We start from the raw sequence: 416681 nt of genomic DNA, 5'->3' as shown, positions 1-416681 counted from the left end.
GAATGTCCTAAAAGGTTTTAAACTGTATCCTACTGGTATTTGGAAATGCTTCCCTTTTGCAGACTACATCGCTTAAAGCTAAAGCTTACAAAACACATGAGGGCTTAAAATAATAGTTACTTCAGCAGGATAAGGGTGACAAAATGTCATTGCTGGCAACTAAAAAGTCCTTGTGGTTAAAGCCCTGCAGTGGAAACTATGTGCAATCGATGACCAGGTGAATCACCTAAAAGGGGGTTGTTTCCTGTTCTGCTTGCAAAGCCAGCTGTGCAGAACATGAGAATGATCCTTCTTTTAGCACTAGTGGCTACTCTGCCTCGAGGTAAGCTACCGAATACAATAATCTAATTTTAATTTGCAATTCTTAAATGGATTATACCAGTGCTTCCAAAATTTGTTTAGAACCATGACCCACTTGTTAGAGTCATAAACTTTGTGACCCACATAGCTTTACGGACATGAGGTGCCGGCAATTTTTTAAATGTAATAGTAGACATACTTTCAAAAGGCTACAAATTACCAAAATAACATACTTTTTACAATTGTTTGCATCACTCTATATCAGCAATTGCTTGTAAATGTCAGACCCTTGTCCACAGCCTTCTATATGTCTATATCGGATTGTGGCCAGGATATCGATCTGCCCATAGGATTCTGAAAAATCTTTATGTTGATACCATTGATTTTAGCAAAATTGAAAAAAAACCTTTGCAGCAGAGTATGGAGGTAAGACCTCATATCCATTTCTGTGTTGAAACGAGACCCGATTCTTGACTCTTTCACTTTATATTCATACATGTTGCAGTTTTCTATAGCATAAACATTGCCCAAGGACATTGAAGTGCTTTACATGAGCACCAGATTACATTACATAAGATCAGAGTAAATTTATTTTAAGCAAGTAAGCTGAGCCCCAAGGCCAGGACTTGAACCTGGCTCTGCCTGGAACCACATCCATATTTCTCAATTTATGTGTAAAGGCCATACACAAGTGGTATGATGTTCATGATCAGGTATAGTGAGCACATTCCCTGTTGAAATGGCTTTGTGAAGTAAAATAACAGCATAAAAATAGAATGGATGGTTCACCCGGAATCTGGAGAATACTTGCAAGGGGTTGTTTTGAAACTGGAATTTGGGACTTAGCACCTTTGGAGCTAGAACAATTTTCAGAGTGGTGCTGACAACAATGTTATATTACTGAAGTCATAGGGATTGTGAAACATCCTAGCTTCACACAAAGTGTAGCAAATGTTTTCAGCAGGAGAGTGGTTAGTATGTAGTTGGTTGTGCATCTTGGAGTACACTCTTGGAAAAATATATAACTAAAGCATTGTGTAGTAGTGCACTGTTATTTACAGACATCACAGTTTCTATGAAAATGTTCACTAAATGCGCATAGACATACAGCACACAAATTATAATGTGTGGACATTGGGTTTCAGTAAAGTTTTATAATTTGCACATCACCAACTAGAAGTGTCTTGATTTGTTTTGAGCTTGTGAAAATGTTTGTTTCCAATTAATTTCAGAAATACAAAAAAATGCTTATTTCTGCTTTTTTTAACTGCAGATTTATTCTGAAATATGTGTGCAATTGGTATTTAAATGTTGTTTTGTTGCAAAACAATGACATCTTACTGTCCTTCCTTTCACACTCTGTGTGCCCAAGCAAAAGTGTCACATAGTTCACTTTGAAAACTCATCTTACTTTGCAGTCAGAGAAAGAAAAGTAAACACCATTCTCCATATTAAAAGAATAAGAAGAAATTTCTCAGAAGCTATAGTCTGACATTTGACCTCTGTCTTTGAAGGGCAGCAAATATGACAAGGTATATTTTAAATGTAAAGGCATCATTATTTATATCTCTTTCACAACCGCCAGAAACGCTGGATGACTTAAGGAAGAAACAAGACTTGGAGCTCGATCAGACAATAGCTATCAATCTCCTTTTCGACGCAGAGCACCATTGCCGGATTTCACACAGTTCTAAAATAAGTCAAGGATACTGCTAAGTAGCAACTCAGTATTACTTAATTTATTGTTCTCAGAAGGACTGAGCCTGCACTTTCTGGATTAAAACCAATAAATGCCATTTGCACAGAGACCTTAACAGTTAACACCACACTCCTAGGCCCAGGCTTACTAAGGCTTTATGTAGTGAAAAACGGATTCACTGACATTTTGCTATTCAGCACGAAAGGTATTTTGTGCTGCACAGGTGCCTTTTTCTCACTGCAAAATATGCTTTACTCCGCGTTGCTTTATTGCAAGGAGAGTTACAGGGGGTACTTCGACTATCATCGAAAACACTCACAGGTTCTGATGCAATGCACAATCTACTAACAAAGCAAGACCGACTTTGCATCAAAACCTAATGCCTCCTTGAAGCAGCTGTTAATAAGGGAATATTTTTCATTTATAACATTGCACATCACATCCAATGCACGAGGTCCCTCCGAAATGTGCCTAGGCATAGAAATTTGTACTGTGAGGATATGCTTCCAGTACAAATCCTCTGCACGATTGTGCACACTCACCTGTGCGCCATGGAGCGAGACTGTGTGCCACACAAGGAAGCCTAATTAGAGATCCAGTGCAGGGAATAACGGCAGAATCAGGTAAATATTAGTAGATAAGGCAACACAAAAATTGCTCTTCTTGAGCATGATAAAATTTGTAATTCTTCCCAACAGAGTCTCTAGCAGTAGAACGTCTATTCAAAAGTGAATACATTATTGAGAATCTGTATTTTAAGCATTATAAAATGTTCAATTCATATCTCTTTACCAAGCTTCAAACAAAGAGATCGGAAAATACGTAGTATAAGTGTGTTGGTTACAGTGCTCTGTAATGCTGATTTTCACAGAAGTGTAAGTGAGACAAGTATGGCTCACATCGGTTAATTCTTGCAATTTTATGAATTTGTTTCTATGACTGTGGACACCGCTGCTCTTTGTATTCGAAGTGCTAATTTTTAAAGTGATCCTAGGATCTTTAAAAAGAGCTGATCATTTTTACCTTATTGGACTGAGCTCTGACCTTTTATCTCAAGCATTTTATATTGCGCTTGCTAGCACAGTCTTGCAGCTAGGTCCTGGTATAAGTTACAGCTGCTCCTACTACCCACCTTAAAAATTGTCTTCATTTGATGGTTCTCTAAACATTGAAAATGTTAGTCAGCTCTCCCTGCCTATGCGTTGGTAGTTGCATACTAGTAACTGTAGCAGGTGGGTCAACCTGCTTTGCAATGTTTAAAGCTTGATTGAGTTGACATCTGCACATTTCTTAAGCGTATTTTAAGTAGTATATCAGCTGATTTTAAGAAATACTCTCAAGTTCATTTTTCACTAGTGCAAGGCCTACCTCTCCATAGGAAAACTTTGGGTTACATTGAATAAGTGATATTTTTTGATTGGGAGAAGGTAGAAAAGTCCCATTTGGTGTCTGAAGAATTGAAATTTGCAACCCTCTTTACTGGTATAGTCGGAGTTTAAGTCACAATTCTGAAAAGGCCACTTTAAGAATACTAGGATTTTCTTGTCCTTACCATTTGGTACGTGCAGCCTGTTTTCTGGGTCACATGACTAGGTGTAGTTGGCAGGTGGTCTTTGTGTTTTTCTCCCAGACAGCATCACAATAGAGGTTCTTGTGTGTTGGCAGAATGGGCCATTTCTGGCAGGATGTGTAGAAGAGCTGTCATCTACCACACTTGCACTTGAAAGGTACTGGCTCAGGTTACAAAGGACTTCAAACTAGCCTTTTGTGTCTTCTCCTCCTTCAAAGTGGACACCAGGTACAAAAACGGGACCCTTAGACCTACTCTTCAGTACACTCCTGAACCTGTGAATACTACAGAATAAGGATGTTCTGCTGCCCTGCTGCTTGAGATAAATAAAACAAGTGGTTCTGTTGGAAAGATACAATTACTTTGATCAATGCATATAATATAATTTGGAATTTCAATTCCGAGTAGTCGACACATGATTTTTCAAAAGGAGAAAAAAGGAAACCACACCACAAGGGCAAAGAAATTGGTCAGAGATCGAATTATTTTCTAAATTGTTATTTACAACAAATAATAAATATGGCTGTCAAAAAATTGCAGCGATACATTAGTGACTATAGTGAAGGACAAGTGAAATGTAGTTATTTGTGTGGTCAACAGTGCTATACAAGTATGACAGACATGAGTGAATGAGTGAATATGCATGCAGCTCTCCTTCGAGAGGCGATGCATTCGGCAGCTAATAAACATCAAACTGCTTTTCAGTAACGTAACGTTTTCTCCTATGGTTTGTGACTGAAAAGCTAACACATAACCCGTTTCTTTGCCATAAGCATGTTTTGGAGCACCACTGAGCTGCATGGCTTTTAGAAGGTTCGTCAAAACAGCACGGGTGGCATTGACATATTTAATTGTGATTGGTAATAACGTTTCTTTATTGTTAAAGAATCTTCAAGTTGTGTCATTGCTTTCAAGGCCAGGTCTCAAAACTGTCTTCTCCAAAATCAAAACAATGTACATTTACATAGGTACAAAGCAACAAAACAGAGTAATGATGCACCAGAAATACAGAAAAGTATTATAGGAGGATTGATAAGAATAAAACAAAGAAATTCCCTTTATCCAATGGTCAAGTGAAAAACATTAATTGTGTAAACCACAGAACAAGCTAACCAGATATGATGAATCAGTGACTTTAATTACAACATCATTAATATTCCATGTGAAAATTTCCAAGTTGCTAAAATAGGGAACAGACCTAAGTAAAATCAAACAAATCATACAGTATAGAAAAGGACCTCTTGTAAACATATGCTTTTTTATTATTAAAAATGGAATCAATCAATTCACAAAATTCACTTACATCGATTTACATAGTCTTATCAATTAAATTAATTTTGCAAGATTTTAAACACATAAATTAAAAACAATCTGTTAACAAATACACTCAAAATGGTATTATAAAAACAGTTAACATGGCATTTCGGTGATAACAAGTATGTTGCCACCTTCTTCAGGTCAAGAAAATCAATATCAAACTATGTTAACACCAAAAAAGCATTCATTGTTTACATTACAATATGTGCAAGCTGGAGATATAAAGTTCATGTGATTCATAACATCTATTGTTTAGCTAGTTTGTATGAATACATAGTCTGTGTTTATCTGTGTATAAGGTATAGGACTCATTTAACAGCCTCAAAATAGAATAAAAAAATTGTATAACGACATACTTGTCAGAATATGTCTGTGACTGTTATAATTCGTCTTATCATATGTCAAGGCGTAATTAGATCCAGCATCTGGTATCTTAAATCGCTGTTCTTCAATCAACTGCTTAATACTCTAGAACAAATACAATAATTAGTTGTATTTGTCTTAAAGACTTCTCTCAGGCGTATTTTATAGTAGCAAGAATGTGATTCAAAACCCACCTGTCCGAGACTCGTACACTCAAGATGTTGGTTTTCCTATTTTTTTAAATACATTTTTTTCCAATATCACTGAAATTAAATAAGCTGTGGATATTAAAACGTATGAGAGCTGTTGAAACCCAAGGTTCCCTATTTTTACTCACAGTTCACTTATTTCTGAATTCTCACCTTGGTTTTTTAAATCGCAAGCAATCGATTTTCAATTTATCGAGAGCACAAGTTTGACAGATATCTATGTCAGCTTTTTATATTCCCAAGAAGGAAATGGAAAGACTATGAGTATAAGTTTCAGGCTTTAGGTGGATTCGAATGCAACTGCCTAATGGGTTTCAGCTTACCTGGCAGGCCATGTACTTCTGGATGGAAATACCTTTTTTACATCTAATCATCGATCCATGTACGATGGAACGAAACGAGTTGTATTGATGAACTCTAATAAATGAAAATGTATAGATAAAAAATCGATAAATAGGCTGGCACCCATAATCAAAATTTCTAATTAATGGCAGAACCAAGGCTTATGGCTCATAAGGAAGTTTTTCTTTTTGGTCACAAACATTCTGTACACCACTGTAGATATAAAGTGTATCCACTTCCACATCTAACGATATTATTAATATGTGTAGTGTAGCTCCACTTTAATCCTAAAGATTTTCATATGTTCTCTGCTGGAAGGGCATATATTTTTCAAGTTAAATTTATCAACGTTGTATTACACATCGAATAACTAAGATGTGTTGTTATAATTTAGAAAAGTCGATACAGGTTTGAGAACTTAAGTTATAATTAGACCCCACCTAATCTCGGGCCCATTATAAAGAAATATATAAAGCTCATTCTGAGTAATGTTACAGTATTACAAGGTCTCGAAAACACTCAGTTTCTAAAACGAGCAACCATCCATATCGCAATCCCTTGACCAACTCAATCGAAAATGCCGAGCCTTTCAAATGACCTGATATACCTGCTATCACCTGAAGTTGAAAGTTGATATTCGCATGTGGTGTGTGGTCGGGGAAAGGTGCTGGCCATCTTGTTGTGTGCATTTCCTAAAGGTAAAAAGCCAGCTTAACTGGTTATACTATATTTCATAAATAAGAGTAAAGCGACCCCTTATGTTTTTCCTTTTAATGTATACACAGTTAGTTTGTGACAACAGATCGCGCACCATAGTGTGTACATCTAAAATGTATACATTTTAGATTTGGAAGTACTAGAAAAACATGGTGACCATCTTTAAGCTAACGAGATCTTTGTTCTGAGTCAGCCATCTTATAATATCATGAAAATTGTGTGAAGAAGATTTTTTAAAGTTTGTATCGCAATACTTTATGAGGCTCTCAGATAAGGTCATATAATGAATTTACCAATGAAATATATATTTTACCAACATAAAGTTACACTGCATAGGGCTGATGTATATTTAGCAGGAAAGCTTTTTTGGAATTTATAGACCTGAAAACAAGACTATGGGGCCGATTATGATGGCGGACGGACCTGAGTCCGTCTGCCACCATAGAGTAGGAGGGACCGTCTGCAGGGGCAGCGGCGGTCCCTCCGTGCAAATTAGGATGTGACCGCCACCCTGGCGGTCACATCCAGCATTTTTAACATTGCGGCGGGTGCTGCTTGAAGCAGCACCCGCCGCAATGTTAAAAATTTAAGTTGTGCATTTGCATGCACAAAGTGGCAGGCACCGCGCGGTGCCTGCTGCTTGGTTCACGCAAATGCAGGGGGGTACCATAGGTACCCCCCATGTGCATCCCCCACCCCCTTCACCCAGGGGGCCCGCAACGGGCCCCCGAAGTGAAGGTCCGTATGCTTTTCCACGGCGGAAAAGCCGCCGCGGAAAAGCATACATCTTACACCATGCTAATATGGCTGGCGGTGTCTGATAGACACTGCCAGCCATGTTAAAGCTTTTCCGCCGCGGTCGGAAGGCGACCGTGGCGGAAAAGCTGCGGACAGATTTCTAGACCCACCGCCATCCTAATATGGCGGTGGGTCTTGTGAGGCTACGTTGAGGATTTTCCGCATCCTCCGGGCCGGCGGTGGCATCCACCGGCCCAGAGGATGTGGAAAATCCTCCATCATAATCTGCCCCTATATGTTATTAATGATCACTATGTCTGAAACACAGTTTACAAAAACTACATGAGGGCACAGTTACTACGTGACCGTCTTATATGCTCCTTTACCACTCTTCATTACTATTCAGACCACATTTATAGGTGTTAAATGTTGACATGTAGAATTGTTCCCTTCTCTTCCAGTTGACTGTTTGGTCTCCACCTCTTATGTTTATCTGTACTGTCTCGATACACCATTTCAGATCTTCTATTCTGTTTAATTTCTGTCCAATGTCCTCTAGAGGGGCGTTTTTGCGTTTTGTGCGAATGGCTGATCTGTGTTCATTTAATCTTATTCTAATTTCTCTAGATGTTTCTCCTATATAGCCCTTATTACAAGAACACAGGATTAAGTAAATGACATTTTTGGTACAACAGTTTACCAGATTTCTCTGGTAGTGTGTTATACTGTTATGTGTCACTTTTATACCCTTAATTATACTGACACAGTTGTTGCAACTACCACAAGGGAAATTACCCTTTGGGCATGAACCATCGTTTGTAGTTGTTCATTGTCTACATTGGCCCTATATGTATGTACTAGACAATTTCGTATTGTTTTGTTTCTTCTGTATGAGAACATAGGTTTCGGTAAAGGTGCTGTATTGTTGTTATTAAGTAAATGCCAGTTTCTATTAATGAGATTTTTTAATTTTATTACTCATATTTCTGAAGTTGGTAACACATACAATTTGTTTTTATTTTTCACTGTTCTTAACTTTTGGTTCAAAAAGACATTCTCTATTGTAGTATTTGGCTAGTTTATACGGTCTCTTGACTAACTTCTTTGGGTAACCTCTATCAGTAAACTTACGGATAAGTATTTTGGCATGATACTCAAAGTCTCTTATATTTGTACAATTTCGCCGGATCCAAAGGAGTTGTCCAAAGGGAATATTGTTTTTCTGACTTGAGGGATTATTACTCTCAAAGTGTAACATCATGTTTTGATCTGTCGGTTTTGTAAATAGTTTAACTGATAGAGTGCCATTATTGTCCTTAATCTTAATATCTAGAAAGTCAAATGTTGTATTACTGTAAGATGAAGTAAATTTAAAATTTACTTTGTGAGAAGTTGGCCTGGCATATGTTGTCCACTAGTTATAGTGGGCACCTTGCACCAGTCCAAACAACCCTTATTGATGATAGGTTTAAGACAACCTTTATTGAAAGCTATCCCAGTGGTAGCTATGGAGAGCGGCCTTCAGGCTAAGTCTTGAAGGAGTGTAAAGCAGCTTGTTTTACCAGATTATAACCTCTTGAATGACCAAATGAAAGGGGAACAACACAAGGTCTATATAAAATATATGTATTTATTACTAAACACTCTCTACTAACCTCTTTATGAGATTAGAGAACTAGGTACCCAATATCAACACGATAGAACTTCAGTAAATAGCACAATATACAATGGGCCCCAGGGGGAGAACAAACCATATATTAAGAAAATGGTATAAGAACCACAACTTGACTAGACACAGTGTCTAGAGCACGTAGAATCACTGGGACCTCAAGGAACCACCCACGGTAGTGACACATGCAGTGTGAGAACACAGCCGCGAGCTCGTCCAATCCTATGGGAAAGTCGCGGTTGGAAAATTAAAGATTAAGGACACTTAAGAGAGGACTTGGAGCAAACCCAGTTAGACTTAGAAGGTTCTAAGGCCAGCACCCATGTGAGCACCGGAGTACTTGTGTTACCTCACCCAGGGAAGCCGGGAGCATAGGTGCCAAATGGTGTCGGTAATCGTTGCTGTTTTCAATGGCGAGTTGCTGCAAAGTGCTGCTGCCGTGGAAAGGAAAAGTGTCCGGTGTGATTCAAGCCCGGATCGGAGATGTGAAGAACCTGAAAGCAGAGGCTACAGAGTCTGGGTCACTTCAGGGTGACCAGGGGTGCGGTAGACCAATGCCGACCAATGTCAGGTGTTTCAGGTGCGATAAGGTGAAGTTTGACTCCGCTGCCACAGGGACCAAGAGATATTGACGACAATCAGGGTCTACAGGCGAGCTGTCCTATTAAGAATGTCGAGTGTTGGGGGGGGTCGGTGTCCGGATCGGAGCCCAACAAGCCTTGGCAACAGCAACTCACAGGGTGAGACTAAAACGGCTTAGTGATGGACCAGCAAGGTCCAGGTGACTCCCCAAGCAATGGAGAGTCAGGGCACATCTGGAACAACCAGGTAAGCCCATTCAGAGTTACAGTACCCTTCTCAGGGACCCACATGTTGACAGACAAGGGATTGCGAAGGGACCTCAAGAGGAATCATTAAATACCAGCCAACGGGTCAGTGTAGGCCAGTAATCTTTGGTGGAATCACTGCTCAGGGTCAGGACTACAAGTAGCCCAATGCACAGCCTCAGGGATGGCCAAGAAGCATAAGCAGCTGCAAATGGTCACGGTGCCCAGGGATTCGGGTAACACGGTCCCCATGAGGGCTTTGAATCTCAGGTTTGCTGAGAGCACAGATCGGCCTCGGGGAAGCTTGGAAACCCACCTCCTGTGTTGCAAAGTCTTCAGAGTCCTTGCGTAGTTGTAAACCGGACGGATGCATCTTTGGTGCCTGCCTTGCAGGGGAGTAAGTCCTTTACTCCAAGGGAGATTCTTCGGTCATCCAACGAAGTGTAGATAGTTGAAGTTCTAGTATTCTGTAGCAGAGTTTCGTCCAGGTAAAATCTAAAGTCCTGTAGTCAGGGGTTCCTACTTTGTACCCAAGGAAGGGGTGGGACAAACTCTGGGGACCCACCTATGGGAGGGTCAGGACAGAGGGGTGGATACACGTACAGCCTCTGTCCAGTTTCGTGCCAGAGCAGGGGCTGGTAGCCCCTGCAATTGGTTTGAGCTGGACTATGCACAGGGACACCAAATGTGCCCCCAGTGCAGACATCAAAGCACTCTTGAAGTGCACCACCGAGCCCCAATACACTAATGTCTGTCTGGGAGGTGGTTACACCTCCCTGTGACAGGAAACCTATTGTCCAGCCTCCCCTGCCGGAGGCCGGAGTTTCTTCCAGCAGCAGGAGGCAAGACTTGTGTCTGTGGCTGCAGCAACCATTTTGTGATGCCAGGGTTCTGTTAAGCGGGTACCGGGTATACAGGTGTATTCATGTTTCTCCCTCTTGGAGGGTGGAATCATACCTCCGCCACCAGGACTGGCGGGGAGGTATGATTCCAAGGTGTTTGACACCACACCAAACACGACATGCTTCCTTGCAGCCATTCCAAAGTTAGCTTTTACCGCGGGGTTATAATGTACTTAAGAGTATATGGTCTGGCTGCATCACAGAACAATCCCGGATAACAGATTCCGAAGGCTGCAGAGGGGCCCTGCTCATGCATGGACACCCTCTAACATAAAACCCAGCACCCTGCCTTCAGGATTGATAAGGCCTGCCATAGGGGTGACTGATAGGTTTATATGTGTAGTGATGCAAGGTAGATATAGGGAACCTATATCTAAGTAAGGGGTGCATACACCACCTTACACAGGCTGCTGTAGCAGACCGGTGGTGTCCTTTTGAGTGGTCTCTCAAGGGTGGCATTATACATGCTACAGCCCCTGAGAGGCCTCCGGGGTACCTATGCCCTGGGTATATAAGATACCATATACTAGGGACTTAATAGGGTACCCCAGAATCAAATCTGTGGTGTACTTAAAGTACATGCAATCATTTTAGAGAGGAAGCAGCTAGGCTGGGACCCTGGATAGGAGGGTCCCAGCCAGACTAAAGTCGAAAAACAGTGAAACATCAGCAAAAAGTGGGGGTAACTATAAGAAGCAGAGCCTACTTTCCTACACAACCCCCCTATGTAAGGACATTAAACGAACCTTGACCAGTTGAGTCTTCATGTTCTAAGTGGAAAAATCTGGAGAGCTCATCTGCATTGGCATGGTTACTCCCAGGTCTATGTTCCACTGTATAGTCTATACCCTGTAGGGAAATGCACAACCTTAAAATTTTGGGGTTTGTCACCCTTAATCTGTTTTAGCCATAAGAGGGGCTTATGGTCTGTCTGAACAGTGAAGTGAGTGCCAAACAAGTATGGCTTCAGCTTCTTCAGAGCCCAAACCACAGCAAAGGCTTCCCTCTCAATAGCTGACCAACGTTTCTGCTAATAAAATCTACTGGCTGATCTTGACCTTCATCATTCAATTTCAATTGTGATAATACAGCCCATACCCCCAACTTAGATGCATCTGTTTGGACAATGAATTCTTTGGAGTAGTTCAGGTCATCAAATGCCTTTTGACAGCAAATTGTCCTCTGAACTTTCTATGGCATTCTTTTAGAAGTTAAGCCATTCAAAGGGGTCACCACTGATCCATAACCTTTGACAGTACCCAGTCAGGCCCAAGAAAACTCTCTCCTGAGTCTGGGTGGTTAGAGCAACCCAGTCCATGATGGTATGCATTTTGCTCTTCAATGGTGGAACCTGCCCTCTGCCCACAAGGTGGCCCAGGTACACAACCTGACTTTCCCCGATCTGGCACTTGGTGGCCTTGACTAGGTGATCCTCCCAGGTGGCGCTAAAGACAGCAATATCATCTAGATATGCTGCACTATACTCTTCCAGGCCTGTAAGGACTTTGTTCACCAACCTTTGAAAAGTGGCAGGTGCATTCTTTAAACCAAAAGGCATCACCACAAACTGGTAGTGCCCACTAGGGGTAGAAAATGCAGTTTTTGGCTTTGCGTCATCAGCTAATCTGATCTGCCAGTAGCCAGCTGTCAAGTTAAATGTGCTCCGAAACTTGGCTGAGGCCAAAGTATCTATAAGCTCATCTGCCCTTGGAATTGGATGAGCGTCCGTCCTAGCGTCTGTCCTAGTGACTGCATTGAGACCCCTGTAGTCAACACAAAAACTAATTTTTCTCTTCTCACCCTTGGTGTGAGGTTTGGGGACTAAGACGACTGGACTAGCCCAAGGGCTATCTGAGAGTTCAATAACTCCCAATTCTAACATCTACTGGACCTCAGTCCTGATACAGTCCCTGACAAGATCAGACTGCCTGTAAATATTATTTTTAACAGGCAGACTGTCTCCAGTGTCCACTTCATGAGTGGATAACTCTCTTCCTCCTGTGGGGGCTCCTGGGAGTTCCTAGGTCCACCAGATAGGTAACCTCTCCCTTCTGCTCAATTATAGTATGAGGGTGACTCCCTGTGTCCTGGAGGGCTGCTGGGGCCACAGGCGCCAACACCCATTCTTTCTGCCCTGGCTGGTAAACAGTCAGCACAGCCCTTTGGTCATGCCAGGCTTTCTGTAATTCCTGGCTGGCCTCAAGGTTTTTAGTTGCCTTCTTCATGTACTCAGCCATCCGGGAGCAGAGACCAAGTACATAGTCCACAATATCCTTTTTAGGATGTTTGAGAGGTAACTCCCATCCCTCCTTCACTAGACACGATGGACCCCTATCTGGATGCCGAAACAGAAGTTCAAATGGGCTGTAACCAACCCCCTTCTGTGGAACGTCTCTGTAAGCAAAGAGAAGGCAGGGCAAAAGTATGTCCCATCTGCGCCTAAGCTTTTACGGGAGACCTTTAATCATGCCCTTGAGGGTTTTGTTGAATCTCTCAACTAAACCATTGCATTGTCGGTGATAAGGGGCGGTACAATTACAATTTACTCCACACTCCTTGACCATAGCAGTTAAGTAACTAGACATGAAATTTGCACCTCTGTCTGATACTACCTTCTTAGGAAAACCTACCCTGGAAAAGATTCCCAGGAGGGCCCTTGCCACCACAGGAGCTGTGTTGGTCCTAAGTGGGATTGCCTCTGGATACCTAGTGGCATGGTCCACCACCAGTATAAATCTGTGCCCAGATGCAGTTTGGGGATCCATGGGACCAACAATGTCAATCCCTACCCTTTCAAAGGGAACTCCCACCACATTTAGTGGTTTCAGGGTGGCTTTGTTGTACCACCTGCCTTAACACTGGCTTGGTCAATCAATCAATCAAAGAACTTGTAAAGCGCACTACTGCTCAAAGAGCCAGGTTTTGAGGAGCCTTCTGAAGGTGAGCAGATGTTGGGTCTACCGCAGATGGGTGGGGAGGCTGTTCCAGGTCTTGGCGGCGAGGAAGGAGAAGGATCTGCTGCCGGAGGTTGTTCATTGGAGGTGCGGGATGGCGGCAAGGGAGAGGCTGGCGGAGCGGAGCTGGCAGGCGGGGGTGTAGAAGTTGAGTCTGTTGTTAATATAGGCTGGTCCGGTGTTGTGGAGTGCTTTGTGTGCGTGGGTGAGGAGCTTGAAGGTGATCCTCTTGTTGATGGGTAGCCAGTGTAGGTCTCTCAGGTGGGAGGGGGTGTGGCTGCGGCGAGGGATGTTGAGGATCAGCCGGGCGGAGGCATTTTGGATGCATTGTAGTCGTCGCAGGTGCTTGGCCGGGATTCCTGCGTAGAGTGCGTTGCCGTAGTCCAGCCTGCTGCTGATGAGGGCTTGGGTCACCATTCTTCTGGTTTAGGTCTGGATCCACTTGTAGATCCTGCGAACTTTGCAAAGGGTGTTGTAGCAGGAGGAGGAGATGGCATTGACCTGTTTTGACATGGAGAGGGAGGAGTCGAGGATAAATCCTAGGTTGCGTGCGTGGTCCGTGTGTGTTGGAGCTGTTCCCAGAGTGGCCGGCCACCAGGAGTCGTCCAACCCAGCGGGGTTGGGGCCGAGAATGAGGACTTCTGTCTTGTCTGAGTTCAGCTTCAGGCGGCTGTTTCTCATCCACTCGGCGACGGCCTTCATTCCCTCATGGAGGTTGGTTTTGGCGGTGTGTGGGTCCTTGGTGAGGGAGAGGATGAGCTGGGTGTCGTCGGTGTATGAGATGATGTTCAGGTTGTGCTGGCGGGCCACTTGTGCGAGGGGGGCCATGTAGACTTTGAACAGGGTCGGGCGGAGGGATGAGCCCAGGGGTACGCCGCAGATGATGTCATTGGCTTCGGAGCGGAAGGGTGGGATGCGGACTCGCTGGGTTCTGCCGGAGAGGAAGGATGTGGTCTAGTCCAGGGCCTTCTCCTGGACTCTGGCTTCTTGGATGCGTGTTCTTAGTGTGCGGTGGCAGACCGTGTCGAAGGCAGCTGACAGGTCCAGGAGAATGAAGGCAGAAGTATCGCCGTTGTCTAGTTGGCACCTGATGTCATCTGTGGCGGCGATGAGGGCTTTCTCGGTGCTGTGGTTTCATCTGAATCCGGACTGGGATGGGTCTAGGATGTTGTTGTCCTCGAGGTGGCGGGTCAGCTGTATGTTGGCGATTTTCTCAATGACCTTCGCCGGGAAGGGGAGCAGGGAGATGGGCCGGAAGTTCTTGAGGTCTTTGGGGTCCGCCTTGGGCTTCTTGAGGTAGGCGGTGATTCGGCGTGCTTCCAGCTATCCGGGAATGTCGCTGTGTCGAAGGAAATGTTGATGACCTTCTGTAGTTGGGGTGCGATGGTTGCATCTGCTTTGTTGAATACGTGGTGTGGGCAGGGGTCTGACAGTGATCCTGAGTGGATGGAGTTCCTGACCTTGCGTGTCTCGTTGTCGTTGACACAGGACCAGGAGGTCAGCTGGTTAGTGCAGGTGGTGTTTGGGGTGGGGTCTGCCGTAGTTGGGGTGGTCGAGGTGTTGAAGCTGTTGTGGATGTCAGCGATCTTGCGATGGAAGAAGGTGGCCATTGAGTCGCATAGGTCTTGCGAGGGCGGGATGCCTTTGGTGTTGGCGCTGGGGTTGGAGAGTTCCTTCACTATGTTGAAAAGCTCTTTACTGTTGTGTGCATTGTTGTCCAGGCGGGCTTTGAAGGAGGATCTCTTGGCTGTTCTGATGAGGTGGTGATGTCTGCGGATGGCGTCCTTGTGGGCTGCGTGGCTGTCTGGTGTGCTGTCATGGAGCCATTTCTTCTCCAACTTCCGGCATTTACGTTTGGAGGACTGGAGTTCTTCGGTGAACCAGGCGGCTTTCTTGCTGGAGTGGTTGATGGAGGGTTTCTTGGGCGGGGCGAGGGTGTTGGCACAGTCGATCCACTGTCTGAAGTTCCGGGCGGCGGCGTCTGTGTCGGTGGGGGCGGTGGGTGGGTTCTGGGCAAGGGTGGAGGTCAGCTGGTCTTCGGTGACTTTGCTCCAGCAGCGGCGAGGGAGTTGTTGGGTGTGGTGGTTGGTTTCTTGAAGGTGAAGTGGATGCATCTGTGGTCGGTCCAGTGGAGTTCAGTGGTGTGGCTGAAAGCGATGTGGGTGCTTGTGGAGAAGACAGGGTCGAGCGTGTGCCGGCGGCGTGGGTGGGTTCAGTGACGAGTTGTCAGAGGCCGAGGTTGGCGAGGTTGGCGATCAGGGTGGCGGAGTTGGTGTCGTTGTTGTTCTCGAGGTGGAAGTTCAGGTCCCCGAGGAGGATATAGTCCGTGGAGGTGAGTGCGTGGGTGCTAGCGAGGTCGGCGATTGAGTCACTGAAGAGGGCCTGGGGTCCGGGAGGTCTGTAGACGAGTGTTCCTCTGAGGGTGGTGTTGGGGTCGGTGTGGATCCCGAAGTGAAGGTGTTCGGCGGAGTTGAGGTAGTTGTCTGCGAGGGTGTGGACCTGGAGGGTGGACTTGTGGACAATGGCTATTCCTCCTCAGATTCCGTTTGTGCGGTCTCTGCGGGAGATCTTATAGCCGTCCGGGATGGCTATGACGATGTCAGGTGCCGAGGAGTTGTTCCACCAGGTTTCGGTTAGGAAGGCTACGTCTGGGGCAGAGGTGTCGAGCAGGTCCCAGAGTTCGATGGCGTGTTTGCGTGCAGAGCGGGTGTAGAGGAGAATGCAGCGTAGGTGGTTGGGTACGGTCCTAGGAGGTTTAGTGGTTCTGTCACATGTGAAGTTGCCGGTGTGGCAGGAGAAGGGTCCGTGGGTGCGTTTCGGGGCGGCCTGAAAGCAGTGGTCATCTTGGCCGGTGTTGAGAACGTGGATGGTGTTGGCTTCGTATTGGAGTCTGGCGTCGTGGCGTGCGCGGGGTCCAGGGGTTCTGGTGCTGGGCGCGGTCCAGGCGCAGATGGGAGCAGACGAGCTTGCCTTTGGTGCGCCTTTGGCGCTCCTTAGGCACGCGGCCGCCATTTAAGGCGGGGAGGGAGGGAGGAGCAGCTGGGAGGCGGGGCGGTGAGGGGGCGTGGCCGCAGGGGGCAGCGGCGGGAAAGACCAGGGTACGGCAATAAGAGAAGGGTGTGGGGGGAGATGAGCTGGTCAGAACGTCAAAACGGTGCAGAAAATACAGAGAGCACAAAAAAACAAGGGAGATAAAAAACACAGAAGAAGTACAATCGCAGATGGTCAAGGCGGTGAGCAGTGGCAGAGAGGACACAGCGGGCGCGAACTCGCGCACAAGCAGGAGCGGACAGGTAGCTGGTGGAACTGTTCGGCAGCAGGGGGGGTGACCTAGCCTGCAAGCAGGGTCAGGGGTCACTCCCGCTGTCGGGCAGCGGCCGCCATTTAAGGCGGGGCGGAAGGGAGGAGGAGCTGGGAGTGACAAAACTCCTTTGTGTCTTCAGACATGTGAGGCCAATGAAAGGAAGGGACAATTCTGTCCCAAGTCTTGTTTTGGCCTAGGTGACCTGCTAAAGGGATGTTGTGTGCTAGTGTCAATAGGAAGCTCCTAATCTTCAGAGGTATACCTAACCTCCTGGCTGCACCAGGCTTGGGGTCTCTACTCTCTGATTAAAGGAGTCCATCATCCCAGTAGATCCTATGGAACCACTAGCACTCCCACCAGCCTCAGCAACAGCGTGTTGTCTCAGGGGTTCAAGAGAAGGGAAGGTCAGTTACTCCTGGTGCAGATCTGCCCTGGATGGGTCCCCTGTCTCCAAGAACTCAACCTGATCAGGCTCAAGCGCCTCTGTGACAGTTCCTTCTTCAGGACTGAGATCATCTCCCTCTAGAGACCGATCTGTACTCTGAGTAAGGGGGGAAGACACTGCATTCCCCCTACTGTTCCTTTTCTTGGAAGGTGCCTGGTCCATTTTTCCAGGACCCAGGACCTTTTGAGTGGATGACATGTTTGCCTGTGCCCTAGTCATAGCAAACACATCTGCAGGGATGCCCAGCATTTCTGCATGGGCCCTGAGCTCCACTTCAGCCCAAGCTGAAGTTTCTAAATCATTGCCCAACAAGCATTGAACAGGGAGGTCTGCACTTACCGCAACCTTCTTAGGGCCAGTTGCCCCTCCCCAGGGGAAATTAACAACTGCCAACAAATGGTCTGTCCTGACATTGCTAGCATTGGTCACGTAGTACATCTCCCCAAGTATGATTTGCTCAGGAGCCACACGATCTGTTGTCACCATTGTGACACTTGCTCCTGTGTCCCTGAATGCCAAAGCCTCTTCAAAGGCTGCTGTCTGTATTTGCCCAGATTACTGGGACTGAAAAAGGAGGACATATCCATGCCTCCATCACAGATCAGTACAGCCTGAGTTGGAACTCTGACTAGGCCAGAGTCCATCTCAGAACCCAGGGTTAACCCTACTAAACCATTATTCTGAGTACCACCACTTGGAGCTGAACTAAGGGGAACAGTTGACTTAGGGGCAATGGTGGCTGGAGTTGAGTCTTTGGACTTGGTATAATCCCTTGACAGTGGGTTCTCTGTTTGCAGATTTTACACCATGGTGTCTTTTGGCCTTTTCCCTTGTTGGATTGTGACTCCCCACCAGAAGTAGATTTTTGGGGCTCTTGAATAGACTTCTGGTCTTTACCCTATTTCCCACCCTCATCAGAGTTTTAGGAATCTTGCTTCTTGGAGTCACCTTGGTTCTGAACCTTCTGCCTCACTCTGGTTCTGACCCATTTGTCTACCTTATGACCCAATTCTTGGGAATTCTTGGGGAGAGGTCAGATCAGAGTCCACCAGGTATTGATGCAATAGCTGATTTTGACAATTATTAAGGATCTGCTCCCACATAATTAAGTTGTACAATCCTTTACATTTACACACCTTACTGCCAAGTAACCAACCCTCCAGAGTCTTAGTAGCACAATCTACAAAGTCAACCCAGTCTTGAGCCTGTGCCCTTTGGGTGTCTCTGAACTTGATCCTGCATTGCCCAGTAGTCCAAACCCATCAATCATTGCACTCTTCAAGACACTGTAATTAACAGCATCCTCTTCTCTTACAGTGAGGAGCTTGACTCTGCCTTTGTCTGCAAAGGAGAGCCACAAGATTGCTGCCCACTGCTCCCGAGGGACCCTCTGTACTTTGCATGCCCTCTCAAGTGCAGTTATCTATTTGTGGATGTCATCCCCACTCTGGTAGGGAGGGACAATTTTGTTTAGGTTCCTATGGTCATGAGGGACACTGTAGCTGCCACCATGGGGCTCCAGACCCTCTTTTCTAGAAGCTCTCTGGAGCTCCAGGGATTCCCTGTCTAAGGCCAGCTGCTCTCTCTTGATCATAAGCTTAGCTTCTTCAAACTTGAGCAGTCTGCACCTCTTATCATAAGAGGACTCTTTCCTGTAGGAGGCTGAGGACCTATGAGAGACAGATGTCCCTACAGATGTACCAGAATGATTAGACTCCTGAGAAGGAGATCTAGACCTTCTAGGTACACTGCTAACTCTTCCTGGAGGAGTAAAGAGTGGGCCACTGGGGCTCTCTTCTTCATCCACAGGGAGAATCTGATTGTCCAGATTAGAATCATTCTGATCCTCCTGGTCAGCATCAACGTCTAGGTCTTGGAAGTGTTTACCTCCTTGCCTGTCCTCTTCTGCTCCCCCACCCAACCTGCCTGCCTCAACAGGGTCTTTCTGAGGCCATATAAAAGCAATACCTCTGTGAGGCATTGGGCCCTAGGGTTTTTCCCTGTCTTCATTTTCTTGGATGCATGCATGTTCATAAATTCTGGAAATGGGACATGGTAAACATAGTTAATCTGCAGCCACTGGCTTCAGCCATTTGAAGACATACTAGTGTGGTGGGGTGTCTGCACCTACTTGCTCTCGTGGGACCACTAAACTCTCTCTTGAGTTGGAGAAAGTGTGTGCTAGACCCTTGACTTACCCAACTCTAAGTTCAGTAGAACTTACTTTATTCTAGACTTGTTTTATATGTCCCTAGTGGTTTTCAGTTAGTCACTCAAATGAGATTATCTGGTAAAGCAATAGCAAGCTTGAATCCCACCGCTGCAACTAATGTGAGAAGTTGGCGTGGCATATGCTGTCCACTAGTTATAGTGGGCACCATGCACCATTCCAAACCACCCTTATTGATGATAGGTTTTAGATAACCTTTATTGAAAGCTATCCTAGTGGTAGCTATAGAGAGCAGCCTTCAGGCTAAGTCTTGAAGGAGCGTAACACAGCTTGGTTTACTAGATTATGACCCCTTGAATGACCAAATGAAAGGGGAATCACACAAGATATATATAAAATATATGTATTTATTACTAAACACTCTTTACTAACCTCTTTAAGAGATTAGAGAACAAGGTACAGAATATCAACACAAAAGAACTTCAATAAATAGCACAATATACAGTGGGCCCCAGGGGGAGACCAAACCATATATTAAGAAAGAGGTATAAGAACCACGACTTGACTAGACACAGCGCCTAGAGCACGTAGAATGGCTGGGACCCCAAGGAACCCCCCAAGGTAGTGACACAGGGGACCCACGGGGGACGCGTGCAGTCTAAGAACACAGACAGGAGCTCCACACAGGTGCCAAATGGTGCCGGGAATCGTCGCTGTTTTCAATGGCGAGTTGCTGCAAAGTGCTGCTGACGTGGAAAGGAAAAGTGTCTGGTGCGATCCAAGCCTGGATCGGAGATGTGAAGAACCTGAAAGCAGAGGGGACAGAGTCTGGGTCACTTCATGGTGACCAGTGGCATGGTAGACCAATGCCCACCAATGTCAGGTGTTTCAGGTGCGATGAGGTGAAGCTTGACTCCATTGCCATGGGTACCAGGAGATGTTGATGAGGACCAGAGTCAGCGGGCAAGCTGTCCCACTAAGGATGTCGTGGGACAGCTGGGGGGTCGGTGTCCGGATGAGAGCCCAACAAGCCTTGGCAACAGAACCCACGCCGTGAGAGTAAAACGGCTTCGGGATGTACCAGCAAGGTCCAGGTGACTCCACAAGCAATGGAGAGTCAGGGCACTTCTGGAGCAACCAGGTAAGCCTGTTCAGAGTTACAGTACCCTTCTCAGGGACCCACAAGTCGACGGACAAGAGATTGTGAAGGGACCTCGAGAGGAATCACTAAATACCAGCCCAGGGGTCACGATTGGAGTGTAGGCTGGTAATCTTTGGTGGAATCACTGCTCGGGGTCTGGACTACAAATAGCCCAATGCACAGCCTGAGGGATGGCCAAGAAGCATATGCAACTGCAAATGGTCACGGTGTCCAGGGGTTCGGGTTGCACGGTCCCCACAAGGGCTTTGGATCTCAGGTTTGCTGAGAGCACGGATCGGCCTCAGGGAAGTTTGGAAACCCACCACCTGTGTTGCAAAGTCTTCATAGAATAGACTAGACAACGTGCTTATACTATAGACACTACAGATATGATCCACAAAGTGGAACATATACCTTTTAATGATGAGGATCAGTGGCTAGTCACACTAGACATAGAGGCCCTCTATACGAATATACAACAATATGATACTATCAGTATGGTTAATGGTCTTTTCTCAGACGATGGGGAAGAGTTATCACCTCGCTCAACATTTATTGTTGAATGTATAGAAATTATTCTTAAGAACAATACATTTTTGTTCAAAAATAAATTCTATCACCAAATCAATGGGACCAGCATGGGAGCCACATGTGCTCCTAGCCTAGCATGCCTTTATGTCTCCTCATTTGAGGAAAAGCATATTTTTTATGAACTTGCCCCTTTCTATGAAAATATAAGCCACTGGTCCTGTTACATAGACGATGTGTTTTTCATTTGGCCGGGAACCAGAGAAGATCTGGAGGCATTTATTCAATGACTCAATCTAGGTGATGTAAATTTTAAATTGACTTCATCTTACAGTAATAAAACATGTGACTTTCTAGATATTAAGATTAAGGACAATAATGGCCCTTTGTCAGTTGAACTATTTACAAAACCGACATATCGAAATATGAGTTTCTCAAGAATTTATTTTCAACTATTTGGATTTCGTTTCCTTTGTTAAAGCCCCATATGTCCGAGCCATAGTCTGCAATAGAAATGCATTTTGCTCTGTATACATTTTACAGTGCTTGTATTGGTTTTGCCCCTAACCTGCGTGCAAAGCCTAGGACCGCGGATGTAGATCTGGCCAATGCATTTCTCGTTGCGTTCATTTGCGGGACCCATTTACCTCTATCATCAAAACTAACGCCTAGGTAAGGGAATATAGTAACCCTACTAATCATGTTACCCTCACAATGGAGAGTTTGAACCCTTTTAGGCCTAGAGCCGATTATCATTGAGTGTGATTTTGAGAAATTTACACTTAAATCCAGAAATCTCATAAATACTGCAAAGGAAGTTAAAAGACACTGAAGACCAACCGCAGTTCTCACTAATAGGGCAGCATTGTCTGCATATAGGAGGGCTGGAATCAGCTGTTCCACCACACGCGTGATGTCTTTGCTGGCTTCCCCTACAACTAGATCCAAGTTGTTGACATAAAGGGTAAAAAGTAGAGGTGCCAAGATGCATCCCTGTTTCACACCATTTACGATGCGTATTCCCTGGGTGTAGTCCCCCTACGGTCGTACCTCACTGTCGCTGTCAACTCCCTATGCAAATCGGCAAGGAAATGAACAATGTTTCCGTTTACACCTAGGGGTCCATTAGGATGGCGGACGGATCGTCACCGCCACGCAGGCGGTGGCGATCCATCCGCCATCCCTGCCCGTCCGCCATCTTTCTTCCCCCCGCCATATTACAATGGCGGGGGGGACCGTGGCGGAGGGGAAGACCGTCCGCGGTGATCAGCTTGCGACCGCGGCGGAAAAGGCCTGATATGGTGGCGGTGTCATGGTGGCGATGTCTATCAGACACCGCCAGACATATTAGGATGGCCGGTGAGGAATGCCTACGTCTTTGCTTTGGGGGCCAGTTGAAGGGGGGGTGGGGGTTACACATGGGGGGTACATATGGTACTCCCCTGCATTTCAATGTACACCATGACAGGCACCGCGCAGTGCCTGTCATGTTGTGCATTGAAATGCACAACGTGCATTTTTTGCATTGCGGCGGCCGGTGCTTCAAGCACCGTCCGCCGCAATGTAAAAAAGGCGGGATGCACCCGCCACTGTGGCGGATGCATCCTAATTGGGGGCACGGTTCCTCCGCCCTTGTGGCGGATGGTACCGGACCTCTGACAGGATGGCGGACCTTCCTAATGGACCTCCTAGTTTGATTAGTATGGCCCATTTGGTTTTGGTTCATAGTTGTTGAAAGTAGTTGGCAGACTCTACTGCTCCCTGCACTACATTATGTGCCATTTCTATGTCTGCCTGCTGCATGTGATGCAGCGCTACTCCGGAAATAATTTCTAAAACCATGACACCTTTCTCTGAAGTACAAAATCAATACATATACTCGACAGTGGGGCCCATAACACTGCGAGTCACTCACAAAACACACCCTACTTCATGGATCGGTGAGATTCAAAGGAGAGCTGCTGTATCATAGTGGAGTGTCTAAACTGTATCTGAATATTTATAAACTATTTACACCTGCAGTTTAAATGAGTTTACCATGGTTTTCATTAAAAAACATTTATTTAGACACGCCACCACTGTGGTCGACGAATCTGCTAGTAAAAAATTAGGCGTAGGAAAACTCAAGACCAGCTTAATTCTCCATTTATCTAATTTTTATTAAAAGCACATTTTAACATGTCTAAAAGTTTATTCACTTTATGTATTCCTTTATTCAAAAAGAACATTGAAAGGAAAATAAGAATTTTATATCAAAACAGTTAATTTCATTTATTTTTAGAAAATTCGGAAATAGACATTTTATTTAGATTTCAGAAATGCAAGTATTAGCAAAAGACAGATAGTTCCCAAAATTCATCCTTTCTCCTAACTTCCCTGACTAATAACCTCACCTAAAGTTCAGATTTCATTCAAAGAAATAGAAAAATTATTCAAAGTCTTACATCTCAGGAAAAATCAGCATACAGACAGCATCTAGGGAGGAAACCGAAAAGATGTTTTTTCCACACTAAAACCAGCACTTTTTTATACCTTTTTCACTAGCTCTATCTAAAAAGTAACTTTCAGCCTAAATTCAAGTTCTGATTGGACAATTTGGGGTGGATGAGCATCACTTTATCATTACAATATTTGTTTTTCCTCAGTCAGCTAGATTTTTAAAAGAGTCTTTGTTTTGGACAATGTCCGGCCTAGTCCTGTTCTCAACTAGCAACTTTACGAGATCTTCTCACGTTCAGAACCATTGTGCACATCCTTTTTGGCAGCCATCTAGACTTCCAGGCCACATCGTCCTTGAACTGCATATACTCCAGGCACAAGCAGCTCGCATTCGAACTCAGACTTGGGCTTGCGCATGCTCAGTTCATCTTCTATTCGCAGTTTAATAAGTCAGCCATATTTTCACTAGGCCTCACAGGCCAGAAGGGGAACTATCATCGAAACAAACACAAACAAACGTTAATTTTAGAAATTTTAACCCTTCTGTTTACCTCCCCCATACTAAGGTTTTCCCTATTAGTAGTTACCTAGCGAATAAGCAACATTCAGGTATAATATGCTCACCTGCTTCTACATTTTGCCACAAAATACATAAACAAAAAGCACATTTATGCCGCATTTAATTATTTCAAAGCTGCTTATTAGTTTAGGACACGACAAAATCACATAATTAGTTAATTATGATTGCAACATAAGCAAAATTAGTTCCCACGTGTATTTGTGTAGGTGCATTTCTTATTCTAAGTTGGTTAATTACACACATCACTCAATTAGTTCAAGTTATGGTTATGGAAGTGTGATTTTGCATGGGGTACACAAAATTTTGATTCTCCACCATGCTCCAGATATTTATCACCAAATATCTCCCAAAATGTAGCACGTTTTTATCAAAACATGTTTCAAATTCTTCAGATTAGTATATATTTATACTTTAGTATCTTTTTCTCTAGTCTCTTTAAAGACCTTTTCTCGAAATTCCTCCATTTCTATATCACCTTTTTCTCTTTCTCGTTTTTCTTGGATTATCTTCTTTAATGACTTTCTAACATTCCTTCTTTTTCTGTATATGCAACATAACCTTATCATTAAAATCACTAATACTGTCACTCGTACTGGAATTAGTATTTTGCCTGTAATTGAACTACCTATTTCTTGAAACCAATGTTTAACTGCTGTAAAACTTTTACCAAGTCGTTCAAGAATACCATCAACCTCCAGTGGTTCAATTTCTCTATGCAACTCTGTAATATTTGTAATATTCTTTTTTAATGTTTTGACTTTTGTCTGGAATGTAGGTGCAGCAATGCTGTACCTTCAAAATTCCACAAACTCCTCCTTCTTTTGCTAATATTATATCAAGAGCAAGATGATTTTGCAATACCATAGTCCTCATAGCAATCATTTCGGTGTTTACCATTAAGAATCCACCTGCTGTGTCTGTTGACAAACGATCTACTATCATTGACAATCTTCGAATTCGATTTGCATCGAAAGATATTCCCACTGCTGGTATCAGTGCTCCAAAAACACCACCTATTATTTCTATAACACTCTCTATTTTTCTACGACTTAAAGGTTTACCTATCTCATGGATGCCATTAGTACCTCTATCTACATGAAAAATGTTAGGAAAGACCAAGCCCACGTAGCAAGTCCCGTACCAGTGGTCAGGTAATCTATAATAAGCCTTGTTTCCACAAATGAAATAAATACCAGGAAAAACTGGATCTCTTGCCCCTTTAAATCCCCAACCCCCTAGAATTCTATAAGTATCTTTACATTGACTTGCTCCCACAAAATAATTGTCATACACAGTGTTGTCTCTCCTAATACAGAATTTCCTAACAATGAAGTGTTTATATTCATTTCTACATTCACATTTCTTTCATCAAGATTCTCGTCATTAAATATCCAATATTTGGATTTCTCATGCTTTACTTTTTCTTTATGTTTATAAGCAATTCGCCTTTTCTCAACCATATCTAAAAGTGCATTTTCTACCACTCTTATTTTACATGTAAAATTATTTTTAAAAGCGTAATCATGGCTCAATTCATCTATTTGTAAAAAGAATTCTCCCATAACTGTGGCAGGCTTTTTCTTATTCAATGCATTATCAAATTTTAATTTTGTAAAAACTTTATCCGAATTAGAATAATGATATTCTAATTTACCTGTCTGATAAAACAGACTTGCAATCACACTACACGTGACTCCATATGTAAGTGGAAGGTGGTGATATGTCACCCCCTCGGAAACAGATGCAAGCAACTTTACACACACATAACAGTCGCTAGCATCCATTGTCCTGACATATTCAGACAATAATCTTGAAAACGTATTTTTAGTGAAATCACTAATAGAACTATCCTGATGTATTTCCGGCCTATATACATGCTGCTTGTTAGACTTTGATTCCACATTTTGTTCACTTGAACTCACATTATGTTTTAACTTCACTAAGTTATCCTGAAAAGGAATGACAATAGCCAAAATTATCCATATCAATATTAGTAATCCAGTATATATTAGAAATGATCTACACCATTTTCTAAAGATAGAACATTTTGTTGTATGCTCATTGTTAACCATTTTTTTCTTACACAGCGAGTTTTTCTAACAGGTTTTCTTCGACCTTGTGTCACCTACAAGCGTTTATTTTTCGAACAAGTTTTCTTCGACCTTGTGTCACCTATTTTATTTCAGGTTTTACTTTTACCATATCTTTTTAATCAATTACCACTTTTCTTTGTATTCAGTTCTTTACTCACTTTTCTCATTTGTCTTTGTGCAATTCAGATTCTCTTGACTGCTGTTTACTTCTTCAATTGGAGGCAGTATTATATAGGTCCATTCAGGTGATTTGTACTTCTGATTTGGTCTTCTCACTCTTTTTGGCCTTTGGACAACTTATATTCTTTTTCCCAATGATTCTCTTTGGTTATTTCATTGACATGTTCCTCTGGCTTTCTTTCTTTATTAACCAGTTTAAATCTTAGTCCATCATTTCCTTTAGGCCAATTATCTCCTTTACAAAATCTTTTTGTCTTAGGCTCTGTGGTGTTATGTTCCACTCTCCAAGCCCTTTTTCTTGGACTCTTTCTCAATGAAGTTTCATCTGCACTGTCGTCAGTCTCACTTTCAGTGTCTTCGACAGTTTCGTTTATAACAAACTTCACAATGTCTTTCTCTTTTTCAGAGTCAGTTTTCTCTTTTGACAGTTCTTTCACTCCGTTAGGAACATCTCCATAGCTGGTACTTGGAAGCTCATCCTTATCGTGAGTTTTTCCTTCTTTTCCAGTGTCAGGATTTTCGTTCCTGCTTTCAGAGCTTCCAGACTGTTCTTCAGAATTTTCTTGATCACCAGTTTTATCTTTGCTTTGCTCAGTAGGTGCAATTCTCGATCTTCAGATTTATCTTCAGAATTCGGTACTTCAACAATTTCTCCTTCACCTTCAGACGCAGAGCTAGCATCTGATACTTCCAGATATCGACGTTCCTGTCGATCTTCAGTATCTGGACTTCTCTCTGGTTCACCTTCAGAGTCAGAATCAGTTGTGCTTTCACCTTCTTCGTTTGGATTTTCAGGCTCTGGCACACGGATAGTATGGCTTGCGTGTACCCATCTCTTTACTCCAGCACATTTAACTGCAGTGGTGCTAACCAATATGACCTGTCTTGGTCTCTGCCAACGAGGCACAAAACAGTTTCTTCTGCAGTGTACTTTTATGCGAACCCAGTCTCCAGGAACTAGGCCATGAACTGGACTTTTCTCTTTCGTGTTTGATTCAGTTCCCACCTGATGGAACACAGAAGTCACCACGTCAGACAGGTTTTTGCAATAATCCAGTATGATGTCATCATTTATTGTCAACAACTTATCAGCTGGTACAAATGCCTGTCTCATCACCCTGCCCATTAAAATCTCATGTGCACTCAATCCAGTTTTTCTGTCAGGAATGCTTCTTAATGTCATCAAAACAAGTGGCAAGGCATCTGGCCACTTTAGTCCTGTTGCCAGGCACATTTTAGCAATCCTGTTATTAATCGTTCCATTTAACTATTCAACTACTCCTGAAGCCTCAGGTCTATAAGCACAATGCAGTTTCTGGCGAATGTCCAGTGCTTCACATACCATTTGCATGAGTTCATTTTGGAAATGTGGGCCACGATCAGTCTCGATCGTCACTGGGAAACCGAACCTAGGGATGATTTCACGTAGAAATAACTTTGCAACAGTTAGCCCATCAATCCTCCTTGTGGGGAAAGCCTCTACCCATCCGGAGAACAAACAGATGATCACCAAACATATCTGAGTCTGTTACAAGGCGGAAACTCAATGAAATCCAATTGCATTCATGTAAATGGACCTCCCTCCCGGTCTATGGTACCCAAACATACAATTGTTCTTCTGTTTGGATTAAACTGTTGACATACAAGGCATCTCTGACATAAGCTTTCAGCAATCATTCTAAACTTTGGATTGTACCACGTCTGTCTGAATAGACGAAGCATGGCATCTCTCCCAAAATGAGATTGACCATGGTACATTCGGGCCATATTTGAGATCAGGCTATCGGGCATTACTGGTCTTTCATCTTTGTAAACCCAGATTTCATCTTCCTCTCTTTGTCTGCATCCTGCTTTTAACCAGATACTTTTCTCTTCCTCATCAGCTTCTTTCTGCATTTGCCTCACTTTCGGCCAAGTTTCAACTACAGTTGTTAGCATTAAAGGACTTGAAACATGCTCTTTTTCCCTGTCCCGATTGATGGATGCAAGATTTTTAGCGCAGTATTTGGCAATTGAGTCTACATACCTTTTACCTCTAGTGATGTAGTCATCCCCCTTTTTATGTGCTGTACACTTCACCACAGCTATTTTGTCAGGCAGTTGAATTGCATCAATCAACATTCTCACAAATTCTGCATTACGTATGGGGGATCCTGCAGAAGTCAAATAACCTCTTTGGGACCACAGGTTTCCGTAGTCATGGACAACCCCAAATCCATACTGACTATCAGTCACTATGGTAACCTTGATCTCCTTTCCCAGTTCACATGCTTGAATCAAAGCAATCAATTCTGCTATTTGAGCAGAACGAATTCCTTTCATACAAGAAGCTTCCAGTACATCTGCTACTGTACAAACGGCATATGCTGAACTTAAAACACCCTCATCTGTTCTCAGACACGAACCATCAACAAACATCACATAGTTGGATTCAGGCAATGGCTCATCTCTGATGTCTGGTCTTGGTTTTGTACAGTATTCAAGAACATCTAGGCATTTTGTGATCAACCTCATTTCTCACTTCGGTTTCCATAGTATCAGACAATAATGTGGAAGGATTCACATTTACGCATCTTGAGATTGTCACATTTTCTGCTCCCAGAATTGTTTTTTCATATTTTGTCAGCCTATTGTTGGTCAGGTACTGTGTTTTTGTTCTAGTGAGGAGAATCTCCACAGATTGAGGTACATACACCCTCACAGGAAATCTCATCACTATTCCTTCACTTTGTTCTAGACTGATGCTTGTATCTGCTACTACTTTCAGACAACCTGGCAATGCTTTTGCAACAGGGTCCAAAACAGCTGAAAAATACACAATAGGCTTTCTCAGTTTACCATGTCTCTGAATCAATACTGACAATGCACATCCTTCTCGTTCACTGCAATACAATTCGAACTCTTTTTCATAGTCAGGCATCCCTGAAGCTGGTGCTTCACATAATCTCGTTTTTAACTGTTCAAATGCTTCCACCTCAGTTTTGGTCAGAACTATAGGGTCTCTGATATCTGCTCTGGTTAATCTCTGCAATGGCTTTGCAATCAGTGAGAATCCACTAATCCATTGTCTACAGTAACCTTCCATTCCCAGAAACATTCTCACTTGTCTTTGAGTTTTTGGTGGCTGCATTCCTTGTAACATTTTAATTCTTTCTGCAATGACTTGTCTTATTCCCTTGGCAATCTCATGACCTAAGTATTGCACTTCTTTCTGACAAAATTGTAATTTTGATGGAGACACTTTATGTCCCTCTTCTGCCATATGATTTAGCAATGCAACGGTATCTGTTACACATGCATGTTTTGTCTATGATGCCACTAGGAGATCATCGATATATTGAACCAATAAAGGCTCTCCAGGCATGCTCAAACTTTCTAATGATTTCTTTAGCAGCTGATTAAAGATAGATGGACTTTCAGTATACCCTTGAGGAATTCGGCACCATGCCAAAATACGATCTCCGAATCTGAACGCAAATATTAGCTGGCTTTCTGGGTGCAATGGAACTGTAAAGAATGCATTACACAAATCGATTACAGTGTACCATTCTGCATCATGGGTAAAATCGGACAACATGGGACAACTATTTTATTAAACTTTCTCAAATCCTGTACAAGTCTGAAGGTTCCATTTGGCTTTTTCAATCCCATTATCGGTGAATTACAAGGACTACTCTCTATTTCTCTCAGTATGCCTTGTTCAATCATCTTCTCCTGTGAAATCCCACACTTTCTCTTTCACTACCTCTTTTAATTTATCAGGTATCTTTTCTCGATCAAACACAGGGAACAATTTGTTTTGCTCTGCCTCAAGCATAAGCATTGTCATTTTATACAGGTTATCTTCATCTTGGGTTTGCAGTTCTATGCTCTCTGGTGAACAGTATATGGCACAGTTCATTTTACACAGAATGTCTCGTCCTAACAAATTTACGGGGCTACTATCACACACCACAAATCGATGCATGTCTTTGAAATGTCCAATTTCTACTTCAACTGGTTGTGTCAAAGAAGTTTTAATCTGCCTATTAGCTACGCCTACAACCTGGATGCGGTCTCCCTAGAGAGGAAGATTTTGGACTTCCACTGACCTAACAGTAGAACGGGTAGCACCAGTGTCCACTAGGAAAGTTATTTCTACATCATTCACTTTTCCTTTTACAAATGGACCAGACAGATCTACCTCAAGAGTGGCTCCAAGCACACACTCTTCTTCCCCTCCCAGGCACCGTCAGAAACTTTCATCCGACTCACTCCCACCTTCCTCTTGTAACCAATACTGGGGATTCACATTCACTCTGGGCGATCTATTTACCTGCTCGCCTTCGCTGAATCCTGACTCTGCACTGTATCTCTGATGGTTTACACTGTGTGGAAGTGTCGGTTGTGGCAACTGACTTTGCTGATTAACTATCTGCCGCTGTTGCGGTTGCTGTTGATTTACCTCATGCTGCACCTGTGGATTCAATGATGTATTTTCTGGATTAACTCTTAGGGGATACTTACACTCTTTTTTCCAATAGCCTATTCTGCCGCAATTATGACAAGGTAACTTTTTCTTGAGCTCTTCTATATTTCCTACTAATTTCGTTTTGTTGAAATTTCTTTTCAATTTTCCCTGACTTGCATCAGTATTCTTATTTTCCAATTGTGCCACTTGGTGTTCTGCTACCTTCACTTGTGCCCACATAGCTTTTTCTTTTAATTTCTTTTGTGTGGTATCGATCTCTTCACTACAATATTTAGCTTTTTTTAAAACATCATCTACAGTGCTCGACTGCCATCCTATCATACTATGCCTAATCATGTCTCCAATTTCTGGTCCTAATCCATACACAAATCGATATATAAAATGACTCATGTCCTTTTTGCTCAACTCTTCGTATCCACTGTATTGTTTAAATACCAACAGCAATCTTTCGTAAAATGCATGTATAGATTCTTTCGGTCCCTGTGTAGTTCTGTCTATTTTTACCCAATCTGTTACTTTTGGTGGGATTTTATTTTTCAAAAACACAATCATTTGTTCATATTTCCTCATCACTTCAGGTGACGGGGCACCTGTTACTTTCTCTCGAGGATATTCTTCCTTTGGCCAATTCACAGTTATTTTACATTCAGTTACATAAATCTGCTGGCACAACTATGTCAAATAATCCATCCAGATCAACCCATAGCACTTTTGAAACTTTCACAAATCGATCTACCTGTCGATACCATTCTACTGGTTTTTCTCTCAATCTGGGGAAATCATTTTAAATGATAATATATCCTGTCTACTCCAAGGAACATGCATATATCCTCCTCCAGGTATTTCTCTCATAGGGAACTCATTTGCGACTGTCTCCTTTTCTCTGACTGGAAACGCTAATGTGGATTTATCACTAGCCTCCTTTTTCTTCTTTGCCCATTTCACTCTCCATTTATTCACATCTCCCCATCTCCGTAACAGCACAATTAATTATTTTATTTGAGTTAACCTTCCAGCAGTATTCATGTTTTCAATGTCTTTTTCTGAAAAATCCATTATATAGGATTTCTGTAATGTTTTATTCTTTGCAAATTCTACTTCAAATTCGTTTGCCAATCCTTCTAATTGATCATGTACAGACTTTGCTTTCCATGTTATGCTTTTACACATGAACATGAGTTCATCATCTTGGTACGTTTTTAATCTATCTGTTCCAATTGTTCCAATAATTAATTCTTCCATATCAACTTTTAATCTCGCTACATCCAGTACTTTAGGTTCATGCTCTTTTTAATTTCAGAGTTTTAATCCAATCACTTAATTCATGCTCTGATGGTCCTACAGCTGTTTGCGTTGAATCTATTTTCTCTATGCTCTTTTCAGGTGTAGCAGAGTCAGACTCTGCTCTGGTTGCATATTTATAGTGTAAACTCTGATTGAAAGCTAAGTCAGGCGGATTTACATTATTTGTTTGTCTGATTTATGACAAATCTGGATAAATATTTTCTTTCACTTTTTGCAAACTATGTTGTAAAGGGATTGTCAAACTTGGTTCTTGTATTCTTTGGTTTTCAAACACTGGAATTATAGGTCCTATTGTTACTGGGACTGTTACTGCTTCTATGTTTTTCGTAAGCTCTTGTATCTTTTCTGTCAATGCATTTGTAGTCCGTATATATTCAGCAGTACTTGCTTGTTCTTCAACTCGTTTTTCTACCCTATTTACACTTTCTCGTTCATTAATTTGCTTTGGAGTACCGGCAAGTCTTGGTTCTGTTATTGAAGTACTCGATTATATCTCACTTCTACTTTTTCTGGTACATCTCTAAAATTAGAAAATTGCCTTGGAGTTTCATTAATTCTTTCATCAACGGGTGGAGCATTAGGTGTAGTCCATAAAGAACCTGGTTGATATGGTGGTGGTCTCCTATTTAATATTTGTTCTAGCACAGCATCCTCTGATTCACTGTCACCATAACCTTCTTTCCCTGTTTTTACATTTTTCCTCTTTTCTGTGCATTTCTGCCCATCATAATCATCCACTAATCTGACTGGATACATGCCATCACACATGTCAGCATTTCTCCATCTACGCATTCTACTCTCATGTGTCTCGCCCCATAAATTACGAAATCTACCTCTTGGTCTGATATGTCCTTTCAACCTTTTGCTTTCCAATTCATGCATCTCATCTTCCCAAACAACTAAAGCTTCAAACTGAGTCGGTCTAGGTCTTGGGTCAAGTTTCATCTTTTCTCTCAAATTTCTCAAAATTGGCACATCAAAAGATCCTCCTTCCGGGAAAGCTAACACACCATCATTTCTGGTATACCTTACCCAATTCTCTAACCAAACACACGCATGTTAACCATATTTTGACACCATAGAGGAAGCAGGCGTTTTCGGCAGAGGAAACAATTTTCCCTCTCTTGTGACTATCGCCTTGTCCTTTACCAACACATTCTTCAATTTCTTAAACCATGAAGGTTTCTTCTTTTCCTCTTCGCAATAGTGATCCATTTTTCTGTAATTTCCCTGTCTTTCAAAAGATTGCGTACTAATCTGTTGCTGTTCCGTAACACCAACCTATCACAGCGCGGTTCACACTAGCGTACCAATTAGAACAAGATACTTCTCTTTAGTGCTTAACCAATAGTTTCGCTGCTTTTCGTGATGCACCAATCAGCTCTTTGCCCTGTTTTGGTCACGAGGACCAATCCCAGCGTGACCCTTTTGACGTCACCAGCGCTCCGGCTTCTGCAGTGCCGACTGACCCCTCCTTTGCAAGATTTTTTCAAGAAGCTGTATTTACATGATATTCAACTGAATCAGTTAGTAACTTACACAAAACAACTCCATTCGTCTGTTTCGCTAAAAAAAGTGATAGAATTTTCTCAATCACACAAGTATTCTGTATTTCCAGAAGACAGCACTTACCTCTCCTCTACCACAGAATTTTACATTCGCTGATAAAGTAGCACCACTTCCTCTACTTTACCCTTCTCTCAAGTTCGGGTTAAGCTCTATTACTCTCCCAGCAGTAAGTTTTAAATCAGGATAACCAATGATCCCTGTACTTGAAAGCCAAGATTTTATAGACTGCCCTCGCTATACATTTTTCCTTTCATACGGAAAGTTCCTAAACCAGTGATGTGCGACACTACTTGTGATATACGACGATACCATCGCAGTATACGACGATACTACTTTTTAAAACAGACTATGCGATGTGTGAATTTATTGCCACACTTCCTCTGCCTGCAGACAGAGTGACCAGCTTCACGCAATACTCGGAAGCCTTTTCAGGACTACATGTAACGTAATACAAACTCAACAGATGTTAGTCATAATTCTGTACATCAAAAACCCTTATATAACGCTTTATACATAATCCTAGCTAAATCTATAGCAACAAATGCTCTACTACCAAGCTAATTACTGATGCAGCGCTACTCCGGAAATAATTTCTAAAACCATGACACCTTTCCCTGAAGTACAAAATCAATACATATACTCGACAGTGGGGCCCATAACACTGCGAGTCACTCACAAAACACTTAGGGCCAGATGTAGGAGCCTAAATACCGGTCGGTAACGGCCGATTTCGGCCGTTACCGACCGGTATTTAAGAATTGGCATGTAGGGGCCTTCATTTTACAGAATCGGTAAAAATACCGATTCGGTAAATCCAAATGTAGGTGGGACTCTTCTGAGTCCCAAAGGCCTTTCACATTCGGTATTTTACCACCCAATTCAATTGGGTGGTGAAATACCCAATCCAGGTGTGCATGCACATGTGTGCATGCACACCTATGCCATGTGACAGACAGACATGCCCTTAGGGCATGTCTGTGTGCCACATGACACACATGCCTGTATTTGGGGTGCAAGAGGGTGTCAAAGTGACACCCCCTGCACCCTTGCAGAATTCGGTATTTACCGATTCGGTAACTACCGAATCGGTATTTCCCATTGATTCCTATGGGCTTCACAGCCCATAGGAATCAATAGGAAATAGCGATTCGGTATTTACCGAATCGGTAAATACCGAATATTAACGATTCGGTATTTCAACATCTGGAAATACCTACATCTCCCCCCTTCATATTTACCGATTCATAAATACCGAATCGGTAAAATTCGGTATTTATGAATTGGTAAATAACATTTACCTACATCTAGCCCTTAGACCCTACTTCATGGCTCGGTGAGATTCAAAGGAGAGCTGCTGTATCATAGTGGAGTATCTAAACTATAACTGAATATTTATACTATTTACACCTGCAGTTTAAATTAGTTTACCATGATTTTCATTAACAAAACATTTATTTAGACACGCCACCACTGTGGTCGACGAATCTGCTAGATTTTTAAAAGAGTCTTTGTTTTGGGCAATGTCCGGCCTAGTCCTGTTCTCAACTAGCAACTTCACGAGATCTTCTCACGTTCAGAACCATTGTGCTCATCCTTTTTGGCAGCCATCTAGACTTCCAGGCCACATTGTCCTTGAACTGCATTCACTCCAGGCACAAGCAGCTCGCATTCGAACTCTTACTTGGGCTTGCGCATGCTCAGTTCATCTTCTATTCGCAGTTTAATAAGTCAGCAATATTTTCACGAGGCCTCACAGGCCAGAATGGGAACTGTCATAGAAACAAACACAAACAAACGTTAATTTTAGAAATTTTAACCCTTCTGTTTACCTCCCCCCTTACTAAGGTTTTCCCTATTAGTAGTTACCTAGCGAATAAGCAACATTCAGGCGTAATATGCTCACCTGTTTCCACGTTTTGCCTTAAAATACGTAAACAAAAAGCACATTTATGCTGCATTTCATTATTTCAAAGCTGCTTATTAGTTTAGGACACAACAAAATCACATAATTAGTTAATTATGATTGCAACATAAGCAAAATTAGTTCCCACGTGTATTTGTGTAGGTGCATTTCTTATTCTAAGTTGGTTAATTACACACATCACTCAATTAGTTTAAGTTATGGTTATGGAAGTGTGATTTAGCAAGGGGTACACAAAATTTTGATTCTCCACCTTGCTCCATCACATGCTACGTAAATGCTATACCTGGAGCCCAGTCAAGATAGTGGCTAAATTACGTCATAGCATGAACTACAAATTATTAGCTTTGGAGGTTGCGTTAGACTTGGAATCTTTTGGCGTGTTTCCCCTGACTTTTTGCTTTCGGACCTCCCGTTTTTTACTCTGTTTTTGCTGGTGTAATTATTCTGCACACTTTCCTCACTGCTGATCAGTGGTAAAGCTCCTGTTGTAAAATGTGTTATGGATTGGTGTTTCCATTATTGGCCGATTTTATTTATGTGTCAGTCCCTAGTAAAGTGCACTGCGAGTGCTAGGGCCTATAAATCAAATTCTGTTGGTGGGCTGCAGCACTGGATTATGCCACCCACGCAAACAGACTATAAAGTGTAACTCTGGCCTGCCATTGAATAGGTTGTGCGCAGCCTGGGGCTTCCATGTCGACTTAGCAAGTGCACACACTTGCAAGTCCTTAAACCTTCCCTTTTCTACATGTGAGTCGCCCCTAAGGTAGGCCCAAGGTACCCCCGTGGGCAGGGTGCATTGTAGGTGAAAGGTAGGACAAGCCCTGGTATGTGTGACATGTCCTGGTAGTGAATTACAGCCTACTTTGTTTTTCACTATTTCAAGGCTACCTGTTCCCCAAAGGCCAGAGTGGCCAGTTTGATTATAACATCCTATCATCCTAACTGACTCAGGGAACATGGCAGAAATTCGAGTTTAGTATGCCTGAACTCAGATTGATAAAATGCATCTTTTAGTAAAGTTGGTTTTAACATTATGCATTTGAAACTACCACTGGGGATTTTCTGACCTAACCATCCAGCCTGGCTCTGCTAGCTTGTGTATTGTCTGTCTGGTCTGTGAGTGACAGGGGCTGGAGGAGACTCCAGGAGACAGGGTGAGCCAGCAGAGGGCTGAATAGACATATCTACACATAGATGGGTGGGAGGAGTAGCACCTGGTTCTGAATACGGGCTGGGCTTGCCTTCCAAATGCTGGCTCCACCTCCTGTGGCCCGTCTGAGGACCCTAGACCCACACTGACAAAGGAAGAAGGTGCACACTGTTTTGCATTGTGGGCCCTGGCCAGTAAATCGATGGAATTAAATGGCAAATTATTTTGCTGTTTCGTCGATTTCCGAGCGGCGTTTGACACAGTAGACCGAAATAGCCTATGGGAGGTACTGGAAAACTATGGAATGCCACAGGGTATATTGAACATCTTGAAATAATTACATAGTGGTAATTGGGCCCAGGTTATTAGAGATATAAAGGGCTCCCTAACCCAAAAAATTCCAGTAAAGAATGGTTTGAGACAAGGGTGCGTTTTGGCACCCTTGCTTTTCTCAATCTTCTTGGCAGACCTCCCAGCGACTCTGGAAGTTGAAAAAAGTGCGAGTCCTCGTATGAATAATAATAAAGTGTCATGTCTCTTGTACGCCGATGATCTTGTGATCTTGGATCAAACAGAAATGGGCCTACAAAGGAAACTAAATGTGTTCAATAAGTACTGTGAAAAAAAGCTCTTAACAGTGAATATGGAAAAAACAAAGATCCTATGTTTTGGAAAGAGGGTAAACAATTTGAATTGTTTTTAGGACAGGATAAACTAGACATAGTACATGAATATAAATATTTAGGCCTCTGGTTTAATGGCGCATTAAAGTGGAATACCCACTTGGAGGCACAGAAGGCAAAGGCCTACTCGTCGGTCTGTGGGCTGAAAAAATGTAATAAAGATTATGGCGATATGTCACACAGACCGCTTCTGAAGGCTTTTGAAGCTATGATCCCCCCTCAAGTGCTTTAAGGAGCAGAGGTACTTTTTCTGAGCGGTAAAAGAGGGTGGGACCGGGAAGAAGGAAAAATTGTGAAAATGTTGTTGTCCTTACCAAATAGCTCCATGATACAAGCAATTAGAATGGAGGTGGGTTTAACATCATGGGAAGTAAAGTCCCAATTGTCTCTAATAAGATTTTGGAACCGACTGGAGCCTGGTGGTGATGAGAAGGTTTCAATTTGGTGTAGAGAGGAAATTCGAGTAAGCAGCTTACGCTGGGCGCGAGATGTGAAAAAAACTCTCCAGACGGTAGCTGCGAACTTGAAACTGAGCCTTTCCCCTTCACTATTGAAAATAGTGTGCACTAAAAAGATGCTTAGAGACCAAGGGCTTGAATACTCTAGATCAAAAGATATGGACTATCTGAGGCAAAAAAAATCAGTGAATTGGGTAAAAAATTATTGGGAAAAGGAGTTCCGGTTCCCATACCTGGATTTACTGCCTAGTAGATGGCTAAGACATGAAATTTTGAAGGTTCGGGTGGGACTAAATCCATGGAAGATTGAAAGAAAGATAAGAATGGCCCTGATCCATCCGGATGGAATTTGCAAATGTGGTCTAGGAGTAAGAAATGATATTTTACATATATTGTGTGATTGTACGTGTATTCTAGAAATTCGGAAAAAAAAATTACGTCCAATTTTTTTAAAATATGAGGTGTCCTCACGGGCTGATGCTATTGACCTCCTCACAGAAATGTCATCTTTGGATACTACAATTGCGTTGGGGAGATTTCTGAAAGCAACACGAGAATATGTAACGGAGGCAACAAAGGAGATGGGGAGAGTTTGAAAATAATAGAGCATCCCAATTTTATGTGTATGGTTTTTACAAGTGTGGTAATTGTATAAAATGAATTGTGGTTTTAAATATTTTATGCTTATGGTTTTATAAGTGTTGTAAATGTGTAAAATGAATTGTGGTTTTAAAATGTCTTATCACGATATGCGATCCATTGTTCTATATATGGTTTATAGACTATGGTCTAAATACATTTTGTGTGTCACAAAGAAGGTGCACACTGGCAGAATGCACCCCAAACTGGTTTGAACTAGGTTCATGCCCCTCTGCCTTCAAAGGACTAAGGAATTGATGGTATAAATATTGAGGCCCAGACCCCAAGACTTTAGAACTCACTGGAATCAAGGAACCTGCCAAGAAGAAGAGCTGGAAGAGCTGCCAGGAGGAGTACTGCCCCTTTGCTGTGTTGCTGCTTTGTTGGGTTGGCCTGCTGCTTCTGCCTTGGGCAGTGAAAGGACTTGACTGAACTTTCTCTACTTGTGCTACGTACCTCCAAGGGCCTGAAACCGAGCTGGCCTCCCGTTAAGAAGTCATAGGGACTGCAAAATACTTCACCAACCTCTGGGTACCGCTCTTTGATCCGCTGTTTCAGTTGCCACAGAGAAGAAGGAACCGCAACCGACTCCGTCATCTGACTCCGTCGCTGGCCTTGTGTCCTGAAGGCACTGCAGGCCACACCGTCTCACCCTGCACCTCATGCCTTGGTCTCACTGATGTCGTCTGCACGATCGTCACCGAGCCGCTTCCTGCTCCGCATCAAGAGGCACCGCAGCTCACACAGCCTCGCTTCACTTCGCTGGCCTGGTCTCAACGACACAGTCGCCACTGGCTCGACACCCGAGACTGCCTCGTCCTGCACATGTGTCTGTCTCTGCCAGCACGAATTCCCGCCAACCGGCTCTGTTGCTTACACCGCAACCTGCTAGCACAGCATCGAGCACTGTCTTGCCCTACACCGCACGCCTTGGTCTCACCAATGCAGTCTGCACAATTGTCACCGAGCCGCTGCCTGCACCGCATCGAGAAGACACAGCGCCGTGCACCGATTCCACTTTGCACCGTAACCGCGACTGACGCCACGACCGGCTCTGTCACCTGCACCGCAACCTGCCAGCCTGCGTCGAGCATCGTCTCGCCCTGCACTAAAAGCCTTAGTCTCACGGACGCCGTCTGGTCGATCTTCACAGAGCCGCTGCTCGCACCGCATTGAGAGGACAACGCACCGTGCAACGCTGCCACTTTGCATCGCAACCGTAACAGATGCCAAGACCAACTCGCACCGCCGTGTGAGCCGCACAAGAAAGGTACTGTTAACGAGTCTGTTCACGCTGTTGCTGGCCCGTACCGACGTGGTCAGCTGGAACAGTTTTCAGCATTGCAGTAGGCTCGGACCGAGCTACCGACTCGTACAAACTGTGTTTTTAACGTATTTTTGCAATTTAACGACATCTTGCAAATTAACTATTTTTAAAGTACTGTATTGTGAATTTTTATCGTATTTGGTCTTGTCTTGAGTATATAAAAATATTGGATATTTTTCTAAATTGGTGTGGTGTCCTTTTGTAGTGCTTACACTGTATTACTTTTGGTTTTGTGCAAATGTTTTACACACTGCCTCTAAGATAAGCCTGACTGCTCGTGCCAAGCTACCAAGGGGGTGAGCAGGGGTTATTTTAGAGTGTAACTCCCATATCCTGACTAGGCAGAATGGTTCCTACTTGGACAAAGGTTCAAGCCCTTGCCAACTAGAGACCCCATTTCTAACATTGGTTGGCAGCGGTGAGGATGGGACTTGTGTTTGCACTTGACTTACAGTGATTGGTGTGCACTACTACCATATCGCAGACCACTACGTACCACATACTGTTCTTTTTTCTTTTTGGCCTATTTTTGATCTTGTCAGTTTGAACTTGCTACTTCAACATGCCTGAATCTAGAGCATCATCAATTGCATCAATGGAAGTTGCCTTTGAGGAGGATAGGTTAGAATCCTACAACGTAAAGGAAATGAAAACCATTTGCAAGAACCTGAAAGTCCAGGTCAGAGGCCTCACCATGAAGGAGGAGCTACAAAAGGCGCTGAGGGCCTGGGTAGCAGCCAGACATGCCAGTGGGCAATCTCGTGATCTTGGTGGAGAGGTAGAGGAGCCTGTTTCTAGGGTGGATGTGCTTTTGGGAGGGGGGAACCCTCCAGGCAAGGCAGCTGTAGCTTGTTCCCAGAGGAGCTGAAGGACAGTCATGAAGCAAGGAAGTTTGCGTTCGAGAAACTCAGAATAGAAAGTGAGAGGCAAGGCAAAAGAATAGCCATGGAGGAAAGGAAGATGATATTGGATCATGAGAGAATTATCAAGGAGCTGGAGCTAAAGAGTAGAACCGGCTCAGATGGTGGTAGAAACTCTTCAGCACACACAGACAGGAGTGTACACATCCCCAAAAATGTAGGTAAAGAGTACAAAAAGGGGGATGACATACAAAGGTGGTTTCAAGGGTACAAGTCGTCTATTCTTATGAATGGGGTCCCTGAAAGGAACTGGGGGGCAGGGTTGTGGCCTCTCTTTGCAAAAGAAGCTAGGGATACTTTGGGTAAGGGGCAGGACCTCACCTGACATGAAAGATGCTCTCCTCACTAGGTATGGACTTACTCCTGAAAAGTACAGGGATCAGTTTAGGTCCAGTAAAAAGTCTGAGGCCAACACTTGGTTGGAATGTGTAGATATGTTTTGTAGGTCACTGGATGGCTGGGTGAAGGGCAGTAATGTAACAGATTTTCAGGCACTCTACAATTTGATTCCATGGGAGCACTTGTTGGCAATCCAAGGAAGGTGGGGATCCCGCAGAAATGACCCTCGTCTCACTAGGGGACGGTGAGATAGTCCGAGGAAACCAGGTGCCCCCTAACAGAAAGAAATATAGCACCTATGTTACCATCAATGGGAAAAGGGTAGAGGCTCTCAGAGATACTGGAGCCATTGTGACCTCCGTCCGGTGTCACCTGGTCTCTGAGAAGCAGGTAGTCCCAGGGGCATTCCACCATGTAGTTGCTGTAGACAACTCTGAGCGCCAGGGTATGGTGGCGCAGGTTCCCTTTGAGTGGGGGGGTCTCAGATCCCTTGAGGGTGGTTGTGAGCCCTACCATGCCTGTAGATTGTCTTCGAGGTAACGATCTGGAGCAGTCCTCATGGAAGGATGTTGAGCTCAGGTCTCACTTGGAGATGCTTGGGTTGCCAGAGTGGGCATGTGTGTCTACTCAGTCAATGGCAGCCAGAAAGGGTGATCAAAAGGACTTGGAGCCTGAAACAGTGGCCCAAGTCCCTGACAAAAAAAAGGGAAGGGGGTGCGGGAAACCAGCCCCTGAAGTTCCCACAGACCAGGAGGAGGTGGACCTCAGGTGAGTCGCCCCAGTCCGTACAGGGGAGCAGGTAGCCAAACTGGGAGACATCTCTGGGCTTGCCCATTGGCAGCAAGAAGGGGGTCCCACCAGGGAGGAATTCTGCAAGGATCAGAACGAGTGCCCTACTCTGGAGGGTCTGCAGGCTGCAGACCAGGCAGCTGGTGATCAGTCCGGGTCACATCTGATCTACTGGGAGAATGGTCTCCTTTACAGTGAGCCTAAGGTTGGTGAGCCTGGGTCAGCCCGTGTGCTGGTGGTACCCCAGCGCTTCAGGACCTTCCTACTGGGTCTGGCTCATGACGTACCTTTGGCAGGACATTTGGGGCGGACAAGACCTTTGACAGGCTTGTCACCCACTTCTTTTAGCCCCAAATGTGAAGGCAGTCAGATGGACACTACAGGTCTTGCCAAACTTGCCAGGCAAGTGGCAAGAGTGGGAGGAAGGTCAAAGCTCCTCTCCAACCTTTTCCTGTTCTTGGAACACCCTTTGAAAGGGTAGGGATGGGCATTGTGGGGCCACTGGATCCCAAGACAGCCATGGGCAACAGGTACATCCTGGTCTTGGTAGACCATGCTACCCGGTACCCGGAGGCAATCCCTCTCAGGATAACGACGCCACCAGTGGTAGGCCGGGCATTAGTGGGGATCTTTTCCCGCGTGGGATTCCCCAGTGAGGTAGTGTCTGACAGGAGAACCAATTTCATATCCAAGTATATGACATCCCTGTGGAAGGAGTGTGGTGTAACCTACACCTTCACCACTCCTTACCACCCCCAAGGAAACAGTCTGGTGGAGAGATTCAACCAGACCTTAAAAGGCATGATCAAGGGTCTAACAGAACCTATGAGGCGTAAGTGGGATGTCCTTTTGCCATGCCTTCTCTTTGCATACAGGAAGGTGCCTCAGAAGTCTCTTGGGTTCAGTTCATTTGAGCTCCTGTATTGCAACCCTGTCAGATGACCAATGAGTTTGGTGTAGGAAGGCTGGGAGGCAGCTCCCAGGAAAACTCCCCAGGATGTATTTAGCTACATGCTGGCCTTCAGAAACCAAACTGCCCACTTCAGGAAACTCGCTCAGGCGAACGTAGAAGCAAGCCAGGAAGAAATGAAGAAGTGGTATGACCAGAATGCTGGTCGAATTTCAACCTGGGCAAAACATGTGGGTAATGGCCCTAGTGGAACCTTGTGCCTTGCAGGACAAGTGGACTGGACCATTTGAGGTGGTGGAGCGAAATAGTGACGTCATCTATCTAGTGGATTTGTGGGCTCCAAGTAACCCTTTGAGGGTCCTCCACATGAACCGCCTCAAGTGCCACTTCGAAAGGTCCGAAGTGAGTATGCTCTTGGCGACAGATGATGGGGTGGAAGAGGAGAGTGAGCCTCTCCCTGACCTCCTGTCTACCAAGGAGCACGATGGATCAGTGGAGGGTGTGATCCTCTCCCCTACACTGACTCCAGAGCAGCAGGGGGACTGTCGCCAGTTGTTGGGACAGTTCGCCCCACTGTTCTCTCTGACCCCAGGTGTTACTCACTGGGGGCCGCAGCCCGTACAGCCTCGCTTCACTTAGCTGGCCTGGTCTCACCCACACGGTCACCGCTGGCTCGACACCAGTGACTGCCTCGTCCCGCACAGCTGTCTGGTTTCACCAGCATCAATTCCTGCCAACTGGTTCTGTCGCTTGCATCGCAACCTGCCAGCACCGCATCGAGCACCGTCTCTCCCTGCACCACACGCCTTGGTCTCACCGACGCCGTCTGCACTATCGTCACCGAGCCGCTGCCTGCACCTCATCGAGAGGACAACGCACCCTGCACCACTTCCACTTTGCACCGTAACTGCGATGTACCCCACGACTGGCTCTGTCACCTGCACCGCAACCTGCCAGCTTTGAGTCGTGCACCGTCTCGCCCTGCACCGTAAGACTTGGTCTTACCAACGCTGTCTGGACGATCATCACCGAGCCGCTGCTCGCACCGCATTGAGAGGACACCGCACCATGCACCGCTTCCACTTTGCATCGCAACCGTGACGGATGCCAAGACCGACTCGCACCGCCATGTGAGCCACACTGAGAGGTACTGTTAACGACTCTGTTCACACTGTTGCTGGCCTGTGCCGACGTGGTCAGCTGGAACTGCGAGACTCTGTTGTTTTCAGCATCGCGATAATCTCGGACTGAGCTACCGAATCTTATGAACTGTGTTTTCAATGTATTTTTGCAATTTAAGGACATCTTGCGAGCTAACTATTTTTGAAGTACTGTACTGTAGATTTTTTTTATCATATTTAGTCTTGTCTTGAGTATATACAAATATTGGATATTTTTCTAAACTGGTGTGGTGTCCTTTTGTAGTGCTTACACTGTATTACTGTTCATTTTGTGCAAATGCTTTATATACTGCCTCTAAGATAAGCCTGACTGCTCGCGCCAAGCTACCAAGGGGGTGAGCAGGGGTTTTAGGAGTGTAACTCCCTTATCCCCCCCTTTCTTACAGGTTCTGACCAGGCATGTCCAAATGGCTAAATTGTCTGGCTACTCTTCGTTAAAAAAAATAGTAACTGCCCTAAGCATACTTTTGATACATTTGTTACTGATTTTTTTCCCTTGTTTAGTCTAGCCTCTTTAAATCTATGGGTAAGATTGGTTTGGGGAAACTGACTCAAAGATGCTTAATTACGGCCTTTTCTACAGGGTATTCTCATCAGCACTGAGCCAGGCTTGTACATTTTCCTGTCAGAAATTGGTCATTTATGTTATTGGGATTTTGCTGCATTATGATTTGCCTTATCAGCTGTGGGACCACTTTTTGTTTGAGTAAGCCTGTTAATTGGCTAGGTAAACTGCTCAGAGTTACTTTTACTTCATCAAATGTATTAATCACTTATACATTTATTTAAAACCTTTAAATAATGAGAGAAAATGCAAGTAGCAAATATACCAAGCATTTGCAATACAATAGGTCTCCCATTTGCAAGAGTTTGAGTTACTGGCATTGTACATGACAATGCTATTTATTAATGGGTTTTGAAAACCTGCAAGAGGTGAGTAAACACACACTTTGTACTTCTAGTTTTTGCCTATGAGAAGCAAGGCTGGCAATAACTGTGTTTTTTACTGCCAGCTTGCTTCTTGTAAGAGAGGTCTATAAGTACAAAGTGCGTTTTTACGAAACAGTTGCAGGTTTTCAAAACACAAATAAAAGGCATTATCATTTACAATGCTTATAGCTCAAACGTTTGCAAATGCTAGTCCTATTGCATTGCAAATGATTGTTCAATTTGCTAGCATCATTTCTCCTTTACATGAATCACTAGAATCCTCCAAAAACTGCTACCATTACCACTTCTTTGGTCCTTCGATGGATCTTGCATTGAGGTATAAGGGACTAGAATGTTAGGGGAATGAACAATTATTTTACGAGGACCTGGAATAGATAATTGTTACCTCAATCTAATGATTCAACATACCTTATCACTTTTATCAGCCATCAATATAGATTCCTAGAGACAAACAGTACCACCAAAAGAACGAGACAGAATCGATAAAGGTAACTTTAGAAAAAACATTTAGCTAATGCCTCCCTCAAGAATGAATAAGGCCAGAAAATACATTTACAGATTAGGTTTAATAACAAAGTAAATGCAAAAAAAGCCACACAGAACATGGAATTACAGGTTCAGTGATGCTCATACCAAACAAACAATGTTGTTTTTCGGATTCTGTCCTCAAGTAAATCAGTTTGTATCCAATATGTAGCACCAATTGCCACAACAGGAGTCAGATAATCTCCCAGCCGAAAAGGTATATCCCTGCACATGCTTGCCAGCTGGCAATAGCACAGGATAAGGTCTCAGTTTGCTTAGGGTTCAGTTTGTTAAAATCTATACCACCAAGAACAAGCGGAAAGAAAACTCACGATAAGCAACATGCGTGTATCAAAGTAGAAAACCAACAGCATGCTAGTCAGGGAATACAAGAAAGTCAGACAGCTAGCCCTCAACTCCTCTGTAATTTAGGCAATTATACGCCAATACGTCCAGGCTCACACCCATTAAAGTATCGATTCTATTGGTTCACAGGCTCTTTTGGTCGCTCACGATGGGCTGTTATGTGATGATCAGTAAAATATACAAATCTGCAAGAATTAAGTAATCCTTTTCTCACGTTTTCTTTCGGATTATTATATTCCATTTAGTTAGTGTCTAGTGACATCCTGGGAAGTAGGCGGTACCGTTAGTCGTATGTCCATTCCCAGGCACTTTTCACTGGGATGTTACAAAGTGTGTTAAAGATTCAATCAAGTGTGCTACAAATGAGAACTGAGTCCATTGAAAACTAGAACACAAATGGAAACTTCACCGAAAGTTCTCAAAAGGCTTGGATGACAGCTTTCACATGATTTAACTTTGACTAGGGTAAGAAAAACCTTGAAGGCCTAAACAGTGAACAGCTGAGTTGCGAAAATATTAATTCTATTAAATACCATGCATTTCTAAATGCTTCAGTTTGTCGAGTTAATCAAATACATGGTTCACATGAAATTAAAGTCAAAGTCAAGATTGAGCAGTACTAAAAAAAAGATTTCTTTCAAGTGGTATATCAGTATTATTTCGGTATGTTGCCATGTGGGCTCATTTCAACAGGTTACTTTTAAAATACATATTAATTTTTTTTGTGTCACGGAAAATACTTCTATAAATCTATGTTAGCTTTCTTGTTAAATGCATTCTTTTCATTTGGTTAATGTCAATACGCATTTTCAATTTCAGTAACATGAAATACATTCATTTCAACACACATTAATATTTTGTCAATTTAACTCTATAGGTTACAGTTTGGTTTTCACCTTTTTCTCATAAACACGTAAATGCTTTCGTATAACTTTGTTGTTTCTTAGCATAGTTTCTCATTACTATATAATCATTATTCCAACATTCTGCATGCTTTTAAGATGCTGTATCTAAAACAACACTGTGCAGATTGAATTTCACTCATTTAGGTAAACATATTCAATGCTTTGTCTCACCCATTTGAAAAGTGTTGTAAATCATTTTCTCAGGTAGGAATTGATGAAGATGAATGCATGATAACATTTACCCTCCATCAAGTCCCCTTTGATGGCGAATCAAGCCATCGCACAACTTATCTTATCATAATCTGATGTTTAACTGATGTCACATTAAAATGCAGTTGTCTTTATTTTTTTTACTCTAGACTGTTCTAGATTATTTATTTCATCATAGTATCCGCATTGTCTTTCCTCTAGTTCAATTTCTGGTACCCTGTTTCCTTTATTGAATTTCATTTGCTTGCAGTAATGATAAATCATTATTATTATTATTAAGCCAATAGCGATTGTTAGTAGAGGCATTAGTATTTTCCCCTCTAAGCTTCCTCCCAATGCTGCAAACCATTTGCCCACCATGGAGGATCCCTTCCCAACTGAATCCCATGCACCATCAGCTTTTAGTTCTGTTAATTCTTTCACTAAGTTAGCAATGTTGCTAATATATCTCCGCAAATCTTTACTTTTGTCAGGGAAATATGTACAACACTGTTGAACCTTTAACATACAACAGACTCTGCCCTCCTTTGCAAGAAGTACATCTACAGCAAGTCTGTTTTGCAAAACCATAGATTGGATAGCAACCAATTCAGTAGCTATAACAAGAAAACCTCCAGCAATATCAGTTGATAGTCGATCAACCACGGTTGAAAGTTTCCGACTTTTGTTTGCATTTGAAATTAATTCCACTAAGGGTATAATGGCACCAAAAATATCCCCTATTATTTCAGCAGCACTCATTCCCCTTCTCAAACAAGTCTGTCTCCTTTCATTGGTTCCATTGTTTTGTCCCACATGATACATTTTTAGAAAATCAATATCCATATAGCTGCATCCATACCATTGTTTTGGTAGCTTTTACTAGGTATTTTACTGACAAACATAATATACTCCTGGAAATACAGGGTCCGCTCCTCCTAAATATTTGCTCCACCCTCCTATAAACTGGAATGTATGATCACATTCACGGGAACCACCGAATTTATTATTGTGGTCTATTTTTCGTTTCAATATGTTGTTCATGTCTATAGGGGGCTGTTTCTCTCTACGTTTTGCAGTTCTTGTGTCCAGATCATAGAACAGAAACCCTTCTGCTCCCCGCTTATTCCCTCTTCGAGGGGCCTCCCATCGTCCTGTGTAACGGCCAATGCCATTTTATGGAGCTGAGTCAATTTATTGGATCCCATGACGGCATTAACTTAGTGGGCATTAGTTACTAGCTTTGCACAGTAAGATTCCAATGCCTCTCATCATGCTGCCTTTCCGCCCCCTCACCTTTCCGTTAAAAGAACCAGGATCTTTGTCTTTTTTCTTCCACTACCTTATTCTCTTCTCTGTGATCCTTCCCTCTCTAGGATTCTACTTCACAATGGAGATAAGTCCAGGTCCCAATGGTACCAATGACTTCATCATCAATTATCCAACTGACCTCTCTAAAAATGTGGCAAAAAAACAAAACACTGCATACTCAAAGCTAGACCAGAAATTCTATTCTCAGACCCCTACTTCTGCACCAACAAAGGTACCCCTGTGAATGACCTCATCTTCTATACCAGAAAACTGGCATGCTGGCAATCAGTGTTCTATTCCTTGCTCCGAATAACAGAATCTAAGAAAACCCCCATTGTTAGTTTAAGATGCCTTAAACTAACAACATCTCCCTTGTCCTCCCTCAAAGCCTCCTCCACTATCACCCTCTACAATAATGGTATAAGCCTAATCCAAGCTTCTAATATCAATCTAGCAAAGATGGCCAATTTATACCCCACTCTTAAAAATGCTGTGTATGGCAACTCCTTTGACTCCTATACAACTTCTACGTCTCCGATGGGCTTAACTAGTAGTCCCCCCTTAACAGTTGCAAATACCCCATTCTCCCCTAACTCCTCATCTCTTATAGATGACCCTAGCACAACCTTGTCCCCGGGGGAATTATGTCAACCCATTAGAGCTCCCTCTCAGGTGGCCAGCGGATCTATGGGCTCAATCTCATCACCGTCCATCAGTCCATCATAGGGTCTCTATTTAGTTATTTATTTATAGAGCGCCAGAATTGACCCCCGAAGGGGTATCTCTGCGCTGTAGACGAGCCAGGTAAGAAGGCCTAACAACTATGGGTCGGAGGTGAAGCTGTTTCCTAAAAAGGAGGTGTTCTGTGCATTGTTTGTTTGTGCAGGAAGCTTGTTCCAGTGGCATGGGCCCAGATAGGATAGGGCCTTCCCACCTTGCCTGGCTCGTTTGATTCTAGGTACTGTGAGCAGATGTTTCGCTTGTGAGCGGAGAGACCGCTGAGGGACATAGGGAGTACATTTATCTGCCAGATAACTAGGGTCAGGGTTGAACAAGGCCTTCTGAATGATGCAGCATACCTTAAACTGTACACGCTTCCGTATCGGAAGCCAATGGAGCTGATCAAGCAAAGGCTGAGAGGCCATCCTTGGTGGCGCGTTCAGAATCAGATGAGCTGCCGTATTCTGGACGACCTGTAGTCTGTCCAGAGGGGCCTCATTGGCAGACAGCAGAAGGCTATTGCAATAATCCAGGCAACTTGATATGAGTGCCTGGGTTAGCATCTTCCTAGAGGAGTCAGGGAGCAGAGGGAGGATACGGCGCAATAGGCCCAACACGTGAAAGCACGAGCCAGCTGTGTGGGTGGCATGCTCTTTCATGGTGAGGGTCTGTTCAAGGCGAACACCTACGTTTTTCACACAGATTTTTGATGCAGGAGGGGAACCTAGATCTGAAGGCCACCAATTAGTCGTGCCTCCCCAAAAAGCATTATTTCAGTTTGCCCCACATTGCACTGAAGGAAATTAGTCCTCATCCACTGAGAGATATTTCTCATTCCCAGGGAGATGGCAGCCTGTACTGAAGGAGTAAATTTAGCAAATGGAAAGAGCAGTTGGGTATCGTCCGCATAAGAAACAGGGATAAACCCGCTGTTCCTCAACAGATTGGCCAAGGGAGCCACATAGATATTAAACAAAGTGGGGCTCAAACAAGAGCCCTGAGGGACTCCCTTGGACAACTCTGTTGCAGCTGAACGATAAGATCCAAGATTGACCGCCTGGGAGCGAGAAGATAGAAAACTCGTCAACCACTGGAGGGCCGAATCTCTGAGTGCAGCCTCCTCCAATCTCCTGAGCAGGATCCCATGGGAAACCGTGTCTAACGCGGCGGACAGATCCAACAGCACCAGAATCGTAGAATGGCCTCTATCTAGGGTCATCCCGATGTTATCGGTTACCTCTAGTGGGGCTGATTTTGTGCTGTATTGTGGGCGAAAGCCTGATTGAGAAGAATCCAGGCTGCCCGTCCGTTCGACATGGTTGGAGATATGGGTATTTATATGCTTCTCCAGAAGCTTGCCCAGGAAGGGGAGGAGAGAGATAGGGCAGAGATTAGGCATAACCTGTGCTGCCTTCCATTCCAGTGGGACCAAGCCTTCTCGCATGGAGAGATTGAGGAGATGAGCAATGGAGGGGGATAGGTGGCTAGCAAGGGAAATGGTAATTTTTGCCGGCATAAAATCTTGAGGTGATCCAGATTTTACTGAGAGGATTAGTGACTCAGTCTCTTCTTGCATCACCGGGGCAAAGCTTCCTAGCAGTTGAGTGGTTACCTGTCCAGATTCTACAGGAATCATAATGGTGGCAGAATGCTCTCCTGATTGAGCAAATTTATCATATATGGATTAATTTTTTTTTTTTTTAAGTTGTCAATGTCATTGCACAATTTTTGTGACGGGACCATCGGGTTCTCGCACACCTTAGGGTCCGTGAAGGACTTTAGGATGCGGTATAGCACCTTGGGGTCATTGTTGGCCTGGACTAATTGTAGGGCTATGTGGTCTTTACGTGCCGCCCTAATTTTCCCATAGTACTCAGCTAGGGCCACATAAAACCGAGCTGTATCCTCCTCCTCATGAGTGAGACGCCACAGCTTTTCATACTTCCTACAGATACGTTTTTGCATACGAAGTAGGGGGGAACACCAGGCGTTCTGAGGGAGGAATTTCAGGGGGGCTAGTTGGTCCACTGCACTAGAGACAGCTAGGTTATACTTGGCTAGCGCCTCTTCAGTGCCGTCCGACTCTAATATCCGCGGCTCTGCAAAGATAGCTTTAAAACCTTCCGGGGTGACTCTCTTCCACTGTCTAAAAAAGCCAGGAGAGTCCTTAGTAGTTTGATTCTTCTTCCTAACTGCCTGGATACAGAACTAAATTGACGCATGGTCAGACCAGGGGAGGAGCTGAATGGGCTTACAAAAGACATTGGGACAGTTGGAAAAAACAATGTCCAAAGTATGACCTGCTATGTGTGTGGGGCCCTCGTTGAGCTTGAGTAACATAAGAGTGACTAACACCGTTACAAGTGTCCCTGCTTCCACATTAGAGCTACATTCACTATGTATATTAAAGTCGCCTAGTAGCAAAAAATTGCTACCCACGATTACATGCGGGGCGATAAGCTCAACGAGATGGAGAGGAAAACTATTTAGCGGGGCTCGAGGTCGGTATACCAGAGCTCCCTTTAAACTTGTATGGGACGAAAGGTCAAAAAGAAAGACCAGCACTTCCATAGTTGGGTCACTGTGTTGTTCCAGTACAGTAGTTATGATTTTATCCCTGTGCACAATGGCAACTCCACCACCTATTTTATTTTGTCTGTCCATGCGAATGAATCTGTATCCCTCTGGCACAGCAAGGGCTATGGAGGGGACCGAATGGGGTTTCAGCCAGGTTTCGGTTAGGAACCCAAAGTCAGGCTGTACCGAGGAGAGGAGATCCCAAACCTCGGCGGAGTGTTTAGGGAGGGATCGCACATTGCACAGTAAACCTCGCCACCCCGACTGCAAGTTGGTGGGGGTAGTCCTAAAATTAACTGTGGGGGTGTGAGATAGAGGGTTATTCTCACCAGTAGTGGTAAAAGTCCTACAGTCAGTAGTGGCCTGAAAGCCACAAGTCCGACATGAAAAAGGACCCTCACACAAGGGCCACAGACCCAACCCACCAGCAGAGCAGGGGGAGGACCCTGTGCTTACTATTTCCTCAGAGGAATATGTCCACCTCGTAAGGGGACTCTAGTCTGAAGAAAAAAGGCCAGGATTCCTGGCTCCTGGTGACTCCCGAGCGCGGACGGGCGCAGACGGGCTTGCCTTTGGCGCGCCGCCAGCACGCGCGCTGCGCGCATCCGCTGCGCGTCGTGGCTGTCATCCTGTTTTATAGAGGGGGTAGCCACTAGAGCGCTAACCTCCCTCTCGGACCGGAAGAGCTCCCTCCCTCCCTCCACTCAAACGAGCTAGTCTCGCGGTGGACCGGGGAGCGGGATACAAGAGAACAGAATGCGGGTGAGTGCACACAATAAAACCAAATAACAGGCAATTCAATTTTAAAACAAGCAATAAGCTTCTCACACTCTCACCATTATTAGTGAAGGCTTAGCTTTCAGCGCACATCTGCTCGCATCGTGGCTGTCTTCCTGTTTTATAGAGGGGGTAGCCACTAGAGCGCTAACCTCCCTCTCCTACCGGAAGAGCTCCCTGACTCCCTCCACTCAAACGAGCTAGTCTCGCGGTGGACCGGGGAGCGGGATACAAGAGAACAGAATGTGGGTGGGTGCAGAAAATAAAACCAAATAACAGGCAATTCAATTTTAAAACAAGCAATAAGCTTCTCACACTCTCACAATTATTAGTGAAGGCTTAGCTTTCATCCCGCGTCTCTATCAAGCTGAGAGTTTCCCTCAAGACATACAGTTTCCTCGACTACTTGATGAGGCCCCTTTCCCCATCCCTATGACCTTGCCACAGACTATGCCACATTCTGGACAACGAGCCCCCACACAGGCATCAGCTGACTTACACAGATGCTCCCTATCACTGATCGTTTCTCCCTCACACCCTCCACCCCTAGACCAACACTCAGACCTAGCTGCGCCCCTTGATATGATTTCTAGTCAGTTGCTCCTTCTGACTTCTGAGCTACACGACTTGAAATCCCTCTCAAATGATTTTTTTTCCCAGTGATCAGTTCTCTCTTCACCTCTTTGAATTGGCCCAGAGCGTCCACCAGGGACTGTGACCACACAGATCAGTCGCTAGCCCCCGCCCTTTTGAAATCTTTCCCCCTACCCAATGCCTCCACCAGCCCCAGAGGATGTGGGACACTCCCGGCATCCACTGATTGCCTGGACAGTCAGAATCCTAATTCTTTTTGTTTCAAATCTAACATGGTCCAGCCGAGACAAATACATTCCATCCTTTCCCACCCAAACAGAGAACCACCGTGCAATCCTAGAGGCAGCAAGTCAGACAACCTCACCCGTGTGAACATTTCCCAGACTCCTTCTCCCACTTATCCACTATGACTTAAATGTGTACTACTTAATTGTAGATCAGCCAGTAAATACGCCTCTGATATCTTCGACCTCATCCAACACAATGATTTAGACATGATCATCCTCATCGAAACTTGGTTAAATCCTGCTTCCACCCTTATCTTAGACCTCCTAGTACCCCCCACTCATGACATAATTAGGCTAGACAGAGTTCTGAAGTTGGGCGGTGGCCCAGCCTGTATCCACAGGAACACACTTGAGATTTCTCTACTGGAGTCCTCTGCGCCTTCCTCCAGCGAATACTTGTGTCTCAGCATCTTGTTGTGGGGCTGAGCCTTGCATTCACACAGTGTTAAGTTGACATGAGCTTATTAGAAGTTTAAACGCCATTTTTCCTTTCTGCTGCCTTTGCACACGGCACACACTTTATTAAATGCTTATAGTTTAGCAGAGTGTTTTGCTTCACACGAGAATAACATGTTTTCCTATATTAGCAGCCTTGCTTGGTAAGTTTAGTCTGAACAGTGAGTGCCGAGGCCTTCAAGGTTATTTCAACACAGTGGTTGTTGTTCGGACTGATCAGCGCACGTTCTAGATATGACATATATGCAGCTGTTGCCACCTCTGAGATTGGTGCGTTTAATAATGCACTGCATAGGCATGATCACACACACTTGGAGAACATTCGTATGCTGGGAGCTTGTGCAGAATTTGATGTGATCCACTTCTGCTAAATACCAGAGGTATGGGGCAGCCTATGTAATCCCAAAGAGACCTTCTGTAGATATAAAATTACCTACTAGCAAGGGAGGGTGAAATATAGGTATATTTTAAACCTGTTTCCATTTAGCATTATAACATGCTTTCTCCCTTTGTATTTTATGGAATAGTAACTATGCTGATAATCTTGGGCCAGATGTAGGTAAATCGATTTTACCGATTCTAAAATACCGAATTTTACCGAATCGGTATTTTAGAATCGGAAAATGGGATGTAGGTAAAAAATCGGTAAAAAATACCGATTCCGTAAAATTCGGTATCGGACAATCGGAATTTACCGATTCGGTATTTACCGAATCTGTAAATACCGATTCGGTATTCCCCATTCATTCCTATGGGCCAAAAGTCCCATAGGAATAAATAGGGAATACCAATTCGGTATTTACCGAATCGGTAAATACCGATTCGGTAAATTCCGAATCGGAAAGCTAACAAAAGTGAAACTCAAGTAGGCAGCCAATCAAGTGCCACCACCCTCCCCCTCCCTACCAGGAAGTGGCTACACAGGCAGCTGCAACTAATTAGAAGCTTCTGGAAAGGCAGTTGGAGCTGAGCAGAGTGCAGGAGCAACAGAAAGGGTTTGGAGCACTTTTAAAAGTGAAAAATGACAAGCAGCCAAGAAAAAGAGCATGCTAGTATCATGGGAGAGATAGGAAAGGGCATCAGTGAGATGGTACAGGTCAACAAGGAGATGGTACAGGTCAACAAGGAGATGGCAGCAGGGATGCGGGGAATCAACAACTCGGTGCAGCTACTATGCACCAAAATAGACAATGATTTTGCTGCAAGGCACAGGGATAGGCGTCGTGCACATGTCCAAAATACAGCCATCAACCGCCTGGCCACTGCCACATCCCTGTTATGCAGGAGAAGCTCCAACATGCAGGAGGCCATGACACAAAACACAAATGAGGTCACATGGGGCATGGGCAGGATGACCAGTGCCCTTGAGGCGCTGTTGAATGCACAAACTGCACACACAGCTGCTCTGGATGTGCCTATAAGTGAGGAGAGTACGAGCAGGAGCAGCATTGGAAGCACCCCTGTAACTGAAACCAGGAGGAGCAGGCGCCATGCTGAGGCCACAGTCCAGCAAGACAGTGAGCAGGTTGAACAACCTACTAGTGTTACTAGGAAGCGAGCAAGGAAATAACTTTCACAGTTCATGGTGAACTTAACCAGAACTGTGAGCATTGCAGTTAAATGCTTTCTGTTGCACTTTTGTGCTTTACAAAACCAACGTCATTACAAAATTAAACTAGTGTTGTAGCATACTACGCCTGTCTTTGTCTCCTTACTTACTTAAAAATAGTTGCGTGTGACCTATTCCCGTCTGTGTCTGCCATCATTTGATGTTGATCCTCCAGATGTGTGTGGTTCAGGGACTACTTCCTCGTCGTCATGGTCCTCATAATCTGAGATGTCCACTTCTGTGCCCTTCTTGACCGCCAGGTTCTGCAGCATTGCACAGGCTGCAATCATTTTGCAGCAGGTGATTGGTGTGTATTGGCGGGCCACTGCACTTTTATGGAGGCAGCGAAACCTGCTCTTCCACATGCCAAAGGTGCGCTCCACAATGTTTCTAGTTGTTTTGTGTGCCCTGTTGTATCTCCTCTGACTTGGTGTTGTTGGGTTGAGGTAGAGTGTGAGGATGAAGGACCGGAGGGCATATGCACTGTCCCCTATTAGTAATAAGAAATTGACATTAATCACATGCTCACACACATCCACCAGTAATACGATTCAAGTGAATTCCACACAGTGTCTCACCTAGCAAGTATCCTTCGCCGAATTCCCCCACAGTCAGGCGTTCATAGATCCCACTGTTTTGGAAGATGTAGGAGTCGTGGGTACTCCCTGGGAATTTGTCTAGTATGTCAGTGATCACGTATTTTGCATCACAGATCACCTGTACATTTATGGTGTGGGTGGATTTACGGTTCCGATAAATGTACTCTGTGGCAGCAGGTGGGCATATTGGTATGTGGGTACCATCAATGCAGCCAATGATGTTAGGGAACTGCGCCATCTGATAGAAGTCTGTCTTCGTCATTAGCAGTTCTGAATGCGTAGCAGGGAAGCTAATGTAGTGCTGCATTCTCTGCAACATGGCATCAAGGAATTTTTTTAAGAAACGGGACAGACAGCTCTGGGACACCCCACCTACCGCAGCAACCACACTCTGGTAGCTTCCAGATGCAAGCAGGTGTAGGCTGCACAGCACCTGCACATGGGGTGGAATGGCGTGCGCCCTTGGGGTAGGATGGTCCAATAGTGGGTGTAGGTCCCTGATGAGGTCTAGGATTGTTTGTGGGGCCAGCCTGTACCTCTGTAGGATCTCAGGCTCAGTGAGCTGGAATAGTGTGATCCTCCGCCTATACACCTGCTCCTCCCTCCTCCAGACCCTCTCTCCTTCTGCCTGGAGCCGTAGCCGCCTCGCAATGACATAGAATGCCGCCATTTTGGTGTAAGTGGTGCATTCTGGGTCCTTTTTTATAGCCTGCACCTGGTTACCACCTGCTTCCAATCCATGGTAAATACTGACTCTTAAATACCGAATTTCATGCAAATTCGGTATTTAAAAGGGGACCTACATCTCGAAATTCATTTTTACCATTTTTTATTTACCGAATCGGTAAATTTTCCGATTCGGTAACTTTTCCGATTCGGACACTTTACCGATTCGGTAAATATACCGAATCGTTAAAGTTTCCGAATTGGTAAATTTACCGATTCTGTAAATTTACCGATTCGGTATATTTACAGATTCGGTAAGGTTACCGAATCGGTAACTTTACCGATTCGGAAACTTTACCGATTCAGCTACTTTTTGGTCCCCTACATTCCAAATGCCCAATACCGGTCGGTAATGGCCGAAATTACCGAATTTCGGCCGTTACGACCGGTATTGGGCCACCTACATCTAGCCCCTTGTTTCTTATAATATGTTAGCTTGTATTAGCTAAGATACTGCGCATGAAAACACGGCATTAGAAATAAATATTTCAAACTTGCACGTGTCTTCATTTACTCCCTGTTTTGGACTGGTATGTTAGTATAACGAAAGAGTGTTCATGTGTTCCACATTGCCTGAGGTAATCTAAGTTCCATGTTCTGGAATGTCTAATCATTGGTGTTATGGGAGAGCCAATTAGACACTGATGCTAGTCTGGTAGGGGATGTTGGGTACTAAGGTGAGTTTTGGCACACCCTAATTCACTGAGGTTCCAAGTCTCTATGCACAGTTCTGTGTAGGAGCAGAATCCCTGTTACATGGCGCCCAACGTTAGTGGTCGTTATGCATGGCGCTTGAGTAGTACTTATATCAGTCATTAACCCCTTCACTATTGTTTCCGGTTAACAGTGGTGACGGATAAACCTACCTATAGTTACATAGGTCTTTCAAGCTTGAATCTATCAAAATGGTTTCCTTTTGAACTACTACCCAGTTGTGCTAGATTGTTTTACATTGTACCTTTAATTCTCTGTGTCGCTATGGCTAACGTTGACATACCGCATAGTCGCATTGCGGTGCGCAATCATTTGCAGGCTTATAACGTTGGTTTGGAGGGCATAGCAGTTATTTTAGTGGTGAGTGCTGAGGTTGCATACAGTTTGAGATTTCCTACTCATGGGTGACATTTACCGCTGTGGAGGCAGCTACTCAGGTATTTGAGACTTATACTCACACAGCCGTGCCCTTGGAATATGTTCCTTATAGGACACAGGAGATTCCGATTTCTGCATGGCAGCACCGTGTTTGGTTTAATTGCGCCGGTCCCCACAGTGTAACGGTGATTAGGTTAGGTCATTTGTCCATTCCAGGCGCTTCTTGGCCTGTTTTGGCTGGATTTACCCAGCATCCTCGTGCGGGGCTCGTCCCTGTTGCCGAATTACGGACCCTATATAACTCTGCGATCAGTGTTATCAGGGCCCTAGTTCAATATATCCCCCGCAATTTCCAGGGTGGGGCCCCTGGTGTTGCGGTGCCTCCAGCTGGACCGAGCGGAATGAAGCTTAGTCCCGTGATGGTTAATGCGGTTATGGGCAAGAGTCCCCAGGATACGGATGATATGCCTTTTTGGCTTGCTGAGAAATTTGACCAGCTGGAGGCAGTTTTTCCTAATTCGACTCCCGTTGAAAAACACCGGATTCTTACAATTAGTTTACCCACGGACTTGGTACCGGAAGCTGGTGACTGTGATTCATGGGGTAGAATTTTTAGGGCAGTGTACACGAGGTGCTTCGGCACTCCATCAATGGCTGTCCTTCCAATGGTCATTAAGCGTGTTCAGGATGAACACGGACCTGAGGCTGCGGTTGAATTGGGAATGAGACTCATTGGCACATTTGATGTAGTTTCCTATCTGGTCCTTTCTAATATAAAGGGAGATGCGGTGAACTTTCAAGTGGCTAATGCCTTGCGCGATGTCCCCGATGTCGACAAACCCTGACAGTTACCGAGAATTATCACGGCGGCATATAAGACCATTGGCCGTAATAGTTTAGGTGTCAAGCCCTTTTCTGTCAAAGATAAAAAACAACCTCAGGGTTCGACGTCTGAGAAAGACGTTCAGCCCAAAGCTTCAAAGCAAAATTGGAACAAAAATAAGAAACAGCGAAAACAACAACAGAAACAGGAGTCCTGTCTCGCGTCACACGTGCCTGCGTCTACTGAGCGCACTTATGATTTGCGTGACCGCTCTACGATTAAGTCACCTGATCGATTTCAGGTTCCTGATCAACGATATCCTCGTTCTTTACAGGACACATCGGCCTCATTGTCCAGTGGTGGAAGAAGCGGCAGAGGTCGGAGTGGCCAGCAGAGTCAAGACCAACCCCGCCCGAAAGACGGAAAAGCCAAGCAGGACGATTCTTCACGGAAAAGACCCCAGTTTCAGAAAAAGAAAGTTGCCGCTTTGACAGTGAGATATGCCACAGATAGTGAGAACGCAGCTTCGGAATCTGACATGGGCGCTGACGTTGTTGGACAGCACGGTGGAGATAACCATTGTACGAGAAGTCCTGCGTCCACTACTGAAGGTGACAGCGACTGACCAATATGTTGTTGTGGAGACAGCTGATACTAGAGTAGCTCCCTCTGATAGGTTTTTTGAAATTGCCCTTTTAATTGAAGGTGGCATACAACGTACCATAAAAGGGGTATTTTGGGAGAATCTTACAACTATCTATGACATTTTGTTAGCGGAGGTTGACTGCTTCCCACCTTTTGTTCTCGCAGCTCCGAGAGTGGAGGAGGTAATCCTCCCTAGTTTCGCGCACAGAGTGTCTAAGGAGCATGCGCTGAATTTTGCAGAAGAGTGGGCTAAGGCCCTGCGCCGGCTTTGTACCATACTCCCTGTGGTTGGGATACATTTTCCCCACACCACAAGATTCCCTTATGGTCTATGCCAGAGCCTCAACCTCAATATCCTATACGGCGTGAAGCAAAGACTTCCGTGGCAGAAATCCTTCAACAATTGCAATATCAAGGAGTAATTGAAACTTGTGTGTCACCGATGAATAACCCACTTTTTACTGTGACCAAGCCTGACGGTTCGTACCGTTTGATATTGGATTACTGGCATTTAAACTCACATTGCCGTACCTGTGCAGTACAGAATACGCACGGCTGAAACGGTTTAAAACCACACTTGACAGTTCCAATGTTTTTTTTGCCCACGTCTGGTCTAAGTTCCCAATGGGCCAGTTTTACCAGTGGCGGTAAACAGCGCCAATTTAAAGGCCTGGCCATGGGCTATGAGACTAGTCCAGGCGTGTTTGCTGCCCGTATTGTCTCTCTTTTGGAGGGAGTTGACCCGATGCGTGTTCGTATGTGGATGATATTTATCTCACAGACGACGAAATATGGGCGCATCTGTGTCGCGTCGACTGCATAATTTGTTGTTTTGCGGACTTCGGTTACAAATTCAACTTTGCAAAGTCTCCCATTGCAGAGTACACAATGTTGTTCCTGGGCTATGAGCTGAAGAAATGCACACAGCTGCGTGCTCCGACAAAACTGAAGAAATTACAATCCTTGCTGGTATTTTTGAATTTCGGGTGTACATACATTCCTGGATATACCCAGCGTATCAAGCCACCTTATGCTTTGATACAACCTACTTTTACTAAATCGTGCTGGCTGCCTGAACATTCAGCTATTTTGCAATCTTTGCAGGCTGATCTGTTAGAATCTAAATTCTTACTGACTCGTGATAACCACACCAACCTTGGGGCGTTTCACATACCTTACTTTTAACTAAGGTGACACAGTACCTATTGCTTACAAGTCACACTTGTACACGTCGGCTGAAATGCGGTTTTCCACTGTAGAAAATGTTTTGACAGCAGTGCAAATGGCGATTCTAAAGGAACATGCTCTGTCGCAGGGAAAACGCATGTTGGTTGTTACCCGTATCCTACCTTAGAGGCAGTGACGAAAGCCAGTGTACCTAATTCTAAAGCTTTGCACCCAGGGTGGATACAATGGGCATCATCTTTGGCGTCTCCGGATGTCACGTTCATTTTTGACGCCTCCTTACAGTCGCAGGAGTTTTTGCAGTATGAGTTTGTTCATCCTGCCCCGTTGACTATGCGGCCTTTGGAGGATTTCCATTGTATCATTTACACTGATGGTTCAGTGCAAGTTGCGCATGGGTCTAAGCACGCATACGTTTCAGCTTGCGCCATTGTGGTTGGTACCATGGTGAATGATGAATTCTAGTCCGATGTCATACATACGCAGACTCTAGGGGACTGTACCGCCCAATTGGCAGAGCTCCGTGCTCTACTGCTTGCATTGGAGTACGCTGATCCAGGTGTGACTACTCTTATTGTGAGTGACTCTTATTACTGTGTACAGTCTTACAATGAAAACCTGTTCTTTTGGATCCAGAATGACTTTTGTGATTCCAAGGGTAGCACAACAAAACATAAATTGATCTGGGTCAGAGTGGCTGAACTTAAAGAACAGCTGCCACTCATGTATGTAATTCATACTCTTGGCGTGTGGGAGTTCACGCTGTTGGCAATAGTTTGGCCGATGAGGCCGCAAAGTCAGCAGTTTCGAAATATTTTGTTGCAGCAGTTACACATTCCAAAAGTAAGATGATGACATCTTGGCATCTGTTGCCGCTACTGAGAAGGGAAGTAAATATCCTAAGGGGTTTCCTTCAAAGTATTCTTATAATTTAAGTCCTGATAAAGTTCCGTATGTAAAAATACCTGACATTGGTGAAATATTGATTCCCAACGCGGACCGCAGGTCCACACTAATTACAGCTGCCCACGAGGGTGTTGCGTCTGCGCATGCAGGCATTTCCGCTACTGTTTCTCAGTTACAACAACGTTTCTGGTGGCGTGGGCTGTACAAACAGACGCGTGATTATGTCCTTCCATGTGACATTTGCCAGCAGATCAAACCTTCAACTGTTACGCGTCCGCCCCAGACATAGTTGTACATTTCTTATAAACCACTTGTTTGTGTTTATTTAGATCACTGCGGTCCTTTTTCCTCTGATACTGTGTATATCTTAGTTGCAGTTGATTCTTGCCCATGCTTTGTGTGGGTGTGGCCACACCGCAGTGCTGATTCGCGAATTGTCATAAGAGACTTGCGTATCTTTGTTTGGATTTTACCCTCTGGCACCTTCCATTCGGATCAGGGTCCAGCGTTCGCCTCTAAGGCGTACAAGGATGCCATGACTTTGTTGGGGGTCCAAGTCAAGTTTTCGTCTCCATACCGACCTGAGGGTAATAATGGTGTGGAACAAAAGAACCGAGATTTAAAGCAGTCTATGATGGCTAGGGTTATAGGTACTGGCAGGAACTGGCAGGCCAATCTCAATAGCGTACAACGTGCACGTAATAATCTCCCTAGAAGGTCTCTGGGTGGGGGGACCCCATACGAAATGCTCTTTGGTATCAAAATGTTCATCCCGGACATTGAAGGTCTAGACCAGGCGGCGATAGCTGCCCCATTTGCCGTAGATGAACATTGTCATGTTTTACAGAATCTACAAGAGACGAGAGACAGTCTTGCAAAGGAACACATTTGCCCTCCACATCTGATGCTGCGTTGCAGATTCCGGTAGTTGGCTGGCTACCCCGAGTTGGAGAGCTGGTTCCAGAGAAGATCGAAAACAAGAAAGAATTTGGTCCCTCATATCTGGCTCCAGTTCCTGTACTTGGCGTGCAGGGCACAAGAACAGTCATTTTACCACCACTTCCAGGTCGTAAGGAAAAAAGGTACATCTCGATTGACAAACTACACAGAGTGGCCGATTCTTCTTAGTATGACACCAGCGGTCTCCTGTCCATCTTTTTTGAGACATTCAGTTTTGGCCCCGGCTCCTGATACCAGGCCTGACCTTGCCCTCGAGATGCCTGCAGTTTCCAGTTCTTTATTGAGTTCTCCACCAGTTGCTCATCTTGATGAGACTGAATATACTTACCCCATCGACTTATCGATGCCTGATTTGCAAACTTGTTTGGCTACAGAGTCTAGATTTTCATTTGACACTGACTCTAACACATCGAAGACCCCTTCAAAAAATTCTGTTTTTGCTACATGGTTTAAAAAACATTTTTTGATTCCTCCTTGGACCTACATTTGGTTGGTGCTTTTTTCGATTTACTTGTTCATGTCAATTGGATTTGTGGTGTATTTTTTCCTTCTTGTCAACGGACACTATGTTGAAGAAAGAACATGTATTCGACACATTAATGGAACATTGCCACCCTATTCCTCATCGCACAGATTGAAGAGGGACCTGGCTTTTGTTAACATTACTGCTTGGCCCGTCTTAGATGGGATAGTGTGGGATGCTATTAGTTCTCAAATCCACGGACCCACGGAGGTTATAAATGTCCCACATGTCCTAAGGGTTTCTATGGGTGATGTGATTAAACAAAATATACGTTCTGATGATTGGGATGTTCACGCCGTAGAAGCCTTGTTTTCTGATTTGAAATATTATGCTGCCTTTGATGCTGAGGATTTGTATTTAGATTTCGCAAATTATGGTGATTTGTTATGTGATCAACACTTTGGCTATCACTACCGACATAAGGCTAATACCAGGCGGAATATGGTGAATTATACACAATGGGAACATTGTCCCGCTCCTTTTGAGGGCAGCTCCAATTCTCTTTTAAAGAGGTTCACCTATTTTACAGATTTTAATCAGTCAAATCCCAGTGCATTCTATTTAAAAATGACCGGGAAGTCCACTTCCAAGGTTAGACGTACCCACATGAAATTATTATATTCTAAGTCCTTTCTAGACCAATTGGCTGTTGGGGGCTATGAACTGTGGCAGGATACTATTGATCTTAAATCTGTTTGGGGTTCTAAAAGTTGGCAAGTGCAAGGCACTGAGGCTTTGCATTGTGCATGTCTCATCCCGAACCATATGTTGTTTTTGAATTCTACGATTTCACAAATGACTTGCTATGGATTGGCTACAACTAAAAAATTAAATGCTCCTTCTTTTCCTGAATTAGAGGAATATTCCGGTTGGAATAATATTACCAATTTTTCAACTAGAGAATTACAGACGCTGCTATTGAATTCTACCTTTAACATATCCAGCTTGGTTCCTAAGGGTTGGTTGCTGTGGCACAAAAGTGCAGATTCTTGTCAACATCGTTTTCTGGGTTTAGCTCAAGGCTACACACAGGTTAGGGTGGATCCCCGTTTTGAAAGTGGCCATTCTGTAACTACCTATTCTGTAGGCAAATTATGTCAGAGTTGGCTCAAACCTTCCACTTTAGCATCAGTTAAGCTGCATTTATCTAAGTTGTCTGACGATGTTGATCTGAATGATTTTGTCAAAGGCCCGGCTTCCGGCAGATCTAAGAGATGGAGATATGCTATGTATAACGAAGTTTGGAAACTGTCCCAGATTGAGGCTGCTTCTCGCATTAGAGCAATAGATCAAGCGAATTTAGAAAAAGTGCCTGCAGTTGTAGATAACAGCATTAACACGCTTTCTTCCCGGATTTACACATTAGATAATATAGTTTCATCTGTTGTTGATATTGTGCAAGAAGATGTGTCTGTTTTGTACCATGGTCAAAATCAATTGCGTTCTATTATGTAATTTGCCTGGATTTAGCAGATGTTGAAGTCAGGAAAAGTGCCCTGGCACTATATGAATACATGGTTTTTGTTTGACCCTTTTTATTTAACTGAAAAGCAATGTTTTATGTCTATGAAAGATGCAACTTTTTCTATGTTACGCATTGAAAAGTTGGAACCTTTGCCGTTTTCTGTGGCTGAGACAAATTCTGCTGTGTGGCTAGCCCATGGGTTAATCACTTTACCTTTCCCTCTTTTCAAATTCGAGGCCTGCATGAAGTACTACGCAATTGGTAGATATGAACCTCTGGGCACTGCTTATTTTCGTGAAGCTTGGTCACTACCATTTACCTATAGGTGCCTTAGGGAGGGAAAAGAGGTTTATTTAAATGGAGAGGATTGCACTACAACACCAGATCTCTCATTAAAGTGTAGGAATATTCAATTGCATGGCTCTTGTAATCAGAATGAGCCAAATTTAGCCTGTATTTTAAAAGGTACACCGGCACCTGCTATCATACCCACACTCACATTACTGGCAAACGGTAGTTATTTACTTTTAAATGATGAGGATTGTTGTGGGATGGTAGCCGGCATTCCTTACGTGGTTACAGTCAGTGAACGTGTAGTCTGCTGTAAAAACATAATGTTTCCTCCTCCGCATTGGAAGCTCGATGTTTCCATCTGGCCGTCGATTCTGACCTTGAAAGCAGAGTTCAAAAAGATGAGTCGCATAAGAGCTCTATTGTCTCAGAAGGAAGTCGCCCTCACATCTGCTCGTGAAACATTTGTCCTTCACATGGCAAACACCCGCACCGAAGTGCATGCTTTATTAAATATGGATTTGCCCTTGCATTTCGGTGAATTCATTCACACTATCTTTAATGTGTTCTCCACCACAGGGCTGGCTCACTTTTTTAAAAATTGTTAGCAGTGGCCTTGTGACTTCTTTTCAAACTATATTTGGTCATTCGATTTTGGTTGCAGGCGTACTTCTGTTGTTTTGTTTGTTTCAGAATGGATGCACGTCATGTGTTGCGAGAAGATCTGTCACAGCTGCTGCTGCTTTGCAACCGAATGCTTGAATATTATGGAGCGCTGCCTCTTGCTACGTTGAGTGCAGCTTATGGATTATTGTTTCGATTTTCCTTTTTCACATGCATCCAGCCTGTCTTTCATTGCTTGAATTGCGATTTCGACTGGGCCCTGAATTTGTGTCTCTGCAATACGGTGTCTTCCATGATCTTATGATCAACTGATGAGACCCTTAGTTGCTCATGAATTGCTTTGTTCTGGCGGAGGGATTATGGCCTTTGCAGAGATGCATGGAGTCCTGAGACGTTTGCAATGTGTTACGCAGCGGCGCATGATTTCTTGGCATGCAGTTCCATTGAAGAAGACCCGAGTTGTCCTCTGATAGTGCTAGAGGCTCCAGTTATTGAGGAACATGTATGTTCCTTCCCTTTGCTAAATTTGATGGCTGAAATGTTTTCAGATGAGAACAGTAACTTCCTATGGGAGGCTGTTGCGAAATACTTTGCATATACATTGCTGGATTGAGATGTGTTATCACTTCTCTCTCTTCCATGACCGAGGTCACATGTTGGACATCGGATGTTTTTATTTTTTTTCTTATCTTCATTTTTTTACACCCAGGCCTATTGACAGCCCTATGCCCGTGGATAAAATTGCTTGATTTGAAGTACTTTTTTTGGAGTTTGCTTCCGTTTTTTCACTTGTGGCAATTTGAATTTGGTTCTGACTATTGTTCTTAAACTCTGCTTTCCAAAATTGCCCCCTTCTTATCCGTGCTCAGATCAAGGAAGGGTGTCATGGGGCTGAGCCTTGCAGTCACACAGTGTTAAGTTGACATGAGCTTATTAGAAGTTTAAACGCCATTTTTCCTTTCTGCTGCCTTTGCACACGGCACACACTTTATTAAATGTTTAGAGTTTAGTAGAGTGTTTTGCTTCGCACAAGAATAACATGTTTTTCTATATTAGCAGCCTTGCTTGGCAAGCTTAGTCTGAACAGTGAGTGGCGAGGCCTTCAAGATTATTTCAACACAGTGGTTGTTGTTCGGACTGATCAGCGCACGTTCTAGACATAACATATATGCAGCTGTGGCCACCTTTGAGATTGGCGCATTTATTAATGCACTGCGTAGGCATGATCACACACACTTGGAGAACATTAGTATGCTGAGAGCTTGTGCAGAATTTGATGCGATCCACTTCTGCTAAATACCAGAGGTATGGGGCTGCCTATGTAATAGAGAACAAAACAAGGAGTACCACCCAAGTGGAATTGTCAGTTCCTAATGGGGTGCAGGCTGATGCAAAAGGGGGAGAGCTCTCCTTTTGTTAAAAATCCCCTCACTCACCACCTAGTGGTGACATGCTTCATCATCGGGGTCCACCCTAATGACCTAGCGTCATCAGGGTGTGCTGCAACACCTGATTACAGTGGAGCTGGTTGTGAGTGAGGATGCGTGAAGGAAAAAGGTAAGTGTGTTAAAAATTGTCCTGGTTTAACTTAGGAAAATAAAGTTTTAATTTACAAGCACCTGGACAATGTTAAAATCAAAAGTGCGAGATAAAGTGAGGGTAATTATGAGCCCATGTATCTCTATGTGTTGTGAGGTCTACATGTTTCAACCATAATGGTGTAGGTTCACCAGGTTTTCTTCAGGACCGATGCCCTGAGAGTGGATGGTATGTGTCCCCTAAAAGGCGCACCCTGTCCTACTCTCTGGGACCACAATAAGTGACAAAAAATATATGTCTGTGGTATAGGCTTAAACCCTGGTGGGTAAGCGTGAAAAATCAAAATACCTGTAAAGGAAATTAAGGACTATTGTCAGATAATTGGTCTTGTACAAGCCTGTAACGTAGTGCAGTGTCTCACATTCGTGTCTGCATGCTGATGATCCCATTAGGACAGGTACCTTTTGCTGGTATTAAGGTACTGCTTCTCAGTGGGGTGATGTGGAAGTGCCTGGGCCATATTATAAGCGGTAAAATGCTAGCCACATCTTGCACACATAGCTGATTCTACGTGCGTCAATATCTATTAAATACACGCGCCTATCATACAGTTTATGTGGCGTGATAAAGTCTCGCATACGTATTGTGCGGGCAAAATTATTTTTAGCGTGCATGAACTGCCATACTCAACATGCTTCATTCATTCCGGACTCACATACAAAAAAACATTTAGGACACACAAGGGTTAGGTATTAAGCTTACTCGTATTAGGGTATTAGGATACCTCATAGGGCGGGGAGAGTTTATCCTCGTTGAAAGAACGTATTCTGAAACAGAGGTGGGTAGAACGTTTCTTGAATAACGTGCGATTAGAAAATATGGCTGAGAAAAAACGGGACCAGGCGCAAAGGTCTGTGCGGCCCATGGGTCCCGAAGCAAAGGTTACTTACAGTTTTGTAGCGAGGTGACTGGCCGTATACCTACTGCGGTCCTCCGCCCTGTTACAGTTAGACCGGGGCTCGGGGGCCGGAATGTAAGCAATCTGCTTCCGCATTGGGCGGGGTTGTCTGCCGGTCACGTGGGGCGGCGCTGGAAGCGTCAGTGTCGGAACTACATGGACGGTGGCTGCAGATGCCCAATCACGCCCTGTAATGGAGGGGTTCGATTCCCGCTGTGGGAGTCGGCAGAGGGAAAGAATAAAATTTGATTGAAGTGGTAGCTAATTTATACTTATTGCCAGGTTCAAAATTGTAGAACTCTGGTGCATAGGACAGGGGTGGAGAGCCACATTAAAGGGTGAAAAGGCCAATTAAAGTAATTAAAGTGGTGGTTGGATAGCGCTACTTCAAGGTTCAAAAAATGTAGAGCCATGGAGAAGAGGCTATTCTAATATTAAGGGGTGGTAATCGGTCACAGCAGAAGGAGTCACTACCGGTTGGCGATGATCTGATGGAACACCACTTGGTGTTCCATGGTCAAGGGTTCTTAATACGGGCAAATAGTCTCAGACTGTGCTAAGCATTTGGGACTGGATGGGCGGAGCTGGTTCTCGGTGAGGAAGCCTGTCTGGACCTGTGAGTGATAAAAAGGGTTAGTTTCTCAAGTCATTTCAGCACCGAATGCCACGGTATGTTATCATTAAGCCCTGTTCTGTGGGTCAACAATCTGTAGACCCAACGTTGTTCTTTTTCATAAAGAAGCCGTTGAGTATTGGGTCCAGATGAGACTTGTTCAATGATGGTCCATCTCATGTCGTTGGGTGTGTGGTGAGCCTCGAGAAAATGGTCAATGAGTTTCGTCGCATTTTTCTTACATCGTATGGTGCTGCGGTGCTCACAGATACGTTGCTTTACTTTCCGAGGTGTCATGCCGACGTAAGATTTCCTGCAGGCACATTTGATCAGGTACACTACATTGGCACTATTACAGTTCGTGTGTGCACGTTGTTCCCACACTTTGCCTTCCTCTAAGTTCAATGTCTTTGTGTTATCTGTCAGGTGACAGACACTGCAGTCTCCGCATTTAAAGTGTCCTGTTACTGGAGGTAGGTTCCATGCTGTGGTAATACTCGGGTTCTGGTTGACAGGATTCACTTTTGGTCTGGTGGTAACTAAGCTGTTTTTCAAACTAGGTGCCTTTTTGTAAGAAAACAGTGGCTTGTCCCATTTGAATGCACCTGTGTTAACTATTGACCAGTGTCTATTGATACATTTGCTCACTTGGTTAGATATGGTGTTATATGTTGTGACACAGGTAAGCGGTACTTGGTCCATCTCCACAGTTTTTTCTTCAAGGAGCCCCTCTCTAGGTTGGTTCCTAGCCCTCTTTTGGCATTTTTCGATGATCTTGGTAGGGTACCCACGTTGCTTGAGTTTGCTGGTTAGGTCTCGGGCTTGAGCCTTGTAATCAGATAAGTTGCTGCAGTTTCTCCGGAGTCTTAAATATTGCCCATAGGGTAGATTTTCCCTAAGAGGGCGAGGGTGTAAACTCTCATATCTGAGGAGATTGTTTTTGGCAGTTAGTTTGAAGTGGGTTTTAGATGTTAGGCCGTTTCCGTCTTTAGAAATTTCTAGGTCCAAGAACACAATGTGTTGTTTATCATAACAGTGGGTGAATTTCAAATGTGGGTCGCAGGAGTTAACCCATCTGATGAACTCCTTGAGTGTTTCCTCTGGTCCTTGCCAGATGGCTAGGACGTCGTCAATGTAGCGTCGCCAGAATTTAATGTGGTCAATGAAGGGGTTAGTCTCAGCTCGGATGAATTTCTCTTCAAAGTCATGGACGTATAGTCCAGCCACGCTTGGGGCAAAAACACTGCCCATGGAGGTCCCACCGATTTGGAGAAACAAAGATCCTTCATATTCAAAGAAGTTCCTTTTTAATGCTAGAGTGGCGCATTGAAGAATGAAAGATGCTGGTGTCTGATGCTCCCAATTGTTATTCACTAGGATTGTTTTAAGTACATTGATGGTGGCATCCTGTGGTATGCTGGTGTACAGACTTTCTATGTCTAGGCTGAGTAAGATGGTTTCCTCGTCAACTCTAATCTCCCTGAGGAGTACCAGCAGGTCTTTCGTGTCCTTCAGATATGTAGGTGTGGACTGTACAATGGTTTTTAAGAAGAAATCACAGTACCTCGAAAGTGGTTCTAAAAGAGACCCAATCCCTGACACAATTGGCCTGCCAGGGGGAGGAATTTTTCCATTGTGCATTTTGGGCACAATGTAGAAGTATGGAATTTTTCCTTCCGTTTTGCTAAGGTAGTCGGCTTCCTGTTTTGAGATGTTGCCTGTTGCTTCAGCTGTCTCCACTAGCTGGAGGATTTCTGCTTTTAGATCTTCTGTGGGATCTCTGGATAACGGTTGGTAGTTCCTCACATCCTCAAGCAGTCTCCTGCATTCTGTGTTGTAGTCAATTTTATTCATAATGACCAGGCCTCCTCCTTTGTCTGCTGGCTTGATTGTGATGGTGTTGTCTGTTTTCAGATTCAGGATGGCATTTTGTTCTGCTCTGCTATTGTTTTGAAACTGTTTGTTTTCTCTCATCTGTTCAATGTCATTGAATACTGCCTGTTCAAATGTGTTAATCTCAACAGGGATAGTATGAGGAGGGGGTATGAATGTGGACTTTGTTCTTAATCCTGTTTCATTCGGTTTCCCTTCTGTATCCTGGCTGGGGTGTTTCTCAAAGAAAGCTTTCAATTTCAATTTTCGAAAGAAGGTGGACAGCTCGCAATGTAGCTTGAACTTATTGAGTCGTGTTGTAGGCACAAAACCCAAACCTTTGTTAAGGACTTTGGTTTCAATGTCAGTTAGGGCTCTTGATGATAGATTGGTCACTAGCTCCTCATGTTGCTGGGGCCCGCTTTGTTCGTTCCCGCTCTGCTCCTGGTGTTGTTGCCCACTGGGTCTTCCTCCTCCCAGTGGACATTGTTCCCGGGTTTTTTTCTTCCCCTTCCGCGCCTGCCTCTATTCGAAAAAGGAGGACGGAATTGATGTGGTTGGAAGAATTGGGGTTGGAATGGTGGTTGCCATCCATACATCGGGAATGCTTGTTCTGGTATAAAAGGTGTAGGGAATGGAGGTTGGCCGTATTGTGGCCATTGATATTGTCCTCTGAATCCACCTCGTTGTCTTTGTTTTTGGTTGCTGTTTGCCGAACCTCCGCTGTTGTTTGAGCTGTTGGAGCTATTGCTAGATGCATCTGAATCAGGGTCTGGACCTGGTGTTGCTTTATAGTCTGCTTCCGAGTAGGGGTATGCCTTGACGAAAGAAAAACGTTTTAGGTCTTTTTGGAATTTCTGGACCTTTTGCTGGGTGAGATTCTCCCTGTATTCGTTGATCTCTTTATTAAGATCATCTAGTTTCTTTTTGTATCCCGTTATGGTCGCCTTGATTTGGGCTTCCGTGACTTGTATATCTATCTGTATTTTTTCAGACAGACGTAATGCGGTTTTGAGGATCAGCATGATCCAATCATGTGTACAATGCCATGCTATGCGTGCCCAGTCCCTTCTGAACTCATGGTCATCTAGAAAGATGCTTGGAGCATTGGTGACCAGCAGTCCTTTTGGTGCCATTTGGTTGGTTACATATTCCTTCAATATTGTGCCATGGAGTATTGTTCTAATACGATTTCTTTTCATCTCTGTCAGTTTATCCCAATCCGATGTCTGGGAAATTGTGTTGCTTATATTGGCGTCTGCAAAAACTGCAAGGTTGCCCATGATGGAGTCTATTTCTTCCGTCGAGTAAGTGAGGCCTTGGTTGTCTGCCATGCTTAATCAGTGTGCCCTGGAATTGGGTGAGCTGTGAGACAGGCTGGGCTGCTAAGTGTCAGCTCTCACAGCTGTGCGCTGCCAGGACATGAAAAACAAAGGGGAGAGCAAGGTATTTAGTTCACAAAGTGAACGGGGGAATACTCCTATACCCCTGGGTATATCAATAGAGAACAAAACAAGGAGTACCACCCAAGTGGAATTGTCAGTTCCTAATGGGGTGCAGGCTGATGCAAAAGGGGGAGAGCTCTCCTTTTGTTAAAAAAAAAACAACAAAAAAAAAACCCTCACTCATCACCTAGTGGTGACACCATCGGGGGTCCACCCTAATGACCTAGCGTCATCAGGGTGTGCTGCAACACCTGATTACAGTGGAGCTGGTTGTGAGTGAGGATGCGTGAAGGAAAAAGGTAAGTGTGTTAAAAATTGTCCTGGTTTAACTTAGGAAAATAAAGTTTTAATTTACAAGCAACTGGACAATGTTAAAATCAAAAGTGCGAGATAAAGTGAGGGTAATTATGAGCCCATGTATCTCTATGTGTTGTGAGGTCTACATGTTTCAACCATAATGGTGTAGGTTCACCAGGTTTTCTTCAGGACCGATGCCCTGAGAGTGGATGGTATGCGTCCCCTAAAAGGCGCACCCTGTCCTACTCTCTGGGACCACAATAAGTGACAAAAAATATATGTCTGTGGTATAGGCTTAAACCCTGGTGGGTAAGCGTGAAAAATCAAAATACCTGTAAAGGAAATTAAGGACTATTGTCAGATAATTGGTCTTGTACAAGCCTGTAACGTAGAGCAGTGTCTCACATTCGTGTCTGCATGCTGATGATCCCATTAGGACAGGTACCTTTTGCTGGTATTAAGGTACTGCTTCTCAGTGGGGTGATGTGGAAGTGCCTGGGCCATATTATAAGCGGTAAAATGCTAGCCACATCTTGCACACATAGCTGATTCCGGAATGAGTGAAGCATGTTGAGTATGGCAGTTCATGCACGCTAAAAATAATTTTGCCCGCACAATACGTATGCGAGACTTTATCACGCCACATAAACTGTATGATAGGCGCGTGTATTTAATAGATATTGACGCACGTAGAATCAGCTATGTGTGCAAGATGTGGCTAGCACCATTATGGTTGAAACATGTAGACCTCACAACACATAGAGATACATGGGCTCATAATTACCCTCACTTTATCTCGCACTTTTGATTTTAACATTGTCCAGTTGCTTGTAAATTAAAACTTTATTTTCCTAAGTTAAACCAGGACAATTTTTAACACACTTACCTTTTTCCTTCACGCATCCTCACTCACAACCAGCTCCACTGTAATCAGGTGTTGCAGCACACCCTGATGACGCTAGGTCATTAGGGTGGACCCCGATGATGAAGCATGTCACCACTAGGTGGTGAGTGAGGGGTTTTTAACAAAAGGAGAGCTCTCCCCCTTTTGCATCAGCCTGCACCCCATTAGGAACTGACAATTCCACTTGGGTGGTACTCCTTGTTTTGTTCTCTATTGATATACCCAGGGGTATAGGAGTATTCCCCCGTTCACATTGTGAACTAAATACCTTGCTCTCCCCTTTGTTTTTCATTGCGCTGCCTATGTAATCCCAAAGAGACCTTCTGTAGATATGTAGATATAAAATACCCTACTAGCAAGGGAGGGTGAAATATGTTTCCATTTAGCATTATAACATGCTTTCTCCCTTTGTATTTTATGGAATAGTAACTATGCTGATAATCTCGTTGCTTATAATATGTCAGCTTGTATTAGCTAAGATACTGCGCATTTGAACACTGAATTAGAAATAAATATTTCAAACTTGCACGTGTCTTCATTTACTCCCTGTTTTGGACTGGTATGTTAGTATAACGAAAGAGTGTTCATGTGTTCCACATTGCCTGAGGTAATCTACGTTCCATGTTATAGGTTGTCTAATCATTGGTGTTTTGGAAGAGCCAATGAGACACTGATGCTAGTCTGTTAGGGGATTTTGGGTACTAAGGTGAGTTTTGGCACACCCTAATTCACTGAGGTTCCAAGTCTCTATGCACAGTTCTGTGTAGGAGCAGAATCCCTGCTACAATCTCTAGTATGAACCTACCGGTTTGCAAACTTCATACCTATTATTACCCTCCGGGTGATAATCTCCCCTTCATTGACCATCTAATGGAAATCATCACTAGTAATGTCGACTCAGTGTTGGACCAAATCTTCCTTGGTGATTTCAACCTTCACTGGTCTATCCCAATGACTCTGCTGTCTCCTGCTTGAAATCTGTCTTAACTGATCAAAATCTGACTCAGCATTCTCACTAACCAACTCACTCTAAAGGAGAAATTCTAGACCTCATCATCTCTAAAGAAGAGGCCATCACCCTAGATTCCATTACCCCTTGTGACTGGTCCGACCATCATAGCATCCTCTTTTACATTAACAGGGAGGTATTGATGAGGAACGGGCAACCTATAAAATCGAAGATATGGAAAAGGGACCTCAGATCAATTAATTATGATGATCTAGCTGCCCAATGTAAGCCTGCCCTCTCCGCCCAAGTTAATTTGGTTGAGGTGCAATCACTCATCGACACCTACAATTCGACAATTTCCAGCATCATGGATGACATTGCTCCACTCAAACACAAATATGCCTCAACTAAAATATCCAAACCGTGGTATAATGACAAATTAAACACTGAACGACGCAACCTCAGGGCAGCTGAACGGTCTTGGCGATCCAATCCCTCTTCGGACCAACTTAAACTCCTTAGAGATGTCAGGAGCATCCACAATAAACAAATCAGGAGTGCCATGGCTGACTACTTCAGACACGAACTGGATTAAGCGGCAAACTCTTTAAATTGGTCAAACCACTCTGATCTTGATGGCTGCCCACCTTCATGCGATGATCTTGCCGCTTTCTTCTCTGAGAAATCAAGATTCATCCCTGCTGACTTCGCCTCTAAGAGGGCTCTATTGCCTCCCTCAGGTGCCGTCTCCCCTCTTGACCCCTTTGATAAGAACAAACTGATCACCAAGAAAACTAAGAACAATGCGTCATAGGGTACCTTCACCCCTTTTAGTGAAAATGACATCCACAAGATTCTTCAGAATATCAACCCCTCCAACCACTTCAGTGACCCGTTGCCCTAACTTCAAAGAAATCAAGAATGCACTCATCCCCACCTGGTCAAGGATATTCAACGCTTCTCTTTCACAAGGCACGATCCCAGTTGCCTAAAAGCAGCTCAGGTTTCACCTATTCTAAAAACCTAACGCTGACAAATCTGATCTCAACAATTTTCGCCCCATTTTCAACATCCCCTCCCTAGCAAAACTTTCAGAAAAATGTGTACAATCTCAACTTTGTGCTCACATAGAGAACTATCAACTTCTAGACCAACATCAATCCGGCTTCAGGAAGGGACACAGCACTGAATCGACACTCACCCACGTTATGGATGACATTTTGAAAATGCTTGACAAAAACGAATCCTGCCTCTTCATTCTGTTTGACCTTTCCTCCGCTTTCGATACGGTTATTCATGACATCCTCCTGTCCATCCTGTATAATAGAATGGGTTTTCTGATCCGGTGTTACAATGGTTCTCGTCTTTTCTTCATCACAGATCACAAAGAGTCAAGGCAAACCACTCCCTCTCCCAACCTTCTCCTGTACTTATGGGGGCCCCCAAGGGTCCGCCTTATCCCCCATCCTATTCAACCTTTTCCTGGAACCTTTCGCAAACTCATTAAACTCCATGAACATTCTCTTCCTTCTAACTTCTGTTAGCTAAACGCTGTGTTGCTAATAAATGGGGCAGGAAACGTCCCCCTAGGTTCAAAGACTGGCTTACGGATATGTCCTATTGTAGAGTAACCATGGAGGTTTATGTGGAGGAATTACCACAGGCATGAAGACCTCGGGATTTCTGGGAACCCCTGACGCAATATCTCCAGACTATACGGGTGGGTGGTTGATGTATGGTAAGGGTGAGACTGTAGACCATATGATACTTGTGCAGGCTTACTGATGAGCGGAGAAAAGATGCAATATTTCAACTTGTGTCTAGATATGTATCAAATTGTATTTGTATGTTTACGGGCTTTAGGACTTTGGGGGGAGCTGTTGGAGGCTCGAGATGTGATGAAAAGTAAGCTAGCTTCCCTATGTACAAAGCACAGATGTATAACGATGTATATAAAAGTGATGTAAATGTACACCGCAAATAGTTGCATATACTGAAAAATGTGCTTTGTTGATGTTGACCGGAAACAATAAACACATTTTTTTTAAAAACATTCTCTTCCACATACATGTATGCGGACGACACGCAACTCTATTTGAAAATCTCATCCTTGGATAACATCATCACCCTCAACACTACTCTAACGTTTACTCAAAACTGGTTAACGGAGAACCATCTCCTGCTTAACCCTTCCAAAACAGAATTCCTGCTCATCTCCCCCCGAACCACATCCCCAAAATAGACCTATGGCTGAGTCACCTCACTGCTTTCAATTGCACTCCTCTCATCATAGTCTCAGCCAAATCCCTTGAATATGAAAAATCATATCAGCAACGTATGTAAGGGAGAAAACCATTTGTTGAGGTCACTCAGAAATATCAAACCTTTCCTTCCACTAAAGGATTTCAAGCAGGTAGTCCAAGCGCTTGTCTTGCCAAGGCTTGACTACGGCAGCACTAGCCTCTGTGGCCTTCCCAAATACTCCCTGGTTCCACTAAGGTCAACTCTGAATGCAGAGGCTAGACTGGTCACAGGCACCAAAAGATACGATCATATATCCCCAGTCCTAAAATCTCTCAATTGGCTACCCTATGAAGCTCGAATTCAGTTAAAGATTGCTTTTCTGGCTCATAAAGCCCTTCACTCCAATACTCCCAGATACCTTGTGCAAAACCTTGAACCATCCTGCGGTTCTAGAGCCTCAAGAACTGCCACTACCTTCCTCCTGAAACCACTTATCCTGAACAAAAAGAAATTGTCACCGAGCCTTCTCCAGCCCTGCACCAAAGATTTGGAACTCTCTTCCACCGGAAGTACGCAGAATCTCTTCAACGAAGGCTTACAAATTGGAAGCTAAACGATTCCTTATGAACAAATTTGTACCCTAGGAAGGAAACGTTCACCTGCTCAGATGTTGATACTGTTTTTATGTTTTTCCTCCCATTCATATTGTAAAGCGCTCTGTTATCCTTCGGGATCTTGTTCACGCTATATAAAACTTTATAAATAAAATAAAATAAATATGCATAGTTTATTTATTTATTTTATTTATAAAGGGTTATGTAGCGTGAACATTCCCCCTATGTTGCCAATCCAGAACCATGTGTCTCCCCGAAACCGGTCCTAGGATGCTTGTTTCCAGTCCAGGGAGGACCTGGCTTGGCAGTTCGGGCTGGACTGTTCCCATGGGGCACAGGGTCAAGACTCATTTGCATATGCTGCGTTCAAACTGGAATGGCATGGTGAGCAAAAAAACGATGGATTTAGGCCCAGAACTCTGTACTGGGGTGAATGTATGACATTGTTCTGCATTCTGTCCATCAACTGTTGTTTTTGCATTTGTCACCCCGAGTGGGACAGGTATGCTCAGACGTGAGTCCCGTGCTCTCCATGGTACTGGAATCAAGCTATACTGGCCGATGAGGGCTGAAAGCCCGAAACCGGTCCTAGGATGCTTTTTTCGAGTCCAGGGAGGACCTGACTTGGCAGTTCGGGCTGGACTGTTCCTATGGGGCACAGGGTCAAGACTGATTTGCAAATGGCTGGGTTCAAACTGGAATGGCATAGTGAGCAAAAAACTAAGGATTTAGGCCCAGATCTCTGTACTGGGGTGAATGTATGACATTGTTCTGCATTCTGTCCATCAACTGTTGTTTTTTCATTTGTCTCCCCTTTCTTCATGTCACCCTTCTGGTGTGCCCATGCTGGTATCCTTGTTTGCGATTCTGTTTTGTTTTTTATTTCTCCACGCCGATCTTCTACATAATTAATAAAATCCTTCTGGACACTATGCAAAGCACAAGTCAAAATTGTGTTGATGTGCATATACCATATCTATAGTTAATATGGGTTAAAAAAATTCTCCCATTATTTCAGCATTTCGTGCATCTGGCACAACATTTAAATTTTACTTGAGAGACACCTCAGAGAAAAACAACTTGTAATTTGAATAGTAATATTGAAACTGTCCTTTACAATAGAATAAACTTGTTAGTACACTACAAGAAATAACATATGTTAATGGAAGGTGATGATAGGTTACACCGTCTGATACAGAAGAAGATAATTGCATAAACAGATCAATCAATCCATCAATCATAGTACTTGTAAAGCGTGTTACACACCCGTGGGGGTCTCAAGGCGCAGAGGGGGTGGGGGGGGTTTGCTGCTACTGCTCGAAGAGCCAGGTCTTGATGAGTCTTCTAAAGGTAAACAGGTCTTGGGTTTGCTGCAGATGGGTCAGGAGGGTGTCCCTGGTCTTGGCGGCGAGGTAGGAGAAAGATCTGCAGCCGGAGGACTTTCGTTGGATGCGGGGGACAGTGGCGAGGGCGAGGCTGGTGGAGCGGAGCTGGCGGGTGGGTGTGTAGAAGCTGAGTCTGTTGTTCAGGTAGGCTCGTCTGGCGTTGTGGAGTGCTTTGTGTTTGTGGGTGAGGAGCTTGAATGTGATCCTTTTGTCAATGGGGAATCAGTGTAGGTCTCTCAGGTGGGGGTGATGTGGCTGCGGCGGGGTACGTTGATGATTAGTCGGGAAGAGGCGTTTTGGATACGTTGGAGTCGGCGCAGGTGTTTGGCCGGGATACCTGCGTAGAGTGCATTGCCGTAGTCTAGTCTGCTGCTGACGAGGGCCTGTGTCACCTTTCTTCTTGTTTCGTTCGGGATCCACTTGTAGATCCTGCAAAGCATTTGGAGGGTGTTGTAGCAAAAGGAGGAGACGGCGTTGACCTGTTTAGACATGGAGAGGGAGGAGTCGAGGATGAATCCTAGGTTGCGTGCGTTGTCAGTCCGTATCAGTGCTGTTCCCAGCGCGGTTGGCCACCACGTGTCATCCCAGGCGGAGGGGGTGGGTCCGAGGATGAGAATCTCTGTCTTGTCCGAGTTCAGTTTCAGACGGCTGCTCCTCATTCATTCGGCGACGGCCTTCATTCCCTCGTGGAGGTTGGTTTTGGCGGTGTGCGGGTCCTTGGTGAGGGAGAGGATGAGCTGGGTGTCGTCAGCGTAGGAGATGATGTTGAGGTCATGCTGGCTGGCCACTTGAGCGAGGGGGGCCATGTAGATGTTGAACAGCGTCGGGCTGAGGGAGGAACCCTGGGGGATGCCGTAGATGATGTTGGTGGCTTCGGAACGGAAGGGTGGTAGGCAGACTCTCTGGGTTCTACCGGAGAGGGAGGACGTGGTCCAGTCGAGGGCCTTGTCTTGGATTCCAGCTTCTTGGAGGCGTGTTTTTAGAGTTCGGTGGCAGACCGTGTCGAAGGCGACTGATAGGTCCAGGAGGATGAAGGCAGAGGTTTCCCCGTTGTCTAGTTGGCACTTGATGTCGTCTGTGGCGGCGATGAGGGCTGTCTCAGTGCTGTGGTTTCATCTGAATCTGGACTGGGATGGGTCCAGGACGTTGTTATCTTTGAGGTGGCGGGCCAGTTGTATGTTGACAATTTTCTCGATGACCTTCGCCGGGAACGGGAGCAGGGAGATGGGCCGGAAGTTCTTGAGGTCCTTGGGGTCCGCCTTGGGCTTCTTGAGGAAGGCGTTGATTTCGGCGTGCTTCCAGTTTTCTGGGAAAAGGAGATGTTGATGACCTTCCGTAGTTGGGGTGCAATGGCTGTGTCGGCTTTGTTGAACACGTGGTGGGGGCAAGGGTCTGACGGAGATCCAGAGTGGATGGAATTCATGACCATGCGAGTCTCGTCGTCGACGACGTTGGTCCAGGAGGTCAGGTGGTTGATGCGGGTGGTGTTCGCCGGGGTGGGGTCTGGTCAATGTTGGGGGGGGGGTCGTGGCGTTGAAGCTGTCGTGGATGTCAGCGATCTTCCGGTGGAAAAAAGTGGCCAGTGAATTGCACAGTTCTTGTGAGGGTGGGATGTCGTTGGTGTTGGCGCTGGGGTTGGAGAGTTCTTTCACGATGCTGAAAGCTCTTTGCTGTCGTGTGCGTTGTTGTCCAGACGGTCTTTGAATGAAGATCTCTTGGCTAGTCTGATGAGGTGGTGATGTCTGCGGGTGGCGTCCATGAGGGCTGCTTGGTTGTCTGGTGTGCGTTCGTGGAGCCATTTCTTCTCGAGTTTCCGGCAAGTGCGTTTGGAGGTCTAGAGCTCGTCGGTGAACGAGGTGGCTTTCTTGCTGCCGTGGTTGATGGAGGGTTTCTTGAGCGGGGCGAGGGTATTGAGGCAGTTGACGATCCACTGTCTGAGGTTGTGGGCGGCGGTGTCTGCGACGGTGGGGTCGGTTGGTGTGTTCTGGGCGAGGGTGGTGGTCAGCCGATCTTCGGTGACTTTGCGCGTCCGCTGCGCACCTGCACAGCAGCCGCCATAAGAGGGGAGGTGGGAGGGAGGAGCAGCTGGGAGGAGGGTGGAAATCAGCCAATGGGGCCCGGGGGGCGGGGCCACAGAGGACGCAGTGGCGGGAGAACCAGGAAGGGAGCGGAAGGCAAGGGAGCGGGGCCACAGGGGGCGGCGGTGGCGGGAGAGGGACGGCGAAAAACGGCAGAGAAGAAGGAACAGAACAGTAAAGGAACCAGTCACAACAGTAATACCAGTTACAATCAGGCACAAACCAATGATACAGTGGGTGACAGCGCCAGCCCAGGGGCTTGAACACGGATCACAGGAGGGCTCAGCAGCAGGCGGGGACAAGCGCAGTCAGGTGGAGCTGCACGGTGTGGGGGAGCGACCGGCCACAACCAGGGTCAAGGGTCACACAGATCATAATCTCTTGCATCCATAGTATACACATATTCATACATTAATGTATAAACACATTTAGTGAGAAATTGTTAATAGACTGATCATGGTGTAAAGTAGAATCAGTTAATTCATTAGTTACAACCACATCATTCTTTTCTTCTATTGGTTTAGGATTTGAAGTTGGGTTAATATTAGGCTCCACATAAGCATATTGAGGTAGGTTTAATATTCTCAGGAAGAACACAAATATTATGATAAATATAGTTAGCAAGCACATATGTGTTTACGCTTCAACGAAGACTGCTTTGGGCTTTCCAACTCCTGGTTAGGGAAACTCATTGTTTTACTTTTTTCTTAATGAATGCTTTGTAACGTGAGGTTTGCAGAAATGTTTTTATCGGTGCCTTTGAACAATGTTCCCTTTCTCTTGTCTTCGCCTTGACTCAGTTCACAATTTTGGCATTTTGCAGTGTACTCTGTCTCTTAAGATGATTTCACGACCTTTCTCTCTTTTTCCTTTTCCAAAACAGTTCCTTCAAGGTGGTTTTTGTGAGTTGCAGTCTTTGAAGCAGATAGCGTAATATGCTCTTTCCCAGTCGTTTATGGCTGCTAGATAGGTGAACTCAGTGCATTGTTGGCTCATCATCTGTGTCACTTTGCTCATATTGGCTCGAGACTTCAATCACAGTTGGAGGTATTATACCTTCAGTCAATATATGTCTCAGCCTTTCACTTTTCCCGGGCCATCGGTCTCCTGTTAGCACTTGCTTTCCGCTTTCACTGTTCACATTAACCGAGTCAAATCTTCACCTAGTTCGATCCCCTTCTGGTGGTCAACCAACTGTTACTAACTCGGACCAACACTCTTTGACTCTCGTCTGAACCAGTGTATCAAGACCCAGTAGCTAGCACTCCTCTACTCTGTGACTGACCTGAGTTGGATGTCTTTCTGAAACCACTGTCTCATCCACTACAGGTCCTGCATTTTCAAGGGGACATGGGACTCAGCGAGTGTAGGCAGTGTGCACCCAATTAGGCAGACCACCACATTTAACAGCAGTTGTGGTCACAAGTATTACTTGATATGACCCACGGCCAACGAGGTTCCAAGCATTTTTTTTACACGTGCTTCTTCACTAGTACCCAGTCACCTGCGCACAAGTCATGGCACTGCTAATGTTGTGCTGAGGTTGTAGCTTCTCTAACCTGGTGAGACACAGAACGTACCACATCAGCCAGTGCTTTACAGTAATCAAGTACCAAATCATCAGTGATATTCACGAGCTGATTTTCTGGGACTGCAGGCTGTCTCATAGCCCTCCCCATTATTATCTCATGCGGGACAGTCCTGTTCTTCTGTCTGAGATGCTTTTCAAGCTCATCAACACCAAAGGTAAAGCATCAGGCCATTTCAGAGATGTAGACGCACACACTTTTGCCAACCGGGACTTTAATGTTCTGTTCACCTGTTCGACCACTCATGACGTTTCAGGTTGATAGGCACAGTGCAGCTTCTGTTTAATCTGAAGTGCTGCACTAAGCAGTTGTATCACTTTCTTATTGAAATGATACCCTCTATCTGATTCCAAACAGGACTCAAAGAAGCAGTTTAGCTACTGTTAGGCTGCCATTATGTCTCGTAGAGTATGCTTCCACCCAGCGAGAAAATAGACACACAATCAGTAAGACATACTTTAAATCCATTGCAAGATGGCTTTTCCATGAAATCGATCGGCATCCTGCTGAAAGGACCCCATGATTTCCCTATATGACTCATACTGACCAACGGTTTCCTTCATGCATATTGTTGTTAGCATTCCACTCTAGCTCTGGTGATTTCTCTGCATTGGCTGACTTTGCATCATATCAACTGTCTGAGACTGCATCGCCTTTCCTGGTACTGACTGCCTAATCATCTGGTTTGCTGTATTGAACTTACACTTGCGCTTCCAATGCCTGCACTTGCCGCAAATGTGACATAGACCAGTCTTTTTCAATTTGTCTATAGGAGTCCCCCTTCCTCTTCCTTGAGGCACCAAACTCTGCGGTGAACTTCCTGCTACACTTTGCATTCTGGTAGTCATTTGATCATTTCACTGGATCATTCCTGAAAAATCTGTGTAAAAACTTGTGCAACCCTTTTTTGCTGCCTTCATCTGAACCAACATCAACTTCTCTTTCAACTTCTTATGCCGAGAATCTCTGTCATCTCTACAATACCTCGCATACCGGAGAATTTTGTCAATTGGTTTGCTCTGCCAACAAATCAAATGATGCTGTATCATTGCACTTATTTCGGGCCTTAAGCCATACACAAATCGATACACAAATTGTACCATGTCCTTCTCTGACACACTCTCGATTCCACTAAAGTGTTTTGATGCCTGTAGAAGCCGTTCATAATAAGCATGCACAGTCTCATTTAATTCTTGAGTCGTCCTGTTCATTTTCACCCAATCAGTATCTTTCAGCAAAATTTTCCCTTTCAAATAGGTAATGACCTGACTGTATTTTCTCATTACGTCTGGTGACGGTGCACCAGTTTTCAAATCTCTGGCAGGCTCTGTTCTGGCCAGTTATCTGCGATCTTACACTCAGTCCAGAAAACGGTCGGGTCTAATATGTCAAATGAGGTATCCAAATCCTTTAATAAAACCATTGAAACTTTCACAAATCTCTCGACCTGCTTATACCCTTCGACACGCTTGTCTCTCAACTTTAGAAAAGCATTTGTCAATGACAAAATGTCTGACCTAGTCCAATGGACTTATTTCTCCCGATGCATTTCGGGCTATTAGAGCCCTTCGTCAGGGGATAAAATATGCAAAAAGTCATACAGCAATGATGACATAAGGGAACCACCCATACAATGTTTAAAGTGTATATAATTAACGTAACGATACAGGAGTATTTAACAATGAAGGGGTGCATAAATCACCATGAGGGACGACAACTTTGTCAGCTGATACCTCTTAGCATAACTAATCTACCAGAACGTGGTCTGATATATGCAAATGAAAAACGCAGTGAACAATAAAAGGAAAAGTGATCACGGAAGTGTGAGGAAGACCCTAGGAGTGACAGCCTTTACCCCAATAACCCAGAGGTAGAATCCGTATGGGTACCTTACCGTCCTCATGAAGATGACAATGACATAACAATCGTGAACCGCATAGTAACGGAGGCTCTCCCCCCCACAGTACAGAAAGAATGACCCGGAAACAGTTTACCCGGTAAAAGGCGGGACCAGCTGAGGTGACCAATCGGGAATGCCCAGAGGAGGTCACTAGCGGCAGAAAAAGCCGGAAACTGACTTGGTCGGGCTTCAGCTGTAAGGAAGCTGGTGGAGTCGGAATACAAAGCAGACGCCGGAGGAACCAAGAAGACCCCAGAGGAAGCTGTTGGTTGCAGAGAAATCGAGTAGGAAAACACGGAGGAAGACCCAGAAGCTATGGATACCTGGACAGAAGACTGGTGGATCCCGGAGGACACGCACGAGCCGCCACAACTCAGGAGAGTTGGGGCAGACAGCGGTGCGTGACGGGGAGAGGGAGTGTCAGGGAGAGGGGTAGGAGCATAATTGGTCTCTAGGAAGGCGTAAAACACCCTCTTGTCTCACCTTAGCCCTCATAACTCTTTCAATGCTACACCCTCCTTCACTTACCTCCCTTGTTAGGGATATTACCGTGCAGTCATTAACGGCCATCTCACTTAGGATCAGTGATCGACTGAACCGCCTTTCTTTTCGTTAAATATTTCCCCCTCCACTTTGTTTTTCCCTTGTTTGCACTTGGACTTCACTCTTATTAACCAGAACTATCATGTGGTGTGGTGACAGGTTAGATGGTACGTGTAGGACATGTGCAGTGACAGCTGTTTTTCTCCTTTGTATTTGAGCAAGTGCCAGAACTCAGAGGATCAACCAGGCCAACAGAGAAGCTCCAGAAGTACCTGTGACATCCAGGAGTCCCAATCAAGAAGGAATCCACGGAGTGCAACCTAAAGACCTGTGCTGAAACAAAAGGAATACCAAATCTTTTCTTCTTTCCATCCTGACATTTAAAATGTTCATCTTAATCCTTACTGTGCTGTGTTGTATACTATCTATAAACACTACAGCATTGATCCTATATGTCCTCCTCGCTTTTGTTTCCGACTGTCCTTCCGACATTGGTGTCAGAAGTGGGATCGGAGGAAATCGAGGCCGTAGTAAAAAAGATGGCAGAGGGGCAGGACCGCCTTAAGAAAATTATGGCTCCGTTTCTAGAAACGGCTGACACCGAGAGGGAAGCCCTACATAAAACTCTTGCCGGACAGGGCCAAACCTAAGAATCCACCATAGGAAAACTTGCAGAGGCTCTTGGACAACCCCGGGTTTATACTGCCCCTCCTTCTGTAGCAGTACAAAAATACGTCCAACGGGAAGACCCAGACTTCTTTCTATCAAACTTTGAGAGGATGGCCTGTGCTGTCCTATGGCCTGAAGATAGGTGGGGACAATAGCTGGGACCCCTTCTTACCGGTGACCTCCAAGCAGCCTGCCAGGCCGCCAATCCCCTTAGAACCACTCCCTATCTGGACATCAAAAGATGTATCCTAGAGCGTATGGGTAATCGACGAAGAGACCTGCTGAATGAGGCTCAGTCACATACGAGAGGGTCCAAAAGAAAACCCCAGAGCCCTATGTTATCGCATCAAGGACACGGCTGACCGATGGTTAAAACCCCTAACCTCCTCCACGGAGGTTATATTAGAAAAAATCTACCTCGAACAGTTCCTCACCTCTTTGCATCCTCCCCTTCAGAGATGGATTTGTCAACACACTGATCTAACCTTGGACAAAGCAGTGGAAGTGGCAGCCGCATACTGGTTAAAGAGGAAGGGACCTGAAAACAGCCACGTAATCATCCTGTGAGGACCCCCAGACCAACCCACTACCCCCAAAAGCCTGAAGTCATCACTGTGGTACGAAATCCTTGATGCCAATACCCCGACAGTCTGCTCCTTTGGAACCCCAGTGTTTCCATTTTGGCGCCTTCGGACATATAGCGCGGGTCTGCCCACAAAAAGACTAACCTATGGAAGCAGGGTACACGCTGGCTGTGTATTGTTATAAGGAAGGGGACTCTCATCCATTTCACAGACAGATAGTCATTAATGGTGAACCCAGAAATGCCCTAGTCGATACAGGAAGCCGACAGACCCTCATAAGACCACAAGTCATACCGGGGGAACCCCAGCCACCACAGGGATTGTCAACATACAGTGTATCCACGGGGACAGTTAAGACTATCCCATGACTAACATAGCTATACAGCACCTACCAACCCAAAACCCAGTGAACATGAAAGTAGGTCTCCTCCCTCACCTGCCTGAACCAGTAGTCTTGGGAACTGACTACCAACACAATCAATCACTCAATCAATCAATCAATGACATTTATAGAGCGCACAACATACCCGTAGGGTCTCAAGGCGCTGGGGGAGGGGGGGTGCCGCTACTGCTTGAACAGCCAGGTCTTCAGCTTCTTCCTGAAGGAGAGATGGTCTTGGGTCAGGCGCAGGTCGGTCGGGAGGGAGTTCCAGGTCTTGGCGGCCAGGTAGGAGAAGGACCTTCCTCCTGTAGTCGCTCTTCGGATGCGGGGGACGGCGGCGAGGGCGTGGTTGGCTGATCGGAGGTGGCGTTTGGGAGCGTAGAAGTTGATTCGGCTGTTGAGGTAGCTTGGGCCTTGGTCGTGTAGGGCTTTGTGTGCGTGGGTGAGGAGGCGGAAGGTGATTCTTTTGTTGACGGGGAGCCAGTGAAGGTCTCTCAGATGTCCGGAGATGTGGCTGGTTCGTGGGATGTCGAGGATGAGTCTGGCTGAGGCGTTCTGGATCCGCTGGAGTCTCTTCTGGAGCTTGGCGGTGGTACCGGCATAGAGGGCGTTGCCGTAGTCCAGTCGGCTAGTGACGAGGGCCTGGGTGACGGTCTTCCTGGTCTCGGTGGGGATCCACCAGAAGATCTTCTGTAGCATGCGTAGGATGTTGAAGCACGCCGAGGAGACGTTGTTGACTTGCCTGGTCATGGAGAGGGAGGAGTCCAGGATGAAGCCCAGGTTGCGTGCATGGTCTGTCGGTTTGGGTGCGGTGCCCAGGGCGGGGGGCCACCAGGAGTCGTCCCAGGCGGAGGGTGAAGAGCCCAGGATGAGGACCTCCGTCTTGTCCGAGTTCAGTTTCAGGCGGCTGGTCGTCATCCACTCTGGCGGCGGCGGGGTCGTTGGTCAGGGAGAGGATCAGCTGGGTGTCGTCGGCGTAGGAGATTATGCTGAGGTTGTGTTGGCGTGCGATGGCCGCGAGGGGGCTCATGTAGACGTTGAAGAGGGTGGGGCTCAGTGAGGATCCTTGGGGGACGCCGCAGATGACTTCGGTGGCCTCTGACTTGTACGGTGGTAAGCGAACTCTCTGTGTTCTTCCGTCGAGGAAGGAGATGATCCATTCCAGCGTCTTGTCCTGGATTCCGACGTTGCTGAGGCGCTGTACTAGGGTGCGGTGGCAGACAGTGTCGAATGCCGCGGAGAGGTCTAGGAGGATGAGGGCCACTGTTTCTCCGTTGTCCATCAGGGCTCGGATGTCATCGGTGGCGGCTATGAGGGCGGTCTCGGTGCTGTGATTGGCTCGGAAGCCGGACTGTGAGGGGTCGAGGGATCCATTCGTCTCGAGGAAGGCGGCCATCTGCTTGTTGACGGTCTTCTCGATGACTTTGGCTGGAAACGGTAGGAGCGAGATGGGGCGGTAATTCTTGAGTTCGGTGGGGTCCGCTGAGGGTTTCTTGAGTAGAGCGCTGAGTTCGGCGTGCTTCCAGCTCTCAGGGAAGGTGGCGGTGTCGAAGGATGTGTTGATGATGTCTCGCAGGTGGGGTGCGATGACAGCGTCGGCCTTGTTGAAGACGTGGTGAGGGCAGGGGTCGGTCGGTGATCCGGAGTGGATGGAGTTCATCGTGCGGATGGTGTCTTCGGTGCTAATCGGGGTCCAGGCGTGGAGGGTGGTGGTGGGGGGTGGTTGTTCGGTCTTGGTGTGCGTTGGTTGGTTGTTGAAGCTGTTGTGTATGTCCGCGATCTTGTTGTGGAAGTATGAGGCGAGGGAGTTGCAGAGGTCTTGCGATGGGGTGATGTCGTTGTTTCCTGCGCTGGGGTTGGAGAGCTCTTTCACGATGTTGAAGAGTTCTTTGCAGTTGTGTGCGTTGTTGTCCAGCCGGTCCTTGAATGCAGTTTTCTTGGTGGCGCGGATCAGCTGGTGGTGCTTCCGGGTGGCCAGCTTGAAGGTGGTCCTGTTGTCCGGTGTGGGTTCCCTTCTCCAGACTTTCTCGAGGGCTCGGCAGTTCTTCTTGGAGCTCTTGAGTTCGTCGGTGAACCACGGGGCTTTCTTGCTGCCGGGTCTGTTGGGCGGGGTCCTCAGCGGGGCGAGCTCGTCCGCGCAGATGCTGATCCACTTCGTGAGGTTGTCGGCGGCCTGGCTGGGGTTCGCTGAGCTGGCAGGAGGGTGCTGGCTCAGGGAGGTGGCGAGCTGGTCTGCTGTGATCTTGTTCCAGCTTCTGCGGGCGGCCTGTTGCTGGTGGTGGTGGGTCTTCGTTCTCTTGAAGGTGAAGTGGACGCAGCTGTGGTCCGTCCATTGAAGCTCTGTGGCGTGGCTGAAGTCGATGTCTGTGCTGGAAGAGAAGACTGCGTCGAGTGTGTGTCCGGCGAGGTGGGTGGGGGTGGACACCAGCTGCTTGAGTCCAAGATTGGCGAGGTTGTCGAGCAGGGTGCTGGTGTTGCGCTCGTTGTTGTTCTCCAGGTGGAAGTTGAGGTCCCCCAGGAGGATGTAGTCAGCGGAGGGTAGGGCATGCGGGCTGACGAAGTCGGCGATGTCCTCGCTGAATTGTGTGCGTGGTCCCGGGGGTCGGTAGATCAGGGTGCCTCTGAGGGTGGTGTTTGGGTCGGTGTGGATCTGGAAATGCAGGTGTTCCGCAGTGGTCAGGGAGTTGTCGGTGCTGGTCGTGAGACGGATGGTGTTCTTGTGGATGATGGCGATGCCTCCTCCCATCTGGTTGGCGTTGCGGTCCCTCCGGACGATCTTGTAGCCCTCTGGGATAGCGATGGCGATGTCGGGAGCTGAAGATGCGTTCATCCAGGTCTCAGTGAGGAAGGCAACGTCTGGGGCTGTGGTGTCTAGGAGGTTCCAGAGTTCGATGGCGTGCCTGTGGACGGAGCGGGTGTTGAGCAGGATGCACTTGAGGTGGGTGCTGCTGGAGGTCGACTTGGCGGGTGCTGGTGCGAGGCAGGTCCGGATGCAGGTGAATTTGCAGGCGTGGCAGCTGAAGGGTCCGTGGGTGCATCGTGGTGTGGCTTGGTGGCAATCTGGGAGTCGGCCGGTGTTGAGTGCGGTGAGGGTGGCGGCGGAGTACGTCAGGCGGATCGGTCGGGGTCCTCGGGGGCCAGGGGTCCTGGCACTGGGCGCGGTCCAGGCGCGGACGGGCGCAGACGGGCTTACCTTTGGCGCGCCTTTGGCGCACAATCGGCGCACCCGCTGCGCGTGGCCGCTGCGCGTTCGGACGGTCGCCATATAAGGCGAAGTGGGCGGGTGGGCGGAGCAGCTGGGAGGCGGGAGCGGGGAGGGTACAGAAGAGAAAAGGGGCGGGGCAAATGGCGGTGGCGGGAAGCGGGGAGGGAGAGCGGAGGGCGGCGAGGTAGGCGGGCAAACAGGAAGGAAACCGTAAGCACGGCACAGAGATTACAATAATTTACAATGAAACAAGCACAAATGGAGGGCAAAACAAATGGGGAAAACAGGAAGAGAAACGTTACCACGGCACAGAAATACAAGCACAAGTGGAGGGCAAAACAAATGGGGAAAACAGGAAGAGAAACGTTACCACGGCACAGAAATACAAGCACAAATGGAGGGCAAAACAAATGGAGAAAAACAGCTGGGGAGAGACCAGGGCGGCAGCAAGGCCGGCGGCGAGGCAGTTAGGCAAGGCAATGGGACGCACGCAGCAGCTGGTGGCCGTGCGGCGCGGGGGTGTCCCACAAGTGGGTCACACTCACCTGCGTCGCACGGTCGCCATAAAAGGCCAAGTGCGCGGGTGGGCGGAGCAGCTGGGAGGCGGGAGCGGGGAGGGTACAGAAGAGAAAAGGGGCGGGGCAAATGGCGGTGGCGGGAAGCGGGGAGGGAGAGCGGAGGGCGGCGAGGTAGGCGGGCAAACAGGAAGGAAACCGTAAGCACGGCACAGAGATTACAATAATTTACAATGAAACAAGCACAAATGGAGGGCAAAACAAATGGGGAAAACAGGAAGAGAAACGTTACCACGGCACAGAAATACAAACACAAGTGGAGGGCAAAACAAATGGGGAAAACAGGAAGAGAAACGTTACCACGGCACAGAAATACAAGCACAAATGGAGGGCAAAACAAATGGAGAAAAACAGCTGGGGAGAGACCAGGGCGGCAGCGAGGCCGGCGGCGAGGCAGTTAGGCAAGGCAATGGGACGCACGCAGCAGCTGGTGGCCGTGCGGCGCGGGGGTGTCCCACAACCTACTTCCAGACCCAGAAAAGGAAGGGAATGACTGGAGAGAAGAGGCACCATTACTAGATCCCGGATGGGGACGAGGGAAGGACAGGAAGAGTAAGCAACAAAGGAGAAGAGAAACGGAAAGCCCTCCCTTCTAACCCATTCTGCTATCCCTCTATGGGACCACAATAGGAATTTTTGCGCAGCTCAGAGAGAGGATAACACCCTACAGGAAGTCTGGAGGCAAGTGGCCGAACAGGAAGATCCCCTAGGAGTAGGTCCACAATTCTTAATCTTCATTCAAAAAGGGTTGTTGTACAGAAAGGTGGGAAGATCCATGCCAACTCAGCTATTAGTACCCCTACCCTACCGGGAAAAGGTGGTATGTCTGGCACATAGCCATTTGTTGGGTGGTCATTTTGGGGGAGAAAGCCATCCTGGAGATATTTTACTGGCCGGGGATTTATCAGCAGGTCAGGAAGTGCTGTCATGAGTGTGCGATCTGCCAGAAAACCAGTCACTACATTCCACCCGAGCACCCCTAAAACCTCTACCTATCATTGCTGTCCCCTTTTGCAGGGTAGGAATGGATATTATCGGCCCCCTCTTGCCCTCTTGTGGCGGGTGTTGCTACGTCTTGGTCCTAGTCGACTATGCTACGAGAATCCCAGAAGCTGTTGCCCTTAGACAACCCAATACTACACAAATAGCCAAAGCCATGGTTAACAATTTCTCATGTGTCGGTTTTCCCAAAGAAATACTCACTGATCAGGGTACGCCTTTCACATCCAGACTTATGAAACAGGTGTGTCAGCAGTTACACATCAAACAGATCCGTACTGCTGCCTACCACCCCCAGAAAGATGGACTAGTAGAGCAGTACAACGCCACCCTGAAGATCACTCTGAGAAAGCTGTTGAATCTAGAGTCACGTAGGTGGGAAGATATGCTCCCTTTAGCCTTGTTCGCTATACGGTGTGGACAACAAAAGAGCATGGGTAATTCCCCGATCAAACTACTGTATGGAAGGCCACCACGTACCCTTATGGACATGGCCAGAGAGGAATGGGAGGAAGAGGCTGACACCTCTAAACCTCTATTGGACTACGTGGCCAGCCTTAAAACACACCTGAATCAGGTACGATACATTGTACAAGCCAACTCAGAACAGGCCCAAATTGCACAAAAGAAACAGTACGATAAGTCCACCAAAGAACACTCTTTCCAAGTAGGCGATCAAGTCTTATTACTACGCCCCACATCTGAACACAAATTATTGAGCCAATAGTAGGGACCCTTTAAAGTGGTCGATAAAGTAACGCCTGCCACATATAAGCTAGAAATGGATCCCTCAGGTAGACCCACCCAAATATACCATGTTAACCTTCTAAAAAAATGGGAAGGTCCTACGCCTTTCCTAATAGCAGAACAACCGTCTTCCCTGGTAGAAAAAAGCATGGATACAGACTTGCCGGAATCCCTTAAACTTGAGTTACAAGAGGCATTGCTCCCGGTACAAAAGGTTTTTTCTTTAGTCCCAGGCAGAACCAGCCTGGGGGAGCATGAGATCCATACCCAACCCGGGAAAACGGTTCGCCTACGTCCCTACAGCATTTCAGAAGCTAGGAGGAAGACGATAGAGCAAGAAGTATTGCAGATGCTTAAGTTAGACATCATTGAACCCTCCAAAAGTGAATGGTGTTCTCCATAGTTCTTGTACCTAAACTCGATGGGTCTATACGCTTTTGATCGACTTTAGGGAGGTAAAAAAGATATCACGGTTTGACATGTATCCCCTCCCTAGAGTCTATGAAATGAAAAAGAGATTTGGGAAGGCACAATACATTAGTATATTGGATCTCTGTAAAGGCTATTGGCAGGTGCCCCTAAGAATCCAGTGCCGTGAGAAGACAGCCTTTTCACGCCTATGGGATTTTACCACTTTAAAGTGTTCCCCTTTGGGTTACATGGCACCTGCGACTTTCCAAATACCTATGAATACAATGCTACACACCATGACCAGTATTCAGCAGCTTACCTAGATGATATAATTATATACAGCAACTCCTGGGAGGAACACCTCAAACATATAACAGTAGTGATCCACACATCAATCCGACCAAGCGTTGTTTAGCAGCCAAATCCGTAGAGTACTTAGGCTTTCTCCTGGGAGAAGGTTGTATCAGACCGCAGAAAGAAAAAGTAGCCGCTATCGCCCAAATTCCCTTCACGAAAACCAAGAAAGACCTTAGGGCCTTTTTAGGCCTTCTTGGATATTACAGACAATTTATCCCCCACTTTTCCCAGATCGCCAGCCCCTTAACTGATCTACTGAAAGAGACCATACCAACAGAAAAGCACCTGAAAAATCCCTCTCCCTCTGAGTTAAACTCCTTCCAGCAGCTAAAACACCTCATCACCTCCAAACCCCTTCTTTTGAATCCCAACTATGAAAAACCCGTCATACTGCAAATCTCCACCTCCGACAGTGGTATCGGGGCTGTACTATCCAAAAAAGATGACCAGCGACCCATCTTTTTTATCAGTCGCAAATTATACCTCATAGAGACCCCCATACGCAGTAATTTAGAATGAAGCACTAGCCATTAAGTGGGCTGTAGAAGGCCTTTGGTATTATCTTGATGGTAGGGACATCCTCCTTTACACAGATCACTCCCCACTTGAGTGGCTATCCCAGAACAAAGTACATAACCCAAGGATCTTAAGGTGTTCCTTGCCCTTCAGCCTTTCAGATATACAGTCCACCACTGAAAAGGGAAAGATCAAGTTAATGCAGACTTCCTATCTAGGTATCCCAGGGATCCTTCTTGTATACAAGAAGGATGTATGACATTACAACGCATGCTTTTACATCGCATGCCTTTACAACGCAAGCATTACAACGCAGTCCATTACAGCGCATAGTGCTTTGGGGTGCTGGATAGTGAATAGTTTAATTTACTATTCCAACTCCAGTCCCCGTGGACACTAGGGAAGGTTATTGGATAGTAAATTAACCTATTCCCTATCCTGGAGCGCCCCCCAGAGCAATGCGTTGTAATAGTTTGCGTTGTAATGGTTGCGTTGTAAAGGCTCTGCGATGTAAAAGTTGCGTTGTAAAGGTTGTTTACCATACAAGAAAGATAGGTAGGGGGATGTGAGTAAGACCCTAGGAGTGACAGTCTTAACCCCAATAACCCAGAGGTAGAATCCGCATGGGTACCTTACCGTCCTCATGAAGATGACAATGACATAACAATCTCGAACGGCATAGTAACGGAGGATCTTTTCCCCGCCCCACAGTACATAAAGAATGACCCTGAAACAGTTCACCCCGGAAGAGGCAGGACCAGCTGAGGAGACGAAACGGGAATGCCCAGAGGAGGTCACAAGTGGCAGAAAAAGCCAGAAACTGACTTGGTTGGGGCGTCGGCTGTAAGGAAGCCAGTGGAGTTGGAATACGAAGCAGATGCCTTAGGAACCAAGAAGACCCCAGAAGAATATGTTGGTTGCAGAAACATAGAGGAGAAAAACACAGAGGAAGACCCAGAAGCTCCCGATACCTGGACGGAAGACTGGTGGATCCCGGAGGACATGCACAAGCCGCTACAATGACAGCGGCACGTGAGGGGGCAGAGGGAGTGCCAGGGAGAGGGGAAGAAGCATATATGGTCTCCAGGGAGGTGCAAAACAACCTCTTGTCTCACCTTAGCCCTCATAACTCTTTCTGTGCGACACTCTCCTTCACTTACCTCCCTTGTTAAGGATATTACCGCGCAGTCATTACCAGCGATCTCACTTAGGATTGGTGATCAACTGAACTGCCTTTCTTTTCTTTAAATATTTCCCCCTCCACTTTGTTTTTCCCTTGTTTGTACTCGGACTTCAGTCTCATTAACCAGAACTATCACATGGTGTGCTGACTGGTTAGGCTGTACGTGTAGGAAGTGTGCAGTGACAGCTGTTTTTCTCCTTTGTATTTGAGCAAGTGCCAGAACTCCGAGGATCATTCAGGCCACTAGAGAAGCTCCAGAAGTACCTGTGACATTCGGCAGTCCCAATCAAGAAGGAATCCACGGAGGGCAACCTAAAGACCTGTGCTGAAACAACAGAAATACCATATATTTTCTCCTTTCCATCATGACATTTAAAACTTTCATCTTGATCCTTACTGTACTGTGTTGTATACCATCAATAAACACTACAGCATTGATCCTACATGGCCTCCTCGCTTCTGTTTCCGACCGTCCCTCCGACAGGAAGCTGAGCACAAAAATGAGAGAATGTGCATAGATTGACTAGTTTTGTCAAAAATTGGTGGTTAAGTGAGCTGTACAAAGCTTAAACGAAAACTGACTTGACGACGTGAATCAGTGAAAAAAAGCCGTGAGGCTATACAACAGAATAGACCCAAGAATCCACGCGTATTCGCCTCTGTGCGTGCTGCAGTTAAAAGATGGTAAATATCACCAACGAAAGTTAGCCGGCAAAAGCCTGTATACTTACAAAAAGCAAGAAGCTGCGCGTTGCTTGTGGTAGTTCAGACTATGACCCAGGCTACAACCTCCGTGTATAAAGGTGGATAACGGCAAGTGAAAGAGGACTGAAACACGCAGCATCTTGCTTCTTGTAGGGTTGTCAATATCTCTTTAATCTATAATCTTTTTTTTTAATGGGTTTCAACTTCCCAAATTTTCGTCTCTGAAATCCAATCAATAGGTGTTCTGCAATGCCTTTGATTTCTGCACATTCACTCATATTTCTAAGCTCCCTCGATACATTTCTCCTGTGTGTTTCTAGATTTTCGAGTAATATCCCTGCAGATGTTCAGCAATTCATTGTCACAGAATGTTGCTAATCTCTCTAGACTAATAGTTCCCAAAATAATGTATTCTAGTTCTACCTTTAGCCTACCTATATCTAAGGTACTATGTGTACTAGCTTCCACTTCCTTACATTTTTTACCCGTAGTATTCTTTGTAATAGTGGTTGGGGCTATATCCCTTATTCAGTCATCAAGTTCCTCTGAGGTGGGCCCTATGGATTTATTTGTGTCTCTCCCTTGAGGCTCCCCACCAATCTCCACTATACGCGATACAACAGGTATCTATAATCTTTGAGTCCCAATTTGTAATACTTTCCCTGCTAAAGCCCATGAACCTCTATTTGGTGTTTCAGGAATTTTTTCAGAGGTACCAGTCAAAGAGTCTGATCTCTCTTCTACTGTAGGTATGATTATCTCACTAGTTGCCAATCCATTTTCTTGTGTCACAGTATTTCCTCTTGCATGTGCTGCATTCTGATTTAATTGCTCTCTATTCAGTTCTCGTTAGATGATATTCATTCCTGATAACCCAGTAGTTATTGTCATTGCATGTACCTGTGACATTCCCCTCCCGACTGATATAAAGAAACAACTGGACCTATAGTAACAGGTATGGATAGACCATCTGGACCCGTGGTCATAGCAGAATTAAATTGTACTTCTCTGGGGGTCTGTTCTCCGGACAAAAAGGGATTTTCAGGGCCTGAACTAATGGGCAAAGTTGGTGCACCTGGTATCATTCCCACAAATAGGTTGGATCCTGAATGTGCTTGCTCTTTGTTATCAGGTATTCAGTCAATGTAAGAACTTGTGCTTGAGAATCCTCTAAATGTTTCTATTTCTCTTTACATTTATCTCCTTCCGGGAAACATCCTTAACAACTCAACTTTTACCACGCAGTGCCTTTACGACGCAACTTTTACAACACAAACCATTACAACGCATTGCGCTGGGGGCACTCTAGGATAGGGAATACGTTTAATTTACTGTCCGAAACCTTCCCTAGTGTCCACGGGGACTGGAGTTGGAATAGTTAATTAAACTATTCACTATCCAGCACCCCAAAGCGCTATGCATTGTAAAGGTATGCGATGTAAAAACCGCGTTGTAAAGGCATGCGATGTAAAAGCATGCGTTGTAATGTCATACATCCTCTCCTTCCTTATGCTCAGCTACCCTACAAGAATCCTTTCAAGCACCCTCTGCAACATCCTGTCTCCACATTTTGTTCTGTGAATCCCATTTAGCTTCTACGTATCAGTTTAAAGTAGTTTTATATCTGCCGTTTTCGTCCTGATGGGCTATATGTTCTCATTCTTCGAGAGCCTCAAATTGCATGGGTTTAGGTTATGGTTTCATGTCATTCATCTGTCTCCTCAAATTTTCCGATATTGGTACATTAAAAGTTCCATACTGTAGAAAAGCAAAAAGACCATCCTTCTCGGTTTATTTCACCCAATTTTCTAACCAAGTACAAGTATGATATCCTCTCTCCAGAGACATATATGCAAAGCTGGCATCCCTTTCGGAGCCACAGGAACTCCCTCCTCCCTCCCTAGTAGGAACAGGCTCATCTCCATGTAACAATGTGTTGTAGTCTTCCTTTTACCTACTGCACTCTCCTTTCAATAGTTCTCTGCCTACCTGCTCAGCTTGTGATGAGGTCATGCAGAATGTTGTAGTGGGTTTGTATGAGTGGGTGTCAGTTGATCTGGATGGCTGAGCAGCCAGGAGGCTGCTCCTGGTGGGGCAATTACTGGGGCAATCATAACAACTGAAGAGACATCTAAAGGACTTACTATCTTCCTGTAACTTAAGAATAAACGTACTTGATATAACTACAAGACCCAGACTACGCATCATCCTTCATTACAATACTGGCGACGAGTTGGAGAACCTATACATTGAATGGGCTTGTACATATGAAACTGAAGAAGCACAAGCAAAGAAGAAGCTGAAACTGAAGAAGCATTAGAAAAAGAAGAAACGCACGTAAGAGAAGCAAACTGGCTGTCCACATGCCCCACCAGTGACCAAAGACCGGTCGGCCCCAACGTGGATGTGCCAGTGCTTGTTGGACTTTGGGTGAGTGTTCCCCAAATGTGCGAATTGACTAATTTAAATTCCTGAACTAGGGAGAGTTTTCCCTTATATCATTGGACAGCCTGCAAACCCATGGTGTAATTCCGCAATACAGTGTGTGGCAATTGCTGATGTTCATTAATGTATGAAAAGCTGATCTTTGTAGCGGAATGAAAACATCGTGTGCAGAAAGAGTTAAAACCACCGCAGATGTTGTCTGACTTAGAAATCTCCTAACGTTTTCTATGTGATCGCATCATTAAGACTGTTTAAGATATCAGCTAATTCACTCAATTTCGGACTGATTTCTGCGTTGTTGCTGCCATCTACAGGTTAAAAAAAAAATATATATATGCTAAAGAAATTCAATTACATGTTTGGAACTCGAATTAAACATCTGCGTGATCGTGAGGATTGTCTAATTTAAAAAATAAGACTTCTGTAAGACTGAGTCAGCGGTGAAAAGAAAACAAATTGAGAACAAGCGAAGAGGCACAGTTCATGTCATATTGTGTGGTCTGCTCAAAATTCGTAGTACTGTTCAGTCATTACAGTGAAAGATATTTCAACAATGCAGCGTGTTTTGACAAGAGTTGAACAATTATTTCCAAGCGTGTGAAGAACAATACTCTGCACTAACTCACAGTTGAGGAGTCAGTGACGGTTGACCAGCGGAGCTCCTCACTGTTCCTCTGCTGTTTCTTTATGATGACGTTGCTCGAACTCTCCGGCGTATTGGTGAAGATGACCCCTGTGACATCGGATGTTGATAAGAATACCAGCGTCATGTTCTACGTGTAGACGTGGGCAATTTCCTTTAGAAAATCACGCAAAACGACGCTGTGGCGGCCATTTTGAGTCATTGGGAAGGATCTCTTCATTTTGCTGACAATCACGACCTTCTATATTGAAGCATGAAGATCGCGATGTTTCCATTTTTCAGTTTGGTTCCCGAGGTCTTTCAGGTCTCTTGTCACTATGATTTACCTGATTACATGAACTCTGGACTTTGTAAGTATTCACCTTGTGAGCCAATAGGAACCCCTGCCAAGTACCTCATGTGGAGTAATTTCGAGTTAGTGGTACTACCTGTGGCGCAATCCTCTACATACGTTGGATTTAACCTACAACATTATGACTTTGGATGAATGATTACTTGGAGTAGACTTTTGGGTGAAGTATTGGACTTTCGGGTGAGGTTTCGCTCATCAATGGTTTTGACTTTCTGGTGAAGTTTTGCTCATCTTCACATGGACTGGACTTTCGGGTGAGGTATCGCTCATCTACCTAGACTACGGTGACCACGTTTATTGTTTTAGTTTGTTGTGTTAGATTACCTTGTGTTTTTACATCTACATTTTCACAACATTGTATAGGGAACATATTACTGTTGTTGGTTTGTTTGTAACCTTGAAGTGTGTTTTGCTGGAATTGTGTTGTTTTGCGGAGGACGTCGCGAATCTTCCCGAATTTACAACATTCCTTACTTGAGACAGCTCACCGGAGCATGAGACATTCTTAATTTGCTGGTCATTTGTAGTTTTTGTCTCTTGTTTTCTGGAGTGGTGTTGGTGAGTGTGCGTGGTGTCTCTTTTGACTCTGGTCTAGTGTTCCATTATACAGTTGTACGTGTGTGTCAAGGGTTTAAAGGTTTTCCTAAATTTAGTTTGGCCTGGGTTTTTGATATCCTTGGATTTAGTTTCCCGAAATCTGTTTGCTTTAGGTCTAAAGAAACCTACCAGATGTATGCCATGAGTATGGCGATTTTCATTAATTTGTTTTCCTTTGGGTGATGAAATTCCCCAAAATTTTGTCTATCTTGGGATTGTTTTCCATAATTTTGTTGTCCTTCGGGTGAAGGAGTGTCCTTCGGGTGAAGGAGTGCCCAGGGTGGGTTGCCTTTGGGTTGGTGTGACTCATTGTGTGCTTGTTTTTATTTTGATATGCTTTTGGGATGTTGTTCTGCATTTGCAGTTGGCATGACATGTTTGCTTTGTCTTAGGGTGACCCATGTTATGTTTACCTTGAGTTCTAAGTACTCAAAATTTAACAGTTTTGAATTTACTGTTACCCATAGTTTTTTTTAAGGGTGTTGGACCTCTCATGTGGCGTTTAGGTACACCGTGTGGTGTGTAGTTTTGGAAACGCAGTATGTAGTTTTTGTTGTATCTTTTGGACTTGCTTTCCTTGTTTTCCTTAATTTATCAGAGAGTAGGGTGTATTACAAGTTTTGTAGTGCATCCTCTTTTCTGCCATTTTGTATTTTACCATCTCTATGCAATTTTGAGTAAGGGGGTAGGATGTGTAGTATGTTTTATTTCATGGCGTTATCAAGGGGTAGGATGAGTTATGTAGTATGTTTTATTTCATGCATCTTTCCTTACTCTTATTTTGGTGTTCCGCTACACATCTTTCTATGCTCTAACGTGTGTCTAACAGCTTCACACTTTCTGTTTGTTCTTTCATATTATAAAGGGGGAGATGTGTTGTAGTCTTCCTTTTACCTACTGCACTCCCCTTTCAATAGTTCTCTGCCTACCTGCTCAGCTTGTGATGAGGTCATGCAGAATGTTGTAGTGGGTTTGTATGAGTGGGTGTCAGTTGATCTGGATGGCTGAGCAGCCAGGAGGCTGCTCCTGGTGGGGCAATTACTGGGGCAATCATAACAACTGAAGAGACATCTAAAGGACTTACTATCTTCCTGTAACTTAAGAATAAACGTACTTGATATAACTACAAGACCCAGACTACGCATCATCCTTCATTACAATACAATGCCCTTAATGCTTAAAGAATTTCATGATATCCTCCTTTCAATCCAAATCAATCTTATTTCGAAAACGTTTACTTCGTATTATCGTTTCAACTTCCAAATACTGCATGATCTCAGCAATAAATCCCAGTACTATTCCACACCAACCGCCCTATCGTAGTACGACAATTTATGATGTCAGTCCAACTCCTCACAGCTTTGACACACCCTTTACAATTTCAGTTTTTCTTCCTCTTCAACACAATTTTAACACAACACATACATTAAACATAAAACAACTCTTGTCTGCTCCACTAAAAGAAATTGCAGATGCTCATACAATCAGAAAGTTTTCATTCAAACCCAGGAAAACCTCATCCAGTGTGATTTCACTTAAAGAAAATCTTTAGGATTCTTCCCAGTGCACTCTAGAAAAAATCCCATCACACTCTCACAAAGTTTCTTTCACTGGTGGTACTGGTGACAACGTCTCAGGCACTGCACCCTCGAAACAGCAGACGAACTTACTTAGCGTATGCCACACTGAGACTCATCCGTAGGTGTATATCCCGGGACCTTAGGCCACGTCGGACCCAATTTCAACTTCAATACAATGCATCTATACTAATTTTCATGGAAACAAAAATACATATCACTTCTGTGATCACAATTCCACAACCCTATCTATACTTTCATTACTTGGTCTTGTCGTCTATCTATTTTCAGATTTTAACATTTAGTCAAAGAAGCTCACTGAACCCTACACTACGAAGGAATCTATATGAAAACATCCCCCTTACATCCTAGTTTTGATAGTCCATACTAAACCATCCGACATGCTACCAGAAAACTGTTGCAGTTGAAATGGGATAAAACAAATTATCCTTTACTTCAGTATCATAAATTCAAATCATCTGGCCCATGTTTCACTTTACTAGCATAATTTCTCCTTGAATCACTAGAATCTGCCAGAAAACTGCTACCATTACCACTTCTTAGGTTCTCCGATAGATCTTGCATTGAGCTATAAGGGACTAGAATATTAGGGGAATTAACAAACATCCTATGAGGACCTGGAATAGATAATTGTTAACTCAGTCTAATGATTCAACATAAGTTATCACTTTTATCAGCCATGAATATAGATTCCTAGAGACAAAGAGTGCCACCAAAAGAAAGAGACAGAATCGATTAAGGTAAATTTATTAAAAACATGTATCCAATGCCTTAAGAATGCAGTAGGGGCAGAAAATACATTTAGAGATCAGGTTTAATAACAAAGTAAATGCAAAGAAAACCACATATTACATGAAATTACAGGTTCAGGGATGCTCATATCAATGAAACAAAGTTGTTTTTCGGCTTCTGTCATCAAGTTAATCAGTTTGTGTCCCCTATGTAGCACCAATTGCTACAACAGGAGTCAGATAATCTCTCAGCCCAAAGATTATTTACATGCACACGCTTGCCAGCCGGCAATAGCGTAAGATAAGGCCTCAGTTCCTTAAAGTCTATACCACCCAGAACAAGTGGAAAGGGGCACGGAATAAAAACTCACGATAAGCAAACATGTGTGGATCAAAGAAGAAAACCAACAGCATTTTAGTCAGCGAATGCAAGAAAGTCAGACAGCCAACTCTTGACTCCTCCTAAATTTGGGCAATTATACTCCAAAACGTCCAGGCTCACACCTCTTAATGTATCGATTCCATCAGTCCATGGGGTTTCATTGGTCACTCATGATGCGCTGTTATGAGATGATCAGTAAAATATACAAATCCAGAAGAATTAAGTAATCGTCTACTCACATTTTCTTTAGGATCATTATATTCCATTTAGTTAGTGTCTAGTAACACCCTCAGAAGTAGGCGGTACCTTTAGTCATCTGCCGTCAGTCCGTTCTACTGTGATTTTCGCTGTGATGTAACAAAGTTTGTTATAGTTTCAATCAAGTGTGCTACAAGTGAGAACTGAGTCAATTGAAAACTAAAACACAGGGGGGGGCAACCATCATGGCAGAGCGGACGTAATTCCAATCGGCTCTACTCCTGGACCTGCCACATGAGCTCGGATTGAGTCGCTTGGCTCACTAAAAGCGTACTACCCAAAGCACTTGGGCCCCCATCCAAAGGGGGGGGGGGCACTGTCCACTACATTGGAGCTGCAATGTGACAAGCTTTACAGCAAGCTCTCAGTCCCTGGAGCGGCGCGGACTGAGTTAAGATGGCGGCCCGCAACAGGACGAGGTGCAGCAGCACGCTTGGCAGTCCCAGACGGTGGTGAAGGGCTTGCATGAGGCCCCCAATTGTGGACAACTGAGATCCCAATTGCGCTGCACGCAAAACCCTGCTGGGGGTCGGTGTCGCTGCCTGGCAGACATGCTCAGCCACCTCAGCGTCCTTGAGGTAGGACATGTGGGCAATGCGGAAGCCCCCCAGATGAGTGGAAGGATTCTGCATGTGGCATGGGCCGGTCCAGGGGAGACCCGTCCTGCTTGTGAGGAGTGAGGGGGCGCTGGGGGATCCCCCCCATGGACACCAAGAGACTAATAGCAAAGTCCCGGCAACACGGTGCCTGACCTCAAAATGGCGGCGGTCAGGCACCTGATAGCAACCTCGTGAGAAGGCCTCTGGCCAGCGGCCTCACCCAGCCATAGTGCACCCAGTCCACAAGCCCTGACTGCAAGTTAGGGAGGGCACCAGACCCACTGAAGTCCTGTGTGGGAGTGCTGTGCACCTGCCTCACCGCGCAGTGAATTTCCTGCTGCAGGAACGCAAGACGCAAACGGAGCACTTCTGCAGGGGGGTCCAGCGAGACCCCGGTCTTTCCTGCTGCGCGGAGGCCCCGAGCAGATCCAGTGTCCGGGTCCCTATACCACCAAAGAAGGTGCAGCCCGCAAAGGTCTCCAGCTTAAGCACCCCAGCTAGCAAAGGGGCAGCCAGTGAAGAGACAGCTCATGGTTCTCACAAAGGATGACCTGAAGTCCTTACTGAGAGAGTTTAAAAAGGAGCTGCGGGGCAATATTAAGGCTGATATGGGAGCCTCGTTCGAGGCCTTTAAGTCTGAGATGAGGGGCAGGCTGGTGTCCCTATAGGCAGATGTTGACTCGGTTGAGGCCCGCACCCTGGACCTTGAGGTGAAATACCAGGAGCTGGCGGACCGAATGCAACCGTTGGAAGCCCAATCTGTTGACCTGCGTAATCAACTGAGCGCCACAGTGCTCCGGAGCAAAGATCTGGAAAACCGCTCTCGGCGGGATGACATTCGGGTGCGAGGCCTGGAAGAGGGATGCGAGGGTCCATACCTGGAGGCCTTCATGGTGGGTCTCTTCTCGACGGTGCTTGGAGAAAAGGGTCCGGAGGTTCAGTTGGAAAGGGTCCACCGGGTAGGGCTGTGCACACCAGAAGACACCGTAAGGCCTAGAGATGTGCTGGCGAAAGTCAGCTCCTTTAAATCCAAAGAATTGATCCTCCAGAAGGCACGATCCCTCAACAAAATCACGTTCCAAAATGTGTCCTGCTTGCTTTTCAAGACATGGCTCAAGCTACACTAGCTTGATACCAGCAGTTCAGGCCGGTCATGGCTGCTCTGAGGGGTCGCAAGCTGAAATACCACTGGACCTACCCTTTTGGGCTGGCTTTTTCGTTAACATAAATAAGAGGGGTGTAGGGGGGAAAGGAATGTGCGAGGCAGCCCCCCACTCAAAAAGTCTACAAACAATTAGTGCCTCGCCCATGTAAACATCCTTCTTCTACGTAGACCGGGTAGGGATGTAGATTATCACTCCTACCTTGGATATGTCCAATAACATAAACCAAAAGGTGTGGATGTATTCTTTTCACTTAAAAATAATTCACACAGGACCAAATCATTCACCAATAGAAAAGTAGTGAAAGATAGAGAGAGTACCTCACGGTAGAACAACCCGAGGGGGTTCCTGGTCAATGATTCCCGGTATACCCACTTCTCATCATCGGCGACTCTCTCTATTTGTGAAAAGACAAACGTGCACTCAACAGGAAAGTAGTGCGGACGTGAGAATAGTGAGAAAAATGAAGACAAAACACAAGTAGTGATCAACATAGAAAGGTGTACAAATACACGTCACGAAACCCCATGAAAACCACACTAAAAAACAAATCAAATGGGTGGTGGTGCTTTGCTTGCTGATGCCGTTTTATTCTGATGCAGCAAAGCACTGCCAATTAAAATTGGTTACTATTATACCAACACAGATTATCTCCTCAAACCGACATGTTTCATCGCTCCTTCCTGTGGCGATTTCATCAGGGCAACTGAGGGGTTTGTTATTCTCAAACTTTTCACATTAAAAATGGACCTGTGTGAAACAAAAACACGCTCAGGGCGTAATTCAAGTACCTCAACAGAGGGTCACTACTAATACAGCATATATAGGCACACAGTTTAAACCTGCCATACCTGGAGTGCGCAATGTCAGCACATACCCGCGTCACTCCTCAGGACTCCGTGCCAAATGTTCACGTGTACGTGACCTGGACAATTCACAGTCACCTATTTGAGTAAAAAGACACAACAACAGCGTTTTCAGAATCCCCACATGTATGCGCATACAGACCCTGTCTGGCACTAACCAGGGGTTTACACTCTTTGCTGAGGACAATCGCATATTTCATCTGAATTGCTCGGTGAATGCTGTCTGGCGATAAGATGTATAACCCACCAAACATATTCCTCCTAATTGCCATTCCCATTAGCCTTCACCGCACTTCAATACTGATCGGACAGCCTCTATTCACTCGAGCTTTGTCAGGTTTAAAGTCGACATTGAATGATGAAAGCATAAGCCCGCCCATTCACTTTCGTAATGTCATGAGACTTCGATATTTGTGCCAACATTGAGAAAGGAAGGCATATGTGGCGTAGTAAAAGTCCCCGCACTCATTCACTCGGTCAGACACACTCTTACTCAAGCCGTGTCCCTCCGGCGCTTCCGACGGTCCACAACTACGGACTGATTGTCGGAGAGGAAGTAACCAGCGAGAGCGGAGCCCCGCCCCTCACGGTTACGTGCGGCGGCCATCTTGGAATGGGTTCATTTCAACAGATAAGATGGTAATTTTGCCTGGACCCGGTGAGCAGACTATGTTCCTGATGTGAAAAGATTGAAAAATAGAAAGGCAGTAGCCCATAGTCCCAGTATAAGTAGAACTGGTCAATTAATGTTCCCCAGCACGGTGATGCTAAAAACGAGGCGTAATGCACAAGGGAGGAAGAGAGATGAATAGGGCCACACTGCCACGGGGGTCAAGGGGGAAGTGGAAAGCGTGTGACAGAGCCCTGTCAGCGCCTACTGATCTTATTCCACTCAATATTTTCATTGAGTCCCTCCCGGTCTGCCCGTTCCAAATATATCCACTTGGCCTCCTTTTTCGCCAAGATATTCTCCAAATTGTGCGAATCGCCCACCACCTTTTCAAGGACAGTCCACTTCAGGTCCCTAGGGTCATGTCCTGATGTGTTAAAATGTTGTACCAGCCGCGTGGTCAGCTTCTTGGCGCGGATAGTGCTTAGATGTTCCTGCACACGTATCTTTGTTTTCCGGGTAGTTAGGCCAATGTAATAGAGACCGCAGCTGCACATCAGTCTATATATGACATGTGTCGTATTACAGTTGCTGAATCTATTAAGAAACCATGTCCTACCACCACGTAGAGTTACCATCTTAGTGGCCTCTGTGAGCCCACAGACACAGCAGTTTCCACAAGGATAGTGTCCAGCTGGTACAGTGCTGGTGTTAGCTATGTTCCTGTTGCGTGTGTGGACCAATTTATCTCGTAAATTAGGGGCTCTCCTGAAGGCAAATCGCGGCATGGGCATCTTGTTTTCCATTGTGTCAATAATGGACCAGTTCTTCAGGATGATCTGTCTAATTTTACTCGACCGAGGATCAAAGGTGGTCACTACTGGTAGACACACTTGCTTCTCTTTTCTGTTACGCTCCAGTAGGGCATCTCTCGGGGTGTTCAGAGCCCTCTTCCGTGCATGTCTGATGACTTTAGCTGGGTAATCTCGCTGTTGTAACCTATTTACGAGTTCAGAGGACTGCTCAAGAAAGGTTTCTGTGGAGGAACAATTCCTGCGGTACCGCAGAAACTGTCCCACCGGAAGATTGTCACGTAACGACCTCGGATGGAACGAATGGTAATGGAGGAGGGAATTCCTATCCGTGGCCTTGTGATGGACACTTGTGACCAACATGGAATCTGTTACAGTGATGTCTATGTCCAGATACACCGCCGAGACATTGCTAATGGACCAAGTAAACCGCAAGCTGGGGTCCACCTGGTTCAGCCATTGTAGGAATATATTGAGCCGGTCCCCTGTACCTGTCCAGATACAGAGGACGTCGTCAATATAGCGTCTCCACAGGGAGATATTATCTCTGTAGGGATTAGACTCATGGAGGACCACATTTTTCTCCACCTGACCCACATAAATGCAGGCCAGGCTAGGAGCAAATGTGGCCCCCATGGAAGTTCCAGAGGTCTGCAAGTATAATTATCCCTGGTACTCAAAGAAATTTCTCGTGAGTGCCAACTCAATACATTGCATAACGAAGGTTTGGGGTGTGTCATAAAACCACTCCATCGACCCCAGGGCCCGTGCTGCTGCCACCAGCGTGGCGTCCTGGGGGATGCTGGTATACAATGACTCGATGTCAATTGTGACCAGTAGTTGGTTGTCAGGGTCAAAGGATATATCTTTAAGGATGTTCAAGATATCAGTCGTATCTTGCACATAAGACTCTTGGGTGACCACCGCCTCTCTCAGAAAGAAATCGGCAAACTGGGGTTGTTCTACCGTGAGGTACTCTCTCTATTTTTCACTACTTTTCTATTGGTGAATGATTTGGTCCTGTGTGAATTATTTTTAAGTGAAAAGAATACATCCAGACCTTTTGGTTTATGTTATTGGACATATCCAAGGTAGGAGTGATAATCTACATCCCTACCCGGTCTACGTAGAAGAAGGATGTTTACATGGGCGAGGCACTAATTGTTTGTAGACTGGCTTTTTCGTTAGACAACAGAATTTTCCCTGCACAGAAATGGTGAGCCTGCCGCCATTTTGGGTGATGAGGTACCCGCTCCTACACAAGCAACCAAAACAGGAGATGGGGGATCTACTGCGGGATCGAGGAAACGTGGAGGAGGTCACGTGCTGCATCAGAGAAGAACTGGCAAGAGCACATCAGGGTGACTTAAAAACTGCCGGGATGTATGGCCCTAGGTAGGATCCACCCGAGGGGACTCATGCGGCTCGGAGGAGGCAAGACTCTAGTGGAAATCTGGGCTCAAACATGGCAGATGCTGACTAACCCAGTTGTTACGAGGGGGGTGGTAGGGTCTGAAGCTAAGATGCTGAAGCTTATATGAGGGTTTCGATGGTTAATGCTTCATTTGTGCCAAGTTGTTGTTATATGGGTCTTGAAGGCGGAATTTGGTCTGCCCCAGTAAACACTCAGAATGTGGTTCTCTTCTGAGATTGAGAAACTCGGAGCTCCAAGTCATGGTTTGTATTTTTTTCTGTTAAATGTGTTTTGGTGTCATGGTACGGTCAGCGCTAAAGCTAAAGGCTTGGTTGGGGGAGGGGGAAGGAGGAGGGGGAAGTACACGCTCCCAGGGGCACAGTTAGCAAGGCAGGTTGGAAGGTCCTGCGCTGATTAATGAAGGTTAATTGCCTATCATGCAACGTGAGACGCCTTAACTCCCCCAACAAGAGGCAACGTATTTAGAAATTCCTACTGAACCACCAGATTAAAATAGCTGCCCTGCAAGAAACCCACCTTGCTCACTTTGCCTCTGGATTCAAGCAAGCTTGGCTGAAGACGGCTAAAATGCCAGAAACCGGTCCTAGGAAGCTTGTTTCCGGTCCAGGGAAGGCATGGCTTGGCAGTTCGGGCTGGACTGTTCCCATGACGCACAGGGTCAGACTGATTTGCATATGGCCATGTCTGAACTGGGGTGGCAGAGTGGGCTAAAGAACGGTGATGGATTAAACCCAGATCTGTTGACTGGGTGTGAGTGTTTGATTGGTTCAGATGCTCCGTCCATCACCACCCCCTTTTGTACCACGTAGGGAGAACCAGCGGTTGAAACATAGGGTCTTCCCACAAATATTTCACTTCTCAGCGCTCACAAAACACAATTGGTTGGCTCTACTTTTTCACTCCTCCTTCCCATTTCTCCATCAGGCCTCTAAAACGGACAAGGCAGGGAGGTTTAGAATGGTCAGGGTGGAGCTGAGGGGTCAACTCTGCACCATTGCAATGATCTGCGCACCCAATGCAGGGCAGCAGTATTTCCTGGGCTCCTTTCTGGCCTCACTAGAGGGGTTCTCAATGGGGGACATACTGTTACTGGGAGACTTTAACACAATTTGGGATCCTTCCCTTGACACTACCCACCCACACAGGGCATCAGGGGGTATTTAGCAATTCAATTTAGGCGGAGCCACAGGGGTTGAGACTCTGCGATGCATGGAGGAGTACTCACCCCACGATACAGGACTATTCTTTTTTCTCACACTCCCACAGGACATACCACAGAATCGATTATGCATTCATTACTCAATCCCTTCTCCACACATTGTCGGACTTCCAATTCCACCCGATCTGCCTATCAGATCATGCTTCACTAGAGTTGGTCCTGGACTGGCCCGCCCCTCGCTCCAAACATGCTAGATGGTACTTTCCCAACTACCTCTGCAGGGACCGTCTTTTTAGGGACGAATTACGCAAAGCAATCACGGAGTATTTTGACCTCAATGACCCTGATCAGACCTCGTGGCCAACACCTGGGACACCTTCAAGGCAGTCATCAGGGGAAAGTGTATTGAATTAGATGCCACGCTCAAAAAACAACGTAAAGGGGACTGTCTACTGCTAGAAGGGGAACTCGGCAAGGCCGAAAGTGACCATAAGAATAACCCCTTGATGCGTTCCCTGAGGAAAGTCACACAAAATAAGGGAAAGCTGCAGGCCATTGACACTACTGGGGCGGAAAAAACCCTCCTGCGTCTGCAAGCCCTTAGCTATGAGGGGGGGAATATGGTAGGGGTCCTACAGGCGTGCCAACTAAGAGTGAAGAGAGAAAGGAGAAAGAATACATTATGTGTATAATAGAGGGGGTCTCTCAAAAAAGCGAGGAGGGGAAAGCCGGAGCCTTTGGGGATTTTACGGCTCCCTGTATACCGCTGACCTGCTGGAAACTGGAGACTAGGAGCATTACTTAGCAGCCTCAGGTCCCGGCCTCCACAAACGATGATCTGAGCAGATCTATTTCTGATGAGGAGGTGCAAAAGGCGATAGACAGGCTGAAGCTTCAAAAGGTGCCTGGCCCTGATGGGTTGAACGCCCACTTCTATCGAACCTTCGCGCAAGAGCTCATTCCCCGTCTGGTGTCGCTTTATAATGATATAGCTGCCTCCCAACTGGTGACCCCCTCTATGGGTGAGGAGCTGAACTCAGTCATCCCCAAACCGGGAAAAGACCACCAAAAAATGCACCTCTTATTGGCCAATCGCGCTCCTGAACCTAGACGCCAAGTTGTACTCTAAAATATTGGCCACGCTTGGAGGAGGTCATGCCGCTGCTTGTCATACCAGACCAAGGATGTTTCATCATGGGGAGGCAAACCCATGATAATCTGCGGAGGGTTGTGCACATTATTGAAAAGGTGCAGAGGTATTGGGGCTCTTCTCTCGCTAGAATCGGAGAATGCCTTTGACCGGGTGGACTGGGACTTTCTGACCAGAACACTAAGGCTCTTTAGTGTGGGCCAACTATTCCGCTCCGACATCCCGAGTCTTGGTGAATGGCGTAGCCTCGGAACCCTTCAAACTAGGCAGGGTTTCCCATTATCAACACTACTTTTTGCTCTTAGCATTGAGCCCCTAGCAGAATGCATTCCGTCTAACACTGACATACCTGGGGTCACATTTGGGACTGATGAGCACAAGATTTCTCCGTTTGTAGATGACGTGCTGCTCCTGATCATGGATCCGTGGTCTTCCCTTCCGGCTATTCAATCAGAGCTTGCCTCCTATGAACGAGACTCAGGGTTTAAGGTAAACTTTTCCAAATACTATCTCCAAAATCTAACCCTACCCAAAGAAACTTTGCGGAGCATAGAAACTCTGTCCCCTTTTCAATGTACACACAAAAACATCACATACCTGGGTATTAAACTCACGCCTAAGCTATTGCACCTTTATGGGGCTATTTATGCTCCTTTCCAACGTCCAATTATGGCTGATCTGACCAGATGAAGAATGGCCTACATCTCCTGGATAGGGCGAGTTAACACCGTTGAAATTAGCATTCTCCCCCCTCCTCCTGGCTGCTTTACCTTTTCTAGGGTCTCCCTATTCCAGTGGAGAGGGCTCTGTTCCCGATCTGAAAACAATTATCACTAAGTTCATATGGCAGAGTCGGGCGTACTTATCCCATTGAGTGTAAACCAGGGCGCGGGAAGCTGGGGGAATGGCCTTGCTGGATTTCTTGGGGTACTACAGAGCGGCCCAACCCAGAGTGATCACTGACTGGTCACTATGTGAATCTTAAAAAATCTGGCTTCACATGGATCAACAAATAGTGGGCAGGGCAATTTGGGATCTCTTGTGGAAACAGAAGCACAATCAACCCCGTAATGCATGTATCAGCAGCCCCACTGCCACCACCCTGAGGGTTTGGGATGAGCTTGCCAGGTCAACGCCTCTTACCACCTTCCCATCCCCCTATACTCCCATCCACTTCAACCCAGATTTCCCTCCGGCTCTTCAAGAGGGGCCATTCAAAGTGTGGCAGGAGGGCGGCTGCCTCATGATATCTGATCTCTATAAACAGGGGAAGCTACTGACTTTTGAGGACTGCGCGAAAATCATTTAAACTCCAGCCCTCCAAAAAGTACCACTACTTATAACTTAAGCATTGGGTCCAACAACCACAGTTACGGCTGGCCGCAACTAGGGAGTTACTCCCAATTGAGAAATTTGCACAATCAGGGGCTTCCACCAAAGGGACTATCTCCTTCCTTTACTTCCTCCTACGGCTCCCATTCAACTCTGAGGCACCAACGGTTCTGGAATTCAGTTTTAACTACTCCTTTAGAGAAAAAACAATGGCATTCTCTATACAGTCCATGCTTTTAAGAGAAGCCCACTATAAAAATTATGTACGACTGGTACTTGTACCCCCAGAAGTTGCACGCAATTTTCCATTCTGCTCCAGATAGGTGTTGGAGGGGCTTGCGGGCTACTGGCTTGCGGCTACTGGGAGATTTCAGGCAAATTTGGTGGGACTGCCAAACCAATAAGCCCTTTTGGAATGAAAAACTATTCTAAATCAAGATAAGTTTGGGCTACCCTATTCCTGCAACAATGGAACACAATCTCCTGGGGATTCGGGATCTCAGCTTGAAACGACAAGCTATAACTTCTCTTGACTGTAACACCATAGTTTGTTCTCTTTTATTCTTCTTTGAGTAATGGGGGTGACCGGGGGGTGGGAGTCGCGGGTACTCAAGACCAACCTGACCAACACTGTTAGCATATGGTCTAGTTTCATATGGCTGGTTCGGTTGGGGCCCGCAGGGGTCCTGTAATGAACAAAACTTCACAGATTGAGTCCTAGTTCACAGGCTACTCTAGCTCTCTGTAACTTTCGATTTTGTAAGCTGTACTGGCGCCTCCCACCAATGTTGGTCTTGTAATGTTATAATTCTAAACCAATAAAAATATTTTGACAAAAACTAGAACATACATGGATACATTACAGAAAATTCTCACATGGATTGGGTGATAGCTTTCACATGATTTAACGCTGACTAAGGAAAGAAAAACCTCTGAGGCCTAAACAGTGAACAGCTGAATTACGAGAATATTAATATTAATAAATATCACACATTTCTAAATACTTCAGTTTGTCGAGTTAATCAAATACATGGTTCACATGAAATGCAAGTCAATATTAAACACTACAACAAAAAAAAGTATTTCAAGTGGTATATCAGTATTATTTCTGTATGTTGCCATGTGGGCTCATTTTAACAGGTTACTTTTAAAATGCGTTAATTATTTTTGCTATGGAAAATACTTCTATAATCTATGTCAGCTTTCTTGTTAAATGCATTATTTACATTTGGTTAATGTCAATACATATGTTTAATTTCAGTTAAATGAAATACATTAATTTCAATGCACATTAATATTTTGTCAAAATAATCTCTATGGGTTACAGTTTGTTTTTCACCTTTTTCTCATAAGCACGTAAATGCTTTGGCATAACTTTGTCATTTCTTAGCGTAGTTTCTCATTACTATTAGGGGTGGTTGGAATTTGCGTAGTCGCGTTACGCAAAGCTCTGCGAAACGGTAAAAAATCTCTGCGGGCACGCAAAAGTTCCTCGAACATGCGAAATTGCTTGTTCCACCCGTCCCGATGCTTTTTTCCTGTTCGCGAACGCTGTTTGCGTGCTCAGGTAGAAATATCTTGCGAACACGCATTTTGATAGCGTGAACAAGAAATAAATTCCACGAAGACGCGGATCGCGGAATTTTTGGCAATTCCGCATTCTCCACGGAACGTGAAATCACCCAAATTCCGCGAGCGGAGGGGAATTTACCACCCAGGCCTAATTACTATATAATCATTATTCTAATATTCTGCATGCTTTTATGATGCAGTATCTAAAACATGACTATGTAGATGAAATTTCTCTCAAGTAGGTGAACATATTCATTGTTTTCAGGGCCGGACTGGCTACCGGGCAGTTTGGAATGCTGCTGAGCTGGGGGGTGATTTCGTTCATGGAGACCTGTGTGCGCTAAACGAAATTTGGTTTGCATTAATTATTTCGAAGCACGCGCAGGTCTCCATGAACGAAATCAGCCCCCACCGCAGTGAAATCAGCCTCAGATCGGCAGCTTTCTAAACTGCCCGGTAGCCAGTCCGGCCCTGATTGTTTTGTCTCATCTATTTATAAAGAGTCGCAAATCATTTCTCAGGTAGGAAATGGTGAAGATGAATGCATTATAACATCTATGCTCCATCAGAGTCCTGGCCAACATGGCCACCAACAGGACAGATCTAATTACTAGAGAAGCGTCGCACTCCCTCTCTTCTTTAAGAAGGTAAAAGAAGACAAATACGTTAACTGCCTTATCCGTTATAGGCCCTGAGACAACCAGAACCTCATTCCTGTACTGTTGTGTCACAGGTACCTACCCTCTGTAGCATGGGAAAGAAAGTTTCTCTAACCAAATGCATTGTGTTTTCAAGTTTTTGGGACTATATGCAGCAATTGATCTGTTGTGAGACACCAATCATTTGACATCTAGAATGGAGATCCCACTACAGAAATGTCAATATGGAATCTGGTATAAATGCTAATTCTCCTAGTGAATATGAAGACATTTTAGTTTGATAAATAAAAAAAAGAAAATTCAGTACATTTCCAAAATTGTTTCCTTTTTATCAGTGAAATCAACATATAAAATTCAGATTGGATTCAGTGTTAGAGATGGGATCAGGCTAGGGATGTTTGAAGGGTTAGGGTTGAAGAAGGATTAGACTAAAGAGACAGGGCTGTGGTCAGGTTTAGAGTTTGGGAAAGGACAGTCATTATGTTGAAGATTAGAATTTGGACCAGGATTAGAACTCAGTTTAGCATTGTTTTGAGATTATGTGTAAATTTTGGATTAGGTTTGAGATTCGATTTAGAGGCAGGTAATGGCTCTGGTTAGTGTGAGGGTTATGGCTCTGGTTTGGTTAAGAGTGTGACATTTCATTTGCCTAAGGACAGCAGTTTGAGTTAGAATTTTAATTAGATTTATTGACGGACTGTGTTCATTCTAGTATTCTTTGTAAGGTTTCTTCATGATTTCAATGTCATGAAAATGTGTTTATGTTTATAATGGTTCCTTAATATTCATTATCCATATAGTAAATATTTTCCTCATTTCTGTATTGATTGTTTGCAGTTTTATGTAGCATTAACTCGACCTGAAGATACAGGAGTACATTATGAGCATCAGTTACTTCACACCAATCCATTCTTCTATATAAGTAAGGGCCCACGCTAGACCCTGATCAATTAGGTAGCAATTCCATCATCAAAATACTTTATTTGTTTGCCATAACCATCAAAGTGTACAATAAAATATCAACAATAAAATATCAGAATCAATTAGTATCAATATAAAAACATGCAATGGCATACTCCAATTCACATCACATTAATCATCATGTAGGACTTTGCAGCGCATAGTCACAGAGCGGCACAAAACAAGAAAGTAAGTACTACATCCACTTCGTAAGTGCAGAGTGATCCTCATAGGATTTAAGATCAGATTAGATTGACGAGTTAAAAATATAACATGGAAGGTTAAAATACAAAATTCCCACAGTACAGAGGTATCAAAGAATCAGCATGACCCAAGAGTTCAAACAAGATGGACAATGTAACACATTATGGTACCGATATCATGGCAAGAATGAAATGCAGTGGATAGGGTTGGCATTTCTCCCTTGTCATTGTCCTGAATGCAAACCATTTGGAGCAAACCCAATGTAACACCTCCACTGCCATGTGGGTTAGCACAACGTGCCTTGACCCACATCAAGATTGATGGACCAGATCTACAGAAGACAGTGTCACTTTACAAAATCAAATGCTTTTGCATTATAAAGAGTAAAAGTACTATTTATTATGTTCTAGTTTTGCCACGTAAAGCGTCTAAGGTCCTTCTCATATCCTCAGAGCACTGTCTATAACAGATGAAACCAATATGTGCTCTGTGGGTCACCATGGGTAGCAAGAAGTAATGTTTGTTGGACAAAGTCTTTGAAAATAAATTCCTTTCATTTTGAAGTGAGGTCTGAAGAAAGCCCACTCTCATCTTGTGTATAACCTATGTCAAGGGCTTAAGACTCACCAGTACTGCATTTTCAGAAGGTGGTGGTATATTCACTTTTTGTTTTACATCTTACTTGCTCGCATATACTCAATAACCAAGGAGACTGGCTTAAATGAATCAACAAGACAATGTATTTTTAAAGCTCATGAGTGATAAGCTTAGTCTAGGCAAAAAGCTACTGTAGTCTTGTCATCTTCTCACAGGAAAACATTTAGGTAGAGCAGTATTTAATTAAACTGTTGGCTGCTTCTCTGCTACTTGTACAACGTGAGGATCCAGGCTACTCAATCTGAACGCATTTCTGTCCTTCTTCTGGAGTTTATTTTATAACCCATTGATTTGTATGCCGTATCACAGTCTTTGCAACAGCATCCATCAGAAGTGTTCCCACAGAGAAGATTTGTCTCCAATATATAGTAAAAAAGAAAAACCCTGGGCCAGACCTGGATCCACGCCATCAGTCCCTTAAAAACAATAATTCACAAGGGTAGGTCCGTCCCTGCCCTCAGCCTCTCCATTCAGTAGTCCATAATAATTTTTGCTTAACTTTTGCAATGTTTGCCTGGAAAATACTTAATCAAAGTGTATGAGTGCAAGGATGAAAGATCGAGCGGAAACAACTCCTTTCATCCAATCCCACTTCTCACGAGAACGAGTAGTGAAAAGCCTTGGTTAGAGTTGAATAAACATAACATAAGTAATCTAGACTCGGGTCTGTGTTCAAGGCAACATCTGAACTTTGGTTTAAGTTCACTCCTTCCCCACTGTTTGGTGACCACAAAGTAGGTTCAAATGTCTGAAAAATCGAAACAATGAAGGGGGTTGCTGCAGTCAAATCAAATCTCTTACTACGTTACCCTCGTTATTTTGCTTTTGAGATCTGCGTTTTCACTTCTGCAGTGGCTGTGAAGTATTAAATAGGTTTGTCCCCATGCTAAATGGACAACCATTATTATATCAAACTAGCTATAAATGTCCGCCTCATAAGACTGACCTGCTTAGTGTCAGACACGTGAGACTAGGGCTGGGAAAAGACATGGGTAAGATAACAGCAGAAGACTGCAGGGAAATGCATTACAGAATGGAGAAGTTGGAGACTGAACTGAGGAATCTGGGGGGTTGGGGTGGAGGGGGAGCAGAACAGGTTGAGAGGTCAGGTCAGATGTGGGTGGCAGACCAGTAGGAGAACAGAAGGAGCAGGGTCAGCACTTCCGGGTTACGTTAAATGGAGTCTTGCAGAGAAGACGTTGCTTTGTAACTTTGTTCGTTATAGGGCTCACCGATGCTGAATAGCTTGTTCACCGTTAGCATCCCTTTTCACATATGTTATGTTTCCCTCTCCCCTTCCAAGTTCCTTCCGTTTTTTTGCTGTGCTGTTCGAGATTCTCTTGCATTACGATGTACATATTTATTTCTCCAAATCTATTGGTGGTTTCCACGTGCATTAACTGCAGGTGCTGTCTTGTCTGGGGAGGGTTCTTGAAACTCTCCAGGGTCGTCAATTGCTCCCTTTATTGGAGCATCAGGTAAGGGTGCATTTGTTATAAAATAATTTATGAACAGATCAAATATTTTCAGCAATATCTTAATGTGTTTCTGTGTTTCATGTAAGAGTCGCACTCCTGCGAAGTCTTAGTAAAGCCCTGGGGGTGGAGATTGGATGTGAATTAATATGAAGATGTCAGGGACGCTCACACATCTGCACCATTCCCTGCAGTCATGCGCACTTCCACTCAGTCTACACATACACTGCACCCATTTCCCCCACACATGCCTGCACCCACTCGTCCACACACACCCTGACACTCACTGTAACTTTCACTCTCTCCAGTATTTCCTAATTTGTACATGCAGTGCTTTTGGGCCTTTAACATTACCGCAGAATACAGATGAATCTGGGTAGGCATCGTAGGCAAAGTAGATTGTACTGAGTCTCCTGGCTAAGACTCACACTCGACCAGTCTCTCAAACTAAGCGTGCTGCCCTCGTGATATAGCATGGGAATCATGTCCAACCGACCTTGGAGAAAATCCCATCGTGCATCCACACGGAGTGGCAATCCTGGCAATTTCTTGGCTACTCTGCCACATCGCACATCTTCGCTATGTCCAGTTTTGAAGTGACTCTGGACGACCGCATTTTCCAGTGACTTTTCTTAAAGTAGATGTCTAGTTAGTTCTCTGTCTTATTTTACAAGTCCCTTTTTCTGTTCGTTACATATTACACAAAGCCACAAACATGTAAGTGATGTAGCACAACATTAAAAGAAAATAATTAAAATGTGTTTACTTTTCCACAGCTTTACCGATCCGGGATCTATGGTCCAATGGAGATAAAACAGCCCTGGCCGGATCAGAAACCACAATGCATTGCTTCTACGATAAAAATAGATTTTTATTTGGAAAGAAATACTGGTGTGCTGGTGGGTCCCGAAGAACATGTGATGTTTTATGTGACACAAGTGGTTTTATAAATACAAAATATGCGACTAGGCTATCATTAAAAGATACCAGAGTTGGCCTTTTCTCCATCACTTTCAGGCAGCTTTCATTAGAGGATTCAGGCACGTACTGGTGTGGAATAGAACGACCTTATGCGGACATCATGACATCAATGACGCTGGATGTAAAAGAAGGTAAGTCTGAAGCAAATTAAAAAGACAGTCATTTCAATTAACGATTTAAAATCGTTAGTAATAACCATTTGCAGAATGAGTAACTTGTTAAAGTTTGTTGGTGAGTTCTCCTATCCTATTGTAAATTCATTAACGCCAAACACATGAACACATGCAGGCGATACAGGAATTCACTCGAAAATGAGGTATGAGAAACACTTTTTAACAATTGCTTGCAACAAATGCAGGACACTCGCAAGGGTGGTGGTGGTGGCACAGTAAAACCCGAGTCAAAATTGGTACTGCTGGGGTTGATGGACGAATGAGGAGGTCGACACCACACGAACTCCTAGTGGGCTTCCTCATCGCTCTAGTCTAAGGGATGTGACATGGAACTGGAGAGCTGCAAAGGCACCGCCTTCATCCGAATGGGCACGTGGGATTGGCTACTGAGCCACATCAGAACAATTCGTATACAAATCTCGTGGCTGTCCGGAGAAACACTGGAAGGTCTGAGGGATTGGATGATTTACTTTGAATTTGAATGTACAGAAATGATATCTGTGAAGTATCTGCATGCTTGGATTATGTATTCATCGGAGTGGGGTTCAACAGGTGTTATGCAGTACTGATGCTTAAAACCTAATAAACCAGTTGTAGAAAAAACAAAATAGAATTGCATGATCTTACTCTTGTAAAGGGTTGTGTGATGGAACCAAGCATGTGTTTACCACGCATGCCAGTTCCACACAGTCTGTACAACGCAAGTCTTAACCACGGATATGCCTTTACCACACATGCCTTTACAACTATTTATGAGTAGTCAAAGCATGTATGGTAAACACATTTCCCTGGTTAAAACATGGCCCCCCAACCCCTTCCCTGAGTCCTAAAACGACCCCCTCCCTCCTGAAAACCAACACCTCCACCCAGAGCGCTAAAAACGTCTCTGCCTCCAGCCCTAAATACTACCCGCCGTCCTCAAAGCCCTATAAGTGACCCCAACCTCTCCGTGAGCCCTATAAATGACCCCGCCCTCCATTCATCACTAAAAACTACCCTGACCCAGAGCCCTAAAAACTACCCCTGAAAACTACCACCAAACCCCCCTAAAAACGACAACGAACCAACTGCAACTGAAATCTACCACAAATCCTCACCACCCCATAAAATTACCCTGAACCCCCCACAACTGAAAACTAACCCGAACCCCCACCACCCCTTAAAACTTCCCCAAACCACCAACCATGAAAACTAGCACAAACCCCCTCCATTCCTAAAAAATACCATATGCCCACCACTCCTGAAAACTACCCCAAACCCCCATCCCCCTTTAACCTACCCCGATCCCACTCACCCCTAAAAACTACCCCCACCACCCTTGAAAACGACCCCAAATCCCTTCACCCCTGAAAACTGCCCCAACCCCACATCCCTGAAACTACCACGAACCCCCCCGCCCCAGCCCCACTTACCTGTCCATGTCAGCTTCTCGATGCTCCTCTTCCAAGTCCCCGCCCATTCTGAACACTAGAGCGCATTTGCCTTAACCACGCATATGCCTGGTCAAGGCGAATTCGTTGTTCGGGAAAGTGTGGTTACGCTTGCGGGCTTCCGGAACTCGTGGCTCAGGCTGCGCAATTCCAGATGTTTCCTGGTCTGGTTATTAGGTTAAAGGCACCTTTTTTACCAGGTTTCAACCAAATGGTATTTCAAATGGTCAATGGTGGGTTCCAAGAATTGAGTGCACTTGGGGAAAACGTTTTTTACCATGACCTTAGACCATAGTTCTTCAATCTGTGGGGCGCGCCCCCGTGGGGGGGGGGGCGCGCCTTCATCTGGAGGGGGGCACGCGCTCCACCTTAAAATGACACCGTCCGATGTCGCAAGTACATACACTGAAGTGCAGGCAGGCGCGCAATGCCCATTAAGGTCAAAGGGCTTCAGCCCACCCTCCCACCCCTCCTGTGTGGCAGCCCGGGATGAGACATCCCGGGAACACACACAGCGGCACGGGTCTTTTAAAGACCATTTGCTTCTTAATGACGCCTTTGTTCTTTTTTCAGGCTTTTTAGACCCCTGCATCTCCACTCTGCCTGTTGATGGAATAATCAGCCCCCCACCGCCGAAATCTTTTCGTATACCCTCTCCCCCCCTGCGCCCCCCATACTCCCCGAGAAATTTGGCCCTAGTTGTGCCTCTGCCTGCAGGGCACATTGGCTGCCCTTGTGTTAAGACATGACAGCAATTCCGCACTAAAACTGCACACGTGCATACACACAGAGAGCCTAGCATGCCTGTTTTCTATTTAAGTAAAAAGTATAATGAGTTATTCTTTGCCTCACCTCTCCCAATCAAATGGCTGAGATATAGGTGCTTTATCTTAGTTTATAAGATAAGATAGCGTCAACACAAGTTTCTCTAAGTTAGCATTACAAGTCTACGTTGGGCCTCAACTCCATCTTGAATTTCTAGACGTGACTGTGTTTTCAGTTCTCTTTCTCTCTCTCTGTACACATGTAAAGCTTGCCCAAGTGAAATGCTTCGCAGCAGAATAATGTTCTTGGTGAACTCAGGTTTCCTCTTGAATGTAACAATTCAAGGTTCCTCCGTTTAAACTGTCAGATAATCTGTGTCTATTCATAAAATAAAACTGTCATTATTTTGTCTGAAGATTTGTACTGTCACATCTCACAACATTAAATTAAAAGTGCAATCAGAAATAATTATTTATTTAGGGGATGATGTTGGGATAGTGCTATGTACTTTTGCGTTTATTATGTATTACGATTGGTTGAGCATATGTAACATTTTACTCACCTTATGCCGACTGTGTAATTTTCGTTGTAAATATTCTATAAAAACAGGTGCTCATGTAGAAGGAAGTCATGAGTTGCTTGCCCAACTCTTAGGGGCAGAACCTTGTCATTCTGTGCCATGCCTTGGACTTAGAATAGTTTTGATTCCTTCAAGGGCTGATTCTGTTTAACTCTATGTCAGTCCTCATAGTTGCATTTGATTGGACATAATGCTAATTCCCTCAGACAATATTATGATTTGCCTGAACTGACCTAAATATACTACTGCCAACTGTAATTTTATGATTAACTAATAAACTCTTCATTGTTTGAAGTTTGCTGCTACCTCAATTATTTCTTTAATGCTATTTGATGCCATTTGATTATTTGACTATCATGTTAATTTAGGGCAGAGTTCCTCAATCTGTGTGGATGTAGTAGGTTCAATCAGTTATTTGCTAAATATGGCCTGGGATATGCGGATGGTGGTCGATTATGTAGTGCACCAGATTCCAGAAATTTCTGACAGTTGGTGGGGGGGCCCAGCATCTAAAAAAATTCAGCTGGGGGGCTCAACCTAAAAAAGTTTGAAGACCTCTGCCTTAGACCCTGCCAGCTAGCCCAAAGATGAATGAATGAATGATCGAAACTTGTAAAGCAAACAGCTACTCCAACAGGAGTGTCCCGGCGTTAGAGGTTCACACATGACTGCAGCCGAGGATGACTTAACTCTTAAAAAGTCATGTTTTCAGCTGTTTCTTAAAGGTAGTCAGATCCGTGGATGCTCTCAGAACCATAAGAAGTTCGTTCCATGCTTGAGCACCCAAGAGACTGAAAGATTTGCCACCTCTGTGTGCCAAAAGTACCTTGGGGACGCAGGCGAAATCGGCAGAGGATGATCTAAGTGCTCAAGTGGGTGCTTAGCAATAAGCACGCCTTCTGTGGTATCCAGCACTTTTACCAAGGGGGGCTTTAAAGAAAATTACCATGGCCTTAAATTTTATCCGCTCCCTCACTGGAAGCCAGTGTAAGGCTTGGAGATGAGGGGCCATATGAGACGTAGGTTTCAATCTGAGATTCGCCCTAGCCACTAAATTCTGCACCACCTGGAGGCACTGAAGGAGGTAGTCCGGTAGACCCAGGTAAATTACATTGGCATAGTCTAATATAGACGTAACCAGCTCAGGAACCACTGTCTTCCTGGAGTCCGGTGGGAGGAGCGTGAGGGATTTTCTCAGCATATGAAGTAGGCCAAAACAGTTTCCCACCAGGGCCTGAACTTTGGAGCGCATAGAAAGGGTGTTATTGATGTAAAAGCCCACATTCTTAACTGTGGATTGGTCAATGCTCGGGGTGGGGGATAATTCATCTGGCCACCTTTGGCTCCAATTGCTCACAAAAGACAGGCCAAAGAAAAAAATCTCTGATGGTTGCACTTGAGCTGGTTTACCTTCAGCCATTTAAACACCTTTGTGAGACAGGATCTGATTGCATCCCCATCAAAGTCTGTGCATTTGTCGCATGAAAAAATCAGCTGAGTGTCATCAGCAAATTAAATTATCTTGGCGCCATTTGCCTCCGCCAGGGGTGCTAGAGGTGACATATATAAATTAAAAACAGTTGGACTCAAGGAAGAGCCCTGTGGGACTCTGACCTGCATACTGGGCATGGGGGCTGAAAAAGGGGGAGTGCATATTACCTGTTCTCTATCCTTCAGATAGGATGTTATTAAGGCTATATAGCCCACCTCCAATGCCCATGCTCCTCAGTCTGTCAAGGAACATCTCAAGTGGCACGCCGCTGACAGATCAAGTAGTATGAGAATTGCTCTACTCCTCTGATCAAGCTTATCTTTGTGATGTTCCATCACCTCCAGCATAGCTGTTTCAGTACTATAATTGGGCCTAAAGCCAGATTGAGTGGGGTGCAATAGATTGTTACTTTCCACATACTACATGATCACTTTATTAACATGTTTCTCCAACATTTTCAAGAAGGCCGGAAGGAGGGAAATAGGCTTATAATTCATGGGAGCGTTAGGTTCTGCATTAGTGTTTTTTAGGAGTGGCAGGAGTTTTGCCTGCTTCCAGAGTTATGGCACAAAGCCCGTTGAAAGAGAGGAGTTCAGCACCTTATTGACTGGTTGGTTTATGGTGGATGCTAGTACGGATATCAATTTGGCCGAGCATGCATCTGCTGGTGATCCTGACTTGAGGCCAATAAGGTATGCAAGTGAATCGTCATATTCAAATGCTGGGAAGTGTAACAGTGATGGCACTTGTGAGGGTGCCGAGGGAGAATGAGGCCTGATTATTTCATCATAGATGTGATATGAAGGCATATCACTCCCAGTCTCCGCAAAGATTGATTGATGGATTGTCCTTATCTTTTGGTGAAAGGAGCCGGCCACCTGGCTCGTCCAATCTGCCGATAGCGGGGCTTCCTTACAGGATGCCTTGGGAGCCGTAAATGACTTTATGATACTAAAAATGTCCCTGTCTGTTGTTAGTGGTCGCAATGTTGGTCTGCAGATAGCTTATCTTGGCCACTTTCATAATCTTATAATGAGATTTTAAAGCTGCCTTATAAATGATCTTATCTTCTGAGAGATAATGATTGTGCCACTTTCTTTCAAGACCTTTGCATTTACTTTTGCTAACTCTCAAGGATTCATTGAACCAAGGAGCAGAGCGTCATATCCTCTTCGGAGTGTGTGAGGTCAAAGGGGTGACCGCATCGATGTTGGTCCTAAGCCATGATTCTAAAGCACAGGCGTCCAATTCGGGATTGTCCGAGAGAGAAGAGATGGAAGAATCGAGCGCCCCCTGAAGAGATGGCAGATATATTTTATTGAGGGCTCTATAGTTATATTCAGTCGCTTTCCTCCCAGGTGATATCCAAAAATTAACCAGGAAGTGATCCTACCAGGTTAAGGGGATTGGAGGGTCAGTTTCCAGTTCTGTATTATAGAAGATTTTCTAAAATATGTCCCAAATTATGTGTGGGAACAGAAATGAAAGGACTTAGATTACAAGCTGCCATTATTTCCGACAAGGCAGTCACATGAGGATCCGAAGGCTTATCCATATGGAAGTTCAGATTCCCCAAGATGAGAAGATGTTTGTATCTGAGGGCAAGTGGTGTAATGCATTCCTGCAGGGTCCTAATGCAATTGCTAGATATGCCAGGTGGTCTATAGATCAAGATCCCGGCAATGCATTGGGGTGGTGAAAGTGTACAGTGCAAACCCAGGCATTCCGCGCCTTCCCCGGGTCTAATGAGATAGAGGTACACTCCAACTCTTGTTTGAAAACAATAGCAACACCACCACCTTTCCTGATCAAGCAGTCTCTCCAAATGATTTTATATCCTGAGGAAATGGCTACGCAATGGTGGGGTTAGATCTTCCTAAGCCAGCCTTGGTTCAGTGCTGATGTCACAGAGCTCTTGAATTCAGAAGCAGCCTACCTGCTCCCCTGATTTGCGGGATAATATTTTGAAGCGATCCATGTAGATGCAATGACTCCAGGCACATGGGCCTCAGCAGTAGGTAGGCATGACAAAGCAACAGACAGCTGCAGGTCCAACTCATTTAGCATGTATTGTTTCAAAATAAGATCCACGTAATGGATTAAAACTCTTTTTTTCTTAGTCGAGGGTTGGAAATACCTTCCTGCTCGAAGGCATGTGTAATGTTTAGTGGGCACAGTTTCTTATTGAATATCTTCCATCATGAAACAGTTATAATGTATTTGCATCTAACCATCTTTGTATTATAAAACAGTTTTTGACTCAGCATAATAATAATAATACTATTAATAATAGTAATAAGAATATCAATAGCAACTACAACAACTTTTGGAAGGGGCGACTCTACAAACTTAATTCATTATATAGATGATTACTGCACAGTTCACTGAAAAACTCTGCTATATACCTGATGGCATGGCAAAAGCAACATGCATTTATCCAGTGAAACTAATGTAGTAAGGGTTGGATGCTGTAAAGGCCTCTATTGTTTCCTTCTTAATTCCCCAAGGAAATTGCAGTTCTTCCTAGTAACCCTGATATTATCCTGCTCTTAACATGTATGTGAAAGTGGCTCTTCGAGATGGTCCAGGAAAGGAAGAAAAAGCCACACAGGGTAGAAAAACTTTCTACTAAACATTGGCAGCTCACATTGAGGATTATGAAATATACAAGTATTAAAAAGCAAGACACCAAAACTAACCTGAGGCAGGGTCAAGAAAGGGCTGAGCTTAAAATCTTTAAGAATAGATATTCAGTTAGAAATGCTGCTATAGCTACAAAACTGTGCATCCTTCCCTAACCAAATCATCCTAATATATGGTTTTGGCAGAAATTTCATCTGAGGAAAAATGGTTAACATCATCTTCTATTGGGAAATTGTGAGTACATACCCTGGAATTCAACGAGATTCTATCCTGTTGGTCTTACAGAGACTGCTCGTGCTTTCACTACGGCCAATAGTCCACTGCATGGAAAGTCCCTTGCAAAGAGTTGGGTACAAAGGCTGGTCGCAAATGCGCGCCTGCCACCGGCGTTGTCACGAAGCCTCACTGCTACTGTGGCTCCCCACAAGACCCGCCATTGTGAGAAATTCACTGAGCTACTCATCCTTAAACTGCCCTTCCAGGGCTTGATGTGGGAGATCGCAAGGCCTATTCTCCGAATGCTGCTGCATAGCTCTTGCTCCTGTCTTCTCCTTGCTTTTCGCCTTCTTTTTGAGTGCCTCCTCCTTGCTTTTCCCTTGTTTTCACTGCTTTCTACTTGCTTTTCCCCCCATTTTTTGAGTGCCTTATTCTTGCTTCCCCTTCGTTTTCATTACTTTCTCCTAGTTTTTTGCCTCATTGCTGCTCCTGCCTACTGCCTTTTCCCTGCCTCCTGCCCGACCTAGCCCACTGCCTCCCAGCATCCCTCCCAGGACCTACTTAATGGAGGACGCAGCATGACCCCATTGAGCAGGCCAAGCTCTCCCCATGCTGCTGCATCACTCTTGCTCCTTTTTACCCTATTGTTTTGGTGTCTTCTCCTTGCTTTCTCCTGTTTTTCATTTCTTTATCCTTGTTTTTCCCTCATGTTTTGAATGCCTTCTCCTTGTTTTCTCCTCGTTTTCACTGCTTTCTCCTTGCTTTTCCCCGGTTTTTAAGTTCCTTCTCATTGCCTTCCCTTCGTTTTTATTGCTTTGTCCTTGTTTGTTCCCCATTTTTTGAGTGCCTTCTTCTTGCTTTCCCCGCTTTTTCATTAAAAAAAAACCAGTTAGTAACTCCAGCCCCTCACGGGCGATTTTCTCTGCTTTATAAATCCTTGGTTGATTGATTGAACCATCTTTGATGTGAATAGATTTAATGCTAGCCACGACTCCTTCTTCAGAAAAATCATGTTTCTTTAAGGGCATCAGGAATAGGTTGATGACTTTCTGTTTAACATCTTTCTTGGCTTCCATACTCCCCCTGGTGATTTCCCAACCCGGTGTTCCTATGCATATATACATATATATATATCAGTATATCATAAAGGAACAAATACATGGAGTTAAGAACAGTAAATGTATAATTACCTTTGTAAACATAGCTACATGATATTGGGGGGGTTGATATTTTGGCCATAATATCGTGACAGGACCATATTAAAAACTTAATATTCTGTTAGAGGATGTATGTCAGTACAACGCGATCTTTTAGATCGCGGTACATGACAACTCCGCCATTACAACGGAAGTCGTTACAACGACCTGCATTGTAGGGCGTGGATTATGGAATATTATAATTTTATATTCCAACACCAGTCCACGTAACAGTAGGGAAGGTGTTGGAATATAAAATTGCAATATTCCTTATACAACAGCGCCATCCAGCGCAAGTCGTAGTAACGACTTGCGTTGTAATGGCATCGTTGTAAAGGCATCGCGGTGTTTTCACCGCGTTGTAAACGATGTTCCCCTCTGTTAGAATACCCTTCCAACATGGCACTTATCAAAATACTGACATAACCATGAGCTCCAAGATGCAGTCTCAAAATGCATCTCTAAGATTACACCTGCCATTTCCTCAAATCGCACATCTAAACAGTCCATACCCTGATCACTGGCAGGGTTGACTATGCCAATGGCTGACAGCCCGCTCTGCACAAGCACCTGGTGATGCGGCACTCAAGAATCCACACTGCATCCTACTGGCTTAACATGGCGTTCAAGAACCTGCTTCTTTCATCCTTCTGAGCCTCCAATTTCCGCTGGCGAGAATCTATCTTCACACTTGTCATTTTTCTGTCACTCGGTGACATTTGCCAGAACTACTAAAAATGTGTAGTTGATATAATGCTGACTATTACCCATCTCCCGCTAACAAACGGCCACTAAATGAGATCTTCAGAATTTCGCTTATGTCCTCAATCGCCGCAAGTTCAAAGTGAAGCCAGAGCCCTCTTGCATGTGTTCCTCACATATCTGTGTTATAAGAACCTAGCTGATCAGGCCTCTTGCAATGTTTATCTTGGCACAACATGAGGGTGAAGTATTTATCTTATTATGAATCCATCTCTAAAGAGAAGTATACACTTTTTTGTACTTGTTTTTGTCATTTTCTAGGGTTGTAATAACCTTTGATTGCCCAGCTTGCAATGGACAGCCATTGGAGCACAAGGAAGTGTGAACAAATGGGATAGTTCAATTAACTGCTTTTAAGGCGTGGCAGAATGTGGGAAGAAAAAACATTTCCAACCATTTCTCCTACATCATAACCTTGCATGGAGACTCATGTCAAATGTCTCAGCCTACTTTGTTTACCTGATCCTTAGTTTACCTCAACCCTGGAAAAGTTAAATCTCAAGCAAAGAACAGTTAACACCAGCTTTCTCACTCATCCTATTGATGAGCAGAGGTGGGCTGTGCACTGTAGATCGGATCATAAGGAACATTGCTTTGTCTGTTTGCGTAAGATAAAGACTTGTTTTTGTTGCAGAGCCTGTGTCCCCTCCGTTCATCACATTCCTCAATGCACCGGAAAGAACATGCGAGGGGGAATCGGTGACTGTGCAGTGCAAGTCCGTGAAGGGATTTAATATTAAGTACGTTTGGTACAAGAAGAGAGGGCCTACTGCTGTCCCTGTGTCCCCATCTACGAACATGAACTTTCACTGTGGAGTCCTCCAACAGACTCAGGAGTATTACTGTGAAGCGTCAAACCGTGAGAGCAAGAAAACAAGCCACATAGTCACAGCTGAGGTTCTGACTCCATCCAAGGACAACTGCATTTACCAGCTTGTGTTAAATGGTAACGTTTCATTTGTGTCTCTTTCAGTTGTCTGCGTTTTATACCCTGTGTGGTGAGACCCAGCCTTCTACAGACAAGCCATCCATAGCAATTCAACTACTTTTCTTGCCACATTGCCACATGGGACAGAATACTGAAAAGCAGCCTATCTGCTGCTATACTGAAACCACCTATCTTCGCTTCCGCAAAGGACTCAAGGCATGGCTCTTTTGGCAATGATTTATGGTTGTTCTCCTTTCTTCCTTTTAATCTGTCACTTGGCGCCGGGAAACCCACTGCGGGTAGCTGTGCGCCTTACAAGTTAAATAAGGCAACAGTAAAGTTACTTCATCTAAAACAGCAACAAAGGTGCAGAAGTAAAAGGTGTTGTTTTGTTTTTGACAGAGAGTAAAAGAAAATGACAGCACTTACTTTGCACTTTATCGACTGTTTAAATCGATAGTCTGCATTTCATGCATCTGCTGATGGCACTTCCTCTCTCAGAGGTTGAAGATAGTTCACAAAATGGCGGAGTGAGAACAACGTGTAAATAGTTAACATAAGGCAGATGAAAGTCATTTTTGATTGTTAAATCTAGTATACATGAAAGCAACAATAAAGAACAATTTATTTTATATCTGAATCAATATAATGCCACCATTAAATTATTGAAACTGTTATCAAGATATCCTACCAGGTCTTCTCCTGCAGCTCCTGCTCTCTGCTTATTATTACCTCATCCATAATATCCAATGAATGGACAGTTGTCTGGCTGTTTAAATACTATTAATGCTGCCTATTTAAGTTGCACAGACATGCTGCACCAGCACTCCTTAAAGTGCATGTGTTAGACAACAATGGGCAGCTTCTGAACCGAGTACCATCATTTTATTTCCTTTAGAAAAACAGCGTAGTCTTCATAGGTAATGATAAGTCATGTAATTCAGAGCATATGCTTAAAACTGTGCATGTGTTGGATAAAAGCATGAAGCTTGGCAGAAGTGTTGATTTAATCTAAATTGCAAACTTATAGCATTGTAAGCAACGGTCTCAAGCACCGAGCGCCACCGTATTGTTAAATATATACTCAAAACAATGGTTCACCTGGAATTCATTCATATGAAATTTGTAGAGAGGCAAATAATTATATTTTAATCATAAAATTAATGTAGTAACACTACTAACACATTCTAACCACATGGGTTTATTTAATTAAACAAGAAAAGTACAGTAGTGTAGTAATTTGTCGATCACATAGACACTGTGCAAACATCACATTCAAGGTGCAATACACAGACAAACAATCAACGTGCGCAGTGTCCCAAGGTTAAAAGACACATAGAAGTGGACTGGTTATATTATTATGCACAGGCAATAGCTTTTAATATGGGTTTATAATGCACACGCATACCAATCATTGAAAATGGCAAATTATTTGAAGCCTGTGATAACTAGTGCGCTCGATGGCGTTTCGAACTTTATCGAAATGTGGAGTTCTCTTCAGGACAACGAGCTAACAAAGACACCTGATTAAAGGATAGCCACAAGGCCACGATTGGATAAAGGAACCGGAACCAGGAAGTGTGAGAGTACCAGCAACACCCTAAAATGTGATAGCTAAAATGTACTCAGTTGGGATTCAGTTCTGGAGATGGTGAAGGTGCGCTGTTCTCCCACTTTTGGCCCTTGGACTGAATTAGCCAGCTGCAGCTTGGTTTATGCCTGGGACATATTCAAGAATAAGAGGACCTCCTCCCCCACTGACCGACCCACGACGTAGAAGCGCACTTCAATTGCCCAATGTGACATCACTCGGTTGCAGGCACAACAGAGTGAGTACATCTTCTCTATCACATTTTAAATGTCACTGGAACTCTGACACGTCCTCCTTCCTTGATGGTCTGGTCAAGTTTTTGAAACTGAAGGTTAGTCTGCCTGCGTTGTTCTAGGACAGCTCCCTACCAGTGATCTGAAACAGAAGATTGAGATCAGGGCAACAGGTGAGAGAGTGTTTCAGCAATGTAGCTAGAAAAGGTGTGATATCTCTGGTCTAGTCTCAATGAGCACATAATTTCCTGAGCAGGTTAAAATGGGCTCTAAGTGACACTGTGACCTATTCTACTGAGGGACATGGCCCAAGCGTGCCGGTAAACTAACTGGGGAAAAATACCGAGGTGATTACCTATGATCCCAGTCCTATTTTACTTTTTAGCATTTACTTATAATGTTTAAAGTGTGCCCATTTCTTGCTTACTGAACAAACTGCGCAATGAACTGCAAAAATATATTTTTGTGAGCTAGGAGACTCACTTACCAAACTGTGATGCTACAATAGTCCGTACACTTATGCAGTGGCCATTCAGTTGCAGTACACATTTGTTACTGAGGGCATAAAGGGAGGGTAGTGTCAGTTGTTCGCAGAAGGATGGAAACTGCTGTCAGCAGTCTTTTGAGATCTAGAGTGGTAGTGGTGAGAAGCGCTTTAATCGTGATCCTGGTGATGCGGAGTGATGGGCTGGCTGTGATTTTCAGCAAGATATGTTTCTTAAACAGTTATTTATGGCAGAGTAGAAAGCATTTTCATAGATGTGTTCAAAGGTTACTAGTGTGTTATTGGAAGATGTAGCTGAAGATTGACTGAATGTCTTTCTGATAGGTATGAGCGTGAGGAAATGATGAAAAATCCATTGAGTTGCTCTCCTAGATTCTTAATATGGAAGTGTAGAAGATTTAGGAGGCAGTGGGTCAGTGACTGCCTCTGGTGAAGGAGGCATGATGAGGGCATTAAGTACTAGGTCACTTTCCTCATCCAGCTCTCGATGGTAAGTGGGCAATTAGTGATATTGGTGATGACTGCCAATAGAATGAGTTGCATGTCATTGGCATAGCTGTGGAGTGAGACTTCCATGTCTCTGAATAGCGAGCACATGGGAAGTCTGAAAACGCTTGAAGGTATCAGGAAAAGATGGATCTTCAAGGCCTACACAAGATACCCCAGGAGATGGGATGGAAAAAGGTGAAGGACGACGTGTTTGGACCAGTAGCTCAGGAAGGAGAGGCTGCCTGTGGGGTGGTGGGTGGGGATGGTGGCAGCCTGGATTTAGTAGATTAGTGTGGTATTGGGTGCAATGTCAAAAGCAATGTGGAGGTGTAAAAATGGGTAGTTCATAAGATTGGTGGGAGTGGGTGGTAAATGAGGAACAAACCATGTTATTCTGCTATGGAGGCTTGTATGGCCCTTCAAATGTCTAATTCGGAAGAATGGAGTCTGTGCCGGTGACCAAGTCAAATTTGCTACGAGTGCACCAGTTGACTGTCATTTAGCATTAGATGGCCACAGCCTAGCCTAAAAGCATATCGTAGTGAGTTTTATTGTATCACTCATTTTCCACTTGCTTTAACTTTATATTATTTGTTTTCAGGTATGGGAACATATTCCTGTGTTCTTCCAACTAAATTCATTACAACATCAACAACAATGCCAACTACTCCCGTAACTAAAACGTCTCTCAATCTTTCCAAAATAAGCTATTTTAATTCAGAATGTTGCCCATCAACAGCAAATACATCCTGCTTAACTATGGCATTGCACTGTCACGGGTAATTATACTTTTCCTATTTTAATAACTGAGAAATGCAGGCAGGTTCTTTCCAATATAATTTTGGCACGATTAACTATATTATTAATCATTTTTTAAAAATGTGCTTAGCCTCATCTTATTCTTAGACATATGTATATAAGATGCATACGATGTGTTTGCTCAGATGTTTGAGCTGAGTTTTTAATGTGTATACAACATTGCATGAAAAGAACCTTAATGGTTAATATGACTAAGAAACTGATATTTTGCATCCCTAAAGTTATGGATGAAGAATGTTCAAAAGCCAGACTCATCAATTGCTAAAAAGCAAACTAACCTAGAAATGTACCCACAGCTTTTCTGCTTGACTCTCAGGTGTTTCATTGGATAAACTAAAGAGCTGAAAACTGTACTAATGACCACCCACTTGCTCCCCAATCACAAATCACAAAATTCCCCAACCTGACGAAGCTATGAATACACCACTAAATTTCTGATGAGATTGTGGAAAATAACAATTGGATTATCCTCTAGAGCTGTATCAATTCCTGTCTCTTCTTGAGTTCCACAGGAATCTATTCTCACACTCATGATGTTAAGTCTATACATTAAGCCAAGGTGAGTACTACATCCAACAAGATATTGTTATCCACTAACGTGCTGATGACACCCAAATACATATTTAAGCGTTGTTGGGTAAGGATAACGCAAGCTCAGTTCTTACTGGGAAATCATTCATATGTTGTTTTAATCAGTGTGTCTGAAATGCAGCTGCGAAAAAGATTAACTTTGTCCTGGTAAATAGGAGACCATTAAACCAATTATCTAGACTGAATCAAAATATGAGATTAGGTGTCTTCTTGCCCTTCATCCATCTTCTGCTATAATGCTGGGTTTTCTCATTTCTTTCTATGAGTCCTTCTTGGATGATAGCTAGAAGAAACACAAATAGCACGGCTACAGCCCACACTACAACACAAAGACAAGTACCCCCAGCTTTGTACAAACTTTCAGCCAGAGGTACAGGGCTGTTTCTGCTCACACATCTATGAGGGCTAAAAATGACTGACTCATCTCCCAAAACACCAATCAAAGTCGTTCTTCAAATAGCAACTGAAACTTATCATCCAACCAAAGAAAGTGCAAGCACATATCCTCTGCTGTAAAAGAACTGCACTGGCTCCCTGTTCCTTCCATAATCCATTTCATAGCCTGTTGTCTGATCCTATAGGCACTCCACATAAACAAGCCCGACTAATGCCCCTCTAAACTCAGAGAATCTGGTGGTGTACCAACTAATAAGACAGCGTCCCGGACCAGGTTGAAAATCCAAAAGACCCACAATGAATGAACATGCAAAAAGGGTGTTTTCAGCATATAGGCTAAGGGTGCAGAATAGCCTCTCCTTGTACATGAGATTGCTCTTTCAGTGGTGCAGTTGAGGGAACTTCTCAAAGCCCGCCTCTTTGCTATCTTCTTACCATCAAGCAGTATCCCTTCGGGACCAGTAATCACCCCACTCTGATTGTTTTTTACCTCTGTACTTGCATGCATTTATTGTCTCAAGTTCTCATTGTAAGCACATGGTCATTTACTCCCCCATCCCCACTTGAAGACATATTCTGTTGCTACGATCCTCTCTCCATCTCGCTGAGCTAGGTATATGCTTTATAATCACTGCCTCATAGTCCGCTGCCAAGGGCTATACCGTTTGTTAATGCCTTGAGGGATAGGGCCTTTAACAACAGGTATAGCCCGAGGCAGAAGGGCTATAAGGCTATTAGAACATTCCACCCATGGAGGGTAAAATGTTTTAAATTAAAAAGGGAGAAACAGAAAACAAACATTGGAATGTTGGAGCCAAAGGCTTATACCAGTCATTATAAGCCTGGAGCTACTTCATTATCTTCAGTGGAGCTCTCAACATTCCTATGTTCTAAATACCTTTAAAATACCAACAGAATTATGGAAATCTATGACAGGGTATGAAATCAAGCAATTAATAAAATCAACTTTATGTGAACGCTGATGTGATGAATTGCAATTCCACTAAAATAATGAAAGTGGGAGATTTGCCCTAGAATGTTTGTGCCTCCGACTCTGGTGCTTTCTGACTTTCCAGGAATTTTATAAGAATTCCGGCACTTTTGCTAGGAAACCATGAATGCTGCAGCTCGTCTGGAGTACTCACCTGATACAATATTTGCATATATGGAAATGTAGAAAAATTAAATAACTGCATTTATAAATGTATGTATAAGTGCGTTTTCACTGTCTAAGGTTCTTTTTTCCACCATGAACAACCGTTCATCCTACAACCTGCGAAATTCAAGGCAATTTTTTACACTGGCTAAACAAAGAAATAATGTACTTCTGTCTTTTACAAGAAGAAATCTCAAGCTGTTTTCAGGGTGGGAAACTTCCAGGAAATGGATTGTGAATATCCACAAACGTGTCGCTTTGTGAATATTTCCCGACTTTCACAAATACTGCCCTATGACTTACCCAGAGTCCACTGTGAACAGATTCACTGATACTTGAAATCTGTCAAACTAGGGAAGCCTTAAGAGTTAATTATTTGCAGAGTACCATCTTCTTAGCAGCCAATTACTGAATCACAGAACCACACCACTGTCCGAGAGGCTGCCACCAGAGCTGCAATATTTAATATCTCATTTTCCTGGCAGTTGCAAATACAACACCAAAGGAAACTCCCAAATCTGATCATTTCTTGCTTCCAGCATGCCAGATTGCTAGAAACAATCAATTCACACTCACCACACATTCAAGGCCTGCACTAGAATGGATTACTGTCCCAGGTATGAGGGAAGTCCCTTCTCTTTTCCCGTAGTACTTCCAAAATATTTCTGTTTCGTCTCTCTGAAGAGCTTCAGTTTATCAAAGAAAAGTCACCACATATCATGAACCTGTGCGCGTACTCATTGTTCTTCACACACACTCAGGATCTCCCTGCCTACAGCCATATCTTCTTCAAACCTTCTCATCTAGGTTTTTTGTCAAGCCTTTATGCCACGCATTTATTGATGTGGGGTTGTACCTTTGTGTCTTCCTCGAAGCAATTTGTATTATGTCAGTATTCGCATTCTCAAGCCCCTGGGTGTTATCTGTCTTTTTCAAATAAAGTGAGTGCTCTGATGACAGACGTTTTTGAGAGCAATTGTATCCTAGGCAGAGAGTATTGATAATATATGGGTTTCTATTCAGGTCCAAGGAAGCCAGATACGTTTTGTGAGGGTGCCTCCTAAAACTGTGCCTTTCAGCACCTGCCACTTGTTGATGGAGACACTGTCTTTATACTGAACTAGAGAGACTGTAATTATACTTAGCTAGAGAGACAATCATTATACTGAGCTAGAGGGAGAGTCATTATACCGAGCTAGAGAGAATGTCATTATACTGAGCTAAAGGAAGAGTGACTATACTGAGCTAGAGGGAGAGTCATTATACTGAGCTAGAGAGAATGTCATTATACTGAGCTAAAGGAAGAGTGACTATACTGAGCTAGAGGGAGAGTCATTATACTGAACTAGAGAGACTGTAATTATACCTAGCTAGATAAACTATCATTATACTGAGCTAGAGGGAGAGTCATTATACTGAGCTAGAGAGAATGTCATTATACTGAGCCAGAGGGAGAGTCAGTATACTGAGCTAGAGGGAGAGTCATTATATTGAGCTAGAGAGAATGTCATTATACTGAGCCAGAGGGAGAGTCAGTATACTGAGCTAGAGGGAGAGTCATTATATTGAGCTAGAGAGAATGTCATTATACTGAGCCAGAGGGAGAGTCCTTATACTGAGCTAGAGGGAGAGTCATTATACTCAGCTAGAGGGAGAGTCATTATACTAAGCTGCTTCAATTAACATTTTATTGTATGGAAAGTTAGCCTCCGTTGGAAACATTCAAATTGTTCTGACCCCCCCCCCCCCCCCGCCCCAGAAAATCTCATTGTTCAAGAGGCACATGTTATTATTTCTTGAATCTTAGATCATAGTTGATACCAGGAACATCTCAGTCCAAGGTACCTTGGTTCATCCTTTGTTGGTATTTAATATAGCTACTCATAATCGTTGCCCAGTTGTTATCGGAATATGTGAAACCTAGCTATTAAGTATTTCATGTCACAGTTTTAGACAAAATTGTGTACATATTTTCTCCTACGAATTCAGGATCAGAATAATGCACCCGTGGGATATTTTACGATGGGTTCTCCTGGCTGTTTTGGTGATGTCATTGATGGCCATCCAGAGATATGGTCGCCGCAGCAGACACATGGTAAGTTTGTTTCTTTCTCTGTGGATTAAATAGTCTCCCTGTCACGAATGCCGGTATCTAATGGACCTGCGTTCATGAGTACATCTACTGACCTACGCACAGTCATAGTCACATACATCCAGACAGTGCCAAAAACAAATGAATGTTAAATGCATATATTCCATCTCTCACACCGCTTCCTCTCATCACATGCTTAGATAAAGCATCCATTCTGCGACAAGGTAAGAAGGACATTCTGGCCACTCACGTAGTCCCCAAAACACTTCCCACTTAGGCCCACTGCTAAGTGTTCACTCTTCACCCAAGCGATCTTTAATGGAGTAGCGTGCTAGGAGTCCCCTAACATGTTTCGGCACCTTGTCCGTTGTATGAAGTGTTGTGCAAATGCACTTACAGTACAATACAGTACACTGCAGTAGTACTGACGAGCAATAGAGTAAATTCACAAAGCTATTTTCTGCAATCAAGTAGACTTATGCCATGAGTAAGAATGAATGCATGCATATATTGTAGGTAGTTCACAGAGAAAATATGAATAACTGACTCATATCAAGAATATCTAATTGTTCCATAATCTACACTATGATAATGTGCTCAAATAATTTCAAATGTGTAGGAAACGAGAGGTGGCTCCACTGTAATATTAGAGGAGTAGCCCAGGACATACAATGACAATTTGTTTTTAGCCACAAAGCAGTACACCACGGGCCTTTGATAGTATGGATTTCACTTGGTCCACTTATCGAAACACCTAAACACCTAACTTACTTGTGACTGCACCACTTCCAAAGTGGGCAGAAAGTGGAATTTAATACAGTTGTCACTCCAATGTTAAAAGAATGTGTGCAACAGGTGGTTCCAATCATAGAAATAACAATCTTTAACGAAGAACTGTCAATAAGGTTGGAAGATTAGAGAATTCCAAAGTTTCTCAACACTATCCATGTGTAATATGTGCATTGTGCACAATAGGCAAATGTAGGGTTACGCAAGTGGGCATATATGACTATTGTTTATTGAGTACCGCACATATACTTACAAACTTATTCCTGCTCTCAGCTACACCAGGAGCTGCTGACTGGCTATTTCCACCCCCACTCACCTGCCTGAAGGGCTAAGGGACCATAGACATTGCTGAGAGCCTGAGGTACTGCGCCCAGCGTACTATCTGAACTGACAAGGGAGATAGCCTACTTGATCCATGTGCCATGCTCAGTAAGCAGATGTTATGTTATGTTATGTTACGCTAATTTATAAGGCGCACAGATGCTCCAGCAGAGGAGCATCCCGGCGCCCGCCAGGTAGCAGCACAACGCAACAAGGTGGTGGCCATCGGACCTGGGCCCCACACCTATTCTGGTCGCTCAACTGAAAAATCTAGGGGTGTGGCTTGATCCATCTCTTTCTTTTGAATGCCACACTAAGCGCACGGCGGCCTGCTGTTTTGGCATCTTGCGGGGTCTTCGACCCGTATTAAAATTCTTTGATGCGAAAACTAGGCAACTTGTTATCCAGGCCACCGTGATGTCACGCCTTGACTATGCCAACGCCCTTCTATCGGGCTTAAATCAGGCGGAACTCACCCGCCTGCAGCGTGTACAGAACGCAGCAGCAAGAGCGGTTGTGGGACTGCCTAGATTCTGCTCTACGGCCAACACCTTGCGCACGCTGCATTGGCTCCCGATCGCCCGGAGGATTCAGTTTAAGGTCCTTTGTCTTGCTTTCAAAATCATCAAGGGAGCGCCTGCCTTGATTCTTGCCAACCTCCTGTCTCGTTACATCCCGGGCCGTGCCCTACGATCCTCTGATCTGCAACTAGCTGTTGTTCCCCGGTTCAAGCGCTGCCGGGCCGGCGGCCGTTCGTTTTTAAGTTTGTGCCGCCGTGCTGTGGAATGCTCTTCCTTTTGAGATCCGGCCTCTCGGTGATTTGCTTTCCTTTCGGCGAGCAGTAAAAACTTTTTTGTTTCCTTAGCCCCCTTGTCTTCCTTTCGTGCCTTGTTGTGTTGTGCTGCTACCTGGCGGGCGCCGGGACGCTCCTCTGCTGGAGCATCTGTGCGCCTTATAAATTAGCGTAACATAACATAACATAACATCTGCTTACTGAGCATGGCACATGGATCAAGTAGGCTATCTCCCTTGTCTTCACACTAGGCCAGTGGCCTCCTCCTGCAATAAAGGCTTACATCGCCTGATCTTAGATACAACTTGGAGCTGCCAATGGGGCACATTTCTCTTCCATCCGCACTCACTGCTTGTAGACATCCCTACCATCTTGACGTAGATTCCATCCTCCTGAGAGTATTTCTTCAGATGGCAGATTTGTGGAACCACAGACTGTGCTGGGAGCCTGAACTACCGCTCGCAGCATACCATCGAACTCAGGCAGGAGGATCGTTCACCTGTCCCACATCGCATGCCTTAGTGTGCAGATGTCATCACTTAAAGTTTCATGTATTTAACCCACTCCCTTCGGCTTTGGCCACTCCACCAATGGCAGTCCGGGCTGGACTGTTCCCAGAAGGCACAGGGTAAAGACTGATTTGCATATGGCTATGTCTGAACTGGGGTGGTGTGGTGAGCAAAATAACGATGGATTAAACCCAGATCTGTGACTGGGGGAGAATATTTTGCCAATGTGCAACATTCCGTCCATCATCTTGTGTGTTTTGCTGTTCGCCCTATGTAGGAAGGGTATGCCCAGACGTGGGTCCCGTGCTCACTACGCCACTGGATTCAAGCTGTCCTGGCTGATGACGGCTGATAGCCAGAAACCAGTCTTTGGATGCTTGATTCTGGTCCAGGGAAGACTTAGCAGTTCAGGCTGCACTGTTCCCATGAGGCACAGGGCCAAGTCTGATTTGCATATGGCCATGTCTGAACTGGGGTGGCGTGGTGAGCCAAATAACGATGGATTAAACCGAGATCTGTGACTGGAGGTGAATGTTTTCCAATGTGCAACATTCCGTCCATCATCTTGTGTGTTAAGTTGTTCGCCCTATGTGGGAAGGGTATGCCCAGACGTGGGTCCCGTGCTCACTACGCCACTGGAGTTAAGCTATCCTGGCTGAAGATGGCTGATAGCCAGAAACCGGTCCTAGGATGCTTGATTCCCATCCAGGGAAGACATGGATTGGCAGTTCGGGCTGGACTGTTCCCATGAGGCACAGGGTCAAGACTGATTTGCATATGGCCATATCTGATCTAGGGTGGCGTGGTGAGCAAAATAACGACGGATTACACCCAGATCTGTGACTGGGGGTGAATGTTTTGCCGATGTGCAACATTCCGTCAATCATCTTGTGTGTTTTGCTGTTCGCCCTATGTGGGAAGGGTATGCCCAGACGTGGGCCCCGTGCTCACTACGCCACTAGAGTCAAGCTATCCTGGCTGATGACGACTGATAGCCAGAAACCGGTCCTAGGATGCTTGATTGCGGTCCAGGGAAGACATGGCTTGGCAGTTCGGGCTGGACTGTTCCCATGAGGCACAGGGTCAAGACGGATTTGCATATGGCCATGTCTGAACTGGGGTGGCATGGTGAGAAAAATAACGATGGATTAAACCCAGATCTGTGACTGGGGGTGAAAGTTTTGCCAATGTGCAACATTCCGTCCATATTCTTGTGTGTTTTGCTGTTGGCTCTATGTGGGAAGGGTATGCCCAGACATGGGTCCCGTGCGCAATACGCCACTGGAGTCAAGCTATCCTGGCTGATGACGACTGATAGCCAGAAACCAGTCCTAGGATGCTTGATTTCGGTCCAGGGAAGACATGGCTTAGCAGTTCGGGCTGGACTGTTCCCATGAGGCACAGGGTCAAGACTGATTTGCATATGGCCATGTCTGACCTGGGTGGCATGGTGAGCAAAATAACGATGGATTAAACCCAGATTTGTGACTCGGTAAATATTTTGCCAATATGCAACATTCCGTCCATCATCTTGTGTGTTTTGCCACTCCACCAATGGTGGCAGCTGAGGACATTGGGTTGGTAGCTGCCATTTGCTGCAGTTTGCTTCTTGAGCTTGCAGCTGCTCTCCTTTTATGCTCTCTTTGTAAAATGCATTGTGCTTAACATATACTAGTTTCCCATAGCCAATACCTCATTGCTAACATCGCTCATCAACTCCTACAAGTTGTAGGTATTTTTTCTTCACTTCATCTGTCTGACCCTATGACTCCCCTTTCTAACTCTGGAGGCTTCCTCTTGTTTGATTCCTAAAAGACCACATTCAAATCCACAACCCGATAACCCAAGTTACTCCGGATGTGTTGCGCTTGACATACTCCTAACTGAGAGGTGACCATTACTGAGAGATCTAAGTCTATTAACCCAGTTATAGTCGGTGGCCTCAAACTTGTCTCTCTGCTCTCAGAGTGTTAACCATTGGCAGACCTGAAGCAATCTCTTTCAGCAGTGGCTTAACAAAACTTGAGGGGCTCCTCGACAAAATACATGCAGGAAGCCCCCCACACTCCGGACCCTGTTCAAAGCTCTCTGGCCAGGGGCCAGCCAGTGCCGGTGGGGCCCCCAGAGCACTGGCCCCCGCACCACGGGTATGCGGGGGCATTTTTTAGGCCACTGTCTTTCAGATATTTTAATAATTCCGCACTACTCTGCTGACCACAAACCTCAAGGTTGTGAAGGATAGACAGCAGTCCCATACTGTGCTTTGGGTTTAATTAGATCCATTCTAAACCAAAGTCATCGTCTCGAGTCTGAATGGAGAACTCTTAAACGCACATCAGAACAGGTTAATTCACTAGAGCGACAATGGCCTTTAAAGAACACTTTCAAAGCCATAAAAGATTATTGGGCTGAGAAAACCAACCTCATGCTCCATTTAACTAGGCATAATCTGCCATTCACCATCTCAGCTTCTACTGCAGAGTTTTGTGAGACTCTTACTTGTTTTTTTATTATCAAAATAAATGCAATTACTGAGAACCTGGATGGGACTGATAAGCTTCCATTTTTATCGACACACCTTAGGTTTTCTCCCTTTGATCCTCTTTCTCTTCTTCTGGTGCCTCCTAATATTAAGGACATAGAAAAATTACAACACTCAATGAAAGTAACATCTGCCTCGGTAGCCCAACTCCCACCTATCTACGGAAAGGTTTGCCCCTATATTTGCCTATTCAACAACTAGCTAAATGGTCTTTCTCAGAGGGTTAAGCTCAAGATAATTTCAAAAAGTTTATCATTACACCTCCTCTACAAAACCCAACTTGTATACAGCACCTCTTTAATATTTTAATCCCATCTCCAACCTGCCAGTCCTGGCAAGAAATCTTGGAGAAACTGGTAATCACAGGGCTTCAGTAGCACCTAGATACTCTTACGTGCCTTTCCATTTTAAGTTCAGATGTGTACCTCCATATGATACGGAGAAAGCTTTAAAAGATTCTGGGGTAGCTATCTAAGGTTAGGAGAGGATGGCACTGGTTTACTCTTGGTAATATCGGACCAGGCAGAATTCTTTGATAAAGTGAGCCACCAGCTGCAGCAGATCATTCTTAAAATATGGAATGAGGAATGTCCATTTATGATGTTTTTTATCATCTTCACTATATTGAAGTTGTGGTGTGCCCCAGGGCAGCACTCTTTCACCATTCATTTTACCATGTATGAAAAGTACAATCTCATGTAGAAGACACATAAGTATATATTCAAATTTCAAAAATATCCAGAGTACCTCTTGTATTACAGGAACAACTCCAAAAGTTCAGAAACTGTAAACACCAAATCCAGCTTCAGTACAACAGCTTGACAACTAAGTGTATTACATTTGGAGGGAAGAAGCTTGGGAATCCAAGGACATTACATCTTCTGACTCTTCTAGTTCAAGCTCCAAATTTGTTAAGTTTAGTAAGAAATTGTTATATCTTCATAGGATACTCACCACAGTAAGAGCATGTTCATGGGGCTCCGCATTCATGGTGGATGCAGCAGGTTTCTGGTCATCCTGGTAAGAAAGAGATTGGCATCTTCTTCCATTCTGCTCTGTCAGTGACATCGCCATACACGAAAAATGTGGTCTTTTTGTCTTCTTTTGCTTCAGTTTCCTTATCTGTAAGCTAGTGGGAGAGTGGGAGCGATTCAATTTGAAGCTGTGCACTATGCCCAACTGCCCCGGAGGCATGGTGCATTATATTAAAGGTGTGGACATATGAGTGCAAGCCTATATGTCTCTTCAGTAGCCTCTGTCCAAAAGGGCTAGTATAAGTGCTCAGGGGGCCATTGAAAATTGCCAGAACCATTATGGTCCCACTGAACAGTGTCATGTTTGGAATCAAACAACCTCTCTCATCAAACACGCCCTCTTTCCAAAGTCATATTTAATGTGGCATGCACCCAGGTAGCTACCTTAGAGGTTGCCCACCTGGTTGCCCCTGTATTTCCTGTGCCCTGTCTGACAGCCTGCAGCTGCTGCCGCCAATACAGGAATCTGACCCCCTGTCAAAAGGTGTGACCAGTCCCAGGAGTCAGAAACAAAGCTCTGCCTGGGAAGGAGGTGTCACCTCCCCCTGACAGGATGGTTAGTGAAGTGGCAAAGTGGTGCGCTTCAAAGCTCTCACCATCTCTGATATGACTTCCTCCAACCCAACCCTGTCCCTCAGGCAGATTTGCAACCCGTGCACGCAGGAAAATTAGAAAGAAAGGAGGCATACACCCCCAGAAGGCTTGCCACACCCCTAGGGTGGGCAACCTAGTTTGTACAGTCAAAGAAGGTTTCTGCTTTTAAAAAAATGGCAGAATAGAGGCTTCTGGGTAGAAATGGTGCCACATTTCCAAGGGAGTGGACACCTCAGGAACAGATTCGGCACTGGGGATGGTAGGCCATTGGTTACTTGCACCCACACCCCTAACACCTCTAAATCTAGAATTTAAGGGTCTCCCTGGCACCAGATCCTCAGATCTGATCTATTTGCAACAAAAGGACAAAGAAGAGACCTGAGTCTGTGACTTCAGGACCTGCACAAAGCAAAGGCAGCATCTTTGGTAACCACCGTACAGCTGCACAACTATGACTCACTCTGGATCAGAGACAGGATCCAAAGGAAAGAGGAACCCCTCTGCAAACCAGAGGCAACTCCCAAACTCCCTTGGACTAGTGGTACTAGTCTCCTGCAGCCTGCAGGTAAATCACGCTCCCAGAACCAAAGAATCACTAGCCACCGGGCCCTCAGAGCGATTAGCCCAAAGTCAATGATCTAATGCATTGTTAGTGCCTTATGAGTAATGTAGTCCTGATCTCCAGCAAGTTTCAACCGGATACCCTGGACTCCAGGATGTCAAACTGGCCGAAGACTGAACTTGCTGTTGCCAAAGCTTGTTGGTGGTCAGTCTGGCTACCACTACCTTTATTTGACATTGTACCTCGAGGGAACCCCAGCAACATCTTCAACCCGACTCCTCCTTAGCCCATTGTTGAGAGTCTGCATCCCCTTTCTCACCAGCATCGTCTAAGCAGTGTTGTTTTTCATATAGGTAATACAATATAGGTTCAGGTAGTCACCTAACCTTTCACCTATATTCTCCCTACCAACACTACATAACGGTTCTTGGTACTGACCTTTTACCTAGTTATGGTACTGCATACAGGACATGGGGTTTTCCTTCAAAACTTGCCTAATCCATTATGCATGAGGATTTTTGTCAACTCAGCAGGACTACCATCTCCAGCATAATAACTATCTACAAGGGTCATTCCTTCCGTCATCCTGAATCCAACATGAGACAGCAAGGTAGAACCCCTGAGGGTACCGCTTTGGGTATATAGACACCATATCTTGTTGAGGTAGTCAGAGGAGAAAAGAACTTCCATGCTGACACACTGACGCAAGATGTTGAGGTTCCTGCACGCAGACACTCCAGCTCGCAGTGGTCTGACATTCCTTGAAGGGTGTCCATCTCAAGACCAAGATGGGGTCCAACAGTCTCTCACTTTAGGTACTGGGGTTGACTTTATCCTAGAGGGATTCTTGGCTTTACACCTACATACGACTAGGTACACTTAGGTACATCTAGTTAGGGTCGCATCGCAGGAGTACACATTTACTACTGGCATGTATTTCATATACTTGCCTGTGTTCATTGTTTTAGCACAACTTTTACTCTGTTAGTGCTTCTAATCATTTATATCTGTTTCTGTCTAATGGTTGTTTCAGGACACCGATTTTACACTAGAATGATGCTGGATCATTATATGCTTATTGAAAAACGTCCCCACCGTTCATTCTGTTTATCTCTTTGAGGCAAAGTGAGCACGAGTGACTGAGCAAAAAGTATTGCACTGTTTCCATGTTCCTGAGGGATCAGGGGTGTCATGTTCGATAGTTGCCAAGAACTATTCTCTCCTTGGTAAGAGGAGTTTCTAGTGGCACTGTGAGCTAGCTGGTACAACAAGCTAACATACCTGGTGGGGGTGTCTAAAATCAGTCCGGACACAAATCCTACAGTGTTTGTTGTCTAAACCTGCAGATCCTATATAGGCTTATAGGAACTACACAACAGCGGTACAAACAGCAACCATGGCTCCTGTTCGTCAGTACCAAGATCAGCCAGGACTACTCTACACTGGGCCATACGAGCCAGGTAAAAATCTATTGACTGTCTGAGCCTGGTCCTGGGACCCTTCTCACCTCTACACCTAGTTGTTTCCACTGCACTCGAAATGCCAGTGACCATTTGTCATTAGTGTTTTTCTCCATAGACTGCAACTTTAATGTTTTGCAATTTTCAAATGCACTGATTTATTTTTCCTTTAAAAATCCATGACTTCGGTTATACTCATCAGATTGGGTTCGTTTTGGTGTCTAAATTTATCAAAATCAGCTTTATTTTGTATAAATTGGTGTTGGATTTCTTTCAAGTCGTGTCAATTACTAATCATCTATGTTGGTACACTGAAATATTATTCTAGTAAAGCCTGAATGCTCTTTGACACTCTACTAGGACTGAGCTAGGGATTTATTAATGTGAATCCAAAGGACCTATTTGGAGTATTTGGGGAATTGTGAGAGTATTGTATAGTGAAGCTTAATAAGCCTCACTGCATAATATTCCACTTTCCTACAGTGTCTCTCTCAGTGAACATCAGTTATCCTAATAATAATTGGTACTGCTTCAATTTTGACATTTGTCAGAACTCTGGTAAAGGACTTAGAAACAACAAGGCTGGCAAATGGAATAGAGTGAAGTGGTACCAGTAACTGCTGCACTGTGCATGTATAAAAGCTTAGTATGATTACCAGAGGTGCCAAAGATGCTATCCAGCCTCATATCATCAGATTATGACATTGTCCATTTCTGGCTTGCTCGTTCCAAAAGTATGTTGCACACTTTTAATGGGAATATGACAATTAAAATGATTATTTAGCATAACGTTTTCAGGAAAAAGGATTCAACTGCTTAAAAATTATTCAGGTGATGGGGCAATTCGCAATTGTGAGCATCTTGTATGCATGTTCATCAATAGCTGCACTATTAATTATTCTGTCTCATTTATAAATTGTGATTCTTTTTCAGGTTAAAAGCCATCACGAGACCAGCAATTTGTAGAGGCATGGAACATTTTCACTATACTGAGATGTACCTCAGCTGGAAGATTGGAATGTGTGGCACTAAACTTCGAAATTCCTGGGGCATTTTTTTCATAGGCTGCGTGATAATTTGCAAATGTCAAGTGTTGGGCCTAGAAGCATTAAGCTGTTATTTATTAAAATTACTTTGAAATCCATGTGTCAGAGTAAAACCTTTGAGTTAGACTATTTGAATGTATTGCGGAAAAATATGAAGAGAGGCATTTGCACATTGTTGATTAGGAGGGTGGAAGTCATAGTCTCTCTCTCTCTGGTGGTGGACTGCCCACATTATTTAGAGATCCCCACTTGCATGGCAGTGATTTACGTGCTCTTATTGGAGGCACCGCTGTGACTGCCCCCTTCACACCACTGCAAGCTTGATAATCAATCAATCAGTATTTGAAAAATGCTGCTAGTCACCCTTGAGGATATCAAGGCACCAGGTTACTCGGCTCAGTCGAAAAGTCAGGTCCTGAGTCTCTTCCTGAAATCTGTCAGTGATTGTGAGGTGAACAACCATTACAACGCAACTATTACAACGACATACCATTACCACGCAACTATTACAACGCAAGTCATTACAACAACTTGTGCTGGGGGGCGCTCTAGGACAGGAAATAGTTTAATTTACTATCCAACGCCTTCCCTACTATCCACAGGGACTGGAGTTTGAATAGTAAATTAAACTACTCACTATCCAGCACCCCCCAACGCAAGTCGTTGTAATGACTTGCGTTGTAAAACTTGCGTGGTAAAGGCATGCGTTGTGAAAGCATGCGTTGTAATGACATACATCCGATTGTGATGTCTGGAAGTGGAGGGGGAGGGTGTTCCAGGACTTAGCGGCAAGGTAGGAGAAGGAACAGCCTCTGCTGTGGCTTTGGCAGGTGTGCGGTGTCAATGTGAGGGAGAAGGAGGAGGAGCAAAGATCTCTGGACGGTTGGTGGAAGTTCAGGCGGTGGTTCATGTATGCTGGCCCTTGGTCGTGGAGGGCTTTGTGTGCGTGCATCAATATCTTGAATTGGAATCTTTTCTGGACGGAGAGCCAGTGGAAGTTCCTAAGGTGTGAGGTGAAGTGGGTCTGAGAATGCGTCTGGCCACTGGGTTCTGTATTATCTAGAGTATTCTCATGAGTTCGGTGTTGGTTGCTGCGTACAGTGCATTCCTGTAGTCCAGCTGGCTGGCGTTGAGGGCTTTCTCATGCTGATTGGGTGACATTTGAAGATGTTGCAGAGCATGCAGAGGGTGTGTAAGCTGGTGGAGGAGACTGTGACGATCTGTCATTTCGTGGCGAGTTTGCTGTCCAGGATAATGCAGAGGTTGCTGGCTTGGTCTGTCAGCGAGGGGTGGGTCTGAGTTGGGCGGGCCACCAGGTGTTGTACCGGGGGAAATGTTGATGCCAAAGGTCTTGTCTGTGTTTAGCTTCAGACAGTTGGACTTCATCCAGTGCGCCATTCTTCATGCAGTTATGAAAATTGGTCTTTGTAGTGGTGTGGTCTGTTGAGAGCGAGAGGATGTGCTGGTTGTTGTCATCATAGGATATGATTTTGAGATCGTAGTGAATATCTTGTTGAGGAAGGGATTCGCTAGAGCGTCGCAGAGTTCCTGTGGTGGAGAGATTGTGATCTCGGTGGTCGTTGGGCGGGAGATCTCTCTGACGATGTTGAAGAGTTCCTTGGTGTGGCTGGTGGTTGCTTGGATGCGGACTGCTAGGGCCTCTTTTTTGCGTCTTTAAATCGTTGGTATTTGTTGAAGGCTGAATTAAAGGTGGCTCAGTGTGTGGTGTCTTTGCTGGTGCCATGAATGGAAGCCATTTATAAAGCGGCCACTTGACAAACTTTTTTGGTTAGAGGAAAAAAACACCTGAAGCAGGAGTTTGTTTTTGCTAAATAAAAAGCAAACTACCCCAATTCACAGGGTATTCACCCTGCACATCAGGGCCATTCTGAATGTTCCCTGCCCATGTCAACCATGAATTGCACCGCAAAAATGGCACGAGAAATAAGTGATGATCACTCTACCCTCAACAGTGCAGTGTGACTGCTACTATGGTATGGTGGGCAAAATAATGATGGGTTAAGGCGCAGTCCATTCAAGCATACCAAACATCACTTTTTGTTTACTTCAGGGTGACACCCTAAGTGTGATTGGTATGCTCAGACTTTAGTCCCATGCTCATTCTGCCACTGGAACCAAGCCACACCCGACTAGGACATGATGGACAGGGATGTGGTCCTGAGTAATTACTAGTTGATGAGATTAATTCAAGCATTCCAGCCATCACCCAACGCTAACCCTGAACCCTAAAATACCCCTGTACCCCAAACCTAGCCCTGAACCCTTAAAATACCCCTGTACCCCAAAACCCAAACCTACCCCTGAACCCTAAAAATACCCCGTACCCCAAAACCCAAACCTAGCCCTGAACCATAAAAATAACCCTGTACCCCAAAACCCAAACCTACCCCCTGAACCCTAAAATACCCCTGTACCCCAAAACCAAACCTAGCCCTGAACCCTAAAAATACCCCTGTACCCCAAAACCCAAACCTAGCCCTGAACCCTTAAACTACCCCTGTACCCCAAAACCCAAACCTACCCCTGAACCCTAAAAATACCCCTATATTTCGTTGTAAATGTATGCGTGGTAAAGCATATAAAATGTAATGCCATGCGTTATAATGGCATTGTGGAGTCATGGTACTTTCGTAATCAAAGTATGCGGAGTGATGGTATGCGGAAAGAAAGTTGCGGAATAATGCGGGTTTACCCTCCCCCGGTAAGTACATTGGTGGCACGGTGGCCCACATCTCCAGCAACATACTCATATTTTTTCACCACCGATTTGAAAAATGCACAGGTCTCTCTCATTGATGGCCAGCAGCGACATACACTTTTAGACACCCCCCCGCCACAAGTTCTAGAATTGCGAACTTTAGAGCTGGGGAGCTACGTTCGTATCTCGGCATCAGCTCAACATCCTGTGATTCCAGGCAAATTGCTTTGTCTCCACAAATGAATGTGTTCTTCTGTAATGTAAATTGTGCTCATGCCATGTTGTCGAGTTTGCGCTATATAATATTGCAAGGAAAAATAAAGTAGGGAAACTCGAGTTCACACACTACTGAACGTGCACTCTTAAGTGCATCAGCAGTTCACTGTGAATCGGAGCCTGTCACAGATAAGAAATGCTATCAAAACGAAATCTTACAAAACATACTACTGGCCGGCAGCAATTCATACCCGGACAACGTCGGGACAGGCTGCTAGTATATATATATATATATATATATAATATTATTTTTTTAAGTTTGTTTATTGAACATTTTTTAAAGGTACACAAGGAATCCACATTTCGTACATAGCTAGATGATATAGACAGTGAATAAGATGCAGTTACAGCTTGTGGATATGAACTAGGAGAGGGGGAAGAGGAAATGAGGAAAAAGAGGAAGAGAAGAAATAGGAAAGCGGTGGGGGAATGAGGGAAGGAACAATCGGATAGGGAAGGGTGGGATCCAAGGGTAAATTAAAGTGAAATAAGGAAGGAGATAAAGGATATGAAAAGGAGAGGGGTAAGAAAGGGAGATAACAACCCCAAATTGGGGAACAACTCAGTGCAGCAATCAGGATGTATACTTTGGATAGTTAGGCAGTACATCAGATACGACATTTGGTAGTAGTTCACGGCATGATGTGTACTAACAAACATGGAACACAGAAAGGTTAGTCCAGCATTAGGAGCGAAGCAATGTCTATATATTATATCAGGATATTATGGAGCAGAGGCGCAGCACAGACCAATTGCAAGTAGATATCTAGTGGTCAGTTGTATGGACATCGGTTGAGTTTTGAGTTCTAATCCAGTTTTGAAAGGGGCCCCAGATATCCCGAGACCTAGAGGCGGTCAGCATTAGTTCCCAGAATATACCAAATTGTTACTGGCAATATATAGTATCCTGTATCTAGTTAGGTTTCGGAGCCTCCAGCTTGCCCCATCCCATAGCAACCCGTCTCTTTGCCAACAGCATCGATAGGAGTCATCTGACCTCATCAGTGGTGTCTTTTGTCTACCCCTATATACCAAGGAGAGGTGTCGGCTCTAGTCTCAACTCTAATATCTCGTTGATGGAAGTGAAAGCATCCGTCCAATATTTTGCTATTCTGGGACAGTGCCATGCAATATGTAAAAAGGACGCCTGTAGAGAACCACATCTCCAGCGCTTGTCATCTTCCCGTACCCTCATCTTGAAAAGCTGAAATGGTGTTCTGTAATATCTACGTAGGAATTTAAAATGGATTAGGCTAAGTTTGTAATTCGGGTATAACATCTCTAGTTGACCACAGCAGAATTTCCACTGCTCTTCGGTGAGGGGCGTGGGTAGCTCTGCATTCCAACCCTCCAGAGCCTTGGGGTAGATAATCGGATAGTTAAGTTGCATGGAGTTATAAAGCTGTGTAATCAACTTACTCTGGGAGGTATTCGTGTACATTTGTTCTAGGGCTGCCAGGGCGGGTGAGGGTGCAGGAAGGAGCTGTGTAAATGACGACAGTTGGCTCTAATACAGTAATATAAAAATAAGTCAGAGAAGTGTGCTGTATTGTCCTCTGTTGCTATTGGGGGTGAAATTAATGTATCTCCCAGGTATAAGTCTCCAAATGTCTTCCATCACAACCTGTTAGTGCGTGCAATGTCTCCACGGTCAGCCAACACTGGTAGCATGGGACGATGTGCAAGTGGGGCAGATGGGGCATACAACTGCTCGTGCTGTGCTCTCAGGTGCACATTATTCCAGGCTCATTTTAGTGTCTCCGTGGTATCAATTTCATGTTGGGGTCTTTTAAATTTGGGAAAAACTGAGACATTTAATGGAATCTGCGCTGTTCTGTCCAGTTCAATGGCTATATGTGGTTGGAATGGGGTGGGAAATATCTAGTGATTTAGGAACTGAGCTTGTGCGCATTAAGCGTATAAGGGGATGTCCGGTGCACCCAGCCCCCCTTGATTCAGAGGTAGGGTGAGGAGTTCCCATGATACCCTCACCTGTTTCCCGGCCCAGTTGCACCATTAGGGTTCTCATAGTCTTAAAAAAGGCTGTTGTTAGGGGGATTGGCAGGTAGACAAAGATATACAAAAATGTGGGTAGCGCCGGGACACTTTCGAGTAGCTGTGCACTGTACAAATTAAATATAACATAAAATAACATTCATCTTTGCTATAGCTATATGTTTCGCTAAGGACAAGGGCAGCCTTGACCAGGTGTTAATTTTCCCTTCAAACCAACTGACTGCACGCCCCAGATTAATCTCCCATAGAACTTGCATGTCACTGCTGAGCCAAATCCACAAATATTTAACTGGACCATCAGCCCAGGTTAGTGGGTAATCCAGAGTGAATGGTTTAGTGCAATCTGTCAGGGGAAAATCTTGGATTTGGACCAATTAATCTTGATCCCAGACAGCACTCCAAATTTGTTTATGTCTGGGTTAATGAAATAGAGCGTGATATCGTCAGCGTAGAGCGATATTAAGAGACCTCTTAGAAGTAAACCCCACTCCTCTAATAGCATGGTGTTGACAGATCCTGGCAGTCAGTGGCTCCATGGCTATGGCAAAGAGCAGTGGGGATAGAGGGCACCCCTGCCTTAGGGACACCAAGTGAGACAGGTTGGGGTTTGGAGAGGCAGTGACTGAGTTTAATTTGTTGGGATCTGTTTTGAGGATATGAGGAGAACCATTGGTGAACAGTGCCCTCCAACCCAAAGCAGTCTTTGAGAGTATTAAGAAGGGTGGGATGGTGGACAGTATTGAAGGCGGCAGAGAGGTCAAGGAGGATAAGGAGGGAGGAATCGCCTTTGTCAAGAGAGCGATGAATATCATCAGTAATACTGAGCATAGCAGATTCAGTGCTGCATCCTTGTCTAAAACCAGATTGGAAAACGTTAAGGAGATTGAAGGAAGAGATATGGTTGTCTAATTGGGATAGGACACAATTTTCAAGGGCTTTAGGGAGGAAGGGAAGGTTAGAGATAGGGCGTAGATTGTTAAAGTTGTTAGGGTCAGCGGTCGGGTTAAGGATGGGGAGATTTGACCAAGTTGAAGGGATGCTGGGACACAACCAGTGGCAAAGGAGGAATTGATGATATTGGTCCAAATGGGGGCAATGATGTGTTTGAGTTCCTGAACCAACTGGGCGGGAAGAGGATCTTTGGTGTGTGAGGATAGTTTGAGTTTAGATATGATGTTGAGGACAGTAGATTCAGAAACTGGACTGAATTCACTCCAGGAGGCATTGTTTTTAGCATGGGTGTTCTTAAAAATGGAGTCAGGGTAGAGTAGGGGGAGGGGTACAGAGGTGTCCTGTCATGAGGGGGAAGAGAAAAAAGGTGCAGTGGGAATGTTAGGGAAGTGGTTTTGGCTGAGGGGAGATTGGAATGAGAGAGGGGGGAGAGAAGGATAGTTCAATCGAGTTGACTTTATTCTAAAAAGAGCTTGCGATTTCTTAGCATCTTTCAACAGTGGCTAGTATTTTAGCGGGACCAGAGGACGTTTGTTTTTTAACAATGCTAAAGAGTTCTCTGGGACGATTTCTAGCCTGGTCAAGTTGCGAACGGAGGAAGGAGGCTTTTTCATTGAAGATGTGCTTCTTGTATTTGGCACTGGCATTTCTAAGGAATACCAGGTTAGCAGGGGATGGATGATTTCTCCAAGAACGTTCAGACTGCCTGAGGGATCGTCTTTCATTATTAAGGTCGGAATTAAACCAGGATTTAGGAGGAAATTGTTTTTGTTGTTTAAGTTTGATTGGGGCAATTTGGTCAAGGGCTTCAAGGATAGAATTGTTGTAATGTTCAGTTAAGTCATTGGTGGTGTGAGAGGGAGGGGGGAGAAGTAAGTAGGTTTTGATTGAGGATTTCAAATTGCCAGGGGGGATAAGGTGAAGATTACGAGTATGTTTCATGGGTAAAGTGTTGATAGGGGTGGGGCGAGTAACAGAGCAGTTCAAAGTGAAGAGGATAAGGTGATGATCAGACCAGTCTATAGGAAGGATCATTGAGAGAGAGGCCAGATCCTTGCTAGTCATAATAGCATCAAGGGTAGCGCCTTTGGAGTGAGTCGGGGATTGTCAGAGTTGAGTCCGGTCAGTAATGTCCATGGTGTCTTTAAAAAGGATGACAGCAGGGTCATCAATTTTATTACAGTGGATGTTATAGTCGCCAAGAAAGAGATTCTTGGAGTGAGTGAGCGAAGATTGAATGATAAGATCAGACAGCTCCTCGGTAAAGGGGATAGAAGTGCCGGGAGGGGTGGTAGATAGTATGTAAATGAATGGTGGGGGAGCCAGGAATAGTAAGATCAGTGCAAAGGTATTCAAAGGTGGAAGGGTCCTGGAAATGGACTAGCTTGAGATTAAGTTAATCTTTAAAGATTAGGGCAAGGCCACCACCTATTTGCTCAATTCTATCTTTCCTAATGATGGAGTATCCAGGAGGAATGAGCAAGTCAAGGATAGGAGTGGAGTGGGGGTTGAGCCAGGTTTCGGTTAGGAATGCGATGTTGATGTTTTCATTGTGAATTGTTTCCGCAATATCTGTCGCATGGCAAGATGCGGATTAGCAGTTAATCAACATACAGTAGAGGGGTGAAGAATCAGGGTATTGGGTGGGGGGACCAGGGAGGATAGATGTTAGTTGTTGAGGGGGTCTAGGTGATGTCAGATAAAGGGGGAGTTTGCTTGTTCCCAAGAGAACTGGGATAGTAGACTGCGGGTAAGGGGGATGAGGGGACGAAGAGGGAGGGGGAGAGACAGGGGAGTTCGGAGATAAGTTAGACCCCATGGATATTGGGCATGCAGCTGGTTGAGGAGTGGAGATCATAGTTGCCGTGTAAGTGGGGGGGCATTGGAAGGTTCAGCGGGTTTGGGTGGGATGAGGAAGTTTGTAGGGAGGGTGGGCCATGTGGAGAGTAATCAATGTTACCAATACTAGGGGAGCTGTTGATGGAGGAGGTGAAAGGGGTGTTTATGTGCGATGATAAGCTGTTTAGTGAAGGGACCGATGTGTGTGCGTGATCAGAAGAATGGGCCTTAGCAAGGAGTGAGACATCAGATCTGAGGGAGGAGAGTTCTAAAATAAGGGACAAAAGGAGAAATTTACCGTTAAGGAGTGCTAGTGCAAGGAGTGAGGAGTGGAGTGGATCCAAAGTGTTTGGGAGGTGTGCAGAGTAGGAGTTATTGAAGAGGGGGATTGGGGAGAGGAAGGGGGGTGTAACCTGGGGGGGAGGAGAGGAGAGTTCTGATGGGTGGGGGGTTTCATATCGGGGAGGGGGGCAGAGGAGGTAGAAGTGGTATGGGCATTATGTTTAGGAAGAAGGTTTGGTAAATAAGGAGGAGGGACAGTATAGGGTAGTGTGGCAGGTACATTGAGGGTTGCAGGAGAGGACAGGGGGATCAGTGAGAGAGGCTGGAGGAGATGAGGAAGAGTTGTTAGAAGTGGAGGAGAGAGGGGGTTTGTTCCGGGGGAGATCACAAGGAGTGGAGTGTTTGGCAGAGCTTAAAGACTGCGGGGTTATAAGGGGGGCAGGAGTAAGCATGCAGGTAACAAGAGTATCGGACAAGTTTGGAGGCTTAAGAGAAGTGGGTGGAGTAGACCCTAATAGGGGGAGGGAGTGGGCAGGGAGGCATGGGGAGGATGTAGGGGCAGGGGAGGAAGAAGAAGATGGGGTGAAGGGACAGGCGGAGAGAGTGAGGTGTTGGGGGATGTAGAGATGAGGGAGCAGGGACGTAGGTGTGGGAGGCAAGGATGGAAGAGGGTGGGGACGGGACAGTGGATGGTGTGAGTGAGAGAATGGGGTGTGAGAATCATTGGTGGAGGTGGATTTGAGAGAGGCAGAAAAACTAGGTGATTGGGAGATGGGGGTGTCATTACAGGTTATAATGTTGGGAGAAGGGGTGGATTGTAGTGATTGGGAGAGAACATCATGGTTAGGGGAGGAGGTGGGGGATACAATCAGAGGAGATAGGTGGAACGTGGGTGAGGGGAGTTAGTGCTGGTAATATAGTAGTCAGCTAGGGAGGACAGCTGCGGTTGTGAGTGTGCATCATGGCTGAGAGAAAGAGAGGGTGAATCAGTGAGGAGGTAAAGTGGGGATGGGGGTGTAGGATGTCAGAGCTAGTAACGGTATTGAAAGTTCGGGTAGTCAGTGGAGGTTGAGTGTAGACGTTAGCGTTGGGAGGGGTTGTAGGTAGATCAGAAAGAAGAGTTAGGTTGGAAGGAGACAAGGGGGGAGGTGAAGGAGCTAGGAGATGAGGGGGTGGGAGAGGAGGGTTCAGGGACTGAGCGAGGGATTGGGATAAGGCACTAAAGTGGAGTTCAAAGATGTAGAGGTGGTTTTCAGGTGCTTGGATGAGAATGTTTCCAGATTTGAAGATGGAAATATCAATTTCACCAGGAAAGGAGGAAGAGGGAGTGGTGGAGAGTTTCAGATCTTAGGGAATATTGCGAGAGGTAGAGATAGGGAGGTGTCGAAGAAATAGGCTTTTCAATTTTGACGGGCGCTTGGAAAAGAAGATGTAGTTGGTGATTAAGGAGGAGTTAAGGCTATTATGGTAATCGGCAAATAAGGTTTTAGGGTGGAGACTGAGAACCTTGTGTTTGAAGTTTTTCTTACCATGCTTGGAGAGATGGGAGGGGTAGAGGAAAGAGCAAGAGTTGGGGCCAAGTTTCGAGATAGATGATATTGAGGAAAAGGGGGAAAGAGAGAGGGGAGGCATGATTAGGAGAATATGGAGAGAGAGAAGAAGTAAGCATAGTAAATCAAAAGATTAATCAGAACAGGAATATAGAAAGGCGGGACAATGGAAGAGATAGATTTAGCCCAAAAACTAAATTACAGCAAAGAAATGGGGGAGAACAAAATAAAAGTACATCCTATGGGGGGGACAGCAAAATCAAATAAAATAAACAGCAATCGACAGCATAGTTGTATAAAATAAACAACAATAATAGAACACGTCCAACTGTACAATCAGGATTAATGCTAAGAATGAGAAAGATGTGAAGTAAACTAATAATGGGAAGGGTGAGAATCAGCTAAAAGAATGAAACACCAGCGAAATACGGTGCATGCTGCATAGATATCGCACTAAGGTTACGTTTGGCCAAAAGCAAATAGCAAGGATAGGAAATGGGGGGGAACAAAACAAAGGAACATCATAGAGGGGGACAACAAAATCAGACAAATTACTCCACAATGATATTACATATCAAATGGAACATTCAGAGGTTAAGATTAAGTGAGAGAAACAATGTGAATAAGGTTAGGGGTGAGAGAGAGAGTAAAACAACAGACTAAATAAGGTACTGGCTGCATAAATAGATAGCGTACTACAGTGAAAAACACAATGAGAAGCAAAGCAAGGTAGATGGGGGTGTGGTGGGGGGGTGGCAAAAAATAGCACACTAAAAATACAATTGTATTGTGTAGGAAATGGATAGATATTTAATATAGAAGGGGATAAAGTTGAGACGAAGCATAGACAAGAGCAAAATATAAGAGAAGGATAAGAGGTAAAGAGATAGGGGGGTTTACAGTTAGAGAACAACAGGATTGAAATACCAGTGGAGTTGTAGACGGGGCTCCATTCAAAGATAGCCACCAATTTGTGAGAGGGAGGGGCAAGTACTTTTTCGATCTCTATACATCAAAGTAAGGGGAAGGAGGGCAAAATGGAGGCCAAAAAGGATCCTTAATGAAAGGGAACCACAAAATGGGCGCCACGAGATTGAGATCAAGCAGGGAAATTCAACATAAGCCAAAAGATAGAGCCATGAGGTGAAAGATGAAATAGCCTCAAATGGGTGGCATTTAAAGTTGCAGTGTCAAATTGTCAGAAAATACTACTGTGTGGCTCATAGGGCTGAATCCCTTTGTGATGCCCTTATTTTTCTTTCAAGAGATCTGCGGCGGCCACCATTTTAAGGTCAGTCAAGGCCGGGCCATGGTTCATTCGTTTATTTGTATGTCCGGTAAATACTGGGAGATTGTGAAAGTGTTTCTCCTAACTTTTCCCCTTTCCTGATAATCCCCTCCCACATCAGGGGGGTCGAGGTGGCCTCTTGGGGGGGTCGCGTTTACCGTCAGAGTTGGAACAACAAAAGCACTGATTAATAATAACAATGATTGGGAAGTAGTTGTCCCATGATGCTCCGCTCAGCTCCGCAGCCCCGGCAGAGTGATCACACTCCCTGGAGTCTTGGGTGCGTTTGAAGCGGTTTGATGCCCAGATCCAGCTCTCGTGCTCAGACCCTCAGCAGTCCTCACCTCCCTCGATGTTCCTGGGCGCACGGAGCAGCGCGGTTCATGGGGTCGAGAGATAGTGCTCCAAAAGACGGTCCGGTCCGATGTTAGAACACGCAGTCTCCACACCTTGTTTACTGATCCAGTAAACAGTGCAGATTTTTGGAGGCGGGTACAGCGCAGTATATGGGGGCACTGGCAACCTGGGGACTACGCAAGCAAAAAAAAACAGCACCGACAACCTGGAGGCGATGCAGGCAGCAACACCAACCACCCGTGGGAGATGCAGGCAAACAAATAATATCAACAGTCTGAGTGCGATGCGGGCAGAGGGTCCAGAATCTTACCTCTGTTCCGCGATTTTAAATGCACCTCGATGAGTTGGTGTGCGGCAAGAGGATCCCTTGGGCAATGTCGTCTGGGGGAGCATCCAGCAGCTCTCGGGCGAAGCAGAGCAAGTCCACGTCCCGGTGTTCTGTGTCCTCCGAAGTCCTGGATGGGTCGAGCTGGCGGTGTAGACAGAGGACCCGGCAGACCTCAGGTCTCAATTCCCATAGCGATGGGTTTGTCGAGGTGAAGTCGTGCAAAGGTCGTGTTGACCAGGTGTCATCACTCCCGGGGGAGGTTGAATCACAGTTCTTTTTCTTCTCTGCTATTCCGGTCATCAGTGACCTGTCGGTGTGGGTGGATGGCAGGGTTTTTAGAGGGATTTAAACAACTTTGGTTATCCCGAACCCAGGAGCTCTTCCGTAGAGCTCCTACTCGGCTCACCTAACTATAATGTTACATTAAAGTAACATTATAGTTAGGTGTGGTAAAAATATCTAATCTCATTTAAAACTAACCTTAGAAATTCGCAAAAAAATAATACGTTAGAGGAACATGATAAGTGAATTTGTTAGTGTAAACATTGATGTTTTGAACAAACAAACACAGAAATTCACCAGTTATAGATAGCACTGCTAACTATAACTTGCACCATCATACGGCTTAAACTTTCCCAAGTAAAACTGTCTGTTTGTTGGACAACTGAAATGTCAGAATTGTGCTAGACTGATTCTGAGCACCTGCTCAGGATATGTTGGCCTACGTTCTGCTAGCTCACAGTGCCCCATTTGTACCACTAACCTGATAAGGTAACAAATGGAATGTGAAACCTTAGAACATGACAATCCTGACTCCCCAAGGAAATTGTGGTAACAGATCTAGAAACTTTTCAGTTTCTTACTCATGCAGACCCAAAGAGTTACACAAGAAATACTCAGCAAGGTGATTCAATATTTATTGAAGCATTGTGATTCTTGTATAAAAGACATGCACTGCAATAATCAATAGAAAGAAACAGAATAATATTATGAGCATTACGAGAATGGTGAAAAAGTTAAACAGTTCAAGCATCTTGCTGTAACAGTGAATATATGCTTGCATATAAGTACTGTAATATATTGTACTCCTACCCAGTGGTACCTATCCTAATATGTCTAGGGTAGGTGAATCTGTTACATGTCCTGTAGGGTGATCTACCTCTCCATTACCTGTGAGTAAGTGTCATCACAATGCCGGTCTGAGTGGGAAGGTGGGCTGCATCATTCGCAAGAGGTAGACAGGAATCAGCTGGGGTGGAATTCTGGCATGTAGCGACCTCTCAGTACCAGCACAATACTCCTCTAACTAACCAAGGAAGTGATGCTGTTTATATAATAAATATCACCGATGTTACCATGCTGAAGTTCCAGTCAGGCCACTATTGTTAATTGTATTGTGAAAGCTTTTCGCAGAATGGACAATAATACCAACATTTTGCATAAAGAACTTAGGCCTTGTACAGAATGTTCAAGGTATTGTGATCATATTCCTACAACGTGGGAATGTAAGCAATGGGATTTCCGAGAATGTTATCCTGCTCAGACATGCAATGAAATGTGTGTTAAATGTCATTGTGTTTAAGAAAAGAAGGCAACTTAAAAACTTGAGCATGTAAAATTGTGTTGTTCCTATTCGGAACTAGTATGAGCACATGACAGCGCACCTGCCATGCCCTGCTTATGACCTCACATATGACATCACCCATGACATTTGCGATGACATCATTTATGACATCACTGATAAAATCTCAAATGAGATCATTGATGACATTACTGATGACATCATCCAAAGTTTGTTTTCTCTCATCATGCTGGATAAATTGCTATGGCTTTACACGTAGCATCGTTCACATTAACAAGCAACCACAGATATATGGGAAACCCTCATTGAGTATGATGTTAAATCTGTATACATCTGTTCAAAGAAAACCAAAAGACTGAATGCCAATTCCAAAACAAATGCCCTACTACCGACAGCTTATATCTGTATCAAACCTCTGCCACACACCAAACCTAAATTAAGAAATTAAGTTGATATCAGTAGAGAACTGAGTACTGTGAACAGTGTTTACTCTATTACTCTATTGAGAGAGTTTACTTTAGACCACACTGTTTGCAAAAAAAGCAACGTTCACAAGAAAAACACCACATGCTATTAAAAAATATCTACTAAGGACAGTGCACACTCTATGCAACAAATGTAAAAAAAGAACCTATTCGCTGAAGTTAACCAATATCTGAAGGTGTTAAACAGTCTACTACCTTCACAGTTCATACATTGGTGAAACCTTTACAGATAGCCTATCTTCTAAAGCAAAACAAGCACACGTGCATCAGTTAATCACTGGTGCAGATAGTCTTTTATGTTAAGTAGAAATTGTCATGCTGAGACGATTCTCTTCAATAACTCAAGGCTGCTTACAATACTTAGTCTGTAGTGCGTAGAATCTTTGCCCTCCTGCAAACTTTTTCTGCAGTACCCAAATACTTATGTAGAACATAATGAACATAAGCCTACCCCACACAGCTATGCAGCATTAGGATGACATGCATTTTCTAAATACTTACACCCTTTAGCTGAACCCAAACTGTACAAAATTAAGTGGAAAAGTAATATGGTAGTTATCGCCACACTCTAAACTATAAAAACAAACTTGCACACTCACTGGATGACGTCATGAGTAGTGTCATGAGTGATGTAATTTAAGATGTCATCAGTGATGTCATACATGATGTTGTAGAACATGTCATGAGTGATGTCATAAGTGAGGTCATAAGCAGTGCATGGCGGGGGAGCAAGTTATAGTAAGTGCTACTAACTATGACTGGTGCAGTTATGTGGGTTCTGTTTTTTTGTTCAAATCGATATCTCTATTATTTAATGTTTGTATTTGTTTGCTCTTCTTCGGACACCCTAACATATAACACGAAATACGTAGTTCAAATGCTCTTACATCTTGTCAGTATGCCGTGCCACCCTGGCAAGCAACTGGCACAAAGCAAGCGCCTACTGTCTATTGTGAAGATGACCCAGTTGTATGGCTGTGTGTTTTATATTCACTTTTCAATACCTTCATGAATGTATTTCAAGGAAAAACATAAGAATAACAAAATAGTGACCCGTTCACAAGAGGTGATTGCGGTTTAGCATTTCATAAATAGAAGATTATTTTTTTTTCAAAAAGCATGACATTTTGCATAGAAGATATAAGTAAAAAATGTGCAAAACTATTGCAGTCCACTTCCACCAATTTAAGAAAGAGTTTTCAAATGTTGGTATCTTCATATAGCTGGTCAGAACTGCCACAAAATGTACCATTCAAAAGAAACCTATATTTTGGTGGAGAATTCACTTACAACTAAGTTTCAGTGAAACACCCTGCTACAGATAAATGCATTTACATGGAGGTAACTGTTGAAATGAATAAAATGACAAATTTCAGTTACACTCCAATTTTGATCCTCATAAAAGAAACTGGATAAGGTTTCACATTTGCAGGCCTCCTATCGAGAGTTAACTAAGCAATGTTAACATAAGGCGGTCCATTCTGAGGTAACGTTTGGGTCAGTACTGTTCGTGCGTTCTATTACAGTCAGGCTTTCTTCTTGATAACTTGCGCGTATGTGTCCGATACAACCTGTGCGTCTCTCGCTGCGAGATTGACAGACGCATATGTGACCTCTTCGGACTTTGGTGGCTTGCTGTCTGGGGATTGTTTGCTCTCTTTGAAAACAACAGTGCTGTACACGATCGAGTCTCTTCTCACCGCGGAGCCACTGGCATTCTGATATATGTCTCGATCTTCGGTAACGTTTGCAAGATATGAGGTTTCATTACTCTGCAAAATTAAACATATTGAAATTCACTTGAGTCCATACAGTAACCATTAGCATGTTTCTGTGTTCATGTGATTTTTGTATCACCACCCCTTAATTGATTTAATGTTTCCATGTCGATAGAGTTAAAGCGCTTCACATGTCCTATTCTGACATCAAAACCTGTCTTTAACCGATACCAATGAAATAATTTTGTAATCACTAAATTGGCACCAAGAAGCAAACCATATAGATAATCTTTTTCTAGGTTGATCTGAAGCCACAATAAAGTAGGCATTGATACTGTGTAAACACAGTGTGATGTGCTATGGGTATAACTCCATTAAAAGTCAAAACTTGTATGGGGTTTGCGGGGGCGGAGATACATGTAAACAAAACTTGTGTGCAAAGTTAAACAGGAATGAAGACAGTTTATCTTTATTTGTAATCAGGGAAACAACTATTAAGCAGGGAAAGATAATTCACCAAAACTTTCATTTAATGCATATCTCCTGGATGCAGCTTCTCTTTATCATTATCATACTGCAGACAATCAGGACATTTCTAAATAATAACTTTTAAAATAATAATGTTGTTTAAAGAAAATCTTAGGATAATATCCTTGAGACTGAAAAGGTTAAGAGGAAAGTATCCAGTTTGGAGGACTTTAATATGGCGCCACAACAGAATTGGTCAAATTGAGCATAAAAATGACCTGCCCAAAAAATTACAAACCAGGCATAAATGACGAGACCAGGGAGAAGGCGGCAGGTAATCTGAGACACAAAAGGGGCCTACAAGAGAATCAACAGAAGGCGGACATCAGCAAAGTAGATGCGCCTCTATTTTAGAGAGGAGAAACAGCACTTAGACTGTCTAACAGCTACAAATTGCCTAATTAAAAAAAGTTAAGCGAACTCAAAGCCTCACTTGATTATGTAGCTTATGTTTTACAGGAAAGTTCGAGATTTTTACCTGTTTACCATTCGTCTAAAACGATTGCTACCAACATTTTGGAGGAAACATTTCACTAAGATAAATTGGGGAAAACACTGAAGTCTGGAAGAGAACATGAAAAAAGCAAGCAGCAGATTGGAGAGATACACAGGAGACCTACTGATCTTTCCCATGAATGAGACGAAAATTAGCTAAAACCCTCAGAGGAACTATCCTGAAATGAAACCCACTCATATGGAACAGTTGCAGACTGGAAAATTGTGGAAGGAGTATTGAGTGGTGACAATATGTTGACCAAAATATCGACAACAAAAATATAGAGAATGTAAGCGCACAGAGGGAGGTATACATTTAGTATTCTTAACTCCACATTTACAAACCTTGAAGATATATATATATATATATATATATATATATATATATATATATATATATATATATATATATATATATATATATATATATATATATATATATATATATATATATATATAATATATATATATATATATATATATAATATTAAATCTATACATACTCATCTGTTGTTGATTGTTTAGTTCTCGATATTCTGGTCAGGGTATTGTGACCACTCAATATTCCTTCTACAAAATTCTGGACCCACAACAGATGGAAGACATTACAAATGTAGAGTATTTGAATGAGGGAGTGGACGAGCAATGAGAGAGGGAAGTAATGATTTGTGCTAGAATAGCTATATATGATGACTGAATTGGGAAATTAGAAAGAAAAAGAAAGAGGAGACATCACAGCAGAATACCATATTAAAACATGGAATGTAAATTTGAAGATATACAAAATAGATCTCACAGATCTAATGTTTGACTTGTTGGACTTCCTGAACGTTCTAGAAGGGCAAACTGAAGGTGTCAAAATGATTACATGGATCGTTAGCTTTCTGGAAGAAGTGCTGCAGATTGATAAGAAATCTAACCCAAAGCTGCTCTCGGTTGCCTAAGCACACAGAATTCCAATTGCAAAACATAAAAAAAGATATGCCCCTAAAAAAGGTAATTGTATTTTGTCAAGGGTTTTTGATTAAGAAAAAAAGCTGTCTATTGCCCTGACACTTTTGTTTTTTTTACAACTGAGATCTTTTGATTTGCAGTGTTTCTGGATTACTCTTTTGTTCCTGCCAGGCATGAGGTCTTGTCAATAAGAGATAGAGAAAACGGGAGTACCTGTTTCCATTGTGGCCTCTCAAATTTAAAAGTTGCTTTGCCAGGTCAAATGGTAAGGTGATGAAGCACAGATATTCCTTGACAATATACAAAAGAAGTTAGAATGGATACTGGATGTTTGAGTGATGTGGCTGAAATGGCAAGATTGTCAAACAAGGGAAGAAACTGTTTTGCAACCAGAGATCAGCATGGCCACTTTAGCTGGAATGCTAACAACTAATTTCCTTTTGCCAACAGTCCTGCGCACTCATATCAAATAGCATATCATATGGATGAGTATTTAGGAGTAATAGGACCAATTCAACGTTGGAGTCTTTTCTTTTTTTTTTCTTTTTAATTGGTCATCAGGCATAAGTTACAAACAGCCAGCCGACACGTGTTTCGTCGTAGAAAACAGTGTTCTACAACTCTTCGGGGCTGGGAATTAGAAAAATATGACCTCAGAACAAGGGATGGAGAATCCATGCCCATAACAAGACAGCTACCCACATTTGGTGGCACGTTAAACTACCGTCACCCAGCACGCGTGGAAACCACAAGAGAGAAATTATAAAATTGATAATAGAAATTACACACAGGAAATTTCCTGTGTGGTCCTACATATTGACATATTCACTCATAATTTAGTGTCAGCATATACAACATTAAAGGAGCTGTAGGTGATTTGATCCCAGTGTCGGTGAAGGGGGGCCAAAAAAAGGGGTATACATATATACAAATAAAGTGGTAGTCATTGACAGTACCCATTCAGTGACAAATGACTACAATTTCTACTATGATATAGTCTATGCGATACCTTTGTGGCTGAATCCAAAAATTGGAGAACTAAAAGAACGGGCGAGAGAAAGGAATGACAGAGGGGTATTAGTACATCCCCGCTATTGGGACCGAATTGAACTGAGACTATGTATGTGGTAATAGGCAAAACACACTCTTACCCCACATCTGGTGATAATTCCAACCCGGCAGGGTAACTAAAATCTTGGCAATCAATGTTCGAAAGCGGAAGAGTACAAGCTAAAGATGTATGGGTAAAAGAGAAAGAGACAGAAAACACCAATAAGCACAGTAGGTCGCAAGGGTCCGTATGTTCATCAAGAAAAAATGATGGTGTAAATGTAGGGAACTACACAATTATCATGATACAGTAGTCCATAAGCAACCAAGTTCACAATGCAATGACATCTTCCCTGGTTGTCTAGTTAAGTAAAGCCAACAGTGTGACAAGTGGCATATTCCCATCCTAAATCAATCTGATTACCCACGGGGAATGTGGGTAAAGATTAGAGTAATAATTCCTCAAGATAGGGTGGGCATTAGCTACACAAAAACACGGAGTGCGTCTGGCAAAACATGGCGGCCGCAGGCTAGCGCGGCTCGCTCGCTCCTAAGAGCCTCCTGAGGTACCGCGGTGTTGCTGGGGCAGAATGCTGAGATTCTTTGACGAACCTGCCTAGAGGAAGCGAAGCGGAGTGATGAAGTAATTTTTGCTTCTAGTGAGAGGCACCGTCGCATTGCTTTCCTTTCGGCTGTTCGCCTTTCAGATCTTTTGCGGATGTGTCTGGCCGCTGGATCACGATCCGTCCCCCCCGCCTCTTTGCCTCTGTGGAGACGAGCAGCACTGGAGCTCTGGGGTGGATGCACGGTGGCAGCTCGGGGGCTCCTTGGACGAGGATCGGGTGGTGGTGAGGTGGGTGAGGCTGCCGGCTATCGGTTGGTTTTCCCTAGTGCATTTTCGGCGGGTCCCGATGTTCCGGCTGGCAGCATTCTTGATGAGGAAGGAGCGTTTGGAGAACTGGTGGACTGCGAATTACTGGAGGAACTGGTATCAGGAGCGGCAGTGGCACCTGGAAGTAAGGTCAGGGGGCGAAACAAGGGCACAAATAAATCTATAAATAAAAAGCAGGCTCCTAAGAACACAATCAGAAAACAGGGAAGAGGACAGAAAACCTCTAAATAACCACAGGTCCCAGAAGGCACTGCAAGGGTTGAGCAATCAACAAAGAAAGGAGTAGCGGCAGACAAGGTTGTGGAAGTGGAGGGTAAGGCTGGAATTGGGGAAGAGAAAGGTGCTAACCAGGGGACTAGGTGTAAGGAAGCTGGTAGAGATACTAAAACCAGGGGCAGCTCTCAGAGAGGGGCTAACAATAAGCACTTGAAGAACAGCACTGTACGTGTCACCCCCTCACTGCGCTCCTTTTTTAAAGTGTTACCCCAGGTGTTGGATATTTTTCCAGTTAAGGCTGCATCTACACCCACGCTTATGCCTATGCCTATGCCCACATCTTCACCTGCACCCATACCTTCCGAGCCTATATCTTCCTCTATTATAGAGTCAGGGATGGCCGAACCCTCTCTCGTCCCGGGAGTCACAGCCGAAGCTACTGGGGGTGCTGAGGTTATTTCAACAGCATTGGAAGATGTATTATCTGTTGACAATGGTGGGGATGATTTGGGCAGAAAGGGGGTTGGAAACACGCTTGATGCCCTTGTTGCTTCAATTACATCAATGAAGGAAGAGATAAGATGCGATTTCTTGGTTTCTAAGACTAACCAGAATGAGATAAGGGCATCATGCGAGATCCTTGAGAGGAAAGTGGACAGCCTATGTGAAAGAACAGAGGTGCTGGAGAGTTCTGTGGGGCTGTTGAAATCCAACCTAGAGATCGCTGAGTGAAAAATTCAAAATCTTCGAAGAGAGGGGGATGCTATGCGTGAGAGGGTCGAATCGTTAGAAAATTATTCACGGCGTAACAACCTTCGGCTCTTGAAAATCCCGGAACGAAAGGAAAGTGGAAACATCAAGGACTTTGTGATTAAATTATTGAAAGACTCCCTAAGCTCGAAGAGACAGCTGAAGATCTGGAGAAATACATACAACGGATACATCGGGCTCCCTTTCGCTTAAATCCTGGAAGAACCAAATCTAGAAAGATTTTGAACCTCGCGTTGAAAGCTAAAACGTTAAAGGGCCCAGACTTCTCTTTCGAGGTGCGGTCTGACCTTTCTAAATCTACACTAGATAGGCAGTGGGAGCTCGGCCAGAGAATGGACAAGTTTAGGTCCTTTGGTGCAACGGTGCAGATGCGGTTCCCCGCATTTCTACGTATAATGTACAACAACAAAATGCACAACATTCGATCCCCTCTAGAGGCCGATGAATTACTGGAGTCTATCAGAACTCACTCTTGCTCTCAGAGTGGAAGTTAATATAGAATCACTTAGCTGTAGTCCTAGTACCTGGTTTCGCTCCAGTTATCGCCTATATACGTATGTTGTTCTAGGCTGAGAACCCTTGGTTGAAGGCTACTTTCCTTTCTAGGGTCAGCGAATAGGGAAGAAAGGAAAAAAGGAGAAAAAAGGGAGGAAAAAAAGAGGGGAAAAATAAAATTAAAATAAAAATGAAGAAAGAAAAATTGAATAAATAAATAAATAAATATATATTTTAAAGAACCGATCTAATTAATCACAAATAGGTGTTATTAAGTATTAAAAACCTATATAAATTGAAACAGAATAAGAATGAAATAAAATAAGGGGTCTCCCTGTCTAACACTAGTCAAGCTTCTCTCTAGGGTTCTCTCCGTCTTCTTTGGTAGGCAATTTTGTATGGGCCCGGTAGCACAAGTGGTGCGGAAGGGGGAGGGCTGTTAGAGGGCGTAAATCCGGCAATACACCAGGCCGGAGCAAGTTTTGGGTGGGTTTTCCAAGAGGGGGGCACGGGTGGGGTTAATTTTGGGTGGGGGACAAAAATGGTAAGAAATCCTCATGAGTCTGTCCTTTTCAACCTCTCTATGTGTCCGAGCTGTATATATATTCTTTCCATTAGGACTGCCAGGTGGCCGAACTCAGGCCATCGCGGCTATGGGAAGAGCTCTGCAATGGTGAGGGAGATAGAGATGGAAGTAAAGTCATGACTTCCATTCAATTTATGTCCTGGAATGTGAATGGTCTGCGCGTGAGGAGTAGAAGAGATCGTATTTTACAATATTTGAGAGACTCCCCCGCGCAGATCATTGTCATACAGGAGACATACAGGAGACACACCTCCTTAAAGCAGAAGTTATCACACTACTAAGAAAGCAGAGATGGGTCGATAAATTTATATGTACAGATCACAATGCAAACATCAGGGGGGTACTCTTTATTTTTTTTAAATCAGCGAAAGTCCAGATTTTGTACTATAAAGAGGATCATTCTGGGAGATGGCTCCTGTTGAGAACCTCAGTAGATGGCTGGATTTGCACACTCGTGGAATATTATGGCCCAAATTTAGACGATCCGTCTTATCTGGACATTTTCAGGAATCATTTGGTCACCTCCCAAGATCCAGTAATTTGGATGGGTGACTTTAATATTGTCCTCAACCAAAAATTAGATAAATCCACCAATTCTAGAGCCTGCATCTCTTCCAAATCAAGACAAACGCTTCGAGCTATAATGACACAGTTGGGTCTGGCAGACCTGTGGAGGGAAAGGGTGGGCAATAAATTGGGGGTCTCCTTTTGGAATGTTAAATATAAGCATAAATCAAGAATTGATTATGCCTTATTTAGTTATCGCCTCAAAGATTTACTGACTGCGATAAAATACCTCCCTTCTCACTTATCCGACCACTCGGCTCTCATGTTTACTCTAAGTTCAGACTTGCAGATTAAACATCCGTCCTTTCTTTGATCGGACCATTCTTTTGGAGGACGAAGAAGTCAGGTTCCTGGTAACAGAGACTACATCATTCTTAGAGATTAACCTAGAATCTGCTGCCTTACCCACTGTGTGGGATGCATTGAAAGCTTTTTTGAGAGGCAGTATCACCAACAGAGCCTCTTACAGGCGGAAGTTATATAGGGAGAAGATAAAGAGTTTAGAGCAGTAGATGTATCTAATCGAGCAGAAGCTCGGTTCCTCCATGGGCTTGCCAGCCGAGCAAAGGAAGTTGGATGAGTTGAGGAAACAACTGGAGGATATTTTACAAGAGAGGGTGGTTAGGAGATGGGAGGCCAGCAAGATTTCCCATTTTGAATTAGGCAAGGCAGCAGGTAGGATTTTGGCATGGAAAGTTAAGGCTGACCAAGCCCAAAATTATATCAGAGAGATAAAAGTGGAAGGGGAGGCCGCAGCTAGGATCTCTAACTTGGAGTTTGGGAGTGCCTTTCTGGATTATTTTGAGGGGATTTATAGAGAGGATATTTCTAATGACCAAGTGACAAGGGATACGTAGCAGAACCCTCTGTTGAATTGCTCTCTTGTACAGGGTGTGGTTCCCCAGTCCTGGAAGCAGGCAATGATTATCCCCCTGCTCAAAAAACCCGGTTTGGATGTGGAGGTGTTGGCAAATTACAGGCCTATCTCACTCTTGCCTGCTTTCGCGAAGATCATTGAAAAGCATGTGCACAGGGTGCTGGCCGACTATCTGGAGTCCCATGGTCTACTGCACCCCACTCAATCGGGTTTCCGCACCAATCTTAGCACCGAGACTGCTCTCCTGGAGGTTTCGGAGGCGATTAAGGAGGTGCTGGACTCGGGTGGCAGGGCGATGCTGGTGTTGTTAGATCTGTCGGCGGCCTTTGACACCGTCCCCCATGAGGGCCTCCTTGCAAGACTCTCAGAGATTGGTCTCAGGGGGACGGTGCTCCAGTGGTTTCGATCATTCCTGGCAGGCCGTCGACAAACGGTCTGGGCCTCCGCCTGCTCCGCCGAGATGTCGCCATTGGGTGTCGGAGTTCCCCAGGGCTCAGTATTGAGCCCAACTCTATTTAACATCTTCATGACCCCTCTGGCGGCTCTGGCGGAGTCTTTCGGGGCTCAGATCGTTTCCTACGCTGATGACACCCAGCTCCTCTTCACCTGCGAGAGGGGTGCGGATTTCGATGGAGGTAGGATCCAGGGTTGCCTTGAGGCTGTATTTCAGTGGTTTCTACATCACAGCCTCAAGTGCAACTCGGATAAATCTGAGGTCCTCTTTTTCGGGTGCAGTTCGGATCCGGACTGGAAAGTGTGGTGGCCTGAGAACATGTTTCCACCAGCAAGTTCGTCCCAGGTGGCGAAAAACCTTGGGATTAAGATTGACAACGGCCTCACACTGCGCTCACAGATAATTGGTCTCACGGGCACCTGTTTCGGCTTGCTCCGGATGTTGCGTAAGTTCCTCCCTTTGTTATCGCAGGAACACAGGAAGACCACCGTGCAGGCGATAATTGGCTCGAGAATTGACTATGCCAACGCTCTCTATCTCGGCCTGCCGGAATATCTGCTTTAACGGTTACAGGTGGTCCAGAACTCAGCAGCTCGGGCCATCTTTGGACTATCTCGCCGTACTAGAGCCTCGGGTCTCCTGGAGGCACTGCACTGGCTTCCTGTCCGGAAGCGGATAATTTTTAAGATCCTGACTCTGGCGCACAAAGCCCTGCACGCCTCCGGTGCGAAATATCTCCAAAAAAGACTGACCTTCTACCATCCAGTCAGGTCGCTGAGGTCAGAATCCTTGTCTCTTGTTGTAGTGCCTCGTGTGAAGAGGGCACGCATCGGTGGCCGCTCTTTTAGACTACTGGCGCCCCAGTTATGGAATAAGCTGCCAATTGCCCTGCGCAGTATTCCAAACTTGCTGGCCTTCAGGAAGGGGCTCAAAACTTGGCTTTTCACCTCTTAGTTTTTCTCTGAGCTCCGTTGGTCTCCTTTCTGTTTTTATCGGTTTTCCTCTTGTTGTGTTGTAGATAGCTTGCAAAACAAAGCGCCGGGACACTCTTTGAGTAGCCGTGCGCTATATAAAACCCCAGTATAACATAACATAACATAACATAACATAAGATCTCTCTGCCAAGCCTCTCAACAGTGCAGAGCAACTGTTTAGAGATGGAGATATCAGAGGCCGAAGTGACCAAAGCCATAGGCCAACTTAAACGAGGGAAGGCGGCATGCCTTGATGGACTACCTGGAGAGTTATATTGAGCGATAGGTAGTGTTATTCTCCCTACATTGACGTCCCTTTTTAATGCTATTCTCATGAAGGGGGAAGCTCCTCCAAAATCCTGGGGAGAGGCGTCTATCGTTCTGATCCCTAAGCCAGGGAAGGAACCGAGTGTGGTTCCTATCGACCAATCTCGCTTTTGAATATAAAATCTTTGCTACCATCATGTCTGCGAGATTGGGGTATGTAATTGGCGCAATTATACACCAGGATCAGAAAGGTTTCATCAAAGGGCGTCAGTTATCAGATCTAACACATGACTTGGTGGGGGCAATAGATATTGTCTCAGCTTTCTCCCTTCCATTGACCACCCTTACTTTAGACGCAACAAAAGCCTTTGATAGGGTCAATTGGCCCTACTTAGCAGCCGTTTTGAAGAAATTCAATTTTGGTGAAGGCTTTTGCCGAGCCATTACTCTTATGTACGGGGCTCCATCGGCAAGGCTGTTAATTAATGGTGTACTGACAGAATCTTTCAACATCACGAGAGGCATGCGGCAGGGCTGCCCACTCTCTCCCCTCCTATTCAATTTGTATATTGAACCGTTCGCCCAAGTCTTGCAGGCAGAGGAAAATATTCCTCCTTTCAAGTTTAAGGAATGGGAGAGGCGGGTCGCACTTTACGTAGATGATATTCTCATCTTTACATCTGACCCGGTTCTATCATTTCCCACTGTTATCAAGAGGGCGGAAGAGTTTGGACGCATTTCAGAGTACGAGATTAACGCCAGCAAAACAGATATAATGGCTTGGAATATCCCCAATTTACATCTGGGAGTGACCACCTCCATGCGATTCCTTGGAATACGGGTTACCCAAGATGTTGGAAACTATGCACAAAATAATCTTGATTGAGTTTACAATGAGTGCAGAAAGCTATTAAAATCTTGGGCTCACCTTCCACTTACTTTACTTGGTAGGGTAAGCTTGATAAAGATGACTATACTCCCCAAATTTACATTCATCTTTAATACCATCCCCCTGGCCTTTGATGCGAAAATCCTGGATAAGTGCCAGCGAGAGATTAATTCCTTTATCTGGAATTACAAATCAACTAGACTGGCCTGGTAGAAGTTGAGGAGGAGGAGGGAAAAGGGGGGGCTTGCACTACCTGACTTACAGCACTATGCATGGGCTTTTCAGTTGTCCCACTCCAGAATGCTTTTAAAAACACCATCTAGCTCATCGATAGGGCCAATGTTTAAAGCCATGCTGGTTGGAGCGGACTTGCCAATTGATGGTTACCTGTATAAATTTGGGGACCAGAAATTCTTTAAAAAAGTCAAGCTGAAAATTCTTCGGTCTCTGGCGAAAGCCTGGGTACAGATTAGAAAGAGTATGGGGCTGTCTTACTATTCAAACTTTGCACCAGTGTGGAATTCCCGAGGTCTACCGTTATGTTTAAAGGATTGCTTGTCTATTCCATTGAAGGATGCTGGGATTATAAGATGGGGTGAGTTGCTGGTAGAAGGGTCCGTAAGGGCATGGGAGGAGCTACGGGAGCAGGTTGGCCCTGGTTTCTCTAGATTTAAGTTCATGCAGTTGGATAGCTGGGCCAAGGCCTTGTGTTGGAATGGAACTGCACTGGGGAAAGCTAGCAATCTGGAACAGCAGCTAGTAGAGCGAGTAGGGGGAGGTAAAGAGGTTACTTTGTGGTATTGGAGGCTGTTGGATGAGGTTGATGGGGAGCTTACGTAACCTGATGAGCTGTGGGGAGTAGAATTAGGCCTTCAGTGCGAGGAGATCTGGGTAAAATCATTTACTCTCCTTTATGAAATTGTTAAACCGGCATGGTTGAGACGTAATCATCTGTTCACGGTACACCGGGCTTACCTCTCGCCCTTGAGGCTCTCCAAATTCCTTCCAGCAAAGAAATGTAATAAATGCGATTTCATCGAAGCATCAGATGTACATATGTTTAAGGACTGCCCTTACATCGGCCGGTTCTGGGAAGAAGTGAAGTCAACTCTAGACTCTATTTTAAATACATCATTGTCCATCACTCTGCCACTAATAATTTTTGGCTTGGATGCTGGCATCACAGGCCAGGCAAGGTCCTTTTTGTTCTATGCAATCCTCCTGGCTAGGAGACAAATTTGTAAAGTTTGGATAGAAAAAACGGCTCCCTCACATAGTAGCTGGTTGATGTCCCTATATGAAACATCTAAGGTGGACTTGACCAGATCTTGTAGAAAACATAACTTGGCTTTTTGGGACCTGTTGGTCCAGTGGAGATTTTTTTTTTCCAGGGTCCTATGATTATGCCTATAACACTCCATGGACCTTGGTTTCCTTGGCTCATTATTGGTCCTACAGGTTGAAAAATACATCAATGGAGTAATTGCAAGCCCACTCCCTTCCCCCTCCCCCTCTGGTTTTTCTTCAGGATTCTTCTGCCACCAATGCTACTAAATCGTGCTCGTCGCGGGAGACAACTAAAACTCTAAGCCTCTCGGTGATGGACACGCACGGTGGTTGGCGATTCTTGAAAAGAGGGAAAGGCAAATGAGGACAAAAAAAAAAAAACACGGAGTGCGTGTTGTAGTAGTCACCTGAGACAAAATCACCAAGCTGCATTGTTTTGCCAACACAGTTGGTACCAAAGTATAAGTAGGCGAAAGGCACCTACCGGAGACCTGCCAAGAAAATTAAACTAGACCTATAGTCAATGATTAGCTCAGTAACGAGGATTCTTTGTACATACACAACATTGGGCCAAAGGCACCCGACTGAAAGTAATGTTAGCAGGATAGAATCTCACCCAATAGGCAGTATGGTTAAAAAGTGACGCCAGTACAAAGAGAATCCTTCGTAGTTCCAGTATATGTGTAACCGTGAGCCTAAATGCAGAAATGACAGAAGAAACAACGAGACTGTATTCTCCAACTATTCCAAAATTATCGTAGTGCCATAAAACACGCTACAAAATTCCTGCTTAAACTCACGTGTAACAAGGGAGAGAGTAGGGTAAGGACCGGATCAATCCCGGTAGTGCACGAGTGCGTGTTCCTTCAGGCTCTGTAAGTGGATAGGAAAAGACCCCATGAGGGTGCGGGCCGTAATCACTGCTAGAAAGCACACAAGTAACGAAAATTCCCCAATAGTTTCCTTGAAAAGCAGCGTAAGCTTACAAATCTCGAGACGGAGACCGCTTTCTGGCGTCTTCTTTCAATCGTGGGACACGCACGTAGAAACCTGGAAGTGTTCTTATTACCTGGTGCGTCAAAAAAGACTAGAGCGCGGACGCTTGTTAAGCCCGATGGACAACTACTCATTAGTAGAAATAGAAAAAAGTATTAAGGTGCCCCAGGAGGGAAAAGTCCCTAAGTTATGCCGAAAATTCAAATGGCACCGAACCCTGAAGTAATATAAATAATTAAAAGAAAGTAATATAGCCAAAGTCAAAAATTGATAGAAAACGCTCCTGAGCCTCGAGTGTTTATTTGAACAGGTGACTATTAGCGAACCCTTAGAACTGCGGAAAATTGGAATAGCATTTTTATCAGTCCTAAAGGTTCCAAAGCGCCAATGCAACTCCCAGACATAGTCTGCATATCACCTAACTAATCCCATATGAATCTTAACAGAATCTTTAAATTAGTACAAATCTGCAAAGATTATTCACGAGTTCTCAAACCTACGGGCTCAGAATAAAATAACAAGGGACCTCAAGCCAACCTGAGTCAAGGGTACCACAGTACCCACAACGGTGAGGTCAGGACTTTTGTAGCGTGTTTTATGGCACTACGATAATTTTGGAATAGTTGGAGAATACAGTCTCGTTGTTTCTTCTGTCATTTCTGCATTTAGGCTCACGGTTACACATATACTGGAACTACGAAGGATTCTCTTTGTACTGGCGTCACTTCTTAACCGTACTGCCTATTGGGTGAGATTCTATCCTGCTAACATTACTTTTAGTTGGGTGCCTTTGGCCCAATGTTGTGTATGTACTAAGAATCCTCGTTACTGAGTTAATCATTGTCTATAGGTATAGTTTAATTTTCTTGGCAGGTCTCCAGTAGGTGCCTTTCGCCTACTTATACTTTGGTACCAACGGTGTTGGCAAAACAATGCAGCTTGGTGATTTTGTCTCAGGTGACTACTACAATACGCACTCCGTGTTTTTGTGTAGCTAATGCCCGCCCTCATTATCTTGAGGAATTATTCTTTACCCACATTCCACGTGGGTAATCAAATTGATTTAGGATGGGAATATGCCACTTGTCACACTGTTGGCTTTACTTAACTAGACAACCAGGGAAGATGTCATTTCTTTGTGAACTTGGTTGCTTATGGACTTCTGGATCATGGTAATTGTGTAGTTCCCTACATTTACACCATCATTTTTTCTTGATTAACATACGGACCCCTGAGACCTACGGTGCTTATTGGTGTTGTCTGTCTCTTTCTCTTTTACCCTTACATCTTTAGCTTGTACTTTTCCGCTTTCGAACATTGATTGCCAAGATTTGAATTACCCTGCCGGGTTGGAATTATCACCGGATGTGGGGTAAGATTGTGTTTTGCCTATTACCACATACATAGTCTCAGTTCAATTCGGTCCCAATAGCGGGGACGTACTAATACTGCTTTCTCTGTCATTCCTTAACTCTCCCGTTCTTTTAGTTCTCCAATTTTTGCATTCAGCCACAGAGGTATCACATAGACTATATCATAGTAGAAATTGTAGTCATTTGTCACTGAATGGATACTGTCACTGATTACCACTTAATTTGTATATATTTATACCCCTTTTTTCACCCACCTTCACCAACACTGGGATCAAATCACCTACAGCTCCTTTAATGTTGTATATGCTGATGCTAAATTATGAGTGAATATGTCAATATGTAGGACCACACAGGAAATTTCCTGTGTGTAATTTCTATTATCAATTTTATAATTTCTCTCTTGTGGTTTCCACGTGTGCTGGGTGACGGTAGTTTAACGTGCCACCAAATGTGGGTAGCTGTCTTGTTATGGACATGGATTCTCCATGCCTTGTTCTGAGGTCACCTTTTTCTATTTCCCAGCCCTGAAGAGTTGTAGAACACTGTTTTCTATGATGAAACACGTGTCGGCTGGCTGTCTGTAACTTATGCCTGATGACCAATTAAAAAGAAAAGAAAAAAAGCAAAGACTCCAACGTTGGATTGGTCCTATTACTCCTAAATACTCATCCAAATGATATGTTATTTGATATGAGTGTGCATGACTGTTGCTAATGTGTGATTGTGTGGTTTTGCTGCACAGATTGAGGGGTTTTAGGGTCTCTCCTTCCTGACAGCACCATTCTCACCTTCTGACCAAGTACCCAAAAATATCAATAGTGCTGGAGCGCCATAACTTCCTGATTACTAAAACCTGGTTCTACCCACACTAATTTCCTATTGGCCACAGAGAGTTGAGAATACACAGCTTTGACCAGTGCAGGTGCCCAGTCAACAGTTTCATATATGAGGTGTGGAAGGTAGGGGACTAAAAGGAAGGATGTCAGGAGGGGGTGGAGGTGTGGGTGAAGCTTGGATGGAAGAGGTGATTGGGGCAAGGAGAGGGGAGATAAGGGAATGACACATAGGAGATAGCACTGTTTACTCTATTCGCAATAGGATTGTAGTACAGGTTGTAATTATGAGTGTTAACAGATTTATTAACACTGGATAATGACAAATATTAGCCTACCTCAGAGATTCAAAAAAATAGATTTCTAAGTTACAGAAAACACATCTTAAATTGGGCACAACACCTGGTCATAATTGGAGGAGGTGATTATCCTGAGTTCAAGAAATATTATTTCTTGTGACTCAGCAGCATGTTGGGGAATTCCAATAATTATAGGTGGACTGCTTGAATGGCAAGTAGTAAAACAGATGAGCAGGGGAGATGAATAATTGCACAGCTATCAGTAGGGAAGTGATTCATACCTAGACTTCCTAATATGGCCCTACCACAAATGACCCGGAAGCTCTGATAACATTCAAAATGGCTTTAACTAATAATGCTAAATCGATAATTATAGGCAGCACCTTCAGCTTGTCTCCATCACAAAGCCACGTTAGTAGGCAGATAAGGGAATTAATTCTGTAAAAGTAAATTAAATAGTGTTGATTCAAACGTATTAGTTAAAGGATATGTGTCGGGGAAAAATGGATCTAAAACAATATATAATCATTGCCCTTGCTTTAAAATATCAATAAGATGAAGTTACTTCTTAACGTCTAAAGATCTAGAATTTTTAGGGGTGTCTACAAAATTAGCTTTATTTTCAGACCACATAAGCATGGAATTAATAACCAATTTTGCCCATGTGTACAATAAAAATCCTAAGGCAGGGGTAGGTTCAACAACTTGATGTTAGAAAAAGAAAGATTAACAAAGTACCTTGCAGGAAAAAATGCAAGGATATTTTAAATTACACCTTACCACTGCGCCATTAATACTGGCATCGGACTGGTTTCAAACAGTTTTATAAAGGATATGCAAAACTAGGGAGATTTGCAATAGGTAGAATCATCAGAAAGTCTCAGTTCAGCTACTAGCGCAACTCAACTAAGCTGACACCTTTCAAAAGATGGTAGAGGCTAGGGTGCTCTAGAAAATACATAACGAGAAAGAGCAGTTGCTTTATGCTAGGTATTATGTCCAGCACCTGATAGAGGAAGCCAATAAGTTGGGCAAACTCTTAGCATGGCAGGCCAAAAGTACAAAACATTTCAGGGAAATTTATTGCATAGAAGACGGGGAAACTAAAAAGTTAGTTCATGAACCATATAAAATTGCGGGCAATTTTCATATATTTTATTGATATCTCTACACTGAAAAACTAATTTGAATGCTGGACTGTGAGGGTTATCTGCAGGAAATATCAATATCAACTATGTATTCTAACACAGCTGAGATTCTAACCTGGTTATTAGAAAAAAAAGAATTGGAACTAGTGATCAAAAGCCCTGACAACATGTAAATCCCCTGAACCAGATGGAATGGGAAACCAAATTCACAAGTCATTCTGCCATCATCTGATGCCAATATTATTGAGTCCTTTCAACCACATCTGTCAAACCAGGCAGCCTCAAAAGCCCTTTAAGGAGAGGATCTTTTCTACATTTTTAAAGACCCCAAAAAATCTTAAGCAATGCGCCTCTTATTTTCCTATCACTCATCTAAACTCTAGTTACAATATTTTTATGGACACTCTCCCAAATAAGCTATCGATTGGTTTAGGGAGAGTGATGGGATGAAGTCAAATGTAACTACCTACAGAAACACATACCCGTCCCTAATAGATGTTATTGCTTTTCTAGAATGTAAGAATGCTCCATGGCCCATTGTCTTTAATGTGAACTGGTGAACTGGAACATTAATGGGTTGCTTTGAAGAATAAACACGATTACCCAGTACTCAGATCAATCCCTCAAGTATATATGAGGTAAAGGATTTGTTTAAGGATGAATAGAACCTTTGGTATGACAATTCAGATGAGCTGGGGAACTCAATAAGAATGTCCCCTGTCTCCTTTACTTTTTGCTCTATACTTAGAACCATTTGTTGTTCAATTTAAAATGACTTGCACGGGGGGTAAAATCAAATTATACGCGGATGTCATCACCATGTCTGGCACCAGACCTAGATAATGTGAATAGGACTTTAGCAGGCATTAAACAATCATCAGCAATATCAGGTTTTGCAATAAACTATTCCAAAACAGAGTTATTAGAAAGAGGATATACCAGCAACCCAAAGTACTATAAAGGCTGATAATGTAGTTTGCAAATTTGAAACATTATACAAGTTAAATTATGTCCCATTAGTTAAGAAAATCTCTAATCAACTGTAGTCAATTGTTGTGTCCTTTCGCCTTCTGTTTCCTTCGTCGCCCCTCACCGCCCACGCGGTTGTGTCCCCTGCGGCTCCGCCCCCTGACTGCCCATTCGCTACTCCCGCCTCCCGCCTCCCAGTTGCTCCTCACTCCCACCGCCCCATACATGCCGCCCACTGCGCAGTTGCGCCACTGGCATGCTGCAAGCCAGTCTGCGCCCATCCGCTCCTGGACCACGACCAGCGCCAGAACCCCTGGCCCCCTCAACCGCCACAACGACTGCTGCCACTACGACGCCAGCACTCTGCACGCTCTCAACCCCAGACGGTGCTTCAAGGTCGCCCCCAAAACGCACACACGGTCCTTTCACCTGCCGAAACTGCAGCTACACCAGCCACAGAGCCGACGAACCACCCGCCAAGAAAGACCTCAACCACCTCCGATGCATACTACTGAACACCCTCTCTGCACGCAAACACGCCGTCGAGCTTTGGGACCTGCTCAACACAACTTCCCCAGACGTCGCCTTCCTGACAGAGACCTGGTTGAACAACTCCTCCGCACCCGACATCGCCATAGCCATCCCAGATGGCTACAAGATCACCCACATCGCCATCATCCAGAAGAACAGCATCAGGGTCTCGACTAGCACCGACGATGCTCTCAGCACCGCCGAACACATGCATTTCCAGATCCACAATGACCCCAACTCCACCCTCAGAGGGACCCTCCTCTACCGACCTCCCGGACCCCGCCACCAGTTCAGCGACTCCATCGCCGACTTCATCAGCACGCACGCCCTGACCTCCACCGACTACATCCTCCTCGGAGACCTGAACTTTCACCTTGAGAACAACAACGACAGCAACTCCACCACCCTGATCGACAACCTCACCAACCTCGGACTGAGGCAACTCATCACAACGCCCACCCACTCTGCCGGCCACACGCTCAACCCCGTCTTCTCCTCAAGCCCGCACGTCTCCATCAGCCACACCACCGAACTCCTCTGGACCGACCACCGCTGCATCCACTTCACCTTCCAGAAACCACACACCACCCCACCCAACAGATCCCCCGCCCCCACTGGAGCAAAATCGCCAAAGACCAACTACATGCAAACCTCGCTCTCAGCCCACCCACCGAACCCTCCAACACCGACATCGCTGCCCACAACCTCAGATTCTGGATCGAGGACTGCGCCAACACCCTCGACCAGCTGAAGAAACCCCCCCACAGAGACACCAGCAAGAGGGCCACCTGGTTCACCCCAGATCTCCTAGATTCCAAGCAAGCCTGCCAGAAACTAGAGAAGAAATGGCACAGTGAACAAACTCCGGACAGCCACGCAGCACACAAGGACGCCATCCGCAACCACCACTACCTCATCAGGGCTGCCAAGAAGACCTCCTTCAAAAACCGCCTCGACAACAAAGCACATGACAGCAAGGAGCTCTTGAACATTGTGTAGGAACTCTCCAACCCCAGCTCCAACACCAACGACATCCCGCCGTCGCAAGCCCTGTGCGACTCCCTCGCCACCTTCTTCCACCGCAAGATAGCAGACATCCACGACAGCTTCAACACCCAGACAGCCCCACCAGACAGCAACACAACAGACCCTCCGCACACCATCGACCACGTCCCCTTGCTAGCCTGGACCAGCGTGAGCTTCGATGACACCATCAAGACCATGAGCACAATCCACTCCGACTCTCCGTCAGACCCATTCCTGCACCACATCTTCAAGAAAGCAAGCAGCTCCATCGCACCCCACCTACGCAAAGTCATTGATCTCTCCCTTGAGACCGCGACCTTCCCAGAGAGCTGGAAACATGCCCAGATCAACGCCCTACTAAAAAATTCCAAGGCAGACCCAAGAGACCTCAAGAACTTCCGACCCATCTCTCTGCTCCCCTTCCCGGCCAAGGTCATCGAGAAAATCATTAACAGACAGTTAACCCAATACCTCGAAGAGAACAGAATCCTGGACCCTTCCCAGTCAGGGTTACGCAGCAACCACAGCACCAAGACCGCCCTCATCGCCGCCACCAACGACTTCAGGACCCCGCTAGACAATGGGGAGACTGCAGCACTCATCCTCCTAGACCTCTCCGCCGCCTTCGACACCGTCTGCCACCGCACACTAGGTGCATGCCTTCACGCCGCAGGGCTCCGAGACAAGGCTCTGGAATGGACCACCTCCTTCCTCTCTGGCAGAACCCAGAGCGCCCGTCTCCCCCCATTCCATTCCAAAGCCTCCAAGATCATCTGCGGCATACCCCAAGGATCCTCCCTCAGCCCAACACTGTCCAAAAATTACATGACCCCGCTCGCACACGTCGCCCGACAGCACAACCTCAATATAATCTCCTACGCCGATGAAACTGAACTGATCCTCTCCCTCACCAAGGACCCCTTCACCGCCAAAGCCAACCTCCATGAAGGAATGAAGGCCGTCGCCGACTGGATGAAGATCAGCCGTCTAAGCTGAACTCGGACAAGAAGGTGGTCCTCATCCTCGGCTCCAACCCTTCAGTCTGGGACGACTCCTGGTGGCCAACGGCACTGGGGGCAGCCCTGACCCCCACCGACCAGGCACGCAACCTGGGAATCGTCCTCGACTCAACGCTCTCAATGACCAATCAAGTCAATGTCGTCTCCTCCTCCTGCTTCAACACCCTCCGCATGCTCCGCAAGATCTACGGATGGATCCCGACAGATACAAGAAAGACAGTCACCCGGGCCCTCGTCAGCAGCAGACTCTACTACGGAAACGCCCTCCATGCGGGAGCCCCGACCAAGCTCATCAATCGACTACAACGCATCAAAAACGCCTCAGCACGACTGATCCTCGATGTACCACGACACGGCCACATCACCCCCCACCTAAGAAACCTGCACTGGCTCCCCGTCAACAAGAGGATATCCTTCAAGCTCCTCATCCACGCACACAAGGCACTCCACAAGACCGGCGCAGCCTACCTCAACAGATGGCTCTCCTTCTACACCCCCAACCACCAGCTACGCTCTGCCGACCTCTCACTTGCCACCGTCCCGCGCATCCGCAGAATAAGCACTGGCGGGAGATCCTTCTCCCACCTCGCCGCCAAGACATGGAACACCCTCACACTGAGCCTTCGACAGACCCAAGACCTGCGGACCTTCAGGAGGATACTAAAGACCTAGCTGTTCGATCAGTAGAGGCCCCCACCTCCCTCCTCAGCGCCTTGAGACCCTCGCGGGTATGTAGTGCGCCTAAAAAATGACTGATTGAGTGATGGCATATGTAGGTCTTAGTGGTAAACTGTATTCCTTTAATTAAGATGCCCATCCTTCACCAATGCATTTTCTTATTTTGAAAATTTCCTTGTGTTTTAAGGAAGAGGGTCTTTAACAAATTCAATATCTTATTTATAAAAATTTATTTGGTCTAATAAGAAAAACCCTATCAGTATTAAAAAACTGTCCAGAACAATATTTGGTGGGGTAGGATCTTCGAGAGTTGGAAAAATCTTAAATTGCTGCCTCACTGAAGTACGTTAAATGGCTAATATTTTATGATCATAAGGAGGACTTGGATAATAGATTACTGGAGTCAGTGGTAGAGCATGAGGGAATGAGAAGTTACCTTTTTAAAATCGGAAAGTCAACGGTTTTGTAAGCAAATCTGATGTAAAGTATTGCTAATTTATTTTCAAGAATATAAGTGCCTTGAAAAATACATGAAAATTCTCAAGTTGCGCTAATTAACCCTTAACTGGAAATACTCAGCAATTAGTCTGGAGGAAGATTGATGTGGTTATGAAGCAGCGTTTAAGCATGTAGTGTATACTAATATAATAAAGAGAGAGCCCAAACCTTTGAGGCGGGTAATCTCAGGAACCACAGCACCAATCACAACACCCAATACAGCGTTGGAAAGGGCAGTTGCAGCAGAAGGACATAGGGTATGCAGACGCCCACCATATACATTTAAAAGGTAAAAGAACCGTGCCAGCAAAGTAGTCCCTTGTGGGCGTGTCTGCGTTGTGCTGTGGGCGTGTGCTGTGGGCGTGACAAACGCTGGGGGCGTATGGTATGTTCCGCCCTTCACGCCCTGTACCCCAAAACCCAAACCTAGCCCTGAACCCTTAAAATACCCCAAACCCCAAAACTCAAACCTATACCTGAACCCTAAAAATACCCCTGTGCCCCAAAACCCAAACCTAGCCCTGAACCATAAAAATAACCATGTACCCCAAAACCCAAACCTACCCCTGAACCCTAAAATACCTCTGTACCCCAAAACCCAAACCTAGCCCTGAACTCTAAAAATACCCCTGTACCCCAAAACCCAAACCTAGCCCTGAACCATTAAAATACCCCTGTACCCCAAAACCCAAACCTACCCCTGAACCCTTAAAAATACCCCTATACCCCAAAACCCAAACCTAGCTCATATCCCTAAAAATACCCCTGTACCCCAAAACCCATACCTATCCCTAATCCCTAAAACTACCCCTGTACCCCATAACCCAAAACTATATCTGAACCCTTAAAATACCCAAACACCCCAAAAAAACATATATCTCAGTACCCCAAAACATATACCCCTATACCCATACTTACCTTATCCAAACATTAAAAAAAAAATGCTTTTACCATTCATGCATTTACAACTAATTTTGTTGTAAATGTATGCGTGGTAAAAGCATATAAAATGTAATGCCATGCATTATAATGGCATTGCGGAGTCATGGTACTTTCGTAATGAAAGTATACGGAGTGATGGTATGCAGAAAGAAAGTTGCGGAATAATGGGTGTTTACACTCCCCCGGTAGGTACATTGGTGGCACGGCGGCCCACATCTCCAGCAACATACTCATATTTTTTCACCACCGATTTGAAAAATGCACAGGTCTCTCTTATTGATGGCCAGCACCGACATACACATTTAGACACACCTCCCGCCACAAGTTCTAGAATTGCGAACTTTAGAGCTGGGGAGCTATGTTCGAATCTCGGCATCAGCTCAACATCCTGTGATTCCAGGCAAATCGCTTTGTCTCCCCCTGCCTACCACAAATGAATGTGTTCTTCTGTAATGTAAATTGTGCCCATGCCATGTTGTCGAGTTCGCACTATACAATATTGCAAGGAAAAATAAAGTAGGGAAACTCGAGTGCACACACTACTGAACGCGCACTCTTAAGTGCATCAGCAGTGCACTGTGAATCTGAGCATTTCACAGGCCTGTCACAGATAAGAAATGCTATCAAAACGAAATCCTACAAAACAATATACCACTGGCCGGCAGCAATTCATACCCGGACAACGTTGGGACGGGCTGCTAGTGATGTAATAAAGGGGGTAGATCTTAAGCCCTTCCTGAAAATCTTATCTCAAATTAATCTGCCTGAGAGAGGTACACTTTTTAAATATTTACAGTTGAGAGATTGGTGGCTTAAGAGGAAACATGGGTATGATCATTTAAACCAACAACCGGAGTAGTAGCACTATAAATACACATAGACGCTTGAAGCACTGACTGTAACAGAGTAGGGTCATGTGAGTTCATGCATTCTTGGCTGCAAGCAAAGTGAATGAGCGAGGCGGAGGCGGTGCTGCAGTGCCTTGGAGCGGTGTAGAGCAGCAGTCTAAATTGGCACCGTGGGTTAGTCTCACCAGAGCCGTAACTCCTCCGCAACTCCTCCAAGGCCGTACCGAACACTCCCTCTCTCGCCGCAAGTGATACTGCCTGAGGAACCAGGCGCGGTGCTCCTCTGATGCTTGCAAACCCCCGGTAGATGTTTGTGGTTGCAGCTGATCCACGGGGAACACAAAGCATCAATGCTGACTGGAGGTGAGGAGAGGGGGGAACTGAAAGGGGAGACCTGTGGCCACAGCTCAACCTCTGCTCGATTCCCTTCTGATCCCCCTCTTGGTCATACTGAATCTACCCATCTTGTCTGCAACCCCCACTGGTCTTAAAGCCCCATTGCCCTGTATTGCCCTGCCGACCAACCCCTTATTAATTCCTGCCTGGGGGGGGGGGTCTGTGTAGAGGAGACAACGGCGGTCATGATCCCACAGAAAGCCTGAGACTCAGCAGACTTAGCAGTGGCAGAAGTAGCACAGTGGTCATTTTGCAACTTAGATGGGTTACGGAACCAGCATCTTGAGAAGTCAAGCACAAGTGCAACCACCATTAGCAGGTGGCTGCCAAGCGAGCGACCCGGCAGCCAGCGGAAACGGCCCGACCAGGATCGGGAGTAGTTTGCAGGTGCACTGCGTCGTTCTCGCTTGTTGGTCCCGTTTGTTTCATGCTTTTCCTCCTGCACTCAGGAGCAGCGTTGAAGAATTAGAAAGAGAGCAGCCTAAGAGCTAAAGAACTAAAGGGAGTGAAGCAGCGAACTAAGGACAACATAGAAAACAAGAGATAGTAGTAGCTCACTACGGGGGCAAGAGATCCCACCGCTTTGAGTTGAGGGGTTCGGGCCCCTTGATTTTAACTGAACCCACCTTACTGCACCTACCCCAGGAGGGGCCACGGTAGGTGTTCCCAGGCCACTTAGTCACTGCTGACCATTCGTTTTCAGCTCCTAGCTTCTATTTCTCTTCACTAGTGAAACTGCCTGGTACACAAAGATCTGACTAGAGACTGTAAGCAGCAAGCGAATTTGCAAGAAGTAAAACAAGTATACATAACTTGATTAAGGCTATACATGGCAAATATAAGGCAAATACGAAAATTCAACAGGAACCCAACAAGAACCCAAGAAGGGTAACAGCTTTAAATAAACTTGCAATCTGGCAAGGTCAGGAAGACACCAGGCGACAAATCAGGAGCCCCCAAAAAAGGATCCAAAGCAAAACAAATTACTAGGAAAGAGGCCAATACAACTGGTGGAAGTACTATATTAAGGAATCCACTAATCTCACAAATAGCCACAATGTTTGGAAGGTCAACTAAGAGCACCCTGGGAATTCGAAATCTCAAATTTCAATTGCTTAAGGACCCGGGTTTGGTTATCTTTGCAGCAACAGGAGACACACCAGGTTTGATGACTCCATTGGCTCCCACTAAAGTTGCGCAACAGCTGGAAAGCCATGCAGCACAGAATATGTCTAATACCCCAATAGGATCAACAACGTCACTACAAACTGCTAAAGGAGCTCCGGATTTCAGTGAGATAAATCCCTAAGCAGACAATCAGAGCAGGAAACCCTCTGTCAGTGGTACTGTCTTGCAACATATCTCTACAACAACAGCAATTGTACATACTGATTCTAGATAAAATAACCAAATGGAAAGCCAAGAGCTGCCACGCAGCCCAATTATAACAGAAGGAGGTAACGTTTCAAAAATAACAGCTCTTGAATACTCAGATCCCAATAAAAACTACATAAGGTGAACTTTTGTGCAGCTATCCTAGCATAATAAAAAACGAAGGAGATAAAATCCCAGACAAAATTCCAGAAGTCAAGTTAACAAGCAAGAGAACAAAGTACAAAACAAGCCAGCTGGGGTACCCTCTAGAGCCCATGATCAAGGACATACATCTAACCCCCAAACTTCACAGCTAGGTAACGAGGACCTAGATTATTCATGGTTAAACTTCCATATACCACAAATTGACAAGGATTACTCGCACATTAATAACCGCAAACAAAACTTACAAGAGGGCTTGTCAGAGGTTTCGAGAAATGAGGATAATGGAAGAACTCTCACATAGCCACAACAAAGGGTTAGTTCAACAAACAATGTTGCTTCAAGAATGCACTATCAAATCCTGCCAGCCCCCTGAGCCCATTGTAAATGTCAACATAGGATCAAATACTCCACTTGAATTAAGGGAAAATGCCAGACAAACTCCCTTACCAAACAGCGTGGCAAGGGTCACGACACAAATGCAGATGGAACTCATACCCCTGCTGCGCAAGCATTGCAAGCATCAACAGACACTCTGATTATGCAGTCAGACAAGCTTGACATCCAAATAGACTTAATGAACATTATTGCATCTTACATTGTAGGTATACATTTAAAACTGGGTAACTTAACTAATTTAATAACAAGAGTACAATCCATCTACTCCCAGCAGCCCTCTTAATGTACATGCGGTCCAATTCTAGATAAGCTAAACTTTCTACCAACTTTAATGGAACAGATTCTTTGTCTTAACAAACGCATGGTTCCCTTTAACTCCCTACAGGAGAATATCAAAACAGAGCTACCTGACTCAATTACAAACAAGCAGCTTCCGTTAGTATTGCCAGTCTCTGTACTTGGAGTTAATAGCATAACTCAGTCTTCTATTATGGAAATGGCTGAATATGCAAATGCTGAGCAAATAACTAAACCAACGGTTTCTCCAGTTCAACCAACTGCACTGGTGCAATCTAGACAGCAAATAAAGAGAGAAAGGAAAGCAAGAAATAGAATAAAGGATCACCCTACTGACAGTTTTACCAAACCATAGTAGCACCATGTAGGAAAGAACAGATGTTTATAAGATGTTTTATTAGGAAAAATAACCTTCTTCGGGGTGTTGACCACCTGCCCAAGGTATAACCTGGAGGGGGCAGGGTTCCTTCACATGTTTTGGGAGTGCCCACACCTGGGAGAATACTGAAGAGGGGTGACGACTGGACTGACCACAGTGACTGAGAAAGAGGTAGCACTGACGCCTGGTTGTTGCCTGTTGCAACAAAAGTTAATAGTAAATTTATCGATTTGGGGTTAGTATTGGCAAAGAGGGAGCTTACTATTCACTGGAAGTCAAAGAATATCCCCAACCTGCTGAGATGGAATAGGGAACTAGTGAAATGGGCAGAGAGCGAGGGAACCTGCAGACTACGAATGGCTACGCGCATGGGAATGAAAAGTTGATGGAAATGGCGCGTGCATGGATGGCACTGGTGGACTTGATGAAGCACCCGCTTGAAGACGCAGAAGACCCACTGGGGGAGGTGGGTGCAGCACCAGGTGACTGAATCCAGCGATTCCTCGCAGGCTTGAGCATAGCGTGGGGCCTGGGAAGGACTAGTTGAGGGCTTCCTTCCACTCTCTCCATGACATTAACCCTGGGGTTCGGGATGTAGGGGACATGGAACATGATGGATGCACTAGGTGGATACGAGTGGACATTTTATTGAGGCAGCGGCATGCCTGAGGGGGGTGGGGGATGGTGTTTTTTTCTTAGGGAGTTGGGGGAGAGGGGAGGGGAGGGGAGGCGGGGCAGAGGGTGGCATTCCCATGAGGAATCCTACTGGTATGTCCACTCTGAGGAGGTGCTTTGTGATAATTACATAAGGCTAGACACGAGGAGGGGAGGTGGAATGGCGGAAGGATGTACCTGTTGCCTACTTGATGAGAGGCTCAACGCTGGGAGGGGAATAAAGACCTTATGGAAATGAGCAGGGGGATACCTGCACTGGACTTTAATTGCACCACTTGATCAACTGTTGTGCCCTCTGGGCTGTTTTCCCCATGATGTCACCTTGAAAAACCAATAAAAATCTGTTAAAAAAATAAATAAATGAGGAAAAATAACCTTTTCAGGATATTAGGGAGAAATTAGTTGATGTGCATACTTTCTTGCAGATGAAAAATAGCTGACGGATGTGAGAAAAGGTGCACTCAAGCATGGGGTCCTAGTTTTCAAATATGAGACTTAATTGTCCCGGTTTTAATAAAATGGGCTGTGGAAAAAAATAGACAATGAATGCGGTCAGATACAACACTTCTTGACTGACAGTAAAGTCTGTTTTATGTTAAACGGTTAAGAAGCATCTGGAGATGGATTAAAAGACTAGCCCAACAGGATTATCTTCTTATTCTGCAAGGCTAGTGCATAGATTTATTAGTCCAGCAAAGCAATTGATTTTTCCGTCCCAATGGTCACTCAAACTTTCTATTACTGTCAGATAATGAAATCAAAAGTTGAGATCATGTTAACAGAAGTTCAGTGGTGACTTCCTCCGATTTTCAAAATGTAAACTGCTTCTTTTGAGAGCAAAATGTCTATTTCCCACAGTTTCCCTGCCTCAAGAATATCAAAGGCCTTCTCCCTCCATATGTATGAACAACATGAAGAATTCAGTTCTAGGCTGTAGTGCCAAGATATCCAGAAAGAACTCTAGCATTCAAAGGAAGATACAAACAGACACTTCACATCCCCTCCTCTTGCTATATCAGGTGATGAGAGGCCTGGCTGGGATTCTGTCTTTAACTACTGCGTGTGAGAAAAAGGCTTTTGATATACTGTAGTTAGATTTCCACCCAAGTTCTGTTTTGGGAGTACACAAAACAATGGAAAACGCAAAAAAAATTGCCTTCCAAAACTATGTCCATATCACAAAAGTGAAATGTGTGTCCATGTTAGGGAGTTAGCTATATCAGCAGTTCTGAAAAGTTTGACTGCTGTGTACCCCTACTGAGTTATTAGTGGAAGCTGGGGACCCTTGCCTAAGCAGTTTCTATTTGAACCTCAAAACAAAAAATAAAACTGCGAAAATAGAAATTTTAATTTTAAGGGATGGGTGGAGCTTATCAAAATTTGGTTTCATTCCTAAAAGACAAAGGACCTTATTATGAGTACGGCTGTCCATGGAACTGCTGTGCTCATGGTGGCGGTCCGACCACCCCCACACTGCTGCACCGTGCACTGCATTAAGAGTGTGGTGGTCTCACTGTGTTCCGCAGCGTGGCAGTCAGGCATAGCAATATGCTGGCAGTGCTGCTGCGGCACTGCTGAGCATATTATGAGTTGCCAAACCACCAGCTTTTCTATGGCAGTGAGCCCACCATGAATACGGTGGTGGTGAGGCAACTAATGGGGCCCTAATAGTGTTCCCTGCCACTCCTGGACCTGGAGGTGCATGCAGGGGGGCACATGTAGTGCCCCCATGGATTTTCTCCCCCATTTCCTGCATGGTGTGGTATGTATGCCGTACCGTGCATAAGATGCAGTCAGCATGTTAGGCTCCTCTATGGGCCTAACACACACCACTGTCAGACCACTGCAGGATCACCCGCCAGACCAGGACTGAAGTCCTAATTTGGCAGGTGGCAACATCACAGCCTTTGAGGTCCTACAGCGGATGGTGCTTTACACCATCCGCTGTAGGATCACCAAAGTTGTAATAAGGACAAAAGTGATGTACTAAACTCTAGCATATAGTTTCATCTTTTTCTCTCCTAATGCAGGCTCTCTGTTTGTCGGTGCATCCCAGTGCTTTAATTGAGGTCCCAAATTATCCGTACTAGATTCTGTTTGGTGCACCTGGACTGCTCCAATTCAAGCTAAAGATACCAACATAATTTTTAGCCTCAAATTTCAAATTCCTTCACATTTAGAGAACATTTTATATTTGTCAGTTTTACATATCTTTTTTTTAGTATATATATATATTTGATCAATCTGCTAGGATTATTTAATTTACTAAACAGTCACAGATCTCCTGAGTAGGCGTGGTGGACTCCCAGGGCTCACAGATCACAGGTTAAGAACCACTCATCTATATTGTCTACATTGCATAAAATGGAAGTATTTGTATAGCACCTTTGAAATATTAGAATTGTTTGGGAAATATGTTTAGGAGCAGGCTTATAGTGACATTTCTCAGCTTCTTAGATAAGCGTGTCTTTTGGGAGGAGGCAGGGGTCGCAGTGCCGACATCTAACTTGCTCAGTGCTACTCTTGGCAATTCCTTTGCCACCCATGGCCTCAGAGGAGCCAAAATGTTTGGCTCCTCAGAGACCAGAGGTCTCAAAGGAAGTGCCAGGAGTAACAGGGAGCAAGTTAGAGGTCAGAGCTGACACCCATATTCCCAGACTCAAAATAGGTAAATACCACATTAATACCATGCAATGCAATGCAAACCATGGGTGCATAATGCCATATCAAGACAAATGGTAGACTATGGCAAAATCTACAATGAACTATGTAGTGGACGTGTCCGTACTACACAATTTAAGACACCATTACCACAGATGTAGCTGTGCACCACTCCCGTTAGACTCTTGCTGATGATCCATTTGTTATCATTTTTAGAAATATTTATCTCAACATATTTGATAGACTCAGCCTTTGGGCTACGATATCAGTCAAGTATATTTTTAGATAGGTTATTTACACAAGATAAAGTGAAAAGGACTTAGACTATATAAATATATTTGTTATCACACCCACTAAATTACTTCAAAATATGATCAAAACAATATTAAAAAAAGGTTTTCTTCAGTAATGCACCACAGAAACATTTATCTTGAAGGTCTTTGCTTTCTTCTTTGAATTCTAGATTCCAACTTCAAACATAGTCCAATGCTAATTACTATTTTCAGTGTTAAGAGAAGGTTGTTTATTAATTAACATGCAATGTACTTTGAAATGTCTTTATGATGTTGATCTTTGCAACTTTCCTCACTTCAAAATAAGTATTTTATTACTGCGATATCTTTTGAAATATCTTTTGTAGAAGTTAAGTATTACATTCACTACAACCATTATCTGACACTGGATATACTAATAACTTGATGCTTAGAAATCTCTGCATTTCCAAAATGTTTGGATGAAAGAGTGGTTAGTTGTTATATCTGGGGGTCTCACTCTCTAGTTGGCAGAGGTAGGTACCACTGTCCAAATAGGGATCCTTGCTTTTAGTCAGGGCAAGGGGATTACACTCTTTAGATAACCCCTGCTCACCCCCTTGATAGCTTGGCACAAGCAGACAGGCTTATCAAAGGCAATGTGTACAGTATTTGTACCAACACTCACAGTAACACAGTGAAAACACCACAAATGGACTCCACACCAGTTTAGAAAAATTAAGTATCTTTATCTAAACTACACAAGACCAAAACAATTAAAATCCAACATACACAGTTCAAGAATACGATTTTCAAAGAGTTCTAGGGTTTGTGTCAAAATAATCCACAGTTGCGTCACGTTTAGCCCAAAGTACCTGTAGATGCGTCCAAAAGTTCCAAGTGGAAGCTGCAGCATTGAAAAACAAGCCATGCGTCACTCCTGAGACCCTGGGGAAGCGATGCGACAGCCCCGCTGCACGCAACGGGCATGTTGCGACAAATACGGTCTGTAAGGGGAGGGATGCGATACCTTGTATGGATTCCGGTGCGCAGGTTCGGTAGGAAGCATCTCGCACAGGCACGATGCGACAATCTTCGGGACGGCGACGATCTCAGCTGCGGCGGCGATGCACAGCGCAGCGTCGATCGTCTCCTCTCGCGGCCCCTCGATGCGATGGCTCTGCAACGATGTTCGCAGCGACATGATGTGGTCCGCAAGCGAGCCGTGCGGCGATCTCACTCAGCGACGACAGGCTCTGTGGGGATACTCGCAGCGACAGGAATCTTCCCGCACCGGGCCGATGCGTTTCGCAAGGGAACGATGCGTCGGCTCTTGCAGTGGCAACAGGCACTGCTGCGATCTCGATCTTTGCTGTGGCGGGAATTTCCTCGCACTGTCGGGAATGTGCTTCGCAAGCAAGCGATGCGTGAAAATTGCATATTGTCTTCTTTTCTCCTTGTGCAGCTCCCCAAACAGCAGGCACAACTTCCAGAGGCTCCACAATTGGATCAAGCGCTTTAGTAAGGGCAGAACTCACTCAGAAGAGTTCAGGGGGGAAGCTGGGGTGAAATCCTTTTGTTCCTGGGACTTCTTAACAGGAGGCCAGCTCTCCTCAGGCCCTTGGAGATCTCTTCAAGCAAGGGGACACAGCAGACAGCAAAGTCCTTCCCCTCTCCTTGGCAGCAAAGCAACTGCAGGTCAGTCCACAAGCACACAGCAAGGCAGTCCTTCCTCTTCAGTCTTCCAGCTTTCTCCTTGGGAGATGTTCCTTCTTGATTGCAGGATGATCTAATGTTCTGGGGTCTGGGTATTCCTTTTTATAACAATTTTTCCTTTGTTCTCTGAAGGCAGAGAGGCTTTTGCCTTGTCCAAACCAGTTATGGTCAGTCCTGGACCACTTTGTTTACCTGACTCCTTCTTTCCTGTGAGAGAAAGGGGCAGGGTCGTCAGCCGCCCAGCAGGAGGTGGAAGGCAGGCACAGCCCTATTCAGGCCCAGGTGCTATCCCCTCCCACCACTCAAGATGCAGATGGAGCTATTCAGTCCTGGGCTGACCCAGCCAGCCTCCTGGAGCCACCCCAGCCCCTGTCACTCACAAACCAAACAGTCAATTCACAAACAGGCAAAGGCACACAGAAAGGTCAGACAGGAAAACAGCCACTTTCTAAAAGTGCTGTTTTCAAACACATGATTTAGAAACCATCCTTCCTAAAAGATGGGTTATTAAATTCTGAGTTCAGGGATACCAGATTTCAATTTTCTTTCTTGCTCCTATGTGAAGATATGCAGGTAAACATTATACACAGCATTACCATTCTAACCTATGGGCAAGATAGCCTTTCAATAGTGAAAAACGAAAATGGCTGTAATTCACTATCAGAGCATGTCACTCACACTAGTACATGCTCTACCTTTCACATACACTGCACCCTGCCCAGGGGGGTACCTTGGGACTTCCATAGGGGTGTTCAATATGTACAGAAAGGGAAGGGAGGAAGAAGCAAAAACTTTGGGGATAACCCTGCAAAAAGGGCCATTTCCAACAGTAGTCTATTAGTCAACATACTACTGTGCATAGCTTTTCTAAATATCAGTGTCATTTTTATAAATCCTTCATAAATGGAATTTCTAGGATTTGATTTATGCAGAATATGTTGTCCATTCTCTTAATAATTTTCCTTACACAGGCCTTGTACAACAGACTACATCCTCAGGCCCGGACTGGCCGTTGCAGGCACCGGGCAATTCCCTGGTCGGCCGCGAGGGTGGAGGCCGGTTTTGGGCCCCAGGGGGCCGGTTTTGTTACAGGGTCGTTTTTTGCAGCATAGCTGCAAAAACGTCACTGTAACAAAATCGGCCGAAAACCGGCCCTAGCAAAGAGCGCGGTCGCACCTCCCAACCCCCCCCCCTCCCGGGGGGAGGAGGGGGGGGGGGCGGCGGAGCACTTTGCCAGGGCCGGTTTCGGTTCCCAGTCCGGCCCTGTACATCCTTCAGTATGACAGACTCATATGGTGGTTTATCTGTGGGTAATACACAATGGAAATGTAAGTGAATATAGGCCTTGCTCATATACGCATAAACCTCATTACATACGAGTAAAGTCTTATCTGATAGTATGTTGACGGTGGCCCTTAGTTACCCCGGAAGGTACCAGATAAACCAGTCAGGAGCAGGTGCACCAGGACACCAAAGTAGAGAAACTGCAAGCCTTTGAATTCTTGTAAGAAGATTTGTTAGACAATCATAAGTAGTCAAGTTGAGGATACAGGATCAACTGGAATAAAGGGATGGTTCAAGAGAGGTGAAAAACGGAAAAACAACAGAAGGCCAGGAACAGAAACGGCAAACAAATGGATGTAAGCAGGAACTATACAACCAAGAACGTTCCAAAGCAACATGGTGCAGGTGCTGACACCTCTTATGCTGTCCTGAGGTGTTGACCTTGTAATTCCACTATTCTGATTGGCTTGACTCTCCTTCTGCCATTTAGGGCCCTCTTTCTACTCAGCCCCAGCATCCAAAGACTGGTATTCCACATTCATAGGTCTTCAGCTGCTCTGTTGTGTCTGTGTGAGCTTTATCTTCGATTGGGGTTTTCTCCAGCCCATAAGGTTTCTGTGTCGAATCCTGACATAAATTTTTTTAGATATTTACTACTGGCATATTCATAACATAAGCATTACCATGATAAATAATACCAACATCATACATCTTCTGTTATGTTCCTCATATTGTTCTGAAACTAACAGAATAACATACCATCCTTAACATGATACATCTAACTTTTAGTGAGAAAATCTCGTCCACAAGTTCATGACATGTGTGTTCTTGCATACTCGTAATTTGGCTTTCATAATTTTCATCCAAAACACTGGAGTGAATAATTGCATGCTCCTTTTGTACGCTTAATGCAAAACATTGGAACGCTCTTCCCATCTATCTTAGGATGATTGACAAACATTATCAATGTAGAAATTTGCTAAAAACTGCTCTTTTTGCATAAGTTGTATTCCGTGTTTTAAGATCGACCTCAGTCTCAATGTTCTCTTCAGCGCCAGGATATTCTTCTGGGTGACCGTTGAGCTTTGTAAGATATAACATAGATTTTTTCCATAACTACTGTAATGGATGTGCAAAATGAGGATGGGGCGTGGCTTGGGCGCCGATGGCGATGGTCGCCTGATAGCTCGGCTCCGGGACTGAGCCCGGGATTATCCTGTTAATCGGAGGCCGCGGGGCACCCTAGCCCCCGCAAATCGTTGTTCAGCCCAACTGGACCCTGCTGGGACGCCTGGCACAGCCTGGACGGGTGGTGATCCGCCCAAAACTTGAAGTTTGTGGTCCCGCGGAGAGCGACCCAATATGGCGCCCGGACCCCTTGGTCCCCTTAGACGGGACCATTAGCCTGAGAGAACATCGTTGGTCATGGCGTGCCCTCCGCTCTTGTGTTTTCCTGGAGAGTGAGGAGCTGGACTTTGCACTGCTGAGACTCTGATATTGGTAACTGCGCCCGGGCGGTCGGAGGCCCCTACCATAGTGGACCCCGGCACACGGACGCCTGGAGGGCCTGACGGGGGTGCCGACCCCCGACGCGGCGCTTGGCTGCATCCCCCGTTTGACCTGATCCCATGGGAAGCACAACCCCCTGGCGTCAAAAAGTCTCTGGTGGTGTAGGTGGCCCTCGTTCCAGATCCTCGTCAGCCGGACGGGCCTACCCGGCCTGGCGCCGAGTGTCTCCGCCTCCTCCTCGGCGCCCTCAGACGACACGGGGGTGGCGTGAGCCGAAACTGAGGAGACCCGCCTGGCCCTGGAGAGGAGGAACACCGGCCCTCACCCCGAGGGCCTGCATTCGGGGGAGTTATAGTCGGCGCCCGCACTGGGTGGCGCCCTCCTCTGAGTCCGCACTGTGCACTTCCAGCGGCATGGGGAAGCCGAGAGGGGCCAAGGGGGCCACCCCAGCGGCCTCTGACTCGGAGACCACGGACAAGGAAGGCCATGGAAACCCGGGGAGTGCTGGTGGCACGCCGCTGCAGCAACAGTTTGATCGCGTCCTGGAGGCGATTGCGACCACACGCTCGGCCCTACAGCAGGACATTGCCCAGGTGGCGACGAGCCTGGGCCTCCTCAGGGCGGATCATGGCAAGCTGTCGGACAGGGTCAAAGAAGTGGAGGGCTCGGTGAAGACCTTGGAGCCGGCGCAGCGCACCTTGGCCGCGGCAATGAAAGATGCCCTGACCCGGATTTCTGCCCTGGAGCAGCGAGCGGAGGATGCGGAAGGCCGTAACAGGCGCAACAACATCCGTGTGGTGGGCCTGCCGGAGAAGATCGAGGATGGCGACATGGTGGCCTACTTGGAGGCCTGGCTCCGAGACACGGTGGCCCCGGAGGGCCTATCCTCTTTCTACACCCTTGAACGAGCTCATAGAGTCCCGGCGAGGCCACCGCAACAAGGCCGTGCGCCGCGCCCGGTGGTGGCGCGCCTCCTCCATTTTCGCGACAGGGACCTCATTCTCAATGCCGCTAGACATAATGGCCCCTTCAAGGTGGAGAACAGCCAGGTGAACATCTTCCCGGACTACACCTATGAAACCCAACGCAGGCGGTTTTCATTCTTGGCGGTCAAGCGCGAGCTTCGGAGCGAGGGCATCCAATACTCGCTCTTATTTCCTGCACGGCTCCGCGTCATTGTCGAAGACAAGTCTCAATTTTTTGATACCCCGGAAGATGCCTGTAATTGGCTTGAACTTTATAGAGCTGGGAAAGATGGCTTTGCCTCCGCATCTCAGCCAACGGCGGAGCCAGGACGGCGACGGCGATCCACGAGGGTGCGGGGTCGACGGGGCCGGTCGGGCGGCCCTTCTACTGCGGAGACATCGACGGAGCGGAAGGGGGTACTGGAGGTGCTGTCTGCGTTGTCTGGTTCGCGAGATGATACCATCGCGGAAGAGGAGAACCCTGGTGGCGAGGGGGCATCGACGGACTCGGAGGACTCGGTGGCAGATAGCACCGGCACACCGGAGGTCACGCCAAAATCGGCTGAGGACCTTCTTGATGGACAAGGTTGACGGGGTGAGCTGCATCCTTTTGGGTGGGGGCCCGTAGCGGGGGTGGCGGGAGCCGATGGTTCAGCATGATCCTCGAAGAAGCGGGGGGTGGGGTGCCTTGCCTTTGCCCCGAGGGTTTCCGTTGCTGTTTGGGGCTAGCATTAGTCCTGGTAGCCAGGGCGTCGGGGGCCCACTGCCACCACCCAGCCCGCATCCGGCCCTTAAGGCCTTCCTACGGTGGCGACCGTAGGATTAGTTTGGGACGAAGGGTTTTCTGAGGGCTTGGTTTGGATGGGAACTAGATGGAATTATTTGGGTCCTGTTCTGGGGAGGGTGGGCAGGGGTTTGGTTAATGTAAGAGTTGTTGAGTTCTGGTTGGGGGAAATGACCGCCATCAGTGCTGGGGGGATTGTTGTATGCTTTTTGTTGAGACCCGGATGGGGAGACTTTGCACGAACAGTATGGGACAATGGCTGACGTTGCTAATGTGAAGTGTATTACTTGGAACGTGCGGGGGCTTCATACCATGTCTAGGCGGCACAAAGTCCACGCTTATTTAGTGCGTAGGGGAATACAAATGGCGCTGCTGCAGGAGACCCATTTGACCAAGGCGGAAGGGGCGGCGCTACAGCGCAGATGGAGGGGGCAGGTCTTTCATACGTCGTACTCAGCGTATGCCAGGGGGGCGCTAATCTGGATTAGGGCTGGGGTTCCCTTCCAGGTCACAAACTCAGTGGTAGATCCAGAGGGGCGCTACGTGGCCATCTCGGGTACTCTGGGGGGGAGGGCCCTGAACGTTTGCTGTGTTTACGCACCTAACATGGACCAGATTGCCTTCCTTTCTAGGTTATCGGGCTCGCTGGCCCACTTTTTCACGGGGCCCCTCCTGATCGGTGGGGACTTCAATTCGGTAGTGGATGTGGAGACCGATCGTTCACACCCGCCCCTTCCTGATTCTCCGGTCCGCCGTGTGGCCAAGGGCCGTAGGGACTGGCAGGCACGGTGGGGTCTGACGGATATTTGGAGAGCGCAACACCCTGAGGCTAGAGATTACTCCTATTTTTCGGGTCTTCACGAGTTGCACGTTCGGCTGGACGGGTTTCTTGGCTCGACTGAACTGGTTTCAGCGGCCGTCCGTTCCGAATACTTGACTAGGACCGTTTCGGACCATAATCCCCTCCTGCTGGCCCTTCGCTGGTTTCCAGGGGCGCCGGCGGTGCCCACCTGGAAGTTACGCCCTGAGACCCTCGAGGACACTGTATTCAGAGCGGACTTAGGTGATAAGATCGAGGAGTATTTCGCATCCAATGGGGGCTCTGCGAGCTCGAGGGCACTGGAATGGGACGCTTTTAAGGTGGTGGTAAGGGGTTATTGCATCTCCAAGAAGGTAGGGGTGAGGCGGGTTATCCTTGAGGACTTGGACGTGGCTGATCGGAGGCTCCGTGAGTTGGAACTCCGCCGCCCCGGGCACCCTGAACTCCAGGGACGCACGGCGGAGGCAAGGGAGGCGGTGGCGGCTGAGGTTGAGCGGCTGCGCTGCTTCGACTACAAGGCCTATGCGGTTCGGTCCCTTGCAGAAGGGGATAGGTCGAGCGCATTGCTGGCATGGCTGGCTAGCCCTACGCGCCAGACCTCACTGACGACGTCCATGCGCATGGCGAATGGGACCATGGTGCACACTCAACCGGAGATTTTAGGCTGCTACCGGCACTACTATGACCAGTTGTATCGCAGTCGTGCTGCCAAAGACCCTGACCTTCTCGAGGACTATCTGAGGCCCCTGGAGCTCCCAGTAGTGGAGCCCGACGTGGCGAAAGCCCTGGGGTCCGATATTGAACTAGGGGAGGTCCGCAGCGCCATTAAGAAGATGGCGCGGAATAAGACCCCAGGCCTGGATGGTCTTCCTGTGGAATTTTACGCGGCCTATGCCGACCTTTTGGCTCCAAGACTGGTGACTGTTTATAGAGAGGCGAAGAGGCTTGGCCGACTGCCTGGCTCGATGCGCGAGGCCCTGGTGGTTCCCCTCCTCAAGCCGGGGCGGGACTCGACCGATCCGGCGTCCTACCGTCCTTTATCGATGCTGACGGTCGATTATAAGATTCTGAGCAGCATCTTGGCCGCGAGACTGCTGGGCCATATGACCTCCCTGGTGCATGAGGACCAGGCTGGGTTCATCCCCAAGCGCAACACAACAATGAACATCCGTAGGTTGTTCCGCTTGCTGGGGGACCCGCTGGTGGATGCCCCGTGCCCGGTGGTCCTATCGGTGGACTTAGAGAAGGCGTTTGATAGCCTGGAATGGGACTACCTACACGCTGTGTTGCGGCGATTCGGTCTCGGCGAGGGCTTCATCAGGTGGACCGCGGTCTTATATGCCTCCGCATCGGCCAGGGTTCGGGCGGGTCCGTTAATCTCCTCGGAGTACCCAGTAGAAAGGGGTACGAGACAGGGTTGTTCGTTATCCCCACTTCTCTTCGCGCTAGCGGTGGAGCCCCTCGCATTGCTACTCCGTTCGGGGGCGCATTACAGTGGGTTCTGGACACCTTCGGGCCCGCACCACGTTTCGTTATATGCCGACAACCTGTTGCTCTTCCTTGAGGACCCAGTCGGGGCCTTACATGGAGCTGAGACGGCGCTCACGGCGTTTGGGGTGGTCTCGGGCCTACGAGTGAATTGGGCCAAGACATGCCTTTTCCCGGTTCGCAGAGGCACCCCTAGTCCGGTCCTCAATAGAGAGCTTAGATGGGAACCTGACTGCTTCAGGTACCTGGGAGTGTACATCTATCATGATCCATCTGACCTCCTAGACGGAAACATTACCAGATGCAGTCGGGCTTTACGGGGGAATATGGACTTCTGGGCTACGCTACCGCTCTCGTTGGCGGGGCGGGTCGCTCTCCTCAAAATGGTGGCCCTTCCTCGGCTGCTGTACTATTTCCGGGCGCTACCGGTTTGGATCCCGCCAGCCACCTTTAGGCTCCTCCGGTCGATGATAGTCGGCTTCCTCTGGGGCTCGGGCCGCCGTAGAGTGGCCCTTAAGACCCTGATGAGGCCGAAAGCCGAGGGGGGACTCGCGGTGCCGGATCTTGAGAAATACTATCTGGCGGCGCAGCTCCAGACCCTCACCCAGGAGATTGCCAGGGAATTCCGTGGCCCGGAGGACAGGAGGGGTATAGGGATAGCCAGGCATGTCCTATCCTTCATAGCTCTACGCCAACGCTTGGCCTTGCAGGATCTGACGTTGGAGGAAAAGACCCTTCGCCTATGTTGGAACCGGGCTCACGCCCGGGGACAATTGCGGATACCGTATGCGCCTGAAATACCGTTGGGGATGTTGACGGCCTTGCCCCATGGCGGCGATTGGTCGCGTTTGGCGGACTGGGAAGGCGCGGGGTTGCAGTTGGTGGGGGATCTTTATGAGGCTGGGGTACTTTTGCCCTTTCAGGAGCTCATTGACCGCTTCGGGATTCCCCACGGTGACTTCCTGTTGCACTCGGCCCTGGTCCGTGCGATCCAGGCACATTGGAAAGGCGGACGGGAGGAACCTCCTACGTCTCCGGTGTGCCAATACGTCATGATGTCTGCGGGCACGGTGAAGGCGGTCACCTGCCTCTACGGTAGGTTGCTCAATGAAGGGCTGACCCCCCTTACGACCCTGAAGGCCCGGTGGGAGGCAGACATAGGCAAGGAAATCCCGGAAGCGACCTGGTCTCAGCTCGTACGACGGGCCTGGAAGGGGACGCGCCACGCCCGTTTTCAGTTGGTCCACTATTACATACTCCATCGGGCATATCTGACCCCGGCGAAAATCCAACAGTACTTCGCCACGGGCTCAGCAACCTGCCCCAGATGCCCGGCGCCGGAGGCGGACCTCCTACATATGTTGTGGGCCTGCCCGGGTTTGTCCTCCTACTGGGTGGAAGTGGAGAGGACCCTGACGGAGGTGACGGGGAGACCACTATCGGTCGATGCGGCGGTGGGCCTCTTGCATTGGTTTCCACATACCCCCAAAAACAAAATTTCCAGTAAATTTATTGATTTAGGGCTTTTATTGGCCAAACGAGAGGTGACCAGGAACTGGAAGGCACGTGCTGGTCCGACTGGGAACAGGTGGCATAGCGAACTCTTGAAGTGGGCGGCGGGAGAAAGCACGTTGAGATACCAACTGGCTGGGAGACAGCGTAACGAAAAAGCACAGGAGGCAGCGCTAGAATGGGAGACGCTAGTACAGGCCCTCAGAGACTATTGCGCCCCTGACGACTCTGATGGTGAGATTGCAGCGCGCCCTGAGTCCCGATAGGCGAGTGCGTTTTCTGTTTTTGATACGCTCATCTTGGGTCTCTCATGAATCCCTTTGCGGCTGCTACCATACACTGATGGCGGGGGTGGGTTGGGGAGGGAATTTTTCCTGTTTTTTAGTACTGTAGTGTTTTAATGGGTGGGACTTTCTTTTGGATTTTGGGGCTTGTTTAGAAAAGCAGATGACGGACAGTGGATCATCCGGACCAGCCTTGCGCTCCTGCTGAGCTCCCGCTGGATTTTATCGCCCAGCCTTTGGACTGTGGGCTGAATGATTATGTATGAAAATGTGCTGCGGGGGGTGAGCGGGATGCGGTTAGTTGATTTCAGTGGAATTTTGGTGATGGTCATATATGTAACAGTTTGCTGATTCCTGCAATAAAAATATATTTCAAAAAAAAATAAAAAAAATAAATAAAAAAATGGATGTGCAAAATGAGCACCAATTTAATATCATAATATATACTAGAGTTAGGGTTTTGCAGGAAGGAATCAAAATTAGAAAAAAAGGCCTAGGCATAAGAAAGCTCTGGAATGCACGATGTCCAAGGATAGGTTACAGAAAAACAAACAGAAAAGTAAGGGTAAAACACAAACATAAGAGAAAACAAAATGAAACTGAATTCAAGGACAAAAATGGGAAAAGGCACTGAACTCATTGATAGACTTCAACTGCATTAATAGACTTCCACTGCATTGTGATGCAGGACATTGACCTCCTGGAACACTTTAAAGGTAAAAGACAAACATAGGAAATGGCACAGGCACAGGAAATATCATAGCCATTATGATTTATGTAAAACAGTTGGAAACCCATCAAGTCTCTATCCTGATTGAGAATGAAATAAAGAGCGATTCCTAGTCTGGTAGAAGTAGATGCTCTAAAGCAAATAGTGCAAAACTCTTTGGCTCTTTTGTTGGGGCTGGGAGACTACTGAAATGCAGCTTAGCGAACGTATTCCCTGTAGTGATCCAGTGAAGTCCTGAGACCACCAGCAGAAAAGCAGAAAGACAATGCCCCTCTCCAGCAGAGGGAAGACCACACCCACTCTCCCTTGTGGGGTGAAAAAGGAAAACTCCCTGTCACTATGGTCAAAGCAGTAGGAATCCAGTGTCTCCTACACATCATGTGGCCGTTCCGAAACACCATACCTTTCCATGTCTGGGTAGCAAAAGTAATCCTACAATTCTTTGCAACCTGTGGGTGAACCCACCATCCTCTCCCAGCCTGAGGACACAACAATCAGTTGGAGAAAGAGAACCAGATAGAGGAGGACCAGGAGGGTCACAAGTGAGAGGAGGAGGAGGAGAACAAAGAAATGGAGGAGTATGAGAACCAACAGGAGATCCAGGTTCACCAGTAGAACCAAGAGCATAGGAGGACCAGGAGTAACTAGAGGACTAGGTGGACAAAGAAAATCAGTTTCAAAAGGACAACAGCCAGAAGGACCAGAAGGACCAGAAGGAGGAGGACCAGGGACTGCTGGACCAAAGAGAGGTCATTGAGGGCCAGGGTCAAATCCCGAAGCCTGAATCTAGTGGGGACAGCAGGGCCTGCAGCAAAGAACCATGACCAGAAGTACTAGGAACAGACCAATGACTAACAAGAACAGGACCAGTAAGGTCAGTGCCAAAATAACAAGGACTGGAGAAGGTGACCAGGACTGAAGAATCAGGACCAAGTGTGCCCGGAAGACTTGGACAAGCAAAAAGAGGACCCGGAGAAGGACCAAGACGTGGAGGACCAGGACCAAGAAGTTCAGGAGGATAAGGACAAAAAGGACCGAGAGGATAGGAGGACCAAGAGACCAGCAGAAGAGCAGGAGGTAGAGGACTAGGAATATGGATAGTGGGGCCTAGAGATATAAGAACTAGGAGGACAAAGACAAAAGTAGGAGGACAAACAGAAGAACCACAAGGATGAGGAATTAGACTGGGAGGAGAAGGAAGGGGGAGGGAGATGGGGAGCACAAGGACCCTGAGGGCAACGATCAGTAGGATCAGACCTGAAGGACCATAGACAGGACCAGCGCATGGAGGAGGATCGGGGGACTAGGACAAGAAAGATCAGGACATTCTCGGACCCAGTAAAAAAAAAAAAGACAAAATGAAGGGGGAGGGGTAGGAAGAATACTTGGAGGACAGCACCAGACGGAAAAGGAGGAGGAGGAGCAGGAGATCAATGATGATGAGAAGGATAAGGACCAAAAGGATAAGAAAGGATTAGGATGATGGTGACCAGGAGGAGTAAAACGAGGAGGAGGATGGAGACAAGGGGATGGTAATAAAAAGGAGAAAAAGGATGTTAAAATGAAATTTGAAGTATATTTTGCTTATTGCTGGTCACTTTTGGCATCTTCTTCATTTAGGACTGAGGAGGCAAAAACATTTTGCACAAGATTGCACAATGTGTTGTAATTGAGAAGCAAAGATTGCAATCAGTAATTTGTGTTTCAATGGCAACGACATAACCACAGCCCCTGACGTTCGACAAAGATGCACTTCTTTTTGTGCTGCTTTAATGCATCCGTCTAGGCTGTTTTATATTCTTTTCAGTAAAAGTGTTAACCATTATGAATAATTCAATAAAGAGATACAGGGCTATTTTCTAGAGGTCCAGCATACATGCCCAATAACGAGCAACTTAAGAAGGTATGCAGTTCCTACCATGAACTGAGGGGGACAGGAGGACTTTGTGTTCATCAAGCCGTCATAGATGTACAGAGGGAACAGGGAATTCCTCCTGTTGGAATTTAGGGCCTTCACACACCCAGCTGGGTGTCATGCTTCATCATAGGGTGTGCTCCTCATCAGGTCGGCGCTGCAATACCTGACGAGCTCTCTATGAGGGGCTCTTTGGCGGAGATCTTTTATTCCAAATTGCCGTATGGTGCCGTGGGGGTGAGGGACCTATGTGTGTAGATGGAAGGAGTGCAAGTGAATGAACCAAGGGATTAGTTAAAACAGGAAGTGGAAGCTCCAGAGAGAACAATTTTAATGAGTAGGGCCTTCAACCTCATTAAAAACAGGGTGGTGCACTTCTGAAATGATGTTTCAGGATTGTCGCACTGTCAAGTGGCCAACATGTTTCTCACCTGGTAGTCCTCAGATCTCTCGGCGATTCGTCAAGACCAATATAGAAGATTAAATCTATCTACACATTGGAAGGTTTTCTGGTGATGTGTCCCTAATAAACCAACCTATAGTGAGTTACCTGTATTTTGGATGATCAACCTAATAAAATAAGAACAACATGTATTAGACAAGAAGTGCATATAAACAGTCCAAAACATTTCAAAGGCATATCAGGTGTCCCCATAGAAAATAGCATGCTAAAAACACACAGTGGTGTAAACTTAAAACCAAAGTGGGAGCCATGTGAGTGCAAGGTACACTGGTGTTTTTATGGCTTTTAAGTTGATACGGTGGTACAACCACCATGTTAGTGGCAGAAAACCCACACTGACCCTTTAAGGGTTGGTAAATCTCATCATCGACTCCCTGGCAGACCTGGCACTCTGAATTTCCTAGTGTCCTGGGTGGAGTTGCAGAGAGACAGAGTTTTAGGACATACTCAATTTGACATGGTCAAAGGGCAAGATGAGGGAAATGGGTAGGTTTTATGGTGCCGACTGCCATGTCAGCTTGGAGCGAGGAGATAGAGAAGAAAAGAAAAGGTGCGGTGGCTGCCGCAATTTGTTAGGAAAATACTCTTGCTTGCTCAGTTGCAAGTACGTCAGCAGACCTACCCACTCGCTGCCAAGGTCCGGAAGGTAGTGAGCTGCCGTGTGAATCCTCCTTAACCTTACCGGCTATCCCGCGAGAGCGGACGGGGTTCCATTGATTGGAACTGGAACGTCATAGTAGACATCCAAAAAGGGATGTGGCTGCCATCTTTTGAGATGTATGCGTTCCGGCGTGGTTGGCTGTCATCTTGTAAGGTGTTGTTGGGGTGGGATGTGGAACCCACGCTTACTTATGGAGGTTAGGCGGGACTATGTTAAAAGTGGGGGGCTGTTTTTCTAAGAGGGCAGACATTGTAGGTGCACACACCCCCATTGGTTTACAAATTTGTTTGGATGTTGTTATTCCTTAGTGCCAATAAAATGTACCAAATGGTGTTGTGGTACTAGTAGGGAACCAAAATACAGTTTTTTGTGACTTGCCTATAAAATTTAGGATCCACTTGTTGTATCGTGTTGTGTCATAAAAGTGATCCTGTGGTGGGTGATTGCCACAACCATTGGTAGTATTTACAATAGGCAATAATCAGGAGAGGCCCACTTCTTTTCATGTGTGGTGTCATATGTGGATATCGTAATCATTTATGTGGGGGTTTTAACTAAATGACCAGGGGGTGGAGACTTATCCTGGTCTGGTGATGTGGGGGCAGTTGCTAAGTGACTCAAGTGCCCTAGAGTATATCATCCATTGAGCTCGCTCCACGGAACGTCCTTGTTCAATCCCTGTCTGTTTGTTGAGAGGCGGTAAATCCATCTTTGTTCTTTCGTAAAAAGTGACCCATTGCTTATTTTCGGATATGCCTCAAGTACTACCCAATGTAAGGTGTCTGGTGTATGTTGCAGTTGATTGAAATGTGTACACATTTTGGTATTCAATTTGTAGCATCGCATATTACTATGGTATTCTATGATCCGTGTCTTGATCATCCTTGTTGTCATAACTATATATCTTAGTGTACATGGGCAGGTGATCATATAGATGCAGTTGATTGTGTTGCAGATAGTGTGTGCCCTCAGTTCTCATTTGAATGAGTAGGAGAAAGTGATTTATTTAGTAACCTCAGTCAATTTACACCCTGTGCAGGACCCGCAGGGAAAGTGTCCTTTAACAGGGGGAAGATCCCATAGTTGTCTGTGTGGGTTAATTTGGTTAAAACCCCCACATAAATTAATACAATGTCCACATATGACACGACACATGAACAGAGGTGGGCCTCTCCTGATTATTGCCTATACTACCCATGGTGGTGGCAATCACCCAATACGGTATCCCTTTCATGACACACCACGATACAACAAGTGGATCCTAATCTTTATATAGGCAAGTCCCAAAACCGTATTCCGGTTCCCTATTAGAACCGTAACACCATTTGGTCCATTTTAGTGACACTAAGGACTAATAACATCCATACAAATTTGGAAACCAAAGGGCGCGTGTGCACTCACAATGTCTGCCCTCTTAGAAAAACACCCCCCACTTTTAACATAATCACGCATAACCTCCACAAGTAAGCGTGGGTTCCACATCCCACCCCAACAACACCTTACAAGATGGGGGCCACCCACACTGGAACATGTACATCTCACAAGATGGCGGCCACGTATTTCCTTTTTTGGATGTCTACTATGACATTCTAGTTCCAATCAATGGAACCCCGCCTGCTCTCGCCAGATCGCCAGTAGGTTTAAGGAGCATTCACACGGCAGCTCACTACCTTCCGGACATCGGCAGCAAGTGAGTAGTTCTGCCGATGTACTTGCAACTGAGCAACCGTGAGTATTTTCCTGACGAGTCGTAGCAGTCACAACACCATTTCTTTTCTTCTCTATCTCCTGGCTCCAAGCTGACATGGCATTCAGTACCTTAAAACCCCCCCTTCATTTACCGCATCTTGCGCTTTGACCGTATCAAATTGAGTATGTTCTCAAGCTCTGTCTCTGCAACTCCGCCCAGGACACTAGGAAATTCCGACTGTCAGTTCTGCTGAGAGTCAATGATGGGATTTACTAACCTTTAAAGGGTGAGTTTGCGTTTTCTGCCACTAACATGGTGGTTTTTCCAACGTATCCACTTAAGAGCCATAAAATTACCAGTGTGCCTTGCACTCACGTGGCTCCCACTTTGGTTTTAACTCTACACCACTGTGTGTGTTTTTGCATGCTATTTTCTATGGGGACACATGTGTTATGCCTTTGAAATGTATTGGCCTGTATTTATGCACTTCCTGTCTAATACATGTTGTTCTTATTTATTAGGTTGGTCATCCAAAATACAGGTACCTCACTATAGGTTGTAGGTTGGTTTATTAGGGACACATCACCAGAAAACCTCCCACTGTGTAGATAGGTTTAATCTTCTATATTGGTCCTGACGAATCGCCGAGAGATCTGAGGACTACCAGGCGAGAAACATGTTGACCACTTGACAGTGCGTCGATCCTGAAACATCCTTTCAGAAGTGCACCACCCTGTTTTTAATCAGGTTGGGGGCCCTACTGATTAAAATTGTTCTCACTGGGTCTTCCAATTCCTCTTTTAACTAATCACTAAGTTCATTCACTTGCACTCCTTCCGTGTACACACATAGGTCCCTCACACCCACAGCACCATACATCAATTTGGAATAAAAGATCTCCGCCAAAGAGCACCTCCTAGGGAGCTCGTCAGTTATTGCAGCACCGACCTGACGAGGAACACGCCCTATGAGGAAGCATGAAACCCAGCCAGGTGTGTGAGGGCTCTAAATTCCAACACGAGTAATTTCCGTTCCCCCTGTACATCTATGAGTACTTGATGACCACCAAGCCCTCCTGTCCCCCTTAGTTCATGGTAGGAACTGCATACCTCTTGCCTTAACCATTATGAATAGCAATGAAAGTAACACTTTAATGAGTTTTATTCATATTACTTAGAGATGTATGTTCTTTTTATGTTGGGGTTTCTTATCCCATTTCAGTGTCACTTTCCTTGAGGGCTGCAAAAGTCATGTGACATCAATCACTGCCTGCCATTGGTGTTTCTTACCAACCCATGGCCTTGATGAAAACATTTAACCTATCCTCCTCTCGAAAAGGTTGTACCCCACTCTTCTTACCATTTGTTCATCTGTATTTTTTATTGTTCTTCTTATCAGTAAAATGTGGAGTTAACCGCACAGATGCAATGAAAGTGGTCTTGACTTTAAAGATTCCACCTCAACATACCTGGGTGTCTAGATTCCAGGGCCTTGAGCAATGCTGGAAATGGAAATTGTTTGCTCTGGCTTCTCATATTAATTAAAGTAGAAATTATGGATGTCCTAAGAGATGCAATCATGAGGGGTGGCATCATGAGGACTGGAGCACACAACACTCAGCCTTTGCATTATGTTGTTTAATAAAAGACTGCCTTCATAGAAATTGGCAATTCCCTCTTGGAGTACATCTCTTGGTTCTCCTCATCTCCCTCTCTTTGTTTTTCTGCTCCTCTTCCTCATACTTATCCTGGTCTTCTCCCCCATCTGTTTATCATCTTCCCCATCATATTCTTCCTATTGGTTCTCTTCATCCTTTTCCTTTTCTAGGTTATCTCCTCTTTCTATTCCTACTCTTCCTCCTCCTCCCGATCTAGGCATTCCTCCTGGCCCTACTCCTAATCCGACATGTGCTGCTCCTTCTCATATATCCAGTCCTCTTGTAGGCCCAGGCATTGTGCCTACTAGACATGATCTTTGCCCTCCTGGTTCTCCTCCTTCATGTCACTTAAATCTGTCTAGTGCCTGTCCCTTAGCCCTGGCCACCCATTCCTCTTGATATTCCTCTACCTGATCAAGCTTCTCCTCCTCACCCTTCTTCTTTGGATCCTGATCCTCTGCCTTCTCGTGGTACTCATCCTGGTACTGTTCTTGATCCCCTGCTTCTCCTCATCATATTTCTTGTGAACTTGGTCTATAGTCCCTTAGGTTTTTCTTATTTTGGTCTTCCTGATTCTGGCTATCTTGGCACTTATTTTTCTAGTCTTTGCTCTCTTGATCATTATGGTGCTGATCTTGCTTGATCTCTTGGTCCTATAAATCCTCCTAGTCCTGCTGGTGATCCTGCTCCTCCTCGTCACGTCCTTTCACCAGCTCATGCAGTTATTACCATCAAGACATTCACGCAGGTTTTTGTTTTCATTCATTTGTGGCTTTCAGACCTTCAAGCTGGAGTGGGAATTTTTGGAGGACTGAAAAGAGATGCCAGGGGTGAATCCTCTCAACACCTCTTCAGAAAAGAGATGCCAATGGCGATTCCTCTCAACACCTCTTTTTTACTTTGTCGGTGCAGAGCACTCATTGAAAACATTGGGGTTAAGGCACCTCCTACAGAGACCTATGTGTATCCATCCAACTTCATTATATATTAGTGACAGGTTAACTCTGGAGATTAATGCACTTTCCAGAGAGGTACATGTACATTCTGTGGTCACTGGTACAAAGCATCGTAAACTAGCACAGAGGGTTAATGTGCTTGATTCAGAGCACACAGTGTAACATGTAGGTCACACATTTGTGTTTTATGTTAGAAAGCTCAATGAGTTTTAACCTTGTGTTTCCTGTAGGTCACAAGGTAAATGATGATAATTTAGCTCAATGAGTCATGCAACCACATTTTACATGACGTACATACCTACACTTCCTACATACAAATCCATCTTTCAAATCTCAGTGTGTCACTTCAAACCTTTGAAATGACATGTGAAGGTCTTTGTTTGCTCTAATGGGCTTCTGCCTGAGTTTGGACTCAAGGTGCTGGAGTGCACCTGTGATTCTTAGGCATCCAACTACTCTGAGAATTGACTGACAAAGGAAGTTGCTGATTGTTCTTTAAGAGTTCTCCATCACCCCCTACAGGTGCCCAGCAAGTGTTTTAGTGTTTGTCATTGCACTGGGAAACAGCCGGTAGGATTCAGTGATGATTCAGATTCGTCTGGATCCCTTCTATTTCTGCACTGCCTTGCCCATGTCAGTGTATGCCTGGATCAAAAACTTGAACTGAATTGACCATGGTTATCCCATGCTGACTGTTATGATGCTAATGGTCCAGAAGGTATTACATGTCAGATCACAATGAAATTGTGTGAATGGCATAACATTTTGTGTTACTGAGTATTACATCACATGTCAAACAAGGGGCACTTCAGGTGTTTGATGGACCGCTGAAAAGAAACGCATAAGCATATTTACTTTTTGTAGTTTTCATTCATGTTCAAATAGCAAGTGAAATTGGACTGTTTTGCTATAACCTGTCTGCTTCTGGGTTTGTCAGTTTGTGAATGAGTTAGTCAGTAAATGATCAACTGCCAGATTCATCAAAGACCCGTTTTGCGAGTCTTTAATAGCGATTCATAAGGAATCGCTATTAAGGACTTGCAAAACGGGATTCATGCAGGAATTGCAAAAAATATTGCGATTCCTACATGTTCCTTATTTGCGATTAGCAAATTGCTAATCGCAAATAAGGAATAACTCCCCATGTATTCCTATGGGCCTACAGGCCCATAGGAATGAATGGGGAGTTATTCCTTATTTGCGATTAGCAATTTGCTAATCGCAAATAAGGATGTGATCTCAAGGGTGCAGGGGTGTCCAAAGGACACCCTGTAGCACCCCTGAAATGTGAATTCACACTGATGTTGTGCACACACATGTCCAAAGGACATGCAAGTGTGTAACATGCAACTTTGAAAAATGCATTAAAATGCATTTTTCTAAGTTTTCGCTATTTACCACGAGGTTTGACTTCGTGGTAAATAGCGGTCTTAAATTGCGAATTCGCAATTTTTAAATGTTTCATGAATAGCATTTAAGGAATCTCTAATAGAGATTCCTTAAATGCTAATCCTCGCATATTAGCGAATTCTTTATTAGCGATTTTTGCATTTGGGATGATGAATTCCAAATGCAAAAATTGCACTCGCAAAGGGACAGATTCTCAGAATCTGGCCCTTTTGCGAGTGCATTTCGCTTGATGAATCTGGCTGCAAGTGAGCTATTTGTATAGTGCAAAGAAGTGAGTGAACCTCCTCTAAGCACTGATTTAAAATACTTTTACCAGATATACGGCATGATTTTGAGTTTGGCGGAGGGTTACTCTGTCACAACATATCAGACATACCGTCCACCTTATCACAAGTGCATTATAGCCTATAGAAACATTTTATAAGTTGGATAGGATACTGGTAACGTTTGGGATCGAGTAACCCCTCTCCAAACTCATAATCAGTCCCATAATGTCAGAGCCACTATTTTAAGTGAGCAGCAAATAATCTATGTTATATGTTGCCTCTGTCTGTTGTGCCTTTCCGTGGTGATACAAAGACCCCACCTTCAAGTGATCACATACCTTCCGGGCAGCATTAGTAGCTGGCAGTTCATATGCGCTTCCATTCATTTTCTTTCCTGGAGAAATGAAAATATCAAATAGAAAAATGTCAGGCCAAGCTGATTTAACAATGTATTTTCAGCCTGATTCATCAATCTCCCGTTTTGCGAGCCCCTAATAGCGATTCATAACGAATCGCTATTAAGGACTTGCAAAACGGGATTCATGTCCTTATTTGCGATTAGCTAATTGCTAATCGCTAATAAGGAATAACTCCCCATGCCTACAGGCCCATAGGAATGCATGGGGAGTTATTCCTTATTTGCGATTAGCAATTAGCTAATCGCAAATAAGGATGCGATTTCAAGGGTGCAGGGGTGTCCAAAGGACACCCTGTAGCACCCCTGAAATGTAATCTACATTGGTGTTGCGCACACACATGTCCAAAGGACATATGTGTGTGTAACATGCAACTTAGAAAAATGCATTTAAATACATTTTTCTAAGTTTTTGCTATTTACCGAGAGGTCTGACCTCTTGGTAAATAGCGGCCCAAAATTGCAATTTCGCAATTTTAAAATGCTTCATGAATTGCATTTAAGAAATCTCAAATAGAGATTCCTTAAATTCAATTCTTCGCAAATGTGCGAATTCTTAAATAGCGAATTTTGCATTTGGGATGATGAATCCCAAATGCAAAAATTGCACTCGCAAAAGGCAAGATTCTGAGAATCTTGCCCTTTGCGAGTGCAATTTAACTTGATGAATCAGGCTGTTAGTGTTTGTAAAGGTAAATCGAAGTAAGACAGTAAGGTTTATGTATGGTAGGCTGATGAGCACATTGAAATAGAATAATAGCATTAAGGCAAGGACTTCTTCAGCAAAGGTAATATAATCCGCAATCCAGCCCTCATGTACAATTACAATCCAGACAATGAATGAATAGCGATCGTTCCCCGCACTCTTTTATCTCCTGCCTTCATTCCATTCCATGCTACCTTTCCCTCAAACAAGAACAGGGTAACGACAAGTGCATTGTACCAATTTACATAGAAGCATCATTTGATATGTGCATTATATGGTAACAACACAAGCACAGCATGGCAACGTTGCGCTCACGTTCTACCCACAGAAGTTGCATTATTTATAAGAAACACAAGCGCAGCATAATCAATGTCATGTTCGCACATTCACATTGATATGCTACAGTTTACATACAAAGCTGTTTGAAAACATGGTAGTGCCAAGACTGACATCTTAATCCCACAGCCACATTGAAACAATGCCAGAGAGCTGAGCCAAACTCCTCACACCAAAACTACTAAAAACAGAGGGGCTGATTTAGACTTTGGAGGATAGGGTATTTTATCGTAATGGGGTACCCTCTTTGCCAAGCTCAAGTTTTGCCCACCAGATATAGAGGCGGGTGGACCTCCAGTATGTGGCTGAAGGAGCCTACCTCAGCCCAGTGGCCAGCGTAGTCCTCCAATGAAGTATGGTAACAAATAACATCATCCTCCCTATTTAGAGTGGAAGGTGTTATGTGTTTTTTTGTTGCCTGAAGCTACCAGATAAAATCTGGCAATGAGGAACAGCAAAAGAAAGTAATGACCCCAGCACCACAGGATGAAACTCCCATGGTGTGGGGGGCATTTGTTTTACCATTTTCAATACCTCCTGCTTTGGGAGTTTATTTTTGAAAAATGTAAAATTTTGTAAACGTTTGATGGAGGGATATCCTTTTTGATGGAGCCGTCCATCAAACTTTAATTAATAATGACAGGAACTGGCATGATGGTGGTTCCTGTCAATGTGAAGAATGTCTATAGTGCTGATGGATTACTCTAGATTTGGTGGGCAGTGATCCCTCGGGATGGTGGAGATAATGTTCCCCACCAACATGACCGAGTACCTTCCACTCATCAAACTAGAAATCCGCACAGAACTCTTTAAAATGGCTTACAACTGAACCTCCTAGGCATGATATAAGAATATAAGAAAATGCACCACATCATCAGACCCTTACACCCCATTGAATTGTTTAGGGCTGATCTCATAAAGTGAGCACCACAATTGCATATTTAAGACATGGATCAGGACCACAAAACATTTGTGACTTGTGTTATTGCATATCCTTTGTGGTAAATTAAAGGATTGCTTTTGTGCAAACCATTACCACACTATTATGAAAGCAGGCTTCAGGTGGTAGTAACACATGGCAAGAAAGGTTGAGCATATTTATTGTGTGGTATCTTGTTGCTCAGCTAGTGATGTGTTCTGTTATTTGTTTGTTCAGCTATGTTTTTATGCTGCATTTTTGCAATGTGATGTAGTTGTGTTGTGCTACGCTAGTCTTGTGTTGAGTTCCCTTTTGACTGTTTTGATGTGTTGTGACAATAGTACCCAAAACCTTAGTTGGTATTACAGCTTCTGTTTTGCACTTTCAAAGATACCAGTTAATTATGTGTGTAACTAAGCAGCTGTATTAGTGTCTAATGATGTGTACTCCTATTACTACTCCTATTATTACTGTGTTCCTATTACTAAGGCTCCGATCCCTTAAAGGGCCCCTCCAACTCAGGAAATATTCAGAGTTTGGAAGGACATTGATTATGAGATTTTTAGATTATCATTGATTAAATCCAGTCCCGCAATTTCGGAAGACCCTAATGTAGCGGTGGATCAGTTTTTCACTTGGTTGAGCAACGCGGTGGAGGCACATGTGCCGCTTAAAACCATCTAAAAAAACAGGAATGTGCCCTCGGCCCCGTGGTTCTCAGAAGCCTTAAGAAAGCAAAAACAGGTCTGTAGGAACCATGAAAGAAATTGGCGAAAGACTTATGATAGTAAAAGTAAACTTACATACAAAGAAGTACTAGCTGTCTATAAAAAAATGATTCAGGAGGCAAAAAAGAACTACTTTGAGGAACAAATCGAAAATTCTAAAAACTCAAGTAGACAATTGTATGAGGTGGTAAAATCATTGGCTGGGAAATCTGCAGACCTCTTTCGCAGGAATTTTGCGATGCACTGGCAAACTTTTTCTTTTCTAAAGTAAATGATATTTACTCAGAGTTTTCAGTAATGACATCCCCTATTAAACTGAAATCTACTTCCTTATGTAAACCCCTTGAGTGCTCACTTTCTCAATTCAAAGAGATTAAGGAGGAGCAGACAGCTGATTTCATCAGGCTTATTAAAACGGGCTCAGCCCTGGACCCCTGCCCTCCCAAAATCTTTCCCCCATTAATTGATTTAATTAGTGAAGTCATAACACGAGTCTGCAATGGGATGTTCAAATCAGGGGTCTTTCCGGATAGGTTAAAGAATACCCTACTGAAACCTCTCCTTAAAAAACCTGGTCTAGAAAAAACTGTGCTTAAAAACTATAGACCTATTGCTAGTTTGCCGTTCTTAGCTAAAGTAGCTGAGAAAGCAATGAACATGCAGCTGTCGGAATATATTGAACGAAACACTCTACTTGACGACTCTCAATTTGGGTTTCGCAAAATGCATGGGACCGAGACCGCACTTATCAAGGCCGCTGATGACATCAGGACCATCAGGGACCAAGGGGGTACAGCGGTATTGGTCCTGTTGGATTTATCTGCGGCCTTCGACACGGTCAACCACTCCATCTTGATTGACCGTGTCGAAGAACTGGGCATCCATTCTATGGCTAGGGCCTTGCTTGCCTCTTTTTTGTCGGGCAGAACGCAGGCAGTAACACTGGGATCTTTTAAATCGGCTGATCTTGCTCTACCATGTGGTGTTCCTCAAGGCTCATCCCTAAGTCCGACACTTTTTAATATCTATGTGTCGGACTTAGCTAGGGTTATTAAAAACTACCGGATGAGCCTTACCACATATGCCGTCGACACCCAGTTGGTGCTTGCCATCAAGAACGATGGAGAAGAGGTGGCGGCTCGGTTTCAGGAAGGCATGTTGGCAATCAAGGAGTGGATGGCTGGAAACTGCTTAAGACTCAACTCAGAGAAGACTGAGGTAATTATCTTTGGAAAGTTATCTCCTTTGTGGTCTTCCGTCTGGTGGCCCCCATTACTTGGAGCCCTACCAACTCCTGTTCATAAGGTTAGGAATTTAGGGATAATCTTCGACGAAAAGCTGAATTTCGTTAACCATGCCAATCAGATAGCATCTTCTGCCTTCCACAAACTCAGACTCCTTAGAAAAATCTTACCATTTCTTCCAGATCATGCGAGGAAAACGGTGGTGAGCTCCTTGGTGCTTTCATCATTGGATTACTGTAATGGATTATTTGCGAATGCTCAATCTCGGGTGGTGGCCAAATTGCAGCTTATTCAAAACGCAGCAGCAAGGCTACTGTCTGGCACCCCCAAATTTAAATCCATTAAGCAAGTAATCAGGAACTACCACTGGCTAACTGTAAGAAATCGGATTAGATTTAAAACCTTATGCCTCACCTTTAAAGCATTACATGGTTTCGGCCCGGTGTTTCCCAAACAGAAGCTTATCTTCTATCAACCCAAGAGATCACTTAGATCTGAACACCTGTACCAATTGACAGTGCCACGGACCAGGACTGTCACTTGGGGTGATAGATGTTTCACAAACACCGCAGCCAGACTCTGGAATACTCTTCCGATGGTGATAAGATCTACTTCATCATTGTTTCAGTTTAGAAAGCTGCTGAAAACTTGGTTGTTTGACCAATAATTTCTCCGCTCACTGTACCACTTTTGAGGTGTGATAATGTTCTCACTGAGATAATAAGCTGAGTTACAGCGCCAAGACACCCACGGGTATAAGCCGCGCTTTATAAATCTTTAAAATAAATAAATAAATAAATACTGATTTTGGGTCTTTTATTTAAGCAAAAGAGTTTTCTTTATTTTTCTGAAGAATTCTTGTAGTTTAGTCTCCAAAAACCCAAATATATCACATGGATTCGAAATAAACCTCTTGTGGCTGGTGAACCCAGCTATGACTTTAAATCATCAGTCTGAAACTATTCAGGGGGCGCAGAGCAGCTAGGGCCTGGCTACAACTGTGGTGGTTGAGGTTCTTTGTCTCTTGTAAACTGTGGTACATCTTACTATGAATCTGTAAACCGAGTCATGTTCACTCTTCCTGCCCTTCACTCTCAGGGTAGCAAGGGTGAGCAGTCAAAGTCTTCTCAACTTGGTGGTGTGGGGGGGGCACAGACTCAGAATGGAAACACTAAGTAACAGACACAATAACTAATTGTCCAGCTCAGTGCTTATCCTAAAGTAAAAAGAAAGCACTTCAATATCTCAACAGAATACTACCCAACTAGATAAGCGGGGCAAAACTACAAGGTTAACAATCTGACCCATGGGCTTCTATTTAAGCACTACACTTTTCTTCCAAGGCTACATTGTCCCCCATTGTCTTTGGTGGCTTTCCTGTGATTTGGACTGATTAGGCACAGGTGCAAGTTCACTAAGCCTCCGACACATTGACAACGTGTCAGTTTGAACAGTTCAGTTGGAACAGTTCTTAAGCTCAAGGAGTTCTCGTCATTATCTTTGTGCAATCATGACATCAGTTTTTAGTCTTCTGAGGCCAGGCCTTTCATTACCTTCTCAGCAGAAACATGGCTTGGCTGTCACTGGATGGTGCACTAAAAAGGCTTGCATTGTCAGCATCTTCATCATTGTTCGTTACAAGTGGCTGTCTTGCTCCTCACTTGAATCACTGAAGTGCTCAGCACAGTGGGCTGGACTGACAGTTGCTTGTCTTTGAAAGTTGTGGCCTATCAGCCGGGAACAAGTCACATGCTTTAAAGAGTCCTCTTGGGAATGCATTACATGTCAGCAACCACAGCACCAGTCCTTCAGACGTACTGCAGAAGTTCTGGGCAGGACACACGTTATTGTTGGTTGGTTTCACAGTTTATTTAAGAAGTCCGCCACATGACCCACATTCTGGAAGAGCAGGCAACCCATCATAGCTTAGGTCAGGCCGGGTGATGGTCCTGCTTGGCAATCAGCTTTTTGGGGTGCTCTACAAACAGAGAACATGGCTGGAATTGTCCTCCAGGATAGTCTTTCTTACTTCTTAGTCAGGCACTCACCTTCCCTCTCTGTGAAGGGAGGTGCTCACCGCTTCTCCAGCAAATGGCCCAGAATTCAGGTGATGTCCTCTCAACTATGGGAGACTGGAGTTCATACAGACACCAGCCCTAGCCTGACTGCAAATTTTCGAGGACTCTGCAGAGCACCCTTTTCTTTGATCAGGAAAATGTGGAATAGGGAAATAAGTGAAGTTATTTAGGCCCCAGTTTGTGCTCAGTTTTCAGACAGGGTTGTAGATCCTAGAACCAGTTTGGGGTGGTTTCCTTTCAAATGTGATCTTCTGCTGGTAGTGCAGGCACAGCCTTTGTGCAGGGGGGTGGCTCACAATGAAGTGTGACATTTCAGCATCCAGCTGTCATCAGCCTTCCTGTAGTAGCAATCAGGAACAGACAAAAGGGCAGACCCTGTCTAGAAACGTGGCCACATTTAACAAGAGAATCTGCAGTCTCATCCCTGTCTCCTTGCATCCCCCTAATGTGAGTTCCATGGGCACTCTAAACAGCAATCACTTGCTGAAAGGTCCTCATAGAATTTCTGAGGGTAGCACTGTCACCAGGTCCTCTCTCTTCAGAATGTGGGTCTCCACCCTCCAGCCACAGAATGTAAGTGATACACTTCTACTGTCTAGGGAAGCTGCATCCACCCTCTCTTGTGCCATGTTAAACCAGAGGCTATCCAAAGTGGGCCTCACTGGTCCCAGTGAATATACTCTCATTGCACACATAATCTCACTGTCATGTATGTACCACAAATTCACTGTACTCATGCTATCATCACAAATTCAGATTGTGAGTGCAAGAGTCTGGGTGTCACACTAAAGTGGAACATGTACCCAAGTGGGACTAATGCACAACACTCCTCTCCCACACAGAAAAAAGGACTGTTCAGGACTATTAATTCTTAATAATTGGCACACTGCCACCCCCTCTTCATGGAACAGCCCAATACAAGGACAGTAGTCCCATGTTGATAAAAGAGAGTGCCTCTCCATGTCACTGAACCATTTGAGACCTTGACATTACTAAAAGCTGGCCTGGGCTGCAGGCTGCAGTGAGCATACTAGATTAGCTGGGTTAGTAAAACGTTTAATTGCATTTGTGTCACTCTGGACAGGGGTGCATACCTGTATGCCATGCAGAACACATTCCCTTCCCAACAAATTCTCTTGAACTGAACCATCCATGGGTCTTAGGGACTTATGATCTAACTGCAGAGTGTAGTATTGCCGTGCATCATGGAATTATTCTGGTCTATTCTACTGATTTTGTATGAAGGCATAGGTGTCATTGACACCCAGGCAATTTCCTTAAAATAATTTTTGGTATTGACTTGAATGAGGAACAGTTACAGAAGGTAGGCCTTTAAAATATTGGTGGACAATTACTTCTAAGTTCTCAGTAGGTCCCTGAAATGACTCTACTTTGGTTATTGGAAGGTTCACAGGATCCTACACAGTATATCGTCTGGCTACATTTTAATATGTTAGTGTTTTGGGTCTACATGCCAAGACCCATCTTTTCTCTGCTTACATGGAGCTATGATTGCACTAACTGTCCATGGAGCAGCCCCTCAGCGGTATATGCCCTACTATGCCTGCAATGTGTGAGAAGGACCTCACAATTCCCCTGAGGGGAGGGATGCCCCTAACAGACCAGCTCCCTCAGTCCTACAAGGACCTGAATGGACACAAGGCTAGGATGGACAATCATGATGCCTGATTGAACTTCGGGTGAGAAGATTCCCTTAGACTATTTCATGAAGCCTGTCTTTACTAGGCATGTGAGTGAGGAAAATTGTCCAAAAGATAGAGAGGCATTCCAGAGCAAGATGTGGAGTTTTTATACTCCTACTCCTATTAAAAAGAAGTGGGAAAACAGCAAACAAACTTCTAAAGAGAAGCGTTCTCATTCCAGGGGCAGGTCTCCTCAAAAGGAGCCCTCTGAAAGAATAGGGATAATTTGAGAAAACCTGATAAATATCAAACTACTGATACACGTTCCTCTCGTACCTTTGAGACTTCGTCACAGAAATCCGTAAGAAGAGGACGGTTGGAAAACAAGGAAGAACGTGTGAAGTCCAAAGACGATCAACACGTTCAGAAAAACAAGAAAACTAAATTCACCAAAAAGAAGGTAGCAGGTCTAAAAATTAGACATGCCGAGGGGTTCAGTGACTTAATATCGAGGGACATAATATAGGATGCCCAAAATATCGACTCCAAAATATCGAAGTACAGAATATAGAATCCCTATCTACAAACAGGTAAGTACTAAAATATCGAATCCAAAATATAGTGTTAAAATATAGTTAACTAAAATATAGAATTTTTAAAATGTATTAAAAATAATATAAAATTAATTAAATATTAAAAACAACGAAATAAAACATACTTAAAATGATGCAAAAAAGCTTAATATGTAAAAATAATAAATGTAATGTAAAAAAAAGTAGACAATTTTTTGGATAGTGAGAGGGTAAAAATTACTATTCCCACTCCAATGAATGCAATAGTAGGGAAAGCGTTGGATAGCGGGGGGGGGGTAAAAATTACTATTCCCACTCCAGAGAGTGCAACAGTAGGGAAAGCATTGGATAGCGTAGGGGTAAAAATTACTATTCCCACTCCACTGAGTGCAACAGTAGGGAAGGCGTTGGATAGCGAAGGGGTAAAAAATACTGTTCGCACTCCAGTGAGTGCAACAGTAGGGAAAACGTTGGATAGTGTAGGGGTAAAAATTACTATTCCCACTCCAAAGAGTGCAACAGTAGGGAAAGCGTTGGCCAAGTGGAGGGTACAAATTACTATTCCCACTCCAGTGAGTGCAACAGTAGGGAAAGCGTTTGATAGCGTAGGGGTAAAAATTACTATTCCAACTCCAGTGAGTGCAACAGTAGGGAAAGCGTTGGATAGCATAGGAGTATAAATTACTATTCCCACTCCAGAGAGTGCAACAGTAGGGAAAGCGTTGGATAGCAGGAGGGTAAAAACTACTATTCCCACTCCAAAGAGTGCAACAGTAGGGAAAGTGTAGTGTAGAGGGGGGGTAAAAAGTACTATTCCCACTCCAGAGAGTTCAACAGTAGGGAAAGTAATGATTTAATATTAAAATAAAATAAAATTAATTGCCAAAACCAATACAAAATTGATTAAAATTAATTAACAACTAATAAAAATGTATCACCAATTTAAAAAATGTATTACCAAATATTAAAAATTAATTACCAATTAATAATTAATTATCCATTAATTATCAATACATGTAAATACAAATAAATATTTACTTTATTACAATTAAATTACTTCCCACCCTATTACCCTATAAACCCACAACCCGCTCCAAATAATAAATAATACAATTAACATAGTTATCAATTAATCAATTAATAAAAATGAATTACCAATTAATAAAAATTAATTACCAATTAATAATTAATTATCAAGCAATTAATTATCAATACATATAAATAAACATTATTATTTAATTTACTATAATTAACTTACTTCCCACCCTATTCCCCTATAAATCCACAACCTGCTACGGAATTAAATTACGCAAAAATGTAGTTACATAACATTCATTACTTTAAAAAAATTAAACATACATTACAAAATTAATACATAATTTTAACACATATACTACCTGCATAACACTAAAAAAATCTGATATTATGGAAATCGATATTTTAAATTCGATATTATGGAAATCGATATTTCCTACCCCAAATTCGATATCCTGACTAACTATATTTTGGTAATTCGATATTCTGTCCTATCTATATTTTGGAGTCGATATTCTTTCCGTTCTATATTTAGGATTCTATATTTTGTTCGTTTACCATTCCGAGGATCTTGAGGACACCACTCAAGAACGGGGAATGGTCTCAGATAATGTTGGACAGCACAGCAGAAGTCACCATAGCTCGCAAGAACTTGAAGGATCATCTGGAGACAGTGGACTTGAATGAATTCATTCAAGTTGAAACTGCGGATACCAGGGTTAGTTGTACACATAAGTTATGTGAAATAACACTCCGAATGGAGGGAGACATACCAAGAAAGATAAGAGCACTCTTTTGTGAGCGACTCTCTAAGGGTTGTGACATTCTTCTAGCTAAACAAGACTGGCCACCAGAATTTGTCAGGGAGTGCACACATGGCGAAGACATAATTATGCCAGCCATTTCCAACCACATTCCAATTCATTTAAAATATATTTATGCCAGGAAATGGGCAGTTGCCCAGGCTCCTGCATTATATAAAAATCATGTAGGCTGGGATGAGGATTCTCCTCACCATAAAATCCAGGAAAAAAATCAACCAACTGCACAAAGGCAGTATCCAGTCAAGCAAGAATCTAAAAAACAGGTCAGGGAGATATTAGATCAACTTGAATACCAATGGGTGATTGAAACATGCACCTCGTCCATGAACAATCCTTTGTTTCCTGTCTCCAAACCAGACAATACATATTGTCTAGTATTGGATTACAGACATCTAAACTCTTGTTGCAAAACTTTTGCAGCATTAATGAATAACATTGTGCGTAAAAAATATAAAACCACTTTAGATATGTCTAAAGGTTTCTTCTGTCAAAACATTGCACCAGAAAGTAGGATTTGACCGCTTTTTCAATTATGAGGACACAGCGTCACTTCTGTTGTCTCCCTTAGGGATTCAAGAATAGTCCTGGGTTATTTTCAGCTAGGGTAACAGAGTTACTACAGACGTATGATGATGAAGCTTTATCATATGCAGATTACATCTATCTAACAGACAATAACTTGGACAGGCACTTGAACAGGGTGAACACCATTATGCTTGGCTTCGCCTCAGAAGGGTACAAATTCAATTTAAAAAAATCAAGAACTGCCCATCTTAACATCCTTTTTCTAGGATATGAACTCTCAAGTGAAGGCAAAAGCCTGGCAGCCAACTTTTTTTTAGAAAAGTGTGCACTGCTCCAACCTCCAAAAATGCTGAAAATCTTAGTCGATTCTAGGTTTCCTGAATTTCGGAAGAACATACATTCTAAATTACGCAGAAAGGGTAAACCTCTCTAAACATCTCTACGAATTAATCAAACCTGATTTTAAAACAGTTATTTGGACACAAAAACACACTGAAATTTTGCGTTCACTCCAAACAGACATGTTAACAACAAAACATTCACAAACACGCTTAAACCTACGCAACTTAGTGATCCAAATCATTCCAAGACAATGCGGATTCACGTACTTACCTTTTAATGAAGGTGAAAAAGTACCAATAGCTTACAAATCACACTTGTACACACAAGCAGAAATGAAGTTTACTTCAACAGAAAAAATTCTGACAGCCGTTCAAACTGCAGTAGCAAAGGAGAGAACCCTCGCACAGGGTAAGCGCATAATGGTCGTTACACCTGTACCTGCCTTAGAGGCAGTGACAAAAGTGAGCATTCCAAATACTAAAGTTTTACATTCGAGATGGATACAATGGGTTAATTCTCTTGCTGCAACAGACGTTGAATACGTTTTTGATCCTAATTTGAAAACATAAGCATTTCTACAATACGAACGAGAATGTCCTCTGCCTACTGAAATTCTGCCTCTAGAACAGTATGAATGTATAATTTATGCTGACGTTTCAGCTCAACCCACTACAGGGGTAAACAAGCTTATAGTGCTGCCTGCGCGGTTGTTAAAGGTCATTGGCACGTGTAACATCCTGCGTTCCTTCCCTATCTTGTCCCTTCACCGCCCCGTACTACCTCCTGTGTCCGTGTGCGTGCCTCCTAGTGCGCTGTTTAGAATGTTGAGGCAATTCTCTTCGGATACCGTTACCCAACGGCATTCAGTATCTTGTATTGAATAAAGCTGGCTGCTTGCATGATGTCTCCTGTCGTCCTTCACTACAACCAAGCTGGCGGCGATTACAGGATCAAGAGCCACCATCCAAGGCTGATCACCAGAAGCACATGACGTCCTCATAGCCCCGGAGAGGAGCTGCAACAAAACGTGAGTGAAAGTGAAGTGGCATTTCTTTCAGCAAAAATTATTTATACCATAAACGGCCACCGGAGAGAGTCAAACGCCATCTAATCATTACTTCATAAGATTTAAGAGCTTATCCCTAACAATTACCTACGCTGTGTCAACATGACTGGTATAATAAATGCGGTGGCAATGCCCAGCACCTTCCTAGAAGTCCCTGGGCCACGCACAGAAAATTGCAAACAGTGGGTAAAGTCTTTTGAGAAACACTTGGAGGCAATTGATGGGACTGAATATAATGCCACGAGAAAACAAGCAATGATGTACAATTGTTTGGGTGCAGAAGGAAGGAGGTTATTCGACCACATAACTCCAATTGAAAAAGAGGAAGGGGACGAAGAGTGGGATGTATTTAAGGAGGCCAAGTTGAGAATGAAATACTACTTTGACACCACCATGAGTGTGATAATGGAGAGATATAACTTTTACCTCAGGTACCAAGCACCAGGTGAGGCGTTTGAGTCTTACATCGCAACATTGAGAATGTCAGCTACAACGTGTGCATTCAAAGATGGAGACGAGATGATACGGGATCAGGTGGTGATGCGAACCATGTGTGTGAAGAGAAGTTGTTATGCCATAAGAATCCAAACCTTGAAAAGGTGGTGTCTACCATTAAAAGCATGGAAAGGTCGGCTAAAGGAGTAAAATTGCTGCGCAAACCTGATAAGCATCAATCTTGTGCGGCAGGAGGAGGAGTCAACGTCCAACAAACCACGCAAGAATTTGACCTGGCCTGAGAACCCCAGTGCCCATGTGTGAAGGCAGAATTGTTATCATTGTGGATCCAACGCACATGTGGCAACTAGCAAAGAAAGTCCTGCGAGGGGCAGGATCTGTCAAGGATGTGGAAAGATGGGACATTTCCTTAAGGTTTGCAGAACTTCACGATTTAAAAAAATCTAAACTGTAAACGAGTCAAAGTCTGATGTAGACTCAGATGAGAGTGAACTACTGGAGAACCTGGTGCTGCTGTTCGCAATTATCAACAGTGAAGATGCACAAAACCAACCCAGGTGTGCTGTTGCTGTGAATGGTGAAGATGTCAAGATGTTGGTGGACACCGGGTCAAGAATAACAATTCTGTCCAAGGACACGTACAACGGACTCAAGTGCAAATCACCGTTGGAGTCTAGCAGAATAATTCCAGGTGCATATGGCGGGTACAAGATAAAATTAGAAGGGGTCTTTAAGGCAGATTTGTCGTTTAAAGATAAGAACACCTCTACGAAAGTCTTTGTAGTGGACTACAATGTGAACATTTTGGGTTGGCTGGAACAAGAAAAACTCAAGATGATGATTAATCCTTGTCAACCACCGTATGTGTTCAGCATTCAAGAGGACAGCCTGGAGACCATTCTCAAGGAATTTGAGGGAGTGTTCAAAGAACAATTAGGATGCTTAAAGAACTTTGAACATCAGATTATCCTTAAGAACAAAGCATAACCAGTGAAACTAAAAGTCAGGAATATACCCTTATCTGCCCGCGCCGAATTCAAGACAATTCTGGAGAATTGGTGCAAGGATGGTATTATCGAGCTAATCAATGCATCTGAGTGGTTGTCGCCAATGGTTATGGCGAGGAAACGGAACGGGAAGTGCATTGACCTTCGCGAGATGAACCGCCACGTGATAGCTGATTGCCAACCTTTGCCTTTGATTAATGAAATGGTGATGACATTAGGTCAGGCGAAGATCTTCACCACTCTAGACTTCAGCTCCACCTACCATCAGATACAACTGCAAGATGAGTCAAAAATATACACCAGAAGGAACGTATCAATTCCGCAGGTTGCCCTTCGGGTTATGTTCTGCATCAGCTGTATTTCAAAGTATAATGTACAAGTTATTCAAAGGCATGGAAGGAATCAGATCGTTCCAGGATGATGTTCTAATTTACAGCAAGACAAAAGAGGAACACCTGGTCATCCTGTGAAAAGTTTTCCAGAGGATTCAGGACAGTGGACTTACACTGCAAAAAGACAAATACAAATTCCTGAAAGAAACGGTTGAGTACTTAGGACACCTCATCGATGGAAATGGAGTACGCTCCAAACCCTCCTTGATTTCTGCAATTTCCTGTTCACCAAATCACAAAAATAAGGATGAACTGGCATCTTTCTTGGGCATGTGTGAAATCCATTCTAAATTCATACAACATTATGCAGCCAAGGTCGAACCGATGCGGAAGATGGTAAAGAAGGATGCGGAATTCATCTGTAATGAAGAGTGTGAACGAAGTATAAAAGCCATTAAGATGGAACTTGAGCAAGCACTGTCTCGCTAGTCATTCGATGAGAAGTTGAACAGCACTGTAACAACAGACGCCAGACAAATGGGGTTGGGTGCTATGCTTGGCCATATGACTGAGAACGGGAAGAAAATCATCGCATTTGCATCCAGGAAGCTAAGAGTCCCTGAGACAAAGTTCTCAGTAATTGAACATGAACTATTGGCTTGTGTTTGGGCGTTACAAAGTTTAAAAGTTTCCTGTGGGGCAAAGAATTTACCATCCGTACGACCACAAACCGTTGGTCAGGATACTTGAGGGTAAAGGTTCTAGCCAGCCTTTACCAAGAATTGCAAAGTTGGCATGCAAATTGCAGGAGCATCACGTTAAGATGGAATACATTCCAGGCAGAGTGAATGTATCAGCAGATTATTTGTCACGTGCCCCGCCTGAGGATGACTCTGAATGTGAAATGTATGATGATGATGTACTTGTTGCATGCTTGTTTGAAGGTCATGAATCCAACGGTACCATTTCCAAATCAAAATGGTTAGAAGCTATAAAAGGTGACACAGTTTTAGAAACAATTAAAACATATGTGATCAAAGGTTGGCCACGTGAGAAAGCACTTGACGAAGCACTCAGACCCTACTGGAAAATTAAGGACGATATTGGTGTTGTCGAAGATGTCATTCTCAGAGGTGGTACTTTAATAGCACCACTGTCCATGAGAAGCAAGTTAGTGGTTTTATCCCATGAAGGACATGTAGGAATGACAGGCACCAAGCAGATGTTGAGGGAAGGATACTGGTGGCCCTCCTTGAATCGTGACGTTGATATGTTTGTTACTCACTGCTCAACGTGCAATGAAGCTGACAAAACTTTAACGACACGCCATTGTTCCATGACTTCAGTTGAACGACCAGAGGTCCGTGGATCAAAGTCGGCAACAGCTTCATAGGTCCCATGAATGCATTGAGTCTAGAATCACGTTATGCCATAGTGTTGATTGATTATTTCAGCAAGTGGGTGGAAGTCAAGTTTGTGTCTCTACCCACCACACGAGAGGTAAGAAACTTCCTGAAGGAGTTATTTTGTAGAGAAGGCTTTCCCCATCAACTGGTCTCCAACAACGGAGTGCAGTTTATATCCTCTGAGTTAGTCTCATTCTTCAAAAAAATGGCATAGATAATATAAAATCCTTGTTATATCATCCACAGGGCAATGGCCAAGTTTAACGGGCCAATCGCCTGATTAAAGAAACCATCCAAATGCCCTTGAAGTCTCACATTCCTGTTGAGGCAGCACTACGCACCAGGTTGTGGTCATACCAAACTACCCCTCACAGTACCACTGGTAGAATCCCATTTGAACTCGTCAGGGGTAGAACAGCGATCACACGTTTGCAACCTCATTGGTCATTGGCTTGGAAAAAATGGGAAAACGAAAACCGCAAAGAAAGTGAGAGTAAGATGAGATGTCAGGTTGATGAGCACCAGAAGCACATGCACACAAATTATGACACAAGGAATGCTGTGCGAAAGATGTCTGTGAAAGAAGGTGACGTAGTGAGAGTGAAGTATCCCAGGAAGGGGGCCAAGATGAGCAAGTATAGTGAACCTAGGCGTTCGGTCTAAACAAAGGGTACTGCAGTTCTTCTTGACAATGGTCAATGGTGGAATGGGTCGAAAGTTGCTAGAAGCAGGATCTCCGAGCCTGCGAGCAGGCCTAGTGGCTCACAGGACGATGGTCCGATGTCCTCTGCTGAGTCACACATGGATGATGCGTGTGGGGATAAAACTACTCCTGTATCAAATGATGGTATTCCCAGAGTGTCCCGTCCAGGCGTGACATCCGGTCCTGTTGATGCCAATCCTGATAGGAGAACAATTGTTCCGCCCATAAGATTCAAGGATTATGCTATGTATTAACCATCCCTGCGAAAGCAGAGCATGTATTCCCTTTGCGTCTTTTGAAACTATGTATTCCTGAGTTGTTTTTAAAAAAACAGGAGAAGATGTAACATCCTGGGTCCCTTCCCAATCTTGTCCCTTCCCTGCCCCGTCCTACCTCCAGTTTCCGTGCGCGTGCCTCCCGGTACGCTGTGTAGAATTTTTGAGGCAATTCTCTTCGGATACCGTTACCTAATGGCATTCCGTATCTTGTATTGAATAAAGCTGGCTGCTTGCATGATCTCTCCTGTAGTCCTTCACTACACGCGATGGCACATTCCAACCAATGGTCACTAAAACTCAATCTCTAGGAGATGGTACAGCTCAGCGAGCTGAACTACAAGCATTCAAGATGGCACTTGAAAATACGGACCGCGAATTCCCCACACTCATAGTGTGCGATACGTATTGTGTTCAATCTTACAACGAAGACTTGCAAAACTGGATTCAAATTGGTTAGAAAGATGCAAAAGGTGGTACAATCAAGCATAAAATGTTTTGGGAACAAGTAGTTCAGTTACGACAAGGACTACAAAACACTCACGTGATACATACACTGAGTCATCAACGTGATGGCGTTCACGTTGCAGGGAATTCATTGGCTGATGAAGCCGCGAAGGCAGCTGTGCAAACGGCATCCATTTCATAAAAAAATGAAAATAGATGGCGAAATAATGCTAGCTGTCAATGCCACACAGTGGTAAAACATTACTTAAAGGGCTTCAACTCAAATACTCATACATAACTGATGCGAATAATGTTCCATTTGCTTGAATCCCTGGAGTGGGGGATGGAGTAATTCCAAACATGGAACATAGATTAGTACTAATCTTAGCAGCACAGAACTCAGCACTCAGCACTCAGAACTCCCGAGGCTTCGCCGGGAGCAACGCTAACTTTTTAAAGCCCCTCACTGACCTTGGTCATCGCTCGCTGTGCCCCTCAGCTGCGCTCTGGACTACCGCGCACGGCAGCACCTTTTAGCAGCTTCTACCTTCTCCCTCCTGCACGCCACCCAGAGCGCCTCCCGCTGATCGTCTCCTCCTGAGACGGGCGAATCCTCCATCTTGGGCGGCTCTGGGTCAGCATTGCAGCGTTTGGGCCCCTCCCCCCCAGACTAGTACTTCAGGCGCACTGTGGACCTCGCGCCTCATCACTCAGCACTCAGAACTCCCGAGGCTTCGCCGGGAGCAACGTTAACTTTTTAAAGCCCCTCACTGACCTTGGTCATCGCTCGCTGTGCCCCTCAGCTGCGCTCTGGACTACCGCGCACGGCAGCACCTTTTAGCAGCTTCTACCTTCTCCCTCCTGCACGCCACCCAGAGCGCCTCCCGCTGATCGTCTCCTCCTGAGACGGGCGAGTCCTCCATCTTGGGCGGCTCTAGGTCAGCATTGCAGCGTTTGGGCCCCTCCCCCCCAGCCACTCTCCCCCATGTGTCCCTATATAATGGTTGGCCAGTCCCGGCGGCGCAGCGGACAAGCGCAGCGGGCGCGACGAAGGCGCGCCAAAGTTGCGCCTAAGTTAAGCCCGTCTGAGCCCGTCCGCGACGGGCCGGGTCCAGGGGCCACAGACCCTGCCCTCCCCCTGGTGTACCCCTCTGCCCAATTACTATCCTTTTCTGCCTCTGCCCCTCTTCCCCCCTCTGTAGCCCAACACTTAATTTCGCACGGTATCTATGCCCCCTACTCTTTTTGCTCTCGCCCTGTCTCTCCAATTTCCTCTCCCTTTACCTCTTCTATGCCTTCTGTTACCGGCCCCATTTCCGGCTCCCCAGCTGTCTCTGCTATTCTCCTTAACACTCGCTCCGCCGTTAAAAACCAAACTGCCCTATTCAATCTTTTGGATACTGATTCCCCGGATCTCCTTTTTCTTACCGAAACCTGGTTTTCTTCCGATTCACTCCCGGACCTCCTTGCTATTCTCCCCAACACCCACTATGCCCTTCGTGCTGACCGCCCTGACGGAAAAACTGGAGGGGGTGTGGCGATGATCATTCGCTCTTCTATGAAATTCCAGCTTCTTCCGCACCCCCGCATATCCAGTGTTGACTTTCTGGTGGCTCGCTCTCTCAATCTCCCGGTACCTCTCACGGTGGTCCTTATGTATCGCCCCCCTCAAAGTATGCCATCATTTGTGTCTACCCTGCAGGATCTTTTGGCCACCTTGGCGGTAAATAATTCTTTGCTGCTCCTGCTCGGTGACTTCAACTTTTGGCCGGGTGATCCGAGGGAGGGCTCCTCATCCAAAGATTTCTCTGCTACACTTCAGTGCCTTAATTTTTTACCTCACGTTTTGGCCCCTACCCACATTCACGGTCATATTTTGGACCAAATCTGGTCCCTCCGTTGTAATCTCTCGCCCACTTCTATCCTTCCCGTTGTTTGGTCGGATCACTCTATGATCTTCTTTTCCATCCGTTTGGGTCAAGCTGACAAAGCCCCCCTGCCTAAAAACATCTTGGCTCGAAGCTGGAATAAGACCGACCTTAGTGATCTTTCTTCTCTATTGCTCTCTTCTGCTCCTACCCTGACTGACCTATCTTTGGAAAGTCAGGCGGATGCCATTAACACATGGCTTTCTTCTGCTTGTGACCAGGCCGCCCCACTAAAAAAGGTCAAATCAGCTCGCCCCTACTACGCTCAAAAGTGGTTTTCCAGTGACCTTAAATCCCTTAAACTAGAGCTTAGGCGCTCGGAGCGCCATTGGCGACGCAACTACTGCCCTACCCTTCGCCTCAAATACAAGGCCCTTCTCAATAACTACAAAAAAGCCATCTTAGCGGCCAAATCCAAATACTTTACTGAGAGAGTGGCTCTCTCGGCCAATAAATCCCGTGAGATTTTCTCACTAGTTCATAGTCTTGCCACCTCTGATCGCGCCAGTCTCTCCCCTGCCCCTTCTCAATCTCTCTGCCACTCTCTGAATGACTATTTCATCAATAAAATCATCACCATTAAGGCCAACATTCCTATTGTGTCTCAAACTGAATTTTCTGGTTATTCTCCTTTGTCTCCTTCTGTCCTGGATCACTTTGAACCTATTTCATCTGAGCTTTTCCTCGACCTGCTTGTCAAGGTCAAGTCCGGCTCCCCTGCGGACTGTGCTCCCGCACGGATCCTCAGAACTCTTTACATTAGCTGTCCCGTCCCCCCTCTTACTTTTCTCAATACTTCTTTGGCTTCAGGTTGTGTCCCCTCTTCTTTTAAATCGGCTATAGTTTTTCCTATTTTGAAAAAAGCCGGCCTAGACCCCTCCCTTCCATCTAATTTCAGGCCGATTTCCCTTCTTCCCTACCTAGGGAAGATTCTCGAAAGCCACGTGACATCCTGCCTCTCCTCTTACACCGAGGTGAATCATCTCTTGGCCTCCCATCAGGCTGGCTTCCGTCCCGGTCACTCTACTGAGGGAGTGGTCCTCGCGGTCCTGGATGAACTTAAGGGGAAGGCCGACAGCAACCTCCCCCAGGCCTTGGTCCTTTTGGATCTGTCCGCTGCGTTTGACACGGTCGATCATGCCATCCTTCTCGACCGTGTCAGCGCAGCGGGCATCCAAGGCATTGCCTTTTCCTGGATCGCGTCCTTCCTTCAAGGCAGATCACAGGCAGTTCACCTCTCTGACTTTTCTGCTCCCCCCCTTCCGGTCACCTGTGGGGTCCCTCAAGGTTCTTCCCTCTCCCCACTTCTTTTCAATCTTTACATCCGTCCCCTCATCTCCTCTCTTCTCGAGCTGGGGGTCTCTGTGTATAACTACGCAGATGACCTCCAGCTCGTCTTTGACCTCTCATCTCCAGCTGACTCCCTCCCTAAGTTTTGTTCCACTCTTGTTTTCATTTCCCAGTGGATGAGCTTCAATCACTTGAAGCTCAATCCCGATAAGACAGAGCTTGTCCTCACCGGTGGTTCGTCTTATCCCTGGTCCCCAGCTCATTGGCCCCTTTCTTTTGGCCCTCCTCCCTCCCCAGTTTCCTCTGTCCGGACTTTGGGCATCAAGATCAGCAATGATCTGTCCATGCACGCCCAAATTAGCTCCGTTGTGTCTTCTTGTTTCTCCTCCCTCCGTTTAATTCGCAAAATCTCCCGGTTCTTTTCTGTTGATGCTCTTAAAACCATTATCACGGCCCTCATCACATCCCGCCTGGATTATGGAAACGGCCTGTACGTAGTTATTCCTGCCTACGAAACTCGCCGTCTCCAGACCATCCAAAACCAGGCGGCCCGCCTTATCCTTCGTCTCCCCAAATCCTCCCACATCACCCCTGCTCTCAAAACCCTCCACTGGCTTCCGGTTCATTTCAGGTCTCATTTCAAACTAGCTTGCTTGGCCTTTCGGGCGCACGCTCGCTCTGCCCCGCTTTTCATCAACTCTCTAATCTCTTCTCACGTCCCCAGCCGTACCCTCCGCTCTTCTTCACTTTCTCTCCTTCACGTTCCCCGCTTTTGCACCCGGTTTTCTGTGTTGGCCCCCAGATTTGGAACAATCTCCCTCTCTCCATTCGCTCTATCCTAATTTTTTCTCACTTTCGTAAAGCCCTTAAAACTTTTCTTTTTCTTCAGGCATTCCCCGGCTAAATTTCTTCGGTTCCTCTGTAGATACTGATGTGTCCCCCAGCGCCAGGAAGCCGCTTGGCCGCAGTGCGCTTTAGAAATCTCTTTTTCATTTCATTTCATTTCATTTAATTTCACATGAAGGGCTTGCCTCTGCACATGCAGGTGTTTCCGCCAGCCACATTGTCGTTATTAAAACAGAGATACTGGTGGCTGCGTATGAGGAAACAGACCCAAAACTATGTATTGGAATGTGAAATCTGCCAAAAGATGAAAGTCTCTACAGTGAAACGTCCTGCGCAGATGCCCATGTTAATTTCAGATAAACCATTAGCTTGCATTTACCTGGACCACTGCGGTCCCTAACGAAGGGATGGTAACTATAAATATATCATGGTAGCAGTGGATTTGTGTTCGAGGTTCATTTGGATGTGGCCTCAGCGCTCGGCTGACGCTCAAACTGTTATAAAAGATTTGTGAGTCTTTATCGGCACATACGCAGTCGGCACGCTATATTCCGACCAGGGTCCTGCGTTTAGCTCTCGAGCTTATAAGGAGGCCATTGCCAAATTAGGCGTTGCATTGTGATACTCTAGTCCATTCCATCCTGAGGGAAATGTAGTTGTGGAGAGAACAAAACGGGACATAAAGCAATCTATAACAGCTAGGGTATTAGGTTTGGGTGACAGGTGGGTCAAACATCTAATAAGTGTCCAGTGTAGTCTTAACAATCTGCCAAGAAGTTCTCTAGGGGGTGTCACTCCATATGAAGTCCTTTTTGGGACCAGAATGATAGTAGCAGACCTCGATTGTCAGACTTTAGTGGTAGACCAAAAACCCTTTGATATCAAAGACTGTTTGGCTGTTTTACACAACTTAAATAAAATAGGATCAAAACAAAGTAACGTGTTCCAGAAGCCAACCACCACTGAAGAGAAACCAACCGTTCCAGCAAGGCCTGTCTGGATCCCAAAGATTGGTGATTTAGTCAGAGAAAAGATTGCGGACAAGAAGGAATTTGGGCCTTCTTACAGACAACCAGTACCTGTCTTAGCAATCCACAGATCAAGACCAGTATTACTGCTGCCCCTTGCTGGTAAAAAGGAGAACAGGTTTGTGTCCATCGACCTGGTCAAACCACACCAAATAGCCGATCATAAGCAGTAGGCCAAGTGGACTCCGCCAATGTAGCAGACGTCCAGCTCTGGCTACTATCCAAGAGGTTCAAACTGAGAGACTCATCACCTTTGAAGAATCTGCTGTGCGAAATGAAGTACTAGACAACACAGCTATGGAACTTGTACCTCTTAAAACCCACATAACAGCTCGTCAAGAAATGCCTGTCTACAATGAAGTAGCATCCGACTACACAAATGTAACAAGTGATCAAGTGGTTCCAGTGATTTCAACGAATCCTGATGCAATCCCTACAATTGACAGAACTGCCTCAGGCTATTTCATTAACTTTGATATGTTTTCTGAGAATCCCAGTGAACCTGAAACAACACCAGTAAAAAGAACTTTGAAAGATCAAGCAACAGAACGTTTTCATCACCTGGAGAAGACTTATCTGATTTCACCATGGATTGAACTTTGGATTGTGTTGGGCGTGCTTTTTCTTTTACTTTGGTTGACTCTGGTAATAACTTTGGGAATGCTGATAAATGGATGATATGTACAAAGGGACACAGCAAGTAAGAACATCAACTTACTCCTCAAGCCACAAAAATCATCTTATAGTGAACAAAGAGACTTGTCATCAGTGAACATCACAGCCGTTCCTATACCGGGGGGTATAGCTTGGGACAAAACTGACTATGACATTTTTGGCCCATCGGAGCTGTTGAACATTCTACACCAGTTCAAGATTTCCTTGAATGACTTTGTTTCATCTAGTACCTTTTCTGATGATTGGGACTTCGAGACTGTTAATAATATGATGTCAGACTTAGAAATGTCTGCTGTATTTACAAATCATGACTACTTAGAAGGTTTATCAGATTATGAACAAATGTATTGTTATAATCACAATGGTCATAATTTCTTGCACACATCTGTAAACCCTACAAATGTATTAATGTATAACCAATGGGAACATTGTCCTACGCCACCAAAGGGTAGCTCAAAAACATTTAATGGAAAATGTCCATACTTTTCAGGTTTTAATGTATCCAATCCAGAATCATTTTACTTTAAAAATGTAAACAAAACAGGAATGAAAAGTATGCTAACAAATACCAAACAAATGTATTCTGCAACCTTTTATGCTCAACTGTCTAAACTATATTTCGACTTTTGGAAAGACAACATTGAGACAAAAACTGTCTGGGGCACAAAAGATTGGCAAGTGGAGGGGATAGAAGCATTATTGAGAGCCTGCATCATCACAGAGCAAATTATGTTTTTGAATGACACTGTCCAACAGACATCTTGTCTTAGGTTAGCCAAGATTAAGGACCTAAACAATCCGTCCATACCTACACCTACACCTGTTAGTGATAACACTTCAGAGGGGGAGGTCGACGTACATACTATTTTGCACCACAACCGAACAGATCCAGATTAGAAAAAATGGTTAATCTGGCCCACAGACACAAACAACTGTCAAGATAGTTTCCTGAACAAAACACGGGGATTCAAATTCAATAGGCCAGATCCAAGATATGTTCAGAGACAGCATCCAGGAATAGTAACAACATACAGTGTAGGAAAACTATTCCTTGAATAGTTACATAGATCTACACTTACGGATGTTAAACAACACTTATCTTTACTTAAAGATGGCGCTGATCTTAGGGAATTCTTGCTAGGACCAATAACACAGCATCATTAACGTTTTATATATGCCGGTATCTATGCTGCTTATAATGAAGCATGGAAGATTACACAAGCAGAGACCACAGAACGAATTTGAGAAATTGATTGTATTAATTTAGAGAAAACTCTCTCTGTGGTTGACAATGGGTTGACGACTCTGACGTCCAGTATGTCCGAATGAGGTCGCACACTGCTCGTCCCATCAGCGTGTGACCCCGGAGCACGATGGTCGATGTAGTCGGTATCAGCGGGTGCGCTTCTACCCGAGTGTTGAGTCTTGAGGGTGTTCACTGGTGTGCTTGCCATCCCTGGACACGTGTTTCGCGTTCATTAACGCTCATCAGCAGGGATAAGGCGTGTGCACGGGGCTGCTGCGTGGGCTGCCGAAAATATTTGTAGGTCCAGATACATGTATCGGGTCTAGAGATTCATCAGTCCAACAAGTACCAACTTGCACCCACCTGGGTGATCCACTAAAGAACTACAAGTACCAGAGTCCCGAGGGGCGATCCGGAGGAGGGGCTAGCGGTGTGCGCTCCATTGATTTATAAACACAATATGGCTCCCTTGAGCTTAGAGCCGACGGGCTCTTGGACGACGCACCTGCGTGCCGGTTCTGGCATCGAGGCCTTTGACTGTTGTGTGGCGGCCTTCTCTTCCACCCCTAACGATCTTTCTCTACTGATGAGGGAATTTATCCCGAAACCCGAGACATGTCTCGGGCGATATCCTAAAACCCGGGACATGTATCAGGTCTAGAGATTCATCAGTCCAACAAGTACCGACTTGCACCCACCTTGGTGATCCACTAAAGAACTACAAGTACCAGAGTCCCGAGGGGCGATCCGGAGGAGGGGCTAGCGGTGTGCGCTCCATTGATGACTAAACACAATATGGCTCCCTTGAGCTTTGGGCCGACGGGCTCTTGGATGACGCACCTGCGTGTCGGTTCTGGCATCGAGGCCTTTGACTGTTGTGTGGCGGCCTTCTCTTCCACCCCTAACGATCTTTCTCTACTGATGAGGGAAGTTATCCCGAAACCCGAGACATGTCTCGGGTGATATCCTAAAACCCGGGACATGTATCGGGTCTAGAGATTCATCAGTCCAACAAGTACCGACTTGCACCCACCTGGGTGATCCACTAAAGAACTACAAGTACCAGAGTCCCGAGGGGCGATCCGGAGGAGGGGCTAGCGGTGTGCACTCCATTGATGACTAGACTCTGTTGTCCAGGATATGTTCTTTGGACAGCATAGTATCTTCTGCCATAGAGATCATGGAACAGGACTTGGTCATGTTGCAACATGGTCAGTTGCAATTACGTTCTATCGTGCTATTAGGCTGGACGCTGCAAAAGCTTCATTCAGGCTATGTGCCTTGGCATTTAATCAATACTACATCATTGTTTTCAGCATTCAATCTCACTGATAAACAGATCAAATTGGCACAGAGGGGAGTAGACTATACAGTGCTGATCATTGAAAAACTGGAAAGATTGTCATTTACTGTCGTCGAAAAGTCAACTACAGAATGGATTATACACGGAACAACCACTCTGCCTGTTACAATTTTTCATTTTCAATTTAGCCTAAAACACATACCAGCAGGCACATATGAAAGGTTGGGTAAAGAATACATCAAGACATCCTGGGAATTACCGTACACTTACAGATGTTGGAGTGGGGGTCGTGAGGTGTTTCTTAGCAGGAAAAAAGCGGTTCCCTCCTTTATCAGAGCATAAGCCTACACGGGGCCTGCGATGGTTGCTCTAACAACGTATCCTGCCACCTGCAAGGTTCTCCGGCTGAGGTGATTGATCCACTTTTTGGACAACTTTCAAATGGAAATTACATTATGTTGAACGATCACAGCTGCTGTGGCATGTTGCCAGGAATACCATATCTAGTAACTGTGTCAGCCAGGGTCACTTGATGTATGCAAGTATTGTTTCCAAAAAACAAGACAGATCGGAAGTCGCCTTTATAGCCTTCACTGAACATCTCTTCTATACGAATTGATACTTTAAACAGAATGAAAGCCATTCTTTTACAAAGAACTGTGCCACTGACCTCGGCCAAAGAAACCTATGATCTGTAAGTCGCAAGGACTTCTGCAGAGATACATGCTCGCTTAACTACAAATTGCCTTATACATTTCTCGGAAATGTTAAGACGTATCTTAAGCATGTCTGATATGAGTGGCATTGTACATGTATTTAAGACAGTGTTTTCTGGACTGTTAGCACCTTTCGAAGCAGTCCTAGGAATTTTTCCAAACTTCGTGCACTCTGTGTTTGGCGGATTGCCTCTCATTTTGGGACTTGCTGCAGGGATACTATTTTTGCTCCTACTACTGCGATATGGCAAGTCATTCCACAAGCGACACCCAGTTCACCATGGAGACAACTCTACTGGCAATGAAGTGTCGTGAGCGCATAGTCAAAAGTTTGGGACTACCTCATCTAAGAGAATTGAATACCACATGGTTTCTATCAATCAGACCAATTTGGCAAGATTGCATCTTACCTGTTCAGGATGCCTGCTATGCGGAGAAGAATGCATGTTAGACTCATGTCCCACACTCCCATCAGTCATGCCAATGGATGTTGATACTTTGCTTGAACCAGTAACGGCCCATGCACTATGTTGTCCCCAGTAGCTACCAATTCTGATGACGGCATTCATTGAGACCACACAGACGCAAAATGCTACTGCTGAGGTACGAAAAACACCAGGTCCACAGGTACCCTTCAATTCGAACATTGCTAATGCGACCAATGCTGACAGTGATGCTTCACATCTATGTGCGGTTGATCTTCTTAACGAGGTAATCCAACTCTCACCTACAATGGTAGATGACTTTTTGACCGACTTAGAAGATTTGATGTTTAATCCAAATACCAACACCGACTTTTGAGTTGGCACACAGTGTTCTGGGAAACTCTGAATTCGACCTTCAATTTTTCAAAACAAAGTTCTAACTTTGGAACTCTTTTTTTTCTATGATTATTATTTTTTCCAAATTTGTATTTTTTTGTTTTTGGCACAAAGTAATCTGCTTAAAGTAGAACTATTCATTGAGAACTAGAATTCTTTGAAAAAACTTCCAAGAGACAATATTTAACTTTGTCAACAGTTACATGTAATACGACATGAAATGTTTCAGCACCATTTCTCTTCTGTATTTACGAGCCATTTCATAAATGTACTAGCAGCCCGTCCCGACCTTGTCCGGGAGCTTTCAGGCTTCCCCCTACCCCCTCCTGCCCCGACATTGCACAGCAGCCCATGCCCCCGCCTGCCGCCTGGCCCGACCCTCGCCTGGCCTGAGTCAATGGAGGTGTTAGTCCCCGTCCCCCGCCTTACCCGACCCCCGCCTGCCCCGACATTGCCTTTTGTAACTCCCCGTCCCCCGCCTGGCCCGACACCCGCCTGCTTACCTCAGCCGCCGCTCCTGAGTTGACAGCTCCTCGCCACTCTGCTCCTCACCGCCTGTCCGCCGCCGCTCCTCCCCCGCGCCATGTCCGCCTCTCCGCTGGTCGCACCGCCGCTGGCCTGTCCGCTGCTCCTCACGTGACCGCTCCTCCCCCGCGCCATGTCCGCCGCTCCTCTGACGCCGCTCCTCGACGTGAGCACGCACGTCGCCGCCGGCGCTACTTTGGGCGGACTACTTTTTTTTTTAAATACATTTTTTAAATAAGGTTTATTTTTAAACTTTATATAGCCTATAACCATCTACACACCCTGACAATTTCTACGGTATATCGGGTGTGTAGATTGGCGCAGTGGTTCCGGAGATTACCCGCCTCAAAGCCTGAAAGTTTCTCCTTTATTATAGTAGTATAGATTTTCATGATTCATTCAGATAGCATTTTTCAAATATCAACTATATGCTTGGAATGAAACATTGCTTTAAATGCGCACAGCACTAATGCTCTTTTCGTGTACAGCCAGTACCATTGCATTTTTATGTATTTTGGGTGGGTTTTAAACCATTGTTGTATAGATAGTTTTTAGATTTGTTTATACATGTTTTGAACTTAGTATTTAGTAGAAGTCGTACATAAGAAAGTAGAGTGGGTGTTGTATGGCATTTTAGATTCCGAATGGATTTTCCAGATTCATGCCCTCATATAGGTACAATTCATGTTGCCCTTATATAGGCATATAAATCAAGCCCTTATTTAGGCATAGCCCATGCAACCCAAAAACAGGCATGGCTACTTCCATCTGTTCACCAAACGTCAAAACGATTTCTTGGAAAACCAGCTTAAGCCGTTAGGGACTTCCCCTTGCTTGAATATTGATGTCTCCAAGAACTCAGTTACTTTACAATGAACAACTATTCCCTAGGGGTTCATTCATGACATTCATATACCCGACTTTACGTCAAACATGGCATTCCTAAACACCTTCAAGGTATAAATATACCTTCACTTGCTATGGCAAAGCACGGTGGTTCGGTGCAGTTCCGACGACCTACTTGCACGACGCAGCTCGCTTCAGCAAGTGCCGAAGGAAGCCGACTCTCCAGCTGACGCACTGATCAGGAAGCTGCCCTCCTCTGCTGAGAAATCCAGCTCCAGTGTTTCTGACTCTCCTTGCGGGGTGTTGGGAAATCGAGTCCCGAGACAGAGATACCAGAACTCCTTTATTCCAAGGTATGGAGCTGATTAGAACCTAGAGAAACCTTTAGCAAATTCTTGGCAAAACTAAACCTATGCTAAGGACCATACTTACTTCTTCCCACATACTCGACTTTGGTTAGGTACATTGGGGTAGGCATATTTTAGAAGCACCAGTTGAGTATTTTAGCCTGTGCTATTTATGTATGTATTTTTATATGGCTTAGAAACCATACAATGCTCTTACAGTATTATTTCATATTACTGATTACGCTGTACGCATTATACTTTGCATTCTGTCTAACGATTGTAGCAGTTCACCTCTCTTGCATGAGAGACAAGACTGTTCAATAAACCCTTTTATTGAAAACACCCGTCTCTCTATTTCTCTGCATTACTGTATAATCGAAGCATGCATGATTGACTGAGTGAAATATTTATCTATTGTTTCCACAACTCTGAAGATAGTTATTCCAGTCCTACGGAAACAAAGTTGTCATGTTTATGCGGTTGTCAGAAACTAATACCTTCTTGTGAATTCGAGAAAGTTTCTAGTGCTGGCACTCACTATTAAGTTCAGTATATTGGATAGAGACCTACTGACCTAAGTCCTACGTCATATCTATAGAATATATTATTCCAATGCGCAGAGCCTATTGGGAATATAGGAACAACATTACAGTCTGGGCACTGCAGACTCCCCCCTTCCCATCTGCATTCTGATAGCCGGCCTGGGCTGTGAGGTGGGAGTGGTGATTCACACCTTCTCCCCTTGAATGGGCTGTGACTGGCTGCCCACTGTAGCCTTAAAGGCCCTGCCTTTTGTCACCAAGACAGCCAGGTCAGGGAAGGCAGCGAAAATCCCAGAAGTCCCTGGACTCTTCCAGAAACCCCTGCCCCCTAGACCCTTCCAGAGACTTTTTCCCCCTTCTAGTAACTAGACTGCAGGGTATAAAAAAAGGAGGGTCCTGGCCACACATCTTTGTTACACTACTGGACCAGGAAGAATCTCTGCTGGAGTGAGGACTGCTGCCAGGAGGATTGTCACTTGGAAGGAGGCTGACTGCTCCAAAGAACTACTGCCACAACCAGCTGAGCTGCCCTACTGCCTCCTGATCCTGCCCTGCGAAGGAGAGATGGAAAAAACATCTCCAGAGTGTCTCCACCACATTCAGAAGCACTGCCTTTTAGGAGTACAACCCCTTTTAAAGACTGCCGCTGCAGAACTCATAAGGACAACCACGTTTTTCTCTCTTAAGAAAAACTACCTCTGCAGAGCCCCTAAAGGCAACAACGTGATCCCCCTTCGAGGACTTCCTCTGCAATACTAGTGGTGGTAAACTAATGGTATTTCACATCCCTAAAGTCACCGCCGTGGGCCGGACTGCGCGCAATATCTGAATCACCCCCATGGTGCTGAGCAAGGTGTCTGCACTTTACTGGAACCCGGATTTAAACGTAGCAAAACACTGGCACCGTAATCACCGCCGCAGGTGCCAGGTTAAAACTACTGGAAACTCCCCCATGATCACCGCTGCGGGCCCAGGAACCCTGTGCATGCACCGCTGACATCAGAACAGGAGCAGCGCTGGGACTGGCTCCAGCGCTGGGTGTTGCCTGGGAACTAGGACTCCCTGGGTGCACCGCCGCTGGAAAAGGGGGCCGCGCCCAAAGCCATACAGCGTCAGCGGAGACCAAGCATCCCGGGAATCTAAGGAGCCTAACCTCAGGGCCAGCCCCCGTCACCCCAGGCACTGCTCCTAGCGTGTGCCAAGTCGCCGTGTCAGGCGGGGTGCAGGCTTGTGACCGTGTGGAGATTGGGATTGATTTAATCTGCCGGGGACTGTCTGGCTTCGGTTGTGAGTTGATCAGCGTGAGGCAGCAGCGAGGGGCCTTGGACAGCCTGAACCCTGTCTTTCAGTCCTAGAGGAGTTTCTAGCTCCCTTAAGTGCCGGGGACTGTACAATAGGGCATCTGGGGACTTTGCATTACATCGCAGGGCCGCCGGAGATGGGAATTTCATTTGTTTGGTAACTGCCTGTAACTCCTGTGAAAGGGGGGCTGACTGACTGCGCAGGGATCTTTGCGGGTCATCCCTTTTTGAACTGACTCTGCCTTCGATTACGGGCCTGCGGGGAACTGTGCACATCGGACCACGGGGCCGCTGCAGACTGCTGGGCCTCTTTCCTTTCCACGCCGCGGGCCCATTAACTTGCACCTTCCATTAACTTGCACCTTTTGCTCTGCTGGTAATATAGGGACATGTGCTGGTAACTTTTCAAACACTGAGGATTCCAAGACACTCCTGCAGGTGGCTGGGGAAATCTAGAGCCCACTAGCTCAATTTTGTGACAAACTTACAGAGAGCCTTTTAAATACTCTTTTTGGCCCTGAAACCCTAATTACTGTATATGGAATATCCTTGCCATATTGTTGGATCTTGCATAATTTTAGATAAAGATACCTTTATTTTTATATAAAACTAGTGTGGTGTCCTCTTGTGAGTGCTTTTACTGTGTCACTGTTGGTGTGTGTTGCACAAATACTTTACACCTTGCCTCTTAAGTTAAGCCTTTCTGCTCTGCGCCAAGCTACCCTGTCGGAAGCGGTGGTCGCTACTTGGACTAGGGTGCCAACTAGAGACCCCAGTTCTAACAAAGAGTATGTAGTAGGGTGCTATCTCTGATGTATTGTGACTATTCTGTTCTGGATGCTCTTTGATTTTGGGTGGATAACCTGGCATTCGGCAAATGACAGGCCCTGATTGCTACAATCTCTTTCTACAGGTCTGGTGGGCATGAGGGCACTCATCCTGAAGAGGTGGGTTCATCATTATCTCCCTCACTCAGTTCAGTTATATTACTCTTAATGTCGGTAAAATACTATGAAATAGACAAACAAATATGTTAGAATATAAGGCATTAAGAACCACAGAGATCTTTTTTTAAAAAAAGACAATGTAATCCTTTTTTAAATAAAGGGACTAAATAATTAACAACAGAAAGCTCAGTTACCTAATATAAATACAATACGATTTAAAATCAATCATTATCAGATGCTAATGAACAGGGTACTGATTTACATAATCCTGGAAGCTACTTCATATTTCTTCCTAGCATACCACATATGCAATATAAATCTGGAAACGGCAAACACCATAGGGGTTGTCAAATCAGTCTGCATAATTCTACATGCCTCAAGATGTCTAGTAACTCCTAAACGTCAACAACAGGAATTATCCACCTAGCCCTGCTATAGGGTGGGCAGAAAAACAGCATATGGGCTATGGTTTCCTTTTCATGTACGCAAGTTGAGCATCCCATTGCAGATAAATCTATTGGCTTTGCCCATCTTGAGGCGAATGTGCAAAGTGGCAAAGTACCATATCGAAAGTGCATATAAAGTTTCCTCTGTAGGATCGGCTCAATATCATCTATAGAGGGTTCTGTGATATAAGTATCCTTTATCGTTATTAAAGCACCAGTTAAAATACCTAATGTCAATGAAGTTAAGAGCTTATTTAACCTATGTGATCTAAACCTGGTTTTTAGTTTCTTAGCTGAGCTAGTACAGCTGCTGGTCCCTGGATCTCCCTACATATTGGGAAAGTCCATTTCAATAAATGTATCTCTAATATATTTTATCAACAGAGGATCAGCAGCAGCAAACTATCGAAGAATATCCTCAGGACCATTAGGATAAACTATCGATTCAGGGGTAGCCCATTGTCTTCTTCAAAATGCTAAAGGTCTAACCTCTGCTTTTTCCGTGATTGGTCTAAGGCCGGAATCCATTCTTAGAGAATCAAAGGAGGTCTCCCTTTCTTATTGTATCAACTAGCTCAATTGTATCAACTAGCTACTCAGGAAGGGTTGAGGTTTCCAGATGGAGATAGAGTGAGTGTAGAGTTATTACCTCATTAGCATGAGTAAGCCACTAGGGTATTCCAAAGTGAAGACCAGTATAATTATGTGGACCCTGCATTTGCTTAGGGTCCTGTCTTCTGGTTGGAGAAAAATGTCTGGGCTGCAACCTAGACCTCCTAGCCGCACAGTCAACAATTAAGGCAGGTATTAAGGCACACTTCCTCCCTCTTACCCCTTCTCATACACCAACAAAGCATTTATTGTATGCGGCTACTTAACACATAATAAAAATCATATCACAAATCGAAAATATTATTTTTCTGATTACGTATTAATTTCTACCTTTTTAGGAATAAATTACTCAAAAACAAACCTCTATTTCTTCTTAGTTACATGCTGAGAAAAACACCAGGGATGCACGTAAAAGATGGGACAGACAGACAGGATATACAGACAGATAACCCCTTCTTGCATACTCCTACGCTTTGAAATATACATGATGTCAGCAGTCCAACAATTATGTTAAATGAGATGGGTCTGATGTAAAGCTGCGAAGAGGCACGTGTCATGCGTGACATATTCACCCAGTTTTGACATTTTAACTAACACTCATTTTTGGGCAGGGAACTTATTTTTCCTGAACAGTCAACACATATTGACGCAAGCAAAAGAGAGAAAAAGACACGAACGGGAAAGGAAAAGAAAGAGGGAAAAACTGTCACAAGGGGAGCATGCAGGGATGTTACAGGCACGAATGAGATAATGGGGCAGCAGTGTCTGGGATTGGATAAAAGAGGCCTGAGGAGAACTCAACCCCAAGCACCCTTGGTATTCGGTGTGCCGATTCTTAGAGGCCGATTCCGATCTCGGTCGGAAGGGCACCGAATCGGGTTCGGCATTAGCGGATCGGATTCGGATGCTGAACAAGCGCGAAATCTCCGTCCGAATCGTTTCCGGGTCCGAACCGCTCCTACATCTCAGGCGTAAGCTAACCTTGGCGAGCAATAGAGACGTTTCACGACCGAGCTAGTACGATGCTCGATTTGGACAGCCTGATAGAGTCAGAGCTTCTGGCTCGCAATGGCTCCAGAGTTGGAACTTGGGGGTCACCCGCAGCCTTACGACTCGGACACAGGGGCATGTACGGTGCGGATGGCACTGACGCGTACCCACTGTAGGGGGTGCACTTGTCCGCCGCGTACCCATTCAGTCAATGGGAGCCCATGTACGCGTCAAACGACCGGTTCCCATTGACTTCTATGGGAGTCCAACCGAACCGAATCCAACAGCATGCGGCCGCATCGTGCTCGCTCGGTCGGACTGCAGGAGTCCGGATCGGTCGGAAAACACCACGGATCCGGCACGGTCGGAATGCTTTCCGACCCAGATCGGAATCGGCCCCTTAGTAGCACCGCCGCACCAGAGCGCTAGGCACCGACTCTCATTCTTAAACAATCTAAGCACTGGCGTGATGATACAGAGAGGCTTACCATGGGGGATCTTCCTCTTCCTCCTCACATTACATAGACAAAGGGCTAAACTTAACCAGCACACGAACACCACTCCAGCTGTGATAGCACCAACAATGTGGCATCTTTCTGGAAAACAAGGAATTACATTGTTATTTAAAAGCAAAAAATAGCACCTAGAAAGCAAAATTTACAGCAGTAAAAGAGTGAGTGCTAATATCACAACACCATCAATTTAAGAAAGTCTTGAAGAGATGTCCGATAAGCACTAACCTGCCACAAAGGGAGCACCAAGAGGCAGAACCACCATGCATTTTAGGCTGGCTTTATTACATGTCTGGTGATAAGCAGGGCAGTAACTTAGGCAGTGTCTGTTTGCAACCATCTTTTACCACCATATTATAAAAGCATCCTTGTTGAGTTCGTACATTGTGATAATATTTGTGTATATTCAAGCAGACCGCTGGGGGAGGGGGTAAAACAACAAAACTACACCATATGACAATCATTCACCACAATAGCAGCAAATTCAGCACAGCACAATAATGCAACAATAAGATGACAGCAACAAATATACAACAGAATACAATACACCAATAAAATGAAGTTAAATAACAAAACAACTACATCATAAAACACAACACAACAACACAGCATACCAATATTTATGCACAATAATATGGTGCACCATCATAACAACACACATTCATGAATGTGTTGTGTTGCATTTTGTGTTCTGTTTTGGTGAGGCGCTGTTCTGTTTTTGTTCGACTTTCTTCTCTTTTGTTGTGTTGTGATGCGTTGCAGCAACTGGTTGTGCTGTTGTAATAGTATAATATGGTGCTAATGTTGTGTAGTGTATTAGTGTCTTTTGTTGCTGTTTTATGCTATCTTCTTATTCTGTTTCTTAATTATGTAACTGTTATTTTGTGTTGTGCTACTGCTAGGTTATTTTGTGTTCCTGACTTGTTGCTGAGTTGTTTTAATAATGTGTAGTGTTGTGTTACTGTTACTTTTTTCTGATGGTGATGTATTAATTTTTGTGTTGGCGCAGTTGGCCGAGGTTATCTAGGTGTGTTTTCTAGAATCAGTAACAGCAGACCAGCAGTTGTTGGACTATGAGGTTCAAGTAGGAAGTATACCGGCGCCTTAGAGGAACCTCCAATATGGCTACCTGTAGCATATTGGAGTAAATGCCCCTTATCCTGCATATTTATTGGAGCATAAATAATACACCATCATATACCATATATATGCTACTGCTGCTGAAACACAAGGGTACGCGTTGACCAGGAAGTGTACTGTTGGAGCTTCCAGACAGCCAAAGCGGATCACAGAATACTACGCCAGAGGATGGCTTGTGAATGGCAAAAAAGGGAAAACCATTGAAGAAAAAAGTTGGAAAAGAAACACATCAAACTTCACAGGACAATCAGGTATTAACAGAGCTTGTAAGGAGACAGAGCTGGCTTCTGAGCTATCGAAGGAGTGCTCCAAGGAGGACCTGAGCAGAGGCAGCGGAGACCACTGAGAAAGTTGTACTACACAGGACAATCAAGGGATATTGCAGTTTGAGGCAGAGTGAGCAGCAAGCTCTCATTAACGGTGTGAGTGATATCTCTACACTAGGTGAGAAACCTGATGAAGTTTTGCATGTCCAGTAAGGATATTAATATAAATGGCAGAGAACTGGGAAATGTTGGCAAGGATGTCAAGACTGTCTATGATCACGCCGCAGTGCTTGGCGCAAAGATAGTGTTTCTTGGAAGACAGCTGGCTAAATAATATGAAAAATGAACAGTAATAAATCTTGTGCCTTGTCATCTGGTTTTCAAGACTGAGGGGGCTCTCAAAACCAAGTAGTAAACCCCAAAATGTCAATAAAATCCAGTAAATCCAAATATATATACTGTGCTGGCAAAAACTAACATAATTACAAAAAGGGGGTGGTGATGGACAGAGTATCTGAGTTAATCAGAACACTCCTACCCAGTCAACAGATCAGGGCTTGATCCATCACCGTTTTTTAGCTCACTGCACCATCCGAGTTCAGAACCTGGCTATATGCAAATTAGTCTGTCCCTGGCCCAGTGCATCATGGGAACAGGGCAGACCAAACTACCAAGCCAATTCTTCACTGGAAAGGAAACAAGCTTCTGGGGACCGGTTTCTGGCATTACAGCCGTCTTCGGCCAGGCTTGCTTGAATCCTGATGGTGCAATGAGCAAGGGACTCATGTCTGAGCATACCCTTCCACACTCATGGTGGCCAAAATAATTACAAAAAGGGGGTGGTGATGGACAGAGTATCTGAGTTAATCAGAACACTCCTACCAGTCAACAGATCAGGGCTTGATCCATCACCGTTTTTTTAGCTCACTGCACCATCCCAGTTCAGAACCTGGCTATATGCAAATGAGTCTGTCCCTGGCCCAGTGCATCATGGGAACAGGGCAGACCAAACTACCAAGCCAATTCTTCACTGGAAAGGAAACAAGCTTCCGGGGACCGGTTTCTGGCATTACAGCCGTCTTCGGCCCGGCTTGCTTGAATCCTGATGGTGCAATGAGCAAGGGACTCATGTCTGAGCATACCCTTCCACACTCATGGTGGCCAAAATAATTACAAAAAGGGGGTGGTGATGGACAGAGTATCTGAGTTAATCAGAACACTCCTACCCAGTCAACAGATCAGGGCTTGATCCATCACCGTTTTTTAGCTCACTGCACCATCCCAGTTCAGAACCTGGCTATATGCAAATTAGTCTGTCCCTGGCCCAGTGCATCATGGGAACAGGGCAGACCAAACTACCAAGCCAATTCTTCACTGGAAAGGAAACAAGCTTCCGGGGACCGGTTTCTGGCATTACAGCCGTCTTCGGCCCGGCTTGCTTGAATCCTGATGGTGCAATGAGCAAGGGACTCATGTCTGAGCATACCCTTCCACACTCATGGTGGCCAAAATAATTACAAAAAGGGGGTGGTGATGGACAGAGTATCTGAGTTCATCAGAACACTCCTACCCAGTCAACAGATCAGGGCTTGATCCATCACCGTTTTTTAGCTCACTGCACCATCCCAGTTCAGAACCTGGCTATATGCAAATTAGTCTGTCCCTGGCCCAATGCATCATGGGAACAGGGCAGACCAAACTACCAAGCCAATTCTTCACTGGAAAGGAAACAAGCTCACGGGGACCGGTTTCTGGCATTACAGCCGTCTTCGGCCCGGCTTGCTTGAATCCTGATGGTGCAATGAGCAAGGGACTCATGTTTCTGAATCGTTTTGGCCACCACAAGTGTGGAAGGGTATGCTCAGATGTGAGTCCCTTGCTCACTGCACCATCAGGATTCAAGCAAGCCGGGCCGAAGACGGCTGTAATGCCAGAAACCGGTCCCCGGAAGCTTGTTTCCTTTCCAGTAAAGAATTGGCTTCGTAGTTTGGTCTGCCCTGTTCCCATGATGCACTGGGCCAGGGACAGACTAATTTGCATGTAGCCAGGCTCTGAACTGGGTTGGTGCAGTGAGCTAAAAAACGGTGATGGATCAAGCCCTGATCTGTTGACTGGGTAGGAGTGTTCTGCTTAATTCAGATACTCTGTCCATCACCACCCCCTTTCTGAATCAGCAAAAACTAACAAGCATTGGCATAGCCAATAAGTCTCACCTTTGGGACCTTATAAGTGCATTATGTAAGTGTCTATGTATAAAATCCATTGTGGGTTTGGGTACTGGCAGATGGGGAGTTTCAGACGACCGTCCCAGATTAGGACCTCAATGGCAGGTTGGCTATCTGACAACCAAACCCAGATTGACCTCATAAGGCTTGAAGAAAAATTTAGTTGTTCATCACAATTTAATTTAAAAAAGTAAAGAAGAGTCAGCATTGCTTCCCTACAAAACAAAAGCCTCTCCTTTAACCGGCAAACATCAAATTCTGAATGAAAGTGTAGGGCGCTTACATATGTTGCAGTCAAAATGTGCAAATTTGCCAACCTCGAAATGTTTGCTTTCCTCAGCTTCAAGAATATATTTTATGTGGGGGAGAAATTTGATCATTTTACACATCTCTAAGAGTTGTGTTTCAGGGTCTCCGAATGACAGTGTTTGAAAATTATCCCATTCACAAGATGCTGTAATTGGGGGCCCTGGGACGCAGGCGGCTACAGCGCGTTACTGACACAGTCAACACGTTTTGTAGCAGGGGTTTCCCAGAACATCTGCGCAATACGGGTTCAATCAACACATTTATCACCAATTATACGAGAATAATGCATGATACCTCAAGCCTCACACTGGCTAATCATTACCCATTGCCAGATACAAACTGGTGGGCAAGTAATGTCTTATTTGAAACTAATTGACGACTTTTCAAAAGCGAGTAAAGGCCCAGTTATGGTCGCGTTGCCATGGAAATACCCCAAACTGTTTCTGGAAACAACTTAGAAACGAGGGAGGAAATCCGCTGCTCGACCACAATCTGTTTACAGTTAACGCAACCGTGAGACACGGGGTGATAATTGGAAACAGATGGCTCAGCTGCTTACTCTCGAAAGCTGTAGGCCGTGGGCGGATACAAAGGTGGGACATGCACCCACCTTTGCCCAATTGCGTGCTGTCTTTTTAGGAAGTTGCACGCAAAGACCAATAGCGCGTGAGCACCACACGCACGAGCTTCAAGAAAAGCTGTAGCGATTCCAAGAGGCCCTCTTCTAGAGCAGCGCATGCACGCTGCGCTAGGCTCGACCTAAAAAGGAAAAATTTTAAAAACGTATGGAGAAGCGTTTCATTTTTTGCCGTAAATGGCTCAGTCAAAGAGTTAAGCCTTAAGAGAGGAAGGAACTGGGACAGTAATCTCGGGGGATGGAAAAGTCCCAAGTAGACTATACAGATGATAGCATCTTGCTCACAGATACAGTGAAAGGTAGCAACAAGGGCAGCAAACAAGGGTATACTTTGAAATGGGATCCCTCAGCATCTATTTTCAACCCACAGTTGAGTACAATACACAAAAGTTACGCAAGAAGTCAGGTTAGAAGCCAACATCAGGATATACCCACCGTGCACGATGGGGGCCAATGTACAGCTTATAGCCACTCATAGGAAAGAAATATATTGTCAATATTGGCACTTAGGAGTGCTGATCAAAAAAACTTAAAACACTGTGCGTAAGCCATTTGGATATGTTGGAGCTCTGAAAATGAAGAGAAGAGAGATTGAAGCAAGGTCTGCGGAAATGAAGACAGTGGCAGCACAGGCATGACAAGTGGCTGAGGATCATGAGAAACAATTGATAGACATTCAGTAGAAGATGGGAGCCTTTGAAAATAGGGGACCGAGAAATAATCTCCTAGATATTGACGAAGGGTTGAAGGATCAGACCTGAGGATATCTGTTGTGAACTTATTTCACCATGCATTTTCTGATCTTACAGATGCACAAATTCAACATGTTGCATGTTACACAGGAATGTGCAATCTCAGAAATCAGACACTAACTCAGGGGAAGAACCAATGAATCCCAGAATAAAACTCATTTGTATCGGCTATGTTTTTTTAAGCCAACAGATTTTTCAAAAGGTGTGTCAAATAACCCCATCAAAGTAGATACCTCCATTTTTGTGCAGTTTGACTTTTGATGTACCACTGTTGTAGACTGAGAGAGATAATTATCCTCTGCAAAATTTAGATTTTACACAGCCTGATGGGCAGAAAATCAGGATTTTATCAAAGACACTGAGGCTAAGATTATGCAATCCTAATTCATGGGCTCGGGTCGAAGGTCTTCCCACTCCGCACCCGATCCCACACAATGTCTCTTACGGGCCTTTAAGGCTGAAAACGAGCTTCACCCAGCGCGTTGTCTCCCAGTCGAGACCAATCTCACGTCTGCTTAGGCCTTTAAAAATAAATAAAGGCCGTGCCTGTTGCTAGGTCAACAGGACTTCATCAGAAAACAAGCTGCGAGCGGGACTCAGCAACCTGAAACCGACTCGCAGAAATCTATTCCCTAAATCAGACAAGAGCGAGAGCAGCGAACGTCAAACAACGTGTTGCGCACCTCGCTGGCCTCGAAAATAATAATCAACAATATCCTGAGGCCGACGAGTGCGAGAGCAGCGAACGTCAAACGACGTGTCGTGCCCCTCACGGACCTCGAAAATAATAATTATAGACTAATTAAATAGGAAGCCCCACCAGTCAGTCCCAGAGGTGACTAAACAATGGATCTCCCTCACCCTTGCGACACGTAAGCACCGCAGGCTACACAACCACATAATAAAAAAGAAGAAAAAAATGGGAGATAGATCCCAGCATTAAAATATAGCAAGATTAAAAGCCCTGAGAGACACACAGCAGCTATTTTAAAGAGATTGGGACATAATATTAAAAATACTACAGCTGCCATTTGGATAGCTTGGGAAACCAACTGAATTTTGGCAGTTGTATTCAAGCCAACTGACATCAGCTGCTTCCTAGCACAGAGCCCGACAACACTGATACCTATTTACCTGTCATCATGCCCTTTACCCCCTTAGTAAGTACCATGGAGGATAGGATGGAAGGGCTGATAAATAAAGCTATAAATAAAGTAATTGGGTCATTAGACCGCAAAATCAATAAACAACTGGAGGCTCTCTCCCAAATAGGCTGGCCAACTACTAGCACAAGGAACCCTGAAGGGGCAGACAGGGCGAATAAAGCCCAGAGAAAAAGAAGGGCAGGGGATAACATAAAAAAAGGGGTCACAAAATTGAAACCATCTAACCAAGTGACATCACGCATTAGCAGTGAATCAGATGGTGCCTTGGGCACTACAGACGGGCAAGAAAAAGGCCCAACCACTATTGCCATCAACAGTAATGATGATTTGGAGGACATAATTAACCTATCCCATTCCCCAAACGTGGATGTAGACATTGAGGAATTTGAACAAGGGCATATTGAAACAAGCGACGAGGCACCAAAGGACTCTGGGTAAAAAATGTGCTCTGTAGACTCTTTTGGGGAGAGTATGTTCGACCCACACCTCATTAAACTCCCCCTTACCCGAGAGTGGACCCCTGCTCAATATACTATGGAGTACCTCTACTTTTGGCTTCGGAAAGCAATACCAAAATAAGTCAGATCTCGCCTAAGATCTGAATACCCACGCCCCTCCTTAACAGACAAGGTTGCCTCAAGCCCAGAATTAGACCCAAAGGTGGTGGCAAAGGAGGAAAAGACCAGAGGAAAGGCTTTGACAAGGGCCTAATGTCCTGCCAGGATCGCCTACTCGACATTATCGGACCACTCACAAAATGTTTGAAATCGCTGAAGGGGCCTACATTAATGATTCCCACATTGATCCAAAGGAATTGTGCCAATGGGCACAAACAGCCATTTGCCTCCTAGGGAATGCCTACACAGTCCTCTCAAACGAGAGAAGGAAAAGTGAACTACTCAATATAGACCCAAAGCTGGTTGAACTGGCCAGGAAAGAAGGAAGCGCGTCGTCCTAGGGCCTACTCTTTGGAGACGACTTCATTAGAGACATGGCAAAGTACGTAGGGGTATTAGGCTCCATCCAAAAAACCCAGAAGGACATCAAAAGAGTATTTCAGGATAGGGTTTTTGGCAGGGTCAGGAGAACAAGGGGTCAGTTTTTTCGGCCATGTTCAAAGCTCTTCAAGACCCTACATGGGACGTGGCCAAAGATTTACACACCCAAGCTCCGGTTCCCACTCAACCTTCTCCCATAGAAACAAAGAGCTCATGGTGGAGGATTCAGAGGAGACAAAGAGGCTTCTTGACGGTTAAGAAATACAAAAGACCTTTCACATCCCCCATTAAAGTTGGGAGGGAGACGGGCCCAATTCTCTGAGAACTATAATATAGTAACTCAAGACCCTTGAATCTAAAAAACAGTAAGGGGATACAAAACCAAATTCATTGTCACAGCACTACAAAGAAAAATCCCCTGGGAAATGGTATTCTCACAGGATGATACACTTCTAGTATCACTAGAAGTAGAAGACTTACTAAACAAAGGGTCAATTCAAGAGGGGAGGGAATCTGGGTTCATCGCAATTTCTTTTTGGTAGAAAAGTAGGTCAAAGGGTTAAGACCAGTGATACACCTGAAAGAGTTGAATAGATGGGTGGCTTACCACCATTTAAAAATGGAAAGAGGACACCTCTTAAGAGACATATTAATGAAAGGGGACTGGCTAACCCATCTAGACCTCAAAGATGCATACCTGACCATCCCAATTAGGCCTCCATATCAAATATTTCTTCAATTCACCTGGGGAGCGGGGGGGACTTTCACAGTTCTGTAGCCTCCCATTTGGTCTCTCCTCAGCTCCTTGGTGCTTTACCAAAGTTATTTGCCCCGTAGCAGGATGGCTCAGAGCAAGAGGAACAAGACTAATACTCTAATTAGACGATATCCTAATAATGGTCAATTCCAGGGAAATGGTATCACATCACACAGACCTCACCAGAAATCTATTAGAACACTTGCGGTCTATCATAAACAAGAAAAGCCTTGCATGCTTCCAAGCCGGAAAACGCAGTTCCTGGGCTTTGTCATAAACACAACACATGCAGAATTAAAATTACCTGGAGAAAAGTTAAGGAAACTCTGCAAAGAACTGAGGAAAATATTACGGATGAAGGAATTTCAACTAAGAGCCCCAGCAAGGATTCTGGGTCTCCTATCCTCAACGATCCAAGCTTTCTACCCAGGCCCTTATACTATGTAGCTCTCCAAAGACTCAGAGCCAAAGCATTGAGATAAAGTCAATCCTATCCTCAAATGAAATCTCTAGACCTGGACTCAAAGAAGGAAATACTCTGGTGGTTAAAGAATGCAGAAGAATGGAATGGCAAAGCCATCTTTGGGGAAGAACTTGATAGTGATAGAATCAAATGTGAGCCTTGAAGGATGGTTGCAAGATGTAGCAACTCAGCAGCAGGGGGCCGCTGGACAGAACAAGAGAGGGAGTTGCACATCAACTGTTTGGGGTTAGTGGCAGGCTCCTTTGCAATTTGCTGCTACGCTAAAAACGTAATGAAATGTTCTGTGATGCTGCGGATGGACAACGTATCTACAGTCAGATATGTCAACAAAAGGGGGGGCCTCACTCCAAGGGTATGGCAGATTAAGCTAAGTTCTTCTGTAGTTACTGCTAGAACAATGAGATTTCAGTAGTAGCAGAACATATCCCAAGCCTGCGCAACAGATGTACGGATTGGTTCTCCAGGAATTTCAGATATTCCATCAATTGGAGGTTAGACAAGAGAATCTTTCACAGTATCCAGTCAATATAAGGACCCTTCTGGGTGGGTTTTTTTGCAGACAGACTGAACACTCAATTGTCAAAATTCTTCAGCTTAAGGTCTGACCCTTAGGCCTTCGGGTGGATGCCTTTCTTCAGAATTGAAGGTAACTAGCACCTTACGCTTACCCTTCATTTGTCATGCTACTAAGACTATTGCCACACATCCACAGAAACAAAGATGTTACTGTGGTAATAACACCCCTTTGGAGATACCAGGCATGGTTCCCAATTTTACTAGAAATTCGTACAAACCTACCAATCTTAATACCGATATTCAGGGAAAAAATCACAGGTGCAGAAGGAGAAATAAACCCTCTTGTAGAGCAAGGTCTTCTGACATTGGTGGCCTGGAGGATTTCAGGAGACAGTGGCAGAACCAGGCCTTTCAGCAGATGCTTTCAAACGCATCTCAGAGTCATGGGCACCTGGAACAATGAAAGCATATAAACTGGCTTGGGAGAAATAGGTTTGCTGGTGTCTTCGACAGAAATACAATCCTGTTTCAGATGATTTAGTACATGTAGTCAACTATGTGTCCCAATTATTAATTTCAGGACTCTCTTAGAGAACAGTCATATTTACAGGTCGGGTATTGTAGCAGGCCAGTGTCTTGTAGCTGGAGTATCTGTGGGACAAAACGTATTAACCAAAACAATTATGTGAAGTGTGGGGATACTAAACCCACCTTCTGCAAAATACGCTGCCTTATGGGTCGTAAGAGATGTTCTACAGGTCCTAGATAGTTGGGGTGAAAATTCTAGCTTATCGCTAAAACATATATCCTACAAACTCACAGTTTTACTCTTCCTGGTATCTTTTAGATGGACCTCAGACACAAAGGCCTTAGACCTCAGCAACGGGGCCTACCAACCCAAGAGGTTTGTTTCTACTTAAAAATACGAACCAAGACAATGTCAACCTCGTTATTCTACCCTTTCTTTACTCAGAATGAAAGACTTTGTGTGGGTAAATGTTTGTTGCAGTATGAGAGAGAGACTGTGAGTCTGAGAGTAAATACAGAACAAATGATATTATCCTATTTACCACCTCATAAACTAGTTTCCTCTCTCAACTTTGCGGGATGGGTCAAGGAGGTAATAAAAGAAGCGCGTATAGACACTTATATGTTTAGTGCACATTCCCTTAGGGGTAACTCAGCATCCAAAGCTTTTCTCCTAGGGGGAGGTCTACAAGATAACCTTAGAGCTGTGGATTGGTCCAATGAAACTATGTTTAAAAGCTGTTATTTTAGACCTGTTACAAGCGCTATGTGTTCAATGCACTTTAAACTTGCATAATGTTAGCCTTTGTGTTATGCCATAAAATGTAGCTTTTTCACAGCCTGATGGGCAGAAAATATGGATTTTATTAAAGACACAGAGGCTAAGATTGTGCAAATCTCCTTTATTGCCAGCTCACAGCAGCAACAGTCGACGGATCTAGAACGTCAATAACATTCTAATAACTTATAAAATCCTTCGACAAGCAGCATTCTCCCTTCTTTGTTGAGTTGCGAACAGGAACAATTTGCTGCTACGCTAAAAACGTAATGAAATGTTCTGTGATGCTGCGGATGGACAACATATCTACAGTCAGATATGTCAACAAAATGGGGGGGGGCCTCACTCCAAGGGTATGGCATATTAAGCTAAGTTCTTCTGTAGTTACTGCTAGAACAATGAGATTTCAGTAGTAGCAGAACATATCCCAAGCCTGCGCAACAGATGTACGGATTGGTTCTCCAGGAATTTCAGATATTCCATCAATTGGAGGTTAGACAAGAGAATCTTTCACAGTATCCAGTCAATATAAGGACCCTTCTGGGTGGGTTTTTTTGCAGACAGACTGAACACTCAATTGTCAAAAATTTTCAGCTTAAGGTCGGACCCTTAGGCCTTCGGGTGGATGCCTTTCTTCAGAATTGAAGGTGACTTGCACCTTACGCTTACCCTTCATTTGTCATGCTACTAAGACTATTGCCACACATCCACAGAAACAAAGAAGTCACTGTGGTAATAACACCCCTTTGGAGATACCAGGCATGGTTTCCAATTTTACTAGAAATTCGTACAAACCTACCAATCTTAATACCGATATTCAGGGAAAAAATCAAAGGTGCAGAAGGAGAAATAAACCCTCTTGTAGAGCAAGGTCTTCTGACATTGGTGGCCTGGAGGATTTCAGGAGACAGTGGCAGAACCAGGCCTTTCAGCAGATGCTTTCAAACACATCTCAGAGTCTTGGGCACCTGGAACAATGAAAGCATATAAACTGGCTTGGGAGAAATGGGTTTGTTGGTGTCTTCGACAGAAATACAATCCTGTTTCAGATGATTTAGTACATGTAGTCAACTATGTGTCCCAATTATTCATTTCAGAACTCTCTTAGAGAACAGTCATATTTACAGGTCGGCTATTGTAGCAGGCCAGTCTCTTGTAGCTGGAGTATCTGTGGGACAAACCGTATTAACCAAAACAATTATTTGAAGTGTGGGGATACTAAACCCACCTTCTGCAAAATACGCTGCCTTATGGGTCGTAAGAGATGTTGTACAGGTCCTAGTAAGTTGGGGTGAAAATTCTAGCTTATCGCTAAAACATATATCCTACAAACTCACAGTTTTACTCTGCCTGGTATCTTTTAGATGGACCTCAGACACAAAGGCCTTAAACCTCAGCAATGGGGCCTAACAACCCAAGAGGTTTGTTTCTTCTTAAAAATACGAACCAAGACAATGTCAACCTCGTTATTCTACCCTTTCTTTACTCAGAATGAAAGACTTTGCGTGGGTAAATGTTTGTTGCAGTATGAGAGAGAGACTGTGAGTCTGAGAGTAAATACAGAACAAATGATATTATCCTATATACCACCTCATAAACTAGTTTCCTCTCTCAACTTTGCGGGATGGGTCAAGGAGGTAATAAAAGAAGCGCGTATAGACACTTATATGTTTGGTGCACATTCCCTTAGGGGTAACTCAGCATCCAAAGCTTTTCTCCTAGGGGGAGGTCTACAAGATATCCTTAGAGCTGTGAATTGGTCCAATGAAACTATGTTTAAAAGCTGTTATTTTAGACCTGTTACAAGCGCTATGTGTTAAATGCACTTTAAACTTGCATAATGTTAGCCTTTGTGTTATGCCATAAAATGTAGCTTTTTCACAGCCTGATGGGCAGAAAATATGGATGTTATTAAAGACACGGAGGCTAAGATTGTGCAAATCTCCTTCATTGCCAACTCACAGCAGCAACAGTCGACGAATGTAGAACTTCAATAACATTCTAATAACTTATAAAATCCTTCGCCAAGCAGCATTCTCCCTTCTTTGTTGAGTTGCGAACAGGAAAACTTCTAATATTTTTGATTTCCAATCGAGAGGGTTTTCCTCAGTAAAGTGTTTCTATTCTGAAAAATACAATTGATACTTGATACTCAAAGTTTTGAAAATTGGTACTCAAGTTTTTGTTCAGGACCAGCCAGGTTTAATAGAGACAAAGATCAAATGACATACATCTCTACATCAGAAATGCAAGTGTAGGAAATTCTGAATGCATGGAAGGCCTAGCCAGCTAGATTGAGGAATGTGTTGAGAATAAGGAACACTTGCTGTGCACCATGAGTATAGATTTAATAGTAGTTAATTAGATATATTCATAGAGTGATCAACTTTGAGCATGAATCTGGGTATCATGGCAGAAGCTCAGAGTGGAGGGAGAGAGGGGGAGTGGGAAGGAGACTTTAGTTGGGACTATCTTCATTATTTTTTTAACAATCTGGGTAGGGACAACCTTCTTGCAGAAAAAAGGTGGGGAAGGAAGGGTGAAACAGAGAGGAGAGGATCTGGAGAGAAATAGAATAGGGATGGTATAGTTGGGCTGGTCGGGGCCACTGTGGGAAAAGAGAGAAAAACAGTACATCCATTCTTAAAAATTATAGGATGGCTATGCTATTAGATGGACAATCATGCACTGTAATTATGACTGATATTTCAATAGTAACCTGGAATGTGAAAGGAATCAATGCTTTCCAAAACAGGTGTTGTGCACAGACTAAGATATTTGGGGCTATTATCATTTGTCTTCAGGAGACCCACATATCCATGAAATATCACAAGTTGTCACAAACACTGTGTTAGTTCCTGATTAGACTAGATTGCTTCTCAGGTTTGGTCTGCTCTCAACACATTTGTATGTTTAATAGAAAATGTGATATTCTCCATATGATGCAGCATGCTGATATTGCTGTTAGCCTCCGTTGTAGGCAAACACGTTTTATTATTTTTATTATCTATATAAGAGAGCTTCCCAGTGCGGGCTGTTATCATGCTCAAATTATTTTGTGGCCATGGTTGCTCATTATGGGCCCGATTCACAAAAGTAAACGTACACTTCTGTGTAAGTTTACTCCTTTTCGGTATTCACAATGATAAACTTAAACCAAATGTCTAACTTTATTACTTTTTGCTATTCACAAAGTTAAGTTACTACGAGTAAAGTTCAACTTTTGGTCGAAATTTACTTTTGTGAATACTGAAAACTAGTAAAGTTAGACTCTTGGCTAAGTTTACCTTTGTGAATACCAAAAAGTAGTGAAGTTAGACGTTTGGTCTAAGGCTACCTTTGTAAATAGCGAAAAGTAGGAAAGTTAGATTTCTGGTCTAACTTTACCTTTGTGAATTCCGAAAAGTAGTAAACTTACAGAAAGGTGTAAGTTTACCTTTATGAATCAGGCACTATGTGTGCTGCCTTTACAATATGGTACATTTCTTAATATAAATATGTGGGGAAAGCTTACATGTTTATGGCCGTGATTGTTTATTGTCGAGAGATAACAGCAGCTGGAAACCTGTTTTATTTTGAAAACATTTAATCAAATCAGTGGCCAAAACTCTATAAAACCCTGGGATTCGTCCATTGATTCGGATATGTCCTCACGCTACAAATTATTGCCAAAGGTCACGCCATATTGCCTACTGTTTGAGGTCCACTCTCAGTCGGAGAGTTCGCTGTTAAAGATGGAATCCGTGCTGGGACTCTTGTCCTTTACGGAGGCATCCATCTTTCCCCCCTGGGAAGAACTCTTATAACAAACAGACAGACTTGCCGTTTGAAAAGTATGCAGTTTGATCCATCAACAGGCAGGGATGCTATTTATCATTTTAGCTAACTAACATAGCGTAGCTTTAAAAATGGCAGTAGGGAGTAGGATGTTATACAACTTGATAATATCCTAGAAATATTCTTATTGTTCTCCTTAACAGCTACAATATTAAATACTGTCCTATTACTTACCGGTAATCTTCATTACTCCGGGTCCCGTAGTCCTCGACACCTTCATACTTACAAGTGGAGGGGAGGTGCCCATCTCCCGACAGAAAAATAAAACAAGAGGAATGCTGGGACACTAATACTGGCCCTCTCCCCGGGAGTACATAAGCAGTACTTACCCAGCAGCCCTCCTGTTCTTTTTTTCTGTCTGTCGACAGGCTGTTTGGTGTGCTGGTGCTGCTCCTGCTGGGCTTGAGTGGCGGTGCTTCTCTTCTCCCCCGCCCAGCTTCCTGGCTGTGTGGGCGCGGGGTTCCCTGGACTGCCTCCTGGCCTGCTGAGCTTGCTTGGAGTCGGTCTTTCTCTGGAGTCGGTGTTGGACTTGAGGAGTTCCCGGCTTTGCTGTGTGCTGCATGCACCTACTGGCCCTTTGTGGCTGGTGCTGGAGTTCCCGGTTGCTTCCGGGTCGCGGGCTCGGCTTCCCGAGCCTGGCCGGGGAGCCGTGCCTTGCTGGATGGGCTCCTGATGGCTTCTGCACAACGGTGATGTGGGGGCCTTGTTCCTGGGGTTGGCCCCCACTCCTGGTGAGTCCCGATTTCGGGATCCTTTGTTTCTTCTGCCTGGCGCTCTTGGTGGGCTGTGTTTATGCTGCTGACTGCCTGTGTGTGGTTCCTGCCCGTTTTCTTTCTGTTTTACTTACAGTGTGGGCTCCCTACGCAGCGCCGCTGGCAGAGCTGGAGTGTTTCCTGTTTAAGGCATGCGGGGGCCTCTGCTGTCCAGTTCGGGGGCCGACTCTGGTGTCCTCTACTTCGTTCCTGATGACTCATTTGAAGGGTTTGTGCCAGATGTCCGGGGCTGTGTTTCGATGTTCCTAAGATAAAAGAATTATTTATATTTCCACTGTGTCCCTGAACTTGTTTACTGGGTCCGCTGATAGGAACCTTAAAACACATCCTAAGTGAAGATAGTTTGGGGGGGCCAGAGTTAGGATTGTGTTCAACCAGGCTTTCCTTACTCAGCATTGGTGCACTGAATCAAATCTTTGGGGTATGGTTCCTACCCTTGTAGTTATGGATAAATACCGGAATTCATATTAAGTTTTCCCCAACAGCTTGGCTCTACATTACAAAATTCTTCAATCCGAGGTGTGGCTATACTGATGAAGGTCATCATTAGACAACCTCCTACGAACTGCTACTTTTTTTTGGGGTGGACAAACTGTGATGAACCGTAAATGTTACATTTTCTGAGCACGGAACTGATTACGTTGGAAGAAAATGTTATTGTTTTCAGGGATTTTAAATACCCAATTATTTGGGATTGAGAAAGAGAGTCTGCTAGTTAGAGAAGGTCAGAGCATATATTTTACATCTTATAGATACACATGCCTTAGTTGATATCTGGCCTTTTTGGGTCTCGGCTGAGCCAGTACATGCGCTGCTCTGGCGAGACTTTTAGTGAGTGGGCATTTTAAAATGCAACCACACGCTTTCTGTGTGGCCTCAAGCTTGCGAGTACACATGTGAGCACGCGCGCAGCAGCTATCTGGATTTCTTTGCGGCACCCTTACAGCGCGACTCACTCCGCCACCCCCACCACAGAGCACGCGATCGCTTTCTCGGCCGCGCTACTTTTACTGCCTTGTGGCTAATGCTTGTTTTTCGCTGACATCACTGTATTTATTCCCAAAATTTATACGCTATGCGTGGCTCCAGTGTGTGTAGCCGCGATGACGAGAATAATCGCCTCCGCACTAGCATCAGGAATGAACATCAGCCACACGCACATTCAGCACAGCGTCTTCCAGCCTGCACCTTGCCTCGAGCATTCCTAGCTTTGCCTCGAGCGCTACCTGCCTCGTGCACTCCTTTTCTCGTGCAGCCTGGACCAACTGCCACAACAATTAAGTGGTAAATCTGAACAACTTTACATTTACCTCATCTTATACGAGGACTTGTTTGTGTAGTTGCCGGTATTACTTCTAGACTACTCCACTTCAGTAAGGGTCCTCGTCTTCTACCAGCACCACGGGTCAGTCGACTTCACTTCAGTTTCCCCCTTATTTTTTTTGTTTTTTTTGTCTGTTGAATCTCAACAGTCAGTGTCTGAACCCGAAACTCGCCCATAACAGGCCATACGTTTCTGTGCATGGTGGGTGTGAATCCTGTACGGCCTCGTGTGATGAATCACTGGTTTTGTTACATTGCGGTGCCAGAACCCGCTACCTTTCTCCATTTAATGCCTATACGTTCATGGTTCACTTCCAACCCCTGCCCATTTTCTCCCTTTCAAGGCTAGACGTTTCTTTGCATAAATTGATAGGAAGCCGTCACGCCCACCCATATTAATCAATTACAGATCCCTTTACGTGGGGTATGAACCAGACACCCCACCCCCCAATTCCACTCCCCCCCCCTCTATAGGCCTAAGGTCCTTTGCATCAGTTGAATTTGATCTGATACCAGCTCATTTCTTATCAACCACATGCTCCTTTGCAACCCAATCCCACCCCACACACAATCTTTCTCCCTTTAACAGCCAGACGTTCCTTTGCAGCGGAGACTTGCCTCGAAACCCTCTCCTCGTCTTATCTTACACAGACTACCCCTACCCTGCTCCTAACAGCAGAAGACCCTGTAATTCGGGCAGCTGTTTTTGAAGCTGGGCACAGGTTTGTTCCTTCCTGTTTTGTACCTTCCAGTGTGTGTACTTGTGCATAAAGCATGTTCACGTTGGCGCCATTCTTCTGTTCCGACTCTTCCTCAATTCTGGGTTGTGTTTTTTTTTTACTCAGTTGCATTTCTTGGCAGGGGAGAGTAGCAGGCCTCAGAAAGTGTCAGTTCGTGTGCACACTGAGCCTGTGTATGTGGGAAGTTAAGGCCTTATTCGTCATCTTTTCTGCAGAATGAGTTGGACCTGTGTTAGGGCATGTGTTCACTTCTTCCGGCAGCGCAAGGAGACTTGAGTAGGTGGAGGAAAAACCTGGTGGCACAAGCCCCCATCTTGTTTGTGACCGTGCACACAAAGTCACATTTGTGAAGAGCCTTTTATTTTGCCCGATATTTCTGTTTATTACTTTATATCGACTGATGTGAAGCCTCAACATATTCATTGTATTTTCTGGAGCTTTATAGGTCAGTGAAGCATAGGTCATTTGTTTATAGGCACATGTTATGGAGACCGTCGCACTTATCACACGCAATTCGACAACCTGGTCTAAATGTCTGCATTGAACAATCAGAGCCCCATAGGTCTTGTAGCATGCTTCATCACCGGAAACCCTACCCCATCCAGGTAAGGTAGTATTACCAGGATGACCTCGGCCTCACTGTTGGGGTAGTTCTTAATAAGTGTTTACTGGATAAGCGCGGGGATCCACGGTGACATTTCCTTCGTGTTAAACCTAATGACATTTCTTCTCTAAGCGGCCACCCTAGGTAAGATTAATATTTAGAAGTAGGGGCTGTCCTTCATTTCAGTGACTCATCGCAAAACACAGTGACTGTTGCATACACTGGCACACTTTCAAAACGTTTTTTAGTAGTCACTGGTACTTAAAGAAGAAAAAAAAGGGAGGAATAAACGCTTAGATTATATTGTTTATGTAGATGACAGTTTTTTTCTCTCAGTTACGTTGGCGTCATTAATATTCAATTTTGTATCACAAATGTTATTGCATTTTGTTATGACATTGCATGCAAAACCGACTGGTTGGAAGTAACAGCATTGAAACAGAAAAGGTTACATATATCTACAATCAAGTAAAAAAATATATAAAGTATTGCATAAAATTGAAAACGAAAAAAACCCAATCATAACTAACCCCCTTTCCCCTAGGCCATGTCACTTAAGTTAGGAAATCCGAATCTGCATCAACAGTCTAGAGAGGATATAGTGATGCTTTAAATATACAGGGGGAAACCAAAATCCTGTGCAAACAGGAAACAAAGAGGGAAGCCAGCTAAGCCAGAAACACGGTGGCATCACTAAGAGTACCGCCAACATTTGCGTCATTAATAGCACCAGTAGTGTGGTGAACATTGACAAATACAGTCATACATTTACTGAATTTGCCTTTCTACACCTATTTAAGCATATATGCTAGTAATACACGGATTTACTTCAATATGAGGGAGCTGTACTCTTGTGCGTTCTTCAAGCTTTCAGTACCATTTTGAACTCTTGGAGAGATGTGGTTGTCTGAATGTTTTTGGTAGGGTGTTACAGTGGTGATCCAAACCTGGAGGTGTCTTTTTTTGGCAGAGATCCAACCAGATTAGTGACTGTACGGTGGAGTGGGAATATGCCTATATAGATTGTACAAAGTTTTAGTTACAAAGTTTTGACCTTGTTGAGTGGTGCAAAAATAACTGAGCGAGGCCCATTAGAGAAACTGTTTCAATACCCCTACATGGGCGTAGCTAGCAATAGTTCAGCAGGTGCTATTCCACTGGGATGCAGGGCTGTGAGGGACTCACTTCATCCCAATTAGCAACCATTTATTACTACCTAAATTGGTAATGGGTCCCAATTTTATTGTTTGCATTACTGCTAAGCACTGCCTTGCTACGCTTCTATAGTCAAACCTGCTGAATACTAAATGAGTCACCTTGTCTCGAATTGAATGAGAGAACTGATTTCTTGAATTTAAAACAATCCGTATCAACCTGCAGTTACTCTGTGTTGGTTATGTAGCGATTAGTTTTCGTTAATAATATGAATTGACTTGAGCCACGAGGTTTCTGGATGAAGGGGTAACTTTGAAAGCACTGCTGAGGGAAGTAGATGGTGTCCCAGTGATGGGTGCTGGATAAGGTTGGAAAGCAAAGGACTTTAATTTTGGAGGTCCTGAACACAACGAAGGAGGATGCCTAGATGCCCATCAGAGCCAGCCACCACTGCCTCCGCATTTTGCTTCACACTCTTTTCTTGTCCCTCCTACACTGCTGCTCCTCACACTCCGCCCTGTCTCGGTAATGTTCCTTTCCATGCCTGCGACTACCTTCTCGCGTCATGCGGATCTCGTCTCTCCTTACTTTCTCATACTCTTCCTGACTTTACTCTCTCACTGACTGACTCTCACTCTCACTATCTCTTTTTCACTGACTGACTCTCTCTCTCTCTCACTGACTAACTCTCTCTCACTGACTAACTCTCTCTCACTGACTGACTCTCTCACTGACTGACTGACTCACTCTCTCACTAACTTACTAACTGACTCTCTCACTCTCTCTCTCACTGACTGACTGACTCTCTCACTCTCTCGCGCACTGACTAACTGACTAACACTCTGTCTCTCTGACCAACTGACTGATTCTCTCACTCTCTCTCTCACTGACTTGACTGACTGACTCTCACTCTCTCTCTCTCTCACTAACTAACTGACTAACTCTCACACTGACCGACTGACTGACTCTCTCACTGACTGTTATACAGGTACTATTTCCCAACCTTCACCCTACTCCATAACAAAATAAACCATAACAAGCAAGCATTGGGACAGGCAGATAGAAGTTGCCAGCATTAAAAGGACAAAAAAACTCAAGACATTATTAATTGTTAATACTTTTTTATTATGGTTGTTCAGTTGTACATAATGCTTTCTTGGTCATATATAAGGTAATACAAATGCTTCTGACACTCCTTTATTATAACTTTTCAGCATGCTGCAGACTTCTGTACAGCACTGCTTAAAGACGTAGGCAAAGTCAATATCTCTAGCTAAACACTTATAAGGTCCCAAAGGCGAGACCTATTGGCTATGCCAATGCTTGTTTAAAAGGCTGCAATTCCGGATGACTGGGACACATCGGCATATAATAACAGAGCAGTTATGCTGCTCAATATCACTCAAAGTTTATGAAAGTTCTTCGGAACGATAATGTTAAATGCAGAAAAGGCCTTTAATAAGGTCTTCTAGCATTACCTTTAGTGTATAATCATGGGCAAAGGAGCTGTAGAAAACATTATGAGTCACATACAGAATTCAAAAGTTAACCTGTGGCTAACATAATAATTATGGGCAAACAATACCTGTCATCAGTATCAACAGAGCTATGTGGGGCAGGCTTATCCCGCCTTTATTAGAGCATTGGAATGTAAGACAAACCAGTAGCTCCGGACTTATAATGACTTATATGTGGAATTCCAACGTTCCAATGTTTGTGTTCATGTTTCTTTTTTTAATTTTAAACATTCTACCCTTAGCGGGTGGAATGTTCTAATAGCCTTAGAGCCCTTCTGCCTTGGGATTTAGTGGTTGTTCTTCCTTGTTATAGACCCTCACCTGCGACTCAGCCCTGTAATTCAGGTTCAGTGCCCTTAACAACTGGTTGAGAATACTGGATCGGTACAAAGATATAAGCCCAAGTATCTATACTGTGGTTATTACCAAAACAATAGCATATGCAGATGACATTGAAAAACCCAAAGAGAATTCATATAAAATTGTTACGAGCGAAGCAAAAGCTGTCGGTCAACTATTTTGGTTATAATTTAAATGTGGACAAAACAAACAACATATGTAACAAGGCTGTCAGAACAACAAGTTTGAAGATTGTCTCAACAGCCACCTACTTAGGTGTTAATATCACTGCTGATATCTCTGACCTCTTGCAAGCCAATTATGAACTATTATTGAAGAAATATATGTGTTAGGCAAATGATAAATTGGCTATGATAGCTGATTGTGATAATTGGAAGACGCAAAATTATTAAACTGTGAATATTGCTATACATTTTATATTTGTTTGGTTCTGTAGGCCTATTTATCTCTAAGACAGCTTTCAAGACAAGCTCCATTTGGGATACCACAAACCAAAAAGGTCAAAGAGTCAAGGTGAATGTGACCTGACATACTTTAAATCAAAGATATTTCATGACATCAAAAGACGATTTTCAATGTTGAGAACCACTTTTAAAGTACCTCCAAATACGTAGTTTTGTAATACAATAGGAAAATGATACATTTCAAGCTGAAAATGCATGATATTATAGAGGCCCCTCAGGATCAAAATAGTAAAATCATGATGAAAAGATATATGAGCTATTTAGAGAAAATATGAGCACTGAAATTAGAGTACTGGACAAGTAGACTCGCTATTAATATTAAAAAACAGTTAAACACTTATTGCATAGATATGGGTAACTGAGGCGCCCATTAGGATGGCGGGCGGATCGCCTCCGCCGGTCCAGCGGTAGCTACCGCCGTTTCGGCGGGGGCGATCCGTCCACCATCCTGCCATGAATGACCCCCGCCACATTAGGATGGCTTGGGGGTCCGCGGAGGACGGAAAGACCGTCCGCTGCTTTTCCGCCGGTCGACTCGTCGACCATGCGGAAAACCTGTGTAATATGGTGGCATGTCTGCAAGACATCGCCATCCATATTATGATCCCTATTATGATGCGGGCGGTGAGCCGCCTTTCCATGGCGGCGTTACTGCCATGGAAAGGCTTGCGGTCTTTGCTGTTGTGTTAGGGGGGCGTGGGGTGCTATAGTACCCCCCTGCATTTGTTTGCACAAGGTGACAGGCACCGCGCAGTGCCTGTCACGCACAACATGCATTTTTAACATTGTGGCGGGTGCTGCTTACAGCACCGTCCACCGCAAAGTAAAACATGCAGTCTGTTGTGCCCACCAGTGTGGCGGGTGCATCCTAATTCGAATGGAGGCACAGCCGCGACATGGGCAGTCGGTCCCGTGCCCCTGAGTGTTAATGTCTTCAAATTTGAAAGCCAAAAATGTCAAATTACATTTTGTTTGCATTTTACATCATATAGACATTTGAAGTGTGGATTTTTAGCTAATGTTTGTTGTAATAGGCATCATCTGTACCTGTGCACCATACATGCTCTGTGCAGGACCTGTGGAGCATCAAGTACAACTGAAGGTATATCCCTTGGAGTGAAGGAGTCATTCCACTGCATCTGCCGGCACCACATCTCGACTGACTGGTCTGCTGCTCCCAAGCTTCTATGGACTCTGAAGGCTCCAGCAACATAGGAGGTGGGTTTCTACATCCTTCGAGGTCCAACCTGCCCTCTTACCAAGTATGAGGCCAGAACCCCTCGTTGGGGCTGCAATACCTATGCACCATCTTCATTTGCAATTGCATATGCTTTTTGGCATTTCCCGAACAAGTGCACTGGGCTCCGATTAGCCCCAACCTCTGGCACTATTACCTACCAAGAACTCCAGCCTCCTTGCACCGAGTGCTCCGTGGGCTGCTGTTTGGTAAAATTGCTCAAGGTCCTCTTGCAACTCCTGTGTCTCCAGCCAGTGGGTCCATTTGAGGACCAACTTTGCTTTTCCTGGGTTCTCCTAGTGGCTCCATGCTTGCCCTGACTCCCCTGTGTTTGGTGAGTCTCCTGGACCTTGGTGGTCTAAATCATAACCTTCTTTGACCCTCTGCATGGTTTGCTGTTGCCAAGGCTTGTTAGTGCTTCAGCCAACACCGATACCTCAGCACTCGACATCTTTCATAGGACAGCTCGTATCTGACTCCTGGTTGTCCTCACATCTCCTGGTCCCCGTGGCTGCCAAGTCAAGAACTCCATCAACACACCTGAAGCACACGGCATCGGTGGACATTCGTCTGCTGAGTCCCTGAGCGACCCATTCTGTGTCCCCTCTGCTTTCAGGTACTCCTCTACGAGAATCCATCTTTGGATTCCAATGGACACTTTTCTTCCTTCCAGTAGCGGCTCTTCTTTGTAGTCCTTCATTGGGTTCGACATCGGTTTCCGACGCCATTTCAGACCTATGCACCTGGCTTCTCTGGGATGGGTAACTGTGGTACTACAGTATCCCTCGGTGGGGTGGCTCGCCAACCTCCTAACTTCCATGGGGTTTCTTCGAAGTCCACTGGGAAGGGTCCTTAAACTTCAAAACTTCAACCGCGACTTCCCATAGAATTGTACGGAGCACGCGGTCGTGTTCCCACACTGCACCATCCGCCGTGGGGTCCCTACTTACTCACCTTGGGTGGTTCCTTGGGGTCCCAGAGATTCTATGTCTTCTAGACACTGACTTGACTTAAGCGTGGTTCTTATACCACTATTTTAGTATATGGTCTGATCTCCCCCTGGAGCCGACTGTGTATTAGTGCTATTTACTATTGTTTCTGTGCAATAGTATTTTATTCTTTGTGAGTATCTTCGTGTAGAAGATACTGTGTCTTACTAGAGAGTGCTATATTAATAAATATATATTTTCATAACTACTGTGTGGTTCTCCTTTCATTTAACCAATACTGTAAGGTTGCATTCTGATAAAATAAGCTGCTTAATATTCCTTCAGGATTAAGCCTGAAGGCTGTTCTCTACAGCTACCACTTGGATAGCTTTCTAAGAATATCTTTGACCTCTTTAACTAGTGGACAGCGTATACCAGGTCAACTTCTCACACTAGGAGTGTGATATTAGTGTCAGAGAAAATGGTCCAGAGAGGTTCACAGATTGCTCGTGGAACTTTTAGGTTAGTGTATACAAGCTGCCCAGCGAACAGAGTCTGACCTTGGTCTTGCCATTCAAATAACGACGCAAAGGACCGGAGCTGACTATGTAATGGGCTCTGTTGGCTACCTTTGTTTTGTGTTTGTAGAGTGTTAGGACATGAAAGCACAGAGATAGGCCAACATAGGGCACATCTGTGCTGAGTGTTTGTGGAGTGCCACGTCTACTCTTCTGTTTATATTTAAATTTATATGTGGAATAGTTTATTGGCAATCCCTATTAAGAGTAACATGATAGCCCGCTGTTAAAGATATTTGTGCTATGCTAAATATTCTGTTTTAATATGTACTGTTGGATGTCGGATTCTCCTGTGTGAGCAATTCAAACAAATCAACATTTGTCATTTTGATGTTATGTTGTTTTTATGATCTGAATGACTTCTCTCTATCCATCAGGACTGCCCTACCCTTCTTCACTGCAGGAAGTTACAAAAGATACACTGCTACACACACATACCCACACATAAATATATGTATTATCTCTGGCAAAAATGAATATATATATTTTAGATAAGAAAAAAAATTCATTTAGTAAATGGATGTTGCTTGGGTACAGCAGACATCGAATATAGCCAGTCAATGATCTAACAGCCATTTCAGCTGGGACTTGGTCTTCAATGCTGATGTCAGAACTGACTCACAGTCGACATTTTGCAGGAAAAGAAAACGAACCATCTTGTGGTGAAAATGCAGCACTCAGTTAATGCAGTTGTGGGTTTTCCAACGCATGTTATGTAAAATGGGAGGGAAGGAGGAGGCTGAAACACTTGGTCACTGGAACTGACTAGGGTAAGACCTTTCATAAGGCTCTGCTTAGCTGCCAAGGCATTCTAATGGTGCATCATAAATCCTTGACAGTAAGTAGCAGGGCTATGGCAAGAGAGCAAGCATGCCAGTCAAAATTAGTGGGGAAATTTAGAGCTATGTTGTTGGGAATAAAGCTTTTTAGAGCTGGAACCTAAAAATGTCTGTGGAAGTAGTAGTGATAAATTATATTTTGCTCCAGATCAACTCAAATGTGACATACAAGGATCCTAGAGAGGAACCCTTCTCCATGAATGAATAAGCAAATCAGATCCAAGAACAGGACTCAAGTGGGGAGCCGTATCAGAGAAAGAATTTTAGAGATAAATTAAGTATTTCGATGGAAAGAACAATCATTGGCAATGCCAGTATCTCCTGTAAATAACTGTAAGTGCCTCTTCATTTATTAGTGTGTGTGTGTAGAGGAACACTATATTTGTGAGGACCAGTGTGTTATGAGTGTTTTTAACTAGTTTTGAATGAGTGTATAAAAAAAGATAAAGGTTATATTTGCCTTAGTCCTCTTTATAACCTATAACAGTAAAAAAGCGCGTGTGGAGTTAGAATAGTAGATTCACACATCACTATGGTCAATGGTCGGTCATTGTGTGTGTTTATGTGTACACACTCACGCATTTGCATGGGAGGGTGTGCTATTGTAAATATGTGAGTAGATTAATGCAATAAATTGTGAATAGGTGACTGAATGAATGTATATCTGCATGGATGAGTGACCGCGGTCAACCTAGTGTGTGTACATTGCAATGATTTTAATTAATAGCGCAATAAAAAAAACTTTACTTTACTTTAAAAAAAACTTTACCGCGTGCATGAATGATGGGTGATTGAATGCACTGATGAACGGATGAAAGGATGGACGAGTGAATGCACGTGGCAAACCAATCTTTTCATCCATCCAATGGCTTATCTGTGGATTTTCCCACTCGCCCACCGCAATATCACACACAGACTAACTCACTCACCAATCAATGAAGAAGTAGTTTTGGTCACAGGCCTGATTTTTTGGGTTTGAAGATGCTTTTTATTCTTGATTTTTCCATAAAAATCAATTGTCTGTTTTGTTCATGAATGGAGACTGTCTTGTGGTGGGAAACGGACCAAGCCGTGAAGTGGTCTGGGAACCATAATTCTCATCCGCTCCAGCAGCCAGTGAAGATCCCTGACCAATCTTGAGGAACTACATATCATCCCTGGTTTCCCTATTTTGAATGCCTTGATGTGATTCAACTTATGCATTCATAACGATAGGCATAGGGCAACATTATTCTATTCTAGCGGAGGGGATTACTTATTAATAACTTAGATAAGAAGACCACACGCATATATAGATGCACTCCTATGACTCCTAACTCATTCTCACATTTGGTGGCCTGTGCTGTTGGATTAGTCATGAACATTAGTCAAGGAAGGGGGTCTATAAATTTCAAAATAAAATATGTGGAATTATCCTTGTTGGGCACAGAGTTATTCGATGCATTTCATTTTTGGGCATTAATATGCCATTTAGTTTACAACTGTGGAGATTCATTTCATCAGCATGTGGGAGGAGATAATATAGGTCTAAAAAATGAACGACCTATGAGCCTTTAGTATATGACTACACTCTACAGTAGCATTGGGAATGTTCTATTATAGTTGAATAAATATATTTATCAGCATCTGGACTAAGGGTAAGACCGTTGAACACCACAGTCCTAGGATGCTCAAGGTCTTGGAGGATTCAAATCAAGATTCACAGAGAACGTTTAAGAAAAGGTGCCCCGTGACACAGAAAGGTGGCTGGCCTCTATACATTTGATATCAGAAGCGTGTCAACGGTTCTAAATGTTTATGACTGATTAAACAGGAACGGTATTGACCTCACATTGCACCCTCTTCCTGATTTTATAATGGCATTCCTGTCTTATTGATTACAGCACTGCTGAAAAGTGCAGAAGTAGAATGAGGTTAGTGGATACAGTCATGCTTTTGCACGTTTTTAGACGTTTGAGTACACTGTCAGTGAGACAATTAAATCACATAACCACAGGTAAAAAAGATTCTGACAACAAATTTAACAGCAGTCTCAAGCAAGAACATTTCTCGATACAAATCCATTGCTTCTCTCATCGTTCAACTGCACATCATCCATTTGTCATCAATAACAACCTAGTTATAGTGATACTGAAAGCAAATGTTCATCAGGGACAACTAAGATTTTACCTACAGGGTTAGCTTTTAGTCGTTGTATTGGTTTGTATGTGATCATGAGTATTCTTAAAAGTGCTTGCATCAAAGTACTCTAAATACATGTTGTTGAAAAAAGTAATGTCAATTTAGAAGGATCGCTGTAAGCAACACAGAGACATGCAACGCCCCAATATATAGTACACCTGAGAAGGTATGTGCACACAGCCTAAAACAAACAAGCATTAGCAAAGCCAACAGGTTAGGCATTGGCTGGCCTTCTTCTGGCAACTGTTTTGTTTTGTCATGGTTTTTGCAAAGCCACATTGCTTGGGATTATGTGAGGCCTTATCATTCTAAAACAAAAAACAAAAAAATATATATATATATATATATATATATATATATATATATATATATATATATATATATATATATATATATATATATATATATTCACTGAAAAAACCATAGGTTATAGACCATATATAGTTAGGAATTAGCATTTGAAAAACCTTATTTTACTCACACAAAACCATTGAAATTCCATATATAGTTAGTTGCACTAACTATATATCGCGCACCCGCAATCCACTGCTGATGATGTCACATATTACATCATTCATGACATGGTCAGTGACATCACTGATTACATCACTGATGACATCTCAAATGACATCACTGATGACATCACTGATGACATCTCAAATGACATCACTGATGACATCTCACTTGACATCAATGATCACATCACTGATGATATCATTCATGTCATAATACAATGCATCTCCTCACACTGTAATATAACCTCCGTTACACCCAGTGTTAAATAGAGAGTATCATTTTTGAAACCATTGACACACCAATACTAGTTACTACATACGCACTCACTGATTCCTATGTCTACACACACATTCACTCATACAATCATTCATACATACAATCACTCATCTTTACAACACTATCATATGCACTCATACACCTATACAGACACTCACACTCTGCCACTCATCCATGGAGTTACTCACACACCTAGTCAGTCCTGAAAAGAATCAATCACACTTCCATTTTCTCATCTATACAGTTAAACACAGAACACCTTACATTTTTGAAACATATACTAACACATAGTTACTCTCTTATAGAATCACTGATACAAGTACACATTGATCTGCACAGAGTCACACACCTCCCAGCCAGCCATACACACACTCAGTCTCCCATACAAATACTTGTGCAACCAATCAATAACCCATATAGCTACTTATATAGCTACTGATCAACACATGCAGCAGCTTGCACAACAACAGACATACTGATGCACACTTTCAGACAGTTTAGTCACTAACCCGTGCATTCAGTAAGACGCATTTAATCACTCACTCATACAGTCAATCACGCACCTACTAAAACCTTCATTCAGACACTTATACATCCACTCATTCTTCAATATGTAAGACATATTTTAACTTTACAGAAACATAGTCACTGGATGTTGTCATCAGTGATGTCATCAGTGATGTCATTTGAGATGTCATCAGTGATGTAATCAGTGATGTCACTGACCATGTCATGAATGATGTAATATGTGACATCATCAGCAGTGGATTGCGGGTGCGCGATATATAGTTAGTGCAACTAACTATATATGGAATTTCAATGGTTTTGTGTGAGTAAAAAAGGTTTTTTAAATGCTAATTCCTAACTATATATGGTCTATAACCTATGGTTTTTTCAGTGAATTTTCAAGGTTTTGTAAATGCTAATTCCTAACTATATATGGTCTATAACCTATGGTTTTTTCTGTGAATTTCATTGGTTTTTTAACAGCTAATATCTGTAGCTGTAAAATGTATTCTTCTTTAAATCCAAAAATATATTTTATATGTTTATGAATAATTTTTTTTTAAAATATTTTTTTTTCTTCGTTCCCGCTTCGCGAATCGGGAAGCTTCCCGTTAGCTGACCTTGATGCCGCGAAATAGACCGCGAGCCGGTAAACGTTTCTTTACCGCAAGTGCCGCGTTAGAAAACAACATCGTGACGCCTCCCGTCCGCATGACGTTTCACGTTGTCGCGTGATACGTCATATGACGTGCTACGTTAGCGAACTGGTACGCGAAGCGAGTCGCAAAGCGCAGGTTTCTAGAAGCAAACCGGGAGGCCCTGCAAAGCGCTTAACGTAAACACAGCAAGTCATGTGACTTGGTAATAACACTTTTCATTGGTTCATTTCACTTTTGGTTTCCTAATGATGTAAGACTAGGTCATATAATCTAAAATGAACACTTTTGATTGGTTGAGAACTCTTGTTTTTCCCAAATGATGAAAATCCCTCCTTCTTTCCTCACTCTGACTTTCATCATTGTGAGAGAAAGACCCTTTGTGATCACTGAGCAATGGCTTCTTTAGTAGCTTCAGCTGGTGCTTCCCCACCACCTCCACCACATCCAAGGAAGAGTGGACCACCTGCTCAAGTTGTAATTCAACAAGAAGAAGAAGAAGAGGAACAGGAGGACGAGCACGAAGAGAGGCAGTTTTTGCCTGAGCAGCCCAGGACGTCTCACCGGAAAGAAAACTTCATTTGGCAATTTTTTAAAATTCCCAAAGGTCAGAAAAAAGTAAATGCAAGATACGTAACTTGCCTTATATGTCAAGATAGACTGTCCAGAGGGACCGACAAAAAATACAGTTTCGGAAACTACACAATGCATCGCCATATGACTAGGTGGCATCCTAACAACTACAGTGCTGCACAGTTTCGGAACGACCTAGATAATCTCCCTATTATGGCCAGAAGATCTGTTGTACCGGAAGTAACGGGACCAGAGGGCAGGGAGATGGTGCCAAATATACAAATGAGATTTGGTGATGTAAAACACATCTGCGCATTTTGCGATGGATTCATTTCCTACGGAGAAAAAAGCATCACTCTGATCAACAGAGCTATTGACTATCATATGCAAGTTTGTCCGAAACGCCCAAAATAATAAATACTTCTTTTTTTTGTTTTGTTGCTCCTGTTGAGCCCTTTACAATGAATCGTTTTCATTGCCCCCTCCAAGAAAAACCCCCAAAAATATAAAACTGTTCCGAAAAATTCAAAAACAGTAAAAAAATGTTCAGAAAAATAAAAAAAAAAGTTCTTTTCAGAACTACCTCCCCGTTATTAAAAAATTGGTACAATATTTGGAACTGTGCCAACCTCTATTTCTCTTAGTTCGCTTCCCAGTTCGCTCGCGGGTACGCGAACCGGAAGCGACCCAAAAACAGTAAGTATAAGGGAAGGAAACAGACACTTATGTTAAAAGAAAGACAGCTATAAGGGAGTAAACTAGAGATACCATTACCCGTAATCCACTGCTGATGATGTCACATATTACATCATTCATGACATGCTCAGTGACATCATCAGCAGAGGATTGCGGGTTTTTTGGCAACATGCCTTATCCACGGTTTAATAACGCTGCCTTTTGCTTTATATAAGTTTTCAAATTGTATGAAATATATACCAATAGGTCGTTATGAACCTTTAGGTAGTGCTTTTCTTCATGAGGTCTGGTCGCTTCCATACACATACAGATGTTTCAAAGATGATCAAGAAGTTTATCTGAATGGAGAGGAATGCACTGAGACGCCAGATCATTCACTAATGTGTAGGCACATACATTTACACGGTTCATGCAACAAACACCGACCAAATATGGCTTGCGTGTTGCAAGGCACGCCAGTTCCTGCTATCATCCCCACGTTCAAGTTGTTGGAAAATGGTAGTTATTTGATGCTCAATAATGGAGATTGTTCTGAGTTAATTAAAAGTATTCCTTTTATCGTAACAGTAAGTGAACGGGTTATTTGCTGCAGAAATGTTCTATTTCCTCCCACACATGAACATAGGGAGTTTTCAATCTGGCCACAAATACCAACCTTGAGACACGTTTCAACGGCATGGCAAGAATAAGAGCTCTTTTGTCTCAGAGAGAGGTGGCCTTGAGTTCGGCCCGTGAAACTTTCGTACTTCACATAGCGAACACCCATACAGAGGTGCAAAACCTTTTTCAATTAACATTTGCCTTTCAATTTCAGCAACATGTTTCCGACTATCTTTAACGCATCCTCCACAAAGTCCCTGGTGCACTTTTTTAAAGTTGTTACCAGTGGTCTCGTGACTTCATTTGAGAAAATCTTTGGAGTCATCCCTGCTTCATTTCATTGTATTTTCTGCACTCTGGTTCGTGGATTGGCATTTTTACTTGCATTACCAGCGGACGCTCTTGTGCTTTTTTACATTTTTAAATATGGATGTCCCTCCTATGCAACCTCCGACCCTGCAGCTGCTGACACTGTTCCGCAATCGCATGCTAGAATATTATGGCACAATGCCGTTGGCGATATTAAGCACGGCATATGGATTATCTTTTCGGTTCTCCTACTTCACCTGTGTCCAGCCTGTATTTCACTGCCTGACCTGTGATTTCGATTGGGCCATTGATTTGTGTCTCTGCGGACCGGTTTCTCCTGACGTCGACTTTAATCAGCTGATGACTCCTATCATTACTCACGAGTTGGTTTGTCCTGGCGAAAGGATTATGGCTGTGGCATTGATGCATGGACTACTTGGTCCCTGGAATTTACTGGCGGCAGCACAGTCTTTCTTGGAACAGAGCTTTCTTGAAAACCCACCGAGCTGTCCTCTGATGGTGATAGAGGATCCGGTGCTGGGAGAGCACGTATGTTCTTTTCCGCTTTTAAATTGGATGGCTGAACTGTTTTCGGATGAAGACGGTGACTTCCTATTGGAGGCTGTTGCAGCTTATTTTGCATACACAGTTATGTCATAGACCTTTTTCATGTTTGATATGCTGAGTACTAGCATTTCATTGACAATTCATTGACTTATTTGTCAAGTTTTTATTATTTACCTTGCCTATTGGCTTAAGACTCGATAAAGTACTTGGCTGTTTTATTTTTCTTTAGCATTAAATTTTCCTAGTTTTTAATGCTTTACCTTGCGGACCGTCCACATATAAACTTGCAATCTGCTCTCATGAGATGGCACTTCTATTATCTTATTCAGTTCGTTTCCGGATCATGAGAAGGTGTCATCTAGGTCCTGGATATCTTTACACCGTGTTAAGTTAGCATGGGCTCATTACCGGTTTAAACGCCATTTTTCCTTTTTTGCAACTTCTGCACACGACACTTAGTTGTTGCTTTAGCTTTCCACCTAGTAGTTCATCGTGGTTTACATGAGAATAATATGTTATTGGTCTACTATCTGCTTTACTTGTTAAACTATATCTGTACAGCGAGTGCTAAAGTTTCAAGAACAACACGATACAGAATTGTTATGAGGTCTGATCTCCACGACTTCATACTCATAACATAAGTGCAACTTCTGCCAATTCTGGGCATGAGGCGGGTTTTATATTGCTTTGCCGAACACACATACACAACAGTTGATGCGGTTCACATGAAGAGAGAGCTGGTGTATGCTGATGTGATTCCTTCAAATCTAAGACACTAAAGTATGGGCACGCCCTAAACCAACACAAAGAGACCTTCTTAGCAAATAATATAATATGTGTATTAGGGAGGGTGAGATATAAGCAGCCGCGGGCCGTGGAGGGAGTTACGGTGAAGCAGGGAGGCGGGGAGGGGGAGAAGCAGGGTGGAGCCCTCTCTACCTTGCCCCTCCCCCTCCCCGCCTCCCTGCCCCACCGTAACTCCCTCCACGGCCCGCGGCTGCTTATAAGTGTTGCTAACTCTTATTCATTTACAGCATGTTAACATACTGTCACCATTCGCTTTTTATGTACTAGTAACTATGCTGGTAATTTTGCTACTGATAATATGTGTACTTGTATTCTCCACCCTGCTTCTCCCCCTCCCCGCCTCCCTGCCTCAACGTAACTCCCTCCACGGCCCGCGGCTGCTTATAAGTGTTGCTAACTCTTATTCATTTACAGCATGTTAACATACTATCACCATTCACTTTTTATGTACTAGTAACTATGCTGGTAATTTTGCTACTGATAATATGTGTACTTTTATTATCTAAGGTACTACGCCTGAGAAGACGGCATTAGTAAATAAACATTTCAAATACACATCTGTTCTTCTTAACTCCATGTTCTGGTTTCTAAGAAATCTATAACGACCGACTGTTCATGAGTTCCACGTATCCTGAGGTACTATAAGTTCATATTCTGGATTGTCTAAACATTGAGAGTTTGTTATATCCAATGTGACACTGTACCTAGCTTGCTAAGGAGTTTTTGATTACTAACGTGAGTTTTGGGACACCCTAATTCGCCGAGGTTCCAATCCTCTGTCCACAGTTCTGTGTGAGAACAGAAACCCTGCGACAGGGGCACCCCCGACCCTTGCTGGAGCTTCATCACACTTGCGATACAACTCCAGCAATGCGCCACCTTTACGGCACAGATACATCACGCATCTGTGCTGTTTTTGCCCCATGATGCGCCGCATTGTAAATGCAGCACACCATAGGTGACGGAACAGCGGCACAGAATGACTAACACATCCCTGGTGATGCGCCAGTCATCATAAATGTATCCCTATGCTTCTTATCTTGTTAGAGATGAACCGCCATATGTATCCTCAAAGTTTTTTGCATTTCCTAAATAGCGAACTTTAAGGAATAAATAGCGATTCTTTACCATTCCTAGTTTGCGATGAGCTATTTGCTAATTAGCCGAATGTAGCCCAATGAAGCCCAATGTAGCCCAAAGATGGCCGCCAGACACACAAAAAAACAAATGTAGCCCAAATATCAGCCAGATGTAGCCCAACTATAGCCCAGTGACAGAATGACCAATCAGCTTCGCAAACCTCCGTTACGCGAAGCGGAGCGCTGTTACAGATATATATCTTTTTTTGAACGTTAATTTCTCAAAATCCACTGGAGCACATATATTGAGACCTAGCAAAGGCACATCGGGCTACCAGTCCCTAATATTTTGCCAAGTTTAGTGCAAATCCATTCAGCCGTTCAATTATTATTATTATTATTTTTTTTTGGCCCGCGGGGCCCTTTCAAAACCTCCACATCAAACCTAGGGGGTCAGCGAGGATCTACTATGCCCCCTTATAGTTATTTCCCCCTTTGTTTTGACCTCCTCTTGTCTCTCGATCCTACCGAGAGACAAGATGGCGGCCGCTACGGACTGTTTGGAATGTTGACAGACGCCGGAGAACCAATCAGCTTCGCTTCACAAAGCTCCGTTGCGCGAAAAGTCCGCGAACCAGTGCGCTGCCCAGTCCGCGCTTACAGATATATATCTTTTTTTAAACGTTAATTTCTCAAAATCCACTGGAGCACATATATTGAGACCTACAAAAGGCACATCGGGCTACCAGTCCCTACAATTTTGCCAAGTTTCGTGCAAATCCATTCAGCCGTTCGGGCTAAAAGTGAGGCCAACCGCCCTATGGAAAACTCAATGTTAAAAACACGTTTTGGGACCCCCCTTTTTTCTCGGCCCCCACTGGACGAACCCCCCCCAAATTTTCAAGGGCTGCTCAGAAACAAAATGTGCCATTTTCCTGAAAATTTCAGCCAATTCCGTCCACAAACGCCAAAGTTATTAGACATAGAATTTTCAAAAAACCCATAGAGAAAAAATCCTAACTATATATACCTACTGGCGACCGCCAGTAGGTAATATATGTATATATTCACTGAAAAAACCATAGGTTATAGACCATATATAGTTAGGAATTAGCATTTACAAAACCTTGAAAATTCACTGAAAAAAACATAGGTTATAGACCATATATAGTTAGGAATTAGCATTTAAAAAACCTTATTTTACTCACACAAAACCATTGAAATTCCATATATAGTTAGTTGCACTAACTATATATCGCGCACCCGCAATCCACTGCTGATCATGTCACATATTACATCATTCATGACATGGTCAGTGACATCACTGATGACATCACTGATGACATCTCAAATGACATCACTGATGACATCACTGATGACAACATCCAGTGACTGTATGTTTCTGTAAAGTTAAAATATGTCTTACATATTGAAGAATGAGTGGATGTATAAGTGTCTGGATGAAGGATTTAGTAGGTGCGTGACTGACTGTATGAGTGAGTGATTAAATGTGTCTCACTGAATGCATGGGTTAGTGACTAAACTGTCTTAATTTGTGCATCATTATGTCTGTTGTTCTGTAAACTGCTACATGTGTTGATCATTAGCTATACGAGAGGCTATATGTGTTATTAATTGGTTGCCCAAGTATTTCTATGGGAGATTGAGTTTGTGTGGGGGTGGCTGGAAGGTGTGTGACTCTATGCATAGATGTGTGAGCAGTTTATTCACTAGGTGTATGAGTTCAAGAGTGCATGTGGAAACAGCTACATGGGCAGTTGACTGTGTGCATGAGTGTATTGATGAGTGAATGGATATCTCAATGCTACATGTCATAGTAAGTACATATGTAAAACACAGTACATGTGAGAGTTGGCATATATAAATAACTGTGCATGAGAGCCACTGAATGAGTGAGTGGTTGTATCGATCATTGTGAACTTGTATCAGGGATTGTATAAGAGAGTAAATATGTGTTAGTATATGTTTCAATAAGTAAGGTGTGTTTAACTGTATAGTTGAAGAAATGGAGGTGAGATTGTTTCTTTGCATGACTGACTGGGTGTGTGAGTAACTCCATGGATGAGTGGCAGTGTGTGAGTGTCTGTATACACTGAGTGTATCTAAGGTTATATTAGAGTCTGAATGTCAAATGAGATGTCATCAGTGATGTCATCAGTGATGTCATTTGAGATGTCATCAGTGATGTCATCAGTGATGTCACTGACCATGTCATGAATGATGTAATATGTGACATGATCAGCAGTGGATTGCGGGTGCGCGATATATAGTTAGTGCAACTAACTATATATGGAATTTCAATGGTTTTGTGTGAGTAAAATAAGGTTTTTTAAATGCTAATTCCTAACTATATATGGTCTATAACCTATGGTTTTTTCAGTGAATTTTCAAGGTTTTGTAAATGCTAATTCCTAACCATATATGGTCTATAACCTATGGTTTTTTCAGTGAATTTCAATGGTTTTTTTAATAGCAAATATCATAAGCTGTCGAATGTCAAGTACGTGGTAAGTGAAAACATTTTCGTGTTTATGCACACTGATCTGCTTTGAATGGTGCCCCCCCCCCCATTTCTATTAGGAGTACTCTCTCTTTGCAGATAGTGAAAGGTAGTTAACGCAGGCCTTTGCCCCCGTTGTAATCTGTCGTGCCTGTTTCTCTCTCCATTTGATTGATTGTTATCCAAGTATTTACTGTTTTAGAATTAGTTCTCTTTGGTTCATTCTCTATTTACAAACAAACACAGAGTCGCAATACTCTGTTTAGTCTTTGCAGATAACGAAAAATCGTGTAAAAAAAAAGAAAAGGAATCGAGCAAAATCAGTAGGCCACTAATGGGATCTCTTTTTGACCTCGCTAAAATAGAAACATTAGGAACAACCCCTCATGACAAATACAAAACTAGTGAGATGAACTGAACTCCACACAATGATGGCTGCAAAACAGCTCGGCTCCGCCACCCACCCCGCCCAAAATAACGATAAAGAACGGCTGCCATGATTGGTTGCGGAATGACCACGACGGAGCTACGAAATGGTGCTGCTCTCATGCTAACCCCAGCTTCAGTCTGAAACATCCAGAAACACTGTAGACTACCAATTCGATCAGTTCCGGTAGCGCCCCAATGTAACCCGGTAGAGAAGAACTAGCCCTCCCCTCTTTGACTGATGGTTCTTGTTGCCTGTCCCTTCTGTTGTCATTTAACAGAACTATTTAGCCTGCTGAAAGGGGTTGTGTTCCGACCGCTGGTTGGTGGAGACATTTTGACTATATTCTGTACCTGCGTTATCGCGTAATTCGTCATATGACGCGCCGCGTTAGCGCATCCGGAAGTCATCCGGGGCGCGCAGCGCGTAACGTAAGCATAACAAGTCATGTGACTTGTTAATAAAACTTTTCATTGGTTCATTTTACTTTTCTTATTGTAATGATGAAAGGCTTGGTCATATGACCTAAAAATTACGCTTTTCATTACTTCCGAACATTATTTTTTCTTAAATATATGTTATAATGTTCCAGGCTAATGTACTTTCCCGGAAATTTTACAACTGTCCTGCAAGTAAAATATATTCTTTTTTCGAGAAAAAGAGCGTTTCTTCGTCCCATGACGGAGCCGTTGAGCAAAAGAGGGTCGACCTGCTGTCTTAGTCGCCGATACGCCTGAATATGAGATTCTTATCGATCACTTTATGTTGCAGGAATAGAAAACACAACAGCCCTTGACCATTTATCTTTACTGCGTTCCTTCGTATTATACCTTTTACCCTTCATGTAATTGGTCTGCTTTATTTCACTTGCCTTTTAATGATTCTAAAACAGTCACTATTATTAAAAACTTTACCAATGTATATACTACTACCATGTTTTCTTTTAAAAACCTTTATTGTGAAAATTTCATTATACAAATACGAGCCTATAACCACGTGGGCCTGCCACAGAGCAAACTATAATCGTATATGATGAATAGACATTTACACTGTAGAGGAACGTAACGGGCGGGCCATTAGGTTGCAAGAACTAAGGTGTCTAACAGTTACGGAATCGGTGGACGTACATTTTATAATTAAAATACGACAGGGCCAGTTACAATAAAATTATCTAGATATACATTTGCGGGCAAGTACCATGGGTGACGTTAATTCGAACTTTCAACAGTACAGTAATCAATAACACATCAGAACTTAATATCAATAGGGATGTCGAAATATTCAATCAATTCTCGTCCCCGCCCGCCATGTGCTTCAAAACTGCATACGTATCTCGTGATTTCAAGGTTCTGCAACCAGTACACAACAAGGAGTTACGAGTCCCATTTATTCCGGCGCCATTTTGGGCGAGGACGGGCAGGTCCAGGATATAGTCAAAATGTCTCTACCAACCATCGACTATGATGATGTTCATATGCTGTATTTATTAGAGTAACACTCATCTGTCCACATGAAATTAATTTGCCACAATCCAAACATGTCATTTTAATCTTTCCAAAGTTCTTCTAAATATTTGGGACCGTTTCCCTTGCCTCTGAAGCTCTCAGTGCCACTTCTTTGATGAATGTACTAGCAGGTCAGGGGTTCTCCTCCAAATCTCTCTTTTATGCAGCACTATAATTAATTGGTGCCACCTCTCCATATGACGATGCATGGTATAGTTACCACAACTATATTTTTTTTCGGTTCCTCTGGAGAGTTCATCGTGGCAGATGAAGCGTGTAACGTACCGGGCATTTACCTTTTTTTGCATGTACAGGAAAGGAAAAAAAAATCGAGCGTCCGAGTTCTAAGGTGTCCCAGGGCCATTTTAGTGGACCAGGCCCAAATCCAAAGAACAGGCCGCCATTTTGAGAGTCCTCTTGCAGCCGCCTGTCGCTGTAGCATCAAGAGCAGCCGAAACTCAGCTGAATGGCAACTGAAACGGTAAAGGGGCGCCCCACTACAGCAGACGAGCCTCCACCTAGGAAGGCCCATTCACGCCGGCTCCCCCCCCCCTTCGGGCACCCCACGCCGTTATTCAGAGCAGTATTGTAGGATGGCCACACCAGTGCGGCAACTTGCTAGACATCACCTCGGTGGTAACCGAATCTCAACGCCTTGTGGTGTCTTCTATTCAAAAAACATTGTTATGCTGCCTTCGACCTATTCGCCGCAAGTGCGCACACAACTCAACTGCATAGCTTGCTAGACACCACCTCGGTGCCATCCGGATCTTGGAATGTCAGCACCTTTTGGTGTCTTCTCTTCAGAAAATATTGTTGCGCTGCCTTTGGCCCCATTCGCACATCAGTCCGCTACTGACGCCATCTCACAGGCTAATGGGGCGCCCCACGCCGACTTTCAGCATTGTAGAATGACCACACCAGTACAGCAACTTGCTAGACATCACCTCGGTGCCATCCGGATCTCGGCGCCCCACTGCAGATGAAGTGCCTCTCAACTATGAAACCACCACGGTGACATCCGGATCTTGGCGCGTTGTGCTGCCTTCGGCCTATTCGCACATCGGTCCGCTACTGACGCCATCTCACAGGCTAATGGGGCGACCCACGCCGAGTTTCAGCATTGTAGGATGACCACACCAGTACAGCAACTTGCTAGACATCACCTCGGTGCCATCCGAATCTTGGCATCTCAACGCCTAGTGGTATCTTCCATACAAAAAATATTGTTACGCTGCCTTTGGCCCCATTCGCACATCAGTCCGCAACTTAGACATCACCTCGGTGCCATCCGGATCTTGGCATCTCAGCGCCTTGTGGTGTCAGTCAGAAAATATTGTTGCGCTGCCTTTGGCCCCATTCGCACATCGGTCCGCTACTGACGCCATCTCACAGGCCAACGGGGCGCCCCACGCCGACTTTCAACATTGTAGGATGGCCACAGAAGTGCGACAACTTACTAGACACCACCTCGGTGCCATCCGGATCTTGGCGCATTGTGCTGCCTTCGGCCTATTCGCACATCGGTCCGCTACTGACGCAAACTCACAGGCCAACGGGGCGCCCCACGCCGACTTTCAGCATTGTAGGATGGCCACACCAGTGCACCTTACTAGACACCACCTCGGTGCCATCCGGATCTTGGCGCGTTGTGCTGCCTGCGGCCTATTCGCACATCGGTCCGCTACTGACGCCATCTCACAGGCCAACGGGGCGCCCCACGCCGACTTTCAGCATTGTTGGATGGCCACACCAGTGCGGCAACTTACTAGACACCACCTCGGTGCCATCCGGATCTTGGCGCGTTGTGCTGCCTTCGGCCTATTCGCACATCGGTCCGCTACTGACGCAAACTCACAGGCCAACGGGGCGCCCCACGCCGACTTTCAGCATTGTAGGATGGCCACACCAGTGCTGCAACTTGCTGGACACCACCTCGGTGCCATCCGGATCTTGGCGCGTTGTATTGCCTTCGGCCTATTCGCACATCGGTCCGCTACTGACGCCGCCTCACGTGCCAACGTATTTTCTCCGCATTTTATACCCTATGCCGCATAACAGGTCATGTGACTTGTTTATAAAACTTTTCATTGGTTCATTTTACTTTTGGTTTCCTAATGATGAAAGGCTTGATCATATGACCTAAAAACAACACTTTTCATTGGATGAAAACTTTTTTTTTTCCCAAACGATGAAAGCCCCACCTTGTTTCTGGATGTTTCAGACTAAACTGGCGTCAGCATGAGAGCACCACCATCTCGTAGCTCCGTCGTGGTCATTCCGCAAGCAATCATGGCAGCCGCTCCCCACCAGAAGCCTGCAGGAGTCGGGGCCCCCAAAACTTTTGATGAATTCTCAAGGCGGAGGGGACGCTTTCGAGAATGGGGTCCAAGACCTAGCAGACAAGCGTCCGATTTCCAAGGTGTCCCAGGGCCATTTCAGTGGACCAGGCCCAAAAAGGAAAGAGCCTGCCGCCATTTTGAGAGTCCTGTGACAGCCGCCTATCGCTGCACCGCAAGAGTGGGCGCAACTCAGCTGAATTGCGGCTTTTGACACAGTGGACCAAAAACGGACGGAATGGCAACTGAAACGGTAAAGGGGCGCCCCACTACAACAGATGACACTCCACCTGGAGAGGCCCGTTCACGCCGCCTCCCCCGGGGCGCCCCACGCCGTTATTCGGAGCAGCATTGTAGGATACCAAAACCAGTGCCGCAACTTACTGGACATCACCTTGGTGCCATCGTCTGCTGCCTTGGAACTATTCGCACAACAGTTTGCTACTGATGACCCACCCCCGCGACGCCCCACGCCGTTATTTGCAGGGTGGCAACTTACTAGACATCACTTTCGTGTCATCTAGATTTCGGCGCGTTCTGCTGCCTTGGAACTATTCGCACAACAGTTTGCTACTGATGACCCACCCCCTGCGACGCCCCACGCCGGAAATCTGGACGTTGTGCTGCGTTGGGACTATTCGCACAGCCGACCGCTACTTCGTTGTTTTTCCCTAAAAATGTTTATATGTTATTACTATTTTTGTTTTCTTGTATATATTTATAAATTATTAAAGTTTTATAATCTTACTACTTTGTCGGAGTGCTATATATTTTTAATGTGACACATAATTGTAAAAACTTTGATGTACAAAGAGTCATCCCTGGAATCTTCCGCTTCACGCTCGGTCCCCTCCCCAATCACAATACAGGATGGTTTTCAGATAATAGCAACGCTTCTGCTGTGACGGATCTCATCGAGTGTGGGCCTTGATCTACTATAACTCCTTTGAAGAGGGGTGATTCTTTACAGCTGTGGCCATAAACTACATCTGCAGGGCTAGCTGATAGCCTAGGACCGGCCTGGACAATCGGACACAGAGGAAAAGGAGTGTCAGAGGGTGCGGTAGTGAATAGGGCGAAAGGGAGGTGTCGGGCGGGCACAGGGTGTGATTCTCAGGGAAGAGCAGCGCAGATGGGGGGAGGTTTATTACCCATGCATAAGACAGAGAGCGGGGGTGACCACTGCCTGGGTGAGATGCTTGCGAGGGTGGGGAGCCATGCTAAGGATCGACAGCGTGCACAGAGTGGGTCTGGTCAAGGCATCTAAAATGGCTGCCGTGCACGACAAAAGTGTGGCATTTGAAAAAAGACAAGATGGCGCAGACAATGTTTTTCAACACTTCCTGATTTCCTTCGAAACGAACGTTAACAGACGTTGGGGCATATTACCAAAGTTAAGCGATATTTATCCCTAACGATGCATTGCAAAGATTTTTTTACCGTCAGAAATTATCGCAGATAAACCTTGCTATTATCAAGGTTTATCGCAAATACGATAAAAAACGACCGCAATGCATTAATATCGCTGAAAACTCAGCGATATTCATGCATTACCGCGCTAATGCTCTTAGCCATGTTATCCACCTCCCATTGGATAACATGGCTAAGAACTGCTCAGGGCAGCTGTTACTTTTTGGAGATATTCGCGCTTATCTCGAATATTTCCAAAAGTTGATAATAGGAGATAGCGATGTTAGCGACTGTTTCCAGTCGCTAACATCTTGGCATGCCCACTTTGCATGTCATTAGTGATAAATATCACTCACATGCAAAGTGGGGCCCAAGATGGTCGCTATCTCCTACTAGCCGTCGCTAACTGGTGTTAGCAACAGCTAGGTAATACAGATATAATTTTATCTCCGCGAAGCGGAGCGCTGTTACAGATATATATCTTGTTTTTGAACGTTAATTTCTCAAAATGCACTGAAGCACATATATTGAGACCAAGCAAAGGCACATCGGGCTACCAGTCCCTAATATTTTACCAAGTTTCGTGCAAATCCATTCAGCCGTTCGATTATTATTATTATTATTATTTTTTGCCCCGCGGGGCCCTTTTAAAACCTCCACATCAAACCTAGGGGGTCAGCGAGGATCTACTATGCCCCCTTATGGTCATTTGCCCCTTCGCTTTGGCCTCCTCTTGTCTCTCGATCCTACCGAGAGACAAGATGGCGGCCGCTACGTACTGTTTGGAATGTTTACAGACACCGGAGAGCCAATCAGCTTCGCTTCGCAAAGCTCCGTAACGCGAAAAGTACGCGAAGCGGTGCGCTGTTACAGATATATATCTTTTTTTGAACGTTAATTTCTCAAAATCCACTGAAGCACATATATTGAGACCTAGCAAAGGCACATCGGGCTACCAGTCCCTACAATTTTGCCAAGTTTCGTGCAAATCCATTCAGCCGTTCGATTATTATTATTATTATTTTTTTTTGCCCCGCGGGGCCCTTTTAAAACCTCCACATCAAACCTAGGGGGTCAGCGAGGATCTACTATTCCCCCTTATGGTCATTTGCCCCTTCGCTTTGGCCTCCTCTTGTCTCTCGATCCTACCGAGAGACAAGATGGCGGCCGCTACGGACTGTTTGGAATGTTGACAGACGCCGGAGAACCAATCAGCTTCGCTTCACAAAGCTCCGTTGCGCGAAAAGTACGCGTCCTGGAGCGCTGCCCGGTCCGCTGTTACAGATATATATCTTTTTTTAAACGTTAATTTCTCAAAATCCACTGTAGCACATATATAGAGACCTACAAAAGGCACATCGGGCTACCAGTCCCTACAATTTTGCCAAGTTTCGTGCAAATCCATTCAGCCGTTCGGGCTAAAAGTGAGGCCAACCGCCCTATGGAAAACTCAATGTTAAAAACACGTTTTGGGACCCCCCTTTTTTCTCGACCCCCCCTGGACGAACCCCCCCCCAATTTTCAGGGGCTGCTCAGAAACAAAATGTGCCATTTTCCTGAAAATTTCAGCCAATTCCGTCCACAAACGCCAAAGTTATTAGACATAGAATTTTCAAAAAACCCATAGAGAAAAAATCCTAACTATATATACCTACTGGCGACCGCCAGTAGGTAATATATATTTGCTGCAGGCATAAAAAGCTGTTTGGTCTAAAAGAAACACACATTACCATAATACTCCCTGCACTGAAGCGAACTACTTTATGTGTGGATGCATTCCTTCTGAAAGTATGGCCTACCATAACTTGCAGCGAAGTCAGCCAATGGCTAATGTGGGCTGATGCATGGCCCTTAATGCATGCTGGAGTGGGTGGAAGAAGAATGTGAATGACAACAACTACAGACTAATTGATGAAGTCTGTCTAAAAACTCCTATAGGTAACACATAATTTGAGTGAAATGTAAAGGTCTTGCCTAACACAGACCTAAAATAATAGCCTGGCATTGGCTATAAGCCTCTTGATTTTGAGAAAGAGAAAGGCAAGAAAGAAGTAAAGATAAGGAAGGTCAGAGAAAGAAAAGGAAAGAAAGAAAGAAGGGAACTAAGGAACAAAGAAAAAAGAAGGAAAGAAAGAAAGAAAGAAAGAAAGAAGAAAAGAGAAGGAAAGTAGGAAGTGAAAAGGAAACAGAAGGAAGGAAAGAAAGAGACACGGCTGGAAAGAAGGAGAGAAGGAAAGAGAAAGAAAGAGATAAGGAAAGACTGAATAAAAGAAGGCTATAATTTAAGAAGGCAGGAAAAAGAAAGGAAGAAAGAATGAAGGGAATGAAAAAGAAAGCAAGAATAAAAAAGAAAGATAACAGGGAGATAGAAAAAGAAGAAAATAACTAAGAAAAAATAGAAGGAAGAAGGAAAGAAAAATTAAGTAAGGGTAGAAAGGAAAAAAGAAAAAGATAGCCAGAGAGAAGTAAAGAGAAACAGAAAAAAGAATAAGGGACGGCACAAATGACAGAAGGAAAGAGGGAGAATGAAAAGAAAGTAGGACAGAGAAAGAAAGAACAGAGAAAGAAAGAAGGAAGGAAAGAAAGAAGTAAAGAAAGAAAGAGGGAAGCAAATACATTAGGAAGAGAGAAGGAAATAAAAAAGGAGAGAACAAAAGTAATACAGAACAGTTTCAAATGGACACAATCTAGTATGCTATGAATTAGCAACAGTCAGAGAACCAAACAATGGTATTGGCAGGATGTGGGTTTGATAAAGATGGAATATGCATCAAAGCTTCCAACCATCACATCAGGATCTAAACACAAACGCCACAATACAGTAAATATAAAGTAAAAACAACACAAACACTGGCACTGCAGGGAATTAGCTTATGTACGGATGTGCACCTTGTGAGAGCAAAGTGCAGTCACTTGAAGTGAAATTAACCAGTGGCTTAAGAAGGCTGGCCCACTGCCCCATGCTATATGCAGTAATGGGCAGAAGGCAAAGGTGAATGACACATTAACCTTACTCAGCCGTGTGAAGTAAACAGACACAGAAACACTACTATCGCAAGCAATAAGTCAGGGAGGGACCTGGAAAGAGGTCAAAGCAGTCAAAGTTGAAGTTTAGAACTCAGGCACTTCTGGAAGTCATGCAAGTGCGCGAGATGGCTGCTGCTTGACTGTTCTCGGCAAAGCCTGATTTATCAACGAATAAACGTTGCGTTTTTTTGGTCTAAGTAAGGCAGGAGGTTTTTTGCTGCCTTTGTGAGAACTTGCTTGCTCCAGCCTTTTTTGCGTTTTTTTGGTCTAAGTAAGGCAGGAGGTTTTTTGCTGCCTTTGTGAGAACTTGCTTGCTCCAGCCTTTTACCGATCAGGCAAGTGGTCTGCTGTCAAAGCTTTCTCTCAGGAGTTCGGACTTCCTCACAGGAAAGGGTGCAGCTTTGGCCTAAACCACACCCACTATTGGTTTTAGCTGTTGCCACTTCTATCATCATTTAAAGCTGCTGTTGTCACTGTTTGCTTCTTATTTATTGTAATGGAAGTGAAAAATATGCATACTGAATCTAACAAACTCACAAAAAATATTTCTCCACCACAGGTCAAGTTAAAAATTGTGGAGTCTGAGGAACCTTCCTTATCTACTTTGTTAGAGGAGTTATAAGCTGTTTGTTCCAACACAGAAAATATTGCCTTGAAAATTAAAAATATTCGTAAAGATATGGCAAGTCAGTCTATGAGGGTTTCCGACAATGCAATTAAAATACAAGATAATAAATCCAGAATTGATGGTTTGATGCCTGTTAAAGCAGAAATATTGCCGATGAGCGGTCTCTTGCTTGATTTAGAAAATGTTAACACACAATGCAACCTGCATATTTTTACTTTGCCAGAGGATGTTGAATGGAATAATTGCAGCCAGTATTTTAAAAAAATTGCTACTGGGTCTATTACATATTACTTTTCCACAGAAATTGGAAATTGATAAGGCACATGGAATTTCTTCTCATAATCCAAGTAATTCCAAACCTCACCCAATAATTTTCAAGGTTTTGCATCATCATCATGTGGTGATGATCCGGAAAGCTGCAAGAGAGATCCTGTCTTTGATGGTTAATGGTCATAAAAGCTTTATGCACCAAGATGTTGCTAAAGAAACTCTCAGAATTCTTAAGGAATTTTGGACCTCAGATCTCGACTAAGAAGCTGTGGTTTCAAATATGGCCTTTTTGACCCATCTACGTGAGAATATGGAGGGATAATTTGTCCCAGTCTTTTCATTGCCTGAGGATCTTCGTCTTTTCCTGGATCAACAGTTACGTCTCTCAATGAAAAATAAGTGTCTGACACTGGATTCCTCTGTTACAATTTCTTCTTCATAACCCACCTATTGTTTCAACATTTTTCTTGAGGGCTTTATTTGGTCTGGCTAATCTTGTGTTTTCGTATGTGCGATTTGGAGCTAATATTTATGTTTATGTTGTCGTGCTTTTGTCTGTCAATGTTTTTTTTTGTGTTTTTCTTTTTTTTCCTCTTACACCTTGTTGGAGCTACTTATTTATCTTTTAATCTATTTGTTTCTTCCTTCAGTTTTACTGACTTTCCTACTCTATAAACATGGATAACAGTAGTACTGGTATAAAAATTGTTCCTTTGAATGTTAAAGGTTTGTGACACCCTGTGAAACCTACTAACTTTCTAGATTATTTAGCAAGGCTTAAAGCTGATATTTGTTTGCTTCAGGAGACACATATAGATGATACAGTTTTATCTTTATAAGAAAATAAAATGGGTTGGTACAGTTCTCTCTTCTTTGGCACATAACAAGAAAAATTTAGTTGCTATTCTCTTTGCCAAAAGATTGCATCTCTAAATTGTAAATAAGTGTTTAGATTCCGAAGGTTGTTACATCATTGCTAAGACCAAAATTGGAAGTAACATTTTGCTTCTAGTTAATGTGTACGGTCCAACATCAGATTATCTAATTTTTGGTCCCTTTTTACTTTAGAAAAACTAAAATTACGTAATATTCCGCTTAATATTGAAGGAGATTTTAATCTCGTATGTGATCCTTTATTGGATAGAACATTTCAACCCAAATATCGCCCTCGCAAGGCCTTTTTCACTCTAAAACTTTTTTTTAAAACCGTATAAATTAGTAGATAGTTGCCGTCTGCATCATCCAATAGAGAAACAATGAACTTTTATTTCTAATCCTCATAATTCCTATTCTCCTATAGATTATATATTAATATCCTGTCAATTAATTCCTTCAGTCTCTGCCCCTGCTATTCATAATATCAATATTTCTGATCATGCGCTAATTTCTAGTATTTTACGATATAGCTCCTATCAACAATCGCAAGGTCCGTGGCACATGAATACTAATATTATCCTAAATGACATAAATAAGCCAAAGCTTTTGCCTGCTCTTAATGAGTATTTTTGATTTAATCTGGAAGGTTCTACTTCTCTTGTTAATAGATGGGATGCATTTAAGGCACATTTTAGAGAAGCGACAATTTCTGTTATGGCCCATAACAATAAATTATTTAATTCCAGAGTCAGAGAATTAGATAAACAGTTAGCAATGTATGACCACCTCTTTCTCACTTCTCATGAAATAAAATATGAATACAATTTTTTAAAATTCTGTTATGAATACTACTCAACATTAAGCAATAAAGCTGGTGCATACAAATTTCGAATAGCAAAGCTAAATTTTGTTTCAATGTTGATCGATCTAGAAAACATTTGGCAAAATATTTATGTATTAAGACAGATAAAATTAAAATTAATGCAATTCACAATTCTAATGGTCAAATTGTTTTATCTCATAAAGAAATAGCTCAAGAATGTATGAATTATTATTCAACATTATATATTAAGCCTGAGGTTTGTGATATGTTGCATATTGATACTTTTTTAGATATGTGTGGTTTGCCCAAGATACAGAGTCTGTTAGAGATAAGCTAGATTTACAAATTACATCAAAAGAAGTGCATTCAGTTATTAAATCCCTTAAGTTGCTTAAATCCCCTGGTCGAGATGGTATGTCTGCTCTTCACCTCTCACCTCATTTACTCAAATAATTTACTTATTTTAGTACTACAGGTTCAACCTCAGGGTCCTTTACAGAGGCCTTAATAATAGTTCTCCCAAAACCTTACAAGGAACCCACCAATGTCTCAAATGATCGGCCTATTTCATTAAGTAATCAGGATTGTAAAATGTATGCAAAGGTTTTGGCAGCCAGATTTGTGCTTGATACTAATATTCTTATGGATTAATCTGGTTTCATGAAAAAAAGACATTTGGTGCATAATGTAAGGTTATTCTTCCATGCTATTGAAAATGACCCTTCATTATTGATGACATCTGGTATTTTATCATTAGATGCAGGAAAGGCACCTAATAAAGTTCATTGCCAATATCTTTTACGTACCTTGCCTGATTTTAACTTTGGTAACTTGTTTATTAATATGATTTGCTAATTGTCATTAGGAATTCTGTAGAAATTGAAGGTATCCTTATAAGTAATGTTCCTATTAAAACGTCTCCATATGCAGATGATGTACTCTTGTATATTGCAAATCCTGAATTTTCCATTCCACCTCCCTAAACTCTCATTAATAAGTACTATCAGATTTCAGAATATACACTAAATACAAATAAAACAGAATTCTTTCCTTTGAATGTTTGTTGTGTTCCTCATATGCTACCTAACAAAGAAATAGCATGGCAAAATGATAAATGAACTACCTTGGTAATTTGTTTTCTCACACCAAGAAACATTACATTACATTGAATTGTGATTATTTATATTGTCAACCATATCAAAGAAAAATGTCATAAAGGTCTGCCTTACATTTATCTTAGCGGGGGGGAAGTATTCATTTAAAATGGTCATTGCCCCAAAAAACTTTTCTCTTCTTTCTAGGATACATATTGAACTGCCTCTTCATTTTTATAAAAATGTAAATAAATGTATTTCTAAGTATATTTGGAATAATAAATCTCCTCATATAAGCTAAAATAAATTACAAATGACTAAGAACAATGGGGGCTTGGCTTACCAGATATCCTTTCTTATCATAAAGCGTTTATTTTAAAACAAAGTTCCTTTTGGTTTCACTTTCCACAGCTTCCTAATTCACCTTCATGGCTTCTTGTAGAACAAAGTTTGATTCCACCATTTCCTCTACTTACTCCTATTATGGCTAATTTATCTGCCTCGTTAAAAGGATCTGCCATATTATATCATTTGGATATGATTTTCTAATTTTCAATTTCACATACCTTAAGTCTATCATTATGGTGTAACCCTTTCATAAAGCTAGCTAAACAACCACATTTTAGCAATCTTGGTTTAATGCTGGTATTTTTTATTTAAAATATATTTATCATATTAATGCTTTTTTGATAAATTACTACAAAAATGTTTTTTGCTTCCGTAAGATATTTCTAAATATGAGCTTGTATGTAAATCCATACTTCCAAACGATTTTCTTCTACAGATTACTTCTGATTAAGAAATGTTCATTCGTACAGTTGATTCATCATCACATACAGTTTCTTTACTTCATTAAAAATATATCAATTCAAAAGGGACCATTTTGACATTTTCACATCTTCTAGGAACTATTAATTAAATGTATCAATACCTCAGGACACTTGAAAGAAAATGTGGATAAATGTTGTATCTGGATGGTTACCTGTCTCTCGCTATCAAACAAATTGTTTATTGCAAAACGTTTAAATCCTGCTAACTGCTGGAATTGTAATATGAATGTAGGCTCTTTGCATTTGATGCTTTATGAATGTGGTAGTGTTTAGGGATGAGGTTTGGAGGATCATTACAAAAATATTTGCTATTTGCTATTACAGATAATTTGTCATTTGACATAGTGATATGTTAATCATCCTTACTTGCAGAAAAGATGTCTGTTATTCATAGTGAACTGTTTGATTTGTTAATTTCTGCTGCTTTAAAATCAATTACTAATAATTGGGGAAAAAATCATTGTTTTCTGTAAATGCATGGTGGTCCTGGATAATATTTACCAAAAAAGGAGCTAGATTGACTTTATCGGTTGTCATTGATAATACTCCTAATTATCTTAATTTTTTTTAAACCTATACATAATTATATAGCTTTACATTGTTAACAATTTTTCACTAATCTTGTACATAACGGTTTCATATTTGAATTGATTGGTTCACTTTAGTAGCTCTATTTTATTATAGATGAAATGTTCTTCTAATTTGTTTTATGGGTACAGTATTGAGTTCATGTTCTCTTATATTATATTGGGTATTGTTGCTAGCTTTGTTATTCTGTGCTTTCCAATTCCATGTACCTTTATTTGATGATGTTTTTTGTATGGCCTTTTGTTTCCTACTAAAAGTCAATAAAATATTTTGAACACGAAAGAACCCGGGCACTTCCGCTCAGAGCCCCATTTGACAAATTGATGTCAATTGCAGCCAGAGTAGTGAGAGGGCGGGCCATTTGAACAAACAACAATGTGCTGAAAGGGCAACAGTGAACCTGCTCTGGGCTACAGTACCAAAAAATCATTTGACATAAATACTGTGTCCTAAATAGAGTTTACAAAAAATATTGCCCCATTAGAGTTAATAACAGAAAAATGTCTACCTATTAGTATCATATTTTCAAAAATTATAGTTTGGGTAGAATATTTATGTCTCACAGTATTTATGACAATGCTTTTCCGACATGCAACCTTGCTTCAACTCCCCTCTCCAGCTATTAAATACAATTTTGAAAGGGGCAGTAATGAGATGAAGGGCCATGAATATACAAAGAAACTAAATGGTTACAGCATCACCTGAATTACCTGGTAGATGGGGCCTCATAGATTATGGTTTTCACAGGTTTTTTTTTAAACAGTTTTTATTAACACAATTATATGCAATACATAGACAATCAAGAATCTCTCGAAAGTAAAGTTCGGAATTTGTTCGGATCTCGTGGGCTCACTTCTTTACCTTGTGAAGCCCAAGCTTGCAACCTCCACTCTCCTTGGCTCCCTGTTTTTCTCCCCACCCACTGTCAACCAGAGAGGTGAGTGGTCGGATATGCCCGTTGCCAGATATTCCACCTTCTCTAATACCTCCACTTCTCCCAACGGGGTGCATAGGTGATCTAGTCTGGAGAAAACCCTGCCGGCTCCTGAAAAATATGAGTATGTACGATCTATAGGGTGCTGGCGTTGCCAGACATCAGTCAACCCCAGTGTGTTCTGGAACTGTGAGAGGTGTGTGGGGAACATCTTCCAAATCTCACATGTGTACGGTCTAATTGTGAGTTTATAATGTTTAAATCAGAACCAATAATATGTGGGGAGGGGCCAGAATCTATGAGTAATCGGGCTACCTTGTCTAAAGTGTGTTGTTACAGTCTTGGGGGAGCACACCCACTGATCCATGTAAGCTCCCTCTGGCCCCAAGTCCCCTGTATCGCCACAAAGGTTCTACTGGGGTCTGTCCACATTCTAGATGCATGGAAGGGTGGTGACCTCTTAATTGGTATAGCGACTTCCTTCGATCCCGATGAGTAGCCCGCATGCGCCAATGAAATGTACATACCCCTCCCCAGAAAAGAGCAGTGAGAGCCCATTAGGTGTGTCTCTCTTAAGTGAAAAATATCTGGTTTGAGTCGTTTAATCTACTTGCTGACCAGCCCCCTTTTAATTTTATTACCTAATCCATTGATATTCCACGTCAATACTGAATATTTCCCCTTGCCCTTTGTTTATGTCTCTGCTCGTCACAGGATTTATATTGTGTCTCATCTGGGTTCTGATTTTTTCCAGCTGTGCCCCTGATCTTGGTATGTCTGTGAATTTTGCAGAATTTGGTCAAACAAACCCCAACTCTAATCGTTGACTTCTCTGTGATCTCCCTTCCAGCCCGCTACACTCTCCCTCCACCCACACCACTCCCCAATTGGTCAACATGACAACTCCAGCTCAGGTGAAGCTTGAGAGGTCTGTCTCCTCCCCCTCCCTCAACCCTTATTCAATATCTAAAGATCGTAAGTTTGTATTAGAAGCCTTTGCCCCTTGGGCGTAGCATACAATGTCTCTGTATACTGAGCTAGTGTCTTACTGTCTCACTGCAGCTGTTCAGCCCATCATTTCAGCCTTCTTCACCGCACTTAGATAGTTTCTGCTGTTGTGTCTCTGTGGTGGCGAGTTGCTAGCCGCGTTCTTCAAGTTGGTGGATAGTCTGTGGAATCAGGTGTTCGCTATCTGCATTTGAAGAATTTTCTTGGTCAGAAGGACCCGTGGTGGTCTGATCTTGGGACTTGCTGTGTTGTTGGTTATCTTTATCTCATGTCTTTTCTCCGTCTGAGTCAGATATCTGGGTCTTTTTATGTACGCGTCTTCTGGCTTGGAATGGTGTTATAGGATACGCCCTCCGTGTCTCCGTTTCTTGCCTACGCCTTGTGGGTGGCCACTCTTCAAGCCAGGCCCAGGCCTCTTCTGGAGTATGGTGTGAGGTGCCTTGAATATAACTTTGAGTTTTGCCGGGTATAACAGCAGATATTGGATCTTGAGAATCCGTAATTTAGCCTTAACAGAGTCAAAGGTTCTCTGCTGTTTCTGCACTTCCCGGGAGTAGGTTGGGAACACCATTACCCGCTTATTAGTATATTTAATGTCACCCTTTTGAGGTACTTCTTGTAAATTGAGATCATGGTCTTGAAAGTTAAGGAAACATGCTATCAGGGGTCTCGGAGGGGCTCTCTGAGGCGGTTGGAAGCTCAGCATCCTGTGTGCTCTCTCAATTATGAAGCAAGATGAAAACTGTGTGTTTGGGAGAGAGTCTTTGAGCCATGTCATAAGAAAATGTCCAGGGTCCTTTCCTTTCGATCACTCTGGGAATCCAACAAAACGCAAGTTATTCCTTCGGGCCCTGTGTTCAGCATCGTCCACTGTCCAGGCCATCTCCTTCAGTGAGGCAGCCAGCTCTGTGACCTCCTTCCTCATGGTATGGGATATGTCTTCCACTTCAGATATTCATGCTTCAGCTTGAGTCACTCTTTCTGAGACTTTACGTAGGCCTTGGCGCAGCAGGGTCACCTCTGTACACACCTCAGCCATCTTCCCCTCTAAAGTTTCTCCGGAAGAATGTCTGCCCTGTACTATGGCTGTGTTGTCTGGTGTGGATGCGATCTCAACCTCCGCTCCTTGTGGTTGGTGGACCACTTTAGTATACTTGTCCAGTTTACCTTGCCTCGTGGGTTTTGGGTCTTTATCTCGTGCCATGTTTTCTTCTGCAACAAGGATATTCGAGTGTTCTCAGCAAGGTTTGGATTTCTGTTTCTTGACTCAGGGGTAGGAGGGGGGACCCCTAGGTAACTCTGATCTGTTCTTGTGGGTGGTGAGAAAGACACCACAGTGACTCGTTCGTGGCAGCTAGTTTGGACCATTCACAGATTACTCCTCCAGTGCCTTCAGGCCATGCTTATGTGTCTTCCTATTCCTTCAGGGTTCTTGTCTACTACAATGCCTTCCCAGATGGGTGGCCACACTTCGAGTCTATCTGCTCAGGGAGGGGGGCACAGATCCACTGTACAGTTTCCGGGTGCGGCACTTTCAACTGTTCTGCTCTTTGTCCCTTGGTGTGCATCCGAACCTCCCCCTGTCAACAGTTCTATCTCAATTTTAAATCAGGCGCTGGAGCACGGGAGGGCCCAGTGAAGCCTATGGTCTAAGTTCACCCCATGGTCACTTGGTACTGGTCATCTCAGCCCATCGCTGTGATGGGCTCAAGTGTGGGGGGCTCTCTCCACTGTGCCACTATGGTGACTGTGTCCTTTGCTGGTACCCTCTCGCCCTGAGGCGTGTGTCTCACCTCTTGTATATAGGCCCTTCCTCTGCCTATGAATTTAGACTTGGACAGGGGGGAGAGGGTGGGGGGGCTTGCAAAATGTAGCTTCTAGTGTCTTCAAAATGGGGGCCAAATTCGCAAGTCAGTACGGTGATAGCAGCCCCCAGGCTCTTTATCCCCTTTGTCAGGGGTATTCCAGGCCCCTAACTCTCGCTGTCCTTCCCCCGGGTACTCCCCGCCCCGCGTATGTCCTGTTCTGTCTCCTTGTTCACGGATTTCAACCCTGGAAGTTGAAATGTGGGTGAGGCCTGTATGTGATGCCTCAATTCTCATGTGTTTGTTTATCCGCTTCACCGTCTCTGCCTTCCTTTGTCCACCATTTTCCCTGCTTTGCATTCTCTGATGGGAGGGGGGGGAACACCACGGATTCGATTATGTATGCGCTGGGCCCTCTGGATGTATTTTTTCTTTTTTTAACCACATTTTATTGAGTTTTCAAAACAAGGTCATACAGTTCATCAAAGCATGCAATTTCACTCCCTCGATCCTACACCATCTGAGCAATGATGACATCCGCCCTCAGCCAAGTCTGCGTTAGTCGACTGAATGTTCCGCATACCAAGTAAGGCCTTTCTAGTAGTTGAAGGTACATCCCATAGGTCTTGTGACACAAGTCTACAGGCCTAAGGTGTGTCTCTCCTAGCCTATTCAGGCCCTGGCAGTCTCGGTGGGCCAGTATGGCTAACAATGAACCAAATCCCCCCTCAAATGCCCCCTCCCCATCCCCTACCCCCGAGCCCCACCCCTCTCCCTCCTCCCCTCAGACATGTCGCTTACCCTAACCGCGCGTGTAATGCTCATAATGTGTTCTGCACCCTCCATCCGAGTCCAATGTCAGTAGCCCACTTCTCTGCTGGGGGGATGCTCCCGCCTACCCGATCACTCCTCCCCACCTCTCAACTCCCTATTCGGTGCTGCGGTCTCATGTGACAAAGAGGGCACTCATATCCGACGAGGTCAGTCACCATCCTCAACCGGGTTCTTGAGCAGATCCACCATCGCCACCCAAGCTCTCGCCGATGATGTATCTTGGCTTTCTTTTCCTACTTATTTTGCCAGAGAGTAGGTCCTCGCCAGCCAGAACCGGGTCCCTCTCACCGGACAGCGCTCACCTCTCCGCTTCTGGACGGGGCTCCGTTACAGCTCTTTCTCTCATTTCAGCTGGGGGGAAGGCAGAGTTCTTGTAGCCTATTTCTTCTTCATTCGTCCCTCAGCAATCTCTCGAATGAGGTAGTCCTCCTCCGTCCTGCCCTCCAGTCAGCCTATTGTCTACAGTGCTCCCGCAGTTCCGGAGACAGATCTCTCCCTCTTGTCTCTCTCTCAGTCAGTCACTATGGTCGCAGGCAGAGGGGAGGTAGCCGGGGGGGAAGGAACCCCGCTTCTCACCATTTGCTCCTCACCACTGCTGCCGTCCGGGTGACCCAGCTGATTTATTCCATTAGTGAGTCGCCGCCATCTTGTGCACTCGAGTCCTGCTGTTCCTCTGCTCCGTTCTCCAGGAGCTGTATTTTGCCTGTACTCGATTATTTCGGGCTCCTTTGCAGCAGTAATAGGTATGGGGGTCGTATGGTCCCCTCAAAGCTCCCAATGGGTGTCTATGGCCAGGATTAATTACAGGATTCCTATCGGGCAGTTGGAGCCGCCGATAGGCCCAGCTACTCAGCCATGTTGCTTGCCACGCCCCCCCAAGGTTTTCAATGTGGACATTGGAATATCTAATTCTAAAATGACTTCATTTAACCTTAGAACTGTGAACCGGCATCTGACCATCAGACTAACAGACATACATACAGGGCCTGTCACTGGCTGTCTGAACTGTCCTCCACATAATCACTTCCTGGTGCCACCACCCTGGGGAGCAAATACGTTGTAGGGAGGAGCCCTACCTTTTCTACCTTATGTCAAACAGATGATGTTCATGCCCTATTATCTATAAAAAGTATTGGTCACAGTGTAAATATCCTTAAAATGCCACGGGCTGGTCAAGAATGACTATGGATCCTATGCCTCACTCAAACACGTAAGTAGCTGAAGAGGGCTGACTAAAAGCACCTTTCAGGATGTAAATGTACATGTGTCTTTATGTATGTGTAGTGTGTGACAAGAGGTATTGTCTGTAGCCAGATTTTAAAATGTGAATGAAAACTTATTTGTGCATGTATATAAATGTCTTAACCCTGGAAATGCCTACTTTATGCAGTCGAACCAGCCTATGCACGCAGCACATGGGTAACTTGTACTGACCGAACCACCGCCTTGGAGCCTCTCTCTGAATCTGCTTTCCCTCATAATAATGTCCTGGTTCATAGCAACAGAGCAAGTAAGGCTTTGCTCCTACAATTTATTTAGTATGATACCTGATTAAAGTTAGAGTACTTCTTTCCTGCATTGAAGAAAATTGCAAGTGTTTTACAACTAAAAAGTGAATTTGATAATACTTTTCAACAGTTATACAATGAAAGCCTGCTCCGAGCAGTCTACACGTACCTTCACAGACTGGTTCAGTTACGTCAGCCATAATTAATCCTGCAAAATAAAAGATAGCAAAAGAGTATGTCAAACAAGATAGATGGTGCATGCATATGTTACTCTATAGGTAATAAAGCATCAAAACAGATTTCCTCCCATCCACGATCCCCTCCACATGGCAGACATATATATCAATATTGCTGGAACCGTCACATAAGGTTAGTCAGGTAATTAGCTGCACAGTAATATTAGTATAAGGTCATGTGAAAATGTTGTCTGGGAGAGTAAGCCTCATCACCACGCACATGACACGCATGGCTATTGCAGAGTGAGATTTTAGGGTATGTTTGTTAAACGAGATTTCTCTGAATTTTGGGTCAGGAGGTCAATACAGATTTTATGGCTGGTTAGTGGCGCTGGAACGATTTTCAAAGTGGGAGTGCTGCCATCAATGTTAGATGTAAACAAACCAAAGTGTCCAGGAAGACTAATACCATGGATTTTATGGGCACCCTAAACCATCAATTAGAGGGCGCCTCAGCATTATTCAGCTCAATTTTTTTAATATTTTGTAGAAACAATTACATTAAATTGTGCACGTCGTGAAATAGATAACACGTGATTAAAACAGTGACATACAATATTCATTTGAACAATTACTCAAATACAATGTATACAACAACACAAAAGGTTTGTGCAATAGTGACAGAGAGACATGCAAATAAGAAAATTCATACGAAAATATGTGAATACAGCCCTGTTTGCCCAGTCCTAATTCTGTAAATAAGCACTAGGCGGACAGCCTCTTTTTCTAGAGGTTACTATTGTATGTCCTGCCTGCGAGCCAGAGATGGGGTTACACAAGTTTTTTGGGTCTTGCCGGGCAGGGTAGAGAATTACACTGATTCCCTTATGGCACACCCTTGATTGGAATGCCCCATACTCAGTCAACGCGTTTCAAACCTGTCAAAATTGTAGGGTTCTCCTCAGGACTTGGACTTGGCCGTCAGTTCTTAGTTTAACAGTGCAACACCAGCTACTGGGGAAGGGTGGCGTTCCTCGTACTGTAAAGGTTCTTTCGCTCTAGTTAGTGCAAACTCTGTGTGACGTTTGTGTACGGACCTGCGTGGGCTTGATTTCTTGTTAATGCATCTCAGAGGGTCACAGTCAATCTCGCTCTGTTACTTGAACTCATAACAAAAAAGCCTGTTGCTGCTGGAATGAATCAGAGAGCATGTAGGAATCCATCGCACTGGATAATGTGTGGACATTGGTTGTCAGGGTATATTTATAATGTATGCATCAGCAAGTAAAGTGTCTTGATTTGTTTTACTCTTATTAAAATCTTTCTTTCCAGCATCATTTTCAGAATAACAAAAAAGTGCTTTGTTGGTCCTTTCCTAACTGCTGATGTGTCTTGAAATTTGTGTACAGTTCATGTACAGATGCTTAAATTGTATTGTGTTAAAAAATGTACCTCCTGCAGTCTAACCCTTCACACAACTTGTTTCCCAGCAAGATTGCTGAGTTCACATGAGCCTCGTGATATGCAGACAGAGAAAGAAAAGTAAACACCAATCTCCACATTAAAAGAATATGCAACAATTTGTCAGAACAAATAGCCTGAAATTAGACCTCTATCTTTGAAGGCATAGGAAATGGATCACGAGAAACAGGCATCAGAAGTGCTCAATCAGCTACTGAACGGTTATTTTGGGAGTGCTGTAGCACCCCCTACATCCCCTCTTCCAGCACCTATGTGTCTCGTACTCCTTAGCGGGTTTACCTGCTCATTTACCATACTTACCTGGGCCCATAAACATTCACACTTTGAACAGGTAACCCCTTGCTAATCAGGATTTTAATTTAACTTTTAGGATTTATACCTATACCATTTGACTTACCAATTCTTGTCACCGGTACCTAGAGTCCTAAGGGATCAAAGGTGTTAGAATAATAGGTAGAAAAACAACATTTGCTTGCATAAAATAACCACAGACTCGAGAAAGGTTCAAACACTTTAGCTATGTAAATTCTTAAATGTAAGAGTCCATACATTTGCAATTAAAGCTCTTTCAATTAGGAAGATAGTGATTTGATTTGATTTGATTATTGTTTATTGTTTTCAGTTGATAAAAACCATCACAATACAAATACCGGTTAAATACATGTTAAAAGGATGTTACTCCATTTTCATTAAAACATTATTATATATTAGTATATCACATAACATGAATTATAAAATACAATTTTATAAAATATATTCAGGGCATAATTGCAGGTACTATGCAGTTTTCAACAAATTATTCATGCGGGGTATGCAGGTGATGCAGCCAACATGATTCAACGGTTCTAGATATCGTCAATTGCTACAATTTTGTCCTCCTATCAGTGTCATACAGTATTGTAGCTTGTGTTGTTGGATACTACTTGCACGCCTGTTCTACTGCTTTGTTGTGAAATTGCAAAAACTTCACTAATTTACAATTTAGCCGAGGGTCAGTTGAATCCAAGCTTCTCATGATTGCTGTTCTGCATGTACGGATCCCTCGCTCATTGAATAAGTACTTTAAATGTAATCGACACGCAGTCGTCATTTCGGGGCATATACAGACCTGATGCACAAAGTCCTCTTCTGCGGTGTCACATAGTCTACATGTTTTTGCTCCATTGTATCGCCAAAGTGGTTTGTCTGATAAAGACGGCAAATCGCCTAGGCGCATGACCAATAGTTGTTTCTTGAAGTGCACCAGATAGGTTAGCTGAAGGTAAGTTGCAGGTTGCAGTGTGACATACGTTTGGATTGTCATCCATGCATGGGCTCGTCATGAAAAAATACTTTTATCCTCTATCAGTGAGTGAATTTTTGCCGCTTTGTTCATGGCCTGGCAAAACGTGGGATGCGGCCATTTTAAGTTCCACAGATCACCCGCATTTCTTGATTGTAATGATGAAAACAAGTATTTGCTATAAGTTGAATTAGCATCATTGACCAAGGCTTCCCATAGCGCGTTAACTAAAACACTGGATTGATTGTTTCGTATTTTATGCATGGTTTTAATAAACTGATACCTTCTTGCTATATTTTGTTGTGTTAATCCAAATTCCAGACGGATTTGGGCTGGAGAGGCACTATGGGGCAGATGGAATACCTGCTTATATGTTTTGGTTTGTAAGCTGTCTAACATTTTAGCATCCCTACCATACATCACCACACTTGCATACGTTAGAGAAGGGAGCAACTTTGCTTTAATTACTGAAAGCAATGGTTGATAGGAGGGACCATCTAGTTTTTTTCGTAGCAAGCTGAATGCATGTATCAAAGCCTTGTTCTTCCTAACCATGTAATGCTGTTGCGCTTGAAAATTAAGATTTTTATCTAAATTAAACCCCAAGTACTTATAGGTACTGACTTCTTCTATGGGTAGACTATCCAGCTTGAGCTTTAAGGAAGCAACAAAGTTCTTCCCGATATACATAGCCTTTGTTTTGGAGATATTTATTTCTAATTTGTTGAGTTTTGTATACATCGCTGTTTCTTTGATCAGTCTTTGGAGTCCAATTTCTGAATGACTCAGCAGCACAATATCATCGGCATATGCTAGATGGGATATCGTCAGTGGCCCTAATCTTGGTGCGTGAGCATTAATTGAATCCAGGTGGAGAGTCAAATCCGCCATAAATAAATTAAACAGATGTGGGGCTAACACACATCCTTGCTTAAGCCCCCTAGCCATTGGTATTTTCCTTGACAGTTTGGTCCCATCCCCTACTTTAATTTGAATCCACGTATCTGTATATAATGATTTTATTTATTTATTTATTTATTTTTCAGCTTGTAGAGCGTGACAGCTACCCAGATAGGGTTTCCCGGCGCTAATGGAGACTGGAGCGACATACAGTGGGTGATAAGTTATAGGTTAAACAGCCAGGTCTTGACTGCCCTTCGGAAACGGTCATGACAACGTTCTGCACGAATGGCAGGAGGGAGGGAAATCCAGAGCCTAGGGCCTATGGAAGCGAAGGACCTCTCTCCCATCCTAGCAAGTCTGACCTTGGGTACACAAAAGAGTTCTTGGGTCGATGACCTGAGAGTGCGCATTGGGGAGTACGCCGTCACCAGGGATTGTAAATATCTTGGGGCCGTGCCGGTTTTTATTTTATACATATAGTTTAAGGCTTTAAACTTCACACAGCTCTCAACTCGGAGCCAGTGAAGTTCCCTGAGATGTTGTGTAATGGGTTCATTCCTTTTGCAGCCACAGAGTAGACGAGCCGCAGCATTTTGAACCATTTGAAGGCGCCGGGTAACCGCCTTAGTGACCCCCAAATAGAGTATATTGCCGTAGTCCAGCCGGGAGGTCACCAAGGCGTTGACCACAGACCTTTGGGTGTCGGATGGCAGCATCCACAGTATCTTTCTCAACCAGCGCAGGATGGCAAAGCAGGTAGCCGCCACTTTCATCACTTGCGTCTGCATTGTTAGGTCCCGATCTATGATAACCCCGAGATTGCGGACATGTGCTGATGCTGATGGAATAGGGCCCATTTCCGCTGGCCAGTGTTTAGCGCACCACAGATCGGGCCTGCTCCCAAGAATAAGGATCTCTGTTTTTTCCCCGTTGAGTTTCAGCAAATTTTGGTTCATCCAAGTGGCTATTTCGCTGAGTCCCGACTGAAGGAGGGAAGTAGGGGACTGGTCTGAATAGGAAAGAGAAAAAACTATCTGTGAATCATCCGCGTAAGTGAATAGCGTGAGCCCAGCACGCTTTGCAATGAGAGCTAGTGGAGTTATGTATAAATTAAAAAGGAGAGGGCTTAGAATTGAGCCCTGGGGAACTCCAAATGGGGAAGCGTGGACCTTAGATGTTGAGGAGTGGCAGAAAACTTGGAAAGTCCTATCCGCCAAGAAAGATTCAATCCATTTCAAGGCTTTACCACCAATACCTAGGGAGCCCAGTGCTCTAAGTAGGATGGCATGGGAGATTGTGTCAAAGGCCGCACTGAGGTCTAATAGAATCAGTGCGGCGGTGTCCCCTCTGTCAAGCATCTGGCGGAGATTCTCGGTGACACCCAAGAGAGTAGTCTCAGTCGAGAATCCAGGGCGAAATCCTGACTGGGAGTCATGCAACAGATTGTTGTTCGAGACGAACAGGGCCAAATGCTGGTAGATATGCCTTTCCAATACTTTGGAAAAGATAGGAAGTAGTGAAATCGGCCTGAAATTGGCGGGGATTTTAGGATCTGCCATAGGTTTCTTCAGCAAAGGGGAAACCATGGCGTGCTTCCAACACGCTGGAACACTGGCCTGATGTAGTGAGGCATTGAGCGTGGAGCAAATCCTGACAAGCTGAGGCTCCTCCAGAAGTCTGAGCACAGGGAGAGGGTCGCTAGGAGAGCCAGATTTGATCTTAGCCAGATGTGTTGATATCGAAGATGGATTGAGGTCAGGCCATTCATCCAAGAGGGCGTATGGCACTGGCTGCGTGCTCGTGAGGCTCATGCTAATGTCGATGAAAGGAGACCTTCCATCTTCATTTTGCTCAGATATATCTTGGTAGATTTTTTCGATCTTTGCAGTGAAATACTGAGCCAGCTCCTCACACTGGAGACTGTCCAGGGGTGAAGGTCCGGCCACTGTGCCTGATCCTGCTAAGACCTTGACTAGCCCGAAAAGCACTTTGGATTTGTTTGTGGCATCGTCTATAGTTTTCGCGACGTAGGTAGTTCTGGCCAGGCGACACGCTTTGTGATAGCGCTTCAACTCCTTTTTATAGGCCAGATCTGCAGTAGGAGAATAATCCTTTCTCCATGCTCTCTCTAGTTTTTTGCAATGAGATTCATCAGTTTTTAATTGATCATTAAACCAAGGGGCTGGAGGTTTGTGGATGATTGGTTTTTTGTGGGACAATGGTAGACAACTGTTGATGGCTTCAGTGAGCCAGAGGTTAGTACTAGTAGCTACTACATCTATACCATCCCTATTAGTTTTTTCCTTGGGCAGGCGGGAGTTGAGATGCTGCTTGAAGGCGGCTGCATCAAGCTTTTTCCAATCACTCGTTGCGGTGGTTGTGAATTTGGGCTGGACCTGAAGATCCCTAAGGGAGAGGTCAAACCAGATCATAGAATGATCTGACCAATGGATAGGAAGTGCTGGAAGGCATTGTATGTTGGTCACGTTGGAAAAGATAGGGTTCAACAGATGGCCCCCTTTATGTGTAGGGCCCTGATTATGTAGTACAATATTTAGGGTTTCCAAATCCGACATTAGGTTAGTACTTACGCTACATGTGGGGTCTTCTAAATGAATGTTAAGATCACCTAGGATCATAAAATTACTGGAATGTAGTAATGCGCTGGCAACAAATTCAGATAATTGTGGGGCCCATGCATTAGCTGGTCCTGGGGGGCGATAGATTAACAGGCCGGAGAGAGTATACTTGGGATGGAGTGCAAGTTTGAAATAGGTTGCCTCGCAATCTTTAAGTTTTGCGGGTTCAAGCAGGCATTGGATATTGCTCTTGGTAATGATCGCAATGCCTCCTCCTATTCCATTGACTCTGTCTTGCCTGAGAATAGTGTAGTTTGCTGGTAAGGCTTCAGCAATGTCTGGCCCAGAGCTATCGTGTAGCCTTGTTTCCGTAAGGAACAGTGCGTCGGGACGTTGATCCATGAGGAGGTCAAAGATCTCACGCCTGTGTTTGGCTAGGGATCTGCAATTAAGGCTGCAGAACTTGAACACCATGTCTCGAGTTGGCCTGCTACGTGGCGCGCAGCTCCTAAAAGGCTGTGCGGCATCCAAACCAAAGGGACAGGATCTGCATGCTCTCGGGACGCTGTTGTACGGCGAGAAAACAGTGCAATCCACCTTCATGGCTGGTCTGAGGGACATCAATTGGGTCCTCGAGTAGTCCGTCCTTAGGTTCGAAAATTGAGCAGGGGGACAGGCCCTTGGCCCCGTCTGGACGCGGACGGGTGCAGACGGGCTTGCCTTTGGCGCGCCCTCGGCGTGCCGCAAGGCGCACCCGCTGCGCTCGTCCGCTGCGCGGCCGATTGCTAGTGGCCATTTGTACCTGACGAGGGCGGCAGTTCTCAGTGACTAGACCGCCCCCACCCCCCCCCCCACCCCCCTGAGTTCTCCCAACATGTCCGCTTGCCCCCCTGACTCCCTGGGTGTCCGGCTACAGCGCCTAGTCGGCTGCAGGGACCGGGGTTCGGGTACCGGGGTCGCGGAATGCCGCGTGTGCAAATAGGCAATAATTAAAACAATACAATTAAAATATCAGGCAGTAGAATGATTGTCCCGGCTTCCGCCTCAGGACCGTGATCAGATGCAAATTTTAAAAGTATAAACAGTGCGGTAAGAATAATCGTCCCGGCAATCGCCTCAGGACAATGCAATGCGCTCTGTAGTCAATGATTCAATTGCTCTTAGCATTTTTTCTTGTATACCCCAGCGTCTTAATTTGGCCCAAAGGATTGGACGATCCACCTGATCGAAAGCAGCCTTCAAGTCTATAAAGCAAAGTGGTAATTTCTTCTTTAGACGTTTGCTTTTTTCCCGCAATAGGAAGATAATGATCAAAGCAAAGATATGCAGAGATTTTATGAGATTGTCTTTAAGCATTTGAACATAGGAAGGGTAGAAAAGGGAAACAGTACGATGACATACCCACATAGATTATATTTACCTAGAATGGTGTGAAGACCAACCCTGGCCACGGGCTGGGATAAAGATAGAGGACTCCCAATAGTTCAGGTGCCAAAGAACAGGACAGGTTCAGATCAGGACAGGTGAAGACCAAATCAGGACGGATGTAGGTCAGGACAGGTACCCTCAGCTAAGTGCACCACCAGCGTCACACCCCTCTCTGCGGCTAACAGTCGGACCCCAATTGGGTTATCGATTCTCCACCCACAGAAACCCGATTGGGTTATCGATTCTTCTGACAGAGTGCTCCGCCAGCACCTCTCCTCTCGATCGCCTATTGAGTACGTTGGGTCAGTGACTGGTCAGCTATTTGGACAAGTCAGACAATCTAACTAGCTAAGCCTACCTTAGTTATACCATTTTCCAGGGCAATGTACCACCCCCCAGTGTTGCGAATTTGTGTGTTCCCTCAATTTGATTGGTCGAAAGGTGAGGAGAGGTCATCACACAATACCAATATGAGATCATTCGATTCAATAATGCAAATTAACTTTCCCGCCCATCATTTTATTTTCCTATCCACTATTATTCCATCCAACAATGAATGGTCCAATAGTAAATACAATGTTAAAACAATTTAACAAGTTGTCTTCCTCTTGGAAGTTCATAAGGTCGGGTTCCCAGCGGCATCACAGTCAAGACTGTCACTGGCACAGGTTCAATGTCATGGCTCGAGGACTCTTTGGAAATCTTGCACATGCACGATGAGGGTTTCAAATATGGAGTTACATTAATTCTCTAAGGCCCAAACACAAGCAAGTAGCAAAGTCAAAGAGAAACAATTTTAGAACTAAGAATAAATAAATGCACTGTATACCACTTATCTCTACTCTATTCCCATTACTTTATTTCAACTATAGCATTAATAGTTAAGCAGACCGAACAATGTTTAGTACAAGCAGCAGCATAAGCATTAGCTTGTGAAACATAAAGCAGCCATCTTTAGTTCTAGTGCACAGAAGCAACGATTTCTCACCAAAGCAGAGAGTAAGTCATACCACGTGAGTGTGGCAAACGCATGCGCAGTGAAATTCTCGTGTTTCAGCGGCCATATTAGGTCACTCGAGTTACTGTTAGTAAAAGCACATAGATAAGCTTCCCCTAGATACAAGAAATGTTGTGTGGTGCAATTATTAGTTAGACAAAAATATTGATTAATACATTAGAGGTTATTTCGAGAGGATTGAATCCGAGCAATTCTCTTTACATGTGAAAACTTGCTCCATCAGTACTTCTTAGTTACGTCAGATGTAGATGCCAGCCTTAGACCAATGGATTACTCCAAAATCGGTTGTGCTTCCTGTCCAAGCAGTCTACGAAGTCTAACAGCAGCTGGATTAATATTCTCTATTGATTTGGAAGGGTAACCTAGTTTGTAGAGGCATAGGAGCTAACTTTGGTCAAGGGTTGTACTCCATTGGTTTAGGACAGTGGAGGGATGGACTTTCCTTCGCTGGCCTACTTACAGACTGCCATATTGAGAGATCTCTGAAAGGCAGGTTGAGATCTCAGTGCTTTCAAAGGAGTCACTGCCACAAGGCTTTTGTGTATGGTTACCATATTAAAATGCACCCACAGAGGATAGTTTTGTTTGCTTTTCAAAAACAAACTCCCAAAGGTTTGTTTTTGCAAAATCCCAAATACATTTTCTTGACATGCTGGGAATTTTCTTTTCATTTCATTGATTCCAAACGTTATCATATTTTCAATGAAAATATTTTTATTTTCATTTATTTGATTTTGATTGACCACCAGGCTGTTCACGGTGGTTCGCCCTACTTTAAATAGTGTTTAGCAGACCAGGCACTCTGCAATGCTAGTGGCAGAGTACCCGGTCTGCCAACCTCTAAATATGCCCCTCATTCTAAGAATGTCACGTGGGATTTTGCAAGGTTTTCCTCCTTCTATAACTGTATAACTTACCTGCAGAACAAATGAAATAGGTAGAAGAGGGTTACTTGTATTTAAATCAGTAATCCCTAGTGCCATTATTTTGGAAGAAGTTGCTTTGTTTCAAGTATTGGCCTTGGTTGTGATATTCCGCATAAAAAGCACAACCATTCACACACAAAGCACATCCTTTAGAATCCCTTTAAGAATATCAGAAAAGGCTTTGTAAAACATCACTGGTTTTGAAGTGCGCCTTTTGTGTGTCACCTTTGGTTCCAGTAATCATAGTGTATCAAGTCTGTGATTTGTGCTCACACAGAACATCAATCAGGGCACCACATACAGCAAGATTCAAGAACTATTTCTAGCATTCAGTCAAATTCATCTACGGTAAACTGTCTGCTCATAAAGTTTGCAAAGTGTTCATAGCGCCTTAGCATACACAATTATTGAATACAGCATTGTATTTGATATTAGTGAATTCATTATTCTTGTGTAACATGATTATTATAACCCCCAATGCAAAGTGCTTCATGGTGGGTAGCATGCTACTTCAGAACCCAGGATTAGCTTTTAATCCTGTAGTTATTGGCTGTTGTTGGTTACTAGGATTAGTCTGAAACTCTATTCCATTAAATAACCTTTGTTTCTTTGTAGTAGATTTAAAAAGCAGTTATATGTGATCATTAGTGTTGGGTAGGTGAGTTCATACCAATTATTAGGTTATTTGGGCAGCCCATACGCTGCTCTGCGAGGCATTCTGTATTTGAGTATGGACTTGAAGCTCCACCTATTCTCCGTCCACATTTTACACTGGCATGTGTCATTGTCCTTTGTAAATGCTGGCTTCTGATTTGTTATTAGGCTTCTTAGTCCCTCCTTATAGCGCCTTGTGTTCATTTGTAACCTCCCATGAGGACTGGCCCTTTTACTGTTGTTACAGGGAATGTCTTATTTAGTCTGTAAGCAGTATTTTTTTAATGAGTTTCTCCTACTGCAGGCAAAACATGCTTTTCTGCAACATTCATCAAGCCATGCGCCCCTTCACGTTACAAGCAGCCCGGGACAATGGCGTTCACTTCTTTGAAATTAAATAGGTCTCGCATTTACAAGAGTTTGAGCTATTGGCATTCTAAATGACAATGCCTTTTATTTATGTGTTAATTATCAAAACAAATAAATAAAAGGCACTGTCGTACACAATGCCAATAGCTTAAAATCTTGCAAATGCGGGACCTATTGCATTGCAAATGCTTCTTTTTTATGTGTTTGGTGGGATGAATAGATTGGCTACAGGAAATTAATTACTGTTAAGTTGCAATGCTCTGAGTTCAAAGAAGGAGAGGTTGTGATTTATGAGGTGATGTGCAGGCATTTTGCAGATGTACAATAATAGAGATTAAGGCAGACCGGTAGAGTAAACATATAAAAAGAGATGAGAGAAATGCTTATAAATAGTCTAACCACTGGCAACCACTTGGGATAGCATATCAACCCAATGATTCCACCTCAGATTAGACCCAGCTGCAAAGTAGCCTTGGTCTACTGGAAGGTATGTCGAATGTTTGTTTTGTAATGTTTAAGTTTTTTATCAACTAATAAACTATTTTTCCCTTTACCTTTCCAATAGGTTCTCTCCCCTGATTTATAAATAGTGAAAGTAAGATTAGGCATTGGGGTACTCAACCACTCATTTGAACAGGGGCCACCAGCAAAAAAAGCATCTGAACATGCTCCATCACCCCTTTGGATACCATCTCAATACTCTGCAAACTCCTGCTGGCCCATGAAGCCCCACAAGAATGCCAACACAATAGAATATGGGAAGAGAGACTAGGAATCCATGTGCCGCAGAAGAGATGGGATAGGCCGCCGCAGGAGGACATGCATGTTTTGGCTACTTCATCGTTGGGGAGGGAAATTCACTATAAATTATGGTATGGATGACACTACACCCACCACAGATTATGTCACATTTATCATAATGCCTAGCCAAGATGTTGGAGGGGGCTTGGGGCTGTGAGGGACACACTTCATATTTGGTGGAGGTGTCCAGTTTTATGGCCATTCAAAACTACTCCAGGAAGTCCTTAACTCACCGGCGTAGCTAGGGGGGGCCAGGGGGGCTGTCCGCCCCAGGCGGCACCCTTTTTGAGGCGGCACTGCACGGGAGACTTCTTTGGGGGCTGGGCTCCGAGTTGCGAACTTTACAATCTAAACTGTATTCATTCGCCGGCCTGCTTTCACTTTTGTGAGTCCATGGGAAGGAGCTCTGCTGAACTAAGAATGGCCCCAGGGGGCTGATCTTGGCGAGGTAACAGCAGGCGCTGTAATTATGAATCCCGGGGCCGGCTGCATCACGCGCGCTCGACCAAGCCTGTCCCACCATGGCCTGGGTGGCGGCAGGGTCACCTAAAACACCTGGGCAGACTGTGGCTGCCAGAGTGGTTCGCTCGCGTCCCCAGAGCACCAGGAACTGTGCAGCTGAGGTGATCTGGGCAGCCCGAATGAGCCTGATGTGGGAGGCCGCAGCCGGACACAACAGGGAGAGGAGTGCTAGGCGGAAGGCATCGCGTGAAAAGCAGGCCGCAGATGCAATTTCTTTTCAAGTAAGTGTGTTCCCAGCCCTGGTCTGGAGTTAGAGAGGGGCCGCAGGGCGTAACTTGCTGGCAATAAATAAACAGTTCCAAAGTATCTGTTCTCCCGGGTTTGGTTTGCATTCCGACCTCCTCCGAGATCAAAGCTCGGCGCAGGACTCGTTTAATGAATTGTTTGTTGTGCCTTTAGCCCCTGGAGGTCAGAAGGTGTGTTTGAATTTTTCAAGGCGTGGCGGAAAAAAGCTATCTATTCTATAAAAAATATATATCCCACTTGAACTGTCCGATTTTTCCACCAAAACGTCATGATGGCTTTAAGGATTATATTTTTAACAGAAGCTCGAGCCACGTTTTGTATGACCAGAGAAATGGAAATGAAACACACCACCACGCATGGAGAGGTGAATAATGGGGTAAAATCTACGAGGATGTGTGTGTGTTTTTTTTAAATAGATGTGCACAGTTATATACTGCTCTGTTAAGTACCATTTCAACATTCAACTTTTTAATTTTTCTTGAATGTCAAAATAACTTTTTAAACTGTATGAAAGTTGATCGAATTTTTTTCAACTTTCGCTCTGACTTACCCTAGCTTAGCAGGACTGCCTAGGAAATGCTGTTTGTTACTAAACCTGACTCTTAAAGGACGATTACAATCACGCCACACCTTTTAAGACTGTTTGTCTGTATTGGTGCAATGCTTGCCTACACACCTCTGGATGAGATGAGTCTGACTTTATTATTGAACTATTTGCACAATTTTCTGAAGTACCTTGCAAAGAATGCACTAGTATTGTTCAGCACCAGTGACTATGAAGTTGCATCTCCTGGAGCCACCCCTGCCTGCCATAGACCCTGCTTGGAGCGAGTGAGGTAAGTGGAGAGCAGCAGCAGATTCAGAGGGGTGGGTGGCTGAGTCTGTGGCCGGTCCATGATAGCTGCCAAGGTTTCAGATTGCTGTGTGTGGCACTTTCAGAATTTCATTGTAATTATGAGTGACATTTAATCATCTAGAAGTAACACTTTCACAGAGGCAAAAATTAAAATCCCTCATGTATGTGCATGTAACTTGCATGATCGAGGTAACTATTAGCAGCAATACTACGTGTCTCTCGGACATCTTTCAAGTGCTCACCGGCCTTTTTCCCCAGCACTCCCCCCAGGGGCGGCAATCTGAGGGATAGCCCGGGGCGCCACAAGCTCTAGCTACGCCCCTGCCTTAACTATAAAATATTCGCTACAACAGAAGTGATGCAACTTGGCTTTAAACCCCATAACCCGACACAACTCTTGCAAGACGAGTAGCATATGTGCCTCCAATGCCTTGGAGCAGCAAATTTAACAATAGCGCATCTTTGGAAAAAACAGAATGCCCCTCTTTGGTATTTTGGCGTCAGAGAAATGTGGTCCATTTTGATTAGCAATATGCAGGGATCCCACCTGCCTTCAAAGCAAAATGGAGGCAGTTAGTTAAGTACCTTAGCTGAAGTGCCTAGTTTAGCCAAGCTAGGCTTGCATCAAGGACACATGTAACAGAACAATCCTTCATGACCTCAAGGAAAACAAACCTATTGGATAAGAAGGGAAATATGAATTTCTCGGATTAAAATGAAGGAAAGTTTCAATTGTATTATGAACGTGGGCAAGGACGTTATAATGCTTCTACTGATAAGATTTCTAGCTGCCGAGCAGCTGAAACCACACTAGCCATACCACTTGGAAACCAAACTACAAAAAATGTAACACTGCCACTGATCGACACATAACAGTATTAGAGTCTTTTTCAATACTACTCTGGCCTCCTTGCACCCCGTTGCAATAAATCCCAATTTATCAACCTGAAGTTTGAATTATATTTTTTTGGCTCATGACTGATTTGATTCAACGTCTGCAAAGAAATAAAAACCAGTTATGAGAAATATGCAGCTGCAACTAATGTTTTTTGCATTCATTCGCTCATACAGCGCAGGGATGCCCTAGGGTAGCCATGCGCTATAAAATGCGTATTCATTTATTCACTTGTTTTAGCACCATAACTAACCATATATGATAAGTTAATTCACACAAATAACGATTAGGAGTGTAGTGCTAATGTATATGCAGATCTGAAGCTCTGAAAGCTGTATAGGTACACCTCATTCGTTTTTAACTACACTGCCTGCAAATCTGCAGTTTTATGAGCTTAGGCAGTCGTGATTGACAGCATTGGTAATCCCTATAAAAATATAAGTTCAGACATGACCACCAGTCAGCAACGTTTAAGTTCAGTGCTCCCATCTTTTAATATGTGAAATGAAATTAAAACACAAATGCTCGACCAGAGTAACTTGTAACTGCCATGTCATTTGGCCATGCTCTCTGCTCTCCAGATGTGCCCAACTCCAAGATGAGAAGGGATGTTCCTTGACATGCGAGAAGTAAATATTTACAATCTAGCTTGCTCAGCTGTTACCGTGTACATTGTAGTTATTTTTGAAGGTCATCTACAAGTTGTCTTGCAAACTCATCTGTCTGTCGCTTTGTATTCTAGGTGAGACTTTAGTCATGTGATCGATCCTAGAAATGGTACATATAGACATCTTGCCTCAACTTCGCTTGGTGTCCGGTGATCCCTTGGTGCTTTGCTATGGGACTCACAGACAATCATTTTTTTTGCAATAAATACTTTTCAGTCTCAACCTCAACATAGAACAGAGCTCTTTGATGGTTTTTGGTGCATTGATGTGAATCACAAAGAGTACACCAGGAGCGGCATCTGGATCTGACCATAACTCTCTTGACAACCTCAGGTGCCAACGGTAAGATGCTCCCGCAATGCATAGTGTTGTCATTAATTATGTCATTTCAAATGTGCATTAATGTTATCAGTGATGTCATAGAAAATGTCATAAGTGATGTAATTTTTGAGGACAATCGGTAGGCATAGCGAGGGTGTGAGTTATAGTTACTTCAGTTATCTATAACTGGTGAAATTACGAGTTTTTGTTATTTTAAAATGTTGCTTTTTAACTGACATTTTCATTCACTATTGTGTCTATTGGAATTTAGAGCCCTTAATCCAATGACTTTCACACTTAACAACTGTATAAGTACTTAGGAGTCTATTTGATTGACTGCTGTGAACCGCTGACTAAGGAACTATGCTGTTTTAACAGTTTATTTGTTGATGATTTTCAACTGTGGAATTTTTTTTAACCATGATTGATTTATTTTTATTTGTCTTTTGTGGCGGATCGGGGAAATAAAGAGGTTTGAACTGAACTGACATTTTCATCTAAATATATAACGCCACTTAAATCTCAGTTTTTTTGTGTGAATTTCTTAGTTTTGTTTAGCGTAAAGTAACAATATAAAGAGTTGTTGTTTGAAGGAAGGCATAGCTACTAACTTTGTCAAAGGGTCAGTATCCCAAAATACAAATGGCTGGCCTATCACGTTAGCAAGGGATCAACGCGTTAACCTATATAAAGCAGACATATTGGATTTGGCAAAAAGTCACCACAACAGATTACTCCACCAAAAATGGCAATGTATCTTCAATCAATCAATCAAGTCATTTGTATAGCGCACTACTCACCCGTAGGGTCTCAAGGCGCTGGGAGGGGGGGGGTGCCGTTACTGCTCGAACAGCCAGGTCTTGAGCTTCTTCCTGAAGGAGAGGTGGTCTTGGGTCAGGCGCAGGTCGGACGGGAGTGAGTTCCAGGTCTTTGCAGCCAGGTGGGAGAAGGACCTTCCTCCTGTTGTCGCTCTTCGGATGCGGGGGACGGCGGCGAGGGCGTGGCTGGTTGATCTGAGGGGGCGCGTGGGAGTGTAGAAGTTGATCCTGTTGTTGAGGTGGCTCGGGCCTTGGTCGTGTAGGGCTTTGTGCGCGTGGGTGAGGAGGCGGAAGGTGATCCTCTTGTTGACCGGGAGCCAGTGCAGGTCTCTCAGGTGTCCGGAGATGTGGCTGTTTCGTGGGATGTCGAGGATGAGTCTGGCTGAGGCGTTCTGGATCCGCTGGAGTCTCTTCTGGAGCTTGGCGGTGGTTCCGGCGTAGAGGGCGTTGCCGTAGTCCAGTCGGCTAGTGACGAGGGCCTGGGTGACAGTCTTCCTGGTCTCGGTGGGGATCCACCGGAAGATCTTCCGTAGCATGCGCAGGATGTTGAAGCATGACGAGGAGACGGCGTTGACTTGTCTGGTCATGGAGAGGGAGGAGTCCAGGATGAAGCCCAGGTTGCGTGCGTGGTCCGTCGGTGTGGGTGCGGTGCCCAGGGCGGGGGGCCACCAGGAGTCGTCCCAGGCGGAGGGCGAGGAGCCCAGGATGAGGACCTCCGTCTTGTCTGCGTTCAGTTTCAGGCGGCTGGTCGTCATCCATTCGGCAACCTCTCTCATCCCTTCGTGCAGGTTGGCTCTGGCGGCGTCGGGGTCGTTGGTCAGGGAGAGGATCAGCTGGGTGTCGTCGGCGTAGGAGATGATGTTCAGGTTGTGTTGGCGTGCGATGGTCGCGAGGGGGCTCATGTAGACGTTGAAGAGGGTTGGGCTCAGCGAGGATCCCTGGGGTACGCCGCAGATGACTTCGGTGGCCTCTGACTTGTACGGTGGTAGACGGACTCTCTGTGTTCTTCCGTCGAGGAAGGAGGTGATCCATTCCAGTGCCTTGTCCTGGATTCCGATGTTGCCGAGGCGCTGTACTAGGGTGCGGTGGCAGACTGTGTCGAAAGCCGCGGAGAGGTCCAGGAGGATGAGGGCCGCTGTTTCCCCGTTGTCCATCAGAGTTCGAAGGTCATCGGTGGCGGCGATGAGGGCGGTCTCGGTGCTGTGGTTCGCTCGGAAGCCAGACTGTGAGGGGTCGAGGGATCCATTCGTCTCGAGGAAGGCGGCCAGTTGTTTGTTGACGGTCTTCTCGATGACTTTGGCCGGGAACGGGAGGAGCGAGATGGGACGGTAGTTCTTGAGGTCGGTGGGGTCTGCTGTGGGTTTCTTGAGAAGGGCGCTGAGTTCGGCGTGCTTCCAGCTCTCCGGGAAGGTGGCGGTGCTGAAGGAGGTGTTGATGATGTCCCGCAGGTGGGGTGCGATGACAGCGTCGGCCTTGTTGAAGACGTGGTGAGGGCAGGGGTCGGTCGGCGATCCGGAGTGGATGGAGTTCATTGTGCGGATGGTGTCTTCGGTGCTGATCGGAGTCCAGGTGCGGAGGGTGGTGGTGGGTGGCGTTGTTGCGGTTGTGGCTTCCGTTGGTTGGTTGCTGAAGCTGTTGTGTATGTCCGCGATCTTGTTGTGGAAGTAGGACGCGAGGGAGTTGCAGAGGTCTTGCGACGGGGTGATGTCGTTGTTAGCGGCGTTCGGGTTGGAGAGCTCTTTCACGATGTTGAAGAGTTCCTTGCAGTTGTGTGCGTTGTTGTCCAGCCGGTCCTTGTAGGTATTTTTCTTGGTGGCGCGGATCAGTTGGTGGTGTTTCCGGGTGGCGTGCTTGAGGGTGGTCATGTTGTCCGTGGTTGGTTCCCTTCTCCAGGCTTTCTCGAGGGCTCGACAGTTCTTCTTGGAGCTCTTGAGTTCTTCGGTGAACCATGGTGTTTTTCTGCTGCAGGGTCCGCTGGGTGGGGTTCTCAGAGGGGCGAGTTCGTCTGCGCAGTTGTTGATCCACCTCGTGAGGTTGTCAGCGGCCTGGCTGGGGTTCGCTGAGCTGGCGGGAGGGTGCTGGCTCAGGGAAGCGGTGAGCTGGTCGGCTGTGATCTTGTTCCAGCTTCTTCGGGCAGCCTGTTGCTGGTGGTGGTGGATCGTCGTTCTTTTGAAGGTGAAGTGGACGCAGCTGTGGTCCGTCCAGTGGAGTCCTGTTGCGTGGCTGAAGGTGACGTCTTTGCTGGATGAGAAGACTGCGTCGAGTGTGTGTCCGGCGAGGTGGGTGGGGGAGGTCACCAGTTGCTTGAGTCCGAGGTTGGCGAGGTTGTCGAGCAGGCTGATGGTGTTGCGGTCGCTGTTGTTCTCCAGGTGGAAGTTGAGGTCCCCCAGGAGGATGTAGTCGGCGGAGGGGAGGGCATGCGGGCTGACGAAGTCGGTGATGTCCTCGCTGAATCGTGTGCGTGGTCCCGGAGGTCGGTAGATCAGGGTGCCTCTGAGGGTGGTCTTCGGGTCGGTGTGGATCTGGAAATGCAGGTGTTCAGCGGTGGTTAGGGTGTCGTCGGTGTTGGTCGTGATGCGGATGGTGTCTCTGTGGATGATGGCGATGCCTCCTCCCGTCTGGTTGTCGCGGTCTCTTTGGATGATCTTGTAGCCCTCCGGGATGGCGATGGCGATGTCTGGGGCTGAGGAGGCGTTCATCCAGGTCTCGGTGAGGAAGGCAACGTCAGGGGCGGTGGTGTCGAGGAGGTTCCAGAGTTCTACGGCGTGTCTGTGGACGGAGCGGGTGTTGAGCAGGAAGCACTTGAGGTGGTTGCTGCTGATGTTCGGCTTGGCGAGTGCTGGTGCAGGGCAGGTCCGGATGCAGGTGAACCTGCAGGCGTGGCAGCTGAAGGGTCCGTGGGTGTGCTTCGGGGCGGCTTGGTGACATCCTGGGGTGCGGCCGGCGTTGAGTGCGAGGAGGTCCGCGGCGTTGTAGGTTCGTCGGGTCGGCTTCCGTCGGTGGGGACCAGGGGTTCTGGCACTGGGCGCGGTCCAGGCGCAGACGGGCGCAGACGGGCTTACCTTTGGCGCGCCTTCGGCGCACAATCGGCGCGCCCGCTGCGCGTGACCGCTGCGCGTTCGCACGGTCGCCATATAAGGCGAAGTGCGCGGGTGGGCGGAGCAGCTGGGAGGCGGGAGCGGGGAGGGAACAAAAGAGAAAGGGGCGGGGTAACTGGCGGTGGCGGGAAGCGGGGAGGGAGAGCGGCGAGGGCGGCGGGAAACGGGAAGGCGTGGCACAGAAATACAAAGTCACAGAAACAGGCCCAAATTACGGGGAAACAGAAGACAAGCACAAATTACGGTAAAAACAGGCAAAACGGGGAGAAAGAGAAGAGAACAAGCACAAATTACGGCAAAAACAGACTAAACGGGGAAAAATAAACAAGCACAAATTACGGCAAAAACAGACTAAACGGGGAAAAATAAACAAGCACAAATTACGGTAAAAACAGGCAAAGCTTAGGGGGAAAAGAAAACAAGCACAGATTCCGGCAGAGCAGCTGGAGCCGAGCGCACAGGGAGACGCAAGGCGGCCGGCGGCTCGGCAGTCAGGCACAACGGGGCAGAGGGGCACACGCAGCAGCTGGTGGCCGTGCGGCGCGGGGGGTGTCCCACATCTTGAGTTGACACAAGCTATGGTTGAGCTGAATGGCAGAACAGGAGGAATTTCTTCCGGTGGTATATTTGTCACCTAGGGAAGTCTTCATAGGGTGGGTGTGGTGCCAGAGGTGCAAACAGAGGGTTTTCTGTTTTTTTCTGTGCATTCTGAGTTTAAGGGAGGTGTAGTTCATTCTTGGGTTACTGATATGTTTGATCTACTGTTCCAATGGCCAAGGCACACTGGAGGCAGAGGACCCATCTATGCTGCTGTCTGCTGAGACTATTCAATTGAGAAGTGTGGAGGGCTCATTACTGAGAAAGGTAAGAGAGGTTTAAATGTGCGGTGCCTGAGTACACGTCTCAACAAACCACCTCAGTATCTAGGTCTATGGACACAAATCACACGAAGGTGGAGCTTCCAGAGATCTCGGAGATAAATTAATCTTTGGTACTCTACCACCATGTGCGTAAGTTGCACCCAAGAAAAAACAACAATCATTCTACATGAATCTGTGGCTTGGGCATAATCTAAAGGTGACAGACAGCAATATATGTTAGGAGTTCACCTATAAACAGTGAGAATAAAACCCAAAGCAAGGATTAAAACTCAAGTAAAGGTGTGTAATGTATGTGGTTCGCCCAGAAGCATATGAGGAGTAAGCCAAGGAATGCAACAAAACCAGTCTCTCAGACAAGGGTTTACTTTCCTGTCGTGTAGCAGTTGCACTGCTCATTCTCGTTATTGCAATAAACACTCGCTCACTTCCTGTTCCCCTTAAACACACATACCAAAGACAAGCTTTACAGCATTTGCCTTTAAACTGGAAGTTAGAACTGTAATGTCTTTTATGCATTACATGTTGGTTATTCACCGTCACTGACTGTGCATCCTTCACTATTTTTCGTGCTTCTTTCCACAATTCATGGGAATAGCATAAAAAACTAAATTGAGAAAACAAGACAGACAATTACTAGATCTGCTGAATGAACAAATCGAAAGTCAAACTAAATAGTGGTGAGAACTGTAGTGCACTTACTTCCTCATCCTGTGTTGATACGCACCCCCACCCACTTCTTTTTTTATTTTTTTTATTTGCAGTTTTATACAGCGTGAACTAGACCGAAAGGTATCAGAGGCTTTACATGAGCACCAGTAGCATCACAGATGGGCACATTCATTTAATTATATTTATTAGGCACGCGGACATTAAGCGATTTGCCAAGAATGGCAGGATGTTTGAGCTTCCTGCCAGACTCAAACCTGGTGCCCCGGTTTCAAAGTCGGCCGCTCTAGCCGTTAAGCCGCATCCTCTTGTCAGAGAAAGGCACAACAGTTCTACTGAGATGTGCAGCATTTCTATTTATAACATTTATGCATTCTTGTGCCTGTGGCACATTTAGTTTTAGTCATCAGCTAACTCACCAAAACGTATATGCATAGTGAGCATGTTAACACCCTGGGTGAGCTGGATTTTGTGACTAAAAGTGCAGGTACGATGGCAGAGAAACACTTTAATCAGTACTATGGATACTGAATAACCACTTTCTCAGCACTGGAAAACCGATAGGAAGGTTCCAGTGTCGTCCGCAGTCTGGCATGGACCTGGCGGGACAATGAACAATGACAGTGTGTAATTGCAGTCCGTGCATGCCCCTCCACTCACCGCTGCCACCCACTGCCCGGTAGCCCTTTCACCTCACACTCTATCCATAGCTCTTCCCTTCTTTGCTCTTTCCCAGGCCTGTACATGGGGACTGCATTGGTCTCTGGACTCAGGCAGCAGGCAGTTGTATCCTGCAGCTCTTTGTCTCCTTGGCCAATGATGTGCTGTGCCGTGACAAGGTTTGCTCTTCTGAGCGCACTCCCACCAAAGCCAAGCCACTGGAGTATTATGAGTAGAGTGTGAAAGAAAATACAACAAACCCAGAAAGAGAGAGAAAGAGAGTGTGCCTCATATCTGAAGTCCACTCGTGTGCTCTGCTGGCCATCCATGGCATACTTTGGGCATCCTTGACCCTCCCAGTTGTATGATATCACCCTTTAGCACCTGATAGCAACATGCAGCATCAATTACCATCCCTGGCATGTGGTGGCCATCTTTGCTATGTGGTGCCATCTTCATAGAATATGATGGTGGTGGACGGCATACGGTGGTCAACCTGGCATACAGTGGCTTCTCCTGGCCTAGGGTGACCACCATTATAGAGTGTTGGTTATCGAATGATGGCATCTGTGGCATAGTGTTGCCCTCACTTTTATATGATGGTCATCCCTAGCCTATGGCGATCATTCCTGACATATTCAGGACATGAGTGGCATATACCAGGCTCCCTGGGCATACAGTAGGAATTTCTGGCATAGGTTTGACATTACTGGCACATGAGGGGCATTAAAGCCATGTGATGGCATTCCAAGGCAAGTAGTGATTATCCATGAAAAATGGTTACTATCCGTATCATGCAAGGGTCAACCCTGGCATACCATGGGCAAATCTGGCATATGGTGATCATGCAGGGTAAACAGTTGTTGTTGTGGTACCTGGCATCCGGAAGCACCCATATCATCTGTAGGCCATCCGTGTCATACAATCGCAAAATGATTGTGGCCATCCCTGGCATATTGGGCCACTCCTGGCACATGCTGTGAATCAATAGAAGCTTGCACGAGATCATGATTATGTGAGAAAGCACCTGAGTTTAGGAAGTTGAACCTGGGTCTTTGAAGGTGCTACCATGAGGTTTGTGTTCAAGTGTGGCAGTAGTAAATTAGGGTACTTTTAGAAAAATACAAAACTGGTGAATTAAAGCATCTACTAAGTTTGCTATTGGTTACATAACTTGAAGCTCGTTATGTGCTAACTTTTGAAGAAAGCGCTCTGGTAAAGCAGATTAAGGAGGCCAAGAATGTAGACACGCATCAACGCACTGTTAAGTTAATGCTAGTTTGCTGAAATTATGGAAATGCTGAACTAATGGACAGTTGAAGATATTTCCATTTACCAAGCAATGTTTGGAAGTAAATGCATGTCAATATTCAATAAGGTCATATTGGCGAGCATTGGACTCCATGTTAGACTGTTTAAATCTTCTGAACACAGTGGTAAGTGATCATAGGGACAGGTTATGAGGCTTAAATTAGAGAGAAAAGAGTCATAGATAACTGGGTTATTTTTAAATAGCTGACTTACAATAACTTGTAATATGGCCCGAGCGATTGTCAGTGGTTGAGATTAATTCAAGCATTCTATCAATCAAATTGTTGCAGTTTACATACTAAGTGCAAAGGGCATGCCCAGACACGGGCCCTGTGTTCACTGTGCAGTGGGAATCAAGCTACACCTCAGTGATGACACCCGAGCAGATCGAAACTGATCTGGGGCTGCCTGTGGTCTCTTCTGGAGGAGGTTACGCCTGCTAGTTCGGGAAGGACTAATCCCATAAAGAGCAGGTTTGGTACTAGTTTGCATAAATCGGGCTTTTGTCTAGAGTGGCATGGTGGGCAAAAAATGATGGACTGGAATGTGGCGGAGGGATATGCTATATTTGTGAGAACAAGATATCATGGCAGGATACGAGAAATCAGGACAGAATACTATTAAATCAGTGGTGCTGGAGCAATTTTCAGAGTCTGGGTGCAGTTATCAATCTTAGAAAAGTGAAGTCACAGAGAATGTGAAAAATCCAAATGTCACACAAAGAACAAGTATAGCAATGAGTCACACTCGTTCAGCAGGGGACTGGTATGGTTATGGTATAAAGCCAGAGATTAATTTTTGAGCACACCATGGTAAATATATTACTAAAGCATGATGTGGTAGTTCCCTGTCATTTACAGACAGAATATTGTCCATTGAATTGGCCACAAAATTCGAACTGAAATGCAATTTTACTGATAAAACTATCGCACTCAAAAGTGTGCTAATTTAGAAATATTTATAATGTTTATTTACAAGTATTTAAATATTGTTGTTGTGTTAGAAAAATGTGACATCTTACAGTCTATCATTTCACACTCCCTATATATACCCCAATACGATTGAAAAATATTTCACTTTACAAAATCCCTAACTTTCCACTACAGAGACTACAGAGAAATGCACTCTTGTAAAGCCCTCTCAACGGGTGGGTAAAGGGTGTTCCAAAGCACTTGTTGCCTTGAAGGTTTAGGAAAACCTAGAAAGATGTACATTTGGGAACATTCCTAACCTCTAATCTGACCTCTTCTTACCCTGGAATTTGCAGGAAATGTATTCCAACTAAATTGGGGTGAATGGAAACGGATAACCCCACATTAACTAAGGTTGTAGAGGAAGGACTTCATTCACCGGACAAACATTTGCCACCAGAAATAGTGCATTTGCACAGGAGTCTCCTATTTCTCCTTTGGTCAATACCTCGCTGTGGACAATTCTGCAAAGGGGGACGAGGAGCTTTAGTAAAATTCACATCACACACACAAAAATATGCTATGAACCCTGTGCCTACTGGGAATGTTTGTGAATAACAAAATAATTTTAACCCGTTTGTTGCTTCGAACGTTCTGCGCCAGTGCTCAACGTTCGAAGAAACAGGTGCGGCCGCGTCGGCCAACGGACGTGCGCAGCACTGGCAAGGTAGTGCTCGCGACGACCGTTGGCCGACTGCAGCACTAAAGGGGTTAAAAATACTCAAATGATCTTACTTTGGGTTAATAGGGAGATTGGCATGGGACTTCATTGTATGAAGATACACTCTTTATTTGTTCATCCTCCACCTCAGCCATATTGTACGACTGGAAATTTGAACATTACTATCCTGCTTTGATGTTTGGTATCAAAATATTTTTCTTAAAATATTAATTTCAGTAATTAAATTATTTATTTGCCCATTGAACTTGAACTAATATGAAGGTATTCATTAAAAACACTAATGAATTTAAGAAGTTAAAATAAAGGGTTTCATTTAAAATTCATCATAATATTGTGATACCCTTTCATATGATTGTCTAAAACGGTTATAAATATGGATTTTCAGCCTTGATAAAATGAATGACCAATACACACATATGTTGGCTGAAGCAAATGAGATGGTTTGGGGGCTGAAGCAACTTATGAATTGGGGCACCAGTGATCTGGAATATACTGGAACTGAAATAAAGTAGGACTGTTGGTCTCTGATGAACTGGGAGAAAGGAAAAATTGATTAATAATATTTTATCATTATGACCTTAAAAATAGTGTAATAAATAGAAAATTTTGAATCAATGTTGGATGCAAGCACGCTCTATAGTGGTATTTGTTTGGTTGAAATTTTTGGTTAAGATGGCTCCTCTTTGATATTGTACAAAATGTTTATAGTGTAAATGCTGTAGTGCTATATCATAAACTAATTTAAAGTTGTATTATGTCTTTCCTACTATTTAACAGTTAATACTGTAGTGATATAGTGTTAATTTGTATTCTCATAAGACCAAAATCAAAAATGGATTTTACTAATATTGCCTCTAATGCTATAGTATTGGTGAAGCAACATAAAAATAGGTTCAGGCAGGGATGTAAAAATCCACCTGTACTTTTACGTGTTTTTGTGAATAGGCCCCTATACGAAGAAAATATAATTACTCTGAGTGGAAAGGAGGTTCGTTGGAGAATGGTCATGGGGTCCTTGAACATATCTGGGTCTACCTTTCAGTCAAATGGGATCTGAGAAACCTTTTGGGTGAAGCTTGATCAAATTACAAGACATACTTGAAAGTGTTTAATGAAGTAAAAAGTAGGAAAATGTATACATTTTTTAATATTAAGGCTGTATGGAGAAGCTTAATAAAATTCATCCTTTAAGAACAGTAGCCCAACTGAAATTCAAAATACAGTGGCTAATGGTATCCAAAATAGAAGGCAGATGCTCTCAAGCCATAGTTTGGTGGTTGTTTATAGATCAACAAAAGTACCAGAGTTAAGGAAGGGTTCCCCTTTAGTCTCCATTTTTAAAAAGGGGGTTGGGGAAATGCCATCTAATAATGCACTGATTGCCCAAAGTATGCCTTGTTAGAAGATATTTTGCACAGAAACATTATTTCCATCTCATTTAAAGGGCTTCAAAATATGTAATTTTGATAATTTCACATAAAGAGTTTTCCAAATTGCTGTATCAGAATATCCAAGTTTATTGTCAAAATGCACTTTCATCAACTCTACAATATTGACTACAAACAAGTTGTCAAGTTAAGTAGATACGTGACTTAAGGATTGACAACTCTATACCTACCTAAATATGATATGTGGGTAGTTGATAGCATAGAGTCGATCTTTATGCAGTTTGATAGTATTGACCTCAATATTATGATATACAACCTATTGAGCTGGTTGTTATAGAAGATAGTTTATTCTCTCTGGCCCTGCACTTGCAAGGTAATTGAAAAGCCTGTGGTGCCACTATATATGCGTTTTTGGACTTCCCCCATTGTTTAGAAAGTTGATTGCTTATTTTTGTAATCTAAAGTGGGAGACTGACTTGTCTCAGGCACCCTACAGGGGTCATTTCGGAAGGTTCCAGTATACCAATCTCACTCAGATTCGCTTGAGCGCTTCAGCTTCCGGGATAGTGCCGCCCACACTGACTGCTCACGGCGTCGGTATCTGTAGCAGCCCCAGTCAGTGGAGATTGGACCCTGCAAAGTGGGCAAAGGACAAGGGGGCCCAGTTCAGCCCAGCAGTCTAACAGGAATTAGCACCAGTAAGAAGAGAAAACGAGTAGGGCTTGAGTGCAACTGCATCATTTGCCATTTGCGCAGAGATAGAAGGGCCCCGCAGAAGCAGCCCAGTTAGGTCTGGGTGTGGCTGGCGGTGAAACCATCAGCTCCCACTCTGTTCCCCCCTCACTCCACCCCACCCCCCGCTGGACCATCTTTGGACCATATTTGCCCAGTGGGTTCTGCCAGACCCAGCGATGGGCAGCGAAGGCTGACCCCTTGGAGAGTATCGGTACCCATCCACCTAGCCTGCAGCAGGAGTCCAGCGAGGAGGCAAGGTGAGATAAGGTGCAAGAAGGCATAACAAGGTGCTCCAGCATGGCAGTAATAGGTATCAGTCGCTGAGAATGAGCCCAGGCCCCGCAAAAGCAGCTCTTCTAGGTTTGGGTCCAACTTTCGGTTGGCCTGGTGTGCTCCCACTCGGGTCCCTCCGGATTTCCACCAGACTGCGGGCAGGTCACTTGGACACTTTCACCCCACTGCAAAATTCATCTTGAGTGCTAAAGGGTAGCTCAAAGGGCTCATAGAGGAGTTACAAGCTCGGAGACTTTCTGCAAATCTCTCTCCAATAGTTCTTGCCAATACCAATTTCCCTCGGTGCTGGGGGCGCCTTTACTGCCCTCTGTGCAGTAATAGTCAGCTCAAGCCAAGGCGGAGGAGTAGTGCCTATGGTGGGCTCACAATCCGCAGTGGCTCTCCCTTAATCAGAGGGGGGTACACAGGGCCTCAATCCGGTCAATCTACCTAGCTGGGAGGACATTTGGGGGTTATATCACACTGGCACATTGACTTATTCTCTCCTTTTGTACTAAGATAAGCCTACGTGCTGCAGTATCACAGTACAACAGCTTCTCTCCCCCAATTGTAATTCACCAAGGACTCTGGAGAGCTTCCCATGACACACTATGATAAAAAAGAGAAACCCGGACTAAAAAAGCAGGCAGATCCCCCACAAGAGACTATCTCGGAGGATCTTACTGTAGCGCCCGGCATGAGCAGTGTGGCAGATTTTGGGACCAATGGGCCTCTGCGTTTAAGGAGCTAGACACTATCGGGCCCATACCAACACAAATTATTAACACCTCCTTGAAAAGATGTTGGGACGAAAATCCCCAACCTCCCGACCAAGGCTGACTCCATAGATATTTCCAAAAAATCCCACAAAAAGCCCCCCCTTTCCTCTTCCAAGATGCTCAATAAGCTCCAATGAGCAAAATAGGCAGTCCTTATCCTCACACAGGTAAGACTCGGGGGATACAAGCACAACAAAGAAAAAACTCAGGCGATCATGCCAAGACCTAGAGCCCAAAGATGTGGGCTCCTTCTTAAACAAACACACAATAACTGCTCAAACCCTTGTAAACAATAATACACACTCTCCCCTGCCGTCAACTTGTCTTTCAACTATGGAAGCTGAAGCACAAGCCAAGATAACAGCTAACGCCGATATAATAGCCAGAGCTCTGCTTTAGCAATCACAAAAATGGAGCTTCAAATCAATCTAATTCAGTCTGTCGCCTCAAGCTTAATGGACCTAGGGCTGATATTAAGAACTTTAGAATACAAACTTGGCCAGACAGAAGTGGGACAACTCTGTTCTTGCTCCCAATTAAGTTCATTGCACGAAATTCTTTGGGCACTTTAAGACAGTGTTAAAAATCCAACAAAATCGGTTGTATGTCAATACAACGCGGTTGTTACGTCGCACTACCATTACAACGCGGGCTTTACAACACAAGTCGTTACCACGACTTGCGCTGTAGGGTGCTGGACTTAGATTTACTATTCCAATACCAGCCAACGTACAGTAGGGAAGGTGTTGGAATAGTAAATCTACTATTCCTTAGCCTAGAGCGCCCTCCAGCGCAACTTGTGGTAACAACTTGCGTTGTATTGCCCGCGTTGTAATGGTAGCGCGGTGTAACAACCGCGTCGTAATGGATGTTCCCCAACAAAATCACCTGGAAAACCCTCTTGGGATCCACCATCAGGGATAAAACTCTTAGCCCACCAAGTAACCATAAACTGTAACTCCCACTTGGCAGTGGAACCAATGCCACTCCCAGTAATTGAACTTAGAGAACACTTCTCAACAATCCTGGAAATATACACTACCACTAGACACCAGGATCCCTTCGAACAGCCCCTAACAGTTAAAAGTGCATCTTCACAATGCCCCAAGCTTTCACTCTCAAAGGGACTTGTGCCCTTGCCCACTCCCTCATGAAGAGCAAAAAAGAAACTAAAAATATTTTTTTAAAACAGCTCCTTACAAAAAAGAGACTGCAGACAGCTGGGCAACTCACCACAGCAAGAATATTACAACAAGGCAACGTCAGCAAGCGAAAGAAAAATAATCATCCCATTAATTATCAATGGACATGAAACCTCAAAAGCACCCTCCGAGACGGCTAGCATGTAAGAGTTATATCTCAGAACACTCCTGATGTTGAACCAAGATCCATAACCAGCTTGGAGGCAGCATTAAGTAACATGTCTCCCCTGGGAATCAACAGATTGGACCGTGGAATACCATCCATCCCAGAATCTACTCCTCCCTCCAACATAGGGTGACAGTACAAGAAATAGCTTATCACCATATAGGAGACACCTACATGCCCTCTTGATCCGGGTTAAGGGCTCACAAGCTAGTAGGGCCACATTTGTCTGTCAATCTGCTAGGAATCCAGGGAAGCTCTAGGTGACCTCAATATTCAGGCCCACTGCACCTCAGCTTTTGCCCCACTTAAAAGGGACACTAGAGATACCTCAAGTAACAATCATATCGGCCCTATGCTAGATTTGGAAACAGCAAGTAACAAATTTCATCAGACCCACATCCTGATTGGGGGAAATTAAACTGATGGGAAACAACGTACTTAGCACCCCTCAACTGTGGGACTCAGTCAAAACTGCCACTATTGGAGCAATACCTACGGCAGAGGGCAACGACGATGCCGGCCTGGCACTTATCCCTCATTTTATCTCTAATGGACCCCTGGACATACTAAATAGAGGCAATTTGGTTTGACTATTACAACCTAATTAATTACTGAAAAATGTAACATCAGCTGTTCTTATTTCTGTAAGATTCGCCCACACTCCCAAAAAAGGGACATCAGAGACCAAAGTCACCAAATAGGGATCTACAGCCATTAGAGACGCCAATTTGAGAAGTACATATTTTTGAGGGATCGGGTACTGAGTTTCAAAAACTACAACTGCCAAAATTTCCTGATGTATTACTCTTCAATCAACCGCACAATGCAGAAGCGTATTGAAGGGTGCATGGGGCGCCACTCGCGACTGGCTACCAAGTACTTCAAAAGCGTCAAATTCCCTGGTAGTATCCTACATCAATAATCAAAGAAAAGTTAGATGCCAGTCAAGAGCTCAGAACCTCAAAGGTTGGAACCAGCGGCCCAACTATCAGAGTGGCAACCAACAAACCTATTCCTAGCATCACTGATGATCTCTGTCTTCAATTATTTCTTCCCCAGGTCCATAAACTACCAAAGAAGAATGAGCTCACAATCACCTCATGGAATGTGGCAGGCCTCAAATCCACCCTGACATCGAAATTTGGACGAGCATACCTCCAAAACAGTGACATCATCAGTCTACAGGAAACTTTGGGCTTTAAACGCCACCGTAATATATGGTTTTTATGAGTTCTTTAAGCCCCCCACACATACAAGCTTTTTCGGCAGACCGTCAGGTGGCTTTTCAATTTTTATAAAGCAATCAGCCAAAATTGAAGTAACTCCATTCAACTGAAACCTCCTGGGGCTGCATGCAGTATCAAAAAAAGGGCTAATGTTTTACCAGAAAGCCCTTCCTCTGCTCCTTATTAATTGCTATTTTAACCCTCAAAAAAACGCGAAATCTTTGCACTAGTGTAGAATAAATTCTAGTGTTCCATCCCTCTCACGAAGTAGTGATTGCGGGGGATTTTAACACTACGTCCCTCTGCAAAGATCCCAATAAGGTATAAATGAACAAGGAACAGGAACAAGTTAATGGACTACATGCCTCTTTCAACTTAATGTCCGAAGGATCAAGTTACAACACGCCCCGCCTCTGAAATTATGTCAAATCTTGAGATATATCAAAAATAGATTATATTTTTATGACTGATTCTCTGGCAGATCACCTGCTTAAATTCGAAATAACAAATCGAGAAGAAAGCAATCACAATCCCCAGGTTTAACATTGGACCTAGGGCTTCCGACAGCAGACAAATTACGTGGAGCGGGTACTTCAACAGGAGTAGAAGCAAAGACCTCAGTCAGGAGAATTAAATGGTGCCAGTTCCACCCTGCAAAGGTGTTCAAATGGCAAAGCAGCCTAACTAATAACTACAACAACTTATCTGGGAGGGGGGCGATTTTAAATCAATGGAACACAATGATCAAATAACTGCTTGATACAATCTTGGGCACCAGGTGTTGGCATCATCCTCCAAAGCCACCCCAATCCATCTGCTAGAAACAGTTGCACAACCAGGATATTAATTTACAATGGAAGAACCAGAGGAGAAGTCGGCTCCTATTCAAGACTAACCCCACGAGTAAAAAATGTAATATAAGTTAAAGACTCGGGAAAAACATATCAAAAACCGTATGGGAAGCCAAGACAGCTCTGCAAGAAAAGAAATGGCTAAAGAATCACAGGATGCTCAAGAATAGTTCACTTGCTAGTTTCTGGAGCTACGAGAATAAACTAAAAGCACCGTATTCAATGAGGGAAAATGGAGTTTCCGAAACCAGATGGGAGAGGCATGTATCTGGCTTATTCTCTCCTCACCATGAAATTATAATCTTTTTGGACAAACAAGGGCCCACTGAGCCGTCACCAGCGGGCCAACAGGAGATAACCTTACCATCTCAAATCATCAACTCCTAAAACTCATTAAAGGTATGAGCGCCAGCCTCCAGTGGTCTTCCAGATGGTATCTTTAAGTGTGCACCAGGAGATTGGGCTTCTCTTTTATTCCCGCTATCCAACTCGGCCTTTAGTTTTGGTCAAATTCCAGAAGTTTGGAGAAGCTCCACTTTATGCCCAGCATTCAAGAAAGGTGATCCATGAAAAACATCCAATTATCGCTGAATAGCTTTGCTTGACTTTGAGGCAAAAGCAGATGCATCTTACTGAAACAGCTGGAAACCTGGGTAACCGAAAAGAAGTTGCTTCCTTTCTTCCAGACAGGTTTTCGTGATGGCGCAGCCACCACTGACAACATTATTGCACTAACTGCCCTCAGTCAGCAAGCTGCTGAACATAAACAACTCCCACTTTTCTGCAGTTTCATAGATTTTACTACAGGGTATAAAAGTTGACAGACGCACTTTGTGGAGGAAGATAGCACACTGGGTTATTCCATTGATCCATATAACGCTATAGTCTCTCTGTATTCTGCAACGTGGGTTCAGGTGAGAACTGGCGCAAACAACCTCACCCACAAAATTCCCACTTGTGGGGGTTTGAAGCAAGGCTGTGTCCTATTGCCCCTACGTTTTAATTTATATACAGCAGATTTGGGGAAGGCTCTAGCAGATAGTAGACTTGCTCTTGCTCGTTTGGGCCACAGACAACTTCACAACCTTCATTATGCGGATGATATTGTTATTCTGGACCATACAAAAGTAGGGCTCCAGCGAGCCATGACCAGCCTCCAAGCATGCAATGAGAAAAATGTTCTTACTATAAATACAGAAAATACCAAAATATTAGTATTTGGTCGCATTAAGAAAAATAACACTTTGTCATGTACCATGTGACCTAAAAGCATCACTTCGGCACTGAAATGCAACTATCTGGGGTTATGGCTTACTTAATTCGCCCAACCTAACGTCCACAAAAGTGCATTGAAAAATAAATCATTAGTAATCATGTATGGTCTAGCCAGGCTTAATAAATAGCTCTTCTGCTGAGGGAATAATCAAAGTTACTCAAGCTTTCCTCGCACTACAATATGGGCACAAATCCTTTCCTAGAGCCTGCTCAGAATTCCTGGAACATGCCCAGTGTGTTGGATATAAAAAAAAATGTCAACTGCCGAAATACCTCAGGAGATCCAAACTAGACTGGAACTCGGCATGGTGAAACAGTCTTTGAGAACGGACGCTGACTTCTTGAAATTTTCACATTTGCATAATAAAAGCACCAGAGAACTCCCTTAAGGCATGTTTCCGAGCCATTTTTGAGAAACCCGGATCCACTTGGAACACGCAATTACTGAGAGCAGTAGCAACACCCACAATAAACCGAGAAGCACTTGCACTGGAGTCTAGTTTATACATGACATGGAAAAAGACCATCAATAAACAAGTGCAACTGGCCTCATTTCAGCAAGATCAAGCTCTTTGTACTTGCTTTCAAGAGCCCAGACTTACTTATCAGTTGCCATCAATTGCAGACTATGGAGAGAGATCATGTACATGCGTCTGCTTGGCCTGCCAATAACAGATTTCAATCCGGCATGGGCCAACCAGGATAATGGAGGTGCCTGTAGGTTATGCACCTATCAAACAAGAATCGTGGTTGCATCTTCTGTGCTGCAGCCCTGCCATCATCAAAGAAAGGAGAGCCCTACTCAGGCCAATATTTCTGAAACAGAGGGTCCGTATCTGCATAGAGGCATCGGCAGTATGTTTCTCACAACCTGACGTTACCATCCTGGCACGTTGTAGGAGATTTGTAAAATGACTTAGATATAACATTCATCCCTGTCCTGGACCCCTGCAACATTGGTACAATGTCCAGAAAGTTATAACGGACTACTGCACAAAGAAAACGGAAACTAAATAACCTCTCTCACTGTGCCGTTACTTCAGGAAAAGGTCAAGACCGTCATTAGCATCAGTCAATGCCATGAATGGCTCCTAAACTTATTAATTACAGCACTCACTAGCACATTATAATGCTAGACTAAAAATACTAGTATGTTTTTGAGGGGTAACCATAATCCATACAACTCATTTTTTCAAACTAAATAGAACATGCATTTGTTAAAACGGTTTGATGCAGAAATCATACTTTGGGACAGACTGTATCTACACATTTGCGGAGCAGAGAATTGTTGATCCCAGTGTAGAGGGCGTTTCCGTAATCCAGTCTACTGGTTATGAGTGCATGGGTGACAGTTTTCCTTGACTGGGGGGACCCATTTGAAAGTCTTTCGGAGGATGCAGAGAGTGTTGAAGCAGCTGGAGGCGGCAGTGTTGACCTGTTGGGTCATGGAGAGGGAGGAGTCGAGTACAATGGCAAAGTTTTGGGCGTGGTCCGTGGGACTGGTAGAGCTGCCGAGGTCGGTGGGTCCCATGCTGAGGGGGTCTGACATGCACTGCTCTGCCCTTCAAACTCTAATTCAGGCCCTTAGTCTTAATCTTACTGAAGGGCCTGGTTTAGAGTTTGGAGGATGGTTGCATATCAGTCAGGGAGACAGAGACATGACTGTATACAAAGATACAAAGAATGGTCACCACACTGTGGGAGTATGCAAAGTCACTTGAAGAATATCGCAAACTACTCTGCGAAGCTAAAAGAGATTTCATTACTGAATGCATTGCCAATGCCAAGAACAATTCCAGAGAGGTTTTTAAGGTTGTGAAGTTCTTCACTAACCCAACAGCACTTACCCACTCTATCACTCCTCAAAGTTTGCACCAGCTTCTTCCCCGGTTCACCACGGGCTTTCATCCCGATTGTGTGGAGGGAAGTTACTTCCGGCAGGCTGGAGGTCGGCGCTCAGTCTCCTCCCCATTTCTTCAACTACTATAAACCCATGCAGAGCGCAACGCGCAGCGGACGCGTGTAAGGTGGAGGCACTGCTTATCGTGAACCTGCCCAGCGCTAGCTGTTGACGCTCGACGCTGCATCTGCCAATTGCGACTGTTTTAAAAACTTGTTCATTGTCACTGTAAATTACTTATTCTGCGCACCACATTGGTTTTAAAAATATTAAGGAAAATGCTACTAACAGGGAGTACCTGATTACGAGGACTCCTCAAAGTTTGCTCTGGCTTTTTCCCCGGTCCACCACAGGCTTTCATCCCGATTGTGTGGAGGGAAGTTACTTCCGGGCAGGCTGGAGGTTGGCGCTTAGTCTCTTCTACCCATTTCTTCAACTACTATAAACCCATGCAAAGAACGCGCAGCGGACGCATGTAAGGTGGGGCACTGCTTATCTTGAACCTGCCCAGCGCTAGCTGTTGACGCTCGACTCTGCATCTGCCAATTGCGACTGTTTTAAAATTGTGTTCATTGTCACTGTAAATTACTTATTCTGCGCAACACATTGGTTTTAAAAATATTAAGGAAAACGCTACTAACAGGGAGTACCTGATTACGAGGACTCCTCAAAATTTGCTCTTACTTCTTCCCCGGTCCACCACGGCCTTTTATCCCGATTGTGTGGAGGGAAGTTACTTCCAGGCAGGCTGGAGGTCGGCCCTTAGTCTCCTCCCCATTTCTTCAACTACTATAAACCCATGCAGAGCGGAACGCGCAGCGGACGCGTGTAAGGTAGGGGCACTGCTTATCTTGAACCTGCCAGCGCTAGCTGTTGACGCTCGACGCTGCATCTGCCAATGGCAACTGTTTTCAAATTGTGTTCATTGTCACTGTAAATTACTTATTCTGCGCACCACATTGGTTTTAAAAATATTAAGGAAAAAGCTACTAACAGGGAGTACCTGATTACGAGGACTCCTCAAAGTTTGCTCCGTCTTGTTCCCCGGTGCACCACGGGCTTTCATCCAGATTGTGTGGAGGAAAGTTACTTCCAGGCAGGCTGGAGGTCGGCGCTTAGTCTCCTCCCCATTTCTTCAACTACTATAAACCCATGCACAGCGGAACGCGCAGCAGACGCGTGTAAGGTGGGGGCACTGCTTATCTTGAACCTGCCCAGCGCTAGCTGTTGACGCTCGATGCTGCATCTGCCAATTGCGGCTGTTTAAAAATTGTGTTTATTGTCACTGTAAATTACTTATTCTGCGCACCACATTGGTTTTAAAAATACTAAGGAAAAAGCTACTAACAGGGAGTACCTGATTACGAGGACTCCTCAAAGTTTGCTCCGTCTTGTTCCCCGGTCCACCACGGGCTTTCATCCCAATTGTGTGGAGGGAAGTTACTTCCGGGCAGGCTGGAGGTCGGCGCTTAGTCTCCTCCCCATTTCTTCAACTCCTATAAACCCATGCAGAGCGGAATGCGCAGTGGACGCGTGTAGGGTTGGGGTACTGCTTATCTTGAACCTGCCCAGCGCTAGCTGTTGATGCTCGACGCTGCATCTGCCAATTGCAACTGTTTTCAAATTGTGTTCATTATCACTGTAAATTACTTATTCTACGCACCACATTGGTTTTAAAAATATTAAGGAAAACGCTTCTAACAGGAGTACCTGATTACGAGGACACCTCAAAGTTTGCTCCGGCTTCTTCCCTGGTCCACCACGGGCTTTCATCCCGATTGTGTGGAGGGAAGTTACTTCCAAGCAGGTTGGAGGTCGGCGCTTAGTCTCCTCCCCATTTCTTCAACTACTATAAACCCATGCAGAGCGGAACGCGCAGCGGGCACGCCAGCGGTGCCCCGAAGGCGTGCCAAAGGCAAGCCCGTCTGAGCCCGTCCGAGGGTGACCGGGGCTAGGGGCCACAACCCCTGCCCCTTTCTCCCCAGCACCAAGGACGTATAGTTCTAGGAAACTTTGCGAACTACGAAGCATAGCTCCAACACTCTGCCTTCACTCCTGGAACCCTGCAGTTCCCCAAACCGCCTGTTTTCAATGTGGCTTTCAGTTTAAAAGTGTATTGCCAAATAATACCATCAGAAACCAACCCAAGATGTTCCCCCTAAACTGTAGGTCGCTCGTAAAACACTCTCTGGACATCTACCTACTGATAGAAGAGCTTAATCCAGACATCCTATATTTAACAGAGACATGGTTCAATGATGAATCCGCACCAGATTTGGTCCAGGCCATCTCCCAAGGATATCAGCTATCCCGCTTAGATCGTAAAGTGGGGAAAGGGGGTGGATTAGCGAATGTCTACAGGGACTGCTACCAGTGTCGCAGTTCCTTCAATCTGATACCGGATTGTGAAAGTCTCTTGTTTGCAATAGACTTCGCTCCCACAAACACGTTTTCGGGCGTCCTTTTATATCGCCCACCCGGAACCTTAGGAGATTTTGCCAATAGCCTCCCCTCCATCATCGCCAGCCTAGCGTGTACACCAGTGAATTTTACCCTATTAGGAGACCTCAACATTCACTTTGATGACACCTCCAACCACACTGCCTTATACTTGCTCGCGAGTCTCTCGGCCCTGCGATTGGCCTAATTAGTTCTTGACCCAACCCACGTAAAAGGCCATCTACTCGATCCTATCTTTAGTAATTGCACAGATCTGAAAGAAGGTACTCCCTCCCCCATCCCATGGTCCGATCACCACTTGATCCCTCTTGTTTGGATCGCCCCCGACCGGCGCCCCCCTCTCAACACTATAACACTCATGCAAAGAAACTGGGCCAAACTTCCGCTGGACAACTGGCTTACAGCTCTAAATAACACCAGACCACGTAACAATCTAGATCCCATTTCAGCAAACGAGGAATATAACAACTGGATCTCTCAATCTCTAGATTCAGTACTCCCCCTGAAATGCGCGGAATCCAAGCGCAGTTCAAAAACCTCCCCGTAGTACTCCTCTAGGTTACGGGAACTAGAATGTAAATGCAAACGACTGGAAAGGAAGTGGAGACTAGAATTCTCCCCTCCAGGAAAACTGTCTACAGGGAAATGCTCAGTACTTATAAAAACGAGACTAAACTGGCACAATCAGCTTTCTTTGTAGAAAAAATCAACGCAGCAGCCTCCAAACCAAAAGAGACCTATCGCATTGCTAAAACCCTTCTTAAACTCCCAGAACAGCCAATTGACCCCTCCAATACTCAAGCCCGCTGTAACAATCTGGCTGAGTTCTTCTTCCAAAAAACTCAAAATATCTACACTTCTTTCCCCCCATCCCTAATATTGTCCAATCAACCACCCCTTCCATCTCAGACACTCTACCCCAGGCTATCCTGGAATCCTTTCCTCTTCTCTGCCTCTCCATATTAGAGTCTATTCTGCCACAGGTAAAATCAGGTTCTCCCAATGATCCAGCCCCCCCCCACGTTCCCTGACTTTAGCAAGCCACAAGATTCTTCCGACGGTACTCAATCTGCTCAATGCTTCCCTATCCCTCCTTGGAAGTGCGCCACGGTGAAGGCATTCTCAAAAAACCCAACCATTACCAGACAGATTCTGGTAACTACCGACCAATATCCCTACTCCTCTGGTTGAGTAAGATACTGAAGAACCACACTAACACCACACTAGTGAAATTTCTCGAGGCCAATCACATGCTCCACGCCTCTCAGACTGGATTTCGTCCCATGTATGGGACCAAAACCGCACTGTCGGCAGTGACAGAGGAGGCAAGGAAGATCTTAGACCAGGGAGGATCGGCTGCTATAATCCTCCTTGACCTAAGTGTCGCCTTCAACACTGTCAACCACAGCATTTCACTCCACCGGCTCTCCAGCATAGGGATCTCAGGAAAAGCCATCTCCTGGCTGAGATCCTTTCTCTCTGACCTTTCTTTCCAAGTGTTCGAGGGCAACACCACTTCTCCGAGCAAGCCTCTTATCTGCGGCATACCGCAGGGCTCTTCCTTGAGCCCTACGTTGTTCAATGTTTACATGGGACCACTAGCTGAGGTAGTCCGTCCGTATGGAATAAAAATCATTACCTATGCAGATGACACTCAGCTAGTGGAGGCCCTCAATCAATTGGATATGGTGTCCAACATTCTTAGAGCCTGCCTGGAAGAAGTCTCCAAATGGATGACCTCGTCGTGCCTCAAACTCAATGGCGAAAAAACCGAGCTTATGCTCCTAGGCAATCCCTCTCCGCTCTCGATCAAGTCACTGTGGCCCACTTGTCTCGGCTCTCCCCCATACCAAAGTGTTAGAAATGGGATTTCCGGTTGGCTTAGGCGGTGGGGGCAAAGGCTGGGCCCAGGGGCCAGCTCACAGGGCCCTCCAGGCAGGGAGGCAGCCCCAGTGGCGGTCCTCCTGGCGCCCAGCAGCAGCAGCAGGCCCCCCCCCACAAGACAGGATCAGCAAGAACATTTTACAAGAGGTCACAGCCTCTTTTTATACACCTAAATCCTTTCTCTAGGCTACAGGGTTAAGGGAAAAACCAGTCGCAGCTGCTTTTAGAGCACTCTGTTGTGCTCACTCACTCTTCCCATTCACTAGTCAGGCTAGGGTCATCAGTCGCACCACAGGGGGTGGAGCCAGCATTGTGTGGGGGAAAGCCCAGCCCTATTCAGGTCACAGGTGCACCCCTCCCTCACATCACTCATGCAGATCTCCCATTCACCACCGGGCAGACCCATCATGACTCATGGAGCCAGGCTCACCAGCCAGCTCCAGCCAATCACAAGTCAGACAGCCAATTCACATAATTTACACAGACAGGCCAACTTCTAGAAGTGGCACTTCCACACTAGACACAATCATGCCGCATACATCATCGCGCAGCATTTAATCACACGAGTCCGCACATACCAAACTCGGGTCTGCACACCCCACGCATCAGGAATTAACATGGACACATACATTCCCCATGCATTCCTATGGGAGGGTAGGCCAACCTCACTACACGCACGCACTTTACCCTGGGACACAGTGTTAAAGTGCACAGAAACCAAAAATCACTATCACCAGGTCACAATTAAAAGGCAAAAAGTTAAGGGGTGAACCTGCGAGAAGGGCCAAGTCCAACACTACCCCCTTCCAGCCAAAACGCTGGGTAGACCAATCACCACCATGATGGGCTTCCCTGCTTGGGGCGATAGAACACGGACGCGGGCCCGCAACTGCAGGGACACCCTCCTGTTCTACGCCACGGTGAACCCATGGAATTCCTTCTAAAACCACTGTCTGGAACAACTGGGCTTCCCCACTAGTACTCCCAAGCTGTCAGCGGCCAGGACCAGGCCCTGGGCCACCCAGGTGCCACCGGTCCTTGCCTATTCACATAGTGGGGGGTAGTAACCCCTGGCACATAGTAGCCATTCTCCACTCTTCCTGTCTGTAGGACAGGGCTAGACTGCCACTGGTTCTCCAGCCTAGGGTCTACACCCTCAGGTGGATCAGGAGTCACGGTGAGGCTCTCCTCCCCCTACCTCTCCTTCTAGGGTTCCTCCTCCTCCCGCGACGGGTACCCTTAGAACACCACTCTCCCAACCTAGGGTTTAACCCCTCCGGTTGCACCGGGGTCAGAGGTGGGCTCTCCCACCCTCTGCACCCCCTTCTGGAGTTCTGCACCCTCCCAACTGGAGTGGTACCCCTGGAAGATGAACCGGTCAGGACACTGGTTACAGGCGTCCTACCCTTCAGGTCAGGCGGATCCTGAACCTGGCCTTCCAACCTCTGGTCTAGAAACTTTGGTGGAATAATTGTCTGGCACTCCAGGACTTCTGGGGACTTACACACCATCCCCCTGAGGCTGACTCATATGTCGTGTGACTGTCTGTCTGGCGCAGATCTCCCGTCCCCTGTCCACCTGACAGTGAGTGAAGACCCCCCAGAACAGAAGTGGTGTCACCCGGGTCCCCCCAGGGGAATCTAGCCCAACTGGCTAGTCCCTGGTCCACTGGTTCTTCCACTAGGGAACTCATGCCCCAATCACTCCTCACTTCGGACTCCTGTGCCCTCCCAACTGGAATGACACTGCCGGACACTGGAACCCCTGAAACTCTATTTACAGATCCTCCAGGTTCCCTAGACACTAGGTGATTTTCCTCAAAAGGACTAACAGGACAGCCTAGGTCCCCAATCTGGTGTTCCCTTAAGAAACCATCCAGGTTCTGAGACTGGGTTTCGGGCTCCTGGGAACACTTAGTCCCACACTCACTCCTACTCCACTGAGACAAGACGTGAGCCCCTACACCCCTCTCGCTACACTGGGACCTAGCTGGGCTACTCCGAGCCTCTACCACCATGCTGGGCTGGAAGATACCTGAACCACTACTTTTGGAATCACTCACCAATGACTCGTCAGAACCTTTAGCACTTTCCCAGCGCTCTGCTTCCTCTGCAAGGGTGTCTGGATCAATCAACCCACATTCCAACAGGTGTTGGCGCAACCCTGGCAAACAACTACTGAGCACCTGCTCTCTGAGAACCAGATCAAACAGTTTGACAAAATCAGATTCCGTGTGAACCAATGACCAATCAGACAGTGCATCTTGACATTCATCCACAAACTCCCTCCAAGACTGGTGAGACAGTTTCCTACTGCCCCTGAATCTCTACCTATACTCCTCTTCTTGGGAAACAGGTACCATACTCTGGGAACTGGGAATAGGACTTCCTGCACTGATGTCTATATAGCTGCCACCACTGGACTCAACCCTCCCTGGAGAGTCCAGAAAATTATAACTGCGCGCAGGGGATAGTCTACCCTCCAGAGCTAATTTCTCTCTGGTGAAGGCCCTCTCAGCCTCCTCTATCCTCTCCTGCGCTAAGACCCTCTCAGTCTCTAGCTTCTGCTGTTCAAGGCCCAACGCCTTAAGACTCAACTCATGAGCCCATAATGCCATTATCTCCTCTAAGGCTAACTTCCTATTCTCCATATGCTCATAGCTCTCCATCTGGAGTTTCTCTAAAGCCAGCTGATGCTCCCTTTCTTCTCTCCTATCTAGCCACTCCTCTGGGGACAGGGGAAGGGATGGGGCGCTGCTCCCGACACTGGACCCGGCAAGGGACTCCCTTTCTCTGGGGTCTTCGCTATCTACTGGTGTCCATTCAGTGTCATCTTCTTCCTCCTCTTCAGACTCTTCAGGGCTCCCCTCAGACCCACCACCCTCACAGCGTGCGGCCCGGGCCCTTTCCTCCTCACTGCACTGAAGATCGTATTGATCCTTTTGCCATAGGATCAGGCTGTCCCTCAGTTTGGACTGGGTGTCTGACTCACCCACCTCTATGCCTCTCTCTTCACAAAACCTTACCAACTCTAACACACTGTATCTCAAAAGACCACAGAGATCAAAAGCAGGCTCCATTTTGGCAGACGTTCTGGAGAAAAGTTTAACACAGGGAACCTAGGGGTCTGAGCTAACACAAGAGTACACAATTCACAAAGTACTCAGCAAGAACTCACACTCATTTGTCTAGTGCAAAACACCATTCATCCACACACAACCCCCCCTCGGACTGGTAAGGCAGTTTCTACCGCCCCTGATTTCTCCACCTGACCACACGTGACTCAGGTACCAAACTCTGGGAGCGAGGCGGGGAACAAATGTACGGGACACTATTTGAAAATGACACTCTTACGAGATGAAATAATGGAACCTTAAAAAAAAACAATAATCCCCAAAATGTGATTATCTAAAATGCAGAGTTTTGTGGTGCAGTCAGTTGCCACTGCGGTACAACGCAAACACAAATCCGGATCCCTCCGCTGTCACCAATGTTAGAAATGGGATTTCCGGTTGGCTTAGGCTTGCGCCAAAGTCAGGCAGAAACCACCACTCTAGTCAGGGCAAGGGAGTTACACACCAAAGATAACCCCTGCTCACCCTCTAGGTAACGTGACGCGAGCAGTAAGGCTTATACCGGAGGCAATGTAGGTTAAGTGTTTGCACGCGCACCCAGCAACAACACCCAAGGCCCACCACAAAGGAAACTCCACACAAGGTTATATATACAAATAGCCTTTGTATTATACCAAACACATTAGATAAGAAACTCACACTTTACAATGTGCCAGAGGCACAGGCAGAATTTACAGGGGATTATACACATGGGACAGGGCCACATGGACCACTGTCAGGAATATGCACTTTTCGAACTAGCACTTGGTAGAATTAGCACTTTGTAGAACATAGAGTACTTGTAGGAATAACGCTTAGAACATATAATAACTGTAGCACCAAATAGCAAATGTAGCACACAACCAGTAATCACTGGTCAAAGGTAAGTACCACCTACGCAACCCTAACCACCTTAGGAAAATATCACGCAGAGAATCACGAGCTCACTAGCATAACTATACTAGGAAAGACAACCTCCTAAGCATCACATACATTCAGAGGTATAGGCACAAAGACATTACACATGATGCAGAAATGACATTAGGCAGATACTCACAATTGCACAAAAAATCACATAGGGCATAAACACAGAAATTGTCCCCAGGCCAACTGGCACCACAGGGGCAGAAACGCCCTGTGTCCAGCAAAGTCAGGGCAGGCTGCGCAGGCAGCCAAAGGAAGAAGTGCGCAAAGGAACCGGCCTAAATGGAGCAGCTGCCCACTAAGTGCTGGGCAGCTGTAGGAATGTGGCCTGGGCCCTCAGTAGCCCCATGAATAGATTGTGCCACGTTGGAGCCCTCTGGCTCGAGAAACAGGATGCCCCCTGGAGCCTCGGGGGCTCGAAATACCTGTGTGCCCACTGGGGGAGCGGCCCGCTGCCAACTGGGGCTGCTCTACCCTCAGAAATGCATGCGGGGGCTGGAGCCTCGTGGGCTCGAAAGAAAGAATGCCCCCGTGCTCGTGGGAGCCTCGACAGGCTCGAACGAAACAAAAATGCCCAAGAACCAAGATAGCACAGGCAGGAGGGGGGCGGACACCGGCAATGTGCCCCGACGCCCCCTCTAACAACAATGGCTCCCGGAGTTGTAGTCCCCCCTCTGGGGACTCGAAATACAAAGATGCCCCCAAACGTGGTAGCCTCTCGGGGGCTCTGAACAAAGGCGGCCAAACCACGTTGGAGCTTCTCGGAGGGAGCGGCCCGCTGCCATCCGGGGCCGCTCTACCTCCACCAAGACTGGCCCTGGACGATGAGAGCACTACTGGGGGGGCGGGCACCGGTATCGTGCCCCGACGCCCTCCCTCTCCCCCTCAGGAACACAACGGGCTGCACTCACCGGAGGTTGCTGGGCTGGACTCAGGCTCCGGACTCAGCCTCCTTCTGTCCGGGCGGCAGGGCAGCAGTGCGGCACCCGCAGGGCTCTTCTCCTTGGTCTCGCCGGCACTTCTCCTCCTGACACCGGAGTGGGGGTTGGGCTCCCGCGACTTCCGGTTTTTGGAGACAGTGCTTCCGGGTCGCCGCTGGCAGCGTGGCGGCCCTTCAGACCCTGCAGGCGCGATTCTGGGGAAAGTATGGGGTAGGCTCCCGTGAGATAAGGAGCAAGGGGGGGGGGGGCACCCTTCAGGGGTCTTCCAAGGAGAAATCCGCGGGTTAGGCTCCCGCTAAAGGAAAATGAAACCACAGCAATGAGCGGGATGGAAACCCGTGCCGATGATCAAGAGAGGGATCCCCACGCTGGGGAATCCCTGGTAAAGGTGATTGCAGCTCCGGGCTGTAGTCTTAAAAGAAGCAGTGCTCCAGCATTCAGGACACAGCACTTCCCAGGCGCTGCACCAAGGAACAAAGTACCCCAAGGCACCACAGGGCAAAAGCCCTTCAGGTGGTGGGGGCAAAGGCTGGGCCAAGTGGCCAGCTCACAGGGCTCTCCAGGCAGGGAGGCAGTCCCGGTGGCGGTCCTCCTGGCACCCAGCAGCAGCAGCAGGCCCCCCTTCAAGACAGGATCAGCAAGAACATTTTACAAGAGGTCACAGCCTCTTTTTATACACCTAAATCGTTTGTCTAGGCTACAGGGTTAAGGGAAAAAACAGTTGCAGCTGGTTTTGGAGCACTTGTTGTGCTCACCCACTCTTCCCAGTCACTAGTCAGGCTAGGGTCATCAGTCGCACCAGAGGGGGCGGAGCCATCATTGTGTGGGGGAAAGCCCAGCCCTATTCAGGTCCCAGGTGCACCACCCCCTCACATCACTCATGCATATCTCCCATTCACCACCGGGGCAGACCCATCATGACTCATGGAGCCTGGCTCACCATCCAGCTCCAGCCAATCACAAGCCAGACAGCCAATTCACATAATTTACACAGACAGGCCAACTTCTAGAAGTAGCACTTCCACACTAGACACACTCATGCCGCACACATCATCGCGCAGCATTTAATCACACGAGTCCGCACATACCAAACTCTGGTCTGCACACCCCACACATCGGGAACTAACATGGACACATACATTCCCCATGCATTCCTATGGGAGGGCAGTCCAACCTCACTACACGCACGCACTTTACCCTGGGACACAGTGGTAAAGTGCCCAGAAACCAAAAATCACTATCACCAGGTCACAATTAAAAAGCAAAAAGTTTAGGGGTGAGCCTGCCAGAAGGGCCAAGTCCAACACAAAGGATAAAATAAAGAGCCTTGGCATCTGATTGGACAAATGCCTCAATTTTAATGCCTAAGCTGCCAAACTATCTGCTACGTGTTTTGGCATACTCGGGCTCATATGTAAGATTCTCCCCTTACTGCCTTTCCAAGCCAGACAGATAATGATCCAGGGGATTGTTCCCTCCTGGTTGGATTTTGGGAATGCCTTGTACTTAGGGGCCCCCCAATCCACACTGAACACGCTCCAGATCATACAAAACTGTATAGCACGAACACTACTTCAAACCCCCCGCCGACTGTCTGTGAAAACCGGCCTGAAGAGCCTTCACTGGCTACCGGTCAGACAAAGAATCGAGTTCAAGACCCTCTGCATAACACACCGAGCACACTGGCAAACTGGAGCTGTCATCAACCACTCATTGATTACTTACCCTGCCAGACAGCTCAGATCTTCATCTTCTCTCCTAGTCACGGTACCCAGGATTAAGAGAGCCAGATGCGGAGGCCGGTCCTTCTCGTACAACGCCTCAAAACTGTGAAACTCCCTTCCCTATCATCTGCGCGCAGAGCCCAATCTCTTATCTTTTCGTTAAGAACTAAAAACTCTGCTCTTTAAGAAAACCAATAAATTTTAATTCTGCCCCCCACAATTCTACAGCACTAGGACGCCTCAGGGTAGCTATAGCGCTTCATAAATGATCTTTTCATTTCATTTAATTTCATTTCATTTCAAGCACTCATTGCGGGCTTGCTGAAGCTGCATATAGTTTTTGGGCAATTTATTTTTTGAGGCTTTTCTGATGGCTCATGCCCTTGGTGATAATAGGTGTGCGCGAGAGGAGTCCTGATCTGTTTGCCAGGAAGGATTCCTAGAAGTGCTGCTGGAACAGACTAATTTGCATACAGCCAGGTTCTGAAACTGGGATGGTGCAATGAGCTAATAAACAGTGTTGGATCTAGCCCTGATCTCTTGACTGGGTGAGAGTATTCTGCTTAATTCAGAGACTCTGTCCCTCACCACCCCTTGTTGTAAATAATTTTGTCCACCCTAAGCGTGGAAGGGTATACTCAGACATGAGTCCCTTGCTCATTGCACCATCAGGATTCAAGCAAGCCGGGCCGAAGACGGCTGTAATGCCAGAAACCGGTCCCCGGAAGCTTGTTTCCTTCCCAGTGTAAGAATTGGCTTTTGTAGTTTGGTTTGCCCTGTTCCCATCATGCACTGGGACAGGAACAGACTAATTTGCATACAGCCAGGTTCTGAAACTGGGATGGTGCAATGAGCTAAAAAACGGTGTTGGATCTAGCCCTGATCTCTTGACTGGGTGAGAGTATTCTGCTTAATTAAGAGACTCTGTCCCTCACCACCCCTTGTTGTAAATAATTTTGTCCACCCTAAGCATGGAAGGGTATACTCAGACATGAGTCCCTTGCTCATTGCACCATCAGGATTCAAGCAAGCCGGGCCGAAGACTGCTGTAATGCCAGAAACCGGTCCCCGGAAGCTTGTTCCCTTCCCAGTGTAAGAATTGGCTTTTGTAGTTTGGTTTGCCCTGTTCCCATCATGCACTGGGACAGGAACAGACTAATTTGCATACAGCCAGGTTCTGAAACTGGGATGGTGCAATGAGCTAAAAAACGGTGTTGGATCTAGCCCTGATCTCTTGACTGGGTGAGAGTATTCTGCTTAATTCAGAGACTCTGTCCCTCACCACCCCTTGTTGTAAATAATTTTGTCCACCCTAAGCGTGGAAGGGTATACTCAGACATGAGTCCCTTGCTCATTGCACCATCAGGATTCAAGCAAGCCGGGCCGAAGACGGCTGTAATGCCAGAAACCGGTCCCCGGAAGCTTGTTTCCTTCCCAGTGTAAGAATTGGCTTTTGTAGTTTGGTTTGCCCTGTTCCCATCATGCACTGGGACAGGAACAGACTAATTTGCATACAGCCAGGTTCTGAAACTGGGATGGTGCAATGAGCTAAAAAACGGTGTTGGATCTAGCCCTGATCTCTTGACTGGGTGAGAGTATTCTGCTTAATTCAGAGACTCTGTCCCTCACCACCCCTTGTTGTAAATAATTTTGTCCACCCTAAGCGCGGAAGGGTATACTCAGACATGAGTCCCTTGCTCATTGCACCATCAGGATTCAAGCAAGCCGGGCCGAAGACGGCTGTAATGCCAGAAACCGGTCCCCGGAAGCTTGTTTCCTTCCCAGTGTAAGAATTGGCTTTTGTAGTTTGGTTTGCCCTGTTCCCATCATGCACTGGGACAGGAACAGACTAATTTGCATACAGCCAGGTTCTGAAACTGGGATGGTGCAATGAGCTAAAAAACGGTGTTGGATCTAGCCCTGATCTCTTGACTGGGTGAGAGTATTCTGCTTAATTCAGAGACTCTGTCCCTCACCACCCCTTGTTGTAAATAATTTTGTCCACCCTAAGCGTGGAAGGGTATACTTAGACATGAGTCCCTTGCTCATTGCACCATCAGGATTCAAGCAAGCCGGGCCGAAGACGGCTGTAATGCCAGAAACCGGTCCCCGGAAGCTTGTTTCCTTCCCAGTGTAAGAATTGGCTTTTGTAGTTTGGTTTGCCCTGTTCCCATCATGCACTGGGACAGGAACAGACTAATTTGCATACAGCCAGGTTCTGAAACTGGGATGGTGCAATGAGCTAAAAAACGGTGTTGGATCTAGCCCTGATCTCTTGACTGGGTGAGAGTATTCTGCTTAATTCAGAGACTCTGTCCCTCACCACCCCTTGTTGTAAATAATTTTGTCCACCCTAAGTGTGGAAGGGTATACTCAGACATGAGTCCCTTGCTCATTGCACCATCAGGATTCAAGCAAGCCGGGCCGAAGACGGCTGTAATGCCAGAAACCGGTCCCCGGAAGCTTGTTTCCTTCCCAGTGTAAGAATTGGCTTTTGTAGTTTGGTTTGCCCTGTTCCCATCATGCACTGGGACAGGAACAGACTAATTTGCATACAGCCAGGTTCTGAAACTGGGATGATGCAATGAGCTAAAAAACGGTGTTGGATCTAGCCCTGATCTCTTGACTGGGTGAGAGTATTCTGCTTAATTCAGAGACTCTGTCCCTCACCACCCCTTGTTGTAAATAATTTTGTCCACCCTAAGCGTGGAAGGGTATACTCAGACATGAGTCCCTTGCTCATTGCACCATCAGGATTCAAGCAAGCCGGGCCGAAGACGGCTGTAATGCCAGAAACCGGTCCCCGGAAGCTTGTTTCCTTCCCAGTGTAAGAATTGGCTTTTGTAGTTTGGTTTGCCCTGTTCCCATCATGCACTGGGACAGGAACAGACTAATTTGCATACAGCCAGGTTCTGAAACTGGGATGGTGCAATGAGCTAAAAAACGGTGTTGGATCTAGCCCTGATCTCTTGACTGGGTGAGAGTATTCTGCTTAATTCAGAGACTCTGTCCCTCACCACCCCTTGCTGGGGTGAGAAGTGACAGCCTGTCTCGCCCTGTTACTATTTGAGGCATTCAGTATGTTTTGTACGAGATCCTATACAACTATTTTTATAGGGGCTGAGCGTTATAAATACGATGTGGGAAATTAAATTAACTTACCTTTGTTTAATCACGCAAATGTTTTGAAAAAATATGCAAATTACCTAGACTGCAAACCAAGCATTTGTTTCTGTTTTATGGCGCAAAATATGTCTTTGCTTCCAAATAGCAAATTCCTTTCCTTCTAAAAATGATTTGCACTGCCTGTGAAAGGCTTGGTTATTTAGATAATGTCTAATGGAAATAGGACTGGAAAATGCACTGTTTGGTAGCCATATACTTTGGGATCCGGCAAGAGCACATATGCTGGGCTGTCCCATTCATCCCTCAGTTGCTCCTGCTTGCACTCACCTGCATGGCTTGCTAGCTAATGGGGACGCAACCAGCACGTCCCTTCCTAGCACAGACATCATAGGTGCAGCCTGGGGTTCCCAATGGGCATCACAATGGTGGCCACCACCACCACACCTCCTCCTTCGAACGTTTCCTCCACTTGAGACATACCGCTACATGGTTGATGTAAGCAATCTCACTGGGTTTAAAGGTCTCATAACCCATCAATTGTCCTAGCTGTGGCCTCCTCGTTAGGAGAAACTGGAATGCTGAAACGGTCTTACACGCATCGGCCCACACCTTACCCCCAATATACTAGCCAATCTCTCTAAAGCTAAGAGGATTACATCCCTGGCATGGCCAGGGAACATAACACATCTGAGAAGTGGTGGATAAGGTAATACGGTGAAATTCATTGTCTGGCTATGCCATGAGGGAGATCGCCCCATGGGTTAAAATCCTCTTTTCACACAAATGGCCCCCAGATGAAGGGTGAAGCCAGGGGCCTATCCAAAGTGAGGGAAATGCTCAATATGGGGCTCAAAACCCACATCTAAGGTGATCATGTCCTGGCCCAAGAGGGAAAGCTCAGTCCAATATCTATGTACAACCACGTGCATCTCAGAGAGGAAAAGCACTGGTAGTGATGGAGAGTGGTACTGTTACCTTATCCCAGGAGGTGCCATTAATGCCTGCCTTATCTTACTGTGGGGCTGCTATACTCTTCTCGTAGGAAGACTGCTTGGTGTGAACTGTTGGTTCAAGGAGGATAAAATCATATAACAATCCTGGCTTTTACACAGACGAATGACTGAAACCAAGAACTTCCCGAGGTTCAAAAGAAGAAAAGTGAGCATCAACAGGAAATAATCCCCGACGGCACAGAATATTATAAGACAGTTGTGCGACCTTTACGTTAGTTGTGCTACTAATGCACAAAATATAAACAAGCAGGACATCTAACCTGGGATTCTATAGGAATTCTATAACGCATATTAGCAAGTCCATTATCGCTGTTTTATCGGCAGTTTTCTGCCGATAAAACAGCGATAATTTTAGCGAGGTTCCTTGCTAATATGCCCCCTAGTGTACTAGGTGCAGAAAAGGATGCCTGCAATTATATGAGACATGAGTGTGTTTGGCAAGTTGCCTCTTCCCTCCACTCAACTGGCAGCCGTTTTGCAATTAATAACATTGACAATTTGCCGTTAGGGGCAAAATGTGGAGAGAGAAACAATCAGAGAATTAGGGGGAAGGGGTAGAAATGTGTGCAACTGCTCGGCTAATTGTCTGAAAAGAGACATTAAAAAATGACAGATATGCAGTTTACAGGACTGTGGCTTTTGATGTAAATAGATGCAACCCCTCCAGCATTAATAGGAATGTGGGCTTGAGGCTACCTAGGTACCGAGGCCTTCACCCCAGTGCTCACCCTGCTCTGGGTCTCACCGGCATAGTAATTTATTTCAGTTGGGGTTTTTTTTGGGCAAGGTGGAGGAAGTGACAGGTCCGAAGGGGCTGGTCATTGTTAGGAAGAAAAAAGTTTTAGTTCAATCCTTAAAGTAAATAAAAAACGCACAAGTTAATAACATCCCCGCATATTGAGACGCTTCCGTCCCTTCTAAATAGGATGGTGCTCTGTAATGTGATTTATTGTGTTCCCACACAGCGACAGTGGCCAAGACAGGCGGAGGAAACAAAAACAAGCGATCTGCGAGGAGAAGATGAAAGAAAAAGTTGTACCCTGAAACACAACACGTGCCACTGGTGAAATGATCCTTGTAGCATGGTTAGTCGCCAGGGTTGTAACACACCAGCCACAAGATGGGACAAATGCACACTGTTCACCAATGACAGCAATGCAAATTGAAAAGGCTGACCAGGCTACCAATATAAAAGTGGTAGTTGTGCTCAAACTCCACAGAACTCCATGGAGCGATTACTGCATGCCTCGCAGAGCAGCGCATGCGAACTGACTGTGGGATGGACCTAAAAAGCACAATCAGTTTAAGGTTAACACCCACACTGTGCCCACTCCCGGATGGAATGCAAACCTTCTTACATGTTTGTTACCAAAGACAGCCAACACTCTTAGTTTTGTGGTCGTTGTTGGCTGTAGTCTATTATCCTTATATGCATACTCATTTTGCAAACCCCTGGACATTATTTTATGGCCAGGGCCATAAATCATTATCATGAGCCATCAATCATAAAATCGGGTGTCATAAATCATTTGGGGTTGCTCATCATAAGCCACGTGTCATACATCATTTGTGCATCGCAAATCATTTGTGCCATGAACAGTCATAAATTGGTGTCATAAATCATTTGCATTACTTGTCATAAATAATTTCTCATAAATCATTCATTGGTCATAAATCACTTGTTTGTCATAACTCATATGCATATCTTAGAATTGCAAATCACCCTGGCAGTTCGTTATTCCGCTGTTTTGCAGGCGTATCTCGTTTCTTGCCACTTTTGGGGCCAAAAATGTTGTTCTGTTGGATATTTGAAGAGTGTTTGGCTTGGAGAAGAGATAGCCCAGGAATTTGAAGTAACATACTGGATGTATTTGGCTTTGCTGATAAGAATGTTTTTATACACCAACCAACTTTTTTTGTTTTTGTTGCTACTAGAGCACACTTAAGACTGGGGAAAGTCTCATACATTGAAGTTTGCATCTAGCCCTTTCATGTCAGTACATAGCTCACTGTTTTCTAATAGGTTTGAAAGGTGTGAACTGTAAATAACAACAAGCATTTACAATGCAATGGTCTCAGCTTTTTTAAAGTTAGAGCTATTGGCATTGCAAATGGCATTTTTTTTCATTTTTTGTTTTTAAAAAAAACATAAATAAATGGTATTGTCATTTACAATGGCAATAGGTGAGCATTAGAGAGTAGTAGAGAGTTTTTTGCGGACACAGAGCCACACACACAGAAAGCCACACACACACACACACACACAAAGAGCCACACACACAGAGAGAGAGACACACACACACACACACACAGAGCCACAAACACACACAGAGCCACACACACAAACACACACAGAGCCTCACACACACAGACATCCCTCAGTCTAGGTCAGCCACACGCCCATCTCTGCCCAGTAACGCCCCAGGGAACAGAGGCAAGAAAAAAACCGATCAGAAGCAAGGAGCAGAGGCAAGAAAAAAAACGATCAGAAGCAGGGAACAGAGGCAAGAAAAAAATTGAGCAAAAGCAGGGAACAGAGGCAAGAAGAAAACACGAGCACAGCAGGGAACAGAGGCAAGAAAAGACGAGCACAGCCAGGGAACAGAGGCAACAAACACGAGCACAGCCAGGGAACAGAGGCAACCAACACAAGCACAGCCAGGGAACAGAGGCAACAAACAAGCACAGCCAGGGAACAGAGGCAAGAAGAAAACACGAGCACAGCTAGGGAACAAAGGCAACAAACACGTGCACAGCCAGGGAACAGAGGCAAGAAGAAAACACAAGCACAGCTAGGGAACAGAGGCAACAAACACAAGCACAGCCAGGGAACAGAGGTAAGAAGAAAACACAAGCACAGCCAGGGAACAGAGGCCTATAGGGGAAATCATTGGGAATTTTCTCCAAGACACAACTACTCTGACAAATTTATATAATGGGGGCAATGTTCCTCAATCCCAGGGGTCTTCTGAATGGGGTATGAACCCTCGCCAGAGTCCAATGAATTGCTCTGTATGTGGAAACCAAGGTTAGCAAGATAACCAAAGATTCCTAATACACGAAACAAGTGTCTGCCAAAATCAATAGCATTTGGTCTGGATGCTGGGCTAAATATAATTTTTAAACAGAAAACTGATCAGTGTAATATGCATAAAGTTAAGCCAATAAATGTTACAAAATGAAGCTATCAAAGAACATCACTTTTTGCAAAAACGTCTCGATTGATTTGGACCCGATGCAATTCATAACCCTACATATGTTTTTGTTCCCTTGTTTAGCACATTAACTTCAAACACTGAATTTATTTTAAGAGCAAACGCAGCACAAAACAGATTTTTGGACTTTGTTATTGCACCTCCTTTAAATCTCACTCGAAACATTGTACATGTGTGATGGGGGTCTATGTTTCCCAGAGGAAATGTCTCTAAACTTCACTGCAAATATTTACTTTGCTTGCATTGTTTAACATTTTACATAAAAATTGTAAGAAAATCCTATTTCATTGTGCCAAAATTTATTATGCAAACGTGGGCACTAGCTATAAAAAATAAATAAATTCTACTGAGCTATACCCACAATTTAGCACTGGTTCGGAAAATGTTGGCAGCTTACACCCTCACTGGCACTTTTAGCCTCTCCTTCTCTGTCAGACCTAGTCTACCGTAGCACTTTCACACGCCAGGGTTTAAGCACTACAAAAACTTTACAGATGAAGTTTCAAAACAACGAAGAGGACTTCAGTCTCAAATTTACCTGAATAATATAAACTCCATTGTCATTGTCCCTACCATCCACGTCCCCAGTTTCCTCCAGTCTCAATACCTCACCACAATCACATGCATCTTGTTTCCAGACAAAAAATCTCTTAACAGTAGAGGAAAGCAGGTGGCAAAATTGTGATGTGCCAGACATTCAAAACAGCCTTTCAGTGCACCACATAATTAGGAACATTCTTGAAATGGGTTCATTGCTGGCTTTGTATACGAAGTAAACACTCACCTGCAGGTCAGGGGCGCCATTAGTGACAGCCTGTGTTTTACATCTGGCACTCTCATTAATGAAGTCTTGGGCACCATGGTGAAGCTAAGATGTTTAAAACCCACACAGCAGACACTGCAATTTTATGGTCGCAGACTCATCAACAAGGGCAACTCTTCATTTCACCCTTCCACAACAAACACAAGCATTTACAATGCAATAGGTCTCGCAATGACATTATTTTGAGCTTTTAATTTTGTTTTTCTTCTGTAAAACATAAAAGGTATTTGCTATTGACTATTAACATTGCAAATGACAATGCCATTTATTTTTGTTTTTAAGACATAAGTAAAGGGCATTGGTATTTATAATGCAAATAGCTTAAACTCGCGTAACTGCGAGATCTATTGCTTGGCAAATGCTTGTTTGTTGAGCTGTTGGGGTCTGGCGCCGTCTTACCAGCAGCCGCATCTTCACTTTGCATATTGCTGGAAGAATTAGCCCCCCCTGAAATTTATAGTAGCCCCCCACCCTCCGAAATTGGACTCTAGTTGCGCCTGTGCCCCTAGCCAGTGTTTTGCGTATGTGCCATTTAGTGCAGTATTATACTTTGTACTTTGTACACTTTTGTAACATACACATGTCACTTTTTCCTCTTGTAACGTATCGTTTGCCACCTCTTGTATTTGGTTTGCTCTTGATACATGCACTATTGCCTTATTTAACGTAACGTTTGCTCTTGTAACATGCTGACTTGTAATTTTTCCTCATGTTGCACTACTGTTCCTATTGTGAAGCGTTACTTCTGACACCTTCGGGTAAAGTCCGCGCAATATAAAAACGCATAAAAAAATAAAATACCCTCTCTGCCACCTCCCTCCAGAAACCTTCCCTCTTAACCCCTGGCTACGGCTAATATCCCAGGAAGTCCCAGGGATACAATAGGATACTCCCTGACCCCAGTGTTTTAGACCGATTAGTATGGGTCCCAATACCTTCACATGTCCACCATTGCTCGCAGTATCCACTCTCCTACCAATAGGTAGCGTACCAGTTCCACATCCGTCTACAGCCCAAAATACCTTTAGTGGAGCTTGTAGAAGCCGGTGCAGTCCTGGGATTTGCTCACTCAGGGCGGCGCTCAGCAACAGGTTGTGCACCAGCGGCCGCCGCGGCTCCGGAAAATTGGTGCAGACAAATGGGTCTAGGTGATCGAGGTACTGAAGCCGGCAGGGGAATGTCATGATGGCTAGAGGCTACCGGGGTTGTGACTCAGGAGCGTGGCACGCGCAGGGCGAACTCGTTTTTCAGTTACTACTACTGCGGTGTGCAGCTCTGTAAGGGGTTACATTTACTGCCCCGGGTGTACAAGGGGAAAGAAATCTGCCACCACTTATTACCATGCGAATGGGACGAGTACGAGTCCCTGCCAAACTCCGGAGATTCAACTAAAGTTGTAGTCTGAACATGGAGATCTTTGTATTGTCTTCAGCCTCTGTTGCCGTGACCGGACGGCTCTCCCCGAAGTGAGGAAGGAGGGCGGAGGGGTTCTGAAGAGGAAGAAAGCCCAAGTATAGGAGGGGAGAGTGTTGGAGGAGGGGTGTATAGTTTTGAGGCGAATGTGAAGTTAGCAACTGGAAGGTGCCATATTGGGATTATTGTCACCTATTTGTGCGAGAGAAAGAGTTGCTGAAATTTGGGTGAAGACTTGCCGTGTCCTGTGCCTGCTATTTTGAACATAGCGATGGCCACTCCACGCTCTTCTTACTGAGTTGAATTGAAGGCGGCGATCACACAGTTCTGCTGGCACTTCAAACGTGCGTGGCGCGAAAGAAATACATATGACGATCCTGTTTTTACCTCTCGACCCACTCCCGGGGCGCGATGACCCCATGTCTACTAAAATACGAGGACGTTGGCATTGCTTCCCCCCCTGACTCATCTCAAGTATTTCCTGTGCCCCATCCGCCCGCCCCGTTCTTGCAAGGGACAGATCAGAATGGATGAAATACAAAGCTGGGCAACAAAAGCCAGACATTCAAGCTCTCATCAAATGTAACAAGCTGAGGATCAACGGTCGCGAAACAGCGTGGTGGGCGCGCACGAGACGCAGCGCGGGTGTGCACATCAGCTGAAGATCGCCGGAGAAGACACCGAGTCTGCCTTCTGCCGTGACTGACCTGCTGCGGAGGGAAAGAGCCCGGTGAGTGGGGGTAGAGGGGGGGCAGCAGAGAGGGAGTGGGCAGAGAGGGAGGGGGTGTGTGTGTGCCTGTGTGTCTGTGTGTGTGCCTGTGTGTCTGTGTGTGTCTGCGCGTGTGTGTGTCGGCCGGCCTGCAAAGAGCGCGTCCCCAGACCCTGGTAGGCTCGTGCATCGCTCTGTCTCCCTTCAGAGCTAACTTGGCTGCAATAGGTCTCGCTGCCGAGACCTAAAAAAGGGGGGACTCTGTGACCAAAGCAGTATACCCAACCTATCTATTTAAACAATTCTGTGACCTGCCTGGTGTACGTTCTTCACAGTAGGGTGTGTTGAGAGCTGGTAGTAGCTTCGCCCTCAGACATTTCCGTGGCTATTTCTTGGTCTATATATGCTGTATTTCAACCGTTTAATATGGTAGAATTCATCACTCATTTGAGTTCCACCTCTGCAGCCTCTGCGGGTCTGCGTGCTTATGACTGCACATTGACATTATTCAAGGCTGCCTGTGAATTGATAGTTTGCGAGAATAATAAAACAAGCGGGCTGTTCACCCCGATTATAGGATTTTATTATCTTCCACATATAACGCCTACTTGAAAATAATAACCAATGGAAATATATCAGACTTCCTGCAACCCTAGGAATAAGTATGTTTGCCAGTAATAAGAATAAGATTTAATAAAGCATGCATAACATGCATTCAGTGGCGCGCTTGACCAATGTAATTGTTTCTTGATGGCAATGCTTCAATTAAGGCCTTTTAGTTCATTTTTGGAAACTAAACTACGACTTCAGTGTGTGATCTACCAAAGTGTTTTTTAAACTAGCGGAAGGACATCTCCATTGGGCATCTCTCTGCATCTTTCCCCTTATGCTATCTATCTAGAAGGATAGCGCCATATGTTTTTGTTCCCAGATTTGAAAATTAGAAAACACCACCTGAAGCCTCAAGAAAATATTGGCTTGCATTTTTGGGCTGCAGCAGTCATTTCCTCCAAGCATTATTATTATCATGGGCGAATTTACACATGGAATGACTCTTACATATGAATTCCTAGAATGTTATGACTTTCTCTGTCACAGTTAATTCAAGTGCTGATTGGAACTCAGTTCTCAGTAATCAAGAGGATATCGGACAATAGGAATGACCATGGGAAATGTTGGAATTGGCAATTCTTGAACCTTGTGATGGACGTACAGATTTTCCACTGGCATGGATCCCACTCCAGATCGTATAATAATATGTTGCTTTGGTAGCAATGCAATAATAGCACTTGTATTGGTTGGAGTCAAATCAACATTTAAACCTCACAGCACAGTGTACTCTACTTGGTTTCACACTATCTCCATCAGACCAGACCAATAACCCACAAAGAAATCAAGTACTCCATCACCTCAGATCGCACCAGTAAGTGGCTAAAATACATGGTCTTCAAAATCAACACCTCGAACACCACAAACCTTGGAGGAGCTTTTCACTGCAACTGCCTTGGACCCAGATGCAACTTCAGCTCCACAATCGCCCACCCTCCTAATCCCTTTGGGCCACGATCTCCTTTATACTACTTGGCAACCTCAACTTCCGCCTAGAGGACTAGACTGACCCTAACTCCACCATTCTTCTAGAGGATCAGAACGACTCCAACTCCACCACTCTTCTAGAAGATCTCATTATATTGGGATTCACCCAGCAGGTGAACAACTTCATCCGCATGGCTGGATAACTACTCGACCCAATCTTCACCAACTTCTCCAACATTAGGGCAGACCTCTCTCATCTGGACGAGGTCCTCCTTCATTCACAGCCCTTGACCCTGTTTCAGGCCAGACCGCTCCCCCACCGCATCAGCAGACCCTGCTGGTGCCGTGTCCCTGTCCCTAGCTACTGCTGCTACTGTTGGAAGTTCGAGGCCCTACCAACAAGCCCAGAGGAGGAATCGCCATCGTCCACAAGAACACCCTCAGAGTCACATCCAGCACCGAAGAAAATCTCAGCACCGCCGAGCACCTACACTTCCAGATCCACACCGACCCCAAGACCACCCTCAGAGGAACACTCATCTACAGACCACCAGGTCCACGCCTATAATTCAGCGAATCCATCGTCGCCCTCGCACCCACAGACTACATCCTCTTGGGGGACCTGAACTTCCACCTGGAGAACAACAACGACAACAACACCACCACCCTGTTCGACAACCTCTCCAACTGCGGACTGAAGCAACTAGTGAACACCCCAACCCACCACGCAGGCCACACGCTGGACCCAATCTTCTCCGCCAGCACCAACGTCACGGTCAGCCACACCACCACTCTCCACTGGACCGACCACCGATGCATCCACTTCTCCTAAAAGAAACTCACCGCACACATCCAACCAGATTCCCCAAAGATGCTGGAGCAAAGTCACCACTTACCAGCTGACCGCCTCCCTCACCCAGGGCCCCCCGTTCAACGCCTCGGACACCAACACCGCCACCTGAAACCTCACACAGTGGATCAGAAACTGCGCCGACACCCTCGCCCTTATCAAGAAGCCTCCGAACAATCACAACAGCAGGAGAACCACCTGGTTCACCACAGACCTCAAGGACTCCAAAAAATCCCGCCGAACTCTAGAGAAAGCCTGGCGCCAAGAACAGACTGCGGAAAACCTCGAGGCCCTTAAGACCTTCACATTCAGATACCATCAGCTCATCCGCATCGCCAAGAGAACGGCCTTCAGAGAGCACATAGACAACAACGCACACAACAGCAAGGAGCTCTTCAGCATCGTGAAGGAACTCTCCAACCCAAGCTCCAACTCCAACGACATCCCCCCTCACAGGACCTCTGCGACTCCCTCGCAGCCTTTTTCCACCGCAAGATCGCCGACATACATGACAGCTTCGCAAACCAGATGCCTCCACCAGCCACAGAACCAACGCCCCCCACCACCCTCCTCAGTCGCTGGACCACGGTCAACACCGAGAAAACAGTCAACAAGCAACTGACCAACTTCCTCGAAACCAATGGCTCCCTTGACCAGTCCCAGTCTGGTTTCCGCAGCAACCACAGCACCGAGACCGCCCTCATCGCCGCCACCGACGACATCAAAACCCTGCTCGACAACGGAGAAACCGCGGCCCTCATCCTCCTAGACCTCTCAGCTGCCTTCGACACGGTCTGCCACCGCACCCTAAAAACACGTCTCCACAACACAGGGATCCAGGGAAAGGCCATGGACTGGATCTCTTCCTTCCTCACCGACAGAACGCAGAGAGTCCGCCTACCCCCGTTCCACTCAGAGGCCACCAAGATCATCTCCGGCGTACCCCAAGGCTCATCACTCAGCCCGACGCTCTTCAACATCTACATGAACCCCCTCGCCGACATCGTCCGGGCACACGACCTCAACATCATCTCCTATGCCGACGACACCCAGCTGATCCTCTCCCTGACCAAAGACCCAGTCACCGCCAAATCCAACTTCCAAGAAGGAATGAGGGCCGTCGCCGAATGGATGAAGATCAGCCGCCTGAAACTGAACACAGACAAGACGGAGGTCCTCATCCTTGGACCATCACCCTCCGCCTGGAACGACTCCTGGTGGCCCGCCACCCTGGGCACAGCACCGACCCCCACCGACCACGCACGCAACCTTGGGTTCGTCCAGGACTCATCGCTCACTACGACCAAGCAAGTCAACGCCATCTCCTCCTCCTGCTTCAACACCCTCCGCATGCTACGAAAGATCTTCAAATGGATCCCCACGGAAACAAGAAGGACTGTCACCCAAGCCCTCATCACCAGCCGGCTCGACTATGGCAACTCACTCTATGCAGGGACAATGGCCAAACGACAGAAAAGACTACAACGCATACAGAATGCCTCCGCACGCCTCATCCTGGACATCCCCCGCCACAGCCACATCACCACCCACCTGAGAGACCTGTACTGGCACCCGTCAACAAGAGGATCACGTTCAAGCTCCTCACCCACGCACACAAAGCGCTCCACAGTGCCGAACCCGAATACCTCAACAAACGCCGCTCGTTCTACACCCCAACTCGCCAACTCGGCTCAGCCAGCCTCGCCACCGTACCACGCACCAGAAGAACAACAGGCGGCAGATCTTTCTCCTACCTCGCCGCCAAGACCTGGAACTCCCTCCCCACCCACCTCCGACTGACCCAAGACCTTCTCAACTTCAGGATACACCTCAGGACCTGGCTGTTCGAGCAGTAGCAGCACCCCCCTCCCTCCCACCCTCAGTGCCTTGAAACCCTCACGGGTGAGTAGTGCGCTCTATAAATGTACTGATTGATTGATTGATTCACTTCAGCCAGTATATGTCTGTCCAGCCCAGAACTGTCAACACCTCGAGTGCCAACATCACTGTAACAGTCTCTGAAGTAGTATGGATTTCAGAGCTCCAGCATCAACACCCCCCACCCTGCCGGCCCACCAGGTACCATTGTGGACTTCAACAGATGGATAACCTCCTGTGCTGACTCCGTGGTTGCTCTAAAAATCACCCACACACCTCACCTAAAGACTTGGGCCCGCTGGTACCTCAAGGACATCCGGCTCATGAAATATCACTGTAAGCAGCTGAAGTGACAGTAGCGCCACTCCCACAAGAACACTAGCACCTAGCTCACGGAGAAGATCCATAACAGCTCCAACTCCACCAATTAAATTGTCACCATTGTGAAGTAATCCACCCACCTCCTCACCAGCTCCACCACCATCACCCTCTCACAGGTCTCAAGTCTCTGCACAACTATTCAACTACTTTTCAGATAAAATCAACACCATCTACAACCGCGCCCCTCATCAGGACCACTCCACTCTCTATGCCCTCTACTCCAAAGACAGCAGTACTCTAGAAGTAACACTGACCTGCTAGCTACCCATCTACTCTTGGAAGCCACTAACATAATGGGATCCATGCCCTCCATTCTGACACTACATTCTCGTCAAAGGGCTCAATTCAAGTTGCACAGCCCTCACAACTGTACTAACCTTATCTCTCTCCACCCCCACCTTCCTGGTCTTCTGGAAACATGCCAACATTCTACCACTCCCCAAGGAACCTTCATAAGTCGCCCTGACCATGGCCATATACAGGACCATCTCCCTCCTTTCCTTCCCAGCCAAACTACTGAAGAAGCTCATTAACACATGTTAACACATGCCTGTCCACCTACATCAATGTAAACCTCCTACTAAACCCTTCCAAGTCGGATTCAGGCCAAATAAGAGTACGGAGACAGCCCTCATTGCAGCCATCAACAACATCCACCTCATTATTGGGAAAGGGGACATAGCAGCCCTCATTCTTCTAGACATCTCAACAACAATCACCACAGTCTCATATCTAATCCCCATCCCATGTCTCCACAAGAATGGAATTGGCGGCCCTGCACTATGATAGATCAGCTCCTTCCTCTACGGAACCATCCAATCGGTCAGCCTAAACCCCTCTTATCTGGCACCTCAACCTGATCTGCAGCATTCCTCAGGGTTCATTCATGAGCTCCACCCTGTTCAAAGTCCATATAGTGCTCCTCACCAGTATAGTTCACTCCCATGCATTGATTATCATCTACGCAATTGACACACAGCTCATCCTCTCTCTATCAGAAGATACTCCCACAACCCAAGCAAACTTCAGCAGCTTCAAGTCCTTGGTAGCAGAGTGGATGAGTAAGAACTGCCTCAAACTTTGCTAGTTCTTTTCAGCAAGGACACCTCCCTCTCGTCCATGGCCTGGAGGTCCTTTGAAGTACAACTGACTCCCTGTCCCTCCAGTGTTTCCAGAAATCTGGGCATCGTGACCAGTAGACATTTCGCCATGATCATGAATAGCCTTGATCATGGCGCATATTTCCAGGATCGACCATGATGTACTCAAAAAAATATTCAAACAGCTCCTGCTGGACACCCGCAGATCTGTCACACAAGCTCTTGCCACCAGCAGTCTCGACTAAGGCAAAGAACTGAGAAATTCAGAATGCAGCCACCAGACTCAAGCTCAACTGACCACATCGCACACAAATATCCAAACACCTCAAAGACTTCCACTGGCTCCCCATGCACAAGCACCCTCTTTACGTACTATACACACACACACCCACGCACACACAAACCAGTTCCAGACTGCCTAAACAACTGCATCCAGTTTCACACCCCTGCCAAGCACCCCCACTCTGCTAGCCTAATCCTCATCCATATCCTTCGCAGAGCGGGTACCACAGCCAGGAGTTGTGCCTTCTTCTACATCGCCCCCTAAGCCTGGAACGAACTCCGCCACCACATCAGATCCACCAGCTAAATTGTCGAAATTTGGAATTCCTGAAGTCCACCTCAGAAATGCCAGACTCTTCCCCATTCACAGGCGCCAGGATACCTTCCTGAATGATGTGCACCCTACAAACATAACATAACATAACTGCCCCTAACTGAAGAGTTCTTCTCGGCGGTAGTCTAACCCAGTACTCTAGTCTGTATATCTCCCGTAACATTCGATTCTGCCTCCCAGCTCACCTAATACTCCTACACTCATACAAGACCCTTCAAAACTAATAAACTGCACAGCAGACCGGAAGGGCCAATCCATAAAAACCATTTAATTTGTTATGTATATTCAATACCCAACAATAACAGGAAATCCAAATTCGTTTTTCATAATTAACAAGCTGCACGTGTTAAAATCAGCAGATGTCTAGCGCCGGATAAACCAGGAGGCGTTTATCATATTAAACGTATCGGAAGGAAGTTAAACACTCCACAACTGTCAACACACCCTTAAGAAACACACCCACAGATACTGCCACTTTTTCACTGAAGGATAATATCAATGATGGAGACATATTACTCTTAAACGTTCTTATCGATTAAAAACAACAACAGTACATATATGTTGGTAATTCTGTAAGCATTCTACGGTTTTTGTCGAAGTAAAAAGTCACTTACCAACACCCAAGAAGCTCGCAGGAAAGGTTAACTGCAGAATGCGCAGCACCCAGCTGGTGAAGGGCAATCAGTTCCCTATTTTCACTTAACATTAACGCATGCTACTTCCTGTTTAGATTACATAACGGTTTCAACCCAAGTATGAAAAACGAAAATAGCAACCTGACAAAAAATTCTAGCTATTGCTTCCAGATTTTTCAGTTCTATTGAGACAGAGGTGAAGAGTATGTTTCTCTTTGTTTACTGACAAAAACAACAGCCAATAGTAAAGTAAAATATTATAAACTTCTTGACCCATGAACACCTATGGCTCATTATCAGTCTCTCCTCCCATCCCTGTGGACCTATCTCATGGCGGCTCATCGTGGTGTCAATGCTGGGAGACACCATCTTGGTGCCTCATTCTTTTCAAATCTTTTAAATGAAGCCTGTAACCCCAACAGTAACTTTTCCAGATATCAGCAACAGTCCAATAAGACAAAATATTTAGAAACTGTCCAAATGTGAGCAGCTCCCAACTCCACTCTCAGACACCTCTCAAAAAAGGGACTCTCCACCTTCTCTTATTAAACGTACTTCTCTTCTGCTCCAGCAATAAACAAGCATTAGAAATGCAATAGGTCTCGCATTTTTTGAGTTAGTGATATTGGTGTTGGAAATGGCAATGTCTTTAACCCTTGTGTTATTGAGTGGATGCATGTGGTTAGAGTAGAATGATGTGCTTTGGAACGGAATTGTTAGGTGTGTAATTGTGTGGAGTGGATTTGTGTTGTGTGGATTTATGTAATGTGAATATGTGTCATAGTGTACAGTGGAACTATGTGTATAGTAATTATGTGATGTAAAGAGGAGTGGTGTAGAGTAAAGTTGTTCATAGTGGCATAGAGTGGCGCAGCGAGCACCAGGCGTTTTCCTAATGGGCTGGAAGGGTGCAGGCCGTCTTTTGAGTTGTGGGGCCGGTTTTGTTACAGTGGATTGGTTTTGCAGCAGTGCTGCAATATCAGCCTCCTGTAACAAAAGCAGCAGCAGTGCTTCTCATAAGCACTCCCCTTACCCCCTCCCAGGGCTGGCCTAACTGAATTGCCAGGGCTGGTTTGTGTCCCAGTACGACCCTGGAGTGTGCTGCATATATTGGTGTGGAGTGGCACAGACTGTAAAAGAGTGGCTTAGAGGGGTGTAGTACAGAGTGGAGTGGCGTAGAGTAGATTGTCTTAGAGTAGAGTGAAGTGAATAGAGTAGAGGGGTAAAGAGTAGAGTGGATTGGTGTAGAGTGCAGTGTCATAGAGTGCATTTTGTATAGTAGAGTAACATGGCATGGCATAGAGTGTAGTACAAAGTACAGTGGAGAGCCCTATCCTAGAGTTGTATAGAGTGCAGTGGCAAAGAGTGAAGTTGTGTATAGTATAATGGGGTAGAGTGCATTAGCATAGAGTTGAGTGGGGCATAGTAAAGTAGAGAGGCGTAAAGTGGAGTGGTGCATGTTGGAGTGCAGATGTGTAGAATAGAGTGGTACACAGTGTAATAGCGTGCAGTGGTGCACAGTAGATTAGAGTAGCATGGAGTGTATTGGCATAGAGTGCAGTATTATAGAATGTAGTGGCGTGGTGGTGTAGAGTGCAGTGGCATCGGGTGCATTGGCATAGAGGGAATTGGCTTAGAGTGCAGTAGAGTGGGATAGAGTGAAGTGGTGCAGAGTAGAGTGCAGTGCTATAGCGTGTAGTGGTGCAGAGTAGAGTGGCGTAGAGTTGAGTGGTGTTGAGTTGAGTGGTGTTGAGTAGAGTGGCTTGGAGTGCAGTGGCACAGAGTGTTGCTGTGTAGAGTATAAAAGGTGATTATGTTGCAGTTCTTTGCGTAGGGCCCATGGTCATGTCAATGCCTGCCGAGCAGCCCAGCCTAAATAAAGTTGTGCATCTTACCTCGATGTCTGAACACGCCGCAGAGGCCAGCAAACTTTCTCATACACATCCCAGGTTCATGATCATCTGTAGGCCTGCTCGTGAAACAGACCTAGTTACATTCTAATTGCCTAGCACTTGGAGACCATGAAGCAAATCTATGGGTGAGTGCGTCTCTGACTCTTAGTTTCAGGGTCGCTGAGTAATGTGATCAGAATAAATTTCCCACATCTGCTGAATTCTTTCAGGCCCTCATATATGGCTGTTTGAAAGTGTGATAAATATGTGGTAATGGAATTAGCACAATTTTAAGCATTCAACGAATTTACAGGAATATAGTAACACCGGATCATACAAATAAGTCAAATTATCTCAAATGTTTGCCTGGAATAACTCTGATGAACTCACCCTTCCGTTAATGGTGGTCTCATTCTATGCTGCTCTGTCTACTGCAACAATGCTAGTTTTACCATTTGTTTGAGGTCATCTAAAATTGACATTATCTATAGAAGAAATTCCGCCCAAGCCCTTTTCCTAAGATGTATGGATGTCATGTCAAATGGTGAATATCTTCGATTTTTTTTCTTCAATTTCGTCATAATGCCAGAAATGGTTTTGCAACGCTAGATCTGTTAACATGATATTTTAATCCAAGTCCTTGAGTATTTGAGCTCAATACAACTTTCCCGAAAGTAGTTCAAGAAATCCATTGCATGAGCAGCGGGGGAGGCGGGGCTTTAGCGGGACACCACAAAGAAAGCGTAGCAATAGCCAACTAAAAGCATCACTAGACCAATTGCGGGACAGAAAAATGCATTGCAATGGCTAACCAAAAGCATCACTGGACCAATACTACAGGGAGGAGCGAGACACTAGAAGGTGATACATAGAAGCAAAATAACCCACTGTAAAGCAAGCTTTTCCGTGTGACGCTCTCCTTAACCAAGCAGCACCAATTGGAGGAGTCGAACCTCACAAAGTACATACAACAGATCATTCTGCAGCGTAAGCGCTGTAGGCTCGACCTAAATATCGGAAATTATATTTGTCTTGTGGATATTCTGGGTGGGTAATGGTACTTCATTTATCAATTAGTCTTATTACTATTTATTTCTGAAACTTTGCAAAAGCAATCATAGTCATATAACAACCATAACAGTAACAACAATAATACTAGCAATACTATGGTGGGATAATCCTCGCCTCCATGTCCTTAATAGAATTGAAAATTCTTGACGGAATAGCTAGAAAATGTTTTATTCTATGACCAGAATGGAAGCTGAGAATATGCTTGTTAAAAGCTTAGACATAACAACAGAAGCAACATTCACAATAGGTTTGTAACAAAGTACTTAAAAGTTAAATCCAAGGACAAATCTGCTGCCTTCATGATGCCCTCCAACCCAGATCCTAGCAAAAAGTGTTTGGATGCCATGGCTCCTCTAGCAGAATGTGCTGCAGATCTGCTGACATCAATGCCGGCTTCCGTTGTGATCCATTTAACCCAGCTGCAAAGTGTTGAGGATGTCACTGTATTATATGATTTCTGCAGATCAATGAATAATTGGCCATTGATGTCTAAGCGGAACTTCTTAAAACAATCCTCATATGCTTTCAGAAATTGCCCTACACACAACCTAGGGTAATTTGGGAAAGCTGGGGATGATGTACACTTGGAAAAAGTCTTTGTCCACTTAAAAATATGAAAAGATACTCAACCAAGAGAGTAGACATTACCTGCTAAAATCAAAGCATGGAATTCTGACACCCTTCAATAGGATATCAAACAGAGCAACCTAGTCAGTTTAGCAGGCATCTGTTTTCTGGATAGATCTACATTGTCCGGCTATCTTTACAACAATTTCAATACACCATTCACATCTCATAAACTGGCATATTTTGGCTTGGGCAGATTAGTCAATCTAATTCCTCTCATCAGTTTACATACTACTGGATGTTGACCTACACAATTTCCACACAACGGATATGGCCTGCAGAAATGGCTGATATGAAATTATTTACTGACCTGTAAGCCAGTCCATTCCAAGCCAACTAAGATAGGAAGTTTATTATTAAATTAAAGTCTGCCCCAAGGGATCCACACCCTGTTCATTGCACCAAAATCTTTTCCAGGAATCAGAGTATCATGTATTGGTGGAACTAGCCTAGGTTTGTTTGATGGAAAATATACAGCATGTCGCAAACATTCTGGCACTTGGCATAGCTGCCCAAAATGTTCCATGCCATGAGTGCTAACTGACCTGTCGTTACAGAGGAATGTCACTCCTCTTTTGGATCTATCAACATTTCAGGAAACACTGGTGCATGGAAATACCTCTTTTTGCATGATCACGCACAGAATTTTGGACTGATACTACTGGTTTTCCGAATCTGAAAGTGCGCTGGGGCCTTTTAACCAGACCTCAGTGTCAGTACTTGGACCCCAAAAGTCAAAAGTATATGTTTAATTGGCCTATACCCAATTGACATAAGTTGAATTACTTATAAGTCCCCAGTTTAGCATACCAGGGGTACCCAGGACCTGTAAGTAAAGTGTCCCTCATGGGATGCAGCACTTATTTTACCACCCTGAGTGTGATAAAGTAAAACATGTCTCCCAGACTGCCACTGCAGACTGATAGAGCAGTTTTTAACTGCTAATTCGACTCTGCCATTTAAACTTATGACAAAGCCCAGACCTCCCTTTTCAATATATATATAGGTCACCTCTAAGGTAGGCCTACCAAGTGCTAAGGCAAGGTGCTATATATTAAAAGTTTGGACATGTATTTTTATATGTCCTAACAGAAAAAAAACAAATCATAATTTTTACTATGGAAAGGCAAGAAGCCCCATTGGCACACACAGGCATACACACTGACAACTCAGCTGTGCTAACTCCTGAATGGGACTACTAACGTTGGTACTTCAAGGTATCTAAAGAATCGTTGCATTAACCCAATCTTGATGCTCAAGTTGAATTTCATGTAACTTTTGAGTAAAAGGCAACTTCAGATAGTTGCCACTCTGTTGCCCAAGTTTTCCAATGGCCATTTGCAGATGCTGAGTACAAGACCACCTTCTGCCCTGCTAGAGAGAGGTCTGAATGGCTGCCAGGAAAGGACACAATAGAGGCCTGCCATTGGAAGAGGTGTTCACTGGCAAGAAACTACACAGGATGTGAGTCCAAAATGTGAGCTTCAAAAGGGAAAGCTACCTTTGACGGGCAAATGGTGCGCACAAACAAGAGTGGCTGCTCTTCTATTCTGGTAAACAGGTTGGTGTTGGGGACAGTGAGGGGAAACAGGTGCCAAACCAGTTTTGCCATGGGCATGCACCCCTCAGACAGCCACACCTGCGCCATGCACATTGACAAGAGTTCTGCCATCTTCTGAGTGCGCAGAATATTGTACTCTGGGATAGCTTGATGCCAAAAATTGCAGGGTGTCAATACAAATGGGAGGGGACCTGGTAGCCAATTGGCTAGTAGCCACCACATCACAGAGGGGAAGATGTGGGTATTAATTCATTAATTAATTGTGGGTTTCTAAAGCGCTAGAATCGACTCCCGAAGGAGTATCTCTGCGCTGTAGACCGCTGGGGAACCCGTCCTGGCTTTCCCTGTGAGATGGTCCCTACTGGGTATCTCCAAAGTGAACCCAGGCATCCCCGGCGTATGTGGGGTGCCGTTGTGGAGATGAGGCAAGCTAATACCCAGAGTTGCCGAGTGGGATCCCTGGTTAGAGTAGGCACCGAGGCGAGAATTATCGAGTCCGCTGACCCTGGTCCACGACCCTGCCGCGTCGGGAATTGAACCCTGGTCCCAGGCCGTCCTCTGCTTCCGGGTCTGCCGCCTCTAACCAGTGAGCCACACCACTCCACATATAAAAGTGGCATACCTGTCACCCAGGCCTAAGTACACATCTGTACTGGAGAGAGAACCAAAGAAGGCCTGCCCTGATGTTCCCTAGACCTGGCAAAGACAGGCTGCACCAGACTGGACTGCACCAGCTGTTCCTGGGATAGGAAAGAGTAGACTGTGCCTGTGGTGCCCTGCTCAAGGAAAAGTCATCTCCAAACTCCACACAGTAGAGCTGCACTACAAGAGACCGTTGGGTGTCTTCCTGAGATAGCTTGAGGACCAAAAAAAGCTAAAGAAGCCTGCCAAGGCAATTTGGTTACCACAATCACCTTATCACCACTGACTGAAGTGCAGCCTGAGAGACGGAGATCTGACTTTCAAAAGTTGCACCCGAGTCTGCTGTGTAACTGTCGTGGCTCCCGCTATGGGCAGGTCTATATGGCATGCATGTTGGTTAACAGGTCCGCGTTCGGCGAGCATTCAACAAGCAATGCAGGACCGGTTAGCGGTGTAGCCTTCCAGCACAGGAAGTGCATCAGGTCGGTTGATAGCACTACCGGGCGAGATCGCATAAAGTCCACAGTGCTCAACCCGACGGTGCTTCAAGTCCTGAACTACATCCGGATACCTGCTGCTGACTTCCATGTGGGAGACTTTTTCCCATTTCTGCAGTGAACAGACTACCCCAGTTCACACTCACTCGCGCAGGAGTGCAGGTGTGTTCTTGCTCCCTGTAACAGGGGCAGGAGAGCATTGTTACTTTTCCGGCCCATGCACCCGGTGATGCGGAGGGCTACATGTACCGTTGCGGCACGCACAGGAGCACGTTGCTGCACTTACCCTTGTCACGCCACCGTGCAGGATCGCCTTTGTTTTTTCATCCTTTTGCGGCATGCACAGGAGCGCGTAGTCGCATTTAAACCTTGTCTCGCTACCGAGGAGGAGCGCCTTCCTTGTTCTACCACTGCGACATGCACAGGAACGTGTAGTCACACTTAACCAAGTCCGCTACCGCGCAGGAGCGCCTTCGTTGCTCTACCATTGCGACACGGACAGGAGCGTGTGGTCGCTTTTAACCTTGTCCCGCTATAGCGCAGGAGCGCCTTTATTTGTGGATGAATGAAAGTAGTTTTATATAGCGCAACGTTCACTCCAAGGAGTATCTTGGTGCTTATGCGGAAAAATAACACCAAAGAGGAGAAGAACTAGCATGAGGTAGAATGGCATAGCTTTAGATAAGAGACCACACACTATTATCTGGAATACCGAAGATCCAGGTTTTTAAGGACTTCCTAAAAATAGGTTCTGTTTGTGTGTGTCTAAGTTGTGTTGGCAGGGAGTTCCAAGCTTTGGTCCATAGGACCACCATTGTTTTTCCACCTCTACTTTTAAGTTTAAAATTGGGGAGTGTTAAAAGGTTCTCTGAAGATAACTGTAGAGTGCGTTGCGTGGTATATGGCTCAGTTCTGGAATTTAGGTAATCTAGTCCGTTTTTTTTTTGTGGTTTTATAAATGATAGTCAGGACCTTAAAAAGAATCCTCTTTTGGACAGGTAGACAATGGAGGTTTTTTAGTGATGTTGCTGGGGAGGAGTCTCTAGGCAGTTTGAGTACCAGCCTTGCTGCAGCATTCTGGACTACCTGTAGTCTTCGCAGGACCAATTGTTTTTGTTCCTGCATAAAGACTATTACAGTAGTCTAGACGAGATAGGATTAAGGCTGCTACCACCATGTCCTTAGCAGGCATTGGGAGTAGATCGAAGAATTTTCTCAGAATTTGTATTATTTCAAAACAAGTGCCTGCCACAGCGAGAGCTTGCTTGTGGAAGGATAATGTGTGATCAAATTTTGGTTCCCAGATTTCTCACCGTGTCTACAGTATTGGGATGTGGAGCTGAATTTGACAGCCACCACTGGTCAGGTCTGAAAACGGTGTACTTGCCAAACAGCATAATCTCTGTTTTAGAGCTGTTACATTTAAGATGATTCAGTTTCATCCAATCCATCACTGCTGTCAAACAGTGTTGAAATTGTTCTTCCGCCACGGTAGAATTTTTATCATTGGTGAGGATCAGTTGAGTGTCATCTGCATAGGCGATGGATTTAACATCATAAGTGTCCCTCAGAAAGAGCAGTGGTGCCATATAAAGGTTCAAAAGGGTTGGGCTCCAGGACGAGCCCTGAGGAACTGATGCCAGCCATTTTTCTCCCAATTTGTAACATCCCAATGTTACAATCTGATGCCTGTTTTCTAAAAAACATGAAATCCAGGCCAATGCATTGTTCGTGATTCCAGTGTGCAAGTCTGTCTCTCAGGATATCATGAGAGACTGTGTCAAATGCCGCTGACAAGTCCAACAGAAACAGTACTTCCTCCTTACCCTGATCAAGGGCAAGTTTTAAGGCCTTGGTGGTATGCAGTAGTACTGATTCTGTTGAATGACCGGGTTGGAAACCAGATTGCTTGGGATGTAGGATGTAAGCTTCTTGCATGAAATCATTGAGTTGAATGATAACAAGCTTCTCTGCAATTTTACTCAAGCATGGCAACAACGAAATTGGCCTAAGATTGGAAAGGGTAGTGGGATCCAAAAGTTTATTTTTTTGAAGTGGCTTCACGGCAGCGTTTTTCCAGATGTCAGGGAATTTAGCTAGCCTGAAAGTGGCATTGATAATCTGGTTGATAATGGGATTTACGGTGTCCAGCAGCGCATGTAAGATTTGTGGGGGACATGGATCGAAAGGCGAACCAGATTTACAGGAGAGGATAGGGTGCCTAGATTGTTCTAAATGAATGTCCTTAAAACATGTAAATTCCTTTTTCCCCCTGAGATCTGGACTTTTTTCGTTTGGGTGGGGTGATTTTGTAAAGTGTTTCTTTAAATCAAGACTTTTCTTGTCGAAGAAATCAGCAATTCGATCACATAGGTTCTGTGATGGAGGGATTTCCTGTTGTAGGCTTTTTGGGTTGGTAAATAATTTTACAATATTAAAAGTAGTCTTCTGGTTATCTGCTTTATTTATTGATCTAAGTGCTGATTTAAAAAGTCCCAGTTCTTGTGGTTTGTAGTTTTTCCGCCATTGCTTCTCTAATTTTCTACATTGTCCCTGCAAGGCTTCTAAACTAAGGGTAAACCGGGGAGATTACCTTTTTTTCTTTTTTTTTTCTTTAGGGGAGCTAAAGTGTTGACCAGTGACAGCATCCATTCATTAAAAAGTTTGTTGTCAATTTCAGGATCAACTGTAAGAATGGGTTTTCCGGCTTCTGCTATGCTCTGCAGATTGGGATTAGAGAGCAAGTTATTCCACTTCCGTGTGAAACCTGATTGCCCAGATTTTTTTTCTGGTTGGATGTTATTAAAGTCGAACTTGAAGGAATTAACTTATGATCTGACCAAATTATCACAACTGGAGTGGTGGTGGTTAAATTGGCTGCATTTGTGCATATCCCATCCAGGGTGTGTCTCGCATGATGTGTGGCCCCCTTTGTCAGCTGTTTTAGCCCCAATTTATTTATGATTTCTGTGAAGGAGTTGGTGTTAGGAGTATCTGCTGCTTCAAGAAGGAGATTAAAATCACCTAAAAGTGCAAAATTTGAGTAGCTGACCACTAAGGAACTCATGCTTTTGCCCAAAGTATCTAAAAACTTGAGAGCAGAACCCAGAGGCCTATAAATAAGGGTCCCCGCAAAAGTAGTGAAACTGTCTAATTTAAAACTAAAACAGAAGCTTTCTGCTTCCTTTAGTTCCATAATATCGGAAATGGAGCACTTCAGGTGGTCCTTATATACTAAGGCTATACCAACTCCTTTTTGCCCGTTTCTATCCAACCTGGAACTAGTATTGCCAAAAAGAGGAGCTTGTCTTATATCAGGGTTGAAACATTCCGTTAGCCATGTTTCCGTTACAAAAAGACATTCAAAGTTCCAATCACTCAGCATGTCTTAAAAGTGCAAGGCATTTTTTTGCTAAAGATCTTGCGTTTATAAGGCCACAACATAGATGTTTGGGTTGAGTTTTTCCCTTGTCCAGCGCATGGTTGCAGGTATATTTACTTGCAAGGCAGGAGAAAGGGCCTTTGATGTTTTCTGTTGGCATGGGGGATTGGCATATATTAGCTATTGGTTTGAGTGATGTAAGTTCTTTTCTAGTGTAAGAACAACGGTCTGGTTCAAAAGCGGCAGCATTTCTGACCCTGGCCATGTATCGGGCTCGGGCAAGCGCAGACAGGCTTGCCGCTGGCGCGCCTGCTTAGCGTCGAGCAATGCACCCAGTTTTTATGTAGGGGGAAAGTGGCCACTAGACCGCTAACCTCCCCGAACCGGAAGTCGCCTATTTCTCCCTCCACTGAAGCGGGACGTGACCCGTGGTGGACCGTGGAGGGGTGACCGAGATGAAAAACAGACAGAGGAGAGGTCTGATTCAAGTAAGATAATATTAAAACGATGTGCCAATATATGCTGTGCAAATCAGTGCAGATACAGTGCAAATTCAGTGAAGTAAAAACATAGTTAAAACCAATTAAATGAAAGCAAATGTGAGCAGTTCTAAATCATATAGGTACAAGCGTCAGTATTTTTAACGAAGTGTCCACACACAAAGCTTTGTTCATCCTTTGCGGCACCCGCAGGAGGGCATTGTCATACTTCATCTTACCCTACACATGCGCAGGAGCACCTTTTGTTTATTTTCCTTTTGGAGCACGCGCAGGAGCGCATGGCTGCATTTCACATTTCCTTACACTCGCAGTGGAGCGCTTGTGTTTCCTTGCCTTTCCGACAAGCACAGGAGCGCGTTGCCGCCTATACTTAACCCACACTCGCGCAGGAGTACTGGTGTTACTTTTTTCTGTTAAAGAAGGAACAGAAGTGTTCACAAGATACCTTCCTGTTTGTCCTATTCCCCTCCACCTGAAGACCTCTTATCTCTCCTCATCCTTACGTCTCCAGGTGACTATATACCCTTTGGCAACACCCCATGTGTTGGTGTGAGTGATGTATGTGTAAAATCCCAGGAAAGGGAGGGCAGACTCACTAATCATATGGTTATCTCCTTTCTCGGCCGGTGATTCTCAGGAGAGTTTCCTCAGCATCGGTAGGAATACCCCACCAGGTCTTCACGTAAGTCATCTCCACCCAACGCCTTTAGGACTCCTTCCCCTGGTCCGATCCTTACCCTGGTCAGTATACATTCCTTTGCTAGGGGAAGGTGGGGGATGGTGGAGGTTGTTTACGTCATCCCAGCGAGATTGCTCCACAAGTACATTAGGTAAGACTTGTGGGGTCCTGACAGAACTTGAAGTCCACATTATATATCTCGCCAGAACGTCATGAGCAACCCCGACACCACCCTGCAGGACATAGCAGCCATGTTGACCTGCATGCAGGCAGAAAACCTGAGCCTACGCCAGGACATAACGACCTTACAAAGCCTGATAGCCGTTGGACAAACAGGGGCTTGGGGTCCCTACCCTGCTGTTAGGGCCAATTAGGAGGATGTTTTATGACCCCCCTTATTCAATCCTGGGGGATCCTTACCCGCTTCTCATGGACCAAACCCTCCCATACAAGTGATAGCACCTCAACCAGTCCAGCTAGCCGCCCCAGAACGTTTTTATGGCGATAGCTTCAAATACAGCATCTTCCTCAATCAATGCCACTTGCACTTCATGGCGCATGCTTCTGCCTTCCCGGATGACGCCCACAAGGTTGCATTCATCCTGTCCTATCTCGGAGAAGACGCCGCCCAGTGGTCGATAGCATTGGTTGAAAATGACAACCCTAAGCTGTATAGCCTCCCTTAAGGAAACCCTACGAAGGATGTTTGCCCGTCATACGTTCGTACAAGCTGCAGACAATAAACTCCTAAACCCTAAACAGGACACATCCGATCTGTTACATTACATTACCACTTTCAAAAGACTGGTTATCGAGGCTAAGTGGCCTGAACCCAAAATGATATCCGTATTCTACAGATGCTTATGAGATGAGGTAAAGGATCTTATTTCGCAACTGTCCGAACCCCCGGAGGACATCGGATCCTTCATCGACTTGGTGGCCAAAATGAACTACAGAATGCAGGAGCGGAAAAACGTGAAATCCAAAGGCAATGACTCCAGGTTCATTCCGTTCAGAGTCAAACCCAGGAACAAGCCGGTGAAAATACATGAGTCACCCGAACCGATGCAAATAGGCATAATCCATGGTCCCCTATCCCAAGAAGAAAAGAAAAAAGGCAAAAACAGAATCTATGCCAATATTGCAGCAAAAGAGGACACTTTGTCAAAGAATGTCCGGTGAAACCAGCCAAGACAAGACCGAACAAACCATACGCTCTTTCCATAACGCGGAGAGATGGAGCGGGAAATGATGTAACCCAGTAGGTACAGGGGTGGTCTACTGGGGTCTTCGTCCATGCAGACCCCTATCTTCAAACTCCTTGACAACATCCAACATGTGGGCATAGGAGTAACGTTACACTCACAGACGGGCCAAACATGGTTGATCACAGCCCTCATCGACTCTGGTGCTACAGGAAACTTCATTGACACCCAGTACATGGATGGTTTGGGCATATCTACAGTGACAAAGAAAAACCTGAAATCGTGAAGGCAGTGAATGGCACCAACCTAACATCCGGGATTATACGTTTCCAAATAGTTACCATGAAGATGACGTGTGGGAACGGGCACACAGAGACCATCACCTTTAACGTTATTGATGCGCCTCAGTTCAAGATCATACTGGGTCTTCCATGGTAGCTAAACCACAACCCATACATCAACTGCGTAACCCGAACCATGACGTTAGATTCCTCTCATTGAAACTCCGCCTGCTATCCACAGGAGACCGTATCCGGTAGGCGGAAGATACAAGCCCACGCAGTGCCTCTAAGGGAAATGGGTACGGTCACTCAAGGGGGTATTCCGGAGGATTGTGCAGATCTGGCCTCTGTGTTCGACAAGAAGGGGGCTAATGCCTTACCACCTCATCGCTCCTTCGATTGCAGGATATACCTCATCCCTGGTTCTATTCTCCCATGTAGCCACATCTACTGTCTCACGGATAAAGAAAACAATCACTTACGCGTCTATTTGGACAAATTCCTACTAAACGGTTTCATATGCCACTTCAAATTGTCTGTCTCTTCTTCCCTCTTTTTCTAGGCAAAAAAGAGGGAGACCTGAGAATGTGTATAGACTACAGGGCCATGAAAACCATAACGATAAAAAACTGTATCCCTTATCACTTATATCCAACCTATTGGATCCAGTGAAAGACATCACCATCTATACTAAACTGGACGTGAGTGGAGCCTACCATCTCTTCCGGGTCTGGGAGGGAGACAAGTGGAAGACCGCATTCAGAACAAAATATGGTCTGTTTGAGTACGAGGTCGTGCCCTTCGAACTCTGCATAGCCCCAGCGGCCTTCCAGTACTTCATCGACGAGGTATTAAGGGAATAGATCGGTTGTTTCTGTATCGTCTACATCAACGACATCCTGATTTATTCCATGGATGTCCTCGAACACATCAGCCACGTTTGTGCTATCCTGCAACAACTACAACTCCATGGCCTCTATGTCAAGCTTGAAATAAGCGTGTTCCACACTAACATGGTCGAATTCCTGGGACACATACTAACCCCTGCAGGGATCAAAATGGACACCAGAAAAGTCAAAGCGCTACTGCAATGGCCATCGCCTTGTTCCGTCAAACAGGTCAAAAGATTCCTGGGGTTTGCTAACTATTACAGATGCTTTATCAGGTGGTTTTCTAGCATCATTACTGATTTCCTGACCACCTATCGCCCGGGAAAGGAAAACGCTAGAGCAGGCGCCCTATCCAGGTTGGACGAAACCGAAGAAGAGGCAACCAAAGCCGAACCTGTGTCCATCCTCCCTGGACATTGTTTTCAAGGGATGGTCCTTTCCTCCTCCTTCTTATCCCGGTTACACAAAGAACTAGAACAAAAAGACCCAGCAGAATGGATTGGTGAACTCATGGGGATCACTGCAGGAGACGGTTTTCTATACAAAGAAGACTGTTACAACCTCCCTTTGGAAGACCATCGGGAACAGGCTCTGTACATGTGCTATGACCATCTCTTATCTATCCATCCAGGATATCATAAAACCATGGACCTCTTACACAGATAATTCTGGTGGCCATCCAAGGACACTGACGTTCACTCCCATATAGCCCGTTGTTCCATCTGTGCTCAAGAAAGGATCCAGTCCAGACCCACAGTAGGGTTATTAAACCCTATTCCTGTGCCTCCTTATCCTTGGCACACCGTACTAAAGGACTTCATCATCGCATTACCCAGGACCAAGACAGGCTTTACCACCATCCTCACCATCGTGGATCATCTGACGAAAATGGCACACTTTGTGCCTTTGAGGAAGCTGCCATCAGCGATTGAACTGGCTTTGATCTGCGCGCACAACGTAATACGGTTACATGGGGTTCCATCAGTGTTGATCATGAATAGGGTCTCCCAGTTCATATCCAGGTTCTGGGGTGAGGTGTGTAAAAACATGGGAATGGAAGTACGTCTTTCGTATGCATATCATCCGCAAACTGATGAGCAGGTGGAAAGAACAAAGCAGACTATGGAACAATACCTCCATTGTTTGCTGCTGTCCATTTAAAAAGAATGGTCAGAGGTGCACTGGATGGTGGTGTATGCGTACAACAACAACAAACAAACATCCATAGGAATGTCGCCTTTCTTTTGCCTTCAAGGACGACATCCACGATCAGAGCCATGGGAAACACTGCAGACCTGTCACATAGCCACTGTGCAGTAATACCACATCCTTCTACACGATCTTTGGCAGCAAGCCCGGTTCCAGCTTGCCAAAGCCAAGGAAAGCCACAAACAACATGCCAATGCACACAGACAAGCTAAACCCAACTACAAAGCAGGGGATAAGGTGTGGGTATCGATCAAACACCTCAATCTACAGGACCCAAAAAACTGCTGCCACCATATGTAGGTCCTTACCCCATTGATAAAGTCATCAACCGGGTGTCGATGAGGCTCTCCTTGCCTGCATCCTGCCCATCCTAAGGGCCGTGCAGTTTCCCCTCCACCTCCTATACTCATGGACGATCACGAGGAATACGAGGTGAGTGCCATCCTTGATTCCCATAGGACTAGGGGGAGGCTTTTTAATCTGGTGGACTGGAAGGGGTATGGGCCAGAGGAAAGATCCTGAGAACCCTTGTCCCATGTGCACCATGCTCCCCTATTGGTTCGTGCCTTTCATGCACAGCATCCTTTCAAACCATGCACTGCCACCCCTGTGTAGGCTGAGGTTCTGCCTTGGGAAGGGGGTTGTGTCATGGCTCCTGCTCTGGGCAGGTCTTTATGGTATGCATATTGGTTAACAGGTCCATGTTCGGCAAGCAGCACAGGAAGTGCATCAGGTCAGTTGATAGCACTACCGGGTGAGACCGAATAAAGTCTGTGGTGCTCAACCTGATGGTATTTCAAGCCCTGAACTATGCACGGATACCAGCTGCTGACTTCTACATCGGAGACTTATTCCCATTTCTGCAGTGAACAGACTACACCGGTTCAAACGCACTTGCGCAGGAGCGCAGGTGTGTTGTTGCTCCTTGTAACACGTGCAGGAGCGCGCTGTTATTACTCCGGTCCATGCACCCACATGTGCGTAGGGATACCTTTACCATTGAGGCACGAGCAGGAGTGCGTGGCCGCTCTTAACCTTGTCCCGCTACCGCGCAGACGCGCCTTTTTTTTCATCCTTTTGCAGCACATGCTGGTGGGCATAGTCGCATTTAAACCTTCGCCTTTGTTGTTCTACCATTGTGACACGCACAGGAATGCGTAGTCGCACTTAACCTTGACCCGCTACCTTGCAGGAGAGCCTTCATTGTTCCACCATTGCGACACACACAGAAGCACGTAGTCGCATTTAACCTAGTCCTGCTACCGCACAGGAGCGCCTCTGTTTGTTCATCCTTTGCACCTTTGCAGGAGCGCGTTGTCGTACTTCACCTTACACTACACACGAGCAGGAGCACTTTTTGCTTCTTTTCCTTTTGCGGCACGCGCAGTAGCGCATAGCCGCATTTCACATTTCACTTTTCCCTACACTCACGCAGGAGCGCTTGTGTTTCCCTGCCTTTTCGGCAAGCGCAGGAGCGAGTTGCCGCCTATACTTAAACCGCACTTGTGCAGGAGCGCTGGCGTTATTTTCTTCTGTTAAAGCAGGAACAGGACTGTTCACAAGCTACCTTCCTGTTTGTCCTATTCCCCTCCACCTGAAGACCTCTCATCTCTGCTCATCCTTACGTCTCCAGGTGACTATATCCCCTTTGGCAACACCGTTGGTGTTGGTGTGAGTGATGTATGTGTAAAATCCCCGGGAGAAGGGAAGGCAGACGCACTAATCATATGGTTATTTCCTTATTCAGCTGGTGATTCCCAGGAGAGTTCCCTCAGCATCAGTAGGAATACCCCACCAAGTCTTTACGTAAAGCATCTCCACCCAACGCCTTAGGACTCCTTCCCCTAGTCCTATCCTTACCCTGGTCAGTATATATTCCTTTGCTAGGGGAAGGTGGGGGATGGTGGAGGTTGTTCACATCATCCTTGCGACATTGCACCACAAGTACATAAGGTAAGAATTGTGGGGTCCTGACAGTATCATCAAGTACAGATTATTTACCCATGATGGACACTAGTTTCAGTTAAAGGGAATGACTGGTTTTGCAGTAACCAAAGACCAGTAGGCTAGTGGCAACTGTTTTTTGGCTGGACTTCACCTGGAGTTCAAGGGACATCGACCTCTGTGTCCAAAGTTGCCCCACTGTGTTTGTGGGCTGAGGGGTGGCCCAGGAAGACCACTGTTGGCCAGATCAGCATCCATAGCATTCCTTCAGCATCTTCAGCATCCTGTATCCTCTGAGTCAGAACCACTTCATAGAAGCCTAGGACATTTCAGCCATGGAGCCTGGAAATTGACCAAAGACTGCTTTGACTGCAAGGTAACTGTCCTGCTAAGCCTTATCGGACCCTGTGACTTGCTCCCTGCTGGAGTTGGTCATCCACAGCGAGCCAGAGTACCCAGTTTATTGCCCTCCATCTTGTAGTGTCTGTAAAGCATACATACAACACAAAAGGAGGAGAGAGGGAGATGATTATCGATCACCCTCACAGTTCTCAATGTATCACACAAAAAGATTGATGACCAATTCAATCTGACCTCTGGTGAAAACCCTTCATTATTCGAAGCAATGTCCTCCCCCACTAAAGGGTGGCACTCCCACTCTGATACCGGGTTAGGAGTTGCTCGGCAGATGACTAGGTACATTTACCCTTGCTGTTACTATGAGTTTTCTCAGAGTGCCCCACCTAGAGTGTGCTGTGTGTCAAGGTTTGCAGTGTTTTACTGAACTGCTTTACTAAAAAGGTGTGATATGTACAAAAATAAGACATCAGCCTATACTTTTAATGGCTTGACCTGTGTACCTTCTAGTGGCAAAGATAACTTTTTTTAATGCTCATAATACTTGTTTGGACAGAGAACAGCTCCATTGTCAACTATATATGCCAATATGAAGGTGCAGACAATTGGGTTACTGGTTGAGCAACAACCACAATTCTTGTCAGGGTGAAACACAAACAAACCCCAAAATAACCTGTGCCTAACCTTCTGGTAGCTTGACATTAAAGCAGTCAGGCTTAACTTAGAGGTAATGTGTAAAATAATAAAGTGTCATTTTAAACAGTAATGCGGTGATAACAAGACACAACAAAAATCCCCCACCAATTTAGAAACATTGAGTGCAATTTATTAAATTATTTGACACTAAAACGACAACAATCCAATCATTAGAACCGAAGATATGCATTTTTTAAGGTTTATATAAAAATAGTGTTCAAAAGTTCAAAGAGCCATCTGTGGTTATCTGGTCGTGCTGGGCCAGGAAAAAGTCACAGGTTCAAGTTGATGGAGCACAAAAAGGATACTATGACCAAGTTAGGCCTGCTGAACTAAGAACCTTAAAATCCTGGTTGCAGAGCATTGCGAGATCCCGTGTTGAGGATGGGTCACACAGCGGTGGTTGTGATGAGCTGCGGACTGCGATGTGAAGACCTGTGTTGGGGATCTGTTGCACAGAGGTGGTTCTGAGGAGTTGTGGGCCTGAGATGAGAGGTCCTACATCAAGGAGGCGTTGTGCAGCGGTGGTTCACAAGAGCTGCTGGGTCCTGCATTGGGGTTGAGTCGTGCAGTGGCCGTTCCGATGCAGAGTTGCTCGGTTCTGCCCAAAGGACTACACCTGGGCAGGCAGAGCACCTTCAGGCCTATTTCCAAGGATCCAAGATTGGGCTGGGACCACTTGGGGGGGTAGGACTCAGAGTTCAGGTGTAGGGTTTAAAGTGGTTAGAGTCTTTTCTGTCCCTGAGGCTCTGATCAGGAGGCCAGTCAACTAGCTCTTTGAGTCCCTCTGGTGGTCCTGGGTTCAAGATGCAGGTCCAGTACTTCTCATGCAGGCAGAAGAGAAGCAGAGTAGTAGTCCTTCTTGCAGCGAAGCAGCACAGCAGTCCTTCTAAGTCTTCCACAGGTCCAGAGCTGTATAGAACAGTTGAGTCTCATGGTTCAGTATTTATCCTTGGTGCAAGATTTGAAGTAAGAGAAGTTTCGAGAGGATTCCACCCATAGGGTTAGGAATTTCCTTCCTCACTACCAAGGTCCCTGCTTGTCTGGGGGCACAAAAGACTAGTGTGAAAATCTTTGTGAGGGTGGTGAGGCACAGCTTTTGTGATGTACAAGTGTGTTAAGTGACTGCCCCACCCCCTATCATGTCAGAGTTGGCCCATCCTTCCAGCACATATTCCCCCTTTTTCTTACTGTCTAGAAGTAATAAACAATGACCAGCTTCTAGCTACACCTAGTCATGTGACCCAGGGTACAGGCAACAAATGGTTAGTACAAGAAAATACCAACATGCCGAAAGTCTGTGTGAATTGGGGGGTTTTGCCCTTCCCTACAACCACCTTGGGCCTTAAAATGGGATCAATAGGGGATCCTAGTTCAACCATTATCCATAGGGACGTATAAATTAATTTGTCTAAAGAAACTATTGGAAGCCCATATTAGATACCTTTGGACTCTTTATACGTTCCAGTACTAAGAGCACTTTCTGTGAATGTAATGCTCTGGTCCTGTAAAATCTTGGATTGGTGAAGATGCAATTTTAGCCTAGTTCATGTATAAACTTTGCGTTATCATATGTATTTTCAATATATCTTTCCATATTTCACACATGTTTTTCAAATATTTTTCACTGTATATCCATTGAGTTGAATGTGGATTGTCCTTTTATTTATCTCACCACAGGTGAAAGTTTCAAAAATGTTTATGTTCACTCATTACTAAAACAAATTTAGACTCCTTAGTCTGTCATCTAACTGAGCTCGATATGTGGCCGAGAAGAGCTCCTTCCCCCCCCCCCCCGAGACTGACTTAGCCACAATTGTTGTCATCCCAAAGACCCAGCCACCCTCCCCTTCCTGCAGGGACTACCGCCCAGTCTCTCTCATAAATACTGACATGAAACTTTTTGCAATTGCGTTGGCCCAGCGTCTGTGCCCCCTCCTCCACAAACTAGTCCACCCGGCCCAATGCAGCTTTATACCGTCGCGAGGCACTGGGCACTGTATATGGCGCCTGCACCTTGCTCTGGCCCACCGCCAACAGCTATCCCCGTACCTTGCAGTATTGCTCCTTGACTTTGAAAAAGCCTTTGACACAGTCGACTAGTCACACTTGGCACAGGTTCTCTAACTGATGGGCATTGGCCCCCTGTTCCTACGCGCTGTTCGCGTCCTTTACTCTAATCTGCGGGCTAGGGTCCTTATCAACGGGGGCCTCTCTGATGTGTTCCGGATCAGGGGAGGCACAAGTCAAGGGGGTCCTCTTTCACCCTTGGTATTCGCATTGGCAATGGAGCCTCTGGTCTGTCTCATCCGCTCTGATGTGGTGGTCCAAGGCTGTTCCTGGGACCCCCATCACGTGGATAAAATCGCTCTCTATGCGGACGATGTCCTTCTTTTCATGGCCGATTCAGAGCATTCCGTCCCCCGCTGCCTAGAGATACTTCGAAGTTTTTAGAGCGTTTCGGGACTCCGACTTAATCCCACCAAATCCACCCTTGTTCCCCTTCAAATATCAAGAGCCTGCTTCAAGTGGCAATCCACCATTCCCATCAGGAGACGGTCCTTTAAATATCTGGGGATTTGGATAGCCCTCCTATCGGAGTTGGAATGGGCTCTAAATATCACCTCCCTGATCACCAAAACCAAAACCGAACTTAAATTCTGTCAGGCTCTGCCGCTTAATCCCCTTGGCCGTAGCGCCCTTTTTAAAATGATGATTCTCCCCCGTTTCCTTTATATTCTCCAAAACATTACCCTACACCTTCCGGGGAGTTGGTTTCGAGACTTCGATGGAGCCAGATTCCTATGGGGTCATGGGAGATCGTGCATTTCCCTGGCTCACTGCCGGATCCCGCCCTTTGACGGCGGTATGGGAGTGACGAACTTACACCTTTATCACCTCGCAACCAGACTCCTCGTAGTCCATGATTGGTATACAGGAGGCTGGTCTGACCAGGCTTATCGAACTGAGCTTAGGTGCATGGACTTCCCACAGCTGCATGCCTATCTCTACGGTGCTCCTATACCGCTCACACTCCCCTTATCACTAGATCTGACCTGGTGGCTTGCGCTCCGCCCTCCGGCACACCCGCTGGGATAGAAAACTTACTCAACACACACCCCTATGGCAGGGCACATGGCTCTGAGAGAAGTCCTCCCTCACGGGCTTCCGGTCCTTTGACCACAATGTGATCTCTCTCCTCAGGGATATTTGGTTGGGTGACCACATTCAGAACTTTGCTGAGCTACAAAAGCGCCACTCCCTCCACATCTCCCAATTCTATCGATACCTTCAACTCCGCCACGCAATCACGGCACATATCTCCCCCGGTACATCGATACCCGAATTCAGCCCACTAAAGGCGCAGGTACTGATGGGAAACCTGGGGCGGGGAGGGGTCTCGAGGATATATCGATCTCTAGTTAACAACATCCCTACCAACCTGGACACACTCCGATCCCGCGGGGGGGATGGGTGGGCCCCCTGGAGGAATCAGATTGCCGTGACTCTCGTATGGTCCCCAAAACCATTACGACCTCCTCCAAGCTTTGCCTCATCCAACTTTCTACCTCCACACAGCCTACCTCACCCCGGCGTGTCTACACAGGGCACGATTGCGCCCCTCCCCTGGCTGTACCCGCTGTGGTCAGGCCCCTGCGGATTTCTTTCATATGGTGTGGACCTGCCCGGCCCTCGCCTCGTTTTGGTCCAGTATAGAGTCTGAGCTAAGCATGAGCGCTAAATCCGCTCCGATCGCGGATTTTGCGAATTTTTGGTAAATTCGCGATCCGCGAACTCTCGCGAATTTACCGAAAATTCGCAATCCGCGAGCGGCGGATTCCTAGGTCAAAAGTTCAACCCTTGCTGGCCAGTTGTTGTAACTATTTTACGATGGCGCCGGCAAGCTGCCAGCGCCATCGTAAAATAGTTACTAAATTAGCTTCAACAGGAAACACTAATAGATAAAATCAAGCAGGCGCTCGTGCATCTGCTTTATTTTATCTATTCGCGCTTCCTGTTGAAGCTAATGTAATCAATCCGTAATTCTTTCTTTATGTAGTCAAATGCATGCCTTTAATCAAACAGTTTCTACTTGGAATATTCGTTGTCTATAGAAGACTAAAAATATTCTATTGGGTTTAAAAAGATTTTTAAAAGCTGTTCCATAACACTCTACATCTATTGTTCCACATTATTCCTTGCTCACTTGCAGGACTAACTGGGCCAGAATTTCAGACGTAGGGCCTCATTTATGTGTTTGTGAAGCGAGAGGTCCACCGAAAATCGGCAAGGCTTCCACCCTGCCACACATGTTGTCCTCTAGCATCTGAGGTCTGAAACTGCCACGTTTCTGACACTGACTGGACCCTCCGCTTGCTATGACAAAGGGATAATTCTGTTGTTAGTTTATTTTAGTATTTAATATCTCTATTTGAACGCCCTATTTTCAGTTTTTTTCTTCTACACTTTGAACATTCTCATAGGATTCTTTTCTTTTTTTGGCTTGTTTTAATGTACCAGCTTTTTGATTGACTCTAAAAAATAAATGTTTCTTATCGTGTACACCACGAGTCAATATATTGATTTTTTGTGTATTTCTCTTGGGCATGTTGCAGTGAGCGATGCGGGGGTTGCACCTGGGACATGTGGTGGTGCGGCGGAGAGTAAAGAAAGCTAACATGGGTGTATATGTATATATATATGCAGCTGTGCTGCCAGGGCTTGACCTGCTGTGCTGCCCTGAGGCTGCATAAGACCGCAAAGTAACGGTTGGGATCCCGAGCTGTCACAAAGTACGAGGAGCAGGCAGTCCGTGCAAGGGATTTCAAAAGTAACTGTATCAAACTGCTCTTAAAAAAATTTCCACTGTCGAAAAGACTAAATATACATAAGAGTTGCGTGCGCACAGGAAGACCTTTTCCTTTACCGCAGAACGCAGTCTGCCTGTTACTGTAAACAGACGACGTGCAACACATGGGTGCACACGCACCAGGTCACCTACTCAAGTGTAACTTTTACTGGCACCGGAAGCCCCGCCCCAAATCCGCAATTATGAAAATCCGCAGGTACGCGGATTTTGCGGATCCACGATCCGTGAATACGCAAATTCGTGAATCGTGGATCCGCAAAATCCGCCCATGCTTAGTCTGAGCTTACACAGATCCTAGGCTGGCAGTCCACCACGAACCCATGCGCCAGCTCCTTTGCATCTTTGACGGCTTGGATAGCTCTAGAGCAGATAAACTCTTTTTTAGCACAACCCTCCCAGTTGCCAAACGTGACATAGCGGTGGCATGGGCAAGTACCAGGTCCCCTACCCTGCGGAAGTGGCAACGAGGGGTGGATTGGTGTGCCGCCCAAGAAGAGCCCCTATTCGAGGCCCGGGGATATCCGAGGAAGTTCCAGAAGATATGGGGCAAGTGGTTGAATTTGCTGCCTTCTTAATGTTCATGTTGCCCTCCAAATGTAAAAGTACATGTTACCCTGTGTATGGCCATAAGGAGCTATACTATCATTCCATAGAGCCAGATTACGCTGTTTGTTGGACATGGCTATTGTATATTCATGCTGATATACGCTGGTTTTTGTTTTGCTTCTCATATAGAATGCTAATAAAATTTGTTTATCAAAAAACAAAAACAAATTTGAGGTCATGATTATTGAGTAAAATGTACCTCATGGGTAAGTAAAGATGTGTTTAAATCTCACAACCACCTGATGTTGTTTTGTGTATACAGCTTTCTAAAAGTGGCATTTTCAGAATTATGACTTAAAATTCAACTTTACCACTTAAGGGCATATTAAATTTTAATTGTTTAGAGACTGAACTCTGCATTCATACCTACTCCCAATTGAAAATTATCACATATTAAATGTAATAAGGTAACCCAATGTTATCCTATTGAAGAGGCAGGCCTTACAGCAGTGAAAAGCGGATGTAAGATTTTCGCACTACCAGGGCATGAAAAAGTTAAAAGCTCATGTCCAACTTCTTAAATACACTGCACCCTGCCCAATGGGCTGCTGAGTGCCTACCCTAGATGTGAGGTACATGTATTAAAAAGGAAGGTTTAAGCCTGACAAAAGGTTTATTTTACCAGGTCAGAATGGCAGTTTAAAATTAAACACACAGGCTGCAATGGCAGGCTGCAGATGTGTTTAAAAGGGCTAATTAAGTAGGTGGCACAATCAAAGCTGCATGCTAACCAGTAGCATTTAATTTACAGGCCCTGGGTAAAGGTAATATCACTTTACTAGGGGCTGACAAGTCAATTAAATATGCCAATTGGGTGTAAGCCAATTTTACCATGTTTAAAGACAAGAGCACAAGTACTTTAGCACTGGTTAGGAGTGGTATGGTGCACAGTCCTAAAACTAGCAAAAACGAAGGCAGCAAAAACAGGAAGATAGAAGGCAAAAGGTTGGGGAAAACCACACCAAGGATGTCAGCTCCAACAGAAGGTATTTGCATGGTGTATGACTAACACTTTGGTGACAACGGAACAACGACTTACTTAGTCAATATGACAGAGGTATCCCAGAGTCCTAACAAAGGCCATCGACTTAAAAGGTGCATTAGAATTGACCAAAACATGTTGACATACAATTAGTGATGGTAGGGTGAAAATGCCCAGAGCCAATCCATTTCCAGTTTTAATCTTCTGGGAAACCCAGGAATACAAATCATAATTGTTTGGTGTTAGATCTGGCTTTTCCAGGGATTTATCCCTAGAATTTTTGCCTTTTGGCCTCCTGTTTTGGACCCTGTTTTTGTAGGTTTTATGACTCTGTGCACTGTACCACTGCTGATCAGTGCTGCTAAAGGGCATATGCTCTTCCTGTAAATTGTGTTTATGGATTAGTGTGTCCACAATCGGATTATTTGATTTACTGCTAAGTCCCTAGTACCGTGCACCCTTGTGTGCCCAGGGCCTGGAAAGCAAGTGCTGCTAGTGGGTCTGCAGCACTGATTGTGCGATCCACACAAGCAGCCTTACAAAGGGTTCTCAGGCCTGCCATTGCAGTATCTGTGTGCAGTCTAGGACTGCCATGTCGACCTGGTAAGTGCACACATTTTCCAGGCCCTAACTTTCTCTTTTCTTACATGTGAGTCACCCCTAAGGTAGGCCCAAGGTACCAATGTGGTCAGGATGCAGTGTATTTGAAAGGTAGGACATGCCCTGAGGTGTGTGGCATGTCCTTATAGTGAGTGAAATACTGTCAATTTTGTTTTTTACTATTGAAAGGCTATCTGTCACATAGGATAGAATGGGGAGGTTACTACTAACATCTTTTAAGTATAACTGCCCTAGGGAACACAATAAGAACATGGAGTTTGGTATGCCTGATCTCAGGACATAAAGATGCACCTTTTAGTAAAGGTGATTTTTATATTGTAGGTGTGAATGTACCGCTTTTAGAAAGTAGGTATTTTCTTGCTTAGCCATCCAGTGTGCCTCTGCTAGGTTTGTGTATTGACTGTCTGGCTTTGGAGTGACAGGGGCTGGGGATGTGCATTCTCCTAGACAGTCACTGGGAGGGGGGTTGATGTGTGTCCTGCCTTTCCTGAAGGAGTCAGGTTATAACTGAATATACCTGGGCAACATTTAGAGGGAGGGGAGGAGATTTCTTTCACACCGAAATGGGCCTGGTCTGCCTGGGACAATGCTGTCTCCACCTCCTGCCGGGCAGCTGTACCAGAAAGGACAGAACTGGTTTTGGCTAGGGCAAAGAGCTTCTCTGCCCCAAGAGAACAAAGGAAGTTGTTCTATAAAAAGTGGGGCCTTGTCCCCTGAACTTTAGATCATTTCTGGAATTCAAGAGGAACCTTTGCCAAGGAGAAGAACTGGAGAAACTGAAGGAGAAGTACCGCCCCTTTGCTGTGTACTGTCTGAGGTTGGCCTGCAGGGGCTGTTTCTGCCAAGAAAAGGACAAGGACTTTGCTGTGAGCTGAGTCTCCTGCTTGAGGAAGCTCTCCAAGGGCTTGAAGTTGGGCTTGCACCCTGTTCTAAGTCTCAGGGACACACAGACTTCACCCCAGCTCCCCTGAACTTCCTTGCTGGTAGTTCTGACCTGCCAAGAGGTCTCTGTTGCTGTTCTGGGCCTCTGGAGGTTATTCCTGCTGTTGCGAGCTGGAAAAGCGATGCAACTATGGGAAGCGCGACTCATCTGCACCTGTTTCTGACGCATCACCGGAGAAACAGACACATCGCCTGCCTGTGGCTGGAGAAGTCGGCGCATGCCGCATTGAGTGCACCGATCTACAGAGTCCAAGATCACCACGCCAATTCTAACGCAGGTCCTGCTGTGCGGCTGAAAGAAACAATGCATCGTGGGACTGTGCCTGGAGAAACCAATGCAGTGTCGTTGCCGCATTGAGAACTGATGCATCCCCGATCCCAACGCATTGCATAGGGGCGCCACGTCTACAAGGACAACGGGGCCAGAGTAAGAAACCAACGCATCACCTCCCCGCACAGTAAGAAACTGACTCATCCCCTCCACTGTGTGGCAGTAAGGAACCGACGCATCATCTACCGTCGAGTAAGGAAACAACGCCTCACCTTCCCTGCACCTAAGGAAACGATGCATCAGATTCCCTGCGGCTGTTCTTGTTTATGATTTTGACGCATCCAAGGTACTTTGTGTTGAAAGTTTTGCAACTATAGTTTGCTATGGACAGAACAGTTTTTTCCTTCTAAGAAGTTTATTTTGATGACTGTATTGTGGATTTTTGTAGTTTTGGTCTTGTTTGGTATAGATAAAGCATACTTGTTTTTCTAAAGAAGTGTGGTGTCAATTTGTAGTGTTTTCACTGTATTACTGTATGTATGCACAAATGCTTTACTCACTGCCTTTGAGATAAGCCTGTCTGCTTGTGCCAAGCTACCAAGGGGGTGAGCAGGGGTTATTTTAGAAGTGTATCCCTCTTACCCTGACTAGGAAAAAGGGTCCCTACTTGGACAAAGGTGCAAACCATTGCCAACTAGAGACCCCCATTTCTATCATTGGTGGCAGCAGTGTGATTATGATCGGACAGTTTGAACCCGCGCAGAGGTCCCGATCCGGTCCGATCAGAGAAGTACCGTATTAACGGTCATGGGCATGTAGGAGTTCCTGTGCCCTGCAATGGCCCGAGAGTTACCATACTACCGACAGGAGAAGTGCAGAGGCACTGTGGCTTAGGGTAGACCAAAATTGGTGATTCATGCATCATGTAATTCATGTCCAATGGAAGGTGGTGATTTAGGTATTCATTTCCTAATGTAACCTGTCTGATGGTATTTATGCTTCGGATGATCCATGTGTTTTATGCGCATGCCTTGATATTCCCCTAATATGGGCAGGCTCTCAGTATTTGTTGCTGCCCTAATGGTAACCTTATTACATACAAGTTAAGAGAATTTGCCTCAGTGCACTAAATGTGATGATATTATAAGTGCCAGTTGGCAAACTGACTTATCTAGGTGTCTTCTGTGTTTCATGTGCATCTTATTGACAAGTGCCTAGTCAAACAGTGATTTATGTGATTTGGTCTAATGTGCTTTACCTGCTATGCAATGATTTATGGTCTGACTGACTGACTGAGGGTATTTGTAGAGCGCACTACTGCCGAGGCTTCTTGGCACTGAGTAAAGTGACTGAACATAAACAGTGACATGTTTAGGGTTGGGAGAAAACCCATGTTTTAATTTCCTCCCTGAAGACCAGTCTATTTGGTATCCTTCTCAGGTGAGTGGGCAGTGAGTTCCAAAGTTTAGATGACAGGAAGGAAAAGCGTTTACCTCCACACCTTACTCTTTTTATCTATGGGATTTTGACCGGGTCAAGAGTAGCTGACCTTAGGGAATGGGTTAGTAGATAACGGGAAAACAAGAATTGTACGTCCTCAGCCCCACCACCAAACAAGGCTTTGTGTACCAAACAAAGTGTCTTAAAATTGACACGTTGTCTGACTGAGAGCCAATTAAGTTGTTTTATAGTATTCGATGTGGGGTGATGTTTAGGGAACTTGAGCAGCACTCTAGCTGCCGCGTTCTGAATTGATTGAAGTTAGGCAAATTGGGCAGCACCTGCTCCCAGATAGAGGGCATTGCCATAATCAATTCTAGAAAGAATCGTGGCACATATCACTGTTTTCCTCACGGAGAAGGGAATGAACGGGAGAATCTTTCTGAGGTCTTTTAGCATAAAGAAACCGGCAGATGCTACTTGATTAACATGAGGGGCCCAGGTAAGTTCTTTATCGAACATAAAGCCTAAGTTCCTGGCTTTGTTCACTTGCACTGGACAAGTACCGGCTGTAGTTGGCCACCAAAGATGATTGCAGATCGAAACTTTCTGACCAAACTCCAGGACCTCAGTTTAGTCAGTGTTTAACTTTAAAAAGTTAGAATTCATCGAGGCTATCAGGGCAGAGGTGCACTTCGAGAATTCAGCTGCCATGGCATCCACTGATTGAGTTACGGACACTATAAGCTGAGTGTCATCAGCGTATGACACAAGCGTAAAGCCATCGCTTTTTATTAGTCTGGCCAGGGGGGCTACATAAATATTGTAGGGGATAGCGCCGAGCCCTGAGGGACTCCACCAGGGAGTGTGAACTCCTCTGATTGATATCCAACCCAAAAAATAACTTGTTCCCTTGATGATAGGAAAGAGGAGAGGAGGGCAAGGGCTGTACCCCTGATACCTACATCCTGTAGTCTTTGTATTAATACCGCATGGCTCACGGTATCAAAGGCTGCTGTTAAATCAAGCAGGACCAGTATAGCCCTTCCTCCCTCATCCATCACCTTACGTAATTCCTCTGCTGCCATAATCAAGGCTGTCTCCATAGAGTGTTTTGAACGGAAGCCATGTTGTGTATTGTCCAGAATGTTATTGATCTCAAGATAAGATGTTAATTCTGAGTTCATGACCTGCTCAAGAACTTTGGCAGGCAGAGGAAGACATGAGATGGGACAATAGTTTTTCTCGTCTAGTGGGTCCAATTTAGTTTTTTTAGAAGGGGCGAATACAGGCTTTTTTCCACGTTGTTGGGAAGACTCCTGAGGTCAAAATTTGATTTAAAACAGGAGCTAGTGCGGAGCTTATCTCCTCTGGGGTCAGATGTCATATATACGGCGGGCAAGGGTCCAGGGGAGAGCCTGATTTAATTTTAAGCAGTAAGTCCGCACTTTCTCCTCTGCCAGTGATGGAAATTGTGATAGGCCACAGTGCTTGACCCTACCATCAGACTGCGCAGGAATATTTCCCACAGTATCCTTTGCTACTTTTAGGAGGCCATTATTTACAGACTGGTCCTTACTTTGAAAAAAGCCGGCTAGCTTGTCTGGGAACTTTTGATCTGGTGTGAATGTTACATCCTGTGGGCATTTTAATAATGCAGAGACTGTTTGAAACAATTCTTTTGGGGGATTCGTAGGCTCTTGGGTTTTGGTGGTGAAATAGGCAATTTTAGCCTGCATAATTGTGAGCTTGTATTCTTCAAGAGCAGCACAATAAACTTTCTTTTGCGCAGTGTCATATTGTGCTCTCCAAATACGTTCTTTTTGCCTGCATGCCTGCATTTAATTTTTGCTAGTTTAAGATCTGCAGAATACCAGGGGGACGAGGCCTTTTTTGTTGAGGTCGTATGATTTTTTCTGGTGCAACCATATTAGCGACTCTATTTAGCCAATTATGAAATTCTGCAGCAGCTTGATTAGCGTCAATGGGAATCACAGGCCTATCGTTAAGTGCTGACACAAAATAATTTTTGCTAACTGACTTCCACGCACGATGTTTGATAGTCTGGTGTCTGTTCCTCCGTCTACTGACTGGCATTACTATCGCAATGGTAAAATGCACCGCAGAGTGGTAGGACCAGGGTAGGGGGCAGACTTTCTTAACCTCTATACGAGAGTTGTTTGTGTAGATGCCATTGAGTGTGTGTCTTGCTATGTGTGTAGACTCACAGACGATTTGATTTAAATCAAAAATAGCTAGTTTATCTAGTAAACAGATGGTATCAGGATTATTATTATCTTCCAAATGGAAGTTAAAGTCACATAATATGTTGAAGGAGTCAAAATCTAAACAAAACTCCAGGTAAGTCTGAAGGGAAATCGAAAAGAGAGACCTCGGGCAGGAGGTCTGTAGATTAATAGACCTGGGAGCACTTCTATATTGTTAAGTTTTATAACAAACAACATTTCTTCAGCGCCTACTATAGACTCAGGAGTAATTTTAACTGTATAGAGCGGTCAATAGATTATCGCAATTCACCCCCCCCCCCTTTTGCCCCTATTCTATAAATGTTGGCAACAGCATATCCAATAGGTATTGCTAGAACCATTTCATGACAAAGAAACATTCGGCTGACGACATGGAATGGCTACTCCTAGAACAGCCGTTTATTCCCTCACATGTCAGTGATATCTCTAAATATCTGTTCATCAGAGAACAAAAATGGATCTTTAAGCTTTTGTGCGACACCACGGGATTAAACAATGACATTCCCTGGGTCCAACTTTGATCCCCTGGCAACCTATACCTGTCTATAGTTTCTCTGAATCATTTTTTCACCACCTTTGGTGAGACCCTTATGAGATCAACTCTTTAGTTTAAACAAAGTGCCATTACATCTTTTGGCACCCTGATACCTGACAATAGTTTCTCTGAACTAGTACTTGACCGCCTTGGGTAGTCCTCATAAGGACAGAGTATACACCCTTTTTCTTTGTCGACAATAATGTGCCATTATTTCTGGCTGTCATTCATTCTGGCCGTCATTATTTCTGTCTTTTGAGACAGGATTTGTATCACAAGTTTCCTGTTTAAGTTCCTTCCTTCAAACAGGGTGACGACAACAGGCTTACAAATAATAAAAATTCTGGTCGTTTTTTACAAACTGATGACACACACCATGCGTGACAAGACCAATATAACTGTAAGTATCCATCTTATTACTTTTCTTTCGTCTTCTAAGTAACCCGTCAATGAGGCATTTTTGACGTTACAGATTGCGGGTACAGCTTTTGGGTCTTGTTACTTCCGTTTCCGGTGTGCTAGGAGCAACCAATTTAAGCAAACTCCTTTCTCCAAGTAACAACCAATCGTGAGAAAGAAACGGATGCTTCCTTTCTGGTCCGCACTCCCGTACTTACAAAATAGCCGAAAATGACTGTAGTAAAATGGTTGAAGCATCGCTATTGGTGATGTTTTATTTCGAATTATTGCTGTGCTATCCACTGAAGTACTCTATCAAAGACTGTGTAAGACTCAAAATTTGATCAAATTTGATTTTTTTGTATGTGTAATCATAGAAGCCCTTTTTTATAGCTGGAGTTCAGTGACATTTTTACCAACTCCTTTTCAAATCTGCTTTTTGTCATCTCATGCTGGTTCTAGCGGCCCCCCCCCTTTTTTTGTCTATTCTTGCCAGTCAGAGCGTTTTGCTTGAAGTTTATCAATATAAGCAGAACTATAAAATAAAATATATGTTACTTCCTTCTCATTGTCACAGAGCGGGGCCTCTTTTTGACCTGAGTGAGTGCCAGGCGAGGTGAGGCAACTTCCATAATAAGTTATGGGTGAGTTATCCAACTGAAAACTTAATAATGTGGACACAAACAAATGCTCTATTGATGGCTTTTCATTACATTTATTAAATTACACTTATAACTGTATTGATTGCTTTCTGTTTTAGGAGAGTTCTCTTTTTGAGGTGAGACCACCAACAAAATTTCTTTTACCTGGTAGGTCATTTTTTTCACTTTTTCACTGTTGCAGTAGTGTGTTTATAATAGGTCCTGACGAAAGCCTTGAGAGGCTGAAACATGTTGACCAATTTATCTCTAGATCTGATAGTGATATTTGTTACATACACTATCTTCACTCTGCTTTTAATCGTGCCAGCATGATGACCTCCCTCAATAAAGTCGTTTACTTGGCATCATACTAGGTAATCTTAATCTCTACACTTTCTTCACTTCTTCTGAGCACTGCAACATTACCCTCATTCACCCTGCCTATACTTTTTTTGGTTTTCCATCACTGGTGGATCTGTTATGAATATTCCTCTGTATATCAGTAAAGAGGTACTCAGCAGGTACCAGTTTCCAAACTAAACTCAGATGATGAGACTCCGCCAATGGGTGGTTTGATGGGTATCACTCCACACTGTTTTTCCTCTCCTTACACAATCTACCTTTCTTTACACTTTTGAGAGCATCGGTTGATTGTAGTTGTTCCATTCAGGCCCTTAGCATCCCTGTTGTGTTTATTGATTGCTAGATGCCAGTCAGGATCACTGTTTTCATTTGCCCGCGTTTCAGTTATGAAAACAAGGTCCGGATCCTCTGTTTTTATCAGACATTCTAGGTACAATTTATGTTTCACCATGGATCTGGTATTAAGTAAAATGCACCTGAAAGGCTTAAGATTATTATTTGTAGATAAAGACGTCTGTATCACTTCACAAGTACCATTGCTCTCAAGCAGTAGATTAGTGATGCTAGTGTTGTTGCGTATTTGTTCACCATTATTTGTGATCCTCGAACCATATGCCGCCCATCCACAGAGATTACAACATATAGGCGTAGGGGAAGTTGGAATCAACTGTACTTTGTGAAGTGCACATTTACCTGTATGAAGCCGTAGGAGTTGGTGTTGCGAGTAGGAGCATCGTGGAAAAAGGGCAGGGGATTTGGCGCCTGGCGCATTTCAGGCTACCGGCGCCTCCACTGCATCCGGGTATTTATAGGAAGTGAGGGAGGGAGGCAAGAAAAGCCAGCAACTAGAACGCAAAATCAAATTTTAAATAAACAGCAATAGCCCACCACACACTGACAGCGTTATGTCAGTTGCTAAACACCGGCGCAGTCGCTGCATCTGGGTATTTATAGGAAGTGAGGGAGGGAGGCAAGAAAAGCCAGCAACTAGAACGCCAATCTTGAGGCGGGTCCGCTCTTATAGACGGACACCGCGTTAGCGTTCGAGTTGCAGGCTAGACAGTATGATTGCACCAGTAGTTAAAAGCAGAGCAATACAATCACCCACAAATAAAAAAAATGAAAAATCAAATTTTAAATAAACAGCAATAGCTCACCACACACTGAGAGCGTTATGTCAGTGGTCTAATGTGTGTTATGTGTTTCATGTATTAATACAAAGGATATTTTTTATATAACCTTGTGTGGAGTCTCTTTTGTGGTGTGCCTAGTGTGTCACTGGTGTGAGTGTGTGTTGCGTAAATGCTTTACACATTGCCTCTGGGATAAGCTGAACTGCACTGCCAAGCTGCCAAGGGGGTGAGCAGGGGTTATATTGGGTGTGTGTAACTCCCTTACCCTGACTAGAATAGTGGGTTCTGCCTGGCTTATGTGCATACCCTAGCCAACCAGAAACCCAATTTCTAACAATTGGGTATACCCTCAGACAGTTTTATTTATTGAGTACCAAATACCTATCTTGAATATAAAGCTTTAAAATATAGAATCAAGCTCCATCCCTGGTCATGCTGATACAGGGGGTGTAGAAGTATACCAGACGATGAACCATGCCATGAAAGTGGGTGAGGGCATTGTTTCCATAATGAAGGGTTTCACTAAACGCAGTTAAATTGCTTCATCAATCTTTTTGTGTGATGTGTCTATAAAGGACTCAGTGATTAAAATCTTTGATGTTTAGTACTAACCTGGAACCACCTCTCTTTTTCTGTGCTAGGGGAATGTTGCTGTAAAACCCTCTGCAGTGTGGAGTGGAGAAGCCTATTGCTTCTTTGCGCAACAGTTCCTGCACCTTTGAATCTATAATACCCTGCTCTGAATAGGACCAATGTAATGTATTGGGACCCCAATGTTGCTTCAGAATCCCAAAGAACTCCAGTTTAAACCTTTAGATTGCCTCTGAGACCCAAGTATCTTGTGTTAGTCTCTCCCAGTTGTGTAGAAACCATCTCACTCTCCCCCAAACTACGTTGGTAATAGGTTTTTATTACCTGCAAATCCATATCTAGTGTTGGTTTGGAAACCCCATGATTCCTCCCTAGCTGTTTCTGGCACAGCCTCCTCCCAATCTGGTCATAAAGACGGTTCCTCTGTTGGAACCATCGTACCAACTGACACGTTTACTGCTTCCGAATCCTCCTTGGGAACCATGAAAGTATTGGCGGCTCAGCAAATGTCCCCTGCTTCAACCAGCTTTGCTAAAGAGACCATGTTGGAACACTTCCTTTAGGAAGGATTGAGCTTTATCCAGTGCTGTGAATGTATTCACAATTTGCCCAAGTCCTTCCAAAAGAGGTCTCTGAACGGGCCTGCCTTTGCTGAGGTCAGATCAGCACATTTGGGGTCTATCTCATTAGTATTGAATGCCGCCTTTCTGCTTATTTGGCATAAAGGGCATTTCCTAATCGGCAGATGGATTCTTGGGTCGACCGTTCCAATATGTCTTATTCTATCTATAAAACTTGCCTCCCTATTCTGAACATCTAGCTCCAAAATCTTAATGTTCTTCTCCCTGTCCAACTACCAACAATACACTGAGCCTGGATGTATATGTTAGATTAGATCTTTTCTACTCTTGTTTGTTTTTATAGTACAACTTAATGAACAAGGTATATATGAATGTAATATGTAGGAACCTCATATGGTAAGCTATACAGAAGATGAAATTAACAGACTAAAATCGATACCGTCCTTGTTAGGAGCTGATTTGAGTGGTGATAGACCTTTAAGTTCTGATAAAGGAGAAAGACTAATTCAGCTGAGGAAGAAGAATACCCGGACTCAATTACAAGCTGAAGTGTTATTAGGTTATCTAAAAACCAACACTATACCTGTGGGATTACAGGTTAAAAATATCCCGGTTATTTTTTTGCAGGACAAACCGTATGTAATTGATTTCAGTGGAGTTGTAACTAAATGTTCACGGGACTGGATAGTCCTATCTATTAATACTGCTTTGCGTATTAGCGAAGAAGAATTAAAAGAAACTGGAGGAAGAAATAGAGGGAGATTCCACCATAGCTGATGCTAAAAGCCTTCTGGAAAGTATTAATAAGACTTTGGTTGATTTTAAAACACACACAGTTAACCTGAAAACAACAAAATTGAGTAGGGATATTAAAAAAATTCAATCACGAGCAAGTTTACCCCTATTTGAAGGAAGACTTTTTCAAAAATACTAACCCTGGGGCTTTAAATTCCCAGTACAAAGGAAGATCTCGGACTAAATTCCTTACATTCTCCGATTCATCCTCTGACTCGGATCAGAGTGGAGGAGGGTACTATCAACCATACTTGCAGTACCCCCCTTCTATCAGTATCCACCAGACCGCCACCTTTTTTAGACAGAGGAGGGCGCAGAGGCAGAGGGCAAAGAAGGGGATGGAGACAACCTCAGTTCCAACCCTTCCAACAATTTCCTCAGCCACCCCATCGCAGGATCCGAATTTGTTTCGAACGAGACAATAAGTTTACATGCGGTAAACACAGTAGATTATTTAGATACAACTTCTCCTGATTCTTCTTCTGAAGCTGATGTGATGGAATTAATACCTATTTATAATCTATTAAAGCAGTCACTGTCGCCTATAGAACTTCAAGTCCTACAAAAGGGGTTGTCATTCGTTCCTCTGGTTATACAAGACCCGGTTGACACTAAGACGGAGGTGTTACAATTTCTTAGAAAGATTAGATTAAAGACCTTTTTCAGTGAACAAGATGAGAGTACGGATTGGAATGTAAGTTGCCTTAAAGTGAAGTCCACTTTTTGCCCTGACAGTACCAGTATGCCTGACGAAATTGTTCTCTTTGAGAATCAAATTCTAAGGGAAATAGACAAATTGAGTGAGAAGAAAATCTCGTTCAAATCCAACTTTAACAAGGACGAGCGTTTGGCTTTAGTCAGTTTGGCCAATAACCCCCGGACAGTTATAAAACCTGCTGACAAGGGCGGGGGGGATTGTTGTGTGGGACAGTGATGCCTATGACACTGAAGTGTTAAGACAATTGAATAATCCAACACATTATCGTAAAATCCAAGAGAGTCCGGCGACTATATTAAGAGCGAAGATATTGTATCTCACTACGGAGGCACTAGATAGTGGATTTCTGGGTAAAAAAGAGTATGAATTCTTGAATACTTCTCAGCAAAAAATACCTTCCTTATATGTACTACCTAAAGTACATAAGGATGCTACCAAACTGCCAGGACGTCCGATCATTGCGGCATGTGGGTCAATGCTTGAACCTTTGGCGAAATACATCAACACCTTCCTTAAACCATTTGTAAGTAAAACACAGGCCTACATTAGGGACACGATGGATTTTATCCATAAAATTGAGAACTCGGTGTTCGATGGAGACCAGCAATTACTGGTCTCTTTCGACATCGAGAGTCTCTATACCAACATACCGCAAGATGAGGCCCTAATGGTGATGGAATTGATATTAGATCAAAGAAGCAGGCCTCACCAGGTCCCCACTAAATTTATTCTTGAGTTGGCCAAGATTTGTTTAAAGAACAATTTATTTTCTTTTAAAGGGATCTATATTTGCAACTTAAGGGGGTAGCGATGGGGTGTTGCTTTGCCCCCGAGATAGCGAATCTCATCATGGACCAGTTCGAGGGGAGATATGTCTTTGGTGAGGCGAACCCATTTCAGCATTGCCTGTCGAGGTGGGTTTGTTTCATCGATGATATGTTCCTCATTTGGATGGGTAGTAGAGAAGAACTTGAGCGTTTCCATGAATGGCTGAATGCTTCTAACCCGGACCTCAAATTACCCATCAATTTCAGTAATGAGAAAATCAACTTTTTAGATGTGTGGATTTTTAATAACAAAGGCCACCTCGAGATGAACCTGTTTATTAAACCAACTGATCGAAACACTCTTCTAGAATTCACCAGTGGCCACCCTTGGAGTCTCAAAGAGAACCTGCCCTATGGGCAGTTTTTGCGTGTTCGACGCAATTGTTCAAATAAACAGGACTATTTTGACAATGCGGAAATTCTATTTAATAAACTGTGTGCCCGAGGGTATCCGAGGAAGTTGGTAAAGGCTGCTCTTAAAAGAGCGTGGTACACGCCCCGTGAAAGTTTACTGACCCCGAAAGAAAAGAATGAAAAAAGTGTGATGACCTGTGTATTGACCGTTAATCGGAAGGCCAACAAAGTCAAGCAAATTATCTTAAAAAACTGGAGGTTGATTGAACACCTGAACATCCCCAAACCGCTCTTTGCCTTCCGTAAAGGAAAAAACATTAGGCAACATCTTGTCAGAGTCAGTAGAGAACTGCCCATCCGGAAAGACATTAGGAGTCTGTTAGGCCTACCAGCAGTAATCGGACACTACCGGTGCATGAATTGTGCGGTATGCCCGAATTCTAGAGATTCGAAAAATGTATTGATCAATGGACAGACGCATACTATGCGCTCTTTCTCGAATTGCAACACTAAAAATGTTGTATATGTAGTAATTTGTCCATGTAATCTTGCCTATATAGGCCAGACGACCCAAGCTGTCAAGATGCGGATTGGGCAGCACAAGTCACGCATTAGGTGCAAAACTGGTGGGGCCCCACTGGTACAGCACTACACTGATGCGGGACACAGTGAAGAAGACATGATGTGGTCTGTTCTAGTGGTAATTGTGGCCAAAAATAGAAGTGAGCTAGAAATAAAACTAAACAGGACTGAGGCCAGATTTATTGACAGATATCACACAACTACAAACGGTTTAAATGACCGTGATGAATTGTGGGCACTTATTTAATACACCCCGGATATGATGAAATGGACCTTTTAGATATGACCCTGTTCCATGGAGGGCTCTCCTTGGATGTATAGGTCTATCTGATTTGTCCCCCCTGTGCTCTGATATATGTATTTCCTCGGACTGGTACTGTCCGTTGTTTCTCCCTATATGTTTCTAGGGTGGAAACTGTATGAGGTAGAGGCGCTGGAATTAATGATGTGTTGTTTGCTTTGCATTCATGATTTATTTCTTTGCCTGTCATTGCAAAATAAAAATGAAAATGTGGGTTGGAGTAATTTGCTCTGACTATTTCGTCCTTGTTCGCTGGTGTTTGGGTACACCTTTGGGTTAGAGTGTGAACCCTAATATGGGTATGCAGTGCCGATGAATTTTAGTGTTCACTGGTGTGGTGATGGGTGCTTATATTGATTTGCGGAGACCGCATGAGTGATTTTCTCCTAGCAGTACCTTGTTTTGAGGTGCCTAGCTTGGTACTTCGTGTCTGTCCGTTCTAGTGATCAATGTGCAGGAGCGGCTAAGGGAAGCAGTCCTATTTCTATGCCCATGGTTTAACTGCAGTGGTGGTAGTCGGGTGGTCCGGCACCACCGCCGGGTAGTCATTTGTTTGTGTCGCGGTTTGGACGCCTTACGCGTGACGTCACCTTTCCTCTTTTGAGCTCCGAGTGAATGCGGGCGACCCAGGCTTACATGGAGGTTTGCTGCTGCTGGAGTACCGTGGATGGATTATCGAATGACTTTGGCCTCCCGGTTTTGGTATGTACTACTTTGATTAGGTACCCCTGATCGATAGATGAGCTGGTTTGAATATAGAAGCAATCGTGGGGTTCTAATAGAGGCCTTGGGGCTTCTTAGTTTTGTGTTCTAGGAGCGGGAGTCTTTTTACCCGCCTCGTTTGCACTATCAAGTGTGTTTGCTGACATCCTTGTGCCTCGAACCAACAAGTAGGCACGGTTGTTTAGCTTACAAGGTATATATAACAGTTACGTTGGCACATGTGGTTATTTTCCCTGTTGGGGTGCACTTGTGTATTGAATGTTTTTCGATTTATTTATTTATTTATTTATTTAAAGTGTTGTGGACCTGTGGCCCAGAGTACATCGTTTCCACCCCCTCGGGGGATCTGTAGATTAATCGCTATTAACTCTAAGGTACCTTCTTTTTGGTTATCTTGGTGATACCTGTAGCTGGCAGGGGATTATCCACTTTGATGAAGTTTTCTGTTACCTACTCTGGATTAAGCATGTCCTGTGTAATTCTTTATTAAGCACTATGGACTGGCACGTGTTGTTGGTTCTTTTCTTGTTCTTTTTCTCTTCCGGGCTTCACTTGGATGAGTTACTTTATTTGACTTTATTCCACTGTAATTAAGTGAAGACTCAGTTGTTCTATTGTGAGCACTTTCTCTAGGGCACGAGTGGCACTGCATTCATACGGACGGGTGAGAAGGATACGGCACGTTGTTATGTGTTTTTGATATACTGTGTGTTTTTTAATATTATTGTAGTACCCTTGTCCTGATGAAGCCATAAAGATACAACTGGCGGAAACGCGACCGCGACTACGTCGACACCATTGTGTTAAGGAGTCCCTTTATTGTCTATTCATGTTTGTTTAAATTCATGCGCCCCACATAAAATAGTTTTTTTAGAGAATTTGCATCTCAGGCGCTTGTAGGTTCTCCTTGGCAGACATATATCACTCGAAATTAGGAGTGTATATTTTGAGATATGTCTTTCTTTAGATCTTTTGTTGGGTATACGTTTGTACATGTATATGTATTGTATATATTGTAATTGTGATTTGTATATATTTGATTGTATTGTATATAGTTGATATGTACTTTCTATATATATTTTTCCGCGTGTCACTTTTTTCTTGCAGCATGTCTATATGTCTTTAGAAATTTCTGATTAGTAACCTCTATACATTAAGCTGTACAGAACAGGATAATTAATTTTTTTCTTGTTCGAAATTAAATGTTGAATTAATCCCTCAGTATCATCTTTTCTACTTTTTCATCTTTTTGATGTTCCATGCCCAGATATGGGAGGGTGATGTGGGCAGAACCCCTGTAGTAATTTCAGAAAATCTTAATGAGCGGTTTATTTTTGGCATGCCCACCAAGATTTATCTATACGTTTCTTTGGGTCCCACAAATACTTTTTAAGGAATGTTAATATATTTGGGTAGCTGAATGTTAATATATTTGGGTAGCTATCAGGCATCTCTTCCTGTTTGCCAAACAGACCTATCTTGGGCATTCTGCCCGAAGACGGTGGAAAACATCCTTCTCAAACCCTTTGCATAAGCAAGACTGTACATAGTCTGCACCCATCAGTGATGGGACCCGTTGTGACGACCTTGTGTGATTTATATCCTCAGGGTCAAATGCTAACTGGTTTGCTCCAACATTGTTGTTCTCCATAAGAGGCTCGGCTTCCCAGGTCCTCTTTCATTTTTGGGGTTCTGAACTGGGGAACCAAAAGTGGTCTAAATGATTGGAGTTGTTGTCTTCGTCTGTATCAGACATTCGTGTTTGAGGTTTTCTTGTGGTCTTGGGACACGGTTCTATAGCTGTCGTCCTGTAGGAAATTCCTCAATAGTTTTTCCATGGCCTGTGTGTGTGGCCACTTATTGGACTTAGACTTGACATTCTGCTGCTTTGTTTCTGACTGTGTCTGTGGTGGGGCAGAAGGGGCTTAGGGTTGCACCTTATCTTGGCACTGTATGTAGTGCTTAGTTGCCAAGTGAAAAGCTTCAAAACCACAGCCAGAGCTCTATTGACTGATTGCTGGATGGAGTTGTCCAGCGCCTCCACATGTCCTTCTTACAGATTTAACTCCAAAGGCCCTACATTTTTCAGCACTTATTACCAATTACTCATAACCTCATGGGAGGCACTCTGTCAGCAAGTGTATAGGCCTGGATGTAACAGTTCCAATTACGGTATGCAGGAGCATGGCATGATCTACGCATTTTAAACTCCATGGGCTGTCAGCATGCTGCAGTGCACTCGAAGTATGGAGATAAAAACAGGACTGCACTTGTCAGCCCTATTGGGCTCTGAGCACAGTCATAACCTTTCTTCTTGCAGGCTGTGCTCTCATGTACAAACTGACTAAGATGGGGGAATGTCTAGGACCAACATTTCTTTGGAATGGGAAGAAGAATGCTCTGAAACAATCAATCAGGGAATTGTGAAGCTCGCTACTCACCAGTGAGGTGGTGCAGCTCTGAGTCAGCTGAAGAGGCTCTTCCTGAAGGTGTGCAGAGTGGGGGAGCGTCTGATATTGATCGGGAGCTCGTTCCAGGTCTGATCCTGCTTTCCTGCCTCGCAGGAACAGGAAACAGGCAGCCTTCCTCCCTCCCCTCCCCTATGCAAATCACAATGATGCAATGGCAGCGTTGTTATTGGTGGGGACGGCGCCCAGCCAGGCACCTATGAGGAGGCCATTTTCTCTATTTAGGCTGCATGCAGCCTACATGCAGAAAAAGGAGAGTGTGCATGACTTGTTTAGTCGGCACCAGAGGGCCGGCCAAACAGTCAGTGCCCACAGCAATGGGCTAGCCACTCCTCCCCTGCCCTCCAGCAGTCCTGTATTTATAATACCATTGTATGTTTCTGCTTCTCACACTGCGAGAAAGCAGAGGGGCGCGTGCTCACATGAGACCAGATGCAGACCAGTTTCCAGGTGTTCATAGGACAATTAATTCAATATAGGGCCATTTGACAAACTGCACGTAAGGCATGGGGCTCGCAAGATGCTGAGCCATGGTTATCATCCACACTGACGCTACTTACACAGCCAGATGGGGTGGAGAAGAATAATTACACACTTCTGTCTGGCAACGCAGGCAGACAAAGGTAGGCAGAATTGCATATCACACAAATGTGTGAAGCACACTATGACCTGCCATTCAAAGACAAGCAATGGCAGGAAATGCTATCACTCATCAAAACTGCAACTAGCACCAGCAGATTCCATGTTATACACTTTAACTTTGTCCATCAAACATACATAACTCCTGCCTTGCTCCAAATACTGGACGCCACAAAGTCACTTCTCTGCCCTAAATTTGGCCAGGATGTTGAAATGTACCATCATTTAATGTGGACCTGCTGCAGAGAACGGGATTACTGGGATAGGGTAGCAGACACCTAGAGACACAGACTAAGCCTCAACTACAACCCAACCCACAGCTCTTTTTGCTAGGTATCGGGGTACCCATGATGAAACGTCCGAATAAAAAACAAAGTTAATTGATTTCACCCTGCTGCTGGCAAGACACAGGTTGGGGATTCACTGGCTCGATGCCAGTGCCCTGTAGGAAGGGGGCTGTTTTTATTTTGTTGCAGATTTATATTGCGCAAACTCAACCTGAAGGTATTGGAGCTCTTTACATGAGCACCAGTTATGCTACACAAGGGCACATTTATTTTTGATAGGCACAGGGAGATTGACTGATTTGCCCAGAATCACAGGATGCTGGGAGATGCCGAGACTCAACCTGGTTCCCCAGATCCAAAGTCGGCAGCTCTGGCAGAAAAGCTACATCCTCTACCGGTTGCGATTTATGGCGGAGTGGTATGCAGCCGAGGGCATAAGAATGAAGCAGTTCAGGACCGACCCCAAGCTACCAGAAGATCTGGAACTTTGGTCTGAATCTCTGAGGACACTAAGGCTCCCCCCAGATGAATGCCTTTCATGATAGGTGTAGTGTCCTGGCCACATAGGACACCAACACAGGTAAGTTAAGTACTTCTTATTTATGGCACGGCCGCTCTCTTACAATTCCTGACTCTAACTAACTCCTTCAGGGCATGCCCCTCCTCTTCCTCCGTCCCTCCCTTATTCCGCCTCCTCAGCCGAGGGCATCCTAGTGCGCATAGTGTAATACAAACATTACATCTCCCCCTTTCTTAACAAAATGAACTAGTCCGGGCTTCTATCAACATTTAGCAAAGGAAAATATGACATAGTTACAGTTCTTCAATCAGACGACTCGGTCTCTTGATGATGCGGCCAGGACGGGTATGGACATCTGGACCGTCCAATTCTCTTCCATCAGAGATCACTCTCGACGTCTGGTCACTCGTTTCAGTATCACTGGGTCTCATTTCTCTATTAACAGGACTAATAAGCAGTTCTTTGACTTGAGGGCTGCATTTTTTAAAGTGCGCCACATTCCGGGTGATTCTTTTCTCATCCGATTCAGCCGTGATCATAGTGCCTTTTTGTTTGGTGACTACTAGTGGAGTTTCAAGATAGCGACAGTCTATTTTCTTTTGCTGTTCTTGTTTTACTAGTACCCAGTCGCCTTCTTGAATCAGGGAGCGTGTCACTCGCCGGCGGCGATCCGCATAAGTCTTCATCTTTTCCTTCTTGAGTCTGTCAGTGACAGCTATGTCATCTATGTCAGAGTCCTGTGACCTTGTTCCATCATGCCAGTCAATCATGGGTATTCTGGTGCGCACCGGCCGGCCCAGCATTAAGGTCGCGGGCACTTGCCGGTAGTGGAATGGGGCGTGTTTCTGTAAGCTCGCAAAACTTCATTCAAAACCATTTCAGTGTCCTTCCGTGACAGTTCGGCCTGTTGAATGGCTTTCTTTAATGTAGACATAAATCTTTCTACCATACAACGATGTGATTTTGCGATGTTTGAAGTTGAGATGTTTGGCAAAACCCGCAAAATCTTGACTGTTGAATGGAGGCCCATTGTCAGTTTTTACTATTTTGGGAATGCCCCAGGCAGTGAACACTTCATCCAAAACAGGTATGGTGCTGGACGCTTTTGTAGATGCAATGAGTTGGGCAATAGGAAAACGTGAATACTCATCCATGATGACTAGGATGTATTGACCAGATTTGAATGGCCCAAAAAAGTCTACAGCAACATGCTGCCACACAACCTCCGGCAATGGAGACATTTGCAGCGGTGCAGGATGATCAGGTCGACTGAACAGTTGACATTGGAGACAGTCCTTCAGTGTGTGCTCTACCATTTGGTCTAGCACTGGGAACGAGACCTGTTCCTTCAGTGCTCTCTTGGTGGCCACGATGCCCCTGTGGCCTTCATGTGCCAGATTAATAATGCCTTGCTGTAAGTGTCTTGGGATGACTAATCGATTGTCTCGTAGGAGCAGGCCATTGGTGGCTACCGACAGTTCCTCCTTCATGTGCTTGAAAGCGGCGAGTTCCTGTCTGTCAATTGAACTGTTGGCATCTAGGTGCCTCCAGTCATTATTGCGTATGCGACGCTTTACGTCTTGTAGGGTGACATCTTCAAGAGTGGCGTCCAGGATGGCTTCCAGCGGGACGGCTGGTGGCCGTGCCTGATCTACCACAAAGCATACATATTCTTCGGCCACGGACGGTCGGGACTTGGTTGTCTCTTTGGGGTGTCTTGACATGTAGCCAGCAGGGTTTGATTGTGTATGATCGTATACGTGTATTCTTGAAGGCGACGACCCCAGCGTTCTCTTCTCGGCGGCATTTTGGCTCTAGGGTTGCCAAAGAATATAATGAGGGCCTGATGATCAGTAATCAGTGTGAAGTGTTTCCCATATATAAAGATGTGGAAATGCTCACAGGCCCACACAACAGCCAAGCTTTCTTTCTCAGGTTGTGAATAAGCCTTCTCCATCTCAGTCAGGCTTCTGCTGGGATAGCCAATTATATATCGTTGGTCACTTTTGGAGTCATACTGAGCTAGAATAGCTCCCAGCCCCACGGGACTGGCGTCAACAGTGATCTCTGTCTTCTTCTTTGGATCAAAGTAAGCCATGTTGTCAGCTCCCTCCACAGCCGCTTTAATTTCGTTGAAGGCTTGTTCACAGCCTGCAGACTATTTGAACGGGTGACCTTGTTTGGTGAGTTGTCTCAGGGGATAACTGATGGTGGCATAGTCCTGGATGTACCGGGCACAGTAACTGGCCATCCCTAGAAAAGAGCAAATATCTCCGGCATCACGAGGACTGGGAGTATCATTCAAGGCAGCCACCTTGTCTGGATCCGGTCTCATCCCTGCCTGCGAGAAAATATGGCCAAAGAATTTCAACGTGGACTTATGGAACTCACACTTTGCTTTATTTAACGTGAGGTTGGCTTCCATCAATGCATGACAGACTCGTTCCAGGGCGGTGTCATGTTCTTGTGTCTTGGACCCGTAAACCAGGATATCATTACTGTAATTTAGGGCGTTAGGGATGTGATGAATCGTTTTCCGAATAGCTTCCTGAAAGATTTCAGCGGCAGAAGACACGCCAAAACTGAGTCTCTTGTACCTGAAGAGACCAACTTGCATTGAGAAAGTTGTGATGTAACGTGACTGCTCGTACAACTCTAGTTGGTGTTAACCTTTGTTAAGATCCAGTTTGGAGAATATTTTTGCTCCGTTCAGTGATGCAATCATGTCACTGATATCTGGCCCGGGGTGTCTTTCCCTTTCAATGGCGGTGTTGGGCGCCCTCATATCAACACACAGACGGACTTTGTCCAGTTCACCCTTCTTCAGCATGACTACTACAGGAGAGACCCAAGGTGTAGGTCCATCCGTCCTTTCAATGATGTCGGCTTGGAGCAGATCTTGTAGTTCCTGTTTGACTGCATGCTGGAGATGAAAAGGGATCCGCCTATGATGTTGGGCTGCTGGAGCTATTTGTTCGTTATTGTATAATCGAATCTGACAGTGGGCCATGTTTCCCAGGCCAGCAAATAGCTTTGGAAATTTCTGAACCACATCAAGTTCGTCGTCTACCTTGTACAAGATGTCCACCAGTCTCAGTCGTTCAGCAGTCGGAAGACTCAAAAGACAATCAGCCTCTGGCCCTTTAATGACATGGATGTAGGCAGTAATGGTGCGACCTTGATACGTGAGATGCGTTGAAAATTTTCCCAAGCAGGGGAGTGGTTTTATTGACATCCAAGTGTACACTCTCACGTGAGCAGGGCTTAGTTGCGGTGGTGACTTCATCCTCTGATATTCCACCCCTGGTATGTAGTTAAGGGAGGCTCCACTGTCCATCACAAATTTGGTCCAGTGCGTACCAATTTGAATGCTGAGCCGAGGATATTTCTTCAATCGGTCAGGGTCAGTGACCATACATATATATTCATCACTGTCCTGTGAGATGGGAGACAGTGACCTCGATTCTTGAGAAGGGGTGTGTCGGGATCGATAGCTCCAGAGAGACTGGCAGCTGGAGTGGGATGATCCCGTTGACGAGTCTCTGTGATCACGTACTGCTTTGACATGGTGAAGCGTGCTTGATGATCTAGAGGACCTTTACTGATCCCTCTGTTTGTCCTTCCTGTAAGTTCCACATACCTTCTCGAAGTGGTTCTCCCCTCCACACTTCCTGCATTTTTGGCCCATGGCGGGGCATCCTTCTGTGTGGGGAAAGTCATAGTCACAGCGGTAGCATTTGAGATGGCGTTCACGCCGTTTGTTGTTTTGACTGGAGCTGCGACGTCTTCGATTCCCAGGTTGCTGTGACATTTTGGACCAGGATGACCTTGGCTTCGCCGGAGAATATCTGCGTGTGTTGCGAGATTGAAGTCTGAAAGCTTGTTCACACTTTTCACTTCTCCCGGCTTCCATCTTCTTGGCATGTTCTTCAGCCTGATCATGCACCCGTGTCATCTCCTCAATTTCGTCCAGCAAATAGTTTTTCTTTAGTAGCTTCCGCCGCAGTGATTCAGACTGACAGCCTTCGATGACTCTCAGACGAAGGGCATCCTCAGTAGAAAAAGAATCAAATTCGCAATATCGTGCCAATCTTCTGAGACGTGTGATGTGAGCACACATGGGCTCTTCTTTTTCTTGTGCAGCTAAGTTAAACGTGTATCTCTCATAGTCAATATTCCTTTTGTGCAAAAATTTCCGGTTCAGTGCGTCACACACATCAGTGTAAGATGCTGCTTCAGCCGCGGGTAATTCCTTTATGATTTGGCCAACATCTTTTCCTATTAGATTCCGTAGTGCTATCAGCTGTTGACCGGCTTCCGTCACGTGCGAACCCTTCATGAAGTCTTTGAAGTCTTCAAGCCACTCCTTCCACCGAAGACCCATACCTCCTCCTGTTTCAAGGACTAAGGGTTCTGGTGGACGCAAGAACGACACTTTAAGCACCTCCATCTGTCCAGCATAGGCTTGCGCCTGGCCCGCTTGAGGAGGTGGTGTGGTAGACATGGTGATGAGGCGGTCGTCTATCCTACCTGACCAACGACAGAGATGACAGTTTCCTCTGTTGCGTCGGACAAAACACACTCCAAACCTCCACCGGACGTGCTAGACTTGAACTTGGGAGAGCTTGATTCAAACACCATACACTAGAACACGCCCCAGCTATATTTGAAAACTTCTCGGTTACCAGTGCTTGATGATTTTCCAGCTGTGGAATTGAATTTATCAGTGCTTGATGGATTACAGGTTTTCCAATTGGAATAACCAATGCTTGATGATTTTCTTAATTTCCAGTTGCATTTGCCAATGCTCGATGATTTTTTTCTTGATTGCTCAGTTGAATTTACCAATGCTTGATCAATTGCTGTAGTTACAATTGAATATGCCAATGCTTGATGATTTTCCTGTTTTCCAGTTGCATTTGCAAAGGCTTGATGCTTTGTTAGGCCCTCCGCCTGACCTCAAAATGGCCGCTGGGACTCCCTCGCAGGGGATTGGAGCAGGCGCCTGACTCCAAGATGGCTGCCACGAACTCTCATGAGATTTGGCCACAATCACACCGGCAGCAGCTCCTCCATCAAGCAGACCTCCCCAGCAACCAAGGGACAAACGAGGACACTTACCCACAGGTAGTGCAACCGGTAGTGCGCGACTGGGGTGGGCTCTCAGCTCGCTTCCATGCAGTGCAACAAAGCGGGACCTCCGCAGCACCACGACGTCGGGGGGGGGGGGTTGCAAACGCCCCACACTTATCTTTCGCCGTTCCCGCGGTGGGGGGGCTCACACAACCCCTCACTCCAGCAGCGGGCAGACGCGACCGGGATAGGCACCCGGATCGCGATGCTCCACAAGAAACGCGGTCGAGGTAGGCTCCCGACCCGCGCCACGGAGAACGGTGCAGAGCGCTCCATGCACTCGCGCAGTGCTTCCTGCGCTGAGAGGGGACCAAATCCACGCAGCATGAGTCGCGGCGACCCTCCTCGCCAGCTGTAGTGTCCTGGCCACATAGGACACCAACTCAGGTAAGTTAGGTACTTCTTATTTATTTATTTATTTATTTATGGCACGTCCGCTCTCTTACAATCCCTGACTCTAACTAACTCCTTCAGGGCATGCCCCTCCTCTTTCTCCGTCCCTCCCTTATCCTGCCTCCTCAGCCGAGGGCGTCCTAGTGCCCATAGTGTAATACAAACATTACAATAGGTATCGGTGATAGGACACATGGACCACTTTCAGCAGAACTGCCATCTGTGACCATTCAATACGGGTGTTTATGGGCGTTCCCTCCTCCCCACCCATCTACTCAATTCACAGTTCTCAGCTATGCCCACTCGCCCTCTAGCCTTTGACTTATGTATGATGCGGGCCTAGTGACCCATTCCTGCACACAACGTGCCGTTGTATATTTCTTTGTTGACTGTTGAGAACGTGTTTTACCTGCAGGAAAACACAAAAATATGTTTCACCTCACCAGAACCCTTTCCTGGAAACCAGCTCCTTTTGAAAAGTCATTGCACTAAACTGTAGTCCACCCGGAGAAATCTCTAGTCAGAAGATAGCTCACTGAGCCCAATGGAGCATGTTGGTGGTGAAGCAGCTGCCTCGGCGGCTTCTGTCTCCTCTGTTCACCTCATCCTTGTGAAAAGGTATTCTTTATTTCTTCTCCAGCACTCTGGGAGTACCCCCTGGGTAATGATGGTGTCATGTCACAAACACATTGTACCAAAGCAGCTAAAGAGCTATTGGATGTACAAAATAAACGTGTTTTCCAGATCTGAGCAGCAGGTAAAACCTGTAAGTATTAGGGTCTCTTCACCTACTTTTTAAAAGAATGTAAAAGAGGTACATTCGGGGTCATAATAATGACTCGCATCATCTTAGCCCAACATTGACATATTTTAGCTTGTAGAGAAAGCATAAATCATTAGATTAGAAACAATGGCGATGCAAATGTATATGTTGAAGCGGTGCTCAAGGGTATTGTCTGCTGTGTTCAAAACAAAGAAAAACAAATCGATGATTACTGGAATGCCTGACTAAATCTGAACCACAAGTAGTTGCTCTAGGTCATTCCAGTCCAAGATTTCTTTGCCCATGGTGCTGCACCAGACTGGAAAGAAAATCATGCGAATCAGGAGTTGTTCTGCCCCAATATTAGCTGCCCAGCCAAAACTGTCAGGCCAGTTCACTTTGAATGGGAAACAATCACCCCAGGACTGATTTTGCCTATTTGAGCCTTGTCAGTGAGGTACAGCTTGATTCCTAAGACGCAGTGAGCATGAAAACCACATGTGATCATACCCATCTCACTCAGGCTATCGCACACAATGGTGATTGGTAGAATACTGGAATTCATTTCAGGCACCAGCAATTACTCTCTGCCACGTTACAGTCCATCTATTTTGTCCGCTCTGCCATTCTAAACAAGATAACACTATCATGCAAACCAGGCATGATCCTGCTCTAATGGGAACAGTCCAGCCCAAAATACTAGTCAAGGACCTCCTGGATGGGATCAAGCAGCCCCAGATGGGTTGTGGCCTATTTGGCTCTCTTTAGTGAAGTGCAGCTTGATTACTATAGCACAATGAGCACAAAAACCACATTTGTGTATACCTGTCGCACTTAGGAAAACAGAAGGGGGTTGGGTGGAATGCTTGTATTAACTCCAGCCACTGGTAGATACTATGTGCCACATTCTAAAACATATTTTTGTGCACACTGTGCCACTTCAAGAAAGATCTGCCATCATGCATGTTAAACATGGTCCTGCCCCGAAAAGAACTGTCCAGCACAAACAGCCAGGCCTGGATCCTTCTGAAGGGAAAATGAGAAACCCCCATTGCGACATTATACATTGTGCCCAGGCACAAACACCGTGTGCACCCGGTTTGGGCGCCCCATGGCACAATGGTATTACAGAAGGCGCTGCAGACACTTGTGCATCCCCTTCTGTAATACTGATATTGCTGGCGCACGTTTAGTGCCAGCTCTATTATGAAAGGGTGCTCTCTCATGTGCATGAGGGGCCTGGCCCCCTGCAAATGAGGGAATCACTTTGCCTCTGTGCAGCGCAACGCAGGCGCCGAGACCCACAGACTGAGTGAACATCTACAGCACACGCGTGCTGCTGCTTTACTACTGCGGACGCGCTCTGGACAATAAAGTTTCGCGCGCAACCTGATTGGCAGCCCTGAGTGAAACCCAAACGTGAAGGTACACTTGGTGGTGTGTGCAGTGCGGCACACTAGCCAATCAAGCCCAGTCATGCTGCGTCTCCTGTCCCCATTCGCTCAGGGCTGGCAGCCAATGATGATAAAATGTCCGGCACTGTGACTGATGAGGCGCCTCCCCAGCTCAAGAAAAAATGTGCACAATGGGCCAAACGCGGTACGTCTGTCGCAGCTGCAATTGGCAGCACTTCAGCAGTTACAACAAGCAGGTGAGTGTGTGCTTGCACGTCTTCAAAGGGGCCGCCCGAGCGGCACTGGTGGCCCGTTACGGAGGCCTTTATAATTTAAAACCTATTCAGTTCTTAAAGAACTCCTCCACGCCCCTGACCCCCCACTTAAACCCCTCGATCCCAAAGAAGCTGAAATCAAATGTAACAACTTAGCCACCTTCTTTGACGAGAAGATTCAAAAAATTCTTCTTACCATACCCCCCCCCCCGATCAGGCCCAAACAGAGCAGGATCTCACTACCACCTCTACCCATCCTCCTCTGCTGTTAGCCCACCCCCAACCCTCCCTGGACGCTTTCGGCCCCGTAACAACGGAAGAAGTAGGAGCAATGCTAGCCTCAATTAAAAGTGGCTCCCCCCTCGACCCTGCACCCCTCCGCTTCCTAAAAAAAGTGGCGAGCACCATCATCCCTCCCCTCACGGCCCTGATCAACTCCTCTCTCTCGGAGGGCATAGTCCCTCCCAGCTGGAAAGCGGCAGCAGTCAAAGGTCTACTAAAAAAACCCTCCTTAGACCCGCAGGACTTCACCAACTATAGGCCCATATCCCTTCTCCCTGGAAACAGCAAGATCGCAGAGAAGCTGGTAAACAAGCAATTATCGCTTTACCTAGAAAGCAACAACCACTTAGCGGTCTCCCAGACAGGGTTCCGTCCAGGTCAGGGCACGGACACCGCCCTCCTGGCAGCGGTGGAGAAGGCCAGAAGCATTCTGGACACAGGAGGATCAGTGGCAGTGATCCTCCTGGATCTCAGTGCGGCCTTCGACACTGTAGACCATCCCACCCTAATCCACCGACTGGGAGAGATCGGACTAAAGGGTATGGCCCTGAAATGGCTAAAATCCTTCTTATCAGGACGCTCCTTCCAGGTGCGAGATAACGACATCTGCTCACCCTCCATCGACCTCCGGTGCGGAGTACCACAGGGCTCATCCCTGAGCCCCACGTTGTTTAACGTGTACATGGCCCCACTGGAGAAGAGGGTCAGTTCGTTCGGCGTGTCAATTATCAACTACCCCGACGACACGCAGCTGGTCGTAACCCTCTCACATCCCCACCATGCCCCATCGGATCTCCATAGCTGCCTCTCCGAAGTCCACCGATGGATGAATCTTTCCTCACTGAAACTGAATGGGTCCAAGACTGAGATCCTCTTGATGGGCCACAAGGGGCCCTCTTTGCCATCTCACCTTTGGCCCAGTTGCCTAGGTGACCCTCCTGCACCCAAGGAAGAGGTTAAGAGCCTTGGTGTGTGGATTGAGAAGGACATGAGCTTTTATACTCAGGCTAAAAGAACGGCAGGGACATGTTTTGGGCTACTCAGAGCCTGCAGGAAGATCTTCCCCCTGCTCCCCGATACCGCAAGGAGGCTCCTCATTCAGGGTCTAATCCTGGCAAGATTAGACTACTGTAACGCCATCTACCTGGGAGCCCCTGAAGCCACCCTGAACTCACTGCAAAAAGTCCAAAACGCCGCCGCCCACCTACTCACGGGCACACCAGGAAGATCCTCCGCCAGGCCGGCTCTTAAATCCCTCCACTGGCTCCCAGTCAGGGAGAGGGTCGTCTTCAAGGCCCTCTGTCTGGCCCATAAAACCCTCAACAATAACGGGCCCCCTCTTCTCAAAGAACTCCTAATCCCATACAAAGCGGAGAGAGACCTCCGGTCCAGCGTAGAAAATCTTATCGTAGTCCCTAGAGTCAGAAAAGCCAAGACCGGTGGCCGTCGTTTTTCGGTTCACACGGCCAAACATTGGAACCATCTACCACGAAGACTCAGGACAGAACCAAACTACCTCCAGTTCAGAAAAACCCTAAAGACCCTCCTTTTCCCGCAAACATAATTTCATTAGACGGCTGATACCCTTGGAGAAACAGGTCAGCGCTGGGATGCTCTTTGAGTTACTACGCGCTTTATAAAACCTTTAAATAAATAAATAAATAAATGTATTTGGGGACACTGACACTACTGTCATTGACAGTAGTGTCAGTGTCCCCAAATAAATTATAAAGGCCTCCATAACGGGCCACCAGTGTCACGCGTGCAGCCGCCCTCAAATTAGTGCCGCCTGGGGTGGTCCGCCCCCCTCGCCCCCCCCCCCCAGATACGCCAGTGGGCGCAGAAAAGGGAAGGTGCGCTGTTTACACAACACGACCCGACTGGTTTCGGCCTTTTTGAACCTAGTCAGATAGATGCATCCTGATTCTTATAGCTCAGTGAGCACTGCATCCATGTATGGGCCTATCTGTCTCACTTAAGGTGTCACACTGAAGAAAACAAAAACATGATGTTTTTAATGCATTCATTTTTCACAGCCATTAGTAAGCACTTTGGTTCTTATTCCAGTCCACCGTCTTTTGTTCAATATGACGCTCGAGATAGAACAGCCGTCATGCACATCAAGCATTTTCCTCCTCCAATAAAAAACAGTCAATAAGAAAATGCCACGTTAGGTCCACTCTGAATGGGAAACAAGTAACCCCAGACAGGTTTTGTGCCAGTGGATCTTACCAATGAGGTGCATTTTTATTTATGACTCGGTAAGCTCAGGGCCCAAAGTCTGGAGATACTTGTCTCACTCAGGGTATCACTTTGAGGAAAACTAAAATGTGCTCAAAAGCACAGCCACTGCTCCTTTTCAATTCCGAACAAGCATTCGCAAATTCAATAGATCTATATTTGTCTTGGGCGATATATTGGAAATATTGGAATTAGATGGGTGGTTTTGTGTGGGTTGCTCTCATCTGTCCTAGAAAATCACAAAATGAAGCGGCATCTTGGGCTATAGCAATAGGGAAGTTTGAAGTAGGACACATTTTCTGATCCAACTGCACTGGCAGAGTGAAGCTGAACCTTCAAAGAATTGTGCTATAAAAAGAAGTCAGAAGATCAAAGTTTGTGTGTGAGTGATGAACTAAAAACGCATGTTGCCAAAAGGGCAGCATATTCACTGCAACTTTAAACAAGACAGTGCAGGCAAACAATGTGAACCCAACCACATGTTATTGTGGCTGCAAAGTAACATAAATGAACCTACAAGCAAATTTAGAGATTAGCTCAGTGTCTTTATGACAGGGTAAGGCACCCAAACAGCACACCTCTCATAAACCATGAAGACAAATATAAGCAATTAGAATATCTCCATGTCACAAAACAAAATACATCAAACAAACTCTCACGGGCCCTCCTGTTCAATGTTCAGTCTTAACAAAAAGACTAAGTGCTGCACATGACTAAAACGTAATGAAAACACAAATGGAAGACTGCAATCTTCCTTGAAATGCAATGGGTTTGACAGAAAGTCCATCCAAGCAATGGCAAAGCATGTAAGTCAACGGCAAAGGGGGACTGGTCCAAAGCCCACTCTATCTCCTTACCTTTTCTTATACCTTTTTAAAGAATTGACAAGATGAGGACTTCCAGGTGGGGTATGCTGGCTCCTAATTGTCTAGTAGTCAGTGGTGAACACGTCTGGGCCCTCTAGCAATGGCCTAATGTTTTTCAGCCTGGCACGGTGAGGACTTGTGTGTTGTTCAAGTGGGGCATTTAGTAATAGTTTACAGTAACAATCTTCAAGCATTTGTACCTGACACTTGAAGAACATCGAGTAATGTCTCGAGCAATTCTATTTACATGCATTATAACGGTAAAGTCAGACAAAGTATCTTTGCCAATACTTGGTAGTACTTGTCTTTGAAATCTTTATAAAGGCAATTGGCTGTAGCAAAAAAGTAGGTTCATACCCAGATGGCACTGTTCCAAGTGTAGAGAACTACTTCTTCACTTCTCTGACACTCCTACTAGAGTATGTGGATGGAAGACTAAGAATGGATTAAAAAAATAGCTCTTATTAATAATAATAATAATAATAATAATGGAACTTAAAAAGCGCTTAGCTACCTCAAAATGAGGGAGAGGATGTAGCCTTATGGCTAGAGCAGCCATTGTCAACAACGCTCAACATCCTGTGATACTGGGAAAATCACTTAATCTCCCCGTGCCTAACAAAGAAATGAATGTGTCCATCTGTAACGAAACTAGTGCTCATGTAAAGCACTCCGATACCCGATGTCTCGGTTCTAGTTCACGGTATATAAAACTCAAAAAAAAAATGTTAAATGGCCATCTGGTTGCTAGACTGCAGGCTCCCATGTGACACACACTCGCAATAGCAGCAGATCAATTCTGTCTAAACAGCGAGGTTTTCAATCTCTTTCTAAAAAGGAGTTCCAAAGGGGCCTGTCGCATAGATACAGGCTAAAGCAGCTGCCACTGAGGCGCATCTTTCTCACTCTCTGAATTCACACCCTACTCACCCACGAGGATCGAAGATTCCTCAGAGGAGTATAGGGTTGGATGAAAGGCTGTATGTACCGAGGGCCACTTCTGACTCCCCTTGCCTTTGGCCCTGTAAAGAGCTGCACTGCATTTTGTCTGGGTTTGAACCTTACAAATACTACATATATGCATGCATAGGTACGGAGCACCATTTTGCTTTTGAAGGTACTGAGAATGGCCACTGGTAATACTGACATTGTTACACAATATTAATTTGCTTGTATAGAACTCTTCATACCACAAAAATGTTATGATTAACCATTTTAATGGTACTCAACTTACCAACCTCAGAAGCATAGAGGGCCCGATTCACAGAACTAACTTAAGACAAAATCCTAAACTTACTACCATTTTGGTATTCACAGAATGCACTTACTCATTTGGGTATTCACAGAAGTTAGGAGTCCTAACTATAGGACTCCTAAATGCCTTCTGTGAATACCGAAAGTCTTAAAGTTAGGATTTTTCTCAGTTTAGGAGTAGTAAAGTTAAGACTCCTAACTTTAGGACTCCTAAATGCCATCTGTGAATACCGAAAGTCTCCTAAACTGAGAAAAATCCTAACTTTAAGACTTTCGGTATTCACAGAAGGCATTTAGGAGTCCTAAAGTTAGGACTCCTAACTTCTGTG

The 416681-nt window shown here is 45.0% G+C and overlaps 2 protein-coding genes across 2 annotated transcripts; one reads left to right on the top strand and one right to left on the bottom strand.

Moving 5' to 3' along the window:
- Positions 1-274: 274 nt before the first annotated feature.
- LOC144753644 (polymeric immunoglobulin receptor-like) lies at positions 275-145036 on the top strand. Its single transcript, XM_078641264.1, has 6 exons — positions 275-322; positions 116960-117295; positions 127056-127367; positions 130769-130946; positions 135119-135224; positions 144759-145036. The coding sequence occupies exons 1-6, from the start codon at positions 277-279 to the stop codon at positions 144789-144791; spliced, it is 1011 nt and encodes a 336-aa protein (XP_078497390.1). The 5' UTR covers positions 275-276; the 3' UTR covers positions 144792-145036.
- A 12345-nt stretch (positions 145037-157381) lies between these two features.
- Positions 157382-361916, bottom strand: LOC144755464 (uncharacterized). The gene is made up of 5 exons (XM_078644424.1): positions 361842-361916; positions 299684-299722; positions 243385-243492; positions 209767-209822; positions 157382-160316 (listed from the first exon to the last, which is right to left on the bottom strand). Exons 2-5 carry the CDS (start codon positions 299712-299714, stop codon positions 160071-160073), a joined length of 441 nt encoding a protein of 146 aa, XP_078500550.1. The 5' UTR covers positions 299715-299722; positions 361842-361916; the 3' UTR covers positions 157382-160070.
- Positions 361917-416681: the final 54765 nt, after the last annotated feature.

This window comes from Lissotriton helveticus, chromosome 5_1 (assembly GCF_964261635.1).
Source record: "Lissotriton helveticus chromosome 5_1, aLisHel1.1, whole genome shotgun sequence".
Taxonomy (NCBI): Eukaryota; Metazoa; Chordata; class Amphibia; order Caudata; family Salamandridae; genus Lissotriton; species Lissotriton helveticus.
The sequence above is the reverse complement of the archived record's forward strand: the minus strand, read 5'-3'. Positions and strand labels throughout refer to the sequence as shown.

Excerpts from the sequence above, each read along its gene's own strand:
- LOC144753644 (XM_078641264.1), top strand. The coding sequence starts at position 277 with ATGAGAATGATCCTTCTTTTAGCACTAGTGGCTACTCTGCCTCGAG. Across the intron at positions 323-116,959 it reads AGTGGCTACTCTGCCTCGAG|CTTTACCGATCCGGGATCTA; the intron begins GTAAGCTACCGA and ends ACTTTTCCACAG. Across the intron at positions 117,296-127,055 it reads GACGCTGGATGTAAAAGAAG|AGCCTGTGTCCCCTCCGTTC; the intron begins GTAAGTCTGAAG and ends TTTTTGTTGCAG.
- LOC144755464 (XM_078644424.1), bottom strand. The coding sequence starts at position 299,714 with ATGGCTGACGTAACTGAACCAGTCTGTGAAG. Across the intron at positions 209,823-243,384 it reads GAAGAGGAAGATCCCCCATG|GAAAGAAAATGAATGGAAGC; the intron begins GTAAGCCTCTCT and ends TCATTTCTCCAG. Across the intron at positions 160,317-209,766 it reads CTACTAATGCTGCCCGGAAG|AGTAATGAAACCTCATATCT; the intron begins GTATGTGATCAC and ends TTAATTTTGCAG.